Genomic DNA, 576716 nt, shown 5'->3' on the forward strand with positions numbered 1-576716 from the left:
TTAATGGGGCGGAGGACGCGGTAGGCGGTGGGGGTGGCGGTGCGGAAGGGGTTAATGGGGCGGAGGACGCGGCAGGCGGTGGGCGTGACGGTGCGGAAGGGGTTAATGGGGCGGAGGAGCCGGCAGGCGGTGGGGGTGACGGTGCGGAAGGGGTTAATGGGGCGGAGGACCCGGCAGGCGGTGGGGGTGACGGTGCGGAAGGGGTTAATGGGGCGGAGGTCCCGGCAGCCGGTGGGGGTGACGGTGCGGAAGGGGTTAATGGGGCGGAGGACCCGGCAGCCGGTGGGGGTGACGGTGCGGAAGGGGTTAATGGGGCAGAGGACGCGGCAGCCGGTGGGGGTGACGGTGCGGAAGGGGTTAATGGGGCAGAGGACGCGGCAGGCGGTGGGGGTGACGGTGCGGAAGGGGTCAATGGGGCAGAGGACCCGACAGATGGTGGGGGTCACGGTGTGGAAGGGGTTAATGGGGCGGAGGACGCGGCAGGCGGTGGGGGTGACGGTGCGGAAGGGGTTAATGGGGCGGAGGACGCGGAGGGCGGTGGGGGTGACGGTGCGGAAGGGGTTAATGGGGCGGAGGACGCGGAGGGCGGTGGGGGTGACGGTGCGGAAGGGGTTAATGGGGCGGAGGACGCGGAGGGCGGTGGGGGTGACGGTGCGGAAGGGGTTAATGGGGCGGAGGACGCGGCAGGCGGTGGGGGTGACGGTGCGGAAGGGGTTAATGGGGCGGAGGACCCGGCAGGCGGTGGGGGTGACGGTGCGGAAGGGGTTAATGGGGCGGAGGACCCGACAGATTGTGGGGGTCACGGTGTGGAAGGGGTTAATGGGGCGGAGGACCCGGCAGGCGGTGGGGCTGACGGTGCGGAAGGGGTTAATGAGGCGGAGGACGCGGAGGGCGGTGGGGGGTGACGGTGCGGAAGGGATTAATGGGGCGGAGGACGCGGCAGGCGGTGGGGGTGATGGTGTGGAAGGGGTTAATGGGGCGGAGGTCCCGGCAGGCGGTGGGGGTGACGGTGCGGAAGGGGTCAATGGGGCGGAGGACCCTACAGATGGTGGGGGTCACGGTGTGGAAGGGGTTAATGGGGCGGAGGACCCGGCAGGCGGTGGCGGTGACGGTGCGGAAGGGGTTAATGGGGCGGAGGACCTGGCAGGCGGTGGGGGTGACGGTGCAGAAGGGGTTAATGGGGCGGAGGACCCGGCAGGCGGTGGGGGTGACGGTGCGGAAGGGGTTAATGGGGCGGAGGACGCGGAGGGCGGTGGGGGTGACGGTGCGGAAGGGGTTAATGGGGCGGAGGACGCGGCGGGCGGTGGGGGTGACGGTGCGGAAGGGGTTAATGGGGCGGAGGACCCGGCGGGCGGTGGGGGTGACGGTGCGGAAGGGGTTAATGGGGCGGAGGACGCGGCAGGCGGTGGGGGTGACGGTGCGGAAGGGGTTAATGGGGCGGAGGACGCGGAGGGCGGTGGGGGTGACGGTGCGGAAGGGGTTAATGGGGCGGAGGACGCGGCGGGCGGTGGGGGTGACGGTGCGGAAGGGGTTAATGGGGCGGAGGACCCGGCGGGCGGTGGGAGTGACGGTGCGGAAGGGGTTAATGGGGCGGAGGACACGGCAGGCGGTGGGGGTGACGGTGCGGAAGGGGTTAATGGGGCGGAGGACGCGGACGGCGGTGGGGGTGACGGTGCGGAAGGGGTTAATGGGGCGGAGGACGCGGAGGGCGGTGGGGGTGACGGTGCGGAAGGCGTTAATGGGGCGGAGGACGCGGCAGGCGGTGGGGGTGACGGTGCGGAAGGGGTTAATGGGGCGGAGGTCCCGGCAGGCGGTGGGGGTGACGGTGCGGAAGGGGTCAATGGGGCGGAGGACCCGACAGATGGTGGGGGTCACGGTGTGGAAGGGGTTAATGGGGCGGAGGACCCGGCAGGCGGTGGGGGTGACGGTGCGGAAGGGGTTAATGGGGCGGAGGACCCGGCAGGCGGTGGGGGTGACGGTGCGGAAGGGGTTAATGGGGCGGAGGTCCCGGCAGGCGGTGGGGGTGACGGTGCGGAAGGGGTTAATGGGGCGGAGGACGGGGAGGGCGGTGGGGGTGGGGGTGCGGAAGGGGTCAATGGGGGGAGGTCCCGGCAGGCGGTGGGGGTGACGGTGCGGAACGGGTTAATGGGGCGGAGGTCCCGGCAGGCGGTGGGGGTGGGGGTGCGGAAGAGGTTAATGGGGCGGAGGTCCCGGCAGCCGGTGGTTTGACGGTGCGGAAGGGGTTAATGGGGCGGAGGACGCGGACGGCGGTGGGGGTGACGGTGAGGAAGGGGTTAATGGGGCAGAGGACCCGACAGATTGTGGGGGTCACGGTGTGGAAGGGGTTAATGGGGCGGAGGACCCGGCAGGCGGTGGGGCTGACGGTGCGGAAGGGGTTAATGAGGCGGAGGACGCGGAGGGCGGTGGGGGTGACGGTGCGGAAGGGATTAATGGGGCGGAGGACGCGGCAGGCGGTGGGGGTGATGGTGTGGAAGGGGTTAATGGGGCGGAGGTCCCGGCAGGCGGTGGGGGTGACGGTGCGGAAGGGGTCAATGGGGCGGAGGACCCTACAGATGGTAGGGGTCACGGTGTGGAAGGGGTTAATGGGGCGGAGGACCCGGCAGGCGGTGGCGGTGACGGTGCGGAAGGGGTTAATGGGGCGGAGGACCTGGCAGGCGGTGGGGGTGACGGTGCAGAAGGGGTTAATGGGGCGGAGGACCCGGCAGGCGGTGGGGGTGACGGTGCGGAAGGGGTTAATGGGGCGGAGGACGCGGAGGGCGGTGGGGGTGACGGTGCGGAAGGGGTTAATGGGGCGGAGGACGCGGCGGGCGGTGGGGGTGACGGTGCGGAAGGGGTTAATGGGGCGGAGGACCCGGCGGGCGGTGGGGGTGACGGTGCGGAAGGGGTTAATGGGGCGGAGGACGCGGCAGGCGGTGGGGGTGACGGTGCGGAAGGGGTTAATGGGGCGGAGGACGCGGAGGGCGGTGGGGGTGACGGTGCGGAAGGGGTTAATGGGGCGGAGGACGCGGCGGGCGGTGGGGGTGACGGTGCGGAAGGGGTTAATGGGGCGGAGGACCCGGCGGGCGGTGGGAGTGACGGTGCGGAAGGGGTTAATGGGGCGGAGGACACGGCAGGCGGTGGGGGTGACGGTGCGGAAGGGGTTAATGGGGCGGAGGACGCGGACGGCGGTGGGGGGTGACGGTGCGGAAGGGGTTAATGGGGCGGAGGACGCGGAGGGCGGTGGGGGTGACGGTGCGGAAGGCGTTAATGGGGCGGAGAACGCGGCAGGCGGTGGGGGTGACGGTGCGGAAGGGGTTAATGGGGCGGAGGTCCCGGCAGGCGGTGGGGGGTGACGGTGCGGAAGGGGTCAATGGGGCGGAGGACCCGACAGATGGTGGGGGTCACGGTGTGGAAGGGGTTAATGGGGCGGAGGACCCGGCAGGCGGTGGGGGTGACGGTGCGGAAGGGGTTAATGGGGCGGAGGACCCAGCAGGCGGTGGGGGTGACGGTGCGGAAGGGGTTAATGGGGCGGAGGTCCCGGCAGGCGGTGGGGGGTGACGGTGCGGAAGGGGTTAATGGGGCGGAGGACGCGGAGGGCGGTGGGGGTGGGGGTGCGGAAGGGGTCAATGGGGGGAGGTCCCGGCAGGCGGTGGGGGTGACGGTGCGGAACGGGTTAATGGGGCGGAGGTCCCGGCAGGCGGTGGGGGTGGGGGTGCGGAAGAGGTTAATGGGGCGGAGGTCCCGGCAGCCGGTGGTTTGACGGTGCGGAAGGGGTTAATGGGGCGGAGGACGCGGACGGCGGTGGGGGTGACGGTGAGGAAGGGGTTAATGGGGCAGAGGACCCGGCAGGCGGTGGGGGTGACGGTGCGGAAGGGGTTAATGGGGCGGAGGACCCGGCAGGCGGTGGGGGTGACAGTGCGGAAGGGGTCAATGGAGCGGAGGTCCCGGCAGGCGGTGGGGGTGACGGTGAGGAAGGGGTTAATGGGGCAGAGGACGCAGCAGGCGGTGGGGGTGACGGTGCGGAAGGGGTTAATGGGGCAGAGGACCCGGCAGCCGGTGGGGGTGACGGTGCGGAAGGGGTTAATGGGGCGGAGGACGCGGCAGGCGGTGGGGGTGACGGTGCGGAAGGGGTGAATGGAGCGGAGGTCCCGGCAGGCGGTGGGGGGTGACGGTGAGGAAGGGGTTAATGGGGCAGAGGACGCGGCAGGCGGTGGGGGTGACGGTGCGGAAGGGGTTAATGGGGCAGAGGACCCGGCAGCCGGTGGGGGTGACGGTGCGGAAGGGGTTAATGGGGCAGAGGACCCGGCAGGCAGTGGGGGTGACGGTGCGGAAGGGGTTAATGGGGCGGAGGACGCGGCAGGCGGTGGGGGTGACGGTGCGGAAGGGGTTAATGGGGCGGAGGTCCCGGCAGGCGGTGGGGGTGACGGTGCGGAAGGGGTTAATGGGGCGGAGGTCCCGGCAGGCGGTGGGGGTGACGGTGCGGAAGGGGTTAATGGGGCGGAGGACGCGGCAGGCGGTGGGGGTGACGGTGAGGAAGGGGTTAATGGGGCGGAGGTCCCGGCAGGCGGTGGGGGTGACGGTGGGGAAGGGGTTCATGGGGCGGAGGACGCGGCAGGCGGTGGGGGTGACGGTGCAGAAGCGGTCAATGGGGCGGAGGTCCCGGCAGGCGGTGGGGGTGACGGTGCGGAAGGGGTTAATGGGGTGGAGGACCCGACAGATGGTGGGGGTGGGGGTGCGGAAGCGGTCAATGGGGGGAGGTCCCGGCAGGCGGTGGGGGTGACGGTGCGGAAGGGATTAATGGGGCGGAGGTCCCGGCAGGCGGTGGGGGTGACGGTGCGGAAGGGGTCAATGGGGTGGAGGACCCGACAGATGGTGGGGGTGGGGGTGCGGAAGGGGTGAATGGGGGGAGGTCCCGGCAGGCGGTGGGGGTGACGGTGCGGAAGGGGTTAATGGGGCGGAGGTCCCGGCAGCCGGTGGGGGTGATGGTACGGAAGGGGTTAATGGGGCGGAGGTCCCGGCAGCCGGTGGGGGTGACAGTGCGGAAGGGGTCAATGGAGCGGAGGTCCCGGCAGGCGGTGGGGGTGACGGTGAGGAAGGGGTTAATGGGGCAGAGGACGCGGCAGGCGGTGGGAGTGACGGTGCGGAAGGGGTCAATGGAGCGGAGGTCCCGGCAGGCGGTGGGGGTGACGGTGAGGAAGGGGTTAATGGGGCAGAGGACGCGGCAGGCAGTGGGAGTGACGGTGCGGAAGGGGTTAATGGGGCGGAGGACCCGGCAGGCGGTGGGGGTGACGGTGCGGAAGGGGTTAATGGGGCAGAGGACCCGGCAGCCGGTGGGGGTGACGGTGCGGAAGGGGTTAATGGGGCAGAGGACCGGCAGGCGGTGGGGGTGACGGTGCGGAAGGGGTTAATGGGGCGGAGGACCCGGCAGGCGGTGGGGGTGACGGTGCGGAAGGGGTTAATGGGGCAGAGGACCCGGCAGGCGGTGGGGGTGACGGTGCGGAAGGGGTTAATGGGGCGGAGGACGCGGCAGGCGGTGGGGGTGACAGTGCGGAAGGGGTCAATGGAGCGGAGGTCCCGGCAGGCGGTGGGGGTGACGGTGAGGAAGGGGTTAATGGGGCGGAGGACGCGGCAGCCGGTGGGGGTGACGGTGAGGAAGGGGTTAATGGGGCGGAGGTCCCGGCAGGCGGTGGGGGTGATGGTGCGGAAGGGGTTAATGGGGCGGAGGACCCGGCAGGCGGTGGGGGTGGGGGTGCGGAAGGGGTTAATGGGGCGGAGGTCCCGGCAGCCGGTGGTTTGACGGTGCGGAAGGGGTTAATGGGGCAGAGGACCCGGCAGGCGGTGGGGGTGACGGTGCGGAAGGGGGTCAATGGAGCGGAGGTCCTGGCAGGCGGTGGGGGTGACGGTGCGGAAGGGGTTAATGGGGCGGAGGTCCCAGCAGGCGGTGGGGGTGACGGTGCGGAAGGGGTTAATGGGGCGGAGGACGCGGCAGGCGGTGGGGGTGACGGTGAGGAAGGGGTTAATGGGGCGGAGGACCCGACAGATTGTGGGGGTCACGGTGTGGAAGGGGTTAATGGGGCGGAGGACCCGGCAGGCGGTGGGGGTGACGGTGCGGAAGGGGTTAATGGGGCGGAGGACGCGGCAGGCGGTGGGGGTGACGGTGCGGAAGGGGTTAATGGGGCGGAGGACGCGGCAGGCGGTGGGGGTGACGGTGAGGAAGGGGTTAATGGGGCGGAGGTCCCGGCAGGCGGTGGGGGTGACGGTGCGGAAGGGGTTAATGGGGCGGAGGACGCGGTAGGCGGTGGGGGTGGCGGTGTGGAAGGGGTTAATGGGGCGGAGGACGCGGCAGGCGGTGGGCGTGACGGTGCGGAAGGGGTTAATGGGGCGGAGGAGCCGGCAGGCGGTGGGGGTGACGGTGCGGAAGGGGTTAATGGGGCGGAGGACCCGGCAGGCGGTGGGGGTGACGGTGCGGAAGGGGTTAATGGGGCGGAGGTCCCGGCAGCCGTGGGGGTGACGGTGCGGAAGGGGTTAATGGGGCAGAGGACGCGGCAGCCGGTGGGGGTGACGGTGCGGAAGGGGTTAATGGGGCAGAGGACGCGGCAGGCGGTGGGGTGACGGTGCGGAAGGGGTCAATGGGGCAGAGGACCCGACAGATGGTGGGGGTCACGGTGTGGAAGGGGTTAATGGGGCGGAGGACGCGGCAGGCGGTGGGGGTGACGGTGCGGAAGGGGTTAATGGGGCGGAGGACGCGGAGGGCGGTGGGGGTGACGGTGCGGAAGGGGTTAATGGGGCGGAGGACGCGGCAGGCGGTGGGGGTGACGGTGCGGAAGGGGTTAATGGGGCAGAGGACCCGGCAGCCTGTGGGGGTGACGGTGCCGAAGGGGTTCATGGGGCAGAGGACCCGGCAGGCGGTGGGGGTGACGGTGCGGAAGGGGTTAATGGGGCGGAGGACGCGGCAGGCGGTGGGGGTGACGGTGCGGAAGGGGTTAATGGGGCGGAGGACGCGGCAGGCGGTGGGGGTGACGGTGCGGAAGGGGTTAATGGGGCGGAGGATGCGGCAGGCGGTGGGGGTGACGGTGCGGAAGGGGTTAATGGGGCGGAGGTCCCGGCAGGCGGTGGGGGTGACGGTGCGGAAGGGGTTAATGGGGCGGAGGTTCCGGCAGGCGGTGGGGGTGACGGTGCGGAAGGGGTTAATGGGGCGGAGGACGCGGCAGGCGGTGGGGGTGACGGTGAGGAAGGGGTTAATGGGGCGGAGGACCCGACAGATTGTGGGGGTCACGGTGTGGAAGGGGTTAATGGGGCGGAGGACCCGGCAGGCGGTGGGGGTGACGGTGCGGAAGGGGTTAATGGGGCGGAGGACGCGGAGGGCGGTGGGGGTGACGGTGCGGAAGGGGTTAATGGGGCGGAGGACGCGGCAGGCGGTGGGGGTGACGGTGCGGAAGGGGTTAATGGGGCAGAGGACCCGGCAGCCTGTGGGGGTGACGGTGCCGAAGGGGTTCATGGGGCAGAGGACCCGGCAGGCGGTGGGGGTGACGGTGCGGAAGGGGTTAATGGGGCGGAGGATGCGGCAGGCGGTGGGGGTGACGGTGCGGAAGGGGTTAATGGGGCGGAGGTCCCGGCAGGCGGTGGGGGTGACGGTGCGGAAGGGGTTAATGGGGCGGAGGTTCCGGCAGGCGGTGGGGGTGACGGTGCGGAAGGGGTTAATGGGGCGGAGGACGCGGCAGGCGGTGGGGGTGACGGTGAGGAAGGGGTTAATGGGGCGGAGGGACCCGACAGATTGTGGGGGTCACGGTGTGGAAGGGGTTAATGGGGCGGAGGACCCGGCAGGCGGTGGGGGTGACGGTGCGGAAGGGGTTAATGGGGCGGAGGACGCGGCAGGCGGTGGGGGGTGACGGTGCGGAAGGGGTTAATGGGGCGGAGGACGCGGCAGGCGGTGGGGGTGACGGTGAGGAAGGGGTTAATGGGGCGGAGGTCCCGGCAGGCGGTGGGGGTGACGGTGCGGAAGGGGTTAATGGGGCGGAGGACGCGGTAGGCGGTGGGGGTGGCGGTGCGGAAGGGGTTAATGGGGCGGAGGACGCGGCAGGCGGTGGGCGTGACGGTGCGGAAGGGGTTAATGGGGCGGAGGAGCCGGCAGGCGGTGGGGGTGACGGTGCGGAAGGGGTTAATGGGGCGGAGGACCCGGCAGGCGGTGGGGGTGACGGTGCGGAAGGGGTTAATGGGGCGGAGGTCCCGGCAGCCGGTGGGGGTGACGGTGCGGAAGGGGTTAATGGGGCGGAGGACCCGGCAGCCGGTGGGGGTGACGGTGCGGAAGGGGTTAATGGGGCAGAGGACGCGGCAGCCGGTGGGGGTGACGGTGCGGAAGGGGTTAATGGGGCGGAGGACCCGACAGATGGTGGGGGTCACGGTGTGGAAGGGGTTAATGGGGCGGAGATCCCGGCAGGCGGTGGGGGTGACGGTGCGGAAGGGGTCAATGGGGTGGAGGACCCGACAGATGGTGGGGATGGGGGTGCGGAAGGGGTCAATGGGGGGAGGTCCCGGCAGGCGGTGGGGGTGACGGTGCGGAAGGGGTCAATGGAGCGGAGGTCCCGGCAGGCGGTGGGGGTGGGGGTGCGGAAGGGGTTAATGGGGCGGAGGTCCCGGCAGCCGGTGGGGGTGATGGTACGGAAGGGGTTAATGGGGCGGAGGTCCCGGCAGCCGGTGGTTTGACGGTGCGGAAGGGGTTAATGGGGCAGAGGACCCGGCAGGCGGTGGGGGTGACGGTGCGGAAGGGGTTAATGGGGCGGAGGACCCGGCAGGCGGTGGGGGTGACAGTGCGGAAGGGGCTAATGGGGCAGAGGTCCCGGCAGACGGTGGGAGTGACGGTGCGGAAGGGGTTAATGGGGCGGAGGTCCCAGCAGGCGGTGGGGGTGACGGTGACGGTGCGGAAGGGGTTAATGGAGCGGAGGACCCGGCAGGCGGTGGGGGTGACGGTGCGGAAGGGGTTAATGGGGCGGAGGACCCGACAGGCGGTGGGGGTGACGGTGCGGAAGGGGTTAATGGGGCGGAGGACCCGACAGATGGTGGGGGTCACGGTGTGGAAGGGGTTAATGGGGCGGAGGACGCGGCAGGCGGTGGGGGTGACGGAGAGGAAGGGGTTAATGGGGCGGAGGTCCCGGCAGGCGGTGGGGGTGACGGTGCGGAAGGGGTTAATGGGGCGGAGGACGCGGCAGGCGGTGGGGGTGACGGTGCGGAAGGGGTTAATGGGGCGGAGGACCCGGCAGGCTGTGGGAGTGACGGTGCGGAAGGGATCAATGGGGCAGAGGACCCCGCATGCGGTGGGGGTGTCGGTGCGGAAGCAGTTAATGGGGCGGAGGTCCCGGCAGCCGGTGGGCGTGACGGTGTGGAAGGGGTTAATGGGGCGGAGGACGCGGAGGGCGGTGGGGGTGACGGTGCGGAAGGGGTTAATGGGGCAGAGGACCCGGCAGCCGGTGGGGGTGACGGTGCGGAAGGGGTTAATGGGGCAGAGGACCCGGCAGGCAGTGGGGGTGACGGTGCGGAAGGGGTTAATGGGGCGGAGGATGCGGCAGGCGGTGGGGGTGATGGTGCGGAAGGGGTTAATGGGGCGGAGGTCCCGGCAGGCGGTGGGGGTGACGGTGCGGAAGGGGTTAATGGGGCGGAGGTCCCGGCAGGCGGTGGGGGTGACGGTGCGGAAGGGGTTAATGGGGCGGAAGGGGTTAATGGGGCGGAGGACGCGGCAGGCGGTGGGGGTGACGGTGAGGAAGGGGTTAATGGGGCGGAGGAGCCGACAGATGGTGGGGGTCACGGTGTGGAAGGGGTTAATGGGGCGGAGGACGCGGAGGGCGGTGGGGGTGACGGTGCGGAAGGGGTTAATGGGGCGGAGGATGCGGCAGGCGGTGGGGGTGATGGTGCGGAAGGGGTTAATGGGGCGGAGGTCCCGGCAGGCGGTGGGGGTGACGGTGCGGAAGGGGTTAATGGGGCGGAGGTCCCGGCAGGCGGTGGGGATGACGGTGCGGAAGGGGTTAATGGGGCGGAGGACGCGGCAGGCGGTGGGGGTGATGGTGAGGAAGGGGTTAATGGGGCGGAGGACCCGACAGATGGTGGGGGTCACGGTGTGGAAGGGGTTAATGGGGCGGAGGACGCGGAGGGCGGTGGGGGGTGACGGTGCGGAAGGGGTTAATGGGGCGGAGGACGCGGCAGGCGGTGGGGGTGACGGTGCGGAAGGCGTTAATGGGGCGGAGGACCCGACAGGCGGTGGGGGTGACGGTGCGGAAGGGGTTAATGGGGCGGAGGACCCGACAGATGGTGGGGGTCACGGTGTGGAAGGGGTTAATGGGGCGGAGGACGCGGCAGGCGGTGGGGGTGACGGAGAGGAAGGGGTTAATGGGGCGGAGGTCCCGGCAGGCGGTGGGGGTGACGGTGCGGAAGGGGTTAATGGGGCGGAGGACGCGGCAGGCGGTGGGGGTGACGGTGCGGAAGGGGTTAATGGGGCGGAGGACCCGGCAGGCTGTGGGAGTGACGGTGCGGAAGGGATCAATGGGGCAGAGGACCCCGCATGCGGTGGGGGTGTCGGTGCGGAAGCAGTTAATGGGGCGGAGGTCCCGGCAGCCGGTGGGAGTGACGGTGTGGAAGGGGTCAATGGGGTGGAGGACCTGGCAGGTGGTGAGGGTGGGGGTGCGGAAGGGGTCAATGGGGCGGAGGTCCCGGCAGGCGGTGGGGGTGACGGTGCAGAAGCGGTCAATGGGGCGGAGGTCCCGGCAGGCGGTGGGGGTGACGGTGCGGAAGGGGTTAATGGGGTGGAGGACCCGACAGATGGTGGGGGTGGGGGTGCGGAAGCGGTCAATGGGGGGAGGTCCCGGCAGGCGGTGGGGGTGACGGTGCGGAAGGGATTAATGGGGCGGAGGTCCCGGCAGGCGGTGGGGGTGACGGTGCGGAAGGGGTCAATGGGGTGGAGGACCCGACAGATGGTGGGGGTGGGGGTGCGGAAGGGGTGAATGGGGGGAGGTCCCGGCAGGCGGTGGGGGTGACGGTGCGGAAGGGGTTAATGGGGCGGAGGTCCCGGCAGCCGGTGGGGGTGATGGTACGGAAGGGGTTAATGGGGCGGAGGTCCCGGCAGCCGGTGGGGGTGACAGTGCGGAAGGGGTCAATGGAGCGGAGGTCCCGGCAGGCGGTGGGGGTGACGGTGAGGAAGGGGTTAATGGGGCAGAGGACGCGGCAGGCGGTGGGAGTGACGGTGCGGAAGGGGTCAATGGAGCGGAGGTCCCGGCAGGCGGTGGGGGTGACGGTGAGGAAGGGGTTAATGGGGCAGAGGACGCGGCAGGCAGTGGGAGTGACGGTGCGGAAGGGGTTAATGGGGCGGAGGACCCGGCAGGCGGTGGGGGTGACGGTGCGGAAGGGGTTAATGGGGCAGAGGACCCGGCAGCCGGTGGGGGTGACGGTGCGGAAGGGGTTAATGGGGCAGAGGACCGGCAGGCGGTGGGGGGTGACGGTGCGGAAGGGGTTAATGGGGCGGAGGACCCGGCAGGCGGTGGGGGTGACGGTGCGGAAGGGGTTAATGGGGCAGAGGACCCGGCAGGCGGTGGGGGTGACGGTGCGGAAGGGGTTAATGGGGCGGAGGACGCGGCAGGCGGTGGGGGTGACAGTGCGGAAGGGGTCAATGGAGCGGAGGTCCCGGCAGGCGGTGGGGGTGACGGTGAGGAAGGGGTTAATGGGGCGGAGGACGCGGCAGCCGGTGGGGGTGACGGTGAGGAAGGGGTTAATGGGGCGGAGGTCCCGGCAGGCGGTGGGGGTGATGGTGCGGAAGGGGTTAATGGGGCGGAGGACCCGGCAGGCGGTGGGGGTGGGGGTGCGGAAGGGGTTAATGGGGCGGAGGTCCCGGCAGCCGGTGGTTTGACGGTGCGGAAGGGGTTAATGGGGCAGAGGACCCGGCAGGCGGTGGGGGTGACGGTGCGGAAGGGGTCAATGGAGCGGAGGTCCTGGCAGGCGGTGGGGGTGACGGTGCGGAAGGGGTTAATGGGGCGGAGGTCCCAGCAGGCGGTGGGGGTGACGGTGCGGAAGGGGTTAATGGGGCGGAGGACGCGGCAGGCGGTGGGGGTGACGGTGAGGAAGGGGTTAATGGGGCGGAGGACCCGACAGATTGTGGGGGTCACGGTGTGGAAGGGGTTAATGGGGCGGAGGACCCGGCAGGCGGTGGGGGTGACGGTGCGGAAGGGGTTAATGGGGCGGAGGACGCGGCAGGCGGTGGGGGTGACGGTGCGGAAGGGGTTAATGGGGCGGAGGACGCGGCAGGCGGTGGGGGTGACGGTGAGGAAGGGGTTAATGGGGCGGAGGTCCCGGCAGGCGGTGGGGGTGACGGTGCGGAAGGGGTTAATGGGGCGGAGGACGCGGTAGGCGGTGGGGGTGGCGGTGTGGAAGGGGTTAATGGGGCGGAGGACGCGGCAGGCGGTGGGCGTGACGGTGCGGAAGGGGTTAATGGGGCGGAGGAGCCGGCAGGCGGTGGGGGTGACGGTGCGGAAGGGGTTAATGGGGCGGAGGACCCGGCAGGCGGTGGGGGTGACGGTGCGGAAGGGGTTAATGGGGCGGAGGTCCCGGCAGCCGGTGGGGGTGACGGTGCGGAAGGGGTTAATGGGGCAGAGGACGCGGCAGCCGGTGGGGGTGACGGTGCGGAAGGGGTTAATGGGGCAGAGGACGCGGCAGGCGGTGGGGTGACGGTGCGGAAGGGGTCAATGGGGCAGAGGACCCGACAGATGGTGGGGGTCACGGTGTGGAAGGGGTTAATGGGGCGGAGGACGCGGCAGGCGGTGGGGGTGACGGTGCGGAAGGGGTTAATGGGGCGGAGGACGCGGAGGGCGGTGGGGGTGACGGTGCGGAAGGGGTTAATGGGGCGGAGGACGCGGAGGGCGGTGGGGGTGACGGTGCGGAAGGGGTTAATGGGGCGGAGGACGCGGCAGGCGGTGGGGGTGACGGTGCGGAAGGGGTTAATGGGGCAGAGGACCCGGCAGCCTGTGGGGGTGACGGTGCGGAAGGGGTTCATGGGGCAGAGGACCCGGCAGGCGGTGGGGGTGACGGTGCGGAAGGGGTTAATGGGGCGGAGGATGCGGCAGGCGGTGGGGGTGACGGTGCGGAAGGGGTTAATGGGGCGGAGGTCCCGGCAGGCGGTGGGGGTGACGGTGCGGAAGGGGTTAATGGGGCGGAGGTTCCGGCAGGCGGTGGGGGTGACGGTGCGGAAGGGGTTAATGGGGCGGAGGACGCGGCAGGCGGTGGGGGGTGACGGTGAGGAAGGGGTTAATGGGGCGGAGGACCCGACAGATTGTGGGGGTCACGGTGTGGAAGGGGTTAATGGGGCGGAGGACCCGGCAGGCGGTGGGGGTGACGGTGCGGAAGGGGTTAATGGGGCGGAGGACGCGGCAGGCGGTGGGGGGTGACGGTGCGGAAGGGGTTAATGGGGCGGAGGACGCGGCAGGCGGTGGGGGGTGACGGTGAGGAAGGGGTTAATGGGGCGGAGGTCCCGGCAGGCGGTGGGGGTGACGGTGCGGAAGGGGTTAATGGGGCGGAGGACGCGGTAGGCGGTGGGGGTGGCGGTGCGGAAGGGGTTAATGGGGCGGAGGACGCGGCAGGCGGTGGGCGTGACGGTGCGGAAGGGGTTAATGGGGCGGAGGAGCCGGCAGGCGGTGGGGGTGACGGTGCGGAAGGGGTTAATGGGGCGGAGGACCCGGCAGGCGGTGGGGGGTGACGGTGCGGAAGGGGTTAATGGGGCGGAGGTCCCGGCAGCCGGTGGGGGTGACGGTGCGGAAGGGGTTAATGGGGCGGAGGACCCGGCAGCCGGTGGGGGTGACGGTGCGGAAGGGGTTAATGGGGCAGAGGACGCGGCAGCCGGTGGGGGTGACGGTGCGGAAGGGGTTAATGGGGCAGAGGACGCGGCAGGCGGTGGGGGTGACGGTGCGGAAGGGGTCAATGGGGCAGAGGACCCGACAGATGGTGGGGGTCACGGTGTGGAAGGGGTTAATGGGGCGGAGGACGCGGCAGGCGGTGGGGGTGACGGTGCGGAAGGGGTTAATGGGGCGGAGGACGCGGAGGGCGGTGGGGGTGACGGTGCGGAAGGGGTTAATGGGGCGGAGGACGCGGAGGGCGGTGGGGGTGACGGTGCGGAAGGGGTTAATGGGGCGGAGGACGCGGAGGGCGGTGGGGGTGACGGTGCGGAAGGGGTTAATGGGGCGGAGGACGCGGCAGGCGGTGGGGGGTGACGGTGCGGAAGGGGTTAATGGGGCGGAGGACCCGGCAGGCGGTGGGGGTGACGGTGCGGAAGGGGTTAATGGGGCGGAGGACCCGACAGATTGTGGGGGTCACGGTGTGGAAGGGGTTAATGGGGCGGAGGACCCGGCAGGCGGTGGGGCTGACGGTGCGGAAGGGGTTAATGAGGCGGAGGACGCGGAGGGCGGTGGGGGTGACGGTGCGGAAGGGATTAATGGGGCGGAGGACGCGGCAGGCGGTGGGGGTGATGGTGTGGAAGGGGTTAATGGGGCGGAGGTCCCGGCAGGCGGTGGGGGTGACGGTGCGGAAGGGGTCAATGGGGCGGAGGACCCTACAGATGGTGGGGGTCACGGTGTGGAAGGGGTTAATGGGGCGGAGGACCCGGCAGGCGGTGGCGGTGACGGTGCGGAAGGGGTTAATGGGGCGGAGGACCTGGCAGGCGGTGGGGGTGACGGTGCAGAAGGGGTTAATGGGGCGGAGGACCCGGCAGGCGGTGGGGGGTGACGGTGCGGAAGGGGTTAATGGGGCGGAGGACGCGGAGGGCGGTGGGGGTGACGGTGCGGAAGGGGTTAATGGGGCGGAGGACGCGGCGGGCGGTGGGGGTGACGGTGCGGAAGGGGTTAATGGGGCGGAGGACCCGGCGGGCGGTGGGGGTGACGGTGCGGAAGGGGTTAATGGGGCGGAGGACGCGGCAGGCGGTGGGGGTGACGGTGCGGAAGGGGTTAATGGGGCGGAGGACGCGGAGGGCGGTGGGGGTGACGGTGCGGAAGGGGTTAATGGGGCGGAGGACGCGGCGGGCGGTGGGGGTGACGGTGCGGAAGGGGTTAATGGGGCGGAGGACCCGGCGGGCGGTGGGAGTGACGGTGCGGAAGGGGTTAATGGGGCGGAGGACACGGCAGGCGGTGGGGGGTGACGGTGCGGAAGGGGTTAATGGGGCGGAGGACGCGGACGGCGGTGGGGGTGACGGTGCGGAAGGGGTTAATGGGGCGGAGGACGCGGAGGGCGGTGGGGGTGACGGTGCGGAAGGCGTTAATGGGGCGGAGGACGCGGCAGGCGGTGGGGGTGACGGTGCGGAAGGGGTTAATGGGGCGGAGGTCCCGGCAGGCGGTGGGGGTGACGGTGCGGAAGGGGTCAATGGGGCGGAGGACCCGACAGATGGTGGGGGTCACGGTGTGGAAGGGGTTAATGGGGCGGAGGACCCGGCAGGCGGTGGGGGTGACGGTGCGGAAGGGGTTAATGGGGCGGAGGACCCGGCAGGCGGTGGGGGTGACGGTGCGGAAGGGGTTAATGGGGCGGAGGTCCCGGCAGGCGGTGGGGGTGACGGTGCGGAAGGGGTTAATGGGGCGGAGGACGGGGAGGGCGGTGGGGGTGGGGGTGCGGAAGGGGTCAATGGGGGGAGGTCCCGGCAGGCGGTGGGGGTGACGGTGCGGAACGGGTTAATGGGGCGGAGGTCCCGGCAGGCGGTGGGGGTGGGGGTGCGGAAGAGGTTAATGGGGCGGAGGTCCCGGCAGCCGGTGGTTTGACGGTGCGGAAGGGGTTAATGGGGCGGAGGACGCGGACGGCGGTGGGGGTGACGGTGAGGAAGGGGTTAATGGGGCAGAGGACCCGACAGATTGTGGGGGTCACGGTGTGGAAGGGGTTAATGGGGCGGAGGACCCGGCAGGCGGTGGGGCTGACGGTGCGGAAGGGGTTAATGAGGCGGAGGACGCGGAGGGCGGTGGGGGTGACGGTGCGGAAGGGATTAATGGGGCGGAGGACGCGGCAGGCGGTGGGGGTGATGGTGTGGAAGGGGTTAATGGGGCGGAGGTCCCGGCAGGCGGTGGGGGTGACGGTGCGGAAGGGGTCAATGGGGCGGAGGACCCTACAGATGGTAGGGGTCACGGTGTGGAAGGGGTTAATGGGGCGGAGGACCCGGCAGGCGGTGGCGGTGACGGTGCGGAAGGGGTTAATGGGGCGGAGGACCTGGCAGGCGGTGGGGGTGACGGTGCAGAAGGGGTTAATGGGGCGGAGGACCCGGCAGGCGGTGGGGGTGACGGTGCGGAAGGGGTTAATGGGGCGGAGGACGCGGAGGGCGGTGGGGGTGACGGTGCGGAAGGGGTTAATGGGGCGGAGGACGCGGCGGGCGGTGGGGGTGACGGTGCGGAAGGGGTTAATGGGGCGGAGGACCCGGCGGGCGGTGGGGGTGACGGTGCGGAAGGGGTTAATGGGGCGGAGGACGCGGCAGGCGGTGGGGGTGACGGTGCGGAAGGGGTTAATGGGGCGGAGGACGCGGAGGGCGGTGGGGGTGACGGTGCGGAAGGGGTTAATGGGGCGGAGGACGCGGCGGGCGGTGGGGGTGACGGTGCGGAAGGGGTTAATGGGGCGGAGGACCCGGCGGGCGGTGGGAGTGACGGTGCGGAAGGGGTTAATGGGGCGGAGGACACGGCAGGCGGTGGGGGTGACGGTGCGGAAGGGGTTAATGGGGCGGAGGACGCGGACGGCGGTGGGGGTGACGGTGCGGAAGGGGTTAATGGGGCGGAGGACGCGGAGGGCGGTGGGGGTGACGGTGCGGAAGGCGTTAATGGGGCGGAGAACGCGGCAGGCGGTGGGGGTGACGGTGCGGAAGGGGTTAATGGGGCGGAGGTCCCGGCAGGCGGTGGGGGTGACGGTGCGGAAGGGGTCAATGGGGCGGAGGACCCGACAGATGGTGGGGGTCACGGTGTGGAAGGGGTTAATGGGGCGGAGGACCCGGCAGGCGGTGGGGGTGACGGTGCGGAAGGGGTTAATGGGGCGGAGGACCCAGCAGGCGGTGGGGGTGACGGTGCGGAAGGGGTTAATGGGGCGGAGGTCCCGGCAGGCGGTGGGGGGTGACGGTGCGGAAGGGGTTAATGGGGCGGAGGACGCGGAGGGCGGTGGGGGTGGGGGTGCGGAAGGGGTCAATGGGGGGAGGTCCCGGCAGGCGGTGGGGGTGACGGTGCGGAACGGGTTAATGGGGCGGAGGTCCCGGCAGGCGGTGGGGGTGGGGGTGCGGAAGAGGTTAATGGGGCGGAGGTCCCGGCAGCCGGTGGTTTGACGGTGCGGAAGGGGTTAATGGGGCGGAGGACGCGGACGGCGGTGGGGGTGACGGTGAGGAAGGGGTTAATGGGGCAGAGGACCCGGCAGGCGGTGGGGGTGACGGTGCGGAAGGGGTTAATGGGGCGGAGGACCCGGCAGGCGGTGGGGGTGACAGTGCGGAAGGGGTCAATGGAGCGGAGGTCCCGGCAGGCGGTGGGGGTGACGGTGAGGAAGGGGTTAATGGGGCAGAGGACGCAGCAGGCGGTGGGGGTGACGGTGCGGAAGGGGTTAATGGGGCAGAGGACCCGGCAGCCGGTGGGGGTGACGGTGCGGAAGGGGTTAATGGGGCGGAGGACGCGGCAGGCGGTGGGGGTGACGGTGCGGAAGGGGTGAATGGAGCGGAGGTCCCGGCAGGCGGTGGGGGTGACGGTGAGGAAGGGGTTAATGGGGCAGAGGACGCGGCAGGCGGTGGGGGTGACGGTGCGGAAGGGGTTAATGGGGCAGAGGACCCGGCAGCCGGTGGGGGTGACGGTGCGGAAGGGGTTAATGGGGCAGAGGACCCGGCAGGCAGTGGGGGGTGACGGTGCGGAAGGGGTTAATGGGGCGGAGGACGCGGCAGGCGGTGGGGGTGATGGTGCGGAAGGGGTTAATGGGGCGGAGGTCCCGGCAGGCGGTGGGGGTGACGGTGCGGAAGGGGTTAATGGGGCGGAGGTCCCGGCAGGCGGTGGGGGTGACGGTGCGGAAGGGGTTAATGGGGCGGAGGACGCGGCAGGCGGTGGGGGTGACGGTGAGGAAGGGGTTAATGGGGCGGAGGTCCCGGCAGGCGGTGGGGGTGACGGTGGGGAAGGGGTTCATGGGGCGGAGGACGCGGCAGGCGGTGGGGGTGACGGTGCGGAAGGGGTTAATGGGGCGGAGGACGCGGCAGGCGGTGGGGGTGACGGTGCGGAAGGGGTTAATGGGGCAGAGGACGCGGCAGGCGGTGGGGGTGACGGTGAGGAAGGGGTTAATGGGGCGGAGGTCCCGGCAGGCGGTGGGGGTGACGGTGCGGAAGGGGTTAATGGGGCGGAGGACGCGGCAGGCGGTGGGGGTGGCGGTGCGGAAGGGGTTAATGGGGCGGAGGACGCGGCAGGCGGTGGGGGGTGACGGTGCGGAAGGGGTTAATGGGGCAGAGGACCCGGCAGCCGGTGGGGGTGACGGTGCGGAAGGGGTTAATGGGGCAGAGGACGCGGCAGCCGGTGGGGGTGACGGTGCGGAAGGGGTCAATGGGGCAGAGGACGCGGCAGGCGGTGGGGGTGACGGTGCGGAAGGGGTCAATGGGGCAGAGAACCCGACAGATGGTGGGGGTCACGGTGTGGAAGGGGTTAATGGGTCGGAGGACGCGGCAGGTGGTGGGGGTGACGGTGCGGAAGGGGTTAATGGGGCGGAGGACGCGGAGGGCGGTGGGGGTGACGGTGCGGAAGGGGTTAATGGGGCGGAGGACGCGGAGCGCGGTGGGGGTGACGGTGCGGAAGGGGTTAATGGGGCGGAGGACGCGGCAGGCGGTGGGGGTGACGGTGCGGAAGGGGTTAATGGGGCGGAGGACCCGGCAGGCGGTGGGGGTGACGGTGCGGAAGGGGTTAATGGGGCGGAGGACCCGACAGATTGTGGGGGTCACGGTGTGGAAGGGGTTAATGGGGCGGAGGACCCGGCAGGCGGTGGGGGTGACGGTGCGGAAGGGGTTAATGAGGCGGAGGACGCGGAGGGCGGTGGGGGTGACGGTGCGGAAGGGGTTAATGGGGCGGAGGACCCGGCAGGCGGTGGGGGTGACGGTGCGGAAGGGGTTTATGGGGCGGAGGACGCGGCAGGCGGTGGGGGTGACGGTGCGGAAGGGGTTAATGGGGCGAAGGACGCGGAGGGCGGTGGGGGTGACGGTGCGGAAGGGGTTAATGGGGCGGAGGACGCGGAGGGCGGTGGGGGTGACGGTGCGGAAGGGGTTAATGGGGCGGAGGACGCGGAGGGCGGTGGGGGTGACGGTGCGGAAGGGGTTAATGGGGCGGAGGACGCGGCAGGCGGTGGGGGTGACGGTGCGGAAGGGGTCAATGGGGCAGAGGACCCGACAGATGGTGGGGGTCACGGTGTGGAAGGGGTTAATGGGGCGGAGGACGCGGCAGGCGAGGGGGTGACGGTGCGGAAGGGGTTAATGGGGCGGAGAACGCGGACGGCGGTGGGGGTGACGGTGCGGAAGGGGTTAATGGGGCGGAGGACGCGGAGGGCGGTGGGGGTGACGGTGCGGAAGGGGTTAATGGGGCGGAGGACGCGGCAGGCGGTGGGGGTGACGGTGCGGAAGGGGTTAATGGGGCGGAGGACCCGACAGATGGTGGGGGTCACGGTGTGGAAGGGGTTAATGGGGCGGAGGACCCGGCAGGCGGTGGGGGTGACGGTGCGGAAGGGGTTAATGGGGCGGAGGACGCGGAGGGCGGTGGGGGTGACGGTGCGGAAGGGGTTAATGGGGCGGAGGACCCGGCAGGCGGTGGGGGTGACGGTGCGGAAGGGGTTAATGGGGCGGAGGACCCGGCAGGCGGTGGGGGTGACGGTGCGGAAGGGGTTAATGGGGCGGAGGACGCGGACGGCGGTGGGGGTGACGGTGCAGAAGGGGTTAATGGGGCGGAGGACGCGGCAGGCGGTGGGGGTGACGGTGCGGAAGGGGTTAATGGGGCGGAGGACCCGGCAGGCGGTGAGGGTGACGGTGCGGAAGGGGTTAATGGGGCGGAGGACCCGACAGATGGTGGGGGTCACGGTGTGGAAGGGGTTAATGGGGCGGAGGACCCGGCAGGCGGTGGGGGTGACGGTGCGGAAGGGGTTAATGGGGCGGACGCGGAGGGCGGTGGGGGTGACGGTGCAGAAGGGGTTCATGGGGCGGAGGACGCGGCAGGCGGTGGGGGTGACGGTGCGGAAGGGGTTAATGGGGCGGAGGACCCGGCAGGCGGTGGGGGTGACGGTGCGGAAGGGGTTAATGGGGCGGAGGACGCGGACGGCGGTGGGGGTGACGGTGCAGAAGGGGTTAATGGGGCGGAGGACGCGGCAGGCGGTGGGGGTGACGGTGCGGAAGGGGTTAATGGGGCGGAGGACCCGGCAGGCGGTGAGGGTGACGGTGCGGAAGGGGTTAATGGGGCGGAGGACCCGACAGATGGTGGGGGTCACGGTGTGGAAGGGGTTAATGGGGCGGAGGACCCGGCAGGCGGTGGGGGTGACGGTGCGGAAGGGGTTAATGGGGCGGACGCGGAGGGCGGTGGGGGTGACGGTGCAGAAGGGGTTCATGGGGCGGAGGACGCGGCAGGCGGTGGGGGTGATGGTGCGGAAGGGGTTAATGGGGCGGAGGACCCGGCAGGCGGTGGGGGTGACGGTGCGGAAGGGGTTAATGGGGCGGAGGACCCGACAGATGGTGGGGGTGACGGTGCGGAAGGGGTTAATGGGGGGAGGTCCCGGCAGGCGGTGGGGGGTGACGGTGCGGAAGGGGTTAATGGGGCGGAGGTCCCGGCAGGCGGTGGGGGTGACGGTGCGGAAGGGGTTAATGGGGCGGAGGACGCGGCAGGCGGTGGGGGTGACGGTGCGGAAGGGGTTAATGGGGCGGAGGACGCGGACGGCGGTGGGGGTGACGGTGCGGAAGGGGTTAATGGGGCGGAGGACGCGGCAGGCGGTGGGGGTGACGGTGCGGAAGGGGTTAATGGGGCGGAGGACGCGGCAGGCGGTGGGGGTGACGGTGCGGAAGGGGTTAATGGGGCGGAGGACGCGGACGGCGGTGGGGGTGACGGTGCGGAAGGGGTTAATGGGGCGGAGGACGCGGCAGGCGGTGGGGGTGACGGTGCGGAAGGGGTTAATGGGGCGGAGGACGCGGCAGGCGGTGGGGGTGACGGTGCGGAAGGGGTTAATGGGGCGGAGGACGCGGCAGGCGGTGGGGGTGACGGTGCGGAAGGGGTTAATGGGGCGGAGGTCCCGGCAGGCGGTGGGGGTGACGGTGCGGAAGGGGTCAATGGGGCGGAGGACGCGGACGGCGGTGGGGGTGACGGTGCGGAAGGGGTTAATGGGGCGGAGGACGCGGCAGGCGGTGGGGGTGACGGTGCGGAAGGGGTTAATGGGGCGGAGGACGCGGACGGCGGTGGGGGTGACGGTGCGGAAGGGGTTAATGGGGCGGAGGACCCGGCAGGCGGTGTAAGTGATGTCACAGAAGGGATTAATGGAGCGTTGGTCCTGTCCGCCCGTGTGGGGTGATGACGGTAAAGAGTTTGGCGGGGGCGGCTGGGCAGAGCTACGCCTTACGCTTCAGTGCCTGGATGTTGAACCTCACTTGCTCGAAGGCAGGCGGGTAATCGTGCGCGGCTTGACTCCTTAGCGGGAACCAGGATGGTATCGCGATAACACGTGTCTCGCGGTTCTTGGGTAGCGCGCGGTTTTGGTGGCTGGGTGGGTCTCGCGACACTCATAGCTCTCGTGGCGCGCGGTAGGAAGCTTGGCGCGTGAGTTTGTGTGAGTGGAGCGGCCTCCGGAGCTTTCGCGCCAGCCAGCCAGCCATGCCGGCCCGCAACACCCCGAGCAGCGGCGGTGAGCGGCGGTCTCTTCCCAGGCATGCGGGATTCTGAGTGGGAAGGGGACAGAGCGGCGGGGATGTGCCTGGGGCTGGAGGGGAGGTTTTACTGTGTGTGTGTGTGTGTGTGTGTGTGTGTGTAGGGCTGGAGGGAGCCGGGGGCTGGCGGGAAGGAGAGGGCGGGGCGGAGTGCCGGGGGCAAGGGGAGACTGCGGGGGGGCTGGAGGGAAGGAGAGAGCGGGGCGGGGAGAGTGCCGGGGGCTGGAGGGAAGGAGAGGGCGGGGTGGGGGGGAGTGCCGGGGGCAAGGGGAGAGTGCGGGGGGGCTGGAGGGAAGGAGAGAGCGGGGCGGGGAGAGTGCCGGGGGCTGGAGGGAAGGAGAGGGCGGGGCGGGGGGGAGTGCCGGGGGCTGGAGGAGGAAAAGAGGGCACATGGGTTGAGGGGGTGCGTGTGAAGTGTTGAGGGGAGGGAGGCAGGCAGGTGTATGTGTCAGAGGGTTCGGAGGTGTGGGTATTGGGCTGAGAAGTGTGGATACAGGTGCAGGAGGTCGGACAGTGAGGGAAGGGAACAGCTGCAAAGGGTCTGGATGGGGTTGATAGTGATAATTGCAGTAATTAGAGGGGAACCTTCTCCACAATGTATCTCAACATTTCATGTACAGGGTCAGAGAATTGCCACTGAGCTCCAATGAGAACAAGCCTGAGACTGTTGTGCCCGTTTGTATGGCAAGTGCCAGTTGATTGCTGAGCCAGTGATGCTTACTGCGGTATTGTGCAGAAAGGAGCATCTGCTACTGTCCTCACTGCAGGCAGGCTGGCGAACTTTGGGCTTATTAATGGTGTTCATGCTATTGTAGGGCACCTGGGGGCAGAGATGGGTGAACAAGCAGAAGCAGCCGTGATTACACCATCCATGCTGGAAGAGGAGGAGCAGCTGGAGGCAGCAGGGATGGAGAAGGAGAGGCAAATGCTGGAAAAGGTAAATTGAAGGGCGTAATCAAAGTTAAAATATTTCTGCCACCTCTACCTATGTGTCACCAGCAAAGCCAAAAATTATGTATTACTTTCTGCCTGTGGGGGCAGATTTGTTGTGTTCACTTAACTGAATCATTGCATACTTGAACCTGATTTGTTGGCACTTGTAAAGTTGGGCTAGACATGCTCTTAATTATCTACAGCTATGCTTTCCAGAGTGGAAATGATTCAACAGAGTGCACTTCAAGTGAAATCTGTTTCACAGAAGCTGTGAGAGTTAATATTTTGTTATGGTCAAAGGACAGCATTATTAACATTTTTTTACCTTATCAACAATGGATTTTTAAGGGGACGCTCAGCTTACAACTTTGTTAAATAAATTTGTTTTTTTAAACTATGTTACTAATAACACAAGCTTGATAAAAGCTTTAGAACTTAAAATCCAATATAGCTGTCACCATTTATCTGTGTCATTTCTTGGGCCTAAAAGTACTGAATGTTATACTTTAAAAAATTATTTGGAAAAGGGCAGTAGCTTTATAGCGAATTGGTAGGCAGTTCACAACAGTTTGAATCTCCCATTATGCTCAAATAAATTGGTTAGTCTCTAAGGTGCCACAAGTACTCCTTTTCTTTTTGCGAATACAGACTAACACGGCTGTTACTCTGAAACTAGTCATCATCTATTATTTGTGTATGGTTTTTCTACACAGCAGGGAAGAATAAGCTTTTTTTAAAATGGAAACATGAATATAGCACCACAAAAATTGCCTGGACTAGTACCTGAAACTACTTCAAAATAATTTTTTCATTGACTGCATTTCAATTTGACAGTATCCCTTTAAGCTTGAGTATTTTAAACTGCTATGGCTAGAAACTAGTATTTTATACATCACGTAATTATAGCCTCCAGTGAATAATAACCATAACTAGAAATTAATACTTATGGTAAGCAGTAGTCATCTCTAAATTTAGCAGTTTCTGAGAATGTCTCCAAAAATTATGTTACACTTAAAGTGGGGGTGAGATGAGATGATCAGAATGTTATGATTTTTCTGAAAGAGACAACATGGATGAAGTAATACTTTTTTGGGGACCAGTTTCTTTGGTGAGAGAGACAAGCTTTTGAGCTTACAACAGAGCTGTTCAGGTTTAGGAAACTACCTGGAGTGTCACTGTTAAATACAAAATGGAACAGATGGTTTAGCATAAGTAGTTAATACATATTTCAAGGGACCATTCAAAGTGAAGTGGCCCGTTAACACTCCTGCAGTCCTGAAAGGATGGGAGGGAAGAAAAGGCAGCTTGGTGGTGGTGGGGTCATTAGCTGGTTATAGATTGTTGTAATAAGCTATAAATCCAGTGTGTCTGTTCCAGTGGTTCTCAACCAGGGGTAGGTAGAAGTCTTCCAAAGGGTACTCAGCTCATCTAGATCACTGTTTCTTGATCTGGGGCTTGCAGCCCCGAGGGTGGTCATGGAATTGGTTTAGGCGGGTTGCAAATGCATGGCTGCATTAGGAGGTGGCAAGCAGAGCAGTTAGCTTTGCATGGGGCCCCAGGCAAGTTACATACTTCAAACCCAGGCGGCAGGGCTTGGGCTTCAGACAAGGCTTACAAGTGAAAAACAGGCTCAGTATCACCGTGAAATGTAAGTACAATACTTCTATTCATAGAATCATAGAATATCAGAGTTGGAAGGGACCTCAGGAGGTCATCTAGTCCAACCCCCTGCCCAGAGCAGGACCAGTCCCCAACTAAATCATCCTAGCCAGGGCTTTATCAAGCCTGACCGTAAAAACTTCTAAGGAAGGGGATTCCACCACCTCCCTAGGTAACGCATTCCAGTGTTTCACCACCCTCCTAGTGAAAAAGTTTTTCCTAATATCCAATCTAAATCTCCCCCTCTGCAACTTGAGACCATTACTCCTTGTCCTGTCATCTGCTATCACTGAGAATAGTCTAGATCCACCCTCTTTTGGATCCACCTTTCAGGTAGTTAAAGGCAGCTATCAAATCCCCCCTCATTCTTCTCTTCCGTAGACTAAACAATCCCAGTTCCCTCAGCCTCTCCTCATAAGTCATGTGTTCCAGACCCCTAATAATTTTTGTTGCCCTTCGCTGGCCTCTCCAATTTCTCCACATCCTTCTTTTAGCGTGGGGCCCAAAACCGGACACAGTACTCCAGATGAGGCCTCGCCAATGTCGAATAGAGAGGAACGATCACCTCCCTCGATCTACTGGCAATGCCCCTACTTATACACCCCAAAATGCCATTGGCCTTCTTGGCAACAAGGGCACACTGTTGACTCATATCCAGCTTCTCGTCCACTGTAACCCCTAGGTCCTTTTCTGCAGAACTGCTGCTGAGCCATTCGGTCCCTAGTCTGTAGCAGTGCATTGGATTCTTCTGTCCTAAGTGCAGGATTCTGCACTTGTCCTTGTTGAACCTCATCAGCTTTCTTTTGGCCCAATCCTCCAATTTGTCTAGGTCCCTCTGTATCCTGTTCCTACCCTCCAGCGTATCTACCACTCCTCCCAGTTTAGTGTCATCTGCAAACTTGCTGAGGGTGCAATCCACACCATCCTCCAGATCGTTAATGAAGATATTGAACAGAACCGGCCCCAGGACCGACCCCTGGGGCACTCCGTTAGATACCGGCTGCCAACTAGACATGGAGCCATTGATCACTACCCGTTGAGCCTGACAATCTAGCCAACTTTCTACCTACCTTGTAGTGCATCCATCCAGCCCATACTTCTTTAACTTGCTGACAAGAATAGTGTGGGAGACCGTGTCAAAAGCTTTGCTAAAGTCAAGGAATAACACGTCCACTGTTTTCCCTTCGTCCACAGAACCAGTTACCTCATTATAGAAGGCAATTAGATTAGTCAGGCATGACTTGCCGTTGGTGAATCCATGCTGACTGTTCCTGATCACTTTCCTCTCCTCTAAGTGCTTCAGAATTAATTCTTTGAGGACATGCTCCATGATTTTTCCAGGGACTGAGGTGAGGCTGACTGGCCTGTAGTTCCCTGGATCCTCCTTCTTCCCTTTTTTTGAAGATTGGCACTACGTTAGCCTTTTTCCAGTCATCTGGGACTTCCCCCGTTCGCCACGAGTTTTCAAAGATAATGGCCAATGGCTCTACAATCACATCCACCCATTCCTTTAGCACTCTCGGATGCAACGCATCCAGCCCCATGGACTTGTGCACGTCCAGTTTTTCTAAATAGTCCCGAACCACTTCTTTCTTCACAGAGGGCTGGCCACCTCCTCCCCATGCTGTGCTGCCCAGTGCAGTAGTCTGGGAGCTGACCTTGTTTGTGAAGACAGAGGCAAAAAAAGCATTGAGTACATTAGCTTTTTCCACATCCTCTGTCACTAGGTTGCCTCCCTCATTCAGTAAGGGGCCCAGGCTTTCCTTGACTTCCTTCTTGTTGCCAACGTACCTGAAGAAACCCTTCTTGTTACTCTTAACATCTCTCGCTAGCTGCAACTCCGGGTGTGATTTAGCCTTCCTGATTTCATTCCTATATGCCCGAGCAATATTTTTATCCCTGGTCATTTGTCCAATCTTCCACTTCTTGTAAGCTTCTTTTTTGTGTTTAAGATCAGCAGGCATTTCACTATTAAGCCAAGCTGGTCGCCTGCATATTTACTCTTCTTTCTACACATCGGGATGGTTTGTCCCTGTAACCACAATAAGGATTCTTTAAAATACAGCCAGCTCTCCTGGACTCCTTTCCCCCTCATGTTATTCTCCCAGGGGATCCTGCCCATCAGTTCCCGGAGGGAGTCAAAGTCTGCTTTTCTGAAGTCTAGGGTCCATATTCTGCTGCTTTCCTTTCTTCCTTGTGTCAGGATCCTGAACTTGACCATCTCATGGTCACTGCCTCCCAGGTTCCCATCCACTTTTGCTTCCCATACTAATTCTTCCTGGTTTGTGAGCAGCAGGTCAAGAAGAGCTCTGCCCCTAGTTGGTTCCTCCAGCACTTGCACCAGGAAATTGTCCCCTACGCTTTCCAAAAACTTCCTGGATTGTCTGTGCACTGCTGTATTGCTCTCCCAGCAGATATCAGGATGATTGAAGTCGCCCATGAGAACCAGGGCGTGCGATCTAGTAGCTTCTGTGAGTTGCCAGAAGAGTATTCCAATGAATCTGTTTTATAATTATATGGTAAAAATGAGAAATGAAGCAATTTTTCAGTACTAGTGTGCTGTGACACTTTTGTATTTTTATGTCTAATTTTGTAAACAAGTAGTCTTTAAATGAGGTGAAACTGGGGGTATTCAAGACAAATCAGATTCTTGAAAGGGGTACAGTTGTCTGGAAAGGTTGAGAACCACTGGTCTGTTCAGTCCCTGATTTTTAACGTGTAGCGAAGTTATGAATTTAAGCTCCCAGGCTCATCTTTTGAAAGTGTTGTGCAGATTTCCTTGGAGAATGAGGACTGAGAGGTCAGATATGGAGTTATCATTTTGTGAAAAGCATTTGCCACCAGGTGATGTGGTGTTTTTGTCTTATCATTTTGCTATGCGTGTTCATTTGAGAGCATAGTGATGATCTGGTTTCAGCCACATAGTTGTTATTGGGGCATTTAGTGCACTGGATGAGGTACATTGTATGTTGTGATGGACGTGTAGGGCTTATGGATCTTGAAAGGTGTGTTGTGGGGGATGGGGGTAGATCATTGTAGCAATAGAGATCTGTATACGGGTTTTGTCTGTTGTTCTGGCAGGATCCGGTACCTCTCTGAGTTGATTTGTCCTGATCTGAGGGGAGCTTGCTTCTGATGATGAGCTTGGAGAGGCTGGGGTTTGATTGAAGGCCAGAAGAGAAGGTTCAGGAAAGATTTCTTTCAGGATGTGGTCCTCATCAAGTATGGATTGTAATTGTTTAATTATACCAGTCCACAATGGAACCCATATGGGGTGTCAACTAGGGGTGTGCGGTTGGAGGGAATTTTATTTCTGTATTGAAGTAGGTTCTCTAGAGGGTAAATCAGTGGCCCATTCCATGATGCAATCTACTTCTCTGGGGAGTGTCCTTGTTTGATGACAGTGGTTTTGAATGTGTTAAGGCAGTGGTTCTCAAGCTTTTGTACTTGTGGCCTCTTTCACATAGGGGAGTGCGACATCCCCAACCCCCTTTATAAATTAAAAACACTTTTTTATATATTTAACATCATTATAAATGTTGGAGGCAAAGTGGTGTTTGGGGTGGGGGCTGACAGCTCGTGACCCCCTCAGAGGCCCAACCCCCGGTTTGAGAACCCCTGCTTTAAGGTGTATATCCTGGACGTTCTCGTCAGAGCACATTATGTGGAATCTGAGTGCCTGGCTGTAAATAAGATTTTTTTTTTTTGGTGTGTTTGGGGTGGTTACTGCATCTGTGAAGGTAGGTGTGGTGATCTACAGGTTTCTTGTATACGGCTATCTGTAGGATTCCATTGCTGGAGCTGATTGTGGTATCCAGGAAGTTGATGCTACTGTGGCAGTGCTCTAGAGTTTAAATGGATGGATGATGGTAGGATGATGTGGTAGAAATCTATGAGGGAGTTTTGGTTGTCTGTCCAGAGAATGAAAATACTGATGTACCTCAGATATATAATTGGTTTTGTGGTGCATTTGTCCAGAAATTCTTTCTCTGGGTGGTCAGTGAAAAGGTTGGCATTCTGGGGAGCCGTCCTAGTACCCATGGCTGTTCCCATGGTTTGGACAAAGCATTTGAATATAAAATTGTTATGGGTGAGTATGAAATGGATGAGTTTGGTGATGTTTGGGGTAGATATCTGGGTGTTGCCCATTGTCTTGGGGTATGTCTATACATACAGCGCTGCAGGGGCAGAGCTGTACCAGTACGCTGCACCGCTGTAATGCACGTGGTGAAGACGCTCTCTGCCAATGGGAGAGAGCTCTACCATCAGCATAAAAAAACCACCTCTGAGAGTGGCATAAGCCATGTGACGCTGTGCACATGAACACTTATGTTGGTGTAACTCACATTGCAGATGGGGGTGGAATATTCACATCCCTGAGCAATATAAGTTTTCCGACATAGGCTGTAGTGTAGACGTAGTCTTGTAGATGTTTGAGGCAGGCAGTGATGCTGTCATTGGGTGGGATGTTGGTGTATGGGGAAGTGACATCCATGGTGGCAAAGATGGTGTTCTGAGGGAGGTTTTTAATATTGCGGAGTTTCTGGAGGAAATGAGTTAAAGCAAAAATTAAATCTTTAACTATAGTCTTGTATTTCCTCATTTCTTACAATCTTCTGTACTGAATTCTCCCTTATTTTTCACATTGTGTTTGAATGTGATCTTATGTTCAGCTTCATGGAAATTTTTGTTTAATAATTCCCAATCAGTTCAAATTTAGTGAATACCAGAACTCTGTACCAATTTTTTACTGTATCTTAGTTTATGCAAGCTTTGAAATTGGAAACATTCAGGGCCTAACACATCTAGCATCCTTTCTGATACCACTTTCAAGGCAAAGAAAGAATGAATTACCACAGTGGACATTAGGTGCAAAGACTTTGAGAGCATGCATATATTTACAAACTTTTTGGTAATGAGTCTGTGAAGAAAATAACAATATGCCAGTTTTGCTCATTAACTTCTTTTATTGCGTAAGCATTTTGCAAAAATTAGCAAAGCACACACGTTCATTAACAAGGATTCCAGCTATGATGGGTTTGACATTTTAAATTCAAACCTGCTTTATCTGACCAGTGCTTCAGTATAAATCAAATTTCTTAACTTATAAAAACAGAGATCTCTTGCTCTGATAACTCAAATAACTGAATAGATTTTCGTCATACTCTCACGTTAGAAAAGAGAAATTTCTGCTGTGGAGTAATAATGAGATTTCAATCCAAAGAGTAACAGTGAAAAAGGGGCTTATAGTTCAAGTGCCTTCCCAACCATTATTATAATATTGCTAGAATGTAATAAGACTGATTTATTTTTAGCAGCCCCCTCCAGTTCTTCTGAATCTACAAAGTTCCTTTCTAGCATTGGCAACACTTTATTTTCTTGTATGCCTTCCTCCTTCTCCTACCATCTCCAGTATCTTTCAGGCAGGGGAGGACCATTAGCAGCATGGGGTCCTGCTAGAAACTGCATGTTCAAGAAGGTCTCATTTTTTCTTTTTGTCACTACTTTGCACCCCCTGCTAGGTGATTTGTACAGCAGTTCAACAGAGGAGCCACTTTTCTACTGTGTGTGCTGGAGGCAAAATGCTGCTTTGCAAAACTGAGAATACGAAGTCTGATGAAAAGATAGGGGAAACATTCTGTAATAAGGAATCTGATTGAAAAATCCTGCTGGGCAGAGGGAGACTGAATAGGTGGACAAACTGAGAGCCTATTCTGGACAAACTGAGTGAGTCAAAGGTTTTAAATGTTGCATGGCATTTAGAAGGCAGCTTTTGTTGACAAAACAGTGAATGCGTACACACTGCGATGCAACTTTTGACAGCAAAAATGTCTTGCTTTGGTGACAAAATAATACCACCCCAACAAGAGACATAAGGCTTTTGGCACAAAATTTTTGCTGGCAAAGTGCCAGTGTAAACACCATGCTTGATTTTTATCACTTTAATTGACCTCAGGAAGGTGTCCCACAATGCCCACCCTGCCGCTCTGGTCAGCAGTTTGAACTCCACTGCCCTGCAGCTAGGTAAACAACTCCCCCTTACAAGCCCCAGGAATTTTTGAAATTCCATTTCCCATTGGCTTGGCATGGAGGGGTTTCATCGCATCTTCTCAGGTGACTATGGCAGTTTATCACAGCAAACGCTCTCCCGCTTGGACCGCTATGGAGCTGTATCAGTATATTGAAGAGGAGGTTGTGCAGTCCCACCTGCGCTTGAGCTGTAGGAATTTTGATACCTACAGGCAGATTTCTCGAGGCTTATGCAAAAAGGGCTATGATCGGGACACGCCGCACTGCAGAGCGAAGATAAAGGATCTGAGGCAGGTGTACCATAAGGTGAGAGAAGCAAACCATCATTCCAGTGCTGCACCTAAGACCTGCCAGTTCTACAAGGAGCTGGACGGTATCCTCAGTGGTGACCCCACCACCAAGAGCCCCGTGGATACTTTGGCGGGCCTGGAGGTGGTGGAAAGAGGACCTAACCCGGAGGACAAAGTCACTGATGAAGAGGTGGAGTTAGATGACAATGTGGAGCTCATGGTGGGGTGGGCATCCAGGAATTGTTCAGCACTCCGGAGATGTGTAGCCATTCTCAGCAGTTGCTCTCTGGTGAGCAAGAAGCAGAAGAGATGACGCCTGGTAAGTGGCTGTGGTTTGTGTAGTGTGGAGGTGGTTCAGGGTATAGAAATGTACAAGGCTGGCTATGTTTCTGTGTGTTGGATGTTCCCCTGTGCAGCTAGTCAGTACAGCAGAACAGGGTATTGATGCATGCCAAGATCTCACAGGAATCCTTCAGAGAGATCTCCAAGAAAACTTCCTGGAGGTAATTGGCAATCCTCGGCTGAAGGCTCCTTGGCAGAACTGCGTCGTTCTTTCCCCCATTGTAGGAAACCTTCCCGTACCATTTGGCAATCACTTGTGCATGGACCAAAACAGCACACAGGCAAGCAGCATAGGGACCAGGGCTGAAGCCACAAGTGTGTAGTAGATGTGCCTTTGCTTCCCTGCTTACCCTCAGAAGTGAGATCAGTTACAATGAACCCCACCTGTGCAAAAGAGTGGGAGAATTTTTTCCCTACTCGGCTGCAACGCAACCCTTGCAGAATGCTCTTTTCCCCGTGTAGAGCGCCTCCCCAGCCAACACTCACCATGCTTTGGTTGTTTGCCGAGATGCGTGCTTGCCAAGGATCAGTGAGAAAGTGATTGTTACCAGAGGTGTACTTTACTGACGTTTCAATGCTGCATGTGAATTTTAACAGTCATGCTTCTGTGCATTGTTCCTTGTGCTTCGGCAGATGTGGCCTTGAGGAACACCCCATGCACACCATCCAGGTGTCTCCGCCAGATAAGAAAGTGCCCAAGATGGAGCAAAGAAGACATGTTCCAGGAGGTACTGCACTTCTCCAATGAGAGAAAAGGGAACACAAGGAGTGGAGGGAAGCCAAAAGGCAGGACAGAAAAGGAAAATCAGGAGTTTAAGGATGCTACTGAGCAGATGATTAAAGTAATGGAGGCGCAAACACAGATGCTGAAGTCCTTAATAATACTACAGACTGACCAGATCCGTGCCCGCCCTCCCCTGCAGCACATGCAGAACTCTTTTCCGTGCCCCTCAGCTCGGCCCACACAGTCCTTTCCACTTTCCGGGACTTCTCAGTTTCCCCTTCACTCCACCCCTTTGGACAACTTTCAAAATGATAACTGGACCTACACACAGCTCTGAAAGTCTGCCCTTCCCTGGTACCTCCTTACCTACCAAGCATCTGTGTGTGTGGTGTTTCTTGTGCAATAAAAGCAAATAAAAGCAAATTTTGAATGGTAATTCATCTTTATTTGTTTCCTACAAATTCAGATAGCAGGTACTACCAATACATAAACAGGCAGTTTAATCATTTGCTTACTAGAATGTAAGGCCCCAGATTTCATCATTACTTCCTAGGAAAACTGCATGTAATCACAAAGATACACATTACTGGTTCTCATTTTCAAAGTGTTGCCTCAAAGCCTCCCTGATTCGAATTGCCCCTGGTATCTGGCTGCTCAAAATCATCAGCCAAGAGATCTGCCTCCACACTTGACCCGTGAGCAAACCTTTCACCCTTAGCTTCAAAGAGATTATGCAACATACAACACGCAGCTATGCCCATGGGAATATTATCCTTATTGAGGTCTAACCTGCCCTAAAGGCATTGCCAGCGCTCCTTTAATCTGTCAAAGGCACATTCTGCTGTCATCCAGCACCTACTCAGCCTATTGCTGAACTGTTCCTTACTGCTGTCCAGGTTTCCCGTGTAAGGTTTCATGAGCCATGGCTGTAAGTGATATGCTAGGTCTTTCAGGATCCCTATGGGCATTTCAACTTCCTCACTGTAATCTTCTGGTTTGGAAAGAAAGTCCCTGCTTGTAGCTTTCTATACAGGCCGGTGTTCCTGAAGATGCATGCGTCATGTGCCTTCCCGTGCTGATGTCAGTGAAATGCCCACGGTGAGCTACAAGCGCCTGTAGCACCATGGAGAAGTACCCCTTCCTGTTGATGTACTGTGTCAAGGTGGTCTGGTGCCAAAGTTGGAATATGTGTGCCATCTATCAACCCTCCACAGTTAGGGAAACCATCCACTATTTCACGCACTACTTCTGCAAAGCCATCCACTATTTCACACACATTTCCCAGAGTTACGGTCCTTCGTAGCAGGATGTGATTAATTGCCCTGCACACTTGCAGTAAAGCAGCCCCAGCGCTCAACTTCCCGACTGCAAATTGTTTCGCGACTGACAGGTAGCAGTCTGGAGTCGCCAGCTTCCACAAACAGATTGCCATGTGCTTCTCCACCAATAGGGCAGCTCTCATTCTGGTGTTCCTACGCCGCAATGCTGGGGCGAGCTCCGCATACAGTTCCAGGAAGGTGCCTTTCCACATCCGAAAGTTCTGTAGCCACTGCTCGTCATCCCAGACCTGTATGAAGATATGATCCCACCATTCAATGCTTGTTTCCGGAGCCTAAAAGCGACGGTTCACTGTCTGCAGCTGTTCTGTGAATGCCAAAAGCAATCTGAAGTTGTTCCTATCCATATCAGATGCATCTGAAGAACTGGGGTTTTTAACGAAAGCTTATGCCCAAATAAATCTGTCGGCCTTTAAGGTGCCACCAGGCTCCTCGTTGTTCTGTGGATACAGACTAACACAGCTACCTCTTTAATTTTTATTATAGCTCTTGTTGAGTGTCGACAAGCTCTGTAGTGTAGACAAGGCCTTGGTCTTTAGGCTTCTTCCCTTGTGTTAGCCTTCCCAGCGTTCATTGTGACACACCTTGATAGAAGGCCTTGCTGTCCATGCTCTGTTAAGAGACCCTCAATGGGGGATTGAGACTCAGAAACTCCCTTATTCTTCTTTACCTCTAGTTAGAAACTGAGAGGTTCTCATCTTTTTAGTGCAGTCTGTGTGAAATTATCCAGCCAATAGTCCACCAGTCAAATCATGTTTAAAAACAAGATTTTATTAAAGGTGGAGAAAGAAAAGGAGTACTTGTGGCACCTTAGAGACTAACAAATTTATTTTATGTAAAAGTGGAGAGAAAATTATAGTAGAATAGCAGAAACAGGGTTTTCCTAACATCTAGGCTTAAAGCTAAAAATAGATAAGGCATTCTCAGTTTAACAATAAAATTAAGAGTACCATACATCTCTTAATCAGTCCCCTCACCCTGGCACAGCTTCTCCCTCCTGTGCTTCAAACCCCCTTCTTCATGGATAGCCTGACTGTTGTGGCCTTTTTTTTTGGTAAATCTATCCATCCAGTTCCTCTCCAAGGCTCATCCTATCAGGGCAAAGAGCACATCATCATTTCCACAAAGTAATGTGTGGTCAGGTACACTGTCTGGAGGAAATGAATGAATCTGTTCCCATACAATGATTATTGCCCCATCATTCTACTAACATGCTTCCATTTAGTTCTGGAAGATTTCCCAGACCTTTCTTTCCCCTCTCCCTCCCCCATTATAGAGCTTTTCAAGGGTAGTTGCAGAGTTATCCAAGTGAACATGGTTTTTAGATATACTAATTCACCCTCCTGTCAAATGTTTAGTATTTTGACTGATTAGTGCTAAGCTTTATTCCACTTTTTTGTTTGGGTTTAGAAAAGTAATTCACAAATCTCATGGTTTTTTACTATAACTTTACTCTGTATCAAATGCACTAATGATGATGATTCCAGGTGCATGTGCAACTGACTTGCTCTGCTTGGTAAAGTTAATTTGGGCTCTGTCCACACTGTAAGTTAAGATTTGTTTGGCAAGTGTAGAGCAGGCATCATTTAAAGGCTGTTTTGTTTACTGAGTATATGTCTAGAAACCTTATGTTGACAAGCTATTTGAAGGCCTCGTGTTAAAATCTAAGAAGTTACACACTGAAAACTGTATGGGAGGGGAGTGGTCTGTCCAAACCCTCAAAGGGTACATCTTTTGGTGATGTGTAGTGTTCATACCCACCTAGCCCACCTTGCATGGGTATAAATCGCAGTGTAGCTGGTGAGACACGGCTTAGGTAAGTAAAAACACACCTGAACGCAGTGGGTATGTATGCAAGTATATACCATACATGCTCTCTACTAGGCCAAGCTGTCTTCCTATCTACATGGCTGTTTTTAGCCATGTAGTGTCCTGCTGCTGGAGCCTTTCCCCTCTGAAAGAAAAAACTTCCCTAACAGGGAAAGGCTTTGCTAGCAGGAGACAGCGGAGAAAGGGCTGGGCTGCTCCCCTCTGTGGAGCCTTTCCCTGCCACAGGTAAAGGCCTCCAGCAGTGCCCTGCTGCTGGAGCGCTCTCCCACCAAAAGGAGGGATAGTGGCAGGAGGGAAAGGCTCTGTCACCCCCCCCCCCCCCCTTCCTGGCGCATTTCCTTTCCACAGAGAAAGCTCTGGCAGGGGAGGCAGCTGGGAAAGTTCCTTGCAACTCTCTGCTGCCAGAACCCTTCTCTACTGCCTCTCTTGTACCATAACCTTTCACTGAGGTGTAGCTATATGCCACAGTGGTTGCAGTCAGCTTTTCACTGCAGCATCTAGCTGCACATATATGACATGCATGCATGTGTGGTGGCGGCATGTAGTGTAGATGTAGCCCAAGCGTATAATGATTGGGAGGGAAGGGTTTGTATATATGTAATACAATTGTAGCCATCTTGTTCAAGATGTACGGAATGGTTTTATTCATTTCTAAAGAGTAAAAGTTGAAATGGCTAAAGATCTGCTTTCCTTCTTTGTTTGCAAGGCTCGCATGTCCTGGGACAGAGACTCCAGTGAAATGCGCTACAAGAGGCTTCAACACTTGCTTGAAAAAAGCAACATATATTCAAAATTCTTGCTGACCAAAATGGAACAGCAGCAACTGGAGGTAAATGTGTTCTAAGTTTAAATGACAGAATTTTGATTTTTTTCTTCTTCTTTAATTACAGAGCACTGTAAATCCTAATCTGCACTAGGGAATCTTAAAAAAAAAAAAAAAAAATTTCCCTCAGTGAGAGCTTCTGATGTCTGTCACCTTGTTAGTTAAACCCAGATAAAAATGCCAGAAACTATTACAGCCCTATCTATATTACAGCTCCTTCCAAAGTTGTGTTTTTTTTAAGTTCCTAATACAGTGTCAGCCTGTGGGTGCCACAGTCCTTTGCATAACACTGATATCATTTTAAAAATAATCTGAAGTCACCCCCAAAGAGTTTATATCCTAACTAAGGTCTGTGATAACAATAAATCAGCAGAATTCTTATTAATGGCATCAGTCTGGGGGGATGTGGAAGAGAAGGAGAGGTCTCTTTACAACAAATTGAGAGGATATTTCAAATAAAAGACCACATTAAAGAAGGTGGGAAACCAGGCACGAGAGGATGATGATGGAGCAAAGACGTAAGGTAGAACAAGGAGCAAGAGGTGAAGTAAGAGTTTTGCAGAATATTGAAAGTTAAGAAATAGGCTTAAACTTGGTACAAAAGGAAAGAGGAAGACAGTGAAGGGATTCAAGGGGATAGATGTGGTCAGCAGTGAGACAGAGCATTGATTTTGGTAGACTACAAGGGTGTCTTTTCCCAAATAGTGGAGTCTTCAGTCTTTTTTTTTTTAATCTGTTGATTAGAGCAATCTGCAGTTATTACAGCTGTATAAATGCATACTCGGAAAGGGTATTTTGCTTAACATGTTCCTATTTTAAAACTCCATGCTTTTATTTATTGCTCCGTGTTACATGTACCAAAGAGATCTGTGAGGATTCTAAGAATTCCTGACTGAAAAGTGAGAATTTTAACCGTATTTAATTAGAAATCCTAGTTTCTTCAACGTAATCAGAAGACTACTTCCTTTAAAGACACTGTAGTCCAGTTAAATGGTCACTTTTGCTGTATTTGGAACAATGCAAAGTGTAAAACTGAAAGTGCAGCTGCATGTCATGCAAAAATAGATTGCAGGTAAGGCATTACATTTAAGCCATTAGTTTTGTGTAAAATATACAGCAAAAAGCAGTACAAAATAATTCTACTTACCCACTGCCAAGCAATTTCAGCTACTTATCAGCTTTCATCTTGGCACCATTTTAAAATATATGACTACAAAAGCAAAACCAGTCCCCAGTTTCCATTGTTAATATGGAGCTGTGTGTACTCGGTGTATATTAGTATTTTTATAATGGGTAGATTTATTGCAGCTGTTCAATACAAGTAAGAACTTTGTGTTTTTTAGGAGCAGAAAAGGAAAGAGAAATTAGAAAAAAAGAAAGAAATGTTATTAAAAGCGGCAACGGTAAGATGTGTTGGCTGTTTTTATACAAATTGCTTCTCTGGGATCAGCATGACAAATTCCCTAAAATTGATACAGCAATATGGGTTTCAGAGTAGGCTGTATGTAACCTTTCCTTGATTGGTAAAGGTTAAAAATTAAGTTAGTAGAAAAAAATTTTTTTTTTCCCAGTCTTTGGCTTTGCTTTTGCATGTATATACACTATCATAAAGCCTTTTCCATGTATGTCCATGTCACACAACTGTCCTCTTAAGCAAAGCCATACTTAAACTTTTTTTGAACAGTTGTATCTAGAAGGGCTTGATTCTCCAAAGTGGGCCAGACTTTTTGAAAAAACAGTTTTTAGCCCAAACTTTATTCACGACTACCTGATGGTATATTTTGAGCATGTTATGTTGAACCTTGTTCTAACATAGCTAGATGCTATTTTTAGAAACATATTTACAATGCTTGGGAGTAACAATTTTCAAAAATGATGTCAAATACAGTTACAAACTATGTAAACATGTCAGTGCTGATTACATCTTTCTCTTATCTGTCCAAGAGATATTAGAGAATATTTAAGTTGATAACGCTTTTAAATATTCACTTTCTAGAGTCAGAATCTAACTGATGAAAAAGAGGAGAAATCTGGTAGGTTTATCTATCGTTAGGTTTTGCTTTTTGTCTATATTTCAGTACTCAGTTTTCTTAATTTTTGATGTGGCTTACCAGTATTTTGAGCTTTTAAGAGCTCTGTGATATTTTCTTGTAGTTGTGAAGAAAAAAAGAGGAAGAGAAGATGAAACCTATTACATTTCAGAAGTCATGTCCAAAGAGGTAAGAGTGCATTTTATGTAATTTGCAGCAAATAGAAAAGTATTTTCTATACATTAGCATTCACTTGTGATGTAGCTTCCAGATACTGCTGTCTTATGGTACTGTAGCATATTTTAAACATACGTAGAATTCATTGATGTGCCATTTCAGAGAGGTTATTGACTAAAATGTGATGGTATGTGATTTCTGCAGCTTATATTATTGTCTCTTGAACATAATTACATACACCTTTGTTAACAAAATGAGGAATTTAAGCAGACTTCCAGAAGGTGTACCCATTTCTTCTCTCCCTAACGTGTGTGCGTGTAAAAATGTGAACTTTATTTTATTTTGTATTCCCATCTGTGTGACCTTGAGCAAGGTACTTACTTTATCTATGCATGTTTTCTTTATCAGCAAATGAGGATAATACTTGGTTGAGGTTCACTTAAAGCACTTTCAGATCCTGGGATTAAAGGTTTTACAAAAATAGATGTTGCTATACTAGTTTTTCAAGTTGCTGTAAAGCATATTTTACACTAGCGTTTTCTTTTTATTTCTAGGAAATCTTGTCAGTGGCCAAAAAAAGCAAAGTAGAAAATCAGGTATGTCCTTTCATATTGTTCCAATTTAAGTGTACACTGTAAAACCAGTTTAAATGTCTTCAATTTCAAAATTCATCATTGTATTTTAGATCGCTTTACCTCATTTCCTGCCCCCATATTTTAATTGTTGTTTATTACTGAAAACTTACTTTTCTAACTCTCTATATTTGTTAATCTAAGTAGCACATACCAACATGGAATAAGTGATTTTAAAATCAAAGTATCTGAAAATAAAATTCTTTATCTTGAAATTTTGTATTGGGTTATGCCTCCAAACATCTTGCTAAAGAGAGAGGTATGAAATACAGTTTTGCTGCTTGTTGCTCTCTGTATTAAACTGGGAGGAAATGTCTAAAATATATTAGCTCAATTTCTTTCTTCATTCTAACTGATAAAAAAACAAATATGCATCTTTTACATTTATATAGAATAAATACAATTTTAGGAAAGATAAGCACTGGGAACCCTATATAAGATATATGATTTTTGTCTAACTTGATTTTATTCATGACAAAGTGGTGGTTTTACTTATACATTATGAATGACTTTATGTGGTATATTTTTAAACTTGTTCTGTAAATAAAATGCCTAGCTGCTATAGCATTAGGTGCTCTACTAGAAGTTTTAAAAGTAAGGGGTTTAATTAGAGGTGGGCAAACTAGGGTTGGCAGGCCACATCTGGCCTACAGGGCCATCCTGCCGGCCTTTGAGCTCCTGGCCGGGGAGGCTAGCCCCCAGCTCCTCCCCTGCTGTCCCCCCTTCCACGCCGGCGCGCAGGCAGCGCAGCTGGCTCCATCCGGGCGGCAGGGCTGCGAGCTCCTGCTGCTCTGAGCGGCATGGTGGGGGATTTAGGGGACAGGGAGAAGGGGGTGATTGGATGGAGGTGGAGGTTCTGGGGGGGCAGTCAGGGGATGGGGAACAGGGGGGGTTGGATAGGGCGTGGGAGTCCCAGGGGGCTAGTCAGGGGGTGGGGGTGTGGATAGGGGTCGGGGCAGTCTGGGGACAGGGAGCAGGGGGGGTTGGATATGGGGTGGGGTCCCGGGACCGTGGTTAGGGGTAGGAGACCCCAGGAGGGGGTGGTCAGGGGACAAGGAGCAGGGAGGGTTGGATGTGTCAGGGGGTCTGAAGGGTGCAGTGAGGGGGTGAGGGACAGGCTGTTCGGGGAGGCACAACCTTCTGTACCTGGCCTTCCATACAGTTTTGCACCCCGATGTGGCCCTCGGGCCAAAAACTTTGCCCACCCCTGGGTTTAATGGTGCACTGATTTAGTATTAAGCTCAAGCCTCCAGAAGTTGGAGCCTAAATTTGTCTTGTGTTAAATGTGAATTGTTTGATAGTGTAGTGTGGAGCACAAGGGAAACATCTTTGCCTCTCAAAGTATAAGTCATATGCTGAGGAAAAACCGAGTGCTGGAATATCAGATCAGGCTTGCAACATACACGTGATATAGTGTTCTAGTTCTGAGAATTAATAAGGTGCGGGGAGAGGGGGCGGGTTGGCTGTTAGTTTTCTGCTCTGTTCTTCTAGGGAATTGAATGTGAGGGGGGAGCCAACTTTTAGTGGTCACTAGAATTCCCTTAAAGGGAAACCGTTCCACGTGAAATATGCTGTCCTTTGTGTGTCAAGTTTTGAGGTCAGTTCACTTTTATGGATAGCAACTTGGTGTTCAACATTATCATTTTATTTAGTAAATATTATTGCTTTTAAACTACGAAGAGTTGAAGGATACATTGCCATTTAGTAGTTGAATGTTTTAAATATTAATTGGCTAAGTGGCAATATCATCACTGGAAATTTTGTGCTTGAGTTATTGTGTGTGGTCAGCCACACTTCGATTAAATCTGCCTTTATCATTGCAGCTGGATGCTGTTTTTCCTAACTGTAGCAATAACATTGACTTGGAGATTTGCCAGAAGTCTCAGCAGCTTGCTCAGTATGTTAACTAAGCTTTGCAATGTTTGTGCTTAAATTCTCTAAACTTCCTTCTGTAGGATGAAAGCTCTTCTAACAAACTGGGTGCAGAAGACCTACAGAAAAATGGAGATTCTAATAGCGTCATTAAAGATAGGTTGTCACAAGCTGTACGACATAATGCCAAGCACTTCCTTGATCCAGTACGGAAATTTAATGGGCAGCCAATACCCTTTCAACAGCCAAAGCTTTTTTCAGGAGGTGTTATGAGGTGGTACCAAGTTGAAGGCATGGAATGGCTCAGGGTATGAATCTATATGTTAGCCTAAATCTTATGTTTCTACTTATTTCAACAGAAGATGATATTGGTCATGTTTCAAAGTCTTCCAGATTAAGTATATTGGGGGAACAGTGTTTCTTTTGGGTTTGGCACAAAAGCTGTGCAGAGCTGTATTTTTGTTTTAAGGAACTCTCGGTCCATGTCAGCTTTGGCCTTTCCAGCCCTGTGTGGTTGACTGAACTGTAGAAATTACATACATGTTCCTTTAAAAGAAGAGAATATGTATGGGGGCATTGCCACGTAATGTCCAGGTGGAAATTTTCAAGGAAGACAGCTTAAAGCCACTCTTCTAATAGGAGTAAAAAATGCATGTGGGAGACTGTACTCCATTTCCCCTGTTACAACATACTGATATTTCAGGCAGGATGTTCCTTACCTGACTTCAGATTAGCTCTATCCCAAGTGTCAAAATTCAGTGCTTCCATCTTTGTTTTGGAATTACAAGTGGCCTGTAAAGGATTTCTAAAACACAAAATTGGGCTCGTGCACCTATTGTTTCTTTATGATGTATAAAAGAGGCGTGGATATTTTAAAAAAATTTCTTCTTGATTTTTCACTTTAGAAATATCAGGAGTATCAAGTCTAGTCTTCCCTGTTCTAACTAGAGAATGTCTTGGGGATCTGATATGTGTTGTGAGCTCTTGCAACCTATTTGGAGAGTTGGTATTTTGAATTTTTAACAAAGACTTTATATTGGGCATTGGAGTTAAATGTATTAGATTTAAATATTCTGACTAAAAGTCTTTCCTCTTTCAACTTCTCATGATTACAGGGCTAACTGCACCTGTTCAATGTCTGGTCTCTCTGAGTGCACCTCTTCAGGTGGTAGGCTTCTTGCCCGTACCTGTCCCAGGGTGGAATCTTGTGCCATTTTCCCACTCTTAGACAGGAACCTGAGTATACCAACTGCTTAACATCCAGCAGGTCCAACCCAGGTTCAGGCATGTGTTTCCTCCTTATGGGAATTTGTGACCAATGGTATTGACCCAAGAGCCTTCTAAAAGGTGTTTTAAAATCCATTTCTCTCTTGAATCTTTGTTCCAATTGCTAAATAAAAATAGCCTACATGCACATTCAGTTTCATCTAAATTGTACACTTCACTACATACTGAAAAAGAAAGCCTGACTTAGCAACGAGAACAGAATAGACCCAATTAAGTCTTCTGCATTCATCACAGGGCATACCTACACTACAGATTTCTGCTGGCACTGTTATGTTGGTCAAGGGTGTGAAAAAGTGCCAGCAAATGGCCCCTACTGTAGCCACAGGTACACTTGCAAAACTGCGCTTTTTCATGTTACAGCTTATTTCTCTCGGGCTAGGGGGTTGGAATAAGCTTTACTGGAAAAAGTGCAGTTTTGCTGGTATATGTTGTGTCCGCACTAGGAGCACACTTTGTCTGAATAGTATACTGGTATATCTATACTACCAAAGCGCTCCTAGTATAGATGTGGCCATAGTGTCTTTCCGGGTAGACAAGACCTAACTTTCTAATGTTTAAAAAACAAACAAACACCTCTCCCAGTTTTTCTTTAAATCGCCTTTTATCCACCAAAGAAGCTTAAAAGGATACAAGTGCAAGTTTTTTCCTCATTATTTTTGGCTCAAACTTAAAGGTAACAATGTGCTGATTTTTAGAAAGCAGATGATAAAGGCTAGTTGGCTAAAATATCAGTGTAACTATGTAGGAAGATTCCTATTTCTGTGCAGAAGCATGACAGTACAATTATGCAGCTGGTTTTTTGTTAGCTATGTCTCTGTATTTAACTTGTAAAGCATATTTATTCATGGAGCAAGCGTTAACTTTTAAAATTTATTTTTATACTAAACACTAAAGTGTCTGAATATAAAATACTGTATCTATATTCTGCTTTGATCACTCAAAAATGACCGAACAGAATTTTTACCAAACTTTATTAAAAAAAAAAAATTACCTTTTAGTTTAGAAACAAGCATGAAAAATGTCAGCAGAAAATTTCCAGCGAAGTTACCATGTCAGTTAAGGATAAGCTTTCTGTTAAGGGCATGCAGATACCTGATGTGTCCAAGTTCTTGCACTTTCACAAGGCCAGTTGGCCACCTAACTGGTCACATGTATGCGTAAATATTTGACTGGCACATGCACATAGATCCTTTATATTTAAGTTAGGCAAGTAGAAATTTTATTCATCTAACTCTGAAAATATGCATATGGGAAAAGATTGATAGCAGGAGGCAAATGGTGAATGCAGTCAGGTGTTTATATTCATCTGGATGCCTGGTGCTTATTAGGCATGTGTATCTTTCTGTGTATGCAGATGCTTTGGGAAAATGGCATTAATGGCATTTTGGCAGATGAAATGGGACTGGGAAAGACAATCCAATGTATTGCCACAATAGCACTGATGGTAGAGAGAGGAGTCCCTGGACCATTCTTAGTATGTGGTCCCTTGTCTACTCTTCCTAACTGGATGTCCGAGTTCAAGAGATTCACTCCAGAGGTAAAAAGTATTTACTTTTTAGTGTTTAGAAGAGCAAATTATTTCATTCTCATAACTGTTTTGGTTTGGAACTTCTTCTATATGTATTGTAACCACAGTGATAGTTCTTAATGTGATTACTTTAAAATGTGTGGGTTCTTGATTGCTACTTATTAATGGCAGTATAAAAACTCCTTTTAGATTCCCATAATGCTGTACCATGGAGCCCAGCAGGAACGTCGTAAATTGGTTCAAAAAATTCACAGGCGAGAAGGTTCACTGCAAATTCATCCTGTGGTCATTACTTCGTTTGAAATAGCCATGAGAGACAGAAATGCCTTGCAGGTACACAAGTACACCCTGACAGGTGGAATGCCTCATTATCCCTAATATAGCTTAAACAGTGCTTTCTACTGCAGTAGAAACGTCAAACATTCTATCTGCCCGGTGGCAGTGTCAGACTGTAACAGTTATAGCTGCTTTTATCAGTTTCCAAATGCACTGTTCCCTCCGTGTCTAGAGCCCTGGATTGGCATATTTAGTAACTTTATGAAAAAGGTAGAATGCACTACCCAAAAGGGGTTGTGGACAATGGTAGGGAAATTACAATAAGAAGGCAAGCATAATCCATAGCCTGATGCAAACTTGTCCTAAGTGATCTCTCAACAGATGGACCAAAACTGGTTGTTTAAAGGGGAGGTGATTATGACTGGTTCCCCCGGGGTGCCACCTGGAACTGGGGTACCACTGAGCTCTCTGACATACCAGCCTGGGCTCCCTCTCACTGTGCTGCTGTGATAAGCTGCAGACCCACTCCCAGTCCTACACTTCCACCAGCATTCGCACACGTAGGGACACATCCAGCTGCAGTGACATACAGGCTTTATGACCAGCCACTGCATGCAGTACCAGTAGAAAGTCTGCAGCCAAAGTGACTCTCCGCTCCACAGGCACACACCCCCTCTGGAGCATAAACCCAAAATTATACCATCTTGCACTGCACAGGGATTTGTACATTATAAGCTCATAGTGTTCCCTTCCCGCCTCTCTCTCCCCCCTCCTTCCCCCCATGTGGAGAGGAATATGCAAAAGCCTTTGCCCCTTGAACTACAATTTCCCATGCATTTCACTCAAACTCACTAGTTTAGATAAAGCAAAAACAAGTTTAACAACTACAAAAGATTTTTTTTTAAGTGATTATAAGGGACCGGAAACAGATCAGAACAGATTACCTAGCAAATAAACAAAACACAAACTAAGCTTAATATACTAGATGGATTGGATGTGAATTAGCAGTTTCTCACCCTGAGAGAGGATACAAGCGGGCTTGCAGTTTCTTAAGGAACAAGCTGCTCTTGCTTTACAGCTTGAAATCCCCAGGTCTTTCATACACGACTAGAAATCCTTTTAGCCTGAGTCCAGCACTTCCCCCAGTTCAGTCTTTGTTCCTCAGGTGTTTCTAGTTGTCGTCTTGTGTGGGGAGTGAAGAAAAACAGATGTCACTCCTTATATAGCTTTAGCATATGGTGGGAACCCTTTGTTCCAAACCTCAGCTTGTGGAAAAACATTGGCATCCCAAGATGGAGTCCAGAATCATGTGGCCTGGTCACAGGCCCTTGCATACCTTACTGAGGATTTGTCTACACTGCAACATTGTCAACAAAACTTTTGTCTTTCACGGGTACTTTAAAAAGCCTGTGCCCGTGCCTCCCCCATCCCCCACGCGCACGAAAGACACAAGTTTTGCCGAAGCAAGTGGCAGTGTGAACACGGCTTTGTTAGCAGGAGTGCTCTCCTGCTGACAAAGCTAACACCGCTCACGGGGTGGACAGATAGCGTTTACACACAGACTTTTTAGTTTACACACACTGCGATGTGTATACACACCCTGAGTCATAGCAGGCATTAATTACAGGCTGCGTGGAACCTTCACAGGAAGATTAAGTTCTTCCAGGGTCCATTGTCTTTGTTGATGGGCCAATGGCCCCGTCTGGCTTCATTGTTGTACCTGAAAGGCTGGCTATGGGTGTTTTCCAGAGTAAGCCCATTTGAAATACAGATCCCTAGTCAGTATTCATAACTTCAGATACAAATATGTTAGATGCATACAAATGGGAAAATTATATTCGTCAAATCATAACATTTTCAATGACACTCCACATGATTTATCTTGTACAAAACACCTCATAATTATGCCATAATCATATCCTAGTAATATTACTATGAAGAATATGGGGTGCAGTGTCACAGTGGGTTTTGGAGTAGAATTTGTATTCAGTAGAGTACATTGGAGTGGTCACTTAAGACAGGAGGTTGCTTAATAATGGTCATCTCTTTCACTGTAGAGTCAAAGAAGGAGCATTCCTGATGCAGCATATTTTTTCGATATCCAGCGTAATAACATTTCAGTTCTACATCAGTTTGTGCACTCCTGAATAATATACTGAATAAAATATTACACAAACTACATTAAAAACATTAAGGTTGCAAAGTTAACAGTTAGGAAGTGCCAGAATTAAGGTTGCCCGCTGCTCAAGCATGGTCTTCACTGAGTGTGTACACACTGAGACTTTTCCACAGCTTTATAACATGGCCAAATTTGGGGTGGGTTTTTATGAATATTTAGAAAGACACTTCCCTGACACACAGGTCAGTCCTTGCCGATTTTTAACTCCCTGCTCCACTGGAACCCAGATAAAGTCACATGAATTTAAGATATTTTTGTTAGCCTTGTTCTTGGAAACAACTTGGGCTGTTTGTGGGTGAAATTTTCCCTCCCCTTCCCCCGCCCCAATCTCCCTTCCCTCCCCCCCAAAAAAACCAAAACAAAACAAAACTTCCAGCCTGAGGTAGATTCCAGGCATGGGAAATTTTTGCCTAAACAGTTGAAGTTTGGCAAAGTTATAAGAAAATGACAATAGGGTCTTATGATGGGAAGTGTTGGGCAGCCATAATAGGCAGTTCTACTGGTGCTGTCTGTAATATATATTTTGATGTGGCAAAGATCACATTTCTTGAAATGCTAGGTGACTTCTTTTCTTTCTGTAGCATTGCTTCTGGAAGTATCTGATAGTGGATGAAGGACATAGGATTAAGAACATGAACTGTCGTCTTATCAGGGAATTAAAACGGTTTAATGCTGACAATAAACTTCTGTTAACTGGCACTCCCTTGCAAAACAACTTGGCAGAACTCTGGTCACTACTTAACTTCCTGCTGCCAGATGTATTTGATGACTTGAAAAGGTAGGCCATGGTCTATTGGCCCAGACTGTTTGTGTGTGTTCTGCATGAGCTGCTCAGAACTAATGCCCTGCATCGTTACAACTATCCATCTGTTCATTTGAGTTGGATAAATTGATAACATATCACACAATGATTGGATTCATCTTTGTTCAGTGATGGAGGGGCTTGAATGGTTTCTCCCTTCCTCAGGTGACTTTTCATTTCTGAAGTTGCTTCTACAGAGAGGGAAACAATTTTCATATCTTAGCCAGTGAGCAAAAATTAAAACCCTCTGAGCCAAGCAGGAAGCATTAAGTTTTCCTTCATGACTACCTGTCACATCGCAGTGCCAAAAAACAACTTTGAATTCAGTGCTAAGCTGGAAAGAGATTGCAAAGGTCTAGTTCTACAGCAGAAATAATGTTGTTTTGTATAACACATTGCACTGTGCTTTCCAACTAACATTTGTATTTGTTATAATTCAGTTTTACAATTGTCTGGCCTTACATCTTTCATACATAATGTGCTTTAGAAACTTTTTTGGAGTTTGACACACATTCAAATAACAACGAATAATGCATATGAAATAACTTGAATTGTTTTGTCTCTGTCTCTAGCTTTGAGTCCTGGTTTGACATTACAAGCATTACAGAAATTGCTGAAGATATTGTTGCTAAAGAAAGGGAGCAGAACATCTTACACATGTTGCACCAGGTCTGGGATCTTGATGATTTTGCTGTTCTTGTTTTAAAGTTTTATTGCGCCTTTAATCCCGAGCATATTTTTTAGAACATATTTCTTCTTTGGAGTTGATCATAACACAACTTAGCAGGTCTGGTGTTGCATCTTTGGCATTGTTGGCACTTTCTGCATTTATTTTGTATTGGACCTTCTCAACATTAGAAGATTAAAAGAATGGCATGAGTCTTTGATAATTTTTTTTTTTGTTTGTTTTGGTTTTGGAATGAAATTGAGAATTCTGAAGACTAAAGCTAACTGCAACTTTTGTTTCTGTACTTTTTTAGCACTTGATGTTTCACCAGCAGATTAAACTGGTACCATGCACTATCATTAACATTAAGTTGAGTTGTGTGTGTCATTCAAGTTTGTCTTTTATGGAATGTGACCCAAACGTATTTTTATCTCAGATCATTTTGTTGGCAGTGGGCAGGGATCACTTCTTACTCTCCAAGTTTGTAATGGGGTTTTATTCCCCTATTCAAAGGCAAAACCAAACTATTGTTAGGTGGCCGCTGCTTTTTTTTTTATTATTATTATTTTTTTTTTAAAGTCAACACTTGCCAATAGTCACCACTGTTTTCCTATTCCAGCTCTATGGAAAAACTTGTCTCCCAGATATGCTATGTGGTAACTGTTGACAAATGCTGACTCTTCACTGACAACTCCTGTAATCCAGTAGGGGCACTACTTCATTGTTGTGTCAGGATCACATAAATGTTTAAGTCCATAGAGTTCCTAGGGAATGTAACTTTCAAAATTTTTAAATAGCCACTTTTCAAAGCTATGGCATGTAGACAATAACTGCATTACCATTATAAGGATTTCTCAGTATTTTAGTATGAACCCCTCAGCCCCAATCCAGAACTCACACCCCCTCCCAAACCCCAACCCCCAGCCTGCTGAAAGTGAGTGAGGGTGGGGGGAGAGTGTGCAATGGAGGGGGGGGGAGTGGAGTGGGCAGGGCCTCGGGCAAGGGGCGAGGTAGATCCTGGGTTGCCCTTAAATTCAAAAAGTGATCTTGAGCGTAAAACGGTTGGAGACCACTGCACTAGAGAGCTTGGCCCCACGTGTTTAATGGTTGTGTATGTATTTGTTTACATTTTAGATTTTGACGCCTTTCTTATTGAGAAGACTGAAATCTGATGTAGCTCTTGAGGTTCCTCCTAAACGAGAAGTTGTGGTCTACGCACCACTGGCAAAGAAACAAGAAACCTTCTATACTGCTATTGTAAATCGGACCATTAAAAAGCTGCTCGGAAACAATGAGGTACCTACTACTGTGGACTTCAGAAATGTATAAAAACAATTACGGTTCACAAATGAAAATACCATAGCATTGGTTACACTAGTAGTGACTTCTAAAACACTTTTTACCAGTTTCGTTTTGTGTACAGATGCATAGCTCATTAGTTATATTAGAATTCTATACATTGAAGTTGAATAGAAACATTCTACCTTATCAATTTTGGTGTCAAATTTTTTTTGTTACAGGTCTCTAAAATATTTTCCTGATTTGACTTTTGTCTATTATTTCATTGCCTCTCAGCTCAAAATTGGCTTATTACCCTGTCAAAGTTTCCATATACTTAAGTCTTTTTAAACTTCAGCACTGACTATTATTGAAGAAAATAATAAAATTGAGCAAAAGCTTTTTGTTGTGAATAGTTCTGGGCCTAATCCTTCTGCCACTTATTTCAATTGGAATTCATTGCTGTTGACGTCAGTGGGTATAGAATTTAGAGCATGTTGCTCCTTGGCTAGTTTTAGCCTAGAAAGGACATAATGGTATTTCTGTAGTTCACAGCTAAGAGACCTTCCTCTTGCTCAAGTGACCATTAAGGTTGTTGTGATAGTCCACAAAAGCAATGAGTCCCCGTGCACCTCTTAGAAAATGAGGCTTTCAGTATATAAAGTTGTGTACTGAGAATTGAAGCCACTTTTTTAAAAAATTAGAATTTATGTTTAGTTAAGTAGTAAACCGCTGGACATCTTCAGAAGTCATACTTCAGTTATTGTCACAACATAACTTTTTTAGGTAGGACAAGAGGGTGACCTTCGAGTCATTTTCTTAGCAAATGCAGAGCTTGCCAAGCCAGTTTGTGGCAGCCTCCTCTATAAAGTGTAGAGACTTCAGACCGCCATCAAATCTTGTCAGAGGGCAGTCCTCAATAATGTGTGACATTGTCTCTTTGGCCATAAATGGATGTGCCCCGGGTGTGCAGGCTGGCTGCACATTGACCCTGGCCCACTTGAAAAGGTATCAGAAGGACCCTGACTGGCATGATAAATCAAAGCCAAGTACACACGTGGTAGGGTCAGATATAAGAGCCTGGTTCTTCTTTAAGTCCATTCCATATTAGGTGTGTGTGCTCATCACATACACCGGTGCTGGAAGTTTTTCCCTCAGCAGTATCTGTAAGGGACTGGCTCTGGTGCCCTCTAGAGTGGTGTGCACATGCTGCAGTATAAGGGGCACCCCTGGTTCTCCCCACCCTCAGTTCCTTCTTGCCACCAGTGATGGTGCTGGGGCATTTGCTGCTTTAATTAGCATTGTTTTGTTCTCCGTTCTTGAGAACTTTACAAACCCTGTAATATCGTAGAATATCAGGGTTGGAAGGGACCTCAGGAGGTCATCTAGTCCAACCCCCTGCTCAAAGCAGGACCTAATCCCCAGCTAAATCATCCCAGCCAGGGCTTTGTCAAGCCTGACCTTAAACTCCTAAGGAAGGAGATTCCACCACCTCTCTAGGTAACACATTCCAGTGCTTCACCACCCTCCTAGTGAAAAAGTTTTTCCTAATATCCAACCTAAACCTCCCCCACTGCAATTTGAGACCATTACTCCTCGTTCTGTCATCTGCTGCCACTGAGAACAGTCTAGATCCATCCTCTTTGGAACCCCCTTTCAGGTAGTTGAAAGCAGCTATCAAATCCCCCTTCATTCTTCTCTTCCTCAGACTAAACAATCCCAGTTCCCCCAGCCTCTCCTCATCATCATTTTTGTTGCCCTCCGCTGGACTCTTCCACCTTCTTCTTTTAGTGTGGGGCCCAAAACTGGACACAGTACTCCAGATGAGGCCTCACCAATGCCGAATAAAGGGGAATGATCACATCCCTCGATCTGCTGGCAATGCTCCTACTTACAAAGCCCAAAATGCCGTTAGCCTCCTTGGCGACAAGGGCACACTGTCGACTCATATCCAGTTTCTCGTCCACTGTAACCCCTAGGTCTTTTTCTGCAGAAATTCTGCCTAGTCATTCAGTCCCTAGTCTGTAGCGGTGCATGGGATTCTTCCATCCTAACTGCAGGAGTCTGCACTTGTCCTTGTTGAACCTCATCAGATTTCTTTTGGCCCAATCCTCTAATTTGTCTACGTCCCTCTGTATCCTATCCCTACCCTCCAGCGTATCCTACCACTCCTCCCAGTTTAGTGTCATCTGTAAACTTGCTGAGGGTGCAGGACAGACCCTTGGGGCACTCCACTTGATACCGCTGCCAACTAGACATGGAGCCATTGATCACTACCCGTTGAGCCCGACGATCTAGCCAGCTTTCTGTCCACCTTATAGTCCATTCATCTAGCCCATACTTCCTTAACTTGCTGGCAAGAATACTGTGGACATATAGTTGTATATAGTTAGTAGTCGAATTAGTTACCCTTGGTGGTAGTTCTTAAAGTCTTCTTTAATCCCGAACGGGACTCAGCCTGGGGACGGGGCATGCTTTAAGCCCTGCAATCGTTGCAAACAGCCTATGCCCATCAGCGATCCCCATAGTAGCTGCCTAAGGTGCTTGGGTGAAGGTCACATAAGTAACAAGTGTCGTATTTGTAAGTCTTTCAAACCCAGGATGAAAAAGGAGCGGGACAACCGTCTTAACGTGCTCCTGATGGAGTCGGCACTTGCTCTGGCACCGGAGCGACAGTCCAACTTGGCACCAGGGCGTTGGTGCGCAGTGCTCTGCCGGCACTACCACGAGCCAGCACCGATTCCCCCTCCATGGATCATAGAATCATAGACTATCAGGGTTGGAAGGGACCTCAGGAGGTCATCTAGTCCAACCCCCTGCTCAAATCAGGACCAATCTCCAATTTTTGCCCCAGATCCCTAAATGACCCCCTCAAGGATTGAACTCGCAACCCTGGGTTTAGCAGGCCAATGCTCAAACCACTGGGCTGTCCCTCCCTGCCAGCAAAGAAGCTGAAGAAGACAGTGAGGGGAAGAGCTCCTGCTTCCCACAAGGGAAAGGAGAGGGCTTGGGGCAAGCCAAGACCCACGCTGGCAACTCAACACTTCCTTCGGGAAGTTGGGCCCCATCTCAAGTCGAGTGGTGCAACCCATCCCATACCTTGTCTGCAACTCCAGATAGCAGTGGAGGCCTCTGTCAGCTTCAGGTGCCATTGACACCTGAAGCCCTACAGCTATCTCAGGAGATCCTGACGCTATAGCTCAGTGGTTTGAGCATTGGCCTGCTAAACCCAGGGTTGTGAGTTCAATCCTTGAGGGGGCCATTTAGGGATCTGGGGCAAAAATTGGGGATTGGTCCTGCTTTGAGCAGGGGGTTGGACTAGATGACCTCCTGAGGTCCCTTCCAACCCTGATATTCTATGATTCTGGTGCTGCCCACTCTGGCAGTACCCTAGTCTCAAGGTAAACTCGCCTTGGGACTGCTACGTATGTTCCTGCCTCAGTGGCACCATTCCCCATCGCAAGGGACACCCCGCCACCACTTGCCTACTGAAAGCCTTCACGCCTCAGAGATAGAGAAGCAGGCTCAACGGAGCCCTTTTCCTGTCTCCTGACTTTGGGCACTGACAGCAGGATTCGAGGCATATCTCGCCAATAGCCTGGCACAGACCCCCCAAGGCATGTGCCCCCTGGCAGGAGCACTAAGACCAACCCCTCGTGTCTCCAAGAGCTCGGTACAGATCACGGACTGATCAGGGGACCGAAGGCAGTGATCACTAGCCCATCGTCATCTGTCTCCAAGATGGAGATTGCTGTATTTGAGAGGATCCTCCTGGCAATTGGCTTGTGGTCCTGCTTAACTTCCCAGTACCAGTTGAGTCACGTCAGGCATAGATTGCCGGATTTCCGACACTGATCTGCTGAACGCAGTAGGTCCCCGAGGCTCCGACCAAGACATTTGTCTCACTCAGACAGGTCTACCTTGAGGCGCAGCGACTAACACCAGTCAGACAAGAGCCACTGCCCCATCTGATCTTGGTCTTCCGGTACCGAGTGTACCGGTTATAGCTCCATCATTGAGTAGGGTCCCCTGACTGCAGGACTAGCTCTGGTGCCATCTACATCATCTGCACTGAAATCCATCCTATGGCCCCAAGTACAGTGGCCAGTGCCATGCTATCCATGGAACCCTTGTGGGGTCACCCAGGCTGCCCACTCAATGCCGGCCCCCTCCAGTGCTTGAGGCTTCGGGGGGGGAAAGACCCCACAGGTCCAGGAGCTGTTGGACCACCAATGGGCATTTAGGATCCTGTGCCCCGGCATCATCCTTGTCACCAGACGAGGCTATCACGGGGCCTTCTCACCCAGTTCCTCAGGATGATGCTAAGACGTACCAGAAACTATTCAAGAGGGTCACATCTGACCTGAGGCTTCAGGCAGAGGAATTGGAGGAGCCTTCGGACTCCCTGTTTGACATCCTCTGCTCCTCCTATGGTGGCTTTACCCCATAAGATTACTAAAGCCCTGTGGCAGTCTCCATCCCCCCCATCTCCAAAAGGGCAAGCGCAAGTACTTTTGTGCCAGCTAAGGGACATGAGTACTTATTCCCACCCAGCCCCCAGTTTCCTTGTGGTTGAGGCAGTTAACCACAGGGAAAGGCAAGGACAATAATGACTCAAGGATACTGGATCTCTTTGAACATAAAATTTATTCATCTTCCAGCCTTCAGTTAACAGTGGCCAAACACCAGGCTCTCCTTGGCCGATATGACTTTAACATGTAGCAAGCCATGGCCAAGTTCGAGTGTTTGCTTCCTGAGGGGTCCAGGATGGAATTCCAAGCGGTTATTGACGAAGGTATGACCCTGGCCAGGGCGGCCCTCCAGGCGGCGTCAGATGCAGCAGATTCTACTGCTCACACCATGGCTCTGCCATCTCCATGTGGCAAGCCTCCTGGTTGCTCCTCTCTAGCTTGTCTGCCAAGGCTCAGCAGTCTAAGCAGGACCTTCCCTTCAACAGCCAGTCCCTATCGGCAAAGCAAACAGACAGCAAGCTGCATGGTTTAAAGGACTACCATACCACCCTCAAAACTCCGGGCCTTTACGTCCCAGGCCTGGCGCATAAGCGGTTCAAACCACAACAGCCTCAGAGCCGGCGAGTCTGCCTCAGCAGGACCTGCCTCACAAGAAAGCCCAGGCTACAAATGTCATCCGAGCCACCCGCTTCACCCTCTGCGCAGTCGAGCTCAACCTGAAACAAGCAGGGGGCCAACTGATCATTTTGAGGGTGCACCCAAGGGTGAACTACCAGACTATTCTCTGGATCCATCTTCCCCAGTATTTTCCACCTGCCTTTCCTTTTTTCCTTCCTGAATGGATCGCTACAACTTCAGATCGCTAGGTCCTCAACACTGGCACAGGGTTATACCCTCCAGTTTCTTTCTGCCCCCCTTTTTCACCCCCCCCTCCCTGTCCCTCTTCAGAGACCCTTACGAGAGTCTCCTTGTGCAGGAGGTAAAAGAGTTACTGCTGCTGGGTGTGGTGGAGGAGATTCCTCTAGAGTACAGGAACAAGGAGTTCTATGCCCAGTACTTTTTAATCCAAAAGGCCAAGAGCGGTCTATGGCCCATCCTAGACCTGCGAGACTCAAGTACCTAAAGAAGCTGAGGCTCCATGTGGTCTCCCTGGCCTCTATCATCTCTTCCCTGGTTCCGGAAGACTGGTATGCCGCCTTCGACTTGAAGGACACATACTTCCACATAGCGATCTTTCAAGGACACAGACGCTTCCTCCAATTTATGGTGGGGACCTGACCAGTACCAGTTTGCAGTCCTCCCGTTTGGCCTGGCAACAGCACTGAGGGTGTTTACCAAGTGCATATCAGTGGTGGCTGCTTACCTCAGGCATCGGGGTATCCAGATCTACCTGTACCTTAACAACTGGCTAGTCAAAGGCAGCTCCAGGTCTCGGGTCCAAAAGGATGTTGCAGCTTTGCAAGCCACGTGCCTCTCCCTGGGCCTACTGGTGAATGACAAAAAGTCTATGCTAGTTCCGGTGCAGAGGATAGAGTTCATTGGAGCGGTGCTTGACTCGACCTGTGCCAGAGCATTTCTGCCACTAGAAAGGTTCCAGACATTGGCAGACCTCATCGCAGAAGTCTCCACATTCCCCCTGACTATGGCCAGGGTTTGCCTGCATCTTGGGATCCACATGGCTGGCAACGGTCTATTCCAGTCCAGGGATCACCTGGAAAAGATCCTTACCAACCCCCAACAATCTTACCTAGCTGTGATGGTGGATCAATCGCAGGACAGTCCTAGAGGGAGTTCCATTCGACACCCCCCCCTCACTCCATCCAGTTAGTTTCTGACACCTTGGCTGAGGTGCGCACCTCAGTAATCTCCACACCCAGGGTATGTGGTCCCAATAGGAGAGGATGTGTCACATAAACATCAAAGAACTCAGAGCGGTCCACTTGGCATGCAGATTGTTCTACCTCACCTGTTGGGCAAGGTGGTGAGAGTCCTGATGGACAACACAGCCTTGATTTTCTACATCAACAGGCAAGGGGGAGCACTCTCGTCGGCTCTCAACCAAGAGGCAGTCCATCTCTAGGACTTTAGCATCAGCCATGAAATCCACTTGGAAGCATGTCACCTCCCTGGTGTCAAGAACACGCTCCTGGATTACCTCAGCAGAGACTTACCCTCTCACTACGAGTGGTCATTCCACCCAGAGGTAGCCTGCATGATTTTCCAGAGGTGGGGAACTCCCCAAGTGGGCCTGTTCGCCGCCAGGCAAAACCGGGAGTGCCATCGGTTTTGTTCCCAGCGGGTCTGGGCAAGGACTCCCTCTCCGATGCCTTCCTCCTGTCCTGGTCAGGGAGCCTGATGTATGCATTCCCTCCGATTCCACTCACCAGCAAGGTCCTGGCAAAGATAAAGAGAGACAAGGCACAGGTTATCATGATATCGCCAGCAATGTTTCGGCACCCTCATGAACCTGGCAGCAGCCCCTCCTTGGCCCCTGCTTAACAAGCTGGACTTGCTGTCACAGGACCACGGTCAGCTATTACACCTCAACCTCACGTCCCTCCACCTCTCGGTGTGGATGCTGCGTGGCTGAACCCAGAGGAGCGGACCTGCTCGGATGAGATCCATCAGGTCCTCCTGGGGAATATGAAGCCCTCAACCAGACTGAGTTACTTGGACAAGGTTTTCCCGCTGGGCGTCCGAATGTGGCATCTCTCCCTCACATTCTTCTGTACAGTCTATTTTAGACTACCTGCTTCATCTGAGGAACCAGGTCCTGGCGCACTTGTCCATTAGAGTACATCTCGCAGCCATCTCTGCTTTTCACCCACCAATCCAGGGCCAGATGGTGTTTTCTCATGACATCATGGTCAGATGCTTGAGAGGCCTCAAGAGACTCTTCCCGCAGGTACGGACCCCTGTCCCACAGTGGGATTTTGGTTCTTTGAGCTGCTGGGCTCCTGCTCCCTTTCCCACCTGTCATGGAAGGTCGCTTTCCTGGTGGCAATGACATCAGCAAGACGAGTCTCTGAGATTAAAGCCTTGGCCTCAGAACTGCCGTACATGGTCTTCAAAGACAGGGTTCAGCTGCAGCCCCACCCAGCCTTCCTGCCGAAGGTGGTATCCATCTTTCATATGAACCAGAACATCATCTCCTCCCCCTCCCGCCCCCCGGTGTTCTGTCCCAACCGTCTTCACGTGCTGGACATCCGTTGGGCCTTGGCTTTTTACCTACAGCGTACCAAGCCTTTCCGTAAATTAACACAGCTCTTCATCACCACAGCGGATAAGATGAAGGGCTTTCCAGTGTCCTCGCAGAGGATTTCCAACTGGATCACCTCTTTCATATGGACATGTTACGAACTGGCGGGGGGGTCCCGCTGATCGTCAGAGCCCACTCGACTAGAGCTCAGGCATCCTCGGCAGCCTTCCTAGTGCACATCCCTATCCAGGACATCTGTAGAGCTGTGACTTGGTCATCTGTCCACACATTCACAGCTCATGCTGGGTTTGGCAGAGTTGTGTGGCAATCTATTAACTCCTGCCTGTCTCCATTGGTACTGCTTGGGAGATGCCTAATATGGAATGGACATGAGCAACACATCTCAAAGAACACCAGTTACAGAAAAAGGTAACTGTCTTTTTCTCATGTCAGCTGCAGACCAGTCTTCACTACATCAATGGCAGAGAAATCTGGGCAGTATAAAATATTTTCCCGATAATGTACCTTCAATAATAAATATTGGGAAATGTGTACTGTTAGTGAAGAGACTCTTTAAGCAGCAGATATGTTGAGAATCACTGGGACACCAAGGGGTTGGGTCACATCTAGCTGCCCTCTCCCCTTCCCCCCAATGACACATGAGAAACGTCTGCTGACTGTCATAATTCGTATCGCTTGCTACAGGAAGAAGTAGTGGAGTTGAGTCCTACAGGACGACCAAAGCGTCGGAGTCGAAAAGCGGTTGATTACCGTGAACGAGATGGTGATACGCCTGATGAGCTGGAAAAACTGATCAGCAAAATGCAAGAAGAAGTAGAAAAAGAGAGGTGCATATCTTGAAGAAAAAAATCCCTGTTTTAAAAATATCTTTAACTTAGAAGATCCCTTTTAATACACTATGAAATATTACATAAAATTGAAACTAAATTTTGAATCAAGATAAATGAAAAACTGCATTATCCTTTTTCTAATTCTGAAAATCTAGTAGTTCACAGTAGGTCTTCTAGACATTTGTTAGGTTGTACTGCACTTGAAATGCATTGACATTTTGCTGTACTAAAAACATTACGTGTCTTTGTAAGGCCAGTGATAGAAATGACCATTCCTACGGATTCAGAAATCAACCTTAAACTGCAGAATATTATGATGTTACTGAGGAAATGTTGTAACCATCCATATCTCATTGAATATCCACTGGACCCTGCCACGCAGCAATTTAAGGTACATATCCTGAAGCATTCAAAGCAGTGTTTTTTGAAAATTACTGTAGGTAATGTAATGCCAGTGAACAGCTTTAGATTTGTATAGTACGTTTCTCCACAAAACCCTACCAATGTGATTCAGTCTTGTTTTGAAATTTCCTACAGCAGATATGGGAGAGAGTAAGTTCAGTGTCTGGTCCCAACCAGTGGGGGGGGGGGGGGCAGGCAGTGCCTGCGGGGTGAGCTGCGTGGAGCTGCTTGCATGCCTCTGCCTAGGAGCCAGACCTGCTGGCTGCTTCCGGGGTGCAATGCAGTCAGCGGTGCCAGGATAGATGGGAAGCCTGCCTCTGCACCCTGGCTGCGCTGCTGACCGGGAGCCACCTGAGATAAGCCTGCACCCCAATCCCCTGCCCCAGCCCTGAGCCTCCTCCAAACCCTGAGCCCTCTCCTGCACCCCAAACCCCTCATCCCTGGCCTCACCCCAAAGCCCCCTCCCAGACCCTGAACTCCACATTCCCAGCCCGCACCCCAACCCTCTGTCCCAGCCCTATAATGAATATATATAAAGATCATCTTAATAGCTTTTCTATACTACATAAACCCTCTTACTGTATTGAAAAGGGGAAAAGAATTTGGATGATGTGTGTATGGTAGCTTTAACCCTCTAACATTTTTACTAACCCTAAATAAGCCATTAATGAAAACCAAAGGATCTCCTTCAAAATATAGTCTTGCAAATTAACATGAGCATGACTGCCAGCTAGTTGAATCCACTATCATTCAGAGGGGACACTTAGAGGCTGTCAGGAACTTTGAGCCACAACTCATGGTTTACACAATCAAATGATCTAGGCTGAAAAAGGATGGGATAGGATTAGCCACGCAGGTTGAAGCCTAGTGCATTAACTGTCATCCCTAGTACATGAATGTTGATGCATCTGGGAGATTGTAAATCTTGACTTCTCCTTTTTACTCTGTTTTAAGGTTGATGAAGATCTAGTGAAGAATTCAGGCAAATTTCTACTTTTGGACCGGATGCTGCCAGAACTGAAAAAGAGAGGACACAAGGTATTTTTGTTTATGAATATGGATCATAACTGATCAGTTGCCTTGTTGTGTGTTTTTGGTGTTCGGTTTTATTTTTTAAAATAGGGATACTGAGGAATCTTAACTACTTGTAGGTGTTGCTGTTCTCACAAATGACACTGATGTTGGACATTTTGATGGATTATTGCTATCTGCGGAATTACAAATTTAGTCGTTTGGATGGATCTATGTCCTATACAGAGAGAGAAGAAAATGTAAGTAATAGCTTAAATGCTTAGGTGCATGTATCCAACTCAGCTAATTGCAACAAATTCAACCTCTGTTGGTAAGCTTTATATGTAATGCCTTGTAGAAAGACAAAGCAAATAATATATTTTTAATCATCATCTGATTTAATTTAAAACATGGGTTAAAAAAAAAAACCCACTGACCATATCCTTTTATTCTGTATGCTATTTCATGTTAGATGTATTCTTTTCCAGATGCATAAATTTAATACAGATCCTGAAGTTTTCATATTTTTAGTGAGTACACGGGCTGGAGGTCTGGGCATTAATTTGACTGCAGCAGACACAGTCATCATCTATGATAGTGACTGGGTAAGATGATAAACTGTTTCTCAAATGCTACATCATACAATTTTCTACTGTAACCCTAGATACTCACTTAGCATCTTGTGGTATGGGATGCTCTACCAGATAATCTATGAAAGTAATGTATGTGAAAATTACATAGTAAAATATATATATTCAGATTAAATATAGGGTAATAAGTAAAAATTGCTGGCCTATTCAAAACACGTAAGATCACAGCTAAGATTGCTTTGTAGGCAACTGGCTGGTCCCTGAATTTCCTTAAAAACAGGCTTTTCTGCTAGTTGAAAAGAATGCATACTGCTTGAGTGTTGATAATTATTAAAATGCTTACCTTGGAGAGAAGAAGTTTAAAGCTCTTAAAGAAGTTTGAGCCCTCTTGGGCAGACAACTTCTGCAAACTTCCCTATTTCAACAGCTGCCTTTTTGGTCTCTGGTGCCCAAAATTTCCCCAGTCAACTGACATCCCAAAGCTCCAGCAAGCTACAGCCCCACTACCTTCTGTGAGCCTCAGGAGGATGGTTGAAGAGCTGTTAGGAAGCTAATCCCTATGGACTTGTACATCTTCAACTTTTTCAGTATACAGCTACTTAGGCTGCACAAGCATACTTAGCATATCTCTTCCCATTTCAGGAACTATGAAGAGCTCCAAATAAACAAATTGAGAATTCTGGTGCAGAAGTATTTCCCAGTGAGGGCTAATTCCATCATCTATTTCAATTGTAAAACTGGTTTAATTAAGTTACAACTTTTTAGTAAAGGGATAAATATCTCTCACTCATTCTCCAGAACATTTGAATAGTTTTTTCTCAGTCTTTCTCTTTTCCCACCATACAAAACCCCCTGTGGTAGACTTTTCATCCTGAAAAGTGATAGCTTGGAAAGCTGAGTGATGAAAAATAGAATTCACTGTGCATCTTTTAACAATTAAGCTAATTTGATTTCTTTAATCTCGTTCATTTTAGAACCCCCAGTCTGACCTTCAGGCCCAAGATAGATGTCACAGAATTGGTCAGACAAAGCCAGTTGTTGTTTATCGCCTCGTGACAGCAAATACAGTTGACCAGAAGATTGTGGAGAGAGCTGCTGCCAAAAGGAAGCTAGAAAAGTTGATTATTCATAAAAGTTAGTAAATTCATTCTTCGGAACTTGTAAAACTTTTTTGTTCCATTAACTGTGGGGAATTCTTGCTGTAATTCAAGATTATTTCTAATTGTTCTTGTTAACAGAGAATTTCTCTATATGTAAGTAATTTGTCTCCTTTTTCTAAATATGCCTGTTTCTCTTAGCCCTTCTAATCAGCACTCCATGCATTCTTTAGCATCTAGGCTGAATTCTGTGACATGATGCTGAATTTGGCTGCAAATTACTCTTTCCATGCATTTCAGACTGCTGACTAATTAGTTTGCCACTAAAATTATGGGCCCTTGATGTGGAACTTGGGGTCAGTGTGTGCTATACCTCCTCCTGGCTTCTGGGGAGAGTGAGGAGCAAGGACAGTGTGTGCTGGCCAGGGAGAGAAACAGGAATGAAACCAGACAGTAAGGAGTGAGAGTGGTCAAGATGACTGTTGGGGACATGAGACAGCTGTCGGCAATATCAACTTCCAGGTTTACAGTTATCTACCTTCAGGGAGGAAAATATCTGACAGACAAGATTCAGAACTCTGTCTTTAATTTGGTCTGAAGCTTTGGGAAAGGGGCTTTCTAGCGGCACAGGCAAACTTGTCTAGCTTTGGATCACATCCATTGAAATCAGCTGAAATGGGGAGGCAGAGGAAGGCAGGGAGAACAATATGTTGTGTGACAATGTTCACATTAGCAGAATTTGCATCTCTCTCATTTATTTATTTATTTATTTATTTATTTATATATATATATATATATATATATATATATATATATACACACACATACACACACATACACACACATACACACACATACATACGGTCCTACTGGGGTTTTCTGTAGCATCTGGTCCAGATGGCCAGTCTTGCAGTCCTAGAATCATGGCATTCGCGGGACCCTGCCCACAAAAACTATCCAAAAATTACTATCTAAAGTAATTTCTGTAATAAAATAACCCAGGTAAAATAGTTTTTAGGGCACTGTGTTATGAAATCTGTCTCATTTTGTATGCAACACAATCCAATAATTTACTTGCTGCTATTTTGTCTTCCTAGTTGGTAATCTCTGCACAACCCAAGTAACAAATGGTTGGGTGGAACTATTTCCCTCTCATCGTTACTGGTGAAGGAATATTGATTGGGCACTGTGATAAATCATTGCTATAATTATTCTGTTGATAAAATTTTAACAGTTCTGCACTCTGGCCTTTTTCATAAGCACTGAATCCACTGATTTTTTAATAATCTGGTGGGCCTCTGACAGTAGCCTGTACTTTAAACTTCAGAGGAAGGTAAGGACTTCCCATAATACACCAAAAGCTGTATGTTTGGGTGGGGACAGGGAGAATGAGAGAATTAAATTGCTTGGTGTGATGTTTTTCAAAGTGTAGATCATAGGCTACTACTAGTTTTTGGGTGATATTTGCCAGTCTTGAATTAACGATGTTGATGAGGTTCAACAAGGACAAGTGCAGAGTCCTGCACTTAGGACAGAAAAATCCCAGGCAAGAATTCCAGTTCTGCAGAAAAGGACCTGGGGATTACAGTGGGTGAGAAGCTGGATATGAATCAACAGTGTGCCCTTGTTGCCAAGAAGGCTAATGGCATATTGGGCTGTATTAGTAGGAGCATTGCCAGCAGACTAAGGGAAGTGATTATTCCCTTCTATTCGGCATTGGTGAGGCCACATCTCGAGTATTGCATCCAGTTTTGGGCCCCCACTACAGAAAGGATGTGGACAAATTGGAGAGTGTCTAGCGGAGGGCAAGGCAAATGATTAGGGGGCTGGGGCACATGACTTATGAAGAGAGGCTGAGAGAACTGTGATTATTTAGTCTGCAGAAGAAAAGAATGAGGGGGGGATTGGATAGCAGCCTTCAACTACCTAAAGGGGGGTTCCAAAGAGGATGGAGCTCAGCTGTTCTCAGTGATGACAGAATAAGGAGCAATGGTCTCAAGTTGCAGTGGGGGAGGTCTAGGTTGGATATTAGGAAACACTATTTCACTAGGAGGGTGGTGAAGCACTGGAATGGGTTACTTAGGGAGGTGGTAGAACCTCCATCCTTAGAGGTTTTTAAGGCCGGGCTTGACAAAGCCCTGTCTGGGATGATTTAGTTGGGGTTGGCCCTACTTTGAGCAGGGGGTTGGACTAGGTGACCTCCTGAGGTCTCTTCCAACCCTCATCTTCTATGATTCTATGCTTGCTCTTTTAGCCTACTCTGATTTTTATACTCCACTTACATCATGGTGATATGGGCCATAAACAGAGTAGGGCATCCACCCATGTAGAAAAATGGGGTGGCGTGGGAGGAGGGGGATGGTATGTGGGGGCATATGGCCCCCCCAGATTTCTGACTTCCATTTAACACAGAGGTTTTCAAACTATGGAGAGAACCCCCCACAGTTTGAAAACGGTTGCCTTCTGGTTGCTTGGAAACAGGTAGAAGCCACCCGGCCTGCTCTTGTTTCTCCCTCGAAGGAGTCCAACCCGTCCGCAGAGCCCAGCTGCCGTGGGATGCTCCCAGAGGCACTTGCGTGCTACTGCTCTTGCCCTCCTCTAGGCTGGGCGGTGGCGGGGCGAGTGCATCAGGGAGCATCTCATGGCAGCTGGGCTCTGGAGACAGGGGCTGGACTCCTTCAGGGGAAAGGCTAGAGCGGGCCGGATGGCTCCCACTAGCTTCCAAGCAACCAGAAGGCAACCATTTTCAAATGTGAGGGGCATTCTTCATAGTGACCCCACATCCCCCACCCACACTGCCCCATATTTCTGCCCCCGCGGTTTTGCACCTGGGCGGCTACCTCTCAACCCACCCTGGTTACTGCTCTAGTATCTGCCAGCAAATTTCTTGGCTTTTATGACCTATTAAAATAGGAGAAAAAGCATATCTCTCAGGAATTTCTTTGGTATAAATGCAACTGATCCAATTTGCAGATACACTACCCCACCCATTTTAGTTTAAACAAAGGAAAAACTGTAAAATGACCTACAAAGATAAGAGACATGAGGGCTTCAGGCAGCAGGGGTGAGGGAGGGATTGGGACTAATAAATGTAAAGTCCTGTACTAAAGGAGAGGAGACAGATGGCATGGAATGTGTTAACTGAGTAGTCTGACCTATTGCATTAATGCAAATATTTTTCTTCCCATTAATTTGCTAAACTTTGCTCTTCCCTGTAACTAAGTACTAGATTTTAAGCAGGGTCTCTTCCAAAGTGACTTTTGACCTAAGGGGTCCTGGAAGTTGTTACAGAGGGCTGATGTAAAGCTTGCAACAAGGAGCTCCACTTAGATGCACTGGAGCAGGTGCAAATTACAAGGTTTGCAGCTCAGTACAGGGGAAACTGGGTGACATTTTATAGCCTGTTTTACACGAGGTCAGACTATAGATCTAATGGTCCCTTCTAGCCTTTAAAAAAAAAAAAAAAATCTATGAAAAGCACCTAAAGTTTGCAGAAGAGGGACTCTCTCTTGTGAACCTTGTCATGTGCATGGGACCAGTGCTTTGATGGTATTTGAGGGGTAAAATAGAAGTAGCTCCAGATTTGGAATTGGTTACAAATCAGCAAAGCTTTCAGATCTTGATGCATTTTGTTTTATCTATATAATAAAAAACCCATAAGAAACATCACTTTAAAAAAGCTGCATTAAGAGAAGATTATGGTTAAGATCTCAAGTCAGGAAATCTCAAAGTAAAGTTATACATGTAAACTTACTTCTGCACACTGTATATACATTGATTGTGTGTCTTTAAAATGGTTACATACTGTTTCTCAGTATTTCATGCAACTTTTTCTACATCTGAGAAGTACATTGTTAACCTGTAGCATATGTTGAGTACTAAAGCACTACAGGGAGAATTAACAAAAACTTAGTGGGGTGCCGTGGTGGGATTTGAAAGCAAGATCTTAGAGGTGACTGAGGAAAGAAAGAAGTGCATAATGGGGAGATGAGGATGGACAGATGCTTCAGTAAATGTAACAAAAGTTCAGGCAAGGTTGGGTGAGTCCAATGGTAACAGAAAGCTGCAAAGCCTTCTGGGCATGTGTTGTGTTGTCCTTGGCTTTGACCTCATTCAACTATAGCCAATTAGAACTAATCTTATACCATTTCTTGATAGACATGATAGCTGATCCAAATGACCCCTCTTTCATTAAACCTTCCAGGTCTCATCTTCAGTCATACTTTGATTGAACCTATCTCTCTTGTTTTTACAACACTAGTACATTCTGTTGTCTGGAAGACTTCTCTTCTGTTCCCACAGTCAGATCTGAATTGGAAAACATCCAGATTTGGGTACAAAAAGGTGTCTGGATGTTCTCGTCTGAAGAAATGTTTTTGTTTTAAAAATGTTAATCAAAACAGTTATAGCTAATTCACTGAGCGAAATACACCCCAATAAAATGGACAGGATATCTTTCATTTATTCTCTATCTTGTAGTGATAATACTCCTCACTTTGTTTCAATCAGCAACATTGCAAACGGAACACACTTCGGCATCCACCATCTAACTTTATTTGCAATGTTTTTACTGTAAGTAGAACTAATAGCTTTTCCACTGTGTGTGTGCATGTCAAATCAGTGTGTTGCAACCTTTTTTTTAATTTTGCGTGCCACAATTAGAAAGTAAAGGCCTACATGAAAACTTTTTATGCAGCTCTGACTTTCACTATTTAATTTAGTCGTCACAATTTAGGGCATGTTTGGTATATGTTTAGGCAACAAATCCAAGTATATCCAAGAATAGTTCTTTCTCTCTCTTTCTGTGTTGGGTTAACAGCATACATTAGATGTCAGTTTATAGAATTCATTGGTAATTTGGCAGCCTTTATATTCAAGAAAAGTTTCTCTTTTTATAGATCAGTTTAAAGGTGGTAAATCTGGTTTAATCCAAACAAAGCGTTGCTTGGATCCTAAGGAATTAATGGAATTACTGAAATCCAGGGACTATGAAAGGTATGTTAACTTCCACATTTTGTTAGACCTGGGAGATGCAAATAAGCATCTGAGGATCTCAACTACCCTGCTCTTCTGATATTGCTAAATGGGATGTGGGTCTCTGCTATATGGGACGGGAGGTCCTGGGGGATTCTGGTATGGAAAGGCGGTGGGGGGTGTCTTTGAGTGGAAAAATGTTGAAAACTAGTGTTTAGACTAAGATACTCTTATTTCTATAGAGAGGTTAAAGGATCCAGAGAGAAAGTAATCAGTGACAAAGATCTAGAGTTACTGCTGGATAGAAGTGACCTTATTGGTAAGTAAAACTAATTTGGTCCTCTTTTCCTATTTGACAGTAAAATATATAGAATTTTTCCCTTATATTTTATATGTAAAAGCAGAGGAGAATTGCCAATGCCTTTATTTGCCCAAGAGCAAGGTCCCCACAGAAATTTCTAATAAAATTTTATGTCCGTGTTCTGTTCAAACAAAATGGATGTATGTGAAGTACCATTGTCTACTACTACATTGACAACTAGAGCTGGTCAGGAAGTCTTAACAACTTCTTTTGGTCAGAAAATTCCAATTCATCAAAACTGAAATTGTTCCTGGGAAATGAGGGGTTGTTTTGATGAATTTCCTGTTTCGAAAATCTTTAAAATTGTCAAAACAGGACATTTTTAAAACATGGGGGGGGCTTGAAACAGCTTTTTGTTTTGAAACACACGCTAATTATAGGTTGTTTTTTTTAATGACTGTTAAATGAAACATTTTGAAATTGTTGAAATGAAATGTTTCAATTGACCTCAACCAAAAAAGTCTCAGATTTTTTTAGTTTTCCTCCTGATTTGGGATGGGGTAACCATTTCCTGCCCAACTCTGTTGACAACTGAGGGCATGGCTACACTTGCAGATGTAGAGCACTGGGAGTTAAACCAGCCTTTGGAGACTGCAGCAGGGAAAACGCTGCCTTGTGTTTACACTGTCAGCTGCAAATGAACACATTAGCAGTCCTTGCAATGCCACAAAGAGCAGTGCATTGTGGTAGCTATCCCAGTGTGCAAGTGGCTGCAAAGTGCTTTTCAAATGGGGCAGGGGTGGAGCAGAGTGTGACAGGGAGTATGTTGTGTGTAGGTGGTTTGGGGTGTGCTGAGAGTGTGTTAGCATGCTGTCTTGTAAGTTCAGGCAGCAGCCTCCCTCTTTCCCTCCCCTTCCCCCCCCCCCACCGCAAGCATCATTCCACAGTAATGGTTGCGTTGTCCAAGAGCAGATAAGCATGCCAGCTGTCAGAAACAGAGCTTTGAAAGAGGATATCTGCATTCCTGCAGCCGATTCCAAAACAATGAGAAGAGTGGCCACTTGACTTCAGGGGATTATGGGACATTTTCGGAGGCCAATCACAGTGAAGTAATGCAATGCCTCGTTCACACTGATGGCCAGGCATTTCAGCCAGGACGCAGCAAGCTTTATGCTTCTTGTGAAGGTGGATTACCTGAAGCGCTCCACCTGCAGAGTCCAGGCGCTCTACGTGCCTTGCCAGTATGGACACATCGGGAGTTAGGATGCCTGGGACTGTTTTAATGTGCTCTAACTTGCAAGTGTAGCCAAGCCCTAATACTCAGCATGCTGTGTATTTCATTCAGCATCTGCTAGTAGGAGGCACAAGCTTCTTTCTCTGCACTGTTCCACTTCCAATGTAAGACACTACACAATTCTGTTTAACCTTCAGTTTTGTTTGTTTTTCTCTTAGACCAAATGAAAAAGTCTGAATCAGTTGAAAAAGAAAAAGTGGGAGTGTTCAAGGTCCTAGAAGATTCTGAAGACTCCAATTCAGAATGTGTATTTTGAAGTGTGATTGGCTTCTAAAAGTGCGGTCCAAATGTCTCGTGACTAGCAGCTGATCTCGTAAGGCCATCATTTTACATATAGTGACACTTGATTATGCTGATTTTTTTTTTTTCTCAAAGCCTGGTTCAAATCTTTTTTCTTTTCAGTGAGTTGTAACATGTCAGGTAGCATACTTCATGATGTAGCATACCTAAAAATTTCATACTTGGGAACCTCACATGAACAATTAAGAAAATGAACATGTTTCAGGTGTTTAGGTAGCATGTGTGATCCAGTGACAAACACTGCCAGGTTTGTACAAAATCTTCCTGTGGAAGTCTTGCAAAAACAATTTTTTTCTCTCTAATTTGACCTAATGTGTCATTATGATTTTATTGGGAATGGGAAGACTGTCTAGTACATTTGTTTACAACCAATCGTGTAACTTCAGTTTTAAATTTTGCAAAATATTTTGCTAATAAATTTTGTCCATTTTGTCATGTGAATTTATTGGGGGTGAGGCAGCTTTCAGTGTAAGAACATTTTGTCTAATCATGCCTCTTTCTGATCTGTGAAAGGGCCCTTGCAGATAAAACTAGGGAAAGTGACCAAAGTTAAATACTTTTCAGTGATTTATGTATAATATGCAACTTCCATGCGTAACTTTTCCATATTCTTAAGGTAATGGGCTAAAGCAGTCACCTGAGACTGCATGCCCTAAGCATGGAATTTGCCAGACTGGAATTTCAAGATCTATGCCTTTTTTTAAAAAACAAACAAACAAAAAAAAAAACCTCTTTCCTTCAGAATACCAAAGAAATCTTAATTTAGGCCATGTAAACTGGCACAATGTTATCACCTTCAGTCTGTAGTCAGGTTAGTATACCCTAAGAGGTATGAATTGGGATATGCAGTTCAGTGGCCAGTTAGCTTTTAAATACAATGTGCAAATAGAAAAGGAGTACTTGTGGCACCTTAGAGACTAACCAATTTATTTGAGCATGAGCTTTCGTGAGCTACAGCTCACTCACAAAAGCTCATGCTCAAATAAATTGGTTAGTCTCTAAGGTGCCACAAGTACTCCTTTTCTTTTTGCAAATACAGACTAACACGGCTGTTACTCTGAAATGTGCAAATATTACACTACTAGTCAAAAGCTCTCTCCCATCGTGTAATAACACATTTTCAGTACAAATACACAGCATTTTCAAACTGGAGGCATTTTAAACTGGTATATTCAAGTGCTACCAAAGCCAGAAGAACTGTGGTAGAAGCTAGCAATACTTTGACTGTAGTAGTGTAGTTGAGCTGCTTACAGCAGAATTTAAGTTTACAGCTTTTTTTACAGTGGAAAGTAAAGTACTGTATATCCTGAATGGCTCAAGTGAGTTAAGAACTAATGAAGTGTTATAACAAAGACTGACTGAGTTTCAAAAGCACCTAGTGGTACTGATTTCCTAAATCCCCTGTCAAACCAATGGTATTTAAGGGTTTTCACCAATTTGAATTAAGTTGGTTAAAGCACTGCACTCTTCTGTTATAGACAGGACCTTGAACTGTGGTTTCAGGGGAGAGTTTCAAAAGCACCCAATAGATAAAGAGTCCTCCTAAAGGTTAATGGCACTGATTCTTTCTAAAAAATCTCTTATGTATATTAAAACTGCATGGCATTAAGGAATATTAAGCCTTCCTCCGAGGAAGTTAACCAGAGCTGGATAGCAGCCCTTAGAATGAATTGCTTTTCTGTAGCAGAACCCTTTATATAGGAAACTGATTTTTAAAGCCACTGCACCAGTGCTGGCAGTAGCTTTCATTTATGATGTAAGAGAGAAATAACTTTTTTTCCAAGAAAAGACGATAGCTGGAAAGCCCCAATTATGCAGGCAAGAAAAGAATTTGAAGAGTAGCTTATTTTTTTAGTACATGAGAAGCAGGCAGTCTGCCAAACAGTGGGACCGTTGGATGACTGAGGTGCTAAAGAAGCACTCAAAGAAGATAAGGCTACTCTAGAGAAGCTAAATGAATTCTTTGCATTGGTCTTCACTGCAGAGGATGGGAGGGAGATTCCAATATCTGAGATTCTTTTTAGGTGACGCATCTAGGGAAGTATTCCAAATAGAGGTGATTTTGGAACAAAATTACTGATAAGTTACCAGGTCCAGCTGATCTTCACCTGAGAGTTTGGAAGGAACTCAGATATGAAATTACAGAGCTACTAACTTTAGTATGTAACCTATCAGTTACATCAGGAGCTGTCACAGTGGTGGCTAGATACTTATTTAAAAAAAAAAAAAGGCTCCAAAAGCAAACAATGTTAGTAACCATGAGGAAAGGAATAGTTAAGATCATATTGCCACTATATAACTCCATAGTATGCCAACACTTTGCATATTGGGTGCAGTTCTTGTCACCCCGTCACAAGAAAAGATATATAAGAATTGGAAAAGGTACAGAGAAGGGCAACAAGAACAATGAGTATGGAAGCGCTTCCGTAAGGGGAGAGTTTGATGGACTGTTCAGCTTAGGAAAGAGATGACTAAGGGGAATAGGCTAAAGGTTTATAAACTCATGAATAGTGTGGCAGAAGCGTTATTTGTCCCTTCATGTAATGTAAGAACCAGTGGTAACCCAGTTAATTGTCATCCAGGCAAAAATGTGCAGCACATTGAGCCTGGGAGGGTTGGGGGGGGCATAAAATAAATGGAAACACCTTTCAGGGTCTTGAATTTAACAGCCAGACAAAAGGAGCCGAGAGTGCAGCTCTTGGCCGACAGGCTGCAGCACCCCCACCTTGCCTGCACCACTGCCCAATGACCACTTGGTGCAGCTGTGGCTAAATCAGCACAAGCTGAGCTCCCACATTCTAGCCAGCAAGTCCTTTGGGGATAGGGACACCCTTCCTTCCCTGCTAGTGCTTTCACCAGCACCCCTTTGGCTTTCTGAGCTGGGCACCCACACATAGCAATGTCCCTGTGCTGACAGCAAGGCGAGAGACGAGGTGTCAGGGACTGGGGTGGTGTCATATTAGCTAAAAGGCTGTCATCCTCTAGCTACGGAGGCGGGCGGGGCAGCAACGGGCAGGGGAATTACTCTAGATCACGGGTGTCATCCCTCGGTTATGGAGGGAATCTCTCTGATGGGTGAGCAGGGACTGGTGGAGGGGGGGTCATTCTCAGATCAGCGGGGACATCAGCCTCTGATAAGAGGGTCCATGGGAGGGCAGGGAGAAAGCATCTTCCCCCAACAACAGGAAGTCAAGGAAGGGATCTCCCAGCTCTGTCCCACCTCCCTAGTGCCTGGCAGGGGGGAATTCCCATCATGGAGCAGGCAGGTGGGAGTGGGGAGTCCTGCCCCTTTCCTGGTGGCCAAAGTGGGGTTTGGTGGGGGGGGGGCAGTTTGAGCTGTTGGCCCCTCCTTTGGTCAGGGGGTGTGGGATCATGGGGGGGTCCCCTGTAGGGTGTGTGACTGTCAATTCCACCCCCCCTCCCCCAGGGCAAGGGTTGTGGGATCATGGGGATGGTTCCTTATGGAGGGCACTGGATGGTCCATCTGGGGGAATGGGGCTTTGCCACTCCCACTCCAGGACAGGGGGGTCTGGGAGATTCCCTGTGTGGAGATGCAGAAAGGGTGTCCCCAGGGGGCTGTGGGGGCCATCAGTCCCTTCCCAGGGCAGGGGGTGCAAGAAGAAGGGGGATTCCATATGGAGGTGGGTCCCCAGGAGGTGTGTGGGCTTTTGGTCCCTCCCCAGAAGGGAGGGTGGGAGGGTAGGGTAGAATTTTTTGCTATTGACCATGTATGGTTGAATTATTCATTACACAGCCTAATCCTTGTATGATTATTAGTTCACCAGCTCACAAGATGGTTGAATATTTAGCAAATACTTTATTCAATGAAATTTCACCAGTTGGCTGTAACAGAGCTAAGGCACGAGCCAGCAAGCACTCATGGTCAGGTCTACAGTGGAGTTTGGATCAGTAGGGAAATGCAAAACATTTTAACTTGCATGCTAAGCCTGTTTGTAAAACTGGCCACTACTTTCCTCTAAGGACTCAGAGTTGCCTTTAGAAAGTTTTAAAGACAGTATTGCTTTAAGACAGTGTTCTCCAAGAAAATTACAGGATTTGATTCATAATCCCTTGCCATCTGCTTTCCTATTGATTTGTATATCAGCATAATTGCTCTCAGGGATTTGGCCTTTTATAGACATTCTAGACAGACCCCTGAAGTGCTGAGTTCAGATGAAACGTGAGACCGATTTTGCACCTTCAGATCTATGCTGTTCCCCCCACACATAGCACTACAGTTGCCATCTGCCTTTGCATAAAGCTTTGCAGACTCAACCCTCTCCTTCAATTTGTGCTAGTGAAATCTCTTTGAGCTATCAGCACTAGCAAAAACAATGAGCAGTCCTTGTGGCACCTTAGAGACTAACTCCACACCCCTAGCAGAATCTTTTGCTAAACTCCAGGGCAGATCCAATTTAATCCAGCAGAGGGCAGAAGCCGTGGACAACACCCGCTATATGAGAAAATTCTCCAAGGGGGGAAGCAAAACTAGTCATTTATTTGTTAAATGCACACAGTGCGCTCACTGCTGTGCTATGCAGGACACAAAGGCCGTCCCTGTTTTGAGCTTTGCAGAGAGCTGCTGCCGGCTCTTTCCAAAGAGTAACTTTTTACCCAGTACTTACATTATTTTTAACTTTCGAAGTGGGGATGCTTTCAGATCGGATCAGACATATTTTGTTGACAAGCTCCAGATGCCGGTTGCTACACTTAGGAGGAATTTGGAAAATCAGACTAGAGTGAATACAACTTCCAAAAATATGTTGTACTGCATCATAAAATCCAGTGCATTCCTTCCCAGCAATATTGGATACCCTGTTCCCCTAATGATCCATTTCTTCACTATGTAACTCAGTGGTTTTCAAACTACAGGTCACGACCCCGCCCTGGTCACAGTGGCTCTAGTTGGCGCTGGCACCACACTCCCATGGGCCGGTTCCCATCTGCCTTAGCACCCCTGCTGCGCCCACTCCCCCACCCCAGAGCCCACTCCTGCGCCCCAAACCCTCATCCCCAGCCCAACGCAGCCTCTGCACCCCCAGCCGGAGCCCTTACCCCCTCCCACATCCCAAGCCCCTGCCCCAGCCTGGAGCCCTTTCCCACACTCCAAACCCCTCGGCCCCCCAACCCCTTTCCCCAGCCACAGCTCTCACCCCCCCACACACCTCAATCCTCTGTCCCAACCTGGTGAAAATGAGCGAGTGAGGGTGGGGGAAGAGTGAGCAATGGAGGGGGGGGGGAAATGGTGTGAGCAGGGGCCAGGGCCTCAGAGAAGGGGCAGGGCAGGGATGTGCCTTGGGAAAGGAACGGGCCAGGGCAAGGGTGTTCAGTGGGGTGACCAGATGTCCCCTTTTTAAAGGGACAGTTCCGTATTTAAGCCCTCCTGCAGGTGTCCCAACTTTTTCGTAAAAATGGACAAACTGTCCCGTAATTTCTGTCTCCCCCACATCAGTACCGGCGGGTCCTGCTGCTGGCTGGATCACTGCTCACAGCCGCCTGACCATCAGTGGGGGGGGGGGAAGGGTCCAGTAACCGACAATGGGGGTGGGTATGCAAGGCTGGTGGCAGAGTGAAGATGCAGTGCGCAGGGCCAGCGATTCCCCCTGCTGGTCCATCAGCTTGGCCCCCACCTCCCCCTCCCTGTCCCATGTCCAGCTGGCACTTGGGAAAGCCCAAGACCCTCCAACCCAGGGCACTGGCCAGAAGGAGCCAAGCCCTGCCTGTTCCAAAGAACCACACAGTGCAGGCACAGGGAAGCCTCTCCACCCCTCAGCTAAACTCTGGAGTTGTGGGGGGAGGGAGGGGGAGCAATTTCAGCCTGTTCACACCCCAAACCTGCAGAATCCACAGCAGCTCCCGGGACAGGGGTTTAGCACCCTCTTCACCCCCATCCCCTGCCCTGCATCCTGCTCCCAGGGAACACGGGACTGCTCCATCCCCTAGGCACCCTCCCCTCCTGTGCCACCTCTCTGGCCGGGTTCACTGAAGCCCCTGCAGTCAGGTTCCCTGGGCCCTGGTGCACCATGCACCCTTAGTAGAGTTGCCAATTTTGGTTGGATGTATTCCTAGAGGTTTCATCACATGACGTTAATCTTTAATTCCTGGAGACTTCAGGGCAATCTTTGAGGGTTGGCAACCCCAATCCTTAGGGTTTAACCCCTTCCTGCCTGTGCTGCAGCTGGGTTATGTCGGTGACCAGTAGCAGCCTTTCAAAACTGTGCGAGCAGGAAGGGACAAGCTTCTTCCAGCAGTGGGGGAGAGGTAGGAGTAGGGGGAGAAGAGATGAGCTTTGCAAAGACACAGGCCAAGTCATCCCTCTCCCCTTGCCTCCTCCTCCCCTGCAGCTGGAAGCAGTTCCCATCCCTTCCCTCGCCCACATTGCTGAAAGGCTGCTACTGGTCACATTCTGGTGTGAACCCTGGCAGAAATCTGGGGAGTAGGGGCAGGGCATATGACCTTGCATGCCCCCACACGGTGCCTTGGGAAGACGCAACGCCAGGTACCAGGAGAGGGGGTCCGTCCCGGGGCCCTAGCCAGGCATGGAGGGCAGAGAGCACCAGGCAGAGAGGGGAGGGTCGGTCGGCCACATACACCCTGTGTGAGACAGGGGAATGGGGTGTGTCACGTCCCCACCCTCCCTCCCAATGTGAGCCTTAAAGATAAGAAGGTAAATAAAAAGAATCCAACTATGCAGTATTTCTTTTTAACAGGGGCTCAGTGAACTAGATGTTAATTTGAATGTTTGTACTGCATAGTTCTGATTGATTGCCATTGAACTAGCTTATATATGAGTAATTTAACCAAGTATCCTGTATTCTGCATAGAGAACTTCGGTCACCCTAGTGTTAGGTTTTCTGCAATCAGAAAGTTGGCAACCCTCGCTTCCGAGCCACATAGAGCTCTGTTTCAAATCCTCCTGTGGCAGCGAGGAAGGGTTAGCCAACCTCCCCTTCTGAAGCAGAGCAGGAAGGTTGGGATCTCCGGGGAATTCCTCCTTTTATTGCTCAAGGATTTGACGTACCCCCCTTCCTTGTCTGTAGGAGAGCCAGAGAAAAGGCAGAGAGCTGTATTTCTGGGAGGTTTCCCTCCTTCACCATTATTCAGACTCCACTCGACTTTGGGAATTTGCAGCCAATACTTTAGCACCAAGATACTTGGCTACAGAAAGCCTCAGGAGATATGCCAGCAGTGTAAGGGCTGTGACTGCAGCACCACTGCAGTCAATGGCATTGCACCCACTCATGACAATGGTGGATTTGGCCCATAGAAGCCAACATTTATTTAATCCAAAATACATTAGTTCACATTATTGTCTAGATTCAGGCTGGTGCTGTCACTCTCCACACTGCAAGACCAGGAGTTTCCTCCTGAAAATGCTCAACACACGAGTGAGAGGTTTTCCTTTAGCCTATCTAATAGCCTATATAATAGAATAATCCAAAATGACTGACTTTCATTCAAAATACTGCCAAAGGGATTTCCCAACTCACACACAAGATTTCAAAGAGGTGCTGAGCATCCTCAATGCCTATTGAGCTCAGCTGGAAATGTGAGTGCTGAGTACTTAGGAAAATCAGATTAACAGAGAGAGTGAGAGAGAGAGAGACACCCATGTTAATACCAGTGTGGGTCTTTGTCCCTCTCCAGCAGGTAGACCATGTAGACAGTTTTATGGGTCAGGCAGCGAGGTTCATGCTTTTAGATCCAGAGACCCTGAGTTCCACTACCACAGATGACCCACCAGTTGGGGGTGTGGATGTGGATGGGAGTGTGTATTCTGTCAAGGAAATAAGGATTTAATTTCTCACCTGTTAGTTGTTGGAAGACTATTGGTAGTTTCATCCTGAAAAAGAAAAAAGATGTTCCAAGTTGGAAGTAGTAATGTTTACGCACTTGGGAATGGATGCCCTTCCAAACATGCTGGTGGACTCCTCACTTGAATTCATCCCCTCTCTGCATGGCCAACACTTACTGCAGTGAAACACAGATAAAAACATCAGAATCCTGCAAGAACACCCATACAGAGATGCACATTGTATGGGCCCTTTTCAACCTTAACCATTCATTCTAGGACACAAGACGTGGCAGGAGCCTCACTGCCTGCATACAGCACTGAAAACTTGCTCTATTGATCCATTTACATTGAGTGGATAGGGGAACAAAACCAGCGCTAGCTAGCATTAATCCTTCCCAAGAAGCTCATTCCGATATTCATATCTAGCTGCATGCTCGCCCAACTACCACTGAGCTGCTCATCTCCAGCAGCTTGCTGAGGAATCAGTGCTTGCACCATTCAAGGTATACTCCCCATTTGACAGTGCTGGGTGCCTGGGGAGAGGTGACACCAAATGCAGCAGTAACGGAAGGTGCTGTAAATGCCAGGGATGAAAATCACGCAAAACAACACAAACCATGATGAGTTAAGTTTCAGTAGTTTTACAAAGATTGGCTGTAGCAAACCCATGAAAACTCTCTCTCTCTTCAAAAGAGCAGGATGAATAATTCAAAAAGCATTTCACCAGTATTTTTATAAACAAGCATGTAAGTTCATTTGTCATTCATGCTATTCATTTCTCATGAGGATTCAGATCAACTGGTTTATTCATGAAAATGTTTGTTAATCCCTGGAGTTCCATTAGTAAAAACCACAAATCACACTGGATGCCATTCATTAGTCTCCTGTTTAAAGTGTCTCATCCAATCAGAAATCAGAAACAGTGGCATGAGACTTCAGTGATCAATCACATGCCACAAATGATGGTGGGTCATCTGTGGTAGTTGAACCCAGGGTGTCTGGATCTAAAAGCATGAACAAATGACAGCAAATTAATGGACAAAGTAAAAACAAATAGATTGCACATAATCCATAGGCTGACATTTCTTAAATTTTTCACTTGAGTGGTCTTGTGAATATCAAATATATTGAAAGAGGCTTGGGATCAAGATGTCAGTAGACAACATGTGCAATGTTCATCAGGGCCCCATGCAAAGGACAGCAACTTGTGCAAGGCCCCTGGACTTGCACAAATGAGCTGCTTCCAAACCAAGTGGATCCTCTATGCTCTGGTGACAGATTTCAGAGTAGCAGCCATGTTAGTTAGCAGCTCTGGTGAGTTTGCTTTCCCAGATGTCTGTCACTAACTTGAATCCACTTCCTTCCCTCCTCACCCCCGCCTTCCTTTCCTCTCATTATATTCCAGGATAAACACTTCCTGATTATAAGCAGATCTTGAGTTACTGGAGAAGGAGCTGGCAGACCTTGTTTCCCTTTGTTTTGTTCCTTTTCAAGAGTTCACTGAGCAGCACATTTTAAGAGGGTCAAAGAAAAGTACCTTACCTGTCATACCATGGTTATCAGAGCACAGTAGAGATTGCTACACTTCTAGCTTATGGGAGCCCAGCCAAGTACCTTATGGATGCTGTAAGCAAGGGAACCTTTGAGTTGTCTGAATCAAGAGGATTATAGTGGCTGTATTATAAACAAGGTGAGGGCATTCGAGCCAATGCAGTGATAAAGAATGACTGAGGACCAAAGTAGGATATTTGGCAGACATTTCAAAACAGTTCCTTCTTTCTGTCAACTCCAACAGTGGGGACAGAGGGCAGTTCATGGAAGGGACAGGAGCAACACATCTCGAAGAACACCAGTTATGGAAGGTAGAAAACTGTTCTTGCTTCAAGTGCTTGCTCATGTCTATTCCATATTAGGTGATTCACAAGCAGTATTGTTGGAGGTGGCCTCAGCATTCATGGTTTTTCAGCTTGCAACACCGGTCTACTGAAGCTGACGTCATCAGAGGCCTGCTGGGTAATGAAGAAATGGAATGCAAAGGTGTCAAAGTTCCTTCCCCACTCTGACCTCTAGGGTACAGATGTGGGGACCTGCATGAAAAAAACTCCTAAGCTTATTTTTACCAGCTTAGGTTAAAACTTCCCCAAGGTACAAACTATTTTACTTTTTGCCCTTGGACTTTATTGCTGCCACCACCAAGGAGCTAACAAATATATAACAGGGAAAGAGCCCGCTTGGAAACATCTCCCCCCGCCCCAAATCCTCCCAAACCCTACACCCCCTTTCCTGGGGAAGGCTTGATAAAAATCCTCACCAATTTGCATCGGTGAACACAGACCCAAATTCTTGGATCTTAAGAACAATGAAAAAGCAATCAGGTTCTTAAAAGAAGAATTTTAATTGAAGAAAAAGTAAAAGAATCACCTCTGTAAAATCAGGATGGTAAATACCTTACAGGGTAATCAGATTCAAAACATAGAGAATCCCTCTAGGCAAAACCTTAAGTTACAAAAAGACACAAAAACAGGAATATACATTCCATTCAGCACAGCTTATTTTATCAGCCATTTAAACAAAACAGAATCTAACACATATCTAACTAGATTACTTACTAAGTTCTAAGACTCCATTCCTTTTCTGTTCCCGGCAAAAGCATCATACAGACAGAGAGAACATTTGTTTCTCCTCCCCCCCCCACCCCTCCAGCTTTGAAAGTATCTTGTCTCCTCATTGGTCATTTTAGTCAGGTGCCAGCAAGGTTATCCTAGCCTCTTAACCCTTTACAGGTGAAAGGGTTTTTCCTCTGGCCAGGAGGGATTTAAAGGTGGTTACCCTTCCCTTTATATTTATGTGGACCGAAGACCCGGTCGAGGCTTTGCAGATGTCCTGCACTGATACCAGAGCGAGGAAAGCTGCTGCTGAATCTTGCACTCTGGTGGAATGGGCAGTCATGACAACTGGTGGTGACACCCCTACTTGCCCATAGCAGAACATAATGCAGGCAGATATACACAAGGAGATTCTCTGGCTGGAACTGGCAGGCCTTTCATCCTGTCTGCCACTGTGACAAAGAGCTATGTTGACTTACGAAAGGGCTTTGTTCTCTCAAGGTAGAAGGCCAGCGCCCTTCTAACATCCAGGGTGTGTAGCTTGCATTCCTCACTGGATTTATGAGGCTTTGGATAGAATACGATCAGAAATGTATCCTGCTGATAGTGGAACAGTGACACACGACCTTCCATGGGTGCCGACTTTCCAATGTGCTGGGGGGTGCTCAACTCTGGCTTCACCCCTTCCCCCAAGGCCCCACCCTGTTCTACCTCTTCCCATCCCTGCTCCACCCTGCCTCTTCCCACACTGTTCCAGCCCCTCCCCAAGCATGCCCTTGCTCCTCCCCCTCCCCCTCCCCCCCCAAGCCTCCTGCACACCACAGATCGCTGTGGGCGGGAGACATGGGGAGAGAGGGGGAAGTGCTGATCCACGGGCAGGCAGGAGGCACTGAGGGAAATAGGGGAGCTGACAGTGGGGTTAGGGGAGCTGCCGGTGGGTGCTCAGCACCCACCGCTTTTTCCCCATGAATGCTCCAGCCCTGGATCACTCACAGAGTTGGCACCTACGCCACCTTTGGCAAGAAGGCTGGGTGGGGCCAGAGGTGGACCTTATCCTTGTAGAAAACTGTATAGGTTGGTTCTGATGCGAGTGCGCTAATCCTTACCTTCCATGAGAGGCACAGCAGGGAACATGGAGCTAATGGCTCGAAGGGTGGCCAGGGAGCCTTGACAGCACTAGGTTCAGATCCCAAAGCAGGATAGGGTCACGAACTTGAGGATAAAGTCGCTCCAGACCTTTCAGAAATCTGACCATGAAAAGCTGAGATGGCCGCAGAGTGAACCCTGACTGCTGAAAGAGTCAGACCTTGATGCTTTAGATGCAACAAGTAGTCTAGGATGGATTGTAGGGAGGTCTGGTCTGCAGGAAGGTTTTTGCCCAAAGCCCAACATGAAAAATGTTTCCATTTGGCCAGATAGCCTGCACCAGGACTACCTTTCTGCTCATCAAGATCTGTTGGACTTGGGCCAAGCATGCCTGCTCCTCCACATTCAGCCATGCAGGAAGCATGCCATCAGGTGGAAGGATGCTAGATTCAGGTGTCAGAAATGACCGTGGTTCTGAGACAGCAAGTCCGGCCAGAGTAGGAGCTCTAATGGAGCTGCTATTGAGAGCTCTAAAAGTGTACCAAACCAGTGTTGGCACGGCCATGCCGGAGCTATCAGGATGACTTTTACCCTGTTCCGCTTGATTTTCAGGAACTTTCTGTGCACCAGTGGTATCGGAGGGAAGACATACATCAGAGACCCTGACCATGGGAACAGGAAGGCGTCTGATAGGAAGCCTCTTTCAAGCCCACGGACAGAGCAGAGCCAGTGACACTTCCTGTTCTGTCTGGATGCAAACAGGTCCACCTGGGGTGTCCCCCACTTTTAGAAGATGTGGTTGGCCACCTCTGGGTGGAGAGACCACTCTTGGTGAGATGAGAAAGAGCCGCTGAGGAGACCTGCCAACGCATTCTTGATGCCTGGCAGATGCAAGGCCACAAGGTGAATGGTGTGCTGAATGCAGAAGTCCCACAGTTGGAGAGTCTCTTGGCACAGGCCTGACAAGGAGGTTCTGCCCTGATTGTTGATGTAGAACATTGCCATGGTATTGTCTGCTAGGATTCGGACCACCTTGCCCTCCAGAAAGGGGAGGAAAGCTTGGCAGACCAGCTGAATCGCCTTGAGCTCCGTGATGTTTATATGCAGGGAACGATCTTCCTGTGACCCGAGACCTTGCGTGCTGATGTTGCCAAGCTGGGCTTCACATCCCAGGCCCGATGCATTGGAGACCAAGGGCGCTGCAGTATACAGGTCCAAGAAGCACCCTGGAGAACCCACGGAAAAAAATTAGTGGGTGCTTAGCACCCACCAGCAGCTGACTCCCTCCTTCCCCGCAGCGTCTCCTGTCTCCTGGTGGCTATGCTGTTCAACTACCCCTCCCTCCCAGCACCTCCTGCCCACCACGATCACCTGTTCTGCAGCATACAGGAGGTGCTGGGGGAGGAGTGGGGATGGGGCACACTCAGGGGAGTGGGCAGAACTGGGTGGGAAGAGGCGGAGTGGGGGTGAATCAGGAGCAAGAAGTCAGGGCGGGGGTGGGTGCTTAGGGATAGGTGGGGGTGGGTGAAAGCAGGGCCTGAGGCAGAGCAGGAGGTAGAGCACCCCCGGGGCCCGGAGGAAGCTGGCGCCTGTGCTGATTTGGGCCACCTGATTGGTGCACAGAGCCAGATTGGGTGGCTGAGGAGGACAGAGTGGGACAACAGTGTTTGAAGCCCTTGTCTCTGTCCCTTCTCCTATAGGCGCCTTGCCTTGCGGGGCCAGAGAATCTTAGTGGCAGTGGAGGAGGCAGGAATAACTTCCTGGAGGCCTGTGGCATGTAAAGCACGAGGGAACGGCGCATGGCATGGAAGTCTTTCAGGCAGTGCAGCCTGGCATCCGTTTGCTCCAAAAATAGAGCATTACTCTCAAATGGGAGGACCTGAACAGACTGTTGGACCTCCAGGGAGAGGCCAGAGGACTGCAGCCACTAACTCTGCCACATCAAGACAGCCATAGCCACGGTCCTGGCTGCCAAGTCAGCTACAAACACCACAATCTGGAGAGAAGCTCTGGCTACAGACCTGCCTTCCTCCAGAATAGACCCGAACTCCTGGCCCAGGTCTTGTGGCAGAGAATCTTTAAAATTCCTAGAGATCTTCATGGAGGATTCCCGAGCCATCCCTGAGCACATAAAGTCTTTTTTGGAGAGCACTCTCTGAGTAGCTAGAGTGGCCACCAATACTCACTACACCTTTTTGTTCAAATTAAACATAAAATATAATGGCACGTAACTCCTACAGTTTGATTGGAAACGTGTACTCACCAGAGATGCCTTCCCCAGCATCATGCTCCACTGCTAACTGGCCCTGTGAAGAGATGGGCTCCAGCGTTAAAAACAGTTCTTGGCTGTCAGGGAGAATGGATCCTCTGCTTGCCTGCCTCACATTTTCCTCCTTATCAACAATGTTGACCTTGTTGTTGCTCAAGGTCACCCGGGGTTCCTGGCAGGTATCCATGGAGTGTTTTGAGGTAGTAATGGGGTCGCCGCCGAGAATCACATGCAGCTCCTCATAAATGCGGTATGTCTGGGGCAGAACCAGAAAAACTGTTTGCCTCCCTTGTCTTCTGGTACGCTTGCCGAAGCTCCTTTATTTTCATACGGCAGTGTTGCATGTCTCTGGTATGGCCTTTTTCCCCCATGCCCTGTGCAATCTTGGCATAGATGTCAGCATTTCTTCTGTTGTATAGGAGCTCTGCCTGCACAGACTCTTCTCCCACACAGCAATAAGACCACCTCCTGTGTACTCCATGCTGGAGCGCATTTGCAGCCTTGGGTCTCTATGATCAACTGTGCTGGTGAGCTCTCCATGCTGATCAAACAGGAAATGAAAATTCAAAAGTTCCCAGGGCTTTAACAGGAGCGCAGCTGTTTCCTGTGTACCTGGCTGATATGCAGTGAAGTTGAAAGTGCTCTCCAGAGCGGTCACACGGAGCACTGTTGGACATCTCCCAAAGGCCAATTCATTCAAATTACACAACACAGTGTCGACCTGTGGATGTCGAATCAAGTGTGACTCCTCTCACGGAGATGGAGTACAGAAGCTGACTTTACAGACCACTTAAGTAGTGTAGACACTTTATTAGACTGACTTAACGCGGTAATGTCAACCTTCGTTTGTAGTGTAGACCAGGCCTCAGATACCGAAGTGGTTTGAAGAGACCACTATCACACTTGCTGAGCAAGAGTGAGAGAGGCATTACAGTGACCGTCATGGGTGGTAAGAAGGAACTGAGAGGGCTCAGGGCCAGCGATGCTTCATATACCGGTGCATGAGCGCGGCACTCCAGAGGGTGCCAGAGCCAGCCCTACGGATATCACTAAGGCAAAAAGTCTCTGGCAACCGTGCACATGGGCACTCACACACCTAGCATGGAATGGACATGAGCAAGCACTCGAAGAACCACCTCTATCACTTGTGGGTGAACACTTTTCACAAAGCGATCACTCTGTATCTGACCTCTCAATCTTCATCCTCAAAGGAAACCTGCACAACACTTTCAAAAGAGGACACTGGGAGCTTAAACTGAAAACTTTGCTAGACATAGACTTATAGGAGATTTGGGTTGGAAGGGACCTCAGGAGGTCATCTAGTCCAACCCCCTGATCAAAGCAGGATCAGCCCCAACTAAATCATCCCAGACAGGGCTGTCTCAAGCTGGGCCTTAAAAACCTCTGAGGATGGAGATTCCACCATCTCCCTAGATAACCCATTCCAGTGCTTCACCACCCTCCTAGGGAAATAGTTTTTCTTAATATCCAACCTAGACCTCCCCCACTGCAACTCGAGACCATTGCTCCTTGTTCTGACATCTGCCACCACTGAGAACAGCCGAGCTCTATCCTCTTTGGAACCCCTTTCAGGTAATTGAAGGCTGCTATCAAATCCCCCCTCACTCTTCTCTTCTGCAGACTAAATAAGCTCAGTTCCTTCAGTCTCTCTTCATAAGTCATGTGCTCCAGCCCCCTAGTCATTTCCGTTGCCCTCCGCTGCACTCTCTTTAATTTGTTCACGTGCTTTTTGTAGTGGGGGGCCTAAAACTGGAAGCAATACTCCAGGTGTTGCCTCACCCAGTGCCAAATAGAGGGGAATAATCACTTCCCTTAATCTGCTGGCAATGCTCCTACTAATGCAGCCCAATATGCCATTAGCCTTCTTGGCAACAAGGGCACACTGTTGACTCATATCCGACTTCTCGTCCACTGTAATCCTTTTCTGCAGAACTGCCGCCTAGCCATTCGGTCCCCAGCCTGTAGCAGTGCATGGGATTCTTTCGTCCTAAGTGCGGGACTCTGCACTTGTCCTTGTCGAACCTCATCAGCTTTCTTTTGGCCCAATCCTCCAATTTGTCTAGGTCACTCTGGACCCTACCTCTCCCCCCAGTTTAGTGTCATCCGCAAAGTTGCTGAGGGTGCAATCCATCCCATCATCCAGATTATTAAATGAAGATGTTGAACAAAACTGGCGCCAGGACAGACCCCTGGGGCACTCTGTTTGATTCCAGCTGCCAACTAGACATTGAACCGTTGATCACTACCCGTTGAGCCCAATGATCTAGCCAGTTTTCTATTCACCTTATAGTCCATTTATCCAATCCATACTTTTTTAACTTGCTGGCAAGATTACTGTGGGAGACCATATCAAAAGCTTTGTTTAAGTCAAGATACATCACATCCACCACTTTCCCCATATCCACAGAGCCAGTTATCTCATCACAGAAGGCAATCAGATTGGTCAGGTGTGACAAGCCCTTCATGAATCCATGTCGACTGTGTCTGATCACCTTCCTCTCCTCCAAGTAATTCAGAATGGATTCCTTGAGGACCTGCTCCATGATGTTTCCAGGGACTGAGGTGAGGCTGACTGGCTGTAGTTTCCCCCCAATTCTCCTTCCCTTTTTTAATGATGGGCACTATATTTGCCTTTTTCCAGTCGTCTGGGACCTCCCCCAATTGCCACGAGTTTTCAGATATAATGGCCAATGGCTCTGCAATCACATCAGCCAACTCCCTCAGCACCCTCAGATGCATTAGATCCAGCCCCATGGACTTGTGCATGTCCAGCTTTTCTAAATAGTCCTTAACCTGTTTTCACCACTGAGGGCTGCTCACCTCCTCCCTATACTGTGCTGTCTAGTGCAGCAGTCTGGGAGCTGACTTTGTCTGTGAAGACTGAGGCAAAAAAAGCATCGAGTACTTCAGCTTTTTCCACATCATCTGTCACTAGGTTGCCTCCCCCATTCAGAAAGGGTCCCACACTTTCCCTGTAGAAACCCTTCTTGTTCCCTTGCTAGCTGCACCTCCAAATGTGCTTTGGCCTTCCTGATTACACGCTCGAGCATGATTTTTATATTCCTCCCTAGTCATCTGTCCAAGTTTCCACTTCTTGTAAGCTTCCTTTTTGTGTTTAAGCTCACCGAAGATTTCTCTGTTAATCCAAGCTGGTGGCCTGCCATATTTGCTAATCTTTCTGCACACTAAAGGCTTGTCTTCAAGTACAGTGCTAGAACGGTGCATCTGCGCCAATATAGTGAAGAAGCTCCTACGCTGATGGGAGAACTTTTCACATCAGCGTCCAAAGAGCAGAGTGGGACTTTTTTATTTTCTTGGGAAAGGATATCCCCTGAAAGGTTATTGGTATTCTGAACAGGTTAATTATTCTGCAGCTCAATTAGTGGCAGAGACAGGACTGGGAAGGCTCGGATGTCTTCATCAGTCTCCTTCCTGGCATTCTCAGCAGTGAGGCCAAATCGAGGCCCACTTGGCCATTGAGACTAAACTCCCTCCAGGGCAGGGAGAGGGCAGCAGGAATGCATGCACTGGAGCTGCACATCCAGAGCGTAGACAAAGAGCTTATTCTCATGGTCTGTTGGGCATACACAATATGTTTTATGGGGAGCTAGAACCAAAGTCCGGTACCTGAACACCCAGGAACTTAAAGGGAGTTTGAATCTGGAGACAAACTGGAATTCAGTCTCCTGAGAGGAACCTTTCCCTGTAGCTAAGCCAGAAACCAGTCCATCCTCTCAATTTAGATGTGGCTGGCCACTGCCTGACCACACAGCACCAGAGATTCCTTGGCTTACAGGACACATCAGCTGTTTCTCACTGCAATGTGCTGGGGCCTGCATGGTACAGAGAGTCTAAGCTGACTGGTTCCTAGGTGTTTCTGTCCTTAGGACACTGTGCTGGGGAGTCAAAGGGGCACAGCATAGCGGAGCAAAGCAGGCTCCACTGGGCTGCTGATCTGCCAAGGGACGGACTGAGTGCTAGATGTGATCACCGGTACCCCCCACATTAGCCAGAAGTGCAGCAAGTAACCAGGAACTAGCCCGGATCAGCAATGGAGCGAAGGTATGCCGGGAGGGTATTTTGACTCAGGGTCTTACCTCCCTGCCTGTAGTGCCTCTGGGCTGGTGCAACTATGCCCCGTTCCTTACTCCATGCACATCATGATATCCAAGGGAGCCTCAGGACAAATGCTTCCTCTCATCTGGTCATAGGCTTGGAACAGTTGATTTTTACCAGTAGATGTCGGTAAATGTCTATTTCACTGTACACCCAAAAACCCTCTCAAAAATATTTCCATTGATAATGACAGAAATTCACAGCTAGGCAAAGTAAGAAAAGTGCAGCTGGATAACTTACTAGCATGTGGCTGAAGGATATTTACTTGGTATGTTTTGACGTGATGTTGACTTTTTTTTTTTTAAACAGTTACAAAAAATTTTATTGTAAAAATTTTATTTTTAAAAATTTTATTTGTAAAAATTACAAAGAACAGTTTTGAATTTCAGTGTGTACTGTCCCTAAATACTTATTGTTGAACCAGTCCCATAATTTCATGCAACTGTGAAAATTTGAATCAATAAAAATTAGGGCTGTCAAGCAATTAAAAAATTAATCATGATTAATCACTGTTGATTGCGCTGTTAAATAATAATAGAATACCATTTATTTAAAATATTTTTGATGTTTTCTACATTTTCAAATATATTGATTTCAATTATAACAGAATACAAAGTATACAGTGCTCACTTTATATTTATTTTTTATTACAAACATTTACACTGTAAGAAAACAAAAGAAATAGTATTTTTCAGTTCACTTAATACAAGTACTGTAGGGCAATCTCTTTATCATGAAAGTTGAACTTACAAATGTGGAATTATGTACAAAAATAACTGCATTCAAAAACAATATGTAGGCTCTAAAGTTTTACAAGTCCACTTAGTCCTACTTCCTGTTCAGCCAATTACTGAGACAAACAAGTTTGTTTACATTTGCAGGAGATAATGCGGCCCACTTCTTGTTTACGTCACCTAAAAGTGAGAACAGGCGTTCGCATGGCACTGCTGTAGCCGGCGTCGCAAGATATTTACATGCAAGATGCACTAAAGATTCATATTTCCCTTCATGCTTCAACCACCATTCCAGAGGATGTGCGTCCATGCTGATGAAGACTTCTGCTCGATAACGATCCAAAGCAGTGGGGCCCAATGAATGTTCATTTTCATTATCTGAGTCAGATGCTGCCAGCAGAAGGTTGATTTTCCTTTTTGGTGGTTTGGGTTCTGTATCTTCCACATCTGAGTGTTGCTCTTTTAAGACTTCTAAAAGCATGCTCCACACCTTCTCCCTCTCAGATTTTGGAGGGCACTTCAGAGTCTTAAACCTTGGGATGAGTGCTATTGCTATCTTTAGAAATCTCACATCGATACCTTCTTTGCGTTTTGTCAAATCTGCAGTGAAAGTATTCTTAAAATTAACAACATGTGCTAGGTCATCATCCGAGACTGCTATAACATGAAATATATGGCAGAATGCGGGTAAAACAGAGCAGGAGACATACAATTCTCCCCCCAAGGAGTTCAGTCACAAATTATTTAACACTTTTTTTTTTTTTAATGAGTGTCATCAGCATGAAAGCATTTCTTCTGGAATGGTGGCCGAAGCATGAATGGGCATACAAATGTTTAGCATATCTGGTATGTAAATACCTTGCAATGCTGGCTACAAAAGTGCCATTCAAACGCCTGTTCTCACTTTCAGGTAACGTAAATTGAGACGCGGGCAGCATTATCTCCCACAAATGTAAACAAACTTGTTTTTCATAGTGATTGGCTGAACAAGAATTGAGTGGACTTGTCAGCACTAAAGTTTTACATTGTTTTGTTTTTAAGTGCACTAATGTAACAAAAAAAATCTACATTTATAAGTTGCACTTTAACGACAAAGAGATTGCACTATTTGTACTTGTATGAGGTGAATTGAAAAATACTATTTCTTTTGTTTATCATTTTTACAGTGCAAATATTTGTAATAAAAGTAATACTATAAAGTGAGCACTGTGCACTTTGTATTCTGTGCAGTAATTGAAATCAATATATTTGAAAATGTAGAAAATATCCAAAATTATTTAATAACTTTCCATTGGTATTCTACTGTTCAACAGTGAGAATAAAACTGCGATCACAATTAATTTTTTGAGTTAATCACGTGAGTTAACTGTGATTAATCGACAGCCTGAATAAAAATGTAAAAAAAAATTCTTAAAAGACAAACATCTAAATTACCAAAAGATACTAATCGAATTCTGCCAAGCCTTGTCAGAATGCGAAATGTTTTTTGTGGGTGGGGGTAGAAGGAGGCCAACATACACAGAACTGAAAGAAATGCAGACAACAGTTTGTCTTGTAGATTCATCATGTTTATTGAACATGAACAGAAGGAAAAACAACTGAGCCACACAGCTTCTGTGCTTCGGCTTTGGCTTCTGATTTTCATCTGCAATCGACAGTGAAGGGAGAAAGATTGGACAGTACAAAAAAGGGTTCCAAACTGATTTGTCAGAGCAGATTTTAAAAAATGCAAGTGTTGAACAATTAAGTGGCACCTAAGGCTAACAGATGGACGGTTACTGTGGCAGCAAAAGAAAAGCCATGCCGAGCATTCCTTATTGCAAGGCAGGTTCACGCAGGGGGCGGGCGGGGGGGCTGCTTTTTGGAAAACGTTAGTGTGGGAAAAATAATACAGAGCGGATGACGTCATTCACTTTGGAAAGACAGTGACCACCTCATAGCCTTCGGGCGGGGTCACTCGCTCCCGGGCATGCGTCTCGCAATAGATGCAATCCTCCACAAAGAAGTGTCCTTTCTGCTTGAGGTTTGTCCCGCAGTCGCTGCACACATAGCACTCTGGATGGCGCTGCTTGTCACGCAGTTTTACGAACGCCCCCCTGTGGGAAACAACATGATCGCTCAGCTCTGGGGCTCCCGCAATCCTCCAAGGACTCCCTGGCTGAAATCCCCCATGCTTGCACACCACTGGGACTGCCCCAGGCAGCACAGCCATCCCCTAGGGTGGGAAGGAGGCAGCTGTTCTGCAGCAGCAAGGTGCCAGTGAGAGCATCTATGGGGAGCATGGCTCTAGGGAGGCAGAGTGTGGGTACCCCCGCTGGACGCAGACTGATGCCCAGGAAAGAATAAAAACTCTCGTCCCCTCACACACAGTGCAGGCCAGGGCCATGCACAGTTAGAGAGACTATGGGCAAGGTCTTCAGTTGGTGTAACCTCACTGATCCCTGCGGTGCTACATCAATTTACACCTGAGGAGGATCTGGCCCTGTGACTGGATAGCGCCATGCACGGACGAGAACCCTGCTCCCTGAAAGCATTTTTAGAACTGGCCTCCCCCGCACAAGCAAGTTCCAGGGAAAGTCCCTGTTGACGCTCTCTGGCGATATCCCTGGCAAAGTTCCTTCGCCGTCACTCGGCATTGCAAGGGATCCCGCCAGACCCCTTTGCCTGCATCCCGGGGGCAGTCTGCCCAGCCAGGCCCACGCCTCTGGGGCTGTGCTGTAGCTCTGCCTGCACAGCCTCTTCTCCCCACAGGCCCAGGGGGCCCAACACCTCCCGCCTGCTCCAGGCCGGAGCGTGCCCACTGAGTGGAGCTGGCGTGGTTAGCTGGGCCTTTGGGTGGGCCTGCCAAACTGAGCAACCAGGAAAAGGCATTTCAAAAGAACGTGGAGTGGGGGTTAAAGTGGGGAGCAGCTTCTGGTCTCTACAACCCCAGGGCAGTGGAGTTTACAAGTGTGGCCAGAGCAGTCGCTGTCACAGGGAATGGGGCATCGTGGGACAGCTGCTGGAAGACTGTTAGGATTGACAGAGGCCACACTTGCACTGCATCGACCTCAATTGGTTGACTATGGCTCAAGGCCGTTCAGGGCGGTGGTGTTACTGTATCGGCGTAACAGGGTGCTTATGTCGGCCAGAGACAAATCTGAGTGTAGACACACACAGAAATAGGTTGGTGCAAGGTGACTTGCATCAACCTAACTTTGTAGTGTAGACAGGCCTTAGTCTTAGAGAGGAGCTGGTAAATGGGTGTGTTAGGTAACACTGAGGGTGTACCATGAACAGTGGGTTCGAATGGCTCAAAACCAAGTAAAATTAGCCAAACTATTACTCCAGCACAACCAGTTTGGGCAAAGGGCTGCAGAGCCAAAGGGCAGCCCTCTGACTGGCAACATAAAAACCAGATGTTTGTGGGAGAAGCAAAAGGTGCCTGGACCCTGGCTGAATTTTCCGATGCAGCGAACGGTCACTAACTCTACACTGTAGTTAGGGTGTCAAACTGTTCCACTGTACATGGGCCTGCCCGCTCAGGGAAACACAGTGCAAATGCTCTTTGCAACTAGCCAAACCAAAATAAGGAAACTACACAGCAGCTTGTTAACTACCTATGGCCCAGAGGCCATAGTTTGCCCACCCCTGCCCTATACAGACACGATATAGTACAGCGAGCTCCACTCTGTGGGAATGTCTACACTGCACACTTCTTCTTCATACCATCACAGCCCCCCAACATGGGTATAAACCACAGTGTAGCTGGTGAGGCATGGCTTAGGCAAATAAAGATGCACCTAATGGGGGTGAGTATACATGCGAGTACATACCCTGCACGGCTCTATTCCCCCAAAACTATGCTTCCCTATCTATGCTGCTAGTGTCCTGTGGCCTCCGCACTGCTGGAGCCCTTCCCTGCCACTGGGAAGACTGTGGGGAGACAGCGGGAAAGGACTCAGCCAGTTCTCTTCTGCTGGAGCTTTCTCCTGCCGCAGGGAAAGGCTAGCCCTGCCAGAGCCTTTCCTTGCCACAGTGAAAGGCTCCATTAGTAGGGAATGCTGAAGCTTTTGACTGCTCTCTCCCCGCTGCCCGAGCCTTTCACTGCCACATACCACAGTGCAGATGCAGCAAGCTTTTCACTGCAGCTTGTAGTAGATACATATACCCTACACGCTGCTACCAGCCGTGTGTAGTGCAGACATAGCCTATAAGCGATTGGGATGGGTCAATACTTACACAATGCCGGATCCACACTTATCACAAATGGGCAGTTTCTGGGCATTTCCGATCGACGAGGCAACTTTTGTCATTGGTGCTTTCACGCTTCTAAATCCAGAAGGTTTATTGGGATCCCCTGGGGATACAAAACAGAGCATTTTGGATTATGGGCTGCACAAACTGCAAGAGGAATCTTTATATCCAGACTGGATGCTTTGCTAGAGGAGATGCTCTAGTTCAATACAGCTGTTGGATTTGAAGCAGGAATTAATCCAGGGAACTCCTAGGGCCTGTGTTATGGAAGATCACAAGGGTCCCTCCTGGCTTTGGACTCTAGGGACAGTTAATTGAAGTGTGCATAAACACCACAGTAAGCCTGTTTGCAGAGTTCCTTTTAGAATCGTAGAATATCAGGGTCGGAAGGGACCTCAGGAGATCATCTAGTCCAACCCCCTGCTCAAAGCAGGACCAATCCCCAATTTTTGCCCCAGATCCCTAAATGGCCCCCTCAAGGATTGAATTTACAACCCTGGGTTTAGCAGGCCAATGCTCAAACCACTGAGCTATCCCCCCTTCCCCTTGAAACCACTGAAATATTACTAGCCTTACAGTAAAGAAAGTGGATTATGAAAGAGCTTTTAAAATAATGTGGCAGTAAAGAAGGGCTGCAGATCCTCTCAGTTTATAGACAGTGGTACATACATTATAGATCAGGATAGGACAGAGGGATTTTATTCCATTTCAGGCAGGATGGGACAGGGCATGGGAGGAACACCCTTGTGTCTCTCAAGAGTATGTTATTCAAACCCAAGAGTGAGCTGCATCTAGTGTGTGTCAAAGAAAGGGGATAAAACCCCACAGAAACAGCCACAATGACCAGCAAGGTCATAAACACAAGTTGCTGCAGCCCAGCCCACATGGCACCGATGAAAGAATAAAGGAGGAAACTTGTGCTATGATTAGGGCCCTACCAAATTCATGGTCCATTTTGGTCAATTTCACGGTCATAGAATTTTTTAAAAATTGTAAATTTCATGATTTCAGCTATTTCAATCTGAAATTTCACGGTGTTGTAATGGTCGGGGTCCTGACCCCAAACAAGGAGTTGTGGGGAGATCACAAGGTTATTGGGAGTGTGGAGTTGCAGTGCTGCTACCCTTACTTCTGCACTGCTGCTGCTGGCGGCGCTGCCTTCAGAGCTGGGCAGCTGGAGAGAGGCGGCTGCTGGCCAGGAGCCCAGCTCTGAAGGCAGAGCCGCCGCCGCCAGCAGCAGCACAGAAGTAAGGATGCATGGTGTGATATCACCGCCCTTACTCCTGCACTGCTGGTGGTGGGGCGCTGGGTTCAGATCTGGGCGCCCGGCCAGCAACTGTTGCTCTCAGGCTACCCAGTTCAGAAGGCAGCGCAGAAGTAAATGTGGCAATACCCTAAAATAACCTTGTGACCCCCGCCCTGCAATTCCCTTCTGGGTCAGGACCCCCAGTTTGAGAAATGCTGGTCTCCCCTGTGAAATCTGTATAGTATAGGGTAAAAACACACAAGACCAGATTTCACAGGGGGAGATCAGATTTCACGGTCCGTGACACATTTTTCATGGCCATGAATTTGGAGGGCCCTAGCTATGATGCAGCTGCCAGCTACAACTCCTATTATCACAGCAGAGTACAGAGAAAGGTCAGAGCATGACCAGCCACATGCTCTGCGGATGTTGTTGCACCATTTGCCTGTTGGGCCCATGGCTTGCCTTGTCAAAGCTGGCTCTCAGCCAGCCTGCTAAGACAGCCCTGCCTACATCAAGGACACCTGCGCCGCTGTACCTACATCACTGCAGTTACCCTGGGGTGATCCCTGCGGTTGACACACTGTACCAAGACAAAGCAGGGCTTGCACTAATGCAGGCTAAACAGCAGAGTCGCAAGTCCCTCTTGGCCCCAGTCCAACTCATCTATGTTAGTGTTTTGCCCACAGTAGGAGGACTGATGTAGTTACACAGCTGCAAAGCTCCTTAATCCTGAGTCGCCTTCAAATGGACCAGGAAGGATCCAGCACCACTTCAGAGTCACTGCCGCTCGTGATGATGTCCCTCAGTGACACGTTTAACTACTGTTGCTCCATCCAGACAATCCAATATGATGGACTGTACAGGGAAGAGGCGCAGCAGCTTGCTCATGGTAGCCAACTCTAAAACATCTTTTTAGTTATTTAAAAAAAACCCTTCCTACCTTATTTGACATGAAATGTGACTCCTCCCACCCTTCCAATAAGAGCTCTAAGGCTGCAAAGAGATTTGAGGCTCACCAAAGAGGGACTGTGTTATTTCATTGGTTGTTATTCCAAGTTCCAAAAGATATGGGCCCAGATCCTCAGCTGGTATAAAGCAGTCTACTGACGGAAGACAGTGGTGTCTCTGCTGACTTCCACCAGCTGCGGATCTGGCTCAGAGTCTTTGAGCATTTGCTGCCTGTGCCTCTGTTTATCACTGTACACTTTATCAGCATCCCCAAGCATCTGGCCTGGAATGCCAGAGCCTTTCTGAGCTGTGTTGAAGGGGAAGCAAGTTAAGCAACAAGCATTCTTTCAGGGATGCATAACTTTACAGGTCCTGCTCAGTATCAAGGATTATCAACTCAGAATGAAACCAAGCAATAGCCCATTTTGGCCCTTTACCAGGTAGGCACATTTCAGTGCTAGAGATTTCCAGCAATGCTGCAAATCCTTGCAAAACAGAATAAGAAGCACCTTTGCCTCTTATTGTCTTCAGCGCTATTGAGAACGGGGTGGGCTTTCTCCGTGGTTCACAAATGTGATGAGAGTTTCACACATATGTGCAGAACTCCCATCGGTAGCTGTAAGTTACAAGCATATATACAACATAAACAGGGACACTTTTAAAAATATATGATTTTATCTTGGATTAAACTAAAAGAATTTTAAGAATTTAATTTGCTTCTCGCTTTAAGGCTGTTTGCTCTTTGCAAATCACTCAGCTTGGACAATGGAATTTGACAGATCTGTTTCACTTCCAGACTCATACCAGACCACCATGTTACTACAGATGGACTTAGACATACACCTTCCAGTGCTGTGAACTCAGCCAAAGAAAGGCTTTTAATGGCCATTGTCAAACACATCTCTTTCCCTATCTAGGCCTGTTTGTTACAGAATGGAGTTAAAAACAAACAAACTTAAGATCTGGGGCTCAACTAAGTACAGCACAGATCCCTTTGATAAGGGAAGTAGTGGGGGCAAAAGATCTATCTTGCTTTAAGATTAAACTCGATAAGTTTATGGAGGAGATGGTATGATGGGATAACATGGTTTTGGTAATTAAATATTCATGGTAAATAGGCCCAATGGCCTGTGATGGGTTTTTAGATGGGGTAAGATCCAAGTTACCCGGGAAAGAATTTTCTGTAGTATCTGGCTGATGAATCTTGCCCATATGCTCAGGGTTTAGCTGATCGCCATATTTGGGGTCGGGAAGGAATTTTCCTCCAGGGCAGATTGGAAGGCCCTGGAGGTTTTTCGCCTTCCTCTGTAGCATGGGGCACAGGTCACTTGCTGGAGGATTCTCTGCTCCTTGAGGTCTTCAAACTACAATTTGAGGACTTCAATAGCACAGATATAGGTGTGAGGTCTTTTTTAGGAGTGGTGGGTGAAATTCTGTGGCCTGCATTGTGCAGGAGGTCAGACTAGATGATCATAATGGTCCCTTCTGACCTAAATATCTATGAATCTATGAATCTATGAGACTGTAGTTGTGCATTGCGAAGTCCAGATGTTGACCCTGTGGTGCCAAAAAGAGCGGCACCTTCAGCTACTCGTCCTTAACAGAGCCAGTACTTTCCTGGATTTCAGCTGTGTCTGATTTTTCCCCTTTCCTTGCCGAGAGGATGGAAACTGCTAGCTTTAGCGCTCACATCGTCACACACAGTGTCCCACACAATCTTGACTCTAAACATTCTTTACCCATTGAAAAGTGAAGCCTGATATTTAGAAAATTTGGGGGAGTTTCTAAAACTTTTTTAAAAGGATTCCTTTTTGATGTTTTAGGATTTGTTTTTAAAATGCTCATGCAGTAAGAGTTCAAACTCATGGGCACATATGCATAACAACTGTATGGAAAGAGTACCCCTGCACACGGAAGTTAATGGAAAAGTGTGTCTGTAGGTTTCTGTGGAAATCATCTACAAAGGACACTTTGAACAATCACCAGGTGGGGAAGAGGGTTTGCTTTTAAACCAAATGTATACCTTAAATCAGATCATAGCAAAGGGAATCTGACAGCCACATGGAGAACACAGTAACTGCTTACCTTCAGATTCTAAAATTTCTTGTAGCACCAGGAATGAAGCAGATTGCCTGGGTGGTTCCTTTGGGTCTTCAGTCTCCTGGAGCATCTTGTAAACCTCAGACTCCTTGTCTATGACAAGGTTACTAGAGGGCTGGTTGTGGTGCTCCAAACTGGGGAGAATATTAAAAAAAATATTTGATAAATGACCTATAATTAAAACAATCCACTGCCACAATCTGCGAACCAACACCCCCATGTGCAAACATACAGCATAAAACAGTAGCGATGAAGGCTATGTTTGCACAAGTAAAGTGCAATCCTAGCGAGATGAACACCATGGCTTCCCAGTGGAACACACTCTATTTTTAGAGGATTTCCACTGTTTGAAACACACACACCCTTCTCAAGTATACTTTGCAATTCAGTGTAAGAAATTTAAAAAGGTACTTTGCAGGAAATAACAGTTCTGCTTAAAAAAAAAAAAAAGCCCATTTTGCCATAAAGAATGAATTGTGCTGCTCTTGAAGCAGGCCCAGCTCCTGTTGTTTAAGAAGGGTGATCTGGCTTGGTTCTTAGCACAACTAGAGCTAGAGACAGCGAGTGTTTAGTGCAGGCAATGGGGAGCAAATGGGGCTTAGTAATGAAAGCTGAGTTTCAACTTCAGCTACAAAGGGATGACTCTCTGCTTGTTCCTGCTCTAGGCCAAGGCCCTGACATGCAGGGGGACCAATGCTGCAATTCAGCAAAGCACTTAAATATGTGCTTAACTTGAACAGGGAATTTGTATTCCATTCCTAATATTACATACACATATCAATATTGATTAGCTTCTATTAATAACGCTCTTATTAAAAAACCTTTTGCATTACAGAGAGACCTGGTCCTGCACTCTTACTCCTAAGAGTGACAGCTGCAGATTCAAGCTCAAAGGGCTTTTTAAAGAATCGGTACCAATATTTCCATTCTACAGATAGGGTAACTGAGGCACAGAGCACTTCAGCAATTTGCCTAAGCTCACAAAGCAGGTCAGTGGCAGAGTCAGGAATAACGTTCCACCTCCTGACCCCCAAGCTGCTGCTCTAAGCACTGGATCTCCATTGCCTACCAAGACCTTTGTGTTGCCTTTTGTGGTGTGTGAGTGATTAGCAATCTCAGTTTAATGGTTTTGGTTTTGAAGTGTAAATGACATTGAGGAATGACCTACTAGGTTATCTGCCAGCTAGGTTAAATGAGATGCAATAAGCAGACGTAAGTGGTTTGCGAGGTTCAGCCTACAAGAACTCCGCTGCCACACACAGGAAGTACAGACACTTGTACACAAGCATCCTGAAAAGTGAGACGAACTTGGTGAGAGAAATCTCTCTGATGATGAAGCAACTGCATATTTTCCATGCCAATGCATCATCAAGTTATCTGGGGGTTAGCCCTGCACAATCAACACTTCAAGCGCCACAGAGTAAATTGATGGTAAACGTCATAATGCACTTTTTCCATGAAATAATCTCAGAAAATGTTCCCATCTATGGTAAAATATTCTGGAGTGAAAGCGGTGTACTCTTTTGAGCAATACACACATACGTTCAAGCTTCCAGAATATGAATCTCAATGACCTGAAACAGGATCAAGTTCCCATGTCTATTATATAGGAAATTCCCTGGATTATCCTAAATTAATCCATGCCCCCCATTACATTCTTATACCCTGGTGTTCTCCCACCACCTTTTCTACTCTCAAAATAATGGGCTGAAGCCCACTGTTAGTTTTTCAACCACAATACTAAGGATATTTAATTCATGTACACTGAAAAGCAAATGCTTAAAATTGTCTTACGGAGCATTATAAACAGACACACAACATTTCAAACAAACAAGTATTGTGACAATGTGCGTAATGTACACATCAAACCTTCCATGTTTTTAGCACTCAGGGATACATTTTTTAGAAAATGAGACTGTGAAGACAGACCAAAAAAAAAATAAAAAAATCCTTCATTAAATTGTGCAATAGCTCACGTCTTGGGGAAGGGGCACATACTAATGCTATCAATACAAAGTGATAGAACTGGCTTAAAAGTAAGAGTCTGTGGGGACAGATATTTGGTAGAAGATAACTCTGACATCGTTCAGTGGAGTTAATCATTCCAAAAAGAGAGCAGAGGAACCTTGCAAATTCATAGTAGTGACCAGGAGACCCACTGTTGAATTACTGAGTTTTGAAAATTAGCAAGATACCAACCAGCCACAGTAATAAAACCCACACAGAGACAGCCTCACTCAGTGTATTTTGGCAAGCGTAATTTCACTTTTATTTTACTGTGGTACATTCTGGAAGGGAGGGATAGCTCAGTGGTTTGAGCATTGGCCTGCCAAACCCAGGGTTGTGAGCTCAATCCTTGAGGGGCCATTTAGGGATCTGGGGCAAAAATTGGGGATTGGTCCTGCTTTGAGTAGGAGGTTGGACTAGATGACCTCCTGAGGTTCCTTCCAACCCTGATATTCAGTGATGTTGTAAAGGTAACAAAGGTCTTCGAGACTGGGCAGTAGGGAATTCTAATGCACAGGCACTGAACTTTTGCTTAGAAGTGGGTGAAGATCCACTTGGGTTCTTCTGTCAGCATTATCAGGGTCTGGATTAGCAATGAGAAGTAGTGATGTTTTACTGTTCCTGAGGTAAAGCATATCAATTACAGGCTGTAACACCAAAATGCTTTGCTCCTTGTAGTTCACGAACTGCACTGTATTGTTATAAATTGGTGGCGATCTGGGATTTCCTGGCTGTTCTATTGCAAAACTTAGCCACGTGGATCTCTGCAGTGACTGTTGGGTGAAAATTCAGATCCTCCTGCTCCAAAAGTACATGGTCCTTAACACTTGGCTAAAAGGACTGTTAGCAGTATAGGAGCTATGACAAAGTTCTGCAATTCTAATTTTGTCCAGCAAAGGAGGATGGGACTCATACATAGTAGCCAGTTCATAGCACTGTAAACTGAAATAGACACAAACTAACTGTAATAATCTAAGAATGTAGCGCTGCAGCTGATTTCCTAACCAGCTCCTGTGAAAGGAATTGGCCTCTCGGCTATTCTGCAAAGATGCTTTAAGTGGCTTAAGCTTTGCTTTTCTCTGCCCACTTTGATTTTAATAACATCTGAAAACCAAGTGTGCTGAATGTTGTTTAAACAACTGGAGGGTTGGCCCTTGAGACAATCACTAATATCATGGTGACTGTGATTTCAGATAACTCAGTACAGATTCTGAACTGCTGCGCTGGTGCCAGCTAGCATCAGGGAATCACAGCGCTAAACTGCCTACCATCAGTACAGGCTAATAGAACAGAGAACTATTTATATTGCTTTTCATCTGTAGACCGCAAAGCGCTCTACAAAGGAGGTAAGCGTCATTACCCTTACAGATGGAGAAACTGAGGCACAGGGCGGTGAAGGGACTTGTTGAAAGTCACCCAGCAATCCAATGGCTCAACTGGGAATAGAACCCAGGTCTCCTCAATGCAATGCAATGCTATGCTGTCTACTAAGCCACCGTGCCTCCAGATTAGTAGGTGCCACCTGCCTGGGAAGTGAACACTGGGGAGGAGGAGCCTGTTCTTGCCAGAAATTGGACTAACTCAGGCTACATACCCTGATCCTTCAGTACACACATACACTCACCAGTGCTATGTGAAATGAAAGCTGACAGGATATTTACCAGCTGGACAGATGGCAGTGCCTTCCAGTCACTACCGAATTAGGGATTTGGGAACGAAATGTTACCAGTCTGGTGCTTTAAATAGCAACCCCACTCACCCTTCCACTGAACAAGTCAAGTCAATACAAGACCATTTTTCAAGTACTCAAATCTTGTACATTTCACCATTCTCTCTCTCTCTCTCTATGTGTGTGTGTGTAGCAGCAGAGGAGAGTGGCAGACTGATTTGGTACATTTCAGTGCTTTGCATTGTGCACAGCAAAGAAATACAATGCAGAGAAAGTGTCTGTGATGAGAACATCATGCACTAAGTTTTCATTCACAAAGGTGACACACAAAACCTCAGATTCTTGGTGACAGGTGGACACTGTGAGCAATGGACAAGTAACAAGTCATTTGTGGAGATGAAGCCGTGGATGCACATGTGCGCCGAGTAAGCCACGCACGCAGCAGGCAAGGTTACCTGGGAAAAGCAGGGCTAACGGAAGAGATCTGCCCTTGTAAAGTATCCAGGATGTTTCTCTGGGAATAGAGCTGCAAGGGGGAATTAAATTGCACGTGCACCACTTTGAGTCCTGGCACCTCCACTTCCACAGGGCTGTTGGGGCAGATCTGAGCGGCTTGCTTTAGCTGTTCGGGCCCAACTCTCACTTGGCTTGGGATGGAGGAGGTGCTGTGCCTCCTTTGCAATGGAGGCAAGGAGGTATGCGGCTGGAGAGGATTATAGACTGTTGCAAAAGGTGCCTGGAACCCAGGAGGCAATAAACGGCTAGAGGCAGGAAAAGGTTACAGGGAGGTTGGGGTTTGTTTTTTTTTTGTTTTTTTTTAAGGTTGCAGAGTTGAGAGGAAAACACAGAGGGGGGAAAAAAGAAAGGAAGGAAGGAAGGAGTTAATGGAGGACTAAACCAAATTCCCAAGCAATTCTGAAATGAGTACTTCAAATCAGGTGTTCCTTTCACTAGAAGGATCCACCATATACAGATCAGCTCTATGGTAAAGCTTCTGGCTAATGCTGATTTTCCGGCCGAGCGCAAAGGGTATGTCTACACTGCAGTCAGGAGGCGTGACTGAGCGCATGGAGGCATGCCTGAGCTAGTTTTAATCTAGTTAGAAGGGGTATGCCTACATGAACTGCAGTCACACCTCCAGACTGCAATCCAGACCACCCAAAGTGTACAGTGTAGCAGGAGGAACTAGATGCTAATTCCCTCCCCTCACCCACCACCTGTCACCATAAGGCAGTTCTTTTGTAAAGATCTGAAAACCAAATATAGTGGTTACAGTTTCTCTGGCCAGACTCTGCATCACTCACACCAGTGTAAGTCTAGAGGAAACAAGCTAGGCTGGACAATTTCAATTACGTTCCTCTGGAATAACACTGGCACACGGATCCGGCCTCTTGAGTTCAGAGAAAGATGCTCTGGATGGGTGCTTGAGGCTGTACATTATAGATCACGTGGTGTTAGACAAACATGGTTCCAGCCCCACTTCGAAGTCTGAATCATTGAAAAACAAGCCGCAGGGCATAAGTCACTATTGTCTGGGGTTTGGACAGGCGAAGGCCTGATTAAAGCAGCCTTGCAGTAGCTGTTAATTCAATTCTGAAGGGACACCTGTTTGGTAAACAAAATCCTGGAAGGCTTTAGCAGCTATTTACAATCTCTGCCCACCATCTGCCACCTGCCCTCTTTCCACGGAGGGAGGGAGGGGGGAGTAACAGCCCCATGGGGCTCACTGACACCAGCCTCCTCTCAGGAGGGAAACAGAAGGCAAAAATAACCCTTGGGGGCAGGGAAGCCAAACATTGTCCTGCTGTTATCAGGGTGGCTATGAACTAGCATAAGCACTTATGGAGCTGTGTTTTCAGACTGGTATTAAAAGGTCTCAATTACTGCAGGCCCAAACAACTGTGACCACAACTGAAGTTCCCTGAACATCTCCCTTTTGACTGCACCTGCAAGTCAGGGATTTAGAGGACTCGCACCTAAAGCACAGGCATAAAACTGCAACTTTGAAAGCAGAGGCCAGTATCTTCAGATTGTGATGGCCTCTGTTCTGTGTTTGTGCAGCACCTAGCACCACAGTGTCCTGGTCCATGACTAGTGCTCCTAAGCACTACGGTAATACAGATAACACCAAAGGACTCTGACTTATTATCATCATTACCTCCATTTTACAGATGTGGAAACTGGAACATCCGGAGGTTAAGTGAGTGACTTGCTCAAGGTCACAGAGGAAGCCAGTGTCAGAGCCAAGAACAGAGCCCACCAGGTTCCTGGCTTCCAGCCCTGTGCTCACATCATCAGACATACTCGGGTTTGTTTCTAGCACTTCAGACTAGAAGCAGGCTAGTTTTTTTGGTGAAGTGTGAGTTACTTGGCAAGGGTCAGATGGAAACACAAACCCAACCCGTGGCTGTCCTGCTGGGACTGCTGTCGAGGTAGGGTACATTTTCAGACTTGCAATCTCAACCGTGTAACAGGTTGAGCAGAAGAGAAACAACTGCCCAGAGCTCTCTGCAATTCTTTAAAATCCAAAGAAAAGGGCAGTTTAATAAAAACTCTAAGCCTTGACATTGTCCCTGTAAGATTTCAAAGCTCTCTCTGAAAAGGGACTGCTCTTTCCTCCGTACCACACTGTACCCTTCCTGCACTACTTGCAAAGCCAGAAGAAAACACTAATTGTACAAAAGTGCTGATAATAAAGCATTGAGCACCTGTTTCGGTCAGAGGGTGATTTTAAGGGCTGGTATGTCATGCTGAACGCACGCTGAAACTGCGCTGGTCTCTAGCAAACAAAAACACACAATTGTTAATTTCACCCTTGCACCTTGCAGAACATTCCCTGCCCCCCACAAGCCATGCCCCCGGACCACATCCCATCTCACACCTGCTAGTTGCTCTCCTTCCACAAGCCTGAAAGAGAATTGTCCCATGTTAAAGAATGGATACACTCGCAATGAGTTTATGACAAAGCTCACTCCATGACAACAGACATCCCACCAAGGAGGGGGCAGGGAGAGAGAAGTGGGGAACTACTTACGGCTTGCTGGGGTCCTGGGCATCACCAGATGACTTAGACTCCACAGCACTGTTGAAGGTCTGGATGTTTTCTGAGGAGTACAGGCCTGCGGGGCTGTTGTACTGGGCAGTGATCACTTTGGGGGCAGTGCTGGAAGCGGTGGCAGCAGTGAATGGCATAGCACTCCGGTTGTGTGCGCTTCCTATGTGCCTTATTTCCTGCATGCAAGGGAGCAAAGGCAATGTCAGAAGTGTCTGACATGCAGGCGGGGAAGTGCCAGGGCAGCCCGATGAACATGCAGCACAAGGGCAGCTCTGCAGAACCAGAGAAGCACTCTCCCCAAATCCACCCAGCTGCGACCCTATAATGGGACAGAGCTCTCAGCAGACTGAGGATCTTCACACTATGAACATCCCTATCCCCAGCTGCTTGCGCTGCATGACAGCAAAAGAGTCCATAAAGCAGACATTAGGTTTCAGACACAACAGATCACTGGAAAGACGCGGCTGGGGCACACTTATCAGAGCTATTGTCTCGAGCTGTCGGCAGACTTCACTGGATCCACTGCATTCATTCTCAAGCTTTTTTATTTTTATTTTTTCATTAATGGAATGGTTTGGTTCTGGAGCACAAGTTGACACAACCGCTCTCTCACTGAGCCTTCTGTAAGCCAGCCCTGGGAGCAGGATTGTTCAGATTTATCATGGGGCTGGGCTTCCATTCAGATCAAATGTAGGCTGACATTTTCAAACATGACTAGTGGATTGGGGGGTGGGTGGGTGTCCAACCTCACATACCTTCAAGAGGCCTGATTTTCAGAGGATGGGTGCTCAGCACTATCCAAAAGTCAGGCCAGGTTAAAGTATCTCAAGTTGGGCACGGAAAAATTGAGGAATTCAAAAAATGACTAGCCACTTCTTAAAATATCCCCTCGTATTCTCACCGACATAAGGAGGAGAAATGGAAAGGCAAAAAAATTCTTGCATGTGGTTCCCGAGTAACAAATACCCATATGTTAGTTATCAAGACAGTGGATTTCACCTTCTACAAGGCTGTGTCCCCCATTTAATTCAGTCAGTCTTCCAATCTGAGCCTCCAATCAATTTGATCAAAAACTCCAGAACCAAAATTCCTTAGTATTTATTTAATCAAAATAAAGAATGGAAGGTTTTTGTTTTTTTAACTATTCCACTGTCATCTTGCCTTTCAATAGCACTTTTCATCCAAAGCACTTAATGCTGGGTAAGTCTGAACCTCATCTACAGGCCCAGCAATGAGGAGTACAGAGGTAAGCGACAGGACAAGACCACAAAGCTAACTGGTGCCAGGCCTGCCCATTCCCAGGCCCTCTGGACTAGCCATTAGTTTATGCTGCCTCAGGCAGATATTACCTGACAGTTAGAATCACTGGCTATAGAAAGTTGCTATTTAATAAGAAAGGGACAAAATTCTGAAGAAGAGATATGCTCAAGGAAGATTCTTCTGAAGAAGAGACTGCTGCAGCTACAAATGGAATTATTCACATATTGCTCTTGACATAAACACTGTTAAATGCTATGCAAGCTGGGACATGACGCCAGCTGGGCATATGAACATTAAGGCCTTGTCTACACTACGAAGTTTTGTTGGCAAAAGCTGCCTTTTGCTGACAAAACAGGGGAGGTGTACATGCTGCAAAGCTACTTTTGGCGGCAAAATTCTGCTGTTTTGCCGACAAAATAAAACCACCTGAACGAGAGGCATAGAGCTTTTTGTGGCAAACTTTAAGCATCATAGCGTCAGTGTAGACGCTGCTGTTTGTTTTGTCGACATGATGGGCTTCCACCAGTATCCCACAATGCCCGTCATGACTGCTCTGCTCACTGTTTTGATCTCTGCTGCCCTGCAGTCATGCACCCCTCCCCTTACAAAGCTCTGGGCAGTGTCTGACAGCATCTGACAGCCAGCTGCTGTTATGCTCCGGGAACAAAGAGCAAATCATTAACATGGAATGTTCCTGTTCTGCCCTGCGCTAGGATACAGTGGCAGGCAGACTGCTGCTGCGGGGAGTGTGTATGTGGGGGTGTGGGGGACGGACGGGGGACGACAACTGCTATGTTGCTTTGACATTCTTCAGCACGGAGAGCTCACAGAGCTGCTGAGGATGTCACTCCCGGCAGCTGAGGCGGCTGTGGGAGAACTCGGAGAGAATCACAGAACCATAGGCAGGGCAGGCGGGCTGCTTCAGGAGTGACTGCTGGGCTGAGCAGAGCCAGGGCGGGGCGGGGGCCGGTGTCCCCCTCCCTGCCTCAGGATAGGTCGGTCAGCCTACTGTCTCCCCCACCCCAGACACACAACTCTCCTCTCCCTCCCTGCACACACTTCAGCTGAAAAGGGGCTGACAATCTAGTAGGATGCCCATGGAAGGATAGGACTGAGAAACCTGCATCATGTGACGCTGTACCTGCCCCATGAAGCACTGCAAAAACTCTTCCCAAAACACCCTGCAGCCAGTTGCACAGTGGGATAACTACCCACAGTACACTGCTCTGTGTTGATGCAAGAGCTGCTAGTGTGGATGTGCTCTGATGATACAAGGAGCTAGTGTGGACATGCAACAGCGGTTAAATTAAAGCAACATACCTTTTGCCGACAAAACTTTGTAGTGTAGACAAGGCCTAAAATGAATTACTTGTTTCTGTCAGGGCTTATCTAAATGAATACTCAGTTCACAGTATGCTGGGGTGTAAATCTACCCCCCGTTAGCCTGCTCAGCACTAAGGCTTGGTCTATGCGTAAAAGTTCTGTCTGCATATCTATGCTGGTCAGGGGTGTGAAAAAAACAGACCCTGGACTGACCAAGAGACCCTGACAAATCCCTGGTGTAGAGAGTTATGTCAACAGAAGAGGGCTTGTCAATGTCATTCTGAGAGATGATGGTCCTACACTTGCAGAAAAACTCCTTGTCAGTGTAAGCAGGCTGTGTCTACACTAGCCGGCTATGCTGGCATATGCTCTGTCATGCAAACACAGCCTATGTGTCCACATGGACCCTGCTGCACACTCACAATTCCCCAGTGCACTTTGGCCTGCTCCTATTTCAAAGCAGAGCAGATCGAAGTGCACCAGGGAATGGTCAGTGTGGGACAGCAGGGCCCACATGGACGGTGCATGGCAACTAGTGCAAGAAGCGCTGGTTGAGACCAGCACTCAGAAGGATAGCATCAGGCTTGAGCAAAATATGCAGCGGGTACGGCAGGAGCTCACTAGAGCTGGGAGAATAGTGGGACGAAGTTTTCACAAAAATCCTCCTTTTTCTGTTGAAATTTCAATGAAAACTGCAGTGGAAATGATGAATTTCAACCTGCTCTAGATCTTTCAAATTTGTGATGAACCCTGTTCTATTGTTAAGGGTCTCAGGCCCAAGTGACACAATAGTAACCAGAGGCCTCATCACCACCTTAGCTTCCTGGGTCTACAGTCCCCTGCCCCAGTTAACACAGAACTCCTTCTGTACATCTCAGAACCCTAAAGCAATGCTACCGGAGGTTCTGTTTGACCGTACAGAATAAACCACCCTTTGTTTCAAAAGGACAAACAAATTCCCCACAAAATGTTCATTTTAATGTTTGATAACATTTCTAGATTTCCTTAGCCAGCTGGCTGCTGTTCCCAAAATGACAGAGTCCATTGGAAATGCTCCCGTTCATGAGTTTCAAGTACTTAGAAACCAATGAGGTAGCTAGAGCCAGTCACGTGTGGGCTAGAAAGAGGGGCTTTCACATGTCATCTCCAATTGGAGTGCCTGGGCATTAGCTTTCCCACACACTGATGAAAGACCGACCCATACAATAAGAAGTTAATGTCTCATTTACCCAGCAGCATTCAAGCCTTTTGTTGAAGTCTTATTTGAAGCACAATGATGACACTGCTCTTCTGCCCATAAAGATAGTCTTTCCCATGGCAGAGACTGTGTATGGTAGCAAGAAATGAGAGTGACCACTCTGTCAATTACCCAAGGGAAGAATCAATATTCTTACCCCAGGAAAGAATTGGCCCAATGCAATTATTAAAACTCCCATTAAGAGGATGCAAGTAGAAAGCTGTCTCAGACATATGTATAATAATACTCCTAGGGGGATTCTGCAGGACTGTGCACCCGCAGAAAATGCCCCCCACAGCTTTCCTGTGTTTCCCTGCAGAAAACGGCATGAAAAAAAAAAAGGGAAGCCGTACTGGGGGGGAAGTGGGAAGAAGGCCGGGGGGGCGACCATAGGCGCAGTTTTTTGGGGGGGGATTGCTCCCTCCAAACAGAGGTGAGGCATGGGGGGCACACAGGGTTACATGCCACTGCCCCCCTCGTTCTGCAAGTGCAGAGCTGCCCTGCTGAAGAAGGCTTCGTCTGGCCTCCGCTCACTCTGCAGCTGAACGCCACCTTAGAATCATAGAATATCAGGGTTGGAAGGGACCCCAGAAGGTCATCTAGTCCAACCCCCTGCTCGAAGCAGGACCAATTCCCAGTTAAATCATCCCTGCCAGGGCTTTGTCAAGCCTGACCTTAAAAACCTCTAAGGAAGGAGATTCTACCACCTCCCTAGGTAACGCATTCCAGTGTTTCACCACCCTCTTAGTGAAAAAGTTTTTCCTAAAACTTCTGGACACCTTCTGGGTCCTAGTGACAGTCATGCTGTGCAACAGTGAGTGCCTGCAGTGGGGCTGGGGGAAATGAGGGAAGGGGGGGCGAGGGGGTGGAGGGGAATGTGGTGGGTGGGGAGGGGATAGAGAATGGAAGGGGATAGGGTAATCGGGAGTCTGGCATGCAGTGTCCCCTCAGCAGCAGCTGGGGCTCCCCCATTAAACAGGCCCATTGAACCCTCACCTTGACAAGCCCTACCTCCCTACACCTGTACCCCTCTGATGAGCTCCCAACACCCAAACCCCCGCCCCACTGATCCCCAACCAGCTGCACCTGGACCCCCACCCCATCAGGCCCCACTCTCCCAGCACCCAGACCCTCCGACTACGTCCCCCACACCCAGCCCCCCCCGCCAAGCCCCATCTCCCCACACCCATCCCCCCCCTGAGCCCCAACCACCTTCACCTGGATCCCCTGCAGAGTCCCATTGCCCCTGCACCCGGAACCCCCCAACGAGCCACTGTGCATCCAGATCCTCCACTGAGCCGCCCACACCCAGACTGCCCCACACAGAAACCTCTCACCCCGTGCCTGGATCCCCCCACACTAAGCCCCTCCACACTTCGATCCTGCTGAGCTGAGCCTGCCCACCCACCCACACCTGGTGCACCTGGCACGGAGAAGCAGGGCCCCGGGGTGTTTCTGTGGCACGCCCAGGCCTTGCACTGTGTCAAGGGCAGGTGCAGCCTCACTGCCAAGCCCCTACACGGGGGAAGGTGGGGTCTGCAGGGTGATCTCCCACCTCAGTGCAGCCGGTGGCCTGTGCTCCCCACTGCCATGCTGGAGCCACATTTATTTACTGACAAATAAAATTAACAGAATTTTAAAATAATGGACATAATTTTTAATTTTTTGGTGCAGAATTCCCTCAGGAGTAATAATAATTTGCTTAGTGAAAGCCAGAGTCTGATGTATAGGCTTTATGCTCAAGAGAGTTACACGGCTAGCTCAAATGAGCTCAAGATTTAGGTTGTGTCAGATTCTGCAAGAAGAGAAACGTTTAAATTTTTAGCAAAAATTATGAAAAGTTAAGTTTTCTTTTTGTTTTTAATAGGGTTGTGTTTTGTTTTTCAATTAGCTATTCATTTCTCTGTACTGTGGATAGACCAAATACTGCAATGTTAGGATATAGACATTCAGGCCTGTCTGTAAAGGCCTATACTCTAAGAATTTAGGTGTATTCTTATCACTTAGCTAATTATAGAGGTATAAAAGAAAGAATCAAAATCACTATCTGCCGGTGTAAGGTCCTTTTCTTACTGTGACAGTCTGAGGCCCTGTGCTTAGGCTAAGATCTTTGGCTAAGCAGCAGAGGCAGCCATAAGCTGGGAAGTGACCGGTCACATCCTCACATTCCAAACTAGTCACATTGAAATAAGGTGCTATTGGGCTGGTAGGAATACAATCCTGTCCTGATAATGCCTATCACCTCCAGAGAAAGGGAAGTGCCTAGAAGATGTAAAAGGAAGCTTAGTTTGATAGCATCCTGTCTGACAAGAACTCGCTTATCAATAGCTGGGATGTGAAATCCTCATTTCTTTGTTGTTCTATCACTGTAGTCCCCATTTCCCTATTGTTTGTCTGCATAATCTCTGTCTGGTTCTGTGATTGTTTCTGTCTGCTGTATAATTAATTTTGCTGGGTGTAAACTAATTAAGGTGGTAGGATATAATTGGTTACATAATCATGTTACAATATGCTAGGATTGGTTAGTTAAATTTCAGCAAAAGGATTGGTTAAGGTATAGCAAAGCAGAACTCAAGTTTTACTATATAGTCTGCAGTCAATCAGGAAGTGTGTGGGTGGGGGGGGAAATGGGAACAGGGAATGGGGGTGAGGAATTGGAATCATGTTTTGCTAAGGCGGGCGGAATGGGGACAGGGACACAGGTGTAAGGCTCTGTGGTGTCAGAGCTGGGAAGGGGGACACTAAGGAAGGAAACTGGAATCATGTTTGCTGGAAGTTCACCTCAGTAAACATCGAATTGTTTGCACCTTTGGACTTCGGGTATTGTTGCTTGCTCTCTGTTCATGCAAGAAGGACCAGGGAAGTGAGTGGGTGAAGGAATAAGCCCCCTAACATGCAGCACTGAAGATAAATGCACTGTGAACAAAAAGTGGAACCATCAAGTCTATTTTTCTTGTCCGAGCAGAGAGAGGGGAAAAAGAAAATGGCCTAAGAGGTGACTGCAGTAACACACAACCATGATGCAAGACTAAAGCTTTAAAAGTTGGGGCAGAGAAGGCAGATGTATACAGGAAGAGTGGAAAGTCAGGACTTCATGGAGAAGGCAGGAGAGGGAGTCAAGGATGAGGCTGGAAGCTGCAGGGCAGTTGTTGACTACAGGGGGGGGGGGGGAGGGGGGGGGTTTAGTTTGATACAGTGGCTGCACAGGACACACCAAACTGTACACAGATGGAAAGGACGGGGGACGGAGAAATATTTGAGAGGCATCAGCAAAGAGGTGGTGAGTAGTTGATGAGATCAACTATGGAAAATATATAGAAAGAGGAGAGCAGGGAAACTGAGTACAGCAGGAATGGCCCTAGTAATTTTGCCGACCAGGGTGAGAAACATTTTCGGTGCTGTGCCCACTCCGAATTGGAATGGAAGGGGGGGAAAAGCTGAGCAGCAGAGCAATTCTGCACCCCATGAAAGTTGGCACCTCGGACAACTGCCCTGCTTGCCCGCCTCCCTGGGAGTCACAGAGGGAGATGTGATTGCAGTACATTAGGGAGAAGCTTCAGTACTGCTCACTTGTTTTAGCCAGGCGTTCTGTTGCACTGTCCTACCTTGGTTTTTTGTTTTTAACTTCATCTGCAGAGGTAGACTAGCGCTTTCATGTAGTGAACTCAAAATATAGGCAAAAAGAAAAGGAGTACTTGTGGCACCTTAGAGACTAACCAATTTATTTGAGCATAAGTTTTCGTGAGCTACAGCTCACTTCATCGGATGCATACTGTGGAAAATACAGAAGATGTTTGTTTTTATACACACAAATCATGAAAAAATGGGTGTTTATCACTACAAAAGGTTTTCTCTTCCCCCACCCACTCTCCTTACAATGTGTGATAATCAAGGTGGGCCATTTCCACCCCAAATCCAGGTTCCCCCCCCCACCCCAAACAAACCCACTCTCCTGTTGGTAATAGCTTATCTAAAGTGATCACTCTCCTTACAATGACAGGTTTCAGAGTTGGTCTGTATTCGCAAAAAGAAAATGCATCCGATGAAGTGAGCTGTAGCTCACGAAAGCATACGCTCATATAAATTGGTTAGTCTCTAAGGTGCCACAAGTACTCCTTTTCTTTCTCCTTACAATGTGTATGATAATCAAGGTGGGCCATTTCCAGCACAAATCCAGGGTTTAACAAGAACGTCTGAGTAAGGGTGTGTGTTGGGAAAACAAGGGGAAATAGGTTACCTTGCATAATGACTTAGTCACTCCCAGTCTCTATTCAAGCCTAAGTTAATTGTATCCAATTTGCAAATGAATTCCAATTCAGCAGTCTCTCACTGGAGTCTGGATTTGAAGTTTTGCTGTTGTAATATTGCAACTTTCATGTCTGTAATCGCGTGACCAGAGAGATTGAAGTGTTCTCTGACTGGTTTATGAATATTATAATTCTTGACATCTGATTTGTGTCCATTTATTCTTTTACGTAGAGACTGTCCAGTTTGACCAATGTACATGGCAGAGGGGCATTGCTGGAACATGATGGCATATATCACATTGGTAGATGTGCAGGTGAACGAGCCTCTGATAGTGTGGCTGATGTTATTAGGCCCTGTGATGGTGTTCCCTGAAAAGATACGTGGGCACAGTTGGCAACGGGCTTTGTTTCAAGGATAGGTTCCTGGGTTAGTGGTTCTGTTGTGTGGTATGTGGTTGCTGGTGAGTATTTGCATCAGGTTGGGGGGCTAGCTGTAGGCAAGGACTGGCCTGTCTCCCAAGATTTGTGAGAGTGTTGGGTCATCCTTCAGGATAGGTTGTAAATCCTTAATAATGCGTTGGAGGGGTTTTAGTTGGGGGCTGAAGGTGACGGCTAGTGGCGTTCTGTTATTTTCTTTGTTAGGCCTGTCCTGTAGTAGGAAACGGCCCACCTTGATCATCATACACATTGTAAGGAGAGTGATCACTTTACATAAGCTATTACCAGCAGGAGAGTGGGGTGGGGGAAGAGAAAACCTTTTGTAGTGATAAACACCCATTTTTTCATGATTTGTGTGTATAAAAACAAACATCTTCTGTATTTTCCACAGTATGCATCTGATGAAGAGCTGTAGCTCATGAAAGCTTATGCTCATATAAATTGGTTAGTCTCTAAGGTGCGACAAGTACTCCTTTTCTTTTTGCGAATACAGACTAACACGGCTGCTACTCTGAAACCTGTCAAGATATAGGATATCAGTACCTCATTTGTCCTGGCAAAGGTGTTTGGCTCAGTTGCCAACTCTTGCAATATTTGGCATTTTTCTTAAAGCTCCAGCTCCTGTAGTCGTGTGATCACACAAGAATCACAGCTTTCATTTTAAAAAAAAAAGTAAGTTTCTAGCCTTCATGGTTTCAGAGGAAAGTTTGAAAAGGTGGCTCCTAAAGGCTCAAACATATGATGATGAATAAAAAGAACCCAAAATATATTCCTTTTTGAGGGGGTGGTTCATGTTTTTTGAACACTTGGGGTTTGCAATACTTTAAAAGTTACTGAGTTTACAAGAGTGTTATAACAAGGTAGGGTGGGGAAGACAGCACTAAATAACTGGCTCTTGGGCATTATGTGTTTTAATACCAGTTCATTACACCAAGGAAAAGCAGATGGCAAAATAGAAGGAAATGCTCCGGTCCAGTCCAGGAAAGGAACTTCCCCAGCATGTTAGTTCTTTCTTGATTACATTTCCTTTCCCAGCATCTCGTTAATGAGAAACGTGACTAATATCAGCTCTTTCCTGGGACACTTGTACTACCTGGAGGCAGATCCTGCAGCATTCTGCTCCACCCATCCTGTGTGACCGCGTTGGCTCACTTTCCTGGCTACCATCTGGTGACCCCAGGAAGCAGTGGGTTTGGTGGTGTTTAGCTTTCTTGGCAGGTTTGCTTTGGAGGGTGACCAAACAGCAAACACTGAAGCCTCAGAGTGGGATTGTCAGAAGTACCTAAGGGCTTGTCTATACCGGGAAAACATTCCAGTGTAATCATACTAGTATAGGTAAACTGGTACAAACCCTCAGTGGACATTCTTATTGTGGAATAAGAGTGGCTTTTTTCCAGCATAGGACTGGTCTATAGCAGGAGTTACTCTGGAATAGCTATTGTGCTTTAAATTCACACGCTATATTAATCCAAATTAATTCTCAAGATTAGATAAACCCTTAGTTTGAACCCTTTCCCTATGTGATACAAGCTAACCTGAAACAGCCCCTCATCCTGGAGGAAAAGCATCTATAGGGGGAGTTATATCAGTATAACTAAAGCAGTTTAAATTCACTCTTACTGATGGCAAAGAGTCCTGTGGCACCCTATAGACTAATGCATCCAAGGAAGTGGGTATTCACCCACGAAAGCTTATACTCCAATACGTCTGTTAGTCTGTAAGGTGCCACAGGACTCTTTGCCGCTTTTATAGGTCCAAACTAACACGGCTACCCCTCTGATACTTGACTCCTTACTGATAAAATTTACCACCCCATAGACAATCTTTCAGTGGCTTGGGAGCACAAATTCCACTGACTTTCAATGGAAGCTGTATCCTCAACTCCCTTAGGTGCTTCTGAAAAACCTCCCTTGATGAAAAGAAAAATAAAGCCCAAGTTTCTTCCAATTTGGAGAATGCAATGGAGGCCTGGACTGAGAGCCTGATCTGGAACCACAGCTTGTTATCAGCTGCTATAAGGTGGCAGGCACAAATTGTCAGTTGATGAACAACAGCTATCAAGTACCTGAGTTTTAGCTGTACCTGGGGAAGGAATCTTCTTTTAAGGAGAAGGGTGCACGGAAGAAAGGAGAGAAACTGGTTTACATGCTTATGAGAAAGAAGAACTGACAGCACTTTCTACTGATAGGCTCTGTGTGGGCAAGGTGTCATGCAAACACTCGCACCCCTCCACCCCAAGACAACCCAAGCACACAGCTATACCAATCCGTTTCAGTCCTGACCACCAGCAGCACCCCCTACAAAATCCCACCCCTCCACATAGCTCTGCCAATGCACTCTGGCCTGGACAGGTAGCTCCCTTGCCCAGCTATTCCAGTCCTGTCCCCAGCCTAAAAAGAGTTCCTAAACTGCAGACAGACAATTATATCAAATTGGACATTCCTTCTCTGTGGAGTCAGGACTTGACCCCTAATCCAGCTCCAGAATCTACAGCCCTCTTACCACTTGGGCACAAAGAGAAAGTCTGTGGCAGCTAATGGTAGCAGCATAGCAGGGGCCTTACTGCCTCTGTGAGCCAGCACTACTAGAGTGCAGCATCCCCCCTTCACATCCCTACAAAGCCAGTCCACTGTACCAGCACATCACCCTGTTTTAACCATGCACTACGACCCTAACCTCGAACATGGCCTGCTATTTCATCCCTAGGTCTCGAGAGGGTTCCTTCAATGCACCCCACACTCATAGAATATCAGGGTTGGAAGGGACCCCAGAAGGTCATCTAGTCCAACCCCCCTGCTCAAAGCAGGACCAATCCCCAACTAAACCATCCCAGCCAGGGCTTTGTCAAGCCTGACCTTAAAAACCTCTAAGGAAGGAGATTCCACCACCTCCCTAGGTAACGCATTCCAGTGCTTCACCACCCTCCTAGTGAAAAAGTTTTTCCTAATATCCAACCTAAACCTCCCCCACTGCAACTTGAGACCCTTACTCCTTGTTCTGTCACCTGCTACCACTGAGAACAGACTAGATCCATCCTCTTTGGAACCCCCTTTCAGGTAGTTGAAAGCAGCTATCAAATCCCCTCTCATTCTTCTCTTCTGCAGGCTAAACAATCCCAGTTCCCGCAGCCTCTCCTCATAAGTCATGTGTTCCAGCCCCCTCATCATTTTTGTTGCCCTCTGCTGGACTCTTTCCAATTTGTCCACATCCTTCTTGTAGTGTGGGGCCCAAAACTGGACACAGTACTCCAGATGAGGCCTCACCAATATCGAATAGAGGGGAATGATTATGTCCCTTGATCTGCTGGCAATGGCCCTACTTATACAGCCCAAAATGCCATTAGCTTTCTTGGCAATAAGGGCACACTGTTGACTCATATCCAGCTTCTCGTCCACTGTCACCCCTAGGTCCTTTTCTGCAGAACTGCTGCCTAGCCATTCAGTCCCTAGTCTGTAGCGGTGCATGGGATTCTTCCATCTTAAGTGCAGGAGTCTGCACTTGTCTTTGTTGAACCTCATCAGATTTCTTTTGGCCCAATCCTCTAATTTGCCTTGGGCCCTCTTTATCCTATCCCTACCCTCCAGCGTATCCTACCACTCCTCCCAGTTTAGTGTTGTCTGCAAACTTGCTGAGGGTGCAGTCCACGCCATCCTCCAGATCATTAACGAAGATATTGAACAAAACCGGCCCCAAGACTGACCCTTGGGGCACTCTGCTTGATACCGGCTGCCAACTAGACATGGAGCCATTAATCACTACCCACTAAGCCCGATGATCTAGCCAGCTTTCTATCCACCTTATAGTCCATTCATCCAGCCCATACTTTAACTTGCTGGCGAGAATATTGTGGGAGACCATATCAAAAGCTTTGCTAAAGTCAAGGAACAACATGTCCACTGCTTTCCCCTCATCCACAGAGCCAGTTATCTCATCATAGCAGGCAATTAGATTAGTCAGGCATGACTTGCCCTTGGTGAATCCATGCTGACTGTTCCTGATCACTTTCCTCTCCTCTAAGTGCTTCAGGATTGATTCCTTGAGGACCTGCTCCATGATTTTTCCAGAGACTGAGGTGAGGCTGACTGGCCTGTAGTTCCCTGGAGGGAGGGATAGCTCAGTGGTTTGAGCATTGGCCTGCTAAACCCAGGGTTGTGAGTTCAATCCTTGAGGGGCCCATTTAGGGATCAGGAGGCAAAAATTGGGGATTGGTTCTGCTTTGAGCAGGGGGTTGGACTAGATGACCTCCTGAGGTCCCTGCTAACCCTGATATTCTATGATTCTATGATCCCCCTTCTTCCCTTTTTTAAAGATGGGTACTACATTAGCCTTTTTCCAGTCATCCAGGACCTCCCCCGATCGCCATGAGTTTTCACAGATAATGGCCAATGGCTCTGCAATCACATCCGCCAACTCCTTTAGCACTCTCGGATGCAGCGCATCAGGCTCCATGGACTTGTGCTTGACCAGCTTTTCTAAATAGTCCCAAACCACTTCTTTCTCCACAGAGGGTTGGTCACCTCCTCCCCATGCTCCGCTGCTCAATGCAGTAGTCTGGGAGCTGACCTTGTTTGTGAAGATAGAGGCAAAAAAAGCATTGAGTACATTAGCTTTTTCCACATCCTCTGTCACTAGGTTGCCTCCTTCATTCAGTAAGGGGCCCACACTTTCCTTGACTTTCTTCTTGTTGCTAACATACCTGAAGAAACCCTTCTTGTTACTCTTAATATCACTTGCTAGCTGCAACTCCAAGTGTGATTTGGACTTCCTGATTTCACTCCTGCATCCCCAAGCAATATTTTTATACTCTTCCCTGGTCATTTGTCCAATCTTCCACTTCTTGTAAGCTTCTTTTTTGTGTTTAAGATCAGCAAGCATTTCACTGTTAAGCCAAGCTGGTTGCCTGCCATATTTACTATTCTTTCTACACATCGGGATGGTTTGTCCCTGTAACCTCAATAAGGATTCTTTAAAATACAGCCAGCTCTCCTGGACTCCTTTCCCCCTCATGTTATTCTCCCAGGGGATCCTGCCCATCAGTTCTCTGAGGTTGTCAAAGTCTGCTTTTCTGAAGTCCAGGGTTCGTATTCTGCTGCTCTGCTTTCTTCCCTGTGTCAGGATCCTGAACTTGACCATCTCATGGTCACTGCCTCTCAGGTTCCCATCCACTTTTGCTTCCCCTACTAATTCTTCCCGGTTTGTGAGCAGCAAGTCAAGAAGAGCTCTGCCTCTAGTTGGTGCCTCCAGCACTTGCACCAGGAAATTGCACTGACCAGCTATTCTAGGTCCTGATCTTTCCTGAGCAGAGATCACCAATCACAATTCATGGTGCCAGATTTTATGACAATCTGCCTTGTGGAAAAAGTCTTTAAGCCCAGAACAGAAAGACAATCAGCGTTTCCTACTTTTGGCAGAAGGCAGCATGGCAGAGAAAACAGAGGGGGAAAACAAAGGGAGTTTCCTCCCACTCTACTCAGAGCTGAACAAAATCAAAGCGGCAGCTGCGAGCTCCCTCACAATCACTGCTTGTCGCCACCAGTAGGCATGGTGCTGAGACAGCTGCTTCCCCTGAAGGGGGGCTCTTGCGTCAGTATGCCCCGAAGACAGCCACAGCCACTACTGGCTGTCACTGGCTAGGGAGATCAGGCACTTCCCATGATCTTTACCAGAGATATTGTGAAGGCCAAGACTATAACAGGGTTCAAAAAAGAACTAGATAAGTTCATGGAGGATAGGTCCATCAATGGCTATTAGCTAGGATAGGCAGGGATGGCGTCCCTAGTCTCTGTTTGCCAGAAGTTGGAATGGGCGACAGGGGATGGATCACTTGATGATTACCTGTTCTGTTCATTCCCTCTGGGACACCTGGCATTGGCCATTGTCAGAAGACAGGATACTGGGCTAGGTGGAACTTTGGTCTGAGCCAGTAGGGCCGTTCTTATGCAACTTCACAGTGAAGCCACTCAGACAGTGCTAAGTGCTCAGAGTGTGAGCCAGGCTGATCAGCTTGCTTCACTGGAGTCACACCAGGGAGGAATGTGGTCTGGTGCACATTAGTTATTAGTGAAAAACCAGAACTTTCCGTCCAATATCGGGTGATCCCAGCAAATCAAAAGGTCCCCCCTTATGCCCCGCACTCTTAACATGCTGGGAATGAATAGCCAACGCTATTCACGGGAGCTCCTGCATGATCCTAGGAAGAACTGGGCCTGCAACACATTCAAGTATATTAGAGTCTGACCGGGCCTTTTTGGTTTTGTAGCAGCGGTGAACAGCAGTGACCTCATCACCACAAGGAACAGGAAATTCTGAGGGGTTATGTCACACAGGGAAAATAAAGGGATCGAGGAGCAGGATTCTTCTTCCCTACAGTCAAAGCTTCCATTCTCCCCCCTTCTTCCATTCCTGCCTCGCCCCCACTCTCCTTTCCAAGTGAAGCCAAAAGCTGTACTAGGAGGGACAAGGTTCCTTGCTACCCCCCTCCTTCAGCAGCACTCAAAGAGATACCGCTGCCTCCCCTCTGTGCTCTTGGGGGGCAGGTGTGCTGCCCCATGCAAGGCAGTGCTACAGCAAGGAAGCTGCTGAAATCCCATTTCAGGTCTCACTGAAACCAAACTTCTCAGCTTAAACCCATCACTCCCAGCACACAATCACACACAGTGCTAGCTTTGCGCCTGTGCCTTTAAGAGCACAGTTTACAGAAGCATGTTTAAGCCAAAGATTTAGCAACTTCAAAAACAAAGGTACTGCAGCCAACTCTTTCATTGATCCCCAGTGCACCATCTGTCTGAGCTCCCATCTCTCTTGGGGATCCATGGAATGTGTCACGGCTATTGGGGATTAGAGTGTCTTCACATAACCTTACCCTTTTCTCATCCTTCCAAAAGCTTTTCTCATGTTTTGAAAGCAGAGTAGAAATTTGGAAGATTTTTTTGATGGGGGGAGGCAAGGGGACAAAGCAGTCTGACTAGCTTCCCACATCCTCTCTCTCTCTGACTTTCCTAAAGCATTCCATACCCATGTAGTAATGCCGCCTAAACAAAGAAAAACAGGAGGTCACCAAAAGCCAACAAAGTTCAGCCATCTCCAACTGGAGATGGTTACGTTATAGACTATTGCTTCACAGAGACTGCTAGTACACCCACGGCCTTATCAAAGGTCATATCAACAACACACCCACACTCTATACTTTGTGACTTCTAAATCTCCATGGAGACAAATATACAAAATGGAAACAATTACATCACCCCATAGGATGTGAGCAACGCTGTCTAAGGAAACCTTGGGAAAGTTGATACATGTGGCTGGCTGTTTCAGCCATCACCTGAATGTTGCTATTCACTCTCAGAAGTAACTAGAACATGTTTCTGCAGGTTATGTCTTATTTAAGACAAAGCAAAATTCACTGTTCTGTTGTTAAGTTTACACAATTTTTGGTTAAAGGAGCCTTAAACCTTAAATTAACCTTAAACCTGAATCTTCCACTTAGATTTTTTGGGGATGTTCTAATATTTCTGCCTCAAAGTAGGAAGAGAGGATCCTTTGAGAAATGGGCCAGATCACCTGGAAACTACTGCAGCTTAGAACACTCTTGAAGCTGCTCTCACAGCCCATTTTATCTGCTTATTATTATTTGAATACAGACATGCCTAAAAGCACAAACTGAGATCAGAGCCCCACTGTGCTGGCACTTCACATAGTAAGAGACAGACCCTGCCCCAAAGAGCTTGCACTCTAAATTGGCAAGACAGACAAAGGATGGGGGAAAGGAAGTGTTAGTCCCCATTGTATAGATTGGGAAACTGAGGCACAAAGCGACTACGTGACTTGCCCAAGGTCATCCATGGAGTCTGTGGCAGGGCCAGGAATTTAACCCAGATCTCCCCAGTTCTGACTCAGTACCTTAACCAGCAAGTCATCCTTCCTCTCCTATTGGGATCCCTATGAAACAGGGAAATGAAGCACAGAGGGCAGGTGGTTCTGGTGGTTTCATCCTTTCCACTGGAGGGGAAAAAGGGATTCCACTGGAAACAGATGTTGAATGTGACACCCTTGAGAAGCACAAGTGAAATAATTGAGCAAATACACCCGTTATTTCCATCCTCCAAAGTTAACAGTCACACCCAACACAGAACTACATCAGCTAGCTGACCCATCGCTACTGGAGGGTTACAGGCTTTTTTGGTAAAAGCTGGTTTTATCATCACTCTATGATGGGATACATATGCAACCACGGCTATAACTCTCTAGGACTAAACATCCCACAGTCTTAGCTATTCATTTGAATGATTGCTCTCTGTACATCCTAAGATGGACCTCTTGGAGACAATGAGAATCTTCTTCAAGGGGTTTTGGATCAGGCCCTAAATGAACCACATATAGTTGTGTATGTAATATGGGACCAAAACTGTTCATTCTGTGTAAGGCCCCCACACTCATATACACAAGAACTATGCTTCTGGCAGAGTAAAAAGCCACCCCAAAACACATGCTATCTATTCTGCAAGTGAACAAATGAAAGTTCTATAACTATTGCTAGGAATAATTTACTCATTTTTAATTATGAGTAAGTTATAATGATTAATGACACTTAGTTGCTTCTAAGATTCTGCATGTCCAACAAAAACCATCTACTCACCCAACAAAAGTAAAATATAATAACTTGTACAATGATGTTGGTAAAAAGTTAAGTCATCATTTCATTAGGCCTATGCTGGTAAAATTCTTGAAAGTTTTGCAAGGCTGGTATAGACAGCATGTTCTGCTCAGAGTATGATATGGATAAAAAAACCCACTTGCAACAGGCAACAATGCAACTATGAACTCTAATTTGCTATTCCACACACAGAGCCGCAAGTTAGCTAACTTGGCACGTTTGCCATATTTCCGGGAGAAATTAGCATTCTCAAGTTGACATTGCAGTCACAGTGTCTATGCTGCAAAGTATCACTTGCAGCAGTCAGTCACTGAAAGGGGTACAGACAAAACCGTATTAAAAGCCGGTGCTATTCGTGTCATTAGTCTCTTTTTCTTGGCAGACTGGCTCAAGACATTTAAAGAGGTGCTGGCAAAGTCAGTGGGCTCTTCTGATTATGGTTTGGATTGCAGAACTCTTCCCTCATTGTGCCAGTTTGTCCTGCTCACATACTAAAGGATAGAGGGTGATTTTATCCAGTGCCTCAATTTGTTAAGACTGCCGCAGCCGGCTTCACTTTTAACCAGGTTCTAAGAAGAGAGTGATGACAAACCTGATGTGAAGATTAAGCCTAGAGACATTGGAAGTAACCTTTTAATCCAGGGATGCCCATATTTTGCCAGGACGTATCCAATGGGGTCCCACAGCTGTCTGGCCTAGATCTGGTACTATTCAATATTTTCATTCGTGACTTTGATAATGGAGTGGAGAGTACGCTTATAAAACTTGCAGAAGACACCAAGCTGGGAGGGGTTGCAAGCATTTTGGAGGACAGGATTAGAATTCAAAGTGACCTTGATAAATTGGAGAACTAATTGGTCTGAAATCAACAAGATGAAATTCAATAGGGACACATGCAAAATACTTTACTTAGAGAGAAAAATCAGGTGTACACATACAAAATGGGGAATAACTGACTAGGCAGTAGTACCACTGAAAAGGATGTGGGGGTTAGAGTAGATCAAAAATGGAATCTGAGCCAAAAATATGATGCTGTTGCAAAAAAGACAAATATTCTGGGGTGTGTTAACAGGAGTGTCTTATGTAAGAAATGGGAGGTAACTGTTCTGCTCTACTCAGCACTAGTGAGGCCTCAAGATCATGAAATCATAGAATCATAGAATATCAGGGTTGGAAAAGACCTCAGGAGGTCATCCAGTCCAACCCCCTGCTCAAAGCAGGGCCAATCCCCAACTAAATCATCCCAGCCAGGGCTTTGTCAAGCCTGACCTTAAAAATATCTAAGGAAGGAGATTCCACCACCTCCCTAGGTATGGAGTATCATTTCCAATTCTGAGTACCAAACTTCAGCAAAGATGTGGACAAATTGGAGGGAGTCCAGGGGAGAGCAACAAAAATTATAAAAACAACAAGAAGTCCGGTGGCACCTTAAAGACTAACAGATTTATTTGGGCATAAGCTTTTGTGGGTAAAAAACCCACTTCTTCAGATGCATGGAATGAAAATTACAGATGCAGGCATTATTATACTGACACATGAAGAGAAGGGAGTTGCCTCACAAGTGGAGAACCAGTGCTGACAGGGCCAATTCGATTAGGGTGTATGTAGTCCACGCCCAATAATTGATGAGGAGGTGTCAATTCCAGGAGAGAGAAGTTGCTTTTGTGGTGAGCCAGCCACTATAAAAATTATAAAAGGTTTAGAAAACCTGACCTGTGAGGAAAGGTTAAAAAAATGGTCATTTAATCTTGAGAAGAGAAGACTGAGGGGGGACCTGATAACAGTCTTCAAATGTGGTAAGGGCTGTCATAAAGAGGACAGGAATCAATTGTTCTCAAAGTCCACTGAAGGTAGGAAAACAAGAAAGCAGCAAGGGAGATTTAGGTTGGAAAGTAGAAAATGCTTTCTAACTTTACTATAAGGTTAGTTAAGCTCTGTAACAAGGGAGGTTGTGGAATCCCCATCATTGGAGGTTTTTAAGAACAGGTTAGACCCTGGGTGGGTGGTCTGGGTTGGTCTGGTATACTTGGCCCTGCCTCAATGACCTCTCCTGATCCCCTCCAGCCCTCCATGTCTCGGAGAGCTGCATCAACAGGCAGTTGGGAGCTGAGGGCAGAAAAATCAAAGGGGCACACCCTTTGTTTGCTTTCACTTAGAGCTTTCTTTACAAGCAAATAGAAACTGCTTGCCTGAGTTCTTAAGCAATAAAAACCTGCGGTTGAACCTGGATCAAAACTCTTTCATCCTGCGCATACAGGAACAAGACAGTCGAGGGCTGCACTTCAGGACTACACAGTCCCTACTCTGTCTATTAAGGGGTTTATATTGTGCTCATCACCAGAGTTCCTGAGAGCCCCTTGGTCTCCCCCTGCTTTAAACTGAAAAGAATCCACACCTCTCAGCATTTTTAAGTGATTTACAAAGCAGAGAGAGGCTGGTGGCAAAGCAACTATGCAGGTAAGTTCAACAGCCAGTATAAGCTCAGCAATAGTTCTCGCATAGCCTTGGATTTAGTTCTTGCTTCATTTAGGAGAGGAAGCATTAGCCAAGCACCTGGGTTATCCTTGCTTTTACAGAACTGCTGGGGGATCTTTAGTACTTCGAGAGTCATGTCTACCCACCTCTTCCAAAGGATGGAGTTTATACAATATTCTGTAGTGCTGCAATGTAGTATCAGAGCATGCTACAAGACTAGTCCAAGCCAAGGTGGCCAAGTCACAAGCTCCAGCTCTGAACTTCTCCAGTGTTTGGAGGTAGGAAAGCGTGAATCCAAGTGGTTTGGGCCCCAACTCTCCATAACACTCACAGGATAGAGACCCACCAGAGAACCCACAGCCCAGAGGTGGGCAAACTACACCCCGCAGGCTATTTTAAGCCACCCCACAAGCCGCACCATGCAGCTCAGCCGCGCTCAGCCATGGCGCTGGGCCTGGGCTGCTCTGCACAGTTCGGCCCAGCTCTGGCCGAGGCCGCACCACATGGTTCAGCCCCCCGCTTTGGCCAGGGAGCAGGGCCAAGGGCCACACACATGCAGCTCAGCCCCACTCCAGCCAGGGCACAGGGTCCGGGGCCTCACCACATGGCTCCGGGAAGCTGCAGCATGGCCACGGTCCAGCTTCTATGCACTCCAATGGGAGCTGCAGAGGTGGTGCATGCGGATGGGGCAGCATGCAGAGCTGCCTTGCCGTGCCTCTGTATAGGAGCCGGAGAAGGGACATGCCACTGCTTCCAGGAGCCGCTTGAGATAAGTGCGACTTGGAGCCTGCACCCCCTGAGCCTCTCCCCATGCCCCAACCGCTTGCCCCCATTCCCCTCCTACTCTCCAAATCCCTTGATCCCAGCCCAAAGCACCCTTCTTCACCCCAAACCTCTCATCCCCAGCCCTACCCCAGAGCCCGCACTCCCAGCCAGAACCTGCACCTCTTCCTGCACCCCTGCCCCAGCCCTGATCCCCCTCCCACCCTCCGAACCCCTCAGTCCCAGCCCAGAGCACACTCCTGCACCCCAAACTCCTCATCTCCAGCCCCATCCCAGAGCCTGCACCCCAAACCCCAATTCTGTGAGCATTCATGGCCCGCCATATAATTTCTGTTCCCCGATGTGGCCCTTGGGCCAAAAAGTTTGCCCACCCCTGCCACAACCATAATGTCCACCTCTGCCTTATCCCCTCCCAACCTAACATTTGTCCTACCAGCTTGTGTGGCTTGCAGCAGCTTTACTTGTCTCAGCCACTTGAGGAGTTGGCTGGGGGGAGTGCTACAGCAAGTTCTGGACATCAGCTGCTAGCCTACCGTGAACACTGATCCCCACAGCTTGGCAGGGAACAGGGAAAAAGATGAGATCCAGGACAGCTCCTGGGCAAACAGCTCCTAGTTACTGCATCAAGATGGTCTTATTCTATATGAAGGCTCATTTTGTGGTACAAGTTTACCACATAAATGTAGCAGGACAAATCAGTATTTTCCTGGTTACATAATGAACTATTCTCACATATTCTAATTTTGCTAGAAAAAACCCTCAAATATGGGAAGTTCTAGGGCCAGATTCTGATCTGTTATACCGGTGCAAATCCAGAGCAATTCCTCTGATTTCACTGCAGTTACTCCACATTTACACAAGTGTAACAATCTGAATTTGGCTCACAAAATTCTTTGGGGACTGGACACAAGGGGACACGTGATACCGGGACCCTGCTAACAGAGCCAAATCACAGCCGCAGGCAGAGGCTGAAAATAACATTGGGAAATTTTGTTTTTAAAGCTGTCAACCCCCAAGGCTTATTTGTACCTCCTGGCATGAAACAAAACAAAGGCTGCTCCTCCCCGCCACAAATGGACAGTGATGCAAAATGGACACATTATCTTTGTATAGGATGGGTTATAACACTTAGGCCAAGTGTTATACACTCCAAGACATTTAGGCTTCTAGCTTCCATGGAGTTCCATGAAAGTTAGGAGCCAAAATACCTTTGAGGATTGGGCCTTCGTGTATTAAGTCTGGCCCCACTTAGTGCATTTTGCCACGCCAATAAAGGGGGAAGGTACTAATGGGAGTTGGATGTCTACATCCCATTGACTTCCAAAGGAACCTCACCGCCTTTCTCCCCTAAAATTGACTGAAATTGAACTGAAACAGGCCACAGTGTGCTTCAAAAGCTGTGCCCAGGAATGGGCTACGCATACCACAAAGGAATTGAAAGGGTGGCACTCCCCCATCTCCAAAGCTTTCCCATTAGTCAGTGTCCCTGCATTTTTAGCGTAAATGAGTCATTGTGAGAATGAATCATTTGTCCCCTACCCTGCCTAGGGGCCTCTCTTATCTAGGAAAGCCAACAAGCTTAGTAATGGTTAAGATTAAAGTGCTCAGACTGTTATTTATGGCCTATATTCTGTTATATACACATATACAGACACAGTCCCTGCCCCTAACAGCTCACCATTGGCAAGTCATTTAGAAAAGCTCTGGGTATGGAAATTATATGGCAGGCCATGAATGCTCACAAAATTGGGGCTTGGAGTGCGGGAGGGGGCTCCAGCTGGGGGTGCGGGCTCTGGAGTGGGGCTGGGGATAAGGAGTTGGGGGGTGCAGGAGGGTGCTCTTGGCTGGGACCAAGGGGTTTGAGGGCAGGAGGAGGTCAGGGGTGCAGGCTCTGGGTGGCGCTTACCTCAAGCAGCTCCAGAAAGCAGTGGCATGTCCCCAATACAGCTCCTACACGGAGGAGTGGCCAGGCAGCTCTGCACGGTGCTACCCATGCAGCTCCCATTGGCCGCGCTTCCCGGGCAATGGGAGCTGCAGGGGCGAAGCTTGGGGCGGGGGCAGCGTGCGGGGGACACACAGGAGCCGGGGGTGGGAGGGAGGAACATGCCACTGCTTCCAGGAGCTGCATGGAGCAGGCAAGCCCCCAAACCCACTCCCGGCTAGAGCACCAGAGCAGGGCAAGCCCCGGACCCCCACTCCCTTATGGGAGCTCAAGGGCCGGATTAAAACGTCCGGAGGGCCGGATGTGGCCCCAGGCTGTAGTGTTCCCGCCCTGACCTAGAACAATTCTGAGGCTATAGAATGATGACTGGGACCTAATGACATTCCAGGCTACGCCACGTTCCAAAGCTAGTCTGAGGCTGCTAGCTCCTTGAGGCAGGGCCTGTCTCTCACTAGGCCTGACAAGTGCCTAGCACATCCTGGGCAGTACGGCAAAAATGAGTACAAAGAAAAAACAAGGCTCTTTCTAAACACAGCTCATCATGCACCACATCAAGCCTTGTTAGAGCTCAGCTGGTCCACAACAGAGTTCAGAATAAGGACTAGCTCAGTCTCCCTCACAGAGATCATAGAATCATAGAACATTAGTGTTGGAAGAGACCTCAGGAGGTCGTCATCTAGTCCACCCCCTGCTCAAAGCAGGATCAATCCCAACTAAATCAGCCTAGCCAGGGCTTCTGTGAAGCTGGGCCTTAAAAACCTAGCACTATCACAGCTAGTCTGCTCGCTCTTTTAAGATTTGAGGCCATTGTTCCCACTGAAATCAGCTGGAGCTAGAGGTGCTTAGCACTGCTGAGAATCAGGTCATATGCCACTCTGGGACAGGGCACAGTGAGGAAACAACAAATAGCGCAAGCCCATTATTACTTACCTGGGGTTCAGAAGCCAGATTCATCTTGTATGGATTGGGCTTTCCTTCCTCTGTCACCAGAGGGGACCAGACTTTGGATTCTGTTCTGCAATACAGGAACGTTAATGATGGTTAATTTGATAGTTTCTTCCCTGGGTTCAGTTATGGGGATTCAGTTAAATGTTTTTTAAACCATTCAGAAACAGGACTCTCCGCAACACCAGGGAAGGGCAAGGGCTGGAAAATATTCCACACAAAATACTGGAAAAGTCAACCTGCATGGGTGGATTGTGGTGGGGAGGAAGGAGGAAGAAAACTGCAGTGTACTGAAAACTGTTAAAATTACAAGCTCTCCCCTTAAAATCCTAAGGGGTTTCCTTGTCCTGCTTGCAGGCTAGGGGGCTCTGAAGGAAGCATGCAGTCTGTGTTCTCAGTCAGTCTGCAGAGATTCAACACAGAATGAGGCATGCCTCTGTTTTAACCAGGGAACAGCTTGCTTTGTCTCGCTCTGTTTTTGGCTACAGTATGTTTTTCTGGAGTCTTAGAAGTAAAGTAGTGTTATATTGCAACCTTCCAGCTAGAGTACTTTATGTTTTCATTTCAATTCTCTCTGTATATGCCACATACATAACAAATTCAAGAACCATTTGCTAGTGAATCCTGCATTAAGTGACCAACTCCAAAGACGGACAAAAAAAGGTGGCATAATAGAGGTGGGCTGAGAACTTCCTTTAAAACTGGAGGGGAGCCTATAAAAGACTAGATCTTATTGACTTGATACCAAAAATGTGTTTTTATATAAAAAAACCCAAATATTTAAAACCCTTTGAAATATGGCATTTTAGCATAAGAACATGAAGTGTTACATAGAACTGTACAAAGTGCAGAAACTCCTGCACACAAAGTCTCCTGATTTGATCACATGTTCTATGGTATTTGGCATTTAAAAAAAAGAAAAAGAAAAACCAGCTCCTGGATTCAAGTGATTACATGAAGCTCCCAGCTTTCATTAAGATAAAAGGTAAGTTTCTAGTCCTCATGGTTGAGGAGAAAAGCTTGAAAATGTGACACCACCACCCAAGGCAAATAAATACTCCAGATTGATTATGTTTTAAATTCATGGTTTTTGTGGGACTGACTCATGCTTTCTGAGTGCTTGTGGTTGCGAAGCAGTTCTGCCAATCAGCTAGGAGATGGTGCTACTGTGCCTGGGCACAATTCTTGATAGCTGGAGTCGGGGGGGAGAAGTTAAACACTATGAAATGGCTTGGGGACCTAGGTTAGGGTGATCCCTTATTAAGAGGGAGAGGGCTTACAACCACAGACTCATTGTATAGAAGAGAGGAAGGCACCAGATGGAAGAGTTCTGATCCAGCTCTGAATGCGTTTGCGTCAGACCCATCCCTAGCTTGGTCATTACTGACCTAATGAGCTGGGGATGTGATGAAGAAGCATTTCTGCCAACAGAAGTTACTAGAATTTGCAACAACAATGGCCAGAAGTCATTCCAGCAAATGTTCCAGCAACGCGTGATAAACAGTAAGCGTACATCTACCCTGCAACAACAGACCATTGGCATGGCTGAGTTTAGCCCCAAGAGCCTGGGCCAGCCAGTGGGGCTAAAAATTGCAGTGTAGACATTTTGTGGTCGGGCTGGGGGAAGCCCCACGAGGGGGTTGGGTCTCAGAGCCTGGGCTCCAGCCCAAGCCCTAATGTCTACACTGCTATTTTTATCCTTACAGCCTGTGCCCTGTGAGCCCAAGTCAGTTGACCCAGGCTCTGAGACTAGTGCCATGGGTTTTTTATTGCAGTGTAGACATACCCCAAGTGCCTGACGGTGTGACCTTTATTCATGGGAGCAGTTCCTTGGACTTCAGTGTGATAACCCACATGAGTAAGGGCTGTCTGAGCCATTAGGAATAGCTGGGAGGCAGTACTATTCATGTATTTTCTTCAGGCACATCTTGAATACACAGAGTATGTGTTATATCCCTATGCTGGCCTGCCCTAAATTCTAATCTTTTTGTATATAAAAAGAGTGTTACTGTTGAACAAACAGATGCCTCTTGAGGGCTTATAAAATGATTTGTCAGACTCCATCCGTGGATAGAGTGAGAACTGCAAGGACCAAGCGCGCCCAGGGAGAAAGCCTGGAGAGTGGACCCAGCTATATGTATTTCCACTCACTAACTGTGGATTGACTGGACTATTTGCAAGTTCCCGCAAAACAGCCTGCAGTGCAAATAAAGATTAGGAACACAGTAGCCCCTAAGTTTTAAAAGATCTTAAAACATAGATTAAAGACAAACTAATGATTATGGCTCAGGACATAGTCATCCACATTCCTGGGCCTGAGAAATCTTAAGCATGCCACTTTAATTCTCTGTGCCTCATCCTTCCCATCTGTAAAATGGCATATATTTCACTGCCCCATCGAGATGTTGTGAGGCTTATATTTGTTAATGTTATATGTGGAATTATTTTCTGAAAAATTTCCCCAATTTTTTAAAATTTAAAATTGTTGAAAACATTTTAAAAACATTTCTGTCAGTTCAAGAACTGGCTTAAAAAAGGGGGGAAATTGTGGCAATTTCACTGAGATTTTTGCAATTTTTACTCAAATTTGGAAATTCCACATGGCTGATAAACCCTTCTGAAGCGTTTTAAAAGATGTGTCCTGTTCTGACAGGAACCATTTTGCATTTGCAGTGGCAAACTCTACCTTTTAGATACCTAATTGCCCAACCGCACCCACAAATTAGATCCTTGAGTACTGAAATAGGAGGATTTACACATGCAATTAATATAGCGGTTGGGAACAAACCTCTTTAAAAATCAGGCCTTTAATCAGAAGTGCAAAACAGAAGAGGGTCACATTCACACAGGGCCACATTAATTGCAGAGGAAATACCATGGACTTACACAAGGGATGAATTTGGCCCATATCATTTAACAAGCCGGTTCCCATTGCCATTCAGTTTAAAAAAAAAAACCTACACGCTCACCGCTCTTTCTTCTCCCTTAGCGATGGAGAGCTCGCCTGGGTATAGCATTTGCCTCCTGTTAATATCTATTGTACACGGAACATTAAACATTAGAAATCCAATACACTGGAAATGCCTTGTGTGGAGAAGTAGAAAGTCAGTCGCACGTGACAGTTTAGTGCAGTCTGCAACCTGCAATCCAGGGATAGAGAACCTCTTTCTACAAGGTAGGGTAGTTTAAAAAAAAAAAGACATTGTTCCATTGCAAGGGTCCATCTGAAGTGCTAATACATCACCACCTGGCTTATCTGAGAGAGTTGGCTTTTAATGGGCGTTTTGGGCACCCAAAAAATACAGAATGAAGTTTGCTATACAGCCTGACCAAAATACAACCACCTCTGAGATGGAGGTTGGCAGTCAACCAGTGCACAGTACTGGGGATGGAGAAGTTTTGGCCAGAAGACAGAACCTACCCCAAAGAAAGAAATAAGATCTTTAATGATAATATAGACCAGATGGGACCTCTATTTTCATCTCACCTGAAAAACAAAAATTGCATGGAATTAAAATAACCTACCCAGAATGGATGAAAATATGAATATGAACCCTAGCTGCAAATCTGTAGGTATTTCAAATGATTCTTGGACCATTAAAGACATCCTTTGATACCAGTTATCACTGGTGCTAAATCCCAATAAGACTGGCCTAGTTCCAATACCTAGTTCTCCAAACTCTCAGGAATAACATGTTTTCCTGCATCAGATTCAGACTGCCAAAATATGGGAGCATTAAGATGCTTTACAAGGCAAAGTTCTCTTCAGCAGAGCTTGGCAAACATTTTTTGGCAAAGAGTAATTTCAACAAAAAGTTCATTTTTGAGGGCTCTGAAGCTTTGCAAATTCGGGTGGAATTTAACAAAATAGCTTTGGATTAATTTTTTTTTTTTTTTAAGTTTTAGAAAAAAAGTCAAAACAGTTCATTTTGACCATTTCGGAACATTTTGTTTTCATTTTTTCATTTCAAAACAGTATTGCATTTTGAAATTTGGCCAAAGTAAAACAGACACAAACACGCGCACATGCACACGCGCGCACACACACACACACACGGGTGAAAAACAAAATCACCAAACTGAAATGAAAGACTTGGGGGGAAACATTGTTTCAAGTCAACCCAAATGTTTCAAGCAACTCGAAACAATTTTTCTTTATTTTGAGGGGGGATTTTTTGAGCTAACTAAAAGTTTTTAAAAAATCTATTCTCTTTAATTTTTTTCCAGTTTGGTCCCTAGACCAAATAATCAATTGTTCACTCAGCCCTAATCTTCAAGGCAGGCCATATATCAACATGAGACAAAATTCTCCCCTCTGAGTCAGTGGATCCAACTGACATTGCACTGCACCTACAACACACAGGTTTCAGAGTAACAGCCATGTTAGTCTGTATCTGCAAAAAGAAAAGGAGTACTTGTGGCACCTTAGAGACTAACCAATTTATTTGAGCACGAGCTTTCGTGAGCTACAGCTCACTTCATCGGATGCATACCGTGGAAACTGCAGCAGACTTTATATACATACAGAGATCATAAAACAATACCTCCTCCCACCCCACTGTCCTGCTGGTAATAGCAGCAGGACAGTGGTAATTACCAGGTAATTACCAGCAGGACAGTGGGGTGGGAGGAGGTATTGTTTTATGATCTCTGTATGTATATAAAGTCTGCTGCAGTTTCCACGGTATGCATCCGATGAAGTGAGCTGTAGCTCACGAAAGCTCGTGCTCAAATAAATTGGTTAGTCTCTAAGGTGCCACAAGTACTCCTTTTCTTTCTACAACACACAGGACTTCTTGCTCCATGCAAGAGATGAGACAGCAGAGAGCCTAGCTCAGGTTCACAGACCACAGAAGTAACTTTGGCATTAAAGATGTAAACTACTTTACGCAACTATCAGATTTGCCTTCACATTAAAGAGAAAACATTTTGGTTTCCAAGTCTGCAATCATCCCAATTTGTCACTGGATATAAATATTAACAGCAAGGTCACCCCCAGCTTTACTTTCTATCCAAGTTAAAAGTTATCCAAACAAAAAGGTTAAATAGTCAACATTTTTATCCCCTTGTGGCCAGTGAGGATAAAGTTTCCCTTTGTCTTTGCAACAGCTGCTACAAAATTCTTCACTCAATCACTCAGTGAGCAATTCACAGCACCAGATAAGGGGTGAAGAGGAGAGAATTTAGCACTAACAGGTTTTAAGGAGTGAATTCTTCTAACAGATTTAAGTGAAGTCCTCTCCAGCTACACACTAGACAGTATATAAATAAAGTCTATGAAGTTGGATGACTGGTTAGATTAGTAATAGGCAACAAGAGCCTCTCACTAATAAGTAAAAACAACTAGGAGTCCTTGTGGCACCTTAGAGACTAACAAATTTATTTGGGCATAAGCTTTTGTGGGCTAGAACCCACTTCATCAGATGCATGGAATGAAAAATTAAGTAGGCAGGTGTAAATATACAGCACATGAAAAGAAGGGAGAGGGGCAGATTTACTTTCTCACTTCAAACCCTGGGCTGAAAGCAACCAAATAAAATCTCAAAGAAATAACCAAAGTGCTAACACAAGAAAGTTCCTGGCACAGTACAAGACTTAATACAGCTGTCCTGTCCCTTTCTGGGGTGGAAGCTGAGTGTGTGAGAAGACAGAAGATACCCTCCCTCTCAAACATTTTTAGAAGGGAGGTTTAACAAGCTGTGAAAGGTGCTGGTTTGATGGCTAAGCACAGTCACCTTCAGGGCATGATGTAAGCCTGTTTAACCAGGCTTTCAATCAGCATCATGGCAAACTGTGAGCCCCAGGGTACAGATATGAGGCAGTAACTTTTGAGTCATTCATTGTATGGCTGACTCACTGTCGTACATAGATGGTATTTAAATACTGGACCCAATCTGCGGCCAGCTAGGACTCCAGGGGCATCATGAGGCTGGCAATATGGCTGGCTGGAATTTCGTGGAGGCAGTGGGGCAAGAACAGTCTTCTTTCTCTAAAAGCACTAGGCCTTTACCACGTGACTTAAAAGGTACCACTCCATTAGCTGTTAGCAATCTAGAGCCTATAACAGAGTTGAGCTGATTTTATCCAAAAATTCACACATTTGCCATTCATTACAATACCCACATATTAAATACATCTGACTGTTCAGACTTTCATGGTTTTTCCACTGATCAGCTAGACAGATCACTATTTTCACATGAAGGAAAGAGGCCATGAAACAGACTTGAAATGGTTTTGACTGCAGCAATCATTAGTAAATTTCACACAGGAGTGCTGCCTAACACGGAGCAAGTCCCAGAAAGCAACAAAGAGCTCTTCCTGGGCTCCAGAGCTGTTTCTGAGGATTAGACAATTGGCATGCCCATATATAGACATGCACTAAGCATCAGTCTTTTCCCAGGGCCAAGAGAATTATTAGTAAGATGACAGGGCTGGAAAATTCCTGCTGGCAAGACAGCACAAGGCAAAGTTAAGTGAATCAACAGAATTCACAGGGATCTGTTCTTGGAACACACATTCTACTCTATTAGGACATCCCACAACCAGTCCTCACCAGTCCAAAGTGATCAGGGCCTCCGGTAGCAAGTGTATGGTTTAACCTGCATGACACAGAACAGTTAAATCTTTTTTTACCCCCCACCCTTCCTTCCCATAATACGTGACGGTGTTTGGGTTATTGCATTTTTCACTTTTGTTATAATATAACCTGGTAGGAGACCATTCTTCCCTGTGCTCTTGGCAGCTTAAGAGAACGAATGCACAGCTTCACTTCTTGGCACCAGTTCTGCTAGAGTAACAGACTGTTTTTCAAACTAAAAAGGTGTGATAAGAATGTACATTCTGGTATCAGAACCATGAAAGGGCAGCTAGAAAATTGACGAAGGAGATGGCGAGAGCAGGAAGAGAGGTTACATAGTTGTATTCCTTTCTGCAAATATTGCCATACTATTGCAACCCACACATGCTTTCAACACTGTGGAGAGAGGATTACTCAGAGAAAAAAACATTTTTTGATAGAGACATGCAAAATGTTGCCTTTTGGTTGCTCCTGGTTACATACCAGCATGGCACTATAGGTCAGAACTTCTTGTTTGCTCAGTCATATTGTGAGAGCCAAAGACATTACAATTAACACCAACTCGAGCTAGCCAGTGAAAAAAGCTTTTGTCTGGATCATCCAAATACATTTTATGTGTATCTATTCTAGAGCCACAGAGAAAGCTTGTGTATTTGGCTTGGGTCAAATTCAACAGGTGCAGCTGCACTGGAGCTAGAGGAGTTGAGTGATTAATTTGGCTGTATGAGAATTTGGCTGTTTTCCTTGGGTTTTCCCTTCCTTGCGTGTTCTGTCTGTTGGTCCTACTGAATCTTTTTCTATCAACAATGGCTCCCAACATACTCTGAGTTCCCAGTGTCCTAGTGGCGCTCTCCTATCTGCCACTTCTCTCCTGCTTCTCATACCCTTAAAGGAAAAATTGCATGCTCATTTTGATCATATACAGCTGGGAAAAGATATTTTGCTTTGCCCAAGAATCCCAATTTAAAAAAAGAAGGAGCACAAACCCTAATTAAAACAGGACAAGAGTTCAGATCAAAGAGTCCAGTGGCAGAGCCAAAACTTCAGCTCTCCAAAGGACAGAGTGGGCGCAAAACCCTGGTTGTGAAACTCCTGAACTTGGTAATAAGAATTTGGGTGGAGAATCTAAACTTTCCCTAAGAAGTCTGGAAAGGGTCTTTGGTTCAAGCTCTGAATCCTGATCTGAAAACAGATTTGATCCAGGATTTTGGTTTTGGGGTCGTTCTCTTTAATCAATAAAGGACAGCACCTCTGGATACTGAAATAAATATGGAGCCAGAGGAGGAATTTGGGGATGGAGGCAATGAGGACTGCACTTGCTTATATATGTAGTAAGATGGAAGAGTCTTGAGTCTGCTGAAGTATGCCAGCTCCTATAGATTAGGGATTTTGTTTTCTTTGTTTTTGACTATGAAAGAAGCATGAGACATGGAGCTGGATTGTCCACCACTGAAGACAATGGGAGCTTTAGCAGTGACTTAGAAGAGAACTTTACTTTTATACTTGGGAACTGCTTATTAAAATCCCCTCCCACCTGAACTGGACAAAAGTACAGTGAATGAATTAAATGAAATGCTAACAAGCATAAACTCTCTGCTAGTCACACTAATCGATGTAGGAATTCAGCACGTGTGTCAACATTCTAGAGCTACCACACTCAAATGGAAGAAAACAGAACCCTCCAAAGAGTATTGTCATGTCAATGAGCAAAACAGCAGGCAGTGCATTCAGAAGAGCACACTCAGCAGACCAAATTCATGCTTAGTCTTAACTCCTCAGAAGGTAGTGGACATCCATCAGAGCTGAATTTTCCCCATTGGATGAGAGAACAAAACATGCATGTTTTCTTTAGTCAGTAATTTCATCCACTCCCACAAGCTGTCATCCTGCCTACAATCTGATCTGAAATATTTTTGAACTATTACCATCATTAAGGAAAATACCGAAACAGGAAACATCGGAATGCTGTTGATATCCATAATCAAGTACAGAGCACAAACAGCATTTCCTTTACCAGAACCGCCCGTGTCCATCCAACTCTCTACGCTGACACTATTTTTAAACAGTCAGAGGCACATGCAAGGCTAGGGGAAATTCAGCCACACAACTCCCAGCCACACAACTCCCATTAAAATAAGTTGGTCGCATGGGTAACCAGAGAGACACACTCATTTGTAAGGTTAGGAATAAACTTCCATGATACCTTCATGGCTTTTGGAAGCTTATTAATATCATGAAGATCATGAATCAGTGTTTCATTCCGCTCTCCACTTCATAAAATGGAGATCCTCACCTACCTAGTGACGTATGCAGTTCCCCTTACTATAGTATCTGAGTACTTAGCTCTGTAAATTGGATTCAAATCCATGATCTGAATTCACACCCACAATTGTAAAATCACAAACTAGAACATGATTGTATCACTACTAACACTGGACCTAAACCACGGGGCAGTTTCCCCTCCTAATCTTGGGTTCTCAGAATGTTTTGTAGATCTCATGAACCACACCGGGCTCCAGATTATCATCATTTTAAAATTATTTAGGTCCAAAAATTAAGATTCCTAGATTTTATGCTCTCACAAGGTGCATGTGTTACTGCTCTTGGTACATGGAGAATATGAAGATGCAGCTTAGCACATTGGCCCTCGCCCTTGCCCTGCACCTTCTTCCAGCCTCACACGATGTATTGTATTGTAGCTTAAGTCCTCAAAGACCATCTCAGAAAAGACAGATCACATCAACCTCAAAGCAACTCATTTACACATAACAGAAATGGTACGAAATGAAGTACTCAGGGCTAAATCCTGAATTTTTACATGTAACATGGCCAACTGACTACTAGGAACTAGACAAATGAGCCTCATTTCATATAGGCCACCAAATAGTTACATGGTTTGCTACCTCTGATATGAGCTGGTGACTCAGGGGTGAAAGGCTCTATGCTCCATTAACAAAAGGAGCCACCCAGGTTGAGATGATTTTTTTGGTCACCACTCGTCTCCTTCCTGCAGTTCTCCTTGCCAGCAGTTCTGAACTGGAGCCTGGTGGGGCAACAGTCCAGTGCCCCATAGGACGAAAGCCCCTCCCCCTGTGGCTAAAGCCAGGAGCCTCACCTCACCTTTCTGCCCACACCGGGCCCCGGAATTTTTATAGCCTGTCTAGAGGAGTGGGGGGGGCTAAAAGAAAAACATGGAGAACCCCTGGTCTACACCATATTTCATCGGGTATCTGAGAATGTGGAAAAACAAGCAGAAAACAGTTTCCTATCTCTCAAAACTGTTATTCTTCGAGATGTGTTGCTCATGTCCCTTCCGTGTCAGGGGTGCATGCTCGCCACATGCACCAGAACCGGAAGCTTTTCCCCCAGTGGTATCCCATAGGGCTGGCTCTGGCGCCCTCTGGAATCATGCGTGTATGTGCCGGTATGAGGGATGCCACTGGCTCACACCTTTCAGCTCCTTCTTGCCGGAACTCCAACAGAGGGGAAGGAGGGTGGGTCATGGAATGGACATGAGCAACAGATCTCAAAGAGCAACAGTTACGAGAGGTAGGGAACCGTTTTTCTTCGAGTGCTTGCTCATGGCCATTCCATGTCAGGTGACTCAAAAGCAGTGCCGCTGGAGGTGAGTAGGAGTTTATGGACGCGTCGATTGTAATACCACTCTGTCGAGGCCAGCATCGTCTTGGGCCTGCTGAGTGATGGCACAGTGGGTCATGAAGATATGGGAAGACAACAATGTCGCGGCCCTGCAGAAGTCCTGGATTGAGATGCGTGCCAGGAAAGCTGATGATGATGCCTGTGCTCTTGTTGAATGAGCAGTCACTATCGGTGGAGATACAGCTTTTGCCTGCTCGTAGCAGGTGTGGATGTAGCCGGTTATCCAGGGCGAACTTCTTTGAGAGGACACCCGGGACTCCCTTCATCCTGTCAGCCACTGCAATGAAAAGCTTAGTAGACCTGTGGAAGGGTTTGGTTCGCTCAAGGTAGAAGGCCAGGGCATGTCTGATGTCGAGAGTTTGCAGACGCCGCTCCTTGTTGGAACTGTGTGGCTTTGGAAAGAACACTGGTGGGAGGGATAGCTCAGTGGTTTGAGCATTGGCCTGCTAAACCCACGGTTGTGAGTTCAATCCTTGAGGGGGCCATTTAGGGATCTGGGGCAAAAATTGGGGATTGGTCCTGCTTTGAGCAGGGGGGTTGGACTAGATGATCTCCTGAGGTCCCTTCCAACCCTGATATTCTATGATTCTAAGATAACTTGATTGACATGGAACTGCGATACCACCTTTGGCATGAAGGCTGGGTGGGAATGCAGCTGGACCTTTCCGTGTAGAACACCGTATATGGGGGTTCTGAGGATAGAGCATTGATCTTGGAGACTCATTTCGCTGAAGTGATGGTGTCACACGGTCCCTGCAGGCTTTCTCCCTCTTGAGCCTGTGCCCTGTGTTTAGGCTGGTATTATAAAGAATCTTCCACGCCTTCTTTTGCTGGATCACCCAAGTGTCTTTATTTACAGTGTTTGTGCAGTTCCCAGATCCCCCAACAGCTAGTGCGCCCCAGACCCTCCCCAGGGTCTCCTGGCTTTTGAGGCTTCCTTCTTTGGTAAGGAAACAGCAATACCACCCTCCTGTCTCCTCCCAGGCCAGCCTCCTCACTGAGGTTTCCCCAGGGCTTCTATGGCCCTCTCATGCCTCAGCCCAGCTGTCACGACTTAGCTCAGCATGTTCCTCTGAGCCAGCCCTCATTAGGGCTTGCAGCTGGGCTCCCTGCTGAGTACCTGCATCTCTACCCCTGGCCTCCTGGCCAGAGAGCAGGCTGCAGCCAGCATTTTGGCAGGGCCTTAAAGATGTTTACCCCTGCCCTGCCACAGATGGCTACAAGGAAGGCAACCTTCCACAATAGATGTAGGAGACAGCAGGAATCCAAGGGCTTGAAGGGAGGACCAGTGTGCCTGGAAAAGACCAGGTTGATATCCCCTTGAGGGACTGGATCATGGATCTGTGGGAAAAATCTTTCAAGACCCTTAAAGAATCTGATCATCATTGCACGTGAGAAGACTGATTTACCCTGAGTAGTAGGGTGGAAAGCTGATATGGCTGCCAGGTGCATCTTGATCGATGGAAGTGCCAGACCTTGGTGCTCTAAATGCAGCAGGTATTCCAGAATGGATTGTAAAGAAGTCTGAGCTATAGAAAATTTCTGTTCTGACACCCAGCAAGCAAAGTGCTTCCACTTAGCCAGGTAAGTTGCTCTGGTGGAGGGTTTTCTGCTTTCTTACAGGATCTGCTGGACCTGTGCAGAGCAGGCCTGTTTCTCGAGGCTTAGCTATGCACCATCCATGCAGTCAGGTGCAGGGAGGCAAGGTGCAGGTGCAGCAACCATCCGCGGCCTATGAAAGCAGGTCTGGGTGATTGGGAAGTGTCCATGGGGCTCCACTGCTAAGTCCATGAGCATGCCGAACCAATACTGGCGAGGCCATGCCAGGGCTAGCATAATGACTTGCGCTTTGTTCCTCTTGATCTTCAGAAGGGCATTGCTGATAAGTGGGGTAGGTGGAAAGGCATACATCAGGTCGCCTGCCCATGACAGGAGAAAGGCATCGGATAGTGAACTGCTGTCCAGACCTGTTAGGGAGCAAAATCGGTGGCATTTTCTGTTTTGCTAGTAGCAAATAGGTCCACTTGGGGAGTTTCCCACCTCTGGAAGATGGTCCTGATGACCTCTGGGTGGAGGGACCACTCATGGTGAGAGAAGAAGGACCTGCTGAGGTGATCTGCTAGTGTGTTCCGGACCCTGGGGAGATGAGAGGCTTCCAGATGGATAGCGTGTTGGATACAGAAGTCCCACAGATGAAGGACTTTTTGGCAGAGGGCTGATGACCGTGCTCCCCCTTGCTTGCTGACATAGAACGTCAAAGCTGTGTTGTCTATCAACACCTGCACTACCTTGCCCAAGAGCTGAGGAAGGAACACTTTGCAAGCCAAATGGATGGCCCTGAACTTCCTGATGCTTATGTGTAACGACAGCTCCTGTTGGGCTCCCCATCCCAAGTCTGAGGCATCTGACTCCGGGGACACTATGGGCTGTGGAGTTGCAAACGGAACTCCTCTGGTTAAATTGTGTGGGTTCAACCACCATGCTAGGGAGGTAAGTATTTGCGGTGGAATTGTGAGGACCTTGTCCAAGTGATGCCTGGCTGGGGAGTAGACAGACACCAGCCACATCTGCAGTGGTCCGAGATGCAGTCTTGTGTGCTGAAACACATAGGTGCATGTTGCCCTGTGCCCTAGCAGTCTGAGACATACCCGGGCTGTGGTGAGTGGATGGCTCATGACTCACGCAATCAGATCTGACATCACTCAGAACCTGGCGTGGGTAGAGTTGAGAACTGCTCCTATAAACTCTCTCTTTTGCACCAGGACCAATGTTGATTTTTGTTAGTTTATCAACAGGTCCAGTGCCTGGCAGGTGGCTTGGATGCTGTGCTGGACCTGTGCTCTTGAATGATCCTTGATGAGCCAATTGTCAAGATAAATTTGAACACCCCAATGTCCGAGGTAGGCTGCAACTACTGCCATACCTTTTGTGAATATTCTTGGGGCTGTTGCTAGGCTGAACAGGAGCACTGAGAACTGGTAGTAAGTCTGCCCCACTACGATTCATAGAAACCTTCTGTGACCATGGAAAATTGAAATACGTAAGTACACATCCTTTAAGTTGAGGGTGGTGTACCAGTCTCCAAAATCCATAGAAGGGATGATGGAGGCCAGAGACACCATGCAGAACTTCAACTTCTTGAGATATTTGTTGAGGCCTCGAAGGTCCAAGATTGGACATAGACCTCCTGCGGCCTTCAGCATCAGAAAGAAGTGGGAGTAAAAACCTTTCCCTCTCAGTTCTTTGGGAACTTCCTCTATGGCCCCCGCCCACAGGAGGGCGTGCACCTCCTGGATGAGCAGTTGCTTGTGAGAAGGGTCCCTGAAGAGGGACAGGAAAGGCGGGGGGGGGGCGGGAAGAAGGGATGTAAACAAATTGGAGGGTGTACCCCACTGCTACAGTGCTGAGCATTCACTGGTCCAATGTTGTAGTTGCCCAAGCAGGGAGGTAGCGCAAGAGACGGTTTGAAAATAAAAGGGTATTTGGATCCTAGTTGCAGACTGGGAGGTCGCCCTTGGGCGCACCTTCAAAATGATGCTTATTTTCAGGCAGGTATCGGGTAGAGCCCGATTGGGTGGATGCAGCTGGCGGTTGGCCCTGGTGCCATTATAGCCTCTGCCCTTCTTTCGGTAGGGCGCTGATCTGGTCTGGCCTACAAATCTCTGTGGCTGCTGGGGTTTAAATCACTTCCTTATGGTGGCAGGAGTATAAAGGCCCAAGGTGCCTAATGTAGCCCTAGAGTCTTTCATATCATACAACCTGCTGTCCATCTGTTTGGAAAACAGGGTCACAATCCATGGAAAGGGAGGTCCTGAATGGACTGCTGGACCTCTGCGGAAAGGCCAGAGGACTGCAGCCACGACACCAATCTCATTGAGATGGCAGACGCCATCGTTCTGGCTGCGGAGTCAGCTGCATCAGAGATCGCCTGGAGGGAAGCGCTCACCACAGTCTTGCCCTCCTCCAGTATGGCCAGAAACTCCTGCCTGGATTCCTGCAGCAATGAGTCTGCATACTTAGCCATGGATTGCCACACACTAAAGTCATACCGCCTGAGGAGAGTTTGGTGGTTTGCTACGTGCAATTGGAGGCTGGCACTTGAATAAACTTATGTCATAAAGGTTGAGCCTCTTTGCTGCCTTATTTTTTGGGGGGTCCAAACTGGTTTGACACTGCCTGTCCTACTCGTTAGCCATGGATACAACCAAGGAACTCAGGGAGGGGTGGGAATAAAGATACTCAAAGTCCTTAGACACATAGTATTTTCTCTCAGCATGTTTTGCAATAGGGGCAGAGAGGACACGGTCTGCTACAAGGCCTTCACCACTTTCATGACACTCCTGTGCACAAGCAAGGTGAACCTCAATGGGGCCACTGCCACCAAGATGTCAACGCTCCTCCGCTTCCAGCCCAAGGTTAGTGGCCACACGCTTAAGTAGTTCTTGATGCACCTTAAAATCACCCTGTGGCACCGCGTGTGATGGTCCCACCTCATTGGGTGAGGAAGAGGAGGCGGTGAGAACTGGGGGAGGGACTGACTCCGCTTCCCCAGCTGGGGCGGCCTCATCTGAAGCTGGTGTGGGCTACTGAGAACCCTGAAGCAACCCCTTTTCAGAGACAGGAGGTGGGTGGGAGACTGTCGCCGACTATCTGTCTGATGCGCCTGACACTGGATGCTGTACCTGGGACTCAGAGTGTGGGGGGGTGGGGGGGTGGGGGGGAGGCGGGGTTGGGGGAACCGCACGGATTCTGGAACTGCCAGGGTGCAGGCCACTGGCCCTGGGACAATGTCCCTGCTAGTAGCCCTGGGGGAAATCCTGCTGGCATTGCAAAGTGCACCTGGCCCCTGGGCACTGTAACTTTCTGGACCTCAGAGTCCAAGGAGGAAGGGTGTTCCCTTGGTGACCAGGTCGGTGCCGCTGCTGCTTCCATTTCCCCACCATATCAGGTGGACCAGCGCTTCACGCTTGGGGAGTGGCATCATGGCACTGTAGCACGGTGCCATATGCCTGGCGATGATGCTTGGGGGGATCGATGATGGTATTCTGGCAATCGACCCCTCGAGCTTGGGGATCGGTGCCAGGGCTCCAGTGACTGGGAGCGGTACTGTGGGGGTGGCGCTGTGGCTCCAGAGAGACACTGAGGACTTAGGCGGGTCTCTAAGGACCGGTAGTGCAGCTCTGGGGACCGCTGGCATGATGTTGAGAGTCGTAGTGCTGGGGAGTGATGCTGTGATGATGGAGATCACTGCAGGGTCCCTGGTGCAGCCTTGCCTCTAGAGAGGACCATGTCATCCTGAGGTGTCAGCAGCACCGGCAATGATAGAGTGTCTTTTGCTGCCTGAAAGGCCTCCAGAGTAGACAGTACCGTCAGGTGCCACGCATCCCTACCACTCGCAGGGATCGGGGGCGGGTCCCAGAATGGACTCAAGAGCATAACGGATGAGGCTGCTGCGTGGCTACACTCCGGGGAAGACAAGTTGCCCAGCACAGGTCTTTGCTCGTCTCTGACTTTTCCCTTGTTCTTGTGGGATGCTGGGGCGTGCCCTCTCCCGGTATGTTTTTTATGCTTGTTGGTAGGCACTGGAGATGGGGATCAGTGCCAGGTGGAGGCCGGTGCCAATGGGGTGCTTTTCACTGATGCCGAAGTACTCGGCGTTGAGTCCAACTGGGCAGGCTCAGAGGCTGATACAAGGGCTGACTCCACGAGGACCGTTTTCAGCTTTATGTCATGCTCCTTCTTAAAGCGCGGCTTGAATCCTTTGCACATATGGGTCTCCCCCAGGCACTTCAAGTGGGGATCGCTGATTGATATGGGCTTCTTGCACCACTCACACAGGTTTGAAGCCTAGGAACCAGGGCATGCCTTATCCCAAGGCTAAGTCCCTTACGGGACTACCTTACCTAAGCCTAAATACTAAAACTACTAACAAATGACTACAATTAACTATACACATGGGGATCGAAGACTTGCCAAGGCAAGAGGACATTCTAGCACCATCACTGGCGGTAAGAAGGAACTGGGATGCAGGGGGTCATCACCCCTTATACGGGCACGTACGCTCATGACTCCAAAGGGTGCCAGAGCCTACCTGCAGATACCACTGGGGGGAAATCTTCCAACAGCAGTGCACATGGCAAACAAACACATCTACAGTGGAATGGACATGAGCAAGCACTCAAAGAAGAAAAAATGGTTACCTGCCTTTCATAACTGTTCTTCGAGATGTGCTGTTCATGTCCATTTCATGGCCCACCCTCCTTACCTGCTGTTGGAGTTCTGGCAAGAAGGAACTGAAGGCGGGGCGTGGCGGTGCCCCTTCTACCAGCGCATATGCACACCACTCCAGAGGGCGCCAGAGCCAGTCCTACGATACCACTCAGGGAAAAACTTCCGGCACCAATGCATGTGGTGAGCAGACACACCAGACATGGAATGGACATGAGCAAGCACTAGAAGAAGAACGGATAATTTTCTTCAGAGACTGAGTCTGTACTCTGGCCAGCCTGGTTTCCACAAAATCCTCCTTAAAGTAGGATGTCCAAAGCCTTAATGAGCCATGGTGCTGTGTGGTAAACCCATAAGGGTCTCTGGTTTGTTGCCTTTGGTGCCTAGTCTTAGGCATATGGTTCTGATGAAATACATCCTAGAAAACTCACATCTCTGAGCCACTAGCGATTATCTTTGAAAACTAATAGAAGATGGGAGAGGACTGGAAAAGGGCAAATATAGTGCCAATCTACAAAAAGGGAAATAAAAACAACCCAGGAAATTACAGACCAGTTAGCTTAACTTCAGTACCCAGAAAGATAATGGAGCAAATAATCAATTTGCAAAAACCTAGAAGATAATAAGGTGATAAGTAACACCTTAAGTCAAGAACAAAGCTTGTCAAACCAACCTAATAATAGCTTTCTATCAGGTTAACAAGCCTTGTGGATAGGGGGAAAGCGGTAGACATGGTATATCTTGACTTTAGCTCTCGATACTGTCTTGCAGGACATTCTCATAAACAAACTAGGAAAATATAACCTAGATGGAACTACTATAAGGTGGATGCATAACTGGTTGGATAACTATTCCTAGAGAATAGGTATCAGTGGTTCACTGTCAAGCTGGAAGGGCATATCAAGTGGGTCCCACAGGGATCAGTTCTGGCTCCGGTTCTGTTCAATGTCTTCATCAATGATTTAGATAATGGCATAGAGCAGGGGCGGGCAAACTTTTTGGCCTGATGGCCACATCGGGTGGCTCCCCAAACAGCCAGGCGTGGCCTCGCCCCCTCATCCAACCCCCCCACTTCTCGCCCCAACGCCCGGCCCCCGCCAGGACTCCTGTCCAATCCAAACCTCCCCTGTTCCCTGATAGCCACCCCAGGACCCCTGCCCCATCCACCCCTCCCTGTCCCCTGATAGCCACCCCAGGACCCCTGCCCCATCCACCCCTCCCTGTCTCCTGATAGCCCCCTGGACCCTCCGCCCTGACTGCCCCATCCAACCCCTTCTCTCATTCCTGACTGCCCCCGCCCCGGGACCTCTGCCCCATCCAACCACCCCTTCTCCCTGACTGCCCCGGAACCCTTGTCCCTGACTGCCCCCTGCCGCCCCATCCAACCCCCCCTCCTTCCTGACTGGCCCCCCAGGACCCCCGGCCCCATTCAACCTCTGTTCCCCACCCTCTGATCACCTTGACCCCTATCCTCACCCCCGCCTCCTGCCCACCAAGCCCTCTATCCAATCCCCCCTGCTCCCTGCCCCCTTACCATGCTGCCTGGAGCATCAGTGGCTAGCAGTGCTACAGCCGCACTGCCCAGAGCACCAGGACATGCAGCCGCGTCGCCCGGCTGGAGCCAGCCACGCCACCGCGCAGCACAGAGCACCGGGTCAGGCCGTGGCTCTGCAGCTGCGCTGCCCAGCAAGAGCTCACAGCCCCCCACCCAGAGCATTGCGCTGGCAGCGCAGTGAGCTGAGGCTGCAGGGGAGGGGGAATAGCAGGGGAGGGGCCAGCCTCCCAGGCCAGGAGCTCAGGGGCTGGGCAGAACAGTCTTGCAGGCCGGATGTGGCCCGTGGGCCGTAGTTTGCCCACCTCTGGCATAGAGTACACATATAAAGTTTATGGATGATACCAAGCTGGGAGGGGTTGCAAGAGCTTTGGAGGATAGGATTAAATTTCAAAATGATCTGGACAAATTGGAGAAATGGTCTGAAGTAAATAGGATGAAATTCAATAAGGACAAATACAAAGTACAAATACAAAGGAACAATCAATTGTACACTTACAAAATGGGAAATTACTGCCTAGGAAGGAGTACTGCAGAAAGGGATCTGGGGGTCATAGTGGATCACAAGCTAAATATGTCAATACGTATTAGCAGGAGTGTTGTAAGCAAGACACAAGAAGTAATTCTTCCACTCCCCTCTGCGCTGATAAAGTCTCAGCTGAAGTACTGTGTCCAGTTTGGGGCATCACATATCAGGAAAGATGTGGACAAATTGGAGAAAGTCCAGAGGAGAGGAGAGCAACAAAAATGATTAAAGGTCTAGAAAACGTGACCTATGAGGGAAGATTGAAAAAACTGGGTTTGTTTAGTCTGGAGAAGAGAAGACTGAAAGGGGACCTGATAACAGTTTTCAAGTATGTAAAAGGCTGTTACAAGGAGGAAGGTGAAAAATTGTTCTCATTAACCTCTGAGGATAGGAGAAAAAGCATTGGGCTTAAATTGCAGCAAGAGAGGTTTAAATTGGACATTAGGAAAAACTTGCCGTCAGGGTAGCTAAGCACCGGATCAAATTGCCTATGGCAACTGTGGAATGTCCATCATTGGAGATTTTTAAAAACAGGTTAGACAAACACCTGTCAGGGATGGTCTAGTTATTACTTAGTCCTGCCTTGAGTGCGGGGGACTGGACTAGATGACCTACTGAGTTCCCTTCCAGTCCTACACTTCTGTGACTCTATCAGCTTGGACAGTATGATGTTGAATATCAAAGAAAGGTTTCTGCAATTCCCCTGGCCTTCAGGACACACAATCTCAGCACTTTCAGTAATCAGTGGCGGATTACTGCACGGGGCAATGAGGTCTGTGCCCAGGGGCCCTGGCCAATTTGGGGGCCCCTGCAAGAGCGCTAGGACTCTCGCTCTGCCCCGTGCTCCTCCCCCACACTCCCACGGGCCTGCTGCCCTGCTCCTTCTCTTCCCTCTGTGGCCCTGCCCGCTGGCCAGGCCAGAAGCCAGTGTCAAGCTGTGTATGGTAAGGTAAGCATACTCCCCCGCGCCCCTCCCCCCTTGCGTGGAGCTGGCCCAAACCCCTCATCCTTCCCCTCTGGGGGGGAGGGGAGTCTTGGGGGGAAGGGGAGGGCAGGGGTTAGGGCCCCGTGTGTGAGGAGAAGAAGAGAGATGTTATTTGGGCCCAAGGCCCCTCTGTCAGTAATACCCTTGTATAGCCTGTGAGGCACCATAGAAATAGTCCTGCTGATCCACAACTTAAATTTATACTAACTGTTAACGCTTCATTAGGGCTTATGTAGCTGGACCTAACCCTGAAGATCCTACTTGTTTCCAGAAGAGCATCCTGATAATGGGCTTTTGGTTCTCTATTTTTGAGCAGCTCCCCCCCGGTGGAGGAACGTAGCTGAGGAATTATTCCAGCTTTCTGCTCCACGCACCCTATGAATAGCTTTGCAGGCATGAGCAGTCACTGGCTTTCGTTCTCCTATTTGTCTCACGGCTTGGTGGAATACTTCTGCACACCTGACTGCAGTCACCTTCTTTGCTTGCAGAGAAGCCATCTGGGATTAACAACAGTCTCCTTACCAGATGTATTATCTATTCCCATTTCCAATTAGTCCCTGTGGATAGTTTTTAGGGGCTTTTGTTTTCTGCTAGTTTATTTGACACTCCAGAAAAAGGAGTGAGTGAAGTATCTTTTGCCCCACAAACACCATTCATTAAATCATTATGGCAGTTTCTTCCAGAAGCAAAAGCCCAGAGAAGCATTTACAGGAAGAGTTCAGCTTAACGAACACTTCCATCTTCCTTTCTTTTCATTCTGTACAAAGGAACAAACACTCTCCAAACAGTCCGGGAGCATGAATGACAGGGACTAGGCACCACAGGTGGAGCCAGGAGCTCCTAAGCTCCAACCCTGCCATCAATTTGCGGACAGAGTTTGGACAAGTCAATGGTGAGCAAGGGACTCCTTTCCCACAGAAAGCCTTCCAGTGGCCAAGCACATTGTATCCACCATGCTGAGTGTCCTTGATGCCCTGTCCAGCACAGCCATAGGACTACTGGGCCAGTCATCTCAGCCAGCAGAGCTACTGCACACGGTGAACAGGCTCATCAACCCATTCTGCTTAGCTCAGGGACCAGATCCAAGCATCGGATGATGTGAAGAGTTGTCAGCATAATTTATTGTTTGGATCAACTGGATGCATATGGAGCTAACTAGAAAAGAAAATTCCACCCTGGACCTGTTTGTATTACTCTTGGTAGCATCAGTTTCCAAAAATGCCTTCTTCCACCTCCAGCTCGCTAGAAAACTTCATCCTCTCCTCCCAGAAGAAAACCTGGTCACAGTGATCTATGCATTCATCACCTCCAGGCTGGATTACTGTAGCTGAAGCATGACTGTGAAGATGATGCACAGACTTTATCTGCTCACCTTCTCCATGAATTAGGGCACCATGAGCACATTATGCCTGGACTCAAGTCCCTCCACTGGCCCCCAGGAAGCTTCTGATGCCAGTTTAAGGCCTTGGTCTTGATTTTCAAAGCAATTCATAGATCAAGCCCCAGCTACATCAAAGACCAAATTTCTATCTATGAACGAGGGCAACAGCCATGCTCCTCTGGGGCAATGCAGACCACAAACCCAAGGACGAAGCATGTGAGAGCTGGCGACAAAGCATTCTTTGTAAAAGGGATCCAACTATGGAACAATCTACAAGAGGAGATCAGTCAAATCCAGAATGTGACTGTCTTTAGGAAACATTGAACAACCTTCCTCGAGAGCCTTTCCACCATACAAGCACCCCTTCTATTTCTGAGTCCCTACGAACACCACCCTTAAAAACCCCCACAAGCCCCACCCAGAAGCAGAGCTTTGACCCTGGAAAGCGATAGGTGCCAGAAATTTTATGAAGTCCACTAGGGACTTTGCTTTTGTTACCGATTTTATGCGGAAGGTACTCAGATGTTACAGTGATGGGTGGTAATATAAAGCCCTAAGATGGATAGACAGAGAGATCTCCCTCCCCCTCACACTTCTTGCCAATCCCAGAGCTCGTTTTGGCATATGGCACTCATTTCCTGAGCATATCAGCACAATAGAAGATGGTGTCTCATTGAGCATTTGGTGATGCTATGTATGGAGAGCGCACTGCAAAACTAAGTTGGATTATATTCAGTCAGAGCCACTGCCCAGCTCTGCAGGCCTGCTCAGCTGGTTAGAATTATTCTTCTGGGCTGCTTCCCTGCCCTGCTCTAATGAAATGCACAAAGTGCAGCCATAAAGTAAATGACTTGCTGATTAACATTAGCACACACATTTAACAGACTAAATGATCTGTAAGGGTGCACTTGCCCACAGGCTCTACCAGCTCTGCCCTCCTCAACTCCCGGCCAACCAGACCCACTCAGGGGGAACCAGGATACTTCAAAGGGGTACACGTGCTTCCCTACAGGGAGCAAGAGGGCTGCCAAGTTATATTCTGCACCATTCTGATCATGAGAAATGGTAGGCCTAACCCAGGCTAATCACACCACTTTCACTGCACCCGGTCCCCAGCTCCCAGCTATCAATTGTCAGCTCCTTTAGCCAGGAAGCACGACCTCTTCCTGGACTGGGAAGCGCCTGGTGAAACTATTGGTTTTGGAACTATCCAAACAATGTTAGAATTCTCAATACTGCAGATCAGCCCTGGGCTGTGGAGCCCCCTCACCCCCCCCAAACAAGTCCCCCAGCACCTCACCACCACCCCCCCAACAAGTCCCCCTCAGAGAGAGCAACTCCAAGGACACTGGCAAAGCAGGCAGTTTGCAGATACCCTTTGGGGGAAGGAACAGAGGATTGAAAGCTTATTGTGGAGGAAAGAGGGGCAACAAAGAAGGTTCCTAAGGACCAAATTTCCAAAGTGACAAACGAAGTAAATGGGAGCTGCGAGTCGTCAGTACCTCTGAAACGTCAGACCCCAGATTTTTAAAAAGCAATGGGCTTAGGAGAAGGAGATCACACTTTCCCCTTTGCTGTGCCTCTGTGTGCATATGGTGCAAATGCCAAGCCCCGAGTGGCAGGGGAAACGAGAAGTCTCTCTCCCGAGAGCTCAGAATGGAAGATAAGGCGAGACATCTGTTCCCTACAATAATGACTCACGATTGGCTCAGTGGCAGAACTAAAGAAAAACCTTTTATGGCTCTTGTAGGTTAAGACAAATCCATGCAATGGTATTTGACACAGATAACTAGGCTCCAGGAGGAACTTCAGCTGCTACCCACAATGCTGAAGACTTTATCAAACCATCTGAGGAGCTTATGCAGGGAGATTTAAAGCCAGTTTGAACAGCCTCCATAGGCTACTCCTTGCTTTCCTTTAGTCTCAACTAGTGCAGTGCTCTATGACTTTACGGCTCCCTCTCTGCTACAAGGGTACTAAACTGATATTTTATCTAACATACATGTAGTGTAGTTGTACCCATGTCAGTCCCAGGATATCAGAGAGACAAGGTGGGTGAGGTAATCTCTCTTATTGGACCAACTGCTGTTGGTGAGAGAAGAGCTCTGTGTGGCTCGAAAGCTTGAGAAGTTGGTCCAATAAATCATTTTATCTAACAGACACAGAAAGGCTGTGGTTTGCACAGCTGTTCCCTGATTACTGAGGGTGTTTCATTCCTAGAACTCAACAGGTGAGTTCACATTCAAATGATGCACTGGCAATTTGCAATGTTATCCTTGGAGTCACCCACATGGGCTGCGGTCGAGCTGCATGCATTCCACTTAAAGTACAGCTCATCAGGGGCCACCAAAAGTACCAAAAGGCAGAAGCACTGAGCTACTGAAAGAAAACACTGCAATATGGGCACCATGTCAGTCTGCATTGTTTGAGTGAGTAACTCCATTAAACTTTAAAGGTAAATCTAATTCTTGCTAGTATTAGTGGGGGAAGCAAAAGTGGATGGGAATCTGGGAGGCAGTGACCATGAGTTGGTTGAGTTCAGGATCCCGACGCAGGGAAGAAAGGTAAGCAGCAGGATACGGACCCTGGACTTCAGGAAAGCAGACTTCGACTCCCTCAGGGAACGGATGGCCAGGATCCCCTGGGGGGACTAACTTGAAGGGGAAAGAACTCCAGGAGAGCTGGCTGTATTTCAAGGAATCCCTGTTGAGGTTACAGGGACAAACCATCCCTATGAGTCGAAAGAATAGTAAGTATGGCAGGCGACCAGCTTGGCTTAATGGTGAAATCCTAGCGGATCTTAAACATAAAAAAGAGGCTTACAAGAAGTGGAAGGTTGGACATATGACCAGGGAAGAGTATAAAAATATTGCTCGGGCATGTAGGAATGTTATCAGGAGGGCCAAATCGCACCTGGAGCTGCAGCTAGCCAGAGATGTCAAGAGTAACAAGAAGGGTTTCTTCAGGTATGTTGGCAACAAGAAGAAAGCCAAGGAATGTGTGGGCCCCTTACTGAATGAGGGAGGCAACCTAGTGACAGAGGATGTGGAAAAAGCTAATGTACTCAATGCTTTTTTTGCCTCTGTTTTCACTAACAAGGTCAGCTCCCAGACTGCTGCGCTGGGCATCACAAAATGGGGAAGAGATGGCCAGCCCTCTGTGGAGATAGAGGTGGTTAGGGACTATTTAGAAAAGCTGGACGTGCACAAGTCCATGGGGCCGGACGAGTTGCATCCGAGAGTGCTGAAGGAATTGGCGGCTGTGATTGCAGAGCCATTGGCCATTATCTTTGAAAACTCGTGGCGAACCGGGGAAGTCCCGGATGACTGGAAAAAGGCTAATGTAGTGCCAATCTTTAAAAAAGGGAAGAAGGAGGATCCTGGGAACTACAGACCAGTCAGCCTCACCTCAGTCCCTGGAAAAATCATGGAGCAGGTCCTCAAAGAATCAATCCTGAAGCACTTGCATGAGAGGAAAGTGATCAGGAACAGTCAGCATGGATTCACCAAAGGAAGGTCATGCCTGACTAATCTAATCGCCTTCTATGATGAGATTACTGGTTCTGTGGATGAAGGGAAAGCAGTGGATGTATTGTTTCTTGACTTTAGCAAAGCTTTTGACACGGTCTCCCACAGTATTCTTGTCAGCAAGTTAAGGAAGTATGGGCTGGATGAATGCACTATAAGGTGGGTAGAAAGCTGGCTAGATTGTCGGGCTCAACGGGTAGTGATCAATGGCTCCATGTCTAGTTGGCAGCCGGTATCAAATGGAGTACCCCAAGGGTCGGTCCTGGGGCCGGTTTTGTTCAATATCTTCATAAATGATCTGGAGGATGGTGTGGATTGCGCTCTCAGCAAATTTGCGGATGATACTAAACTGGGAGGAGTGGTAGATACGCTGGAGGGGAGGGATAGGATACAGAAGGACCTAGACAAATTGGAGGATTGGGCCAAAAGAAATCTGATGAGGTTCAATAAGGATAAGTGCAGGGTCCTGCCAAGAAGGCCAATGGCATTTTGGGATGTATAAGTAGGGGCATAGCGAGCAGATCGAGGGACGTGATCGTTCCCCTCTATTCGACATTGGTGAGGCCTCATCTGGAGTACTGTGTCCAGTTTTGGGCCCCACACTTCAAGAAGGATGTGGATAAATTGGAGAGAGTCCAGCGAAGGGCAACAAAAATGATTAGGGGACTGGAACACATGAGTTATGAGGAGAGGCTGAGGGAACTGGGATTGTTTAGCCTGCAGAAGAGAAGAATGAGGGGGGATTTGATAGCTGCTTTCAACTACCTGAAAGGGGGTTCCAAAGAGGATGGCTCTAGACTGTTCTCAATGGTAGCAGATGACAAAACGAGGAGTAATGGTCTCAAGTTGCAGTGGGGGAGGTTTAGATTGGATATTAGGAAAAACTTTTTCACTAAGAGGGTGGTGAAACACTGGAATGCGTTACCTAGGGAGTTGGTAGAATCTCCTTCCTTAGAGGTTTTTAAGGTCAGGCTTGACAAAGCCCTGGCTGGGATGATTTAACTGGGAATTGGTCCTGCTTCGAGCAGGGGGTTGGACTAGATGACCTTCTGGGGTCCCTTCCAACCCTGATATTCTATGATTCTATGATTCTATCCTTGTATGTGGCCGGAACTGGCTGGCTAACAGCTAACAGAGCAGGAAGCCACATAGTGCTAAATTAATTCATCATGAAGATGCATGCTTGTGGTTACTCCTCCACCTTGGTTATTAGTTACTATGACAACAGGGGTATCTTAGTGCTTAAAAATAAAACCCAGGATCTGCTAGAGTGCTATTACTTTGGTCTTACATGTCCACTAGAATGAAAAGATCCCAGCTACTTTACCTTCCTTCAGTTTCCTCCTCTCAGGAGTCACAGAACAGGCCTAGCAATGTGTCCAACTATCAGCCAGTCGGCCACCTGGACTGCTGTTTTCATTGTGCCAAAGAGCAGCGAACACATGCAAACAGCATTAAGTTTAAAGGCTGAACTGCAATTCATTGTTGCAATCCAAACCATGCCACTTAACCCAGAAAAGAGGCCAGGACAGATAAGCCAATCAGATACTGTTGCCATCAAAGTACAACACAACAACAGTTGCCCCCAGGATGAGCACATCCTCTCAGTGACTTACCTGCCAACTGTCAGAGTTATCTCATCTATGCAGCTCTTGATTTTGTTCTGCGCTTCTAAGTGTGTCATGTTATCCGTGTTCTCCCCATCAATTGCCACAATGACATCTCCTATACATAAATTGGCTATTGCAGCTTTGCTGCCAGGAGTCACCTAGGAGAGAATAAGAAGGTAACAATCCAAGAAAAACTGGATTCTTCCATACAATTTCTAGTCCCTTCAAAGTGACATCCCAGACAAATTTCAGAAACAGACAAAGTGTTGTCTAGTTGATATCAAGGAGTCGGGGGCGGGGCAAGAGAAATCAATATAAAAGGTATGTTTTAAATAAAAGGACTATGGAGTTTAGATCCAGATGCCAATTTCCCAAAAATCCAGAAGTATTAGAATCCAGGGTTTTGCTTTGAATCATAGATATGGGGATGTCATGTTTTCCCCATATGCAAACTTCAAACATTTATTTCTTCATCTAGATGACTAAGGAAAACCACCAAGAATGAACAAAGTCTCAGAGAGAGAGAGAGAGAGAGAGAGAGAGAGAGTGTGAGCAAGCACAACAGAGAAAGAGCAGGAGCGTGCTCAGCAACTCACTAACATTCTGCAACTGAATGCAACTGCTCTCCACCATGGAGGGCCTCACAGTGGGCAATTAGGAAGGCAAGCTCTTTAGAAACGGAAAGAGGCAATCCGCTAAAAACAGTGTGACAGAAGCATTACAGAGAAACGTACACTATGGAAGGCAGCTACACAAGTTCAGATCTGGATCACGTGCTTAAAAATCTGAGCACGGGGGTGAGGTTTGGGCCTGAGATTTTGGTTTAGGCCTCATCTCTCATTTTAATGAGTCAATTAAAATAAAAAATAGTTGCAGGGTAATATTTCCCACTGTGAAGTAAGCGACGTGGAAGATAAAAATGGAGCAATTCAAGCAGGATGGGATGTTCTGCATACATAGCCAAAGCGCTGGAAATTTAATCCCATATCTAACAAGTGCTGCTGTGAGCACTACGACATTTAGGGATGGCAGGGTAGCCATACAGAGAATTAATATATCCAGACGCATTGGAGCTTCTATTGGGTTTTGCCTAGCTTATGCAGAACTGTGCCGCACTGTGAGCGCTGACATACACTCAGGCTCCTCTTCCACATTTCCATTTCTTTAACACTAGCAAAATGATTCATTGATGCACTGCAGAACCCACTTCCCTGGACTTCAGCGGAGATGGGAGCAAGATGTCCTCTAATCTGAGCAATGAGCACACTTCTTTATCTCCTGTGGCCATGGATGGTTCTGTCTCTGCACCTGCAAGGTTCTGTGATCTTGTCCAGGGGCACTGGAACAGAGAGGGGCCAAGGGGCCACCTTTCGCCATGGGCCTGGCTCCCTGCTCCTCTGCTTCCCCCCCCCCCCCCAAGGTCCTACCCCCGAGTCAGACCGGAAGCTGGAGCCCAGCCCAGGTAAGAGCAGCATGGAGAGCCCAGGCAGCTCTGCAGAGCCTCAGACCCTCCACCTGCCCAGGATGGGTGGGCCAGAGAGCATCCCCGTCCCGTCCCCTGAGTCCCCCCGCCCAGGGCAGAAGGAGGGTCCATGGCTCCCCACAGCTGACCATGCCGTTCTTACCATGTCCCCCAAGGCCCCGTCCCCAGGCCAGACCAGAACCCGGAGCCAGGTCGGGGTAAGAGGTGGAGCTGTGCCCCAACCCCGAACAGGTGGAGGTCCCCCCGCTCCCCGGCCTGGCTCTGGCTTCTGGCTTGGCTGGGGTTTTTGGAGGGGAACGCGGAGAGGCAGCCATGGAACCACGGAGGGGGGGGCCTCCCCCCTCCCTTTTAGGAAGAATCCATCACCCCCGATTCTGTCACATCTCATAAGACAGCCAACATGCAGAGGCATGGGAGACACCTGCACTATGGGCCTGTTTCAAAGCCCATTGAGGTGAATGGAAAGACTCCCATTCAGGTCAATGGGCTGTGGCTGACCTAACCAGCACAGTGCTGGCCTAACCAGAACATTGATGAGGGCACAGCATCGCTCGAGGGCCTCATCTTTTAGGTCAGATTAGGGCTGTTGATTAATCGCAGTTAACTCACATGATTAACTCAAAAAAATTAATTGCAATTAAAACAATTAATCGTGATTAATCACAGTTTTAATCGCACTGTTAAACAATAGAATATCAATTGAAATTTATTAAATATTTTGAATATTTTTCTACATTTTCAGATATATTGTATTTTGGGTTGTAATTGAAATCAAACTGTATATTATTTTTTATTACAAATATTTGCACTGTAAAAATGATAAACAAAAGAAAGAGTATTTTTCAATTCACCCCATACAAATACTGTAGTGTTAATCTCTCCCATGGACATAGTGCTGCGCACACCAGCACTGTGGTCTGTGTAACTGATGTCTCTTGGAAAGCAGGGCGGGTATTCACACCGCTGAGAGACATACGGTGTAGTGAACCATAGCCCTCGTCACAGGCGCCGACTTTTCAAACTGCCAGGGGGTGGTCAGCCCCCAGCTTTGCCCCAGCCCCGCCCCTTCCCCCAAGGCCCCACCCTGCCACGCCTCTTCCTGCCCAGTTCCGCCCTCACCCGAGGCGCTGGGGGGCTACCAGTGGGTGCTCAGCACCACCATTTTTTCCCCAAAGGGGCTCCAGCCCCAGAGCACCCACAGAGTCTGTGCCTATGGCCCTCGTCACCTAATTCCCCTGGACTCCAATGGGAGTCAGGCACCAAATACCTTTGAGGGTCTAGGCCTCGGGCCCTGTACTGCTGTCAGATAAGAGCAGGCGGATCCCTGCGCCCACACAAAACTTGACGGACTTTGTGGAGAGGAAAGCACAGATCCAACTGCAAGGTCGGAGCCTAACTTAGGGCTTGTCTTCACGTACAGAGCTGCAGCAGCACCACTTTAGCGCTTTAAGGAAGATGCTCCTACACCGACCCAGCAACGTAGTTAATCCACCTCCCCAAAAAGCGGTAGCTATGGTGACGGGAGAAGCTCCCCTGCCAACACACTGCTGTCTACACGGTGGGTTAGGCCGGTATAACTGCACCACTCAGGGTTGATATTTTCATACCCCTGAGCGATGTAGTGATACCGATATAGGTCTGTAGCGTAGACATGCCCTAAGCAACGTTCACTCACAACTTTGCAACCATCAAGCAAGGTCCTTTAATGGCTCCGGGGGAGGAGACAGTGACCAAACCAGGGCTTAATCAGTTATTTAAGAAACTAGCCCAAGGAAATGAGAAAACTGGACTGATCTGAAACATAAGCACAGGTTAAACCATGTCCTGGAGCCAGGACACACCGAGTTTACGAACCTTGTGCACGGGAACAATTATTTATTCTTTGGACTCATCCTACTTTTCAGCTATGAAGTGGGGGGGTGGGAGGAATAAACAATGGGAATTAGTTTTACTTTGTATAATGACTCAACCACTCCCAGTCTCTATTCATGCCTATGTTAATTGTATCCAATTTGCAAATTAATTCCAATTCAGCAGTCTCTCGTCGGAGTCTGTTTTTGAAGTTTTTTTGTTGAAGAATAGTCACTTTTAGATCAGAAATCGAGTAACCAGAGAGATTGAAGTGATCTCCGACTGGGTTTTTGAATGTTATAATTCTTGACATCTGATTTGTGTCCATTTATTCTTTTACATAGAGACTGTGCAGTTTGACCAATGTACATGGCAGAGGGGCATTGCTGGCACATGATGGCATATATCACATTGGTAGATGTGCAGGTGAACGAGCCTCTGATAGTGTGGCTGATGTTATTAGGCCCTGTGATGGTATTCCCTGAAGAGATATGTGGACACAGTTGGCAACGGGCATTGTTGCAAGGATAGGTTCCTGGGTTAGTGGTTCTGTTGTGTGGTTGCTGGTGAGTATTTGCTTCAGGTTGGGGGGCAGTCTATAGGCAAGGACTGGCCTGTCTCCCAAGATTTGTGAGAGTGATGGGTCATCCTTCAGGATAGGTTGTAGATCCTTGATAATGCATTGGAGAGGTTTTAGTCGGGGGCTGAAGGTGACGGCTAGTGGCGTTCTGTTATTTTCTTTGTTAGGCCTGTCCTGTAGTAGGTGACTTCTGGGTACTCTTCTGACTCTGTCAATCTGTTTCTTCACTTCCGCAGGTGGTATTGTAGTTGTAAGAATGCTTGATAGAGATCTTATAGGTGTGTTTGTCTCTGTCTGAGAGGTTGGAGCAAATGTGGTTGTATCGTAGAGCTTGGCTGTAGACAATGGATCGTGTGGTGTGGTCTGAGTGAAAGCTGGAGGCATGTAGGTAGGAATAGCGGTCAGTAGGTTTCCGGTATAGGGTGGTGTTTACATGACCATCGCTTATTAGCACTGTAGTGTCCAAGAAGTGGATCTCTTGTGTGGACTGGTCCAGGCTGAGGTTGATGGTGGGATGGAAATTGTTGAAATCATGGTGGAATTCCTCAAGGGCTTCTTTTCCATAGGTCCAGATGATGAAGATGGCATCAATATAGCACGAGTAGGGGCATTAGGGGACGAGAGCTGAGGAAGCGTTGTTCCAAGTCAGCCATAAAAATGTTGGCATACTGTGGGGCCATACGGGTACCCATAGCGGTGCCGCTGATTTGAAGGTATACATTGTCCCCAAATGTGAAATAGTTATGGGTGAGGACAAAGTCACAAAGTTCAGCCACCAGGTTTGCAGTGACATTATCAGGGATAGTGTTCCTGACGGCTTGTAGTCCATCTTTGTGTGGAATGTTGGTGTAGAGGGCTTCTACATCCATAGTGGCCAGGAGGATGTTTTCAGGAAGATCACCGATGGATTGTAGTTTCCTCAGGAAGTCAGTGGTGTCTCGAAGATAGCTGGGAGTGCTGGTAGTGTAGGGCCTGATGAGGGAGTCTACATAGCCAGACAATCCTGCTGTCAGAGTGCCAATGCCTGAGATGATGGGGGCCCAGGATTTCCAGGTTTATGGATCTTGGGTAGCAGATAGAATACCCCAGGTCAGGGTTCCAAGGATGTGTCTGTGCGGATTTGTTATTGTGCTTTTTCAGGGAGTTTCTTGAGCAAATGCTGTTTCTTTTGGTAACCCTCAGTGGGATCAGAGGGTAATGGATTGTAGAAAGTGGTGTTGGAGAGCTGCCGAGCAGCCTCTTGTTCATATTCTGACCTATTCATGATGACGACAGCATCTCCTTTGTCAGCCTTTTTGATTATGATGTCAGAGTTGTTTCTGAGGCTGTGGATGGCATTGTGTTCTGCACGGCTGAGGTTATGGGGCAAGTAATGCTGCTTTTCCACAATTTCAGCCCGTGCACGTCAGCGGAAGCACTCTATGTAGAAGTCCAGTCTGTTGTTTCGACCTTCAGGAGTCCACCGAGAATCCTTTTTTTTGTAGTGTTGGTAGGAAGGTCTCTGTAGATTTAGTATGTTGTTCAGAGGTGTGTTGAAAATATTCTTTGAGTCGGAGACGTCGAAAATAGGATTCAAGGTCACCACAGAACTGTATCATGTTCGTGGGGGTGGAGGGGCAGAAGGAGAGGCCCTGAGACAGGACAGATTCTTCCGCTGGGCTAAGAGTATAGCTGGATAGATTAACAATATTGCTGGGTGGGTTGAGGGAACGATTGCTGTGGCCCCTTGTGGCATGTAGTAGTTTAGATAATTTAGTGTCCTTTTTCTTTTGTAGAGAAGCAAAGTGTGTGTTGTAAATGGCTTGTCTAGTTTTCGTAAAGTCCAGCCACGAGGAAGTTTGTGTGGAAGGCTGGTTTTTTATGAGAGTATCCAGTTTTGAGAGCTCATTCTTAATCTTTCCCTGTTTGCTGTAGAGGATGTTGATCAGGTGGTTCCGCAGTTTCTTTGAGAGCGTGTGGCACAAGCTGTCAGCATAGTCTGTGTGGTATGTAGATTGTAATGGATTTTTTACCTTCAGTCCTTTTGGTATGATGTCCATCTGTTTGCATCTGAACCTCAGACTGACCCTGTCCATTGTGATGCAGCTATTGTTTCTCTTGGGCTGCCCTGTGTATCCCATCACAGCTGCAGGAGGACACTTTTCCTGCAGATGGAGGGATGCCAAATAATGAAATATTATTCTCTTCACACCTCTCTTCTATGACTGCATCATGCCCATAGCTTAACCTGGACACTTGACACCAATTCAAAGATCTTCAGATGTGTTAAAAGAAAGTGCTCATGTAACTGTCTGCCATTTTAAATCACTTAACTAGGCAATACATTCCCATAATAGCCTAATGCAGAACTAATGAAAGGGTCTGCCATGTGCCAGACACAGAAAACATTCGCCTACTAAAATTTAAAGCCTATCCCAAATCAAAGCTCTCAAGCACCCTTAGCTTTGGGAAATTCAGATCTGGATCTAAACTTTGCAGCTTGGATGCATCACTAAGGAAACTGTGTTCTGAGCCTTGGGAGACAGGGACCTGGTATCCCTGACTCGGCCATCAACTTGCTCTGTGACCTTGGGCCACTTTGTGCCTTTGTTTCCCCAGCTATAGAATGGGGATAGAGCCTGTTACTCCACTTGGAAAGGGCACTGAGGTCTACAGACATTTTCATTTTTTCTTATTATTCTCTGTAAATCAGATAATATTCAAAGTGGTTACGAAAAATAATGCACTAGCACTACCAGTGTGATACTGCCTTAGACTGAAGTAGGCAGTTGGCTCTTCCTCCCAGGACAAGCTCATTTCTAATAGCCACCCAACACTGCCTGCAGCTAAAAGCTTTAACCTAGAGAGTCTACAGGCAGCCAAAGGCATTGACACATAAGCCTGATGAACAAAGCCTGACAAATCACAACTCCATGGGGCTGAGCTAGTGGAGGCTGCAGAAAAACATATGTTGTGGTTGCGCTGCACTTGAGATATTGTGTTACCCTCAACTGCCTGCTTAGGGATGGTACAAGCTCACAGCCATTTTGGGGGCATGGGGGCTGATGCAGACCCCGGCCCAAGCCTAACACACCTCACCTAAACAGAGATTATCAGGGTGCCTAGTAAAGAGAAAAAAGCAAATTAGAAATAAAAGTCTTTAAAAACCCACTTCTGTCATTCTGTAAATAATGGTTTGCCCTGAAATGTAACCTTCACTAAATCCTTCACCTGACTGCTTCCAGCCTGCATCTTCTGTGCCTCATAGTGAACATGTCAGCACAAGAAGGGGAGGCTAGCAAAGGGGAACGCCAGCCCCTCCTTCCTGAATGATTAATGAATAGTAATAAAGTCTCCTCTTCTCCTGCTTGACTCAGCTGGCATGATCTGTCTCTGGCTCATCTCCCCGCTAATGCTGCCTTTGAAATTCTCCCTGTTACAGATTAGGTCTGTAAAGTGAAAATCCTTCCAAACTTGAAAGGAATTACATAGAGTTGCAGATAGGAAGATATACAGTTGCCTCATTTTTATTTCTGTCCCAGGCTTGTCCTCCAGGGAAGATGGGGAGAGATGTGCGCATGTGTGGGAAGGGGCATGGTTGAGGGGAAGCAAACTGAAAAGCACTCCCTCTAAATTGTGGCAATCAGCGTCCAACCTGCAAGTCCCAGGGAAAGGGACATCCAAAACTCATTGGAGGCTAGCATACAGCTAGCCAATCAGAATTCAGGCAGCAAGCTTCTGGGAGCCAGAAAGCCAATGGACTAAGGGGTTCTCCTAACTTTTGAGGGGTTGCCAAATTATGGAACAGTCCCTGTCTCCCTACCCCCAAGCAGAATGTGAGAATATAGGGCCCTGCTCTAACTGTTTTGTCATTTATTGTGCTCCATTAGCTCATCTTAGACCAGACACAGCTCAGGCCACTTCTGAGTAACCTGCCCTGAAAAGATACCCGGCCTCTGTGCCTTGACCACAGGGGACAGGCTGAGCATGAGACATTGACCCTGGAGGGGAAGAAGAAAGCAAGCAGTCACCTTGAAAAGTTCAGGTGACAGTCTTGCAGCTAGTCATGCCCTTTGAATCCCCTTCTGGCTGTGGGGGGGAAGAGGACCAGGGAAAAGGGGATTTGGAGAGAGGTTAAGAGGATGGGAGACTCCTAAACCTCACTGCTGGAGACACCCCTCTAGAACTGCCAACTTTCTAATCGCACAAAACCAAACACCCCTGCCCTGAGGCCCCTCCCCCAGGCCACACCCATGCCCCACCCCTTCTCTGAGGCCCCATCTCGCTTGCTCCATTCCCCCCTCCCTCCATTGCTCGTTATCCCCCACCCTCACTCATTTTCATCAGACTCTGGCTGGGGTGTGGGCTCTGGGGTGGGGCCGGGGATGAGGGGTTTGGGGTCTGAGAGGGGGCTCCGGCTTGGGTCAGTGGGTTATGGTGCAGGGGGAGGGGAGGGCTCTAGCTGGGGATGTGGGCTCTGGGATAGGGCCAGGGATGAGGGGTTTGGGGTGTGGAAGGTGGCTCAGGGCTGTGGTTGGGGTGTTGGAGAGGCTGTGGGGTCCCCGCAGCCAAAAGGCTAAAATAGTATACCTTGCACAGGAAAACAATACCGTAAAAATCCTGAGTTCATTTCGATGCTTTGCTATAGACACAGTAATCCCATATCTATAGGATAGTCAAGAAAGATATACACAGAGGAGAATAATTGAATTACACCCCCCTTCCTCCTCTATCTTTCCTTTCTTTCTCTTCTCCTGACACTCTTCCCCAATCTTCAGCAACCTACATAAACCCCACCTAAAGAGGGTCTTGACCAGAGCCTGGAGATTTTCAAAGTGAGATCTTCCTGTTCTCTGCTCAGTGGAGGAGATCTCAGATTAAAGTCACCTAACTTTTAACAGCAATTTTTTGGTAAATTGCTTCCCCTCTGTCAGCAGTGCATAAAACTTGGACACCTATGGAAACTCTACAAGTATTTATAACCAGAAAACAGAATTCTGTCTTGGGCCCCTGAAACTAGATCAGTGGAACCATCTAAAATGTGGTCCAGTTCATGTGGCTTACCCAGCCAACATGTGAACAGGGCTAAACAAACTATAACCCATAAGGCACAGGCTTGATCCTACACCTTCACTTGGCAAAATGACCGTTGAAATCAATGAGATATTTGCTTAAGTAACAACTGTCACACTGGGCCCTTTGTTTTAATGGTTCGGGTATCAGCGTGGACAGGAGGGAGTAGTCTGTTAGCTTCTCAGACTGAGTCAAATCACAGGCCATGCAACCCTGACAAACTAGCAAGAGAGATTTTAGGCCCAAGCCTGCTGAAGTCACTGGGAGTTTGCCACTGGTTTGAATGACAGCAGAATCACTCCCCCGGTTCATATCTCCTCCTTCAGAGTAAGAATCAGGACTGAGACCAGGGTGACTTAATTGCTTTCATTATCAAGCTGGATATGGGAAGAGTGAGGGCTTGACTACCACACGGGAGTATCCAGCCTGGGGTCGAGTAATTGAATTTGCATTGCACAAATAAGTTGTTTTTGACTGGTCAAAAGTTGAGCAATCTGCTGCCTGTCTCCCCAATTCCCAGCCCTCTCTCTGAACAGCAGCACAAAACCCTCCTCCATTAAAAATTTGATCCCACCATCAGTCCACTGTAGCCACATCTCACAAATGAAAGTAAGTGCTGTCAACCTGTGCCAGCAAATCCGACCTTTGCTGCCTGAAACCACCATCAGCAATTTTCATAGAGTAGCTCTTGCCAATACTATATGACTCCCCTTACCTGTTGTCCCCAGCTACTTCCTCAATGTAGGTTTCAGAGTAGCAGCTGTGTTAGTCTGTATTCGCAAAAAGAAAAGGAGTACTAGTGGCACCTTAGAGACTAATGAAGTGAGCTGTAACTCACAAAAGCTTATGCTCAAATAAATTGGTTAGTCTCTAAGGTGCCACTAGTACTCCTTTTCTTTTTCCTCAATGTAGATACTTAAATATATCCATTTTTGCATCTGGCTCGTGTGAAGGACAAGTTACCCAACGAGACTGTGCTGGTGACATTTAATGAGGCTCCTACCTAAAGAGAACAGAATTGTGCTTTATGGCATAAAGGGGAAGCTCATTTCTCAGAATTACTGAGAGCACAGTGGTGCAATGGGGCTCCATCTAAAGCAAGAAACGTGGGAGGACCACCTATTCGATCCACTTATAGATTCATAGATACTAAGGTCAGAAGGGACCATTATGATCATCTAGTCCAACCTCCTGCACAACGCAGGCCACAGAATCTCACCCACCCACTCCTGCGAAAAACCTCTCACCTATGTCTGAGCTACTGAAGTCCTCAAATCGTGGTTTAAAGACTTCAAGGAGCAGAGAATCCTCCAGCAAGTGACCCGTGCCTCATGCTACAGAGGAAGGCAAAAAACCTCCAGGGCCTCTTCCAATCTGCCCTGGAGGAAAATTCCTTCCCAACCACAAATATGGTGATCAGCTAAACCCTGAGCATATGGGCAAGATTCACCAGCCAGATACTACAGAAAATTCTTTCCTGGGTTACTCACATCCCACCCCATCTGACATCCCATCACAGGCCATTAGGCCTATTTACCATGAATATTTAAAGATCAATTAATTACCAAAATCATGTTATCCCATCATATCATCTCCTCCATAAACTTATCGAGTTTAATCTTAAAGCCAGATAGATCTTTTGCCTCCACGGCTTCCCTTGGAAGGCTATTCCAAAACTTCACTCCTCTGATGGTTAGAAACCTTCGTCTAATTTCAAGTCTAAACTTCCCAATGATTAGTTTATATCCATTTGTTCTTGTGTCCACACTGGTACTGAGCTTAAATAATTCCTCTCCCTCTCCGGTATTTATCCCTCTGATATATTTATAGAGAGCAATCATATCTCCCCTCAACCTTCTTTTAGTTAGGCTAAACAAGCCAAGCTCCTTGAGTCTCCTTTCATAAGGCAAGTTTTCCATTCCTTGGATCATCCTAGTAGCCCTTCTCTGTACCTGTTCCAGTTTGAATTCATCCTTCTTAAACATGGGAGACCAGAACTGCACAACTTTTATGAGTGAGCTGTAGCTCACGAAAGCTTATGCTCAAATAAATTTGTTAGTCTCTAAGGTGCCACAAGTACTCCTTTTCTTTATGAGAACAGTTAATGGCCAGGTGGAAGCCGCCTGGGTACTGGCTCATTTCCAGGAGACCACTGGGAGTGCTGGACCAAGAAGAGTTTTTGTCAGCTGGGATTTTTGGTAGGCGCAAATCCCTACTTACCCTGCCTTCACTGCTCCTTGCCACTAACCACCCCTTACCCTGAAGCCTGTGCCAGTGTCTGATTTGTCCATGACACCAGGAAAAACAGGGGAGGTGGGTCAAGCTGGGAAGTGAGGTGAGGAATTTGCCGAAACTGACACAGAGTTGGCACCTGTGCAAGTTTCATCAGGACCAGCAGGCAATGAGTCACATTGTAGGAGAACCATCCTGGGCCATGTCTATACCTGGCAAAAAATGGGATCCACCTTTCACCACTGGAGCAGCTCCACACAGGGCAGCAATGGGGGAAGTAGCAGGACAGACAGTGCTTGGGCATTTTTGTTCCAAGCAGGATCTACTGATGCTGCAGTAATAGACACCTGGAGCCCCACCACACTACTGCCTCCATCATCGCTAAAAGACAAGTGGAGCCGCACCAGAGGCCACAAGGGGTGAATTACTGGGCCTGTTTTTGCCAGCATAGATACAGCAGTCTGATGCATTCAATTAGGAGAGAGGCAAAGGAATGGCAGTAGCCCCTAGCATGCTGGGTTGGCCATGAAAAGAGCTGAGGAGGCAGAATGCTCTTCAGCGTTCTATGGGCCGGATCACATTGGCTGCCTTGACAAATGCTGTACTGAAAGTGTGAAGAATGACATGGTGACTTAAGGAAAGGGATCCCTGGTGGGCGGTCATCCTTCATGCCCATTTCACTAGCCAACAGCAAGAAATTAACAAATGCGCCCAGGCTGATGCATAGCCAGTGGCCAAAAGGTTATTCTGCTCCAAGCTCATTTTGTAAAGTGATCCACATTTTGAAACAAAATTAAATGTTTCTTGCCAGCCCTGAAAACACCACACAGTGAGCGGTGCTGCCCAACAATGGACCCTTTCTTGTCTGCCAATTACTATCCATCTTATTTTATTTAAATGATTAAACAAACTAACATCTAAAACAAACTGAGGAGCCCTCCATTTATGCTGCAGAAACCTATCCAAACAGTGATCAACATTAGTTAGCATTTGATACAGCACCTTCCATCCCTAAGCACTTTGCAAACTAAGTACATAAGGCACCAGTGATAAAGTCACCAGTACAGTATACGGTATCAGCAAGCCGGTGCACGGAAAAGAGAGGAAATGCAGCAGATGCCTACTCTTCTGAAGGGTCAGGCATTCTCCAGTGTCTAGACAAATCTTTGTTTTTAAAAAGTCTCATCCCAGATGTGAACTGACAGGTCTCATTCAAATATTGGGTTTTGCCATTTAGCCTCCCCCCGCACCATGGCCATCAAAAGCCCATGGGAGACAGGCCAGATGTTACCAAGACAGATTAAATTGGTCTTAAAGGAATGTGTGGGGCCAGAACTGGGCACCCAAAGGTCTATTCCCAGTTCCTCCCATGGAGGTGCTGTGGAACCTTGGGCAAATCATTTTACATATGAGGAAACAGATCCCAAAAGGTGAACTGAGGAGGATACCTTCCCCCCCACAGCAGAGTTGGGGTTATTAGTGGAAGGCACTAGATTGACATCCTATACCTGCAAAGCGTTTTGTTCAGGTTTTAGAAGATAAAAGGAATGCAAGTTACCACTTCTCCGAGGCAGCTCTGACTTGCTTAACCAGCACTTCAACAGCACCTCATCAGGATCTCCCAGGCTTCAGCACTATTACTGCAGAGAGAAACTCATGCTTCCCACATCCCAGGTGGCTCTCAGGGACAAAAAGGGTTTTCTTCCACATTAAACATGCATGTCTCCCCTTCACTAATCACTCTCTCTTCTAGTACACATTTATCGTGACAACTGTGAGTGAAAACCCCGAAGGTGTGTCCCCAACATGTTCACTTTCAACAGCAATGTCAAGGGAAGGGGAGAGATTTCTTGCCCTCATTTTGGCACGTAACAATTGAGCATTCTTTCTCCCACTGACCTAGAGCATATGAGATGTTACATGCCCCTGTAAATACATTGGGTGATTAACCAGAGGAAGTTCTTCCAAGGACTCCAAAGCAGAACCCCTTGCCTACCCCAGCAACAACGACTGATCTCATGCAACACAACATCACAAGAAGAGACTGAGTCTTGAGCAGTTTCATCCTGTGGACCAGCCACCCCTCCCACAGATGGCTGTAATGTCCCGTTATACGAAATTAGAGACAGAACTAAACTCACTTTAATGTGAGGGGTACTGTTACAACCCCTTGATTTGTATCGGTGGTATTCATTTCATCCTCTTGAGTGCAGGATGCTCTCAGACACAAATGTGAGAAGCAGGAACACACCTCTCCACAGGAACAGTGGTCACCTGAGAAGACCAAACCACACCACAACCCCTGCAGGTGGGAAGAGGGAGGGCCCTGGGATTCCTAGCATAGCGCTGTAGTGTCCCTGCGTCATGCTCAGAGGTTTCCCAAGGGGTTTTGGCTAATAGGTGTGTGATCAGTTGGAAGCCACTCTGGCTGCTGGAGAAGAGGAGGAGGAGGAGATCTTTCCCTCACTGCTTCTTGCATCCTGGCCACTGCATATGGGGAGACAGTATCACATAGGTCCATTTTTAGTAGATTGCCTTGCAAGCATAACGAAAGCTTAGACTGCAGAAATTGCTGGCCTCTGTCCTACCACTCGCACAGGAAAGTTTTCCACTCCTCAGTGGCAAGAAGAACATCCAAGACCACACACATGTATTCCTTAGACAAGCAATCCACTGACGTCACACTTGGGTATGGGTTACAGGCCCATGCCCCATTACTCTTCTATCCAAGCTTGTGCTAAGATACCTGAGACACATTATCGGTATTGAACAGCCCATCCCAGAAGCAGCTCCTCCCCCAACCTCACCCCCACCCCAAGGAATTTCAGTGCTGGCTTTCCTCACTCCAGTCTCCAGATAGCATTAAAGCCTTCACGAGCTAACCTAAGAACTTTGGGATGATCAGAAGTCTGACTGCATTTAAACGATGTGACAGTTGTACTGTTCCTAACCTGAGTCAGCTGCTTAGTGATTAACTGTTTTAAATTAAATTTTAATTACCTGAATAGCTCTTTCTGCCCGTGCAGACTACTATAAAGCCACAAGATTCATTGCACCCCATTCTATGGAGTAACGCACATAACACAAAAACAATATTAGGAGTGGCTGAGAAGAGGGCCAGAATCCTGGAGGTGCAAGGGTAGCATAAAGCTACATTTGGCTTTCCCCTATCACTTCTTCCTGAGGATCCACCTCAGAATTGGGGCCCAGGAGTCCCTGTCATAAGAGACACTGAGCAGTCAGAGCTAGGCAGCACCGTGGAGGATCTACAGTTCTCAGTGTAGCTGGAACAATCCACCTCTCCCCACATTACACACACACAGCCTGAAGACAGCCAACCCAACCCAAAATCCTATTACACTAGCCACACCCACCGTTTCCTTGTTTCTGAGTGTAACTAGTTTCTGAGTGTAAAAACCCTCCTCATACCTAACCTAGACCTCTACTTAAATTTCATATCATGGCTGCAGGTTCTTCTTCCTGCACATGGAAAAGGTCCCAGCCCAGATTTTGGTGGGTATTTGCACATTGTGATACCAGCAGGTATTTTCACATTGTGATCAGGTCACCTCACAGGGAGCAGGGTGAATGTAGCACTAACCCCTGCAGGTTTGTTTCCATGCTTATTTGAGCTGAGCAGCTCAGCCACACAAAAAGGATGTTTTTTTTTTCCAAATATGTCTTGTAACTAGCTTTTACTCACCCCCATTGAGCTGCTTTTCTCTTCCTGTTATCCAGCTGTTTACTAGGGATCGGGGCTAGATTCAGATCTGCTATAAGCAGGTGCAACTGCTCTGAAGTCAAGTGAGCAGCAGCTATTTACACCAATGATAATTTCACACCGTTTACATGGATTTTAATGGGACTATTTGTTCCATTGAGTTGGGTAAACAAGATTTGGCCCCAGGTCTGACTTTAAACAATAAAATCCAAGTTGTAACCCCTAAAAATTAACAGTTTACAGAAAAGATCTGAATGAACCACTTAGTGGGCTTGGAGGACTGTGTTTAAACTTTATACAGGTATCTGATTACAGAAAACTCAGACCTTATTTTGCTTTAAATCCTAGTCTCCCTATCGTTTTAAACTTAATTAATAGACTGTGTGTCAGACTGAATTCATTGCTCCTGAATTTCACTTCTCTTTCATTCAACAGTTGCTTAATTAACAATGCGCATAATTTACAATTGCATAGATCTTAATAGGTTTCAGAGTAGCAGCCATGTTAGTCTGTATTCGCAAAAAGAAAAGGAGCATTTGTGGCACCTTAGAGTTAGTCTCTAAGGTGCCACAAATAGATCTTAATACACACCTAAAACTGGGCTGCCACATGGCTGCTTTTTCATTCAGGAAAAAAGGATGGCACACCAACATGTATTCCTATAAATTCAACTGCTTTGGGGGATTTTCACAGACAGCTCCAAAGTTACGTGTAGATACATAGTGTGGAGAGATTTTTTTTGCTATGACTCATTGTAGAGCCAAATCCCCCTCTGCCTCTATTTTGTGTCAGTCAATCCTTTTTAAGATGAGCACAACCAATTGGCAGGGAACACCAAAAAATGAGATTCAAAACACAGGCTTGTGGAGCAATCCCACACAAATCTGTTCTTGGCACGATGAGCAGCTCCGTCAGGACGATCTGCATAAAATGGCAACATAAAGGAATAGAAGTCTACCTCTCCCATGTTAGGAGATGATTAAATGCAGGCTGTTACACATATGCACTTTACAGATAAAGTGGGTCTAACTGTACTTCTCCTTCATTCAACAGTTGCTTAATTCCCTTTCCCAGATCCACTAATCTCACAGGAGTTTAAACTAGGAACAAACCAGCCACAGAACAGCCAACAAAGCCATAAACCTGTAGCATGTCAATCAGCAGCATGGAAAGGATTTGTGATAAGATCCATCACAACAATCCACAGCACATCATTAGAAGAGTACAGTAAACAGGACTTGGCCCCATAACGTTACTCACGTGAGTAAATCAAGCAGGATTTGATCTACTATATATTACACATGTCCATACAAAATAGTTTATTTGTAATAAGAACTTGAAAAAATTCCCTTATTCCCCTCAAGCCCTACAACCTTAAGTTCTTTTGAAAACAAATCCATACTCAGCAGCGTCTGCGAGGCATCCCCTTTCAAAGGACAGTTACATTCACATGACAGTGTCAAAGAGAGTGCTTGAGAAATCCTCTTGCTCTGCTCCAACATCACAACAATGGTTCAGCTGATTTAGAATCATAGAAGATGAGGATTGGAAGAGTTCTCAGGAGGTCATCCAGTCCAACCCCCTGCTACTACTAATACAGCCCAATATGCCGTTAGCCTTCTTGGCAACAAGGACACACTGTTGATGCATATCCAGCCTGATATAGTTGGGGACTGGTCCTATTTTGAGCAGAGGGCTGGAATAAATGACCTCCTGAGGTCCCTTCGAACTCTGATATTCTATGATTCTTGTCCACTGTAATCCCCAGGTCCTTTTCTGCAGAACTGCCGCTTAACCAGTCTCTAGCAGTGCAAGGGATTCTTCCATCCTAGGTGCAGGACTTGTTGAATCTCACCAAATTTCTTTTGGCCCAATCCTCCAATTTGTCTAGGTCACTCTGGACCCTATCGCTACCCTCCAGCATCTCTACCTCTCCCCACAGCATAGTGTCATCCGCAAACTTGTTGAGGGTGCAAGCCATCCTATCATCCAGATCATTAATAAAGATCTGGAACAAAACCGGCTCCAGGAGAGACCCCTGGGACACTTTGCTTGATACTGGAAGCCAGCTAGACATCGAGCCATTGATCACTATCCATTGAGCCCAATGATCTAGCCAGCTTTCTATTCACCTTATAGTCCATTCATCCAATCCATACTTTTTTAACTTGCTGGCAAGAATACTGTGGGAGACTGTATCAAAAGCTTTCATAAAGTCAAGGTATATCACATCCACTGCTTTCCCCATATCCACAAAGTCAGTTATCTCATCATAGAAGGCAATCAGGTTGGTCAGGCATGACTTGCCCTTGGTGAATCCATGTTGGCTGTTCCTGATCACCTTCCTCTCCTCCAAGTGGTTCAAAATGCATTCCTTTAGGACCTGCTCCATGATTTTTCCAGGGACTGAGGTGAGGCTGTCTGGTCTGTAGTTCCCCGATTCTCCTTCCTCTCTTTTAAAAAGAATGGCACTTTATTTGCCTTTTCCCAATCATCCGGGACCTCCCCGGATCGCCACAAGTTTTCAAAGATAATGGCCAATTGCTCTGCAATCACATCAGCCAACTCACTAAGCACCTTTAGATGCACTGCATCCGGCCCTATGGACTTGTGTATGTCCAGTTTTTCTAAATAGTCCTTAATCTGTTCTTTCACCACTGAGGGCTGCTCACCTTCTCCCCATATTGTGCTGCCCAGTGCAGCAGTCTGGGAGTTGACCTTTTCTGTAAGGACCAAGGCAAAAAAAGCATTGAGTACTTCAGCTTTTTCCACATTATATGTCACTCTGTTACCTCCCCCATTCAGTTAGGATTCTACACTTTCCCTGACCTTCTTCTTCTTCTTACTAACATACCTGTAGAAACCCTTCTTGTTACCCTTCACATTCCTTGCTAGCTACAACTCCAATTGCGCTTTGGGCTTCCTGATTACACCCCTGCATGCTCGAGCAATATTTTTATACTCCTCCCTAGTCATCTGTCCAAGTTTCCACTTCTTATAAACTTCCTTTTTGTGTTTAAGCTCACCGAAGATTTCTCTGTTAAACCAAGCTGGTCATCTGCCATATTTGCTACTCTTTCCGCACATCGAGATGGTTTGTTCCTGTGTCCTTGATAAGGCTTCTTTAAAACACAACCTGCTCTCCTAAACTCCTTTTCCCCTCCGTTCCCTGAGGGAGTCAAAGTCTGCTTTTCTGAAGTCCAGAGTCCGTATTCTGCTGCTCTCCTTTCTTCCTTTTGTCTGGATCCTGAACTCGACCATCTCATGGTCACTTATGCCCAGGTTGCCACCCACTTCTACTTCCCCTACCAATTCTTCCCTTTTTATGAGCAGCAGGTCAAGAGAAGCATGGCCTGTCAAGGTTCCTCCCCCACTCTGAACTCTAGGGTACAGATGTGGGGACCTGCATGAAAAACCTCCTAAGCTTATCTTTACCAGCTTAGGTCAAAACTTCCCCAAGGTACAAAATATTCCACCCGTTGTCCTTGGACTGGCCGCTACCACCACCAAACTAATACTGGTTACTGGGGAAGAGCTGTTTGGACGCGTCCTTCCCCCCAAAATACTTCCCAAAACCTTGCACCCCACTTCCTGGACAAGGTTTGGTAAAAAGCCTCACCAATTTGCCTAGGTGACTACAGACCCAGACCCTTGGATCTTAAGAACAATGAACAATCCTCCCAACACTTGCACCCCCCCTTTCCTGGGAAATGTTGGATAAAAAGCCTCACCAATTTGCATAGGTGACCACAGACCCAAACCCTTGGATCTGAGAACAATGAAAAAGCATTCAGTTTCTTACAAGAAGACTTTTAATAAAAATAGAAGTAAATAGAAATAAAGAAATCCCCCCTGTAAAATCAGGATGGTAGATATCTTACAGGGTAATTAGATTAAAAAACATAGAGAACCCCTCTAGGCAAAACCTTAAGTTACAAAAAAGATACACAGACAGAAATAGTTATTCTATTCAGCACAATTCTTTTCTCAGCCATTTAAAGAAATCATAATCTAACACATACCTAGCTAGATTACTTACTAAAAGTTCTAAGACTCCATTCCTGTTCTGTCCCTGGCAAGAGCAGCATACAGACAGACACAGACCCTTTGTTTCTCTCCCTCCTCCCAGCTTTTGAAAGTATCTTGTCTCCTCATTGGTCATTTTGGTCAGGTGCCAGTGAGGTTACCTTTAGCTTCTTAACCCTTTACAGGTGAGAGGAGCTTTCCCCTGGCCAGGAGGGATTTCAAAGGGGTTTACCCTTCCCTTTATATTTATGACATGGCCCCTAGTTGGTTCCTCCAGCACTTGCACCAAGAAGTTGTACCCAACACTCTCCAAAAACTTCCTGGATTGTCTGTGTACTGCTGTATTGCTCTCCCAGCAGATATCAGGGTGATTGAAGTCCCCCATGAGAACCAGGGCCTGTGATCTGGAAACTTCTCTTAGTTGTCAGAAGAAAGCCTCATCTCCCTCATTCTTCTGATCCAGTGGTCTATAGCAGACACCCACCACAACATCATCTTTGTTGCTCTTGCCTCTAAACTTAACCCAAAAACTCTCAACAGGCTTTTCTTCAGTTTCATACTGGAGCTCTGAGCAATCATACTGCTCTCTTACATACAGTACAACTTCTTCAAGTTTAATCGAACTTGGCAGCAGGACAGGTTTGGGCTCAGAAGACATGTGACATGTTTGAGCTTGAAGCAGTTTCAAACATGAGTGCTAAAAAGAGATTAGAGGAGCAGTGGAAATAACATAGACTCTCCTTTGTCTCTCATCTAAAATAAAATAAGTCATCAAAGCCATTGTGCTGGGGTCAGTGAAAGCTGCTCTTTCCCCAACATTCAGAAAAGGATGCTCTAGTGGGTCAGACACTGAACTCAAGAGCCTTGGACTCAGTTCCCAGCTCAGCCACAGACTTCTTTGGACCAGTCACTTAGTGACAGGAGGACTGTCTGGCTACGTAGACTCCCTCCTCATGCCCTACGCTATCAGCACTCCTAGCTATCTTCGAGACACCACTGACTTCCTGAGGAAACTACAATCCATCGGTGATCTTCCTGAAAACACCATCCTGGCCACTATGGATGTAGAAGCCCTCTACACCAACACTCCACACAAAGATGGACTACAAGCCGTCAGGAACACTATCCCCGATAATGTCACGGCAAACCTGGTGGCTGAACTTTGTCCTCACCCATAACTATTTCACATCTGGGGACAAGGTATACCTTCAAATCAGCGGCACTGCTATGGGTACCCGCATACCGCCACAGTATGCCAACATTTTTATGGCTGACTTAGGACAACGCTTCCTCAGCTCTCGTCCCCTAATGCCCCTACTCTACTTGCGCTATATTGATGACATCTTCATCATCTGGACCTATGGAAAAGAAGCCCTTGAGGAATTCCACCATGATTTCAACAATTTCCATCCCACCATCAACCTCAGCCTGGACCAGTCCACACAAGAGATCCACTTCCTGGACACTACAGTGCTAATAAACGATGGTCACATAAACACCACCTTATGCCGGAAACCTACTGACTGCTATTCCTACCTACATGCCTCCAGCTTTCACCCAGATCACACCACACGATCCATTGTCTACAGCCAAGCTCTACAATACAACCGCATTTGCTCCAACCCCTCAGATAGAAACAAACACCTACAAGATCTCTATCAAGCATTCTTACAGCTACAGTACCCATCTGTTGAAGTAAAGAAACAGACTGATAGAGCCAGAAGAACACGCAGAAGTCACCTACTACAGGACAGGCCCAACAAAGAAAATAACAGAACACCACTTGCTGTCACCTTCAGCCCCCAACTAAAACCTCTCCAACGCATCATCAGGGATCTACAATCTATCCTGAAGGACGACCCATCACTCTCACAAATCTTGGGAGACAGGCCAGTCCTTGCCTACAGACAGCCCCACAACCTGAAGCAAATACTCACCAGCAACCACACACCACACAACAGAACCACTAACCCAGGAACCTATCCTTGAAACAAAGCCCGTTGCCAACTGTGTCCACATATCTATTCAGGGCACACCATCATAGGGGCTAATCGCATCAGCCACACTATCAGAGGCTCGTTCACCTGTACATCTACCAATGTGGTATATGCCATCATGTCCAGCAATGCCCCTCTGCCATGTACTTTGGCCAAACTGCACAGTCTCTATGTAAAAGAATAAATGGACACAAATCAGATGTCAAGAATTATAACATTCAAAAACCAGTCAGAGAACACTTTAATCTCTCTGGTCACTCGATTACAGACCTAAAAGTGGCAATATAACAAAAAAACTTCAAAAACAGACTCCAACGAGAGACTGCTGAATTGGAATTAATTTGCAAACTGGACACCATTAAATTAGGCTTGAATAGAGACTGGGAGTGGATGGGTCATTACACAAAGTAAACTATTTCCCCAGGTTTATTCCACCCCCGCCCCGTTCCTCACATGTTCTTGTCAACTACTGGAAATGGCCCACCTTGATTACCTCTACAAAAGGTTCCCCCCTCCCCTCCGCTGGTAATAGCTCACCTTACCTGATCACTCTTGTTACAGTGTGTATGGTAACACCCATTGTTTCATGTTCTCTGTGTATATAAAACCCCCCTACTGTATTTTCCACTGCATACATCCGATGAAGTGAGCTGTAGCTCATGAAAGTTTATGCTTAAATAAATTTGTTAGTCGCTAAGGTGCCACAAGTACTCCTTTTCTTTTTTTTTTAGTATACCCTGTGCCTCTGCTTCCCAACTGCAAACCGGAGTTAACCCTGCCCTACCTCACAGGCATGTTGTTGTGAGGACAAATGCAGCTAATGAAGCATTCCAACACTGTACTTAGAGAGAATGGCAAGGCAAGAGGAAATTTGTGTCTTTAGGTCTGACCCTATGAGCATTCCACCTGGGTAATGCTCATGGAAGGCAATGGGAGTGCTATGCCCAGAGAGCTTCGCTCAAAAAGATGACCACAAAGGGGGGAAATGGAGTTACGCTAACAGAAAACCATCATGACTCAGCCCCCCCCATGTCGGATGTATGTACAATCAAAGAACAAAGGGCCCAGATCCTACTTATGGGGCGGTGGGGTCGAGTGGCTATCAGTGGAAGATTTTCTACTGAACTTAAGGGAAGAAAGCATGAGCCTAAAAGTCCTCATGTGCCTAAGTATAAACAAAAAAGAGAGAAAGCTTTATGACTTGAGGTCTTGGGGATGAATTTAAAACAGCAGAGATATGTGAGAAAACTGAACAGAGGGCTTCCAATGACCAGCATTTGTTTGACCAAAAGAAAAAATAAAACCCACAAGAGGGTTTTTCAGTCTACCCAGCGCTAGAAATCAGTCTTGCACACACGAGTCTGCATTTATTAATACCACTGTTAACCCACCCAGCTACAATACATTCATCAGCACTGATGAAGAGGAGTAAAAATCTAAAGTGGCAACTTAAACTTCTGCCTAAAATCTTTTTACCTCTGATTGTTGTAAGAAACACCCAAGATTACTATAAAATGGGGTAATGGTGCTTGCCTCCTTTGTAAAGCACTTTGAGCTGTACCAAGGAAAAGGTCTAAGTAAGAGCTAGGTATTCATTAGTACTGCAAATGAAATAAATTAGAGAGAGAAAAAAAATCTGTACTTTATCTTTGTGCATTTGACAGCACTGTGTCCAAAGAAAATGATGAAACTGAAACAGTCAGTCAGATTTGTTTGTGTGAGTCTTTCAGACAACACTAAGGGGGACAAAAACGTTTTCAAAAAATAGGAAAAATGGGATTATAAAACCTCCCCAAAAAAGAGCAGGAAAGCTCAGGGGGAGTTAGCATGAATCAGAAGTTACAGTTCACATGCATCACAAGTTGTACTATCAGTTCCCGTTCTGGAATGTTATTCACCCAGGGCTTATGCTAATTTTTAAACAATATGAATGCACAATACAGGAGATAATGCTTTTGGCAGCAGCAGGAGCCCAAGCAGTTCCACTGCGGTGCTGGCACAGTACTGGACGCTCCGTGGCTCCTATGAGGCATCTTATTTACTCAGCTAGGGTTGGAAGTTTGAGCTACTGGTCTTCAGATTGGCAGACAGCACAAAGTCATCAACACACTGCCCAGGCACGGTTCTGGGCAGGATTGTGGGAAAGTTTTAAAGATTGTGTGTAAAATAAACCCACCACTCTTGCTCTCTCACACACACACTCACATTATTTGGATTGTGAGCTTTTTGGGGCAGGGACCGTCTCATTGTTGACCAAGCTTGTGAGGCCCTCCAGTTAACTTGATGGCATTTCTCCTCCTGTCTGCCAGGATGAACACTGCAACTTACCATACTTCCAGGGTATGTTGGAGACATCAGAGGGCAGAACCCTACAGATTTGGGACACAATGAAAAGCCAAAAAGGGGAAGGGAGGGGGGACACCCAGAGCTGTGGGACAAATGCTTAGCCAGCAGGGGGAGTCAGGGAGAGGCACGAGGAGGTTTCATTCCTTCCTCCCTCCTAGTGTGCTGTGGCATCAATGCCTGCTTCACGGTGGGGGAGGGGACAACAATGCATCAGCCCTTCCAGTCCAGTGAGAAAGAAAGGTACATTTCACAGGGGAGGCACCAGAGAGAGACACAGAGCCCCTGGCATGGTGGGGAGGAGGGACTGGGGAGTGGAACAGGCCCCTTGTGATGTGGCAGAGGGGGGAATGGAGGGGAAGAACAAAGGACTTTGGCATGAGGGAGCAGCCCAGCAATACAGGGGGCTGGGGGTACACACAAGGAGCTTGTGGGGGAAGAGAGGGATGGAAGGACCTGCTGGTGTGTGCAAGGACCTCACCCTAGTTCTAGGTATATGCAGGTGCTCTAGACTAGAGAATGTAGGCCGAGAAACCATTGTGACTTAAACACCTAAAAATCTGGAGATCAATGAGTCTGTCAAAACTTTTCCTACACCAAATCCCCAATATCCAGCCGGTTTCTCTAAAGGGGAGCTTAGAATGGGCACATGGAGAGGCTCTTAGCAGCTTTTGCAAAACAGAATATTCTTCACGCTGGGCAACATGGCCAGAGGGCAGCAGGAGGCTGATCCATGGGAGGATGATCAAAGCCTTATTCCCTGTGGACTGAGGAGAGGTTACTACAGGCTAATTAGAGCACCTGGCGCCAATTAAGGCCCAGCCAGAGACCTAATTAAAAAAACCCTGTTTCAGTCAGACAGGAGAAGGGAAAGTTTAGAGGAGTACTGCTGTTGAGGAGAGGATCAGAGTACCAGGGGAAGAGAAGCCCTGCTCAAGCAGAGCAGAAGGACTCCCCAGGAGCAGAGGACCAAGAGAAATCCTGCCCAAAGGCAGAGAGGGCAGGAAGCCCAAGAATAGGTGCTGGGGCTGAGACAGAGGTGCCTCTCCCCACTGTGCCACAGCCCTGGAGCTGGGGGAGTTAAGTGCGCAGTCCTTGGTGGCCTTCTGCATGGCCCCACAGGCATGCACCTTAGAGGGAACTTAGGCCCTGACCCATCACACGAAGGAAAAGTGCGGGACCCACCATAATAGCGTCGACCATTTGCCACAATGTGTAAAAGCAGTGCTGGTAAATTTCTCTCTCAGTGCTGGAGAGCTACTGAAATGCTGCCCTTCGAGCAGACTGTAAAACCTAAAGTACAGCAGCATTAATGACAACTGGTTCTCTCAGTCTACAATCAAAGATTAGTTACTGACATTACAAAGGAGTTGGCATAGGAGATCTAAAATACTGGCACGCAAGAGTCTCAGTCCGTGAGCCACTTAGAATTGCCAGTCTAATTTTCCCTTTAAGAACAAAGTTTTAATACATTTCTGCTATTGAAGATGCTTGTGTAATTGTTCAATAACCCAGTACCCAAAAGGCTAGCTACTCCAGTGGGTAATGCTACATGCCAGGCAGGGGAAGCGAGTCCTTGTGAAAAAGCTTTAATGAAATATTCCAAGGTGGCAAGAGAGACATGGAAGACAAATCTTTTAGTTATAGTACTGAACTGAAAGTGCAGAGTTCAGTTCCTGGCATTGCCACAGGCCTTCTGTGCAACTTAACCGATCAGTGCCTCGGTTTCCCCATTGTAAAAAGGGGGTAATACTTCCTACTTCACAGGGAGCTGGAGCCACATTAATGTGTACATGGCTCTCAGATACTTTGGTGATAAGTGTAGCTCCATTGGTGATATCACTAGTGTAGACAGGACCCTGCCAATTTTACCACCATATTATGCAGCCCTGCACAGAGCAAGTCTTAAAATCACATCTTCCTCTGTCCCCTTCCTGCACCTCCCAAAATATCAACCGCTGGCTAGGAGATTTAGTTCTCTAACGCAAGTACATTTTCCAAGCCCTGAATGGTGGCATCATCAGGCTTCAGAATCAACAACCCACTCAGATGAAAAAAGGCAGATTGCTCTTCATGAAGAGCTTTTTTTTGTTAGTTGTTTTTTTTTTTGCATTTTCAGTAACATTTCCAGTTTTGGAAAGTGTTCACAACTTTACCTGAAAAGGAAAGTTATACTATGCCCCTTACAAATGATTAGCCATTTTCAATGCTACTCTTTTTATTTGGATCTTAAAACTTCTAAAAGTTATTTTCAGAAACAGACTAAAACAAAAGGTAGTTTGGCTCAGTGGCAGGTGTTCAACCAGGGCATCAAGCCAGATTTTCAAGGTTTTACATTATGCAATCCCTGCCTGCATCTCCTCCTCCATTTCCCCACTAATTACACCAGCCTGGATACATCTTCAACACAAACATTTTATACTTTTCCACACTGGCCAAACCTCCACCCCTGCACTTTACTCACACCGCTCGCAAGACCCACTTCTACTTCTCTGTTTTACAAGAAAATCAAGAACCAAAACCCCGAATACTACAACTTGAGCCACTGAGAGACATACATCTCTCAGCCTGTGGTTGTCCTGACCCCTATTTTCCCAGCCTGTGTCCTAGCCTCACTTCTCTAGCCAGCCCATGTTTAGGTCATGAACTCTTTGGGAACCACCTTTTTTTGGGGTGTGTGAAAGGATGTAGCAGGTATAACAGTTGAGAGTGCTATAAAATAATCAATAGCTCACCTACATGTGTGCATGCACACTCTCCCACTAATTCACCATCAGCCCTGAGAAGCCTATCACCAAGTCAGCCTACTTTGCTAAGTTTCAGAGTAACAGCCGTGTTAGTCTGTATTTGCAAAAAGAAAAGGAGTACTTGTGGCACCTTAGAGACTAACCAATTTATTTGAGCATAAGCTTTTGTAAGCTACAGCTCACTTCATCGGATGCATACTGTGGAAAGTATAGAAGATCTTTTTATACACACAAAGCATGAAAAAATGGGTGTTTACCACTACAAAAGGTTTTCTCTCCCCCCACCCCACTCTCCTGCTGGTAACAGCTTATCTAAAGTGATCACTCTCCTTACAATGTGTATGATAATCCACACAAAGATGGACTACAACCCGTCAAGAGCACTATCCCCAATAATGTCACGGCAAACCTGGTGGCTGAACTTTGTCCTCACCCATAACTATTTCACATCTGGGGACAAGGTATACCTTCAAATCAGCGGCACTGCTATGGGTACCCGCATGGCCCCACAGTATGCCAACATTTTTATGGCTGACTTAGGACAACGCTTCCTCAGCTCTCGTCCCCTAATGCCCCTACTCTACTTGCGCTATATTGATGACATCTTCATCATCTGGACTCATGGAAAAGAAGCCCTTGAGGAATTCCACCATAATTTCAACAATTTCCATCCCACCATCAACCTCAGCCTGGACCAGTCCACACAAGAGATCCACATCCTGGACACTACAGTGCCAATAAATGATGGTCACATAAACATCACCCTATACCGGAAACCTACTGACCGCTATTCCTACCTACATGCCTCCAGCTTTCACCCTGACCACACCACACGATCCATTGTCTACAGCCAAGCTCTGCGGTACAACCACATTTGCTCCAACCCCTCAGACAGAGAAAAACACCTACAAGATCTCTATCAAGCATTCTTACAACTACAGTACCCACCTGCGGAAGTGAAGAAACAGATTGATAGAGCCAGAAGAGTACCCAGAAATCACCTACTACAGGACAGGCCTAACAAAGAAAATAACAGAACGCCACTAGCCGTCACCTTCAGCCCCCAACTAAAATCCCGCCAACGCATTATTAAGGATCTACAACCTATCCTGAAGGATGACCCAACACTCTCACAAATCTTGGGAGACAGGCCAGTCCTTGCCTACAGACAGCCCCACAACCTTAAGCAAATACCCATCAGCAACCACATACCACACAACAGAACCACTAACCCAGGAACCTGTCCTTGCAACAAAGCCTGTTGCCAACTGTGTCCACATATCTATTCAGGGGACACCATCACAGGGCCTAATAACATCAGCCACACTATCAGAGGCTTGTTCACCTGCACATCCACCAATGTGATGTATGCCATCATGTGCCAGCAATGCCTCTCTGCCATGTACATTGGTCAAACTGCACAGTCTCTACGTAAAAGAATAAATGGACACAAATCAGATGTCAAGAATTATGACATTCATAAACCAGTCGGAAAACACTTCAATCTCTCTGGTCACGCGATTACAGACATGAAAGTTGCGATATTACAACAAAAAAACTTCAAAACCAGACTCCAGGGAGAGACACTTGAATTGGAATTCATTTGCAAATTGGATACAATTAACTTAGGCTTGAATAGAGACTGGGAGTGGCTAAGTCATTATGCAAGATAACCTATTTCCCCTTGTTTTTTCCTACCCCCGCCCCCAGACATTCTTGTTAAACCCTGGATTTGTGCTGGAAATGGCCCACCTTGATTATCATACACATTGTAACGAGAGTGATCACTTTAGATAAGCTATTACCAGCAGGAGAGTGGGGTGGGGGGAGAGAAAACCTTTTGTCTATAAAAAGATCTTCTATACTTTCCACAGTATGCATCCGATGAAGTGAGCTGTAGCTCACGAAAGCTTATGCTCAAATAAATTGGTTAGTCTCTAAGGTGCCACAAGTACTCCTTTTCTTTTTACTTTGCTAAGTTTCCTTCATTGTTAGAGTAGATAATCAATGCCTAAAAGGAAGGGAATTTAGCTCCCTCCTGCTAAAGGATTGTTGGAGTCAGACTTGGCAACTCTGGCTTGGAGATAGCACAGGGGTGGATTCCAATAGCTCCAGGACAAATCTGGCATGTGAGAGAGGGGAACACATTCCCAGGTGGGCAAAGGAGCAGAACTCCCAGAGCCTTTTCCTGTGGAATTAGGGGCTTTCCAGTCATTGCAATAGGTGGGGTGGGGACTGGAGAGGTCTGCAGACCAGATTGTTGCCCAGATCTTTTCTCCCCCGGCAGCAGCCAGGGACCATTCCACGAACAATCCCAGAGCATGAAGCACCATACCCTGCAGCCCCCCCTTACAGCCCCCTGCAGCACCCCTGTCTGCACACACCCCCAAGTACCCACAGGGGAAGCCTTCCCGAGGCTCCCTCTCTGCAACAGCACCCCTCATACCTACAGCCCCCCAACACCCCCTCTCTGCCCCAATCCTCCAAGTACCCACAGGGGCCCCTCTCTGCACTAGCCCCCCCACAGCACCAATCCCCCAAGTACAAGGGAAGCTCCCCGATGCCCCCTCTCTGCACCAGCCCCCAAACCCCTCTCTTGCACCACCCACCCGCACACCCACAGCCCCCCAATACCCCTCTCTGTACCTCACTCCGGGCAGCCCCCCCTGCCCCACCCCACACACCTGCCCCCTGCAGCCCAGGGACCGGGAGGGTGGCGGGCGGAGCGGGTCCCTACCCGGGAGATGGTGAGCGGCTGCTCGAAGTCCTTGCCCCCCACCAGGCGGAAGCCCCAGGGCCCCGGGCCCTGCAGGGTGACGCGGTGGCTGCTCATTCCAGCGGCGGCGGCGGCGGCGGCTGCTCCTGCTCGGGCCGAGTCGGGACTCTGCTCTACGGGAACCGGCCGCCCCGCCTCTGGGCGGGCTCACGCCCCGCCCGGCCCCCGGCGCCGGGGAGAAGGGCGCTGCCTGCTGCCGGGGGTGGCCTGAGCCGACCCCAGCCGGTGCCTGGGCCCCATCGCTGGGCCAGCTGAGCGCTGAGAGCCCAGCCCGTGCTGCACAGCGCCGAGCGCAGCTGGCCCGCTCCAGGCTGCGCTAAAGGCACCAGTCAGGTGGTCCCGAAATCATGAGATCTGAAAGGAATAATCATGGGTGGGCTTGGCCTGCTGGCTTTTGTCAGTCTTTAGATTTCACAGCTTAGAGCAATGACAGCTAGAAACTTTTGGTTTTTTTAATGGAAGCCTGAGCTGTAGCTTTAAGAGAGATGCCAAATATCAAAAGACTTGCAATGAGGGTTGGCCACATTTACTGTGTGGAGGTGCTAATACAGGAGTGATCTGGCTATTACCAGGGATTGACTGTTTGAAAAAATATGTCAGTATATTTACTAGCCGCCTCTACAAATATGGTCATAAATGAGCAATGTTCAATACCACTAGTTTGACTAAAAGAGCAAAGTACATTTGGCAGTGCAGTGTTTTTCTTTCTATGAAAACAACAAGGAGTCCGGTGGCACCTTAAAGACTAACAGATTTATTTGAGCATAAGCTTTCATGGGTAAAAACCTCACTTCTTCAGATGCATGGAGTGAAAGTTACAGATGCAGCCATAAATATACTGACACGGTTCTCAAAATTCAGTCATTCCTCCTCCATAGTATAAACTTAGCAAGGTCACGGTACAGCCCGCTGCTCTGTTTCCATTATAGACCTTAGGGGTATAATCATTGTATAAAATTATACATTGTATTTCTGATGCTGCCCCATAAAATAAGTGGCATCCAATACAAATGTGCGTTTTACAGGAATTCTTTTAGTTTAACAGCCCTTGTGTAGAGTTAGCTGGAACTAGATCTAGCTCAGGACGGTGGTAACTCTTCAATTTACCACAACATTTTATATATTATTATACTGTGTTACATCAAAAGCCTTGACTTTATTCAAGCCCTTCTTGTAAAAATTACTGGCCGTATCACCCAAAGGTGTAACTAGGTTGAAAAAATAGTGCTTTGCCGGTTTACATCACCTTATGATTTGATCCTGCATTTTTATTTCAAGCTCAGTGCTAGTACTGTATCAAGATTCTGGCTTTTCTCAAAGCAAGGAATAAAAATGATTCTCGACAGGCACAATTTTCCATATATGTTTGCCCATAAAATCTGGAGACTGTTGAAAGTCTAGACAAGACAGGAGGGGCTCAATTCCATGGCACTTACTCATGCGAGCCCCAATGAGTTGTATAATTTGGCCTCTATTCTGAGTAGCATCTTCCACACACATTGTGCCCCCAAATATTTCACAGAGAGAGACAAAAATTAAGAGGTGTAGGCCAAGGAGAAAAGAAACATTTTGCAGACGAGCGAAGAACATAGATCATCAGTCATCATTCCTATTGTGGCAGTGGTTTGGGACTCCAAAAGAAGGACTGGGGCCCTTATACTTCCAAAGGGATGTAGCTGAAGAGCAGAAACAGAGAGAAAAAAAGATAACCCACAATTCTTGTAATAAGAAAAGGAGTACTTGTGGCACCTTAGAGACTAACCAATTTATTTGAGCATAAGCTTTCGTGGGCTACAGCCCACTTCATCAGATGCATAGAATGGAACATATAAGAAGAAGATATATATACTGTGACAAAGTTCCTGCTCTACCTTGGTGGGTCTTGCGCTTATTGGCGGATTTGATGCGTTGGAGCTTCACAGCAGCCCTCAGCTTGGCCGTTTTTCTGAATTCACAGTCCAGGTCGACTCCTCCTGTGTCTGACCAGGAGTTGGGAGGATTTGGGGGGAACCTGGGCCCGCCCTCTACTCTGGGTTCCAGCCCAGGGCCCTGTGGAATGTAGCTGTCTTCAGTGCCTCCTGGAACAGCTGTGCGACAGCTACAACTCCCTGGGCTACTTCCCCATGGCCTTCTCCCAACACCTTCTTTATCCAGACTGTTGGAGGACTGAGGTGTGTACAAGAATTATCAGACACCAGGAGGAAGGTCCTATGGTGAGGATAACGAAGGTGTTGGGAGAAGGCCATGGGGAAATAGCCCAGGGAATTGTAGCTCTCACATAACTGTTCCAGGAGGCACTGAAGACAGCTGCATTCCACAGGGCCCTGGGCTGGAACCCGGAGTAGAGGGCACGCCCGGGTTCCCCCCAAATCCTCCCAACTCCTGGTCAGACACAGGAGGAGTCGACCTGGACTGTGAATTCAGAAAAACGGCCAAGCTGAGGGCTGCCGTGAAGCTCCAATGCATCAAATCCGCCAATAAGCGCAAGACCCACCAAGGTAGAGCAGGAATTTTGTCACAGTATATATATCTTCTTCTTATATGTTCCATTCTATGCATCTGATGAAGTGGGCTGTAGCCTACGAAAGCTTATGCTCAAATAAATTGGTTAGTCTCTAAGGTGCCACAAGTACTCCTTTTCTTTTTGCGAATACAGACTAACACGGCTGTTACTCTGAAACATTTCCTGTAATGACATTCAATTCATACGAACAAGATGGCTTAGGTCTAAGCATTGAGACTGAATGAACTAGTGTACTGGATAATGGCTTGCTTTCTGTGTTGGCAGCACCATGTGGTGAGCTCTGATGGCAAAAATATAGGCTTGTTCCCAAAGTTGCGGGTGACACAGTGGGCACAGGGCACAGAACTCCCTCACTGCCTTATCCCCTAAAACATGGATAAGCTGATGTAAAGACAAAAGCCTCTTGAGTAAGGAATGCAGGACTGAGCCCACAACTGGAGAAAGAGTCTCTCTGTCATCTTTTCCCTGCCTGCTGCATTGCTCTCCCTAGACCGAGACCAAATGTCGAGTCACACTTCCTTTCCCTTCCTGACAAGTCATATTAACTAGTACTTGCCAGCGTGCCATATCTATCAGCATTTTGCTGATGGCCCCCATCAGTCTCTGCAGCACTTACGCTTACATTAAAAGAAAATATTTCTAGCCCTTATGGCTGTGAAGAAACCTTTTGGAATGTTCCCAGATTTGGACTGCCCCGTCAGTCTGCAGCCAGACAGAAACAACAGATCTTAGAAATGTATGGAATGTCTTTCATTCATCTAATTCCTACATTAACTCTGAAACTGAATGATGTCAATGCTAAAGATGCCAGCATAGCTCACCATATCTCAGGGGGTCATTCTACCAGCAGCACCATTTCTGAGATTGTGAGAGGAGCCGTGAGAGAAGAGAGGGAGCCTGAGTAGAGTACTACCCCTTACATAATCTATCACCTACTGGGAAGTGATTTACACAGAACATTGCTCATCTCTGGCCACTTAGGTGCAGCTCCACCAACTAAGGTGGGAGTTCTTTCCAGGGCTCCATTATCCAGCCTCCTCAATGTATTGTCCAGAAAAAAGGGCAAATTGCTCAGATTTTATGTAACCCCATAAACATTCTGGGAAGGGAACAGGCTGGTAAGACCAGTGGTAGATCAAGCAATGGTGGGTGCACTTTTGGGGTGAGGTCAAGCATGGGCCTGGTGCACTTTAGAAAAGAAGCAACTGCTCACTGCAGGAGGGGAATTCCTTTCAACACATTACTTCAGTTATCTTTGGTTTCAGAGTAGCAGCCGTGTTAGTCTGTATCTGCAAAAAGAAAAGGAGGACTTGTGGCACCTTAGAGACTAACCAATTTATTTGAGCATAAGCTTTCGTGAGCTACAGCTCACTTCATCGGATGCAAGTGAGCTGTAGCTCACGAAAGCTTATGCTCAAATAAATTGGTTAGTCTCTAAGGTGCCACAAGTCCTCCTTTTCTTTTTGTCAGTTATCTTTATTACCCACACATGGATCGAATGGACAAACAATGCAAACACCAATAAACTCCTGCTCAAGTACATTTCCAAGACTGGGATCAGCTGCGGTTGGGAATGCAGATTCATTCTACTTAAAGTTTGTGAAACTGAGCAGGATTACTTAGGTGCCGCCCATAGAAAATTAGCCCACAAGTTAAACTGTCCCAAGGCATAGGCCCCCTCTCTATTATCTGCAGCCCTGGGTGAATGCCCCATTTGATGGGTTACTTTTCTCCAGAGGTATGCATGCATCCAAGCTATTAATCCTCTCTGTATCAGATAGCAGCCATTCTTTGTTCCAGTACATCATTAAACATCTCCTGGCAATGAAGAGAGCAACACTGACAAATTCCCTTTAATGTCTATCCAAATTTGCTGTGGACAAAGTCATTGAGAAGGCAGATTTGTGGGAATGCATTTTGGGAATCCACGGCATACAGCATACTTTGTCAATAGTCTGTAACTTTCTGCCACAGTTCAGTCACCTCTGAACTGCTGCTTGTCAGATTTCTCATGATTTCCTTCATTTCCTGTGCATAGCATTTTGAGGGTCATGTATGTTTGATTTGTGAAATGTTGGATACATATGGGATTTTCTAAGGAAAGAGCTTAAGGTTTGCTTCTACCTACTCACCAGGCTTTATTTTTGACTCTATAAGCACAAACAGAGCGTCCCTTGTGCTAAGGATTCTGGGTAGTGTAATCCAACAGTCACTGCCTGTACGAAATCGTATCATTTGCAGTAAGACTAGAGGGTAGTAACACCACCAGGTGGAATGTCCCAAAGTGCTCAGCATTAGCCTAACTCTGCTCCTTTTGAAAGCTATGGTAAATCTCCCATTGACCTCTCTGGGAGCAGAGCTAGGAAAATCCCACCCACTGGGCCAATTCTCTGTCACGCTACAGCCCTTTGTAAACATACTGGATGGCGCAGCTGAGCATTCCCTGCAAGTATAGGGAGCTCTAGGTGCCATATGCTCTTAGACACGTATGGCTGGAAGGGACCTTGAGAGGTCATTACATCCAGCCTCCTGTGCTGAGGTGGCTCATGTACAGAGACTTACAAAAAGGGTGAGGTTTCAAAGCTCAGTGACCTAGGAGCTTAAGTCCCATTTTCAAAAATGATTGGGCCTTAGGACCCTAAATTCCATTGACTTTCATTGGGGCTCTTAAGTCAGTTTGAAAATCAGACTTGAGCTCCTGAGTCACTTAGGTGCTTTTGAAAATGATCCCCAAGGCTAAATGCAACATTGATTTGGTTATTGTATTTCCTGGCATTTCTAGCAGGCGCTCTGCCATGTCACTGAGGGTCTGGCTACACTGCACACTAAGCCCGGGATCTGACTCAGCTTTGAGCCCAAGCCCCCTTCCAGCCACATACAAATCAGGCTGACTTGGGTCAGCAACCACTCAGGACTTGGGTCCTAAGACCCTGCTGTGGGGGATGGGTCCAAGCCCTATCATTTGGCAGCATGGCTGAAGCTCAAGCTGCTGACCTGAATCAGAAGGCCTGTGCAGTGTGGTGTGGACGTGTTTAGCACAGCTTTGAGACCTGGGTCCAGCAATTGTAAGCCCAGGTTACAATTCAGCGTGGACATAGCCTAAGGTGACAAGTGAAAGGAAGACCTGTAAACATTATGGTGGCTAGATCACTGCAGCTTCCTGATTTCAGGTGAATGGTAGCATTAACATGTCCTTGGTGCACATATGTCAGGTTTTCTATTCCTGTTTATCTAGTGAGTTGTGTAGCTTAATATACTACTGTACTGTTCCTGTTGTAAAATCCAGGCCATGTGGCACACAGGTGTTAGTCAGTACCACCCCCCCCCCACCCCCCGCCCCCAAGGAAGAGTTCTGACTCTGGTAAGTTTCATGGTGCATTCATATCGTCTTCTACCCTGCTTTTACTCATCTGAGAACAAATTCTGCCAGCCTTCCTCTCCCGGCGTAGTACCTCAAGAGTGGCAGAATCTGACCCTGTTGGGTTATTACTGCTATTACCCCAAGAACCCCAAGTTATTACTGCTATTACCCCAAGCAGAGAGTGAGACACAGCCCTTGCGCCAAAAAGCTTCCTCTATAATTGGTCAAGGCAGAGGCAGTTGGTCCAAGGTCACACAGCAAGTTCGTGGCAGAGCCAGGGATCAAACCCAGCACTGCTGCCTCCCAACCAAATGCCCCAGCCACCAGACTATACTGATGAGATGTTTTTAATATTTAGAGAGCTGGGTCACTAAATTCAACTGTTTCTTATGAGAACCCTTATAATACATTCTAGAGCACTTTTGGGGCAGGGACCTGTCCTCTTTGGGTTTCCTGCCAACCGTCCAGCGCTCAGTGGCCACCATAAAACAATAAGTAATAATGATAATGATAATGCAAAGCACTCAGTTAAAATGAGGCCTTGCCACAGAATTAAAATTTCAGTGCGCTGCATCATGCTGTAAGTAACTCCCTTAAGCTGGCCACATATACTAACCCAGTCCAGACAGGCAGCATCACAACACACCCATCAGCAGGAAGGCAATAATCCAATGAGCCCCTTTAGGCCAAAGAAATTGTGCATGAGCCCTATGTTGTGTCTGTCTCCCACAGGTCCTTTACCAGTCCTGGGTTCTCCTCTTGGCAGAATTTCCCTTTGCCACGAGGGACTGTTGTTAAACACTCTGCTTCTGCACATGCTAACATAGTTAATGTCCCTCCTTCGTGTCACAGGGGACAAGGTGGTCTCAATCCATGGGTCATAGCTTAGCAGAAGGGGTCCTAGAGAATTTGTCTAGCTCCTCATTAATTGACTCCAGATGCTGGGTATGCTTCAGTTTCCTTGTTAATTTCAGTCTCTGACCAAACCCTTTCCTTTTCTCTCTCTGGAAGGTCAGCCTCCAGGAGGTTTCTCATGCCAGGCCAAGTGACAAGCAGGGAGATTATTTCCTTTGGGACTGTGAGGCAGTCATGTGAGTCTCATGAGCAGGCGCTACTGGGAGATAGAATGAGTCTCCAGTTCCTAGTCCCTTTACACAAGCCTGGTGCAGTTTCCAAGGAGTTTATATTGATGCAACAACAATCTGAGAAGGGTCACATGATTCAAGGCTGCTAGTTACTAAAAGATGTTTAAATATATACAGATCCACCTTGGTTATGTAGAGAATTACAAACCTTCACATCCCATACCAATGTAACCCACTGTGGCTGCAACCACACAGATGCTGTGCTCTCCAGGTGCTGAACCTTTGACCTTAGCACTGAAGCCAGGCCAGCACCTGAAGAAGTCATTCTTTTAGCTGTGCATAATTAACAGGCTGTTACAGTCACTGGAGTTCCTATAAGGCCATAGGATCACACACTAAGCCAGTGTATTATATAACCAGGCATTTTAGTAAAAAAATATTGGGCCCAAGTAGTGAAGCTCGGGTCAGAACTTTCCCGAAGTTCAGGGGTTTTAGCTGCAGATCTCCAGTCCTGGCCCATCATTAGTAAAAAAAAACATGTTTATATTGCTTTAAACAAATGCTCAACAATAATACACTAAGCAATATAAAATCTTAATACAAGATTGCAACAAGAATAAGCAGAGGGTGGCCTGTCTGCAGCCACATGCCAGGCAAGCAGGCAGGTATCCCATGTGAATTTTTGCAAAAAGGATATTGGCACGTGAAAAAAGTCTGACCCTGACTCCCTTAACTCCCCCTCCCGAAAATCTTTGGTTGAGGGCATGGGATTGGGGTGAGGGCCATGGTGGCCTCACTCACTTCCTATATACTAATGATTAACATGTGGAAGCAGAACAAGGTAAGCAAGATGACCCAAAATCAAAGGGGCAAAATTAAAAGGCAAGTGCAATGCCCCAGTTAATCAGCTGCCAGCTGGCTCTTCATGCTGTTGGCACAAGGGAAGGTCATCCATGCTCTGGCAGCTGCATTATGGCTACACATTCTAAGACAACCGCCACCTCTCGCTTCAAGGGCAAGAGCCCCAGGCTGTTAAGTAGCTGGACATGTATTCCGTATTTGTCCAACACTGATAGAGACTAGCTGGGCAAAGCATTAAACCAGGTATTCAGCCTTGTTTTCGTCAAGAACAACAACGTCAGAAGGAAGGATGGTACAGTGGATGTGGGACACAGGAGACCATCCTGTGTAGCCGTGGGCAAGTCTCTTAGTCCAGCCCATGCCTCACCGGGGATGGAGGGGTCGTGAGGATAAACTCCATTGACGATTGGGCGGTGCTGAGGTACTACAGCGCTGAGGACCAAGTAAGGCAGCTGAGCAGTTTGAGTGCCTGGCACTTGGAAATGAAGCCACTAAATCTCCACATTATGATTTGTATTAATGCCTAGCGGCCCAAACAAGACCAAGCCTTGCTTTGTGCTGTGGTGCTAAAAGTCGTCAGCAGCCTGCACAGTCAAGGGCTAGTGGCTGCTTTTGCAAAGTAAGCTTTTTGCTCCTGCAGGTCAGAATCAGAGCAACCAGGACTAGGTTACCTCTAAAGTGGTGTCGGTCCCTTCCAGAGATGTAAAAGCTTGACCCCTAGTGGTTGTACCTAAGACCTGCAATGCACGGTGTCACTAAATGAGTAATGGCAAGGAGCCTAGGGGGATGTCTACACTGCAATTAGCCATCCACACAGCTGGCCCGTTAAAGGACCTGTTTAATTGCTCCAGCCTGAGCTCTGACTGCTTCAGCAGGGAAAGCAGCGTTCTCTCTCCCCATGCGGCTGGCTCTCTGAGCCAGTGCCCACTGAAGGCAGCGGAAGGATTTCTGTAAATTCCACCAGCCAGTTGACTGGAAGGAACCCTGCCCCGCTATTCAGACTGGGTGCTGTCGAGAGGTTTTGGCCATCAAGGAGAATTGCGCATGCACAGCTGTAGGCGGGAAGTAGCCCCGACAAGCTCTCAGATCTCACAGCCAGGCTGTTCTCTCTTTCAGAGTCCATCATCATTGTGGTAACATATGGTTCAACTTTGTCAGGAACCTTTCCCAATACTGGGGCCTCACAGATTCAGCCACTGCAGGCTTGACCTGTGGGTGGCATGGGCAGCGAGTTCTATGGGCCCGTGGTGCCCAGGCACCAGGAATATTCCTGTCCCAGGGGCCCGGCTCCAGCAAAGTTTCCCACCTCCCCCCATGCTTCCCCTGGCCCCACCTGCTGCCCCCAGGTGATTTAAAACAGCCCAGAGGCTCCCATCGCTACCCAGCAGCGCAACGGGGCTGAGCGGCTTCCTCCGCACTCGTTCCACGTGGCTGCCGGCAGGGCCTCGCAGCCCGTGTGAGGGGGTTGTGCCGCTGCGCGCTGCCCCTGCAGCCAATGGGAAGCTGCAGGGGCGGTGCCTGGAGACAGCAGTGTGAGGAGACCCCCTGGCCTGCCCTGCCTGGGAGCCGCTGCCGGAGGGGGTACCCCAGGTAAGCATAGACCCCCCCATCCACTTACAGAGCCTGCACCCACACCCCTTCCGCAAACACACCTTTCGGCCCCCAAATTTCCTCCTGCACCCCCTCACCCCAAACTCCCTCCCAGAGCCTGCACACCCACCCTCTCCTGCACCCCTGCCCAGAGCCTGCACCCAGCATCCAAACTTGTTCCCAGAGCCTGCACTCCAGACCCCCTCCCCCCCCCCAAACTCCCTCCCAGAGCCCGACCTCTCACCCCTTCTGCATCCAAATTCCCTTCCAGAGCCTGCACCCAATCCCCTGTCCCAGCCCAGAGCCTGCACCCCAGAGCCCATCCCCCACCAAACTCCCTCCCAGCCTGACCTCCCACCCCTTCTGCACCCAAACTCCCTCCCAGAGCCTGCATCTGCACCCCAATTGCCTGAACCCCAGACACCCTCCCCCACCCAAACTCCCTCCCAGAGCCTTAGGCAGGTGTGTGTGTGTGTGGAGTTTGCAGTGGGGGGGAGGGTTCTGGGTGTTCTGGGCACCACCAAAATTTCTACAAACCTGCCGCCCCTGGGGTGGTTCTCTTCTTTTCTTTGGTCTGCAATTGTACACGTCTGGCAGGTGCCAGCGTGCATGCCATTAAAGCTGCATCTCTGCAAGTGACTTGTCTGGTGTTACTGCAACATCCTGCCCAGGGGCAGTGGGGTGACAGAACAGGTACTCAATTAAGATGCCAGGTTTTGTCATTGGTTTTCAAGTTTGTGCCTGAACTTTCTGGCAACTACTCAGTCTGTGTTACTTCTTCTTGGGCTTTTGATGAGAGGTGAGAGTCTTATCAGCACCCCCCTTAGCCACCTAGCACTCACCCATTGGTGCTCTGCTTCACATCTTGGCCAACAGAACTGTGTGGGAGCAGTGGGCATGGAATTCAGATTCTTCTGCTTCAAGAGGACAGGCCACTACCACTTAAGGAGAATCTCCATTAACTGCTAGAAGAACCCTGGACTTCAGGAAAGCAGACTTCGACTCCCTCAGGGAACGGATGGCCAGGATCCCCTGGGGGACTAACTTGAAGGGGAAAGGAGTCCAGGAGAGCTGGCTGTATTTCAAGGAATCCCTGTTGAGGTTACAGGGACAAACCATCCCGATGTGTCGAAAGAATAGTAAATATGGCAGGCGACCAGCTTGGCTTAATGGTGAAATCCTAGCGGATCTTAAACGTAAAAAAGAAGCTTACAAGAAGTGGAAGGTTGGACATATGACCAGGGAAGAGTATAAAAATATTGCTCGGGCATGTAGGAATGTTATCAGGAGGGCCAAATCGCACCTGGAGCTGCAACTAGCGAGAGATGTTAAGAGTAACAAGAAGGGTTTCTTCAGGTATGTTGGCAACAAGAAGAAAGCCAAGGAATGTGTGGGCCCCTTACTGAATGAGGGAGGCAACCTAGTGACAGAGGATGTGGAAAAAGCTAATGTACTCAATGCTTTTTTTGCCTCTGTTTTCACTAACAAGGTCAGCTCCCAGACTGCTGCGCTGGGCATCACAAAATGGGGAAGAGATGGCCAGCCCTCTGTGGAGATAGAGGTGGTTAGGGACTATTTCGAAAAGCTGGACGTGCACAAGTCCATGGGGCCGGACGAGTTGCATCCGAGAGTGCTGAAGGAATTGGCGGCTGTGATTGCAGAGCCATTGGCCATTATCTTTGAAAACTCGTGGCGAACCGGGGAAGTCCCGGATGACTGGAAAAAGGCTAATGTAGTGCCAATCTTTAAAAAAGGGAAGAAGGAGGATCCTGGGAACTACAGACCAGTCAGCCTCACTTCAGTCCCTGGAAAAATCATGGAGCAGGTCCTCAAAGAATCAATCCTGAAGCACTTGCATGAGAGGAAAGTGATCAGGAACAGCCAGCATGGATTCACCAAGGGAAGGTCATGCCTGACTAATCTAATCGCCTTTTATGATGAGATTACTGGTTCTGTGGATGAAGGGAAAGCAGTGGATGTATTGTTTCTTGACTTTAGCAAAGCTTTTGACACGGTCTCCCACAGTATTCTTGTCAGCAAGTTAAGGAAGTATGGGCTGGATGAATGCACTACAAGGTGGGTAGAAAGCTGGCTAGATTGTCGGGCTCAACGGGTAGTGATCAATGGCTCCATGTCTAGTTGGCAGCCGGTATCAAGTGGAGTACCCCAAGGGTCGGTCCTGGGGCCGGTTTTGTTCAATATTTTCATAAATGATCTGGAGGACGGTGTGGATTGCACTCTCAGCAAATTTGCGGATGATACTAAACTGGGAGGAGTGGTAGATACGCTGGAGGGGAGGGATAGGATACAGAAAGACCTAGACAAATTGGAGGATTGGGCCAAAAGAAATCTGATGAGGTTCAATAAGGATAAGTGCAGGGTCCTGCACTTAGGACGGAAGAACCCAATGCACAACTACAGACTAGGGACCGAATGGCTAGGCAGCAGTTCTGCGGAAAAGGACCTAGGGGTGACAGTGGACAAGAAGCTGGATATGAGTCAGCAGTGTGCCCTTGTTGCCAAGAAGGCCAATGGCATTTTGGGATGTATAAGTAGGGGCATAGCGAGCAGATCGAGGGACGTGATCGTTCCCCTCTATTCGACATTGGTGAGGCCTCATCTGGAGTACTGTGTCCAGTTTTGGGCCCCACACTACAAGAAGGATGTGGATAAATTGGAGAGAGTCCAGCGAAGGGCAACAAAAATGATTAGGGGACTGGAACACATGAGTTATGAGGAGAGGCTGAGGGAGCTGGGATTGTTTAGCCTGCAGAAGAGAAGAATGAGGGGGGATTTGATAACTGCTTTCAACTACCTGAAAGGGGGTTCCAAAGAGGATGGCTCTAGACTGTTCTCAATGGTAGCAGATGACAGAACGAGGAGTAATGGTCTCAAGTTGCAGTGGGGAAGGTTTAGGTTGGATATTAGGAAAAACTTTTTCACTAAGAGGGTGGTGAAACACTGGAATGCGTTACCTAGGGAGGTGGTAGAATCTCCTTCCTTAGAGGTTTTTAAGGTCAGGCTTGACAAAGCCCTGGCTGGGATGATTTAACTGGGAATTGGTCCTGCTTTGAGCAGGGGGTTGGACTAGATGACCTTCTGGGGTCCCTTCCAACCCTGATATTCTATGATTCTATGAAGTGTAGCGCTTACGAGACACAGTTGAGAAGTTACAATTCTGTCCCTTAGAGGGAACTTCTGTTTAAACACGTAAGCCAAACCATTAAAATGTCTGCTGAGAAGAGGTGGTCTAAAAGTGATTGGCAAGGGGCTATTTTTAAATAAGGTTTATGCCCTTTTATATTTCTTTATTGTATATTATGGAAGTCCTAAAAGGGGTCCTTCCGCCCCTCCCCCACAAAACAAGCTCAGCTTTGTTTCTTACTTTCAACATACCAAAGGTGGAAAGTCTGGTCTTTCCTAGTTTTGCTGGAGGCTTTAGGGGGTGGGGTCTCCAGCCTGTATAGAGAGCTGTTATCCCTTTAATGTGAGGGCAGGGGCTCCATCTTTAGCCAAGACATCATTTCCTCCAAATGTTCCGTAGCCACGGGAATTAAAACAGGTGTGAAACAAAAAACAAAGTTTAAGCGAACTGACTAACAGGCCCATCTCCTCTCAATTGCATTCAGTCTCTTGGGATCACACAATTGCAGCAGTTCTCCAGTCTGCTGCAGCGTTCAACTGTAAAGACGACGAGAATTTTTAATGTAAAAAACAAGCAGAAAAAAAATAAAGAAACCCAACCCAAAGCCTTTCAGGCCTGCTTTATCCATCAATAAAAGGCACAAACCCAAGCATTTTCTGTCCTTTGCAGGTCACCTTTAAGGCCAGATCATCGGGTTACTGGTATCTTTGCCCACAGCTGGTTGCAGCAGAGAATCCGAGGCAGAGAAGTAAGCAGCAGTGTGCAGCTGACCGCTGCCAATCTGCTTTGGGGGAGTGGGGCTACCAAGCTTGGTAGGAGCAGTGCTGATTAAGGAGAAAACAAGACATGGTCATGGGGGCACGTTAGGCAGAGCCCAAGGGGCTGTCTGGGGAGGGGAGAGTCTATGCTAAAGGACCAGGTGGGAGGGGCCCTGAAATGGATGGAGCTGTCCCCCTGTAGCCTTAATCCATGCAAACCTCCCTATACCCTGCTTTTCAGTGGCTGGACTCTGTGATGCTTGGATCTAGTTTCACCTCTGCTTTCTGTGGCCCAATGATTCCCCACATTGTGTCATTTGTTCTTTGGTAGAACCCTTCCTTGAGTCCCATGGGGATTTCTGCTTAAAACCTGATGATATGACAGAGCCCTTTATTCACATCAGTCCAGCATTTAAAACCCTTTGAGCTACTTAGGTGGTCATTTAGCAAGTGAGCCTTTGCCACTGGTGCTGCAGCTGGTGTTCTCAGCCTGGGGCTCTGATCTTGCAGCTGAATGTCCTGGGCAGACATCCGCCCACACTTGGGGTACATCTACACAGCCCAGGTGGGTCGGCAGAGTGGGGCTTACACTAGTGGTCTAACAATAGCTCTGTAGCCAGCACTGTGAAGTTGCAGCTCAGCCTCTAAAGCTTCGGGACTGGGGGAAAAGGGGTGGAGTGTCAGAGCCCAAGATCCAGCCGGAGCCACAACTTCAAAGGGCTGCCTGCAGAGCTCTAGTACAGCCCCACTAGCTCTGGGTGGCTCCCTGCTGTGGGCATTAGAGACATATCCCTAGTGGGGCTTTGTCTGAGCACAAGGGTCTACCCCTAGGCAGAGGCCCTGAGTCGGCATGGCACTTAGGCCCAGATGTTTCAAGGCATTTCAGCATTGCAGCGCTGAGCATCACAGCGCCTGATTGAAGAGCCTAAGGCTCATTTTCAAAAGGCCAAAATTCCTTTTGACAGTCAATGGCCACACAACAACTCCCAACAAACTTCAGTAAATAACTTGGACTAGGACCAAAGGAATAATTCAGCCCTTCAATTTATTGTCAAATCATCATCCACTGCAATACGGAACCAAAATCAACACAAAAATAAATTGCGGTTTGTGTGTGTTTGTGTGTGTATATAACTAAAAATGGCAACAGCAACAAAAATAAACCTTTAAATGAGTTGGTTATAGACAGTCAATATCATCACGTTACTTTGTTGGCTAGATTAATTAGGTGTGATCCAGTCCTAGCAAAAGGTCTAAACATTGCCGCAGATAACAAGAATGCAACTCAAAAGCAGAAAATCAAAAACCATAAATAAGATAAGGATTGAAGTTACCCCCACTCCTGCACAAAAATATAATGGTGCTTTGTGTTGTATTTGTATCTGGTTTAGAGTGGATATTTTGTGCTAACACTCTTCATGTGAGCTTACATAGAATTCCTTCATTTAAATAAAAATGAAAAAAGAACAACCTTTCATAACTGCCTTTTTTCCTCCTTCCATTCATTTTGTTTAAATTATTTTTTTCTATACAAGGTAAGTACATTGTCTGTACAAAGTTAAATATACATATTTACAATCATACTTCCGAAGCACTTTGAGTCTTCTCTTCCATTGATCTCAGCGAAAGATAAGTGTTTTTAAACCCAGGAGTATGGCTAATTTATCAAAACGTATTGCAAGTCATGCTAACAGTCAGTTAGTTGCAGTTACTGTTAATCAGTTTGTATAAAAGCATCGGCATAAAAATAGGCATTTTCTATTATTAAATATGGCTGATGCCAAAATAGCAATCTAAACTTTTGCTATTTGTACTGGCAATGTAGGAAGCAGTCTGATGCAACTGGTTTTATCTAGACTTTTTTCTTTTTGAAATAGAATTTCTATCAAAAAGAGCATTAATTTTTGACTTACAGGCAAGTATGTGGGCAAGCTGTGTTTTTTCAAAAAAGTACAAATATATGCAGCTGGTAGTAGCTGTATAAACACAGCTTTACAAATTGGTTTGTCTTGCTAGTTTCATTAGGAGGCAGCCAAAATGTGTGTGTTTAATCAAGAACCACCACCACCAAAAAAAAAGCAAGCTCAGTAATATTTTGCTAGCATCTATCTGAATGTCTACGATAGAATACCAGGAAAAAATAAAGTCTTTATTGCAAAGAGTACACTTCAAAATGTGTGTAGTTATTTAGCACAACATTTAGGGGGAAAACAGCCATGGGATTTGCAAACAGGATCTGTGCCCCCTACATTCTCCATTATTTGTGTTCCATTTTTATAAAATCTGGGTTGATTCCTCATGGAACCCTGTTCGTTTCTATGCACACAATACGCTCACCCATATACACACACAGAAAAACCTGCAGGGGTGGATATTATGAAGCAGAATATTACCAAAGTTGAGGGTATTTTTTTGGCTGATTGCTCTGGATTAAACTGTCAGTTCAAAGCCCCTCCCCATTTGATAGAGTGCTACTTAGTCTAACCACATAAAGCCGTTCTCTGCCAGCCATGTACGTTACGGTGCACATCACAAAGAAAGAATTGAGAATGAAAGTGGGAGGCAGAGTGAAAATTACCTTGCAGATGGGGGTAATCTCAGAGAAAGCCCCCCCCCATTATAGAGAGGGAGCAGCTGCAGAGCTGCATGTTGCTCCAATGCATCACAGTTCCCATTGCTTTTTCTCTCACACAAGCAAAACCTATCACACACTCTATTCTGCTGCTTCCCCCAACTCTGTCTCAGAGGTAAGTACTCAATGAAAAGAATGAAAACTAAGCTCTGTCCTCAGAACTCTTGGGGAGGAGGGGCAAATAACACAAAGGCAGCATTGTAAACTAGAAACTTTGTCTCTTTCCTTCAGCAAACAAGAACAGTAAGCCCAGCGTCACTCAGACCCAGACCTGCACATTCAACCCAGAACTGTACCACATAACCACATCCCATTCCACTTCTCATCTTCTGTTTATTACATTAATAAATTGTCTGATTTCAAAGGTCTTTGCTACTTAAATGTTGTCTGGTAACAAAGCATATTAATCAGCATTGCAGGCGCATGATTGTTTTAGAGGTACAGCAGTTTCACGTAGTTGCCTGGGAAAGTGCCAAACTGTCTTGTTCTCCGAGACGTACCTGTTGGGAAAGAAAATGAGAACGCAATTGAATAAGATGGAGCTACAGGGGAAGGTCACTGGGTTTGGAAATGGAAAGAGCAGCCTGCTTTGTTTGTAAGCCAGACTGGGTACAAATCATTGTTCTTGGCAATGCAGGAGAAGAGGGGTCCTGGTCAAAAATTCTGTTGTTCCTGAATAGAATTAACTGAAACACTTTTGTCACTAACCGCACTCATTTTGTTTTTTAATTTTAATACAGCAATTGTTAGTGCTGGATTGACAGGGCTGTAGCCTACGGGCCAGACTCTGATCTTTGCTACATCCATTTAAATCAGCTGAAATCAATGGAGTGATTTGCCCAGGTGCGATGGAGAGCACAATCTGGGCCTGTGGCCTCAGAACACAATCGGGCCAGGCTTCCATGTGCTTTGCACTCACAGATGGGCCTGAGGTCCAAAGAGCTCATCTCCCATTGCATTGCTTGTGGTCAAACTTACAAAAGAACTCAGCACCCAGCATACTTAGCTCTTTGGAAAATCTGGCCTGGGCACACACAGGTTTCATAGTGTGCCTCAGCCCTGCTCTGGAGGGAAGCCCTGTTACAAGAGAGGGGCTCTCAAGCCTCTCAGGGTATGTCAACACTTGAGTGAGGAGGAGGAGACATAACCATGGCTAGCTCTCCTAGATATAGTACACGGCTGTCTTGAGTGTCTCTCCACCAGGGAAGCTAGGAACGCACTCAGCTGCTAGCTTCTCCCCCCACTCGTGCTGCTGCGCTGCACTCCATTTCTAGCACGCTTGCTCAGTGAGAGCTTGGCAGGTATGTGTCCTCAAACTGCCAAGCACACCCCAGCTTGATGCATGCACATACCCTTGGTCTGTGACCCATTCAGCTCTTGGCATCTCTGCTGAGGCTGCTACCAGGCATGCCAGCTACCATCCCTTTTGGAAATGGGCAGTGCATTGGTGTATTCCTTTTTTCTGCTTAAATGAGAGTCATAATCACCGGCTACTCCGCTGCTCGTCTACCAAACCCTTTCCTTCAAATCATTCGTTAAAATCTGCTTCTCTCAGCAATCACCCCTCTAACACCCTTTTCCTGCTCAGCCCTTCCCCTGTGACTTGGCTTGTTCAGAGCAAGTTCCCTGAGCCAGGGGAAGTGTGTATGAAGTGCAGTGCAGCCCTGCAGCACTGAATCAGTGCGGCAGTACAATTAGAGACGGCCGATTTTCTTCCTTCGAGACTTTTTGATGAAGAATGGCCCTTTTGGGAAACTTAATTTTGCCAAAAGCTTTTTTTTTTTTTTGGTTTAAAATTTTCTGCTGTCTTTAAAAAATAGAAATTTTGAATTTTGGAAATTTGATTTTCTGGACTGTAGGGCTATTTTATTTATTTATTTTATGTTTGTCTCCCCTCCACATATTTCTTCCTCTCCCCTTCCCCCCGCCACCAATTTTCCTTTCTCCACTCTCTGTAACATGTCAAAGATTCCTCAACTTTGGAAAAATTCTGGAGTGGCCAAAGAAAAACTGAAATTCTGTAAGTATGCCACCTTTCCAAAACTGGGGAAGTTTTGAAAAGTTACAGAGTAGCAAGAGGAAAAATGAAAAAAATGAAAAAGTTGGTGGGAAAAATCCATCTGCCTGGATATCATTCCTGTATTGTTCTCAGTGGAAAAAATATGGAAAGAGAGGAAATTAAAAATGTTTCAAAAATATTTCATGACAAATTTTGGGAAAAAACCCCAAAACATTGCTCCATTTTGAAGCAATTTCCAAATTTTGACATTTTCCACTATTTCGCATTTTTTACTGCCTATAATAATAATAATAATAATAATAATAATAAAATAAACATAGGATGCACTCACCCACAAACCAGCCGTCGTCGCATTTCTCCATGACATCTACAATATCTCCATCCCTTAGCTCCAGCTCATCGTCGTTCTGGGGAATATAGCTGTACAGGGCTTGATAGCTAAGTCTAAAAGCCAAGAGAGGGAGAGAGATGTTACAAATTATTCAGTGAATTCTGCGGACATCCAGTCATGTCCAATACACACTGCATTTTGAAAAGCTACCACATGTTTATTGTAAGTCCTATTGTGGAGTCCAAAAACAATTGTAAACAACCTGTGCTGCTAAAGCAGGGCTAGGCATTGTCACGCGAACACAGTCCCCATGAAGGAACAATGGTACAGCTGCACTGCAAGGAGCATCCTAAAGAAGGAACTGGGATTAGGAAGCCACAACTTCCTCTTTGTTCCGTCCTTACTCCCAGGGAGTACTGCTGGTAGAACCAAGACTCCACCATTCCCCACCTCCTCCAAATTCTGGGTATATCCACTTCTGCCCTGGGCAGAACGGGAGTTCATTTGCTTGCCCAGGCCTCTAGTCATATTCCATTGCACACCGAGTGTCCTGGTGCCTCACTGAAATGCCTTTGAGAAAGGTTCGCTTTGTACACAGCAACTGTTTGAAGAAGAGTATAGACAGGAGAAATCAGGGACCAAATTCTGCTGAGATACACACATGCGCCTCCACTGCAACCAAGATGGAGCCTGTGGGTTTGGAGATGAAGCTGATCCAAGCCCATAGCTCTGAGCAACCCCCGGAGCTTTGAGTGAAGTTTGGCTCCAGTTCCCAGCCTTGTGGCTCAGCCCTGCCTCTCCTTGGGAGTGAAATCGGTGCTGGTGATAGGTGCCAAATGTCCAGCCCTGGAGACTCTAGTCCTCAAGTTCTCCAGAGACTAGGCTGGTGGGAAGCACAAGCTCCTTTGATGCTGCCCCATCAATGGACTTCAATCACAAATGTTTATCAAGGAGTTAGAGAGTAGTTTTGGCTGAGAGTTTCAAAGCCATCTAGGGGATTTAGATACACAATCCCCATTGATATTAATGGAAGTTATGTGTTTAAATGCCCTAGGCCAGTGGTTCTCAACCAGGAGTATGTGTACCCCTAGGGTACGCAGAGGTCTTCCAGGGGGTACTCAACTCATCTAGAACAGTGTTTCTCAACCTTGGGGTGGCAGCCCCCATAGGGTTGCCAACTTTGGCTGGATGAATTCCTGGAGATTTCATCTCATGATATAATCTTTAATTAAAGACGAATCTTTAATTCCTGGAGATTCCAGGACAATCCTAGCCGCCACGGTGGTCATGGGATCGCAAATGCTGGGGTGGCATTAGGGGATGGTAAGTAGGGCAACTGCTTGGGGCCCCACGCCACAGGGGTCCCCGCAAAGCTAAGTTACATGCTTCAGCCCCACCACCTGGGGCTCGAGCTTCAGACAAGGCTCACAAGTGGAAAAACAAGCTCAAGTATCACACTGAACTGTAAGTACAATATTTATATTCCAATGGATTTATTTTATAATTGTATGGTAAAAATGAGAAAGTCAGCAATGTTTCGGTACTAGTGTGCTGTGACACTTTCGTGTTTTTATATCTGATTTTGGAAGCATGTAGTTTTAAATGAGGTGAAACTTGGGGTATGCAAGACAAAATCAGATTCCTGAAAGGGGTACAGTCGTCTGGAGAGGTTGAGAACCACTGCCCTAGGCAGCTTTGGGAATTTCAGCATTAGTCGCTAAGCCCATTCAGTCCTTGGTTTCTCTGTGGACACTGCCAAAGAGGGCCTATTGATGCCAGTGTAAGAGCGGCTATATTGTGCTGTGAACAACTAGCCACCTAGGAGCTACTGTGGACCCAACTCATTTCCGATGAGTCAGATGGTAGGCACCAATCTAGGCTGCATTTGAACCAGAGACCTTCAGGAGAAAGTAGCAGGTTATGGAGTCTAATTCCCTGCACTAGCAGTCCCACCAGGACATGATACTTTCTATGCATTTAGCACCAAATTGTCCACTCTAATTAACCATGTCCCACCCACCATCTGCCTTGTGTCACACCTCTCTTGCCCTTGTCCCTCTTTATCTGGGCAACATCTATCTTAGGGGCTGATCCTGCAGTCACTCACTGCTGGGCATGAGGCTTCCTGTCATGAGTCCTACACCCTGTAGGAAGTATATGCAGGAGTGTGATTCTTAATTGTGAGATCTCTCGAGCAGCAGCTGGGAAGCTGATTCAGATCCTGTGTATGTACGATATACTGACCATTTACCCTGTGCTAATTTCCATTATGCTTTGAAGGACTGTATTACTTTACAAAAAGAAAAGGAGTACTTGTGGCACCTTAGAGACTAACCAATTTATTTGAGCATGAGCTTTCGTGAGCTACAGCTCACTTCGTAGCTCACGAAAGCTCATGCTCAAATAAATTGGTTAGTCTCTAAGGTGCCACAAGTATTCCTTTTCTTTTTGCGAATACAGACTAACACGGCTGTTACTCTGAAACCTGTCATATTACTTTACAAGCTTCCTCAAGCACGTCATTCTGTCTCCATGCATTGGTATGATGGGCCCGATTTGCTTTGCTCCTTGGGTAGTTTTTTACCCCTGTGCAAAGCATTACCCACTCAGGATGCTCGTGCTCCCACTTCTACACAGGTGAAAATGACTTCACAAGGCAGTGAAGAATCAGGCCCCCTGGCCAAAAACTTGGGACATAGTTTTTCCCTCCACCTGTGTGTAAGAAACAAGGATTCAAGCTGCAGAAAGAGAAGATGTAGTACTGTCCATCCCAAGCATTCCAAAACCCCAAATCAGGGCACCCCAGTCATGTACGAGCAGCATATTGTGCCCGGTGCTGTATAAACACAGGGGTCCTGTTTTCAGGCTTTTCGCTGCAATGATGAGGGCTAGAAACTTCCTTCCTTATTTTTTTAATGAAAGCTGACACTATTGCATAATCACATGCCTCCAGGGCCTGGAGTTTTAAAGAAAACACCAAATAATGCCACACTTAACAGCACATGACAGATGCAAACCAGGCCCCGGGAGAGAGGGCAACCAGAGCCACTTACATGTCTCCTGGTGTTTGACTCCTGTCAGGGCTGGCTCCTTGTTGATGTGCTTGAGGTTGCTGAGAAATGATTAGAGATGGTTTATTGTCATTAGAGGCCACCGTGTGGCGAGAGTCAAGAGGCTGAGAAATAGCACTGCAGTAATGAACAGACTTTTCTGCAATGTTTATGATCTCATTGCAAACTGCTTCCTGCGTGGTAGGCAGCATTGACATCCACGGAACACCCATAGAACAGTCAACAAGGAATGGGGGGGAGGGAAAAATAGACAGGAAGAGATGGGACATTCCAGATGCAGCACATAAGTCCAGTCAAACAAAAGAATTGTAGATCCAGGTAAATATCCAGGAAGTGGAGTGCAGAAGGGATCCAGGTGTAAGCATGGAAAAACAGGCAATACAGAAGAATTTGGAACTTAGTTGGAAGATTTGTTTAAAAAAAACACACAATAGCATAAGAGGTTGCAATTAGTCAGCAGTGGCACCATTGCAATCGCTACAGTTGGAATACGAGAACACACACTCCAGTCATGCACTACTCATTTAACTCTAGTCCACTACAGACAATGCCATTATACCAGTTCCATGTTGGCTCTGGTAGTTTTTCTAGACGCTAAATTCTATTTCTCCATTACAAATACAATGATATCTAGATTTTTTTGTGACTAAGAAAGCAGCTGGCAGCTTTAAATTCTATGAAGGCGTTACTGTCTGTCTATGACTGTGCATCTGATTGAAACAGTGGCCTTACCACATAGCTCTTTTCAGACTCTGTGAGATCTGGTCCTGCTCTCAGTGAATGGTGAGAAGGCTGTGTGATCACCAAGCAAATTATAAGGAAGACATTTTAGCAGAAGTTACATCGGTCAGAATAAAAATTAAAAAATGAGGCACAGAAAACCAAACAAAGCACAAAACCACCCACCGCCACTTGATTCAGACAATAGGATTTTCTAAACAGGGGACATTGGAGAGTACAGCAATGCAATTGCATTGCAGCAGCATGTGTACTGCAAAGGGTAACAGAATGGCAAAAAAATTCAAGGGTTAGCATAGGCAACTAGAGGAGGAGATGAAAAGATGAGATGCAGCTAGAGACACAGATGGCAAACAGCATTGCATTGAATTCCTGTTGGGGAAAAAGACATGAACAGAAGCACAAGTGTCAGACCTTTAGGCCAAAGACCCTAATGAAAAAGGACATTGCCATTATCTCTGGAAAGGCCCTTGGAGACATTTAGGATCAGGGAAAATGACAGCTCAGCTGCCTCCTAAAGAAGAGTGGGCCAGATCCTCAGCTGGTGTAAACTGATGCAGTGCAGCTGAAGTCACTCCAAGTGCACCACTGTCATAGGTGCAGGAACTGGGGGCGCGGGGGGTGCTGAAGCACCCCCAGTTTTTGTGTTGGGGTCCTGCCTGCCACCCTGCGCCCAGGGTCCTGTGCTGCTGGCCCCACACCTGGGTCCTGACTCCCGGCTGCAGGACCTGCGCCTGGAGCTCTGTTCTTGGCCCCGCGCCTGGGGACTCAGCTCCTGGCTGCTGCCGGCCCCGTGCCCAGGGCTCTGTTCATGGCCTGCCACTTGGAAGCATGCGAGGTCCCCGCTGCCGCCGGCCCCACGCTGGAGGCTCTGCTCCCGGCCTCGCACGTGAGGTCCCAGCCTTGGCCCCCTTACCCTTGTCTGCGTCCCCTCTCCCCCCTCCGAGCCCTGGCCCCCAACTCTGGGGTGTGGGGGAGGGTACAGACAGGAGTAAGGGAAGAGGTGAGGTAAAAAGTTTGGCGTGGGGACCACTGGCTTTCAGCAGCCCCACACTAAAAAATGTTCCAGCACCACTGGCCATTGTCACTGCATGGGAGCTACACTGATTGACACTAGGTGAGGGTCTGAGCTGTCACATGAATTCCAAGAATGCAGCAGCCTTTCAGAGGGACCAGTGCTTCTGAACAGAGATGGGCCTGGACCCAACCCCGACATCCACACACACCCAAGCTTTAGAGCCATTCTGAACACTGCCACCTAGGTGCATCTTTTCTTCCGCATTGCTCCTTCTCCACCTCCCCCCACCACCTCCCCACTGGAGAGCCATTCCCATGCCCTAGATTACTTTCAAGAAAATGCAGCTTGTCTGGAGACTCTCAAGGTACACGCAACTGGATGGAACATGAAAGAAATCCCACTACAAATATTTGCATTTACACTGCAATCTTGCATTTTTTACACACTCAGAACTCCTAAGGAAAGCAGTGGGCATACTGCCTGTGCAAGAAGTGCAGGACTCGTCCTCTGTAGGGCTACTATTCTAGTCTGCAATACAGATGGGTTGCCTAGGATAAGGAATGTTGCCACTTTACTGAGCTTTCAGTAAAATGCTAGACCCAAATCTTTTTCCAGAGGGTCCATTTCACTCTTTCCCCGTATTTTTTGTTCATTTCTGTGCACTCTCTGCACTGCTGAGTTCTCTAAAGGCCTTGGTGTGCTTGCAGCTCAGGAGAAAGGCTCTTCACGGCATTTCCATACAGAGTGGAGGGAGGAAATACAGAACTTAATGGATGGCAGGAGATTTCCAGTTTGAGTTTGGACACTCAAGAGACTCAGCTAGTTCAGAGGAGCATAGCGGGGCTAACCTCAGCCATGGGGTAGCTCCCTTGAAGTTTCTGTGAACATGAGCTCCAATCTTCTGGAGGTTCCCCCATTGCTACATCAAAGACTAAAGTATCCTCTCCCAGTTCCTTCATCTTAAGGTCCCTGACCAGTATGCCCACCCCATCACAATGCAGCCAGAAATCTACTCCAGTCAATCTGTCTCTCTGGGGATTAATAATTACTCCTGGATCATTTTGCTCAGAAACTATTTGTTTTGACTTTGTATGTTTCAGTAGAGAGAAAATAGAAAGCGATTGGGATGGTCTTACCACAATGGAATTAGAGCTCATGGCATTTATTGGGTAGTCTGAAATTGTTACAGGACTTTTGGAAGTCATTCCTGCATCAGTCCTCAAAGGCTAATAGGATGATTAGAAAGTCAAAATTAATATTCTGTAAAGGAATTCAATATAGTACATCAAAGGCAAAGAAATCAGAGTTAACTGAGGAGAGAAAAGCTGATTTTCATGGCTATGGAACATGGTTTGATTCAGGAAAACTCAGGTCTGTCCCATCCTAATACATTCCTTGCTGGAAATGCCCCTTAAGACCATAAAATAGTAAGACCCATGTAAATGGACTCACAGGGAGTTGCACTGGTGCATATACATATACACTGTAATTATATATATTATGTTTATACACTTACACCTGGATCCCTTCTGCACTGGCACATATATAAACATCTGGCTCGCCTCCCACCATGCACTTTCAGAATCTGATCATTCATCCCCTCCATAGCAAAGGCCTGGTGAAATTAGTGGGCATCTGTTCCTTGATCTCAATAGGACTTGGGCCAAAAGTGGAGGTGATGAGCTGGCCCTAACTCAGGATTTGCCCAGCATGGCCCATGGCGGTACAGCTGGGAATAATGTGATGAGAAGGAGAAAAGGAAAATGTGGACTGAACTGCAGGGAGAACCACTGGATTGTGGGATAATCTCCCAATGGTAGGAATGGAAACCCCAATTTGCTGCGATAGTAAAACTAGACAGGCACAAGCCTGGGCAATATAGCATAAGGACCCATCCCCAGCTGGCAGGCAGTGCGGGAGGGAAGAGAACGAGGCGACCTAAGAGGTAGAGATTTTAAGGCCAGAAGGGACCCTTGTGACCATCTCGTCTGGACCCCCTGAGTAACACAGGCCAGAGAGCTGCCCCACATAATACCTAGAACAGAGCTCTTAGAAAAATATCCAATCTCAAGTTAAAAATGGTCAGTGATGGAAAATCCACCATGACCCTTGGGAAATTGTTCCAGTAGTTAATGACCCTCACTGTTAAAAATGTACATTTTATTTCCAGTCTGAATTTATCTAGCTTTAATTTCCAGCCATTGGATTGTGTTAGACCTCTCTCTGCTAGATGGAAAATCCCATTATTAAATACTTGTTCCCCATGTAGATACTTATAGACTGTAATCTAGCCATTCCTTAACCTCCTCTGTGTTAAACTAAAAAAATTGAGCTCTTTGAGTCTATCACTACAAGGCATATTTTCTAATCCTTTAATCATTCTCGTGGCTCTTCTCTGAAACCTCTCCAATTCATCAACATCCTTCTTGAATTGTGGGCACCGGATCTTGTCATCTCTACTTTCTGGAGGGGCGGGGGGAGAAGGGGAATGTTTATATAATCACATTGCTGTCCAACAAATGACCCTGCCACCGTGGTTTTGTATTCAAATGGTCAACATATTTTAAAAGAAAAAAGATTTTGTAAAACCAAAATACCAATACATTGGGGATGCGGGGGGGGGGGGGGGGCTGCAAGGTCTCATCTAAAGCTCTTTGAAGTCCACAGAAGGACTGTGGTGGGCTTTGGATCAGACCCTAGGACTAGCTCTATGGTAGAATTTTTTTTCCAAAATGTTCCCGTGCTACCATGGCATGGGCAGGCATTTTAACCACAGTTTCATGCAGCCCTTCTTTGAGCTTAGAAACACAGGGGGCCAGACAGAAACCTGTCTACACTTGTGCTCCTGCTGCTGCTTCCACTGGTAGAGCTCAACTGGTGGCAGCAAAAGTGGGAAACTGTAGGGAAAAAAAATCTTAGTGTGGACAGAGCTTTAGGTAACAAATGAAACATAGCTGAATGGGATCCATGGGGCCACATGCCAGATACAAATCATGCGCTCATTCCACCACACTGTATGTTGTGTCGCCATTTCCATCAATGCAAAGTGGGTGAAAATCATCTCCATACAGATTTGCTAGTGTTTGACACCCACATCGCACTGGTGGAAATGACTATATAGGCTATGATTCATTTACACTACAGTCCCTCTGCACTCTCAGAGTGGTGTAAAGGGGCCTCAGTGTAAATTAGAATCAGTATCACAAGTTGAAATGCAAAGGAGGCTCTGGCTGGCCTAGATAGATAGATAGATACATTTATGTAAAACCCTTTCACCTGTTACTAGATGTGCTTAGATGTTGTTAGATGTTTGGCTGTGTGTGTGTTCCCTCTGTGTGCTGCCTCAGTCCTGTGCAGACAGCTGGCATGGTAGACCTTGAGCGAACCGTTAAGGGACGAAGGCACCCAGCCAGGTTTACTGTCAAGAAGCATGGTACTAGTATCCTGCAGACTCTACCGGACCACTAAAACATGTATGCCCATAACAATGGACCAGCTCAGTGAATGGCGGGACTTTCCGTTCCTCCCTAGGCCAGACAAAGAGACTCCCTCTGAGATACACCTTTATATCCCAGTACAAACAGTTAGTACTGCCTCTCTGACATAGTTAGTTACTGCCACCGATGTGGCTAGTTATCACATTATCTGTACATGATGGTTCGATCAAAACATCTCTATTACGTACTGTCATCCTAACCTTATCTTTTAGGAGGGGTCAGTGTGTTCCTATTATTCTTGGGGAATGTTTTTGTACCATCCTTGGGATGTTCTGGTATCACTTGATATCGGGATGTGTTTGCATGAGTACTCTGTGCTTAGCACTTCTTAGGAATGTGTATTTCTGCAATATCAGCCCTGTTCTTGCCAGATTCTGTTGGCAGGTCCTGCCTTATACTAGGCCTCTGATACAAGGGCTTATGTCTCAGGCTCTCTTGCCACTACATTCCCCCGCTTTTTGTCTTTTTATGGGGAGGATGTTTACCCATCGTCCTGGAAAAGTATAATGCATGGACTGAAGGTGGTTCAGTGAGCTAAACACTGTTATGGGGCCCCTTTACTTTCCCATCCACACATTCATGCCCCATGTGTCCCTTAGTCTGCACATTCCCTCATGCGACTGATGGACAGATTTTATTTTCCAATTGTTATTAGTCCCTTATAGTGGGCCTGGGAATATTAGATCCGGGACTTTGATTGAGGAATGTAGTTTTATGATTGAACCTTGGGGGCACTCCCAGATAATTAATACATATGAATAATATGGATATGAGATATATATCCATACACACTACAAATATATATATATTTATTATATATACAAATATATATATATATACAAATATATATATATTTGTAGTGTATATGGATATATATGTATGTAAGGTAAGTGGGGAAATACAAGGAGGATGGCGCAACAGGGGAGGCCACCTGATTCATACTGAGAAAGGGCAATCGGCTAGTTATCTTACGTGCCTGTACATGAAAGCAAGAAGCCTGGGAAACAAGCAGGAAGAATTGGAAGTCCTGGCACAGTCAAGGAACTATGATGTGATTGGAATAAGAGAGACATGGTAGGGTAACTCACTTGACTGGAGCACTGTCATGGATGGGTATAGACTGTTCAGGAAGGACAGGCCGGGGAGAAAAGGTGGAGGAGTTGCACTGGATGTAAGAGAGCAGAATGATTGCTCAGAGCTTCAGTATGAAACTGGAGAAAAGCCTGTTGAGAGTCTTTGGGTTAAGTTTAGAGGCAAGAGCAACAAGGGTGATGTTGTGGTGGGAGTCTGCTATAGACCACCAGACCAGGAGGATGAGGTAGACAAGGCTTTCTTTAGACAACTAATAGAAGTTTCCAGATCACAGGCCCTGGTTCTCATGGGGAACTTCAATCGCCCTGACATCTGCTGGGAGAGCAATTCAGCAGTGCACAGACAATCCAGGAAGTTTTTGGAAAGTGTTGGGGACAACTTCTTGGTGCAAGTGCTGGAGGAACCAACTAAGGGCCATGTGTGATGGTGCCCCCCATAAGGCTTTATGGAAATATGCTTATGAATATTTGACATAACTAAAATATGTTCTATGCTACATATGCCATGTGATACATCTGTGTAAAGGTTATAATCTACTGAATCTATTAATCCTATTTGTATGCATGTATCATTTTTGTATTCGAAGTTATGAATACTGGCTGTGTACTGGCTTGATTTCTGAATAACCTTAGTAGAGCATTTGGTCAGTTTCTGGAGAAAGGAATTCGCAAAGTTAAGTGCCCAATCAAGAAGCACTGAAGGAACAATGCATCTTGGAATGCTCCAATCCACATAAGAAGTCTTCCTGGAGACATTCAAGGTGCCATGTGGACAATGGCTTCTGCCTGTAAAAATTGTGAGACATGCATGGACATGTGACTTGCCCAGGTGACTCCAGAACTCCATCTTGGAGCTGGACTTTGCATAGGTGAGAGGAGGGGGTCTGCACCCACAAGAGAAAGTCTATTTAAGCCCGTGGGAGACCCCTCCATTTTGTCTTCAGTTGGCTAAGGAGATAGCCTCTCCAACCCCAAGGATACCTGAAAGAAACTGGAACAAAGGACAGTAACTCCGGGGGTGTGAGTGCTTACTGGACCCAGACTAGAAGGAAGCTAGTCTGTAAAAGAGAGCTTACTGGAACTGGTGAGGTTTTTATCTGTATTCAGTTTGATTAGACATAGACTTGCGTGTTTTATTTTATTTTGCTTGGTAATTCACTTTGTTCTGTCTGTTACTACTTGGAACTACTTAAATCCTACTTTCTGTATTTAATAAAATCACTTTTTACTTAATAATTAACCCAGAGTATGTATTAATACTTGGGGGTGCAAACAGCTGTGCATATCTCTCTATCAGTGTTATAGGAGGCAAACAATTTATGAGTTTACCTTGTATAAGCTTTATACAGGGTAAAACGGATATATTTAGGGTTAATAATATAGGGTTAGAACAGGTTAAGGACTATTTAGAAAAGCTGGACATGCACAAGTCCATGGGGCCAGATACAATGCATCCGAGGGTGCTGAGGGAGTTGGCTGATGTGATTGCAGAGCAATTAGCCATTATCTTTGAAAACTCGTGGCGAGCAGGGGAGGTCCCGGACAATTGGAAAAAGGCAAATATAGTGCAGTGCCCATCTTTAAAAAAGGGAAGGAGAATTGGGGGAATTACAGACTGGTCAGCCTCACCCGGCAAAATCATGGAGCAGGTCCTAAAGGAATGCATTTTGAAGCACTTGGAGGAGAGGAAGGTGATCAGGAACAGTCAACATGGATTCACCAAGGGCAAGTCATGCCTGACCAACCTGATTGCCTTCTATGATGAGATAACTGGCGCTGTGGATATGGGGAAAGCAGTGGATGTGATATACCTTGACTTTATGAAAGCTTTTGATACGGTCTCCCACAGTATTCTTGCCAGCAAGTTAAAGAAGTATGGATTGGATGAATGGACTATAAGGTGGATAGAAAGCTGGCTAGATCATTGGGCTCAACGGGTAGTTTTCAACAAACTCGATGTCTAGTTGGCAGCTGGTATCAAGCAGAGTGCCCCGGGGTCAGTCCTGGGGCCGGTTTTGTTCCAGATCTTCATTAATGACCTGGATGATGGGATGGATTGGTAGGAGAGCTATGGGGAGAGGTAGATATGCTGGAGAGTAGGGATAGGGTCCAGAGCGACCTAGATAAATTGGAGGATTGGGCCAAAAGAAATCTGATGAGGTTCAACATGGACAAGTGACCTGCACTTGAGATGGAAGAACCCCATGCACTCCTACAGGCTGGGGACCAACTGGCTAAGCGGCAGTTCTGTAGAAAAGGACCTGGGGATTAGAGTGGATGAGAAGCTGGATACGAGTCAACAGTCTGCCCTTGTTGCCAAGAAGGCTAACGGGATATTGGGCTGTATCAGTAGGAGCATTGCCAGGAGATTGAGGGAAGTGATTATTCCCCTCTATTCGGCATTAGTGAGGCCACATCTGGAGTACTGCGTACAGTTTTGGGCCCCCCACTACAAAAAGGATGTGGACAAATTGGAGAGAGTGCAGCAGAGGGCAACGAAAATGATTGGGTGATGGGGCACATGACTTATGAGAAGAGGCTGAGGGAAGTGCGCTTATTTAGTCTGCAGATGAGAAGATGAGGGGGGATTTGATAGCAGCCTTCAACTATCTGAACGGGGGTTCCAAGGAGGATGGATCTCGGCTGTTCTCAGTGGTAGCAGATGACAGAACAAGGAGCAATAGTCTCAAATTGAAGTGTGGGAGGTCTAGGTTGATTATTAGGAAAAACTATTTCACTAGGAGGGTGATGAAGCACTGGAATGGGTTACCTAGGGAGGGGGTGGAATCTCCATCCTTAGAGGTTTTTAAGGCAAAGTCCTGGCTGGAATGATTTAGTTGGGGTTGCTCCTGCTTTGAGCAGGAGGTCGGACTAGATGACCTCCTGAGGTCTCTTCAAAGCCTAACCTTCTATGATTCGGTGTATGTGTACATATAATACCACCTTATGTTCAAGCATAACAATAATTTTTCAATCTGGTGTTGTAGTTTGGCCCCTTTACTTTGGTGCTGCATATAGCAACACACTGGTGACCACCGACTACTGATCTGGTAAGTAAGCGAGCTGTCCTCTGTAGGAATCGCAATCTAACATGACAGAAAACCACCAGCTAGAGAACCCCCTTAGCCCCTCCCTGCAAATCCCACTTAGTGCAATAAGGTACGGATGTGCAGTAAGGGTAACCTATAACATGAATAAACAGTACTACGTGGGGCTGGGGCGGCACACAGAGGGAACACACACACAGAGGGGACTGTAAATTTATGTAGAATTTGGCCCATTTTAATGTATTGAGTTAGTACTAGAGATAGGAGTGAACCAGAACCCCAGGCCAAACAGCCCCACATGTGAGAGGGTCTGACATCTGGAACAAAACTTGGCTTTGAATTTCACAATTAAGAGCTGCTCTCTAGAATGAGCTCAACTGGGACTGCAAACTGAAAAACACCCACAAACATTGAGGATGAGCAGTGTCGAAACTGAGGTCCAAACCTGGATCTGCATTCTGTAGCTCAGTTTAATTTCTGCTAAGAGCTCGTCTATATGAGGATATATACCATCATTACTACTGGTATAACTCCCACCTGTGGACACTGATCCAGAACAACAGTGGCCTTTTTTCGGTTTTACTTATGTCACTTTTATAATTATACCAGTATAGGAACGCCAGAACATTTCCTCACATGGACAAGACTTAGTGCTTTTAGCATTCAGTTAAAAATAATAGAAGGCCAGATTTGGAAACTGGCCCATGAGTTGGTGCCTACAATTCTGCTCATGCAAACAGTGTCTCCACAAGCCATTCAGGTAATGGGATATCTATTTGTGCATACAAATGTGCTAACTGCACCCTAAGTAACTGCCCACAAACTTGGAGGGCAGGTTGAGGCCTCTCATAATGCAATGCATAATTTTAACTTGATCCTCACAATGCTGTAGTTGTCATGGCATATGGAATAAAAATGTTGGCTTGATAACCCCCCGAAAAGGACATCAAAGTCATATTATCAGCAGGGCAGAAAATCATAAATAAAACAGCATCAGTTCAGAGTTTAGTCTAAAAGTGCATCCTTAGCTTTATCATTTTGTGATCACATCCTGTTCTCGCTCTCTCTTTCTCTCACATACACATGGGGAAACACACACACACACACACACACACACAGAGCTATCCCTTGGGTACAGTGAATTGGGGCGCCTGCCCCAGGCCCTGCGCTTTGTGGGGGCCCACGGGTGGGGAGATGAGGTGGATGGGTGAGCGGGGTGAGGAGGCGAACAGGGAGGTGAGCAGGGGGAAGCGAGGAGGAGCCCCCCTAACAGAACCTCGCCCTTCCCCAGCGTCTCCTGCCCACTGGCAGGCCCTGCCGATCAGCACCTCCCACTCCCTCCCAGCACCTACCACAGATCAGCTGTTTCGCAGCGCCAGGAGGCACTGCAGGGGAGAGGGAGGAGCAAGGGTGCAGCGTGCTCAGGGGTGGGGGCGGAACTGGGTGGGGAAGAAGCAGGGCAGGAAGAAGCAGAGTTGGGGTGGGGCCTTGGGGGAAGGGGTGGAATGGGGGTGGGGCCTGGGCGGAGCCAAGGGGAGCACCCCCCGGCAGATAGGTGCTAAGTTTCTAATGTCCCGGGCCCCGCACCTCCCTAGGGACAGCCCTGCACACACACACATACACACACACACACAGCTCCCAGTAGGGATGAGTGAATTAAATGCCAGGAGAAAACACAAACCCACACGTAAATTGCAAATTTTGATTTTTTAAAATCTGAACTAGAACAAACCCACCCTTAGGGTCAGGTACTTGGAATCTAAATCAAAATGGTAAATTCTGGGGGATGGGACTGGGACGGTGGCTGTTTAATGAACATTTGCCCATTTAAAGTCCTTGTCCCCAGGGGAAATGGGGACAGAGGTGAGTGAAGGGCAAATCATAGGCTAAACTCCATACTTCACCCTCAAAGAGCAGCTGATGATCAGGGAAATGACTAAAAATGGCAACAGGTGTCCAGATTCATACTCCATCCATGAATTCTGGATCAAATTTCCACACTTTACAGGTGAAAACAAGATTGTTTCCCAACAACCAGCACCCCACACTAGCCTTTGCAAAGAGTGTGCTTTCTCCTTCATACATTGCCAGCCAGTGGAAGTGAGCTGGAAGTATACTGATGTGTAAACAGACTAGAATACCTCTTACTCCTTTCGGAGGAATAGAGAGGAGGGGGTATCAGCTGTTCAGTGCTGACACTGAGCTGTTTATGTTACAACAGTATTAACACTGGCTCCTTTGGTAGTGTTTGTAGGGAATTTGAGTGTTAGTGGGTGCCACAGAACCAGCTGAAAAACCAGGCTGGACATTAGCAACTATGCCAGAAACACTCTCCCCTCAACACAAAGCAATCAAACCAATAATCACAGAATTAGCCACCCACTGTCCTACAGATGTAAGCCAGATCCAAAACTCTGGATGCAAACACGTACAAACCCCATGCCCCTAACTTTGGGCCACTTGAAATCTGATCCTGAAGTTTACAAGGCCCCCCTACCTTCCTAATGTGCTGAGCCAGAACTCCAGGTTCTAACAGGTCCTAACAGCTTTAAGTGTTCCCACTCCAGCTCTGAACGCTGCAGCCTGAGCCCATCTTTACTGGCCCATACCAGAAAAAGGTGGTTAGTAACTTTTGGAAGCAAATAAAAAACAACCTCTATAAAACCATCTTCTTGATACATTACACCCCTCTTACTCAGAGATGGATTAAGATTTACTGGGGCCCTGGGCACAAAGAACATTTGAGCCCCCCACACCCAGGCACAGGGCCCCACCCCCTGCTCCTCCTCTTCCTCCCCAAGGCCCTGGCCAGGCTGGAAGTGGGAGACAGACGGTAGCAAAAGCTTCCCAGGGATCCCGGGCCACCTACCCTGGGTGGTGGGCCCTGGGGGGCAGGGACACGGACTGGGGGTTACTCTTGGGCACGCTGGCCCCCTGCCCAGGGCAGGTGGAGGGTCTGGGGCTCCCCACAGTGCACAGGTGCCAGCTTCCTCCAGCCTCTGGGGGTGCTCAACCCCCTGCTCTGACCCAGGCCTTGCCCCCTTCCCCCAAACCCCCACCCCGATTCTTCTCACCCAGTTCCACCCCCTCCCTGAGTGGGCCCCTTTCCCGCGCCTCCCTCTCCCCTCAGCACCTCCTGCATGTTGCAGAACAGTTGATTGCGGTGGGTGGAAGGCACTGGGGGGTGGGGAGGCTGCTGGTGGTTGCAAAGCACCTGCTAATTTTTTTCCCTGGGTGCTCCAGCTGGTTGCAGTGAGCAGCAAGAAGTACCTCTGGCAGAATAGCCCCCTTGCGCTGCACAGAATGCCCCTCGGAGGTAACAGTCAGAGCTGCCGGCTCGCAGGAAAACAAAACCTCCTGTGAGCCCCATAGACAGCCCAGTGATGGGAGAGGGAACCAGAGGCTAGTCCCGCTCACCAAGCACTCTTGGTTACACATGGGCAATCTAATGAAGGCAGTGGGGTTAGGGCTGTGTGGGGCTCACCTGGGGGCAGGACCCAAAGGTGATGGGGAAAGGGGAGGATGTGGCTGCATATGGGTCACCTGAGGGTGTGACCTGAAGGTGACAGGACAGTTGGTGTGGGGACCAGAGGTCAGGATGTGGCCTGCTGAATCATTCCTGCTGGTGATGCTACAAGGCTGGGAATACCTTCGCATGACTCCCAGCTCCTGGGGAGTTTGAGGCATTCGTGCCACTGAGACAATAAGTGAGTACAGGACCCCGCGAGGTGGGTTTGACCGTCACTCACCAGAACAGAGCTGTGCAGTGAGTCACCGTTTGCTGGTGCTGTCATGGGGAGCCGCAAGGTCCTGCTCAGCGGGAGCACAGGGAAGGAGCGTCAGTCCCTGACAGAGAATACCGAGCAAGGAAGGGACAAGGCAAGCCCTTGCAAAGGCTCCTTCCAGCCCAGATGCTGCTCGTCCTCATCCCCTGCATGAGCATCTTGTGCCCGGATGAGGTGCCAGTACCAGGGCATGGCTGAGCACTGCCACCAAGAGGCAGACTGTGGTTGCTGATGGAGACCACAGCTTCCAGCAAACCCAGGGTAGCAAGTTTGGGGCCTGGGAGACCTGCGGGGGGAACCTGAGACCCAAGTCTCCTGGAGAACGATGGGGTGAGCCCAGGGAATGGGGCGGAAGTCTGGAGTGAGGGGAGGAGACTCAGCGGGTGGGGATGGGAGCAGGGGGTAGGGGAGCAGGGGAAGAGGTGCCTGGGAGAGCTCTATGTGGGGGAGTGTGGAGGGGGGGAATTTAGGCACCCTCCTATCTACCACAGCTGGGCAGCTTCCAGCCTGGCCAGGGGTGGAGCCTCAAGGGGAAGAGAAGGAGCAGGGCCCTTGGTGGGGGGAGAGGAGAAGCTGGGGGTGGGGCCAGAGTTCCAGCACTCCTGAGGGGGCCCATAAATTGGCTGGGGTTCCTGGGCACGGGCCCCATTGGCCCATGCAGTAATCCACCACTGCTCTTACTAATTAGGCTACTGATTCCTCCAGGGACTGACCACAGCAACTCCAACTGAAATTCACCATAGCTACAGGCACTCAGGATCTGACAGGATCAAATATGTCCTAAGCTAACACTTCAGAGGAACTTAGGGCCAGAGCCTCAGCTAGTGTAAATCAGCTTAGTTCCATTGACTTCAACAAAGCTACACTGACATACAGCCACTGAAGATTTCACCCACGCTGCTTAGTCCATCATTTCCACAGTGCCTGGAACTAACTTTAAATAACCCATTAACAGGCTCACTGTATTAAAGACAGCAGAGGTACTTCACCTGTGAAATCAACATATGGACAAGCAATCACATGACAAACTAATGACAATAGGATGGAAACAGCTCCAAGCCATAGAATAATTATCACCAACAATGGTTACCTGGGGCATTCTGACCCTGCGTGTAAGTCTAGGAGGTGGTTGTATTGTGACAGCAGAGGAAGAAAGTGCAGAGGAAGAGAGAAGAGCAGATGAAGAGAATGAAGTGTCTGCAGTCTTTTAAAGGAAAGAAAAGTTGGTCAGCTAAATGCATGATTTCTTATCAGAATCACTGCTATCATCTTTTGTGATACGAGCATCCTTTATATATACACTTAAATTTGGTGCACACATTGCAAACATCACTCCATGCACGAGACAACACACCTTTCTAGCTTATCCTTCTTTGCTTACAACTGTACTGCATTTTAAAATACGCAGAATGTTAAGCTTTTGTTAAGCTGCTGGCAATACATAAAGATGCTAAACTATATGCTTTTGTAAAGCTTAGATACAATTTTGGTTAAGATCCTGGTTAATTTCATATTAAAAAATATAATTTGGCAGCATGGAACACAATCTCAGAAGGCATTTTTCCCTCTCTTGTTTAATTCTGACCCAGATTTTATGTTGCATCAAGATCATCTTGATACAGGAAAGGGGAAAGGAGTCAGTTCCAAACCTCTCATTTTGAAGCTGCCAAAGCTACAGCCTGGGTGTAAGCAAGAACAACTGAGGGGGCATCTGTAACTTACTCCAGCTGGTTATGGTCTCCAAGGGACCATAAATGAGTCGAGATTTGGCAGAGTGGGGGGTGCTGAAGCCAACTATGCCACCTCCTGCTAGTTGAGAGCTCCCCTAAGATTCCTCTGTCCTTTTCATGGAGCATAGCTTGCTCTTCAGCTAGAAGTGTATATATAATTTTAAATAACTGACTCACTCTTGGGAGAAAACACTACTGGCTTTAATTCTTATTTGCACTAAAGTCCTTTTATCCCACTCTGGCAGTGTAAAGGGGTGTTACAGTGGGTATTAGTGACATTTACATAAAGGGACGTGTAGGGTAAATGAGAATCGGGCCCACTGAGTTTGTTACAAGAAAAAGTGACTCCTGCACTTTAACTAGGTGGCTGTGCAAATATACAGACCCCGGCTAGAGGTTCACAGCACCTCAGGCTCCATTAGGATGAGAACAGCATAGGTGCTTTCTCTAACTAGGATTAAATTTATGCTTCAGGGCATAAACTGATCACTAGTTAGGGTAAGGAAGGAATTCCCTGTAGTCCATTGTTTTTGTACAGGGAGGTGAATTGCATGGAGGCTGTGTTATGCCTTCTTCTGCCACATCTAGTAATGACTACTGATTGGGCCAGGATAGCAGACTAGACGAGGCTTTGGAATATTTGGCAAGGCAATTCCTACTTTCATGCCTATTCTCAACTAACTCTTGCTACATCCTTGCTGAATCCACTTCTAGGCCATTTTAGCCCTCTGCATGCTGGAGACGGTATTGCTAACAGCCACTAGCTAGCTACAGTCCATAAAGGGATAGGCAACAGCTACTGGCTCTGTGCGGCCAGCTGAGCAGTAAGGATTTGAACACACAAGTAAGCGTAGGGTTTCAGAATAGCATACACATGCAGGAGAAGTACCTTGTTTGCTCTGCTTCGAATCTCTCTCAGTTCACCTGTCCTTGTGCCTCTTTTCTCAGCATTATTTCCCTGCTCAGTAGTGATTAGCTCCTGACATAATTGGCTTTCCCCAAAGGAAGCAAAGGGTCTCTTTTCTGGGCTCATACTCTTGTCTAGATTTGATGTTTTCAGGCAACCCTTCACAGAGGTCTCGGGCATGGGATTAGAGCCTTTGTCTGTCTCCTTCCAACCCTCCCTCTCACTGTTTCTGCAGCCTTCTCTATTATTTTGGACCTTGGTTTGGTTACCAATGATGTCACTGAGCTCGGAGAGGAAGCTCTCGGGTCTCCCAACAATCGAGTGAGGGGTCTGACAGCTGCTCAGGTTGGGGGGAGGGCAGCCAACAAACTTTTCTTCACTTTGCGGAGTGGTATGACTGAAAGCGTGAGCAGAGGACGGTGGCCTGGAAGGGAAAGATGGCAGTGTGGATATAATGGACAGTGGCGTGGAGGAGCCCGAAAGGTTAGAATGGTGAAGGCTAACAGAGGGGGAGGGGCTGGCTGCAGCTGAGGGTGAGAGATAGTCGATGGGACAGAGACAGTCTTCGGGGACAGGAGGCAATGCAGGGGTTATGACAGGAGTACTGCTAGGAGACACTCCCACAGTCAGGGAAATCCACTCCGTGGTGATTGCCTGCACCTCTGGAGACAGGGTGTGGCGTGAGAAAGGCAAAGGTGGAGGAGTTGGTGTATGGAGCAGCTCAGAGCCAGGAGACTTAAAGGAAAGAAAAGGAAAAAAAGATAGAAATAAGCCAAATGACAAGGAAAAGTACAAAATTCTCAAACACACGTGAAGGCAGTGGGGAAATGAAGAGTGAGTGCAGGAAAGCAGGCGACACAGCATGGAGGATAAACTCTCGCTGGGGGCTTCATGCAGACTGCGAATCCTTACTCACACTGAGTAGTACCTTGCCCCTCAGTTACTGGAGCCGTGGGGCTGCTGAAGGAGCCAGCATTACTACAAGGCAGGGAGCATCCCGGGAGTTGGCTCTTTGATTTTAAAGCAAGTTCTAGGTTTATGAAGCTGGAACAAAGATGGGCTGAACTCTGCCCTTGTGTGGGGGTGCAGGGCTCTTGGCCATGATGGGCTTAGAGCTTTCCCTGATCATATGTGCGCACCAGCCATGCTTTGCAGGAAACAAGAACGAAAGGAAGAAAACAACTGCTTTTACTGAGAGAATTAACAGAACTGCTGAAAAAACAAAGAAAGGGTGTGTACAGGACTTCCAAACCAAGGGAAAAGCTGGCAGCAAGGCGGCAGCAGGCATGCCATGGCAACATAGGATGTGACAGGCCCACACATACTGAAGCTAAGTTGAGATTCACTTTTTCAGGGAACCCCAAGAAAGCAAGCACTGTCTCCTCTTCACTTAATGGCAAGGAACAGAAATACCTGCTAATAAGACCACTAAAGGAAGACAAGGACAAAGACACTGACTGTAGCCCTGAAATTTCCAATCCTTCTCTAGTCTCTGTTGCATGCCCCAACCTCCTGACTCTCCTTCCCCAGCATTACGCACTGGAAGGTATTGTTGTGTATGTTGAACAGAACCAGCTAACACCTTCTCTTCCCTCCTTCACCCAGGGACTCAGGCCCTGCGTCTGCACATATCATGTATGTGCTTAACTTTAAAGCAAAAATGTTTGCAGGCACAGGGTGAAATGTATCAAAGGCTATAGAGCCCCACAGCCAGTTCTGGATCTGAGATTGCCACTACAAACAGGACAGACTGCAATCCCAAACTGCCACCGGCCGCTGTCTCTGTGATGAATTTAATTCCCCAGTTTTGCGCTCCTAAAGGGGTCAGACTGGCAGGCCCTAGAGACTCAAGCCTTCCATTTAGCTACTGACCATGTACAGCATGGGCAATGGTAACTCAGGCCTCCGACACACTGTCCTGCCTAGCTGTCTCAGCCCTAAGCTGGAGTTGCTATGTGGAGGGATAATTTAGACCTTGATCTAAATCCCATTGAAATTGATGGAAGGACTGCCGCTGACCCCTTTGTCTCAATACCCTTTTAATCAAACAGGATGCCCATCAAAGTGATGGTTTGACTTGCGTAGGCACCGGTCTCATCAAACTGGACCAAAGTCACTGATTTATCCCCACAAAGGCACTGAAATTCACTCAACTTGCTATCCTTGCCAACCTAGCCAAGGTTCAACCTGTGATCAGAGATGAAATGCTTTCTGTTCTGTCCCAGTCCTCCCAGCCACTCAGTCTTTCTGGTAAACGAAGTGTAACCCCTTCGGCTCAGCTTTCCCTGGGCCGGTACAATGGGAGCGAACTGGACGGGACAGATGGTGCTGCTGCACAGTACACCCTAACCTTGGCTGGGGATTTCTTCCTGCACATAAATGACTGCGGCCTATTGTTCTGTAAGGTCTAGTAACTGGCTACATCCAGTCTGGGTACCTGCGGGGAAGCCGTTGTGCTGCGATTAGGTGAGTGAGACATCGGCAGCTCAGGGTAATCAACAGCATTCTTCACTAGTGGCCGCTTGAGCACGTCCACGTAAGTGACAGGGAAGATGCCTTGGCGGTTGGTGCCAGAGATTTTCCCTTCATACCAGTTCTCATCAACTCGCCGAATCACCGTGATCCTTTCGCCCTGCAGGAGAGAACCATCACATAGCACTGATGCTAACCCAGTGTGTAAACCTGCAGCACAGGAGATGAGAGCCCTCGCCCCAGTTGAATTCAAGCCCTCTGTGGCATGTAGCCCCACCCTCCTTGACATGGCAGCATGTTTCTGAGTTCAGCTGACTGGGGAGGTTCACCTGTCCTGAAGCTAGCTCAGGCTGTCTGCAGACTCAGGCAGGCAGCAGTCACTCTTGGGTCACATTTAACAGAGTTTCTTTGCATCCAGGATGCAAGAAACATTTTTTTAATATGAAAGCTGAGGTTCTGATCTCATTGTGTGACTCCCAGAGCAGAGTCCCCAAGCCTTGCCCCCAATCCTCTTCCCTTCTGTTCTGCTTTCAAAACACACAAGAAAGACTTTTGAATCCTGATCATAAACTGCAAGCTCCAACCTTGAATAAAATGAAAAAGACAATAGGGAACATGGAATTTTAATATCAACACACGTGCAACCATCTGCCAGGTTTGAGATGGAGAAATTTTGCTGTTTAAGGTACTTTAATAAATGCGTTTAGTTCTGCTCTGAAAAGTGACTGTGAAAATGGCACCTGCTTACTCCCTGTCTGCATTCATTGCCTTACGTGGGCACTACAGTAACACAGATATGTGTTCACTTCTGTTCACTCTTGTGAGCTGGTTTGGCTCAGCAATGCTATGGGAGAACAAGCTAGTCAGTAATTCATCAATGGAAAGTTAATGTTCCCAGTGCAGAGTCACATTCTGCACCTGATTTTACACCCATGCAACCCCAGTGATGATAATGGGGCTAAACAGGTGTCCCTAAAGGCCTAATTTAGCATGCAGAACCACAGCACCAGCACGGCACCCATGCTAGTCCCTCTGGAGTGGGAATACAGCACGCGCGTGCTTTCTTGGATATAGACAGCCTCCCTGCAAAACACTCATCACAATCAACTATGGTGATGGGTGCTGAATAAAACCCCCAAGGATTAGATTAAGCTAATTAGATTATTCTAACATGCACAAAATGGTTGCCAATTTTAGTGGATCATCTCCTTTGAAATGATGCACCATCTGGTTTGTTTTGATAAATGCTTTCACCCAATGAGGGTCCTACCTTTCTGAATGACATTTCCACTCGAGTATCCCCATTAAAGTTAAATTTAGCAACAGCATCTCCGTACTCCAATACTTGCATTGCGGCAAGCTTTTGGGGCTGGGCTTTTTCAGCAGGCGGAAGTAGCTGAAAGAAAGAAATGAAGTCCAATGACCCATCAGGAGCCCACAAGCGGGTTGCTCTCAGGAGGAGCTGTGGCTCTGGAATGAGAGCATTTCAAAAGGAAAGAGGTACCTCTATGTAGGAGCGTGGGAAGATGCCGACTCTGCCATGGTGTTCTCCTTCATACCAGTTCTGGTCAATCTGCTTGTAAATGTACACAATGTCTCCTTTTTGAAGAGGAAGTTCCCTGTTAACAACACATTGGTTACAGCTGAACTGAATACTGTCCACAAACAAAGCACAATGAATTTCACTGCAGGAGAGAGAGGCTGTGTATATTCACCCTGGTCATCCGAAGTGCCATCCTATATACCTGCTGGGTATCTCACACTTTCCAGGGTGGTGCCTAACAACCCATCTGCTGCAAGGTGGGTTTGGGAAGAAGCATATAAATCACACTCAACCCTCTCATCTAGATGCTACCCTGTTGTTCTTACTATGAGATACCAAGGTTTGCTCACTGTCTGGGTGCATTATGGGTGTGGCTTTCCACAAAGGAGGTGTGGCCAGACCTCACTGAACATGCTCCCCTTCACAAGCAGGGGAAAGGAAAGTCAAGGAAGTGTTAAAGCACTAGCCACTGGCTGCCCACTGGCAGTGCCCACTTTCCTACTTTGGGTCAATCATTTCGCCTGCACACTTGTTCACTTCACAAGGAGATAAGTGGGACAGGACCATTTTGAGAGAGTTTAAGAGGAAGCTAATTTGCTGATAATGGAAGCACTATATATATGACACTCCAAGACATTCAAGGCCAGCCAGCCTTTGCAAGCATTACGGACTTTGCTTGGACCAGCAGTGGGATTTGAACTTGGAAACTTCAGCTGGAAAAGCAGGAACTTTTAGCTTGAACAAAAGGACTAACTCCCATCATGAGCAGCTGTATCATACTCTCAAACCTCTTCTATGGGCCAGCCAACAGTGAATGACAAAAACCCACCCTGTCCTCTCCTAACATGGATGACACAAGCGCCTCTCTCTCTTGGCCACATCAACATCAAATGTACACAGTGAGCAGGTGAAAAACACTGTTCTCTCAGGCTGGGATCTGAGCAACCAACTAGGTTCTTCCTGCCTGTTAAAACACCACCAGTAATAAAGATACTGCAGGCAGGACACAACTGGCAACTCGGCTTATGATGGATGAAGTGGAGTTGAATCCAGCTCACCCTCCAGGAGGGGCTAGCAGGAACAAACACTTGTTTGTTTCAGTGAAGCAACTGGGTTTGCCTCAAAGACATATGGGGAGCAGATGCACAGAGTATACAAAGCTACTCTACTGACTTGAAGGACTTGCTTTGAATGACTGGATCGAGACACACTCCAGAAACATTAATCAGTCTTATTATACATCCTAAATGTTGCACGATATGCAGAAAAAGCAGACAGAGAGAGATAGAAACAGCAATATCAAGATATACTCACTTTAGTGTCTGTGCTTTGAAGTCAAACTTGGCTCTAGCAAGTCTCATCTAAAGATTGAAAACAACAAATTAAAACAACAATTATGTTTTCAACCCATTACTGAAAAGGCTATGGAAATGCTTCCCAGCCCTTTCAAAGACTAGCACAAATCTGGGGGTGAAACTAGCAGATCTTAGTTCAGATATTCTGCTGCATGCTTCTTGCCCCAGAGTCCAGATCCGCTCTGTGGATCTGAGAGAACTTATCCCTCAATAGGCCAAGTGCCACCTTCTGGTATAAATGTAACCAATGGCAAGGAAAGCCCTACAGCGGGGAGTTTAACGGAAGTAAATGTTTAAACATGTGACCATGTCAAACCGGACAACTGCCCCAGTAACTACAATGAGTCTGTGGATTAAGGATCAAATTCCCCTTGGATAAAGGAAAAATTTGCTGGCCAGCAGAAGGCAATAGGGTGATATTCACATGAGACTCACACGCCACTGAAAATCTATTGTCCACCTTCACCGTGGCCCATGTGCTACTATGGTCACTGTTTCAATTGGTAGGAAAGAGACAAAGGCCAGGAGGAATTGAAGAAAAATAAGCATGTCTAAAACTGTCTCAAGTTAGTTAAAAAGGTAAATAGGATGTGTTAAGAGCACGTCTATCGACAGCTTTTAGGGGGTGATTTTGTTGGCTGATTAAAATGGTCCTAAAATATTTTGACAATTTTTAAGCCACTATGGCAATAAAATAATAATATAAAAATAATTAGCAATTTTAGAAATAAAATAATTATAGTTGTTGGTAATATAATAATCATAATAACTAATAATTGATTTAGTTGGGGATTGGTCCTGCTTTGAGGAGGGGGTTGGACTAAATGACCTCCTGAGGTCCCTTCCAACCCTGATATTCTATGATTCTATGAATATCTTACACTCACATGGCACCTTTCATTCTGAAAGATCCCAAAGCACTTTAAAAACAATGGGTTCATTTCTGGCCTCAGTTACACCCATGCAACTGAGAGCAAAAGTTAGTCCTGCACACAGGAACCACCTCACTCATCACTGAAATGCAGCCACCTCTGGGGTGAAATACAGCAGCTGTTTAACAGCACACAGCAATGATACACAACGCTTTAAGGCGGGAAGTGGCATGTGGCCACCTAAACACCCCAACTCTTGTGAAAAGTGCCATGGGAGGACTTGAAAAGCGCCATGGGAGGACTTGAAAAGCATCTCCTCCTTTGTCTCTTTTAGAGGGACTAAATCATGTAATATTTAGGAAACATGCTGGGAATTCTTCCAACTCTTTCCTAGAGCAGTATGGAGCGTCTTTCAAAAGAAGGAGAACAGCATAATCTATTTCTAACAAAAATACAGGACTGTCACATGACCAGGATCAACAAGACATGAAGTTTCTAAGCATAAGGCACAGACAAGAAGACAATGTAGCAGTCTGATGCAAGGGATGTAAAAGGCCTTTGATTCACTAAAAGTAGCTGATATTTAAACGCATGCATCACAGGTGTGCACCAGCAATTCTCAGCAGGCATGCTTTAATATATACAGCTTGGTATAGAGATATCAATTAATTTACCAGGCACAAGAGCCAAAGCAATTCTAAATGAAGCCAGAATGGGAAAAAAATAAAACATTCTCTGGAGAGCTAATGTCGGCCTAAAGCGCAACTTTGTGAGAGGCGAATATTGCATTGGGTCAAGCAGCAGATTGAGGTAACTATAACAGACCTCTGACCCAGATTTCCTCTTTGCTGTATCGTCTACATTTAGGAGGTCCCCAAACCGCTCATTAGTGATAAACTGATGGTGCGTTGGAATAACCCCTGTGTGCCTTCTAGCTGCAATATCAGCTTCTTCTTGCTCACGTTTAAGTCGTCTCTGGTCCTCTAAAAGTTTCTGCCATAAAATTGCATAAAATGGGCAGTAAATCATCTAGTTTAGGGCATTTGAAAACTGCCAGCAAATGTGACTTTAATAAAGAACTTCAGAGGTGCCGGCAAATAGCAGCAGCTTTAGAGAAATATACACGATCAATTCTATCAGCTACACAATGGTTCCCAGTTGATTAGCTTGGCATATAAAATACATTCCATTACAGTTTTTAAGTTTTTAAAAGCAGATTATTGGTAGTTCTTAATGGGATCATTTACAATGAAAAAACTCAGCATACCAAGGACCCGATCCAAAACCAATGGACGTCAAAGGAAGTCTTTCCACTGACTTCAGTGAGCTTTAGATCAGGCCCAGATGGTCATTTAGGCACCTAACTCCCATTGACTATCAATGGAAGTTGAGTGGCTAAATGCCCTTTGTGACTTTGCAGATCTCTCTCTAGTTGCTTATGGCTCACATAACAAACATCATCTAGTAAAACAAGTAATTCTCTCTAACAAAGTATTTCCGACTTCCCCATCCTTTGGCAGATTAGTGGAAACGAGGGCCCTTGATCCCGCATTCCATGGGCGTAAGAGTCCATCCACCTGGATCTGACTGCAGGAGTGGGGTCCAAGCTTTGTACTAACTCACCCAAGGGCCTTAAGTGCCAATGAATTCAGATAATTGCTATTCATATATTTTACAATGCGAGGAGATAGCAAAAGATGTGTTTGCACAGAAATTAAAAGGAGGGCTTAAAAATATTTCAAAGCAACATGTTAAAATTATTCAAACTCAGAATATAACATGATTCTTCAATGAAAAAATATCCCCCAGTTTAAGTCACTGGCTTTTCAGAGAAGCAGATAGGTGGCTAATTAAAATTAGTAACTTCCCAGAGTGCCAACAGTTTGTATCTTTCTTCAATATCGAATTTAGCCAGTGTTTGGAAAGACTGGGTGGTTCCCTTATGATGTTAGTTTGTATATATACTGGCCAACAATTTCAAAAGGGGCTGGTGAATTTTGGGTGCCAAACAGAGACACAGTAATGTATTCAGAGATGGAATATTCAGCTCTTTCTGAAAATGAGACCCATTTAAAATGTCTCAAATTGGGCACCCAAAATTGGGTATACCCAAAATCACTAGTTGCTTTTGAAAATCTTGTCTTTACTAATTAATGCTTGGCTGAAGAGACTTTGCTGACACCATGTTAGCTTATAGAAAGACCACTTTACCCTCCTGTAAAGCACACCTGCTGAATTATAACAACACAGTACATCCTTACTATATCGTCCTTCATTATTACGAACCTTTGGCCATAACGAACCCGGTATCTTGATCCCAACTACAGTCCCAGAGCCCCAGCCCCACTGTGCGGGGCTCATAGCCAACTACCTGGAGTCCCACTCCTGTGGGAGCTGACTGCCTGGAGCCCTGACACCCACAGCTGAAGTCACAGATGTGACCTAAACTCACACTCCCTGATTGACTCCTAGCCTCAGGTATCATTATTAATAATAAATTAATGTAGCGAACACTTTCATCTAAGGCCACTTCATTAACTTACTCCAGCAGTGTATCATTCATTTTGATTGTCCTTTCGCTGTAATGAACCCCTGGCTATCATGAACAAAAGGCTTGAATTCCAACAGGTTCATTAGAGCGAGGGTGTACTGTACTTCTCTAACAGATCTCAAAATACTTTGCAAACACTAATGACCCCTCATGTCATCCTTGCATGGTTGGTAAGTATTATTTTCCCTATTTAAATACTGGGTAAGTTGAGGCACAGAGAGGTCAAGAAGTGACTTGCCCAAGGTCGTACAGCAAATCAGTGGCAGATGCAGTAATAGAAATCTGGAGTCCCTTGTTCTAACTACTACATAACACTTCCTCCATAAGTAGGTACAGAGATGCAGAGGCTATGTAAGGGCAAATGGTGTACTTCCTGTATATTTAGCTGTTAGAAATGTTTCTAAACCACAAGGAAGGGCTTTACCTCTTTATCATCATGACGTCTACGAGTAATTTCTTCTGGAGTTTCCATGTAATCGACTGGTGCAAAATGCCTTGGTGATTCTGAATCTACTTCAAAACAACACAAGGCAGTTAAAAAACAAATGGACTTATCTTGTGTCACCAGAAAGGAAAAAAAATATTTTGACAGCACTACAATTTGCTTCCATTACAGCTGAAAGGATTTTCAGTTGTTGACCAAATTCTCAGTCAGATATTGATAATGTTTTGGAATTTTTTTTTCCCTTTTGGGCTGTACTTGCGAACACAGATTGAAACAAAGGATAATACAAAGGTGGGAAAGCGAGTAAAAACATAAAAAGACTTTGTGAAGAAAAGATTTGCTGCCATTGAAATATGATTTAGCATATTACTGTCACCACCCATGCAAACACATACAAACATGATTGCACACTCAGAAACAGAGAGACACAATTAGACCTGGAGGAACTGCTCCTTAGAAAACCAAATTAACTGGGTTGATGTGTTTTATTCACACATATGCAAGTGGTATGGGATTAAGAATATCTCATTGCAAGATTTTCACATTCTAGGAGTTGCCTTTAAGGCAAACTGAGCTGGATGGCAGCTGTTAACGAGTTCTGAACAAAAATGCTAAGCAAGACACGCAAAGGACATCAGACACACGAGGAAAATGAGCATTGGGTGATGCACAGGCGGGTCAACAAAAAATACGGAGAAAAAAGTAAAGTGGGAAGACGGGAAGACAGATAAAGTAACAGTGGTAAAGTACACAAAAAGCCACCTCCAAGGTATGTCCTGAGTTCGCTTTGCGGGTTGTTGTTTCTATCCAAGCTGTGATAGAAAGCACATGGAACAATATTCCCATTATTAAAGGAGTCTGGCGTATCAGCTCGGAGAATGGCACTTTCTGGACTGGATTCCATGCTGGGGAAATGGCTAAGTCTTTCCACAATTTCAAAGGAAGACAGGCGCTTGGGGGCCAGAGGTCTGTCTTCACAGCACAGTTTGTGCAGGGAGTGGTGACTCTTTTCCGCCTGGCATCCTCGTGGCTGAGCTGCATTATTCTGGTTCTCAGTGCTATATACTAGTGGGACTCCCAGGCAATCCGGGGGAGGAGTCTTTCTGGGGCTGTGCTGGAAGGGCTTTTTCAATCTGAAGGGAAGCGGGCTCATCAGATAAACATTTCTCGGGAGCGCGTGCCTGTCCCCGTGGGCATCCCCTTTGGAACTGGGATTCTTGGAGGCTTGCTGTTGCTCGTGCCTACGAATGGTGGTGAACCTGGTGTAGGAAGCTGGGCAAGCTCCTTTGCATTTGTTTAATTTATATTTCTGGGGCCCGTTGGCATGGCTGAGGCTGCCGCCACTGTCGTTGGATGCGTTGGACTGGAGATCAGTCTCGTCCGTGCAAGCCGAGAGCATGTCCATGGGGACAATGTCACTGAGATCTGACGCCAAGTCCTCCACGTTACTGCAGGAGTGAGAGGAGTTGTTGGCCATGCTGGCAGCATCCTTTTCTTCTTGGTTTGGCTTTGGCGACTCCAGGAGGGATTCTGCTGAATAGGCCGAGCTCAGGCAGCTCTTAGACTGGGGAGAGGTGGGCGATTTGCTTTGCCCACTGGAGAAGTTGAGAGCTGGCATGGACCGGGATCTCTGGATCAGCTGCTCAAAGGCGGTGATGCGGGATGAGACAGTGTCTTTGGGGATTTGCTCCGAATTCTCCCCACTGGGGCTCTGCTCACTCCTGTCCCTCAGCTCGTTCTCAAACTGGGATGCAATATCCCTCACACTGCAGGATGAGATGGTGCCCAGGTGGATCCTGGACCTGTTGATCTGATGCATATTTTTATACAGCATTGTAAACTCCATCCCACTCTTCCTGGGAAGGTAGCCCTTTCTAGAACTGGTGCTGTACTCCTGCAGGCTCAGAGTGCTGCTGGATTTGGTGACATACTCCTGCTTCGATTGCATTAGAAGGTTTTCTACACTTTCCCCTACATTGACCAGGAAAGCTTTTTTGTTATCAAACAAGGCACTGGAGCTACGAAGGTTCTCACAGCTTTGTGCTTTCTCATGAGGCAGCAGGATACCCTTTGTGTCCTGCACAAGAGCAGCAGGAGCAGCTAGTTTGGGTTTGAATTTGGAAGGGAGGATTTCAGTAATGCAGGCTTTTGCAGCTGATAAGGGCTTCTTATGTGTACATGCATGACCTAACATACTGGTATGACTAGCATTAAAGGTTCGGCTATTAACTGAAGAGGGTGCAATCATATGAGCATTCCCACCTTTACGATCCACTGGTAAGCATGCAGAATAAAATAAATACAACCTGTTAGCTTAAATGCTTGAAAGCTATTGAGATAGGAGAGATAACATGCTTCGATGTCACAAAATGCACTTTAAAAAATTGGTGTTCAAAAGAAAGAAAAGCAGAGAGACAATGCACAAGCCATGTTATAAAAGCGAGTGCAAAGATACAGCTAAATTCTGCAATGCTGCGGAGTTTCTAAAATCAGAAGAAGGTCCAGATTCAGGCCCGGAGCATTTGTAGGGCCCAATCCTGCCAAGTGTTGAGCATCCTCCACACCATGCAGGAGGCACTCTGCATCTAGCAGAATGTGGGCCTTAGCAAGGATGCAGAGGGATTAATATTGCAAAAGCAGCCTCACTGTGAGCCAGTGATCAGACCAACCATGGCCCTGCCCACACAACAGCTGCCAAATAAGTTGTTCCTGCCAGGGTCAGGCAAGTTAGGGAGCGTCTGCACTAAAACAAGTGGACCAGGTCTGCTGGCCATCAGCAGTTGTGCTTGCTGGGAACTGGCTGAGCATGCTCTCTGCACCGTTTGCACAGTTATGTTTGCTAAAAGCAGCTGGGAGGTGAAGACAGAGACTCCTAGGTGTGATATGCTATTTTGTAGGAGGATTGGCTTGGAAAACAAAAGAACCAGCTCCTCTGCCCCCAGCCATTTTTAGCTTACAACCAGCTCAGAGATGCATCAGGCTCCTCGGCTGTCCCAGTATGCTACAAACTCCAAGGCAGAGGCTCAACAGTGTCACCAGTCTCTGCTGGGCTGGCCGCTCTCTGTATCTCATGGGCTCCAAGGCAATTGCCAGGTCGAGAGGCGTCCCATGCTTCTTTGAGCCAGGAGAGCCCCAGAGTGCATAGCACTGAAATAATGCAGACGTGCTCAGGCCAGCAGACACTGCTTGGCGTGATCAGACTGCACATCAGGAACAGCAGCAACAGAGGGTGGCAGTAAGAGGACATCAGAGTACTGCGGGGAGGAAGAAAAAGGGGAAGGTGGTGTTGGCTGACAGTTGGAAAGAGGGAGGCAGAAATAAGGGAAAGCAAAGGGAAGAGTCCTGACCCTATTGGTAAGCTGGAGTTGGTGGAGGATAGGGTTAAGGGAAAGCATGGCCAGGCTGGGTGGGGAGAGAAAAGAGGATGAAAGGCAGTGAAAGAGAGAGGAATGACAGGTAGATCTCACTAGGTTTGGATAAGGACCCAACCCCACTTGGTGGTTCACCCACCTCACCGTGTGTAATGGAGGGAAGGGGTCAGTGCTCCGCTAACCTACCTTTAGTGGAAGCAGAGCTAGACGGACGCTTGAGACCACTTAGCCCCTGCAGCGGGATATCACCACCTTCCAGCACACTTTTGTAAATTTGCCTTTCATTCTCCAAGCCAGCAGTGTCTGCTGGCGCTGGTTCCAGCTCTTTCCTTGCTGCCTGGTAGCTGGGTAAATATGCTGAGCTAGAAAATGGGTTAAAAAAGAAAAGAAAGAGAGACTGATTTCTCTCTCTTCCTATGTGCTTAGAGAGCATCTGAACAGGTCAGAGGAGATCACTCGTGAACCCATGCTTAGCGGTGCCTGTGATTCTTACACCTCTGCATGTCAATACAGCTGAGGTAAGATTTCTAGCTGAAGACCATGTATGTATTGAAATCACACTTGAAATACTTAGCATTGCTATAGCATCCTCCATTCCACTGTCTCAAGGGGCTGTACAAACTACACCTCTCTTCACATCTGAGAGACAGGGAATTATTATCCCCGTGTTCTATAGATGGGGAAATGGAAGTACAGAGAGGGTAAGTGATTTGTCTAAGGGCAGGTCTACGCTACAGATGGGATCGATGCTCTGAGATCGATCCACAGGCGGTCGAGTTAGCAGGTCAAGTAAAGACCCACCAAATGGACTGCGGATCGCTGTCCAGTCGACCCCTGTACTCTACCCCAGATAAGAAGAGTAAGGCAGACCCTGCCGTAACTCGACCTAAGGTATGTTGACTCCAGCTACATTATTCATGTAGCTGGAGCAGTGTTGCGCAGGTCGACTTACCACGTTAATGTAGACATAGCCTAAGGCTATTCAGTGGCCGAACTGGGAACAAAAAACACCTTCCAGCACCTAAGCTTCTGCTCTAACCACTATTCCTTGCTGCCTGCCATTCACAAATAGCATAGACTGTTTCAAATTTAAAAAGTATATTCCTGGGGTTAAATTCTGCCCCAACCTGCATGGCAGATCTCAGTTCTTACGTTCTTTTCTGTCCACATGCACAGAGCTCCCCTGTAGGAAGAGCAGAATACTGGAGTCCAGATCTGCCAGGCAGGTGTAAGAGCAGAATTCTGTCCCTGGCATTAGACTGTGAGATTTATTTTAAAAATAGACATGACTTCATTTGTTTAGGCCAACAGAAACTAAAGTGATTGATTAGAACTCCATGCAGGCCAAGGTTAAGGAATCTCCCTAAAGGCATGAATCTTAGAAGCAGTTTCCCATATAGTATTATTCCTACAGCTCACTGTTCTCTCCCAGACACAAAAGGTCAACATTGCCACAGTATAAATGACTTTTCCAGAGGCAGAAGACATGCTAAACAATCAAGCAGGGTGTGTGTTTCACAGGAGCAGATCTCATCTGATACCAGTGCTTGATAGGGTTGCCAGGTGTCCGGTTTTCAACCAGAACGCCCAGTCGAAAAGGGACCCTGGCAGCAGTGCTGACCGGGCCGTTAAAAGTCCGGTTGGCAGGGCTGGCAGGCTCCCTACCTGGCTCAGTGCAGCTCCCCGGAAGCGGCGACATGTCCCTCGGGTCCTAGGCATAGGGACAGCAATAGGGGCTCTGTATGCTGCCCCATCCAGAGTGCTGGCCGGGAACTGCAGCCAACAGGAGCTGTGGGGGCAGTGCCTGCGGGTGGAGGTAGTGCACAGAGCCGTCTGGCCGCACCTCTGCCTAGGTGCCGAGGGACATGTCGCCACTTGCGGGGAGCCACCTGACATGAGTGCTGCCCAGAGCCCGTAACCCGAAACCCCTCCCGCTCTCCAACCCCCTGCCCCACCCCTGAACCCCTTCCCACACCCAAACTCCTTCCCAGAGCCTGCACCCCCCAACCCAACCTCCTGCCCCAGCCCCTCACCCCCTCCCACACCCAAGTTCCCTCCTGCAGCCTGCACCCTGAACCCCCTCTTGTGCACCAACCCCTTGCTCTAGCTCAGAACCCCCTCCCACACTCCAAACCCCTCGGCCTCAGCCTGGAGTCCCCACTTGCACCCCAAACCCCTCATCCCCGGCCCCACCCCGGTGCCCACACCCCCAACTGGAGCCCACACCCAACCCCCTGCCCCAGCCTGGATCCCCCTCCCGCACCCTGAACCCCTCATTTCTGGCCCCATCCCCGAGCACACAACCCCAGCCCAGAGCCCGTACCCCCTCCTACACCCCAACCCCCTTCCTCAGCCTGGAGCCCCCTCCCACACTCCGAACCCCTCTGCCCCAACCTGAAGCCCCCTCCTGCACCCCAAACCCCTCATCCCCAGCCCCACCCCAGAGCCCGCACCCCCAGCCGGAGCCCACACCCCAACCCCATGTCTCAGCCCAGTGAAAATGAGTGAGTGAGTGAGGGTGTGGGAGAGCGAGTGACAGAGGGAGGGGGGATGGAGTGAGTGGAGGGCAGAGCTTTGGAGAAGGGGCGGGGTAGGGGACAGGGCCTCAGGGAAGGGGTGGGGAAGGGGATGGGGCAAGGGTGTCTGGTTTTGTGCAATTAGAAAGTTGTCAACCCTCGTGCCTGAGCATCTTCAGCTAGACACTCCACAATGACAATAATAATAAGATGAAATCTTATTATAACAAAGCTATACTGGGGATAAAGTATGTCCTGGTAAGTTTAAAAAAAATCAAATCATTTGTTGATTTGAGGAAACCATCTGAAAGTTGGCTAAGACCCCATGATTCTCAGATGTATATCTGATTTGTGTGAGCAGCAATAACATACCAACAGATGTATGTGTGTGCTTGGTTACTTGGAAGGGACATGGCACCTGATGGGTACAGCTTCTTTCAATGACTCAGAAAGCCATTGATGGAGTTGGAATTACAAGACATTTGGTCCTTTCATGGGATTTCAGTTCCTAGAGTGGGGAGGAGATCATGAGAAGACCAGATCTCCCATTAGTTAGGGCCCTGGGGTAATAACAGATCTAGTGAAAAGCAAAATACAATTCTTTGGCTCCCAGGCAAAACTCCTATTGGCTTCAAAGGGAACCACAGCCAGAACCACGGAATGGGTACCACAAACACAGCACTATGCAGCCTGAGTCAGGTTCCTGAGGAGCCCAAATGGGCAGCCCCAGTGATTACAGGCTGATATTTACTCCCGGGAGGTTCGTGACCTGGGAGCGGGATATATTTTAGCCCAGTAATTAAAGACCAGTGACCCAGGCAATCCTCTCTTGGGGAAACACCTGTGGGAGAGGAAGTGTTCGGGAGACTCCCAGTGGCCCATTGTTGACTTCTCCCCCATCATTGCCCACCCTGTGAAACAGGCTGCAGGGCCTGCATCCAGTATCCCTGGGAGGCCAGAGCCATCGGCATGGAGGTGCTATGACTCTGGATCTGGCAGCCAGCAGCATCCCCATGCCATGACAGCTCTGCTCCACTGAAGCCACACTACAAAGGATTCCTCTGGCCCATGGTCACCCAGGGGAGAGGAGTGGCTCTCAAGAAAGGACGATAAAGCCCCAGGCAGCATTACCTTTTCCACCTAAGCTCCACAGGGCTGGAAGGGGAACAATGTGCGACTCCTCCCAGGCTACCCATCCCGTCCTCCATCCTCTTTCCCCTCCCACAGCACAGACCCCCAAGTGCTTCAGTGGGGGCAGGAAGAGAGGGGAGCCTGTGCTGCTAGAGGTAGCACCCCCATGCTCTTCCACAGGGGCAGATCCATGTGCAGAGAATACCTTCCCCCTTGCATGGAAATTTCAAAGGAATGATCCCACCCCATGAGCTGAGAAACAAAAGATCAGGCAGCTCTCAGTTTCCTTAAAACATTTACTGTGGGCGCAATGTTTGGAGGTAGTCATCTAAACAGGCACAGATGTGGTGGAAGTAAGTGACGTGCCTTCACTGAAAATCTAGCCTTGGTGTATCTACATAATACAATGTAATTATATGTACATCGACATAACTTCACATATTAATGTGTACACAGACTTTTGACCATTGTACCCACAGTAAATATTGTGAGGAGAATAGATACATATGGGAAACTGATTAAACAGAATTCATTTTAAAAAATTAGAATGAAACAAACGCTTAATCTATATAACTGGTAATTATGAGATTATAACCACTCCACAGAGTTCTACGGAGGTCAAATTCAGGAATTTTGGTTCACTGCTGTCGCCAATAATGAGCATATCATTTATTTATGGAGAGCCCAACTGAACTCCTACAGCAGTCGATGGTGGAGTTTCCTTGGACTTTGGTGAGAATTGGGTAGGGCCCTGATGGAAGAATGAAGCATACTGATTTCAGATGATGAAAGTGATCCAGGAAAGTAGCAGTCAAGGTAATCTGATGAAAGGGAAGATTTACAAGACTTGGAACTCTTTGAGGGCAGTCAGGAATTCAGAATCCTTACCAGTCATTGGCAAACATAAGTGACACGTATATTTTGCAACACACTCTGATGTCCTTTAATTTTATTACCCTGCCTTTGCGAAAATAAAAATTAAAAAAAAATCATGAAATAATGGACTTGATAAGGCCAGGACACCTTCCAAATTATGATAATGGAAGGAAGTTCCTTTGCAAAGTGAACCCAGGCAAAAGGGAACTCTGCAAAACTAACTGTATAGAACGTCAAAACCACATATCATAAAAAGTCAAGGAAGATGAATATACATGAAATTTGCAGACATCAGAGGGGAAAACATGCTCGTCCCTACTCCCCATCCATCTGGATTGGATAACTGTGCCTAGATAGAATACTACACATCTGTTTCAGTTAAAGAGAATAACAGGTTAACAGGGAGGTGCTAGATCCCCAGTGGTGGTAAATTGGCACATCTGGCTCTGGAATTTCCGTCCAACTTTTACAGTAAACTGGTTCCATCTGCAATACATTTGGACAGAGCACATCTCCTGTTGAATCTTCCTCTAAAACAGCAGCATAAAATTGTAGTCTGAGAATTATTTAATTGCTTTCTTTGCCTAGAAAGTTGGAGGTGGGACCACTCATTGGAACATTTGCAATCAAAATGACTAGACATTTTATGGCACTGTGACCCTTGGACAGGACTTATGGTTTTAACTCATCTCACATGAGTGTCAGAGAGAATCTTAGCATGGCCCATATAGCATGATCAATTATTTGTACATTAAATGTAAGAGTTACAGTTTTCTTTGCTTTTTAAATAGAAGGCATGTAGAACAATGATCGTTTCTTGTTTGGGTACCACTAAACAATAATGATACAATAGCTTCCAACTTACTTCAAAACTATATAGCCGACCTTCTACCCTTAACTAATGCACAAATATCATGCTAAAATTATCTGCATGTGTCACCTGAAAGAACAACTTCCAACATCCTAACAGAAAAATCCCATAATTGTGAAACAAAACAAACAAGTGGTTCTAAAACTTACTAGGATGAGTGGTCTGAGGACGTTTCCAGAGGAGTGTTGCTTGCTGTACTCTGCAAAAGTCCAAACAAAGAAGTCATTGATACACAAAGAGATGCAGAGAAAGGAAAAAGGCTTGCTTAAGTCATTGAGACTACTATATTGGTCTTCGGGAGACATTGAGATTTCAGTTTAAATGCAGTCTAATACGTCAATGTCTCTGCGGAAGACCAACAATTTTCTTGGGGTCCTTCGGGGCAGCAACAGGTTTTAAGCATAGCCGATGCCTTTTCATGGTGCCTACTCTATTGTCTGCGAATGAGTCATTGTGAATAAAGCCAAAAGCTAGAAGAGAGAACCAGCTGGGCCAGGACCAGGAGACACATGCTTATAATTATTTCCCAAGGCTTTCCCCCTACACCCTCCGCCCCCGTTTTCTTTAAAGGTACATCACATTTCTGCAGCATAATACATTCCTCAGCGTTCAAATCAGTATCATCCTGCTAAGAAGAAAAGAAATGGCTAAGCCCGGGTTCCTTCCTTAAGGAGCAATGCCAGCTGCACAGGTTCAGTAGCAAAAGCCAGCTCCCATCAGCTCACTTTTAATCCAGCTAATGCGTCCTAGGCAATTTTGGAAGAAATACTGTTTACCTTTTAGTCTGTCTCTCCCCCTGTCCCCATATATAGATTCATAAACTGGAAGAAATGCAGACGATATACAAAAGCTAATGAGGCCTTTGAAAGAGCAGCTTTCAAGTCCCAATCAAAATGATTGCAGCTTTAAAATAAAATAATAATAATAATTGGAGCATTACCGAATCAATCTTTCTAGTCTAGGATTAGTTCTCATCAGAACAGCGGCGATGGCTGCCCTGCCCAAGAAGGCCGCATCAATTGCAGCTTAAGGACAGTTGCATAAAATCTCGTGCGAAAAATCCAGATCTTGGGGTGGGCACAGCGTCCTGACATAAGAGTGGGGTATGTGTGAAAAAATGTGGGAAGGCAGATTGCTTGAAAGGCACAAGATGGTGACGTGACGTCAACCAAGAATTTCAAGCCGATTGCTGCTGCCTATTCATGTGAAAAATAGTGAGGGGCTTTTGTAGAGACACCAAACTCTACACAAACCCTAGAAAAGGGGGAGGGGGAGGGGGAAACACTGTAGCTGAAATGGATTTCAAGCCAGATTCTCAGCATCATGTTTTATCATTTCTGACAGCTACACAGCAAGCCATGCAATCAGAATGGTTGGGGCATTCTGTACCCGAGCCTCATTTAATAACCGTCCAGCAGTGAATAGAAGAGAGCAGAGAGTTGGGAAACAGGAATTGGCAGCATGAAAAGAAGCGGAAATACCTTCGGTGGCTTTTTATCTGGTGCTTTATAAAGCTTCTCCATTTGTTCTAAATCTGCCTCTAACTCAGTCTGGTAGAGGTAAATGTCTTTTTCTAGATCAGTCTGGTTAAAGAAGGAGAAGAAGAATGGGAAAAATAATGCTTAGGGTTAGGGGAAAACAAAGGAATGTTAATTTTGAAATAAAAGAGCCTTTTTATTAAAAAAAAAGACAAAGATGGTACAGATAAGACACAGAAATTCATCACTTTTCAATAATCACAGATGCAATGATTTTAGGCATTTAACATTTACATTCAGAGATGCGCCAGGCCTGCTGGAATGTAATTGTAAAAACCACAAGTATCATAAAACCCACCTGTACAAAAACTAAACAACAGATAATACTGTAACATCGATGCAATATGCTGTTAGTACAGTTATCATTGCAGGCCAAGAAAGCAAAACAACCACTCAGCTTTATGGCAGATTATGTTTTAAGGACTGTTTATTGAAACAATTTACTGGCCAACTTAATTGTTAGGATAATGAGTTCATGCCAAATTAAAAAAATTAGAGTCATCACCCACACACTCATAAAACCCAAACGATGTCAGAGAAAAAAACCACACACACACACACAGAGTATACTGCGGTACAACATATGTGAGACAGAATTACCTTTCTATCCTCCCTAGTAAGTATAGAGCAATCTCCAGGAGTATAATCCCATATCTTTTTTGGAGGCTGATGGAAAGCAGAGGAGGAAATGAGGAAATGAGGATAAGGAAAGACATCACAGAGAATATGGAAACTGGATTAGAACACAGGGGGATACATTAGGGATTTGCATCAACACTGAAAATAAAATTAAAAAAAAAAAGAGAGGAAAAAAAAGGACAATCTGCTGTAGCACAAATACCGAAGATTAAGGAAGGCCAACGGCACATGCACAATTTAGGGAGAGGTGTTTTCAATACTTTCTGAAGCCATTTTTTAATTTTTATAAGATGTTTTCATGGATTTTGCACCCCCCAGAGGGAAGGCACAGGCAGTTGTAAAGCATTTGAAACAAAAAATACCCCAAAACAACAAAACAGCAAAAAAGGAAATCACAGTAAGAACAAAGTTTTTGCTTGCTCATTCTTCTTTTCAAAAGGAAGGGGTAGAACAAGGGCCTTTCGTAAATAAAAAGGAGATATATTTCCCCCCTCCATCCCCGCTCCCAACTGTGAACACAGATCCCGCTAATGAATGGCTGAATTCCCAGTGCTGGCATTGTAGAGCAATGAGAATGCACAGGTGTTATTTTTCATTTCACCTTTTTGGAGGGGATGGGGGGTAATGAACTTTGTAAAAGAAAATTCAACCTACATTTTATGGCTTTGGGGTTTCTGTTTGCTTGTTTTTAACTATGGTGGGATTGGTAATGTTGCCGAGGCCTGTTCAGAATGAAATCCTTTTCTCATGATTTCCCTTGCTAATTGGATAATGCCGTGCTACACACACTTCCCAACAGCACAGCTCCCATGTATGGGTGAAGCAGCTGCAACAACTGTCTATTCCCGGGGTGGCCAATCTGTGGCTCTGGAGCCACATGCGGCTCTTCAGAAGTTAATATGTGGCTCCTTGGATAGGCACCGACTCCAGGGCTGGAGCTACAGGCGCCAACTTTCCAGTGTGCCGGGGGGTGCTCGCTGCTCAACCCCTGGCTCTGCCACAGGCCCAGCCCCCACTCCACCCCTTCCCACCCCCTCCCCTGAACCTGCCGTGCCCTCGCTCCTCCCCTTCCCCCCCCCATAGCCTCCTGCACACCACAAAACAGCTAATCGGGAGGTGCGGGCAGAGGTGGGGAGATGCTGATCGGTGGGGCTGCTGGTGGGTGGGAGGCCCTGGGCGTGGGGGGCTGCTGATATATTACTGTGGCTCTCTGGCAATGTACATTGGTAAATTCTGGCTCCTTCTCAGGCTCAGGTTGGCCACCCCTGGTCTATTCTCTCTCAGTGAATCCAGAATAAACTTGCTGATCATGTTACCAAACAGAAAAAACATCACTTCTTGTTTTACAAACAGAGCACAGTCCTAGGTGTTTACACTGTTCACACAGCTGTGGTATCTGAACACCTGAGTCATTGATTGAGACTAGAGAGAGCTCACCAATGTCAATTTTACTGGAGGTGGAACTGAGCAGCAATCTTGCTCTGAATTTCAGCTCCTGATCTGAATTTCTCCCAAGTTCTGGGATTGACTGGATCTGGGTTTCTGGATTGGGCATATTTCTACTTTTTACTGCCACCTTTTGGGCTGCAGACACTATAAATGACTATTACGAATCCCAAGAGGTCTGTGGCTGACAGTCATCAGTGTTTAGGGCTACGGAAGACAGCCTTGCAGAGTCAATAGGGGTCTCCCTTTTCTCAGCTCCCGCTTCCCAGTATCAGAGCAAAGAGCCAAACTGCAACTGCCTTACAAGTGTTTGGGTGAAGGTGCTGGTGTGCATTTGACAAGCCGATGGAACTATTGACTGAATGTTATATTCTGTGGACAGGTCCTGAGGAAAATCAAAATTAGGGAATAAGCATGTGGGGTGTGAGGTGGAAGAGTCTCAGTGACATACCCAAAAGGAGTCCATGCTGCCAAAGTATCCTAAACTCTACAGGGACTGAACATCGAATCCCACTCAAACAACTGGGGTATTGCCTGCACGGTCCCATGGGACTGGCTAGGAATGGATTGGCAATCCTGAGCCTCACCTCATCCATCCCAGGATGACTGCTGAGACTTGCTCAATTTCAAAGTCATGTTAACAGGGGACCTCTGATTAAACATGATTTAGCAGTGACATTCGATGACCTGGCCTTCTAGCAGCCTGGAGGAGTACTACTGCTGAGAGCTGTCAGCTGCTTTTTCAGACCAAGCGAGCAGCAGAGCTCAGCTTACAGAGCAGAACTTCAGTGAAGCATTGTTCAACTTGCCACAATTTCCAGTGAGGGACAGATTACTCACAGATTAAAAGATCACACATTGCATCAATGCACAGTGTGCACAGATCACGCGTGCGGACTCACAAGGCAGTTCCATCAGCCAAGTGGCTGCACAGCTATCACGCTACCATCAGAAATTTTCAAGACAGAAATATGAGGGAGCAGTTACAGCTACAGGGGACACCTGGAAGCCCCAGAACACAAGACAGAATGGGCTAACAAAGCTACCATTGTGCACCTAGGGTCAAATGTTTAACTGCAGCGAATCTCATTCACATGCATAAGGTTAAGATGATGGAAAGGATTTCTTCACCAGGATCCCTTAGGATTAACTTAATTTCTTCTGAATGCAGGAGAGAGGGGAGGGAGTCGTGGGAGGGATGGATGGAAGTCTTTGGCAGGACTGTAGCAAGAAGGCCATTGGTGGGACTGCAGCAGGAACTGGAAGGCATTGGTGGGCCTTGCTCCTTCTTATCTTCATTTTTCTATTTAGACTCCTTGCAGGGTCATTAATGCAGGGGGAACTTCTCAGTGCTATCTACCCAAGTGGTTGCAAAATACAGTTACCTACCTTTCGTAACCTGTTCTTCGGGATGTGTTGCTCATGTCCATTCCATGTCATGTCAGGTGTGCATGTGCTGCATACACTGTTGCCGGAGAGTTTTCCCACAATGGTCTCCTTAGGGCTGGCTCTATCGCCCGTGGAGGCCTGTACTCATGCGTCGGTATAAGGGTGCCACCAGCCCCTGGCCCTCTCAATTCCTTCTTGCCATCAACTCCAAGGGCGGGGTAGGAGGGAAGGTCATGGAATGGACATGAGCAACACATTTTGAAGAACAACAGTTACAGAAGGTTAATAACTGTATTTTCTTCTTTTCAAAAGGAAGGGGTAGAACAAGGGCCTTTCATAAATAAAAAGGAGATATATTTTCCCCCCTCCATACCCGCTCCCAACTGTGAATACAGACCCTGCTAATGAATGGCTGAATTCCCAGTGCTGGCATTGTAGAGCAATGAGAATGCACAGGTGTTATTTTTCATTTCACCTTTTTGGAGGGGATGGGGGTAATGAACTTTGTAAGAGAAAATTCAACCTACATCTTATAGCTTTGGGGTTTTTGTTTGCTTGTTTTTAACTATGTTTTAACTCTTCCATGTCATGTGACTCACAAGCAGTGTCCTTGGAGATGGGATAGGAATTCATGGGCACAGCTCTTCCAAAATTGGCATCATCTCTGGCCTGTTGGGTGATGGCATAGTGGGATGCAAACATGTGGACCAATGACCATGTCACGGCCCTGCAGCTGTCCTGGATCAGAATATGTGCCAGGAAAGCTGCTGAAGATGCTTGCGCTCTTGTAGAATGGGCTTTCACGATGGCCAGAGGCAGGACCTTCACTTGTTAATAGCAGGCCTGGATACAGGTTGTGATCCAGGATGAGATCCTCTGGGATGACTCCAGGAGACCCTTTATTCTCTCCATGATAGCAACAAAGAGTTGTGTCAATTTGTGGAAGGGACTTGTCCTGTTAATGTAAAAGGCTAATGCCCTTCTAATGTCCAGGGAGTGTAACTGTCGCTCCTCTTCTGTCTTGTGCAGTTTGGGGAAGAAGACAGGCAGGAAAATGTTTTGGTTGACATGAAACTGTGACAGCACCTTGGGTAGAAAGGCGAGGTGGGGACACTGTTGGACCTTATCTCTGAAGAAAACAGTATAGGGAGGGCTCCAAGGTCAACTCAGAAACTCTCCTGGCTGAAATGATTACTACCAGGAAAGCAACCTTCCAGGAGAGAAGCAGCAAGGAGCAGGATGCCAAGGGCATAGACAGAACCAGGTTTAAGTCCCAAGGTGGAACTGGTCACAAACCTGGGGGTAGAGCTTCTCCAACTCCTTAATGAAGCTGCTCATCATCTCCTGGGTGAAGACCAGCCTGTCTCGGATTGGGGGCGGGAATGCTGAGATGGCTGCCTAGCGAACCTTGATTGATGACAATGAAAGACCTTAGAGATATTCTAAGATGGACTGCAAGGAGGGCTGTGCTGGGTAAAGGCTCCTCTCGGCTACTCAGCAAGTGAAGCATTTCCACTTGGCCAGACAGGTGGCCCTGGTAGAGGGCATTCTGCTACCTAGCAAAACCTGATGGATCTGCTCCAAGCATGCCCTCTCCTCAGGATTTAGCCAGGCAGCAGCTACGCTGTCAAGTGTAGGCCTACGAGGTTTGGATGGAGGAGCCTCCCATGATCCTGCGATAATATGTCTGGCCTGAGAGGGAGCAGCTACTCTCTGTGAGATCTAGGAGCATGCTCAACCAATGCTGGCGAGGCCATGCTGGGTCTACCAGGATGACCTTTGCCTTGACCCTTTTGATCTTTAGTAGAACCTCGCAAACTAGGGGAATCGGAGGGAAAGCATACAGCAGGCTGTCCGACCATAGAATCATAGAATCATAGAATATCAGGGTTGGAAGGGACCCCAGAAGGTCATCTAGTCCAACCCCCTGCTCGAAGCAGGACCAATTCCCACTTAAATCATCCCAGCCAGGGCTTTGTCAAGCCTGACCTTAAAAACCTCTAAGGAAGGAGATTCTACCACCTCCCTAGGTAACGCATTCCAGTGTTTCACCACCCTCTTAGTGAAAAAGTTTTTCCTAATATCCAATCTAAACCTCCCCCACTGCAACTTGAGACCATTACTCCTCGTTCTGTCATCTGCTACCATTGAGAACAGTCTAGAGCCATCCTCTTTGGAACCCCCTTTCAGGTAGTTGAAAGCAGCTATCAAATCCCCCCTCATTCTTCTCTTCTGCAGGCTAAACAATCCCAGCTCCCTCAGCCTCTCCTCATAACTCATGTGTTCCAGACCCCTAATCATTTTTGTTGCCCTTCGCTGGACTCTCTCCAATTTATCCACATCCTTCTTGAAGTGTGGGGCCCAAAACTGGACACAGTACTCCAGATGAGGCCTCACCAATGTCGAATAGAGGGGAACGATCACGTCCCTCGATCTGCTCGCTATGCCCCTACTTATACATCCCAAAATGCCATTGGCCTTCTTGGCAACAAGGGCACACTGCTGACTCATATCCAGCTTCTCGTCCACTGTCACCCCTAGGTCCTTTTCCGCAGAACTGCTGCCTAGCCATTCGGTCCCTAGTCTGTAGCTGTGCATTGGGTTCTTCCGTCCTAAGTGCAGGACCCTGCACTTATCCTTATTGAACCTCATCAGATTCCTTTTGGCCCAATCTTCCAATTTGTCTAGGTCCTTCTGTATCCTATCCCTCCCCTCCAGCGTATCTACCACTCCTCCCAGTTTAGTATCATCCGCAAATTTGCTGAGAGTGCAATCCACACCATCCTCCAGATCATTTATGAAGATATTGAACAAAACCATGATCATAGGAAGGCATCTGAGAGAGAGCCTTTGCCTTGATCGAACCTTGAGCAAAAGCAGTGACATTTCCTGTTCTGCACAGTGGTGAACAGGTCCACCTGGGGAGTCCCCCACCTCTGGAAGATTACACTGGTGACCTCTGAGTGGACAGACCACTCGTGGTGAGAGGAGAAGGACCTGCTGAGGCAATCCGCTGGCATGTTCCGCTCCCCAGGAATTGGCAACGCCTCCAGGTGAATGGAATGCTTCACGCAGAAATCCCATAGACCGAGGGCTTCCTGGAAGAAGATCTTGGAGTCTGCCCCTCCTTTTTTTTTTGACATAAAACACTGACGCTGTATTGTTCGTCAATATTTTCACACTTTTGCCTGAGAGCTGTAGAAGGAACATTTCGCAGGCCAAGCGTATTGCTCTGAGCTCCTTCACATTTATACATAAGGATATTAGTAGGAGCATTGCCAGGAGATAGAGGGAAGTGATTATTCCCCTCTATTCGGCACTGGTGAGGCCACATCTGGAGTACTGTGTCCAGTTTTGGGCCTCCCACTACAGAAAGGATGTGGACAAATTGGAGAGAGTCCAGCGGAGGGCAACGAAAATGATCAGGGGGCTGGGGCACATGACTTACGAGGAGAAGCTGAGGGAACTCGGCTTGTTTTCAACCTGTGGAACTCCTTGCCTGAGGAGGTTGTGAAGGCTAAAACTAAAACAGCGTTTAAAAGAGAACTGGTTAAATTCATGGAGGTTAGGTTCATTAATGGCTATTAGCCAGGATGGGTAAAGAATGGTGTCCCTAGCCTCTGTTTTGTCAGAGGGTGGAGATGGATAGCAGGAGAGAGATCACTAGATCATTACCTGTTAGGTTCATGGGGCACCTGGCATTGGCCACTGTCGGTAGACAGGAGACTGGGCTAGATGGACCTTTTGTCTGACCCAGTATGGCCTTTCTTATGTTATCTTCTTATGTTTAGTCTGCAGAAAGAAGAGTGAAGGGGGATTTGATAGCAGCCTTCAACTACCTGAAGGGGGGTTCCAAAGAGGATTGAGCTTGGCTGTTCTTAGTGGTGTCAGATGACAGAACAAGGAGCAATGGTCTCAAGTTGCAGCGGGGCAGGTCTAGGTTGGATATTAGGAAACACTATTTCAATAGGAGGGTGGGGAACCACTGGAATGGGTTACCTCGGGAGGTGGTGGAATCTCCATCCTTAGAGGTTTTTAAGGCCTGACTTGACAAAGCCCTGGCTGGGCTGATTTAGTTGGGGTTGGTCCTGCTTTGAGCAGGGGGTTGGACTAGATGATCTCCTGAGGTCCCTTCCAACCCTAATCTTCTATGATTGTATGATTCCATGATAGTTCATCTCATGTAAGGGCATTTGAGGTGGATCAAAGGTTAGAGGGCTGGATGTTGCGGATGGTGTTGTGCACCTCTGCCAGGATGGCAAGTGGCCCAGTGCAGGTCGCACCTCACTCCCCAAGTCTCTCTGGTCCCCCTTGGACACCAGAAAGCGCCCTCTCTCTGTGCACTTCTTGTGCTGCGTCCTCTGCGGTGGGGATGTTGAACGGTGTCGAGGGGCACACCGTGCCAGAGGAGCACTACGCACTGAGGCAAATGTGCTTGGTGCCGAGTCCGACCGACTCACCTCGGAGACCAGTCTAAGCGCAGCTTCCATCAGCAGGGCTTTCAAACTGATGTCCCTTTCCTGATAGTGTGCAGCCTGAAGCCCCAGCAGATTCTGCACTTATCTCTGAAGTGAGCCTCCCCCAGGGACTTTAGACAGCTGGAGGGGGAACAGCTCTCTGGCATGGGCTTAGCACAGGCAGCACATGGTTTGAAGCCTGGGGACTGGGGCATGCTCCGTTCCAGGAACAACATTCCTTAAGGGGACCAACAAACTAACACTTACTAACTACAACGAAGAGTTCAGTAAACCACTGGAGAAGGCTTGCCAAAGCAAGAGAACACTGTTCCAGCAACCACCACGGGTGGTAAGAAGGAACCGAGATGGCGAGGAGCCAGCAGCACCCCTTATACTGGCATATGAGTGCAGGCCTCCAGGGGGCAATAGGGCCAGCCCCATGGATACCATGTGCTGACATGACATGACATGGAATGGACTTGAACAAGCACTCGAAGAAGAACACATGTTTCTGCTTGGAACACTATTCTAGTCTGGGAATCCCCTCTCGGAGGCTGGACAGGTGGAGAGGACATGGCTGCATGACTAAGGACACAAATACGAATGTTGAAGAAACATCCCCTCTCATTTCTGCTGCTTTGAGCAAGGTCTAACATCACTGTTTTCTTTTAGATGTTAACCTTTGATTTAAGTCAATTTTAAGGAATGTGATTGAAGAGAGGACAAATATGCAGTACCCCAGTGCTGGCTCAAAAGCTCCCATTGGCCGGGAACCACAGCCAATGGGAGCTGTGGGGGCGGCGCCTGCAGGTACGGGCAGCGTGCATTGCGCAGTCCCCTGGCTGCTCTGCCTAGGGTCCGGACATGCCATCCACTTCCAGGAGCAGCACAGAGCCAGGGTGCCTTAGCCCCGCTGTACCACTGACTGCGAGTTGCCTGAGGTAAGGGCCGCCCATCCAGAGCCTGCACTGCAACCCCTCTGCCCCAGGTTGGAACCCCCTCCCACACCCTAACACCCTCCCAGAGCCTGCACCCCGAATCTCCTCCCGCACCCCAACCCCATGCCCCACCCCTGAGCCCCCTCCTGCACCCCAAACCCCTCTTCCCCAACCCCATCCGAGAGCCCGACCCCTCACCCCCTCCTGCACCCTAAACCCTTCATTTCTGGCCCCACCCTGGAGCGTAGGGGAAGTCCTGAGCCTCGGAGCTGTGAACACTAGCTCACCCCGCTGCAGAGGGAAGCCCCGAGCCTCCACCCCCATCCCTGCGGGGCTGTGTGTGGCCTACAACACCTGATAGAAAAAAGGTTCCTCACCCCTGCCCTAAAGGCCATATTGTTTGTATAGCCAAGGGTCTGCTACCAACATCTGTAGGCAGAGACAGGCTCCTCACAGCCTTGTGGCAAGCAAGGTGGCAACCTGGGCAGCAGTGACCATGAGATGGTTGAGTTCAGGATCCTGACAAAAGGAAGAAAGGAGAGTAGCAAAATATGGACCCTGGGCTTCAGAAAAGCAGACTTTGACTCCCTCAGGGAGCTGATGGGCAGGATCCCCTGGAAAGCTAACATAAGGGGGAAAGGAGTCCAGGAGAGCTGGCTGTATTTTAAAGAAGCCTTATTGAGGGCGCAGGAACAAACCAGCCTGATGTGCAGAAAGAATAGCAAATATGGCAGGCGACCAGCTTGGCTTAACAGTGAAATCTTCGGTGAGCTTAAACTCAAAAAGGAAGCTTACAAGAAGTGGAAATTTGTACAGATGACTAGGGAGGAGTATAAAAATATTGCTCGAGCATGCAAGGGTGCAATCAGGAAGACCCAAGACAACTGGAGTTGCTGCACTGGGCAACACAGTATGGGGAGGAGGTGACCAGCCCTCAGTGGTGAAAGAACAGGTTAAGGACTATTTAGAAAAGCTAGACATGCACAAGTCCATGGGTCCAGATCTAATGCACACAAGGGTGCTGAGGGAGTTGGCTGCTGTGATTGCAGAGCCACTGGCCATTATCTTTGAAGATTCATGGTGATCGGGGGAGGTCCTGGATGATTGGAAAAAGGCAAATATAGTGCCCATCTTTAAAAAAGAGAAGAAAGAGAACCTGGGGAACTATAGACCGGTCAGCCTCACTTCAGTCCCGGGCAAAATCATGGAGCAGGACCTCAAGGAATCCATTTTGAAGCCTATGGAGGAGAGGAAGGTCACCAGGAACAGTCAACATGGATTCACCACGGGCAAGTCATGCCTGACCAACCTGATTGCTTTCTATGATGAGATAACTGGCTCTGTGAATATGGGGAAAGCGGTGGATGTGATATCTCTTGACTTTAGCAAAGCTTTTGATACTGTCTCCCACAGTATTCTTGCCAGCAAGTTAAAGAAATATGGATTGGATGAATGGATTATAAGGTGGATAGAAAGCTGGCTAGATTGTCCAGCTCAACGGGTAGTGATCAATGGCTCGATGTCTAGTTGGCAGCCGGTATCAAGAAGAATGCCCAAAGGGTCAGTCCTGGGGCCAGTTATGTTCAACTTCTTTATCAATGATCTTGATGATGGGATTAATTGCATGCTCAGCAAATTCGCAGATGACACTAAACTGTGGGGAGAGGTATGCTGGAGGATAGGGATAGGGTCCAGAGTAACTAGACAAATTGGAGGATTGGGCCAAAAGAAATCTGATGAGGTTCAACAAGGACAAGTGCAGAGTCCTGCACTTAGGAAGGAAGAATCCCATGCACCGCTACAGACTGGGGACCGATTGTCTTAGCATCAATTCTGCAGAAAGGGACCTGGGGATTACAGTGGATGAGAAGCTGGGTATGAGTCAGCAGTGTGCCCTTGTTGCCAAGAAGGCCAACAGCATATTGGGCTATATTTGTAGGAGCATTGCCGGCAGATCAAGGGAAGTGATTATTCCCCTCTATTCCTTATTGGATAATTAGGATCCATTTAGTCATTCTTATAGCCGTGAAATGCAGGCTATGCAGATGGACTGGAAATAAAAATATGTGATTCTCTTGATTAGACTTTTTGGAGGGAATTGTTTCTGGGAATAACCCTGGGATCCTTGATGCAAACCACTGCAACATATTTGGCAGAGAACAGGTTGCATGAAGAAGGCAAAGAGGAGGGAACAGGGTCAAGATCAGTTTATAGACAGCTGGTACTTTTTGACCACAGATGAAGGACCCAGAGCTATAATATGAGAGTGACTCTCATTGACTTAAAATTATGTAATAGGTTAAGTAGCAGCCATCCAGATCTTGTGAGAGGAGAAGGGAATGCGAGTATGGAAAAGGGGACACTAAATGAATGAGAACTATACCTTTAAAAGTAAAACCTCAAGCTGAACTCTGACACATGAAAGTGATATTGACTCACTAGTTGGCATATTTTCCTGTGAAGCTGAAGGTCAAATATTATGTCTTTAAAATGTTTTAAATGGTCACCGAACTACTATTATATGTCAGTGCCAAGGCTCAGTTATGAACTGTCATGTTTCATTAATGATCTGGAGGATGGCATGGACTGCACCCTCAGCAAGTTTGCAGATGACACCAAACTGGGAGGAGAGGTAGATACGCTGGAGGGTAGGGATAGGATACAGAGGGACCTAGACAAATTAGAGGATTGGGCCAAAAGAAATCTGATGAGGTTCAACAAGGACAAGTGCAGAGTCCTGCACTTAGGATGGAAGAATCCCATGCACTGCTACAGACTAGGGACTGAGTGGCTAGGCAGCAGTTCTGCAGAAAAGGACCTAGGGGTTACAGTGGACGAGAAACTGGATATGAGTCAATAGTGTGCACTTGTTGCCAAGAAGGCCAATGGCATTTTGGGCTGTATAAGTAGGGGCATTGCCAGCACATCGAGGGATGTGATTGTTCCCCTCTATTCGACATTCGTGAGGCCTCATCTGGAGTACTGTGTTTGGTTTTGGGCCCCAACCTACAAGAAGGATGTAGAAAAATTGGAAAACGTCCAGCAGAGGGCAACAAAAATGATTAGGGGACTGGAACACGTGATTAATGAGGAAAGGCTGAGGGAACTGGGATTGTTTAGTCTGCGGAAGAGAAGAATGAGGGGTGATTTGATAGCTGCTTTCAACTACCTGAAAGGGGGTTCCAAAGAGGATAGATCTAGACTGTTCTCAGTGGTAGCAGATGACAGAACGAGGAGTAATGGTCTCAAGTTGCAGTGGGGGAGGTTTAGGTTGGATATTAGGAAAAACTTTTTCACTAGGAGGGTGGTGAAACACTGGAATGCATTACCTAGGGAGGTGGTGGAATCTCCTTCCTTAGAAGTTTTTAAGGTCAGGCTTGACAAAACCCTGGCTGGGATGATTTAGTTGGGGATTGGTCCTGCTTTGAGCAGGGGGTTGGACTAGCTGACCTCCTGAGGTCCCTTTCAACCCTGATATTCTATGATTCTATGAATCTGGAAGTGCTGTCTCATTGAGTATCTAGGAACTAGAGTAGAGTTGCAACAGCATCATTACAAAATGCAGGTTGACTTTATTAATCATTGCAGCTAGCAAACTTACCGGTTTCCCAAACTCCAATTCCGAAAAGAATTTATACCAAGGTTCATTCTTTAAATCTATCTCTTCTGGACTTATATCCCGAGTCTAAAGGAGTTGGTGATAAGGGAATGAAAGAAAGAGAAGGATAACATTATGCAAAGAATACATAGGAAAGGGACTGTTAGAGATGCAGTCTCAATGTTTTCAATTGAATAATGTGGCTAGTTAGCCTAATAATTTAGTACTTCTACAATACCTTCCATTCAAGGATCTCTGAATGTTTTACAATCATTAATTAAACCTTACAGCACCCCTGGGAGAGAACTAGTTCAATTTTTAGATGGAGAAACTGAGGCAGATAGCAGTTAAGTGATTTGCTCAAGATAAGTCAGTGGAAGAGCTAGGAAAGCACCTCAGGACTCCTAATTTGCAATCCCTTGCTCCTACTGTTAAAAACTCTCTCAGGTTCAAGGTTAAGCCTATAATTTTTTTTTAATTTTCATTTGGAAAAAAAAAAAAGCAAATTATCTATTGTTGAGCCCCAGAGCATTAAACATACTGCATCTTTAACAGCACATGGATATGTGAGAAACTGTGGTCCATACACAGCAAACAGAGTGAGAGGTGGCATTCTAAATCAAAGAGGACACAATTAGAGAGAGCACACTTCTGAAAGATCTCAAAGGGGATGAATAGGAAGACAATATACTTCGCTTATTCACAAATAAATGTTAGAGAATCAGACAAAACTAGAATGAAGGAAAAACCAGACAGGACAGGTAACAGCACAGCTGAAAAGAAAGCTCCCTTTCATGCCTAAAATCTATTTTAACAAAACAACTTAAAGTTGTTTAACCATATTTTTGGTGATGTGAGAGAACAAATCCAGTGCTCTAGGTTACGAAGATAGATCTGGTTAAATTTGATTTAAATGGATCTAGCCTTTAATTTAAGTGGCTCTAAGTGTATTATAAACTTATAGTTATTGCAGCAAGACGTGAAAGGCCCCCACCTCAGCCTGTATATCAGGGGTGGGCAAACTTTTTGGCCCGAGGGCCACATCAGGGAATAGAAATTGTATGGCAGGCCATGAATGCTCACAAAATTGGGGTTGGGGTGTGGGCTCTGGGGTGGGGCTGGGGATGAGAGGTTTGGGGTGCAGGAGGGTGCTCTGAGCTGGGATCGTGGGGTTTGGAGAGCGGGAAGGGGATCAGGGCTGGGGTAAGGGGTTGAGGCATGTGGAGAGGCTCAAGGGATGCAGGCTCCAAGCAGCGCTTACCTCAAGTGGTTCCTGGAAGAAGTGGCATGTCCCTTCTCCAGCTCATACGCAAAGGCGCGGTCAGGCGACTCTGCACACTGCCCCATCTGCAGGCACCACCCCTGCAGCTCCCATTGTAGTGCATAGGAGCCGGAGCGGGGCCATGCTGCGGCTTCTGGGAGCCACGTGGTGTGGCCCCGACCCTGTGGCCTGGCAGGAGCGCTGGAGTGGGGCCGAGCCGCGTGGTGCGGCCCCTGATCCAGTGCCCCGGCCGGACCAGGGCTGAGCCGGATGGTGCAGCTCCAACCCAGCGCCCCAGCCGGAGCGCTGCAGCGGGTCCAAGCCACGTGGTACGGCTTGCAGGCTGGCTTAAAATTGCTCACAGGCCGTAGTTTGCCCACCCCTGCTCTATATGCTACTGTTGTGGTGTATAGGGGCCATGCACAGGAGTCAATATAAGTAGCCCAGTGCTGTCCACTCCGCCCGATAGTGCTAGTGCAGATGTGTCAGAGTCAGACTGCAGGAGGGAGTTTTTCCATGGCACTGAACACTACAAGTGACTCTGGACTGCTGCGCATCCTGTAGGCAACACCGGGGAGGCTTCCATAAGTTAGAGCAGCCCCAAGGCTGCTTATACTAGTGGCCATTTCAGCTCCCTCAGCAGCCAAAAATCTGAAAGGCAAAAAGTTGGCATAAAGCCACCCTGGTCCCTCTCTCCTCCTGGGCTATACTTTCTGTGCAGTGTGTCTACTGAGGTGCAGTCCAGAATCCTCCCCTAAAATTAAGTTGTTTGTACAGTAACTCAGTGAAATGAGGTGCAAATAATTTTTGCCCACTGTAATACTGAGCACTTAGACAAATTTCTCCTGTAGACATCTTGAAAGGACTTTAAAAATCAATTAACCAAATCAGCCCTTGAATAAGTGGATCCAGCTTCCGCTGAAGTGAGTCAGTCAGGAGTTGTGGACATGTATGCCAAGGCTGACTTTGACCCTTTATCTATTACAGCACCTCTGTGGTGTACAGTAGGTGAGTAAGTATTATCACCCCCAGTTTACAGGGGTGGGAAAAGTGAGGAAGAGTCATGAAGTGACTTGCCCAAGACCACAAAAGAATGGTGTGTCAGAGATGGATTTAAAACCCAGGAGTTTCTAGCTCCTAGTGCTGTTCTCAAGACCACTGGATGGCTCTGCCCAGGGCTCTTTTCACAGAAGGCGGTGATTGTCAGATGCACTTCCACAATCTGGGTCCTGGCGGAGAAAACCTCAGAAAGTAGAGAACCTGATTTATCCTAACGGGATATGGCTAAGGAGAGAGTTCTGCCAGGGCTAGGGCCAGAACTAAGAAATGCCTGGCCCTCAGCCCTCTGTGCCAATCACAATAGCCAAAACCAAGCAATTCTTTGCAGTTTAGTGCCAACCCTTTGTGCTTGTTCTTCTTATGCTTCCAATTTTATTATCTCCTGTCCTAAGCTGGCTGCTACCCAAAACAACCCCCCCATGGGGGTATCTGACCCCATGGGGGGAGGGAGACGGGGAAACACTTGTATCTGAAAGTTAAATGGTTAAACTCTGTGTCACCTGGTGAAGTCACCACAAAAAGAGGTTAATTCCCAAGGGTCTAGAGTAAGCCTAGTTAAACCACAAGGGATTGGAGAAAGGTACTGCCATTAACTGCAGTCCAAACAGATGCAATGCCTCTGTTTCTATACATTATGTATTGACTCCCAAAAAGCTTTGAGCTTGTCGCATAGTAAAATTTACAGTGGAACTGATCTAAAGGCCATTGAAATCAATGGGAATCTTTGCATTGATGGCAAGAGCTTTGGATCAGGCCCCTAATAGCTACTGCTTTGAATATGGCATAACAATTGCAACCTATTAATAGACTGCAAATTATCTTCACATAACCCTTCTACTGGTTTTTAGGTTTCCCTCAACAACACAAAACAAGGTCTACATATCACTATCATATTTAGACACGCTAGGGAAAAAGGATTCTGACACAGAGCACAATCAAACAACAGGCACTTCAGTCCCATTTTATATTTCAGCACCTGTCCTCTGTGATCTTTGGTTTGAAATGACAGCTGGTAAAAAAAGAAAAATGGTCAAGAGTGTCATTCTCAAAACTCACCTTACTCTTTACTTAACTGTGCAGGAGTCTTTCCAGCTGCTTTGGTGATTGTCCCTCTTCTGGTTTTTAGACTCTGATTCAGCAACGTTTTAAGCACAGGCTTAATTTTAAGCGTGTGAACAGTCCCACTGACTGGAGTGGGAATTGAGCATGGGCTTAAGTGCTTTGATGAATCAGGCTTTAAATCACAGAGCCTAAGCCTGTAGTCCTTAGGCAAAATTCCTGTTCAAATCTTGCTCCAGCCAGAACAGTAGGAATGACCCTTCCTATTATACGCAAACTAGGGGCCTGATTTGCCTCTCACTTACATCAGTGTACTGCATCCAATGCCCACTGGAGTCAAGGCAAGGATATCACTGATTTCAACAGGCATTGGATTGGGCCTGGACCAAGAAATTGAAATTGATGGTGTTACACTGGTGTGAAAGGAGAATTAGTCCCAGGAAAAAATAATGGGCCTTATGTTACTTGAAAGCAAATACTGAACAGGGAAAAACTCTGAGTCAGACTCTGAAACATATTATTCAGCAGTTTAGCCACATACTTCTGTTGCTTTTAAATTGCCTGTCACAACTGTATCTTAAAGTAAAAGTGACTGTTCGCTCTGTACAGCTCCTCAATCCTGCTCCAAAGCGTTAATGAAAACATGGCCCCAGACTTATACTGTGAGTCTCACAAACAATCAGCACTTTAAACTGTGCTTTCAAACAAATACCCCTCAAAGAACAATCACAACTTTAGGTACCAAAATATTCACTTAATAAAAAACACCTCCATATTTTTTGGAACTTCCTTGATTACACTAACACAGTATGAAATTTACTGTTAACTTCTTTAAAGCTGCTGACCTGAGAACAAAACAAACTTTGAACACTAGTCAGCCTGCTGCCTCAAACGCTATGGAATAAACTATTGCTGTGCATTAGAAATAAGCACATCTTTAAAACCAGAGACAAGCCATGGAGTCAAACACAGATTACAAACTAGGGTTAGTGAGCCATACTTAACACAGGTTTCAGAGTAGCAGCCGTGTTAGTCTGTATTCTGTAGCTCACGAAAGCTTATGCTCAAATAAATTTGTTAGTCTCTAAGGTGCCACAAGTACTCCTTTTCTTTATACTTAACACAGAAAACAACACATCCACAAGGAAAGGCCCCTCTCAGCTCCCCAGGATCTGCCTTTAGTGGAATGACAATGTTAAGAAGTTACTCAAACATTTGCAAAACAAAATATATGGGAATGGCATAACGTAGGCGATATAAGTGTAAGGAAACTTATCTGAATGGAAATATACAAACACTTGTGGAGCATACTGTAAACATAGGCCAAAGTCATGGAGCAGGATAAAAGGAACATTACCATCTTTTCATTGTCCAAAACAGAGGACTTTCCTGGCCGGTAGTCGTAAATGCTCTTTGGCTCTGCCCGGTATTTTCTGGTATCCACCTTCTTGTCTGGGGGTTCCCAATCATTCCTGAGGAAAGAGAAGCTAATTAGCCCAGAACTCTGCCATTGCCATGAAAATGAGTGTATTCTTTGGACAAGCTCCTTCCCCAGTTAATCTGGATTTAATCAGGGAATTTTTTAATCTATGGCTTTGTCTAACTGGCAACTGAATGACAAAAGTTTTGTCATTCAGAGGTGTTAAACCCTCCTCCCCATAAGAGAGAAAAGTTTTGTCGACAAAAAGCGCCTGTGTGAACTGCCGACAAAGCTACCGCCGCTCATTGGGGGTGGAAGTTTTTTGTCGACAGGAGAGCTCTCTCCTGCTGACAAACAGCAGCTACACTGCATGCCTTTTAGTGGCACAGCTGTGTCGCTAAAAGCTGCGTAGTGTAGACATAGCCTAAAGCAGGAAACTTGCGGCAACAGGAACAGGTCAGATGGGTTTGGGTTTGTTTTTTAATAGCAGCCAGAATTAAATCTGTGTACATGTATCAGCTGCTAAAAATCACTTGAAAGGACAGTAAAGGTTTCTGGCAATTCTTTTCCATGAATTGCCAAACTCACGCTTCTTTCCTTACTGAAAGTACCTTAGAGATAGTCCTGCAGAATTCCAACACCCCCCCAACTTTGAACTGAATCTAGGCTCGAACTCTTAAGTCACCCTCTGAGACTAGAACATCCCTCCACGCTCTGCCTGAATGTTGGGAAAGGGTGGAACTGGGGCTGAGGTCTGTGGTGTGGGCCCATCTTTCTTCTGCTGGGCGGTTCTAAGGGCTCATCTGTACTAGAGATCTGATGTGGTTGTACTGAACTGGCTTGTAAGTACAAATGGTTCAGACAACACTAGCCACCTGAAATGGTTTAAGTTCTGTGCACCATCCACACTAGCACTGTCCAGACCATCTCAGTTGCAATGCACTCTGGGAACCTATCCTACAATTCCCAGAAGTAGTGCATTCTGGCAGGTTTTGCAAGGCCACCAGTGTGCTGTGAGACAGTAAAGAGAGGGCTAAATTGAACCATTTCAGTTTGTGTGTATCACTACTGGTACGCTCGTGGTTCACACTGGACTGGTTAAGCATTAACCAGAACTAAACCTGCTGGTGAAAGGTTGCTTGTTCTGGCCAGTTATTAGACCATTTGTAGAGTGTTTTATAAATATTCTAGGGGCTTCAACCAGTCTAATTTCCACAGTGTAGAACAGACCTGATTGTTTTAGCACTTCCAACCCTAGGAAATATTCTCCCCAGCTGAGTCCTGCTGGTTTTGTTACCTGATAATGTAAAGCACTAATTAGTCTAATCTTTTGATTCACAAGAGTTTTACCAGGAAGCTACAGTACTTCCCCTTTAATTGCTATGCTGGGAGGATCATATCTATCAGAGATCATCATCTTCTAGTCATGTGACCTTAGGTGCTTTCTATGTTAGCAAACAGACTATGGAACTGCTCATTTGAAGCCAGTGTGAACCACTGAGAGGAAGTGGGAGCAGAGGGTTTTAAAAGCTGGTTGAATTAATCATTGCATAAAATATTCATAGCCTATTTTGCTTTCTCCCCACCCTCTGTTCAGTAAATGCATTTGTTATTATTACAATGAGCTTCTACAAGCATGGTTAAAAAGCAGGAGTGAAAACAGTATCTGATGCTAACTAGGACCTGAAAATCCCATTGACTTTGCAGTGTGTTGAACTGGGTTTCCAGGGCTGATTAGCTGATTGAGAGTCAGCAAGACCCATTTCCCAAACAAACTTTGCCAAGCCCTGAAATAAATCCAAACCCATGCTCTCCACAATGATGATGATGTGCATTTCAAGCAGGGATTCAGGGGCCCCAAGGTGCTAGGTGCTGTATAAATAAATAGTAAGAGATAGTCCTTGACCCAGAGAGCTTACAATTTAGACAAGACACATGAAGGACTGGAGAGGAAACAGGCACAAGAGTTGAAGGGACTTGCCTAAGGTCCCACAGCAGAGCCAGGAATAGAAAGCAGGTCCAGCATTCCAAGTCCTGTCTGCTAGACCATACTGCCCTTTACTTTCATTTTCACATGTCTCTGGATTTCCAAGTCCAGACTGGCTCTAAAAGGGCCTTTTTTCAGGAGACTTCCAACTCAGTTCTGTAGCCCCAAGAGGTTTAGAGACATTTTGGATACTTGTTAATATTTATATTACGGTTTAGTGCCTAGGAACCACAATTAAGGATAAGGACTTGCTGTGCTAGACATTGTACAGGCATGTACAAAGGGAAACAGTCCCTGCCCCAGAGTGGGCCTGAGCTACATGAAAAGATATGGAGGTGATAGATGAATGAGACAGACAAACAGAGGGGGTAGGTTGGGATGATGAAGGAACACATTAGGGTTTCAATACCGATCAGAGGAACAGCACAACCCCTTGCTATTCTCCAGATCCAAACTGCCCTGGACTCTGGGAAAGTTCAGCTCCAAATCCGGGTCCAAGCTTTGCATCTGAGTCCCCTCCTAATGAGAACTTCTGAGTTTCTCCCTTAGTTCAGGTTACCTTTCTGGGCTGGATTTCAGCGATGAAGTACGAGTTGGAAGTGGCAGAGTAGCAGATCTCTTAACAACCTTGTCAGGGTCAATGTTGTCCATCTCACTCTTGGACCGGGGCACTGAGGGCTGGGTTCTTGCTGCAAAAAGGCATATATAAAAATCTTGGTAAATTTTGTAGGAGGCCAAGACGAGTGATGCTTACTGTTAATTCATGTGCATAAAGTTGCACGTGAAATGTTACTTACTATCTTCAGAATAGGAATAATGAGGAGAGTAAGAATCAGAATCTTCATCTGAAAAACAAAACAAAATAGTTTGCAAGTCAGATGAAAGTGTTGCTTCGAGGCCTCTCTGCTTTCTTTTGGTCACACATTATCCTTAATCTCATAGTAATGTGCCAAACACCCATGACAAAGAGAGGATTCTAAGCAGTGAAAGTCACACTTAGAAAATAGTTTTTCGGTGAACTGTGAATATAAATTCTTTCCACTTCTTCAGCACCTCTTTACGTGGGTCTCAAAGTGCTTTACAACCATTTGTTCATTTAGTGTCACAAAACCTCTGTGAGGAGGTAGGTATTATTATACCAATGTTACCAAAAGCTGAAAGACAAACTGGGGTACTGAAGCCTTAAGTGACCTGCCTAAGGTAATATCAGAGTCAGAGATGGAAATAGAATCCAGGAGTTCTTGACTCTCAGTCACATGCTCCAATCACTGGACCACTCTGCCTCTATTAACTAGTATAGTGAATTTAAATATATTAACACACACAAATTATTCCTCAAGCACCAACAATGTGCTTTGTACAAAACAAACAGGGACCATGCTAGGTGCTGCATGTTCTTGTAGCAAAAAATAGTCCCTGCTCCCAACAGCGTACACTCTCAATAGGCCAGGCACAGAAAAGGGTGGGATAAAAGAAGTCTTATCATTCCCATTTTATACATGGGGATTTGAGGCACTTAGAGACTGTGCTTGTCTTCAGCAGGCTTTGGGACAAATCCTAGATGAGGTGCCCATAGTCTCAGAGGAAGTCAGTGTCAGGAACTGAACCCACAGTGCCTGAGTCCCAGTTTAAGGCCATCACCCCAAGACCATCCTTCCTTTCATGCTGATGATCCAAATTCAAGGTCTTGCATTTGTCTTGGAGATGTGGACAAGCCTAAGAGATACAGCATAGGAAAATGTATTACAGCAAATTCTGCAGAGAGAACTGTGGGTAAAGGGAAATTGGTGTTCTTGAGAAGAAATACCTAAAACAGCCAAGGATTAAGGGTAGCGTGATGGTGACTAGAAATACAGAATGGATGAGGCCATCAGAAGAACACCAGGTTAAACCAAATGCCTAGTGAACTCAGTGGTGTTGATTGACAGCCTGGGACAGTGAAATACACAATCCATTGACCAGGTACAGAACTGGCAATGGCAATGTAAGCACTCTCATGCGACCCCTGCCCCACCTATGTGCCTCAACACTGATCTGTAGGCACCATTGCAAGGGGTGGGAGGGTAGTTCCTGCTCGTGGTCCAATCCTTGCCCTCCCCATTTGAGGCGCTTGGAGCCATTTACCCTGAGGAACCAATTGGGTTGGAGAACGTAATAACTGACTTTGAATTTTCACCTTTAATTGAACCAAAAAGGGTGTGTTAAAGGCTCAGCTCAAACAAATTTTCTCTAGCTCTCTCCCCCCCCTTTGCTGAATTGTCTTGGTAAGCTACATTCTGACTGGAACAGCAGCAGGTTTAGCTCCTAACTGATGGTTAGTGACTCCATTATAATTATGATAGTCTTGAGCTGGCATAATGACAAACATCAGTTTTCAGCATCATTTCCATATTTCAATCTAAACGGCAGAAAAAGGATGCAGTTTGCTGGAAAGGTGATGGTTATTCCCATATTAAACAATGGGTTTTCTCTAGAGAGTACAATATATGGCAAATCATAAAATCTCCTGTTCCTAAAAGCACAGGTGAATGAATGTCTAAAAATACCCTCTCAGCCAACTGCCTCTAAGGAAGTTATTTAAAGCTGATGGAATAATGAAAACACTTCTTTACAAATTATTTATTTGAAGGAAAATGCCAAAATTTATTGCAGCTAATAATTCAGCCAATAAAAACATATAGAAGCACTGCATTTCAAGAAAGTGCTAGTTTCCAACTGGGTCTGCATCTTTCCAGTTTCAATATTCATAAAATCACAGAATCATAGAATATTAGTGTTGGAAGAGACCTCAGGAAGTCATCTAGTCCAAGCCCCTGCTCAAAGTAGGACCATTCCCCAACTAAATCATCCCAGCCAGGGCTTTGTCAAGCCTGACCTTAAAAACCTCTAAGGATGGAGATTCCACCACCTCCCTAGGTAACGCATTCCAGTGTTTCACCACCCTCTTAGTGAAAAAGTTTTTCCTAATATCCAACCTAAACCTCCCCCACTGCAACTTGAGACCATTACTCCTTGTTCTGTCATCTTGTACCATTGAGAACAGTCTAGATCCATCCTCTTTGGAACCTCCTTTCAGGTAGTTGAAAGCAGCTATCAAATCCCCTCTCATTCTTCTCTTCTGCAGACTAAACAATCCCAGTTCCCTCAGCCTCTCCTCATAAGTCATGTGCTCCAGTCCCCTAATCATTTTTGTTGCCCTCCGCTGGACTCTTTCCAATTTGTCCACATCCTTCTTGTAGTGTGGGGCCCAAAACTGGACACAGTACTCCAGATAAGGCCTCACCAATGCCGAACAGAGGGGAAGGATCACGTCCCTCAATCTGCTGGCAATGCTCCTACTTATGCAGCCCAAAATGCCGTTGGCCTTCTTGGCAACAAGTGCACACTATTGACTCATATCCAGCTTCTCATTCACTGTAACCCCTTGGTCCTTTTCTGCAGAACTGCTGCCTAGCCACTCGGTCCCTAGTCTGTAGTAGTGTATGGAATTCTTCCATTCTAAGTGCAGGACTCTGCTCTTTTCCTTGTTGAACCTCATCAGATTTCTTTTGGCCCAATCCTCTAATTTGTCTAGGTCCCTCTGTATTCTATCTACCACTCCTCCCAGTTTTGTGTCATCTGCAAACTCGCTGAGGGTGCAATCCACACCATTCACCAGATCGTTAATGAAGATATTGAACAAAACCGGCCCCAGGACTGATCCTTTGGGCACTCTGCTTGATACCTTAATAACTGGAATATATATATATAACGCTTTGCATCTCAGTGTTTTGCAAAGATGAGTAAGCATATTTATTCCCATTTGACAATGGGGAATACTGAAGGACTGATTGACTTGGTAAAGATCATACAGTAAGTCACTGGCAGAACTGGGAATAGACACCAGGGCTCTTGATTCCCAGTCCTGTACCGTACCCATAGGGCCTTCCTTATGGGAGGTAGGAATCACCAGTTCATCGCTTCAATATTGGACTCCTTCTGTAAGACAAGGACTTTTCCTTGTAGTTTGTATTGCACCTTAAGAAGTGTAGTAGTTGTGTGTGGGGCCCAAACCAAAACTCTGGGGCTGAACTTCCCACACTTTGCAGGTATTTGAAATAAGAGCCCAGATCAGAATTCTGTAAATGGCTTCTGTCTCTATAATGGCCTAAACCCAAACCCTGAATTTTGGATTGTTTGAAACCTGGATTTGAATTATGAGGCTTCAGTCCATCTCTGTTCAAACCCTTTGTTTCATATTTAGAAAAACTTCCAAAAGACTTTGAATAGTCTAGAACTGCCAGAATGGACCCAATTATTGCCACTATCTTGGATTCTCTAATAAAGAAAGAATCCAAGCAGATATCAAAAGCCAAACATACTTTGCATGGTAGCAACAACAAAGGACAAATGTTTGGTCTAATAATATTGCGACTACCTAAAGCTGAGCATATTATTTATCTGTGCATTTATGCATGAGCAGAAAACATTTATGGGAATACAAAGCCCTCCTGCATTAATGACAGTGCTTTGTGGCAAAATACATTAGTTCTGACAAAAGTAAAATGGATCCTGAAACAAGAAAATTGAATCATCTTTATAACAATCATTCATCATCTTATCATAGTCTCTCTCTCACACAATATCTCTGCTATTAAGGCATCAAATACATTGCACTTGTATAGGATAGCACTTTTCATCCATACATCTCAAAGCACCAAAGGTGGGCATGTATCTTATCCCCATGTCTCGAAGTATCTGTTCCCCATTCATTTTAACAGGGGATGTGAGTCTAAATCTCCTAGCCTGTTTTGACATAAGGGATCCATATTTTATGTTCGACCATGCACAACTCACCGTACGTGTTGTATAAAAATGGTCTGGAAAGATTATTTAATAGTCTCACCAGGGCGGGCTTCAGGCACAGGCAAAGTAGGCAAGTTTCCTACGTTGTAGCAGTAAAGGGCTCTGGAAAACCTCTACTGATTACTCCCAAACAGGCCAGTCCCAAACCACACTTCCCCCAGTGGGAGATGTCTGCCCACCTAGCCTGTCCTGGCTCCTGTTCAGCTGAGTGCAGCAGATGCCAATGCTTCTCACATGTAGAGGACAGTCTCTTCAGCACTGGCTACTGCAGCAGCTCCTTGGAAAGTGAGAGTGCAAAGGGTTCTGAGCAGCGCTTGAACCACCCCCTGAACCACCCCCTGAGCAACCACCCACCAGCAGGACAAAAGGATAGCTAGGGGATACAATGGGTTTCCCGGTAAAGAATGCCAAATCCTGTCCTTGAGCTCCTGAGGCCAGCCTTGAGCAAACCGACATGTGCAACATCCCATTTATTCTAAAATGTACTTTAATAAAAAGAGAGATAGACACTAACAGCCCGATCCAAAGACCATGGAAACTTTAGGGAATCTTGTCAAAGGGCTTCAGTGACTTTTGAGCCAGGCACTATCCTGTGTTACTATTAAAAACTTTAAGAGCAGATTAAAGAAATGTATTGCTCCCAAGGAAAACAAAACCATACTTAAAGCCATCTTTCAAGAGACATCATCAAGATGAGATGTAAGTCAGCATTGTATGAATGTTAAGTAACCACTGCACACATATGGCTAGGTATAGCTGACTATGCACATGAAACAAAGCAGAGCCCAGTTTTGTAGCATTAGTCAAAGGCTAGTGAAAAAGCCAGAAGAGCACCACAAAGCCAAAATAGGCCTCAAACCATCACGGCAACACTCAAAAGACAGCAAACTATTAGGAGGCAGCATGACACTCAGTGGCTAGGAGAAGCTCCAGGGAGAAAATAAATGGACAAGGCAGCATTTGTGCAGAAAAAGGTATCTTGTCCTTTACTATTACCTTCAGATTTAGGACTAGGAGTAGACGCAGGAAACTGGTATGTAGGACAGTAAGGATTGTCTTCTGCGGCAGAGAAAAGCAGTATGTATTGAGACTATCCACAGTGAAGTGGAGGCACCATATCATTTCCCCAACTTTCTACCACTGTAAACTTTTATTGCCTATTTTGATAATAGTAGACTGAAATGGTATCATACTTTCAAACACATAAATGGGTTAGGAAGGATTTAGTCATTTTATACATCACAGACTAAGGCACACTAGGTGTACTCGAATTTCCACCATGAGTAATAAATGGATAATGATAATCTAGTACCTGAATCTAGTTACTATAATGGAGCTACGGTACAGTTAACTCAAACACAAGACAACAGATACTCTGGCTGAACTTATGGTACCTTCGGGTGTTTGCTGGATTTCAGGAAGTTCAGGGAATTTGTAGGTAGGGCAATAAGGGTTTTCTTCAGGAGTTTCTAAGTGGAAGGAGCAAGTTTTAGAAAAAGAACAGAAAGGAAAGATTTAAAGGAGAAGTCCAGGTGAGGCAAGAATCCACAGAAGTTGTGGAACAATCCTTCTCATGCCGAGTCTATAATGTAACAAAGCCATGGGCACATCAGTGGTTATCACTGCGGTGCACATCTGGGCTGCTTGGAAGACAGCAGGAGACAGCAGGGATTGAACTCATCCTCTGCTCCTGAAGCATGTGCCTCTATCATCTGAGGTGAAGGACAATCTGTGTCAGCAGCACAAGGGTTACGACTCACAGCTTGAGCAGTTCTCATTCCGTCCAGTTCAGTGGTTATATAAACTCACTCGTCAGCTCATCAAAATAGCATCTGCAGCAGCAAATGCAAACCAACTTGCATTATTTTATATCCACTGTGTTTCATTTAGTAAGCACAGCTCAGAATTGTGTTGTCATGTACATCAGGCCTTATGCATGGCTGGATTGCTAATACCATCTCATTCATTTCTTACACTACTAAGAGATGTGGAACATACAATGTACCAAAAAGTAATGCATTAATGGAGGATATATTGTAACCAATATATAAGTACTCTCCATAGTTTTGGCTTTTAAATATATCAACAGTATTAAACAGCAGAAGTCTGATCCAGATCCCACTGAAATTAATGGGAGTCTTTCCATTCACGTAATAGGTTTTGGATCAGGCCCTAAGTTATTAAGCAATGTAACATTACCAATTCCTTTCTCTTGCAAACTGTCCATATTTTCACAGGGCAGCCTCTCCTTGTTTAAAAGTCAACTCGGTGTCATTGTACTTGCTAAGACTGAAGTTTAGGGACCTGTTTTCCAGCACCAGTTGATGGCATTGCTAGATAAGGACAGGAAGGCATTTGTGATGTTTTCTAACTGTAGCAAGGGGAACAGAGCAACCTGAATCCTGGCTCTGACAGGAACATTTTAAAACATGTATTTCTCTCTCCAAATATGATTATTTGGAAATTCTGGACTAATCACCCCGGGACGTTTCCTTGACAAGTGGGAAAAGAGTTGAAAAATGTGCTCCTTGGGGCCAAAATCTAAGCAGCGTCAAATGAACAGGTAGTAAAAGACCCCTTATCTCTTCTCACACAAGCAATCCCCACCATTGTGTTATACTGGGAGATTTCCTGAAATATACTAGTGTAGACACAGCCTTTGTCTACCCACCACCCAGCTAATGATTCAGGATCACAAACAATTCTCTTCTTTTTATAAAAGGTTTTTCAGTTCACCTTTAAGAGCAATTCACACCTCCCCTTGGAATTGACTGGGTTCTCTCCTTTGATAGTATCGTCTTTAAATTTGTTAGCTGATTTCTATGTTCCAGAGCAAACATGGATTACAAATGCAAAATGCTTTATTTAATATACAGTGCAATATTCCATCTATGTGAAGCAAACTGTTATCCGGTTAGTCTCTTTAAAAAAATAAAGTTATCCATATTACAGTACCTTTAGTTAGCCTGTGGATCTGTTTGAACATTGTCTTGTACCAGTCCTTTGATCTGTCTGTGTTCTGGTTTAAAAATATATAGTTGTAAGTAAAAAACATTGGCCTGACTTCCACCAAATTTTCAATTTGTTAGGGTTACTTTAACAATCAAAAGCTATGTGCACCCTTTATCATATTTTATTTATTATTACTGAATAGTTATAAGCAAGATTGAACTACATAATTCAGACAGTTTGTGGAATTGGGTGTGTTTCAAATGCCAGGACTAAGTCCCTACTAACAGCATAAACATTTTCAGGATTTTTTTTAAAAAATTCAGTGAAAATAATTTGAGGAAAATTTAGGACTAGATTCTACAAAGGAATTTAGCCCTTCCATATCCCACTGCAGTGTTCTGAACCCAAACTCAGCAACACAGCACTATTCAATTAGATAGGGGAAGTGAACCTGACCAGCCTAACTCAGATGTCAACATGAAGCAAAATAAGAGAGGAAACTAAATCCACACAACTAGCAAAAAGTGCAATGAGATTTTGAAAATTCTTTCACCCATAGTAATTGAAGGGGTCATCAGGAACACAAGGAAGACTTTAGAAATAAATCTATTGGGGTGATATTTTACCTTCAGTTACACTCATGCAATTCTACTGGCTTTAATTATATGGGTCTAATTGAAGGCAGAATCTGGCTCTTGATTTTTATTTTAAGCATGTGCCTGTAAGCCTGAGTGTTGTTCTCTTACCCTCAGTGGAATGCCTACATCATCCACGGAGACATCAGCCATATACTGGGGACTCCTGACAGCTCTTCTCTTCTCATCCATTGCTGGCTTCTCACTTTGAGCACTATCCTGAGCTGGCTTTTCCTGTGCAGACACAGGGCCTACTTTATCAGCAACTGGCCTGTCTGGCAGGGAATCTGGAAATGAAAGAGGGGTGGTCATTATCCTCATGCTCACCATTTCAGCACACCAACATATGTCACTCTAAGGCAAAAATCCTGGCAAAGCATCAATGAGGCAGACTGTGGCACCGGGGAGAAGTGTCTGGCTTTCTGTAAATGTGCATAGAAAATGCTTGGCACAACCAAGAGGGGGCGGGAACATCACAGACTCCTCCAATAACACGTGTAAAAAGCTCCCTTCATGTCGGATACGATTAGCCCCGCTACAAGCTCAGTCTTCACTGACACTCTGCAGTGGTACTCTCCCTTTGGAGCCCTTTCCTCCGAGTTATTGCTCTCCACTGTATCCTTCTGCCGAATGCCAGTTCCCAACATCTTGGGCAACTGTACCTATTTACCAAACTAGGACCCTTCCACATAGCACCTGGCACTTCCCATTCAACTGTGCAACCTCCTGCCTGATTGGGGTTTGGAGCAGAGCAAACTCCATTGTGGATAGAATATCACACAACAGAGCCAACACAGAGAACCATCATTAAAGGCAGGGACAAGACCAAATTATGTCTCCATTGGCTTCACTGGACCTAGGAAGAATCAGCCTCAAAAGCCTGAAGCACAAGTACCACCCCAGCGGGTGGGGAACACTTCTGCTATAACTATGCCCAGGACCATTTGAACTCAGGTCTCATGCTCACTTAGTGCATTTTACTTGAAAATGGAGTTCTGAGACAGCATTCTTCTCTGCAGCATCAGCACTAGAGAAAAGGAAAGCAAACTGCACAATATAGCTGTGGGAAACATGTCTTTAGAAAAAGATGGAGGTCCCTGGGATCATTTAGATTCATAATCAGGACCCAACACACAGGAACCTGATAAGAAAATCAAGCAGCTATTTAAACCCAGCAAGAAAAAATTAAGGTGTCTACTTCCCATTAAAAAAATGGGAATGGGTGTCCAAATCCCTTAGGCAGATTTGACATTCTCAGCCTAAGTTCTTAAGGGTTTATTTGCAAAGGGGGGCTGGTGTGAAAAGAGGAGGCGTTACCACTGATGCATCATTCCCAGGGACAAAGCATCAATCTGGTGGGAGAAGAGAATGTTTATCCATGGCTTGATTCCAAGTCTCAAATGGTTATTTGCCTTGTTGCTGGTCAGTGCATGATATACCCCCGGCCCTCAATCCACCAAGGATCTAAGTCTGTTTGAGCCCTCAACTACAGGGCCTTGCTCTTTGACTTAAGCTATGGAGCCAAGCTGGTGCCCAGTATATTTGCATTAGACAGATTCTTTTTTAATATATTTAGGTCAGAATTTGGCTTTGAGAATTTGAACTGGGATAGATTAAAATGTCTTCTGAATTTCTAATGAGTATGTGGTGAAAGAATGCAGGGATTCTCCTCTGAGTACACAGCAGTCACAGTAGGGCTGCTGCTAAGCATTCTGGATACCTCTTGCCAAACACACCTACTATACTGCTGAATGGTCCAAGTACCCTGGACTATCTGTTCCCAAAAGACCAGCAGCAAAAGGATTAATTGCCACGAGCAATGCAGGCTGAGTGAAGAATGCACTTCTCCCATGGAACAGATGCAGCAGACCAGACTGTTCAGCCTCCACTTCCACAGCTCTTCACCGCTTCTTTGCGTGCGCTGTCCCCAACCCCCACTCAGGTGGCCAGAGACCGCAAACTCACTGTGTCTTTCATGGGGAATTCAGTAGAAATCAATTCTGCAGAGAAGTGCCACATCCGGGGCTTTTTTAGTTAAATAAATAGGGGGCTTAGTGTCTGGGTAGCTAGCAGTTCTGAATGCTATCTCGCCTGTAACTTCTCTGCTGTCAAATAATGCTTGGCCTAGAGTCCAGTTCAGCTCTTAGAGCAGCTTCTCTCATCTGGTTTTCAGATGACCTGAAAATTTGCACCAAAGTGTTGAAATGGGATTTGGGGCAGTAAATGCTCACTGGACATTAAAATCCTATTCTCCAAACCCACTTTCCATCCTCCTCCTGCACCTGTGTTTACAGCGTGGAGTACTTCCAAAGGACTATGCCAACATTAACTACATCTTTCCAGCACACTGTGATGAGGGGTATCAACCCACTCTACCGATGGAGAAAACTGGAGCAGGATGGCCTCTACTTTTGGATGCCTCAGTTTCTGGGTTCCCTCTGAGACTCCCTGGGCTTGATTTCAGAGGTGCTGACAGCCCACAACTCCCAACAGAACTGGTGGGTGTCTCAGACAGGCCACCTAGAAAATGGAGGTACTTGTAATTAGGGGCCGCTTTAGAAAACATAGGTTTCAGACATTTGCCCACGGCTATGCACAAGGTCTGGATTAGAACAGAGGCGATCCTGGCTCTCAGCCACAAACTCAGTCCTTCAGGGTATGTCTACATTGTAATTAAACAGTGTGCGTGTGTCTGTGTCCCAGAGCCCAGACTCCAGCTCAAGCCAGGACATTTACATTGCAGTTGTATAGCCCTGCAGCCTGAGCCCTGCAAGCCCAAGTCAGTTGACATGGGATAGCCGTGGGGTTTAATTGCAGTGCAGATATACCTTGAGACCACATTACTTCCATGTAGAATACCTAGCTCCTTTCCTTCTGGCACATGTATGTGTTAGCACCTGCCACCCGGCACCACATCAATTTGGCAAGGAACCAATGGACCGTTGGCTGCTCTGGTACTACAATGTGCCATGTGGCGCTGCAGAATGGCATGCCTTAAGCCCCGCTAGAGGCAGGATTTCTCCAAATGGATGGCAGTGGTGAGAAATGTGTGTGATTTCACAGTCTGCTCTATCAACGCTTTGCCAAGTCCTATCCTTGGTGTTAAAGAACTGCATGCATCTGAGAGAGGAAGAACAGTTGTTCACATGCACTTCACCATATTGCCCAAAGCCGTTCAATTTGCGGAGCTCTGACAAGGATGGTTAGCAGAGGAAAGGCTCATGCATTGTTCTGACCGTACTCACAGCAAACACAATTCTGAACTGCAAAATTCCCTCTATTAGGATTGTTTGTTTTTTTTAAATCATCTTCAAACTTACTTTTGGGGGGTTCTTTTGCTCAAGAAAAAAGTTTTATAAATGGCAAGAATGTGGCAAGGCTAAAATAAAACTATTCAATGTTTCTATCCCCAAGAACGCACATACTCTCTGTTTTGGTCCTACTGTGCTCCTAATGTAGAGGTCCCCTTCTTCTATATTCACCTCTACATTTCTGTATGGAGTGTTTGACCAGACCCCATGGCAGAGCTACCTACGTGCTGCTGGGAACAGAGTATGGAAAGCTCTGGTGAAATCAGATGACTTCCATGACTCTGAAGACCAGAGGGAAGGAAGGTTTACGGATGTGAAATGATCTGAACTCAGGAAGAAATCTCAGCTTCTTACCCCCACCCAATCTCAACCCGTTGCTTCTTTGAGGTGAGCATGTAAAACAACTGTGATTGTCACGTTCAGTGCCCCTGCTGGAGATGAAAGACGTGCTTCTGTGCTAGAAAGGAAATACTCCGTCCTACAGCGCCATCAGTCTGTGGAAGTCACTCCACGGAAGTTCAGTTGGCCAGAGGTTTGGACGGAACCTTTTTTTTTTTTTTTTAAAGGATTGGTTAATCATGCGACCATTATTATTTTGTAATTGTGAAAGTTAAGGCTATGTTACCATAATCAAATTGCACTCTTCAGGATGTAAACCAATCCCTTCCTGGGCTCAGGAGGGACTTGCTCTACAGTTCCCTATAAGTAGTCCTGGAAACCACAACACAGGTGGATGGAGCATGCCATCCAAGTGGTCCTAGGCTATGGTGCTGCTACCCTGGAAATATCTTAGGCAGACAAAGGCAGACATACTGGACTGAATGGACCAACAGTCTGAGCTCTGACTGCTATTCCTACAAGCACGCAAATTATTGGTGACAGTTTGGAGAGAGCTAAGGAATGACTTTGTGCTGGCCTGCAGGAGCACTCTCCTACCCAAAGCTTGAGATTTATGGGGTGCAAGGCAAGGGTTAGAGTTCACCAGGATGGCACAGGCTCCAGGAGAGCTGTGGGAGATATTCCAGCCAGCTACACTGACTTAAAAGATTTCATTTGAATTCTTTGTCTCGGTGTGCATTTAGCACTGGTGAAAAGTGCAGGTCTGACAGTCCTAGTGACAGAAGGCTTTGAACCTGGGGTAGCACAGGGAGCGATAGCAGGACCGGCTCCTCACTCTATGCCATCAGAGGTGCCTTGTCAAATAAATTTGTTAGTCTCCAAGGTGCCGCAAGGACTCCTCGTCCAAGGGTTGTTGCTTAAGGGGAGAGGGCAATTCAGTCTTCATGCCTGTTCAGCCTTTGGCCACTCAGCTAAGCTTGTCACCAAGGAGACCCAACGAGTGCCAGTTTCAATGGTGTCTCTAGCAACAGGGGAACTTGTCCTCTAGAAAGTGGGCTGAAGCCATCATTGCCCTTCACCATGGGCCCCCTACTGAATGTTCCTGGACTCAAAGCAATGACCTAGGAAGAAAACAGTTCTCGGGCCACATCCCACCCTGACTTATATATCATGCAACTCAGTGACATCGCAGAGGGTGTAAGTCAGGCCATAATTTTGCTCTGAGGCCTGTAGAGAGCACCGATCGCATACTATCAGGTACAACACTCAGTATCTTCTGAGCCATCCATTCTGGGGAGCAGTGACAGGTGGGCATTCAGCATCAGAGTTTTGTTGGTGTGACCCAGAGGATGCAAGCTAAGGTCAGGGGGGTCAGTCAACCACCTTTATGTGATTGTTTTGATAGACGGAGAGCAGGTGTGAAGCCAGCAATGCCAGGGCACTCTCCAGTGATCCAGATTGGCGACTGTTTAGGCTGGAACAAACCCTGCCTAGAAATACTCCACATTGAGCCAGGTGGGAGGATTTCAACATATTTCCCGCTTAACAGACAATAGAGTTCCTGACCACAACGGGAAACACTTTGGAAAAGAAAAAACCAAGAGGAAACATCTGACTGGACTTTAAAACCCCAGGTGGCAAAGAGGCAGCGCAGATGCCGACTCGATTGGGAAGGGAGAAGAGAAAATGTTACACTGGCTGATGTTGCCGAAGAGGGCAACGGTGCAGAGGAGACAGGCACCGTGCTTCAGGGCACAAAATATAGGCCATGCGAGCGATGGGGCTGACTTTGCAGGTGTGGCGTGCCAGCTGATTGGAGAGGGAGCCATCAGACTAGGCCCCGTACAAAGCACAGAGTCCAGGCTCCCTTACATCCACATTAGGGTGTCTGGGTACTGACTGCTTGCTCTCGCTCTCTCCTTTCCTCTTTCCCATCCTCTTCCTCATCTCCTCAGGCAGCAATACTGTTTAACAAAAGCAGTTCATTCATATACCTTGCAGCTGCTGGAGAGCAGTGAGGTACTATTCTGAATGCGTCTGTCGCCTACCATATGAGGCTCTATGTCAGGGGATGAGAATGATGAGGGGCTTGTCTGGATTATGGGATGTGAACTGTACAGCACTCTAACGTGTTGTGCTTTCACCACTCCATGTAGACCCTGCTGGCAAAAACAAATTGTGAACTAGTTTATATAGTTGTGGTCCTGTTTCAAAAAGGACAACAATAAAGTGCACCTGGTACCCTTTAGTTCCTGCCAGCAGGGTCTGCGTGGGACAGTAAGAGCACAACACAAAGTACTCCACAACTCACGCCCATGGAGACCAGACTGCAGCACCATGTAGACAAGTCCTAGATTTCCCTTCAAGGAGGAACTTCCCAGCCTTGCTGGGAAAGCAGACAAGGGGACAGTGTGGGTGTGTTAAGTACGTATGTGTGAGTGTGTGCATGCACAGGATTTTATCATGAGTTTTATGATATTTGGCATTCTCATTAAAGCCTCAGCTCCTGGAGTCAGGTTATTACATGAGAATGTCAGCTTGCTTTTTCAAGTTAGTTTCTAGCCCTCATGGTTGCAGAGAGAAGCTTGAAAACATGTCCCAGGTGTATCCCATAGGCTCAGAAACCAGAAGAGAACTAAAGAACTCCACATTTTTTTTTTAATCTCATGCTTTTTGGACAGCTGGGGTTGGCCACATTAATGTGTGCCTGTCTGCAACTATGCATATTTCCAACACTTTCAGAAAAAACTAATACAAAAAGCTCAGCTGTGGTGGCTGAGCTGCAACACTCATTTATTTTTAGGGATTCAGCTCGCTTCCTTGCAGTTACTGAGAAGTGTGTTTGCTAAAGGCACTCTGCAAGCTAGCAAAGCAGCCACTTGACTCCAGCAGAGGCAGCAGCTGTGGGGTGAGGACCTTTTGCTTCATACCTGCCAGGCTACTAAGCCGCTTTTGCTGTTCTGTGGTAGAGAAGGAAAACGAAAAAAAAAACAAAAACAAGAGGGTGAGACATAGACAGTAAGCGTCCTGTTGCTGTGTTTCTGACAGGCAAGAAATGTGCCGTCCGCACAATGGCAGAAACTGCTGGAGTGGATCAAGTTTTCAACACCCTGCAAAGTGACAAACCCGCCGCCCTCCAAAGAGCAGCACTGGTGACTATTCAGCATCACAATACAAAGTGACCCGTACATTTGCAACAACAAAGTATAGTTATGTCAGAGAGAAGGAAAACAGCTTAACAGAAGACAGTTTAAAAACAATTGTGAAGACTTACTGTCAAATAAACCAACAAATAATACTCAAGTTAGCAGCATGTTAATAATATTACTATTAAGTAATAACACAGCCATTTTTCTGCATATGTAGGGCCTTTGTGGCAAGGAATGCCAAATGCTTTGTGATCATTAAGACCCGCAATATCCTTATGAGTTGTGGACTGAATGATTATTCTTAATTTACATATGGATAAACTGAGGTACAGGCTGGTAAAGGCCAAGAATTTCACAAGGACCACTCTTTTTTAGGAGCCTCCTTTCCTAGGTTCTCAACCTGAGACACTCGAGATATCTCATGTTGGCCACCCAACAACTGAGACATTCAAAGTCAGTGGAGGCTGTCAAACAAAGTCCCATAACGAGTCTGGGACAGAAAAGGCAATAGAAACCAGAGAGTCCTGGCTCCCAAGCCCCTGCTCTAACGACAAGAGAACACTTTCTCCCTAACAAGGAGCACAGTTTATATGAAGTATACAGGACATTTCAAATTGTATCATCTTACTAACAATATCAAACACTGATAATTTTGAAAGTTGATGTGGCGAATACAAGAATTTCAGAAGTTCAAAAAAATATTTCTCACTTATTTCTGATTATGAAATTGCTTTAGAACTTGGAGACGAATGGCACTCTCCAATGGAATGTCAATATCTTAGTCATGGCAATATGAGAAGGGCATAGTATGACCATTACCTATTAGCAATAAGCCACTTCCTGCAATGCCTGTCAGGGAAATGATTGCTTTGGGAGCATGGTTCACCCTCCAAGCAAATCTGCAGGATGCAGTAATCCGCTGGACACACTGCTTGCTCAGATAATCAGACTTCTCCAGGCATGACATGCAAGGTGGGGCTACTCACCATAGAAGAATTCCTTGTTTCGCTCACTCAAATTCAGCTCCCTCTGCAGGGATCACTGGTGTCCTCTGGCAATCATGAGAAAACTCTGCAAGCCCTGCCTCCTAGCCCAACACATTCCCACCCACCCCAATGGAAAGCTGCCCAGGTGTGTTGTTGTGAATGTCACCAATACCCAGAAATAACCGGGAAACGCAAATGGAAAAGAGAAGTGCTTAAGACAACAATGTGCCTGCCCTCAAGAAGGGAATGGGAACCCATCTGCTGCAAAGTTCCCTCTTCTGAATAGGGCATCAAGAGCAGAAGGGTAGATTCATCCATGTGTTATAATCAAGGAGGTAGAGTTGGGTAACGGGGATCTTAGAGCCAGCCATCAAATAGGGAGGTCCTCTATTGAGGAGATGACCTTTCCTTTTGTAGGTGTGTGGAGCTGTCCCTTCCTGTCAGTCACAGAGGGAGGCCACGTCTCCTTGCTGTCACGCCCTTAGAACGGCAATCAAAGGGGGAAATTAGCAGTTTGTGAAGCTTGGATCCCCTAAGCAGGGCCGAGCAGTAATCAGCCTCCGGGATTCAAGCCCTCCAGCAGGGTGGAACACTAAACAGAAAAGGGGGGCTCTGGCCCTCAGGCAGGGCAGAGCACTACAGAGTCTAGGAGCCTAGGCCCTTAGGCAGGGCAGGGCACCAAACAGAGTAGAGGGCTCTGATCTGTGGTCAAGGCAGAGCAGCAAAGGAGCCTATGAACCCAGGTGCTCAGGCAGGGCGGGGCACCAAACAGTCAGGTATCCTGGCTCTGGTGGATGGCCGACAAACATGGGCCCCTTGGCCTTGAGTGGGGAGGCTGCCACCTCAGGAGTGGGGTGGCAGGGGGTAGGAAGACACGAAACATGCGGGCCTAGAATCGGGCTAAGAAACAATCAGACTGTACTTTAGTTTTCCTGGGCTACTTCCTACGTCCCCTTTGTTTGGTACCTCCGTTCTGTGTCTGTCCTGTCTCCCCGGGGTAGGTGGCCAGCTCCTTGGTGTCTCGATCAGCTGGCGGCTATGACAAGTCCGCAGTACAATCAGAATCCTCTTTAGGTTACAGTAGCACACGTGATGCATCTATCTCCTAAATGAGCTGCCAGGCCTGCCTTTTCTACTTCCTGTTCCTGTTCAGCCCCTTGGTTTTCAGCAGGCTGGGCCTGGCCTTCCTGACTCTTCCCACCAGGGGGTGGGTTGCAGTCCCTCCCTGTCAGTCTCAGAGGGAGGCCATGCCTCCTTGCTACACCTTTGATAATCAGGAAGATCTTCTGGCATAACACCCCATAGATGGTTTAAGGAGGTTGTGTTTGAGAAATGTTTCCATCTCTGGGGGGTGGGGAGAAATGAGGAATGTACATGGGGTGAATGGACTTTAACTGGAGAAAAGGGAGCTCCTAGGTGAAGAGGAGGTTTCCTCCCTACTAGCTCTCCTCACTATTAAGCAGAGAGGAGGCCTGTGTATTGAGCTGAGGTAGAGAACTCAGGAGGAAGAAGAGGAATGTGTTGTTTAGCTCTCTGCACTACTGGAGATAGACCAGAGACCCAGACACATACTAAATCATTGGTGCTTCCATGCTTGGTCACGGTGTGGGACCCTCAGCAAAGTCTGAGGAGCTTGCAGGCTGCCCAGAGAACCGCTGAGTAGATGATGGTGGCTTCAGGGAAGAATGGAAGAGGCATTTCCTTGTGTGACAAAGACACCTGAATTGTCCTGAGTGAGAAAAGGCTCAGTACAGATTTAAAATCAACCAAAGGGTTTGGCTCTTCTCTGTCAAGGGGAGAACTGTGTGTGACACAACAAGCTTGAGCACACCAAGACGGAACAGCTGAAAGGCCTTTAATCAAGCTGCACCTACAGCTATCCAAAGCTCGCATGGAGCCAGGCTGCTCTCAGAGCACTGGCAGAAGGAAAGAGGGCCTGCATCTTCCTCTGCCCAGAGGAAACACCAATGTGCCATGCACAGCATTTAACTCCATCCAAGAGCTGAGCTGGGCTTCATAGCCTTCCAGTCTGTACAGTCAAGGTAATCATGTCACATCCCACAGAGGCTAAGTTAAAGGTAATGCTTTCCATAAAGGGAGAAGGCTCCTGTTAATGGCTACTAACAGGGACTCCAGCTGGAGCAGGGAGTATCACTCCAATAGCTAGTGATGGGTTTATTTCATTGTGCTATATTACCTAGCAGATAAACTTCGATCAGTAGCTCTGGGGTCAAAGACTGAAGTCAGCTTTAGAAAAGAATCAAATACAGCATTTCAGGACTGCGGAGGAACACATCTGGGAGCACTTTCCATAAGGATGATAAAAAGCAGGAGAGAAATGGACCTTGCTTCTAATGGGTGATATTTGATTTCCTTGATAAAAGGAAAATGGTAACATCCTAGGCTGGGGTTTTCAAAGCAGTGTAAGTGAGTTAGGTGCCCAAATCTCACTGGAAATCAATACCTAACTCCCCTAGGCAATACAGATCCCGACTGGGGCTGGGATAACATTACCTACACGGAAAGTGGAGTAGGAGCAACGTTTCTCTCATAGGATATGGAACCTACCCTGCAGAGGGAGCTATTATAAAGGAGGGAAAGGGTTTGAATTGTAATTATAGATGGTTTTGAGCAAGGGTGGCTGTAGAATGATGTGATTTGGGGTTTCGATTTGTCCCATTACAGAGATTGGGATCAATTGCAAAGATCAATACCAAACTTCCCCAAAACTCTCGGGTCCAAGGCTTTTGTTTGGGTCTCTCACTAATTATATGTTGTACCACATCTGTGGCCATGTAGCATGTCTCAGCTATCAATGCACAGCATGCCTCAGCCACTCACACCTTCACAGTGACTGCAGCAGGGAGAACACTCGGACACTTCTACTTCAAAAGTCCAGGCTCTGTCACCACTTACAGTATAGAGCCCAAGACATCTACTCCAACAGTTCTGATTGAAGACAGCTGTACACACACATGCTTGCCAGCTCATTACAATGAGTTTCAATAGCTTGCTCCACTTGAATGAACCTGAGCCACAAGTGGAGATACACCTGCATGTCTCCTTACCTCTGTTGTGCTGCAAGAGGACGATAGTAGGGTTGACAATTGTGGTTGAGGGATAGGTGGAGGAAGGCTTGCTGATCGACGTTAAGGAGGATTGGTATTTGGTGCCAGTGCGAGGCGGGGAGACTTCATTTAGCACAGGACATGGGTCCTGGAAAAGAGAAGAAGATGCATGTGAGCATCACTAGCCCGCTGGTGTTTCTGGAAAAAGTTATTTTAATATGGAATAAGAAAGGTATCGTAGCACATTTTAGTAGAAGGCATAAGCACAGGTTGTTACCCTGACCCTGCAGGCATTCCATTCCCTGTTAACTGCAGTTAGTAGAATAAGGAATAACTATAGTTTTTTTGTACTAGGTTTCTCCCTCCACACCAGAAGAAGTGTCCTTGACTTCAACCATCATGCTATATACAGCATACACTTGGCAGCAGGAATGAGCTAATCTGGTTGTGGGAGAGAGAGACCCACCCACTCACCCACTCTTTCTTTAAAGAGAATTCCTTTCCCAGCAAGTAGTCAGACATGCAAAACTCATGCGATTCTGAGTGAAACCCGATTACTGCAGCTGACTTTGCAAGGAAGATCAGAAAAATAAGTTTAGCACCATCACTTAGGAGACATTAGACAGTGTGACGACTGGGCACCCAGAACTATGAAAAAAAAACAGGTGGAGAGTAACCAATAGGGCACTAGCGTGGAAGATACACAACACAGCTTCAGGGAGCAATGAGGATTGCCTAAGGCAAGTTGCTCTATTATTTATTTTAAATCAATCCTAGCATCACAGATGCACCATCTGTGCTGCTGGAGCAAAGACTGGGTCTGCATGGAGATGTTAAAGGCTAGCTCAGACATGACCCTTTCAGATCAGGTTCACAGAAGCACTCATTGCTGGGGAGGCTAGGGAGATGGGGCCGTAGGCCAAAAACGAAACATGTATTTTTATGTGCTGATTTTGTCATTAAGGCAGAGCTTTTTCAAAGGTGTCAGAAGGATTTGGACCCTCAATTCTCACAGAAATTAACGGAAAATGGGCATCCAAAAAGCAAGAGTGTGGAGTTCTGGATTTCTGTGCTGCTCTGACTCTGTGGTCAGAGTGAAATGCTGCAAGCCATTGGTCTGTGAAACGTAGCTGGCCCACAGGGCTAGTCATTCTTTTAAAAAGGGGACCAGAGAGTCTTGCTCCATTGCTGCCGGCTTTGTTACTGTTCTGCGGGGCCTGATCCTGCATGCACAACTGAGCGCAGCACTTCTGGCTGTGAGCAGTCCCACTGAGCTCAGTGGTTGGAAGTGTCAGCAGGAAGTGTCTGTAGGATCAGGAAGTAACACGCTCCAAAGTGAGGCCTGGTGCCATAGACCATTTCTGGTTAGGGTATGTTATTAGCAGAACCACCAGCTACAATCAGCCTCACTGAATCAGAGAGGCAGCAGGGCTGAACTATTCAGCTCTCTTGACACTCTTACACCATCAAGTGTCTAATTAGGTCTGAGTCATTTTATGAGAACATAAGAAGAGGTGACTGTTCAGCAGCCTCAAAACCAGGAGTTTCCAAAGCTCTCTGAGGGGCAGATCTAGCCCCCATCTATGGAGGTACCCTCAGCGGTGGAAGCAAGGCAGTCCTGCTGAGCACAGGAGTGGGGAGGCAGATCTGAATGCTCTATATAGAGAGCATGCATCTGCTGCATGCTGGGGAGCCTCCTTGATACAATGCACAGAAGGCAGATGGGGTGTGTGGGAAGGGAGGGCTTGGTGGGCAGAGCCAGAAGACCACAGTGTAGTGAGCTACTTCAATCACAGTGGAGCATCTCCACAGCCAAAAATATAAACCAAACCTAAATTTGTCATTTAAAAGAAAATGTTTGGGAAACTGAGGGTGGCGTCCTCAAAATCACACAAAGTTGGCGACACTTTGCTCCCATTAGAGTAGAAGAGGGTCACAGTTTCTGAAGCACCCTTGTGATTTGGAAAGCTAAATCCCATTGACTTTAAATGGGATTAGGTTCCTAAGTCACTTTGGTGCTTGTTAAAGTTCTCCCCAATTGTAAAAATCCAACTGACTATAGAAGCAGAGTTAGGCCAATGCTGAGCACTTCTGAAAATGCCACTCTTGTTTCTTTCCATTTTCACATGCCTCTCTGCTACTTCTTCCAGGCCCAGCCAAAAAATCATCATCAGAGAAGTTATTCTTGCTGGATTTCTCACTCAGGAGTTACTGGAAATCCTGTAATAGGGCTACTGGTGGTAAACTTTCTGTTACAAAGAGGTTCAGATGAGCATCCAAACCTTTACAGCTATTCTTGTGGTTACATTTGCCCCCTTGTAAAAAAGGAAGTGGGTTTAAAAAGAGAAAATAAACACAGAAAAACCAGGGTGATGTCCTGTCAAAATGTGAGAATTCTAAAGAATGTAAAGACTTCAGCAGGAGCAAGGATATTTCAAACAAGGGGACACATGGTGCTTAGAAACTTGCAAGGGTCTCAGATTAGCAAGTGAAGTTACAGCTTGTGGGTCATTCTGTTTTGGCATTAACCTCACATTGCCTTCAGTGGGAATACACACATAGAACGTGGCCCTTTATCACCATGCAGGACAGAGTGTGCCGTCTTTAACTGCATTGCTTTTGCTGCTTCTGATATTACTGTTGTCGAGAGACCATCAGCTAGCCAAAGCTCAAGCAGCAGGTGTTATTCTTTCAGATGAGAAGTGCAAGTATCATACATAGTACATTCCCCTAAGATGGTTAAAGCCAAAGGTGTAGATTATCCAGCAGAGACAGAGGTGGGGGAGAGAGACTGTAAAATATTGGGGAAAAACCAAACAATTGCAAAGTTCCCAAGCCAGATAAGGTAGATGACATACATGCACCATTACAGGACGTAAACAAGGTTTCAGGGGTCATGCTGCTGGCAAGGTGCTAGTCAGTGCTCCTCTTTCAAAGCTTAGTATGCCAACGAGAAAGTTATTTTAACCTAGAAACAAATTCAGGAAAGCTGTGAGGAGGGTACTCAACAAGCTTACTGTACGTGAGAGGACTCCAGTGATTTCAGGCTCCAAGACTCTGTGCAAAGCCTCTGGGACGGGAGGCACCAGTGGAGGTGGCGGTGAGAATGATGGCAGTTTCTGGCAAATTGGGGGCGAGATGCCAGGTGAGGAGGGCAGATAGTGATGGTGGGGACCCCTCTGGAGGTGAGGGGGAATGAAATCGTCTAGTGTCGGAAAAGTCAGAGGTGAGCCAGTAGGAACGGTCTCAGGGAACGTGGCACCTTGCCCCAAAGGTACCAAAGGCGGTGGCGGAGTGCTGGAGCTGCCTTCTTGCTCTCTGTCTGTGTTAACCTGGAGGAGTGGGACTACTATAATCTCAGGCTGAGCTGTGGTGGTAGAAATGACATCCTGTGGGAAATAAGGTGGGGTTACGCAAAGGGGCAATCCATCTTTCGTGGGTGCACATCCCAGCACTGCAAGGGTAGTGACAGGCTGGCATGCATCCAAGCCACTGGACATTCCTTCCTCAGAGCGAGCTATGCCCTTAGAGATGTTCTGTTTACCGGCCAAAGGCTCCGTGAACACACTGGATAAGGCATGCCAGTTTTTTCCCCCTGTCCTTTAATTCTCGATTGAACCACAAGCAGTTCATCTGCATTGCAGCACTTGCTACAGGTACACCTACCTAAACAGGAATATTTCCCATTGCTGACCCCCTCACCAATTGATTTGAGCCTGCAAACACGCACACATCACACAAACATACTCTTCAGACTTTGGGGGGAAAGTGAGAGGTTATCGAATAGCAGATGACAAGAATCAAACTACACAAGAGTGACCTGCGTGCAGAAATTAAGAAGAGGTGAATACAGAGGGGACACTGTACGAATTAGAGAACCGTTCGCACGACTGAAAGAAAACAAAGTTATGAAGAAAACATGTACCATGCTGCGTCCCTTCACCTTGTACAGATGCTGCTGCTGCTGCTGCTGCGTAAGGTAAGGTTCCTTTCTCATCCTGTCCCCACTGCCAGCCGTACTCTGGGGCTCTAGTACTTTGTCCCTCACAGCCTGAGGAGGTGGAGACTGAGTCCTGGAGGAATGGCTTCTACCATAGCTAACTGCGTCTTTACTGAGGACAATGTTAAAGTATGGCCTGGGAGGGACAGGAGGAGGGGGAGGAAGAGATTTTCCAGCATCTGTTACAGAGGAAACAATGTTGGTGGCTGGTGCTTGAGTGACCTCAGTTCCCAAACGGGGGCTCTCTGTTTGGTCATGTGCAATGCTGGTGGAATTTTCAGATGCAGCTGAGCAAGTGCTGTTAGATAAACAAGCCACATATAGACTGCTGACCTTTTTATCTGCTTTAGTCCCATACGTGGAATTCATTCCAGCTTCACTACTAGGATCTGCCCTGGCAGGGTTTTGATGTTTGGATGAAGAGTCTGATAACAAGGAGCTACTTCCCGAAAGTGACTGCCCAGCATGCACCACGTCCTTGGGAATCAAATTGGCTGATTGGGGATGCCCTGCGGAAAAGCATGGCTTCTCACTGGGGACTGTTGCAAAGGGTGCAGGTGATGAGGAATAACACTGCCTGCTGCAACTTGGTGACACATGCTGTGTATAAGGCTTGGGTGCATTCAGGTACACACAGTCCATTATGGGCACTGGCAGCAGGTTGGTTACTTTCATGTCAGTGCGAGGGTGCCATGCAAAGCTCTCCTCTTTTGGAAGAGGAGGACGGGGAGGGGAAAGGGCCTGTCCAATCAGATTCAAGGGAAGGAGGAGGAATCAGCACCAAATGAAGGGAAAAAGAAAAAAAATTGAAAGAATGAAGTCGGTCATTAGACTTGGGTTAACAGGATTGAATTCAATGAGAACAACATAAGAAGGCCATCCTGGGTCAGACCAAAGGTCCATCTAGCCCAGTATCCTGTCTTTCGACAGTGGCCAATGCCAGGTGCCCCAGAAGGAATGAATAGAACAGGTAATCATCAAGTGAACCATCCCCTGTTGTTCATTCCCAGTTTCTGGCAAACTGAGGCTAGGGACACCATCCCTATCCATCCTGGCTAATAGCCATTGATGGACCTATCCTCCATGAACTTATCTAGTTCTTTTTTGAACCCTGTTATAGTCTTGGCCTTCACACCATCCTCTGGCAAGGAGTTCCACAGGTTGACTGCGCGTTGTGTGAAAAAATACTTCTTTTGTTTGTTTTAAATCTACTTTCTCTTAATTTCATTTGGTGACCCCTAGTTCTTGTGTTATGAGAAGGACTAAATAACACTTCCTTATTTACTTTCTCCACACCAGTCATGATTTTATATACCTCCATCATATCCCCCCTTAATCGTCTCTTTTCCAAGCTGAAAAGTCCCAGTCTTATTAATCTCTCCTCATATGGCAGCCATTCCATACCCCTAATCATTTTTGTTGCCCTTTTCTGAACATTTGCCAATTCCAATATATCTTTTTTGAGATGGGTGACGACATCTGCATGCAGTATTCAAGATATGGGCATATCATGGATTTATATAGAGGCAATATGATATTTTCTGTCTTATTATCTATCCCTTTCTTAACGATTCCCAACATTCTGTTTATTTTTTTGACTGCCGCTGCACACTGAATGGATGTTTTCAGAGAACTATCCACAATGACTCCAAAACTTTCTTGAGTGGCAATAGCGAATTTAGACCCTATCATTTTATATGTATAGTTGCAATTATGTTTTCCAATGTGCATTATTTTGCATTTATCCACTTTTTAAACAATGCCCTTTTGCCTCTCACTGCTTCTTTTACTTTGTTGTTTAGCCACAAGCTAACCACAAGTTAACAAGCTAACATGGAATCGTCAAGCCCGGCACTCAACTTGCTCGCTCTCAATGCTGCTCGTTGGGGTATGAAAATGTTTTCCAGCTTTCAAGTTCAAACCTATGAAGAGCATCTCACTTTGCTTTCAGGGCTAACCTTACTCTGGGTACCGCAGGGATCAGCCTGGGTACCCAAGCTCCTAACATTCCCCAGGAACTTTGAAATGCAGATCTGACCATCAGAACCAGACTCTGTGTTCCATGACCCCTGGCTCAAGCACTCCTCAGCTTCGGGCACATTCGGATCCAGCAGGAAATATGAATTCTACAGCTCAGGCCCTTCTCTACAGCACACTAAGCAAATTGCTGAAATCTGATTTGGTGCCTCTGCTAATGCGAAACCATACCGCAGTGACCTACTATACTGTGGTTGTTCCACTATACAGAGAGGTCAAATAAAAAAAGTCTCATTTACTTTTGCCAAAGGCTGACACCCCACTTCCCTTCTAAAAAGATCCCTCATTCACAAAGCACCCTCAGAAAAACAGAACAATTTAGATCTACAGTGGAATTGGGTTCCCAGAAACTTGTCTTTAGAGTGAAGCCTTCTGATAGCGAAATCATTTTCCTAGAGAAGCAAAAAGAAACTCCTTCATTGTTTCAGTGCGTCGCAACATACAGATTGCAACTCTAGAGCAGCGTGGAGATTGCAATTCCAGTTAGAGCAAATCTTTGCTTAGAGCCAAATTATTCTGTAGCAAAAGAAGTGGCTTTACTACATGGACGTTTCGCTGTATTTATTTACAGCTGCAGGTAACTGTAAATCACCATCCGTTAGAAGGAAAACGACTAGAATGCCAGCCTACAGGATAGGGATTGCCTCTAGTCTTCTTTGAAGGCTTTAACAGCTCAGAACTTTATTGCCTTGATCAATGTTCTCTTTTAAAATTCATCACCCTAGGCAGCTTTGGGGCAGCTCCTATTCTCGCTTGTACTGGTATAAAATCCAGAGTAACCCCACAGATTTCAGAGTTGCAGTAGCCATCCTATCAATGTTATGCTAAACAGAGGCACTTGAGCTGGGGTGGGGAGGAAGGCAGTACAGCACTCGCAGTGAGTGGCCCTTGGCTCTAGCATGGGCTTCCCCACTGGTCCAAAATAGCTCGAGTCTGCTGACTGTCTGGGCATGATGTAAGGCGCATGTATTTACGCTGGCTGCTGTGGAGATGGTCAGGGAGGGGAATGCGGTCTTCTGGGGGTGGTTTAATTTTATTGTTTTTGTAATTTCTGGCAGGGGCTCCCTGAGCTTTGGATAGGCCCTTTTTTATCCTTGGTTTACAGCTCACTGAATAAATCAGGAGTTGCCATGGAGAGCCAGCCAGCAGCCACCCTGGTTATCACACCGGGATACCGCAGATACAGCTGGGCGACTGGAAAAATACTGCCGCATTCCAGATGCTACAGAGTGGCAAGTTGCTTGTTAACAGTGACCATGGTACTCCACATTTACATCCATGTGGCTGAGAGCAGAATTTAGCCCTGTTTTATTTGACATTAGTTTAAGTGCCCTCAGGACTCTTCTAAAAACAGCACTCTGTGAAACTAAAACTGAGCTATCTCTGTTCACTTATATGCCCAATAACTAACTGCGAAACAGCTACATGTCTCATGCAGGAAGCAGCTCACTCTTTTAGTGCTTCATTACTTCTTATGTCCTCGGCTGACTGGTGCCCTCTTCATCTTTCACTTAACATTTCAGGCGCAGTGTCTGATCCGTGGCTTTGCCAAGAGCTTGCCACGATTAAAGCAATTGCCCTGTACTAGGGATAAGATTTTAATGGGCCTCCATTTCACATCTAACAGAGCAGTAATAGATGCCATTCTTCTAGAAGGCAGTTTATAAAGAAGGGTTGCTCAGGTTTTCCCATCCCATTGAATTCAACCTGAAAATTGCATCCATGCACACTGGTAACCCATCCATAGGTTAGCATTTCTCTTTGCTTGGCAGACCAATCCCAACACTTCAGATTAGATTTGGGAGGAAAATAACCTTTCCAATATGACAGGTTTCAGAGTAACAGCCGTGTTAGTCTGTATTCCCAAAAAGAAAAGGAGTACTTGTGGCACCTTAGAGACTAACCAATTTATTTGAGCATAAGCTTTTGTGAGCTACAGCTCACTTCATCGGATGCATACTGTGGAAACTGCAGAAGACATTATATACACAGAGACCATGAAACAATACCTCCTCCCACCCCACTCTCCTGCTGGTAATAGCTTATCTAAAGTGATCACTCTCCTTACAATGTGTATGATAATCAAGTTGGGCCATTTCCAGCACAAATCCAGGTTTTCTCACCCTCTGTTTCATGGTCTCTGTGTATATAATGTCTTCTGCAGTTTCCACAGTATGCATCCGATGAAGTGAGCTGTAGCTCACAAAAGCTTATGCTCAAATAAATTGGTTAGTCTCTAAGGTGCCACAAGTACTCCTTTTCTTTCCAATATGGGCTGACAAAAGATTATATCATTTCTAGTGTTAAAGTGACAAGGCCTTCTCCAGACATTTTTTAAGGCCACTCTGTGGGTTTAGGAAGTTTAATTCTCCATTCAGCCACCTGCAGTTGGAAGGTCAGAGTGCATACAGAAAAGACATACAATAATTGATCACTACCTCTTGGCTGAGCCTTCCCACACAAACAATGCTGAATGGTACTTTGCCCTGCTATAGCCACCAAGGAGCTCAGCATGCTTTAACACATATTAATGAATTAAAGAATTCACAGCACTCCTGGGAAAGACGCATTCTCTACATTTTGCACATAGGAAAAATGAAGGCACAGAGACTTACCCAAGCCTGCGAATTGAACACAGGTCTCCTGACTCTGAATCCTGTGCTTGACCCCTCAAGAAAAGCCTCAGATCTTCTGGAAAGATGCTTACCTGTGGTTTGCCCTCTGAGGAGAGGTTGGGACGCACACTTCTATAGCCCTTGGCAGCCAGAGAAGATGGCTGGATATCTCCATTAGAGGATAACCTCCAATCATCTAAAAGGGGAAGGAGAACTTCAGGTCTGAGGGAATTCACTCTAGCTAGATGGGGAACAAGGAGAGGGGACCTGTTGCTTTTTGCTGGGCAACAAGAAATACATTGGGGAAACAACAAAACAAAGCAACAAGCATGTGTACCTGTTTCTGGTTTTCCTGTCTCCAGAGCTATGTGTGCTGCAGAGAGGAGGGAAGGAAGAATGGAAAAATAAGGGGAAAAAATAAACTGTTACATTTACAGCAAACATGTACCCACTGAACTCAACATTCAGGCTACTTCAATACACACACACACAATGCTTTCTGACAGGGATGCCAAATTGCCATAGAAACTGGTCCTAAACATGATGCCCTCACAGTTTCTGACCTTTGTAAACACAAGGCGATTCATTCAGAGCAATGAAGAAACAATTGGTCATTGACATTCAGCTGAGCTATCTGCTCTCGTGCTGCAGTTTGGAGTCCAAATGCCCCACACACAGCTAAAAATGCAGGGTCTCAGTGTTAAGCCATGATGTCGGCTGGATAACCATAGCTATCCTTTCTAATACTGCCGCATGAGAATACCTGGTGCAGAGACCCATTGACAAATAAGATGTCTATTTTGCGAGAACGGGTGGGGGTACAACACATGATCCCATTTTACAGCCCAGTCCCTGTGGCTAGTGGCACCGAGGCTATCTTCCCTTCGCCCACTGAGTTCCTCCCCCTCTTTCCACATTAGCCGTTTTGGCCGCTCACGTACTGTGCAAAGAGCTCTTCCAGCTCCAACATGCATTTCATAAAGTGATTGAGGGAGTCAGCTAAAGAAGTATTAATGAGCTCATTTCCATAGTAATGGGCTCATTGCCATTCACGCTGCTGGAAATTTATGAAGCCACCAGCAGGAAGGGTAGGCAAAGGGGGCGGGGGTGAGAAAGCAGAGAATGGAGAGAATGAAAGAAGGAGAGGTCATGGCTGGATCAGGAGGGGAGGAGAAGGGGGAGGTAGAAAGCAGGGCATTAGGGCTGGAAAGAATAGAATCACCCTTTCCTAACAACAGGTCCTGTAATTACATGTGTTTCACTTTCAGGGGAGAAGCTGAATAACCCTAACTTTTAATAGCATCTTCCCTTTGGGAGTTCATTCTATATGCAAAATCCAAGGTGCAGGCAGGGTTAGTGATGCTTTACTTGTCTCCTGTAATTAAGTAATTACACATCTGCTATTTAAAGACAGCAGAAGTCTATGGCGACACTGTCAACTTGGGACGCCATCCCAGGGGCCTTGACTACAGCAAAAAAATGAATGCCATTGCTGCAGCGACTGCACCAGGACACTTCCCATCCCCCGCAGTGGCCCAGGATAAAAGAAGGAACACAAAGGCCTACCTGGGAAAACAGGATGATTTTTTGCGCACTCCTGCCAGCAACACAAAGCAACAAATATGCTTTTTCTCCAAGTGGTGTATAAGTGGTTGTGAAACTCACACTCAGAGGTTCTGGGGCTTTGTCTTCCTCGAGCAGCTTGCCCCATGTAAGAGATTTAGGAGTCTGCTTTTGCTCAGGTCTTTAGCGCCAGTGGGAGGGGCTCATGCTTTTAGCACTGAAAGCCTGGACTCAAGCGCCATGTGGGGTCAGTTACAATTGTTGTATCTTATGTTCAGGGCCATCCCTAGCAATTCTGGGGCCCTACGCAACCCCCTCCCCACCCCGTGCATGTGTGTGTTGGGGGGGGGCAGGCCTCTGCTGGGGGGGGAAGCAGGGAGGCTGGCCCCAGGCCTCCTCATGGGGGTGGCTGGCTTGGGGGGCAGGGGGAACCACCCCCCAGCACTCACTGGCAGCGCGGCTGAGGATGGGTTGCTGCACTCCCACTGCTGGTGAGTGCAGGCCCAGCCCAGCTACAGAGCTCAGGGTAGTGGGGCTGGGGTGGAGCAGGGGCGGGGCTGGGCAGGGAAGGGGCGGAGCAGGGGTGGGAAGAGGCAGGGCTGGGGTGGAGCAGGGGTGGGGGCCTGGGGAAGAGTCGGAGCAGGGGCTGGAGCTGTGCGCAGCTGTGCAGGGCACCGGGAAATTTGGTGCCCCAAATTTCCTGGTGCCCTACGCTGCTGCGTGTTTTGCATATGGGTAAGGACGGCCCTGCTTATGTTTAACCTTTTACATACTAGACTTACTTTCTGACTGCTGGACATCCTGAGAACATGGGGGACTGATACTTGGCCTTTCCTCAGAGGCTGGAGATGCCCGTAGGGTCACGGTCCCTTTTCCAGTGCAGACTTTAGTGGGATCCTTGTCTAAAGAAAACACACACAAAGGAGATGTTTTGGAGCTACTGGAAGCCATCATAGTTCTATGGCAGTATGCTGGTGGCTCTGGAGTAATTCTAACATGGCTGTCCTGAGTTCTAATTTTTATGCAGATGAACATTAGCTTTGATTTTAAAACATTAAGTAATAACAGCAGTTATATATTTAAAAAATAAGTAAGATAACTGATGAACACACAAATAAAGTTCTGAGTCAGTGTAACTCAGCTAGGAAAGTGGCAAGACCTGCTGGCTCTTTGGAATAAATTTCACAGGTTTGTTTGCTTTACTAGGCCTGGTCTACACTCAGATTTTGTATCAGTATAAATTTTATATCACAATAATTTCACCCACACTGGGGTTGTTGTACCACTTTAAATATGCCGGTACGAAGTAACATAACTTGTGTGTGTAGACAAGGCCTCAGCAGTGAGATCCATGCTGGATTGATGGAGAATGAAGATGTATAGTTATCCAGAATAAGGGATAAAGCCCAGGCAGTGCAGCGCATACCTCCCACACCCTGCCCTCTTACTGTGCCATACCCACGAGATCACCTTATAGGATCAGAAAGAAGTAGTTCAAAATACAACCACTAAGGTCACCTTCCTTCCCCATCACTCAGATCACACCAGCCCTTTGGAGGCAAAGATCTTAGGCATGTGCTTAACCGTCCACATTTGAATCATCCCACTGAAGTCCATGGTCTACTCATGTGCTTGCAGTTTGTGCCCAGGTGCTCCTTCTAGACCCATCCTTCCCCAAGCCAGTGGTGTCTATACTGCAGATACAGGTGACCTAGCTAAAACTCAGTTACAACCTCATTGTATTGTCCTCGAATCCAGTTACAAATATGGTTCCAGTGTGTAGCAGGGACTAGAGTCTGACAGTTCTTCACACTCAGGTCAATACCTTGGACGCTCACTGGCCCGGTACCAGAGTTCATGTGCTTTTCCAACAGCCATTCCAGTATCTTTTGTTATTATATGCAAATTGAAAAATGCATGCCCAGCCCAACACTGATTCAATCACTGAACATCTTTCCTTGTGTTTGACTCAATGGTAGTGCCAGGCCTGACCTTACCCATTATCATCTAGGGGTAGGGGTCGATTTACAAAACGCACAAGTGGCAATTAGACGCCTAATCTGGGAGTTAGGTTATTAAAAATCTCCAACTTAGTCCCCAGTGTTTTGATTCTATAACAGTTTTTACTAGGTCTACCAGAATGTGAATGTGGTTTTATGAATTATACTGTCAAATGGGTCATGAAAACTAGCCAAAACTCAGCCAAAACCCCCAAATCTGAGCAACCCTAAACTTTGGGCTTTGAAACTTCCAAATCAGGATCCAAAGATGCATATTTTTGCAGATTGTTATTTATTATTAATTATTTGTATTACCATAGCACCCAGGAGCACCGGTTGTGGGCCAAGACACCACCATGCTACACGCTGTACCAACACAGAAGAAAAAGGCCCCTAAGAGCAAACAGTCTAAGTTGAGGCTGTGTCACTTTTTAAAAATTAGCTCTTGTTTTCAATTTAAAGAGTCTTCCCTTGCAGTGCTGGAAACTGCAGCTAGTAGAAAATTTTCCAATGGAACAATTTTCTATCAGAAAATGGTGTTTTGATGCAACCAAAACATTTCATTTCAGCTTTATTGTTTTGACTTTTATATTATGTACTGTAAGTTATAATACAAAAGTCCAAAGATTTTGACTTTTATATTATAGGTCACTTAATATCACACCGATGCAACTGCAACAAAATATTTTTGGAATATTTCACTTTGCAAAAATAAAAATGCAGTACTTGACTTTATACCCTGATATGGCACAAAATCAGATTTTGAGATCTCAGAATTTCCCACCCATTTTTTAAGCAGCTCTACTGGAAATAATGACAGGTTTCAGAGTAGCAGCCGTGTTAGTCTGTATTCGCAAAAAGAAAAGGAGTACTAGTGGCACCTTAGAGACGAACCAATATATTTGAGCATATGCTCAAATAAATTGGTTAGTCTCTAAGGTACCACTAGTACTCCTTTTCTTTCTACTGGAAATACAAACACTGAGCATTGTGCTAGTGTGTCAGAACCAGCAAGTGAAAATGACTAGAAATGACAGGGAGAGTTGGTTAGTCTGGTTTCACTGTCCAAACTCAGCAAAGTGCTAAAAGGGTTAATGGGGAAGCTTTCACTTTATCATGGCAAGAGAGGAAGGATGTGTGTGTGTGAGTGAGAGAAAAAGCAATAGAGATGCCGAACGAAGATTGAACCTGCAAAATAAAATCTCTGATGTCTGTTTACTTCTGTATGGACCTAAGACATACAGGAAATATTTTAGACTCTTCAGGAGTTTGGTTTAAAATGAGGTTACAACAGTAATGTTCATACCAAGCATTAGCAGAAGAGTTTACATAGATCCCAAATTCAAATATGCTTAATTATGCCTGCAGAGAAACTGGATTATTGAGAACTATGAATTGTGTCATCATGGTTTAACTCTATTAGCTGTTGATGAAATCTATAGCACTGGAAAACAGTGAAAAAAGGATGAAGCTGAAAACTATCTTAACAAGGGGGTGAGGCAGAAAGAGTGGATGATGGCCTACTAATGCGTTTTGAAAAAAAGATACCTGTAGGTAGCATTAGGTCAGGAGAACTTTTCACTTTCTTCACGGGGATTATTTTAACGGCAGAAATAGAGCGTGCACATAAAGGGACGTCAATGGCTGCAAACACAAAAGTGTAGTTGGTGCATCCAGAAGGGAAGAACACAATTAAGGAAACATGCCACAAAGCTTTCTAAAGTACTTGGGAAACCAGGAATGACAATAGCAGGAAATTTCATATACAAAAGCAGTCCAGAGAGCAGTGATGCAATCATTAAAAATAGCCCCTCATTCATCCTAATTCAGGATGTGTATCTGTTGTGCAGGGTACAGTACTGCTTAGTGAACTGACTGAGTCCTGGCTGCCAATATACTGTGAGGGAAGAGAATCTCAAACGTTCGTTTTCAAATGACAGAACTAAAGTTTAGTATAAACCTTTAGCCAAGATGCTACATATATTACATGCAAAGATAAACAATCTTAAAATTGCAGAGTTAAAATTATGCTGAGTGAGGAAACAAACAGATTAAGATTCTGAGAATAACATTGACTGGTCATTGTGCACAAATCCTATGTTTTTGATGTGTATATTTTATGACATCAATAGCAGGGAGTAGAGAATTGTGACCAGGAGTCTCGAAAAGGATCCAGAATCAGAGGGTACCATCAAGGTATCCAGTCTTGAGAGATCCATTCAGCCAAGCAGCAAATCAGATGGATTCTGTTTAAACTTCTTTTTTCTGCACACTAATTTTATCAGAAACACTGGATTTTACCAACAAACACTGAACATTGTCTTAGAGGTATTTTTCTCTGTTATGCAGCACTGTGCAAAATTCTAGCACTTGTTGAAAATTTCTAAAGGTTGCTCACTTCTCCAAAGCATCTGGTTCGTCCTCCCCTACTCTTCCTAATGTGGCCTTGAATGAGCAGTACTGAACTGTATCCTCATGGGGCACAGGCAAAGTTAGTGATGGGTGAAACTCAAGAGGTTCAGCTGGGATAAAACATCTGAGAGGAAATCATGGTGCTGGTGAAGTCAATGGGAGTTTTGCTATTGACTTCAGCGTAGCCAGGATTTTACCTCTAGGATCTGACCTTGTAAGGCCTCTGCATACAGAACACTCATTGATTTCAAAAGGTTGGAAGCCTCCCTGAGCTTTATCCAAAACTGCTTTTGGTCTGTAATGTTAGACTCAGAAGAACAGCTTCTTCTTGTGGTGGTCTTGTGGCACTTTGGCTGTGGTTCTGGATAAAACCTGAAAATGCAGAGGCTGCCCCAGAATGGAAAGGTACCGAGAGGAATGATGTGGGGAAGAACTTGGCTGAATTCTTTCAAACCTCAAGAAAGGTTGACTTCCAGTTTGGGGCACGGTTCTGAGCTAATTTGTATTAGAAGTGAGCTTAAATCAGAGACTATTATCCACCCCCTCAATGGACTTCAAGGGGAGGTTTGGACACACTGCAACCCTGTTCCAAAACTGCCTTTGGTTTGGGGAATAACCGCACTAACAAGGTTTTGTAAAAGCAAAATATAGACTCTGCTAAGCTCTTGTTCTGTTTCACTCTGAACCAGCTCATTCATTCACTTATAATAAATACACTGCCTGTCATAAAAAGCCATCAAAGGAGAGGAAAGGACATGAATACCAGAGCAGAAGCCTAGGGTAAAAATCTTCCCACCACAAATACACTAATAAAAAAAAAATCTAATCATGCAAGGCCAGGTTCCAAAGCCTATTGGAAAGGCTCATGTTCTTCAGTGAGTCTGGGATCAGGCCCTTGCTGACAAAGATAGTTTTCCTTAAAACATGAATGTTAATTTAATACTGGGTCGGTCCCCTCATGCTGTAGTTGCAGCCGGGCACAGTAAGACACTGTAATGATTCAACTGCGGGGAAATAGATGCGCCACTCCAACTGACATGCAGGGGGAGCTGCAGAGATTCTTTTGAATGTATTTGACTCACCTTGCTCTTGTCCATCGCTGCTTGACATCAGCCCATTGACCACGGTTTTCACAACATCAACTTCTTGTTCTGAAAGACAAAGGGAAAGCCGGAGCACCCTAAGATAAGTGAGCTCACACTGACCGCATTGCAGGGCCTGACAATATTCAGGATTTCAAAAAAAGCATTTCCACTGTCTACAGCAGAAATACAGGAGACATGCGAGAAAGGAACAGGACAGGGAATAGTAAAACACTGTGGATATACATGTAGTTTATTAAGCTTAACAAGTGGCAGCAATAAACTTAACCGTGAAATCTGTGATATAATTTAATCGTTGACAACAAAAGGATGACATGGGTCAAAAATCACTCACAGGTACACAGGTATTATGAGGTGGGCGTCTGCCAGCCTGCTGCAAGTGGAGTGTGTTGATACCATGCTTACCCACATGCCCAGTGTGAGCTGATCACCAGATCTAGGGACAGAAATTCACTTCCACTCTCATCCTTGCCCATTGAGACGGAGCTCCTGGGGGCAGGGACTGTTTGTGTGTTTGTACAGCACCTAACACAACCGAGTTCCAGCCCAGACAGAGGCCTCTAGACACCACCATAAAAAAAATTAAATACCCACCCAATCACTATTTGCTAATCAGTTACCCTCATACAAACCCACAGGAGATCAAGGGTCTGCCCAGGTGCCCGGTACTATTTCAGAAGTATCTTCTAAAGTGACACTCAAGGCTGTCCTAGGCTAGCGGCAATGGGGACCCTAAACCAATGGTCCCCTAACTGTGGGGCGCATCCCCTTAGGGGGTTGTAGAGGACTGTTGGGAGGGTGCACAGTGGGGCCTGGGCCAGCCCCCACGGCGGCGGGGAGAGAGCCACCCAGTCCTGCTCTGCCCCCAGCCCAGCTCTGCCCATATTCCCTCTCCACCTCCAGCCAAGCTCTGCTTCTAGCCCCAACTCCTCCTCATCCCGTTCTGCCCCCAGCTCCACCTTCAGCCCAAGCTCCAGGGCTGCGCCAGCTGTGCTGTAATGGGGACGGTGGGGGCGTGGACAGATTCCAGTATGGGGAGTGGTGCGACAGGAAAAATTTGGGCATCACTGTCCTAAACAGACCAACTGCTAAAACTAAATGAAACTCAGTAGTTTGGGGTCACCGAATTTTGTGGGATCCTTTTTCTGGTTCGAATCTCCCGAGTTTGAGAGATGAATGAAGTTCAAAGGGGAAGAGCCGGATTGTGCCAGGTCTCAGGTCAATACAATACATGGGCCCAAGCTCATGGAAAGGGGAGAGTTTCAAAGCTCAGCTGGGGTCAGGCAGCCTAGCTCCCACAGAGTCAAAGGGGGCAAGCTGACTGACCCCAGCTCAGGATCGGTCCTTCCTTTTCTTGTCATCTTGATGCTGATACAGGCTGCAGAGGGGAATGACAACCTGAAACCAGGGTTTGTTTTTTATTATGAAAACTTCTTGTGGTCTTCGACAGTGGAATCCCACACAGGAATGGTCGATTCAGAGAGAACAGATAAAGACACAAAACAGTCACAGCATTAGAACTGGACAGGAGGATTTCTGTAGTTAAAGGCAGGCATGCGAGGAGCAGTGACTTACCAGAGCTCATTGTGCCAGAGGAATTTGTCTTCTGCACTTCCAGGTTCTGGTTTTCTCTGTTTAAATGAAAGAGAGAATCATACCATGATGCTGTTTGTGTGTTTACACTGATGGAAGCTTACAGCACCCTTCTTGCAGATTGTGTGCTGGCTCCCCAACCTCCTCTCCCCACAGGCTTGTGAAACCCTGTTCCAGAGATAGGCCACAATCTTCTCCTGAGCGTTGTCTGGAAAACCAGCTGTCATATACACCTATCTTTGCCTCCTTGGACAACAGCAGGCATGACCTAGAGTAGCACTGAGCACCCTTCGCTCTCTCTGAAGCCAGGCCAACAGTTCCATTTCCTTCAAGAGCAGCAGCCACTAATTTCCCAGCCTAAGCAAAGGCAGAACCCAACTGAGTTTAGATCAAAGAGAAGCAGCATTTGTTGATAATTTGCAGAATGGAGAGAAGACAGAAATAAACAGGATTTCCGCCTAATGTGGATACTATTGAAGGAGCCTTTAGACCAGTGATACTCAGATCTCAGTGTTTCAGGAGCCAAATTAGCAATCAACATTACCCAGAAGAGCCACAGTAGTGTAAATTCATTGTTTCATTTACTACAGCACTATATATTCATATTTAGTATAATTATTCTCACTGCAAAATGACTGACCAAGTAATGTTATTTTATCAACTACAATTGGTTAATAACATAGGAAAATCATCTTGATTGGTTAATAACTTAGACTGGCTAATATTTAAATCACACAGTGTTTTAGTATAATGTACTGCAAAGAGTTGCAGAAGACACATTTAAGAGCCACTTGTGGCTCGTGAGCCACAGCCTGAGTATCACTACTTTAGACTATCCCTAAACTTTAAGTCACAAGATCTGGATTATATGCAAGGTCATCTGCATTAACAAGTTAGAAAGCTGTCTGGACTCTGATAGCCTGTGAGATATGCAGCATCTTTACACGGTGTCTCATCTAGAGCTGTGCAAATAATGGCTTTTTCAGGTCACTGGCAATTTGGAACAATTAAAAAAAATAGTTTCAGGTCTATCCAAAAACGAAATTTTTCAAATTTTTCAGCAAATTCAAAAATTAAAAGGTTTGGGTTAAATGAAATGTTTTGCTTTGATTTAGAGAATTTTGTTTTTTTTTTAATTGTTTAAAATAAATTTGAAGGAAATTTCAAAATAAATGTCTTAACTTTTTCAGCATATTTGTTTGTGGCTTCTTTCCCACAACATGAATTTGTGAAACATTTTGGCATTATGGAAGCTGCACTTTTTAGCCAAAAAAGGTTTTAGATGAAAATTTTTGCCTATATCTAATCTCACTAGAGAGAAAATCCCTGATCCCCAGCACATATTAGTGCTTAGATACCAACATGACTGATCATAGAGAAATAGGTTGGGAGGTCTTTCTTCTATGTAGTAACATCTTCAGAAACAAGGAAAGATGTTAGTTTCCCTACTGTGTTGTCAAATACACATTCACTTTTGTCTGTCATTCCCAGCTTCTCTAGACCCATTTGAAGTTCATAGACCACAGAAAATGCTAACTTGCTCCATGTTCCCAATACAAAACATGCATTGACTTGCCAGTGAAAGGTGTCTTCAGTGATGGATTTCTCTTTTCCTTTACTGAGTCATTGTTTCTGGCTAAATGAACATTCTGATGTATTCTTCAACTCCATTGTCTTGCAGTATTTCTTCTCATTACATTTCTATTAACAGGCCTTTTGCGAGTGGAAGGATTCTTGGTCACCTGTTCTGGCCCAGCTTCAGCAACATATCAATTACCCCTTCTGTGCTCTGGGGATGTAAGCTGCACACATGTAAGCCTGAGTAAAGGTCTTTGTGTAGGCAGCTGCAAGAACACTGTTGGGATAGAGGAGGAGATACAGAGTTCCCCAGCAACCTGCAAACAGGCTTGCTCTAGCTACTGAGCCAGGCTGTAGGCAGAGATAGGGACCATGACCAGGGGTGCCAGAACATGGGGAACCAGGGGGCCATGACCCCGCCCCCCCCCACTTTTAAAAGTGGGAGGTCTATGCACTCACAATTTTTACCAGTGGTAAGGGCAAGCAATGGGTGGTGGGTGGGGTGGTAAGGAGCAAGCAGGGGGCAGGGTCTTGTGGGGGGGGAAGAGGTGGTGTGGGAGCAGAGCCTCAGGGGAAGAGGCAGTGTGAAGGCAGGGCCTCAGGGGAGGGGCTCAGGGAGAAGGGGCAGGGGCTTGAGGGGAAGGGTGGCATGGGGGGGGCAGGGCAACAGTTCAGGTGCTGGTGCCCCTTCCCTTTTAGGAAGCCACTGCTACTCCTGGCCATAACCACTGCAGCTACTGATCCAAGTGTTCAAAGATCCAAACCCCACACCAGAGCCCTTTTCCCCAGCCTGTCCTTAGTTCTGCACTGGGCTATTCTCTCTCCCTACACCTACTCTGTAGCTGCCCATCCGCCATGCAGCAGAACTACAGTTCTGCTATCGATATATTGGGAGACGTCTGGCGCACATCTGGGGCACATTTGCTGAGGGAGTATCATCCCAGAGGAATACAGCATTTGCATTTAAAAAGAAGGCAGAATTATAAAGACAAAACCCTATTAAATATTAGGCACCAGAGAGACAGACATAGTTAATTTTTCCTATCTTAAGTGCTTTGTGTCAGGGACTATTTTGGACTGTATGTCTGTACAGCACCTGGCACAATTGGGCCTCTAGGAGCTACCATAACATAAATAATAAACAAAGAGATTTCAACATCAATCCAGAGATGGTGGTGCACAGCATAAGGATGACACATTTTGACAATATAAGCCTGTATTTTCAAGGATGTATTATCTCCAGGGACCCAGCATTGAGGAATTCCTGCAGAAATAACAATGTCTTTTTGTAAATACAATGTATTTTATTTCCCCAAAAATGTAACACCAAAGAAATGTAAACTAATGGCAAGCCAGGCTAACTCACTCTGCTCTTCAGCCTTCTCAAGTGGGTGGCCCACATACAGACATTTATAAGTCTGTCTACTGCCCCCAAGCTAGTGGAGCTGGTCCTTTAGCTCAACCAGGACCAGCTCATGCTTTTAGATCAAAAAGTACCAGGTTCCAACCCCTTCAGGGGCATCCATATAAGTTGGTGTCAGAGGCAATTCAGAGACACATGTACAAAACCCTTGGTCTGTTTGCCATGCTTAATGCCAGCCTGAGTTAATGGCTATGTTCGATTTCAAATACTTGGCAATCTAGCTGAAGAAAATTCAACAGGCAAACTTCGTATGAGAACAGTCTCTTCCATGCTAAGCCTAGCCAATAGCTGGGTCTTCAGTCACGTGTCTGTCACAACAGATGACAGCACTTATTTAATTATTTAAATTATTTTATTCACTGAAATAGCCACATGGGATACCCACTATGCCTTTGTGAGGACCCCAGGGGGCAGAAGTCAGACAGCGTGACTCCAAGCAGATCTCAGGACAACATAAACAATGCAACATGGGGCATTCACTCTAAAAAGGGACAGCAACAGCAGCCAAATATAAGCCACAGACAGGCTGCCTGGCTCTACGTGCTGATGCAACATCTGCTTTATGTTTCTGCTTCTCCACACGAGACAATATGGGCCAGATCCTGAGCTGATGTTAATGGTGGAGAATATGGCCCAATATATTTTCATAACAGGGCTTATTCTGAGCCCTATGAAATCTTCATTAGGTGGAGGATACAAATATTTAGCTATCATTGTTGGGAGAGAAGGGGTACATTAAACTATTTCAGCTCTCTCCAGCCTGGATCCAATATCTGTGTTCAAGCACATGTAAAAGAGTATAAAATTCCTAGCTACAACCAGCTATCTATCGTGAATCAAACTCCTCTGGGTAAATAAACCACCGGCTAAGTTGGTCCCTTTGTGGGGCAGAGGGAAATACACAGCAATGGCTGGTAACTCCAGGACTTTCAACTCATTGTTTCCTACCAATCATCCCACTGTAGGGACTTGCCTTTGGGAGCAAGGCCTGCAAAAAGCTGTTTTGGCAGCAAGGGAAGCATAAAGAATGCCCAGGCAACAAAGGTCTCATCAATGGGGCTGTTCACATGATGCAAGTTAAGCTTGTGCTTAAATGTTTTGCTGCACTGGGGCCTGAATTCTCCCTGCCATTCCAATTGGCTGAGAGATTCCTCCTCATTTCCTGTCCTAAACTACTAACAGCTGCTCCATTCCAGAGGTGGATTCATTTCTCTGTACAAATGATCCTGGCATATAAATTTTCTACACCACGGGGTGAAAGATACTATATAAATATAAAAAAAACCTTAGGTGTATATTGCAGAAAAATCTTGGGTGGTAGGAAAATGTGAAAGTTAGACCACCTCTGCAATAAATCTTTGAACATTATAATGACTTCATTATTTAATGCACCTAGCTCTTTAACCCTGAATGTTTTTTAGGAAAGACGTTGAGCTGGAAAATTAAATATATCGAGAGAAACACAGTAAAATGGAGTCAAGGACTCCATACAATTGACCGAATTTTGCAGTTTTCATTTTCTGTGTGAGTGCCTTTTGTGAAGCCAGGTCGACACTAAAAAGTTAGGTCAAACCCGCCACATTGCTCAGGGGTGTGAAAAATCCACACTCTGAACAATGTAGTTAAGCTGACCTAAGCCGCAGTGTAGACGGTGCTAGGCCGATGGAAGAATTCTTCCTTTGACCTCACGACCATCTCTCCGCGAGGTGGATTGACTACGGTGATGGGAGAGTCACTCCCTTTGCTGTAGTGAAGGGCGATACTGAAGCAGCAGTGCAGCTGCAGCGCAGCAGCTGTAGTGATTGAAGCATAGACATAGCCTGAAATTCTTTAATTTAAAGGGGAAAGCACTATACGCTCGTGTCTACACATTTCACTGAGGGCCTGATCAAAAACCCACTATGAGTCTTTCCACTGACATCACTCTTTAGAAAGGCTTCATTGAGTCCAAGCTTGTGCAACTGTAAGAGTTTCACACATAATGTGAGCCAGCGCTGAAGGTCCCATGCTGTTGAAACTGTCAAGTCCCTCTTTAGGAAAACTGGTACCAGAACTGCAAGCAGACTGTGAATTCAGTGGAATCACTGATCTTGGCATCAGTTGGGATATAAACCCATAATTAAGAAGAAACACTTTTCAATGGAAGAGATTCTGGGTATAAAAATAGAACGGTAATTAAAGGAAACAAGTTTGCCAAAAGTGAATGAAGAAGGAGGGGCAAACTAATTACAATCTGACCTAGAAAAATGATGTTTCACACATTCCCCAAACTTATTAGCATTTCTGGAATTTAATTAATATAATACGCATTTAGTGTGTGTTCACTGTGAAGTTAATCAATGTTATAAGCTGAATTCACAAATAGGTCAGGTGGCAGGAGTGAAATGCGTGGCTGGTAGGAATCAGCATGTTCCACAGACTGCAGTTTGCGAAGCTGATTTATACCGGGCGAGGCTCTGAGCGTTAGGTTTTATTACAAACCAGGCAGCAAGCAGTAGCTATGGTCCCGAATCAGGAAAGCACTCAAGGATATGCTTCAAGTTTAGCATGTGCTTGAAGCTTTCCTAAATCAGGCTCACAGTTACTACTGCTGGTCTCCAAGGTGCTTAAAGTTAAGCATGGGTTTAGTCTCACTGACTTTAAAGTTAAGCAGCCGCTTAAGTGCTTTCATGAATGGAGACTGTTTTCCAGAATTGGAGCCTATGTCCTTTATATATATATATATATATATATATATATATATATATATATATATATATATATATATATATACACACACACAGTAGTAGTAGTGTTTACACATACACTACTACCACTGTGCAGGTATACATGTAACCCCACACCTCTGGGTGGTGCTCTGTCCTCTCCAGTGGCACTGAGACATACTTAGAGATTAATGAGTCTGTTCTACAGACTTAACTAAGGGCCATGTGGCTTTTAGCTCACGCAGTAAAGGCACATGCACTAAGCTCCAGGTTTGAGCCTGCCCACTGACAACCAGGGTTTGTCGGTGTTACATATACAAGAGCACTTTAAATCAGTGGTGCTCCAGAAGGTGGGATCCATCTTATCAATTTTATAGATAGAGAAAGTAGTTCAGCAAAACCAGAAATAGAACCCCCCTTTCCTTCCTTCCAGAATCCTGCGCTAGCCAGTAGACAGTGCTACCTCTCCAGCAGACCTTAAATAATGCCTTTACTGAAATGTGAAAAAAATAGCAGCAAAAGCTTCTGCTGTACAAATTTAAGACATGATGGCAGGTAATGAATTCCCAAGGGTATAAGCCAGAAGTTTCTGATCTTAAATGTGCCTACATCTACATGTCACATGTACTAGTTTCTTGCCAGCACCCCCATACCTCTAGGCAGACTTTTAAAGATTTCTTCATCCCTTTTAGAGCAGCAGCCGTGTTAGTCTGTATCCGCAAAAAGAAAAGGAGTACTTGTGGCACCTTGGAGACTAACAAATTTATTTGAGCATAAGCTTTCATGAGCTACAGCTCACCTCATCAGATGCATGCAGTGGAAAATACAGTGGGGACATTTTATATACACAGAGAACACAGAGCAATGCCCCTCTGCCATGTACATTGGCCAAACTGGACAGTCTCTACATAAAAGAATAAATGGACACAAATCAGATGTCAAGAATTATAACATTCAAAAACCAGTCGGAGAACACTTCAGTCTCTCTGGTCACTCGATTACAGACCTAAAAGTGGCAATTCTTCAACAAAAAAACTTCAGAAACAGACTCCAACGAGAGACTGCTGAATTGGAATTAATTTGCAAACTGGACACCATTAACTTAAGCTTGAATAAAGACTGGGAGTGGATGTGTCATTACACAAAGTAAAACTATTTCCCCATGTTTATTCCTTCTCTCCCCTCCGCCCCCCACTGTTCCTCACACATTCTTGTCAACTGCTGGAAATGGCCCACCTTGATTATCACTACAAAAGGTTTTTTTTCTCTCCTGCTGGTAATAGCTCACCTTACCTGATCACTCTTGTTACAGTGTGTATGGTAACACCCATTATTTCATGTTCTCTGTGTATATAAAATCTCCCTACTGTATTTTCCACTGCATGCATCCGATGAAGTGAGCTGTAGCTCACGAAAGCTTATGCTCAAATAAATTTGTTAGTCTCTAAGATACCACAAGTCCTCCTTTTCTTTCATCCCTTTTAGTGTCAGCACATTTCTTCCAAGACCACAGCTCTTTCCCTACTTGGTGTGGAAAAGAGAGTGGTGGAGTCCTAGTTAGAAGGAATGCAGATATGCGGTGACTACTTCTGTACAACATGTCTCTGGATTATCTCACGTTTCAAACATTCCAGGATCTCTCCCTACAATAGCAATACATAACAAATAACTCATTAATAGTTCAGTGTAAGGATACGTGCTTTTAAGTCACTGGAGTGCTGTAGAATCTGGCCCTGTGGTAGGAATCTCATTAATTAGTTATTTTGGGTGACGGGTTGTTTCCTTGGTTGTATACTGGTTTAGAAGCCTGGACTGAGATTTGTATGGCCACAAGGGATTCAAATACCCAGCTCCTACTACGTGGGCATCAAAATCCACTAGACAACTTTGCAAGTCTCAGCCTGAAAGGGACAATGCTGGTTAAAAAAACTATTTTTAAAAACCAAGGTTTCCTTCCCTTGTGAGTAGTGACACCTCCACTTATTCAACTAGGACTTTTTGTGTGTAAATTGCCAACCCCACACGTTCAAAAAATCACGAGTCAGGTGACCCAAAAATCATGAGATTGGCTTAAAAATCATGAGGCCTTTTAAAGGCGAGCAATACTTCCCAACACACCTGACCTGCAGTATGTTCCATGTATCCTGTGCCTTACTGTAGGCCTTGCTTTCCACATGGAGCTTGATCCTGGAGCCCTGAGCACTGTGTCCATGACCCAGCAAAGTTCTTAAGCACGTGGTTAATTTGCAGCCAGTGGGAATGCTCCAAGCACAGGGGTAGTCCCATTGGTTTGAAGCTAAGCATGTGTTTAAGAGCTTTGCTGGATCAGAGTCCCAGTACTTGGTACCTTGTAGGATGGAGTCCTTGGTACCACTTAATTTCTCTTCACATTGTGTTACATAAAAGGAAGAAAAAGAATATCAAAATACTAAAGAGAGTGTTGACTTAACCCAGTCCACCAGCTCTCTCACAACTTGCCATTCCTCCCCATCTTGAAATACATATGAAAATAAGTAGATCATTATTTTTATTTTAAGAGTTAACATCCTGCCACTGCCCCAGAGGGCATTATGCTCAGCATCCTATGAATGAGCGGCATGCAAGAACTGTAAATAAGCAATGTATAAGACAGCCTCGCAAAGGTTCATACAAAACAATGGTTTCCCTCCACTCCTCAGAAAACAGCAGAGATACAGTGGCAAAGCTTCACTTACCAAAGGAACTGCATGCAGTGTAGAGCCCTGGCTGGCATATCATGATGTATCACCACAAATAATTTAAACTACAATTGTTAAAATAAATTAACAAAGCACGTTTTGAGTGATGCAGCATCTTGTTGGTTTTATTCCTTCTTTTCTTTTTAAAAACATGGTGCATGTTCAATTGGAAAATTCAGCGATTTGTAACAGGAACAGACATCCCATTTGATTTCATGCAAATCAGCACAGCTCCACTGCACCGAGTAATAGAAGTCAAATAAGAAATGTAAACTTGAACATTAGGATTGCCACCTGTCTGATTTTCACCCGGACAATCTGGGTTTCAGCTTGTGTGTCCAAGTGCCATTTGACAAGCCCTGATGTCCATTTTTTTAAAATCTTTGGAAAAGGTGGTAGCCCTAAGCGTAAGGAAGGAGGCAGAACAGCAACAGCAGCCGCTGCCTCTGGGGCCAGGCTGTTCATGCCTCTAGTGGCAGCATGTGGCCTTGTACAGCCCACAGGTGGCAGGTAATGCAGCCTCGGCTGTGCTGGTGAAGACCCTGCAAGCGATAAGGGTGGGACCCTAGAGGAAGAGGCAGAGAAGGGGTGTGGCCTCAGGGGATGAGGGGACAGGGCCTTGGGGGAAGAGGCAGGGCAAAGCTTTGGGGGTCCAGTTACCAGCCATTACAAAGATGGCAACCCTATTGAATGTGCTGATTCAAGATCTTTGGGATGTTTCCGGATGAAGACATCTTTCAGCAATGAACTTTACACTGAACAAATGGCACCAGCAGTGCGAGTTAATTCAGCACAAAGTACTTAAAATGAACATCTTAAAAGTGACGGAACACAGATCTACATTTGGTCACCTTTCCCATTAAGATGAAGACAAATGTTACAGCTAAAATATCTGGGATCTTGTGCTGGAAAAGGGACTTTGATGCAGTTGAAACATTTGACAGACTGACAGCCCTGCAGACTCAACTCCTTCATTCAATTTCAGAGAGTACAAGAGCATGGGGGGGTGGGATAGCTCAGTGGTTCGAGCATTGGCCTGCTAAACTCAGGGTTGTGAGTTTGATCCTTGAGGGGGCCATTTAGAGATCTGGGGCAAAAATTGGGGATTGGTCCTGCTTTGAGCAGGGGGTTGGACTAGATGACCTCCTGATGACCAGATGGTCAGATCTTTCTGCTGTTATGCCCTGCCCTGACAAGCAATGGCCTCCTTTAGATCATAGAGGACAGTTCAGTGTCCATGGATCACTCCATTTCTGGCTGAAGCAGCCAACAAAGGTCAGCAGGTAGCACCAGCTGGGAAAATGGCAGGCAGATGGATCCCTCTTCACAAGGAAATGGACTGGAACCACTGAATCCCATTTCACAGGGATTCCCGCCCCCGTGACGTCCAGTCCCCTGAACCTTGTGTCTCTAATAGAACAGGAGGAGGTAAGTTCATGATTTGCTTTGCATAGACTACGCACTCAGAATTGGAAGCAGCTTTATATCGCTTGACAAGATCCCTTTGGGTAAGAGTTCTGTTCTTCCTGGTAGCTAAAAACACCCCGTTCCAGGACAGCAGATTTTACATCAGTGTAATTTGGCACCTAGTTATTCTGACCCTGTCATGCCTGTCCTCTAACTTCTGTGCTTGGTAGCTAGATGAGATGATTGTGGAGTTAGCTGTCAGTACAATTGGAGATACAATGCTAAAGTCTCCATAGTGTAGGGGAAGTTGTGTGTCATGCCTGTCTGTGTGCCACATGTACACAACCACATCACAGGCTCAAATATCAGACCAAGAAATTAGAGATGTAAAAGCAGACCCTGAACTGTTTTAATCATATCGTGTATTTATATTAGCGAGAGAGTCCCAAGACACAGCCGTCTGAAGCATTGGGATCTGAGGTTTTGTTCAGATCCACCTGATATATGTAACTGCTCCCATCACACAGGCTCCCAGAGCACCGTACAAACTGACGCTGATGTTTACACAAGGGGACACGTCATGTACAACTGAAGTGCTGCCTCCTCTGGAATGAAAGCAGGACATAACTAACAGCACGCAGCAACACTGAACAGTTTGGGGGACCTGATGTTACTGAGGCTGTAGGGGGAATTTAGGCAGGGAGAATGTAATTAGCAGGAATTCAATTTGGACAGAGTTAACGAGAGGAAGTGAAGTTAAAGACACCAGGTTATACCCTCTGCTCTTGCAAAAAGCGCCCTGGGATCCTTAAAGGCCACATAAAGGGGGTCGGGAGGATGTCAGTTTTCCATTTCACTTCATAAATTGTACATATTGGATTCATTGGGTCCCAGTTGTTTCGAGGCCACTTGGAGTATCTTCTTGTGCCTAAAATCAACGGACGCCTTGGATTTGGGGGCAAACCAATCATTCTGAACAAACAGATCTAACCATGGCTGCAGATTCCAGAAGCCCTAAGAGTTCCCAGTTTTAAAGCCATGGACTCATTGCACTAGCCACAGGCTTTAGATGCAGCACCTTTCCAGGGACACGGTCACACTAAACTGCATGTTCACTGCAGTGAATGGCACCCTATAAATACAATGGATTAGATACCGCGAGCAGAGCCAGTCAGGCTTCTTTGGACATTACCTCGTACAGATGTTGATGAGAGCTCTCAAGTTACACAACCACTAATAATGAAGGAGACAACACTTACCATCGTCTAGATTTTAAGCAGAAATGCACCCAAACCACAATGTTCAGATCCAGATACAAACTCCGCTGATGGCTGGGGTGGGGGAAGGGTGTTGATTCAGGCCCAGTTCTAATTTCACAGTGAAATTCACAAATAAAGCAACCATCTAATAATACTATTTATATCTAGACAGTGGGGTCCATTAGAATAGCAACATTTACTAACTGTCACCACACCACAATATCTGAAATGCACCCAAACCACAAAGTTACTGTCTCAGGTACAGGGAAATACACCACTATCTCCAATCACATGCTGTGCTAACTGCTAGCAAACCCCGGTTTTCTAACAGCGACCAACATGTAGCACTACATTTCCCACTGCGCTGCACAAACATTTATCTACTCATCTGCACATTACCCCTTTTTAAGGTAGGTAATGTGCAGATCACCACTTCACACAGAGATGGGGAAACAGACACAGACCCCAATTCTGAACTGTAGCTAAACTCCACTCAGCTGGCACAGGATGTGGGGGGTCAAGGGAACCAGATTTGGGGTGGAACCCTCTGGTCCCCGCAACATAAGATGCTGGAGCACCCTGAGGGTTGCTCTAACTCTGGCACAGCTGCAACAACTCCGCGGGGCCACTGCAAGAGCTAAGGCCAACCTGAGGGCAGAGGTACTCCATGTCTCTCCTGGCACACCCCTGACATGCTCCTCGGTCAGGCGCTGCAAGGGGAGGTGGAGTAGAGTCATTCTGCTGGGTCTTTGCCACCTAGGCAACGATCCTATGTCAGAGGAATTCCCAGGGGCTGTTCATCTGGCTTTACAGAGAGCGCAGTTTGCACAAAGAGGCCGCAGCAGAACCCCAGAATGATGGCCAAAGCCATACAACAAGCCAGTGGCCCAGGAGGGAACAGAACCAGGTGTCTTGACTGCCTGTCCTACACTCAGTCCAACAGACCATGCTGCCTCTTATAGCAGCTGCAAGAATGGAATCAAGAACCCAGAGGCTACCTATATGCCCAGTACTGGAGATGCCCTAGGAAAGGAGGTCTCAGCTGGGTGCAGGTCTAAAATGAGATGCTCTTAGAGGATGCAGGCTAAATTCTGATCTCCGATTACAAGTTCCTTCAGGAACAGCAGAACATCCAACTCAAAACCCACTTTTAAATTCACATCATTCTCATTCTTCCAGCCCAATAACCAGACTAATGTACGGCCTAGAAGATTTAGTAAGTGAAAGACAAAAAACAAACACACTTGCCATGAGGCCAATCAGTATGGGCCTGTGCCAAAGCACCAGATTTTTTCCCATCACTTTGATTTTAGAAACAGGCCCAAGTTGCAAAATTTGGGTATTGACTTTGGTCACCCACCAGAGGCTGGCAGGGAGGAGGCAGAAATCCAGGCCAGGATTCCTCCATCTCCAGTAATCAGAACATAGATCCATTGCAAAGCCATCTAGAGAACTCTTTTCCTCAAACTGTAGCTTGTGATACACCAACAGAACTGGGAGTTAACCTGTGTCACCCCAGCTAACATGGCATTAAGCTAGCAGGAATACTACATAAAGTCCTGGGAGTGCTAAGCCGCCAGCCGATTACTAGTCAGAAATCAGACTTGTCCTTACCTTGGATCAGGCTTTTCAGTTAAAGGTGCCATTTGCTGGGTCCCCCTTCAACCCCCAGTTTGAACTCCAGAGATGAGGTGTGAAAGAGTTAATTAGGATTTGCTCTGTGCAACTCAGCTGCTCAGTTCACTGAAGTGTAACAAGAGGTTTGGGGAGGCCTTTCTCTCTCTGGCACCCTTAAACACTTTGCTCCTCCCACCTCTGTGCTTTAATTAGCCAGCAGGCTCTTAATCATGTCAGCCTGTCACTTGGCTTGCTCACAATCAACCTCCTCCTCCCGCCTGCCTGGCATTCCTTCGCCCTTGACATCATGCAGACACTGAAAGTTCCAGCAGATCCACGTGGGGGAGAAAGGGCGCTCAGTGGGGGAGGGTAGGAGAGTAGGATAGGGATGCACTGGGGAAGAAACGTGATGGATGAAACTTTATAAAATAGTTGGGTAAAACACATGGAAAGCGCTGTGTAAAACAACAACACACCAAAGCAGCATGTGCCTGTCCATGAGGGAACATTTTCATTCACATCTGGCTATAGGCACTGGAGATCCTTTTACAATGAGTAGGATCGCAGGGATTGGCTAATGTTTCCGCAATTGGCAGAGTTAGGTCTGTAGTATAAATACCTGATATGATAGAGAGAGAAACGATCAGCTTGAGAGTGAGAGAGATTAAGCCCAGGAGCTTGGGAACCACAGCCATGTCGGGGCATCCGTGGAGGGCAGAGTCCCAAAAGGAATGCAGGCTGGCTGAGCCAGGATTCCCCTGGGGGTCCCAAAGAGGAACAGATGCTGGAGTGGGAGTGGTGCCAACCTTGATAAGGTGTAGTGTGTGCTCCCCTGGGCCAGCTGGTAAGGAAGGAGGGTGGGACAATGGCGTCACCCTCTTTCAGCAGCAATTCATTCAGTGCATGCATACAGGGAACAAAAAGACTGGGACTGTGGCATCCTGTTTCCAGAGCTTGGGTTAAATGACTTGTCCAAGGCCACAGAGGAGGTCAGTGACAAGTCCAACCTGGGGTAGAACCTGGGGTTCTTGGCTCCTCATCCTGCCTTTATCAGCAGACCATCTATTCCAGTCCAGCAGTTTTCAAATGGCACAGGCATTCGTGCTGGAGCTCCATGGTTGCATGACTGGGATTCTAGGCTCCGTCTCTCCCTTACACCTCTGGAGCTCATTGCACTGCCCTATCTCCCATTCAGCTGTGTGCTCTCTCATCTGCAGCCAACCTTGGGCTGCTCCAAACCCGTCTCTTGAGTCTGAAGTGCTACAAACCATGCTGCGGACAGAACATTCACAAATATCTGGAAGGCAAGGGTTTCCCCAGGGACCAGCATAAAGACTAGGCTAAGAAAGCATCACTAATGGAGAGAAGGTTGCTGACTGTAGAGGAACACAGGCCAAGGAAATCTAACTTCAGATCCTTCTGGTACATAAAATGTTAGCGAGGGGTCTGAACAAAAGCCTAGAGGTGAAAACACACATGCACTTTAGGGCTGTTTGAAATCTAGATCCAGCTTCAGATTTTGCTGCTCAAGCCCTTCTCTATTTTCCAGCCTAGCTGGTTAGCATCCCTATCCACAGCCTCCGGACAGCTGAGCTGGTACAGCTAACATCCTGGTCTGGTAAATGAGCACAAGTACATGAGGAGGCTGGTAAGCACTGTTCTAGTTTACTTATGTATTTAGTATTGATCATACACCTCACGATGGTTGATCGGTGTTCTCAGTTATTTTACCAGTATCAGAGAGGAGCCCAGTACTCAGAATTCACACCTGGATTTCAAATGACCTAATGTTTGGAGGATTTTGGTTGGGCCCATTATACAGATGAGGCCATTTGCAAAATTCAGATCTGGCTGTAGGTTTAGATCACAAATATGCTGACATTCAGGTGTGTCTGGGTTGAGGGAGGGAGTTAATTCAGGCCTATCTACAGTCAGACTAAAGGATGATAGAAAGCGCTCCCCACTACAGGGGAAAAAACCTGATTTCACTAGCAAAACCAGAAAGGCTGACAAAATACAAGGAATAGCCTCCAAAGTAAATGGTGCACACTAGTAGTTCAGATTAGATTCACTGCATATTGTTTACATGTCACAAAATAACAAGGAGACCTGCTAAACTGATCTTGGATACTCTCCTCCAAGTCTATTTCTGGTGTCCCCGGCCACACGAGAAGGTCTGTCATGTCAGTGCAAAGCCTACTGCCTGCTGAATACTAGGGGTTTGTAAACAAGCCCCAGACAGTTTGTCGTCAGGTAGGAAAAAAGGAGCAATGTTAAAATGTCAAGAGAGCATAAGTTGAACTCTGTGTAACACGAATGGATAGAGAACGCAAAAAGGATGCAGGAGAGAGTCTCACTAGAGAGGGGCCTGGGAGGCAAAGTTTGGATCTTGATTCAAAGTTCAGGGGGGTTCAGATCAAGGGCTGGGATTTGAGTCCATCCTGGGCTTTGGGATTTGTAGGGTCCCAACCACAGAGGCTACAAACATGGGGATGCTACCATAGGCTCCACTTCCTGAGAGAAGTCAGGCTTTGGGTGCTTTCCCCTGGAGTTCTGCTGTCAGATGGACTAAGGCGGAACCAGGGCTGGGAGCTGCTGAGGGTGCTGCATCGCTCCAAGCAGCCACACATCATGCTTGAGTTTAAAGCCAACACTCAGGCTATGGCTACATTAGACAGCTTACAGTGGAGCCGCTGCACTAAGCCCATGGGAGAGAGCTCTCCCACTGACTTAATTAATGCACCCCCAACGAGCAGTGGGAGAAGCTCTCCTGCGGACCAAATGCTATGCACACCGGCACTTAGCTCGGTATAACTTACGTCACTTGGGGGGTAGCTTATTCACACCGCTGAGTGACTTGAGTAATACTGATATAAGTGGTAGTATAGAAATAGCCTGAAGCCTTAGTGTGAGATGAAGTGTCTTAATGGGTTGGGAATGAGCAACAACATTGGCTGACATTTTGCAGCCAAGCTGCAATAATCAAAAACTAACCAACAGCAGCGTCCACTTAACCATCCAGTTAGCTAATGCAAAACTTGTTCTGCCTAAGGCACTTAGACAGCTCCATCCCCATAGCACCTCAGCACGTCTCAACCTCTAATGTATTTATCCTCACAACACCCTGCAAGGCGAGGCAGTGCCATTACCCTCATCGGACAGACGGGGAACTCAGTCCCAGACAGGCTGAGGGTGCGTCTACACAGCAAAAAGGGACAATGGTAGCAAGTCTCAGAAGAGCCCAGATTAACTGATGTGGGCTTGTGCTGTGGGGCTAAAACTAGCAGGGTAGCTGTTTGGGCATACACTAAAGCCCGGGTCTGAAACCCAGCAAGGCAAGAGGGTCTCAGAGCTTGGGCTCAAGCCCCAATGCCTATGCAGCTTTTTTAGCCCTGCGACCCCCAGTCAGTTGACCCAGGCTCTGAGACTTACTGCCACAGGGCTGCGGGTTTTTGGTTTTTTTTGCTGTGCGGACATACCCTCAGTTCTTCAGGGCCTCAGCTCCCCATCTAGTGACTTGTCCAGTGTCACACAAAGTCTGTAGCACGGCAGAGAATTAAACCCAGGTCTCCAAGGCTAGTGTCCTACCCGGTGGACCATCCTTCCTTTCATTATGCCTTGCTTCCAATATGAAAAGCATGTGCAAAACCCACTCTAGATGGCGCAAGATTTTCCAGTTCCAAAACAGACAGAAAAACTTACATGCAGGAGTCACGTATTTTTCATACCTTGATCACCTCATACAGCCATTTTCACATGATAGTCCTCCAGTGCATTCCTGCATCTGCTGTGTTTAGTCACTTAGGGCTTCAAAGAGGGTGCCAGGTGTTGTGTTATTTCAAAAGAGGTGCCACAGAATGCCATGCAATAGTTCATGGGGGACCTGGGGAGGAGCTGGTTGCAAGTGATGGAGCAAATTTGCTTCTGCTGAAGGAGGAAGGGGAACTGGCTCATGACACACTCCCACCGCTGTGTGCAAGTCCGCAGTTCAAATCCCTCTGAATTTTGGGGGTTTGAACCTCAAAGCAAAACTCAGCCACAACTACTTGGGCTCCACCCAACGCCATAAATCTGCACGGACTCATTCAAATGTCCACAAATCTCACTGAGCCTGGCTTATGGTCCTGCCTTGTTAGGAAACACCCACCTGAGTTTCAGTTGTGAATGTTTCAAAGTTGCAATGAGAAGTGAGCCTAAACCACTCTCACCTACTCCACAACAGCTGGATCTCTAGGACAGCTCAGGTCTGTGTCTGAGCTTTGCCGCTTAGTCCTGCCGGCTGAGAATTGACCGCTGGGGCTATGAACCCAAAATCTAGCATCCTGACATAACTACCAGGCAGCTCATTGTGAAGGTGACACAGCGCAGTCTGCCCCAGGTACAGGCAGCTAGCCTGTTACAGGATGCTAAGCGTTTCAGAACCTGTGAAACAGGCCCAGGGATGGGGCCTAGTCTGAGACAGACCCTCCACCCTACCTGACCCGACCTGACCCATTTCTGGGAAACAAACCCTTCTACGCCTGCATCTGTGGCAGATGAGTCTTCTCAGATTTTAAGAAGCTGGCAGGTGGCCCTTGTTACAGCGATCGGCCAATTAACCCAGCAGAAGGTATATAAGCTGCTGACCTTCAGCAAGAAGATGCCTGGGAAGAGAGCTTGTGAGGGTACCTGTGCAGAGAGCAGGAAAGGTAACATTCTCCATGATTTCATTTCCTTCCTGCCATTTGAGGAGTGTGAAAGTGGCACCTACTCTGGGATCCAAGCTAGAGGGAGCATGGGTTCTTTCCTGTTCAAGGACTAAGAAACCCAGTACTGGAGGGAAGGAGGGGGACACAGGGCCCAGCTGTGCCCTCAGTTACATGGGTTTTTGTCCCACTGAAATGAATGGGAGTTACAGCCAGGGAACTGAGCGAACAGGTGGGACCTCCATTGCCCAACACCTTGGGTTATCATTTACTCCTGTGTAGAGTGGGACTAAGACACAGTCATTTGGATTTGGGGACATTTGACACCCACTTTCCTGGGCTGTAAATGGGGGCACAGGTACAGGGCCATAGAAGATCAGACACTGCATATGTGTGTATCTTGGGTAAGGCAGGGGCACCTGGGCTCTTTGACCCTCCTATTGAACCAGAACTATGGCTAACATTTTAAAAAATCTGATTAGATAAACATGGGCTGGCTGCTGGCACCCTTACTGGCAGGACTAAGCTGTAACACTTTTTGCCGTGAGGAGCCCCACTTATTTCTATGGGGTAGTTACAGAGCATGGTAACATTCAACTTGAGTCGGAGTAGCAGAATATGGCCCTAGATAAGTAATAACAGCATCTGCAATTCCACCAGCTACTTTCCAGTCCTCTTAATCTTCATGCTTTAGGGTTTGGGATGATCTTCAGCTGGGGTCAGGGAGAAATTGTCCCCCATGATAGAGTACACATCTCACAATTAAGTGTATTTGGGCAGTACTTGCAATGATCTACATTGTCAGCTCTCTGGGCCAGGGACCGTGTGTCTTTGTTCTGTGTTTGTACAGCACATAGGACCCTGGGGCCCTGGGCCACGACTGGGCTGCAAGGTGCTACTGTAATGCAAATAATGAATAATAATAATTTTGCCTTCCTCTGACACGGCTGGTATTGTATTAAAAACACAAAATCCTTGACACTGAGCGCTGAGATCACACACTTGTGCAAACAACAAAATGGAATGCAAAAGACTGTTTTAATGTAACCTTTTTAGATGGTTCTTTTCTTCCCATGGCCTGTCCTGGTTAGCCACTGAAGGGTTGAAATGTGTTCATCCACCAGGTTTGTTGCATCATTAGTCACAAGTGCCAGCACAATAGACTGATTTACAATCAAGAGCTCGAGAAAGGAGATGGTTCTTACACAGAACCCTGGAGATCAATATTGTGAGATGATAACAACCAAGAGAAGGAACAAATTCTGGAGGAGAGAGTCTTCCACCAAGAGTACCCTGCCACCAGCCCCCGACCATTCACTTCTAAGGGGCTGAACTATGAGGCTATTTGAGGAGTATGGTACCACTGCAAGGTGTAAGAAAGGACTCCATCGCCTGGCACAGAGGCTGTTCTTATGGCATCTCCAGCTTTGACTAAAATGGAAGAATAACAAAACAAATCAACCGCGCGGGAACATTGAGTTCCCTGAGCCTCATTTTGCTGACTCGAGAGGTTCAGGGACTTTGGCTCAGCACCTGAACTGGATGCACATTCTAACTAAGATCATTTGAGGGGTTGCTCAAGTCTAGTTCAGTGATTAGGAAGGGAAACTGGAATTGCAGCAATAAGGGATCCCTAACAAACAAAACCCAGATGGAGACATCTGTCCATTCGCTGATATTTTTTGGTAATAACTATCCTTGTTTGGGCTGCATCCTAATGGCTGATGACAACAGGCTAGAGAACAAAGTAGCCTGTTGCTGATCCCCTGCTACCTAGCCAAAAGAGCATGCAGAGCAATGTGCTTTACTAAAGAAAAGAGTAAGTATTAATGGACACTACGTCCTGGCTGATCTAACTATTAGACAATTGCACCTACTGTATATGTCATTAACATTGATGGACCTAGCCCAAAACCCCAGGCTGAGCAGATGTTTGGATCTGAATCTGAATCTGACCTTCCCAGATGAAACACTTCAGTGTTTCAATTCATTGCCTTTGGGAGTTAAGAAGAACTTAATTCCACTTCTCTTCAACCCTTACCTCCCCACCAAAACTTGGTAGGCACACTATGGGGGGCTGTAAGACATCAGGCACTGATGAAGTTAAATCAGCATTCAGTAGCATGGCAGTTTCTAACTGCAGGTGTGTAGAGAAGGAATGTGCTCATTAGAAGGCAGACAAAAAGCCAGGCCAACCTTTCTGCTGCACCCCCACCCCCAACTCAGCAGTCTCTCTCCCTATAGCTGAGAAAGAGAGCTTGGATAATTAACTAGAATGATTAGTGTTGTTCTGTGCAGCACAGAAAATACTGGGCCCCAATTCGCTTGTGTTCAAATTACAGCCCACCCAGGGTATATAAAAGCTTGAGTATTTAGAGAGGCAGCAGTGGTCTAGTGGAGTGGCACAGAGGTGGGAGACAGGAGTTCCCAGGTTTGCATATCAGTTCCACAGAGGACTAGCCAAGTTCTTTTCTGGCTCTGTCACCAGGATATCTGAGGGCCTCACAAACATTGGTACATTTACATTTCCAACACCCCAGTCTGGGGGAAGTCTCATCCCTGCTCCATAATCAAGCAGCTGAATCACAGAGAGATTAAGGGTTTGGTTTTTCACACATGTGAACATCTCCACTTGTACTGGAGAGGAGCTGCCAGTGTCCTGCCCAAGGTGGCTCAGACTGGGGCCCAAATATTGAAAGTCCCAAAACTCAGAGGTTGCTTTTGAAGAGGCTGGACTAAATGGCTTGCCCATGGACACACAAGAAGTCACTGGCACAGCTGGGAACAGAACGCATGAGTGTCCAAATCCCCTGCATGACTTTACAAATCCCACCCCAGTTCTCCTCCAGTAACTGAAGACTTGGCCTAGATTAAAGCAAACAGGAATTTTCCCATCAAGCCATGAGTTGCACCCATGACACTTGGTCACTGGCCATATGACCCACTCAACATATCTCAGCAGGACTCAGCAAACATTTCCCTCCAGATAACTGTAGATATTTCAGTTTTGGGTTCTTGCTGTCTGCCATGTGGAATCAGTAGGAGCTGTGAATCTAAGAGTAGACTGGGAAGACACTAAGGAAAACATTTGAAACATACCATCCCTCCTAGCATCTCTGTCTCATAGGTTCTCCATCTGTTCCCAAGCCTCAGCTGATAAAGGTCTTATTTCTGCACCACTCTGTATTATTTAGCTCTGTCTGGCATTCTGAGATGGGCAGAGTGGGCGTGAAGATGTGGGACACTGGGTTCAGATACCAGTTGCTGCTCCCTCTGGAGGAAACCTTTGCCTGGCTACAATGGGGGTATAGTGAGAGAGCAGATCATGCTTCCTCCCTTCCTGCAGCTTTCTAGCACTCACTGAAAGCCCAAGGTTGGGACACCTAATAAGGTGGCTGCTGCTCCATTGGCCTAATGGGATGTAGTCCATCAGTTGGGAGGGGCAATCAGGCCCCTAGCCCTTCAGAAATTATGCAACAGCCTCCCGCATGCAAAGGATGGGTAGAGAAGCAGGAGGGGAACGACAGTACGAGCCATAGGTGCTGACTCCGTGGGTGCCCCGGGGCTGGAGCACCCACGGGGCAATTAGTGGGTGCTCTGCACCCACCGGCAGCCAAGCTCCCCACTGCCGTGCCCCACCTCCTCCTCTGTCTCCTCCCCGGAGCACGCCGCATCCCCGTTCTCTGCCTACCTCCCAGTGCTTCCCGCCTTGCCGCCGCCAAACAGCTGTTTGGCAGCATGCTTGGAGGGATGGGGAGGAGCGGGAATGCGGCACGTTCAGGGGAGGAGGCGGGGAAGAGGCGTGGGCAGGAAGGAGTCAGAATAGGGGCAGGGAGGGGGCGGAGTTGGGGCAGGGACTTTGCAGAAGGGGTTGGAATGGGAGCGGGGTACAGGTGGGAGGGGGCGGGACAGGGGTGGAGTCGGGGCAGGGCTGGAGGTGGAGGGGGGGGTCGAGCACCCACTAGCAGGAGCAGAAGTTGGTGCCTATGGTACGAGCCCCCAGCTTGATAGCTCAGAGATCCACCAAGCTCTAAGCACATTCCACTTCCTGTCCAGTGTAGGAACTACGCGTATGCGTAAGGGCTGGATTTCACCGTCTACGTTCTGATGAGCTCACCTTTGTTACCTGTCCCCCCATCTATAGCAATAACCTTCACATGACTCCTTTAGTGATCAGAGTTCTCCATCCCCTCTGCCCCACGGACGACAGCCCAATCGTATTAATCTCTCATGCAAGCCATATGCAGCATTTAGATTATTTCTTCCCCGCCTTTGCTCCAGATTGCCAGACCTGGAGCTCTTTAATCTCATCTGACTGCCGGATGCTGGGGCGCCAGGCTGAAGTGAATATTTGATCTGTGGATGGGGTTGAGGGTTGTACATAAAAACGAATTAGATATTAAATGAAAGAAAGGAGAAATAGCACTGCCTGAGAGTTCTCCCCAGTGTCCTATGTGCCTTTGGCAAAAAATTCATACTAGACCAAAATATGTCGCAGTCCCTAAGATTGTTTAGTCACATAGAAAGAAAAATACCAGATTAGTTAGAGCTAGCCAGGGTCTGGGCCTGGGGGCCTGTGCAGGACACCTACCCAGACACAGAGCTGTGTGCCCACTCCCTCCCTCCTCAGAGCAGGGCAGGACAGAGCGTAGGTGACCAACACAGCTGAGCTGGCATAGGAAGTGTCATCGATTGTTCCTGGGGTAGGCCAGCGGCAAATTATTACCAATTCTCCCCCTGTTCCCAACCAAGGAAGAAGTGGGGAGGAATTGTGACTCTGAGGTGTCTCTCGGAGCTCCTTCTTGACTCTGAAGCTGTCCCCTTGCTCAAGGCAATGCCTGACAATACAGCCTGTCCCTGGAATAACATTCATTAATGGTTCCCAAGTTCTGATTAGAAAAATATATTGCAGTGAGAACACAGGGGTCAGATTCAGGCCTAGTGTAAAATGGTGCCACTCCATCAATGTTAATGGAGTCATCCCTGGCTGACAGTGGGGCAGAATGCAGCTGCTTTGGGAGGCAGCAGGATTAGCAGGGCATAAAAAATGGCCCGATTTGTCCCATAAGCTTCTCCAGCATCCTCTTCCATGACCTGGATAAAGCACTTTCCCTTTGCGGAGGAGCGGAGTGCAGAAAAGGCACAGCACTCTCATGCTGTGAGCAGTCTCTATGTGCTTAGAGTGATGGAAACCTAGAAGCTGCTGCCTCGTTTGCGTCGTACTGGAGGGGGTTTGTGTTACTGCAGCGGGATATATGCAACCCTTGAATCCCAGCTGCCGTATGTGTGTGCCTCAGACAACAGGGGGGTGTCAGTTTGAGGCAGCAGAGTTATGTAAGAGAGGAGTCAATCAGACTCTGGAGCACTGAAATCCGGACCTGATGGCGCATATGCATGATGTGGGGAGGAAGGGGAACAAGAGACTGGAGAGGCTGTTCTCCTGGTGCCTGCAGGAGATCAAGGAAGGCAGGAAGCTGCCCCTCCCATTCGTCTCATTTGTAAAGCTCTAGCATCTCTGAGAAGCAAGTCTCCCCCTTTGGGGGCTCTGACCCTTGTCTTCCTAACTACCCCACCCCTCAGTGGGCTGCCATGGGGATCACACTACAGGGAGAAGGGTTTTACAGCCAAGCCTCATCCATGACAGTGTCTCTAAAGCTTTGTGCTTCAGTACAAAGCTTTTAAAGCCTGAGGCACTTGTGCCTCGTGGGGGTAAAAATATCAAGCCTGATCTCAGAGCTGCCAGTTCTCTTTCATAGAATCATAGAATATCAGGGTTGGAAGGGACCCCAGAAGGTCATCTAGTCCAACCCCCTGCTCAAAAGCAGGACCAATTCCCAGTTAAATCATCCCAGCCAGGGCTTTGTCAAGCCTGACCTTAAAAACCTCTAAGGAAGGAGATTCTACCACCTCCCTAGGTAACGCATTCCAGTGTTTCACCACCCTCTTAGTGAAAAAGTTTTTCCTAATATCCAATCTAAACCTCCCCCACTGCAACTTGAGACCATTACTCCTCGTTCTGTCATCTGCTACCATTGAGAACAGTCTAGAGCCATCCTCTTTGGAACCCCCTTTCAGGTAGTTGAAAGCAGCTATCAAATCCCCTCTCATTCTTCTCTTCTGCAGGCTAAACAATCCCAGCTCCCTCAGCCTCTCCTCATAAGTCATGTGTTCTAGACCCCTAATCATTTTTGTTGCCCTTCGCTGGACTCTCTCCAATTTATCCACATCCTTCTTGTAGTGTGGGGCCCAAAACTGGACACAGTACTCTAGATGAGGCCTCACCAATGTCGAATAGAGGGGAACGATCACATCCCTCGATCTGCTCGCTATGTTTCAACCTAGAACTTAATCGAACAAGTCAATTAGGCCTGGATGGGATTCTGAATTCCTGATATCACATCCTCCTAAGAATACAAATCTGTTTTACCAGGGCTGCATCTCTATTGTCAAGGAACAATCAACCCCTTGACTTCCTCTCTGTGGTGTATGGAAAACGATATCAAACTGTGTAGTTATCACTTTAAATCCTCACGGGTTTCCTGATCCTGCTTACTGACTAGGGCACTGTGTAGGGAAGGGTGAGATCAGAGTCAGTCTGCAGTCAGGTAGCCCATGGTAAGGTGGGGTGCCTCTGTTTTATGGAGCAGCCTGCTTTGTCTTTCTCTGGTTTTGCCTAGAGTGGGTTATCATTCTGGATAAAGAATAAAAGTCGTATTACGTTGCAACCTTCCAGCAAGAATATTTATGTTTTTAACTCACTTTTTTGTGTGTGTATGTTGTAAACATAACACTCCTAACCAAAAACATGGCACAGATCCAGACCCAATTTCTGGTCTTTCAACACAGATCTGATCCCTTCCCTCCTCCCCAAAACTTTTCACACTAGCTTTGTTACAATGGAGACTGTGTGGAGTTCGCATTATAAATCCTGCATCAGCATGACTGAGAAAGAGAAAAACAGTAGAGACACAACCAGTCAGCATTGCCAGCCCCAAGTTGTTAAAAATAAGGAAATTGGCTGAAAATTCATGAGATTTTTAAACAAGTAATACACTGGGGGGCTGGGGTTGGGTTTTTTTGTCTTTTGCTTTCTGAGCCTTTGGGATTCAGGTCACATTTTGAAGCTTTTCTCTGCAACCATGAGTGCTAAAAACACACTGCTTGTTTTCAATCCAAGCTGAGATTCTGACCTAATCCCATGCCTCCTGCAGCTCGGGCCTTCAGAAACACACCACACATCAAAGGGGTTCTCAAACTTGGGTCGTGACCTGTCAGGGGGCCGCAAAGTTATTACATGGGGTGGGGGGCATGAGCTGTCAGCCTCTTCCACAAACACCGCTTCACCTCCAAGATTTATAATAGTGTTAAATGTTAAAAAAGTGTTTTTAATTTATAAGGGGGGGGGTCGCACTCACAGGCTTGCTGCGTGAAAGGGGTCACCAATAAAAAAGTTTGAGAACCACTGAGTTGTATCATGAGATTCACGACAAAATCTGTGGCCAGATATAGAAAGACAGCATGGCGGTAAGCAGATGTCTGGCATGCGTTTAGCTCAGAGGGCAGGGATAAACTTCTCCAGGCAGGGCTTGTGCCTTTCCATGTGTGGGCAGCACCTTGCACATGTGCTGCTCTCAAAATACATATAATAAATAAATACATTTTTGAGCTTTTGGTGGTGAAGCTACTGAGTTCGATCCTTGTTGAGGACTGTGGTGTCTGTACAGCCCTGGGTCATTACAAAATGGCACCCAGATATGGGGCTTGAATTCCTTTGGGTCAGACATTTTTGGCTAGAGCAGGTCAGAAAAATCTGGACAAAACTATATTCTGTTAGCTAATGCAGTTCCATTAAAATGGAAATACTTCACAAAATCACAATTTCACTGGAATTCATTTCAGAAGAAAACCAGGAAAAAAAGTTCCAACAATGTTGAAATGGAACTAAACATTCCACATTTTTATTCCGAAACAACTTTTTGGTTTGCCCTATTGAAATTTCATATCATATTATATCATAAGGTAACACTTTAAAAAATGTCAAAATCAAAAGAAAACATCAATCACCTCAATCAGTTTTTCCCAGAATTTTTCTTTGTGGAAAGTTTCAAAATTTTCACGTTCTGATTCAGAATGAAGCCAACTTTCAAAATCCTTCAAACCCCCCCCACCCCCCCTCCCCACAGGGTGCCACCTATCCAAGTTTTCCTACCCCAGGTCCCTTTTTTGAGGTAGCTGTCCCAGATGAAATGGGTCAGATGTCCCATTTTTTTGTATCTCAGAAATGGCAACCCTATCCCCCATTAATTCCCCCACCCCTTGCAGTGTACTCACTTTAATCAACTGGCTGAACTATTCAGGCCCAATGGAAACAGTCAGTATTCTCCGCCAGCGATCCCGGTTTCTTTTCACATGTAACTATTACATAATAATGCATACCTACGAGAGAGAGACAGGGAGGGAAATGTGTTATATTAATGCCATTGCCCCTGGCATTCATTGCACTTACAGAGAGGTCTGGGATAGAGAAATCATCCCAAAGCAGAAATGCAAATATTTATAACATACTCATTCCGCTGGCTTACCAGGTGAGAGGTACTGTTAATACAGAGAGTGGGCTGAACAGGGCTGCAGACCTCCAGGAATGGAACTATCTGACAGAAGGGAAATATATTTGCATGTTATGTTTTTTTATAAAAGTTAATAGGCTGGAACATTTGCTGCTTAGATACCTGGGGATTGATCCTGACTTCCTCACCCATTCACAACTCCCATTGGCTTCCCTGGGGGGGGAACGAGGAAAGAAGGAATGGCTCCCTGCTGCCATCTCTGACTTACTGAAGTCAGCAGTGGGTCGAAGAGATGGTGTTTGGATCCATATTCAGGTTACCTTTAGACTGGCAGTTTGGTGCAATGCCAATTCAGCACTGGGGGGTGGGTGAGACAAAGAAGAGGGTCACAGCTGAGGCTTTAAAAGGGGTTCAAGTCCCAACTCTGACATGTCCTGCCCCCAATCAAAGGAATTCTGGAATTTGTAGGGCAGGCATCATTAGAAATATAGGCTGGGAGCAAAGTCACAGATTCTGTGACTTCTGTGACAAAATTGTAACCCTAATCATGATCTCTATTTGCATGAGGCATTGCTGTGGATTGAACACGCACCCTTTAGAGGGAAAAGGCAGCACTACTGAATTTTGTTCAGTAAGCAAAAGCCAAAACCACGAGACCAGTGATACCATTCAACCGCTTGGTACTGAAAGAGGAATAGCCTGTACTGGAATATAGACCCTATCTAAAATGTCATGTTTCAAGTGGGTTTCATTGATGGGCTTTAAAGTAAATTTCCTCTGTCAAGATGAAGATTCCAGAAGATAAGATGTTTTGCTTATAGCCCAGTTCTAAAATAGAAAAAGTACTGCAAATGCCCCAGAAGGAACTGGAGGTGATGAAATGGAATATGTTTTATTTTTAATATTGCTGATGAATGAATGTTGAGTGACTGGGCTTTGTGCTAGGTTTTCCCCCCTCCCAATTAGCTATTTTTATAGGATATTTATATTGAATTTTACATAAACTGGTGATGCAATATAATCTCAAAATTTTTTCACCCAGATAAGACCACGTTATCTTCCTCAGACGTGGGCTTTTTTCTTTTCTTTCTTTTTTTAAGCTGGGAGACATCTCGGGCCTTTTTATTCTTTTTCATGTAGGGTGTGAAAGTGAAAGTGTGGCTGTGAGCATGCATGTGTGTGAGCATGCATGTGTGTATGAGCTCCCATACAACCCACATGGGCAAGGTGCCTGAAAGAAATGTTCTCCAGGTTTACAAAAAGAAAAGGAGTACTTGTGGCACCTTAGAGACTAACCAATTTATTTGAGCATGGGCTTTCGTGAGCTACAGCTCACTTCATCGGATGCATACCGTGGAAACTGCAGAAGACATTATATACACACAGAGACCATGAAACAATACCTCCTCCCACCCCCCTGTCCTGCTGGTAATAGCTTATCTAAAGTGATCATCAAGTTGGGCCATTTCCAGCACAAATCCAGGTTTTCTCACCCTCCGCCCCCCCCCCCCCCGCCCAAACTCACTCTCCTGCTGGTAATAGCCCATCCAAAGTGACCACTCTCTTCACAATGTGTATGATAATCAAGGTGGGCCATTTCCCGCACAAATCCAGGTTCTCTCATTCCCTCACCCCCCTCCAAAAACCACACACACAACGTCACTCTCCTGCTGGTAATAGCTCATCCAAAGTGACCACTCTCCCTACAATGTGCATGGTAATCAAGGTGGGCCATTTCCAGCACAAATCCAGGCTCTCTCACCCCTCCACCCCCACCCCGGGAACACACACACACACACACACACGCACACAAACTCACTCTCCTGCTGGCAATAGCTCATCCAAACTGACCACTCTCCAAGTTTAAATCCAAGTTTAATCAGAATGTCGGGGGGGGGGGAGGAAAAAAGAAGGGGAAATAGGCTACCTTGCATAATGACTTAGCCACTCCCAGTCTCTATTTAAGCCTAAATTAATAGTATCCAATTTGCAAATGAATTCCAATTCAGCAGTTTCTCGCTGGAGTCTGGATTTGAAGTTTTTTTGTTGTAAGATAGCGACCTTCATGTCTGTGATTGTGTGACCAGAGAGATTGAAGTGTTCTCCGACTGGTTTATGAATGTTATAATTCTTGACATCTGATTTGTGTCCATTTATTCTTTTACGTAGAGACTGTCCAGTTTGACCAATGTAAATGGCAGAGGGGCACTGCTGGCACATGATGGCATACATCACATTGGTGGATGTGCAGGTGAACGAGCCTCTGATAGTGTGGCTGATGTTATTAGGCCCTGTGATGGTGACCCCTGAATAGATATGTGGGCACAGTTGGCAACGGGCTTTGTTGCAAGGATAGGTTCCTGGGTTAGCGCTTCTGTTGTGTGGTATGTGGTTGTTGGTGAGTATTTGCTTCAGGTTGGGGGGCTGGCTGTAGGCAAGGACTGGCCTGTCTCCCAAGATTTGTGAGAGTGTTGGGTCATCCTTCAGGATAGGTTGTAGATCCTTAATAATGCGTTGGAGGGGCTTTAGTTGGGGGCTGAAGGTGACGGCTACTGGCGTTCTGTTATTTTCTTTGTTAGGCCTGTCCTGTAGTAGGTGACTTTTGGGAACTCTTCTGGCTCTATCAATCTGTTTCTTCACTTCCGCAGGTGGGTACTGTAGTTGTAAGAAAGCTTGACAGAGATCTTGTAGGTGTTTGTCTCTGTCTGAGGGGTTGGAGCAAATGCGGTTGTATCGCAGAGCTTGGCTGTAGACGATGGATCGTGTGGTGTGGTCAGGGTGAAAGCTGGAGGCATGTAGGTAGGAATAGCGGTCAGTAGGTTTCCGGTATAGGGTGGTGTTTATGTGACCATCGTTTATTAGCACTGTAGTGTCCAGGAAGTGGATCTCTTGTGTGGACTGGACCAGGCTGAGGTTGATGGTGGGATGGAAATTGTTGAAATCCTGGTGGAATTCCTCAAGGGCTTCTTTTCCATGGGTCCAGATGATGAAGATGTCATCAATATAGCGCAAGTAGAGTAGGGGCTTTAGGGAACGAGAGCTGAGGAAGCATTGTTCTAAATCAGCCATAAAAACGTTGGCATATTGTGGGGCCATGCGGGGTTTAAACAGCCCTAAATGATGTCTCATAAAATTACTCTCTAAAGTGTGTTCTGTGTTTTATGTTTAAAAGTCCTGAGAGACTTCAGGTTGTCCTCTGCAATTTCTGGTAAATTTCTAGTTATCAAAAGTATTCCATTCAAGTCTGTGTTATAATTACGGCTACGATTTTGTCATGGAGGTCACGGAAATCACAGAATCCGTGACTTCCAGAGCTCTCTGTGACTTGAGGCCGCAGCGCCTGAGAATTGTCGGGTCCCCCACCACCCTGGCAGCAGGGAACTGTGGGGGCCAAGCTCCCAGCTGGGACAGGCATGAATTTGGTTGTTGTGGGAGGCATGTATGGATTCTTCCCTCTGCTTGTCTTCATGTAAAGAGGAAAAGGCACAAATGGAAAAGGGAACAGACAATTGGAAGGTGCTGGCTACAAATACCCAAAGCCAGCTGAAAATAATGAAAGAGGCACTCCAGGAATACAAAAAGAGTGAAAAAGTTAACTCTGCAGAGGCTGGAGGGAGGCAGGTAAAGGGGGAGAAGGTCCTATGTACGGCACCCCCAGGCATAATTACAAAGAGAAAAGAGAGTAAAAAAAATTTAACTCTGCATAGGCTGGAGGAAATTAAGCAGCTAAACTTTGTGAAAATGTTAAAAAGGAAAAGTGTTAGAGAAAGAGCATTCTTGGTTTCTTTAAAAAGAAAAGGTGTACTTGTGGCACCTTAGAGACTAACCAATTTATTTGAGCATGAGCTTTTGTGAGCTACAGCTCACTTCATCGGATGCATACCGTGGAAACTGCAGAAGACATTATAGAGTGAGTTTGTGTGTGTGGTTTTTGGAGGGGGGTGAGGGAGTGATAGAACCTGGATTTATGCAGGAAATGGCCCACCTTGATTATCATGCACATTGTAGGGAGAGTGGTCACTTTGGATGGGCTATTACCAGCAGGAGAGTGAGTTTGTGGGGGGGGGGGGGGCGGAGGGTGAGAAAACCTGGATTTGCGCTGGAAATGGCCCAACTTGATGATCACTTTAGATAAGCTATTACCAGCAGGACAGTGGGGTGGGAGGAGGTATTGTTTCATGGTCTCTGTGTGTATATAATGTCTTCTGTAGTTTCCACGGTATGCATCCGATGAAGTGAGCTGTAACTCACGAAAGCTCATGCTCAAATAAATTGGTTAGTCTCTAAGGTGCCACAAGTACTCCTTTTCTTTTTGCGAATACAGACTAACACGGCTGTTACTCTGAAACCTGACAACTGCCAAATGCTGCTCAAAGCAGAGAGCTCGATACTGAACACACGGGATAAGACGTGGGTTTGGGTGTGGAGAGAGAAACTGGAACCTGGAAACAGCATACAGAAACCCTCTCCCATGCTGATGGTTCTTACAACAAAGCTTGAACCTCAATACACAGCATGGGGTGCGCCAGAGAGGACACGGGGAGCACAGGAAGCCACTCATGGGCCTTTGGAAGAGGTAAAAAGAGCAATGAGTAGTAGCAGTTATTGGGTGGTTCTTCTTTCCCATTCTAAACAGGTTCAGCTAAGCTTCCAAATGTTGGCACATTTGGAGGTCTTCCCACCACTGGCTGCTGGCAGATTCTAAAGTATTGGGATGTGGATGGAGTTTCAGGGTGGATTTGCATAAGCACTCACCCTTGGTCTAACTCTGCTCCCATTGATGTAGTAGAAAATCTCCCATTAGCATCAATGGCAGCAGCATTAGGCCAACTGTGATACAGAGCCCCACTGATGGTTCACTGTTCTGGGTCAGCAGTTTATCGAGAACGACATATTCAGTGTACCCAACTCAGGTACAAAAAGGTAACTGGGCGGTGGAAGCCAGGGTATGACCTGCATGCTTGTCTGCTGGCTGTTGGGGTCCAGGCTGTGAGCCACAGCAGCACAGCATTCTAGGCACCCAGAGTTGCAGGGCAGGCGGTGACACAACCACTAGTCTGGGTTGAACCCCAAAGTGTCACACCAACCCTGTGCCCCTGCGAACCTTTCCTCCCCCCATCCTCCTGGAATGGTAGATGTAATCAGAGATGGGTGAATGCTGAAGAAAAAAAGTTTCCACAAATATTCTTTTTAATTTTTACAGTAATTTGTTTCGACTGTGATCACATACCACCAGAAAGCTGACTGCAAGAGCAATGCTCAGTCAGGGAAGAGAAACATACCGTGAGTAGACCTCTGTCTCCAATCAAAACACCAACTCTCCACAATACACAGATAAAAAAGAGCTCCAAGAAAAGATTTGAACAAGCTGAGAAAGTCCAAATCTGTTTGCAAACAATTCAAACAGGGAGAGTAAACATTTTAAATATGCTTCTAGCATTCTCACTTTTGAGCAAGGATTTCCCCCTATTTAAATACATCTAGGGCCAGATGCTCAGCGCAAGCACAGAGGAGACCAGAGCTTGCACAGATCTGATATAGCCAGCTATTCATCAGCCCCGTCTGCTTCCCCACCCCCAAAATAGAGGGCATTCCAGGGTAGGGAGGTGGCATGGCAGGAACAAGAGGGGCTGAGCCAAAGCACAAAGTGTTCCAGTGTTTCTATTATCCACTGGTGCTCCCTGAGGCTGCTCTAACCTCTGGTAAGGGATAGTTGAACCCCTGGCAGTCCCCAGGATGTGGAGAATTGGAGAATTGAGCCATTTATGCCCCTTCCCCAGATGTGCCAATCACTTGCCTGGCACCACTTTGAGGTGCCAGATAAAGTTAATATATCATTTAAAAAACTCTTCACTGGGCAGACACTCAGAACATCTGAAGAGAATGAAAGGAGAGAGTGAAGGGAGGAAATTCCTTATTATACAGGGTCATCCCGTTTTAATCAATGGCCTAATACAGTGGGGGTTTTCAACCTTTTTAAACTTGCGGCCCACCAAAAAATTTCAAACGGAGGTGCAGACACCTTCGGAAATCTTAGACAGAGTTTGTGGACCTGCAAGGGTCCGCGGACCACAGGTTGAAAACCACTGGCCTAATGTGATCCAGTGAGTCCACCTGAAGGTCTACATCCTCTAACCTAGGTAGATTCAACTAGGCACAGCTGATCAACTGGGTATGCATTTGTCAGTTCAACACTTCTTTATTCTCACATTAATTTTCGTCACTACACAGTTTGATCTCCTAGAGCAGCCATCAAACAGGCAGTACAGCTTCCAATACCATTATGGGCATCAGTGACAAACACCATGAGTGAGCTCAGACCTGGAGCCTGCAAGGGGATGCAAAGGTCTACACACAGCCTTCAGCACCAGAACCAGAGCAGCCACGTTAAAGAAATGTAAGAGTTTTGCATTGTTTCCAAGGTAAAGCATGCGAGAGGCTGATCCTGGTTGACATAATACTGTTATTTGTACAGCGCCTGCCTGCCAAAGTGCTTGGGACACTGTGCTGCAAAAATCAAAGCAAATGCAATGCAATGAAAACATAATCAAATACGAATAGACCGCAAATGAGGAGGCCAGTTTTAGAATAGGAGAGAAAGGAATCTGAAGGGACTAAGAATAGGGCCAGAGGCCATTCAACAAGCTTTTAAAGACAGAAAACGTTAAGGAGCTCTTTAAAACCAGAGAGACAGTTATTGCTATTTATATGTTGTACACACAGCAACAGACAGGCCCTGCCATGAAGGGCCTACATTGTAATTGGACAGCACCAACAAAAGGTGGCGGGGGAAACAGACACAAAGGGGATAAATGATTTCCCAGGGTCCCCCAGCAGGATAATGGCAGAATTGAATGGAGCTGACTGTGGAGATATCTGAGCCATTAGCGATTATCTCTGAAAAGTCATTGAAGACGGGAGAGATTCCAGACAATTGGAAAAGGGCAAATATAGTGCCAATCTATAAAAAGGGAAATAAGGACAACCTGGGGAATTACAGACCAGTCAGCTTAACTTCTGTACCCCGAAAGATAATGGAGCAAATAATTAAGCAATCAATTTACAAACACCTAGAAGATAATAAGGTGATAAGTAACAGTCAGCATGGATTTGTCAAGAACAAATCGTGTTAAACCAACCTGATAGCTTTCTTTGACAGGGTAACAAGCCTTGTGGATAGGGAGGAAGTGATAGACATGGTATATCTTGACTTTAGTAAAGCTTTTGATACGGTCTCGCAGGACCTTCTCATAAACAAACTAGGAAAATACAACCTAGATGGTGCTACTATAACGTGGATGCATAACTGGTTGGATAACTGTTCCCAGAGAGTAGTTATCAGTGGTTCGCAGCAACGCTGGAAGGGCATGACAAGCGGGGTGCTGCAGGATCAGTTCTGGGTCCGGTTCTGTTCTATATCTTCATTAGTGATTTAGATAATGGCATAGAGAGTACACTTATAAAGTTTGCAGATGATACCAAGCTGGGAGGGATTGCAAATGCTTTGGAGGATAGGATTAAAATTAAAAATGATCTGGACAAACTGGAGAAATGATCTGAAGTAAATAGAATGAATTTCAATAAGGACAAATGCAAAGTACTCCACTTAGGAAGGAACAATCAGTTGCACATATTCAAAATGGGAAATGACTGCCTAGGAAGGAGTACTACGGAAAGGGATCTGGGGGTCATAGAATCATAGAATATCAGGGTTGGAAGGGACCCCAGAAGGTCATCTAGTCCAACCCCCTGCTCAAAGCAGGACCAATTCCCAGTTAAATCATCCCAGCCAGGGCTTTGTCAAGCCTGACCTTAAAAACCTCTAAGGAAGGAGATTCTACCACCTCCCTAGGTAACGCATTCCAGTGTTTCACCACCCTCTTAGTGAAAAAGTTTTTCCTAATATCCAATCTAAACCTCCCCCACTGCAACTTGAGACCATTACTCCTCGTTCTGTCATCTGCTACCATTGAGAACAGTCTAGAGCCATCCTCTTTGGAACCCCCTTTCAGGTAGTTGAAAGCAGCTATCAAATCCCCCCTCATTCTTCTCTTCTGCAGGCTAAACAATCCCAGCTCCCTCAGCCTCTCCTCATAACTCATGTGTTCCAGTCCCCTAATCATTTTTGTTGCCCTTCGCTGGACTCTCTCCAATTTATCCACATCCTTCTTGAAGTGTGGGGCCCAAAACTGGACACAGTACTCCAGATGAGGCCTCACCAATGTCGAATAGAGGGGAACGATCACATCCCTCGATCTGCTCGCTATGCCCCTACTTATACATCCCAAAATGCCATTGGCCTTCTTGGCAACAAGGGCACACTGCTGACTCATATCCAGCTTCTCGTCCACTGTCACCCCTAGGTCCTTTTCCGCAGAAAAGTGCAGCCAATTGACCTGGTCAGTCTGTGTCACTTAACTGGAATGTCCCACAGATCACTGAATTGTCTCTAGGGCGATAAGGAGGGGAAGTATGACAAAATTAATAATAATTAGCATATTTGACCAAATCCTGGTCTCCAACTGGCACATGGCTTGCCAGTCAAGTCAATGGGGGGGGGTGCACAAGCACATTCTGAGCACTCTCACCTCCCTGATATATCTGGGCAGGGTAATGAGTCACCTGCCTCAGAGAGTCAGCAGAACTCATTCAGCCTCTTTCCCAGCAGAATCAACACCTGATGGGTGTGCTAATTCAGGCAAACCTCGCCAGTCTGTTACGGATACAATCATTCTCTACTTGGATGTGATGGTCCTTTTGGTTTCACCCATGCTACGCACAGGTTCACACTCACATGCAGAAAGACATAGTTGGGAAGCTGCCAATATGTACCAGAAAAGCATCTAATAATACAGACAGCCCAATAAGTGCCTGTGAAACACATCAACACACAAGAAGTTGGCAGTGGAGAATGGCCAGTGAAGGCTCTTCCTCTAAAAATGCCACCTGCATGAGACTGGGGATCTCCTGGAGGTGATATGGCATGGTGCTTCCAAAAGCCCCTGCTATCTGTAGTAAGGTAGCACTATTGCCAGCTGGCCTAAGAGACAGTAAACTCCTGAGTCTCCATCCCAACCGTAAGGACCCTCCATTTTAGCCCTGAGGATTCTGGGAGAGAGGAGTCAGCAGAGAACCAGAAAGGTGGGTGAACGCACAAAAACTCCCCTTAGACTGATGTTGCCAATTCTCCAGGGCCTTAGACAGAAGGGAGACCTATTATGCTTTTCTGGCTGATGCCAGGGACCAAATCAGCGCATGCACCAGAGGCAGCTCTGGCCCTCTGGGTGTAACTGGATGCAACTTCAGTGGAATTGCAGCTGCTTACACCAGCAGTCAATTTGTCCCAGTCACTTTGTGGAAGGAGAAGAGGGGCAGCATTATAAAGGGAATAAATAAATGAATAGCTTTGTTATTACAATGCTCAGTGTCTCATTCTCCTCTCATGCCAGCAGGCCACTGACTTCAACTGAGTTACTCCTGATTTATATCGGTGTCAGTAAGGTTAGAATCACCCCTCCCTTTCCTATCTTGGGCTCTTTTTTCAGCATCTCTAGATTTAGCTGAAGAGGAGTCCATTTCCTCTTCCCCAGTGGGAGATTCAAGCCAGCCGAGCCCAGGCTGCCCGAGAAGAGCATCGGCACAGCCTCATGTAAATCATTGCTCATTACATGTATTGGAGCATGTCAAGGAGGAGAGTGAGTAATGCTCTTCATGACAAAACTAAATACTTGTTTCTCAGGAAGGTAGCGCAGAGAGGTTGGCACCCAGCCCATGCCCCAAAATAGTAGCAGATACCACCAATTCTAATCTTTCAGCATCTGTCACATAAGTGTTAAAGACATGAGAAGTGCCACTACTTACCAATACATTAGAAGGAGGTGAGGATCAGTAACCGAGGCAATGGGTCAAATGCACAACAATACACCCACAGGGCTCTGTTTTAATTACATTTCTTCACATGGAATCACAATAGGCACTAATACCAATAAATAAAATGCAACAAAAATCTAACGTTTACTCCTGTGGAAATTTTGTGCCAAAAATTAAAAATTCTGTGCACAATATTACAAAATTCTGCATATTTTATTTGTCAAAATAACACAATATAATCATGCGAGTTTCAATTATTTTGGTAATTAATTTCAAAATACCTCTCCAGAAAGTATGTCTGTAACAATACAGAAAACAAAAAAAGATTCAGGAAATGTTTTTTGACAAATAGATTCCTTACTAGACATATTAACACAGAACTTTGAGTAATAATTAATTTAAACTACAATACAGAATCGTATTTCCCACAACCCTCAGAAGGAGTGCAAAGGCTTGGGAGTAACGGAGGAGCTGAGGGAGAGGGAAGTAATTGCTGGGCAGGAGCCTGGGAGTGAACCTGGAGCACTGTTGGGTGTGGGTGGGAGAAGTATGGAGCAGTTTTTTGCGGGGGAGGAGGGATTGTTAGGGAGTTGGGGAGCCTCCCCCATGCAGACCCTGGCTGACCTCATTCAGTGCCCCTCCCATTCAGTCAGGCACATCTGCCCTTGTCCCCTGCACTCTCATTCAGCTATCCCTCCTCACCCCATCCCCATGTGGCCTTGCACCCCCACTCAGCTTCCCCCAATCCCCATGTGTCCCTGCACCCCCATCCCCATGTGGCTCTTCACCCCCTCCCATTCAGCCCCTGGCTCAATGCTGTCACCTCACTAGCTACTGTCCCCCTACCCCAGTCTTTCCCCTCACTAGCCCTTCTGAACCCCAGTCTATGTGACCCCCCCACAGCAGCCCCGTGTGCCCCACTCTGTCCATCCCGCACATATCCTGTGCCTCACCTGGCCCCAAGGGCATGTCACTGTGAGGAACGCAGCCTCAGCCCCCTCTCTCTCTGACTGACTGCTCCCATGAGCCAGCTGCCCTATCTTCTAGCACTACGGCTGCCCCTCATGGGTGAAAGGTGTAATTACAGCATCTTTCCAGCAGAATGTATTTTCTGCAGGAAAGAAAGTCTGTGGGGGTCATGAATTCTGCGCAGAATTCCCCCGGGAGTAAAAGTTTGAGATCAGGCTCACTGACTTGGTTCCTAAGAGGCTGTGCTCAATAAAACTGTCTAAGGAGGAAAAAAAAAAACAGGGGACGGAGAGACAACACAGTGAATGGCAACAAGACAATGTACACCACCACTACCAATGGGCAGCATGCTCAGGATGAGACTGCAGCAATTAGACAATTAATCTTATGACACTTCCATTTGGGACAGCATTTGCCATAATGCAGAGGTTCTCAACTTGTGGAGGTCACACACTGCTGTCATGGGGTTGCCCTCCAGAGATTGCTATACAGCAGGGGTACCCCAGCTCACTCTTGGCTGGATGAGAAGTAGTCTTGGAGGTGGGGAGGTCCCAGCATGAAAAAGATTGAGGATGCAGCATTTCTCAAATGCGGCCACCAGGCACTTTTCATGCGGCCAGAGCCTCCTGGGTGATGATGGGGGGAAGGAGGGGAGGAGGAGGCAAACCAGGGCTGCTAGCAGGGGTTGGGCCCTGTCCCCCTCTGGAGCCACAAATGCTGAAGAAGCAGGCAGGCAGTGGGGCTTGGGCTTCAGACCTGAGGTGGGGGGCAGCAGACTCCATCCCTTGGCCACGGACTTTGAGCCCTGGCCCTGGCCCCAGGCTCACCCCACTTCCACCTGCTGCTTCCTCTAGCCTTGGGCTCCAGCTGTGCAACAGTGGGCTCTGACCCCCAGCCACAGGGTTTCGGACTCCAGCCGTGGGTGTCCCTTGATCCAGCTCTGGCCCCCCCAGCCGTGCAGCAGCGACTGACGGCCCCAAGGTCACCTCACCGCCCCACACATTGCCCCTGGCCCCCACTGCATCCTCCAGCCCCAGTCCCCGGCTGTGCAGCTGCAGGGCTCTGGTCCCCGGACTCACTCCCCCTCATCACCCAGCTATCTCCCTACCCACCTCCCCATCAGGGCTTAGTTGTCCCCCAGCTTGTCTGGGCTGTTGTGAAAAGTCTGTTGTGTAGAGTAAGTCTGTTGTGAAAAATGATATTTGTACGTTTGTTAATATCACTTTTCACTGCCTCCCAGCTAGCTAGCAAGTCTGCTACTGTGAAAAGTGATATTAACAAAATGCAAATATCACTTTTCACAGAAACAGACTTACTAGCTAGCAAGTCTTAAAAAAATAAGCAAACAAAAAAAACCCCAAAAGAAACAACAACAAAAAGGGACAAGAACATGCAAAACATTTGTTTCTATTCTGTTTAGGTCCAGTAAAGAACAGAGAAAACTGTACATTATTTTTGTTATTGAGTCTGCGAAAAAACCCTACATAAATAAATTACAATGATTTGGACATGTATATATGCCTATTTATTTTGTTTTTCCTAAAGTTAATTGAGTATTTTAGGGAAAACTGTCAGAGTGGCCACCTGCAATAGTTGGTGGCCACACTATGCAGCCACCAAAAAATTTCTTGTGAAAATCCCATAGTGTATCAGACCATTGCTGCACCAAGTATATTCTTCTGCCTCCAGCAACATCCTATACCGGATATTGAAAAGGAAGGCAAGCATCTCTCATTCCCATCGCTGCCCCCTCTTCTCATTAAGGTACCTGATTAATTCTACAGTGCTGTGCATGGAGGACAACATTTCTACCTGACAACATTTCTAACTGTGGCAATCATTTTAAGCCCTGAAGCATAAGTCTGGATACCTTATCTCAGCTAGCAAACATTATTAATATTTGTAAAGGAAACTGGCGCTTTAAAGCCAGCCACATGTCTTGACTCCAAGATGAATATAAGTTTTCATGGCTAACAACTATGGTAATATTTTCAGTCTGAAGAGGGATGGGGGAAGAATGCAAAACTCAGACCAGGACAGGTCTCTCAACTTTGATTTTATAGCAATTATCCTCCTTCTACACCACTATTCAATACTCACCTTTCTCTGTAACGCTAACAATTCTCTGATTCTCATGCTTCAAGAGGAGAAAAGGTCCCTTAACTTCAAGCAGTTCTCTCTGAAAATGGGCTTCAGACTCTTTGCCAAGGAGAATAATAGAAAAACCAGTGCCAACAGCACAAGGGGAAATATGCTGAAGAGCCACTGCATTTGCTTGAACAGAACAGCTGGAATAAGTTGTCAATTTCACTTACCATAATTTCAGGCTGCACTGCCTGGCAAAGGGGGCCATTAAAGAAAAGAAAAAACGCATCTCAAAAGCAATAGCAGCCCTTCAGTTATTCAAGAAGCTATGGAATGACAAACAGATGGAAATGAGAAAAAAAATTCAGAACAATGTCGTAAAACAAGTTCTTCTCTTGAGTGCAGGGGTAACAGCAGGCAAATGTATCATTGCCAGAGCAGAATCTGTCTGATCCAGTGCAATGACAGCATTGCCTACAAATTAAATCACAGCATGCTGGGCAGAGAAAAACACAGCTGGTATGATTCAGTCGTGTCATGCACATACAGAAAGAATGCTGACCACATATCAAAACCCAGAGAGGAAAAGCAGAGGCAATGCACTCTTGCAGGAAAAGCAAGATCTACTTTGCAATGACTTATAACCATTACATATCTGGTTATAGGTGCTGGTAATTGTATCTCAGCCTGGAGGGTCACAAATAGATTTCAGTGGGTTGCAACCAGTCTTCATTTCTTTAATGGCTAGATAGCAGGGGACAAACTTTGTTGTGTTGCAACATGGGGTTGTTGTATGGAAAAGGTTGAGAAACACTGATAAGAAAAGCCTTAGCAAATGTGGTGTATGAAGCTACAGAACGGACAGAATGGGTCATGGGATGTGTTCTCTGTACTGTAACTTCAAATGCATAGGAGTCTCCATCCTGTGATAGAGCTGCCATTATATGTTTCAGGTCACATGCACAAAGCAAGTAACTGAGGCCAAGCTCCTCCAAGGTATTTAGGCTCCTAACTTCCACTGGAATCAATAAGAGTTAGGTGCCTAAATATCTGCCAGGATCTGGGCCTCTGTTTGTCTCTCTCTCCCCACTCTCCACTGTCCCCTAGAGACTTTATATTTGTTCTTTGTTGTTTTCCTTAATCTGAAATCAGTCATTTAGACTGGAAAGTACATTTTGCAGGGGGAAATATTATGGGTGCGTATTGTTCAGAACTACAGAAAGGAAAAAAGCCTTGTGTTATAGAGGCCATTCTTGCCCTTCATACTTGTACAAACTGTGTGTAATTTCAGAGTCTTTCTACAGAACACATGAAAAGCCCCAGTAAGATATTGATTGTAATCACTAAGACAAAGTTTTTGAATCTCATGTGTTTCCTTGCCTCTCCACAACCTGTCTTATACCAGAAACTGCAAGTAATAATAACAGCTGACACGACTACACTGGGCATGATTTTCAGTTACACTAAGGAACTTTTATGCTACTCTGACACATAAAGGGGCATCGAAGTGGATGGAAACAGCCTCTTGAGAATATCCCCTGTACATGGCTTCTCCAGCTAGCATAAATTTAGCATAAGGGCTTCCAGCAGATCAGTGACACAGCCAGAGTGCACTGCACTACAGCTACTCCATCTTCTTGGTGTTCATAGGGGGCCTGGGAAATAGAATGTAGATTAGGTCAGCCCAGAGGCTGCTCTGATTTACTCTGACAGCCAGATTGGCCCCTGCCTGACTCCAGAATTAGAGGAGCACAAATGTGGCTTAACGGCTGCTCCAAGCCCAGGAAGAGAGCAATGGAGAATCAGGCCTATTATGACAAGAATTACAAATTTTCTCTTGGATTGGCTAGATGCAAACTGTTAGATACAACTCATCTATGCTGTCCCTGGAGGTGACATTCACAGTACCATCTCTAGATGAGCAATGGAGAAATCCAGTCAGCTCTCAAAGAGTCCACCCATGAAACCTGCCTTCCTAACCAATGTCTATTTAGATAATCATAGGCATTTTTAGAAGGTTAGAGGAGTTAGTCAAATTAATGCTGGAGGGGCCAGTAGAATGGCAAACACATGCTGAGAGGTTACCAACAAAACTAGAGGATTACTTAGCTGGAAAGGAGGCAAGCAAGAAGGAGACCTCACTGATTTTGGAACAGCAAATGAAGTAATGAATAAATGAATTTTCAAACTAGATTAATTTGTCCTGATTTATGTTGCATCATGCTATAAAATGGCAATAAATGTAACACATGGACAGCCTTTTAGGAGGGAAAAAGGCAAGATAAAGTCAGGCCAAAAAAATTATTACCACAAGAGGTACTTGAGGGAAATAGCTGGGCTGGATTTTCAAAAAGGACTAGAAAACGTTATGAACATAAATAATATCTGCAGCTGTGAGAGCTACAAGAGTTACAAGAGTAAACAACCTTCTTTTCCATGTGTACTTGGGCGTTATGAGGTTTTCCTTCTTCTGAGCTAGACATGGCTGAACATGTACAATCTGGATCTGGATCCTGAATGGCCTCAAAGATCAAGGTTTTTCAATCTGGGGGTGTGAGTCAAGCACCCCACTATTCTAGGGTATTGGGTAATGACCACTGCCAGCAGCAGGAGACTGACATAAGTGGACACTTAGTTGTATCTGGTATGGCAATTCCTATGTGTAATGGTTTATTAAGTTGGGAAAGCTATTCAATGTGACAGCAATTGGCTTTCTTAATATCAGCCATCCTCATATTGCCACACCAGTGACTCAACCCACTATTGAGTGCTGGTCAGTCCCTTTGTCTATTCTCTTGTTGGTCTCATTATTAGACTACCTGCGAAGGGTGTCGGCTCTGATGGGGACCCACTTCTACTAGAACTGTCACTTGACAATCCATCCTGTCCAATATAGCCCTGATGCTAAACCACAGACTTGGGCCATCTCTTGCATAGCCAATTGCAACATCCTCCTCTCTGACCTCCTCTTCCTTCCTCCCAATCCCAAAATCATCTTCTGGTCTCACGGCTCTAACCATGGACCAGCTCTCAATCATGGACCAAAGATGGATTCGAACCCATGACTCCCTTATGTTCATTATTTGCACTCTGATTAATATTAAGATGCCCTCATCTAGTCACCAGATCAGACACTACTGCACCAAGTCACCATACCCCATAAGCCTTTCCTGGTTCTTTCCCCTGAGCAGACTCTCTCACCTTTTATTTTCCTCCTCTCCTGGTTCTTTACTACTAAGGACATTTGCACAGAAACAAGATGTTAGTACAGTAAAAATCCATACTCTCCTTTCACCTGTCCTCCATGATCCCATGTGGCATAGACAGCTGCTGGGGAAACATTTAGGACAACAGATGAGGATAAACAACAAGCACACTTAAATGTGTAGGGTGCCTGTAGGTAGAATTGTGCTCTATCATAGTTTGGGGGTGTCCATGTGTCTATTGCTGCGTCTGCATGGATGGGACAATATGGTACTATAACTGGGTCGGCTATCCTAAGCTATGGCCAATTTGCCTGAGGCTATAAAACAGACATTTAACATGGTTATAGAAATGTGTTGTCTTGTCCACACCAGCAATCCAATCTTGTGATTTTGGGGGGGCCTGACACGATTTCTCTGCTGCTTTGGGTGGGCCACAATGCTGATTTTCCATGTCGCTCTGCTAGAATCAATGAAGTTAAACTATTGTTAGAGGACAATCAGGGTGAGATGTCCACAGTTCAGTACAGTGGACCCAAGGCCCTTTAGGTAAAGAACCTCTGAGTCTGGGCAGGGCCTATTCCTCCCTCCAGCCAAGAGCTCCTCCTGTCCTCCCTAAACACTTCCTTTTAATGGCCTATTTCCCTCAGGAGACCCAGACCATCAGCACTCCTCTCCAAACCTGACAGTTCCTACTTGACTCTTCCTGAAGGAGTCTATTGTTCCTCCCCATAAGGGAACACAGTAACCCCTCCTCCTCCATGCAAGGTAGATAGATCCCATCTCATAGGACTATGCTGATTTGTCGGGCGTGGGGGAGTTTCTCACTGTTGTCAACTGTCATGATGTAATCACTCAGTCTTGCCATATCTGGCGTGTTTCTTAAAGCCCCAGCTCCTGGAATCATAGAATCATAGAATATCAGGGTTGGAAGGGACCCCAGAAGGTCATCTAGTCCAACCCCCTGCTCAAAGCAGGACCAATTCCCAGTTAAATCATCCCAGCCAGGGCTTTGTCAAGCCTGACCTTAAAAACCTCTAAGGAAGGAGATTCTACCACCTCCCTAGGTAACGCATTCCAGTGTTTCACCACCCTCTTAGTGAAAAAGTTTTTCCTAATATCCAATCTAAACCTCCCCCCCTGCAACTTGAGACCATTACTCCTCGTTCTGTCATCTGCTACCATTGAGAACAGTCTAGAGCCATCCTCTTTGGAACCCCCTTTCAGGTAGTTGAAAGCAGCTATCAAATTCCCCCCTCATTCTTCTCTTCTGCAGGCTAAACAATCCCAGCTCCCTCAGCCTCTCCTCAGAACTCATGTGTTCCAATCCCCTAATCATTTTTGTTGCCCTTCGCTGGACTCTCTCCAATTTATCCACATCCTTCTTGTAGTGTGGGGCCCAAAACTGGACACAGTACTCCAGATGAGGCCTCACCAATGTCGAATAGAGGGGAACGATCACGTCCCTCGATCTGCTTGCTATGCCCCTACTTATACATCCCAAAATGCCATTGGCCTTCTTGGCAACAAGGGCACACTGCTGACTCATATCCAGCTTCTCGTCCACTGTCACCCCTAGGTCCTTTTCCGCAGAACTGCTGCCTAGCCATTCGGTCCCTAGTCTGTAGCTGTGCATTGGGTTCTTCCGTCCTAAGTGCAGGACCCTGCACTTATCCTTATTGAACCTCATCAGATTTCTTCTGGCCCAATCCTCCAATTTGTCTAGGTCCTTCTGTATCCTATCCCTCCCCTCCAGCGTATCTACCACTCCTCCCAGTTTAGTATCATCCGCAAATTTGCTGAGAGTGCAATCCACACCATCCTCCAGATCATTTATGAAGATATTGAACAAAACCGGCCCCAGGACCGACCCTTGGGGTACTCCACTTGATACCGGCTGCCAACTAGACATGGAGCCATTGATCACCACCCGTTGAGCCCGACAATCTAGCCAGCTTTCTACCCACCTTATAGTGCATTCATCCAGCCCATACTTCCTTAACTTGCTGACAAGAATACTGTGGGAGACCGTGTCAAAAGCTTTGCTAAAGTCAAGAAACAATACATCCACTGCTTTCCCTTCATCCACAGAACCAGTAATCTCATCATAAAAGGCGATTAGATTAGTCAGGCATGACCTTCCCTTGGTGAATCCATGCTGGCTGTTCCTGATCACTTTCCTCTCATGCAAGTGCTTCAGGATTGATTCTTTGAGAACCTGCTCCATGATTTTTCCAGGGACTGAGGTGAGGCTGACTGGCCTGTAGTTTCCAGGATCCTCCTTCTTCCCTTTTTTAAAGATTGGCACTACATTAGCCTTTTTCCAGTCATCCGGGACTTCCCCGGTTCGCCACGAGTTTTCAAAGATAATGGCCAATGGCTCTGCAATCACAGCAGCCAATTCCTTCAGCACTCTCGGATGTAACTCGTCCGGCCCCATGGACTTGTGCACGACCAGCTTTTCTAAATAGTCCCTAACCACCTCTATCTCCACAGAGGGCTGGCCATCTCTTCCCCATTTTGTGATGCCCAGCGCAGCAGTCTGGGAGCTGACCTTGTTAGTGAAAACAGAGGCAAAAAAAGCATTGAGTACACTAGCTTTTTCCACATCCTCTGTCACTAGGTTGCCTCCCTCATTCAGTAAGGGGCCCACACATTCCTTGGCTTTCTTCTTGTTGCCAACATACCTGAAGAAACCCTTCTTGTTACTCTTGACATCTCTGGCTAGCTGCAGCTCCAGGTGCGATTTGGCCCTCCTGATATCATTCCTACATGCCCGAGCAATATTTTTATACTCTTCCTTGGTCATATGTCCAACCTTCCACTTCTTGTAAGCTTCTTTTTTATGTTTAAGATCCGCTAGGATTTCACCATTAAGCCAAGCTGGTCGCCTGCCATATTTACTATTCTTTTGACTCATCGGGATGGTTTGTCCCTGTAACCTCAACAGGGATTCCTTGAAATACAGCCAGCTCTCCTGGACTCCTTTCCCCTTCAAGTTAGTCCCCCAAGGGATCCTGGCCATCCGTTCCCTGAGGGAGTCGAAGTCTGCTTTCCTGAAGTCCAGGGTCCGTATCCTGCTGCTTACCTTTCTTCCCTGCGTCAGGATCCTGAACTCAACCAACTCATGGTCACTGCCTCCCAGATTCCCATCCACTTTTGCTTCCCCCACTAATTCTACCCGGTTTGTGAGCAGCAGGTCAAGAAAATCATGTGAATACATGAGAATCTCAGCTTTGCTCATGGTTGCTGAGAAAAGCTTGAGTACATGTCAAAGGCACAAAAAAACAGACAGTAAATAAAAAGAACCCCAAATGTTTTTGTTTTTTTAAATCTCAATTTTGAGGAGCCTAACTCATGATTCCTGAACTCTTGGGGATGGCAATACTGTATCCTCCAATGCATCTGTTGGTTTTGCATGGATCTTCCATGCAGTTTGCATATGCACACACACACACACAGTCTGATTTTGCTCTCACTACACATGTTCAACATCTGAATAATTACACTGAATTCATAGATATTCCTCCTGATTTACACTAGCATAAACAAAAACAGGAACAAAGATTCCACATGCACTTGGGTTTTGACATTACATAATGCCTCTGACTTCCTACTATTTGGACAGGGATTTCAGTTTCTCCTCTTTGCTTGTGCACATGAGTTTGTTGAGGGATTGTTTTAAAAAGAAGAACTTCCATTTTTCCATTCACGAGGAGCAAACTTCTAAACGTCAGTCATTTAGTGCAGTCATTTTAGGTTAAGAGAACAGCACCACAACGAAGAACAGAAGTAAAGTCTCCATCAAAGAGTGCACCGAGTGTGTCTCCTCTGTAATAGTCTGCACAGAACTGAGCACAAAATGGCTGCCCGTCTCTAGACATACAGGCCTTAGAGCGTTAAAGGTGCAGAACACAATGCAACCCTTCTGCCAGGTGATTAATGGCAGCAAACAAGGTTGGGTTCAATATATCTTGGGTCCCTCTTGACAAATAACTAAACTGTCTTGAGCCCCTCACCTGGAAACCTGGGTAAACAAAATGCACCAACCTGGAGTGCCCTTAGCAGGCAGAGCTTCCCCACTCACAAGCACTCAGACTATGCACAAACAAGAAAGTTGGCAGCTGGTATCAAGAGGAAGACCCCAGGGGTTGGTCTTGGGGCCGGTTTTGTTCAACATCTTCATTAATGATCTGGATGATGGGATGGATTGCACCCTCAGCAAGTTCGCAGATGACACTAAGCTGGGGGGAGAGGTAGATAGGCTGGGGGGTAGGAATAGGGTCCAGAGTGACCTAGATAAATTGGAGGATTGGGCTAAAAGAAATCTGATGAGGTTCAACAAGGACAAGTGCAGGGTCCTGCACTTAGGATGGAAGAATCCCATGCACTGCTTATAGACTGGGGACCAACTGGCTAAGCGGCAGTTCTGCAGAAAAGGACCTGGGAATTACAGTGGACAAGAAGCTGGATATGAGTCAACAGTGTGCCCTTGTTGCCAAGAAGGCTAACGGCACACTGGGCTGCATTAGTAGGAGCTTTGCCAGGAGATTAAGGGAAGTGATTATTCCCCTCTAGTTGGTACTGATGAGGCCACATCTGGAGTATTGTGTCCAATTTTGGGTCCCCCACTACAGAAAGAATGTGGACAAATTGGAGAGAGTCCAGCAGAGGGCAACAAAAATTATTAGGGTGCTGGGACACATAACTTATGAGGAGAGGCTGAGGGAACTTTACTTATTTAGTCTGCAGAAGAGAAGAGTGAGGGGGAATTTGAGAGCAGCCTTCAACTACCTGAAGGGGAGTTCCAAAGAAGATGGAGCTTGGCTGTTCTCAGTGGTGGCAGATGACAGAACAAGGAGCACAAAGGTCTCAAGTTGCAGTGGGGGAGGTCTAGGTTGGATATTAGGAAAAACTATTTCACTAGGAGGGTAGTGAAGCACTGGAATGGGTTACCTCGGGAGGTGGTGGAATCTCCATCCTTAGAGGTTTTTAAGGCTCGGCTTGACAAAGCCCTGGCTGGGATGATTTAGTTGGGGTTGGTCCTGCTTTGAGCAGGGGGTTGGACTTGATGACCTCCTGAGGTCTCTTCCAACCCTGATCCTCTATGATTCTAAGTCAGTTTTGGGGAAAGGATATACAGTCATAAACCTGGGAACCCAGCAACAGACTCTATATGAAAATCAAGAGCAAAATACACAGTATCCATCTAACTTCCTTTCAATCTGCCAATGAGAATGGTCCACAGGTAACAGTCCCTTGACCTGACCATCTCACCCATCCACAAAACCCCATTCCATGGCTTGGACCACGTCTGGACCAAGAGAAGGACTCTTGAACTCTGTAGCTGGGTGGTTAAGGCACTGGTCTGCACTATGGGTGACACAGGCCAAATTCAGAGCTGTTTTTTCCATCCTAGATCACTCTGAACCAAGCAGTGCAGAGACTCGATCCTGGGTTAGAGCCCTAACCAAGTGGATACTGAGTGTGAGAAACTCCCCCTCTCACTTTGTAACCAGACAGCCTTGGACCTGAACACATTGCTGAAACCTGTAGTTCTTGGTGAAATTAAATTGCACTGAAAATGTTCTGAGTATGTCTAAATACATGACAGGAAGTGACATGTAATGGTGAACCTGTCAAGAGTGAAACTGGCCTGTTCCTAAGATCAGGGCAGATTTATAGAAGATGTGTAATAGACACCCTCTATCCACAGAATGGGTATAGTCAACAGCAGTGCCCCATCCTGTACCTATGAGCTGTTCTGGAGAGATCAGCTCTAAGGATGAAAGGGTAATCCAGTCATCACAGCACATCTCTTCCGAGAGGCCATTCTTCACAACAGATGCTGTTTGCAAAGATAAATAACTGGGCTCTAGCTTCCTTACATCTACAATGGGAAAGCATGTGTGTTCGCAAGTCATCCAAGCATTCATGGCCCTTTTCTTGTTTATAGCTTTGCATAACATGCAAGCCTTCATTCCACTATGTTTTTCAATGTTCTCCAATATTTATCATGCACTCTGAACTCTCAGAGTTTCTCTCACAAACCAGTTTTTCTTTTTGGGCTCTGAAAGCTTCCCAAATATGGTTATTAAATATCTGAGAGATAAAGAGACCTCACAAATATTCAAAAGCCAAATGAGCGATAAAAATTTCAGACTTATAATAAATAAAAAATTGAGAGAGAAATGATGCAGCAGATTAAAAATCTGAGCAGCGAGATAGCTGTGTAGTTAACAAGAGTAGCAAAGAGCCCTTAGAAGGGTTCTACAACACAGTCAAATATGGTTGGAGAATTCCAAAAGGAAACACTTGTGAAGGGTTTGCAGCAGTGATGACTCACAGACAAAATTATCCAGAACACCGCGTGATTTGTAAAATACTTCTTAGGTGATGTGGCTCCATTTTTCAGATTTTAAAATAAGGAAATCTGATACAGAGAGTCTTTTATAAAAACATGTGCCTAATTTAGCTGGCATTAAACATCCAGCTCAAACTTGGCCTGCTTCCTATACAGAGCTGCTTTAAATTGCAACTTCACTAGCTGATGTCTTTGTGAGTGTTTGTGTATTTGACCCAGGGCAAAATCTTGCCACCTCCATTGGGGCGATGCTACTCCAGAGAAGGGTCAGGAGGGAGAATTCTCTGCCACCCAAGTTCCAGGGGCTCTGTGGGGACCAACTTCCCCTTCAGACTGAGGGACTAAAAGGGGAGAGAAAGCACAGCCTGGGGACTGCACAGCTAGTATTGGCCTTACTGTGGTGTATCCAGAATCGTGGGATCTTGGATGGCTCCCTGATTCCCTTTGCCTGAGCAAATAGACCAGACCCACAGAGAATATCTTTTAGCTGACTTTGCTGGCAGCAGCGAGAATTGCTGTCAAGCCACTATCATAAGCAACAGGAATTGGAGATTAACTGCACTGGAGATCACTTAGCCTCAATGGCTAGCTGTAGCCACCATGAACCAACCAAAGGCAGCTAAGAAAAAGTATTTATAGGACAGTGCTGGGGGGAGAGGAGGAAAGCAAAAGAGACTGAAGATGCTGGGCCAAATTAATTCCTGGTAAAAATCCATTGGTATCAATGGTGTTTCATACTCTGGACCAAATTAATTACTGTGAAAGGGACACAGCTACTGTCAGGGAGAAGGTTAACCCTACTCCTTGCTAATAGTCAGCCATCACTGCACTCTGCTAGCAGGGATGGGTAGATCAGCCCTGTCTTCCTTGCAGGGAGGTGGTTGCACCTTGTTGACATCAGCAGCAAGGTCTGTTGAGGGGTAGGGCAGGTTGCAAATGCCTGCCTCTCTCTCTGGCAAACCATTTTCTCTTGATGATAACAATTTTATACATGGTTATACATGGATAACATGACACTTTTATACATGATTATACACACTCTTTCCCCCTCCATCCATGGAGGCAATAACAGGTTGGATTTTTTTAAGTTATAGCATAGCTGGGCTACCACTGTGTTTCACAAGGCTGTTCAAACAAGATTCTTCTTGTAGTGCACACAGGGCACTTGACCTGACTTTTGGACCTAAAAAAGCAGTTTATCTTTAGTTTCTTTAATAAATAAATTCCACCTCACGTGCTCAAACACCAGCCCAGGCAAGTCGTGTTCTTAGCAGTCAGCCCCTAGTAAGTCCACCCCTAGGGCCAGATCCTCAGTTGGTGTAAATCAGCACAGCGCCATTGAACTCCTTGGGGGTTGATGTGCATTTGGCAGAGCTGTGTAGTGCCCCACAGTGGGCCAGGCTACCTGCAGGCCAGGACGGCTGGGAGCTGTGTGGCAGTCGCAGGCCTGGAATAACAGGCTTTCCCAGGACTGGTGTCAGTGGTCACACAGCATCATGTAACCATTTCTTTCTTACTCATTTGCTTAAAACTGCAAGGCATGGAGCAATGGAGATGGCTGGGATTAAATATTACACACTGGTCTGGAAACATGTTCTAGCCATACTTGGAAAGTATGTTAATGCCTCAGTGGTTCACTACACACAGAGCAGGCTCTCATCTGGGTTAAATACATAGTAGATTACATTTTAATGGTATAACAGTCCCAAAAATTATTGGTTCATTTCCCCCTAATATTCCACATTTCATCTAATCAGCCACCCTATAACCTATGTCTTACTAGCCAGGGCCCCACAGGACAGCTAGAATGAGACTTCTACCAGTACAAACAGTTAAGAGGACCTAGAAAGCCAAGGTTCCCTGCAAATCACATCCACCCCATTAAACAAGGACATGCCTGACTCACTCAGCATGGATGTAGATTGACCTTCTCAGAGCCCGACTCATTCCTGTGCTGGAGCAATGCCTAAGCAGGACCTACACCTGCGCCACAGCCCCTTTCAGCCTGCCACACAGGTGGAAAAAGGTGCTAGGGCTATGATGAAACCCACTTTGATACTGCACACACTATGGCAAAACTTCCATAGGGTCTCAAGTTGCAGTGGGGGAGGTTTAGGTTGGATATTAGGAAAAACTTTTTCACTAAGAGGGTGGTAAAACACTGGAATGCGTTACCTAGGGAGGTGGTAGAATCTCCTTCCTTAGAAGTTTTTAAGGTCAGGCTTGACAAAGCCCTGGCTGGGATGATTTAATTGGGGATTGGTCCTGCTGTGAGCAGGGGGTTGGACTCGATGACCTCCTGAGGTCCCTTCCAACCCTGATATTCTATGATTCTATTAAAGCATTTGAGCATGTGCTTATAGATTGAGCAAAGCAGGTTTAAGCACATGCTTAAATGCAGGCACATGCTTAATCTCCACTGAAGTCAATGGTGCTTTGCTGAATAAGAATGGACTGCTAAATGAGGGTCCTAAAGATAAGGGGAAAGAATGTTGTCTTGTACAATTTATTCTGTTGTTTGCTACCAGACACAGTTCAGAAACAAGGGGGAATCCTGAACGGTGTTCTCTCTAATTTCCCACATGTGTGCGGAATGAATTTTGTTAACAAAATTCATGTGGTGGGGGTGGGGCTGAGGGGTTCAGAGTGTGGGAGGAGGCTCAGGGCTGGGGTAGAGGGTTGGGGTGCAGGGGTGTGAGGGCTCCAGCTGGGGGTGTGGGCTCTGGGATGGGGCCGGGGATGAGGGGCTCAGGGCTGGGGCAGAGGGTTATGGTGGGGGTGTGAGGGCTCCAGCTCGGGGTGCAGGCTCTGAGGTGGGGCCAGGGATGAGGGTTTTGGGGTGCAGGCTGCCCCGGGGCTATGGCGGGGAGAGAGGACTCCCCCCAGCTCGCTCTCCCTGCAGCAGCACCTGGGCTGGGGGGGAGAGGCACCTCTCCCTGCCGGGGCAGCTCCAAGGATGGGGCTGCGGGATAGGGACCTCTCCCCCAGCCATGGTAGGTTGGGAGCTGGGCTGGGTTGGGACCAGGGCCTCTGTCCCCCAGCCACATCAGGTACACGGGATAGGCGCCTCTACCGCTGCCGCGGCAGGTCCAGAACCGGCCTGTGTTCAGGCTGGGGGAGGGATGCTGTACCCCAGCCGTGGCAGGTCGGGGGCCGGGCTAGGTTGGGGCCAGGGGAGGGGTGCCTGTCCCCTGGCCACGACAGGTCCACCAGGACTGGATTCCCTTAATAGGCTGCTGCACGGCCATGCAGCTTACTGGGCGCTTAGATCCTGAAAAGGCTCTTCATTCACCAGGTGATAGGTTTAGGTACTAAAACTTGCTTCACTTCAGTCTGTGTTACACATTCAAAAGCAAAGATACACATATTGCAGTGAAAGGGGTTTTCTTCAGAAGACAGACAGTGCTGGATGCATTAGCAAGCTGGGGTCACTGGTAAATGCTTACCGGCAGTTGAAAGAATTTCTGAAACGCAAGAAACCCTGTTTTACTTCTGTGATCCAGCCTTGTACCTTTCTTTATTCTGGTTGTGATTTGCATCTATAGGCGCCCTTTACTAGAGGGGCCTCGCTCTGAACTTTTTTGGGAATGTTCCAGTTGGGAAGATCCTGTGTGCTGCAATCTAGCCTTAGAGACCAGAACTCCCATGATGCCTTGGGGAAAGAGCAAGAGACTTCCTCTTCCAGGGAGTGCAGGGAGAGGAGGCGGTAGGCTCCATTTTTGCGGGGAGAAGAGCCAGGTTGCTGGTATGGAGCTCTGTCCATAACAGGAGCTGTTGAAACTGCTGCTAGGAAGCCGGACGCTGCTGCGGAGAGCCTGCTGGGGTTTTGATCGAGCAGAGAGCTTCAGAAGTGGTTGTAGGGTTGCCAGGTATCCAGAACACCTGGTCAAAAAGGGACCCTGGTGGCTCCAGTCAGCACCACTGACCGGGCTGCTAAAAGTCCAGTTGCCAGTGCAGCGGGGCTAAGGCAGGCTGCCTACCTGGCGCTGCACAGCTCCCCAGAAGTGGTGACATGTCCCTCAGCTCCTAGGTGCAGGGGCGGCCTGGCAGGCTTCACGGGCTTCCCCTGCCCCAAGTGCCGGCTCTGCAGCTCCCATTGGCCACAGTCCACCCCAACCCCCCTCATCCCTGGCCCAACCCCAGAGCCCTCACCCCCAGCCAGAGCCCTCATCCCCAGCTGGAGCCCTCACCCTCTCCCACATCCCAACACCCTGCCCCAACCAGGAGCCCCCTCCCGCACCCTGAATCCCTCATTTCTGGCCCATCCTGGAGCCTGCACTCCCATCCAGAGCCCTTACCCCCTTCCACACCCTAACCCTCTACACGAGCTTGATGAAAATGAGCAAGCGTATGAGGGTGGGGGACAGCGAGCAACAGGAGGGGGATGGAGTGAGAGGGTGGTGTCTTGGGACAGGGGCAGGGCCTCAGGGAATGGGAGGGGCAGGGTGTTTGCTTTTGTGCGATTAGAAAATTGGCAACCCTAGGTTCCATTTATTACTATATACTATATTTGTTAATTGATTTTTTTCAACTGCCCCCTCTGGATTTAAATTAGTAGTGACATATAATCTTAGTCTGTTATACACTGTTCCTTTAAATTGTTAAATAAAGGTGTGTTAACTCTAATTTAAGTATATTGGATATATATTATTTATAATTGGTATTTTTGAGTTACACCTATGCCACAGACTATTGTTATTATGACAATGGGTTTATTCCTGGAGGTCCCCAGGCTGAGCGTGTACAGGGGCCAGCCAGCTGGAGGCGCTGCCAATTGTAAATTCCTTTAGGAGTAAAGGGACTGTAGCAGAGGATTCCCACCTATCCAACATCACCACTGGGATACTTAGGACCTCCTTTAATGTCAACAACATCAGGCGCCCAGGCACACAGGTGAGTGTTGCCTGCTCCCAAGTAACTCAGGGAGGAAAGCGGGGAGCGGGGGTGTTACACATCATTCATGGGAAAGTTTGTGGTAATGCAATGACACTCAGAACTCACCCCCAAAGTGCAAGTCCTTTGGAAAGAAAGGGAAGGGGAAAGGCCACATTTTGGCTTATAGAACCCACAGTATATATATAATCAAGAGGAACCTCTTCAGAATTTGTCATTTGCCATGGATCACTAAATATGTGTTTGCAGTTAGTTAACTTCAGAAATTGCAGTGTTCAAGAGGTCACCTATAATAAGTATAGAGAGGTTCATGGGAATAGTGTAAATACTGAAGTAATTTTATTTATTTATCTTGGGTACAACTGGTAAATGGGTTACAATTTAAGAGCCACCATTCCAAGCAAACAATGGAACCTTCTGTATCTATCCAAGTAGAAGATTTCAATAGGATTCTGGCTGCACTCGACCTGCACATTTTGTAGTCTCTACTGAAAGCTGGACCTAACCTCCACTCTTCTTCTTCACAACCGCTATCAATCTGCCATGCCACACACAGTGTCCCCACAGGGTCTAGCCTAATGCTAGCCCAGGGCTGGGCAAACTATGGCTCAAGGGCTGAGCTGTTTTAAGCTGGCCCACGAGCTCCTGCTGGGGAGCGGGGTTGGGGGTCGCACCATGCGGCTCAGCCCCGCTCTGGCCGGGACGCTGATTTGGGGACCTGACCACATGTCTTGGCCCCGCTCTGGCACTTCGGCCAGGGCACTGGGTCGGGGCCGGACCACGCAACTTGGCCCCACTCCGGACGGGGCACTAAATCAGGGGCCGGACCATGAGGCTTGGCCCCACTCTGGCGCTCCAGCTGGGGTGCTGGGTCGGGGGCCGCACCACATGGCTCGGCCCTGCTCTGGCTGGGTGCTGCGTCAGGGGCTGGACCACGCAGCTCGGCCCCGCTCTGGCCAAGGTGCAGGGTCGGGTCCGCACCATGCAGCTCCCAGAAGCAGCAGCATGAATCATAGAAGATTAGGGTTGGAAGAGACTTCAGGAGGTCATCTAGTCCAACCCCCTGCTCAAAGCAGGACCATCACCAACTAAATCATCCCAGCTAGGGCTTTGTCAAGCCAGGCCTTGAAAACCTCTAAGGCTGGAGATTCCACCCCCTCTCTAGATAACCCAGCTCCAGCTCCTACACGTTCCAATGGGAGCTGCAGGGGTGGTGCCTGCAGACAGGGCAGTGTACAGAGTTGCCTGGCTGCGCCTCCACTTAGGAGCCGGAGAAGGGACGTGCCACTGCTTCCGGGAGCCACTTGAGGTAAGCGCCACTTGGAGCCTGCACCCCTGAGCCTCTCCCCTTGCCCCAACCCCCTGCCTCAGCCCTGATCCCCCTCCCGTTCTCCAAACCTCTCAATCCCAGCCTGGAGCACCCTCCTCCACCCCAAACTTCTCATCCTCAGCCCCACCCCAGAGCCCACACCCCCAGCCAGAACCTGCACCCCTTCCCGCACCCCTGCCCTAGCCCTGATCCCACTCCTACACTCCGAACCCCTTGGTCCCAGCCCAGAGCACCCTCCTACACCCCAAACTCCTCACCCCCAGACCCACCCCAGAGCCCGCACCCCCATCCAGAGCCCTCTCCCCCTCCCACATCCCAACCCCAATTTTGTGAGCATTCATGGCCTGCCATACAATTTCTATTCCCCAATGAGGCCCTTGGGCCAGAAAGTTTGCCCACCCCGTGCTAGCCTATAATCACCACAGGTTGGGCCCAAGCTGGTAGCAGATCAGGCATCTCATCTGGGTTCCACAGCATAGCCTGTTAGTCTGCATTCACTGTCCTGTGTCCCATTCAAAATGGCTCCTGGTTCTTCTCTGACCCAGGCTGAGTGGGATTCATTCCACAACTGAGTTGAAATAAGCCATACAAGCACTTTGCATAGTTGGAAAGAAACATCCTTCCCCCATCCCTTATATAGTCAGAGCCAAGGAATACACACATGGCTAGAGTTTCACTAGCTCCCCATTAGGCCAGGATCTCACAGGCACACTGATTACATAGGATTCTGACTAGAGACTTCACAAAGAAAAAACTAAGTAAGTACACCCTGCAATCTACACTAAATCTGCACATAAGAGGAACTCGACATGCCATCAAAATACGTAAAGAGAAAAGCTGGGTTCAGCTGACAGATTTCCCAAGGAAATGCATTTTAAATGTGCCTTTTTAAACCAAATTAGCTGAGAATGGTGACAGATTAGAAGCACTGGAAATTAAAGCACTACTCTGGGCCTTCTCCAAAGCCCACTGAAGTCAATGCAGCCTCTCTGCAAAATCCACAGAATGACATGGGCAACTGATTCCCCCACTAACCTATCATAAGGAGGTAGTTGGGGATTCTGCAGTTGGTGGGTCTAACCTCAGCTGTGCCATGGAGACCCTGTGTGACTGTGGGCAAGTCACTTTTAATGTCTCTGTATCTCTGTTCTTCCCCCATCTGTACAAGGGAGGATAATAATACCATCTTCATAAGGCTCTTTGAGATCTCCAGCTGGAAAGCACTATGGAAGTGCTGACTTGATACTAATATGCTTGAGCTCTTTTGGAAACCACCTCTGGGAGGAGACTCCAGGAGTTAAGTCGCTGTGCTCATGCTGCATTCAGCCTCTGCACTGAGTCCTACAGAACGTGCCAAAAGTTAGAACCGATCACGACAGATTCCAGCTCACTAGGAACTAGACTGATTCCAGCAACTCACTTCAGCAGCAATAACCTTCAGTCTCTTGACTTGTGTCAAATTCAGGCAGGCTGACCCTGAACTAAACAGTTCTGAGTGCTGTTCTGAACTCCTGGAGTTATCCAGTGCCCTAACCGCAGCCTTGAACTTCCCAGGGTAGGAAAAGAGCGGGCAGGATCAGTAAGCCTGAGAAACAGCCCAGCAGGTGTTCAGCAATCAAACTGAGAAGGGAGACGCATGTCCATAGTTCCTATAGACAGGAGAGCTACCATCACAGCACAAACAGGCTTGAGGGGTAGTTATTCTTCTCAAAATGATAAATTGCTTTGATTTTCACTTGAAAACAATGGAAGTAAAACAGAAAGGAATGATGTGATTAAGGCATCAGACTGGAAGTTACCCCAGCTCTGCCACAGATTCCCTGTGACACCACAGCCAAGTCACTTAACTCTTGATGCCTCGGTTTCCCCACAGTAAAATGGGACTAATCCTACTTTCCTCCCTCACAGGGAAAGCCCTGAATGGAGGGCAATGCCAAGGTGCCAAGTCATGTGTCATAAATATAAAGGGAAGGGTAAACCCCTTTGAAATCCCTCCTGGCCAGGGGAAAGCTCCTCTCACCTGTAAAGGGTTAAGAAGCTAAAGGTAACCTCGCTGGCACCTGACCAAAATGACCAATGAGGAGACAAGATACTTTCAAAAGCTGGGAGGAGGGAGAGAAACAAAGGGTCTGTGTCTGTCTATATGCTGGTCCTTGTCGGGGATAGACCAGGAATGGAGTCTTAGAACTTTTAGTAAGTAATCTAGCTAGGTATGTGTTAGATTATGATTTCTTTAAATGGCTGAGAAAAGAATTGTGCTGAATAGAATAACTATTTCTGTCTGTGTATCTTTTTTGTAACTTAAGGTTTTGCCTAGAGGGGTTCTCTATGTTTTTTAATCTAATTACCCTGTAAGATATCTACCATCCTGATTTTACAGGGGGGATTTCTTTATTTCTATTTACTTCTATTTTTATTAAAAGTCTTCTTGTAAGAAAACTGAATGCTTTTTCATTGTTCTCAGGTCCAAGGGTTTGGGTCTGTGGTCACCTATGCAAATTGGTGAGGCTTTTTATCCAACATTTCCCAGGAAAGGGGGGGTGCAAGTGTTGGGAGGATTGTTCATTGTTCTTAAGATCCAAGGGTCTGGGTCTGTAGTCACCTAGGCAAATTGGTGAGGCTTTTTACCAAACCTTGTCCAGGAAGTGGGGTGCAGGGTTTTGGGAAGTATTTTGGGGAGAAAGACGCGTCCAAACAGCTCTTCCCCAGTAACCAGTATTAGTTTGGTGGTGGTAGCGGCCAGTCCAAGGACAACGGGTGGAATATTTTGTACCTTGGGGAAGTTTTGACCTAAGCTGGTAAAGATAAGCTTAGGAGGTTTTTCATGCAGGTCCCCACATCTGTACCCTAGAGTTCAGAGTGGGGGAGGAACCTTGACATCATGTTATTTACTGACTCAACTGCTGGAAATCAAACAGTCATTTCCATAAAGTGAGACTCTGGTGCAGTGAGATCTGAGGAATTAGAGATTGTGGCATATTGCCATGCGGGACGGGGGTGGGAGTGAAGCTGCGCTGCCCCAGTAGGGGAACAGAGGGCTCAGTTCCCCCAAGCTCCCCAAATCACCAGGCCAGTGCCCTCATTGCACCATCACTTGGGATGGCATAGCCTGCTCCCCCTAACTCTGTGGGCTGGTGTGCATTGGGAGCCAATGCTCTGTCCCTTTTGGGGTGGCTTGCGCCCCTGTGGATGCATATAGCAGCTGTGTGGCACTCCCTTGAGTGTAGGGGTGTGCTTGCCCTGGCTCCTGTGAGGCAGCGGAGGAGATTGTGGCACTCACCCCTACTCTGTGCACTGCAGTACGGGCTGGGGGTAGCCTGCCTGAAGCCAAGCTGGTTCTCATCAACATTCTTTAGAAAGCAGAAGGAGAATGTCAGTACAGGAGTGTTGTTTACTGATCCACTGAAGTGAGCTGTAGCTCACGAAAGCTTATGCTCAAATAAATTGGTTAGTCTCTAAGGTGCCACAAGTCCTCCTTTTCTTTTTGCAGATACAGACTAACACGGCTGCTACTCTGAAACCTGTCCTTACTGAGCACAGTATGTTATGGAAACATCTTTTAACATGGATAATTATTGCGTGGAGAGGCAGCATTTGACTATGAATTGCTAGTGACAGGTGACAGTGCTGTTGGCAATTAGTCTGAATTGCCATGCAAATTATTAGCAGCAACCCATAAGTAGATAGAGAGATCTGTTAGAATAGCTGTGGAAGCTGAATGCACCATTACCTACAGAGCAAGCTGCCAGTGCTAAATGTCTACTCAACTGGGAGAATCAGAATGCTGTTTACCGTAGGGACTACTTGACATCTTAATAGATTTTCCCAAACAAATTAGACTTAGCAACCCCAAACTCCTGTCTCTTGCATCAACAAGTCACTTTTTATTTTAAACATTGCTAACACCACTTACTGTCTGTATGGGATGCTGATGAACATCCATAACAGTGGTCTTGCATCAATCCCCAGCAATGCCAGCATGATAAGTAAGGTGAAGAGGAAACATCAGAACCAAAATTCTTAAGCCTTATTTAGTCTCTGTGAAAGCTGGAGTATTTCACCCTGATTTACTGCCAAGCCACCACTTCTGGAATTGGTTTCTGATGGAAGTATCTACAGAAATAAAGTAATATAAGCCAGTCCTAAATAATGAGAAGAAGCTCCAAAATAGACCATCATGGCACATGGAAACTACGCCAATGCAAATGGCAAGTCTCTGACTGCATCACAGGACAAGTCTTGTTAGCACTAACAAACCATCTGTGTTTCTCATGATGAAGCTAAGTGCGAAGCTGATGATAATAGTGAGACTTTGCATTTCTGGAGCACTGGCCAGCTCAGGATCTGTTATTGTGAAATATGTGAGTGTTGTCCCCATTTTATTGATGGAGAAACTGAGGCAGGAGGAATTGCAGCGACTTGTCCAAAAGTCTCATGGCAATTCATTGGCAGAGCTTTGAGTTGAACCCAGCTCTCAGTCATTTACTCTAACCACTAGACCATGCCGGCTGCCACCTTTGGTAAGAAGAGGAATTCTGTATAGTTAGTGAACTCTCCAGGGGCTCTGTTTTTCTATGGACCCAACACAGCTTTGGGTTTCGTGTCTACAATCTGGATCCTAGAAGCTGATTAACATGCTGAGAGAGCCCTTAAATGCCCTTCAAACTAAGGCACTTTCTGAACGTGCCTAGAGAAGTGTGCATGACACAGCATGATAAAGGGACTGGGTAAAGTCACCACTCCACTAAATCATTAGCTTGAACCTAGTCCAGGAATAATCGAGAGTCGTCCCCAGGTAATGGCTGTTTGGTGTCCCACATGAAATGAGTTATTTCAGTCCAATTTCCTGTGGAAAAGGATCCAAGCCACACGCACATAAAAAACGTTTTCCATCAAAACCGCTCCCTAAATTGGCAGAGATATCAGGGCCTGAGACACAGAGACAACTTCCTTAGAAAAGGCTATGCCAGGGTGAAGCTGCCATGTGGGAAGAGGACTGTGCGGAAGCTGGAACTGCCACCTCCTGTATGGAACCAGGGACTCAAGGACTTCAATCTCCCAGGCAATCAATCTGACACCTTAACCTGCACTAAAGGAAAAGAAACAGATAGCACATCACGGCACGTCACAATCACTTTCTTTTTCAACCAAATGAATAAACACAGAATTCCAACTCTGGTGGAGAGGCAGAAAACTGGGTCTCTCTGCAGCATTTGCTAACCCCCAGATGCAGGTAAGTAATTGCCCTCTTTTCCACAGGTAAGCATGCTTCTTTTGAAAATGACAAAGTTAGCCTTCAATCCTGCAAATCGCTTAGGCCCATGCTTCACTCTATGTACATGAGTAGTTCCATTGAAGTAAATGGGAATATCCAGGGGTATAAATTTAAGCACATAAGTGTTTGTAGGACCTGGGCCTTAGAGAGAAAGAGAGATGCTGATTCAACAAAGCACATAAGTACACGCTTAAGTCCATCTCTATTAAGCGAAGTATTTAAGCACATGCTTAACTTTAAGTACATGCTTAAGTATTTTGTCAAATTGGAGCAACAGTCATTTCATGGAATCAAGATCTACGAAGAACAACCGAAAATGAAAAACATCTCGTTCTTCCTTGTCATGTTAAACATTTAGGTACCAAACCAGCATCTAGAAAAATACCAATCTGACAGCAGAATAAGGATGGGGGGGAGAGGGAGAAGGGCAATAGCACGTAGAGACACTTCTCTTAGTAATGTTCTAAAATATTATTTATGGACAAGATTGTAAGGTCTTTGGGCCACAAACTAACCAGTTAGTCTACGTCTACTCAGTGCTAGCATGGTGAGAATCAAACCACTTGTGGCCTAGAGGCGCAATAACAACCACAACAATAAAGGAGATTTCTCAATATGAATGGAGAGGTTTTGGGTTAATTGTAGAGACCTTCAAAAGTCATAACTAGCATCTGCTACAGAGCTTGGAACCGCAGCAAAGAAAGAGATTGATTAAACAGGAATTTATCACAAAAATGAATAGCAACATCCCAAGACAGGTCTTCTGTCAGCTGGATATCTTCTGGGAAACACGCTGTAGGAAATGCAAATCAACCAGGGAGTTTCTGAAATGCATTGGCAATTTCCTCATTTATATATTGAAACTACATCTAATGTGAACCTGGTTCATACAGGTCAGGCTTCTCTGGGCATTACCTTTCCACCAAGAACTCCATAAAGATTCCCCATCTTGGTCTTTGCCAGCCCTAGGAATCTCAAACTACAAGGATCTGTTTTTTTAATAAAGGTTTTATTAGGACAGACACTGGGGGTGGAGAGGAGTCACATCAGAACCACACAGACGGTGTTTACACACCATTTTTTCTTCTCAAAGTTTCCCACGTTGGCTACCCCCGACTCAGCTCCACTGTGCTAGCCATGGTGGCAGTGCTACCGTTGGCCAACTGCCAGCATTTTACCCAGCCTGTCACCTACCCTGAGCAGAGCAGGTCTAGATGATGTGGTGGTTAAAATGCTGGTGGCCAGCAATGCCCTTCTCTACACTAGTGCTCCCAGTGGTGCCATCACTGATGGACCCAGCGTTAGCAGTGGTGGGGAACTTCAGCCACAAGGGTAACATTTTCAAAAGTGCCTTGGGGACTTTAATTGAGACATTGGCTCCAAGTGTCTAAGTCACTTGAAAATGGGGCTTTGGCTCCTAAGTCACTTTGCCATTTATGAAAGTTTAAGCCAAAGTCTAGTAGAGACTCAGTCAAACTTAATCTCGACAGGTACAGCCTTAGGGAAATATACTGCTCTCTCATCATCCAACTCGCTTTCCCTTATTGACAAGCTCAGACTTCACCTGTCAGTCTTTCAGATCCCATCCTTGATGGAGCTCCACTGACCTCTTATCAGAGAGATTCTCCCTTCATATCTTGAACAACTATACTCATAAGGGTTAAGTCCAATGTGCTGTCCAAATCCCATAATGGCTAATTATTCTGTCTAAGATAATTCCCCCTGGAAGTTTCACTCCGCAAAAATTTTCTTGGCTTCCTGTCCTAGAAACTGTAATGTATTGTTTGCTTTGCACTGTTAGGGCCAGAGCCAAAGCCCATTGAAGTAAACGGGTGTCTGTCCATTGATAACATTAAGCTATATACCACGTCCTAAAACAGCAGCTGTGTTTTGCCCCAGAGAGGGCTGCATTTTAGTGGTGGATGAAATGATGCTTGTAGACTGTGGATAGTTTATAAAGTCCTTGCAGAACCTTTATGTTGGAAGGCATAGCTAGGATTGTAAAAGGGACCTGGGGGAGCTAGGTGCCTAACTCCCATTGACCGTCAAAAACAGTGGCCTATATAAATGTAGGATGCCCAGAATCAGAATTGTTTTAATCTAACCCCCTCAATTCCCCTCCAAAACTATCAATGAACAAGCCAACATGCTGTCCTAGTTCCAAATGACAAATTCTCAGACTAGAACTGCCAAATTTGATTTACAAGTTTGTCTCTCAATGACAACGTTACGTATTGTGGACCTGAAATGTTTATGGCATGAGACTCTTGGCTTATCAATGTTTTAAAAAAATTGGAATTTGCTGCCAGCTGCAGGTTTTATTTTATTTTTATGACCCAGTATATTTCCTGCCTTCTTCCCACCAGTACCGTGACTCAGCAGTTCTCAACGGCATCTAGGTTTTCCCATAGAGATTTTGCAAAATGTGGATGGCAAATTAACACACGCTATGGGATTGTCTACATTATGACTCTGAATCAGTGACAGACTAAATATGGGTCTATCCACACCCAACATTGCTGATTCACTGTTAGTAACCATGGCAAATAACCATGGATCACAACCTAGGCTGTCAAATGGTTGTCATTCTGTAACCAGGTCATAACACTTAGACAGGAACTCCTGATCATGTTTATCTATGGAGTTTGCCAGCCCTCCTCCTTCCCACCTCAATTTGTAATTGGCCTTCCCGGAGTGCTTGTTCCGTGAATTGTCCTGCAGATGCTTTACCCTCTGCAGAGGCAGAATGGAATAGATTCCCCCCCATATGTACTGATGCACATGCAGTTAGGTAGCATCAGTGTGGACACACAAACATGGATGACAAATGGTTGTGGTTTTTAAAATAAGAAGTTGTTTGGATACAATTTGACCATGTTTGTTGTAACTACAACAGATGAAGAAGCCAAGTCCAGATTCCAAGCACTGCAGTATTTATCACAAAGACAAGGTTAGTGCAGAACATTTGGCAGAAGCAATATGAATAAAAAGCCAGAGGGGACGGCTCAATGGTCTGAACATTAAGTTTGGAACACCAAACTCCCTGAAATCAGAGCATCAAAGTCCAGCAAAGTTGATTCAGCCCTTCATCACCCCAAGACATACACACTGTGTTCCACATAGGTTACTGTGTGAGTCTTCAAATGAGACTCTGGAAACCCAGCATCCTTGTCTGTTTAGACATTAAAGATCCCATGGCCCTTTCAGAAGAGGAGGGGTTTGCCCTTACATGAAATTTCCCTCCCATGATTGCCTTGCATCATGGTGACCACTACCTTCAGTCCCACGAGGTGGCTGCACTTCATTGGTGCTCTGTAGTTTGGACCTGAAGAATGATATTAACTTTAAAATATTATTGTGGATCAAATGTAATGCCTTTAATAGGAGATACTTTCAGACAGGCTGCATGGCAAGTCAGAGTTTGCACAGGAGTTCTCTGTGCTGGAGTAATTTAGAACTCTACACATTTATTGGAAAAGTGCTGAATTACTCAATTCCAACCTGTTTTACTGCTCCCAAGTTGTCAAACCACTGTGGTCTTTTCTTACTGTATTGCTGTCCACAAACAGTCAATGTTATTAGCTGTATTTAATCTTCTCTAGTGGATCCTGTTTATTCCAGTGTTAATAGAGATGGAATATGCCGCAAAGAAGGAAGCAGAGATTAAGTTCAGGAAAGATTTATGTATCTTTATTGATCCTAGCTCTGCCTATGATTTGAACAGAGTACAAATGAAGTAAGACATTTCCTCAAGCTACATTTTAGATCAATGTTACTTTTGTGCCACAGTTGTTGACCCACTGAAATATCAGAAGATATGCACGTTCTGTGCTTCAAGATAACCCAACCCTACTGGCCTCCCTCACCTGCAGCCCTGCCCTGACACACACAAAGAAAAGAATGGCTATGCTGTGTCACTTGTTTACAACCTGATCTCGCAAGCTTGTACCCAAGCAAACAGCCCTTCCATGCATAATCCCATTAACATCAATGGCACTGCTTGGGTGAGTAAGGACTACTCCTCTGAGAAAAGAATCAGGCCATCTGTTAGCAGGTTTGTTTCTGAGGAGACCATAACTATATTAATCTACACCAATATAGTGGCCTCTTTATTTATCAAACAACTGTCTCTGATCAAATAACAAGAAAGTCTTAAAATATATTTTTATTTACTTCTGCCAACACATGAATGCAAATTGAGAAACATTACCCCGAGGTACATGGCAGAGTATTAATTTAAGCTTCAGTCTACCAACAGTACAGGGGAAAGGCAGTTAATTTCTGTAACAAAATGCTCCATTATCAATCTGCAAAATGCATGTGGCAGTTAGAGAGTTATATCCTTGTGAACTTTAACAAGGATCCGTTACGAAATGCCATGGGCAATTGGTAGATTGTTATAATGTTATGACAGAATGTAATTGGCTCTCACTAATAGTCTTGTGATCTATAGTATGGTTAACATAAGACAGGATATCACTCAGAATGATGCAGTCTAGCACTTCAGCAATATGCATGGCATGTTGGGTTCCTATATTAATCTTCAATACTTGTGTATGATTAATAAAAGTAAATCATTCCATTGGTAGAGTTACTCAGAGAGTTATAAAATATCTTATGAATTCTTCACTGAACAGCTCATAAATTAGTCCAAGTGAATGACGTGAACAGGCATTTACATAGCACTGGATATTGTCAAAGGGCTGAACAAAAATTCATTAATCCTCACCACAGCTGTATGAGGTAGGCAGGCATTATTTGCTCCATTTTATAGATTGGGAAACAGACACAAACGTCCAGAGTTGTAACCAACTGGTCCCACTGAAGTCAGAAGTAAAACTCCCAGGGCCCGGTTCTCATTTGAACGGAGGCTCCTTAATTCCAGTCTGGCAGTGTAAAGGATCCAATCTTAAGGCTCCTTTAGTGGCCTGAGTGTAAATAAGAATTAGACCTCCACTGATTTCAGTGGGAGCAGAGTTTGGTCCATGCTGTGTGCTGTAGAAAATCCCATCCAGAGTGGTTAAGTGTATGGGCGGTGGCTATCATAGGCAGCGGGAGGCTGTGCCTCCCCAAACAGCCTGGCAACCTCCCACACTCCACCCCCAGGTCCCCTCCTGCAGTTATCGGCGCTCTGCCCTGGCCAAGACCAGCTGGAGCTGGGGCTGGCCTGTCTCTCACAGGGACTCAGGGTGGCTGGTGCTAGGGCCGCGCCACCCGCCCAGCACTCAGACTCCACCGCCCTGCACTCTGGGGCTGGCCGCCCAGCGCATTAGAGCTGGGGGCAGCCACCTGACCGTCCGATGCTGGGGGCCATGGCTGGGGTGCTCTTGGCTCCTGCAGAGGAGGGGTGCAAAAGGGAAGGGGGAGGGGAGAGGCATGGCCTTGGGCACAAGGGGAGGGGCCAGGGGCTAGCCTCCCTGAACAGCTGGATTAAGTGACTTAACTGGACACCATTAAATTAGGCTTGAATAAAGACTGGGAGTGGATGGGTCATTACACAAGGTAAAACTATTTCCCCATGCTTATTTTCCCCCCCTATTGTTACCCTCACCTTCTTGTCAACTGTTGGAAATGGGCCATCCTGATTATCACTACAAAAGGTTTTTTTCTCCCGCTGATAATAGCTCACCTTAATTGATCAATCTCGTTATAGTGTATATGGCAACACCCATTTTTTCATGTTTTCTGTGTATACATATATATTCCTACTGCAGGCATCCGATGAAGTGGGTTTTAGCCCACTAAAGCTTTTGCTCAAATAAATGTGTTAGTCTCTAAGGTGCCACAAGTACTCCTCATTAGAATTCAGGAGTCCCTGCCTAATATTAACAAGCTCTCAACCACAATACCTCCCCTAAGTGTTTAGAAGTTACTTGCTAGTATCAGGGCTCTGCCAACTGCATGTGAATTTGTAAATTGTTTTACAGGATTGTTTACATATAAACGTCAAGATACATTAAGCCATGAGACAGCAAGGGCTTAGAAACTTCTGCTGACTTTTCATACTAACATGGTCAGTAATAAGTGCTGTATACACTAAGTTGTTGTAAACAGATAAATGGATACAACTGCAAGCCAACTGGGGCCAACATACAAAGTCAATGATATTACCCCAGTTATTGCACCAACTGGTGAGTAGAGAGACAGCAGTGAAGCATGGGGAAAAGACAGGTCTGGCCTGGGAAGCCATAGGAGAATAGTGAGAAGGTTGAAGCCCCAAGAAACTACAGCTAGAGATGTGCTCATCTTTCTGGCTTTCCCTGACTTGAGCATTGTGGGAGGTTGGCTTCTGTCTAGGTTGGCTTCTGTCTGTCTAATCAGCATAGCAGATCTGAGCATGTTATAATCACCACATACAGACATCACTTACTTTGATTAGCTTCCACCCTCATGGTGTTTGGGAGTGGCTTGTCTGTGAATACATTTAGTACCAACTTGCAGAAGAGAACTGAGAGGCTATTGAAGAAAGCCACCCGAGTTTGTCTGAAACTCTATCGTTTAAATAAATAAACCCCCAGCAGTGGTTACACTTTAACCATGTATGGAAGTTTTTCAAGACTTGAGTCATTAAATTCTACTGAGAATAAAAACTTGGCAAATAGAAAAGAAAAGCATTTTAAACTGCTCTCTAGAAAACTGCCCCCCTTGCTCCCCTTGGTGTTATAGATGAACTGCCATGGGTATGCAGCAGGGGATTCTGGTTCTTTAGACAAGTCTATAAACTTAAATCATATCCGACATGTACAAAAGCAGTGAGAATACAAATTATCACACTAAAAAATGTGGGAAACTTTTTGATCTTATTAAAAAGCCTTTTAAAGTGGTAGCCTTGTATGTAATCTACAGATGAACTTCCTGCAAAATGTTCCACCCCTGCCAAAACCCATGGTATTTTTGGATAGTTTATTGTTTACAAACCCTCAGCCTCAGTTTGTGTGGGACACTGATCTATTCCCATTTATAGAAGTAGCTGATCACATGAAAAGCCCTACTAGATTTTAAAGTCACACTCCTCTCTTAAAGCACATGCCTTTTTGGGGAGAACATTTATGGCAGGTTTCCTCTTCCCTATGAAAAGCAGACGTTTTAGAGTAAACAACACTTTGAGGAAAGATCCAGGATGTATTAAATATTGTGTGGGAACTTCAACAAGGACATGACATCACCTGCTGTCTCCAGTGCAAACATGTGGGACTAAACAGGGTCAGTTTCCTATTCTTGATTATACTAGTAAAGTATTTAAACAAGCTGTCTTAGACAAAACAAAATATCAATGGAATTATGTATTTTTTAATTCAGCTATACACAGATTTACTAATGAAATAATTGTCTGGAGCCCATGTAAAAATCAACCTTGCTGGTGAGGATTGGATTGAAAACCCTTTAATATATCCCCAAATCCTGTTGGCAGTGAGAAGCATTGCAAATGAACGTGATGTAAGATGGTGTTTCCTTTCTAATGATAATTCTCTAAGGCTGGGGATTTTCAAAGTAGCCTATGGGCAGGACTGACTTACAGGATGGAGCACTGGGCTGGGACGCGGGAGACCTGGCTTCTATTCCTGGCTCAGCCAGTTTGGGGGTGGAAGCTCCCTGTGCATGGGAGGCAAAGGGATAGCAGGGGAGTGAGGGGAGCAAGTATGACAGAGTTGGGGAGGACAACCAGCTCCTGGCTGGGAAGGGGCAGCCCGGTAGTTCCCACAGTCATTCCTACGATAGTTCCTGGGCAGCTGGTGGCCTGTGCCCTGTGCTCCCCCAGCCCCTCCTTGGCAGCTGGCATCCTGTACACCAATGCCTCCCTTCCCCCATCCAGGTGCCAGTACCCTGTCCCATTCTCCACCCCGCCTCAGCAGCTAGTGTATATGCTTCTCCTTCTCCCCTGTGGTGGGTGTCTCCATTAGGATCCAGGTGGCTTAAAGGCAGAACCAAGCTGCATTGGGGACCCCTATCCACTCCCTCGTGGCCAGCCCGATCTTGTGCACTGGGGTGGCTGCTCCAGCCCTTCTCTGGATCCCGTTCTTGTCTCTCCCCTCCTTCCCCCCCATGTGTGCAGGGGGAACATATCTGGGTCCTCCTCACACTGCAGAAAACATTGAAGGGATGGAAACCTAGATCTGCCCCCACAGTGTTTTCATTGCAGGGTGCTAGAACCCCTTACCCCCTGGTTCCACTGCCACTGCTGCCACGGACCTGCTGGTTGACCTGGGCAAGTCACTTCCCCACTCTGTGACTGAGTTTCCCTATCTGTAGAATGGGGATAACAATACTGACCTCCTTTGTAAAGCACATCGAGATCTGCTGATGAAATGTGCTAGATAAGAGTTAGGCATTGATTATTACTGCATTTCAATGGGAGCTGAGCACCTAACTCCCTGATGCCACTTTGACAGTATCAGACTAAATCTATTCTGATCTAACCATAAAGATGCTTGAAAAGTGCTTGTGAGACCCAAACCACAAACCCTATAGCCCCAGGAACATCAGCTATCAGCACTGTGGCCAGATACCACTCTTATTTACTCCAGCGTCAATCCAGAGTAACTCTGCTGACTTCAAATGGAATTATGCCCGATTTTAGTTACACCAGTGTAAACCCAAACTATGGCCCTGATCTTGCACCCTTATCTGTGTAGGTGAATCCTGGAGAACATCCCATTTTCAAACACTTATACATATAATAGACCATATTTTCTATTTGACTGCGCCTCCTCTTCTTACCACGTAGAACACCACTGATTTGCTGCTACTTCTTTATTTTTCTTCATTCTACATCAATCTTTTTTCTGCCAGTACAGTTGATTGTCATGGAAATGATTATTACGTCACACAGAAAAGATCAGGACACTGAATGTGACGTAAGCATTCAAAGAATTTTTAAACAGACAACAAAGGTGACTTCAGCATTGCAGTGAGCACAGGTTTGGATCCTAAGGCAGCAACCTGGGAGGGTTTTGATTTGTCATAGAAATAGGCTTCAGAGGTCTATTTAAACTTCGTGAAAGCCTACTAAGTCCTTCTAGCGTTATGACAGATTCCTATGCATAATTCTTGGAAGTCTGATCCCAACCAAGTCAGGGACTGGATGGGATTTCTTGTGTTGTAGGACATCCCTGGATTCTGGGCTTTGGGGAGTCTTTAAAGAATCCAGATGGAACCAGCTGATTTTAATGGGATCTACAAATAAGTGTTCAGGTAAGTTAAAACTTAGTCATGTGCTAAATATTACTCCAGCCTGCTTAATAGGGCACATAAATCTGTATTTATCTCCATTGCTGTTTACCTTTAAAAAAAAAATCTATGCTCCCACACAAGAGGATATAAAAACCCTGAAAAAACTGATCTTTATTAATTATTATTATTATTATTAATCTCACAGCAGCCCCTAGAGGCTCCTCAAGTCTGGGGCTCCATTGTGCTAGGGCTGTATAAACACATAGTAAGAGATAGTCCTGGCCCTGAGCCATTTACAGTCTACCCAGACCAGGCAGACAGAGGAAGGGTTAGTACCCCTGTTTTACTGATGGGGAACCGAGGCACAGAGAGATGACATGACTTGCCTGAGGTCAGACAGGAAGTCTGTGGCAAAGCTGGGAAATAAACGCAGAGTTCCAGTCCAGTGCCTTAGCCACACAGCTATCCTTCCTCCTGTCACAGGGTGGGCTGGCCCGTTAAGGAGGCTGGGCTCAGCCCCGTGTGTGCCTAGTTATCTGCCTCCCAGGTGATGGGTTTGGGCATGACATGACAGCAGCCCCTGGGTGATGTCATCTATAAGAGGGAGCATGTACAGTCATGGAGGAGGGATTCTGCAAGGACTGGAAGGATCCCCTGCAGAAGAGCCAGGTGGATGGCAAAATGTGCTGGGAAGTCTGGGGAGAAGGCCTAGAAAACAGCCAGAAACAGCTGAGGCCAGACCAGCAGCTAGGAAAGAGCTGTGGGAGGTCTTGCCACAGAGCTGGAGTGGGACTGACAGAGGTCCCCTGCCCAGAGAGAGCTGACAACTGAAGTCTTGAGACTTGAATGAGAGAGGAGCCCTGAAAAAGGGATCAAGTGGACTTGTCAAGCCCTGATACAGGGTAACAGGGGAGCCCTGGATGAGGGCTAACAAGGACACACTGAATGAAGGTGAAAAGACTTTGTTTTCTTGAACTTTCTGTTTACGCCAGGGAGGGAGGCCTGTGGCCAAATCATCTAGCAGTTCTGGAATCCACCCTTTTGAGAGGAAACTGAGGCTCAGAGCACTAGGTACCAAATAATCTTGTCACATTGCCTAACTTTTGTCACTTTTCTAACTCAGTGGTTAGAAAAACAGTCGAGTGTCTCCTCAGGCACACGCACCCAATAAAGCCCTCAGAGGGGGATTCCTCTTCATTTAGAACCAGTTAGCTCGTGAGATATTTTCAATGATAAATAACAACAGAAAATAAGCCTTTACTGATTTAAGAATGGAAATTGTGTATATTACAGATACCTAATGGAAACATTTAGAGCAAAGGCAGTCATGAAACACACATGGCGAGATCCTTAGCGGCAATCCAGATCACATGCATCCGATGAAGTGAGCTGTAGCTCACGAAAGCTTATGCTCAAATAAATTGGTTAGTCTCTAAGGTGCCACAAGTACTCCTTTTCTTTTTGCAAATACAGACTAACAAGGCTGTTACTCTGAAACCTGTCATGAATGCAAAGGCGCTTTTAGCCACTTTTGCAGCTATTTGATCCTTGAGCCAATGTAACTTAAGCCTTGTCTTCACTACAAAAAAAGGCATGCTCTTAACTCATGGTAAAATCCCAGTGAAGATTGAAGTAGTTTGTAGTTTCCACATGAGTTAGTACGTTACATTAAAGCCTATAGGGCGTACCTGGGGTTTAACCTGACCTGCTAACTTGCATGAAAATAACAAACTGCCTCCTGTTACTTTGAGCTAGATAACCAAGTGAAGATCACTTTTATTTTTTCCTAGTGAAGACAAAGACTTAGAGCAGCCTCCAGGCCGCTCTGTGTGATACATGGGGCCTATGATCCCAAGGAGCTATTCCAGCAGCTGAGAATTCCTGGACTGCAAGGTCAGCATGGTCATGTCTCCTGTAGACTAGGAGCTGGGAAGTGTTGGATTAGAGCTGGACATGTGCACTCTATGCCAGCCAAAGATGGGGGAAATCTTACTTTGGCAGGTCCACCGGGCTGCCAGCGGCTTTCTGTTGGCAGAGCAGCGCAAGACAGGCAGAACAGGGCTGAGGATCCAGCCCAGAGTTCTAATTTCAGAGTCAATGAAAGTATTAAACACAAGCCACATATATGATTTTAAACCTGAAGAGTCAAAAATCTGCTCAGTCACGTGGGTGTAAATCACTGAATCTGGAATCACTGAATTCAGAGGAATTACTCAGGATGTAACCAAGAGCAGAATCTAGCCTTAATACTCTTTAAATAACTTAACCCTGCTATGAGTAATAGATGTGAACCACCAAGCTGGGTCTTGCCATCAGGGGGAGGGATAGCTCAGTGGTTTGAGCATTGGCCTGCTAAACCCAGGATTGTGAGTTCAATCCTTGAGGTGGCCATTTAGGCATCTGGGGCAAAAATTGGGGATTGGTCCTGGTTTGAGCAGGGGGTTGGACTAGATAACCTACTGAGGTCCCTTCCAACCCTGATATTCTATGATTCAGGATATAGCTGTGAAGTTCAGAACCAGATTTGATGTTCAAGGATGTTTGGATTCCTGATTTGGTTTCAGCTGCTATTTTCTATCAACTTGGGACAGTAACTTTAGCAAAATATTTGAAAAACAAATGACTTAAATGGCTACAAATTGAGCTCCTCTTGCTTCCCTGTGTTGTACAATATTCTTCAGAGGCAAATGCTGTTATCTAGCTTGTAAATAGTAAGGTTTCCCTTCTATTGCTAATAATTAACTTGCATTTGCAGTTACATACAAGAGAGGATCTGTTGTACTTTTGATTTGTGGAGGTTCACTTAGGGAAATTTAACAGAGCTGCCTCCTTGAGAATGGCACCAGCCAGGAATGTAGTTCTAACAAAGTATTTCAGCAGACCATTAAAAATAACAAAACAAAACAACAACAAAAAAACCCCAACAACCTGCTACAAGAATCCTCCAGCAAAACGTAACAGTAGTTTTTTTTTTATTTTTTTTTGGGCTGCTTCCCAGTATTCATGGGGGAATTCTGCTATTTGCTGAGTTTAGCGAATGCAATCTAGCACTGAAGGAAAACCAGCAAAAAGGAACACCACTTTCACCATTTTCTCAGTTCTGTTTAGCATCAGAAAGTACTTAAAGGAATGGGAAATTTTCTGGTTGCTATAAAGTTGAATTAAAATCCAAAAAGCAGTGGCTCTCAGCACATATAAGACAGACTGATTAAACAAGTGATCAACGCATACAGGATAAAAATCACTCAGCACAGTCAGAAACAATCTAACAGAAGGTAGAGCTTAACTTTTAAAGTCTATTCCCTTTGGAAACAAGGTCAATAATGCTTAATATATCACTTTTAGTGTTTACAATGTAAAGAAAAATCAACATATTCCACTATATTTCCCGCACAATGACAACACTGCATTTATATAGATCCTTTCAAACCAAGATCTCAAAGCACTTTACAAAGATGGATCAGGATTATAAATCATACAGAAAAGATGTTTACAGGGAACATAATGCAGTAGTTCAAACAGAATCTACCTCCAAAATCAACAGAGACTCCAAAATTATTTATGCTGGAAAACCTAAAAAAAGACGACTGCAAAGATTTTAAATTTTCAGAAGTTTAAATACTTACTTTGTGAGGCTAAACGCACATCAGACTGAAATCCAGGGAAATCAAAAAAAGCTTGTACCAAAGAACTTAACCAGCCAAGAACATGATGAAGCCCTTTCTTTGAACTGTCCAGCTAGAGGTATTTACTCATTTCACACAGGCAAAAAGCATGACACACTAGCAAAGCCTTTTACGTGGGGGTGCCAGAGGGGGAAACCCTTCCCCGATGGCTTTAGTTCAGCCCACTCATTAAAATACAAAGTGAAAACAGCTGCTGTAGGAAGGAAAAGGATGTCCAGGCTTTTTCTTCTTAAATTCCTTGGGTATAAAATGGTTCATTGTGGAATTCCAGTAGGCAGAAAAATCCCGTGGTTTTAAGGCTTTGTTTTATAGTCTCAATCACCCTCTGTACTGGGTTGTAGAAACTGTATCTAAGTAATCTCAAAAATGAGTTAAGTGTAACATCCTGGACTGGATTGGAAACAATTTTCATTCTAAAAAAAATAAAGTATTAGGGAAAATATGAACCTAAAACATCTCCCCATCCCAAATGATTTTCTCCAAATGTGTTACAAGCGTGTGTGCTTTTTCAAACTACATCCACATGAAATATAACACTTGACCTGTCTATAGGGTCTGCCAGCCAGAGCGCGCCAAGCACACTACAAAGGTCAATTAATGCATACAAATACTTAAAACTGATAAGTGCTTTTCATCCATGGACCTTACTGCACTTTAGCTTCACAATGCCCCTAAGCAGCTGTCGGTATCAGTATGCCCATTTAACAAAGGTTACCAGCAAAAATGTCAAAAGATGCTCAGAGAGGCAAAGTGGGTGAAGTAGTATCTTTTATTGGACCAAAATCTATTGGTGAGAGAGACAAACTTTCGCACTACACAGAGCTCTTCTTCAAGACCTGATGCTCAAAAGTAGAGACCTGCAAATCTGCGGCTATCCACTTTAAATCCGTGGGATCCAAACCCAGCATCCAAAATTAGCGGCCACTTTTAGAAATTTGGCTTTCAGTGACTATGGGTATTTCTACACTGCAATCCGAAGTGTGACTGCAGCACAGGTAGACATACCTGTGTTAGCACAGCTAATAGCAGTGAAGACACAGCAGCATGGGGCTTCAGGACAGTCTAGGAATGCAATATGTCTCCAGGGTTCCTGGCGTGCTCGGACAGCCCACGCTGATGCCTTTGATGCCACAACTATTATTAGCTGCACTAGCACAGGGTATGTCTACCCAAGTTACAATCACACTTCCTGCTGCTGTCAGGAAAAGGGCCAGGCCAGGGATGAGAATATAACTCAGAGGCCCAGTCCTGCAAACACCTATGCCCATGAGTAATTGCATTCATGTCGGCAGTCCCATTAAAGCAAATGGGATTGTCTGCATGAATAAAGTTACTCATGTGTATGCGTGTTTGCAGGATCAGACCGGAGGAGTCCTGGTTTAACTACTAGACCACATTCGCTCTCTGCCTGTTATTCTATATGTTAACATATTTTGCCAGTGAAATCTGTACTTGTAACAAAATTATTTTAAATACTTACATGCCTTTTTATATTATCAAATGGTATTTTACAGTCTACAGTAGGTAGACAATGGCTCATTAATGGTTGTTCCCCTGCAGCAATTAGGTAACAGGTGTGTAAAAAGATTATTCTTTTTAAAATAAAAGACGTTGAAAAAAAAATCCATGTAAAGAGATCAAGCATTCAATATATTACAAAATCCAAAGGCATGGCTGCCCATTAGCTCTGTTGGTTCAACAGCTGGTATTAATTATTAGTTAGAAATAAGATGCATTTATGCAAAATGAGGCAATCTACTGGATTTATTCATCATGGTTGTGAGAAAAGCGACCACCAATTCCCCTACTGATTCTGAACTGGCTGGTTTCATAGCTGTACTTTCGTGTGTGCTTAATGTTTCCTGCAGGTCTGAAAAAGTATGCAAAATATTTCAGTGCAGGGCCTTTGTATGGAAGTAATAGGAAATAAATGTCTCCCTTAAGGACTCTAGCTAGTACAGAACAGGGAGTTGGCCTTGATTCATAGATTCCTGGGCCAGAAGGGACAACTGTGATCATCAAATCTGACCTCCTGCACAGCACAGGCCACAGAGCTGCCCCCGCAATAATTCCTAGAGCAGAGCAGCAGTCAAAAAAACGAACAGAATGTTGGGTATCATTAGGAAAGGGATAGATAAGACAGAAAATATTATATTGCACCTATATAAAATCATGGTACACCTGCATCTTGAATACTGTGTGAAGATGCAGTCACTCCATCTAAAAAAAGATATATTGGAATTGGAAAAGGTTCAGAAAAGGGCAACAAAAATTATTAGGGATATGGAACAGCTACCACATGAGGGGAGAGATTAATAAGATTGGAACTTTTCAGCTTGGAAAAGAGACGACTAAGGAGGATATGACAGAGGTGTATGAAATCATGACTGGTGTGGAGAAAGCAAATAAGAAAGTGTTATTTACTCCTTCTCATAACAGAAGAACTAGGGGTCATCAAATGAAATTAATAGGCAACAGGTTGAAAACAAACAACAGGAAGTATTTTTTCCGACCACACATAGTTAATCTGTGGAACTCCTTGCCAGAGGATGTTGTGAAGGCCCAGACTGTAACAGGGTTCAAAAAAAGAACTAGATAAGTTCATGGCGGATAGGTCCATCAATGGCTATTAGCCAAGATGGGCAGGGATGGTGTCCCTAGCTTCTGTTTGCCAGAAGCTGGGAGTGGGCAACAGGGGATGGATCACTTGATGACTACCTGTTCTGTTCATTCCCTCTGGCATTGGCCACTGTCGGAAGACAGGATACTAGGCTGGATGGACCTTTGGTGTGACCCAGTATGGCCATTCTTATGTCAACCTGGATTTAAAAATTGTCAGTGATGGAGACTCCACCACAACCTTGGTAAATTGTTCCAATGATTAATTACCCTCATTGTTAAAAATATGTACCTTATTTCCAGGCTGAATTTGATGACAGCAGGGATTTGTGGGTGGGAAGAGTTGAGGTCCTTAAACATTTTTGAAAATGGGTGCTGATTGATAAATTATTTTTCAGTTTTTCTATTTCCAAAGAAAAGGTCCATCCACACTTGAATGGAAGGATCCAAGCTAGAGATCTATACTGTTCTCCTTGTTATTTTTTTCACATAAAAAAAAGAAATTCTGATTCCATATCTGCCAGTTCATTTCTTTAAGCTGTAAAGGAGCCTGACAAAGAGGAACCTGGAGTTCATAAATCCTAAATGGGCTAGGACCACACTGGTATGGCTCCACAGCAACAGGGAGATGTCATTCCCAGCTCAGGTAGACATACCTGTGCTAGCTTTGCTCCAGCAAGTGCCTACAAATAGCGGTGCAGCCACAGGTGTGGCTCAGGCTAGCCACCCAAGTACAGTTCTGCCCAGCCCCCAACATACCTACTCAGGTGACTAGACCTCATGCCCTTCAAGCAACAGCTGTGATCCCTAAAAGCAGGTGAGTGGCATCCCCACTGGTTTAAAACAGAAGGTGTTGCTGGATGGACATTTTCTGCAAAGGGCTTTACACGTAGGTCTGAAATATCCCTTTGGGAAACTCTGGGCACTTCAGAGCCATCCATGTTAGCAATGGTGGGAGCACTAGGATAGACAAGGCTCCACCTCCTAGCCTGGAACCACAGAATCCCCTTCCCCTCCCCAATCATGGGAGCAGGAAGACAGTATGACTCTGAGGTTCTTCCTCCACTGTCTTTCCATCCATCCATCCATCCTCTGCCTCTTTTCTCCTTCCCCCCTCCCAAATAATCACAGTGAGAAAAAATGCAGAATGAACAGCATCTTCGAACACCGCTTGACACATTCTCTTTTCTTTGGGATTTCTCTGCCTTCTCTCTTCTAACTCATGGCTGTGAACATGCTTTGGGATCTTTCTTTTTTTTAATGACAGGATACACTGTAAATCTCAAAGAGGAATCGCGAGGGGCTCAGGGGAAATGCCATAATTTTTTTCCTCAGCTGCAGCCAATCTTTTAAAATTAAAGCTCTTATGGTTTGCAAGTCAGAAGGCATTAAAGAAATGACTGATGGGGAAGTTTCTAGGAAGTCACATACATCAAGTGCAATGGTAATGTAGATATCCAAACAACTGCCAAGGGGCACTCAGATATTCCATTTATTACACCAGTGAGAGTTCAACAAACTCATGTGAATCACTGCAAGAGGCTTTCTATTATAAGCAGCAATTGCACTTTGTGCAGCAACCTTGTTGAGATCTCCTATGCTAAAGCAAAAAGGGAACAGGTCAGTAATTGAGGACTCCTAAATGATGGAAGAATCACCAGATTCAGTTATCAGAGTAGCAGCCATGTTAGTCTGTATCCGCAAAAAGAAAAGGAGTACTAGTGGCACCTTAGAGACTAACAAATTCAGTTAGTGACAACTTCCTTTGAACCAGTGCTCCTGCAGAGAGCCTCTTAACATTGTGTGGGATATATTTTGGATGTAAAATACACCCCTCCCCTCAGCCATCACCATGGCAGCTGAAGGCCTGGTCACATAGACTTTAGCATGGATTGAGGACACTCTTAAACCATTTCAATAAACCAATTTATTTCAGCAGCTAATGCCAGTGCAGCGCCTCACAAATAGGTTCATTTCGTGCTCTGAAGCGCTCCTGAGACAGATCAAGAGCAATAGTTATATGCAGGCAAGTCGTTGGGACTCTGATGTGCCACCTGCACTATTCAGTTTGCACACCCTCTGAGGCATGCTTGTGCTTCCTGAGAGTAGTCAGTCCAGTCTGGCCAAAGCTGAGATTACAGTACAGCCACACTCCATCTCCCAGTAGATAAGGCATCATTGCATTGAGAGCCTGGTCCAAAGCTCACTGAACTCCAGGAAAAGGCTCCCAGTGATGTCCGTGGGCATTGGGTTGGGCCCTGAGAGGAGTTTGTACTATTGCAGTTTGTTGAGCGCTGTTTGCCATTGGGGCTAACCCATTCCCCTCACCATTAAATAAATCAGCATTTGTATTTACATGGCCTGGACACTGGATCCCTAGAGGTGTGGAGGGTGGTATTATTATAAACTCCATGATCTGAACTCTCATGCACTAGATGATTGTAAGATGCCACAATCCTGACTGAAGAACAGAGAGAAAAGAATCCAAGACCCAATTCAGCCTAAAGAGATCCCAAGGATTAGTCACTTAAGAAAATGTAGTCAGAAGCTTGTGCTGGGACACTGCTGTGTGCCCAAGCAGTATATGGTAGGGTTTACCTTGTTGAGTGTGAAGTCCTCGGGTTCCTTTGCACTGGTAGAGTGCTACGCACATCTATGGTGCCATACAAATGACTAGAGCTGCTCGAAGTTTTTGACCAAACAAAACTTTCCTAACAAAAAGGGGGAGGGGGAAGCATCATTGAAAACACATTTTTGTGTGTGAAAACAGCATTTGGTGTTTTGGGGTTTTTATTTGATTTTTGAAAAGGTAATTTTGGAATGAAGCCAAATCAGTTTTTATTTTGTTTCACCTCAAATTAATTGTTTTGGAAAACCAATAAGCTTCAGTTTGGGGATTTTGGTTGGTTTCTTCCTTCATAGGTCTAGAAAACTGTAATGCCTCTACATTTTCAGGTACCACCACTTAACAAATATCCACAAGCACAAATAGTAGCCCCAAAGAGGCAAGCCAATCACAACCCTGCTTTTTAAGCTAAGCATCTGCAGTCTAGTCCTGTGTTTACCTGTTCACCATGAAATATTCAGGTATTCCTTTGGATGTCCATCCAACAGAATTCTACCACAGTGTTACATTTACACTGCACCCTTCTAAACCAAAGGAGTCCTTCTGCAATAGAGACACAAAGACAAACCCCAACTCTTACAAATAAATTCAACCGGATCTATAAGATCCCTATAGAGCAGACAAGACCTCAAATTTTCAGGTTTATATCAAGAGACCCATAAACTGCATGGAACTTTATGGGCCAGATCCTCAGCTGGTATAGACCAATCACTGAAGTAAATGGAGCTATGTGGATTGACACCAGCCTACATCTACCTCAGAAAGCTGAAGGTCTGACACAGCTCTACCAAGAATCAAACCTGTGGTTGCATAAACTCTAGATGTTCCAAATCTGATGCTCGGGCCATTACACCATCCCTTTCAGTCAACCTCCTTTGAAAGAACACTGTGTTGAGAGAATCTTCTCCTTCCAATCAAGTGAAACTTTCTGCTACTAATGATGCCTTTATTCTCGTCCCCAAAGTGCACCCCACCAACTTTGAAAAAAAAAAAATCCCAATCAAACCAATAACAAAGTAGCACATCAATAGATTCAGTACATTTTCCATCTGTGAATGGTTTCTTTCAATTCCCATGGAAGGCATCCCAGCACGGAAGCTCCTCACAGAATTATTATGGAAATAACAGAGCGAGTTTCACTATAATAGTTTGATCACAGTAATGCCTATTTTGCACCTCACGGTTTGAGGTGAAAAAAAGGCATTATAGAAAGAAAGAAGTTCTATCCAGATGGCAATTATGGTCTGAAGCATAGAAAGGCTCCCCACAAGATCAAAGGGCAGGAAAGACAATTGGATATAGTGCATGAATTTTATTAGGGCTGTCAAGTGATTAAAAAAATTAATCGCGCAATTAATTGCGCTGTTAAACAATAATAGAATACCATTTATTTAAATATATTTGATGTTTTCTACATTTTCAAATATATTGATTTCAGTTACAACACAGAATACAAAGCATAAAGTGCTCACTTTATATTTATTTTTTATTACAAGTATTTGTACTGTAAAAAACAAAAGAAATAGTATTTTTCAATTCACCTAATACTAGTACTGTAGTGCAATGTCTTTATCATGAAAGTTGAACTTACAGATGTAGAATTAAGTTAAAAAAAACTGCATTCAAAAATAAAACATTGTAAAATTTTAGATCCTGCAGGTCCGCTCAGTCTTACTTCTTGTTCAGCCAATCGCTCAGACAAACAAGTTTGGTTACATTTTCAGGAGATAATGCTGCCCACTTCTTGTTTACAATGTCACCTGAAAGTGAGAACAGGCGTTCACATGGCACTATATTTACGTGCCAGATGCGCTAAAGATTCATATATCTCTTTGTGCTTCAATCACCATTCCAGGGGACATGAGTCTATGCTGATGACAAGTTCTGCTTGATAACAATCCAAAGCAGTGCGGACTGACTGGTGTTCAGTTTCATTATCTGAGTCAGATGCCACCAGCAGAAGGTTGATTTTCTTTTTTGGTGATTCAGTTTCTGTAGTTTCCGCATCGGAGTGTTGCTCTTTTAAGACTTCTGAAAGCATGCTCTACACTTCGTCCCTGTCAGATTTTGGAAGGCACTTCAGGTTCTTAAACCTTGGGTTGAGTGCTGTAGCTATCTTTTGAAATCTCACATTGATACCTGTAAGGGGACTCGCTGGGGCTCGTCCCTCTGTGGGGTGGTGGGGCACCACACCGCCTCGCTACACCCTCTTTGCTGGGTTGGGGAATATCCAGTCTATGGCCCAGACCTTCAGGCAGGGCCCTGCAAACAGTACAATATAAGCCAGAGCCCTGGGTCAGGGCGGGACAGCAAACAAACAAACAAAGTCAGAAGCTCAGGCCCTCAGGCAAGGACTGAGCAAATAGTTCAACAGCAAACCCCAAGCTCCTGGCTTTGATCCACCAGGGAGAGGGGGAGACTGCTACCCGCAAGGTGGGTGGCAGGGGGGACACAGGCCCACCCACTCCACTGCGTCCCAGCCCAGGACCCAAGCAGCGGCAGAAGACCCGCTGCTGTGTCAGTGGGGATCCTGCCCGCAACACACTGACATTGGCTCTGGCAGCGCTGCAGCCAGACTAGGGTCAGCTGCCCCTGGGCTACTTCTGGACTCCCCCTCGTAGGATACCTACGTCAGGGTGGTGTCCTCGGAGGGTTCCAGCACCATGGGTTCCTCCGGGTAGCTGGCAAGGGGTAGGCTTGGCAGCTCCTCCGGGTAGCTGGCGATGGGTAGGCTTGGCAGCTCTTCTGGGTAGCCAGCGATGGGTAGGCTTGGCAGCTCCTTCATGCACCGGTTGGCATTAGGCATTGGCCAGTCCGGACAGTCTTCGAGTCGGCCGTGGATTGCCGGGGTCTCCCAAGCCGGAGCCAGGCCACAGGTGTCTGGCCTCTCCGGTGGCTGCCGCCCAAGTGAGTTCTGGGGTTGGGCTTTTATACCTCCTGTCCTGCACCTTGACCTCTGGGGGGGCGGGCCAAGGATCCACTGGCTCCGCTCACTTTGGTGTCTGGGGAGGTTCTTCCCTCTGCGGGGTGGTGGGGCACCACACCACCTCGTTACAGTACCTTCTTTGCGTTTTGTCAAATCTGCAGTGAAACTATTCTTAAAATGAACAACATATGCTGGGTCATCATCCAAGCTGCTATAGCATGAAATATTTGTCAGAATGTGGGTAAAATAGAGCAGTGGACATACAATTCTCCCCCAGGGAATTCAGTCACATATTCAATTAACACACATTTTTAACGAGCATCATCAGCATGGAAGCGTGTCCTCTGGAATGGTGGCCGAAGCATGAAGGGGCATATGAATGTTTAGTATGTCTGACACATAAATATCTTGCAAATGCCTGTTCTCACTTTCTGGTGACATCGTAAAAAAGAAGCGGGCAGCATGATCTCCTGTAAATGTAAACAAATTTGTTTGTCTTAGCGGTTGGCTGAACAAGAAGTAGGACTGAGTAGATTTGTAGGCTCTGAAGTTTTACATTGTTTTGTTTTTTGAGTGCAGCCACATAACAAAAAAAAGTCTACATTTGTAAGCTGTACTTTCACAGCAAAGAGAATGCATTACACTACTTGTATGAGGTGAATTGAAAAAAACAGTCGACTGTTTCTTTTGTTTATCATTTTTACAAGGCAAATATTTATAATAAAAAACAATATACACTTTGATTTCAATTACAACACAGAATACAATGTATATGAAAATGTAGTAAAACATACAACATATTTAATAAATTTTAATTGGTATTCTATTGTTTAATAGTGTGATTAAAACAGTGATTAATCACGATTAATTTTTTTTTGAGTTAATTGCGTGAGTTAACTGCGATTAATCGACAGCCCTAGATTTTATCCCAACTCCTTCTCTTTAATACATACTTTATGGCATCTAAAGACTGATCTATGGGCTAGACCTATGAGTAATCCAATCTCTAGGCAGAATGTGGGAGTTAGAGTTAGATCCAAAGCTCACAGAGGTCAATAAAGAGTCCTGACACTGATTTCAGTGGGATTTGGATCAGGCTCTAAAGCACAAAGGGCAAGAAAATTAGGAAGCCAGATATTTGGCAGACTCCTTTTAGCAGTCTAAGAGCTCATCTACACAGCACATTAGCAGTGCCTGCATCGATGCACAAAGCACTGCATCGTGGGTAGCTATCCCAAAGTGCAACTTGCCGCAGTGTGTTTTGGGAAGTTTGTGCAATGCCTCATGGGACCAAAACATTGTTGCAGGGGAGAATGGGAACATTGCATAGGCATCCCATGATGCACTGTGCTCAACGGCAAACAACCCAGTGGTTTTCACACTATGACATACACCATAGCCCCAGAAGCATGGAGCCTGCTTAGTAGTGCATTCTTGCTCTGAGCATCTCCAACACCTCGCACCTTCCCCTGCAGTATTTCCAGAGCCAAAGTAGGGTCTGCCGCGATGTGCTGCAAACAGCCCTGCTGCAAGCCATTGAAAAAAACAATTCACAGTTGCTGCTGGCAGTCACAGAGCAGCTGCACTCTGTTGAGCGCCGTTTCTGGTCCCGTGAAACAAGCACTGACTGGTGGGATCGCATCGTTTTGCAGGTATGGGATAACGAGCAGTGGCTGCAGAACTTTTGAATGCAGAAGGCCATCTTCCAAGAACTTTGTGCAGAGCTTTCCCCTGCCCTGCAGTTCAGAAACACAAAAATGAGAGCTGCTCTGACAGCGGAGAAGTGAGTGGCGATCGCTAATTGGAAGCTTGCAACGCCAGACAGTTACCTGTCAGCGGGGAATCAGTTTGGAGTAGGTAAACCAACCGTGGGAGCTGCTGTGCTCCAAATGTGCAGGGCCATGAGTCGACTTCTGCTATGAAGGGTAGTGAGTCTGGGAAATGTGCAGGACATAGTGGATGGTTTTGCCACGGTGGGGTTTCCTGAATTGCGGTGGGGAGATAGATGGCACGCATATCCCCATCTTGGCAACAGAACACCTTGCCAAAGAGTACATAAACCAAAAGGGATACTTTTCAATGGTGTTGAAAAGCACTGGTGGATCACAGGGGGCGTTTCACCGACATCAACATAGGATGGTCAGGAAAGGTTCATGACGCACGCATCTTTAGGAACTCGGGTCTGTTCAAAAAGCTGCAATCCAGGTTAATTTGGGTTTGAATAGAGACTGGGAGTGGCTGGGTCATTACACATATTGAATCTATTTCCCCATGTGAAGTATCCTCACACCTTTTTGTCAACCGTCTAAATGGGCCATCTTGATTATCACTACAAAAGTTTTTTTCTCCTGCTGATAATAGCTCATCTGAATTAATTTGCCTTTTACAGTTTGTATGGCAACTTCCACCTTCTCTGTATGGATATATATCTACTTACTATATGTTCCATTCTATGCATCCAATGAAGTGGGCTGTAGCCCATGAAAGCTCATGCTCTAATAAATTGGTTAGTCTCTAAGGTGCCACAAGTCCTCCTGTTCTTTTTGCGGATACAGACTAACACGGCTGCTGCTCTGAAACAGGCAGACAAAAGTAACAGCTGCAATTGCTTTAATATTCCTGGGACTAGATCCAGCTGGCTGTTGGAGAAGAAAAGGGTCATAGTGCCCGTGTTCTTTTGGAGATGGCTTGCATCCCCCGACAGGAACAGTACCAGTACACAGTCGCAGCACTCAGGAAAACATAGGGACTGCAATTGTGCCCCCTTGCATGCCCATGAGAGCTAGTCACTGCTAGGCTCTTAACAACCAAACTAGAGCAGGTATATCTCAGCAGGGACAAATAATTCACAGTCCTTTAAAGTCCAGCCTATATGCAAAGAAAATGAATTACCGTGTTAGATGACTGGTACAAGACCAGCAGTGTTCGGAAGAGGGGGTATCTTCCCCTTTTGCACACCCAGGATTTCACACTCAGTAAACACATTCAGGAAGGACTTAGTGTGGGTTCTGGGACTGAGTCACAAGTGCCTAATGGGAGCGCGAGTTGTCATGTGACCCCAGCTGTGATAGCTTGATAACTGCCCCTTTGGTGTCCTGTTCCTACAGTGTTGTATGTGGAACAAGTTACTGAGCGGAGCCCAACAGCCCACAACAGAAATTTCTATGGAAACTGCTACCCATTCTCTCTCCATGCACTGCACTGAAAGTACACTGCTACCCAACACTAGTGCTGCTCTCCACTGGGTCCTTGCACTAGGGTGACTGTGCAAAGACCTCCACACAGGGAAGGGCATCTCTTTAGGGGAGAAATCATTTAAAAGGACACCTTTAAATGTACAAGCCACACTACATATTTTATAAGCAACAGTACTTGGAAGAAAATGTCTGGTCTGGTGCTGGATGCAGGGTCTGATGCTGGACGCAATGATCTCTCCATGAGGAGAAGTTGTAGCTGAATGTCCCGGTCATTTCTGGCCCTGGCAGTCAGGTTGTGGCAATGGGTACACTTCTGTGGGACATGTCCCTCTCCCAGGCAATGGATGAACTGTGGGTAACCGTCAGTTACTGGGAAGGCATCCTAGCAGGAAATGCACCTCTTCAGCTTGGAAGATCCAGGCACAACGGTGAGGGAGAAAGCTTCCCAGTCTGGAAGGGCAGGAAGCAGGAAAATGAAGTCCTAAGCTATGAGCTAACAAGGAGGGTAAGTAGGAAGGAAAAATTAAGGTTTTTTTGTTTTTTGTTTTAATAGAGAGAGAACAAGAAAAGGAAAGAAGTAACTACTAAACTACACTAAAACTAACAGGTCAGGCACTATCTAACAGGTCAAAGGAGACGCAGGCTGTGCTGTGGATTCAGTCCCAGACCATAGGCAGTAGAGAAGGAACTGGGGGGAGCAGTCAGACCGCATAGTGCTACATATACATGACTCTCACAGCGTGAGATGGGGAGGTGCACATGTGCGGTCCAACGGGCACTGCTGATGAAGATCCTCCAATCCCAAGAGCAGGGGGCGCTGCCGCGCCTACAGGGGCATCACTGGAAGAACAGTACTTTCAAGTTCAAATTAGCTCGTATTCATTTACATGGCCCAACAGTGCCACATTTTTACAATAAACCAGAGGGGGTTTCTTCATCCAGAAAATTTGGTTACAAGGATGCAAAGCAAAAAATAGTCAATTTAGTATTTGGTGCCTCACAGATATGGCAGCCAATGACAACTGTGTACGTAGATCTGAAGACAGAACTTGGCCCTTCACATGTATGACAGCTCACGAGTCAGAATTGGTTTGGTCAAGGAGCCTACACAGAAGCAACTAAAATAACTAACCTTCCTGTGGAAACCTCAGCCCCCACCTTCTTATATCTATTTTGGTTCCCCTCTAGTTCATTCTAACTGTAAGAGGCTCTGACTCAGACATAATGAGAATCATTCACCTTAATTCTAGCACTGAAGAGATTTATGAAATCTTGTACACTTAGAGGAGTGTGTGAAATGATGAACTGCTGAGCCTCAGGGGAAAAAAAGAGCTCTTTCAGATCTCTGATCAGGGTCAAACTAAACATTGAGACTTAAAAATAACAAATAAATCCACGTGAAGACAAAGGTCTATTGTATGTTGCTCACTCCTCCAGAACAACCCACAGCAGGGTGAGTGTTACATGGAAAAACTCAGTGCAATTTCACTCTAGCATTCTCAGCTCTTTTCTTCTGTTGATGGTGAGGGCTGCGGACAAAGAGAAAAAAGATTTGGGTGCCTACAAATAGGCAGTAGGGGATACTGTCTTCCAAATGCACAGATTGCCACAGTTTCTTACAGAAATCCCATGAACCTAGGAACACTAGAGCAGAGGCACAGTCCACTGCAAGCTACTCCCTCCTCACTCCACCCCATAGCTCACAAAGGAGCTGTGCTGCTAGAAGGTGCCACTAAAGATGGATGAGAGGAGAATTAGGGCGTAGTGGGAGTTCCAACTAGAATGCTCCAGGCTTGCCAGGGTATGACAGTCCAGAAAGCAGATTCCCCTGACTCTACCCCTCCTCTTTGGGAGGGAGAAAAAGTATGTCCTTCCTCTCTCTACTTACCAGCTCGACTTGACCAATGTTCCCTTATGAAAATATACGTAGAGTTCAATAGGAAATGCTAACTGTGTATAGGCTTTTCAGACCATCCTCCAGAATTGTACAGAAAATGATATCCATGCTACAGGATTCTATAGGAAGGCTCAGAACAATCTATAGAAAGGGTCCCATTCTCTGTTAAATTCTGCTGGGTTTTTAACAGTAAATTCTAGAGAAACTTGTTAATTTTCTATTAAACCTTATTGGTTTAACCCTATTACATTATATGGGATGCTGTATTAACTTTTATTTTCAATAAGGGTATTTGATTGAGTCTTAGCTCTTCCAAGCAACAGAGCCGGTTGGAGTAAAGATTGGTCTTAAACCCGTGAACATCAGTTTCTTCTTTATTTAATTGCCATAACTTTAGTTCCAGAGCCTCTGGAAGAGCTTCCAGCCCTGCAGGCAATTCTCTCTGCACACACTGCTTAGGATCTCAAACTCCTGCAAAGGAAATGCACAAGTATGAATTCAGAACTCAACAACCATGGGAGCTCTGCCTATGGAGGTGTAGTGAGGCAGAGTGGCCTCTGTCTAGGTTCCTTCTGCACTCTGAACTCTAGGGTACAGATGTGGAGACCTGCATGAAAGACCCCCTAAGCTTATTCTTACCAGCTTAGGTTAAAAACTTCCCCAAGGTATAAACTTTGCCTTGTCCTTGAACCGGATGCTGCCACCACCAAGTGTTTTAAATGAAGAACAGGGAAAGAGCCCACTTGGAGATGTCTTCCCCCAAAATATCCCCTCAAGCCCTACACCCCCTTTCCTTGGGAAGGTTTGATAAGAATCCTAACCAATTTGTACAGGTGAACACAGACCCAAACCCTTGGATCTTAAGACCAATGAAAAGCAATCAGGTTCTTAAAGGAAGGATTTTAATTAAAGAAAAGGTAAAAGAATCACCTCTGTAAAATCAGGATGGTAAATGCCTTAAAGGGTAATCAGCTTCAAAACATAGAGAATCCCTCTAGACAAAACCTTAAGTTACAAAAAGACACAAAAACAGGAATATACATTCCATCCAGCACAGCTTATTTTACCAGCCATTAAACAAAAGGAAATCTAACGCATTTCTAGCTAGATTACTTACTAACTTAACAGGAGTTGTAAGGCTGCATTCCTGATCTGTTCCCAGCAAAAGCATAGAATATAGAATAGAATATCAGGGTTGGAAGGGACCTCAGGAGGTCATCTAGTCCAACCCCCTGCTCAAAAGCAGGACCCATACCCAATTAAATCATCCCAGCCAGGGCTTTGTCAAGCCTGACCTTAAAAACTTCTAAGGAAGGAGATTCCACCACCTCCGTAGGCAACGCATTCCAGCGTTTCACCACCCTCCTAGTGAAAAAGTTTTTCCTAATATCCAATCTAAACCTCCCCCACTGCAACTTGAGACCATTACTCCTTGTCCTGTCCTCTTCCACCACTGAGAATAGTCTAGAACCATCCTCTCTGGAACTACCTCTCAGGTAGTTGAAAGCAGCTATCAAATCCCCCCTCATTCTTCTCTTCTGCAGACTAAACAATCCCAGTTCCCTCAGCCTCTCCTCATAAGTCATGTGTTCCAGACCCCTAATCATTTTTGTTGCCCTTCGCTGGACTCTCTCCAATTTATCCACATCCTTCTTGCAGTGTGGGGCCCAAAACTGGACACAGTAATCCAGATGAGGCCTCACCAATGTCGAATAGAGGGGGACGATCACGTCCCTCAATCTGCTCGCTATGCCCCTACTTATACATCCCAAAATGCCACTGGCCTTCTTGGCAACAAGGGCACACTGCTGGCTCATATCCAGCTTCTCGTCCACTGTCACCCCTAGGTCCTTTTCCGCAGAACTGCTGCCTAGCCATTCGGTCCCTAGTCTGTAGCTGTGCATTGGGTTCTTCCGTCCTAAGTGCAGGACCCTGCACTTATCCTTATTGAACCACATCAGATTTCTTTTGGCCCAATCCTCCAATTTGTCTAGGTCCCTCTGTATCCTATCCCTGCCCTCCAGCGTATCTACCACTCCTCCCAGTTTAGTATCATCCACAAATTTGCTGAGAGTGCAATCCACACCATCCTCCAGATCATTTATGAAGATATTGAACAAAACCGGCCCCAGGACCGACCCCTGGGGCACTCCACTTGATACCGGCTGCCAACTAGACATGGAGCCATTGATCACTACCCGTTGAGCCCGACAATCTAGCCAACTTTCTACCCACCTTATAGTGCATTCATCCAGCCCATACTTCTTTAACTTGCTGACAAGAATACTGTGGGAGACCGTGTCAAAAGCTTTGCTAAAGTCAAGAAACAATACATCCACTGCTTTTCCTTCATCCACAGAACCAGTAATCGATTCATAGAAGGCAATTAGATTAGTCAGGCAAGCTGGTCGCCTGCCATACTTACTATTTTTTCGACACATCGGGATGGTTTGTCCCTGTAACCTCAACAGGGATTCCTTGAAATACAGCTAGCTCTCCTGGACTCCTTTCCCCTTCATGTTAGTCCCCCAGGGGATCCTACCCATCGGTTCCCTGAGGGAGTCGAAGTCTGCTTTCCTGAAGTCCAGGGTCCGTATCCTGCTGCTTACCTTTCTTCCCTGTGCCAGGATCCTGAACTCAACCAACTCATGGTCACTGCCTCCCAGATTCCCATCCACTTTTGCTTCCCCTACTAATTCTTCCCGGTTTGTGAGCAGCAGGTCAAGAAAAGCTCCCCCCCAGTTGGCTCCTCTAGCACTTGCACCAGGAAATTGTCCCCTACGCTTTCCAAAAACTTCCTGGATTGTCTATGCACCGCTGTACTGCTCTCCCAGCAGATATCAGGAAAATTAAAGTCACCCATGAGAACCAGGGCATGCGATCTAGTAGCTTCCGCGAGCTGCCGGAAGAGAGCCTCATCCATCTCATCCCCCTGGTCCGGTGGTCTATAGCAGACTCCCACCACTACATCACTCCTGTTGCTCACACTTCTAAACTTAATCCAGAGACAGTCAGGTTTTTCTGCAGTATCGTACCGGAGCTCTGAGCAGTCATACTGCTCCCTTACATACAGTGCTACTCCCCCACCTTTTCTGCCCTGCCTGTCCTTCCTGAACAGTTTATAACCATCCATGACAGTACTCCAGTCATGTGAGTTATCCCACCAAGTCTCTGTTATTCCAATCACGTCATAATTCCTTGACATCACCAGGACCTCCAGTTCTCCCTGCTTGTTTCCAAGGCTTTGTGTATTCGTATATAAGCATTTGAGATAACCTGCATCACACAGACAGACAAACCCTTTGTTCCTCCCCCTCCAGATTTGAAAGTATCTTGTCCCCTCATTGGTCATTTTGGGTCACGTGCCAGCGAGGTTATCTTAGCTTCTCAACCCTTTACAGGTGAAAGGGTTTTGCCTCTGGCCAGGAGGGATTTTATAGCACTGTATATAGAAAGGTGGTTACCCTTCCCTTTATATTTATGACAGCCTCCCACTGAGCCAAAGCGGGAGGAGCCTTTCTGTGATCCTTGGTGGGCAGAGCCAGGCCAGGCTCACCCCTCCCACCAGAAGCTAAGGTGCAGGACAGAAAGTATAAAAGGCGGGGTCTTTAACCCAGTTGAGTCTGAGCCAGACGTCTCCAGGCTGCTGCAGATCCCCAGAGTGGAACCCATGCTGCACCACACCCTGCCCCTGGAGGAGGCCAACCCAGGCGAAGAGCTGCCAGGACTGCTGCTTGCCACATACCCCAAAGAGGTGGCGGACAACCCCAAGCCGCAGATACATGATGGTGGGAGAGTAGGAAGTAGCCCAGGAAAAGCCGACTATAGTCTGGTTGTGTTGCTGCCTTAACACCAGTCACCGTGTTTTGGGAGGATCCCTGCTGACCCAGTGACAGAACACTCTGCCACTGTTAGGGCCCCAGGCTCAGACCTGGTGGAGTAGGGTGGGCCCAGGTCCTGCTACCCCATGCTGCCAAACCCACCCCTGGGGTGGCAGCCTCCCCACCTTAAGCCAAGGAGCCTGCACTTGTCTGCCATTTGCTAGAGCTAGGACAACAGACTGTTTGTTGCTCCAGCCCTGCCTGAGGGTCCGAGCTCCCTAAGTCTGTTTGGTGCTCCACCCTGGCTGGGGCCTGAGCCCCTAGATTTTTTCCCTGAGGGTCTGAGCCCTAAGACTGTTTGTTTGGCCCTGTCTGAAGGCCTGAGCTCATAGACTGCTTGTAGTTCCACCCTGATTAAGGGCCTGAACTCGAAGACTCTGTTTGCTTATTTGCTCTGTCCTGCCTGAGGATCTGCACTCCAAGACTATTTGATTCCTCCACCCGGCCTGAGGGCTGGATCCCCGTGACTGTTTGTTTGCTATACTCTATCCTGCCAGAGGGGCCTCAACCCCAACACTTGAATCGCTACTCCCCTGAAACGGGGCAATGCCTCAGCGAATGCAATGAAGCAGAGTGGTCTCCCACTGAGCCAGTGGGGTGGGAAAGGGGAGAGGACATCACTGCTAATACTACAGGAGGGCTAGCAAGATTAGGTTCTGGGCAAGCAAGAGAAGGGGGCATTGCTTCCATTTGGGATTGTTTTCACCAGAAAATTACACTGAGTTAGAGCACAACCTTGAAAGCTCATGTTAACTACGAGATATTGATTATGGCTTTTGCAATCGGTTTAGATAAGATCGAGCTGGTCATGAATTAACCTGTTGGGGCCAAGGATTTACCCAATACCAGATGATACAATGTTGAACATGACTTGCCCCGGTGTACACTGGCTGCAAAGTCATAGTTATCACAGGATGAGTGTAACAGGATACATCCCTGTGTTCACACTCTACAGAGGTGTGATTTTTGTACAAGGCACGTCTTGTGAAGAGTCATTTAAAAATTCATAATTTGCTTGTCAGAATTGTCCTGGTAAAATGTGCATGGCAACACTGTGTGAAGATTCTCCTCTATGGTGTTATTAACACATATTCCAAACCCCCCAATCCTGCCCACATAGAAGCTGGCAAATAGGTCTGTCCTAAACAAAGGAATGTGTGATTGGCTTAATTTGAATTTAACCAGTAAACAGAGTCATCAAGAAGAAAGGGAAGACAAAGGATGTTCAAACAGATAAAAATCCCAGCAGGGAACATGCTTCCACGTAGGCTCTGTGGCTCCTGGTGCTCACCTGGAAATGTTTTTCCAAGAGGAGGACTGAAACTATGAAAAGGAGGACCAAAATCCCAAGGCACCCCTCTCTCACTCCCTGCCCATTGCATTCACTGCACTTGAAGAGACAAAAGGAAGCAGCCATTAGACTCTGGGGGAGGGGTCTTGACCTAAAGAGTTTGGTCAGTCAGACTGCATGTGGTGAGAAAATTTTGCTTTGAATCTAATATAGTTTGTTAAGTTAGGCACTAATAAGCATATTACCTTTATTTTTCTTGTAAACATTTCTGACCTTTATGCCTTATTACTTCGACTCACTTAAAATCTCTCTCTTTATAGTTAATACACTTGTTTTACTGTTTAATCTAATCCAGTGTGTTCAAGTTGAAGTGTCTGGGTAAATCCATTTGGGGTAACACGTTGTGTGCAAATTCCCTTAAAAGGAATAAGGGACTTAACATATTTGTCCTGTCCAGGAGAGGGCTGGGCAATACAAGACATACATTTCTGGGGCAAAATCTGGGACTGGGAGTGTATTGGGGTCACCCTGCAGCATAACCATGGCTAGTAAGAGCCAAAATCTGGCTGCAACACACACAGACATGGCTAGAAGTGACTTACATGCAGGAGGCTGTTTGTGAGCAATCCAGGTTGGAAGCTACAGCAGCAAAGCAGTGTAAAGGGCACCCCAGGTTAGAGGACCGGGGTGACACAGTTACTCAGTCTGGATTGTACCCTGGCATGTCACAGTGAGTTCACCCAACTCCTCAATGTCATGCTCTAATTCAGTGTAATTTCCTGGGGTGAACCCTTCTTTTGTGCTTTAAAATGTTAGACTCCAAATCAAGAAAACAGGATGCGGACAAACTTAAAACCAGAAATAAAGAGGAATATTCTTCTTTTGCCAATATCTTTGCATCTTACTTTTATCAAGAATGGATCTTTCCATAATCTGCATTTGATACAGCTCATATGGAGAACAGGAGTTTGTAAAGAACATACCTTGAGCAAAGCATGGAAGAGGAGAAACTACAGCGCTACAGGTATGTTCCAGCCCACTGGAAAAGAGAAAAATAATCAATGATGCAGAACACAACAATGTAATGCAGCCACTGGAAGAATAAAGTGCAAAATGTTCTGTCAGCTCAAACTAAAAAAAGGAACTACCACCCTGAGTCATCTGTGAAACATGACAAGCATCTTTCTTCCATTTTCTTCAACTAGTAATGTTGTTTTTAAAAGCTAATAGTCACCATTTGTCTATGAATCATCTGATATGAGGCAACAGCATCCAAGTCCAAGTCTATATGAAACCCAAGGCAACATCATCTGTGTTTATTATTCTACAAAGAGCAGCGGTGCCAAGTCTCCTGCAACACCCACTTTAGACGCCGAAATCCAGAGGACTGAATGTGCTGCTGTTAACATTTAGAGACAGGAATACGTTTTGATCTAATACATCAGACAAAGGCTCAGTTGGTAATAAGATGGAATTGGATTCTACAGCAACTTAAAATAATGCCAGATACTAAAAGCACCTTATGTAACTCATAGCAGATAATTCATATTTATTCTCTTCAATTCTATTTCTCAAGCTGGTGTTTTAAGCATCCTAAAAATACCATGAAAGTTTGCAGATAGCAGTGAAATCCTTCTAGCTAATCGCATAAACATAGCTTGATCAATGTGTACAAATGTTTTATTTAACTCTGTTCTTACATTTGCTTCTACTACATCACATTCAATATGAAATTATTCATGAAGAGCTGTAATGGCATGGGACTAATATCAGCACCGGGGCAATTATACTTGTAAATAGAGATTAATCTACCTAGGTTCCTGTCAGTACCTGCACACCAAGACACGAGAAATAAAAGGATATTGTGGATGTATTGGAGAACCTCTCTGATGGTTCTGTCTGTGACAGCTCTATAGAGTGCCTTCCTCTGCCAAAGGGGTGGGGTTTTGCAAGTCTCTCTCTCTCTCCATAAGGGAATGAGTCAACTGGAGGAAGAGCTGCCTGAATAAGGTGTTGGAGTTTAGCTGCTATCTACCCAGGGCCATGTAGATGTTGCAGGGCCTCAGACAGAGTAACACATTTGGGGACTCACCTAGCTACTTCAAGTCCTGCAACTAGGCACTTCCCTGAATGCTTCCCTGCACACCCATGCCATCACCTACCTGCAGTCTCTTCTAAGGCTGAGGTAGCATCCCCCTACACACACAGCCAACCAACCTTTTGCAGGCTCTGAAGCCTCTGGTCACCAACCTATAATGAAGTGAATCTGAAGCACAAACTTCCAGACAGGAATGATGGGAGGCCAGTTGGGGAATTCTTTCTTCACTGTAGCCTGCCAGCATGAAGGACAAGGAATCAAAGATAACAGAACTGGCAGAACCCTATATGGCCACAAATGTAAAGTGAACCCCAAGCCTCCCCATGGCCTATCCTCAGAGCTTTTTTTTTTTTTTTTAAATAGATACTAAGGTCAGAAGGGAGCTGTTGTACTGATCCTTGCTAAGAAGATTCAGAAGTGCAGAAGCCCTACGTTTGTATTATTATAGACCTAGCTCAAGATCAGGGCCCCAACGTGCAAGGCACAGTACGTGGACATAGTGAGAGAAGTTCATCCCTGCCCTGCAGGGTTTACAACCTAAATAAATAGGCAAGACTGACAAAAGTAGAAGAGGAAACAGAAGCAAAGTTAAGTGACTCATCCAAGATCACACAGGAAGTCAGAGGCAAAGCCAGGCCAGTCAGAATCCAGGTCTCCTGACTCCTAGACTTGTGCTCTAGTCACTATCCCATGTCATTGCTCAACTTACATACCCCTTCTACTTTCATTAGCAGGAAGAATTGTTACACTCACCAACAGGGACCCCAGAAAGCAATAGAAGGGAAATCTAAAATATGGTGCATGAGCCTGGGAAGGGGTTTTGGGGGAAGCCAGCTGGTTTGCTACATAAAAGTGGACTCTTCTTCATTGAAACAAACTCTCTGCTTCTGTGTCCCAAACAGTCATTCTCCAGGTTCCCATGGACACAGAGCAGCTACAAGGTGCCAACTTATACCTTGTGGGAAAGGCACTGGGATTAGAAATATTTATTTAGATGGACACATTGGTTGCCAAAGCATGTTCACTGGCCAAACTTTCCCTTTCCCTTCAAGAAGGTTTGTCTGTGAGATTCCAGTATGTATAGTCCATATGTATGAGTAGCAAAATCCCTGCATCTCCACCCACGCTCACCTGCAGCTTGATAAGTGCTTCTCCCAGTTTGCAGATCAAAGTTGCCAACCCTCCAGGATTGTCCTGGAGTCTCCAGGAATTAAAGATTAATCTTTAATTAAAGATTATGTCATGTGATGAACCCTCCAGGAGTATGTCCAACCAAAATTGGCAACCCTAATATCCAAACATGTCAAAAATGCTTCTACCCTCTCTACAATCACCGGACATGTTTGTTGGATGTTGAAATGTCTCTGTTCCATTTGGCTATTCCCCTGTAGATCAGAAGAGGTAGGTGGGGTGTTGCTATGTTACTGTGTTATATGCCATAAGCAATTCTTCCCCTACTAACACCTTGCTCTGTGCAAGAAGTAAGGTTCTTTGGCTCTTTGCATGGAACAGCTTCCTCCCTCCTGTGTGCCTGGCAAGCTACTCTGGCTCGTGACGGGGGGGGGGTGTTGGGGGCTCCTTCCACTCCTCACCTCTCTGCTTCCACCCACAACTTGCTGACATCAGGGACTATCACCACAGCTAGAGTCATATTCTGAGCAGAGGGCCTTAATCCCTTTCTCCTCGTTGTGCGAGTGACTGCTTGTGACAACCTAGCCCCAGCCATGCTGGGTGATACAATATATAACCACTCCAATATTTGTCCTTGGTAACCTGTGAGACATAACGTCAGTATATCTCCTTTGCAGCAGATTATGTTTTTGCCTTCTTTCATTCCGTGTTTAGGATGATCGTAGAGGTAGAGGTACTCGATCTCATCATACCTCAATTCCCATCTGTAAAAGGAGACTAACAGAACTTATTCCACCTTAGCAAGGTGCTGTGAGATGCTATGGATACAAAGGGTGAGTTATGATGGAATTCCTGCACCTTTTATATCCATACTTATTATGGCTCAATCCCATGCCTACTAATGTTAATGGAAAGACTCCCCTTGATTTCAAGGAGTGTTCAATCAAGCCCTATCAAACCACATTTGACTTCATAAGCCTCCAAATGCCCATGCCACTGTGGAAAATAAAGTATAAATTTGTTTTTAAAAATATTAATCATTCATTGGAGGGGGAGCACTGAGTACGCGTTTTAATCACCAGCATCTACTGCAGGAAGCTGTTGACAGATACATCAGCTCACACTTGTAGTCAGATGTTACTAGACGTTGGCTGCATGTGGGAGTCCTTTGTGTGTTGTCCCAGCTCTGCACAGACAGTGGGCACAGCAGACCCCGATCCAACTGCCCAATAACCACAGACTCAGTTCGTAGTGAAGGCCCTTAGTCAGGTTTATTGTCAATGAAGCACGGTCCTAATGTCCTGGCTCAATGGTTATAGGTACACTAACACATGTATGCCCGTTACAATGGGCTAGCTCAGGTAATGGTGGGACTTTCCATTATCCCCTAGGCCAACCAAAGACGCCCTCTGAGATACATCTTTATACACAGATACAAACAAGTTACATATTGCCCCTCACGTATCTAGGTGCCACCCTCTGATGTATTTCGGTGCCACCCCTTGCCTTGTACCTGTTGGTTCAATCAAAACATTTCTATCCATCATGCTGACCTTATCTTTAGGATGGGTCAGTGTGTTCCTGTTCTCTTTGGGGAATGCGCTGGTATCGGGCTGTTCTGGTACCATCCTTCTGGAATGTGTTTGCATGTGTGTTCTTGTGCCTAGCACTGCTTAGGAATATGTGTTTCTGCAATATTACCTCTGTTCTTGCCAGATTCTGTGATCAGGACCTGCCTTTTGCTCACAATTTAGCCATGCTTTATAGCAGCAAAGCTTGGACCACTACTTTAGTTTAGGCCTCAGGCCTCATACCAGGCCTCTGATACAAGGGCTTATATTTCAGGCCCTCTTCCTACATTACTGTTTACTGGTAAGAAAGATTTTGACCCAAAATAGCACTCATTTTTCATCCTTCACAAGCAAAAAACCCAGCCAAACCAAAAACATCAATAAAAAAATAAGGTTGGACTTTTGAGCTCTAAAGATTTTTGGCTAAAGCTCACTGTTGAAGGCTGAGAACTCGTGTTCTACATATATTCTGATTCCAAGAAAATTATGGACTTTCTGTATGTCAGAAGACAGCAAGATGGCTCAGCTGGTTCAGAGGGGGTATTATTAATAATAATAAATGTTGCCATTATACAAGCAACTCCGACATGAACTGTTCTTATCTAATGTTAGTTCAGACTGCCAAAGGAATGTGGTTTCAACTGCCTTGGCATGGAGCAGCAATTCCTTTCAGAGCCCAATTAAGTTCAGTCACAAGCACACACTTCCTACGGATATCCCAAAGGATCAGACCCAAACCAGGCTATGTTCCTAAAGAGTAGAAGGGAGACCACAGGAAAATGAAATTCTGCCACTAATCTGTTAATTTACAGTTTGAAAAATGAACATTCAGAATGCCACCCACTCCCTAAAATAGCCTGGGGAGGACAAAAAGCAATAGCAGATTTTTATAGCTGTTGCACTAATCTTATTTCTGTTTCCAATAGTCAAGCAATGCAGTGGTCTCTCGTGGAAGATGACAGTACAGCAGATATTATAGTTGAGTGTGTTTATTTTTTATATGAATTATTCTGTAAATTCTAGGGCTCAGGCAAGTTGTCTCAGTGTGGAAATGTTTGGAACCCTGGTGTAAAGTAATTAGGGCTGTCAATTAATCGCAAGTATCAGAGGGGTAGCCGTGCTAGTCTGGATCTGTAAAAGCGGTAAAGAGTCCTGTGGCACCTTATAGACTACCAGGCGTATTGGAGCATAAGCTTTTGTGGGTGAATACCCACTTCTTCAGATACATGTAGTGGAAATTTCCAGAGGCAGGTATAAATATGCAAGCAAGAATCAGGCTAGGGATAACGAGGTTAGTTCAATCAGGGAGGATGAGGCCCTCTTCTAGCAGTTGAGGTGTGAACACCAAGGGAGGAGAAACTGCTTTTGTAGTTGGCTGGCATTCACAGTCTTTGTTTAATCCTGAGCTGATGGTGTCAAATTTGCAAATGAACTGAAGCTCAGCAATTTCTCTTTGAAGTCTGGTCCTGAAGTATTTTTGCTGCAGGATGGCTATCTTTAAATCTGCTCTTGTGTGTCCAGGGAGGCTGAAGTGTTCTCCCCTACAGGTTTTTGTATATTGCCATTCCTAATATCTGATTTGTGGCCATTTATCCTTTTATGTTAATTGCAGTTAATTTTTTTGAGTTAACTGTGATTAAAAAAATTAATTGCAATTAATTGCACTGTTAAACAATAAAATGCTAATTGAAACTTATTAAATATTTTTGGATTTTTTTCTACATTTTCAAATATATTTATTTCTATTACAACACAGAATACAAAGTGTACAGGGCTCACTTTATATTTATTTTTTATTACAAGTATTTGTACTGTAGAAAACAAGAAATAGTATTTTTCAATTCACCTCAAACAAATACTGTAGTGCAATCTCTTTATTGTGAAAGTGTAACTTACACATGTAGATTTTTTTTGTTACGTAACTGCACTCAAAAACAAAGCAATGTAAAACTTTAAAGCCTACAAGTCCACTCAGTCCTACTTCTTGTTCAGCCAATTGCTAAGACAAACAAGTTTGTTTACATTTATGGGAGATAATCCTGACTTCTTCTTATTTACAATGTCACCTGAAAGTGAGAACAGGTGTTCACATTGCACTTTTTTTAGCCGGTGTTGCAAGGTATTTACGTACCAGATATGCTAAACATTCATATGCCCCTTCATGCTTCGGCCACCATTCCAGAGGACATGCTTTCATGCTGATGATGCTTGTTAAAAAAATAATGCATATATTAAATTTGTGACTGAATTCCTTGGGGGAGAATTCTATGTCTCATGTTCTGTTTTACCTGCATTCTGCCATATATTTCATGTTATAGCAGTCTCAGATGATGACCCAGCACATGTTCGTTTTAAGAACACTTTCACAGCAGATTTGACAAAAGGCAAAGAAGGTAACAATGTGAGATTTCTAAGGATAAATACAGCATTCAACCCAAGGTTTAAGAATCTGAAGTGCCTTCCAAAATCTGAGAGGGACAAGGTGGGGAGAATTCTTTCAGATGTCTTAAGAGAGCAACACTTCAATGCGGAAACTACAGAACCCAAACCACCAAAAAAGAAAATCAACCTTCTGCTTGAGGCATCTGACTCAGATAATGAAAATGAACATGCGTCGGTCCACTCTGCTTTGGATCGTTATTGAGTAGAACCCGTCATCAGTATGGACACATGTCTTCTGGAATGGTGGTTGAAACATGAAGGGACATATGAATCTTTAGTGCATCTGGCACATAAATATCTTGCGATGCTGGCTACAACAGTGCCATGCGAACGCCTGTTCTCACTTTCAGGTGACATTTTAAACAAGACGTGGGCAGCATTATCTCCTGCAAATTGTAACCAAATTTATTTGTCTGAGCGATTGGCTGAAGTAGGACTGAGTGGACTTGTAGGTTCTAAAGTTTTACATTGTTTTGTTTGAGTGCAGTTATGTAACAAAAAAAAAATCTACATGTGTGAGTTACACTTTCAAGATAAAGAGATTGCTCTATAGTACTTGTATGAGGTGAACTGAAAAATACTATTTCTTGTGTTTTCTACAGTGCAAATACTTGTAATAAAAATAAATAAAAAGTGAGCACTGTACACTTTGTATTCTGTGTTGTAACTGAAATCAATATATTTGAAAATGTAAACAACATCCAAAAATATTTAAATAAATGGTATTCTATTATGGTTTAACAGTGCGACAAATCTCGGCAGAGTCAGTAGCACACAGCCCCCTGAAGGAACTCAAGATGAAGAAGATATTTGTATCCCTAATGCAAGATGGCTGGTTTAGTGGGAGGGAATAACCTACCACTGAGCTTCTCGGGCTTTGATAGGGACCAGATTTAGAAAGTCAGGATGGTCCTGAATTTAGAATATCAAGTGTCACCCACTGTCAAGCTGGCTTATACTACACATGGCTACAGCTACACAGCTATGGCTACAGCTACACAGCAAACACTGTACACAGGCGATCCTACTAGAACTAACTTGAATGTAGCTAGAACGGTAAAAATAGTGGTGGAAACAGCATGGTGCGGGCTTCAGTGCAAACTAGAGAGCCCTGCACATACTCAGGGTACATAATTGGCTCTCTTGCCTGCACTAGGCTGTTTATGTTACTACTGTTAGGGTTGCCAACTTTGTAATATTTCAAAACTGGATACTCCAGCAGGAGTGCCAGAACAGCCCTTCCCCCTGAGGACACGCCCATGCCCCGCCCCTTCCCCCCCAGACCTCACCCCTGTCCCACCTCTTCCCCCGAGGCCCTGCCCCTCCCCCCTGAGGCCCTGCCACCCGTTCACTCCTCTTTCCCTCTCTCTCCCTCGTTCACTGCTTTTCCCCTCTCTCCCCCTCCCTGTATGGGTCAGGAGGGACTCGCCTGCAGAGCCGGGGCTTGGAGCTGCAGCCGCCCGATTCAAGTAGGAGGTGGCCTTTGCTAAGTAGGGGCTGGCGCGAATGATGACTCGGCACCTCCCTGCCTCCCCTGCCTACAGTAACCAGACTTTGGGTGTCTGTTCAGATGGAAAAGCAGACACCTGGCCATCTATTACTCAAGCTAGCTGGATTCAAGCTAGCTCAGATAGGGAAGCCCGTGCACAGAATTTTGAGTTTCTCTCTGTCCCCTTCTCCCAGTGCATAGCTTTGTGATGTTGAGATGGCACTCCGGCAATGCATGCTACACGAGACCGCCTCACGTGCAATCCAACAGCACAACTGGTAGGCGGGGCAAATGGGAGCCTGCCTGCCTGCTACTTGGTACTGGCTGCCTGTCTGGCACCTGGATCCAGCTACAGAGGTTAGTTCTAAGCCTTTAATGAAAGATTACAGCTCATCATGGGCACTGAGCACTTCTGAAAATCTGGGCCTGGGGCTTATCTTTGGGAGCCTGTCAGGGTGGAAGAGGGGCTGTCCATGTCCTTCCTGCTACAGATTCTGGCCTATGGCATGTCCTACCTTCAGGGCTGGTATCCTTGAAATAGGCACTGAACACTTAAGACTCATGCCTGTGAAGCCCTGACTATCTCCAGCAAGATGCTAAGTGCCCTGGGGGCTCCGAACCTCACCGGAGGGGCTCTGTACCTCAGAGCACACGCCCAGTCGTCTCTGAAGAGTCTGACACAAAACTATTTTAGTCATTCTGAAGGCATTTTAAAATCAGTATTTTAGCTGGGTTCTGGTGTGGTTATAGTCTGTCTGTGGGAGGCACTTATCACGGAGCTCCCAAGCCCCTTGAAACTCAATGTCCCCAAATTTGGTGTTCCAAATCCAGATCTGGACCAGATCTGGACCCAGCATGGATTCACCAAGGGAAGGTCATGCCTGACTAATCTAATCGCCTTTTATGATGAGATTACTGGTTCTGTGGATGAAGGGAAAGCAGTGGATGTATTGTTTCTTGACTTTAGCAAAGCTTTTGACACGGTCTCCCATAGTATTCTTGTCAGCAAGTTAAGGAAGTATAGGCTGGATGAATGCACTATAAGGTGGGTAGAAAGCTGGCTAAATTGTCGGGCTCAACGGGTAGTGATCAATGGCTCCATGTCTAGTTGGCAGCCGGTATCAAGTGGAGTGCCCCAAGGGTCGGTCCTGGGGCCGGTTTTATTCAATATCTTCATAAATGATCTGGAGGATGGTGTGGATTGCACTCTCAGCAAATTTGCGGATGATACTAAACTGGGAGGAGTAGTAGATACGCTGGAGGGGAGGGATAGGCTACAGAAGGACCTAGACCAATTGGAAGATTGGGCCAAAAGGAATCTGATGAGGTTCAATAAGGATAAGTGCAGGGTCCTGCACTTAGGACGGAAGAACCCAATGCACAGCTACAGACTAGGGACCGAATGGCTAGGCAGCAGTTCTGCAGAAAAGGACCTAGGGGTGACAGTGGACGAGAAGCTGGATATGAGTCAGCAGTGTGCCCTTGTTGCCAAGAAGGCCAATGGCATTTTGGGATGTATAAGTAGGGGCATAGCGAGCAGATCGAGGGACGTGATCGTCCCCCTCTATTCGACATTGGTGAGGCCTCATCTGGAGTACTGTGTCCAGTTTTGGGCCCCACACTTCAAGAAGGATGTGGATAAATTGGAGAGAGTCCAGCGAAGGGCAACAAAAATGATTAGGGGACTGGAACACATGAGTTATGAGGAGAGGCTGAGGGAGCTGGGATTGTTTAGCCTGCAGAAGAGAAGAATGAGGGGGGATTTGATAGCTGCTTTCAACTACCTGAAAGGGGGTTCCAAAGAGGATGGCTCTAGACTGTTCTCAATGGTAGCAGATGACAGAACGAGGAGTAATGGTCTCAAGTTGCAGTGGGGGAGGTTTAGATTGGATATTAGGAAAAACTTTTTCACTAAGAGGGTGGTGAAACACTGGAATGCGTTACCTAGGGAGGTGGTAGAATCTCCTTCCTTAGAGGTTTTTAAGGTCAGGCTTGACAAAGCCCTGGCTGGGATGATTTAACTGGGAATTGGTCCTGCTTTGAGCAGGGGGTTGGACTAGATGACCTTCTGGGGTCCCTTCCAACCCTGATATTCTATGATTCTATGACCCCGATCTGAATTGTACAGATTAGGTACACTTCTGGGCACCCGTCCTAAAGTATTTTGATGAACAGGCTCTGCATTAAAAAAAAAAAAAAAAAAACCTTACAAAGCTCATGCCATATTGAAGAGAATATGTTTAATAGAAAGCAAAGAACATTCATATCTATCTTGTCACCAACAGGAGTTCTGACTTACTGTCACTTCTTTGCTGCATAAATGAATCCAGCATGTGAAAACTGCACTGTCAGGATGGCTGCAGTGTCACTTGCGATAGCATGAAGAAGGCTGTCATTTGCCGTGCTCTTCCTGTGAGCAAAGAGCATTCCCAGGCTCTGATGTGTTACACGCCTAACAATCCTTCCCTGTAAAATGTCAGGACTCTGTGTATAAGGGTGGCGTGAGGCTTTTTGTTTAAGCCCATTGCCATTTGTCATTGGGAGGTTGGGAGTACACATCCCTTTTCTTCTCTAATGACATTAACTCCAGCATGAAATAGTGAAAGTTTGATTTGCAGTTTAAAATTAAATGAAACATTCTTCCCAACTTTGTCGGGCTGACTTTCCAAAACCCTTCAACTGAGGAGCCAGCAGCACTGCTGAAAGGACTTACAACAAACAGGCCTTTGGAAAAAATGACCTAAGTCATGCAAAGAACAGAGGATCCTGAGAGGAAGAAAGTGATAAAGGAACAGGAATTTTTTCTGCCTCTAACCTTCTGTTGACTGTGATTCTAGCAACCAGTGTTTTCCAACACCATGGGTGGGAGGAAGTGAAGGGACATTGTTTATAGTATATAGACAGAGGCTGCAGCAGTAGCCAGATGAGGAGAATAACTTTTGTCCAAGAACGGAAGAGTGAAGGGAAATGGCTAGGTGAGGACTCTTACAGGAAGAGAGAGCATACTATGGTAGCATACAATTTTTCCTATGGATGTATGAAATAACAGAATATCATGAATAGTAACCATCTCATGTGATCTGTGGGTCTGTTGCTAACCAGACACCAAGAAAAGGCTGCAGTTCTCATTCCTAATTTGCACTTCATTGGCAAAAAGTCAAAGCTTTGCAAACATTGAGTCAGCCTCACATCACCCTTAAGAGATGGGTACTGGCCACTATTTTCTACAACATCCAGGGATTTTAGATGCCTCCATCTTTGGGTGCCCAACTTGAGACACCATAAAAGGTTTCTCAGAACTTTCCCTTTAAAGGCAGCTCAAGCTAGGCACCCAAAACCACAAGGCATGTTTGAAAAGCTTGCGCATGCTCCCTGTTTGGCATCTGTAGAAATGGAGATGTACAAAGAGCTTAAGGACAATATTGTTTAAACTTGGGTACCCATATATTGATTTTTCAAGGTTTCAAGCACCTGCAGCTCCCACGGCAAAAATTACAACCGTATTATACAATTGTATAGAATGACTCAAAAACCTACAGAAAGGCTCCTATTAAATCCAATAGGGTTTCAGAAAAAATTTCCATAGAATTCTCTTGATTTTGTCCCCATTGGATTCTACACAAACCACCCAGACATGATATTCTGAAAGTCAAGTCAGCTATTTATGGATTTAGGTGCCTCACTTTTGGCCCACAAATTTGATAATGTTTTGGGAAGTGATTTGCCCAAAGTCAGTGGCAGCGCCAAAGAGCAGAACCCAGCTCTCTCAACTCCTAGGCCTATACATTAGCCACAAGAGCCCTCTTTTCCCACTATTCCTCAGCTTGGCCAGCTGAGCCCAGCTCTCTCACTTGTCCATTTTTAGACATTGATAATTAAAATACTAATTATAGCCTCTGTAGACATTTCACTAAGCTTCTTAACACAGTCAAAACATCTGTGCGGTCATTTGATGCTATCAGAGTAACAGCTATGGCAGGTGCAGACACCAAGTTACAGTATTATTTTTCTAGCAGGAATGGGGAAAAAATTTTACAACCCCCAAGAAAATAAAAAAAAGCCCAAAAGTTTAAGCAGATGTGTTAAACATTCCAAAGAAACACATCTGCCCTCTTAACTTCTGTCACATTATTTCCAACTGATTTTTATGCTGCAACTAGCTTTTCATAGCTGCAAAGATGATAAATGTCTCATTACCAAAAATAAATCCATCCTTTATGGAGGATAGAGAGAGAGGCACAACACTACCTATTATGGTATCAAGCAACAGATTTCACTCCCTCTGCTACTGCCCATTAATTAACAATCTGACAAGGCTTTCAAAAGAATTTCTGAGCTCCTTTGCTCCCCTCTTTAATTACTTCATAATGTTTTGTATATATAAACATGTCAGGCCAGGAAAGAAGCGGGACATGACATCTAACACAGTGCAGAACTTGTTTTCTATTCAAATCCAAATTACGTGGTGAAGAAGCAAAAATGGCATCAAAAGGAGAAAAACTCAACCTGGTCCCCGGTTCAAGCAGCTTAACCACCACATTTGTCTGCATCCCCATCCCACATAGCCCTCTCTATTGGCGTAGGCCCATACCAGAATTATACTCATCAACCTCCATGAAGCTGCTTCACTCTGTGTGACAGCATCCTTTCCCTGAATGCTAGACACACGACTTTAAGAGGAAAAGCTTTAGCTTTGATAGTGTGATTTCCATAGCTATGAACCCAAGAGCCCCGCCTTTTTTTCCTGTATATACTGCATTACATTTCTAAAAGTGGCCATTTTGGTCTCAGACTTGCTGAAGCCTGTACAGAACTCTCTCTCTTTCTCTCTCTCTCTCTCTCACACACACACACCTCTCTCTCCTAACGCTTTACTTTTATTCTTTCTTATTTGCCTTCATTTAAAAAAACACAGCTGTAGAGTGAAAGTGCATGTGTTCAGAAACAGAACCATCATTGAGCAATTTGTCATTAACACTCTACCTAAGAGTCCAAACGAAGTGGGGGAAACCCCATACAGAATAGACAATATACAAATGGAGAAACTGAGGCACAAAGAAGGTAAGTGGTTTTTCTCAAGGTCATATGTAAAGTATATGGAGTAGAGATGTGTGAAGAATGATTTTCCTGTCCCATGAAAATTTTCAAGCTTTCAAAAAAATACCTTTCAAAAATTCATGAAAAATGAGACTACCCCCAGAATAGTGATTAGGCCAGTGGTTAGGGCACTCTAATGCAGAGCAGGGCCTTGAACTTGGGTCTCCCACATCCCAAAAGAGTACCTGCGCTACCAGGCTAGTGGCCAGAGTCTTGGGTAGGTATATCACTGTGTGAGTGTCAGGTTCTAACCAGAAATTCCATCCTGGGCCTGAGAAACCTTCCCTAGTGAACTGATGCATTCCTGCAAAAAGTTTCTGTTTCCACCAACTGGCATTCCGGTTAAAACCTTACGTTAAAAAACTCCCAACCAGCTGTGATATGGAGTCCTGTGCTTCATCCTGAAATGCAGCTTTCCTCAGTGCCCTTTTTTAATCTCGGGGAGACAGGCAGGGACATTTTAAGTGGGCAGGAGAAACTGACATTTGCTCAGAGCCAGATTACAGCAAGGGTAGAGACTGTACCTCAGTGTGGCTACTTTAAAACAGCATAGGCAATGCCTACCCATGGGAGCAGCTCTGCTTTGTGTAGATAAATTTCTTTGCTTCTGTAGTTCTGCTTAGCACTTTTAAGAACCATACATAACAGGTAATGTGGACTGTATTTATAGGCTTTTGGTTTGAGGAATTGATTTTTAAGCAAATTTAGACTCCATTTTTAAGGCAAAAATGGTTTCGGTTTTTACAAAATTGCTTACCTTGAACTAGATCAAGAATGGTTCCTCCTGAAGGTGCACTGAGCTCTCCAGAGAGCATGTGCAGAAACCACCAGCCCCCTCCTCAAATGATTTTCAATGCTTCAAAAATTATCCATTTAATCTAAGCTCTTCAAAGGCCTCTTGGGGATTTACGCACAGCTACCATTAATATTAATGGCACTGTGCATCTAAATCCCCTAGGTGACTTTATTTGAAAATCTCAGTCTGGAGGTCTTGAATCTGTCCATCTACTTAAAGTGTAGTGCTACTCTGCAAAGTCACTCTGTCAAAATGACACTGATTCAAATGTGCTCAGTTTAGAAGCAAAAGGTTGGCATTTTATTCCAAACTGTCAGTCCTGTAAACTCATTCTGGGCTCTGAGAGTCAAGTTGTGTTCTAGCTGGCTCATGTACTGTCACCAGCAATAGGTTCTGCCACATTAAATTAATTAAAATTCTGTTAATGAGCAAGAGTCAGAATGTAATCTAGCTCCCCCTCCCAAAGCTCTGCAGGGTTGACAAGATGACTTTAAAAAAATTCTTATTTTTGCCATTAAAATAAGCGGATGTAGAGCTGAGTACACACAATAAACGGGTTTGTTGAGTAAGAAGCTGCTATTTCTTTTTAAACTGTAAGCAATGTAAGCGAAGGCCCGCTGGCAATGTCCTCAGCTAGGGTAACAGGGCACAGCTAAGGTGAAGTCAATGAAGTCAGCACATTTACACCAGCTAAGCATGTAGCCACATGTATATGTATGTGTTTGTTCTGCCCATAGTGCAAAGGGGCCCAGTTCCTGACTGGGACTTTTGGAAGACACTGTCATATATAAATATTCAATACTATTGTTACATAGTCACTTTTCTGATCAGAATCCCACTGTAAAAAACGGATAATGTAGTTTTCAGCTGCAAGCCAAAGAAGAGGGGAAGTCAGCCTATTCAACCCTTGAAAAATGCTATTTCAAATTTCAGAAACAATTCAAGAGGGTGGGAAATTCCTCTATGTCAACAACACGGTAAGGGGAAAACATCAAGTCCCAGGGCAATTGTTTAGTTCATTGAATAATCTGAGCACATGATATTTCTAACTTTTAGAATATGTGAAATGACTAAGCAATAGGTAGGTCATCTTCAAAATTAAACAAGGCTCAATCACAGAAAGTGTATTTTCACGAAGAGCTTCCTGGAAGTGTTCTTGTTAATTTTTAACTCCATGTTTTTTCTTTATTACATAGAAGTCCCTCCTGCCACAAAAAGAGTAGTTGGAGCTTAGCACAAATGGACTGTTACTCTCCTTAAAAAACAGAGGAAAATGTGAGCATTATTTTAGGGCAGAGGTCCCCAAACTGTGGGGCATGCCCTACTAGGGGGACTGAGAGGGACATTCAAGGGGGGGTGCGGTGAGCCCAGGCCAGCCTCATCCTGTCCACAGCTCTGCTGCATCCCCACCGCCAACCACAGCCTGTCCCCAGCCTTGGTGCAGCTCTGCACCCGGCCGGAGGCCTGGCTGCCAGCCCCGACCACGGCCCAGATGTGGTTCCGGTCCCACCCTAGTCTCAGACTCTGGCCATGGCCCCACTCCCGGCCCCAGACACACACACACCACCCAGCTGCAGCCCCCGCCTCAGACCCCTTGCCCCTATTCGCATTCCCACCCTTCCCCTGAGCCTCAGCTCAACTCCCGGCTCTGGCACTGGGGGTGAGGGGAGGAGCAGACAGGGTAAGGGGGGACACAACCCTCAAAAGTTTGGGGACCACTGCTTTAGGGAAAGCCAAAAATGACAACAGAAAATCCAAGATAAGGAGGAAGTGAAAAGACAGGAGTTAAACAATTTCTGTACAATATGCATTATGAAATACCTACACTAATGAGACAGCACTTCACACAAGCATAAAATGACAAGGCCGCAATGTCATTTGGCAAATAAAAGTTACCAAATTTCTCCATTGCCTTTGGAGAGCAGCCATAGTGGCTTGGCCAGCTAGGAATTTCACCTGAAATGTAACCTTTTCCCTGAAAGTACAGAATGCTACACCTACACCATCATGTTAATCCTGACTAGGTTTACAATTTTTGTGTGCATTGTTGTAGCCATGTTGGCCCCAGGTTATTAGAAACATAGGTGCCAACTCTGTGGGTGCTCCAGGGCTGAAGCACCCATGGGAAAAAAAAATGGTGGGTCCTGAGCACCCACCGGCAGCCCCCCTACCAGAACCTCCCCCTCTCCCCAGCGCCCCCTCCCCGCCAGCAGGCCCTGCCAATCAGCACCTTCCGCTCCCTCCCAATGCCTACCGCCTGCCACGGATCAGCTTTTTCGCAGCATCAGGAGGTACTGGGGGCAGGGGGCAGGGCAGAGGTGGGGCCTTGGCGGAGCCAGGAGGGAGATTAGAAACTCGATGCCTATGATTAGAGAGACAAGGTGAGCAAGGTAATATCTCTTATTGGACCAACTTCCCTTGGTGAGAGGGACAAGCTTGCAAGCTTACACAGAGCGCCAATCCTGAGGAGCAGCTCTGTGTAGCTCAGAAGCTCATCTCTCTCACCAACAGAAGATGTTCCAATAAAAGATATTACCTCACCCACCATGTTTCTCCAGGTTTTACAATCGTTAGCCTGAGATCATCTGTTCATAGCTAACCATCCAAAGAAGAGGGAAATTAACAAAAGGTTACGAAGCAATCCAGCATGGCTTGCAAAGTATGACTATTCTGGCTAACAATACTAGAAAGGATGTAAATCAACACTCAGAGATGTTAAAAATAAATCTCCCTATCATTATTTCCCAGTCCTCCTCCCCTCCCCCCCCCAACATATTTCTTGTTAACTGATAAAATTAGTGCAAATCTTCCAGCAAAGAATCATAGTGAAGATGGAATAAATTTATTCGGTCAACTACTCTACCCCAGAAGAACATTTTCTAGGGCTTCTTTTAGTACCCAGTGATGGAGCAGCAGTTCTCAAACTGTGGGTCAGGACCCCAAAATGGGTCACGACACTGCTTTAATGGGGTAGACAGGGCTGGCGTTAGACTTGCTGGGACCTGGGGCTGAAGCGGACGCCTGAGACGCACCGCCCAAGGTGGTGGGGCTCAAGTCACAGGTGCCCCGCCCGAGGCTGAAGCCCTTTGGCTTTGCCCGCCCCTCCCTCCCCCCAGTCAGGGGCAGTGGGGCTCAGGCTTTGACTTTGCCTCCTCCCCCCACCAAGGGCTGAAGTAGAGTTGCCAACCCTCCCGGATTAGCCGGGAGTCTCCTGGAATCGGCCTCAATCTCCCAGTTGCTACTGAAAGCAAAACCTGCCCCAGTCCAGTGAAAGTGAGTGAGGGTGGGGGAGAGCAAGCAACGGAGGGAGGGGAGATGGAATGAGCAGGGGCGTGGCCTTGGAGAAGGGGCGGAGCAGGAATGTGGCCTTGGGGAATGGGGTGGGGCAAGGGTGTTTGGTTTTGTGCGATTAGACAGTTGGCAACTCTAGGCTGAAGCCTGGGGCAGAAGGGGCTCAGGCTTCAGCTTTGGCCTCCCCACCCAAGGTGGTGGGGCTACAGCGGGCTCAGGCTTCGGTTCCCCCTCCTGGGGTCATTTAGTAATTTTTATTGTCAGAAGGGGGTCGCAGTGCAATGAAGTTTGAGAACTGCTGTAATTGAGCTTCCATTATTTCCCTTGGGAGACTATCCCACAAGTCAATACCTTTCACTGCTGGGAAGACTTTCCTTGATAGGCAACCTATAATGATCCTTTTCATCATTTGGGCCCATTGTTCCTAGTTTTACCTCCATGTACCATCCTAAACAATTCCTCTCCCTCCATGGTATTTGCACCCTTTAGTATTTGTATACAGTTAGGTCTCCTTCCCTGCCCACTTAATTGTTGCTCAGCCAAATATTTTAGTCACTTTTAATCCACCTATCTGAGCATTTTTGCTGTTCTTCCCGCCAATTTGTCCAAATCTTTTTGATATTGAAACAAAATGTTCAAACTTGGACGTTACAAGGTAGCTAGCTAGAGCCATCACTATACACCTAAATAAAAGCGGTCTGATTGTCAGAGGTGCTGAGCACCTGTAATGCATGTGCGTGAAAGTGTTAGGTCCCCCTCTGGACCTGAACCACAGCGGGTCTGAGGATGTTAGAACCCCAGCTAGGGCCACTGGGCTCTTTAGCTCAAGCTTTTTAGCTGTGCAAGTCCCCAGTTCAAACCCTGATGTGCCAGCCACAATTCCTAAGGGAGTCAACAATATCTCGGGGTGCCCTGTGCCTCTGAAGTTAAGGGCTATTATTCTGTTGCCTAAGTGTGGGGCTATAGACCCAACTATAAGCATACAGGGCTGCAAACCCTTTTAATGTTAGAAACACCAGGGGTGGGGAAACTACCGCCTGCTGGATGGATCCGGCCTCCGGCTTCATTTCATCCAGCCCACGGCAAGTCTCCACGCCACGGGCCGGAAGCCCCGAGCCTCAGCGCCCCACCGCAGGGCTAGAGCTGTGAGGGCCGGCTCGCCCTATTGCAGGAGGAAGCTAGGGTTGCCAGGCTGTTAAAAATCCAGTTGGCTCCGCACAGCTCCCGGAAGTGACCGGTATGTCCCTGCAGCCCCAAGGAGCAGGGGTGATCAGGGAAGCTCTGCATGCTGCCCTTGCCCCCAGCATTGGCTCCACAGCTCCCGGGAAGCATGGCCAATGGGAGCTGCATGGGCAGCGCTTGCGGGCATGGGCAGCATGCACCATGCAGAGCCCCCTAGCCTCTCCACCTAGGGAACGGACATGGCGGCTGCTTCTGGGAGTGGCTCAGAGCCAGGGCAGGCAGGAAGCATGCCTTAGCCCTGCTGCACTGCCGACCAGGAGCTGCCTGAGGTAAGCACCACCTGGCTGGAGCCCACACCCCTAACCCCTGCCCCAGGTCAGAACTCCCTCCCACACCATATCTCCCTCCCAGACCCTGTATCCCCACCCGCACCCCAACCCCCTGCCCCAGCCCTGAGCCTCCACCTGCACCCAAACTCCGTCCTGGAGCCTGCACCCCAAACCTCCTTCCACATCCCAACCCCCTGCCCCAGCACTCAAAACACTTGGCCCCAGCCTGGAGCCCCCTTCTACTCCCCAAACCCCTCATCCTCAGCCCCACCCCAGAGCCTGCACCCCCAGCCAGAGTCCTCACCCCCTCCCACACCTCAACCCCCTGCCCCAACCAGAGGCCCCTCCGTCACCCTGAACCTTCATTTCTGGCCCCACCCCGTGCCTAGGGGAAGCCCCAAGCCACTGTGGCCCCCATCCAGAGGGGCTGTGTGGCCCACAACTAATTTTTTCTGTGGGTAAGTGGCCCCGATAGCAAAAAGGTTCCCCACCTCTGACCTAGACTATCCACTGCAGTGTAATGTGATGTGCAAGGAAAGCCAATAATTCTAGATACAGCAAAACCCTGATAATATCAGAGCCTCCTCTCGATCCATCCATCCATCCATCCATCCAATGTCTTTTAAAATTGTGAAGTTCTTTGCAGTCTCTTATATTTGACTTCTTATTTAAAGCATGGTTAAATTAATACCATATAAACAATATATGGTTTACCTATGGAGATGGGCAATTAAACTACTCTCTAGGGCGGGGTGGGCAAACTTTTTGGCCCGAGGGCCACATCTGGGTATGGAAATTGTATGGCGGGCCATGAATGCTCACAAAATTGGTGGTTGGGGTGCGAGAGGGGGTGAGGGTTCCGGCTGAGGGTGCGGACTCTGGAGTAGGGCCAGAAATGAGGAGTTGAGAGTACGGGAGGGGGCTCTGGGCTGGGACAGGAGATTGGAGTGCATGGGGGGGTGAGGGCTCTGGCTGGGGGTACAGGCTCTGGGATGGGCCTGGGGATGAGGGGCTGGGGGTGCAGGAGGGTGCTTTGGGCTGGGAACAAGGAGTTTGGAGGGCGGAAGGGGGATCAGGGCTGGGGCAAGGGTGCTGGAGGGGGTCAGGGGTGCAGGTTCCAGGTGGTGCTTACCTCAAGCAGCTCCCAGAAGCAGCAGCATGTCCCCTCTCCGGCTCCTACACGGAGGAGCAGCCAGGCGTCTTGGCGCGCTGCCCCATCTGCAGGCGCCGCCCCTGCAGCTCCCATTGGCCATGATTCCCTGCCAATGGGAGCTGCAGGTGTGGCGTTTGGGGAGGAGGTAGTCTGCGGAGCCCCCTGGTGACCCCTATGCATAGGAGCTGAAGGGGGGACATGCCACTGCTTCCGGGAGCCACGTGGAGCCAAAGAACATGTGTTAAGTGTGATGTAATTTGATCTCGAGTACTCCAAAGAAAGAAGAATAGCTATTGTAAAAAATGTGGTCATGTGTCTTTTAAGAAAGCATTTTCAAATGAAAGAAGAACACCTGTGACAGTTTGTGGGAGCCCCTTGCTGAATGAAATCTACTGTGTCACCTGTGGCTAGTAACAACACATATGGTGGTACCATCACATTTTGGAATATCAAAGAGCTGCATAATGAAGCAGATGTAATGCACATCCTGACTCTCTTTGGCATGTTTAGCAAACCAAGTCCTCAGTTCCCCTTCAGAAATTATGAAACTCCATTTTTATTGGTTCCATATAAGTTGTGCATAACAAGCAATATAATCCTTAGAGTGCCAGCTCTTTGGGAGAGAGACTGTCCTTTTGTTTTGCAGCTGTGCAATGCCTAGCCCAAAGGCATCCCCCCTCTCCAGGCAGTACCACAATTCAAATAATTAAATAATAATGATATTGCAAGACTACAGATAATTAAGAAACAGCAGGAAGTATATAAATTGCAAAGAATACAACTGCAATGTAGGGAATCAGCAGACAGCTGATGGTTGTTATTTATTCTCTGTATTCCATAGCAACCTATGACAAAGTGAGAATTTTCTATAATATTTCAATGAATCTTGTGGTCCTCAATTTCCCCTATATTTTGCATGGCTACCTAGCAGGGGTTGTGGGGGAGGACTATTTGCTCTCAGGACAGCCTGGGAGACATAGGTATGAACGTTGCGTGGCTGTCTGAGCCTGGATGGGTCATTACAAAAGACTGACGGAATCCTACCCCAGATCGATGGAGAAGCCGAGAAGATAATGGAAAATCCAATCCCCAGGACACTGACACCTAGCACCCAGTGCCCTGGAGGGAGATGTATTTTCCCACCTCTCAGCAGGGAAGCGGAGCAAAATTCCCAGCTGGAGAGCAAAAGACTGGGAAGGTGTGATGTGTGGGGATAAGAGCTGGCTGCTGGAGGGGGTCAAGGGCCCTCACCTGGGAACTGATGGAGGTCAAATGGAAACACAGAGAGAGCTTGAATAAGGGGGTCGCTACACCTTGCCTGGGCTTTGGGCTAACCAGAATGGTCTATGCTTTAACCTTCAGTTCTCTATGCTAACCTAAAGATTTCCTATGCTGTGGTGCCAGAGAACTAATAAACTCGACTGTTCTGACAACACTATTGGAGCATCACTGCAAATACTGGGTGAGGTGCATTAGTCGCTGAAGAGTGTGTAAGTCTCTACCAGGAGTCTGTCTCAGGCTATGTCTACACTGCAGCCAGGATCGATGCTCTGAGATCTAGTGAAGACCCACCAAATCGACAGCAGATCGCTCTCCAGTCGACCCCTGTACTCTACCCCCGATGAGAAGAGTAAGTAAGTCGACGGGATCATAGGAAAGTTTCTCCCGTCGACCCCTCCACAGTGTAGACCCAATGGTAACTCGACTTAAGGTACATCAACTCCAGCTATGTTATTCATGTAGCTGGAGTTGCGTAGTGTAGGTCGACTTACCACAGTAGTGTAGACATAACCTCAGTTGGACTCACTGAGCAGAGCTCACAGTGCAAAGCAAGAGTGTTGAAGCCCCACAGATTCAGTCTCAGAAGGCAGTGAGACCACATTGCCTACAGTGAAGGAAGAGTGAGACTGCTTAGGTATCAGGCACACTGAAGGGGCTTCTCCACAAGACTGTTTCAAAGCTGGTGCCCCAATCCTGTGGATCCATGACACACCAACAATGTGCTTTCCAAATACATAGGAAGCAAGGCCAGACTGAGGCACAGGCATTAAAGTCATGCCTGATCTCAAGATCCTGGAGTCATGTGATAACATCAGAATTTCAGCTTTGGTTAAAAGAAAAAAAGTTACATAGATATACAGAAAGTTTGACAATATGAACAGGGTGTAACTGATGCCTGCCTGAGTTTGTAGACAGCCTGAAACACTAACTCCAAGTGAACTGCCCCAATCATCTTAACTCTGAAACCAGCTTGCCATTGCAAGGAGGCACAGCACTATGGCAATGGAATTGTGTGTCTAAGGGTCCAAATTGCCTTAATTCAGCCCTGAGAAGAAGATACAGTCCCTCTCCTGAAGACCTTACAACCTATGCCCTGTACTCTATCCACCACCAGATGAGTGTTAACATAGAATCAGAGAATATCAGGGTGGAAGGGACCTCAGGAGGTCATCTGGTCCAACCCCCTGCTCAAAGCAGGACCAATCCCTAACTAAATCATCCCAGCCAGGGCTTTGTCAAGCCTGACCTTAAAAATGTCTAAGGAAGGAGATTCCACCACCTCCCTAGGTAACGCATTCCAGTGTTTCACCACCCTCCTAGTGAAAACGTTTTTCCTAATATCCAACCTAAACCTCCCCCACTGCAACTTGAGACCATTACTCCTTGTTCTGTCATCTGCTACCACTGAGAACAGTCTAGATCCATCCTCTTTGGAACCCCCTTTCAGGTAGTTGAAAGCAGCTATCAAATCCCCCCTCATTCTTCTCTTCTGCAGACTAAACAATCCCAGTTCCCTCAGCCTCTCCTCAGAACTCATGTGTTCCAGTCCCCTAATCATTTTTGTTGCCCTCCGCTGAACTCTTTCCAATTTTTCCACATCCTTCTTGTAGCGTGGGGCCCAAAACTGGACACAGCACTCCAGATGAGGCCTCATCAACGTCGAATACAGAGGAACGATCATGTCCCTCGATCTGCTGGCAATGCCCCGACATATACATCCCAAAATGCCATTGGCCTTCTTGGCAACAAGGGCACACTGTTGACTCATATCCAGCTTCTCATCCACTGTCACCCCTAGGTCCTTTTCTGCAGAACTGCTGCCGAGCTATTCGGTCCCTAGTCTGTAGTGGTGCATGGGATTCTTCCGTCCTAAGTGCAGGATTCTGCACTTGTCCTTGTTGAACCTCATCAGATTTCTTTTGGCCCAATCCTCTAATTTGTCTAGGGCCCTCTGTATCCTATCCCTACCCTCCAGCGTAGCTGCCTCTCCTCCCAGTTTAGTGTCATCTGCAAACTTGCTGAGGGTGCAATCCACACCATCCTCCAGATCATTTATGAAAATATTGAACAAAACCGGCCCCAGGACCGACCCTTGGGGCACTCCACTTGATACCGGCTGCCAACTAGACATGGAGTCATTGATCACTACCCATTGAGCCTGACAATCTAGGCAACTTTCTATCCACCTTATAGTCCATTCATCCAGCCCATACTTCTTTAACTTGCTGGCAAGAATACTGTGGGAGACCGTGTCAAAAGCTTTGCTAAAGTCCTGTTCCATGATTTTTCCAGGGACTGAGGTGAGGCTGATTGGCCTGTAGTTCCCAGGATCCTCCTTCTTCCCTCTTTTAAAGATGGGCACTACATTAGCCTTTAGCCTAAACATGGACCCTTGCATTTGTTCAGTGCCTTGGTGGGTGCAAACGGGATGTACACACCACCAAATCATAATGGCTGCATCACAACCACTCCATGCTAGTGTAAATAACTGCACAAGGCAATGGTGAATCAGGGTAACTAAATAGACATTCCACGTATATGCATGTTGACACACACTGCTCTGAAGACGTATCACATTATCTAAAAGTGTTGCACATCCTGAAATGGTAGAAAGTAGGAAACACACTTGTTTGGGAACAATTTTGCCTTGTTTACTTCATCTGTCATCACAGCTATGACCTTAAAGCGGGAATATCCAAGCTTGCATTTGAAGCATGACAAGATCCATTTTGGTTGTTAGAACATCTGTCTCAGAGCTGTTCTGTTTCTCAAAAGGCACAGACATCATAGCCTGGGCATTAGGAAAAGCTTCACTGTTGAGGCTGGTCTGGCCATGGAACTGGATGCTAATATGGCAGCTATGGTTCAGCTGTGTAAGAATCTAGGAGTATAAATAACCTCGTAAAAGGAGCAATGTGGAGTCATAGGTATAGGTATTCAGGCTTCATGGTCAGAGATGTTCCAGCCAGCCCCAGCTTCCATTTAATTATTAAATGCCAAGTATTTCACCTGAGCATCTTGTAGGCAGGTGGCATTCCTGCCTTGCTCCAAAATACAAGCTCGTGCTGGTTAGGGTCAAAAGTCACCCCCTTGCTGGGGTTTTGCTTTATTAACAAGTTAAACATAAGGCAAACAAACTCCAGGCCAAGCCTTTTCCCCTGGCTCAGCTGTTCCTACCTAGCATCTCTCCCACAGGACTACTCAGTCTCAGATTGACTGACTGAAAAAACAACCAATCATTTTAGAGAGAAAGCCATTCCCTACTCTCACATTCATGGGCAGGGGAGGAATAACTAAAGACTCAGGCAGGTACTGTAACCTCTCCCGGTAGGATCTACGCCTTCTCCCTGGGCAAGCTGAATGGAGAGCCCTGGGCACCTTTCAGACATTTGGAAAGGCATAGGAAATAGGGTGAAGTGGGTTCTTTGGCAGGAAGGCTATCCCTGATGAGTTCTAGCATAAACTTCAGGCTCCAGACCCACCCCTGGTGTCACTGGTACCATCCCATCCAACCCTTGGAAACCAAAATCGTAACGCCCAAGACTGTCAAAAGTGATTTTAGATGCTTCAGTTTTGCGGTGCACAACATGAGACCCCTTAAAGAGGCCTGACTGTCAGACACTGCTGCACCAGCACTCTGAAAACCGGGGCCTTTTCAGAGGTCTCCGGTCAGACACCACAAGATGGAGATACTCAGATCCACTCGCCACTTTTGAAAATCTTGGTTCATGAAGAAAAGATGGGTTGTAACAAGTCTGATGCCACCCTATCAAATGTAATCAAATAAATCATCCCCGATACAGAATCCTACAGATAATCTCACTCCCTGGCAAATGCTAGACATTTTTCAATTGGATTCCTCTTGGTTTCATCCATATTAAATACTCCAGGACTTGTCCATAAGGGTCACTGTACATACATGGCAGAAGCAACGGTCTCATACCTATATCATGTATGTATGTCAACTGCCTCCTCATTGCAATGTAGGAATACTAAGGGCAACCCTATGTAGGAATTTATACCTCATCACTGTAGTATGTGAGCACCTCACAAACACTAGTAGCCTTACCCTCACAGCACCCAGTGTTATCACTCTGACCACTGTACAGACAACCCCACCCTTAGGCACTTTATAAGCCATCCTACAGTTTCAATAAGGTTGCTGTCTGGGGGCTCGAGGAGCTCAGAAGATAGGCTCTATATTGCATTACCATTCTCCGGTAAATTGATGGCTCATGTTCAGCCCACGTCAGGAAGAACCTACTGTTGTGGCTGTTTTGTACCCTGTACAAAAGTGGGTCAGTATTCTCTGTCCAGTGTTCAGAGGATGAGTGGATGCAACCCAAAGAAAAAATATCCTCCTCTGCCACTAATTGTCCTCCTTGCTGCAGACTAGCAGAGACCCAAGGTTCTATTCAGCGACTGTTAACCTTCCAGACTGGATAACTGCTCCATTGACTAGCTCACGAAAATATTAGGCACAATAAAGCATTATTGTGGCCATTGTGAATATTGCACTAAGCTATCTAAACACTTGATCTGGGGAATTATCATACACCAATAATTGCCCCTGAAATTCTGGCTTATTTCAAGTGATCTTTTCCTTGGCTTCCACTATCCTCTATGATTAATCTTCAAAGTGCTGCCGAGGTAATGAAATGGCCCTGAATGATTATCTTAAGTGTACACGGTACTTCTCCATAACATTGCCCAAGTCTGCACTGGTGCTTCCTCAATTTGTTTCACTTTTGCTATTGCAAAGCATCAGGGGCCAAGCATATGACATCTAGAAATAACTACATGCATTAAAAAATGTGAATGAACAAGACTGAAGTAGAAAATGAATTTAGCAATTTAACCCTCCCTTCAGGAACAATAACAAATTGTCATCCTGTGAAAGGCAAAGTTTCCTGGGCAAACTCCCATCGAGTCCAGAGCACTTGCTCAATGTGAAAAAGAAGAGAATACTCTTATAAAGTAAACAAAATAACAATGTGTTTCCACAGCATTAACAGAAATATACAGAGACTCGATGGGCCAGATCCTCAGTTGGTATGAGTGGGGGTAACTCCACTGAGGTCAATGGAGCTTCTCCAGTTTACTCCAGTGGAAGATCTGGCACAACAATAACAAAACGGTTTCAGATCTGTTCCTTCTACATTCACTTGTCAATACAAGGAGTTCAATCCCTTGAATTTCTGAGTTTCTCCTTCTACAGATCCTAAAACAGATTCTGATCTTGATTATACTGGTAGAACTCTAGAGCAAGCAATTCCATTGATTTAAATAGTGTTACTCCAGATTTATACCAGTGTAAGAGTGAACCTGGTCCAATGTCGTTAACACTTGAAGCAGTGTAATAAGTCTAATGCCCTGCACCTTTCAGACATTAGCCAGATCAGTTGTTGCATAAAAACCAAAAAAACTCCAAGGACCTGAACTCAAGTCTTGGCAGACAAAAAGCCCATTAATTAATCTCTAGCTCAGAAGTATTTGAGAGACCACTCCGTCTAAATCCAAACTTTGTAGATCTGATGCTTCACTCCAGTGCTCTGGAGTTGCATCAGTGTCACCAATGGAATGGAGAATCAAGCCCCAAGTGTGGAACCTCACTTCAGGTCTCTCTCTTCTTTGTAATTTCAGTCAACATACATATAATTTGGGATTCTGTCCAGGAGAGTGAGAGCTCCTTATAATCACAGCTCTGAGATCTTCAGTTTTAAGGTATTTAAGTGTATGTTAGCAAGGACTGCTGGTAGGTGAGGAAATGTAGTCAGAAGAGACTCAGGAAAGTAAAATTACAATAAAAATTTAGGGGAAAAACCCAATTATTTTTCTCCCATGGGAGAATCTTCAACAGTTTAAGGACTGAAATCACAAGGTGAAGCTTGTTCGTAACCAGTTTTTCCACAACTACCTGATAAATTCCCTGGATTGTACTAGATATTCATGGTTTACGAAATACTTTAATGATCAGTCCAAATGAGAACAAACTTCACAGCATCTGACTAACCCAGTAAAGAAAAAGGCTTACAAGTAGCTGCAAAGAGTCAAATTCTGCCTCCAGTTACTCCAGTGAAATGGCACTGATTGCAGCGTGGGTACCCAAGCTCAGAGGTCAGAATTTGGTGCCTAATGTGTGAAAAGGGAGTATGTTCTAGCAGTCACTTCTGAGAGCACTATTCCTAGTAAACCAGCTCCAAAAATGTGGGAAAGAGGACGAAGAGAGAGAGAGCTCTGAAGCCACAGCTCAGATGTCACTGTCTCCCAGCCAAGGAACCTGAAGTGCATCATCCCAGAGGTCACTAGACGATTTCTGCTCTGCTGGAGACTCAAGAGCAAGTAAATCTTTCACTTGTGCAACTCTCCCAGAAACTGTCAGGGGATGAAAAGTACATAGAATCATAGAATATCAGGGTTGGAAGGGACCTCAGGAGGTCATCTAGTCCAACCCCCTGCTCAAAGCAGGACCAATCCCCAATTAAATCATCCCAGCCAGGGCTTTATCAAGCCTGACCTTAAAAACTTCTAAGGAAGGAGATTCTACCACCTCCCTAGGTAACGCATTCCAGTGTTTCACCACCCTCCTAGTGAAAAAGCTTTTCCTAATATCCAACCTAAACCTCCCCCACTGCAACTTGAGACCATTACTTCTTGTCCTGTCCTCTTCTACCACTGAGAATAGTCTACAACCATCCTCTCTGGAACCACCTCTCAGGTAGTTGAAAGCAGCTATCAAATCCCCCCTCATTCTCCTCTTCTGCAAACTAAACAATCCCAGTTCCCTCAGCCTCTCCTCATAAGTCATGTGTACCAGGTTCCAGACCCCTAATCATTTTTGTTGCCCTTCGCTGGACTCTCTCCAATTTTTCCACATCCTTCTTGTAGCGTGGGGCCCAAAACTGGACACAGTACTCCAGATGAGGCCTCACCAATCTTGAATAGAGGGGAACGATCACGTCCCTCGATCTGCTCGCTATGCCCCTACTTATATATCCCAAAATGCCATTGGCCTTCTTGGCAACAAGGGCACACTGCTGACTCATATCCAGCTTCTCGTCCACTGTCACCCCTAGGTCCTTTTCCACAGAACTGCTTCCTAGCCATTCAGTCACTAGTCCGTAGCAGTGCATTGGGTTCTTCCGTCCTAAGTGCAGGACCCTGCACTTATCCTTATTGAACCACATCAGATTTCTTTTGGCCCAATCCTCCAATTTGTCTAGGTCCTTCTGTATCCTATCCCTGCCCTCCAGCATATCTACCACTCTTCCTAGTTTAGTATCATCCGCAAATTTGCTGAGAGTGCAATCCACACCATCCTCCAGATCATTTATGAAGATATTGAACAAAACCGGCCCCAGGACCGACCCCTGGGGCACTCCACTTGATACCGGCTGCCAACTAGACATGGAGCCATTGATCACTACCCGTTGAGCCCGACAATCTAGCCAACTTTCTACCCACCTTATAGTGCATTCATCCAGCCCATACTTCTTTAACTTGCTGACAAGAATACTGTGGGAGACCGTGTCAAAAGCTTTGCTAAAGTCAAGAAACAATACATCCACTGCTTTCCCTTCATCCACAGAACCAGTAATCTCATCATAGAAGGCAATTAGATTAGTGAGGCATGACCTTCCCTTGGTGAATCCATGCTGACTGTTCCTGATCACTTTCCTTTCATGTAAGTGCTTCAGGATTGATTCTTTGAGGACCTGCTCCATGACCTTTCCGGGGACTGAGGTGAGGCTGACTGGCCTGTAATTCCCAGGATCCTCCTTCTTCCCTTTTTTAAAGATTGGCACTACATTAGCCTTTTTCCAGTCATCTGTGACTTCCCCCGTTCGCCACGAGTTTTCAAAGATAATGGCCAATGGCTCTGCAATCACAGCCGCCAATTCCTTTAGCACTCTCGGATGCAATGCGTCCGGCCCCATGGATTTGTGCACGTCCAGCTTTTCTAAATAGTCCCTAACCACCTCTTTCTCCACAGAGGGCTGGCCATCTACTCCCCATGCTGTGATGCCCAGCGCAGCAGTCTGGGAGCTGACCTTGTTAGTGAAGACAGAGGCAAAAAAAGCATTGAGTACATTAGCTTTTTCCACATCCTCTGTCACTAGGTTGCCTCCCTCATTCAGTAAGGGGCCCACACTTTCCTTGGCTTTCTTCTTGTTGCCAACATACCTGAAGAAACCCTTCTTGTTACTCTAGACATCTCTTGCTAACTGCAGCTCCAGGTGTGATTTGGCCCTCTTGATTTCATTCCTACATGCCCGAGCAATATTTTTATATTCTTCCTTGGTCATATGTCCAACCTTCCACTTCTTGTAAGCTCTTTTTTGTGTTTAAGATCCGCTAGGATTTCACCGTTAAGCCAAGCTGGTCACCTGCCATATTTACTATTCTTTCGACACATCAGGATGGTTTGTCCCTGTAACCTCAACAGGGATTCCTTGAAATACAGCCAGCTCTCCTGGACTCCTTTCCCCTTCATGTTAGTCCCCCAGGGGATCCTACCCATCCGTTCCCTGAGGGAGTCGAAGTCTGCTTTCCTGAAGTCCAGGGTCCGTATCCTGCTGCTTACCTTTCTTCCCTGTGTCAGGATCCTGAACTCAACCAACTCATGGTCACTGCCTCCCAGATTCCCATCCACTTTTGCTTCCCCTACTAATTCTTCCCGGTTTGTGAGCAGCAGGTCAAGAAAAGCTCCCCCCCAGTTGGCTCCTCTAGCACTTGCACCAGGAAATTGTCCCCTACATTTTCCAAAAACTTCCTGGATTGTCTGTGCACCACTGTATTGCTCTCCCAGCAGATATCAGGAAAATTAAAGTCACCCATGAGAACCAGGGCGTGCGATCTAGTAGCTTCTGCAAGTTGCCGGAAGAAAGCCTCATCCACCTCATCCCCCTGGTCCGGTGGTCTATAGCAGACTCCCACCACTACATCACTCTTGTTGCTCACACTTCTAAACTTAATCCAGAGACACTCAGGTTTTTCTGCAGTTTCGTACCGGAGCTCTGAGCAGTCATACTGCTCCCTTACATACAGTGCTACTCCCCCACCTTTTCTGCCCTGCCTGTCCTTCCTGAACAGTTTATAACCATCCATGACAATACTCCAGTCATGTGAGTTATCCCACCAAGTCTCTGTTATTCCAATCACGTCATAATTCCTTGACATCACCAGGACCTCCAGTTCTCCCTGCTTGTTTCCAAGGCTTTGTGCATTTGTATATAAGCACTTGAGATAACCTGCTGCTCACCCCTCATTCTCAGTATGAGGCAGGAGCCCTCCCCTCACAGACGTTCCTGCCTGTGCTTCCTCCCGGTACCCCGCTTATCTCAGGGCTTTGGTCTCCTTCCCCCGGTGAGCCTAGTTTAAAGCCCTCCTCACTAGCCACATAACTGGCTGGAAGCTGCATTCCCCCAAGCTGTAACTCAAGAAAATCTGCACCATACTCATGAGAAGAGAGAGGGGTTCTGGTTTCCTGGAAGGATATACAAGAGGAGAGACTCTGATACGAATCCAAGGTCTGCTGGTCACAGGTATGTCTACACAGCAAATACACACCCGCAGCTGGTCCAGGTCAGCTGAATCGGGCTCGCAAGAGTCAGGCTGCAGGGCTGTAAAACTGCTGTGTAGACCTTCGGGCTTGGGCTGGAGCCTGAGTTCTGAGACCCATGAGCCTGAGCCAGTTGATCCAGGCCCGCTGCAGGTGTTTAACTGCTGTGCAGAGATACCCACAGATATCTCAGCTGTTTTCCTCTGTCCTTTAATTGCCAGACTAGCTAATACAACCTGCGGTACCTGAAAGTTGCCAAAGGGGGTGGTCTCCCCACATCCTGTCCTGGAGCAGAAAGTCAGACTGAACTACAAACAGCATTAAAACAAATGTTAAAGATTATGATATCGGTGTTGGATGATGAGTTGTACAATCACTATAGCGAGTCACTAAGCAGTTGTGTCTAGGACTGGGCATTCACCCCTAATTTCTATCTTCCACAGATCTCAAGTCTACAGTTTATTTCCCACTGTAGTGGCTCAGTGCGGAGGCCCTCCCACTCTCGGTTCTTGGGAGGCCACCCTGCCTCACTACATCACTGATACGTCGGCTGCTATGGGGAACGAAGCGGTCTCCACTTGCAGCTGGGACCCAGGCCTGTGCTTAGGCTGGGCGGGAAACAGACAATTGGCCCCAGCCCTGGATCAAGGCAGGGCAACAAAGAGTCTGGGGCTCAGGCCTGTGTGCAGGCTGAGCAGCAAATGAACAGTCCATTAGCTCAGGCCCTGGATCAAGGCAGCGCAGCAAAGAGTCTGAGGCTCAGGCTTCTGGCGTGGCGAAGAGGAGACTGCCACCCCCAGGTTAGGGATGTGTCCTGGCCCAGGGCCCTAGCAGTGACAAAGCGCTTTGTCACTGGGTATCCACGCCACAACACGCTGACTCACCCTCTGTCAGCGTTGTGGCCAGACAGGGGTCTGCTACCCCTGGGCCACTTCCACACTCCCCTTCTTGGTGTACCTGTTGCCATGAGGAGGGGTCAAGGTTGACAGCAGCTTCTGGGACCATGGGCAAGTCTTGGGGGTCTGGTCCATCAGTGGTCTGGGCCAGTCATCTTCTCCTTCCTGGGGTAAGGTCCAACAACGGTCTGGGCCAGTTGTCTGCTTCCTCCAGGTCTAAATCAGCTAGTAGCCCCAGTGGCCCAGGCCAGTCCTCTCCTCCCTTGGCACCCTCCCCCACTTCCCAGCTCAGGAGGCCACAGGAGGTGTCTGGTTTCTCCGCAGGTTGCCTCCCTACTGAGCTTTCTGGGCTGCCTTTTCTACTTCCTGCTCCTCCCTCCCAATTCTTGGGGGAGGGGCAACTAGGCCCTGGTTCCACCCACCAGGGCTCTGTGCGGGGGCCCTCCCACTCCAGGTCCTCGGGAGGCCACTGCACCTCACTTCACCCACCCTCAGCAATGCCATTGGCAAGGAGAATGAATGCAGGAGAATAATACAGTAACTCCTCGCTTAACGCTGTAGTTATGTTCCTGAAAAATGCTACTTTAAGCAAAATGATGTTAAGCAAATCCAATTTCCCCATAAGAATTAAGGTAAATAGGGGGTGTTAGGTTTCAGGGAAATTTATTTTGCCAGACAAAATGCTTTATATTATATATATACACAACTATAAGTTTTAAACAAACAATTTAATACTATACACAGCAATGATGATTGTGAAGCTTGGTTGAGGTGGTGAAGTCAGAGGGTGGGATATTTCCCAGGGACTGCCTTACTGCTAAATGATGAACTAGCACTCGGCTGAGCCCTCAAGGGTTAACACATTGTTGTTAATCTAGCCTCACACTCTACAAGGCAACACAAATGGAGGGAGGGGATACAGCATGACAGAGAGAGTCAGAGACACACACTATGTGTGTGAGAGAGACGTTTGCCCCTTTAAGTACGCTGACCCCACTCTAAGCACATTGCCTCTTTAAGTAGATCAGCAAGTTGAGACAGCGGCTGCTGCCAGCAAGCTACCTCTGTCCTGAGCCCTGTCATGTCCCCACCCTGCTCTATGAAGATGGGGTACAGGAGCGGGGGGAGGAGGACACCCTGACATTAGCACCACTCTTCCCCTCTTCCCAGCAAGCAGGAGGATCCTGGGAGCAGCTCCAAGGCAGAGGACAGGAGCAGCACACAGCAGTGGGGAAAGGAACACCTGAACTGCCTGGAGGTTGATAGCCTGCTGGGCAGCTGCCACACAGGGAACTTAGGGGAGCTGATGGGGGGCTGCCGGTCCACCCTGGTTCCAAGCCCCCACCAGCTAGCTCTTCCTGCAAGCAGTGGACAAAGCAGGCAGCTGCCAGACAACGTTAGAAGGGAGCATTATGCAACTTTAAACGAGCATGTTCCCTAATTGATTAGCAACGTAACAACGAAACAACGTTAACCGGGACAACGTTAAGTTAGGAGTTACTGTACAAGAAGAAGCCAGAGGACAAGAGGAAGAAAGAGGTGATTTACCTCTCCTCCCAGTGCTACTCAATGAGCTGGAATGTTCACAAGGAAGCAGCAAGAGAACACAGGAGAGAATCATGGGTCAGTGGTGGTCTCATGCTTACACTCTCCTTTTGAAATCCAAGGGATGAGGGCCTTGACTCTCAGGGAAACATAGTCCAGTGGTTAGGGCACTAGCCTGTGTCTCTTGAGCCCTAGGTTCAATTCCTTTCTCCTTTACAGGGGCTAGGGATAATAGCACTGCCCTACCTCACGTGGATGTCATGATATTGAAGATTGTGAGGTGTTCGGATACTACGGTGACGGGGTGATTTAAGTACCTTAGATAACTATACAAAGCTTACAGCATTCTAGCAGTGCAGAGGTCCTCTAAAAGTAATGTTAACCCTCTTCAGGGCACCTTTACCAGATACCAGAATGGTGTAAAAGAGCCTTAACATAAATGAGAATCAGGCTATTATGTTTCAAAGTCATCAGAAGCATTTTTACAAACCTATTAAAGCATGTCTGATGTACATGGGGGTCTAACAGCCCTGTGTAATTGAACATTAATGCATATTAACAGACCCGTGTATTCAAAGAAGAACCCACAAAGACAGAGGCAATGGTTATAGAGAGTTCACTCAGAACACTCAATTCCAGACTCTGGCTCCTGTCACTCTGAAGTGCATTCTCTACTCCTGGGGAGATTCTGCACTACTGCATGTGCACATAATTAATGAGCTGTGCATACTTTTAATTTTTTTCACAGAAAATGTTTCTGCTGAAATGTTGCTGCAGTTCCACCTTTTGCCCACCAGAGTGCGCTGTGGCGCAAGAACAGCAGCTACCAGCAGACAATAACTTCTGCAGTTCTGCCTTTTGCCCACCAGAGGGTGATGTGGCAATAGTACAAAGCAGCAACTCCTGGCCAGTGAGGGAAGAGAAATAGCCTGCCTTCTTCACAGAAGGCCAGGTCACGAGACAGGAGCTATGGGGAGATTGACAGCGTGGGTGCTGGAGGGGTCAGAATGGGAGTGGAGGCACAAGGGGGAGGGAGTGCAGAGCTACATCGGGACAGGGGAGTGGATGGGTGGGGGCACAGAGACACATGGGGATGGGGTAGGCAATACAGAGCCACAGAGGAACAGGAGGAGGGGGTGAAGGGCCACATGGGGATGGGGGAAGTGGGTGTCTGAGTGGGAGTGGAGGGACACATGTGGACAAGGGGTGCAACGACACATGGGGGTGCAGGAACACATGGGGACTGGGGCAAATGTGCTTGACTGAATGGGAGAGGCACTGAATGAGGTCAGCCAGGGTCTACATGGGGGAGGCTCCCTAACAATCCCTCCGCACCCTCCAAAAATAACTGTTCCGTATTTTTCCCACCCATACCCAACAACCCTCCAAGTTGACACCCAGGCTCCTTCCCAGCAATTTACTTCCCTCTCCCTCAGTTCCTCCATTACCCCTCACTCCCCCAAGCCTTTGCACTGCTTCTGTATTGTACTTTAAATGAATTATTACTCAGAGTTCTGTATTAATATGCCTAGCAAGGAATCTATTTGTCAAAAAACAGTTCCTGAACCTTTTTTGTTGTCTGTATTGTCACAGACATACGTGCTGACAGGTATTTTGAAATAAATGACCAAAAATAATTGAAACTGATGTAGAATCATAGAATCATAGAATATCAGGGTTGGAAGGGACCTCAGGAGGTCATCTAGTCCAACCCCCTGCTCAAAAGCAGGACCAATCCCCAATTAAATATGTGATTATATTGTGTTATTTTGACAAATAAAATACGCAGAATTTTAAAATATTTTAAGCATTTTTAATTTTTTGGCACAGAATTCCCCCAGGAGTAATTCTCCCAAAAGACAGTTCCAAATTTCAAACTCCTAGTCCTGCGTGATGGTGTTCCTGGAGAGAGTTTATATGCAATAGGGTGTGGTGGGAAGGGAGAAGAAAACAACTCATTTTCCAAGAGATTCAAAGTGCACTGAATATACCAGCAGTTCTCAAACTATGGTGTGCGCCTCCTTTGGGAGGGACAGGAATGTGTCAAGGGAGGCGCAAGCTGTGTGCTTTTTTTTTTTTTTTTAAGAGCTCTGGCTATCAGCCGCGGGTGGCTGGGGCTCGTGCAGAAGGGCTGTGCACACCCAGGAGGCGGGGATAAAGGGAACATCTGGATCCCCACCACCCCAGGCTCACAGCCAGAACCCTGCCATCTGGGCTCAGGTTCTTCTTCCCCCTATCCTTACCTGGAGGCAGCCAGTTCAGGCTCTCCTCCCCCCACCACCCAATCCCTCACCAGGAGGAAGCCCAGGCTCAGGCTCTCCTTCCCCCAGTCCCCCAATCCCTCATCAGGCAGCAGTGACAGGGCTTCAGCTGTTAGCCCCAGCGTGGCAGCAGCAGTGCAGAAATAAGAGTGCTAAGTCTGCTGTGAAAAGTGATACTGATGAATATCACTTTACGTTGCCACCCTTTACTTCTGTAAGGCGCAGCGCTGCCTTCAGAGCTGGGTGCCCAGCCAGCAGCCACTGCTCTCCACTCTGCCTTCTGAGCTGGGAGACAGTATATGTCCTCGGGGGGGGGGGGTGCGTAAATGACTACAGACACAAAACAGGGGGGCTGGATCAAATATGATTGAGAACCACTGGCATAGATTCATCCATTAAAATAAGTCACTAAAAATGTTGTCCAAGATCTACAGACGATTGCCAGGAGTTAAGAAGCTCTACCATAGCACTCACACATGAAGGCACCAAGCCTAACACTCTTTAAGGACCTAACAGGGAACCTGACTGAGACCTTTGCATCATATCCAGTCTTGCTTCCCCTCTGCAGTTGCCTGATTTGTAAATTCCCCAGCCTCCCGCACCCAGTAAAAACATTGGAAGAACAGCAGTTGGCTGCTGGAAACCATATCTGTTAGAATCCTTGAAAGGACTGTTTGGTGACATTATGCTGAACACTCTTGTGACTAGGTGTGACGGTCATAGTTATATCCCAGCTAATTATCTCTCCAGGAGAGCAAACGGACTGACCTCTGTAATTTACAGCTGTCTTGTTGCTTCTGGGGCTGCATGCACATCAGTTATGTTACAAAACTGTTTTTTAATGAAAAACTGTCTACCACCTAATTACATAAATAGTGTCGCAGACTGCATTTCACAACATCTCCCCTGGAAGCTCACTATGCCCCTTCAACAATGTACATGCATGAGCTTATTCACTTGAAATGGAGGAAATTATGCTCAATAATGCCATGGGTGTCACAGTGAAATGTATCTTCATGAAGAAAACAGGGATCAAATTCTGCCCTTGGACAAGAGAACAGGGCTCCAGAGCTTCACCTACATATCCAGTTGCAGAATCTGGCCTTTGTTACATCCAATGATATCAGGGAGGATAACATATTTGATGAGTTCAAGGGTCACAGCAAGCGCTCTGTTTGAGGGCCTGCATGACTGCAGAACCCATCCTCACTCCCCTGAAACATGGGCGAAGTAGCACTAGTCTCAGAAATTCACTAAAAAAAAATCAGTCCCGTTTTCAGACTGCAAACTTGTCATGTAACCAGAGCTCAATAACACAGAGTGAACTGTTGGTACCCTTCTGAAGCCACCTGTCTCCTAAAAAGGGGGATGTTATAACATTTTTTCTAGCTCCACTTTGGATCAAACTTGCATTTAATTTAGGAGTTAAAGTATCAGGGCACAGGGACAAGCACATTTTCTCTTCCTCCTCTGCTTGGTGCAATGACCGTTCCCTACCCTGTTTCAGCCAACTTTAACCCTCTGGGTATTACATATCTGCTCAGTAAGTGAGGGCAGCCCTAATGAATCTGGCTCCATGAAAGACACTTTCATACTGCTATATCCTTCTTGGAGTCCAGGGGAGATTTTCAGGAGTAAAACTTGGAGATTTGGCCCAGATTCTCTGTGTCTGTGCTAGCATTTTTCTTTGCTCCTGCACCATCCCACAACCAATGGCACAGCTACATCCAGAACTAGCAACAGTGGGGCCTGTAGTCCAATGGTTGGTGAAGTCACCAAGTAGTTTAACCATGCTCACAGTGGGTGGCAATTACACAGTATTAAAATGCTAGCAGTTATCAGTGTCCAAAGAGCATTTCCCCTGCGGGAGCTGCGGGGCACTAGTGCAACAGTGGGAACGGTGAAGAGAAATGCTATTGTAAGATCAGTGATCCCTACAGATTTCCCATATGAATGAAAAGTCCCATGTTGTGCGTTTTTCTCAGTCTAGTTTTAGTTCAGATTAAGGAAAAACAACAAAAAAGAAAATACAGATATAAAGTCTGAGCTAAAAGAGAGAGCAAACACACCCACACACAAACACATGCATATACACACTCTCTCACACGCACAAACACACACACATGCACACTCCCTCTAACTTTCTGCATCTGAACTGAAGCACAAAATGGCAGCTGTCTGTGCAGGAAGCAGAGACTCCTCTTTTAAAAGGTGCAATAAAACAGAACACCATCTATTTCATTTCCCTAAATCCAGACCCAGCCTCCCAGAAACCATATCACCACACGCAGACACACACTCTGGGAGTTAGTTTTCTGCTGCAAAGAAGAAAGACCCATTTTAAAGGGCTATTGGTCCTGTTACTACTAAAGGGCCAATTGACTTCACTGAAGCCTCTGGCATGAACAAAGTGAAATTGATTCAAACCTAAAGATCCTTTTAGTTTTCCTTTCAGCACAGGGATGGTCCTGTGGTTAAGTCACTGGCCTGGGACTCAGGAGATCTGGACTCATTTCCTAACTCTGAAACAGACTTCCTGTGTGACCTTGGGCTAATCACTTGATCTCACGGAGACACTAGTAATCCCCTACCTCACAGGGGTGGTATGAATGGCTGTGAGATGATCAGATGCTATGGTGGTGGGAGACATACCATTATCTAGACAGACAGAGCAACAGGAACTCAAACTGTCCTTACCAGCATGGTATTGGTGCTACAGCTGGGCAGAGAAAGGTCATTCCATTTCCCAGAGGATTTCAATATTTAAAAATCTGATTTCTTTTAAATTTGGAACAAAACCCAAAACTTTGAAATTCTCCCTGAAAGGGAAAGGAGCCCTAGCTCTGGGGCAGCCTGCCTGTGGACCCTGAAAGCCCTGGGGTGCCAGCTCAGAGGCAGTCTACTTGGGGGATGGACCTGAGCTGCATGGACCCGGGAAGCCCTGGGATGCCAGTGCAGAAGCAGTATTGTAGGAAAACAGGCATGTTTTGAACCTGGTTGACTGGCAGAGTTCCACCAGAACTCTGTCAAATCCAACCGTCTCCACAGAATGTTTCGATTTTGGCACATCGGCAATTTTCAACCAAAAATTATTTGATTGGAATTAGGGCTGTCGATTAATCACAGTTAACTCACGCGATTAACTAAAAAAAATTAACTGCACTTAAAAAAAGTAATTGCAATTAATTGCACTGTTAAATAATAAAAAACCAATGGAAATTTATTAAATATTTAAATGTTTTTCTACATTTTCAAATATATTGATTTCTATTACAACACAGAATACAAAGTGTACAGTGCTTACTTTATATTATTTTTATTACAAATATTTGCACTGTAAAATGATAAACACAAGAAATAATGTGCACCAGCAGTGAGGCTCCCCCACTAACAGCTAAAATCACTGAGAGCTGTGTTAAGTGTTTGTGGGGGGGCCTTCAAGACATCTTGATGAGTGGGCAGCTGGTGGAGAGGCGTGGCAAGCGGCTAGCAGGGAGGCTGGCAGAGAGGCACGACCAGCAGGGCGACTGGTGGAGAGGTGTGGCAAGTGGCTGGCAGGGCGGCTAGCGGAGAGGAGCGACCAGCAGGGCGACTGGTGGAGAAGCATGGCAAGCGGCTAGCAGAGAAGCTGGTGGAGAGAGCCACCGCAGAGCCCCACAGAGGCGTGGCAATTGGCCACTGTGGCAACGAGCGAATGCCCAAGCAGCAGAGCACGTAAGGTGCCTCCTTACCCCTCTGCCTTCCACAGAGGGTGGGAGGTGAACTCTGCGGATGAACCTCTGAACTCTGGGCCAGGACAGCAACTGTGAGTGGGGTACAGAGAAGGGATGGGCACGTTAAAGGGACTTTTGGGTTGCTCGACTTAAGACCCTGAGGGGAAAAGGGCACTACCCAACTTACTTGGGGTTGGGTCTTTTGCTCATGGTTTGTGTTTATGAGCCCTAGCTGCAGTGTTTTTCCAAATTAATCCTGAGTTAATTCCCTCCTTTTATTAAAAGTTTTTGCTACATTCAGATTCTGTGCTTGCGAGGGGGAAGTACTGCCTCTTAGAGGCGCCCAGGGGGTGGTGTGTAATTGTCCCAGGTCACTGGGTGTGGGCTCGACACAGTTTTATGTTGTATTGTTGAAAAGGAACCCCTAAATACTGAACCCGGCCCTTGTTGCTGCTGGCTTCACCTGGCAGAAGGGTTACATAATTGAAATCAATATATTTGAAAATGTAGGAAACATCCAGAAATATTTAAATAAATGACATTCTATTATTGTTAACAGTGTGATTAATTTTTTTAAATCGCTTGACAGCCCTAGTTGGAATTTTTCCAACCAGCTTAAGTTGGTGCCACCAATTCGTACTTCACTTTAATGTGAGCTGCCATTATTCAGCTTTTACATAGGATCCATATTTTTAACAATAAAAGCTATTAGACTTTCAGATTCTTTATTTCGTCACCTCTTGGGTGCAGGCAAATGGTGGGGACATTCACTCTTGGTGAGTGGATCTGAGATTTTGCATGTTTTTTTAAACAGTTAGTCCAGGTTTTGTTTGGCAAAAGACCATCAGAGTTAGAACACTGCTACGGTTTGTTTGGGGACCAGCTGAATAATGGCAAACTTTATTGTTCAATAACTCTGGAGTAAAAGGGCTTGAATGTGTCAGTAGGATTTAAACCACAACCAGCTCAGCTAGAGTGCTAAAGAAAAGAAAAGCCTCATCTGCATTAGGAGGACAATGCATTTTTTACTAGAAGATGGATTTGCTAAACTGATATATTTCAGAGTAGCAGCCGTGTTAGTCTGTATTCGCAAAAAGAAAAGGAGTACTAGTGGCACCTTAGAGACTAACCAATTTATTTGAGCATAAGCTTTCGTGAGCTACAGTGATGAAGTGAGCTGTAGCTCACGAAAGCTTATGCTCAAATAAATTGGTTAGTCTCTAAGGTGCCACTAGTACTCCTTTTCTAAATTGATATAATTTCACTTTCCTTGAATTGTGAAAGCTGATACTCAAATACATGTGTTCGTCTCGAAGGTGCCACAAGTCCTCCTTTTCTTTTTGTGAATACAGACTAGCACGGCTGCTACTCTGAAACTAGAGCATGTGGGATTTTGTCAAAAAAGGAAGAAACCATTATAAAAAAACATTTTAAAACATACAATTAAATGACCAGCACTTATGCACTTTCCCTAACCACATAGGACATTCCATTCTCTTCCAATCTAAAGAAATATTTTCCTTAATTGTTTATATAATTTCATAAGCTAGGAGTGAGATACAAAAAGCTATCTTAGGTCAATGTGGGGGAGGGGGATTTCCATTGATTTCAATGGCCAGATCCTCACAGGTATTTAAGCTCCTAATTTCCACTGAATCTGGCGCAATATGGTTTAAAACAGACTCATGAAAAATATTATGTTATCGATATTTAACTGCAGCATTTGGTGCAATGCATACAGTTGCATCAATTACCTTATATTTCTCTGGAAAACTCCAACCCAAGAATGGTTAGAATAGTTTTTCTTAGACACATATATTACATCACATGCCCAAGTCAAACAAACCTACTGTGTTTGAATTTCCTTCCTGCCCTGAGAAATTGAACAATATTGTAAAAGGCAAAAGGGATGCTAATAGCTCAAAATCCCCTTCATTTTATTCCTATTAGCGCTCTGCACACATTGTAACATGAATGCTCAAAATGTACTACAGGTTGAGCCAAGATACAAGAGTGAAAACTTAAGGAAACAGACCAATTTTCTATTCCAATCCACGGTATCTCAAAAGTCCACTACCACGTCGGTGCTACTGAACTGACGCACCATGTATCATGTTAAAAACAGCACCATATAAGCTTGGATTCATGACGTGGATGTCAAATGAAATCAGACTAAACAATTTGAAAGCCAAAAACTGAAACTAAGATTTAATAAAAATTGTCACCCAAATCTAAGAGAATATGTAAATTACTAGTCAGTGTCACTAGGAAAAGCTACAGAGTATTGTCTAAGACCAAGTGAAAATGTTTTCCACTTTCTCCCAAGTTTACATTTCCTCATTCCACCCTTTGGCTAGACAGATAAGCCAAGACAACATGTATTTGCATAGCGACAACAAATTATTATTCTGTTTAGCTCATCTGAGGCATTGTCTAAAGCAGTTTGTTTATATTGATGTTTTAGCCACTATGTGTTGAACATTCCTAAACAAAGGCTTGAATGAAGGATTTTTTTCAGAGGCAAGCAGTGGAGGGAGAGGGAGCAATTCAAACTGGCAATCTGCTCAATTGACCCCTCTCCGTCTCTAAGGTGCATCCAATAAATGAGAAGCGCAGAGCCAGATTCTCAGCTGGTGTAAACTGGCATAGCTCTCCTGCTTGGGGCTGCCAACTTTCTAGTCACACAAAACCAAACACCCTAGTCTTGCCCCTTCCCCGAGGCCGTGACCCAGCCCCACCCCTTCCCCAAGGCCCCACCCCTGCTCACTACATCCCCTTGGTGGCTCGCTCTCCCCCACCCTCACTCACTTTCACGGGACTGGGGTGGGAGGGGGTGAGGGCTCTAACTGAGGGTGCGGGCTCTGGGGTGGAGCAAGAAATGAGGGGTTCGGGGGGGGGCTCGGGGCTGGGGCAGGTAGTTGGAGTCAGGAAGGGGTGAGGTAGGGGATGAGGGGTTTGGGGTGCAGGAGGGGGCTTCAGGCTGGTGGGTGGGGCTGAGGGATTCGGCGTGCGGGAGAGGGCTATGGATTGAGGCAGGGGGCTGGGGTGTGGGAGGGGGTACGGGCTCTGGCCTGGGGGTGCGGGCTCTAGGCTGGGGCCCAGGATGAGGGGTTCAGGGTGTGGGAGGGGGCTTTGGGCTGGGGCAGGGGGTTGGGGTGCAGGGGGGCAAGGAATCCAGCTGGGGGTGCGGGCTCTGGGGTAGGGCTAGGGATGAGTGGTTTGAGGTGCAGGAGGGGGCTCTGGGTTTGGGGGGAGCTCAGGCCTGGGGCAGGGGGTTGGGGCATGGGCTTACCTTGGGTGGCTCCCGGTCAGCGACGCAGCAGGGCTAAGGCAGGCTCCCTGTCTGACCTGACTCCATGCTGCGCCCTGGAAGTGGCCAGTAGATCTCGCTACTAGGCGAGTGGGGCCACGGGGCTCTGCGTGCTGCTTTCACTTGCAGGCACTGCCCCTCCCCCACCCCACAGCTCCCACTGTCCGTGGTTCCCAGTCAATGGAAGTGTGGAGCCGGTGCTCAGGGTGGGGACAGCGCATGGAGCCCCATGACCCCCGACCCCCCTCACCCAGGAGCCAGACTTGCTGACTGCTTCCAGGGTGCAGGGTAGTGCCAGGACAGGTAGGGACTAGCCTGCCTTAGCCTTGCAACACTGCTGACAAGACTTTTAATGGCCCTGTTGGCAGTGCTTACCAGAGCTGCCAGGGTCCCTTTTTGACCTGGTCGAAAACCGAACACCTGGCAACCCTACTCCTGCCTGTAGTGGAGCTGTGCAGATCTACACCAGCGAAGGAGGTGGCCCCCAGTCTTTAGTGGATCTGCTTTTAACTCTTTAGAAAGAGCACCTTTCAGCTACAGCTCCTGCCAGTGCAGGAACTAGAGAGACCTTTTCAGTAACCTCCTTGATACAGTGACAGAGCGGTGAGGGAGGAAAGAGATGTGCACAGACATACAGAAGCACTAGCCAAGTTCATTTGATTCAGTCCCCACTTCATATACAGAGGAAATTCTGCACTGTTAACTTTTACTGAGACTTGGTTATGATGAAACGGGTTTAGGGAGCGTCCTGTGGGGGGTAATCGGCTGACAAGCCACTAGAAAATTGCCCAGCTTTCACACCTATTCAAAGACAGTAGGCCAAATTCAGGCAGGTTATACACAGGTGCAAGCTCCATTGGAAGGCCTGAATTTGATCCCTGATCCTTGGTTACAAATCCATTTTTAAGTAGAAAAATAAAATAAATTAAAAAAAAAAAATCTATGGGTCATTGTGTTTTTTTAAAAAAAAAACAGGGCCATTTATTTTTATTTAATAATGCAGTTTAAAAATGAGCTTCAACTGTCTTTCCTGACTACAGGGAACTACAGCCATAAAAACTAGCCATGTGGAAACTCAAGCCATATAACATTGCTGCCCCTACTGCCTCATGTCAAGATCCAAGTTCAAGTATAAGACAGTTTATCATTTTATTGTTAGAAGTCAAGGAGCAGAAAAGCTGAATGACCTGGAAGAAGCCTTGCAGAGAAATCTGAAAGCTTCTGTAGCTACTGAGAAACATGCACTATTTTCCTTTGATTTAGCACTAAGCAGAAAAGCTTGAAAACTTAAACTCCAAGATAACAAAGTCAAACACTATTCCCAGAGTCTGAATCTTGTTCTTGAAACTATGCAAAGAATAATAGCCATAGATCTTTTTCACTGTGATTATTTTTAAAAACAAATCTTTTTCCATGACACACAGCATCTAATTTTCCAGAGCACACATTGAAGTATCTGATCAAGACTTCAGCCTCTTCTCTTACAGTTCCTGCCTTTTGTTAGTGAGTTCATCGCTCTGGGAAGAGAGCTACAAAAAGCATCCTCTGGAAAGAGAAAGGCACCACAAAGCAGCTGATGCAAAAAGCAATTTTGCACTCTGTATTTCTTTTCATTGTTGATTTCCCCACAAATCTTTTTAGTTCATGTTTTAAAGAGTAAACCCTTCACAGTGAGTTATTATTGATGGAGTGTTACTGTGCGTGCACCATTTGAACTCTTTGCAGTAGGTGCAACAGATGCCAAGCACATAAACACAATATTTTAGGGCATTCCAAGCATGTTATCAAAAGGACAGATCGCTGCATCCTAGGCATGAGCTAATAAAGTCACAAAACACCATGTTGCTATATTCTCAGGTTGCACTACCTCGTATCAAAATACTTTGTTCATGCGAACCCTTAAAATCCCCCATTCATTGCTATGGTTTGGGTTTCAACGAGAAGGGGATCAAGGCAGGGTCCACGCCCTCATGCAAACGGATGTCCCAGAGTAAAGAAGGAGTCAGAGCAGTAGGCATCTGCCCAGGGTACAGCCAACTGGAGGCACACTGAGGAACCAGAAGTGGATGGAAGACGAGGCCATTTGGGAGGGCGAATTCTTGTCAGGGACTCAAAGTCCTATTTAACCTTAATTCACTTTTGGTTGTGATGGATCATAGAGCAGTGGGGAAGTAGGCTGGATATATCAACTTAACTTCCAGACATTCTAATGTTTGGTTCCTCTTTATATCCCTGCTTTAATGACCCTCTAATTAGCCCTTCTCCTGACTACTGTATTATTTATTTATTATGTGTGTTATCATAGTGCCTAGGAGTCCTCAGTCATGGCCCAGGACCCCCTGGTGCTTGGCACTATACTAACACAGGGCAAAAAGACAGTCCCTGCCCCCAAAAGAGCAACAATCTAAGTACTGTCAAGAGTCACAAGTTGTTTTTGTGTTTCTTTATAACCCAACAAAAAACAAAACAAGTTTGGAGTTTCTAACCTAAACCATTTCAAAGACCCCGGGGGCGGGAATAGTAAACTTTCCAAAAGTGAATTTCAGGTAAAGGTTCAGAACCTTATTGTACCAGACTTCCCCAGTGGGGAAACAAACCAACTTTGCCCTGGGATGAAATGAAGCATGTGAAATTTCAGAAAGGTCTATTTCTTTTTTGTGGAAGTTTGATAGGGTGCTTGAAAACACAGAATAATAAGTGTAGGAACCCTCAGTCTTCATTACACAGCAGCTACTGCCACCCCCCATAATAAATGCACAGAACCTTAATCATATCAAAAGCAGAATCTTACCAGGTTGTACACTGCAACTTTACTTTGTTTTTTAAATGCTAACCCAACAGCCTTAATATTCTATTAATGTTTACTTCCCTTGATTATTCAGATTCTATTCGCACCTATGATTGTTGTTTTGTATGGAACATTTGCTTCTGCTTGCAACTCCTGTGATAAACGAATTGAGTTGCTTGAGTTCACAACATTTAAAACCTGCTGTTGATCAATTTTGTCCTCCCCCTGCAGTTACAGAGATAGGGTTGCCAATTTTCTAATGGCACAAAAACAAACACCCTAGCCCTGCCCCCTGCTCACTACATTCCCCCTCCCTTGGTGGCTCGCTCTCCCCCACCCTCACTCACTTTCACTGGGCTTAGGCGGCGGGTTGGGGTGTGGGAGGCGGTGAGGGCTCTAACTGGAGATGAGGGCTCCAGGGAGGGGCCAGAAATGAGGGGTTCAGGGTGCGGAAGGGGGCTCTGGCTGGGGGTGTGGGCTCTGGGGTGGGGCTGGGGATGAGGGGTTTGCAGTGCAGGAGGGGGCTCCAGGCTGGGGGGTGGAGCCAAGGGATTCAGAATGTGGGAAGGGGCTGCGGGTTAAGGCAGGGGGGTTGGGGAGTGGGAGGGGGTATAGGCTCTGGGCTGGGGCCCGGGATGAGGGGTTCAGGGTGTGGGAGGGGGCTTTGGTCTTGGGCAGGGGGTAGGGTGCAGGGGAGGGGTGAGGGCTCCAGTTGGGGGTGCGGGATCTGGGGTGGGGCCGGGGATGAGCAGTTTGGGGTGCAGGAGGGGGCTCTGGGTTTGGAGGGGCTGAGGGCTGGGGCAGGGGGTTGGGGGACGGCTTACCTCGAGCGGCTCCCAGTCTGCGGCACAGCGGTGCTAAGGCAGGCTCCCTGCATGTCCTGGTTTCGCGCTGCACCCTGGAGGCAGCCAGCAGGTCCAGCTCCTAGACGGGGGGGGGGGAGGGGGGCAGGAGACTCTGTGTGCTACTATTGGCCACAGGCACCGCCCCACCAGCTCCCATTGGCCAGCCGGTGCTCGGGGTGGGGGCAGTGGCTCCCCCACATGGTGGCAGGACAGGTAGGGACTAGCCTGCCTTAAACTCACAGCACTGGTGACTGGACTTTTAACAGACACCTGGCAACCCTATACAGAGACAGTGAGTTTGCTTTTTAAAACAGTGTAGGCTTTTGGGCTACACTTACAGAAACATCTGTTGAAATTCCTCATGTTAGAGTATAAACTATCAGAAATATGGAAGATTTGAGGGCTTGGAATTACCGATTTAAATCAGGAATAATTCAGCTGATATCAGTGGGGTTATTACAATGCAATAGTGGTGCAAGATGGGGCCTTTCATGCACAAAGCATTTTCTTTATGTAACAGAGTTCCTGCATTAACAGAAAGTAAATATTCATTGACGAACTGTATTTGGTATGCAACCCAGGGCAAAACCAAGATATCTATTGTCTCAAAAGAAGGAGGCGTATGCATTCAAGAAACTACAATAGAATACTTTAGAAGGTATCTAAATGGCTTCCATGTTACAGCTCACTCTTCAGTTTTGATATATTTTAAAAGGAGATGAATTGTTATTATTAATACATATACAGTCACATTTTCCCAGCTGTGTTTACAAAGCCTTTTGCAACTGCTGTACTGAAGAGGCTTGCTTTGTTTTTTCCATACATAGCATTACGAGAACAGAGGTCTTGAGTTTTCCCAATGAGGAGATCAAGGCTGAGATTTTTTCAAAGGAGGCTGAGAGACATAGGTGCCCAACTTCCACTGAAAACCCATGAGAGCTGTGTGTCCAACTGCATTAGGCACTTTTGGAAATCCCAACCAAAGAAATTTGCCATAATTTTTCAAAGTACTTTTTGGAGGCAGAATATTGCAGGAAATTGGAGAGGTCATTAGCATGACATAGGCTTATGTGTTTCTGTCAACATCACTGAGTAACAGGTTTTCCATTTTGCCATTGGCAATTATCCACCTCTTTCTTCAAATATAACAGTGCCCTGACTGAGCCATCTCCAGGAACTGAACCTGGGACTTTTATCTCTAAAAGCATGAGCCTCTACTGCTTAACCAACCAGGCCCATAAACTTCCATATGTGACCTATGCACCGGAGAGGGGTACACTAATATGCTAGCATGACCTTGCTTCTTCCTACTATGAATGCGTTAATGATGGTCATGCCGGCTCTCCCACATTTTCGTGGTTACTGGAATAGTGTCCTGCACTGCCCAATGAATTCTAGATTTGAGTAGATCTATTAGGCAATAAAAATGTATTTCAAGAGCTGTGGGGGAAGCACATTCACTTGGCCATTTGAAATCAGACTAGAAATAAACAGACAAGACTATCTGATGGGTAAAAGCAATTCATTTGTGGGGACAAATAAAAGTCTCTGATTGGGCCAATGAACATCGACGTAGATATCAAAATTATTGCTGTATGAGCACTAAATTCACTGACAAAGATGCTGCATTCAAAAGGGAGAAATGGAGGTGGCCCTAACATCTTTTGATGTCCCTTCTAAAGTCCTATTTTCTCAGCAGGGAGTAGGTGTGCCCTGTTGTGCAGCCCAGATATTTTGGGGAATGGGCCAGTGCATGGTTCACTCCTTGCATGTGTTTTGGTGCGACCCATGCTTACTCCAACACCAGCTTTAAGATACATGGTCCTCTTGAACATCCTGCAGTCACAATTATGAAGCGAGTAACTCAGGACATGCTGAATGGATGAGGGGATTGGTAAGAAATACCCAGTCTTTCATCCCCACACCAACAGTTTAAATCTAGCTCAGTTCATAAGCCACTGAAAACCACTAACAGCTGTTGCATGGTCTCTGGGTACTATATTAGTGCTTTCAGTTCAACTCCTAGCATCCATGCGTCACGTTTACCAGAGGTATTTAGGCACCTAGTGGGATTGACAAGGGGAGTTGGGTGCCTAACCTGCTTAGGGCTTTTGAAATCCCATTAGTTGTCTAGATGCATCTTTAGGCTTCCATATACCTTTGAAAATCTGGTCCTAAGTCTCCAAAACTCACAGGTCCATCGTCATGGTTGGTACCAGCTGGTAGCCTCAACAGAGCAGCCAAGAGCTGAATGGGCAGGTAGGCAGAACTGCCCTCTTGCCATAAAAGGAAAATCCTCCAGAACACAAGAAAGGCCCAATAAACTCTCGGGGAAGGCAAGCAACTATGTAGGAACAGGTTTCAGAGTAGCAGCTGTGTTAGTCTGTATCCGCAAAAAGAAAAGGAGTACTTGTGGCACCTTAGAGACTAACAAATTTATTTGAACATAAGCTTTTGTGAGCTACAGCTCACTTCATCGGATGCATGCAGTGGAAAATACAGTAGGGAGATTTTATATACACAGAGAACATGAAATAATGGGTGTTACCATACACACTGTAACCAGAGTGATCAGGGAAGGTGAGCTATTATCAGCAGGAGAGAAAAAAAAACCTTTTGTAGTGATAATCAAGGTGGGCCATTTCCAGCAGTTGACAAGAACGTATGAGGAAAAGTGTGTATGGGCGGGGGGGAATAAACATGGGGAAATAGTTTTACTTTGTGTAATGACACATCCACTCCCAGTCTTTATTCAAGCCTAAGTTAATGGTGTCCAGTTTGCAAATTAATTCCAATTAATTAGTTAATTAATTAATTAGTCTCTCGTTGAAGTCTGTTTTTGAAGTTTTTTTGTTGAAGAATTGCCACTTTTAGGTCTGTAATCGAGTGACCAAAGAGACTGAAGTGTTCTCCGACTGGTTTTTGAATGTTATAATTCTTGACATCTGATTTGTGTCCATTTATTCTTTTACGTAGAGACTGTCCAGTTTGGCCAATGTACATGGCAGAGGGGCACTGCTGGCACATGATGGCATATATCACATCAGCCATACTATCTGAGGCTCGTTCACCTGCACATCTACCAATGTGATGTATGCCATCATGTGCCAGCCTCAGGAGGTGTGTGGGTTACAAGAGCACTGTGCCCACCCTACTGTCTGGTGCATGCGTACCCCGCCCCCATCCATCTTCAGGGAGCAGTTGCAAGGGAGACTGTGTCCCAGGCTGGTTCCTCCTGGGCAGCGTGTCTTCCCCTGTTTGAGGTTTGTGGCTAAATGCCGTAATTTAGCCCTAAGACTAAAACCTTGAGGAAGAAACTCACTGATAGAAAGGCTTTTCTTTCCATTGGTGAACCAGCTGATGCTCTCCACCAGTTTACACTCTTGTGCTGAGTACAGGGAGATACCCCAGTTTCTGAAGGTTGAATTGTGAATGTTGGAACCACATCCTCAACTGATGTAAATGGCTATAGCTCTATTGTCGTCAGTGCTGATTAATAGCCACTAGGGGACCTTGCCCTTTGAGTTTTTAAATGGATCCCACTGCAAAATGCAGAAGGGTTTAGACAATTCTACCACCAGCTAGACTAACAGGGTCAGAATGTCAAGATATGGTTTTAACAAAACAAAATGAAAAACCACAACTTGCCCTGCCCCTTCCTGGAAAGTGCACAGCGCAGCATTTCAGAGGAACATAGCCACCCCATCAAACTGTCTAATACACATCAACACAAACAAAATGACAGCTCACAAAGGAATACTTTCTAGCTGCCCACTAAAATAGCTTTGGGAGACCAGGTCCATACATGGAATGAAATGGCTTTCACTGCAGTCCTACGCCAAGCTCTGTTCTGGAATGACATTTTAGGGAATATAAACAGTGTGAGGCAAACACAGAGCAGAGCAGCCCAGGATTTTATACAATCAGTGCAACAAAAGTGAGATTTATTCAGTGCTGAATTAAGCTCTTTATATTGTTTCTACTTAAAAAGGAAATGTATTGAATGCAACAGTTCTTACAGATTTATCTTTCCTGACAAATACATTCATAACTTATTTCAACAAACAATGGCAGACCCAGTAAAAGTGAACACAAAATTTCTGATTGACTCGTTAGAAAACAGTGTAAAAACTTTCCCTTTTTGTTGTTCAAGCAAATTAGTTGGCGCCATATACCCTCCCACACCCATCCCAATAAACATTTAGCTATACAAAACTCTTATAATACATGACATTAGATGTGGACAGACACCCTTTGAAATACTTGTTTGTATCCCTCTGCTTTTAAATCAGAAACTCAGAATCTGCATTTAAGAATAAGAACCTTTAGCATCCTTTACATGCCCAAAGAATTGTGCAATTTCAAATTAAACCTCACAACCCCATTTAGGTTACATTAATCATACCGATTTTACAGATAAGGAAACAGAGATAGAGGCTAAGTAAATTATTTATCCAGAAATGTACAGTACGGCCACAATTTTCAAAAGCTCCTACTGATTTTTGCCACCTCCATTTCTGGTTGCCTAACTTGGGCTTGATTTTCAGAAGTGGGCGATTACAACTCTAACTGAAATTAAATGTTGCTGTGGGTGCTAAATCCTTCTGAAAGAATCTGACCTAGAAACTGAGGCACCAAAGAATCAGTAGAAAATGTAGTCCATAATCAATACTAGCAACTAGAACTTGGGAGTTCTTGATTCCTAATCCTGCACTCATTCCTCTCATGTAGAACATGAGTACGTTCTACTTTATCATGGTCATTGGTGCTACTGTAGCACCTTTCAGCTAAGAGTTGTAAGGCATATTACAAACATTTACCAAAGTTTCATACCAGCTTTGTGAGGGAGGTAAGGTGTTTTAGTTCCCATTCTACAGATGGATAAACAGTGCTGTAGTATGATGGGTGGAATTGGAGAATGAGAGTCAGGTTTCATGGGGAACTCATGTTGATAAGGAACCAGGGGCTCAAGAATGCAATTCAGGGCTGGGTTGTTGCTAGACAAAGAGTAGAGCATCAGCATGTAACATTGGCCTCTCGGCCCATATAATAAAGTTGTTTCCTACAGGTCTTCCTGCTTAGTGCATCACTTACTGCTAATAAAATATGTGGCAGAGAAATAAAGCAACTTGTCCAAGGTAACACAGTCAATCAGCAACAGAGCTGAGAACAGAAGCTAGAAGTCTGACTCTAATTGCCATCTCTACATATTGGGCCATATTCTCTCTGTTACTGTGCATCACAAAATTGAGATCATGAGCTGCACCTCACCTGCTACTGAGCAATATAACATACAACTGATAGGAACCATGTGTACACTTTATACCAGGGGCAGAGAACCTGAGCCTGAGAAGGAGCCAGAATTTACCAATGTACATTGCCAAAGAGCCACACTAATATATCATCAGTCCCCGCATCAGCTCCCCCCACTCCAACCTACAGCGCCTCCTGCCCGCCAGCAACCCCACCAGTCAGTGCCTCCCGCTCCCTCCCCAGGCCTCCCGCCCGCTGCGATCAGCTGTTACACGGTGCGCAGGAGGCTCTAGTGGGGAGCGGGGAAGAGCGAGGGCATGGCAGGCTCGGGCGAAGGGGTGGAGTGGGGTCAGGGCCTGGGCCTGGGGCAGAGCAGAGCACTGACCACCCCCGGCACACTGGAAAGTTAGCATCTATAGCTCCAGCCCCGGAGTCAGTGCCTATGCAAGGAGCTCCACATTAACCTATGAAGTGCCGCATGTGGCTCTGGCGCCACAAGTTGGCCACCCCTGCTTTATGCCAATGCTTACACAGTGCAAGTGTAGAAACATATTACAAGAACAATTCACCAATAACCTGCATCTCAGAGATACATCAGAATAAGAGCATGAAGGACAAAATCCACCAATACAAAGGAAGAGGGAAAAAGAGAAAAATTAGCAGATGATTATCTGCTTAGTCAGGATAGACATGAGGTCAGTGGAAATGGAAGGCCTGAGTTTAGAGAATATCAGTTTGTCTATTTCCGTAGAGTAAAAGGCAAAACAACATAAAACAAACATCTGTACCCTATGTAACAACATAATGAAACTGAAGAGAGCAGAGCATCACAGGAACATGAGCAATTTTCACTGGCAATCTGGACTAAAGGACACAACCTAAAATATTTTAGAGGGTGACATTCAAGCAGAACATTTGTGGATGGAATGGGGAATCATTTATACAGGAGTTGACTTGGTGAGCACCTTTTTTTGTTCCATTTGCTATTATTGAAAACACTTAATGGACGAATTTTCAAACATGGGCATTTCAACAGGACATTTAAATCAGTACATGATACATGGGTCTGATCCAAAGCCCACTGAAGTCAATGGGAGTGTTTCAATTTACTCTGATGAACTTTGAATCTGACGCTATTTGCCTGTGTGTCTGTTTTCTATGACAAAGTGTAATTTAAGCATCCCAAGGCAGAATTTGGATGTCTTTTTTAAAATGCCCACCTTTGAAAACTAAGCCAACTCCCAAGTGTTCAAAAATCACATGACTGGCTTAAAACTCAAGAGATTTTTACAAATAATATATTTAGAGATGTTTTTATTTGCCTTCTGGGTTCTGAACTTTTAGCAGTCAGGTTTTCAAGCTTTCCTCTGCAGCCAGCAGGGCTAGACACTTCAAAGAAAGAAAGAAAGAAAGCTGAGAGTCTCAAATAGTCACCCGACTCCAGAAGCAGGGGCTTTTTAAAAAAAGACAAATATTGAAACATTTATGATATGATCATGAGTTTAGCAACACTGCAAGTCCTCCTAAGTGATCACATACATTGCAAGAGCTCCAAAAGATTGCCCCTCCTACTTCAGCCTTTCTTGCAGTGAAATAATAATTCTGAAACTAGGACATCATAATATCATGAAAATAACTGTGGTGCCTCAAAATTCAATGTTTTGAATTCCTCTTTGATCCCTCAGGGAAATCAAAGAGTGGGAGAGAAGACAAGTCATTTAATAAGGGTTCTAGGTACCTAGTATATAATTTTAAATATCTGAATAACAATCTGAAATTAATAATGCACAAAAAAGTGAATGGATTTACAGTTCACTCGGATAAATTGCCAAGCCATGCAATTCAGATCTGAATTTCCAAATTCCATACATCTAACTTCAGGACATTCTGATCCAGGCTTATGAGTCAGCCCATGAGAGTAGTATGCAGACCTCAGAAAAAGATCCTGAAAGCACCCACAAAGCTTGATCCAAGGATTTTGAGATCAGATACATCTCTGGGATTTTCCCCATATGAAAACAGCAGAATTTGAGGGTGTTTTTTGTACTGCCACAGAGCACTTCAATGCTCATTCTCACCCTACCCAGGTGGAAGGATAAAGAAGACAAAGGATGAGGCCCAAGGTGAGACAGGATTTATTATTATTTTTTTTAAATTATGCCCTGTACAGCAAACAAGCCATTCCATTTAATTTCTAGCCTGGACACTGAAGATTCAGACAAGAGATTCGAGTCGAGAGGTATAAGGTGTAGGTGGCACTGTGATCATCTAGCTACTTCTAACCTCAATTAAACATATCAGTGGCTCATTGGGTTATGTAATCTGAGAATTTAAACACAGCACTGCCTCTCTGATGAAAGATGATGTGAGCATCACAAAGCTGTATTACCAACCCTTAATTACATATTCAGCAGCATGACTACCAAGATGAGGCTGTTGCAACTACATCTCTCATAACCACATGCCATGCAGTCCTTTCACAGTAGCTCCACATTGCCTGATCTGAACTTGCACCTGAACATTTAAAGGGATATAAACAGTGAAATGTAAACTCTGTCCAAGTATCAGAACATGGGCCATCTGCTGGGGTTCTGAGCACTGAAATTGCTCAGGAAAATCTGATTTAGGATGCCTTACACTGAAACATCTCAGAGCAGGATTTAGAAACCGCTGAAGATGTTTCAAGCTCTCCTTGAGAGGAAATGGGTAACTGTTTCATTCCCAGGAGAAACCATGGTAATAATGATAATTGACCTTCGCAATGAGGACAGCTAATCTACACACACAGAGTGCAAGCTCTTACTAGGAAGGAGGATGTACCCTTTTAAGAACAGGACATGATGGAATTCCTCTCCAAGGTATAAGAACACAACGTGATGGATACCCTATCCAAGGTATAAAGCAGAACTTCACCAGCAATGATTAAGGAAGGATGCACCATGACCCCCTTCTGACAACAAAAATTGCCACATGGGCCAGGCTGGGGGTGAGGGAGGTGGGGCCTGAGCCCCACCACCCTGGGCTGAAGCCCTCAAGCTTCTGCTTCAGCCTTCGGTGGTGGGGATCCGGCTTTGGCTTCAGCCTGGGCCCCAGCAAGTCTAACACTGGCCCTGGCGACCCCATTAAAATGGGGTTGCGACCCACTTTGAGGTTCTGACCCAGTTTGAGAACCGCTGCACTACAGCAAGGGTCTAGTGAGGGGAACAAAGTTTGGGTGTATTGTCTGTGCCTGTATTTTCCTTTCCTTTTGTTTTGTATTTACATTGTATGTTTTGGTTATAGATAATTAGCTGGGACTGGATTTTCTGCATCTCTGTACTTGTGTAAAATGACACAGCTCCATTCATTTCAGAGGGCTTGTGGTAATTCGCAGCACCAGAGATTATGGTCTCATGAGTCTTTGCAGTCTGTGCTCTGAACACTGGTATCCTGAAGAACCTCATACCACACACATGCATACACACAAAACACAAACACCCTGCAAAAAATGTAGAGGTGGAAAAATGGTTCTGCATAAAGAATGAACCGGAGACTATCAAATCTAGATTCCTCCAATCCAAGCTCTTTTGGATTTCATGGAGGTGAAATTCCGGTTCAGATCTCTGAGTACAATCCCAAAGTTAAAAGGGGCCTATTTTCTGGCCAAAATCCATTGAAATCAAATTACTCATATCCAAATGGAAATGCTAGCCCCAGTTCCATCTTGAACCACCTCCTTGTTTCCATCTCCTAAAAGAATTCAAACCGAGCCTTGACTCTCTTTTGGTCAAGGGAGAGGGGAAAGGTTTCAGTTAACTTTTTGCTGTCACATTTTGCATTCTCCTTTTCTTCTTCCTGGTTGTGACTCAAAATGGAATCAAGAAAACGTCATGAGACAGGCTTCTTTCCCAGTATTTCAGGGACAAAAAAAAGTGTGCGGAGAACAGGGCATGTTGGTGCAGTGACCAGTGGCGGATTAATGATTTTGCCACCCCTAGGCCCTGAAATAATTCCCTCCCCCAGCAGCTCCCGGCCCCCCCACCACAGCTCACCTCCACTCCAGCTCCACCTCTGCCTCCTCCACTGAACGCGTTGCCGGGTCCTGCTTCTTCCCGCTCCCTGCCAGTGCTTCTGGGCGAAACAACTTTGCGAAGGAGGGGGGAAGAGGAGAGAAAGCGGTGCGCTCAGGAGAGGAGGCGGGGCTGGAGTGGGGATTTGGAGAAGGGGACCAACAGGGGCAGGGAAGGGGTGGAGTTGGGGCGGGGTAGAGGGTGCAAACTTGCGCCAGGGGAAGCAGGCTCTGGCTGCTATTATAAATTTGCTGCCCTAGGCCTAGGCCTTGTCGGCCTAGGCGTTAATACGCCGCTGGCAGTGACACTATGTAATGTATCTCTAGATTACAACACTGTAACAAATCCATAGCTATCCAGGACTTCACTAATGTAATTTTGCTGTACCCTTGGCCACTTGGAATTTCTCCGCAAAAGTGAGGCTAGAAAGCACATTCTCTTCCTCCAAAAGCACAGATCCTTACCATTTGAGTTAAGGGAGATTCTCTAATAGCTGTTGGCAATATAGAACTTATGACACACCATTGAGCAGCTCTGAGTCTATCCTTTAGAGTTAAGGTGACCATAAGTCCCGTTTTGACCGAGACAGTTCCTTCTTTAAGCCGTGTCCCGGTTGTCCCGACTTTTTTGGCAAAACTGTGCATTTGTCCCGCTTGCTCTTGCCAACTGATCAACAAATGCACAGTTTTGCCAAAAAGGTGGGGTGCAACCCCTAGCAGGACATGGAGGAACATGTGTAGGGCAAGAGGTAATGCCAGCCCAGGGCAAGAGGGAGGGCTCAGGAGAGCAGCTTGGACTGGGCCAGCCACACATGGGTGAGCGGTAGGGGGTCTTGGGCCAGCCTCGTGTGCAGGGGGAGGCGACGGGGGCCTCAGGCTGGCCCCATGTGTGCGGGAGGCTAGAAGGACCTCGGGCCAGCCCTGTGTGGGCGGGTGGCAGAAGGTCTTGAACTGGTCCTACGTGTGGGTGGGGGAGATGGAGGCTTTGGGTTGGCCCCTGCGGTGTCCTGTTTTCCTTTTGGGAAAATATGGTCACCCTACTTAGAGTATGGTACACATACACTCCCAGCCAGTTCATTACAATATTTAAACAAACCCCAGAAATTCTCATTGCTACTGGCCACAGAATCCACATGTCACATAACGTAAGGGGGCTATTTTAGCACTATAGTATTACCAACCTGGCCCATAGAAAACTCACAAGAAACCCATGATACCACAAGATTCCAGAGAAAAGGGGTCAGATGGATTTGTATACACTTAAGAAAAACCATCTCCACTATTCTATGCTTCTCTGAAAAGCAAATCATTTAAATTAGAGGCCTACGTTTGAAAGTGTTATCCTAAGTGATGAACAGAAGCTAGTAACAGAAAAGCAGAAGTCTAGAGCTTGTTTAATGCTTGGACCTGAAGGAAGGGGTGAGAGTCAATGACATGTCTTGTTCCCTAGCAAAGGAAAAGTCTGTTAATTATTGCCATTTAGCTTCAGTCAAGCAGAGTCCCTGCCACTCCCACCCACCTCAGCCTTGTGTTGCACACACACCGGACCTTTAGCAAAGTCAGCTTTATCAAGCAAGCTAGCATGGCATGACTATGACCTGATTTTAAAACAAAAAATAATAGAACCACTCCCTGAAAACAGAACAACAGCTACTCCCCCCCCCCAAAATGGAGGGAGGGTCCTCAATTAATCCATTTTCAATGGAACAGAGCCTGCAAACAGAACAACGTGACTACAGTGTAGAGACGCAGTCTGATCACAACCTCGTTATCCCTAGCCTGATTCTTGCTTGCATATTTATACCTGTCTCTGGAAATTTCCACTACATGCATCCGACGAAGTGGGTATTCACCCACGAAAGCTTATGCTCCAATACGTCTGTCTATAAGGTGTCACAGGACTCTTTGCTGCTTTTACAGATCCAGACTAACACGGCTACCCCTCGGAGTCTGATCACAGACTCTCACTGGTAGAATGCAACGGATGCTTGGTTTGTTTTTACAACCCAATGATATAAAAAGACTTTTTCCATCACCCTCTGTTCAGCAACATAAGCAATATTTGCTTATCGACCTCCTGAACCTAGTACTGACTTTTCCTTTGATAAAATAAACACTTAAAAGGTGACCTTTAAATGTAAGGTTTTTAAACAGAAAAACAGGTGTGTGCGGTTCTCTCTCCTGCTTGTTCTTTATCTTTTTAATATCACTGATATCCACTCTGGGCTTCCTTTGCTTGGAGGTCTCGGTTGTAGATTGTGGTTGGTCAGCCCTTTGGAGTGGGTTGTTGAATTTTAAACAAAAAATAGCTTTTCTCCCAACTGCTGATTGAGGTGTTTGAGTTAAAGAGCTGCTTGGTTCTATTGGTGGGGGAGGATGTTTGGGTTTTTGCAGGAGGTTGGTTATTTGTATGAGGGGGAGGGTTGTTCGGTTTGGTTTTGCTTTTTAAAGTCCTTTAAACAATCTGAAAAACTTCATCACTTCCTCTGTTAATTAATCAGCTTTCACTTGCATTATAGCCCTGAGAGATTTCTACCAGATCCACAGTCATCCATAGGGGAAAAAAACAGAGTAGAGAAGACACACATTTCTAATGTGGAAAAACAAAAGTCAGGGAAAAGCTTGGGGTGAGGGAAACATTCAAGCCTTTCTTACACAGTAATAAAAACTCATGCACAGAAAAAGAGCACAGCCTGTCATTTTTCAAAGCCCCCTCTCCAAAGAGCAATAAACCAGTCACCCATTTCGTTCATTTGGAGGGGGAGAGAAGGAATACACATTCTGAACGTTTATGATGGTGACAGCTTGGAACCCCTAGTGGGAAGTTAATTGCTCTGCATTTAGCTCATAAATGCTATTCTTAGACTCAGAAATTAAGTTTTGGAATCAAAATTAAATTATGGAAAGTGATTATCATGAGATTTGCATAATAAGTGACAGGTTTTAATCAATAGAAATGTAATGTTCAAACCTAGACCTGCTTTCTGGTATGCAGAAAGGAAAGAGGCAGTGACAGTTACTATTTGGGAGTCAGATGGAAGTAAATTAGTGTGCTGAAACCACTGCTCATCAAGCTGAACAATATTTTCTGTTTCCTTGTGCTCCCACACTGGCTGTTCCTACCTATTGTCTCATTTTATACTTAGATTGTCAGCTCGTTGGGGCAGGGACCATCTCTGTGTTCTGGGTTTGTACAGTACTCAGCACCATGGGGTCCTGAGCCATGACTGAGTTCCAAGATGCTACATTAAACACAAATAATAATAAATGCTAATCAATACTGAGTCCAATTATGCAATTACTGTGGAACAGGCTCAGGCATCTAATTCCCTCCCTAAGGTGTGAGTACAAGGGGGCACCCTGGACAGCAGAGAGAAATGATAGGGCTGAGGGATACGCCTGTCTATCTCCATCACTGCAAATATTCTCCTGTTGCCACAGTTAAAGGAGCAAGTGGGGCTCCTCCTAGTGAGTGGAGGAAATGGAGAAAAACTGAGGGGAGATGACAACTATTATGTGAGGGTCTGGTGCGAGGGGACTGTGGGGAGCACTGCAATTTGAGTTGATTTTCAGGAATTGACAGGTCCGTTTATTTTAGTGCATGTTCTTTTTAAATGACAAGGGTGCCCAGAGCAGTGATGGGTGCGTTTTTATTACACTCCAAATCAAAAAGTGCGACTGGACCTAGACCGGGGTTTAGGATTGGAACACCCAAACAATCTGTTTGGATCCAAGTCTGGGTTCAGTCCCCATCTCTGTTCAGCAGCATTGCCCACTGAACACAACTCAGCAATTCAGGATGCGAATGACTAGCATTACAACACACGGCCTGCATCTTACATAGTTCATAGGGAGCCACAAACCTCAACATGGGATTGCAGACTTTCATGGAAAGAGATGGTCCCCAACTGCTCAATGACCATAAAAGTGATTTTCTCAACATTGTATGGAGGGAGTGGAAAAACAGATTCTGAGAAGTGAAGGACAATATATTCAACTTTTCCAAATCCTCAAACTAGCAGGTTCCCTAATCTCTGCCCACCCCCTCAGAATAGGGGCAGTGCAAAAGAAAATAGAGAAGGCTTCAGCATTTAGATGACAGAGTGATCTTAACTGCCATAATCTTCCAGTCAAGTTTTCCCCAGCAATGATTTTTCCACAACAGTGATATCTCATACATTCATGGCATTTTCCATCCATTGGGATCCCAAAGTACTTCACAAACCACATGCAGCATAGGAATCATGTTATCCATCTAGCCACCTCTGGGCTAGATTGCGAGAGCTGTTTAACAGTGTGCCACAATGTCATGCAACAGGCAGGGGATTACACTACACCCAGTCAACACTGAAAGGGGAACGCCAGAGCCCCAAGATGGCACTGAAACAAGACACCTCCTCTTGTGCAAAATACAATAGCCTTTTTAATAGGCTCATATGATCAGGACCTTATCACCTTGAGAGCACAGAGGCCTCTAGCACCATGCAGTGACCTTGCTGCAGTACTGATTCAGAGGGAAGAGTGGCCCCTACTGAGCCACAAACACCACTTCCTCCAGCATCTGTGTTTCTTGCAAACTGGAATATAAGAAACATACATATCAACTGAGCAGATCACTTCCCCCGGGCAAAAAGTCTTTTGCACCATTCATTTAAGGATCTCACCGTACAAAATTAGACCTCATATCCTCCATGGCAGTTAGGCAAGCATCCCCCCACTTTGCAGCCAGGGAAACTAAAGGGCAAAGAAGATTGTGTGATTTCATAGAATATCAGGGTTGGAAGGGACCTCAGGAGGTCATCTAGTCCAACCCCCTGCTCAAAGCAGGGCCCATCCCCAACTAAATCATCCCAGCCAGGGCTTTGTCCAGCCTGACCTTAAAAACCTCAAAGGAAGGAGATTCCACCATCTCCCGAGGTAACGCATTCCAGTGCTTCACCACCCTCCTAGTGAAAAAGTTTTTCCTAATATCCAACCTAAACCTCCATGTAGTGAGGCGGTGTGGTGTCCCACCACCCTGCAAGGGAATAACCTCCCCAGACACCCAAGTGGGCGGAGCCGGTGGATCCTGCACCTGCCCCCCAGAGGTCAAGGCGCCGGACAGGAAGTAGAAAAGCCCAACCCTGGAGCTCACTTGGGGGAACAGCAGCCGTAGAGGCCAGATGCCTGGGGCCTGGCTCCAGCTTGGGAGACCCCGGCAAGCCACGGCTGACCCGAGGACTGGCCATTGCCTGATGCTGACCGATGCCAAGAGGAGCGGCTGAGCCTACCCCTCGCCAGCTACCCAGAGGAGCGGCCGAGCCTACCCCTTGCCAGCTACCCAGAGGAGCCCATGGTGCTGGAACTCTCCGAGGACACCGTCCTGACCCAGGTACCCTATGAGGGGGACTCCAGAAGTAGCCCGGGGGCAGCTGACCCCAGTCTGGCTGCAGCACTGCCAGAGTTAATGTCAGTGTGTTGCGGCCAGGATCCCCACTGACACAGCAGTGGGTCTTTGACCCCTGCTAGGGCCCCGGGCTGGGATGCAGTGGAGTGGGTGGGTCTGCGTCCCCCCTGCCACCCACCTTGCGGGTGGCAGTCTCCCCCTCCCCCTGGTTGCTAAAGCTAGGAGCCTGGGCTTATATTGAACTATTTTGCTCAGCCCCTGCCTGAGGGCCTGAGCCCATGACTGTTTGTTTGCTGCCCCACCCTGACCCAGGGCCTGGGCTTATATTGAACTGCTTGCGGGACCCAGCCTGAAGGTCTGGGCCATAGCCTGGGTATTCCCTAACCCAGCAGAGAGTGTACTGAGGCGGTGTGATGCCCCAGCACCCCGCCGAGGGATGAGCCCCGGCTGAGTTCCCTTACACTCCCCCAATGCAACTTGAGACCATTACTCCTTGTTCTGTCATCTGCTACCACTGAGAATAGTCTAGATCCATCCTCTTTGGAACCCCCTTTCGGGTAGTTGAAAGCAGCTATCAAATCCCCCCTCATTCTTCTCTTCTGCAGACTAAACAATCCCAGTTCCTTCAGCCTCTCCTCATAAGTCATGTGTTCCAGTCCCTTAATCATTTTTGTTGCCCTCCGCTGGACTCTTTCCAATTTTTCCACATCCTTCTTGTAGTGTAGGGCCCAAAACTGGACACAGTACTCCAAATGAGGCCTCATCAATGTCGAATAGAGGGGAACGATCACGTCCCTTGATCTGCTGGCAATGCTCCTACTTATACAGAACAAAATGCCATTGGCCTTCCTGGCAACAACTGCACACTGTTGACTCATATCCAGCTTCTTGTCCACCATAACCCATAGGTCCTTTTCTGCAGAACTGCTGCCTAGCCATTCGGTCCCTAGTCTGTAGCAGTGCATGGGATTCTTCCGTCCTAAGTGCAGGATTCTGCACTTGTCCTTGTTGAACCTCATCAGATTTCTTTTGGCCCAATCCTCTAATTTGTCTAGGGCCCTCTGTATCTTATCCCTACCCTCCAGCTTATCTACTACTCCTCCCAGTTTAGTACCATCTGCAAACTTGCTCAGGATGCAGTCCATGCCATCCTCCAGATCATTTATGAAGACATTGAACAAAACCGGCCCGAGGACTGACCCTTGGGGCACTCCACTTGATACCGGCTGCCAACTAGACATGGAGCCATTAATCACTACCCATTGAGCCTGACGATCTAGCCAGCTTTCTATCCACATTATAGTCCATTCATCCAGCCCATACTTCTTTAACTTGCTGGCAAGAATACTGTGGGAGACCATATCAAAAGCTTTACTAAAGTCAAGGAACAACATGTCCACTGCTTTCCCCTCATCCACAGAGCCAGTTATCTCGTCATAGAAGGCGATTAGATTAGTCAGGCATGACTTGCCCTTGGTGAATCCGTGCTGACTGTTCCCGATCACTTTCCTCTCCTCTAAGTGCTTCAGAATTGAATCCTTGAGGATCTGCTCCATGATTTTTCCAGGGACTGAGGTGAGGCTGACTGGCCTGTAGTTCCCTGGATCCTCCTTCTTCCCTTTTTTAAAGATGGGCACTACATTATCCTTTTTCCAGTCGTCCGGGACTTCCCCCGATCGCCATGAGTTTTCAAAGATAATGGCCAATGGCATCCGCCAATTCCTTTAGCACTCTCGGATGCAGCGCATCCGGCCCCATGGACTTGTGCTCATCTAGCTTTTCTAAATAGTCCCGAACCACTTCTTTCTCCATAGAGGGCTGGTCATGTCCTCCCCATGCTGTGCTGCCCAGTGCAGTAGTCTGGGTGCTGACCTTGTTCATGAAGACAGAGGCAAAAAAAGCATTGAGTACATTAGCTTTTTCCACATCCTCTGTCACTAGGTTGCCTCCCTCATTCAGTAAGGGGCCCACACTTTCCTTGACTTTCTTCTTGTTCCTAACATACCTGAAGAAACCCTTCTTGTTACTCTTAACATCTCTTGCTAGCTGCAACTCCAGCTGTGATTTGGCCTTCCTGATTTCGCTCCTGCATGCCTGAGCAATATCTTTATACTCTTCCTTGGTCATTTGTCCAATCTTCCACTTCTTGTAAGCTTCTTTTTTGTGTTTAAGATCAGCAAGGATTTCACTGTTAAGCCAAGCTAGTCGCAGCCATATTTACTGTTCTTTCTACACATCGGGATGGTTTGTTTCTGTAACTTCAATAAGGATTCTTTAAAATACAGCCAGCTCTCCTGGACTTCTTTCCCCCTCATGTTTTTTTCTTTCCCCAGGGGATCCTATGCATCAGTTCCCTGAGGGAGTCTAAGTCTGCTTTTCTGAAATCCAGGATCCATATTCTGCTGCTCGAGCTCAAGCATTAAGTCAGAAGCAGAGCTAGGAATGGGAATGTCCTATCTTATGAATACCACACTGAGAGGAAGGGTAGGTGATTCACAGAGCCTTGCCCCAAAACACTTGCAAACCGGAATACAGACTTAAGGCCAGGGGCCCCAGAACAGGTGGGGCGGGGTCCTTAAGGGCAAGCGACAAGGGAGAGGGGGCAGAGAGGAGCGAGGGGGGCAGGGCCTCGGTGGGGGCAGAGTGGGGGTGAGGCACAGTTTGGGCACCGGTGGGCCCCCCCTGCACAGAGCTTCCACCACAAGGCAACAAGTGGAGGCTGGAATAACCAACAGGGTACCCACCAGGTTTTAGACCTAAATAAGTCCAGTTCAGTCTTCTACCCTTCTTAGAGCATATCTACACTATAAAATTAAAGTTGACTTAAGTTAGGCCAACCTACAGCCACCGCAGCTCTTCATGTCCACACTATGCTCCTTCTGTCGGCAGTGTGCATCCTCACTAGGAGTGCTTGCACCAACGTAAGTGGGTCATTGTGTGGCACTGTCAGCCCTGGGGCTGTGGGGCTCCAGCTATCGACCCTGGGGTTCCAGCTGTCAAAGGCAGCAACAGGCAATGTACTGTTTCTATATGGACACTGCATTGCCCTTACTATATTGACCTAAGCGCTATGCCTCTCATGGAGCCAGAGTTATTAGGTCGGCATAGTGAGCGAGTTAAATCAGTAGGAGGAACACTGCAGCGTAGACACTTACACAGTTAGGTCAACATAAGCTGGCTTGTGAAGTGGCAGTAGCCTATCCAAACTCCTAACAACTAAAGGTTCATTTAAAAAAACCCTAACAGTTACTTACACCACACCACAGAAGCGGATGGACTGTGTCAGGAGGTGTCTCTCCACTCCTACTAGAAGTGAGAAAGCCCAACCTGATGGCAACAAACAGTGAAATAAGAGTTCTGGGATCTTTTAAATTAAAAACCCCCAACCAAGGAGGAACAGATGTACAGAACATGCAAACCCAGGAGAAGGAAGATTTATCAGCAGGGATTCTACAGACTGCAGCTACAATCAGAAAAAAATATTCCCCCCATTCTCATGCACTGAGCAGAACCATTTTATACGGGGTATTTGAATGCAATACCTACCTGACCCATCACCCACAGCTGAACAACAGGATTTCCCTATTTCTAAAGGGCTGCTGAAATAGGACCTGTGCTAAGTTTTGGGCCTGATGCAAGATTTCTCTTAGAGTTCCTTTTGTTTGCAAGCTAGCAAGAAGGCACAGACTAATCAATTCACTTAAGATCACTGCTGTAGCTGCATGACATCCACACTGTATTTCTCTACTAATTAGAAATAAAACACAATCAAAAGAATTTAAATTGAATGTAAAAAGTTTCTGAAATAGCCTGACTTCAAAAGGCAAAGATTTACAGGTATTTTAGAGAGAGGCTCAAGCCATTAAGTACAGATCCAAAGTTCTCCAATGTCTGGGGAATTTACCATCAGTTGTAATAAAACATATATCTCACTGATATGGCAGAACTGAAAATGGCCAGGCAGGTGGCAAATTGTGCTTCCTATTCCTGACTGCCTAAGAATTGCGTGCATCCCTATTATTTTTATTAGCACACCTCTCTCACCCCATGTTTGTCTCATCCACCTGTTAGGTCTTGTCTCTTATGATAATCAGTTTGGAGCAGGGACTGTTATTTACTATACCTGCTTGTACAGCACCTTGCACAATGTGGCCTCAGCTTGGCTGGCCTCTAGATGCTACCAGAATCTAACTATTAAAAAATTCACAACAACTCTTTTCAAAGGTGACAATTACCCCAAAAAGCAGAACTTGAGCGACTTGAACTTGAACAGTAGGGGAAGTCAGGACAAGAGATTCTAAGCCAGGATACAGTGCAAAGCATGTGCTTTAGATGTGTGTTCTCTTTTCAAGTATTAGATGAGTGTAAATTGGTTTCTAGTTTGCTGAGGGTTATTTTCCCTCTGTTCTTGGAAGCTTCAAAAAGAAAGAGAAAAGGGGGAAATATCAATAGATGTGAGATAAACCACTACTAAAAAGGTGTAAAATATTTAGCAGATTCTTTTAATAATTAACCAGCCCAGGAGTTTGGGGCTCTCTGTATTGATGGCACAGCACAGGCCTGGTCAAAGAAAAAACAAAACTATCTGATCGCCTGTTAAAATGTGTTATCATGGGGACGCTTCCAGGGCTCCGCAGAGGCTGTCGCGCATAACCATTTCCCTGAAGATGTTTCTTTGGGGTTTGAGTATATGTTGCATCCTTTCCTTTGTGATGATGTATTGCACCCAATAGGTTTCTGAATGTTTTTTCTTGAAACACACATTACATGAGAACAGGTTATAAGACTTCACTGGTAACTAATATTATACACTGCCCACATCGCTATGTCCATGCATGAATATAATCTATGATCTCTCTCAGAGTAGAGGAGAGACAGGCCTCAGTTTTAATGAGCAGAAAGATTCTTTGTTAAGGTTCCTGGACACAGACAGACCCCATGGCTCTTCCCGGATCTCTTTCTCCTAAACTGACTAACACGGTCTGTACTGCTTACTATCACCATACAAGGTCTTCCTAAATCCTGGCCTGGACTCAGCAATCAAGAGATAGACAGCTAACTATGGTCCAATATCCAACCTCCTGATTGAAGAGGTCCCCTGGGGAAATTTGTGAGCAGAGGGTAAAAGAACAAACTGACTTGAAACAGAAAAGCGGGTACAACTCCTGGAGCAGGAGGCAGTGCTGAAAAATCTTGGACTGCACATGGGTAGTCTCAGAGAAATTAAGGCTGAAGTCTGCAGCTGACCCTAAATGACAGCAGATTAGAAACCCCCCTCACACACACAAATTTTGCCTCTCTTCTGGAGATGGGGTTAGAAGCAGGGAGCTTTTCTGGGCTGGCATTATCTTAAATTCTTTATACAGTGGTTTATTTAAACATAGTTCAGCTCTTTGGCCACTGGAAAATTGTCTATCAAATTTCTCCCATTATTTGCTATTTGAACTGTGTGACAGGTCAATTGAGTCACATGCTATGGTTTCTGCGCCCTGACTGGCTGATTCCCAAACACAAGATGGCAGCCTTCAGGATAGAAAAAGGGGTAACAGTGAGGTGGAAAAATTTGCAGATGACACAAAACTACTCAAGGTAGTTAAGTCCAAAGCAGACTGTGAAGAGTTACAAAGGGATCTCACAAAAGGCAACAAAATGGCAGATGAAATTCAATGTTGTTAAATGCAAAGTAATGCACATTGAAAAACATAACTGCAACTATACATATCAAATGATGGTCTAAATTAGCTGTTACCACTCAAGAAAGAGATCTTGGAGTCATTGTGGATAGGTCTCTGAAAACATCCACTCAATGTGCAGCAGCAGTCAAAAAAGTAAAGAGAATGTTGGGAATCATTAAGAAAGGAATAGATAATAAGACAGAAAATATCATATTGCCTGTGTATAAATCTATGGTACACTCACATCTGGAATACTGCATGCAGATGTGGTCGCCCCATCTCAAAAAAGATACAGCATACTGGAATTGGAAAAGGTTCAGAAAAGGGCAACAAAAATGATTAGGGGTATGGAACGGCTTCCATATTAGGAGAGATTAATAAGACTAGGACTTTTCAGCTTGGAAAAGAGACAACTAAGGGGGGGATATGATAGAAGTCTATAAAATCATGACTGGTGTGGAGAAAGTAAATAAGGAAGTGTTATTTAGTTCTTCTCATAGCACAAGAACTAGGGGTCACAAAATGAAATTAATAGGCAGCAGGTTTAAAACAAACAAAAGGAAGTATTTCTTCACACAATGCACAGTCAACCTGTGGAACTCTTTGCTAGAGGATGTTGTGAAGGCCAAGACTATAACAGGGTTCAAAAAAGAAGTAGATAAATTCATGGAGGATAGGTCCAGCAATGGCTATTAGTCAGGATGGGCAGGGATGGTGTCCCTAGCCTCTGTTTGCCAGAAGCTAGGAATGGGCAACAGGGGATGGATCACTTGATAATTACGCACTCTGTTGATTCCCTCTGGGGCACCTGGGATTGGCCCCTGTCAGAAGACAGGATACTGGGCTGGATGGACCTTTGGTCTGACCCAATATGGCCAATCTTATGTTCTTATGGATGCCAAGTTCTTCTGAAGCAAATCCGTTTCACACAAGTATTCAGTTTTTACTCCCTAGAACGTTCATGTTGCTGTCATATAAACAGTGGCAAAACTGAGCCAATGAAGGGGAGTTAAATAAAAATAGCAAAGACATCTTATTTGAACAAACACTTGCAAATATTTTTCCCATGTTTGCACAGCCCCAGTCAAAGCACACTACAGAAGGGAATGGGAGCAATTAGTTGTGATCTTTATGAGTTAAACAGATCACCCTGCTTACAATCCCCTTGTTTAAATACCATTAATGACAGACAAAAGTCTGCATATTCACCTCGACTGAGACAGCTTCAAGGATGCTCCAGTGATCCATAGTGAACATGGCACATTTAGACTCACAGAGTTGACAGACTCACAGACTTTAAGGTCAGAAGGGACCAACGTGATCATCCAGTCTGACCTCCTGCACATTGCAGGCCACAGAGCCACACCAACTCCTGAAATAGACCCTAACCTCTGGTTGAGTTACTGGAATCCTTAACTCATGGGTTAAAGACTTCAAGTTACAGAGAATCCACCATTTACACTAGTTTAAACCTGCAAGTGACCCGTGCCCCATGCTGCAGAAGAAGGCAATAAACCTTCAGGGTCTCTTGCCAATCTGACCTGGGGGAAAATTCCTTCCCGACCCAAATATGGTGATCAGTTAGACCCTGAGCATGTAGGGAAGATGCAGCAGGAAGATACCTGGGAAAGAATTCTCTGTAGTAACTCAGAGCCCTCCCCACCTAGTGTCCCATCTCCATGGATCCCTTAGATCATCTCACCTAAAATCTTGCATCAAACAGGAACGACCCTATTGCTATTCCTTCCCAACAGTTATATAACCGTCTCTTGGACCATGATAGCAACTGCACCTTGGGCTTGTGCTTGTGCTGGGGTAGAACACAGAATAACTCAAGCTTCAGTTAGAATTCCAGATGTGCAGAACCTAAACCTGGCCTCTTCCTCCCGTCTGCTCCCAGGGCCCCGAATGGAGGCTTTTCATCATGTTACTAATGTGCCTCACCCCTCCTTGACTTGGAAAGACCAACTCTAAGAGTGGATTTAGGCTTCAGGACTGCCCTCTCTTGGCTGATCTGCTGAGACTGCCAGCTAGGGTGCCAGATAGTGCCCCTTATGGTGGCTTGTGATGGACATGGAGTGGGAAACCAATAGGGATAACTGAACAACAGCAGTTTCTGGTCCTTCAATCCAGGTGGCACCCAATCTTCAAGGAGGTTACATCTCTTTGGGATTTGCCATGATGATGATGAGCTTTTAGTCCTTACTGACCAGGGTCAAATTTAAACTGTTTGCAAAGGTAAAAGGTTCTGTGTCCCATTACCAATCCCCTCATCCAGAAACTGCCATCATGAAAAAACATCATTCGAACTTCATTTATTTTATTTTAAGAAAAAAAATCACCCTAACTTTGCTAGAGCTGGTAAAATCTATCTGATTTATTCAAGGCCAGAAGGGTCCATCTGTCCTTTATATACATATATTGGCAGTGTTTATACATATATATACATATGTCTTTATATACATATATTGGCATCTTGTTCCTAGAAAGACCAATATGGCTATGAATCACATTAATGGGTCAACTGCATTACTGCTATTTTGTTTCCTGTGTACCTAAGATGACAGGGCCATTGAAGATTCCCATCCATAGTGTTACTGGATGAATTCTCTGGAGGTTCTTGGGATAACAGGAAGTGGAAATTATTTCAGTGGTATTCCTAACAATAAATCAATACTTTGTATTTTACACTAGGGCCTCTTTGCTACAAAGCTTGTAATGTTTGTAAAGAGGTTAATAAACTTTAGACCTCAATACATCCTTAAAAGGATATATAAGGATTGTTTCATCCACCACTATAATGCAGCCACCTTTGTGGCAGAGTGTTGGAACAATACACAAAACACTGCATAACATTTAGGACAGGAAGTAAACAAGAAAACTGCTAACAATTTAAACTGCATGGAGGTGGAATTAAACCTGCAGAAGTAATTAATCTAATTATGGTTACCCAGTAAGTTATATAGGTTTTCCCTTGAGGCATATTGTTATTCAGTTGTGTTGCTCAAAGTGTGAAGCTGACATCTCTTACTGAGTAGACTCCAATGTCTTCCAGGGATGATCAAGCCAGTCTGGAGAAAAATGAAGTGAGGAGAAAAACAAAAGCAAAAGACTCAGCAAAACCAGAGTCTGGTGCAAATCTACTGACCATTCAAACCTTTCACCTCATTAGTAATCACTTTGCCTTTCCATGCCATGGTATACATGTCTGGTATACACTGAAATGTTATATTGGCATGTAGCTATGTCAGTCAGGGGTGTGAGATTCTGAGTACTCTCCATTTTTGAAAATCTGATTCCTTGCTTAGGCTCTTAATAAGGATTTAGGAGCCTAAACTTTAGGTTCCAATTCTAAAACTCTTGGCCAGAAAGTTTAAGCTCTAACCTCCTGGCCTCCCCAATAAAGATGACGAACCCATTGGAATAAAACAACCTACTCACAACTATGAGCCTCAAGGACTTGTGTTAATATTCATTTGTAAAGAATAGGTTTTTTAAACTTGCTGCTTCTGCAGCCCAGGGAGGTTGTGAAATCTCCATCATTGGAGATTTTTAAGAACAGGTCAGACAAACATCTGCCAGGGGTGGTCTAGATAATACTAGTTGAAGAAAATTGTTGATGCCCGTGACCCAATGGAGCTGGGGATGAGGGGTTTGGGGTGTGGGAGGGGCTCAGGGCTGTGGCAGAGGGTTGGAGTGCGGGGGTGAGGGCTGCAGGATGGGGCAGGGGATGAGAGGTTTGGGGTGCAGGAAGGGGCTTCAGGTTTGGGGGGGCTCAGGGCTGGGGCAGGGGGCACTCCCGGTCAGCGGCACAGTGGGGATGCTAAGGCAAGCTTCCTGCCTGTCCTGGCACCACGGACTGCGCTGCGCCTCGGAAGTGGCTCTCACCTGCAGACATCACCTGTAATACCAATCACATTGTGTAATGCAAGTGCTGACCTGGCCTTAACCCCTGTGGCATAAACAATATATAGGTCGTATAGGGACCAATCCTGCAATGTGTCTTCATGTGCATAGTGCCACTGAGGTCAATGGGCTTATGCACGTGAATGATGGTTTCAGGATCAGACCACGGGACTTGTGGACATTCCCCTGGCTTAATGTAAAGAAAAGTGCAGTGAGAGAATAGATTCCATCAATGTGGAGCAGCCAGAAAGGACATAGAGCCCTTAGCTTAAAAAAAAAAAAAAAAAATCAATAAGGCTAATTTGGCATTCCCATTTACCCTGTCCTATAAGGCAAAAACAAAGAGGCATTCAATGAAGTTAAGAGCCAAACATTTAAAGCAGATCCAAAGCAACACTTTAGGGAGTTTAGGTGATAGATAATTAACCAGTGGAGCTCACTGCTGTAAGATATCAGCAAGGCAAATCATTTCCTATCCATTTCATAAACGAATAAGCAAAGCAGCTGCAGTGACATTAAGTAGGATAACTAAATTCAAGGACCAACAACTGTTGCCAAACCCCGTCTCTGAATGATGACTCTCCCCCCCAAATACGCTCACATAGAGCACTCTTTTCAAAATAAAAAATGTAATTTAAGTGAAGAACAGTAATTTAAACCTTTCCTCTGATGCTGCCTTCTCTAAAGCTGACAGCATGGTAATTCAGCATTTTCAGTATGCTTCAACGTTTCACTGACATCTCCCCAACCCTCAAACTCTTTCCCTCAACAGCAAATGGAGAACATGCAAGAAGAAACCTGCTTATCACATCATCTCCCCTTGTCATAGTCCCGTAATTTTGTACTCTCCACATCACCTGTGCAATTATTACTGAGGGAAGAGGCACCTGAAAATACTATTAGTTTTGAACGTACAGTAAGTCTTACTTTTCTGATTTCTAGCTTAGCCCTCCATGCATACAGAACGTATTAGATCCCTTTTTTTTCTCTGGACAGAATGTGCATGTGTTGTGGAATAAGTCTACTGTGTTCTAAAGGTGGCACAATAATTGTGTTTTTGACTGTTGAAACATCACAGTGTATTTGCATGTTTCTCTATAGATTTACTGTACTGAGGTTGGCTTTATAGAGTAGGACTATCTTTAAAGCAGTCTGCATATTTTAAGATAATAAATAAATCTAAACAACCAAAGAAAGAGTATGAGTGAAGCACCAGTGCAACAGAATCACTAAAGTATCAACGCTAGTATAAGAGAAGCAACCTGGTTAGAGCACTGGTCTAGGGACTCAGGAGATATGGGAGCTATTCCCAACTCTGCTACTGAGCTATTACTTGACCTTGGGCAAGCCACTTAACCTCTCTGGGCCTCTGTTTCTCCTCTCACCCTTTGTCTGTCTTGTCTCTTTGACAGTAAGCTCTGTGGGGTAGAGAGTGTCTCTCACTATGTGTCTGTACAGCACCTAGCACCAGGGGTCCTGATCTCAAATAATATAGATTCTTAAAGCACTACTGTACAAATTATAGCTCAGGGAGAGCAGTGCCAACACAAGGAGAACAGAAAGACTGACTGCAGGAGCACAGCAGCAGCTAGAAGTCAGTAAACCATTACCGCTCTCCCCTTAGATAGGTACACAGCACAGCCTTGCTTGGGCAAATCCCATTCATGAAGTTCCAGGTTCCACTCTAAGTGGAGCTTTTGCTTTGGGAACTAAAATTGATACAGGCAGTTTGGAGGCCCCGTAGCAGCCTTGGGCTTGGCAGGAGCACAGTACACTCACTGTTCAAAAATCAAACACGCGTACAAGCTGGAGAACAGGCAGTTTTGCTGAAATGAGATCTGCGCAGCAGGGCAGGAATGGCTTTCCCATTACCCTAATAGGCTAATAAACAAACAAGTGATATTCTTGCTCGTGGCAAAAGAATGGTGATTTCTCACCATCCCCAAGACACCTTAAAACAGGAGCAGAAAAACCCGGGATACAGGATCTGGCCTGTAAATAAAAGAGTGGGCTATGATACAGCCCTTTCCATGCTGGGACATAATTAAACTGCTGTGAATTCACAAGCACCAAGACATCTACCCCATCCGTCAGGCAACAGGGATATCTGAAGCTGTTGCTGGTTTTTTTCACTCCTGAATTTTTTATGGACAGGTCTCTCTACGGGAATGCACGGACCATAATCCTTGGGAACAATGGAGTGATCTAGATTAACCAATAGCCCCCCCCCCCCCACAGAGACATTTCCTCCTCCCAGACTTATATTTTATTCAAACTACGGGAAGTGTCGGTTCCCCGAAGTACCGTGTTCTCGGTGGCCGGCACGCACGGCAGCATTTAGGCACGACTGACTTGATAATTGCATTATCTGCAGCCACTGATGAATGAACAACTGTAATGCATACATCCTGCTTTTAGCTCTCCCAGGGCTGGGAGATGAAGCCTTTCCACAGCAGATGTAGTTTACTCAGTCCAAACACACGCAGACCACGTATGTGTGTATTTCCCCTTGTGTTAACCGCGATGTTATATTTGTGCCCACACCAAAAGCAAAATGCCATTTCTGTTTAAAGCCATGATTACAAAGTCTTTCCTAAACCCAGGTCTCTACAGCTGCAATCTCCTTCACCCGCAGATAAAAGGCTCCATAATAAATCTTTGATCTGTATAAAAAATCGTGGTGCAACACAACAATGTCTAGACTACAGAGACGAGACTAATATCCCTACAGCATGATGGCCTTTTACAGAACACCTAGTCCTCCTGGCTACCATGGCCTCAGTAATAAAATGGACCCCACAGGCTTCCTTAATGCGGGGTAACGGGGAGGAGATTACTAGCTACCACACCTGGAAAAGCTCTGGCTTGACGAAAAAAGTTAAATGCATAGATGATCTTACCTTGCAAGTCAATCGACAGCTTCCTTGCTCCGAGAACACTACATGCTGCAGATTTGCAGCTCTGTTTTTCTGTGGCATAAAGTCCTGACTTCACAGACTCACGAGCAGCTGGCCAATGGGCTGTGTTTCCTCCTACCTCATTAGAATGGCTCTGGAATCATCCACTCCGGCAGAGCTCCGTTGGCGAGCTTCACAACTGATTCCTTCTCACCAACGCCACGGCAAAATGGAAGGGGTCTGTGCTTTCCACAGGAAAAAACAAGGAGTGCGATCAGACTTACACTTCATCCATCAGGCAGCCTCCGCGCTGGGCTAGCCAGATGGCGAAGCCTCGGGTTGTGGATATCCCCTTTCTGCACTTGTTGCAGGCTTCAGTCACTCCTAATCCCAGGCATGGTGAAATTGCTAGGAGGAAGGGTGGGAAGCCATAGTAAGGTCTTGAAGGGGCAGACAGAATTAAAAGTATGTTGTAATAGCAAATTATAATTTCATGTGTCCATCGCTGTCTAATCTAGGGCTAATGCAAACCACAGAAAAATACGGAGACAAGATGAGGGAAATTCACTCCTTGGTTAGTAATTAATTGAATGTCTGGAGCCTGGGAACAGATAATTGAAGTGGAGGGGAGAAGGTCCCTACTAATAAACCTCTACCTAATTCCCTCTACACTTCACAAGCTATTATTTATTATGTGTATTGCAGTGGTGCTGAAGAGCCCCAGCCATGGGCCAGGACCGTGCTGTGCTTGGCGCAGGACAAACAGAACAAAGACAGTCCCTACCCCAAAGAGCCCACCTGCAGAAAATACACATTTAAATCAACCCACTCAGGGTCTGATCTGCTGCCTGCATGGAGGAAGAAATCCTAGTGAACCCAACAGGGATTTTCACTTACCTCAGAATAGCAGGATCTTTCATGATCTTTTCTCTTGAGCATCAGTATTGGTCCAAGTCGATGTCTTTCTTCTCCCCCTTCAGAGGTTTTAAAAATTAACTATATTTGAAGTCACAGAAAAGTAATTTCATTTTCTTAGCCTCATCCCTGTCCTCCTAATCAGAAATACCCCCAAATTAATTCAAAGGGGACTCCAAGGGAAGTCACTGGATGAAAATATGGCAACTTGTCTGAGAAAAGAGTGACTAGCTCCCGCTACCAAAGAGAGAACACATTGTGCCTGAGATTATCAATGGAGCATAAGGGTGGTAGGCACTAAACTCTCAGAGGCAGATTTGAAAATCTCAGCCTTTAATTTCAGAGAAGGACAAAAACCCAAATTCTCAAAACTATTTAGGCACCTAACTCCCATTGACTGCAATAGAAGCAGGAGCAGGGGAAGAGTCCTAAAAGTGGGGGTGCCACAGGCACTGGAACTATGGCCCTGCCCCCATTGTAGCACCCCTTCTCCCCGAGCCCCTGCTCTCGCACCGCACCTGCCCCAAGCCTCTGCTCCACACCGCCTTTTCCCCCCCAAGACCTCACCCCCGATTGCTCCTCTCCACCCCCTCCCCCCTGTCCTGGCACCACTGAGTAAAAGTTTGATGCTTAAGACCTGAGCCTAGAACCCTCCAAGGACAAAAGACAGGCTGTCTGATATCCAAGTGTTTCACAGGTGGGAGACATAAGTTAGCACCAAGGACAACAGGCAGCCCTCTACTCTTCAAAAGGGGCACATGGAATCCTTAAGAGCTAGACATTCTAGTGCTCTGAGCATGGGACTGCGGAGCCACGAATTCCTGAGCTCAAAATCCACCTGCGACACAGCTTCCTTGGGGGACCTTGGGTGAGTGACCTTGCCTCACCAGCTCCTTCCTTTCCCACCTGATGGGTAGAAGGGGGATAAAAACTTGTAGCATCTTTGCAAGACTTCCAAGAAAATTTAGCAGCTCAGGCACAAAACCTTCTCCTCCCCATGATGGCTAGTATAAGCATGGGTTGGGTTGGGGAGAGAATTATGATACTTTACTCAGCAGTCTCCCCAGAAAGAACCTTTACCCTGAAAAACAGCAATCTGCAAGAGTGTCTTGTAGGGAGGTTGCAAGGATGAGCTAATATTTGTCAACACTTTGAAGTTAGAAAATGTTATATAATTGAGTGCAAAGCATAAATCCACTAAAAGCAGACAGAGCCTTCCTTGACTCTTATATTTTCACCCGAAAGGTCAGCATGCAGTAGAGGGCTAGGTAATCACTTTAGCCCTGATTCCTCCCAGCCCAGGACACAGAGCAAGAGACCTGTCTGCCTGTCCCCATCCCAAACTGGGGCTTCTGGGAGCCAGTTCAGTGCAGAGTCTGGCTGTCCTAATTTGTGCCTGGCTATCCATGCCCCTAGGCACCTTGCAATAGCCAGGAAATAGCCATGGCACAGGGCTGACCTGGTTATACCTCCACCCCTCCTGGAACAGCCCCTGCATTAAGGGTTCTCATGTTGGGGAGAGAGCCAGCAGAGCTGTCTGTGAGCTTAGCCAGGCAGGCCTTCAGGGAGGTTCTGCAAATGGTTTGCAGCCCTTGCATCAATGTAACGGACTTAATGGGAAGCAAGGATTGGGCCCTTTCTCTGACTCGGAATGGTGAATTGCAGAGTCACTTCTGGTGTAATTCAAGTTTAGTTTTGAAACTTGAGGTCAGAGTCATTGAATCATCTGTGCCCAAAAGAGCAGGCATTGCAAGCCAAAATGAGGGAAACTGTGATAAAACTAAAATACTTAAAGACCAGAAACAGCACAGCAGCCAACATGCCAAGTTTTCATTAATGTTGGTGCCTAAATGGGAGCTAAATTCTTTTGAAAATCAGGCCAATAATGTTTTAGTTGATACCAATAACAGTGGCTCATCTGATCAGGAATAAGCCAATATTTCCTGTGTAAGTGGATAGGACTATGGATCTTAATGCTGGCTGGCGGTGATTCTCCTTTCCCCATTTTCTAAGGTTTTGTGAATAGGAGTTTGTACTTTTTACAGCAAACACCTGTCCCCTGAAATGTCTTGTCTTCCTGCTCCACTCCCAAGCTGGCTTTCCTGCTGGGGCTGCATTAACAAAGGCAAGTAATTGAATGTTACATTGCTAATTGCTGTTTTTCTAACATTTGAGGTGGCATTTAGCACATCATGCCATGCCACATCTTCACAGCGTTCTTCCCCCAACAGCAGTAAATTAGCACCTTTGGGAAAGTCAGACACACAGAAAAGAGTGAATACAGACGTGTGTAACAAGAGCACTTGCTAGGCTGAGTACTTCTTAGAGGAGAGGCCAGGTATGTCTTTGTTAGCATCAAAGGTAGATCTGCAGCATCAGAGTCAGGGACAGAACACAGCTCTCCCCATTCCAGGCTCCCTTGCTCCACAAGACAGCTGGGCCTTTCATTCAGTATAACAGTGTTTGAACAGGATGCAGATGACGTCATCCTGCCCTGTGAAGGCCCCCAGACAGAACCACTGTGTCACGTACAAAGGTAAATCATAAAGGGCAATGCAACAGACACAAGTCTACTGACACTTTACATTAGTACTGTGAGCACATGAGTTGTTTGTTTAGCCAGAGTCAAAAGAAAAACAGAAGCATATGAAACATTCCTCTAATCCAAGGAGCATTGAAAGCAGGGATCATGATGACCCCAGCTATTGTGTCAGTGGATACTGCTAGGGGTCCTTAATCCCCCAGATTATTGGCATGATGGATTTGTTCTGCAGTCAGATCTGTTCCAATCTCCGTTCTGTCACATGATGCTTGGGTAAGTGGGGGCAGAAGTAAGACATGCTGGTTTCTGCTCTCAGGTGAGGCATTTGGAAAACTCAATGGGCCCAATTCCCCACTGCCCAATCTCTTGTCTCATCATTTACACCTCTCTTTCCATGCAAAGGACAGTGAGCATAAATCGCCCTGGTACAGACTTCTCCATTTACTTATGTCCCACTAGGTGCAGGGGTAACTTTTGACACAAGGCACAAAGCTGTGGAGAATGAGGGCCCAGGTGGAAGGTCCCATTTTTTTTCTTGTTTTCATATAATAGCAATGTAGGGCAGGGAGGGAACTCCAGAAGTCATCTGCTGAGACAGGGTTAAGTACACCTAGACTACCCAGGCAGGTCTTTGTACAACCTAGTCTTTAAAAGCCTCCAGTGATGGGGATTCCACAACCCCTCTTGGTAACCAGTGCTGATCTACCCTGACAGTTAGAAAGTTTTTCCTAATATCTAACCTAACTCTCCCTTGCTGCAGATTAAGCCCATTACTTCTTGTCCTACTCTCTATGGACATGGAGAACAACTAATCACCACCCTCTTTCTAACAACCTTTTATATATTTGACGACTGCTACCATGTCCCCCCTCAGCCTTCTCTTCTCTAGACTAAACATGCCCAGTTGTTTCAACCTTCCCTCAGATGTCAGGTTTTCTAAACCTTTGATCATATTTGTTGCTCTCCTCTGGACTCTCTCTATTTTGTTCACATCCTTCCCAAGGTGTAGTGACCCAAACCAGGCACAGGACTCCAGCTGAAACCGCACTAGTGCTGAGCACAGCAGGACAACAGCCTTCCATGTCTTACATACGACACTCCTGTTAACACACCCCAGAATGAATTTGCCTTTTTTGTGGCAGCATTGCACCATTGACTCCCACTCAGTTGTGTATCAACCAAAACAAGTCTCTGAAACCAACCCACATTTGCTAAATGGTTTTGGCCAACCCAAATCTCCGTTTTTAGTCAGAAAAAAGTTTCAGCTGAAAAACTTCCCCCAACTCCAGTCAGGAGACCTGGGTTCTATTGATGACTGTGCCACTGACTCAATGTGTGCCTTGGGTAAGTCACTTCACCTCTCTGTGCTTGGGGCTTTGTCTGTTTTACCAGATGCATCAGTTTTATAGATGTGTTTGTCAATCCATTTAGTTAAACCAGTGTAAGCCCATGAAAGGATACTCTTAAATAGGTTTAAACTGAGCTACAGACTCATGATAAACTAATTTAACTTAGTTTTATTTAAACAAATTCAATTTACAATGACACATAACATTGTGTCTGAGACTTTATTGAAATAGCTAGCAGATGAAGTGGTGCCAAAATATGGTAAGGGAGCAATTTCCAAGGCAAAAGCCTCTAAAGTTTTCCCCAAGGTTGTGAAGATTTCTGCTTGCTTTATGCAAAGTTCTTCATAAATATAAGTCTTAAAATGTCAGACTTCTTTGGTAAGTGATGGAGAGCCACCAATTTCTAGTGCATCTGAAAGAGAGTTCCCCTGTACCATGGGATTAGATGATTATGTGGTGTCAGGGTGTGTGGGTGGGAAGGGAAGATTGAAAGAGTTGCTAACATGTCTCACTGCAGCACAGCTGCTGCAGAGAAGGGAATTTTGTTTTCTATCAGCAAGAAAATGAGGTCTTCCTTTCCTTGGTGAAAGAGAGCTAAAGCACAGTTAATTGTTGCAATAACCTTTAGTAGATCTCAGTTACAATGCCCCTGAAAGTGGTAATTTACAGACCAGAGAGGTATTGTTTCTTCTATCAGATTAACACACCTTTACATCCAAAACAGGGCTTAGCTCTCCCTCTTTACTTCCATGGTAAACTCAGTGGCAGGGTGGCAAGACAAAATATTCGAAACATGAAGGCCACTTCCTATTCTCTGTTTCTCTGATGTGAATCAAAAGTAATTCAAGGAAGTTACTTAGGATTTACAACATAATAGAGAGCAAAACCTGGTCTCTAGTAATGTCTTTTTACCAGGTCTTCAAATACAATGCTGCCCATTCACATATTGTTTTCCTTTCCTAAGTGTTGAGTAGTGCTACTCAAAAAGAAACAATTATTTTTCATGGGAAATTTGCTTTTTTGACATTCCCCACAAACATTTTTCAGGTGTTTTTTTTTTTACAAGAACCCAAAACAGATTTTTTTTCAGTTTTCAAACACCATTTTTGCTTGTTGAAAAAGATTTGATTCCTGGTAAACATTTCTAGCTTTTGATAACTAAAACTGAGCTGAAAACAAAAACAACAACAAATCAGTTTGTTTTTTTTAAATGAACAATCAGAAAATTTCAACAAAATGAATGGTTTCAGAGTGGTAGCCATGTTAGTCTGTATCAGCAAAAAGAATGAGGAGTACTTGTGGCACCTTAGAGACTAACAAATTTATTTGGGCATAAGCTTTCGTGGGCTAAAACCCACTTCATCAGATGCATGCAGTAGAAAATACAGTAGGAAGATATATATACTGTGACAAAGTTCTTCCTTTACCTTGGTGGGTCTTGTGCTTATTGGCGGATTTGCTCGCCTTGGAGCTTCACAGCAGCCCTCAGTTTGTAGCCATCTGGCCCTACCCTGTCACAATACACAAAGAACATGAAAAAATGAACATGAAAAAAAAACATACCAACTCTAATGAGACTAATCAATTAAGGTGGGCTATTATCAGCAGGAGAAAAAAAACTTTTGTAGTGATAATCAAGGTGGCCCATTCAAACAGTTGACAAGAAGGTATGAGTAACAGTAGGGGGAAAATTAGTATGGACTTCTACATAGAGTACTTCTGCCAATGTGCACAGGCTGAAATTGAGGAAAAGCAGCATCACTTGCCCCATAACCTCAGCTGTGCAGAACACAATGCCATCCACAGCCTCAGGAATAACTCTGACATCATAATCAAAAAGGCTGACAAAGGAGGTGCTGTAGTCATCATGAATAGGTTGGAATATGAATGAGAGGCTGCTAGGCAGCTCTCTAACATCACATTCTACAGGCCATTATCCTCTGATCCCACTGAGGTTTACTAAAAGAAACTACACCATCTGCTCAAGAAACTCCCTGAAAAAGCACAGGAACAAATCTGCACAGACACACCCCTAGAACCCCGACTAGAGGTATTCTATCTGCTACCCAAGATCCATAAACCTGGAAATCCTGGGCACCCCATCATCTCAGGCATTGGCACCCTGACAGCAGGATTGTCTGGCTATGTAGACTCTCTCCTCAGGCCCTACGCTACCAGCACTCCCAGCTATCTTTGAGACACTACTGGCTTCCTGAGGAAACTACAGTCCATTGGTGATCTTCCAGAAAACACCATCCTAGCCACTATGGATGTAGAAGCCCTCTACACCAACATTCCACACAAAGATGGACTACAAGCCGTTAGGAACAGTATCCCCGATGATGTCATGGCAAACCTGGTGGCTGACCTTTGTGACTTTGTCCTCACCCACAACTATTTGGGGACAATGTATACCTTCAAGTCAGCAGGATTGCTATGGGTACCCACATGGCCCCACAGTATGCCAACATTTTTATGGCTGACTTAGAACAACGCTTCCTCAGCTCTCGTCCCCTAATGCCCCTACTCTACTTGTGCTACATTGATGACATCTTCATCATCTGGACCCATGGAAAAGAAGCCCTTGAGGAATTCCACCAGGATTTCAACAATTTCCATCCCACCATCAACCTCAGCCTGGACCAGTCCACACAAGAGATCCACTTCCTGGACACTACAGTTCTAATAAGAGATGGTGACATAAAAACCACCCTATTCTGGAAACCTACTGACTGCTATACTTACCTACATGCCTCCAGCTTTCATCCAGACCATATCACATGATCTGTTGTCTACTGCGAAGCTCTAAGATGCAACCGCATTTGCTCCAATCTCTCAGACAGAGACAAACACCTACAAGAGTTCTATCAAGCTTTCTTAAAACTACAATACCCACCTGCTGAAGTGAAAAAATAGATTGACAGAGCCAGAAGAATACCCAGAAGTCATTTACTTCAGGACAGCCCCAACAAAGAAAGTAATAGAACGCCACTAGCCATCACCTTCAGCCCCCAACTAAAACCTCTCCAACGCATCATCAAGGATCTACAACCTATCCTGAAGGACAATCCCTCACTCTCACAGATCTTGGGAGACAGGCCAGACCTTGCTTACAGACAGCCCCCCAACCTGAAGCAAATACTCACCAGCAACCACACACCACACAACAGAACCAATAACCCAGGAACCTATCCTTGCAACAAAGCCCATTGCCAACTGTGTCCACATATCTATTCAAGGGACACCATCATAGAACCTAATCACATCAGCTACACCATCAGACGCTCATTCACCTGCACATCTACCAATGTGATATATGCCATCATGTGCTAGCAATGCCCCTCTGCCCTGTACATTGTCCGGTTTGGCCAGTCTCTACGTAAAAGAATAAATGGACACAAATCAGACATCAAGAATTATAACATTCAAAAACCAGTCAGAGAACACTTCAACCTCCCTGGTCACTCAATTACAGACCTAAAAGTCACAATTCTTCGACAGAAAAACTTCAAAAACAGACTCCAATGAGTAACTGCGGAACTGGAATTAATTTGCAAACTGGACATCATTAAATTAGGCTTGAATAAAGACTGGGAGTGGATTGGTCATTACACAAAGTAAAAACTATTTCCCCATGCTAATTTTTCCCCTACTGTTACTCACACCTCCTTGTCAACTGTTTGAAATGGACCACCTTGATTATCACTACAAAAGGTTTTTTTCTCCTGCTGATAATAGCCCATCTTAATTGATTAGTCTCGTTAGAGTTGGTATGCAACACCCATTTTTTCATATTCTCTGTGTATATATATCTTCCTACTGTATTTTCCACTGCATGCATCTGATGAAGTGGGTTTTAGCCCATAAAAGCTTATGCCCAAATAAATGTGTTAGTCTCTAAGGTGCCACAAGTACTCCTTTTCTTTTAACAAAATGAATATTTTCCACAAAAATTGTTTTCTTTTGGTCAAGAGGTTATTTCATCAAGAACAATTCTTGATGAAAAAACTTCAAACATCTATAGTGTGGAGATCTAAAATTTAAATTTCACATGGAAAATTGTATTGTTTGGAAGCCATTGCTGCTCAATTTAAAATTAAATCATATAAGATTTGTCCCATCTTTGACTGGCCGAGAAGCGGCTTTTTCCTCGCAAGCCATGTTTTTTTCTCATCAAGGTTAGGCTACTGCAACTTCATTCTGCTGGGAATCACAAATTGAATAAGAGTCAACAATGTGATGCAACTGCAGAAAAGGCTAATATCACTCTGGGGTGAATTAACAGGAGTGTCATTTGCAAGACGTGGGAAGTAATTGTCCTGCTCTACTTGGCACTAGTGAGGCCTCATTAGGAGTATGGTGTCCAGTGCTGGGTACCACACTTTAAGAAAGATGTGAACAAATTGGAAAGTGTTGAGAGGAGAGCAATAACAATGATAAAAGGTTTTGAATACCTGACCTATAAGAAAAGATTGAAATACGTAGGCATGTTTAGTCTAGAGAAGAAAAGGCTAAAGGGGGACCAGAAGGGCTGTTATTAAGAAGATGTTGATTAACTGTTCTTCATGTCCACTGAAGGCAGCACAAGAAATAATCAGCTTAATCTGTAGCAAGGGAGATTTAAATTTGATATTAGGAAAAACTTTTGAACTATCAGGATAGTTAAGCACTGGAACAGGCTTCCAAGGGAGACTGTAAAATCCCAATCATTGGCCGTTTTTAAGAACAAGTATAAATATCTGGTCTAGGTTTAGTTGGTCCTGCCTCAGCACGGGGCAATGGGCCAGGTGCCCTCACAAGGGTCCTTCCAGCCCTATATTTATATGATTCCATGACTTGGGCAAAGTCACAGAGCCAGCAGTAGAACTCAGGTCTGAGAGTCCATTACCCTGTCGCATAGACCACATTGCTTTTTTGATGCCAGAGCCAAACTGTCCAGAGAAACTCTTCCCATGTAATTTCCCCTACAAGCTATCAAGTGACAATAAGCTCAGCCAAAGAAACACAACACTTAGAAGCAACACATCATCAGAACTAGAGCTGGGTGCATTCCTAGGAGCAACTAACTAATTCAAAAAATTTCACCTTTTTATTTTCTGTTGGTAAATTAATTGTGAAGAGATCAGAATTCTCTAAATTGCATTTACTGCTCATAATTAATCAATAAGTCATTTCAGCAACCTATGCTTGCTCTGAAGCTTGTTAAGGGAAAATTAAAGTGCTTTTAGCTAGGTTTGACTGTGCTCATTGGTCCTATGGGTATTGTTCTGTTCCCCAGTTAGATGTACATTACTCTTAGAATAAGATGTCCCGTACAAATACTTACAATTTATTAATCTGAAATTTGCTTTCTATAAATATTTTTCAATGATTGCTTAAAAATCTGTTCCAATTAACACTCCTGCCAATAAACGTATTTGCTAGTATATTCATGAACAGACAACAAAAAAGGGCAGGAACAAAGTGCATTTAGGGTTTTCATCTAAGCAAATCTGCACACATTTTTTCTTTATTTATATTTGTTCATCTCTAATCAGAACTCATTGGTTTGATTGTGCCTTGAGGAGAGAACATCTGTAACCAAGCAACTACTAAGAGCTAGTGACTTATGCTGACACAATCTTTCATAGGGTATCACATACACCACATTCCCTGTCAAAAAACTTCCATGTATCACTCTTGGAGACTGGGTCAATCAGTAGAGAGAGCTGTCCCATCTGTCAGAATGGGGCAGCAAAATGCTTTTGTCATATTGAAACTAGGGATGGACAAATTGCTTTGGATATATTAACCCAACCTCTTTCTACAGCATAAATCTTTGCTCAAAATACAAACTGAATAAGGTCAACTGGTTTATTTCTTTTAGAGATTTTTCACTTACATCTCCCCTATATTTTTGTATCCCAGGTGTTAACCTAAAAGCAAGGGTTCAGAAATTACCCTGCAAAAGGCTCTTCTTGAAGTGTTTCTGCCCAGGCTGGAGTCGAGTATTATCAGAAATTAATCTTGCATAAAAGCCAAAATTTACAATATTTTAGACCAAAGCCACACATCAAATCTATGAACTTTGAATCTTGCCCCTCCTTACAACATGAAACCAGCCAGCTTGATTTTTCAGTATGTTCACGTGTTAGATGGAAGTCTTAAAAGCAATTTGGGGTAGCAGCAAAGTTGGTTATTCTCTGCTAGGAATTAATTGGTTTTCTTCTGTCTGCATTTCCATCCATTAGAAAGAATTCCTGATCCACCCACAACAAGCCCAAAGCATTTGCAGTGTAAAGAAACAGAGACAGCAATTCTAATCAGTCTGGAAAGCCAGAAATAAAACTAAGGGCTGAGAAAGTATCAACTGTGGAATAGGTGTGGTTTCCTTCATCTGTTCTAAGATAATGAACAATGTTGGATCTACATTTTGCAACTGTCTTGCACAATAAGTCATAATAAACAATAGGAAGATTTTACAATGTATCTTTTTAAACAACTATTAATAACAATAAAATAATAGTATTTCACATTTCCATTGAGCCTTCCATCAGTGGATCACCAGAGATTTTGCAAGCATTAATGAGTGGAGTCTCGCAACCCACCTATTAAGTAGGTAATTTTTTTATTATTCCCATTTCAAAGGGTGAGACACTGAGACACAGAGATTTAGACCAAACTTTTCCAAGAGTAGCCTCTGATTTTGGAGTCTTTAGTTTTTGGGTGCTCAATGAGAAAGGGGCCTGATTTTCATAAGTGCTGTGCACCTGCAGTTCTCACTGAAGAATAAAATGATGGGGTCCAAATTCTCTGTTACCACAGAAAAAGAGATCTTGGCATCATTGTGGATGGTTCTTTGAAAATATCCACTCAATGTGCAGCAGCAGTCAAAAAAGCGAACAAAATGTTGGGAATCATTAAGAAAGGGGTAGATAAGCAAATATCATATTGCCCCTTTCTAAATATATGGTACACCCACATCTTGAATACTGCATGCAGATGTGGTCACCCCAGCTCAAAAAAGATATATTGGAATTGGAAAAGGTTCAGAAGAGGACAACAAAAAAATGATTAGGGGTATGGAACGGCTTCCTTATGAGGAGAGATTAATAAGATTGGTACTTTTCATCTTGGCAAAGAGACAATTAAGGGGGGATATGATAGAGGGCTATAAAATCATGACTGGTGTGGAGAAAGTAAATAAGGAAGTGTTATTTACTTCTTCTCATAACACAAGAACTGGGGGTAATCAAATGAAATTAATAGGCAGCAGGTTTAAAACAAACAAAAGGAAATATTTCTTCACACAATGCACAGTCAACATGTGGAACTCTTTGCTAGAGGATGTTGTGAAGGCCAAGACTATAACAGGGTTCAAAAAAGAAGTAGATAAATTCATGGAGGATAGGTCCAGCAATGGCTATTAGTCAGGATGGGCAGGGATGGTGTCCCTAGCCTCTGTTTGCCAGAAGCTAGGAATGGGCAACAGGGGATGGATCACTTGATAATTACGCACTCTGTTGATTCCCTCTGGGGCACCTGGGATTGGCCCCTGTCAGAAGACAGAATACTGGGCTGGATGGACCTTTTCGATCTGACCCAGTATGGCCGTTCTTATGTTCTTATGAAGGGATTGCATGGGAGTAATGGAAGACAATGACAACCTCACAGTACCTAGACACAGCAAATATTAGAGACTACTGAAAATCATGGGGAAATTAGTTTTCCAATTGTAGAGCTTTCAACTCCTACGAGTCTAGGAACCCATGTCCTTCTGTTCATCTGTTCAAGTTGCTCACATAGGATCATGAATTTGTAAAATGCTGTAGGAGGCTTCTGGGTGGAAGGTGCTATACAACTGTAAGCCATCATTATTTATTAATAGAGGTTCACACTTGTCCATTCAGCCCATCCTGGCTGATGTAGGTGTAATGACTTGGTTTCAAAATAATGAGACTACTGGCTCAGAGAGAGGTCAAACTGGAAACTTGCCTTGGTTGATGCTATCTCACCCCTTTTCTTTCTCATTCTGAGTATGGCTACGCTGCAATTAGATGCCTGCGGCTGGCTTGGGCCAGCTGACTTGGGCTTAGAGGCTGTTTAACTGAGGTGTGGATGTTCGGATTTGGGCTGAAGCCCAGGCTCTAGGACCCTGGAAGGTGGGAGGGCCCCAGAACTCATGCTGCAGTCTGAGCCCGAATATCAACACCGCAATTAAATGGCCCCTGAGCCTGAGTCAGTTGGCACGGGCCACCCATGGGTTTTTAACTGCAGTGTAGACATACCCTCTAATTCTCCGAAAGCAGTCTGCATGCTAAAAATCAGGGACAAAATTCACTACTGACTTAAGCAGCCACCACTTCACTAAAGTCAATGAAATTCCATCTGCAAACAGCAGAGTTGAATTTGTCTCCTGGATGCTAGCAATAAGATAGCCTCTGTATGCTACCAGAGGAGTTCTCCGAGCATTCCAAATCTGCAAGGCTTTCTGGAATTTGTTAGTGACTGGAGCTGCACATTTCCATGTTTCTCTCCCATCTAAGTGAAGTTTCAAATAAATGAGTAAGATTTATAGATATGGATCTGGACCCTCCCAAACCTTTGAGATGCTCATACACTGACTTGTAATTGTGCATCTGAGGCCTTTCCTTGGCTTGAAACAAACATGTAAAGTGGAGGAACTCTGGAAGAGGCAGCCTGAATCATTGGGTATTCAGTGCTAGAGTTCACTGATTAACCCTCTCCACCCAGGGAGTGTCAGTGTTTTACAACCTACACACACAGGATAAAAAAACCCACAATGCTGTGACATGATTATAAGCAACACCAAACCACCTCATATTGAAATACTTCTCATATGTAATTTGGGGTTTCTGACTGACCAAGGAAACAGTCAGATATGAACCTCTCCCCTACTTGGGGCTGAAGTCTGCACCATATGATTATGTAGCACCTTTCACCCAGAGATTTCAAAGTACTCTACAGAAGAAAGTAAGCAGTATTATCCCCATTTTAACAGATGGGGAAACTGATGCACAGAGAAAGGATGCAATGTGGTGACAATGACATAGCAGATCAGTGGCAGAACAGGGAACTAAATCCAGATCTCCCAATCCCAGTCTACTGTTCCAGCCACTGGACCACAGAACCTTGCAACCTTCCAAGCCTCTGAGTCATTAAAATTTGTGCAGTCATTGTACAATACAATCTTGCTTATCTCAACTACCATTAGTTGAGATTGCATTTTCCAGTACAGGAATCTGTCCTGAGTTCTATGAATTACACTGAACATTCCCTTGATTATCTTAACTGTCCACCATAGCAGGTGGGTTCTCCCAGGCACTTTGACTAGGTTTCAACTGTTTTCTTCTACTTGATGAGATACAAAAGGTGTCCACCTCTGGGTCATTGCTTTGAAGCCAAATATGATTCGTAGTGACAGGCGCTGTTACTAGCATGGCATTTCATTGGTCTGGGTGAAATGTGGTGATTGTTCTTAGTCCACATTCTTGCGTGTGCTATAAAAGTCAGAAACAGACACAATTCCTAGTTGGCACCTTCCTTGGCAGACTCTGATTGACTGGGCAATGGAAATGGAATTTAGCATTAAACATTTATGTACTGCAGCAGTATCTAGAGGCCAGCAAGCTTAGGGCCCCACCATGCCGGATTTGTTTGTGGGATATTGCGACGAGGTGCTTAATGCTGATGATTCATCACAGGCACAAAGCTCATCTGATTGCAAATTTACAAAGCGGGGGGGGGGGGCATATTTTGCCCAGCGTATACTGTAAATAACCATAGTAATTATAGGAGGGGAACAGGGGACATCTCCTTCACCCAACGTTCAGCTTGGAGTGGGGACAGCCATCTCCCCCCACCCTAACTTTTGCAGGGACTGAGAGGAGGCATCAGAAGGAGGGGAAGAGGAGAGTCAGGGGCTGGTTGAGCAGTAGTTCAACTGAGTCTTTTCCCCCTCCTCCTGCCAGCTGTCCATCAGCTGATTGATCCCGCTGCAGTTGGGCTCACCTGCCTTTCCCTGTGTCCTCATGCTGGGCAGTAAGGAGGCTGCATGGGTGGCTCCCACTTGCAGCCAGCTCATCGTCGTGCCTTGTGAAGAAATAGTTATGAGGGGACAGATCCCAGGAAAGGGGGGCTGTCACAAGTGGAGGGCAGGGGACAAATATGGTGGGGGGGCCTTGTAATAAGAGGAGAGGCAGGAGCAGAAGTCAAAGTAAGTGCTGGGCATCTTTGTTTGCAGAAAGAAGATGGGGAGAACTTTTCTTGTGGTGAGGTTGTTATGAGCAGGAGGGCATGGTCCTGCAGACAAATGTCTGTGCCCCCCAGCAACTTCTTGGACAAAGTTACCCCTCTGCCACAAAGCCCCAGGTTGATCTGGCTTCTTCTGAAGCAATGAGCAGGGACCGTGTTTATAGGGATTGCACACAGGTGATCCTATTTCCTGCAGTTTCAATGGGCAAGCATAGGTGGCCTCTGATGCCCACAACCATCATCTTTTCCTGCAGCTTCCCTCCTAGAGGGGGTCCCTCCTGGCCAGGGTTGAGGTGTGTTGGTGGGCAGCATGCAGAAAGCCTATCTTGTCACTGTCCATTGTGTATCAGTTCAGAGTGGTGGGAGGAGGGAATTCACTCTCAGCAGCTGCCACCTTTCTCCAGCAACCATCTCATTGTTTGGAAAAGGGGATGGATGCTATAACAAAGCTGCAGTCTAACACAATCCATGCTATCACAACACTGAGGGCTCAGTACACCTGTGCAGTCCAGATGGTTTTTGCCACCTGATGTAAAGCATCTGTGAACCCAGCCTAAGTTAGGCATGGGGTTACTCTAAACTAAGTACATGGGATGGCCATGGGCCCCAGGGCAGTGTAGCAGCCAAGAGTAGCCAGAGCTCAACGGGATTCTGGGCATGCCCCCATCACTGGGGTCTGCAGGGGTAGTGGGATAGGAATACAGAAATTCCCAAACTGAATCAGATGTATGCTCCATCTAGTTTAGTGTCCTGTCTCTGATCAGTGTTAGATATTTCAGGGGAAGGTATAGAAGTCCTCACAGTAGACAGATGTGGGATAATCTACTCCCCATGAAGGTCTCATCCTAATCCCTCATAGTCAGATTGTTTGTTTTAGCCATGAAGCATGAAGTTTTGTGTTCCTTCCAATACTACTTTTTGAGCATTAACTATAACAATCCTGGGCATTCTTGTTATCTATATAAGAATCCAATTCCACTTTAGAGATTGCTAAAATCTTGGCCTCAGCAACATCCTGTGGCAATGAGTTCCCCTGTGTAATCACATACTGTGTGAAAAACTACTTCCTTCTATCACTACACCAGCTTTGTGCCAGCTAGGGGCTCCCTATGCGAGGGAACAACTACTTAGTAATGATAGACACACTAGAATATGGAAATATATTTACATCATTTATTTTGTTTAAAAAACAATGGGCCAGACTCCTGCCTGGTGACATGCCACCTAAACTGAAAGAGTTAATCCCAGGATGAATTTTAATACACATCCCAAGAGCAATGTGACCACCTGCACCTTGAAAATAAGTCAGCAGTTAAGTAGAACCTATGCAAAACCAAAGGGGGTTAAAAAGGGGTCTGTTCTCTCTCTCTTTCTCTCTCTCTCTCTCTCTCATATTATAAAAAGCTGTTCCACATTAGATTAACTGGCCCCTTTGACTTCTCAGCTTTCAGAGGCTCTGTCTGTGTGTGGTCCATTCATCCTGTGAAGTATGACCAGCAATTCACGTGTGTCTGCCACATTGGCTTGCCAGCCGTGAGCAGCCCATAGCATGTGCTACCAAATGAATCACACTTGGATGTGATTTATGGGGAAAGGCAGCCTGGTAACATGACTTCCCAGAGTCATGAAGGGGCCTGTGAAAGGGGGCCCAGACTGGACCAGAACAAAGCATCGCTCTACCATTTGTTGACTCAGTAAGATGTGGCATGGAAACGATAGAAAGAAAGAGGTAGTACCTACTACAATGGGCAAGAGAGACACTGGGATGAGCTCACTATTCACTGGATTTATTACACAATAAAAACTAAGGGCTTGTCTATACAGGAAAATTAGTCCAGAATAAAGTAGGGTGTGAATTTAAAATGGATTAACTATTCCCAATTAACTCCATGTGTGGACACGCTTATTCCAAAATGAGTGCCTTATTCCAAATTAGCTTCCCAGATGGATTAAGCTAATTCTTACTAAGGCACTCTTGTTGCAAAATAAGAGCATTCACACATGGAGTTAATTGGGACTAGCTAATGAGGAATAGCAATTCTGATCAGACTCCCTGTGTAGACAAGCCCTAAGAGCAACAGATCTATGGTGGTTTTCATAGGAGAACTAGCTCCCTTTGCAGTTCCTTTGCTGGCAGCAGGGGCTGTTATGTTCTGTCAGACAGGGAATCTCAAGCAATGATTAATAATGGGGGTGGGGAAAAGAATACATCCCTGCTGTACGCATATGGAAGTCAGTGGTGTTACTCCAGGGATTGATCTGTCCCTTGTATCCCTGTAGCTGTATTTCACATACTGTAGACAGCCGCTTCCCTCCAGAGCATGTTCTGTACACACATCTACAACAGAATCTAAATTTGATGAGCACCAGTCTTACAAACAGCCACTTATAGGAACCATGTTTTTCCAACAGGGGAATGGAGGGGGGATAATCACATAACAAAAGTGATGTTGACAAATAACAAGCTGACAACCCTTGAATACACTGGAAATCACTTTGCAGTGGCTTGAATGACAAGAAGAAAGGAGTGCAAGGCACCAGACTGCTACTTGTGCACAGTATCTACTGTAATTGTGAGATGTTAAGTTTTATGAACTTTCCTATTTTATGAACTCCTCAATCACAAGTTAATTAAAAAAATTGGGAGTTCTATTATATATAGATACACACACAAATGCAATATACACCATGAGTGTCAGGGCCTATATATCGGCCCCAATGATCACTATGGCTGCACAGCCAAATGCGGGGTACAAAGCTTGCCTTTGTATCTTGTTACCTGTCAACTCTGTGTTCTTGGGGAATCAGGGCACAGTATCCAGCCTGTCTGACTCACAAAGGATCCCCCCACCCAACCCAGCCTCTGCTTGAGCCAAAACCCATCAGAAGAAAGACTTACAAAAAGCAATGAAAAGGCAGTGGGAGACACACCTAAACCCCTCTGGATAAGGGTGACAGGATTAAGGAAACTTCTCTAACCTCATTTGCATTGGAGATGGGACAGGGAAGCTTCTCCATTAGCATACAGATTAGAGAACAGAGATTCCAAGGCAAGAACCGCACTGTACTCTGGGACCAGAAAAGCAGGGAAGCACTGCATGATGAGGAATCTCTGCTCCAGATGTTAATAAACCCACGCCTGCACACACCCAGCTCAGTAGTTAACAGACCAGTTCTAGTAATAAATCCTTTATTGGTATCCAAAATACTAAAGCCGCCTAATTGTATTGTGAGCTCCCTCACAGGAACACAGCCCATAGCCAGGAATGATCAGTTCCTGTTGTCTAGCCTGAACAAAACAACATTGGTGTACTCCCTGGAGCCATCAGTTTACCCATAAACAAATCTAGTGTTCTCCCTTGAACTATTGTTGTTTCCCTACCAAAAAAACCCCCTACCCACGCTCAAGTAAGTATTCTGGTGCCTGGATCCAAAATCTACATCAGTTCCTTTGGGACTTCATCTTCTCCTGACTGATCATGCTGGGGGCTCTGCCTGTTTCCAGCACTCAGGACCCTCAGCTACCACCACCACCTGGCAACCCTGACCAGTTCAAGCTTCACAGAATGGTGAGAACCCATCTCTCTCTCTCTCTCTCTCTCGCTGTCCCCCTTTGTTTTCTCATCCTACTCTATGAGTATGTCTACACTATGAAATTAGGTCGAATTTATAGAAGTCGGTTTTGTAGAAAGCGTTTTTATACAGTTGATTGTGTTTGTCCCCACACAAATGCTCTAAGTGCATGTAGTCGGCGGAGTGTGTCCACAGTACCGAGGCAACTGTCGACTTCCAGAGCGTTGCACTGTGGGTGGCTATCCCACAGTTCCCGCAGTCTCCACCGCCCATTTGAATTCTGGGTAGAAATCCCAGTGCCTGATGGGGCTAAAACATTGTCACGGGAGGTTCTGGGTACATATTGTCAGGCCCCCGTTCCCTCCCTCCCTCCGTGAAAGCAACGGCAGACAATCGTTTTGCACCTTTTTTCTTGAGTTACCTCTGCAGATGCCATACCACAGTAAGCAGGGAGCCCGCTCAGCTAACCGTCACCGTATGTCTCCTGGGTGCTGGCAGACGTGGTACTGCATTGCTACACAGCAGCAGTTTATTGCCTTTTGGCAGCAGACAGTGCAGTATGACTGGTAGCTGTCGTCGATGTAGACCTGGGTGCTCTTGGCAAACACGGGAGTGACTCAGCCAGGTCATTTCCCTTGTTTCGTCTCAAGGCGATTGAGTCCTACCGGCAGGGCACTGTCTTTTAATCTGCAGCTAGCAGAAGACGATGGCCAGCAGTCATACTGCACCATCTTCTGCCGAGCACCCAGGAGATGATGATGGCTAGCGGTCATACTGCACAGTCTGCTGCCAGCAAGAAGTATAAAGATAGATGAAGTGGCTCAAAACAAGAAATGGACCAGATTTGTTTTGTGTTCATTTTCTCCTCCCTCCCTCCCTCTATGAAATCAATGGCCTGCTAAACCCAGTTTTGAGTTCTATCCTTGAGGGGGCCATTCAGTTTCTCTCAAAGCCACCCCCTTTGTTAATTTTAATTTCCTGTAAGCCATGTCGTCAGTCACCCCTCCCTCCGTCAGGGCAACGGCAGACAATTGTTCCACCCCTTTTTTCTGTGCAGATGCCATACCACGGCAAGCATGGAGCCTGCTCAGATCACTTTGGCAATTAGGAGCACATTAAACACCACACACATTATCCAGCAGTATATGCAGCACCAGAAACTGGCAAAGTGATACTGGGCGAGTAGGCAACATCAGCGCAGTGACGAGAGTGATGAGGACATGGACACAGACTTCTCTCAAAGCATGGGCCCTGGCAATGTGGGCATCCTGGTGCTAATGGGGCAGGCTCATGCGGTGGAACGCCAATTCTGGGCCCAGGAAACAAGCACAGACTGTGGGACCACATAGTGTTGCAGGTCTGGGACGATTCCCAGTGGCTGCGAAACTTTTGCATGCTTAAGGGCACTTTCATGGAACTTTGTGACTTGCTTTCCCCTGCCCTGAGGCGCAAGAATACCAAGATGAGAGCAGCCCACACAGTTGAGAAGCGAGTGGCAATAGCCCTGTGGAAGCTTGCAATGCCAGACAGCTACTGGTCAGGCGGGAATCAATTTGGAGTTGGCAAATCTACTGTGGGGGCTGCTGTGATGCAAGTAGCCAACGCAATCAAAGATCTGCTGATATCAAGGGTAGTGACCCTGGGAAATGTGCAGGTCTTTGTGGATGGCTTTGCTGCAATGGGATTCCCTAACTGTGGTGGGGCCATAGACGGAACCCATATCCCTATCTTGGCACTGGAGCACCAAGCCGGCAAGTACATAAACCGCAAGGGGTACTTTTCAATAGTGCTGCAAGCACTGGTGGATCACAAGGGACGTTTCACCAACATCAACGTGGGATGGCCGGGAAAGGTTCATGACGCTCACATCTTCAGGAACTCTGGTCTGTTTCAAAAGCTGCAGGAAGGGACTTTCTTCCCAGACCAGAAAATAACTGTTGGGGATGTTGAAATGCCTATAGTTATCCTTTGGGACCCAGCCTACCCCTTAATGCCATGGCTCATGAAGCCATACACGGGCAGCCTGGACAGTAGTCAGGAGCTGTTCAACTATATGCTGAGCAAGTGCAGAATGGTGGTAGAATGTGTGTTTGGACGTTTAAAAGCACGCTGGCGCAGTTTACTGACTCGGTTAGACCTCAGCAAAACCAATATTCCCACTGTTATTATTGCTTGCTGTGTGCTCCACAATCTCTGTGAGAGTAAGGGGGAGACATTTATGGTGGGGTGGGAGGTTGAGGCAAATCGCTTGGCTGCTGGTTACGCACAGCCAGACACCAGGGCTAGAAGAGCACAGGAGGGCGTGGTGCGCATCAGAGAAGCTTTGAAAACCAGTTTCATGACTGGCCAGGCTTCGGTGTGAAAATTCTGTTTGTTTCTCCTTGATGAAACCCCCCGCCCCTTGGTTCACTCTACTTCCCCGTAAGCTAACCACCCGCCCCTCCTCCCTTCGATCACCGCTTGCAGAGGCAATAAAGTCATTGTTGCTTCACATTCATGCATTCTTTATTAATTCGTCACACAAATAGGGGGATAACTACCAAGGTAGCCCAGGAGGGGTGGTGGAGGAGAGAAGCACCAGGAGGGAAGGACAAAGCCACACAGCACTTTAAAAGTTTAAAACTTTAAAACTTATTGAATGCCAGCCTTCTGTTGCTTGGGCAATCCTCTGGGGTAGAGTGGCTGGGTGGCTGAAGGCCCCCCCACCGTGCTCTTGGGCGTCTGGGTGAGGAAGCTATGGAACTTGGGGAGGAGGGCAGTTAGTTACACAGGGGCTATAGCGGCGGTCTGTGCTCCTGCTGCCTTTCCTGCAGCTCAACCATACACTGGAGCATATTAGTTTGATCCTCCAGCAGCCTCAGCATTGAATCCTGCCTCCTCTCATCACGCTGCCGCCACATTTGAGCTTCAGCCCGCCACCTCTCCTCCCAGTCATTTTGTGCTTTCCTGCACTCTGACATTGTCTGCCTCCACGCATTCATCTGTGCTCTGTCAGTGTGGGAGGACAGCATGAGCTCAGAGAACATTTCATCGTGAGTGTGTTTTTTCCGCTTTCTAATCTTCACTAGCCTCTGGGAAGGAGAAGATCCTGTGATCCTTGAAACACATGCAGCTGGTGGAGAAAAGAAAAGGGACAGTGGTATTTAAAAAGACACATTTTATAGAACAATGGGTACACTCTTTCACGGTAAACCTTGCTGTTAACATTACATACATAGCACATGTGCTTTTGTTCCAAGGTCGCATTTTGCCTCCCCCCAGTGCGTGGCTAGCCACTCCCCCCTCCCTCCTCCCCATGGCTAACAGCGGGGAACATTTCTGTTCAGCCACAGGCAAACAGCCCATCAGGAACGGGCACCTCTGAATGCCCCTTAAGAAAAGCACCCTATTTCAACCAGGTGACCATGAATGATATCACTCTCCTGAGGATAACACAGAGAGATAAAGAACGGATGTTGTTTGAACACCAGCAAACATACATTGCAATGCTTTGTTCTACAATGATTCCTGAGTACGTGCTACTGGCCTGGAGTGGTAAAGTGTCCTACCATGGTGAATGGAATAAGGCTGCCCTTCCCCAGAAACCTTTTGCAAAGGCTTTGGAAGTATATCCAGGAGAGTCACGAATGCCAGGGCAAAGTAATCCTTTCACATGCTTGCTTTTAAACCATGTATAGTATTTTAAAAGGTACACTCACTAGAGGTCCCTTCTCCCCCTGGCGGGTCCGGGAGGCAGCCTTGGGTGGGTTCGGGGGGTACTGGGTCCAGGTCCAGGATGAGGAACAGTTCCTGGCTGTCGGGAAAACCAGTTTCTCCGCTTGCTTGCTGTGAGCTATCTACAACCTCATCATCATCATCTTCCTCGTCCCCAAAACCTGCTTCTGTGTTGCCGCCATCTCCATTGAAGGAGTCAAACAACACGGCTGGGGTAGTGGTGGCTGAACCCCCTAAAATGGCATGCAGCTCATCATAGAAGCGGCATGTTTGGGGCTCTGACCTGGAGCGGCCGTTCGCCTCTCTGGTTTTCTGGTAGGCTTCCCTCAGCTCCTTAAGTTTCACATGGCACTGCTTCGGGTCCCTGTTATGGCCTCTGTCCTTCATGCCCTGGGAGATTATGACAAATGTTTTGGCATTTTGAAAACTGGAATGTAGTTCTGATAGCACAGATTCCTCTCCCCATACAGCGATAAGATCCCATATTTCCTGTTCGGTCCATGCTGGAGCTCTTTTGTGATTCTGGGACTCCATTCTGGTCACCTCTGCTGATGAGCTCTTCATGGTCACCTGCAGCTTGCCACGCTGGCCAAACAGGAAATTGAAATTCATAAGTTCGCAGGCCTTTTCCTGTCTACCTGGCCAGTGCATCTGAGTTGAGAGTGCTGTCCAGAGGGGTCACAATGGAGCACTCTGGGATAGCTCCCGGAGGCCAATACCGTCTAATTGCGTCCACAGTACCGCAAATTCGAACCAGCAAGGCCGATTTCAGTGCTAATCCCCTTCTCGTGGGTGGAGTAAGGAAATTGATTTTAAGAGCCCTTTAAGTTGAAAAAAAGGGGTTCGTCGTGTGGACGGGTGCAGGGTTAAATCGATTTAATGCTGCTAAATTCGACCTCAACTCCTAGTGTAGACCAGGGCTAGGTATAGCTTTCTAACCCTGACTTGTGTGATCAGGTATAAGTTTTCTAAACCTGACTTTTGTAATCAAATTTAAGCTAGATTTAATATTGTAACTGTTTTGTTTGTTTGGCTCTCCTTGTATGGTTATTACCTGGCAATAAATAACTTTTATGGTTAAGCTGGTTGTTTCCTTCACTCCCTCTCTCTCTCTCTCTCAACTGTGTTTTTGGATTCCCCATTTGCTCTGCAGCAATGCTCCTCTTACCTAAGCTAAAGATCCCTGTAGCACCCAAAAATACTGTGGGGTTTGCTCATCAAGGGGGTGACTACCAGAAGAAGTGTAACGTGAAAGTGGGGATAGAGACGTGCTGAACCTGTGGCACAGGAGGGTGGCAGCTTGGAAATGGTGCTTGACCCAGCCTGCTGAGTCCAGGGTCATATAAGGGTGACAGCTTGGGAGCGCTGATTGACCCGGGCCGCTCAGACGCGCTCTGTTAATGTGTGCGTGTGTTCATTTGATTCTGGGGGCTGGAGGAACCCAGCCCTGGGGGAACCTAGGTCCTGCAGGATAGCTCCCTTGGGAGGGAACTTGCAGAAGGGAGAAGTAGAGCTCTGTATGAAAACACAAGTGACACAAGCAGTACATTGATAGAATTACAGAAAACCCCCCCTGGGAGAGTAACCCTAATAAATGTGCATACCCCAAAGTAATGGGCAAATCTGGTAACAAACTTTCTGATCCTGGGTTGGCTGGGCAGGTACTGGGCCCGTCACCAGCATAGTTTAGAGCAGCCTGAAGTTTCAACAGAGATAAATGTCCCTAGCAAGCAAGCTTGTTTTGCAGCTTACTTCAGATGGACTTCTGCAAAAGGTGAAACACAAATTATGCTCCACTCCAGCCCCAATCACACTATCCAGTTATGAGCTGAAGCCACTCAGAGATTTTCAAAGTCCATGCTGTTCTGCATTAGAAGGATAAGCCACTCTCATCTTGGACATTCTCACATCTGAAGCCTGTGTCCCAGTAACACTGGCATGTCAGTTGCAAACAAGCAGAGGTACCAATCAAACATGTATTCAGCGAAACAGATGCATAGAGCAGACATTTTCTGCAAGAAATTCTCGCAGGGCATAAGCAATGCTAAATTAAAGACATGTTCATAGGCTGGGATTTTCAAACAAGATAATCTTGGAGGGGAGGCATAGCTTAGTGGTTTGCTATAGGCCTGCTAAACCCAGGGTTGTGAGTTCAGCCCTCAAGGGGGCCATTTAGGAATCTGGGGCAAAAATAAGGGATGGTACTTGGTTCTGCTGTTAAGGCAAGGGACTGGGCTTGATGACCTTTCAAGGTCCCTTCCAGCTCTATGAGATAGGGTATATCTCTCATATTTTTTTTAAAAAAAGGTGGGGAGTTAGGCACTCAGTTTAAATGGGATTTGGGTTCCGAACTCCCTTTGTCTCATTTGAAATGTCCAGCCATAGTTACTGAAGGGACAGGTCTGTGAGTAGCTTTGAACATTACAACCATGATTACTGAAAATAGGAGCCTAAGGTTAGGCTTCTAAATCCATATTGAGGCACGGAAATAAATGGCCTGATTTGCAAAAGTGCCGAGCACACAACAGCTTCCATTGACTCACAAGAGGTGCTCAGAACCTTTCAAGAAAATCAGGCCATACACCATGGAAGTAAAGGCTAAAGCTTTAGCAAGCAAAGATGCTGGGTTGTCCCATGGAGTCTCCAAATCAAAGCAGTTCAGATGTGGGAGAGCAGGGTATAGAGAAGAATTTAAAGTATGGGAAAAGGTTGCTCTGCAAATACGTTCCAGGAGGAGTCTTTCCTACAGAAGTTTGATGTCATTAACATATGTAACTTGAAATAGTTCTGCAAAAAGTACTAACCTCACTTGAGACAGCGAGGACAACAGGAACACAAATTTTACATAATGCACAAGACATCCCGAGACAGTTGCTCTAAATCATATTGGCAAAAAAAAATAAAGCTGGAAACCATGTAAAAGAATATTTTGCATCTGCAACACAGCTCTGTACATGTGCAAACCAGCTTACTCCAGGCTCCTCTGGGAATGCTGCAGCACTGAAGAACCTAGGAAAAGAGGCAGCAGCCAGGGTGGAATTATATAGCAAATTCAGTCTTTACACAACATTTTAATTGTTTCACTCATGTATAACTGCAGGACAAATAAACACGCTCCATTTACTATTTTTGGCCCAATCCTTTCCCACTGACATCAGTGTTTTGCCATTGGCTTTAATGGAAACAGGACCTGGCCCTGTTAAATATACAATGTTCACCTTTAATATATGAACTGCCAGTAAGCCACTCTTACGCTTACACTCCTCAGCTCTGTATATTTTGATCATTATAATGAACAGGGAGTTTATCTTATGTAAACTGTTGTGCTCCCCAGTTCTCTGAATTCCTAGTCTGCCTGCTACACTCTTATATAGTGTACTATAATACCAGGTGCTTGGCTCTTTCACATCAGTGCAAAGCAGCCCTAAAGCTGCTCTAACTTGTTCTTTAAGAAGTCTCCCACATTTGGAGAATCCTCAGTTCTAATACAGCCAGCTCCTTCACCATGCCTGTTTCTCAGCCCCTAGTGCACAGGACACAGACATCTGAAAGGGGACATGGCCCAGATACCTCTAAGCCCTGGTGATTCCTCAGCAGCCAGATTGGCCCCAACAGGCTGCAAAAGCCTGCATAAGGTAAAGCAGCCCTGCGACTGCTCTTTTTTACACTAGGGACTGGTCCAGGATCTGAAGTTTGCAAAGATGACTTAAAGCCACCTTCCTCTCTCTCCTCCTAGCCCTGTGCTGAACATAGCTAGGCCTGACCAGTGAATCATAGAATCATAGATTATCAGGATTGGAAGGGACCTCAGGAGGTCATCTAGTCCAACCCCCTGCTCAAAGCAGGATCAATCCCCACTTAAATCATCCCAGCCAGGGCTTTGTCAAGCCTGACCTTAAAAACTTCTAAGGAAGGAGATTCCACCACCTCCCTAGGTAATGCATTCCAGTGTTTCACCACCCTCCTAGTGAAAAAGTTTTTCCTAATATCCAACCTAAACCTCCCCCACTGCAACTTGAGACCATTACTCCTTGTCCTGTCCTCTTCTACCACTGAGAATAGTCTAGACCATCCTCTCTGGAACCACCTCTCAGGTAGTTGAAAGCAGCTATCAAATCCCCCCTCATTCTTCTCTTCTGCAGATTAAACAATCCCAGTTCCCTCAGACTCTCCTCATAAATCATGTGTTCCAGACCCCTAATCATTTTTGTTGCCCTTCGCTGGACTCTTTCCAATTTATCCACATCCTTCTTGAAGTGTGGGGCCCAAAACTGGACACAGTACTCCAGATGAGGTCTCACCAATGTCAAATAGAGGGGAACGATCACGTCCCTCGATCTGCTCGCTATGCCCCTACTTATACATCCCAAAATGCCATTGGCCTTCTTGGCAACAAGGGCACACTGCTGACTCATATCCAGCTTCTCGTCCACTGTCATCCCTAGGTCCTTTTCCGCAGAACTGCTGCCTAACCATTCGGTCCCTAGTCTGTAGCTGTGTATTGGGTTCTTCCGTCCTAAGTGCAGGACCCTGCACTTATCCTTATTGAACCTCATCAGATTTCTTTTGGCCCAATCCTCCAATTTGTCTAGGTCCCTCTGTATCCTATCCCTGCCCTCCAGCATATCTACCACTCCTCCTAGTTTAGTATCATCTGCAAATTTGCTGAGAGTGCAATTCACACCATCCTCCAGATAATTTATGAAGATATTGAACAAAACCGGCCCCAGGACCGACCCCTGGGGCACTCCACTTGACACCGGCTGCCAACTAGACATGGAGCCATTGATCACTACCCGTTGAGCCCAACAATCTAGCCAACATTCTACCCACCTTATAGTGCATTCATCCAGCCCATACTTCTTTAACTTGCTGACAAGAATACTGTGGGAGACCGTGTCAAAAGCTTTGCTAAAGTCAAGAAACAATACATCCACTGCTTTCCCTTCATCCACAGAACCAGTAATCTCATCATAGAAGGCGATTAGATTAGTCAGGCATAACCTTCCCTTGGTGAATCCATGCTGGCTGTTCCTGATCACTTTCCTCTCATGTAAGTGCTTTAGGATTGATTCCTTGAGGACCTGCTCCATAATTTTTCCAGGGACTGAGGTGAGGCTGACCTGCCTGTAGTTCCCAGGATCCTCCTTCTTCCCTTTTTTAAAGATTGGCACTACAGTAGCCTTTTTCCAGTCATCTGGGACTTCCCCCATTCACCACAAGTTTTCAAAGATAATGGCCAATGGCTCTGCAATCACAGCCGCCAATTCCTTTAGCACTCTCGGATGCAACTCGTCCGGCCCCATGGACTTGTGCAAGTCCAGCTTTTCTAAATAGTCCCTAACCACCTCTTTCTCCACAGAGGGCTGGCCATCTACTCCCCATGTTGTGATGCCCAGCGCAGCAGTATGGGAGCTGTCCTTGTTAGTGAAGACAGAGGCAAAAAAAGCCCATGAGTTTTCATAAGTATTTATGAAACATTTCCCAGTTAATATTTTCCACAATCCAGCTTGTTTTGGTAAATATATACTCCCAGTTTATTCTTCAGAAAATTTTACCTCCATCACTGTCTTTTTATTGTGGTAATCCCTAAGATATTAATTAGGGGTCAGCACCCCATTGTGCTCGGCACTGTACAAATAAGCAGAACAAAGATAGTCCCTGTCCCAGTGTTTTACTATCTAGGTTCAGAAGATGATATATCAAGTGGATAACAAGAAAAATGTGTGAGAGGTGAGGTGGGGGGGCAGGTAACAGTAAAGATGGGTATGTTTGCAAAAATCAGTAATTTTCACGGTCGAAGGTGGCCCCCAATCTAACTAATGCCAAATAGCAGTGATCTGTAGCCATTGCAGCAGAAGTAGGTTTTAAAGAGGCACCTGAAGGAAGATAAGACCATGGCTTTATGAAGCTTGATGGGGAGTCCTTCCTCTGTATGGTAGAAAAGGCGAAGGTGCTTCAGAGAAAAGCAGCCAATCAAGTGGATAAGTGTTGGTTATGCAATAGTGGGGTCAGCCTCCCCTTAGCAAATGAGATGTGATAGGTAGGGCTAAATGGTGGCTGGGGCCTCGAAGATGAAGGAAGAGGCTTGTTGGTCATCACGCCACACTCACAGGCCAACCGGTTTCAAAATGACTCGTGACTGTAGGTGGCCACCTGGAGACCCCTTAAAGAAGCCTAACTTTTTTTCTAATTTTTTTATTTTTTACAGAAGTGCAGCACACCCACTGTGTGGCTATCAGGTGTCAACAGCTGGGCACAGAACCACTGAGACACTTACAGTCTCTCGTCAGTTTGAAAATGTGGCCCATACATTTTAATTTTATATTAAATATTTTCACTGAAAGACCTACTAGAGAGCCTGAATGCATTCAGTATATGTTTAACAGACAGGGTGGACAGAGGGTTTAGTTTAGTTTATTAAAATACTGTCTTTGCTGTAAACAGAAAATATCCTTCAATAATATAGTGAGTAAGCAACTTCGGTTGGATCCCAGCTAGGTAAAGGCAATGTCACTGATTAAAGGCTTTAGGGCAGGCTCCTAAACTGTGGTTGCATTCTTGGGGTCAGCGGGTGGGGTTGCATTACCAATTGAATATACAAGTCAAATCCCCACGTATCCAGATCTGTTCTACAAAACAGCATCCTCCACATGGCAAGACCTTGCATGTAGGGTCCATGCAAGGTCACACTCATGGAGGACACTATTTTGTAGAGCAAAATGGCATTCTACACACAGCATGACCTGGAAGCTGCCATGTTGTAGATCACGTATTTCTGTGCGGGCCTCTGGAAGTGACACATCTGGTTCAACCTCCAGCAGTAAGTCTAGTAATGTAATTATGGGGTTTGCAAAACAAATAAGTCACAAAATGGGGTTATGCAGGCCTTAGGGGAAAGATACAATCTTGCACCTTGATGTGAATGTAAGCAGAGCCTGAATGAGCTCTCCTCTGACATCTAGTGATGAGCTGTGGAAGAGGACTTCAGGAGCTGATCTCATTTGCCTGGGCACACCCACCCTGCCTAGGTGTGCAGCATGATGGGATTGCTTGCCCAAATGGTCACTTTTGGCTTGTATTGGATTCCCAGTCTCCTTGTTATTGGAGCAGGAGCAATAAAGAGTTATTATCCTTGTTGTGTGAATCCAGGGCAGCAGAACTGTACTTGGCATTTCCCGATTGAGGGACTCACCCTCACACACACACACACACACACAAAACAGGTACTTGTACCTGGTGGTGTGGGTCTTGCCTAAGGGCCTCAGACACCATTTGATCCTTTCTCTCTCCATTGTGTAATAACACTGCTAATTTAGACTCAGTTGAGAGCCTTGTTACATGCTGCAGAGCTGAAATCACTGAAACCTACGTCTAAGTATTAGACCGGCTCTGGGATAGTGTCTCTGATGCAAAAACCTGTCCAGTGCACCAGCAGTGAGGCTCCCCCACTAACAGCTGAAATCACTGAGAGCTGTGTTAAGTGGGGGGCCCTTAAGACATCTAGGCATGGCAAGCGACCAGCAGGGCAGCTGGCAGAGAGTGCCAGAGCAGAGCCCTGTAGAGAGGGGCGGTGAGTGAGTGCCTGAGCAGCGGAGTGAGTAAGGTGCCTATTTACCCCCACTCCACCAACGATGGGATGTGAACTCTGCAGATGCACCTCTGAGATACACCCTCCTTTTATTAAAAGGCTTTTGCTACACTCAGATTCTGTGCTTGCAAGAGGGGAAGTATTGCCTCTGAGAGACACCCGGGGGTGGTGTGTAATAGTCCCACATCACTGGGTAGGGGCTTGAGCCGGTTTTGTGTTGTATTGTTGAAAAGGAACCCCTAAATACTGAACCCGGCCCTTGTTGCTGCCAACTCTGACTGGCAAAAGGGTTACATGAATATGCTGAGACTACAACTCATTTGATCTTCTCTGATAAGGGTTTCTACGGCTAGGGACCCCAGAATTAAGAAAGCTTGGTCCCCATTCCTCCTGAGAGTCTAAGCCTAGGATATTTCCACCTGCATCATTCCGATGCAGCTTCGGTCCCTGGGTGAGGCCTTGTCCTGGTTCATTTAGGGCCTTGTGGATTAAGACCCAGGATTTTGAATTTCCTCCAGTAGTGATCAGGGAAACAGTGGAGTTTGAAAACATCACCACCATGCTTACCTAGTGCCTGGTTTCATAGCAAGCTGCTGCTACTTTAACTGTTTCTCTCTGCACTAGATTGAGAGAGAGGAGCAAACAGCCCCTTGATTGTTTTTGATCTTTTCAAAGGCAGAGGTGAATTTCACACTTTTCTGGGCACCACTTGGCTGTAAGTAAAGAATGCTGCAGTTTTTGGAGCCAATTACAGGCTCATTGACCCACTTTGGTATCAAAATAACTAACAGAATTGGCTCTGTCCTTGGAAAAAGACTTTGCTTCTTTACATGTGTCTCATTTAGAAAATTCACTGTTTAGTGTTGGAGGACAGCATGATTATTAAGGTGGGGGGGAAAAGCAAAACAAACAAGGGTTACCTGACTTGACCCATAGAACTAGATCCGACTGTCACTTTAAAGGAATGACTCTGGATAAATAGTAGGGACTGACTAGCTTTCAAAGGGTCACTAACGGTGATGACAAGCCTTTTCCATTATTATTTAAAAGGTACTTTTCTTTCATAGAATCATAGAATACCAGGGTTGGAAGGGACCTCAGGAGGTCATCTAGTCCAACCCCCTGCTCAAATTCTTTGATAACCTACCTAGCTTTAGCACATTTGGTAAGGGAGATGAGTTCTTGATTGCTCTGCTTTCTGCTGTGAGTGGGATCTCATGGATGAAAAAGCAGGAGTTCTCCAGCATGCTGCCTAAACAATGCCCTTGTACCACATGTTCAGGACTCATTTTTACAAAGCAGGGAGGCGAAAAGGACGCAGAAAATTCTTGGTGTATCTAGTGCCTCAGTCATATTGTTGAGCAGCTTTACAAATTCTTTTTAGTGTTAATAGTAGAGCTGGGACAAAGCTAGAACCGCAAATCCAACCCAAAATTCAGTGGAGGGGCAGATTTAAACCTAGATTCTGAGCCTCCCTGAGCCTGACCATTGAGGGTCTGTCATAACCATACAGCTAAGGGTAGCCTAGAATTCCTCCTTACCTGCAAGGGGTTAAGAAGCTCAAATAACCTGGTTGGCACCTGACCAAAAGGACCAATGGGGAAAGAAGATGCCTTCAAATCTTGGGGTAAGGGCTTTGTTTTGTATGTTCTCTTGGGAATCATAGAATCATAGAATATCAGGGTTGGAAGGGACCTCAAAAGGTCATCTAGTCCAACCCCCTGCTCAAAGCAGGACCAATCCCCAACTAAATCATCCCAGCCAGGGCTTTGTCAAGCCTAACCTTAAAAACTTCTAAGGAAGGAGATTCCACCACCTCCCTAGGTAACACATTCCAGTGTTTCACCACCCTCCTAGAGAAAAAGTTTTTCCTAATATCCAACCTAAACCTCCCCCACTGCAACTTGAGACCATTACTGCTCATTCTGTCATCTGCTACCACTGAGAACAGTCTAGTTCCATCCTCTTACCTGAAAGCAGCTATCAAATCCCCCCTCATTCTTCTCTTCCACAGACTAAACAATCCCAATTCTCTCAGCCTCTCCTCAGAACTCATGTGCTCCAGTCCCCTCATCATTTTTGTTGTCCTCCGCTGGACGTTTTCCAATTTTTCCACATCCTTCTTGTAGTGTGGGGCCCAAAACTGGACACAGTACTCCAGATGAGGCCTCAACAATGTCGAATAGAGGGGAACAATCACATCCCTTGATTTGCTGGCAATGCCCCTACTTATACAGCCCCAAATGCCATTGGCTTTCTTGGCAACAAGGGCACACTGTTGACTCATATCCAGCTTCTCATCCACTGTAACCCATAGGTCCTTTTCTGCAGAAGTGCTGCCTAGCCATTTGGTCCCTAGTCTGTAGCGGTACATGGGATTCTTCCATCCTAAGTGCAGGACCCTGCACTTGTCCTTGTTGAACCTCATCAGATTTCTTTTAGCCCAATCCTCTAATTTGTCTAGGGCCCTCTGTATCCTATCCCTACCCTCCACCATATCTACCTCTCCTCCCAGTTTAGTGTCATCTGCAAACTTGCTGAGGGTGCAGTCCATGCCATCCTCCAGATCATTAATGAAGATATTGAACAAAACTGGTTACAGGACTGGCCCTTGGGGCACTCCACTTGATACCGGCTGCCAACTAGACATGGAGCCATTGATCACTACCCGTTAAGCCTGACAATCTAGCCAGCTTTCTATCCACCTTATAGTCCATTCATCCAGCCCATACTTCTTTAACTTGCTGGCAAGAATACTGTGGGAGACCGTGTCAAAAGCTTTGCTAAAGTCAAGGAACAATACGCCCACTGCTTTCCCCTCATCCACAGAGCCAGTTATCTTATCATAGAAGGTAATTAGATTAGTCAGACATGACTTGCCCTTGGTGAATCCATGCTGACTGTTCCTGATCACTTTCCTCTCCTCTAAGTGCTTCAGAATTGATTCCTTGAGGATCTTCTCCATGATTTTTCCAGGGACTGAAGTGAGGCTGACTGGCCTGTAGTTCCCTGGATCCTCCTTCTTCCCTTTTTCAAAGATGGGCACTACATTAGCCTTTTTCCAGTCGTCTGGGACCTCCTCCGATCGCCCTGAGTTTTCAAAGATAATGGCCAATGGCTCTGCAATCACATCCGCCAACTCCTTTAGCACTCTCGGATGCAGCGCATCCGCCCCATGGACTTGTGCTTATCCAGCTTTTCTAAATAGTCCCAAACCACTTCTTTCTCCACAGAGGGCTGGTCACCTCCTCCCCATGCTGTGCTGCCCAGTGCAGTAGTCTGGAAGCTGACCTTGTTCGTGAAGACAGAGGCAAAAAAAGCATTGAGTACATTAGCTTTTTCCACATCCTCTGTCACTAGGTTGCCTCCCTCATTCAGTAAGGGGCCCACACTTTCCTTGACTTTCTTCTTGTTGCCAGCATACCTGAAGAAACCCTTCTTGTTACTCTTAACATCTCTTGCTAGCTGCAACTCCAAGTGTGATTTGGCCTTCCTGATTTCACTCCTGCATCCCCGAGCAATATTTTTATACTCTTCCTTGGTCATTTGTCCAATCTTCCACTTCTTGTAAGCTTCTTTTTTGTGTTTAATAACAGCAAGGATTTCACTGTTAAGCCAAGCTGGTCGCCTGCCATATTTACTATTCTTTCTACACATCGGGATGGTTTGTTCCTGTAACCTCAATAAGGATTCTTTAAAATACAGCCAGCTCTCCTGGACTCCTTTCCCGCTCATGTTATTGTCCCAGGGGATCCTGCCCATCAGTTCCCTGAGGTTGTCAAAGTCTGCTTTTTGAAGTCCAGGGTCTGTATTCTGCTGCTCTCCTTTCTTCCTTGTGTCAGGATCCTGAACTCGACCATCTCATGGTCACTGCCCCCCAGGTTCCCATCCACTTTTGCTTTCCCTACTAATTCTTCCCGGTTTGTGAGCAGCAGGTCAAGAAGAGCTCTGCCCCTATTTGGTTCCTTCAGCACTTGCACCAGGAAATTGAGAAGCAGTGAAGAATCAGAAAACTCCTGATGGTCAGAAAACTCCTTCTCCTATAAACCATCCTAAAAGTTTCTCATATTACAAAAATTGTAAGTAAAAGCCAGGCAAGGCATGTTAGATTATCTTTTGTTCCGCTTGTGAATTTTTCCTTTGCTGGAGGGAGGTTTGTTCCTGTTTTTTGTAACTTTGCAGCTAAGCCTAGAGGAAGTTCTGCTGTGTTTTTGAATCTTTTGTTACCCTGTAAAGTTATTTTCCATCCTGATTTTACAGAGGTGATTTTTACCTTTTTTTAAAATAAAATCCTTCTTTTAAGAACCTGACTGATTTCTCTATTGTCCTAAGACCCAGGGGTTTGGGTCTGTGATCATTCTGTAACCAATTGGTTAGGATATTATTCTCAAGCCTCCCCAAGAAAGGGGATGTAAGGGCTTGGGGGGATATTTTGGGGGAATAGGAACTCCAAGTGGTCCTTTCCATGATCCTTTGTTAAATCACTTGGTGGTGACAGCGTACCCTCCAAGGGCAAAGAATTTGTACTTTGGGGAAGTTTTAACCTGAGCTGGTAGAAATAAGCTTAGGGGGTCTTTCATGTGGGTCCCCACATCTGTACCCTAGACTGCAGAGTCGGGAGGGAACCCTGACAGGGTCCATGTCAGATACAAAAACAGAAGGGGCCAATTTGCTGATTCTGTTCCATAGGCAGGATTTTGGTCCAAGTTAGTGAAAGTGTCATGAAACTTTCTGATATCATGAGAAATTTCCCCTACCTAAATCTAAATCTAAACCCATATGAGAATGAATTTCATGAGGTCTGTGAAATCCAGATCTGAGCCCTGTCTAAATCTCATTCAGATCCAAATATCACCTTCTTGGTCCATCCCTGACAGACCTGTCAGCTATTCAATAATAAGTTTGGGTTTATCTTATGAATCACAGATGGGGTTGGGGGTCTGTGAAAGAGGTGTCATTCCTCATCCAAAGTAGCAAACATTCACTTTTTTCCTGTACCAGAAATAGCCAAGTCACCCTGAGGTCACCAATTCAGAGTGGCATCTACAGTTCACCTTAAGTTTATTTTATATATTACTTGCTCCATCCCCCTTCTTTGATTTTTCTTCCCTCTTTCATTTCACCTTGTTTCCTTCCATACATCACAGGATGTCTTTTCTTCAGTCTATTTCACTGTGTTTCCCTCATCCTACCTTTTCTCTACTGTTTCCACATGACAGCTCTGCACTGGCCATGGGCGGTGAGTATTGTAGGCACGGAAAGGCATTGCCTTCCCAAACAGCCTGATGTCCCCCTGCCCATGTTCCAACCCCAGGCGCCATTCTGCCTGCTGTTCCCTGGGGCAGGCAGGCTGGGAGCCACGCCACGCCGCCCATCCTGCCTGGCGCTGGGGTTGGGGGCACTCTGGCCGTGCCACCTGCCCATCCACCCGCCCGGCACTGAGCAGCTTGACCAGGGGGTGCCTTCAGGGGTGAGGGGGGGCAGCCAGCCAAGTTTGGGCTGGGCGGTGCAGCCCGGGGATGCTGGGGCTGTGCTGCCCAGCTCTCCGGCGCTCCAAGGTTAGGGTGGAGGACTGGGGGCACTAGACTTGGGTAGGAGCCAGTGGGTGCAGAAGGGGCAGGGCCTCAGACAGAAGGGGTAGGGCTGGGGGTCTAGCCTCCCCAAACCAGGGATTCACCCACCGCCCATGGCACTGGCATAAACTTTCCTTATTCTGGCAGAAACTACTTTGTGTCCACCCAGAAGTTGTCTTACACTGATATATTTCACACGTTAAATAGAAAGTTACACCAATTTTTGCAATCAGCATAACTATTTCTGTGGGAATTAAATCAATTTATTGTAAGGTGGATGCATTAGCCTTTCTGACATATTTACACTGGTTCCATTAGTCTTCCTGCTGCATTGGCTCACACCTGAAAGTTGGGGGATTGTCTACATTTGGAATTTTTGCACCAGTGTAGGGATATTGATGTAACTGGATCGTGTAAGTTGGCATCAACGTGTATTACCCAGGTAGCTGGTTTCATTTCAAACCAGAGTACGTTGCATCAGTACAAACTCCATGTTGCACTAATATAACAAGGCTCTTTGCAACACTTCATGCCCACACTGGTGTTGTGCTAGCTGAGAAGAAGTAACTGTACATCCTTTGCATACCATGGGAAACCTTTCTGCTGACTCTACATAGGCCAGAGCAAAAAGGTGGACTTAGGACAGGCCATGTACAGCTACACATATCTAGTGACTTCAGTATCTGCAGAGTTGGTGTGGAGGGCTGGGAGTGGGAGTTCCATCCTAGCCCATAGACTGGGATGGCCGCCACCACCAGGGAGAGGGGGTTTACCTAGCAGGCTCACGCTCTAGACTGGGTCAGAGGGTGGATTTTGGCTCCCCAGCTGCTCTGCTTTCCATCAACATAGATCTCAAACAATCTGATTCTGTGCAGGGGGCACAGGTTTCACCCTCAAGGCAGAGGCCCAGTACACTGCGGTGAGTGTGACCAATAACTCTATATACAGTAAATCACATAGATTCTCTATCAGAGAAATCCATTTCTGAACTTGTTAGCACAGGTTATATTTTGGTTATTAGACCAAAAATGTTAAGAGTGTGCATTTCTCTATTTTAAAACTCAGTACATTGAGTTTCAAAGCATTGCACAAGCACTAATTAATCTCTGTGTCAAAGGTAAGTGTTATTAGTCATCTCTATTTTAAATATGGAGAAATTGAGGTACAGAGAGGCAAACTGACTTGCTCAAGACCACAGGCAGAACTAGAAATAGAACAAAGTATTTCCCAACTCCTACTTGTGTACTCTGACCTTCACACAATATTGTCAGAGGCTTATAAATTTGTGCAGACAAATTTTTGTGGATTGCAGTTCAGCATGAGCAGCCAGTGTGTGAACTGTAATCCAATGTGATTCTTTATTTTTCCTTTGTATAAGACAACACTTGACAGCATGGAATATTATATTATATTATTATTATTTATTATTTATTTGTGTAACAGAATAACTCATCAATGACTACATAGCCTCAAAAAAATCAATGTTGTGAGTTGTCCTAACATTTACTAACATAACGTTTAAAGCTGACACACTGAATGCACAAATCAGTATTTCAGTGCCATTAGAACTGTCAAATGAATTCCATGTGGTGTAGTGGAACCTTTCCTCTGGAGTTATTTACAGTATGGTAGGAATGTGATAGTGCGGGTTTAATAAGAGAGCTGAGATGTGGTTAAAGTAATTGCAAGGAAGAAAGAAAAGTGATAGGAAGAAGCATGGAGGCCAACATTACCATAAACCAGGGGTAATCAATTATTTTTTGTCAAGGTCCAAATTTCTTGGTCAAGGTGTTGTCAAAGTCCAGACCTCCAGAGAAAATAACACAAAAATAACAACAAAACAACAACAACAATAATAATAATTAATAATAAAGTAAATAAAAAGTTTTCAGAAGCATCTGGCAGTCCAGACTTGGCCCATCATCTGCCTATTGACTACCCCATCAAAAGCAGCCACCAATTCTAGAGGCTGAAATTAAAATACCTGGGGCTGACTTTCAGAGGTGCTGAGCACATGCGGCTCTTGCTCACCTCAATCAAGTGCTCAGCACTTCTCAAAATGGATCCCCATGGTGTCTCAAGTTGAGCATAGGAAGAGTTCTTTTAAACATTAGGGATGAGTAAGGCTACGTATCTGTCACAGATTCCGTGACTTTCTGTGATCTCCATGACTTCTGCAGTGGCCAGTGTGGCTGGCTCCAGGGCTGCCTGAGCAGATCAGGCAGCCCCTGGGCCAACCACACCAGCCATGGGTAGGGCAGTTTTGGTGTAGGTGGGGTCTCAGGGCTGGGGCAGGGGGTTGGGGTGCGGTGTGGAGCTTATCTTGGCGGGGGGCTCTCCCAAAGCAGCCAGCATGTCCCTGCAGCTCCTAGGTGGAGGGGCCAGGGGGCTCTGCAGGCTGCCCCCATCCACAGGTGCTGCCCCCACAGCTTGTGGCAGGGGCAGGGCACAGAGTCCCCCTCGCCTTCCCTCCTCCTAGGAGCTGCAGGGACATGCAGAGCCGAGTACAGAGCCTGCCAGCCCTGCCAGCCCTCCACCCTCCACCCTCCCCAGCACCAGCAGGGGTCCCAGGCCACACGTTGCCTCAGGAAAGGCTAGTTGAGGTATTTTCAACTGAAATCACCAGTGATTTGCAGCCACTATTTCAGGATGGGGCTTGTTGCACAGAGACCCATCAGTGCCAACAGGCAAAGGGCTCACTGTTCTTTGCAAGCAACTCTTGTCTTAGACTTGACAAACTCACTGCATATAACATACCACTTCATGGTATTTATCCAGAAAGGGTAGCATGTGAGATTTCCACTAAAAGCTTGTAACTTATTGATACTCATAATCACTGAGAGATGTGAATGCAGGTAACAGTGTAACTATCTTGAAAACTATGCCCTTATGGTCTAGGAGTGAAAGTGAGTTGCCAGGGAATCATATGTCTCCTTGATGACCCATTCAAGTAGGAGGGAGTTGTCACCGCTCCCTGGTTAGCCCATTGTAGAGTGGTATTGTCCGCTCCATTGTCCACCTTTGCACCAACCCAGAAAAGTCAATGGAAAACCATCAAAGACAAACCATAACAATTAAAACCATTTTGAGGTAAAAAGGAATGACAGGACAGCGAGGCCAACACCTGTCTGTGAAGGAGAAAAGACCAAGTTAGTACATCACAAGACTGGGGTAAGAACCTCTGTACCCATCCGCATCCATCTTGTGGAGCAGGGGCATTTCAGGAAAGACTTGACCCTGGATATCATGAAGCCAGCCAGCTCTTTTCTTAGATGGGTATGGTAACTATTAAAAAGGGCAGGCCCTAGTGCACACTTTATGATTTCGTTTTGCATTGCAACTATCTGTTTCCATCACACTGTCTTATTTCTAGTGGAATCTCTGCTCTTTATTCAATAAACCTTCTTTTGTTTATTATAGGTGCTCACAAATGCTGTGCGTTATGCACGAGTGATGGTTTAAGGGAAAACTGTTAAAGTGGAGTAGGCTGCAACTCTGGGTGCAGACGATTTGGGATTTCTATGAGTAGCCAGTGTCAGAGGCTGGATGTCACAGGAGAAGGCTTTAAGTGACTTAGGGACTGGGCTGCACCTCTTGTTAACCTGCCAGGTGAAGACAGGGCTCTCTGGGCCAGGGATTTTGTACATTGCTGAACACAATATTTACTTGTGTTACAGATAAGTTACTCAGAACATATTTCACCCTCAAGAAATTCATTACTTGAACTGGAAACCCCACCCTCAAGAATTCATTACTAAAGAGATCAAGAGAGAAGTATGGGCATCATTTTGCTATAGCAATTATATGGCTTGTAGCAGTGTTAAAAGTCCTTTCAAAGGAAACCTGATGCAAATGCTAAGGAATTTCTTGTGGTGTTGGAAGGCCTCTAGTACATGCTTTCATGGCATAGGCATCCCCCAAGTTTGACAAAGAACTGCTGCCCTACTAGAGAGTAGGAGAGATGCCATTGGATATATTTGACTCGATTTTCCCATTGAGAAGCATTTTGGTGACAAATACCAACTATAAATGCATAGTGTCTTTGTGATCCATATTTATAAGCTGATAAATTATACATTTACAAAGTGAACACCACTATCACTGAGCAGGTCACCTTTAGGCTATTCTGATGAAAGAGTCTTCTGGAATCTATGGAACAACAAAAACCCTCTGCCATGTGGTAAAGTGATCATAGAATCATAGAATATCCGGGGTGGAAGGGACCTCAGGAGGTCATCTAGTCCAACCCCCTGCTCAAAGCAGGACCAATCCTCAAATAAATCATCCCAGCCAGGCATTTGTCAAGCCTGACCTTAAAAACTTCCAAGGAACGAGATTCCACCACCTCCCTAGGTAACCTATTCCAGTGCTTCACCACCCTCCTGGTGAAAAAGTTTTTCCTAATATCCAACCTAAACCTACCCCACTGCAACTTGAGATCATTACTCCTTGTTTTGTCATCTGCTACCACTGAGAACAGTCTAGATCCATCCTCTTACCTGAAAGCAGCTATCAAATCCCCCCTCATTCTTCTCTTCTGCAGATTAAACAATCCCAGTTCCCTCAGCCTCTCCTCAGAACTCATGTGTTCCAGTCCCCTCATCATTTTTGTTGCCCTCCGCTGGACGTTTTCCAATTTTTCCACATCCTTCTTGTAGTGTGGGGCCCAAAACGGGACACAGTACTCCAGATGAGGCCTCACCAATGTTGAATAGAGGGGAATGATCACGTCCCTCGATCTGCTGGCAATGCCCCTACTTATACATCCCAAAATGCCATTGGCCTTCTTGGCAACAACAGCACACTGTTGACTCATATCCAGCTTCTCATCCACTATAACCCCTAGGTCCTTTTCTGCAGAATTGCTGCCTAGCCATTTGGTCCCTAGTCTGTAGCAGTGCATGGGATTCTTCCATCCTAAGTGCAGGACCCTGCACTTGTCCTTGTTGAACCTCATCAGATTTCTTTTGGCCCAATCCTCTAATTTGTCTAGGGCCCTCTGTATCCTATCCCTACCCTCCAGCGTATCTACCTCTCCTCCCAGTTTAGTGTCATCTGCAAACTTGCTGAGGGTGCAATCCACGCCATCCTCCAGATCATTAATGAAGATATTGAACAAAACCGGTTACAGGACTGACCCTTGGGGCACTCCACCTGATACCAGCTGGACATGGAGCCATTGATCACTACCCGTTGAGCCTGACGATCTAGCCAGCTTTCTATCCACCTTATAGTCCATTCATCCAGCCCATACTTCTTTAACTTGCTGGCAAGAATACTGTGGGAGACCATGTGTAAAGCTTTGCTAAAGTCAAGGAATAACATGTCCACTGCTTTCCCCTCATCCACAGAGCCAGTTATTTCATCACAGAAGGCAATTAGATTAGTCAGACATGACTTGCCCTTGGTGAATGCATGCTGACTGTTCCTGATCACTTTCCTCTCCTCTAAGTGCTTCAGAATTGGTTCCTTGAGGACCTGCTCCATGATTTTTCCAGGGACTGAGGTGAGGCTGACTGCCTTTAGTTCCCAGGATCCTCCTTCCCTTTTTTAAAGATGGGCACTACATTAGTCTTTTTCCAGTCATCCGGGACTTCCCCCGATCACCATGTGTTTTCAAAGATAATGGCCAATGGCTCTGCAATCACATCCGCCAACTCCTTTAGCACTCTCGGATGCAGCACATCCGCCCCATGGACTTGTGCTCATCCAGCTTTTCTAAATAGTCCCAAACCACTTCTTTCTCCACAGAGGGCTGGTCACCTCCTCCCCATGCTGTGCTGCCCAGTGCAGTAGTCTGGGAGCTGACCTTGTTCGTGAAGACAGAGGCAAAAAAAGCATTGAGTACATTAGCTTTTTCCACATCCTCTGTCACTAGGCTTGCCTCCCTCATTCAGTAAGGGGCTCACACTTTCCTTGACTTTCTTCTTGTTCCTAACATACCTGAAGAAACCCTTCTTGTTACTCTTAACATCTCTTGCTAGCTGCAACTCCAAGTGTGATTTGGCCTTCCTGATTTCACTCCTCCATGCCTGAGCAATATTTTTATACTCTTCCCTGGTAATTTGTCCAATCTTCCACTTCTTATAAGCTTCTTTTTTGTGTTTAAGATCAGCAAGGATTTCACTGTTAAGCCAAGCTGGTTGCCTGCCATATTTACTATTCTTTCGACACATTGGGATGGTTTGTTCCTGTAACCTCAATAAGGATTCTTTAAAATACAGCCAGCTCTCCTGGACTCCTTTCCCCCTCATGTTATTCTCCCAGGAGATCCTGCCCATCAGTTCCCTGGGGTAGTCAAAGTCTGCTTTTCTGAAGTCCAGGGTCCGTATTCTGCTGCTCTCCTTTCTTCCTTGTGTCAGGATCCTGAACTCGACCATCTCATGGTCACTGCCTCCCAGGTTCACATCCACTTTTGCTTCCCCTAATAATTCTTCCCCATTTGTGAGCAGCAGGTCAAGAAGAGCTTTGCCCCTAGTTGGTTCCTCCAGCACTTGCACCAGGAAATTGTTCCCTACACTTTCCAAAAACATCCTGGATTGTCTGTGCACCGCTGTATTCCCCTCCCAGCAGATATCAGAGTGATTGAAGTCTCCCATGAGAACCAGGGCCTCAATCTAGTAACTTCCGTGAGTTGCTGGAAGAAAGCCTCGTCCACCTCATCCCCCTGGTCCGGTGGTCTATAGCAGACTCCCACCACGACATCACCCTTGTTGCTCACACTTCTAAACTTAATCCAGAGACTCTCAGGTTTTTCTGCAGTTTCGTACTTGAGCTCTGAGCAGTCATACTGCTCTCTTACATACAATGCAACTCCCCCATCTTTTCTGCCCTGCCTGTCCTTCCTGAGCAGTTTATATCCATCCATGACAGTATTCCAGTCATGTGAGTTATCCCACCAAGTCTCTGTTATTCCAATCACATCATAATTCCTTGACTGTGCCAGGACTTTCAGTTCTCCCTGCTTGTTTCCCAGGCTTCTTGCATTTGTGTATAGGCACTTGAGATAACTCGCTGATTGTCCCTCTTTCTCAGTATGAGGCAGGAGCCCTCCCCTCTCGCACACTCCTGCTCATGCCTCCTCCTAGTATCCCACGTCCCCACTTACCTCAGGGCTTTGGTCTCCTTCCCCTGGTCTCAGAGCCCAGGCTCCAGCTTGAGCCCAAATCTGAATGCCTACACTGCTATTTTATAAGTTCTGAGGCCTTTTTTTGCAGCCATATTAGGAGACCAGCAGCCAAGAGCCAAGAAGCAGAAAGTCACAATCTCATATTCCATCTAAATTACATTAAAACAATGAAATATCGGGCTGTGAAGAAGGTGATCCTGTCCTAATAGTACCCACCACCACCAGATAAAGAAATAAATCTTAAGATGGTTAAAGAAAACTTTGTTTGACTGCATTCTGTCTGACAAGAAATCACTTATCAACAGATGTGGTTGTGAAATCCCTACTTCTTTACTGTTTTCTCTTTAAGATCCCCACATCTCTATTGTTTATCTATATGTTCTCTGTCTGGTTCTTTGATTGTTTCTGTGTGTTACATAACTAATTTTGCTAAGTGTAAATCAATTAAGGCGGTGGGGTATGATTGGTTAAAGAATTGTTTTACAATATGGTAGGATTGTTTAGAAAATTGTTTAGTAATATTTTAGTAAAATGATTGGTTAAGGTATAGTTAAGCATGACTCAAGTTCACTGTATAAACTGGGGTCCAAGTAGGAGAGCAGTAGAAGGAAAATAAGAATAAGAAGGAAAGACCTGGAAGAAGAAGAAGGACTCACCTCTAAGGCACAGCCTAAGATCAAAGCTGCTAAGAATCCTCTGCACGACCATGACGCACAGCAACCAGAATCTAGATGAGACTGACCTTGCCTAGGCAGCAAGGAAAGTCCACTTGCCTGATCAGGATTGGTGAGCATAGCATTGTATCCTTAGCATGTGTATTTTGTTTGGTAATTGTTAATAAATACAGGGTAAGGATATTACTGTGTAAGGCTCTTTCACTGGTAAAAGGTCCTGCAAACCTGCAGAAGATTATGCGTTGAGTCCTAGGAACTGGATAAGGGTAGGTGCTGTGATGTTGCACTCCATAAGATTTTATGAAAATATGCTAATGAGTGTGAATATAATGTAACTGGAATATGCTTCATGCAAAGGGTCTTTTGTAAGGTTTCATTACAAAGCTTATAATCTATGAGTGTGGTCATCCTATTTGTATAAATGTATCATTCTTGTATTTGAAACTAGAAATATAACTCTGAGGTCCTATTGTAATTATGCAAAGTGTGGGCCATTAATGGTTTGGAATCTTGATGGCTCCCATCAACTAGGACAATTGACTGTAGATGGCTCTGTTTTACTTGCAAGCCTTCCTGTGAGTCAGGCTGGGAAGAATGAAGGCTTGGGGTCTCATAGGACAAGTGACCATGTCACCTGGTACTGTAATCCATCTTAAACCTGGGGCTTTTCCATTTAGAAGGAGGGGTGGGGACCCAAAGAGACAAAAGATTCCTGCCTTGTGCCAAAGCTATAAAAGGAGGTGGAACAGAACAAAGGGGGCTGCAGTCATGAGAAATCCCCTAGTTACCACCTGAGCTGGAACAAGTACTGTACCACGAGACGGGACTGGGCCCAGACTAGAAAGAAGTCTCGTCTGTGAAAGAAGCTTATTGGAACATCTCTGAGGGTGAGATTTATCTGTAATCAGTTTCTTAATGTATTAGGCTTAGACTTGCGTGTTTTTGTTTTATTTTGCTTGGTAACTTACTTTGTTCTGTCTGTTATTACTTGGAACTACTTAAATCCTACTTATTATATTTAATAAAATCACTTTTTACTTATTAATTAACCCAGAGCAAGTAGTTAATTCCTGGGGGAGCAAACAGCTGTACATATCTCTCTATCAGTGTTATAGAGGGTGGACAATTTATGAATTTACCCTGTATAAGCTTTATATAGAGTAAAACAGATTTATTTGGGGTTTGGATCCCATTGGGAACTGGATATCTGGGTGTTGGAGACAGGAGCACTTCCTAAGCTGTTTTCAGTTAAGCCTGCAGCTTCTGGGGGACATGGTTCAGACCTGGGTCTGTGTTTGTAGCAGGCTAGCATGTCTGGCACAACCAGGCAAAGCACTGAAGTCCCAAGCTGCCAGGGAAAATGGGCTCAGAAGTAGTCCCAGCACATCAGGTGGCAGTTCACAAGGGGGTTTCTGTGACCCAACCCATCACAGGTGCCTTTTGCCCGGAGCCCACAGAAGGGAAAGGGTGGGGTGCCTAAATCAACCAGGTTATGCCTTTAGCCCATGGAAGGGTAAAGGTGGGGTGTCCTAGAGTATGTGTAACAGAGAATTTTGGGCAGGTAAAAAAGCCATACTCCTGAGGGAATTCTGTGCCAAAACACTGAAAATGATGTACACAATATTTTAAAATACTGCAAATGTTAATTGTCAATAAATAAATATGTCTCCAGCATGGCAGTGGAGAACAAAGGCCATTGGCTGCATTGCAGTGGGAGATCACCCCGAAGACCTCACCTGCCCTGGTACAGGGACTCGGCAGTGAGGCTGCACCTGACCCTGACACAGTGCAAGGGTTGGGTCAGGTGCACCAAGTGTGGGTGGACAGGCTAATTGCAGCAGGATCCAAGTGTGGAGGGGCTTAGTGTGGGTGGATCCAAGTGTGGGGTGAGAGGTTTCTGTGTGGGGCAGTCTGAGTGCAGGTGGCTCAGTGGCAGATCTGGATGCACAGGGGCTTGTTGTGGGGTTCCGGGTGCAGGGGCAATGGGACTCTTCAGGGGATCCAGGTGAAGGCGGTTGGGGCTCAGCAGTGTCTGGGTGTGAGGAGGTCTGGATGTGGGGAGATGGAGCTCGGTGGAAGTGTCTGGGGATTTAGTGGGGGGGTCCAGGTGTGGGGGGCTCACTGGGGGAGGATCCAGGTGCTGGGGGACTGGGGCTTGGTGGGGTGGGGGTCCAGGTGCAGCTGGTTGGGGATCAGTGGGGTGGGAGTCTGGGTGTGGGCAGCTCAGAGGGGTCCCAGTGTACAGGGGTAGGGGTTGTCAGGGTGAGGGTTCAATGGGCCTACTTAACCAGGGAGCCCCAGCTGCTGCTGAGGGGATGCCACATGCCGGGCTCCCACTTCCCCCCACAATTTCCCTATCAACTTTTCTTCTCCACCCCCCTGCTCTCATTCCCCTCCCCCTGCCCTATTCCCCCCTCCTTCCTTCCCCACTTCCCCCCTTCCCTCATTTCCCCTGCCTTTAGCCCCATTGCCGGCACTCACTCTTTCACAGAAAACAGGAAGGCTCCCAGCACACAGAAGGGGAGCACGACTGGCACTAGGACTCAGGAGGTGGTGTTCAGCTACAGAGTCAGCAGAGCCCAGATACAGCCTCCTTCAGCTGGTCACCTCTGTGCTTGTTGAAATGGGGGGAGGGCAGTGGCACATAACCCTGTGTGCCCCCCATGCCTTGCCTCTGCTTGGAGGGGAGCAATCCGCCCTCCAAAAAAACTTTGCCAATGGTTACCCCCGATCCCTTCCTCTCCCCCACCCCCAGCACGGCTTCCCTTTGCTTTCCTGCTGTTTTCAAGTATGAAACTGCAGAAAAACCTGAGAGTCTCTGGATTAAGTTTAGAAGTGTGAGCAACAAGGGTGATGTCGTGGTGGGTGTCTGCTATGGACCACCAGACCAGGGGGATGAGGTGGACGAGGCTTTCTTCCAGCAACTCACGGAAGTTACTAGATTGCAGGCCCTGGTTCTCATGGGAGACTTCAATCACCCTGATATCTGCTGGGAGAGGAATACAGCAGTGCACAGACAATCCAGGATGTTTTTGGAAAGTATTAGGGGACAATTTCCTGGTGCAAGTGCTGGAGGAACCAACTAGGGGCAAAGCTCTTCTTGACCTGCTGCTCACAAATGGGGAAGAATTATTAGGGGAAGCAAAAGTGGATGTGAACCTGGGGGGCAGTGACCATGAGATGGTTGAGTTCAGGATCCTGACACAAGGAAGAAAGGAGAGCAGCAGAATACGGACCCTGGACTTCAGAAAAGCAGATTTTGACTCCCCCAGGGAACTGATGGGCAGGATCTCCTGGGAGAATAACATGAGGGGCAAAGGAGTCCAGGAGAGCTGGCTGTATTTTAAAGAATCCTTATTGGGGTTACAGGGACAAACCATCCCGATGTGTAGAAAGAATAGTAAATATGGCAGGCGACCAGCTTGGCTTAACAGTGAAATCCTTGCTGATCTTAAACACAAAAAAGAAGCTTACAAGAAGTGGAAGATTGGACAAATGACCAAGGAAGAGTATAAAAATATTGCTCGGGGATGCAGGAGTGAAATCAGGAAGGCCAAATCACACTTGGCCCTGGTCTACACTAGGACTTTAGGTCGAATTTAGCAGCGTTAAATCGATGTAAACCTGCACCCGTCCACACAATGAAGCCCTTTATTTCGACTTAAAGGGCTCTTAAAATCGATTTCCTTACTCCACCCCTGACAAGTGGATTAGCGCTTAAATCGCCGTTGCCGGCTCGAATCTGGGGTACTGTGGACACAATTCGATGGTATTGGCCTCCGGGAGCTATCCCAGAGTGCTCCATTATGACCGCTCTGGACAGCACTCTCAACTCAGATGCACTGGCCAGGTAGACAGGAAAAGGCCTGCGAACTTTTGAATCTCATTTCCTATTTGGCCAGCGTGGCAAGCTGCAGGTGACCATGCAGAGCTCATCAGCACAGGTGACTATGATGGAGTCCCAGAATCTCAAAAGAGCTCCAGCATGGACCAAACGGGAGGTACGGGATCTGATCGCTGTTTGGGGAGAGGAATCCGTGCTATCAGAACTCCATTCCAGTTTTCGAAATGCCAAAACCTTTGTCAAAATCTCCCAGGGCATGAAGGACAGAGGCCATAACAGGGACCCGAAGCAGTGCCGCGTGAAACTGAAGGAGCTGAGGCAAGCCTACCAGAAAACCAGAGAGGCGAACAGCCGCTCTGGGTCAGAGCCCCAAACATGCCGCTTCTATGATGAGCTGCATGCCATTTTAGGGGGTTCAGCCACCACTACCCCAGCCGTGTTGTTTGACTCCTTCAATGGAGATGCAGGCAATACGGAAGCAGGTTTTGGGGACGAAGAAGATGATGATGAGGAGGAGGTTGTAGATAGCTCACAGCAAGCAAGCGGAGAAACCGGTTTTCCCGACAGCCAGGAACTGTTTCTCACCCTAGACCTGGAGCCAGTACCCCCCGAACCCACCCAAGGCTGCCTCCTGGACCCAGCAGGCGGAGAAGGGACCTCTGGTGAGTGTACCTTTTAAAATACTATACATGGTTTAAAAGCAAGCATGTGAAAGGATTACTTTGCCCTGGCATTTGCAGTTCTCCTAGATGTAGTCCTAAAGCCTTTGCAAAAGGTTTCTGGGGAGGGCAGCCTTATTCCATCCACCATGGTAGGACACTTTACCACTCCAGGCCAGTAACACGTACTCGGGAATCATTGTAGAACAAAGCATTGCAGTGTATGTTTGCTGGCATTCAAACAACATCCGTTCTTTATCTCTCTGTGTTATCCTCAGGAGAGTGAGATATAATTCATGGTCACCTGGTTGAAATAGAGTGCTTTTCTTCAGGGGACACTCAGAGGAGCCCATTCCTGCTGGGCTGTTTGCCTGTGGCTAAACAGAAATGTTCCCCGCTGTTAGCCACAGGGAGGGGGGAAGGTTGAGACGGTAGTCACACGGTGGGAGGAGGCAAAATGTGACCTTGTAACGAAAGCACATGTGCTATGTATGTAATGTTAACAGCAAGGTTTACCCTGAAAGAGTGTAGCCACTGTTTTATAAAATGTGTCTTTTTAAATACCGCTGTCCCTTTTTTTTTCTCCACCAGCTGCATGTGTTTCAATGATCACAGGATCTTCTCCTTCCCAGAGGCTAGTGAAGCTTAGAAAGAAAAAAAAACGCACTTGCGATGAAATGTTCTCCGAGCTCATGCTGTCCTCCCACACTGACAGAGCACAGATGAATGCGTGGAGGCAAATAATGTCAGAGAGCAGGAAAGCACAAAATGACCGGGAGGAGAGGTGGCGGGCTGAAGAGAGTAAGTGGCGGGCTGAAGAGAGTAAGTGGCGGGCTGAAGACAGGGCTGAAGCTCAAATGTGGCGGCAGCATGATGAGAGGAGGCAGGATTCAATGCTGAGGCTGCTGCAGGACCAAACCAGTATGCTCCAGTGTATGGTTGAGCTGCAGCAAAGGCAGCTGGAGCACAGACTGCCACTGCAGCCCCTCTGTAACCAACCGCCCTCCTCCCCAAGTTCCATAGCCTCCACACCCAGACGCCCAAGAACGCGGTGGGGGGGCCTCCGGCCAACCAGCCACTCCACCACAGAGGATTGCCCCAAAAAAAGAAGGCTGTCATTCAATAAATCTTAAAGTTGTAAACTTTTAAAGTGGTGTGCTTAAAGTGCTGTGTGGCATTTTCCTTCCCTCCTCCACCACCCCTCCTGGGCTACCTTGGTAGTCATCCCCCTATTTGTGTGATGAATGAATAAAGAATGCATGAATGTGAAGCAACAATGACTTTATTGCCTCTGCAAGTGGTGACTGAAGGGAGGAGGGGCGGGTGGTTAGCTTACAGGGAAGTAGAGTGAACCAAGGGCCGGGGGGTTTCATCAAGGAGAAACAAACAGAACTTTCACACCGTAGCCTGGCCAGTCATGAAACTGGTTTTCAAAGCTTCTCTGATGTGTACCGTGCCCTCCTGTGCTCTTCTAACCGCCCTGGTGTCTGGCTGCGCGTAACCAGCAGCCAGGCAATTTGCCTCAACCTCCCACCCTGCCATAAACGTCTCCCCCTTACTCTCACAGATATTGTGGAGCACACAGCAAGCAGTAATAACAGTGGGAATATTGGTTTCGCTGAGGTCTAAGCGAGTCAGTAAACTGCGCCAGCGTGCCTTTAAATGTCCAAATGCACATTCTACCACCATTCTGCACTTGCTCAGCCTGTAGTTGAACAGCTCCTGACTACTGTCCAGGCTGCCTGTGTACGGCTTCATGAGCCATGGCATTAAGAGGTAGGCTGGGTCCCCAAGGATACATATAGGCATTTCAATATCCCCAACAGTTATTTTCTGGTCTGGGAAGAAAGTCCCTTCCTGCAGCTTTTGAAACAGACCAGAGTTCCTGAAGATGTGAGCATCATGCACCTTTCCCGGCCATCCCACGTTGATGTTGGTGAAACGTCCCTTGTGATCCACCAGAGCTTGCAGCACTATCGAAAAGTACCCCTTGCGGTTTATGTACTCGGCGGCTTGGTGCTCCGGTGCCAAGATAGGGATATGGGTTCCGTCTATAGCCCCACCACAGTTAGGGAATCCCATTGCAGCAAAATCATCCACTATGACCTGCACATTTCCCAGGGTCACTACCCTTGATATCAGCAGATCTTTGATTGCGTGGGCTACTTGCATCACAGCAGCCCCCACAGTAGATTTGCCCACTCCAAATTGATTCCCAACTGACCGGTAGCTGTCTGGCATTGCAAGCTTCCACAGGGCTATCGCCACTCGCTTCTCAACTGTGAGGGCTGTTCTCATCTTGGTATTCATGCGCCTCAGGGCAGGGGAAAGCAAGTCACAAAGTTCCATGAAAGTGCCCTTACGCATGCGAAAGTTTCGCAGCCACTGGGAATCGTCCCAGACCTGCAACACTATGCGGTCCCACCAGTCTGTGCTTGTTTCCCGAGCCCAGAATCGGTGTTCCACAGCATGAACCTGCCCCATTAGCACCATGATGCATGCATTGGCAGGGCCCATGCTTTCAGAGAAATCTGTGTCCATGTCCTGATCACTCACGTGACTGCGCTGACGTCGCCTCCTCGCCCGGTTTCGCTTTGCCAGTTTCTGGTGCTGCATATACTGCTGGATAATGTGTGTGGTGTTTAATGTGCTCCTCATTGCCAAAGTGAGCTGAGCGGCCTCCATGCTTGCCTTGGTATGGCGTCTGCACAGAAAAAAGGCGCGGAACGATTGTCTGCCGTTGCTCTGACGGAGGGAGGGGCGACTGACGACACGGCTTACAGGGTTGGCTTCAGGGAGCTAAAATCAACAAAGGGGGTGCCTGTAGATCAAGGAGTATTTCAGGCAGGACTTCATGGAGGGTTCCAATAAGAAATGGTGCACCTAAGTTATCATTGTTATTGGAATAAGGAGGTTAGCCTGGCCTCTGATTGATACATGGCTAGATTTACCTCGCTGCACCGTCTCTGTGAGTGACTGCAGTGTGATCTAGAGGAATGAGTCCCCTAGACAGGGGAGGAGGCAAATGAGTACAAAACAAATCTGGTCTATTTCTTGTTCTGAGCCACTCCATCTATCTTTTACATCTTTGGCTGGCAGCAGACGGTGCAGAAGGACTGCATGCCATCCACATCTCATGGCTGCTCGGCAGAAGATGGTACAGTACGACTGCTAGCCATCTTCATCTCTTGCCTGCCTGGCAGAAGATGGTACAATACGACTGCTAGCAATCCTCATCTCTTGCCTGCCTGGCAGAAGATGGTACAGTACGACTGCTAGCAGTCCGTATCGCGTGCCCGCTCACCATAAGACGGTTCAATAGGACTGACTGCAGGACTAAAGAGAATGACCTGGTGAAGTCACTCCACATTTAGTCCCTGAGCCCATGTCTGCCCAGGCGCTCCCAGCCAACGTGGTCAGGAGCACCTCGGACACGACGAGGACGACTACTAGTCGTATTGCACCGTCTGCTGCCAGAAGGCAATGGGTTGATGCTACTGTGCAGCAAAGCCGTACCGCGTCTGCCAGCACCCAGGAGACATAGGGTGATGGTTACCTGAGCGGGCTCCATGCTTGCCGTGGTATGGCGTCTGCACAGGTAACTCAGGAAAAAAGGCGCGAAATGATTGTCTGCCCTTGCTTTCACGGAGGGAGGGAGGGAACGGGGGCCTGACGATACGTACCCAGAACCACCCGCGACAATGTTTTAGCCCCATCAGAGTGCTCCATTGTTACTGCTCTGGACAGCACTCTCAGATGCCCGATTGTTTGCCGTTGCTCTGACGCCGGGAGGGGCGACTGAGGACACGGCTTACAGGGTTGGCTTCAGGGAGCTAAAATCAACAAAGGGGGTGGCTTCACATCAAGGAGTATTTCAGGCAGGACTTCACGGAGGGTTCCAATAAGAAATGGTGCACCTAAGTTATTGTCCTTATTGGAACAAGAAGGTTAGCCTGGCCTCTGATTGATACATGGCTAGATTTACCTCGCTGCACCTTCTCTGTGAGTGACTGCAGTGTGATCTAGAAGAATGAGTCCCCTAGACAGGGGAGGGGGGGAAGCAAATGAGTACAAAACAAATCTGGTCTATTTCTTGTTTTGATCCACTCCATCTATCTTTTACATCTTTGGCTGGCAGCAGACGGTGCAGAAGGACTGCATGCCATCCACATCTCATGGCTGCTCAGCAGAAGATGGTACAGTACGACTGCTAGCAGTCCGTATCGCCTGCCCGCTCACCATAAGACGGTTCAATAGGACTGACTGCAGGACTAAAGAGAATGACCTGGTCAAGTCACTCCAAATTTAGTCCCTGAGCCCATGTCTGCCCAGGCGCTCCCAGCCGACATGGCCAGGAGCACCTCGGACATGACGATGATGGCTACCAGTCGTACTGTACCATCTGCTGCCACAAGGCAAGGGGTTGCTGCTACTGTGTAGCAATGCCGTACCACGTCTGCCAGCACCCAGGAGACATAGGGTGAAGGTTACCTGAGCAGGCTCCATGCTTGCAGTGGTATGGCGTCTGCACAGGTAACTCAGGAAAAAAGGCGCGAAATGATTGTCTGACCTTGCTTTCACGGAGGGAGGGAGGGAACGGGGGCCTGACGATATGTACCCAGAACCACCCGCGACAATGTTTTAGCCCCATCAGGCATTGGGATCTCAACCCAGAATTCCAATGGGCAGCGGAGACTGCGGGAACTGTGGGATAGCTACCCACAGTGCAACGCTCCGGAAGTCGACTCTAGCCTCGGTACTGCGGAAGCGCTCCGCCGAGTTAATGCACTTAATGCACTTAGAGCATTTTCTGTGGGGACACACACACTTGAATATATAAAACCGATTTCTAAAAAACCGACTTCTATAAATTCGACCTTATTCTGTAGTGTAGACATACCCTTGGAGTTGCAGCTAGCAAGAGATGTTAAGAGTAACAAGAAGGGTTTCTTCAGGTATGTTAGGAACAAGAAGAAAGTCAAGAAAAGTGTGAGCCCCTTACTAAATGAGGGAGGCAACCTAGTGACAGAGGACGTAGAAAAAGCTAATGTACTCAATGCTTTTTTTGCCTCTGTCTTCACGAACAAGGTCAGCTCCCAGACTACTGCACTGGGCAGCACAGCATGGGGAGGAGGTGACCAGCCCTCTGTGGAGAAAGAAGTGGTTTGGGACTATTTAGAAAAGCTGGACGATCACAAGTCCATGGGGCGGATGTGCTGCATCCGAGAGTGCTAAAGGAGTTGGCGGATGTGATTGCAGAGCCATTGGTCATTATCTTCGAAAACTCATGGCGATCGGTGGAAGTCCCAGATGACTGAGAAAAGGCTAATGTAGTGTCCATCTTTAAAAAAGGGAAGAAGGAGGATCCAGGGAACTACAGGCCAGTCAGCCTCACCTCAGTACCTGGAAAAATCATGGAGCAGGTCCTCAAGGAATCAATTCTGAAGCACTTAGAGGAGAGGAAAGTGATCAGGAACAGACAGCATGGATTCACCAAGGGCAAGTCATGCCTGACTAATCTAATTGCCTTCTATGATGAGATAACTGGCTCTGTGGATGAGGGGAAAGCAGTGGACGTATTGTTCCTTGACTTTAGCAAAGCTTTTGACACGGTTTCCCACAGTATTCTTGCCAGGAAGTTAAAGAAGTATGGGCTGGATGAATGGACTATAAGGTGGATAGAAAGTTGGCTAGATTGTCAACGGGTAGTGATCAATAGCTCTATGTCTAGTTGGCAGCCGGTATCAAGTGGAGTGCCCCAAGGGTCGTTCCTCGGGCTGGTTTTGTTCAATATCTTCATAAATGATCTGGAGGATTGTGTGGGTTGCACCCTCAGCAAGTTTGCAGATGACACTAAACTGGGAGGAGAGGTAGATACGCTGGAGGGTAGGGATAGGATACAGAGGGCCCTAGACAAATTAGAAGACTGGGCCAAAAGAAATCTGATGAGGTTCAACAAGGACAAGTGCAGAGTCCTGCACTTAGGATGGAAGAATCCCATGCACCGCTACAGATTAGGGACCGAATGGCTAGGCAGCCATTCTGCAGAAAAGGACCTAGGGGTTACGGTGGACAAGAAGCTGGATATGAGTCAACAGTGTGCTGTTGTTGCCAAGAAGGCCAATGGCATTTTGGGATGTATAAGTAGGTACATTGCCAGCAGATCGAGGAATGTGATCATTCCCCTCTATTCGACATTGGTGAGGCCTTGTCTGGAGTAATGTGTCCAGTTTTGGGCCCCACACTACAAGAAGGATGTGAAAAAATTGAAAAGTGTCCAGCGGAGGGCAACAAAAACAATGAGGGGACAGGAGCACATGAGTTCTGAGGAGAGGCTGAGGGAACTGGGATTGTTTAGTCTGCGGAAGAGAAGAAACACTGGAATGTGTTACCTTGGGAGGTGGTGGAATCTCTTTCCTTAGAAGTTTTTAAGGTCAGGCTTGACAAAGCCCTGGCTGGGATGATTTAGTTGGGGATTGGTCCTGCTTTGAGCAGGGGGTTGGACTAGATGACCTTCTGAGGTCCCTTCCAACCCTGATATTCTATGATTCTATGATTCTATGATTCTGCAGGGAAGCACAGGAATTCTGTGGGTGGCGGGGCATTTTCTGCAGATGCATAGTCACGCAGAATCCCCCCAGGAGTAAGAGCCAACTTAGAGCAGCCCTGCAGCTACTTTAAACTGTGAGGACTGGGTTGGCACAGAATCGGCTCCAGCACTAGGAAGCCACTAATGGCTACACTGCAGAGAAAAACCCACGGCACTGAGTCTCATAGCCCTGGTCAATTGATTCGGGATTGCAGGGCTAAAAACATCTGTGTAGGCATTCTGGCTTGGGCTGGATCATGGGCTTTGAAACTCTCCCCCATCACCAGGTCTCAGAGCCCAGGCTCCAGCCTGAGCCCAAAATCTGAATATCTACACTGCTATTTTTTGCCCCACAGCCCAAGTCAATTGACCCAGGTTATATCGCAGTATAAACATACCCTAAGGGCTTCTTTGCATGGCCACCCCAATATTGCACCCAGCACTTAGTTATCTGAAAATCCAGCCCTATAGGATGTAGGTTTAAGTCTTTCACATCAGCTGCTTGATTAGTTTAGACTCGTGATAGATGAAGACTTTTGATAGCTATAGGTTCTTATACATTAGCCTAGGCAAATAGAAGCCTTGTTATATAAGGCCTTGTCTACACTATGAAATTAGGTCGAATTTATAGAAGTCGGTTTTGTAGAAAGCATTTTTATTCAGTCGATTGTGTGTGTCCCCACACAAATGCTCTAAGTGCATGTAGTCGGTGGAGTGCGTCCACAGTACCGAGGCAATTGTCAACTTCTGGAGCGTTGCACTGTGGGTAGCTATCCCACAGTTCCCACAGTCTCCACCACCCATTTTAATTCTGGGTAGAAGTGCCTGATGGGGCTAAAACATTGTCGCAGGTGGTTCTGGGTACATATCGTCAGGCTCCCCTTCCCTCCCTCCTTCTGTGCAAGCAAGGGCAGACAATCATTTTGCGCCTTTTTTCTTGAGTTACCTGTGCAGACGCCATACCACGGCAAGCATGGAGCCCGCTCAGCTCACTGTCATCGTATGTCTCCTGGGTGCTGGCAAATGCGGTACTGCATTGCTACACAGCAGCAGTTTATTGCTTTTTGGCAGCAGACAGTGCAGTCTGACTGGAAACCGTCATCAACGTAGTCCAGGGTGCTCTTTTAAGTGAACTCAATGAGTCAGGGGCGCCTGGGCAAACACAGGAGTGACTCAGCCAGGTCATTTCCCCTTTAAGTTTCGTCTCATGGCGATTCAGTCCTACCGGCAGTGCACTGTCTTTTAATCTGCAGCCAGCAGAAGACGATGGCCAGCAGTCATACTGCACCGTCTTCTGCTGAGCACCCAGGAGATGATGATGGCTAGTGGTTGTACTGCACAGTCTGCTGCCAGCAAGATGTATAAAGATAGATGAAGTGGCTCAAAACAAGAAATAGACCAGATTTGTTTTGTATTCATTTTCTCCGCCCTCTGTGAAATCAACGGCCTGCTAAACCCAGTTTTGAGTTCTATCCTTGAGGTTTTGAGTTCTATCCTTGAGGGGGCCATTCTGTTTCTCACAAAGCCACCCCTTTTGTTGATTTTAATTCCCTGTAAGCCATGTTTTCAGTCACCCCTCCCTCCACCAGAGCAATGGCAAACAATCGTTTCATGCCCTTTCCCTTGGATTGCCCGAGCAGGAGCAGATGCCATAGCACAGCAAGCATGGAGCACATTCAGCTCACCACAGCAGTTATGACCATTGTAAACACCTCGTGCATTATCGTGCAGTGTATGCAGAATCAGCACCTGAAAAACCAGGTGAGGAGGCAATGGCAGTGCGGTGATGAGGACATGTACACACTTTTCTCTAAAACCGCGTTCCCCTGCAATTCAGAGATCATGGTGATAATGGGGCAGGCTCATGCCGTGGAACGCCGATTCTGGGCCCGGGAAACAAGCACAGAGTGGTGGGACCGCACAGTGTTGCAAGTCTGGGATGATTCCCAGTGGCTCCAAAACTTTCGCATGCATAAGGGCACTTTCATGGAACATTGGGACTTGCTTTCCCCTGCCCTGAAGTGCAAGAATACCAAGATGAGAGCAGCCCTCACAGTTTACAAGCGAGTGGCAATAGCCCTGTGGAAGCTTGCAACGCCAGACAGCTACCAGTCAGTCAGGAATCAATTTGGAGTGGGCAAATCTACTGTGGGGGTTGCTGTGATACAAGTAGCCAACAAAATCACTGAGCTGCTGCTATCAAAGGTAGTGACTCTGGGAAATGTGCAGGTCATAGTGGATGGCTTTGCTGCAATGGGATTCCCTAACTGTGGTGGGGCTATAGACGGAACCCATATCCCTATCTTGGGACCGGACCACCAGGGCAGCCAGTACATAAATCGCAAGGGGTACTTTTCAATGGTGCTGCAAGCACTGGTGGATCACAAGGGATGTTTCACCAACATCAACGTGGGATGGCCGGAAAAGGTTCATGACGCTCACGTCTTCAGGAACTCTGGTCTGTTTAAATGGCTGCAGGAAGGGATTTACTTCCCAGATCAGAAAATAACTGTTGGGGATGTTGAAATGCCTACAGTTATCCTTGGGGACCCAGCCTACCCCTTAATGCCCTGGCTCATGAAGCTGTACACAGGCACCCTGGACAGGAGTAAGGAGCTGTTCAACTATAGGCTGAGCAAGTGCAGAATGGTGGTAGAACATGCATTTGGACATTTAAAGGGTCGCTGGTGCAGTTTACTGACTTGCTCAGACCTCAGCAAAACCAACATTTCCACTGTTATTGCTGCTTGTTGTGTGCTCCACAATCTCTGTGAGAGTAAGGGGGAGATATTTATGGAGGGGTGGGAGGTTGAGGCAAATTGCCTGGCCACTGAATATGCACAGCCAGACACAAGGGCAGTTAGAAGAGCACAGCAGGAAGCGGTGCACATCAGAGAAGCTTTGAAAACCAGTTTCATGACTGGCCAGGGTACTGTGTGACACTTCTGTTTGTTTCTCCTTGATGAAAACCCACCCCCTTGGTTGACTCCAATTCCCTGTAAGCCACCCGCCCTCCAGCCTTCGATCACAGCTTTCTTGCAAAGGAAATAAAGTCACTATCATTTAAAAAACATGTATTCTTTATTAATTGATTATAAAAATAGGGAGATAACTTACAAGGTAGCCTGGGTGGGGTGTAGGAGGAGGGGAGGAGGGAAGGAAAAGGCCACTTTAAAACTTGTTGACTGCCAGCCTTCTGTTGCTTGGGCTGTCCACTGGAGGGGAGTGGCTGGGTGCCCGGAGCCTCCTCCCCCCGCCCCCCACCGCGTTCTTGGGCGTCTGGGTGAGGAGGCTATGGAACTTGGGGAGGATGGAGGGTGGTTAAGCAGGGGCTGCAGTGGTAGTCTGTGATCCTGCTGCCATTCATGAACCCCCACCAGAGGCCAGAGCATGTCCGTTTGATCCTGCAGTAGCCCCAGCGTTTCCTCATGCCTCCTCTGATCTTCCTGCCACCACCTCTCCTCATGTTCATCGGCCACCGTCCTGTACTCTGCTATTGTGTCCCTTCACACAGCTCTGTCAGTGCCGGACGACTGCATGAGCTCAGAGAACATTTAATCGCACATGTGTTTTTTTCGCCGCCTTATCTGAGCTAGCCTTTGGGATGGAGGAGGGAGGCTTGAAACATTTGCAGCTGCTGGAGGAAAAAAAGGGAGTGAAGTATTTAAAAAGATACATTTTATAGAACAATGGCTATACTCTTTCACGGTGAACAACACTATTCACATTACATAGCACATGTGATTTTGGTACAAGGTCGCATTTTGCATCTTATATTGAGTGCCTGCGGCTTTGGTGTTGGAGATCTCACACACAGGGCTGGGCAACAGAATTTGGCTTGCAGGCGGCCATGGTAAGCCATAGTCTTTCGGCTTCTGCAACCTTCATAACAGCAGCCCCCTCCTTTCCCATACCAAGTAAAGCCCGTTGAGTTGGCCATTTACTGCTGCAGTTTTCCTGTTAACATGCAGCAGCAGAAATCAAACTAACCCCCTTCCCGCATCCAATTCTCTGGGATGATCGCTTTTCCCCTCCCCTCACCACCTGGCTGGCATCAGGGAAGATCTCTGCTAGCCAAACGCGAACAGCTCAGCGCCAATGGCCCCCCCTCCCACCGCGTGGCTAACTGCAGGGAGGATTTCTTTTTAGCCACAGGCAAACAGCCCAGTAGGAATGGGCACCTCTGAATGTCCCTTTAATCAAATTCCCCTATTTCAACCAGGTTACCATGAACAATATCACTCTCCTGAGGATAACACAGAGAGATAAAGAACGGATGTTGCTTGAATGCCAGCAAACACCGGGACCATCCCCTGCCAGGCTTTGTCATGCAATGATACCTGATTACTTGCTACTAGCATGGCATGGTAAAGTGTCCTACCATGGAGGACGGAATAAGGCTGCTCTCCCAAGAAACCTTCTGCAAAGGCTTTTAGAGAACCTCCAGGACAGCTTCATGGAGATGTCTCTGGAGGATTTCTGCTCCATCCCAAGACATGTTAACAGACTTTTCCAGTAGCAGTACTGGCCATGAATGCATCCCAAGTCCTCAGGGCTACTTAATCATTAAAAAATGCTTGCTTTGTAACATGTATTATATTTAAAAAGGTACACTCACCAGAGGTCCCTTCTCCAGCTTCGTTGGGTTGGGAGGGTATTTCAGTCAGGCTGATAAAAAGATCCTGGCTGTCAGGGAGAATGGTGTGCTGTGTGCTCTACCCAAGCTCGTCCTCCTCCTCCTCATCTTCCCCATCTGCAAAATCCTCAGCCATGGCGGAAAGTACCCCATCTTCGGAGTCCATGGACAGGGGTGGGGTAGTGGTGGCAGCCCCCCCTAGAATTGCATGCAGCTCAGCGTAGAAGTGGCATGTCTGGGGCTCTGTCCCAGAGCATCCATTTGATTCTTTGGTTTTCTGGTACGCTTGTCTGAGCTCCTTAAGTTTCATGCAGCACTGTGTTGCGTCCCTGATGTAGCCTCTGCCCCTCATGGCCTCTGAGATTTTTTGAAATGTTTTGGCATTTCGTCTTTTGGAACGTAGTTCTGATAGCACGGATTCCTCTCCCCATACAGTGATCAGATCCAGTACCTCCCGTTCGGTCCATGCTGGAGCTCTTTTTTGATTCTGGGACTGCATGGTCACCTGTGCTGATGAGCTCGCCTGGCCAAACAGGAAATGAGATTCAAAAGTTCCCGGGGCTTTTCCTTACACCTGGCCAGTGCATCCTAGTTCAGAGTGCTGTCCGTAGCGGTCACAATTGGCTCCCGGAGGCCAATACCTTCGAATTTCGTCCACACTAACCCTAATTCGAAACGGCGATGTTGATTTCAGCGCTAATCCCCTCGTTGGGGAGGAGTACAGAAATTGGATTTAAGAGCCCTTTATGTCGAAAAAATGGCTTCGTTGTGTGGACAGGTGCAGGGTTAATTCGGATTGAACGCTGCTAAATCCGACATAAACTCATGGTGTAGACCAGGCCTAACTCTCAGTCATTCAAAATAAAGTCTGAAAGATGCCATGTGTTTGTATTTCTATTCAATAATCTAAGCACAGCCAGAGTAGTAATTAAGAAAACTTGGCAAAATGTTCTCTGGCAAGAACAAGATCCTCTCCAACCAGCACCCCACTCTTCTTTGTTCCATTTAGGTCCTGAAACCATGCCCACTGTGTTTAATAAATGCTTAACACCCATACTTAAACCCAATAGTGTGGGTTCCTAGGCTTTTCTTGGCTTGAATTCTTACAGTTTCCCAGATTTGGATCCAATTGCTTGGTAAGTCTCAAGAAGATTGGAGACTCTGGAAAGGCACTTAAGCATGTGCTTAAGTCTCATTAAAGTCAATGGGGTTTAAGCACGTTCCTGAATTGGAGGCTGATAAGAACCAAAAGTGTAAGAGTTTAGGTGCTCATCAGAAGTTTAGGCAGACTAGGATACTGACTCTCCTACTGCAGGAAACCAGTAATCACTTGGAGCAAAGCTCCAGAAATCTAGCAAGACTATGCTCTGCCTTTCTCCCCCTGCCTTGGGCACATTTTAAACTGTAAGGACCAGTATCTGGCCAGGATCAGAAGCAAAGTAGTGCAAGAAAAAGACACTTCAGACTTTTGACCCTCAAAACAATTGAGTTCCATCTGAGTTGAGTCAACTTACTTATTTGACAGGTTTCAGAGTAGTAGCCATGTTAGTCTGTATCCGCAAAAAGAACAGGAGTACTTGTGGCACCTTAGAGACTAATAAATTTATTAGAGCATAAGCTTTCATGGGCTACAGCCCACTTCATCGGATGCATAGAATGGAATATATAATAAGAAGATATATATATATATATATATATATAGATAGATATATATATATACATACAGAGAAGGTGGAAGTTGCCATACAAACTGTAAGAGGCTAATTAACTAAGATGAGCTATTATTAGCAGGAGAAAAAAAAACTTTTGTAGTGATAACCAAGATGGTCCATTTAAACAGTTGACAAGAAGGTGTGAGGATACTTAACATGGGGAAATAGATTCAATATGTGTAATGACCCAGCCACTCCCAGCCTCTTACAGTTTGTATGTCAACTTCCACCTTCTCCGTATGTATATATATACCTTCTTACTATACGTTCCATTCTATGCATCCGATGAAGTGGGCTGTAGCCCACGAAAGCTTATGCTCTAATAAATTTGTTAGTCTCTAAGATGCCACAAGTACTCCTGTTCCTTTTACTTATTTGACTTGACCTGACCTGCCCGTCCCTAGCTTGGACACTTACACCTACAGCAGTCCTAAGGAAACATATACAAGGGGGCAAATTTACCTCTGCTGGCTTCAGTGGAATTATACCAGGGATAAATTAGCCCAAGTGACACTATCCACTTTCAAACTGCTGCGTGCTGGGGAAGGGACGGGGGGGGGGACTAGATAGAAATGGTAATGCTATTGCCAGATACCACGAAGTAGCTAAACTTCGGTGTACACAATAATGTTGCATCTTGAAAAGCCATTTCAGAAGGAGGGCTGGGGTCCGGAGGCATGCAGTAAACAGGATGAGAGTGCTCACAACTGTATTGCCACTCCTCAGTTCATTCCAAAAATAAACTGCTGCACCCTTAGAACAAAACCCTGACCTGACCAAGTGAGCTACTAAAGCCATTATCTCAAGCCCTGTCCTGTACTCAGGCAGGAGGAGATGTTATCAGGAACTGGCCAGCCAACAGAAACAACTGCTGAAACAAAATCCTTTGGGGCGGGTTCATTGTTCCCTGAACACCCAGCAAGCATCTTCCTCTCTGGAATGGATCCACCTTGCATAACAGCAAGGAGCTTTGCTAACATCATTAGCCATTATCCAAAGCAGCAAGACAGTGAATGAAGACAATGCAGCAGTTTACATGTGCTTTATCACTTCTCTGCTATCAGTTCTCCCCAGCTCTAAACAATAAAGTGAAGGAGGGAGTGTGTGTAGTGGTTGGAACAGGGAGATTGCGAATCAGGATTCCTGGAGCTAAGTTCAAAGTCGACGTGCAAAGTGCTGTCAACTGCAGATCAGGAACATGGGGGCCAGATTGCAGCCCGGGCGATGCTGTCATGCAAAGGAGAAAGGGAACATAAGGACAACTTTTATTCTGCTGTTCAGGCTACCTGCATCATGGGTGGCAACAACTGCTCCTCCCCGCTCCACTCCTGTGCATGTGGCCAGGAAGTGGGCAGAGTCAAGTTCTGACCACTGCAGCTGAGCCAATGTCCTGGGCAAAGTAATCCGTGCCAACTATCTGGAGGATAGATTTGAGAAGTGAAGAAGTGGGGAACCCAGGAACCAGACTGTGCCTCAGAGTTTGAATCTGGTTTCTGGCCTGCTCCAGGGGCAGTACAGCTGTGCTTTGCCCCATCCTCACAACTTGCGACTAAGCCACAATGGAGCAAATAAGTTGGAGCATTTATATAGCAGGGCCAGGAGAGAGGAGTGTAACAGGAAAAGTAGCTAAGAGGAGATGCAGATGCGAGATAAGGCAGCCCCTGCTCAGAGATGTGCAGCCTAGGTTTTAACTAAGGGCTCCAAAAGTGTCTCCCTCAGCCTGTGAGAAGACCGTGGGTGTGCTGCAGAGAGCACTGGGGACTCTATTTGTTCTTCACTTGCTGTTCTGTTTAAACAAAACCATTTTCATCAACCAAGGTTTGATGGGGAGGTTTAGGTTGGATGTTAGGAAAAACTTTTTCATCAGGAGGGTGGTGAAGCACTGGAATGCGTTACCTAGGGAGGTGGTGGAATCTCCTTCCTTAGAGGTTTTTAAGGTCAGGTTTGACAAAGTCCTGGCTGGGATGATTTAGTTGGGGATTGGTCCTGCTTTGAGCAGGGGGTTGGACTAGATGACCTCCTGAGTTCCCTTCGAAACCTGATATTCTATGATTCTATGATTCAGGCAAGGAGGGAGGCAGCCATAAGTAGCAAATGAGCTTCTACAGAATGCATTTGCTGGAGGTGTTTATGCTCTGTTCCTGAAAACTGTACTGAGCATACGCTAGTGTAGGAGGTATACATCAAATAAGCAATGAAGGCTTTGTAGGGTAAATTAGATGCATCCTTCCATAGATCCTTCCCCCAGAATACATGCCTTCTGGTGCAATACAATCTCTCCTATAGTCAGAAAGGTTTATTCTTCAGCAATATTTTTATGAGCCTCAGGGATAACTCATATATGACATGGATGATTAAGCAGCATCCAGAGAGGACAACTCCAAGACAGCAAAGACATGCCAGTCTTCCCTTCTGTTTGGTGGAGCAGATGAGACCCCCCTCCCAGCACTATTACCTATACCCATTCTAGCTCACAGGTGTGCTCATAAGTTGCATGCTGTGGCCCGCACTCACCTGTTCACAGTTTACAGGAGGAGAGACTCCCTTTCCCTTGCATAGGCTTCTTTACTGAAGTGAAACTTAAGCTGCTTGATGCATCATCCAGCCTGGCATCCTAGGTTCCTCATCGTGTGACCTGGGGACAAATCACTGTGGCTAAAGTTTTTACAAGTGGCCACAGATTTTGGTGCCCAACCTGACATACCTTGGGCCTGATTTTCAGGATTGCTGAGTACCCATTCAGGTAGACAGGATACATACAAAAACCATCCAGAAAACCTAAACCCGTTTAGTGTCCCACATTGGGCTTCCAAAACTGAGGCCCATGCGTATGCATGCACACACACACACATCAGTTAAAATCCTGGTCTTACCCTCACTCTGCCTCAGTTTCTGCATCTGTAAGATGGAGGCAAGATGTACATGACATGAGAATGCCTCACATCAAACCCCTTTGGTTGCCAGAAAGGCCAAAGAGGGAATGGATCCTATTGAATTAACAATTTGTCTTAGAGGCAGGGCCCTTTTAGGGCAGGACAGAGACACTTTTGGTGGGGCAGGTAGAGAAGCTGACCCTGAAGCTGCTTATGAGGTCCATGCTCTGGGAGTAAACAGAAAACATCAGTGCCCAGGCGTAAACTTTTGAATAGTGATTTACCGGAAGTTGACATTGTATGTGATTACTACTGGGAATCTAACCTGCTAGAGAGGCTAGCTTCTTTTTAATGTATTACCTAATTAAGAGATTACAATATACATGAAGTAACATTAGGTTATGCCCTGTAAGTGATTTCTTCAGAGAAGAATTACTTTGATATAAGCTCAGTCCAAGGGAGTGCAATTAATGAGGGGGAAACTAGCATTAAAAATAAATGAAAACCAGAAACATCCAGGAATGTTGGCAAAGAAATAAAGGAGCCCATCAGATAAGAACAGAACAGTGTTGTGGTCTGTCCTGAAACTATTTCCCCAAGTAAATTTATTATCTTTGGTGCATTAGCATAAACCCCTGAGCAGGACGGCTAGGAAATGGCAGGACCTGCTCAATGTGTTTGTCAGGGTTTTGCTGTTGAGTGTTTAATGGTGTCGGGTTCCTCGTTCTAGGAGGAAGCAGAGATGTGATGTTGTTTTGCTGACAGCAAAACAAAGTAGAACTGTTCTCTTTGCTGGAGCAAGTGCTACTCAGGTCACAACATGATACAGTAAAAAAGAAACCAGGTTGTTTAGTGGCCTAGCTGTCACCCTACACTCTAATAGGGTAAATTTGCCCAATACAACCCCACTGAAGTCAATGGAAAGACTGAAGAAACTAGATCGGGCAAACTATGGCCTGCGGGCTGAATCCGGCCCACCAGACATTTTAATCTGGCTGTCGAGCTCCTGCTGGAGAGTGGGGTTTGGGACTTGCCCAGCTGCGGCATTCCAGCCAGGGAGTAGGGTTGGGGTCCATTCCTAGCGGCACCCGGAAGCAGTGGCTTGTCCCCCCTCCAGCTTCTACACATAGGGGCAGCCAGGGGGCTCCGCTCTGCACGCTGCCCCTACCCCAAGTGCCGCCCACACAGCTCCCATTGGCCAGGAACCACGGGCAATGGGAGCTGCAGGGGTGGTGCCTGCAGATGGGGTAGCATGCAGCAGAGCCACCTGGCCGCGCCTCCACATAGGAGCCAGAGTGGGGACATACCGCTGCTTCCTGGAGCTGCTTGAGGTAAGCGCCCCCCCCCCACGTCCCAACCCCTAGCCCTGAGCCCCCTCCTGCCCTCCAAACCCCTCAGTCCCAGCCTGGAGCACCCTCCTACACCCCAAACCCCTCATCCCCAGCCCCACCCCAGAGCCTGCACCCCCAGCCAGAGCCCTCACTCCCACTGCCCCAGCCCAGAGCCCCCTCCCACACCCTGAACTCCTCATTTCTGGCCCCACCCTGGAGCCTGCACCCTAGCCAGAGCCCTCACCCCCTCCCGCACCCCAACCCCAATTTTGTGAGCATTCATGGCCCGCCATACAATTTCTATACCCAGATGTGGCCCTTGGGCCAAAAAGTTTGACCACCGCTGAATTAGATCCTGTTCATAATGAGAGCCTAAGTACAGTGACCATGCTGTCACAGCCAGACACTATTCTTGCCTGACACTGGCTGCTTGCACCATAATGCCAAGTTTCATGTCAGGCTGCTACGGTCACCTTATTCAATAGCTCTGAACAGCCTCCTCTGTCCCTCTGCTTCCCCTATGCATCAGACCATAAATAATGGTTTGTGTTGTAAGGCTGAGTCTCCCATTGTGCATGTGAGCCACAGAAAAACAGTAAGCAAGTTCTAAGTGCACCAAGGTTCATAGTCTTTGAGACAATTTTCCAAAGCAGTTGTACATTCAGAATTAGGGACTATGGGGAGTTCTGCCAGGACAAACCATGGTGGAGAGCAACAACATGTCTCTCTCCATGACTGACATCAACATAGGCTTTCAAGGAGCTCTACTCTGCTAGCTAACCCACAAGACGGACATTTAGAGAAAAAAGGGCTGGATGTGTAGCCCTGTAGAGGGCTCCACTGCCTCACTTCTACTCCCAATTAAATCAGACAGCAGCGAGGTTTTCCAGTTGATCAGTAGCATATGGCACTAACAGGAAGTATCTTAAGATCCCTGATAAGCATGGGGGAGGTAGCTGTGACACTGCGCCCCATATTCTTCACAGTGATATTATTGTAGTATGATTATGGCATAACTATGATGCATTTTGTACAAGATGTCTCTCATCAGGTGCCTATGGAAAAGCTATGATTTGCTGAATATGATTATCCTATTTGTATGTATGTATCATTTTTGTATCTGAAGTTATGAATATTGATTATGTATCTGTATTTCACATGTAGGTCACACCTTGGTGAAACCCACTAGGCAAGATGCTTCCAGTCTAAATAGCTGGTTGTGAAGGGCTCAATTTGGGGTAATAGGCCATTAGGGAAATAGGCCTCAGGAGAAGCTTATCCCCCACCTGGTGAGCCTTCCCGAGAACGCTCCAGACAGCCTGTAAGTTATGGCTGCTATGACTCTGCAAGGGCCTGTGACCAGGCCACATGACTCTGGATTCAATTTTGGGTACCTGTGTTTTTCCACAAGCTGGTCTGGGAACTGAGCTTGGAACAAAGTGTTCCCGCCATATGCTAAATCAGTGATCACCAACCAGTGGATAGTGATTGACTGGTCAATTGTGGATACTCTGACAGTCAATCTCAGTCTCCCTAGGGTTGCAAATCCTGTAGCCAAACTGGTAGATTGGCCTCTAACAGTCCGGCAAAGCAGTGGGTAAGGCAGGTTCCCTGCCTGCCCTGGCCCTGCGTTACTCCTGGAAGCGGCCAGCATGTCCGGCAGCAGCTCCTGGGGGGCAAGGGGCAGGGGGTCTCTATGTGCTGCCCTTGCCTGCAACCACTACCCCCACAGCTCCCATTGGCCAGGAACGGGAAACTGTGGCCACTCCCTGGGCTGGAGCTGGGGGTTGGGGTGCAGGACGGGGTTCAGGGCTGGGTGATCTGGTGCTTAAAAAGGTTGGAAACCTCTGCTTTAGATCTTCAGGCTGCTTTTGCCTAGTAACCCACAGTAATTGAAAAATACATAAACTCCACAGCATTATCTCTTAAAAAGATAAATTTATTAAAATAATGGCTCTATGAAGCATAATTTAAAGAACTGGCAGTGCTTGTATATTATTTTTAAACTACACTTTAGATAAAACTTCTGTGCACATATTGACAAATGTAGTTAACCAACATAAGTCCATTCTGAGGCTTCTACCAATCAGCTGAAGACTGCATTGAGGAATCAAAGATCATCGATGCACAATTTTAACCCTGTTGTGGATGTCACTTACATTTCAGTGTAAAAAACAGCTCTCAGTAACAATAACATACTCTCAGAGGTTATACTAATATCTTTTACTTTTACTGAACTGGTCCAGTTTGTTGCCAGTATCCTGCTGCGAGAATTGTGTGGGTGGAATCTCTAAAGTAAGTCAAAAGAGTGTGGCACCTTAGAGACTAACCAATTTATTTGAGCATGAGCTTTCGTGAGTTACAGCTCACTTCATCGGATGCATACCGTGGAAACTGCAGCAGACTTTATATACACACAGAAAATATGAAACAATACCTCCTCCCACCCCACTGTCCTGCTGGTAATGGCTTATCTAAAGTGATCATCAAGTTGGGCCATTTCCAGCAGCTTTATTTCCATATTGCTCAAGTTCCATATTGAATTGATCTCTTGATTAAAAAGCCGTTGCTGTATTTCTACTTGTCTGGATTCCTACTGTTACTCCAAAATACAATTAACTTAATGCACTTTTTCAGTATGGCCATGAAAGCTCCCCTGGTGAGAAGGACTCCAATGCCATTTGTAAGCTGTAATATATATTTGAGGTTCATGGTTTTTACTGAAGTTGGTAGAGTGCAGAGTAAAACACTTTTCTCACTAGTCAGAAGATATCTGCTACTAGAAGACTCTTTAATGCAGCAGACAAAGACATAACAAGATCAGAAAATTCAAATTGGAAATAAGACGCAAATTAGGTAATTGATCATTGGCACAAAATCCCAAGGGATGCTGTAAGCGTTTCATTGCTTAGAGTCAAGATTTGTTCTCCCTCTAAAAGATATACCCTAGTAGACAAATGGTACTGTTATGGGTTCTCACCCCTGGGGTGCACTCTGGAAGCTGTGAAGAACCGCTGTGCCCCTCCAACCACTCAGTTGGACTGGCCCTGCTCACACTGCTTCCTTGGTTGGAGACACAGCGAGCCTTTCCCAGGCCCTGTTATCACCCAGCACGACAGCAGGTGATCCCACACACCCAAACTGAGTTACCTGAGAGTGCTTTACCTAAGCCACCCAAGTACAAACAGCAGACCCCAGCCAGTTTCCCAGCTCCCCAGGCACACCCCCGCTCTGGAGTATAAACCCAAAATTCTATCGTCTTGCACTGCACAGGGATCTGTACTGTGTATGCTCATTAATATGTCCGCCCCTCCCCCAATGTGGGGAGGAATATGCACACTTGTGGTAACCAAGATGAGATTTTTCCCCAAATACTTCACTTAAAGACACCACTGGGTTTAGGTTAAAATATAAACAAGGTTACTAACTACAAAAAGATAGATTTTAAGTGATTATAAATGATAGCAAACAGATCAACGCAGATTACCTAGCAAATAAACAAAAACACAAACTAAATGTAACATACTAGATAAACTGGTAATTCATATTCAATTTCTCACCCTGACTGATGATACAAGCAGGCTTGCAGATTCTCTAGGCACAAACTGCACTTGCTTTGCAGTTTGGGCTCCCCAGGTTTCCATACACAGGCTAGAAATCCATTTAGCCTGGGTCCAGCACTTCCCCCAGTTCAGTCTTTGTTCCTCTGGTGTTTCCAGGAGTCCTCTTGTGGGGGGAGTGAATAACAACCGATGATGTCAATCCCTGCCTTATATAGCTTTATCACAGTGGTCTCCAATCTTTTTAAGCACAAGATCGCTTTTTGAATTTAAGTGCAACCCAGGATCTACCTCAAAGAAAATGTAGAAATAACAGTAATATCACAGACCCAAATACCTTTGCCCCACTCCCTGCCTGCCCCTTCCCCAAGGCCACACCCCTACCCCGTTCCTTCTCCAAGGCCTCGCCCTGCTCAATCCACCCCTCCTCTTTCTGTGGTTTGTTCTCCCCGACCATCACTTCACCAAGCTGGGACAGGGAGTTAGGGTGCAGGAAGGGGTGTGGGCTCTGGGCTGGGGTCAAGGGGTTTGGAGTGTGGGAGGGGCTCCAGGCTGAGCCTGGGGTAGGGGGTTTGGGTACGAGGGGGGCTCAGGGCTGGGGCAGGAGATTGGGGTGCAGGAGGAGGTGCAAAGTATGGGAGGGACTCATGGCTGGGGCTGGGGTGCAGGAGGGGGTTCAGAGCTGTGGCAGGGGGGTGCGGTGCAGGAGGGGATGTGGAATGTGGGAGGGGGCTCAGGGCTTGGGCCAGGGGTTGGGGCATGGGAGGGTTTCGGGCTCTGACAGGGCACTGCTTACTTCAGGCAGCTCCCAGGCAGCGGCGCAGTGGGGCTAAAGCATGCTTCCTGCCTGCTCTGGCCCCGCACTGCTCCCAGAAGCAGCTGGCATGTCCGGCAGTCGCTTCTGCAGGGAGAGGGGCAGGTGGTTCCACCCACTGCCCCTGTCTGCAGGCACTGCCCCCGGAGCTCCCATAGGCTGTGGTTCCCCGTTCCCGGCCAATGGGAGGTGCCTGCAGGTGAGGGCAGTGCATGGAGACCTCCTGCCCCTTCCCTCCCCAGGAGCCACTGCCGGACATGCCGGCCGCTTCTGGGAGCGGTGCAGGTCAGGGCAGGTAGGGAGCCTGCCTTAGCCCTCCTGCGCCACTGAACTGTTAGTGACTGATCTCCCGGTTTAGCTGCAGGAGAGTTGGATGGCAACCCTATTGACTGGTTGATTGTCAAGCCCCTGACAGTCAATCTCAGCCTCAGTGACTGAGATAGACTGTCAGAGGCTCCGTGATCGACCAGTCAATTGCAATCTATCAGTTGGTGACCACTGATTTAGGGCTTTGCTCTGAAATTCCTTTTAATGATTTTCTTAAATGTTCGGAAACCCAATTAGCAAGCAGTGAATTTGCATCTTGAAACATGTTACAAAAGGCAAGACATTCTTTAGCATTGGGTGAGTACTATCAGACAACATTTGTGCATTCATTTCAATCACCACCAATTTCCATCCTTTTATTCATTTTCCATGAACATTCACACTGTCACTTCAGACCTCTAATAATTACTACATAAAGGGAAGCCTATGGTTAACCACAATCAGCTAATACTTTTAAATTGGTTATTTGCCTACACCTGGAGTTAGGTGGTGTTTGAAAAAACATTGATGAATGTGATAGCTGAGCTATTTTAATACTCCATTTTCTCATCTAGATAAGCCCTAAGGAAAGTGGTCCTAGGAAGGAGATATTCCCAGGTTATTTTGTGAGACAGTGACACAATTAGTGGGTGCAAAGGAAACCTGTTCAGATTCTCCAATTACACCTGACCAAAGCAAGTATAAAATGCTACCAAATTTGAATGTGCAAGTTTTATGCTCACTTTGCACAGGTGCAGAGAACTGCGCAAGTTGGAGGAGAATCCAGGATATCCAGACAGCTGCAGCAGCACAGGAGCTAGCAAACAGAGCTGTAAACAGGGGAATTTGAGTGGGAGTTTGAAAGCGGAGTTTGTCTTGTGGTGCTTGTGTGGGGTTTGGTTTTGCTGTGGGTGGTGGTGTTTTGGTGTGGTTTGTGTTTCCCAGATTAACAGGATTTAGGTGGGAAGGCTATGACAGATTCAGAGGTGGCAGTGGGAGTGACCCATGTAGCAGATGACACAATGAAGATGACTGGATGTGGAAGCTGTGGTATGTACATGATCCTGGAGGGGGCACCTGGTAAGAGTTTTGTCTGCATGAAATGCCGTCTGATAGAGCTGATGGAGGAAAAGATCAGAGGTTTGGAGATGCAGGTGGAAAGTCTGGTAGAGTTTAGGAAGGGGTTTGAGCAGATTATGGAGCAAAGACATGAGGTATCTGAAGGGAAAAGCTCAGACTTGCAGATGGAAGCAGGACTAGGGAATTTTGAGGGGAGACTGGGTGAGGAAAGTGGTCAGTGGAAGCATGTGACTAAAAGAACTAGGCAGAGGAAAAGACGGGCTAGTGAAGGAGAAATAGAGCTTCAGAATAGGTTTGCAGAGTTGGAAAATGAAGAAGGGGCTCAGCAGGTAGTCACTGAAGGTGACAGGGCAAGGAAGAAGAGAAGAGCGGTTAGTCCTATAGGAAAAGGGGAAGAGTTAATGGAGATTACACCAAATATGAGCCCCAGGAGGATACAGGATGGGTTAAAAAGGATTACAAGGGAGAATGGGAATGGAAAAAACTTGCAGCCAGAGGGAACAGGGGATAGACTGGAGAATAGCACCGTCACTAGGAAAAGGCAGGTCTATGTGATTGGGGACTCTTTATTGAGAAGAATAGATAGGCCTGTAACCAGAGCTGATCCAGAAAATAGGAGGGTGTGCTGTCTTCCAGGTGCTAAGATACGGGATGTAGACCTGAGGTTAAAAAGGATTCTAAAGGGAGCGGGAAAGAATCCCCTAATTATCCTTCATGTGGGAACAAATGATACGGCTAGATTCTCACTGGAAAGTATTAAGGGAGACTATGTTAGGCTGGGGAGGATGCTTAAGGAAATTGAGGCTCAGGTGATCTTTAGTGGGATTTTGCCTGTTCCTAGAGAAGGGCAACAAAGGTGTGACAAGATTATGACTATCAATAGATGGCTTAGGCAGTGGTGCTATAAGGAGGGCTTTGGGATGTATGGCCATTGGGAGGCATTCATGGATAGAGGACAGTTCTCTCGGGATGGACTTCATCTGAGTAGGGAAGGAAATAGACTTCTAGGATGGAGGCTGGCACAACTGATTAAGAGAGCTTTAAACTAGGAATTTGGGGGAGATGGTTGGGAGATGTCCAGGTAATCTCCACGCCAGAATTTAGCATAGAGTGGAAAGAAAATGAAGTAAGAGTGGATACAGCTGTAGGTAGGAGGAAGGGCAGTGTAGATACAAGTCTAATAGGTTATACTGGTAGTAAAATAACCGTGCCTAATAGGGTACAGAATGTGAGTGAGGCCAAACAGCAAAAATTAAGATGTTTGTACACTAATGCAAGGAGCCTAGGTAACAAAATGGAGGAACTAGAGTTACTGGTGCAGGAAGTGAAACCAGATATTATAGGTATAACAGAGACCTGGTGGAATAGTAGTCATGACTGGGCTACAGGTATTGAAGGGTATGTGCTGTTTAGGAAAGACCGAAATAAAGGTAAAGGTGGTGGAGTAGCACTGTATATCAATGATGAGATAGAATGTAAAGAAATAAGAAGCGATGAAATGGATATGACTGAGTCTGTCTGGGCAATAATTAAATTGGGGAAGAAAACTATTAGAGCCTCCCCTAGGATAGTGCTTGGGGTGTGCTATAGACCACCGGGATCTAATTTGGATATGGATAGAGCCCTTTTTAATGTTTTTAATAAAGTAAATACTAATGGAAACTGTGTGATCATGGGAGACTTTAACTTCCCAGATATAGACTGGAGGATGAGTGCTAGTAATAATAATAGGGCTCAGATTTTCCTAGATGCGATAGCTGATGGATTCCTTCAACAAGTAGTTGCTGAACCGACTAGAGGGGATGCCATTTTAGATCTGGTCTTGGTGAGTAATGAGGATCTCATAGAGGAAATGGTTGTAGGGGATAATCTTGGCTCAAGTGATCATGAGCTAATTCAGTTCAAACTGAATGGAAGGATTAACAAAAATAAATCTGCAACTAGGGTTTTTGATTTCAAAAGGGCTGACTTTCAAAAATTAAGGAAATTAGTTAGGGAAGTGGATTGGACTGAAGAATTTATGGGTTTAAAGGTAGAGGAGGCCTGGGATTATTTTAAATTAAAGCTGCAGAAGCTATCGGAAGCCTGCATCCCAAGAAAGGGGAAAAAATTCATAGGCAGGAGTTGTAGACCAAGCTGGATGAGCAAGCATCTTAGAGAGGTAATTAAGAAAAAGCAGAAAGCATATAGGGAGTGGAAGAAGGGAGGGATCAGTAAGGAAAGCTACTTTATTGAGGTCAGAATATGTAGGGATAAAGTGAGACAGGCTAAAAGTCAAGTAGAGTTGGACCTTGCAAAGGGAATTAAAACCAATAGTAAAAGGTTCTATAGTCATATAAATAGGAAAAAAACAAAGAAAGAAGAAGTGGGACCGCTAAAAACTGAGGATGGAGTGGAGGTCAAGGATAATCTAGGCATGGCCCAATATCTAAACAAATACTTTGCCTCAGTCTTTAATAAGACTAAAGAGGATCTTAGGGATAATGGTAGCATGATAAATGGGAATGAGGATATGGAGGTAGACATCACCATATCTGAGGTAGAAGCGAAACTCAAACAGCTTAATGGGGCTAAATCGGGGGGCCCAGATAATCTTCATCCAAGAATATTAAAAGAATTGGCACAAGAAATTGCAAGCCCATTAGCAAGAATTTTTAATGAATCTGTAAATTCAGGGGTTGTACCATATGATTGGAGAATTGCTAACATAGTTCCTATTTTTAAGAAAGGGAAAAAAAGTGATCCAAGTAATTATAGGCCTGTTAGTTTGACATCTGTAGTATGCAAGGTCTTGGAAAAAATTTTGAAGGAGAAGGTAGTTAAGGACATTGAAGTCAATGGTAAATGGGACAAAATACAACATGGTTTTACAAAAGGTAGATCGTGCCAAACCAACCTGATTTCCTTCTTTGAGAGAGTAACAGATTTTTTAGATAAAGGAAACGCAGTGGATCTAATTTATTTAGATTTTAGTAAGGCGTTTGATACTGTGCCACATGGGGAATTATTAGTTAAATTGGATAAGATGGGCATCAATAGGAAAATTGAAAGGTGGATAGGGAATTGGTTAAAGGGGAGACTACAACGGGTCCTACTGAAAGGTGAACTGTCAAGTTGGAGGGAGGTTACCAGTGGAGTTCCTCAAGGATCAGTTTTGGGACCAATCTTATTTAATCTTTTTATTACTGACCTGGGCACAAAAAGTGGGAGTGTGCTAATAAAGTTTGCAGATGATACAAAGCTGGGAGGTATTGCTAATTTAGAGAAGGACAGGGATACCCTACAGGAGGATCTGGATGACCTTGTAAACTGGAGTAATAGGAATAGGATGAAATTTAATAGTGAGAAGTGTAAGGTCATGCATTTAGGGATTAATAACAAGAATTTTAGTTATAAGCTAGGGACGCATCAACTAGAAGTAACGGAGGAGGAAAAGGACCTTGGAGTATTGGTTGATCATAGGTTGACTATGAGCTGCCAATGTGATATGGCTGTGAAAAAAGCTAATGTCGTCTTGGGATGCATCAGGAGAGGTATTTCCAGTAGGGATAAGGAGGTTTTAGTACCGTTATATAAGGCACTGGTGAGACCTCACCTGGAATACTGTGTGCAGTTCTGGTCTCCCATGTTTAAGAAGGATGAATTCAAACTGGAACAGGTACAGAGAAGGGCTACTAGGATGATCCGAGGAATGGAAAACTTGTCTTATGAAAGGAGACTCAGGGAGCTTGGCTTGTTTAGCCTAACTAAAAGAAGGTTGAGGGGAGATATGATTGCTCTCTATAAATATATCAGAGGGATAAATACCAGAGAGGGAGAGGAATTATTTAAACTCAATACCAATGTGGACACAAGAACAAATGGATATAAACTGGCCACTAGGAAATTTAGATTAGAAATTAGACGAAGGTTTCTAACCATCAGAGGAGTGAAGTTTTGGAATAGCCTTCCGAGGGAAGTAGTGGGGGCAAAAGATCTATCTTGCTTTAAGATTAAACTCGATAAGTTTATGGAGGAGATGGTATGATGGGATAACATGGTTTTGGTAATTAAATATTCATGGTAAATAGGCCCAATGGCCTGTGATGGGTTTTTAGATGGGGTAAGATCCAAGTTACCCGGGAAAGAATTTTCTGTAGTATCTGGCTGATGAATCTTGCCCATATGCTCAGGGTTTAGCTGATCGCCATATTTGGGGTCGGGAAGGAATTTTCCTCCAGGGCAGATTGGAAGGCCCTGGAGGTTTTTCGCCTTCCTCTGTAGCATGGGGCACGGGTCACTTGCTGGAGGATTCTCTGCTCCTTGAGGTCTTCAAACTACAATTTGAGGACTTCAATAGCACAGATATAGGTGTGAGGTCTTTTTTTAGGAGTGGTGGGTGAAATTCTGTGGCCTGCGTTGTGCAGGAGGTCAGACTAGATGATCATAATGGTCCCTTCTGACCTAAATATCTATGAATCTATATCCCAGATATACAGAACTAGGTAGGTAAGCAAGATTTACTCCAAAGGCTATAGCCATATTCTGATCTCTTTGCTCATACTGGGTAGCACCTTATTCCATGAATAATCCCATTGACTTCAGTAGAGCTATTCACGAATATACTGTTCAACTGAGAATGGGTATTTGAATCTGGCCCTAGTTTTGTAGACTGGCTACTGACCTGGAATTTTAAATGCATTTGCAGTCTCAAACTTCCAATACAAAGTTAGTGATCTATTGCATCCTGCAAAGCTGCAGTGATAAGTAGGGGTCTGTGGAAAGTACTGCCGAAGACAAAGGAACTATTCAGTGAACAGTTTACCAGGTTCTGTCTGGGAATGTCTAACCTGACTGATTTTACAAGTGTGTTCCTTATTTGATGAATGGTTTATGCCAGCATATTTCAGACTTTGTGCTGCCCATGAACTATTCACAACAGTTATGCTTTGAGAATTCACTATTTATATCTCATGGTGTGTGCTGCATCTCCCAAATACAGTTGCCAACTTTCACGTGGTAAATAAGCATCCTGACTTCCACAATAAGCCAAAAATCAAGCTAATCCCCTTTCAAAACAAGGCCAAAACAAGCCAATCCCTAAGAACCCCAACACTCTCTGTGACTAGATCCCCCCAGGTGTGCAGTCTGGGACAGTGGTGGGCCTGCTGTGCACCCCTGACTCTCTCCCCTTCTTGATCCTGCTTGCCCCTTGCCCCTGCTTGCCCCCCCTTTGCCTCCCCTTGCCCCTGCTTGCTGGGAGCCGATCAAAAAAAAGAAGCAACAAGCCAAATAAGCAACAAGCTACAAGCCAAAAACTAGCCAATAAGCAACTCACAAACCAATTAAGCCAAAAACAAGCCCAATTTCTGCATTTTTTCCCCACAGGTTTGGCATGTCTGATCCCAAGTCATATGATATCCTCTGCTTCCTGTCTGGGCAGCTTCCAGACCACAAGCACATACTTCATAGAATGGTAGGGTTAGAAGAGACCACAAGGGTCATCTCGGCTAACCCCCTGCCTAAGCTGTATCTAAACCATCCAAGACAGATGGCTGCCCAGCCTCCTTTTGACAACCTCCAATGAAGGAGCTTCCACAACCTCCCTGGGCATGCTGGTCCATTGTCCTACTGTTCTTACAGTTAGGAAGTTGTTCCTGAGATTTAATCTAAATCTGCTGTGCTGTAGTTTGAACCCACTGCCTCTCATCCTGCCCTCTATGGCAAAACAACAACTTTTCTCCATCTTATCTGTGGCAGCCTTTCAAGTATTTGAAGACCACTATCACATCCTCCCTTAATCCCCACTTTTCCAAACTAACCATTCCCAGATCCTTTGCTCACATGGCTTGCCTTCCATCCCGCTCTGATCATCTTTGTTGCTCATCTCTGGATCCTTTCCAGTTCCTCAGGAACTAGGGGGGGTCAGGGGACCATGCCCCCCATTTTTAACATGGGTGTAGTTTGGGGGACAGGGGCAGCATTGCCCCCCAAACTGCAAGCCTCGGGCAGGCCTCCAAATTACACCCATGTTAAAAAGGGGGAGGCATGGTGTGGAGCAGTGCCTGCCTGAGGCTTGCAGTTTGGGGGGGGAGGCAACACCACCCCCTGTCCCTCAAACTATGCCCATGTTAAAAAGCCCCCCCCCATTCCAGTGCCTGTGGCCCCCCGCTTCTACAAAGATTCCGGTGCCCTTGCTCAGCAGTGCTGATGCCAAGCCAGTTTTCTCCCATTCTGTATTTGTGCATTTGTTTTTTCTTCCCAAAGTGTAGCCCCTGACATTTGTCTTTGTTGAATTTCATTTTGTTGTCTATAGCCCAGTTCTCCAATATATCAAGATTCCTCTCAATTTTAGTTCTATCTTCCAAAGTGTTGGCAACCCCCCCAGCTTTCTGTCACCTGCAAACTTGATCAGTATGCTCTCTGTACTTACATGCTGGTGTCAAACACACGCCAATGAGCTTTTGCACGAGTATTTGAGTATTTATGACTTTCCCTTTCCAGGAACATTTGTGAAAAAAATGTTTGCTTGGATAAATGTTAGTAGAACGCAAATAACTCACAAGTTTCCCTTAACCAATATTTACTATTTAAATATTAATGGAAACATTTCTGTGGTGTTCACCTAGATCAATGTTTCTCAAATGCAGCCACCAGTGGCTTTTCTTGCAGCCACAGCCTTCTGGACCATGATTGGGTGGAGAGGGGACAACGCAGCAGCCCCTCCCCCTCTCTGTTGCTCCTGGATGTACCGCTTTGGTGTTGTCTGCTGGGGCTGCAAGCAGGGGTTGGACCCTGCCCCACTCTGGAGACAGCTGGGGCACAACAGTGGAGGAGCACGCAGCCAGTGCATTCCCCACCTTCCCAAGGGTGGTGGGGCTCAGGCTTTGGGCTTCACCCCTGGGGTGGTGGGGTGGCAGGCTCTGACCACACGGCTTCAGGCTCCATCCCAGTCCCCTGGCCATGGGCTTTGGGCTCTGGTTATGGGGCTTCGGGCTCTGGCTCCTCACTGTCTCCCCCACCCCACCCCCAACTCCATTGCCCCTGGCCTCTACTGCCTGAACCCCCAATCCAGGGCTTAATTTGTCCCCAGGCTTGCTGTGGCTGAGTAAGTCTGCTGTGAAAAGTGATACTTTTATGTTTGTTAATATCACTTTTTACAACAGACTTACTAGCTAGCTATAGATAAATTACAATAATTTGGATGTGTCTGTGCATATTTATACGTTTTTCTTAAAGCTAATGAAGTATTTTAGGGAAAAGTGTGAGAGCGGCCACCAGCAAGAGTTGGTGGCTGCACTCTGAGGCCTCAAAAAATTGTCCTGAGAACCCCTAGATCCACTGTGCACATTTACAGCTCCCACAGAGATGTATATTGGCAGATACAAAACACACAGTATATGACAGGGTTACTTGGAAAGCTAGTTTCACTGGCCCAGATCCTCAGCTGGTGTCAATCACTGCAGCTCCTTTGACTCAGTTGGAGTTAAGGTGGTTGGCACCAGCTGAGTTTCGGTCCCATTCAGTGCTGTCAGAAGAGGAAAGGTGGCAGGGAACGATTCCCCAGAGAGCTGGGTTTGGGTTATATTTCCTGCATTTCTTTAGTTTTAGCTGCAGTTTTCCACTGGCCCAGTTCATAATGTTATGAAATGTCATTTCAGTTATAATTGACTCTACCTTTTAATCTCCCACCCTCATGCCCCTTGGGACAACTGCTAAAGATTTAGGTATAAATTCTGGAAACTTAACTCTGTGGCTTTCAGGCACTACAGAATTAGGCCCCCAGTTGCACAGTAACTAGCTGGGTTGTCGATCAAGTTGACTGTAGGAGTTTGTGTGTAAAAAAGCCTAAGAAAAGCAGCTGTTGGCTGAATTTTTTTTTTTTTGTCCTACATTATGACTCTATAAAGTACGTCCTTCCCTTATGTTAGCTTCGTTGTACCAAAATGGCATTGGCACCAGGCCCTGAGGCATTTCTAACTAACAACAGCAGGTCCCTACCCAGATCACCATAGTCATGAAAAACAGCAAATGGATGTCAATGTGCATCTACCAGGACTGTTCTATAAATAGAAAAGTTAAGTCCCAGTTAAGTTTGTGATCCTGCAAACTGCCAGACTTCAGTGGGGCTCCACCGAGGCACAGCATTCCACCCTCACTGACCAGTCTGCAGGATTAGGGCCCAAGATGTTGCTGCTAACAGAGGTCCTGACTGGAGCTATGGATCTGCAACTCCTGCTGACTGCAATCTCCAGCCACCATGTTTAGCTGCTATGGCTTTAACCCCTTTATTTGCTGCTCTGAAAACTAGTACAGACACGTTACAGTCATATTCATCCAGCTCTTACATGTAACATGCAGCCAGCTCCCACATAAGTGAAATTTTACATGCAAGGCTAATAAGGACAGAGTCTATTTTGTTATAATGAAAGAGAGAGAAATTGGAATGTATAAGAGACAAATCAAAACTGTCAGGATCAATCCTGAACTCTTCAAAATCCCCTACTCAGGTAATGCTACCATGGGTATTTTCCTTAAATAAGGAGTTCAGGATTGGGCTAATTACAATTAGTGCTGAACTCCTGGGGTAAGCGGCAAGTCTGACTATCTAGAGTGTTAGCTGAATAATCTATCAGCAAGAAGGGCTGGAGGCAACTTTGAAATAAAAGCATAAAGATTTTAGCCCAGCCTTTAAAAGTTATTTGCCTGTGCAAGAGGAGCTAAGCTAAAAATCCATTCCATCAACTAGGCTTTTAAAAGAATCTAGGTGCAATCAATTTAGACAAGTCAGGCCCCCGTGGAACAAAGCATAGGCTTTACATGGTACTGCCAGGTGCTATAAAACTGTAGCCATCATTTTGGATTCAAGAGAATTGGCATCTGTTGTAAAGGCTTAGTGTCCAGCTCACCATTGCATAAGCCAGTGGTTCTCAAAGTGTGGGGCATGCCCCTCTAGGGGTGTGTGGAGGAAAGTTTGGGGGGCATTGTGGGGTCAGGGCCAGCTCCCGCTGGGGGCAGAGAGGGAGCACCATGCTTCCAGCCCTGCTCCACCCCCAGACCAGCTCCACTTCCAACCCCAGTCAACCCCCAGTCCTGCTTCACCCTCACTCCCTCTCCCCGCCCCAGACCAGGTCCACTCTACCCCCTGCTCCAGCCCCAGCCTGGCTCTGCCCTCATTCCCCGTCCATCCCCCAGCCCAGCTCCACCTCTACCTCTAACCCAAGCTCCTCCCCCATATCCAGTTCCGCCCCCAGCTCCACCTTTAGTCCAAGCTCTGCTACTGAGGAAACCTTGGCTGTGCAGTCATGGAGGGAGGGCATGGACAGATTCTGTTACTGACCAGGAAAAGTTTGAGTACAACTGGCAGAAGCAAACGCAATCTCCCCAGTTCCAGCCAAACTGCACCTGCTTATTCCAGTAGTTTATTTGGCCTTTTGTTTTTTGTTGTATCCCCCCCACAGCCCCCCTTTTGGCTTGGCCCCCTAGACTAGCTTGAGTTTTTAGCGTGTGTTAGTTATGCTTTTGATTGCATTCCAATTATGGCTTATTCGATAGAACAAAAGCCTCTGAGGGTGCTTTGTAAACAGAATTTTTAAAAGTCTGCAAATAAGTCAGGAAATAGCTGTAAGGGTAGGGAGAAGTGGCAGCATGGACCGGCATAGTGGGGATTTCACAACACAGACAGTGCTGGACAGCCCTAAGCAGTGTGATTTTTTTTCCTGCAGTGATTAATTGACAAATACAAATGAGTGCAGCTGTGAACCCCATTTGGTTAAACACAAAGCACTCAGCAATGACGGATACATGAGAGTTAAAAGAAGAGGCTAAAGGATGAGGAGGAATTCAGTTAGCTGTTACTACAGAGACCCCCTGTAATCCAGATATCTGGGTAGCCAAAGGCTTAGAGTATAAGCAACCAACAGGAAGCATATGCTGCTGCTGACCTATTAATCCAAAGAGTGCTTTAAAAACTGATTTGGATTAACCAGGCCTGTCTAGTCATCATTTAAAGTGTTCTCTGTCTTTTTTCATGCTGACTTTCAGACTATGAGGACAAAATTGCTGGAAATAGGAACTCTGAACTGCAGACACTGAGTTACAAGCAATGGTGCTTCACTCTCCTGACCCAAGACTGCCAGTCAAGTGGATCAGAACTCCGAGTTTATCTGCCTTCCCTTGCAGTGGGATGTGGACTCGACACATTCCCCTCTTGTCCTTAGTCACAGTTTAGATGATTTTCGTTTTAAATCCTGGCAGTTCAACCTGCCTCATTTTCAATATTTTAAGTGCCTTTAGTGCTAGATCAACAGCCCTGGAGACTGAAGGCCTCTCTCCAGAGACCAGCTACAGCATGAACAGCGGCAAAACACATTTCCACAACAGCACCCAATGCGTCTCAACCCTGACCCGGCTCATGAGGCAGAGTAGGGAGTTCTGGTTCAGGCATCCATTCGATCCTGGGTCTCTACTAAGACTCCAAATACCACTGCTGCAACAAGCAATTTGGACACACCTGCCTTAGTATGATATATTTGGACAATGTTTAGTGACTTCGCTCCAGAATGCTAAATTTCTGACTGGGAAATTTAGATAAATATTAGGGCTGTCAATTAATCACAGTTAACTCACATGATTAATTGCACTTATAACAATAGAATACCAATTGAAATTTATTAAATATTTTTGGATGTTTCCCTACATTTTCAATATTGATTTCAGTTACAACACAGAATACAAAGTGCACAGTGCTCACTTTATATTATTATTTTTTATTACAAATATATGCACTGTAAAAATGATAAACAAAACAAAGTATTTTTCAATTCACCTCATGCAAGTACTGAAGTGCAATCTCTTTATCATGAAAGTGTAACTTTCAAACACAGAGTTTTTTGGGGTTACATAACTGCACTCAAAACCAAAACAGTGTAAAACTTTAGAGCCTGCAAATTCACTCAATCCTACTTCTTATTCTGCCAATTGCTAAGACAAAACAAGTTTGTTTACATTGACGGGAGATACTGCTGCCTGCTTCTTATTTACAATGTCACCTGAAAGTTAGAACAGGCATTCGTATGACACTTTTGTAGCCGACATTGCAAGGTATTTACATGCCAGATATGCTAAACATTCATATGCCCCCTCCATGCTTTGGCCACCATTCCAGAGGACATGCTTCCATGCTGAGGATGATGCTCATTAAAAAAACAATGCGTCAATTAAATTTGTGACTGTACTCCTTGCCGGGAGATTTGTGTCTCCCCTGCTCTGTTTTACCCGCATTCTGCACTTTCACAGCAAATTTGACAAAACGCAAAGAAGGTATCGATGTGAGATTTCTAAAAATAGCTACAGCACTCGACCCAAGGTTTAAGTATCTGAAATGCTGTCAAAAAATCTGAGAGAGACCAGGTGTGGAGCATGCTTTTAGAAGTCTTAAAAGAGCAACACTCTGATGTGTAAACTACAGAACTCAAACCACCCAAAAAAAAAATAAAATAAAATGAACCTTCTGCTGGTGGCATCTGACTCAGAGGATGAAAATGAACATGTGTCAGTCTGCACTGCTTTGGATTGTTATCAAGCAGAACCCATCATCAGCATGGAAGCATGTCCTCTGGAATGGTGGTTGAAGCATGAAGGTTATATGAATCTTTAGTGCATCTGTCACGTAAATATCTTGCAACGCCGGCTAGAACAGTGTCATGAGAACACATGTTCTCACTTTCAGGTGACGTAAACAAAAAGCAGGCAGCATTTCTCCTTCAAACTGTAATCAACCTTGTTTGTCTGAGTGATTGGCTGACCAAGAAGTAAGACTGAGTGAACTTTTAGGCTCTAAAGTTTTACATTGTTTTATTTTTGAACATTGATTTTTTTTGTACATAATTCTGCATTTGTAAGTTCAACTTTCATGATAAAGAGAACTTGTAGGAGGTGAATTGAAAAATACAATTTTTGTTTTCTACAGTGCAAATATTTGTAATCAAAAATATAAAGTGAGCACTATACACTTTGTATTCTGTGTTGTAATTGAAATCAATATTTGAAAATGTACTAAACATCCAAAAATATTTTAAAATAAATTATATTTTATTGTTGTTTAACAGCACGATTAATTGCGTGATTAATCGTGATTAATTTTTTTCATCACTTGACAGCCCAAATAAATATTCATTTCCTAGTACGCTAAGATTTTTAAAATGCATTATTCACCAAGGTCACTATCTGGAGAGGTCATTATCTTGTGATGTTTTTGTACTAAACATTTGTATTATATTATAATTAATTTTTACGTAAGAATGGCCATATTGGGTCAGACCAGTGATCCATCTAGCCCAGTATCCTGTCTTTCGACAGTTACCAGTGCCACGTACTGAACTGGGCAGCACAGCATGGGGAGAAGGTGACCAGTCCTCTGTGAAGAAAGAAGTGGTTTGGGACTATTTAGAAAAGCTGAATGAGCACAAGTCCATGGGGCAGATGCGCTGCATCTGAGGGTGCAAAAGGAGTTAGTGGATGTGATTGCTGAGCCATTGGCTATTATCTTTGAAAACTCATGGTGCTTGGGGGAAGTCCCGGATGACAGGAAAAAGGCTAATGTAGTGCCAATCTTTAAAAAAGGGAAGAAGGAGGATCATGGGAACTACAGGCCAGTCAGCCCCACCTCAGTCCCTGGAAAAATCATGGAGCAGGTATTCAAGGAATCAATTCTGAAGCACTTAGAGAGAAGGGAAATGATCAGGAACAGTCAGCATGGACTCACCAAGGGCAAATCATGCCTGACTAACCTAATTGCCTTCTATGACGAGATAACTGGCTCTGTGGATGAGGGGAAAGCAGTGGACGTGTTGTTCCTTGACTTTAGCAAAGCTTTTGATACAGTCTCCCACTGTATTCTTGCCAGCAATTTAAAGAAGTATGGGCTGGATGAATGGACTATAAGGTGGATAGAAAGCTGGCTAGATCATCGGGCTCAATGGGTAGTGATCAATGGCTCCATGTCTAATTGGCTCCATGTCTAGTTGGTGCGCGGTATCAAGCAGAGTGCCTCAAGGGTCCGTCCTGGGGCCAGTTTTGTTCAATATCTTCATTAACGATCTGGAGGATGGCATGGATTGCACCATCAGCAAGTTTGCAGATGACACTAAACTGGGAGGGGAGGAGGGATAGCTCAGTGCTTTGAGCATTGGCCTGCTAAACCCAGGGTTGTGAGTTCAATCCTTGAGGCGGCCATTTAGGGATCTGGGGCAAAATTTGGGGATTGGTCCTGCTTTCAGCAGGGGTTGAACTAGATGACCTCAACTGGGAGGAGAGGTAGATACACTGGAGGGTAGGGATAGGATACAGAGGGCCTAGACAAATTAGAGGATTGGGCCAAAAGAAATCTGATGAGGTTCAACAAGGAAAAGAGCAGAGTTCTGCACTTAGGATGGAAGGATCCCATGCACTGCTACAGACTAGGGATCGAATGGTTAGGCAGCAGTTCTGCAGAAAAGGACCTAGGGGTTACAGTGGACGAGAAGCTGGGTATGAGTCAACAGTGTACCCTTGTTGCCAAGAAGGCTAACAGCATTTTGGGCTGTATAAGTAGGGGCATTGCCAGCATAACAAGGGATGTGATCATTCCCCTCTATTCAGCATTGGTGAGGCCTCATCTGGAGTACTGTGTCCAGTTTTGGGCCCCACATTACAAGAAGGATGTGGACAAATTGGAAAGAGTCCAGCGAAGAGCACATGACTTATGAGGAGAGGCTGAGGGAACTGGGATTATTTAGTCTGCAGAAGAGAAGAATGAGGGGGGATTTGATAGCTGCTTTCAACTACCGGAAAGGGGGTTCCAAAGAGGATGGCTCTAGATTGTTCTCAGTGGTAAAAGATGACAGAACCAGGAGTAATGTCTCAAGTTGCAGTGGGGGAGGTTTAGGTTGGATATTAGGAAAAACTTTTTCACTAGTAGGCTGGTGAAGCAGTGGAACGGGTTACCTAGGGAGGTGGTGGAATCTCCTTCCTTTGAGGTTTTTAAGGTCAGGCTTGACAAATGCCTGGCTGGGATGATTTAGTCAGGGATTTGTCCTGCTTTGAGCAGGGGGTTGGACTAGATGACCTCCTGAGGTCCCTTCCAACCCTGATATCCTATGATTCTATGACACTCAGAGAATGTCATCCTTGACCATCCTGGCTAATTGCCATTGATGGACTTAACCTTCATGAATTTATGCAGTTCTTTTTTGAACCCTGTTATAGTTTTGGCCTTCACAACATCCCCTGGCAAAGTGTTCCAAGGTTGACTGTGCATTGTGTGAAGAGTACTTCCTTTTGTTTGTTTTAAACCCGCTGTCTATTAATTTCATTGCGTGACCCCTAGTTCTTGTGTTATGTGAACGAGTAAATAATATTTCCTGATTCACTTTCTCCATGCCAAGCAAAATTTTATATACGTCTTTCATATCTCGCCTTAGTCATCTCTTTTGCAAGCTGAAAAGTCCCAGTCTTTTAAATCTCTCCTCATATGGAAAAGACTGCAAAACACCAAGTCTTCATTGACATACAGAAAGCCTTATAAGCCAGTCACTGTCAAAGCCAATTTTAGAAGTACAGTGAAACCCTGCTATAACGTGATAATTGGGGTCCAAAATTTCAATCGCGATAAATGGGGGTCACTTTATAGCAGGGTTACGAAAATTTACCATTTCAAGCCAGTCAGTTAAGTCTTGTAAAAAAAACAACAGTTATCCCAGCGTGTTTTAAACACAAAAGTAGTAATTTAATTACATGTACATGAAAGAAACATGTGATATTGTCTATACTAATCACTGCGCAGAATGCAAAGTCAATCTGGTTTCATGACTCCATAATTTTAAATTTCATCACTTAAAAAAGCTATCTAGTGTGGTCTGCTTATTTGCCACAGACTGTTGGCTTCTAGCAAAGTCAAGAATGCTTCTGAGTTGGAGGATTTTGATGCTGTCCACGTCTTGAGTTTCCAGCCACCTCAAACTGGCTTCTAGGTGCTTTATTGCCTTGGACACCTTTGGTGGGGGAGTTGAGGTGCCATCATCATCGTCGTCATAATTAGAGCCACTGGTTTTGGGCTCTGGTGGTGCAGCTTCATTCTTCCAGCTGATATTTGCAACAATTTCATCATCTGAGATGTGTTCATATATGGGGCAGATGTCATCTGCTGGAAACCAGTTGAGGGTATGATGACTGTGCTTATATTCTCTGAGTGTTTCTTCGGCTAAACGTACATCATCTTCAATTAATCTTGTAAATTCAGGGTCGTCGTCATTATCATCATTGTGTGTAGCTGACTGAGAAGCTGGACCAAGACCCTTTATCCAGCATCGTTCAATGCAATGTGCAGAGATAGCATCCCAGGCTTTCCCGCCGAGGTGACAGACTTCTTTCAAGTTGAGTGATGCCAGTGATGTGTCGATGGAGGAGTTGTTATCCGCTACCATCCGCTTGATTATTTCACGATGATAGTTTTGCTTAAATACTGATATGATGCCTTGGTCCAGTGGCTGGATTTCTGATGTAGTGTTCTTCAGGAGATAAGAGACTTTAATCTTGCCGTCACGACTGACAAGATTTTCCGCTGAGGGGTGGGCAGAGCAATTATCCAGCAGGAGGAGAGCTTTTTCCTCCTTCTTGAGTTTTCACAAATGAGCCCGAATGGCTGGCACAAAAGTTTTATGGAACCAGTCTTCAAATATGGAGCTATTCATCCATGCATTCTTGTTGTTGGTGTATTCAAAGGGAAGGGCCTTCATATTAACATGATGAAAACATCTGGGAGACCTCGCTTTTCCAATCATCAGAGGTCTGACTTTGTGGCTGCCAGACCTGTTGATGCAAAACAAGAAAGTGACTCAGTCCTTCTTCTGCTTAAAGCCTTCTCGTTTGTGTCTATCAGTCCTGGTTGCGAGGGTGCGATCGGGTAACATTTTAAAGCATAAACCAGTCTTGTCAGAGTTGTAAACTTGATTGGCTGTGTAGCAACCTTCCTCCAGCAACTTTTTAAGCTCAGTTGGGTAGGAATTGGCAGTCTCTTTATCAGCTGACCAGATTTCCCCAGACACGAGAATTTGGCTTATAGTGTGCCTTTTCTTGAATCTGTCCAGCCAGCCATTACTCGCCTTAAATTTGGATTCATTTCCATTGATAAGGTGATCAGATTTCTCTGCTTGAGCTTTCAGAATAGGGCCAGAAATGGGAAATCCTTCTGAGCGAGCCTGGACAAACCATTGGTACAAGGCTGACTCTAGGCTTTCATCATTAGCAAACTTGACCTTTTTATGCTGTAAACCAGTTTCCTCTTCAAGAATGCAGAGTAGGCTATGGAGATTTTCTTCTTCTTTTTTCCACCCTCGCAGAGTGGACTCGCTAATTCCTAGATCTCTAGCAAGCTGAGTTTGTTGTTTGCCCTTCTTTAGTTGATCCAGGGCGTACAATTTCTCTTGGGCAGAAAATGACTTGCGTTTGCGATCTGGCGTATCCCTAACAGTAAAATATTTTTTAAAATATAGGAAATTAATAACAAGTTCATAGGCAAACGCCACACACATGTACAATCTGAGAACTAAGTGCAATGGGCCTGCAATGGCTAGGAGTAACTTTATCCTATAAGACCGGAAGAAACCATTTTATTTATAAATGTTGTAAAAAAAGTATTCTGGCAAAACACGAACAGTATTACGGCCTTAAAGGGGAGCTAACTTATGATCGCGTTATATCCAAATTTGTGTTATCACGGGGCGCGTTATTGCAAGGTTTCACTGTATTTAATGAGGCTGCTAAGAATTCTGGAGACACAACACAGTTTATGAGAACAAACATGGCTGTCACATCATACTTTCTATTTAAGCAAGAGACACTCCACACTACAAACTGGAGGCCAGTGTTAAGTGCATTGTCATTTGTTAATCCTGAAGTTGGACACTGGTTCCAAACAAGACAGGCAAATGCTCAGTATCTTTCTGTAACAAACTCAACTTACTAGTTAAAAGCATGTGGTGCAATAGTGAAAGACTCAGCAGTTGAAAAAGTGAAGAACTCTCTCATCACATTCAAAAAATGTTCATTCATTGCTGATGAATGCACTGATTGAAATGGGCATCTAGTATTAATTTATTGTGTATGTTATCTTGATGTCAGTGGTGGGCCAGTCCATGCATTTCTAGACTTTCTGGTTATAGAAGACACATCCCACCTTTTTAAATGCTTGTAAATTAAACCCTAAGCAGATGGCTGCTTGTGCATTTGATGGAGATGCAAACTGCTGTGGAAGACAGTGGAGTACAAGCTTTGCTCAGAGAAAAGTGTAACCCTAATCTCTCCTATACACACTTCAGAGGCCATCTACTTCAACTAGCACTAGTATGAACAGCAGAATCTTCAAAAGACATTTACAAAGCCATATATTTAATGTCTTTGTTATACTCTTTTTTTTTCAGCAAGAGTCCAAAAAGACTGAACATCTTGGAAAAAATAGAAGATACACTGGGCCTGAAGTTGAAATTAGTCCAACCTGGAAAAACCCGCTGGCTTTCTCATGAGCAATCCTTGACTGTTGTCTTAAAATTACTGCAACCATTATTACTGGCTTTGGAAAGTGTCTACCGAGATAGGACGGAGCTAAGTAGTGAGGCTGGTGGACTACTTTTGCTGTTAAGTTCAGAGAAAACTATTGCCATTCTTTTTCTTGTAAATCTCATGTTGAAACAACTTGGGTCATTAAACAATGTCATCCAGGCATCTGCTACCACAGTAGTAGATCTTTGTCCAGCAATAGAAGGTACACATGGATCAATCAGAGAGATAGCCACTGAAAACGTACTGGAAGAAGCAAAGACTTCAGTGCAGAAGTTGACTAAGGAAGGCACTTATATTGAATCATTAAGTGAAGAGGACAAGAAGTGTTAAGCCAGCTGAAAAAGTACATAGACTTGATTCTTACAAATCTACAACAGTGATTTTTAGATTTTATTCCAACTCTAAGTAGCTTTTACAGATGCCTGTCTTATAAAACACTGACAGCTGAGTGAAGTGAGGCACTACCAGCAATGGGGCTGCCATGTAATCAGGACCCAATAGAGAATTTGAACACAGCATGTAATATCATACGATGAATAAATAAAGATTTGACTTCAACTTTTGCTTTATCATCACTAGTGGTTCGACCCAATCTTTGTGCTATGTTTCCTGGGGTGAAAGAAGTAGAAATTCATCTCTTGCTACTCCCAGTCACTACAGCTACAGTTGAGCATTCTTTTTCCTCATTGAATAGAATTTTGTGTTCTGAAAGAAGTCGCCTTCTGCCTGATCATGAGCATCTCATGAAGGACTGGAAGTATTGGACACAAGAGAAGCCACCAAACATGAATGCACTGCATTCGAGAAGTTCATGAACAGAGTTGTGCAAAATTACAAGATGCAGATGTAGTGCTTCATAGTAAACTTGAGTAGCCAACTTTAATTTGTGAAGATTTTAAAACATGAGTTAAATTTAATAAAATGGTCATGAAACATTTTTTAGTTTTTACTATGGTGCCCACTTTTGCTCTCATGGTCTCACCCCTTAACAACCCTCACCACCACCACCTCATAAATTCAGACCCCCCCCCCCGATTTCAATTCCTGAGGGAAACACTGCCCTTTACTGCTTTGCTGCAGTTACTCAGTTTACTGCTGAAATGGGAATTAAGCAGAGCACACATTCCTTTGCTTGAGAAAGACCTCCAGTCTGGACTGCTCACAAACGGCCTCCAGGCATGCAAGTCACTCCTAGCCACTTCTGTCTATGTGTGTTGCAGCCAGCCAGCCACATCTTGGCTCCTACCAGCCTTGGTTATACTGCAGGGTGACCCCAACACTCTCTGAGTCTTAGATTTTCCCCCAGAAATGTGTATACTATACTTCCCAGCCCTCTCCTGGACAATACATGTGTATATAAAGCTTGTTATTTCTTTAATAGAAATATTCACACAACTTTCCACCCCAAATGGAGTTTGCCAGCCACTTCAACTTGAACACATTGGACTGGTTATAACAATGAAACAAGTTTATTAACTCCAAAGAGAGAGATTTTAAATGAGTACAAGTAATGAGGCATAAAAGTCAGAAATGGTTACAAGAAAAGCTACTGGTGCCTAACAAACTATATCAGATTGAAGCAAAGTTTCTCACCATATGCTCTCAGCAGTCTTACTGACCTTCTTTATTTTAACTCTCATGTATCCATCATTGCTGAGTGCTTTGTGTTGAACCCAATCTTAGCTTAGGTCAGGACCCCTTCTCCCAGAGTTCAGCAAATGCTTCCTTTGTCATTTCTGGTAATGGGCAAGAAGAGAGAGAGGGGTGCCTTCGAGTGTTTGTCCCTCCTTTTTATAGTGTCAGTCCCCCATTCAAAAAATATTTCCAGCTGAGACTCAGGAGACAGAGTCTATGTAGAACAGGGGTGGGCAAACTATGGCCCGGGGGCTGCATCTAGCCCTTCAGACATTTTAATCCAGACCTTGACCTCCTTGCCCAGCTCCAGCACTCCAGCTGGGGGCTGGCTCCGTACAGCTCCTGGACGCAGTGGCATGTCCACCCTCTGGCTCCTATGCATAGGGGCAGCCAAGGGGCTCCACACACTGCCTCCTCCCCAAGCGCTGCAGTGCCAATGAGAGCTGCAGGGGTGGCGCTTGCGGACGGGGCAGTGTGGCAAACCGCCTGGCTGCATCTCCCCATAGGATCCAGAGAGAGGACATGCCGCTGCTTCCGGGAGCTGCTTGAGGTAAGCACCGCCTGGAGTCTGCACCCTTTACCCTCTGCCGCACCCCAACCCCTTGCCCCAGCCCTGATCCCCCTCATGCCCTTCAAACCCCTTGGTCCCAGCCCAGAGCATCCTTCTGCTCCCCCAACCCCTCATCCCCAGCCCCTACCCAGAGCCCGTACCTGCAGCCAGAGCCCTCAAACCCCCCCCACCCATGCACACCAACCTCCTGCCCCAGCCCAGAGCCCCCCCCCAGCCGGAACTCTCACCCCCTCCCACATCCCAACCCCCAATTTTGTGAGCATTCATGGCCTGCCATACCCAGATGTGGCCCTTGGTCCAAAAAATTTGCCCACCCCTGATGGTAGAAGGATGTTCCCTGCTGCTTTTCCCTCATCTGCTTGAGTGTCCTTTGTTTCCCTCCATGCTTGATTACTCAGTTTACTGCTGAAATGGGAATTAAGCAGAGCACACATTCCTTTGCTTGAGAAAGACCTGTTTACTAACCTCAGTTTGAAACGTGTTAATAACACCATACAGTGGAATCATAACTTCGTATACCACGTATATAACGTTGCCACATGCATTTTATTAGGACACAAATGACCAGCAAATTATGAGTTTTTAAATCATACCTCACAAGGCATACTTTGTACAAAGATTATTACAATAGTGTGTGGACACAGGCATACATTCTATCACACTTAGAAATTGGACAAAGGCTGCCAAGTCATTTAATTTTATATGAGCTCACTAGCCAACAGATAATGGCTTTCTGTCACTACCAGCATGGGTAAGATTTAAACCAGTGCCCAGAGATGAAAAGTTTTGTATCCCATTACCAGCCACCTGAGTCAACCAATTCTCATTGTTATGTTTTGTCATGGTGCACCCTTTTTTGGATGTTGAACTGAGACACTTCTGTGCTTGAAAACTGTTTAGAATTTGGTGAATAACTAATTCAATTATATGCAGCTTCTAGAAAGTTAAAGTGAAGTACTGCTTGTTATGACCAGTTTATTCACAACCAAGACAAGCATTGCATTCATGCTGACCCTTTGTACAGCTCTAGGAAGGAGTTTCCCACTGTCACTGAGAAATGTTTGATCTCGAGGAGTATGATGGGACCTGGGGTCTTGACTCATTCACAGGAGTCTTTATAGCTTGTTGATTGCCATCAGCTTTTAGAGAGAAGGTTTATTATTGTTCAAGTGACAATAGGACCCTCTTTCACAATATAACTTATATAACAATATAACTTATATAACAATATGCATTCGTCACCAATTTTATACAACAAACATGGATCACATCAGCCAGGCTAGATGTTGTCTGTTACAAGTCTGTGTTACTGACTGCAATTGTTTTTGACAGACAAATGCAGGTTGCCATTTTCCAGCAGCCACTGGGCAGTAAATTAATCATTCATTAACAAGCCAGAGGGGATCTATTTTTAAGTTATACCTGCTGCGATAAGAGAAGATGTCAGAGTCTGGGGGAGGGAGGAGGAGGAAAAATCTTCAGCTCCTGATCTTGCTGCAGCTGACTCCAATGGGAAACAATGAGGGATGCCATCAGTCACTGCTCTGGCAATAGGGTTTGCCAGAAGCTGCCCGTGGTCCCTGCCAGCTACAGGAGAAGCCCCATTGCCACGTCCAGGGTGAAAGGGGTAGGCTCGCTTGTGTCATAACAAAACCCCATGTACAGCAGAGTTTGCGTGTGCCAAGACCACTGTAGGAAGAGGGTTCCATAGTCAGTGCCATGAACACTAACCCACAGCATTTACTTGAGTAAACACCAGCTAGTCTCTCTAAAACCCCTGAGGCTGGGGCCCTGACACTTTCAATGGAGCTATACAACATGGGGTGAACAGGGAAACACCTGGCAAAGTCTGAAATGGAAAGCGATATTGACTAGCCAAGACCTCACTGGGGCACTTCACCAACACTAATAGCTAATCCTCACACTGTGCTGTAGTCAATATTCCCACCAGTACAGATGGGGAAACTAAATGAGGCTAGGGCTCAGATTTTTGAGTGTGTGCTCTCCTTCCAGCTCCTGTGGGTTTTGGGTGCTTAGCATAGAATCATAGAATCATAGAATCATAGAATATCAGGGTTGGAAGGGACCCCAGAAGGTCATCTAGTCCAACCCCCTGCTCAAAGCAGGACCAATTCCCAGTTAAATCATCCCAGCCAGGGCTTTGTCAAGCCTGACCTTAAAAACCTCTAAGGAAGGAGATTCTACCACCTCCCTAGGTAACGCATTCCAGTGTTTCACCACCCTCTTAGTGAAAAAGTTTTTCCTAATATCCAATCTAAACCTCCCCCACTGCAACTTAAGACCATTACTCCTCGTTCTGTCATCTGCTACCATTGAGAACAGTCTAGAGCCATCCTCTTTGGAACCCCCTTTCAGGTAGTTGAAAGCAGCTATAAAATCCCCCCTCATTCTTCTCTTCTGCAGGCTAAACAATCCCAGCTCCCTCAGCCTCTCCTCATAACTCATGTGTTCCAGTCCCCTAATCATTTTTGTTGCCCTTCGCTGGACTCTCTCCAATTTATCCACATCCTTCTTGAAGTGTGGGGCCCAAAACTGGACACAGTACTCCAGATGAGGCCTCACCAATGTCGAATAGAGGGGAACGATCACGTCCCTCGATCTGCTCGCTATGCCCCTACTTATACATCCCAAAATGCCATTGGCCTTCTTGGCAACAAGGGCACACTGCTGACTCATATCCAGCTTCTCGTCCACTGTCACCCCTAGGTCCTTTTCCGCAGAACTGCTGCCTAGCCATTCGGTCCCTAGTCTGTAGCTGTGCATTGGGTTCTTCCGTCCTAAGTGCAGGACCCTGCACTTATCCTTATTGAACCTCATCAGATTCCTTTTGGCCCAATCTTCCAATTGGTCTAGGTCCTTCTGTATCCTATCCCTCCCCTCCAGCGTATCTACCACTCCTCCCAGTTTAGTATCATCCGCAAATTTGCTGAGAGTGCAATCCACACCATCCTCCAGATCATTTATGAAGATATTGAATAAAACCGGCCCCAGGACCGACCCCTGGGGCACTCCACTTGATACCGGCTGCCAACTAGACATGGAGCCATTGATCACTACCCGTTGAGCCCGACAATTTAGCCAGCTTTCTACCCACCTTATGGTGCATTCATCCAGCCCATACTTCCTTAACTTGCTGACAAGAATACTATGGGAGACCGTGTCAAAAGCTTTGCTAAAGTCAAGAAACAATACATCCACTGCTTTCCCTTCATCCACAGAACCAGTAATCTCATCATAAAAGGCGATTAGATTAGTCAGGCATGACCTTCCCTTGGTGAATCCATGCTGGCTGTTCCTGATCACTTTCCTCTCATGCAAGTGCTTCAGGATTGATTCTTTGAGGACCTGCTCCATGATTTTTCCAGGGACTGAGGTGAGGCTGACTGGCCTGTAGTTCCCAGGATCTTCCTTCTTCCCTTTTTTAAAGATTGGCACTACATTAGCCTTTTTCCAGTCATCCGGGACTTCCCCGGTTCGCCACGAGTTTTCAAAGATAATGGCCAGTGGCTCTGCAATCACAGCCGCCAATTCCTTCAGCACTCTCGGATGCAACTCGTCCGGCCCCATGGACTTGTGCACGTCCAGCTTTTCTAAATAGTCCCTAACCGCCTCTATCTCCACAGAGGGCTGGCCATCTCTTCCGCATTTTGTGATGCATGAGCCAGGCTGTCAGAAGTGCTGGGCCCTCACCTCTCCAAATAGAGTCACAGATGTGGTTTCTCAATCCCACTGAAAGTCAGACCCTAGGTATGTCAAGTTGGGGAGCCAAGAACTGAAGCACAAGATTAGTGAGCACTTGAAAGACTGGGCCTAAGAGACTTTCCCAAGCCCACAATGGGCCAAGTTCTCCAACAGTAGTCCTCAATCAAAACTCCCACTGATTAAGGACTGTGATTGCAAACCTGTATCAGAGATGGCTTGAGAACTCGGAGTCATGACTCCTAGTCTAGCATTCAGAGCACTGCAGTAACCCTCGCTATACCTGCCAGACCAGAGAAAGAGAGAGGAATGAGGACTAAATTACAGGGATCAGTTGGAAGCCAACTGGATTGGATAAAGAGAAAAAGGTTCTCTACCTAATGTCTTCTGGCTCTTCTGCTGGCAGCAAAAGCTTTCTTTGCCTTCCTTTATTTTCCAGAAGGCCATCTTCCATGACTCCCTTGCAGTGAAATCTTCTGCATTCCCTTTAGAAAGACTGTTTTCTTCCTGCCTGAAATAGATACTTCATTTCAATGGTGCTGTCTTAAGGGCCAGTCTGCATACAGGCCTTTTAAACAGGTCCAGGGAAAAGTGCTAGTGAGCAGCGTGTTACATCCTGGTTGTGCACAATACTTTGTTTTCACTCACTCATTTCCTTTTTGTTCCATAGAATCTAACATCTCCATTGTGTTTACAAATGCCGACGTGGAGGTGAAATGCTGGTCCTATTGTAAATCAGTGGGAGCTTTCCCACTGACTTCACTAGAGCCAGGCTATCATCCCAGGGTTATAAACCATGCCAAAGGCCTTCCTTTCCCCCTTGTCTCCTTCCAGGCAAATCTTAAAAGTTTATAAATGGGAAGGGCAGTTTTTTGGAGACAACTTGGCAATTTTACCCTCAGAATGTACTTAACACAATGACTTCATTTCCAGGGACATCAAATCTATTCTACCTCAGGATAAATACTGCTTTAAGCAAAAATCAAGTTTGACATCTTGGGTAGAGCTGGTTGAAAAATGGGACTTTTCATTAAAATTTAAAATTTCCCCCTCCCCCAATCAAAAAGTTTCGAGTTTTGAAGTCTGACAAGCTTTAGACTCAATAAGTTATTTACTTCTGTTGAGGTGAATATCTGCTTAGCACCAACTGGAGAGGGGTTTAATCTTCAAGAAAATTCAAAACTACTTTTCGATTCCTTGGCATTTTCTCTTCACTGGATATTTCCACCTTGTGTTATTAGAGAGAGCGCCAAATTGAAACCCAGGATCCAAATAACCCCACAACTTTGAAAGAGTTTATCAGAACTTCACAGGCTATACCTGTCTAGCTGTGAAAGGCTGTATATTCTCCAATACAAAAGAAAAGTAAATCTCTAGTAAAAAGTTAGTTAATTTTTTTACTTGTGGCACAAACCACCTTCTCCATCTCCCAGTGACCTTTGTTTATTGGGTAATGACATGGAGTTTTGGAAAATTAAAGTTACGATAACAGAGACTGAGCATATTGTATTTGCTCTAAGCAAGATGTAACATGATTTTTAAATATAGTTAATATGAAAATGCCACTGCAAAAAGTGTTTTAAAGTGCACTTATGCAGTCACAGAATGGAAAACTACTGTTTCCTTCATTTTCCTTACTGTAATGAGCACAGCGGTAGGAGGGCTATACACACAAACACACACCGGAAACTGTGGGTTCTGTTAGCATGCCGATCTGGTTTTATAGCAACTCATGGTATTTATATTATACACAAGATTTTCCATATCCCTCTGTGATTGACCCAAGCTACCTGTAAACAAAGAGATGCTGTGACAGAAACTTACACTCAGGGTTCTTCCCTTCAGAGAATCAAGATTTTACATGTAGATAAAAAAACTGCTCCTCCCCCCAATCACATAGCGGGAAGAAGCACAAGAAGTATAGCATCACCACTTGGAATACAATAATCCGCCTATTTTTTACTTGACACCATAGAATATGCCATACAAGTATTAGATTATGCTTCCAGCAGTGATCACTACCCATGCTTTGCAGAAAGCATTTGCAGAAAGATGCTTAATGCATCTGCCTAATTGTAAAAGGTACCTGGAGAAGAGATTCCTTCCCAACCCATCCAAATAAGCTTATGCTCTCAACCACAAGACTTGATAACCCTTATCTTAGCCTCATTATTACTAGAGATGGGCCCAAGCCCTGAATCTAAACAACCCTGAGTTTAGATGATGTTTGAAATCTTAGCCAACGGTTATCTTCATTTTCTCTGGAATTACCTGTATATGTGAAAGGTGACAAACGTGATAATTGTTGTGAGCTCCAACCCACATTCTATGCCTAGACCAAGAAATAAGAACTACATACTAATGCTGTTTCAGTCACATACACAGAGTATGGGAGCCTAATTCTAACCTCCTTTACACTGGTGTAAATCCAGGGTAATTACTGTGTAGTGAGATCAGAATCAGGCCTTGGGTATCTAAACAATATTCTCTTTACCCTCTGTTTCACGTGGCAGAATATAGAAAAATTCCCTGCAATCCTAAGATTATTTTTGGAAGCTTGTTAATTTCATGCTAATAGAAAGCACCATGTCTAGAGTGAGGTGGGCAGAGCAGTGCATTTCTGACAGATTATTGATTCACATGCTTTTCAATTTGTTAATGCAACTGAAATTCCTTAGCAAATATATATATATACACAAAACCAAAAGACCATTCTTCCTCAATCCTGTTATGTATGCGAACAGCAGAGAGGCTAACAGAGGGAGTTTGCCTGGGAGTTCACCTGGGGAGAGCCCACTGAGGCTTACATCTTGCCGGCTTCTCTGAGTAGTTACTACAACTCCTGAGGAAGCTCATAGAAGGAAGGTAATATGAATGGGGAGCTTTCAGCTGTTGTGACCTGCACTGGATGTGCCATGTTTGTCTTTCTTTCACAGGACAGAAGCGACTTTCTCTGTACAAAGTGCAAGCTGATCTCCATATTGGAAGAGAAGGTTCAAGGTCTGGAGAAACAGGTATCGACCCTGTGTTGCATAAGAGAAACTGAAGATTTCCTGGACAGATGTCAGGATATGCTTCTAAGGACAAAACATTCTGAAGATTCAGAGCAGGCTGCACTGTGGGGACAGGAGGACAGTGAAGAAATTTGGCAGCATGTGACCTCCAGAAGAAGAAAGGGAAGCGTCCATGTACCAGCAACGCAGAAACAGGTAAGTAACTGTTTTCATGTTCTCTCCACAGTTACTAATGTGGAGAGTGGACTAGATGATACATCTGAGGGAAGGGAATAGAAGGAGACTCTGCTGATTGGAAGGCATGAGATGCACTGTCCTAGGGTTGGGGGTTCCACGACCACCACTACCAGGAGAAGGAGGAGGGTGGTGGTGGTCGGGGACTCTCTCCTCAGGGGGACCGAGTCATCTATCTACCGCCCCGACTGGGAAAACCAAGAAGTCTGTTGCTTGCCAGGAGCTAGGATTCACGATGTGACGGAGATACTGCCGAGACTCATCAAGCCCTCGGATCGCTACCCCTTCCTGCTTCTCCACGTGGGCACCAATGATACTGCCAAGAATGACCTTCAGCGGATCACTGTGGACTACGTGGCTCTGGGAAGAAGGATAAAGGAGTTTGAGGCACAAGTGGTCTTCTCGTCCATCCTCCCCGTGGAAGGAAAAGGCCTGGGTAGAGACCATCGAATTGTGGAAGTCAACGAATGGCTACACAGGTGGTGTCGGAGAGAAGGCTTTGGATTCTTCGACCATGGGATGGTGTTCCAAGAAGGAGGAGTGCTAGGCAGAGACGGGCTCCACCTAACGAAGAGAGGGAAGAGCATCTTCGCAAGCAGGCTGGCTAACCTAGTGAGGAGGGCTTTAAACTAAGTTCACCGGGGGAAGGAGACCAAAGCCCTGAGGTAAGTGGGGAAGTGGGATACTGGGAGGAAGCACAAGCAGGAGCGCACGAGAGGGGAGGGCTCCTGCCTCATACTGAGAAAGAGGGACGATCAGCGAGTTATCTCAAGTGCCTATACACAAATGCAAGAAGCCTGGGAAACAAGCAGGGAGAACTGGAAGTCCTGGCACAGTCAAGGAATTATGATGTGCTGGAATAACAGAGACTTGGTGGGATAACTCACATGACTGGAGTACTGTCATGGATGGATATAAACTGTTCAGGAAGGACAGGCAGGGCAAAAAAGGTGTGGGAGTTGCATTGTATGTAAGGGAGCAGTATGACTGCTCAGAGCTCAAGTATGAAACTGCAGAAAAACCTGAAAGTCTCTGGATTAAGTTTAGAAGTGTGAGCAACAAGGGTGATGTCGTGGTGGGAGTCTGCTATAGACCACCGGACCAGGGGGATGAGGTGGACGAGGCTTTCTTCCAGCAACTCACAGAAGTTACTAGATTGCCGGCCCTGGGTCTCATGGGAGACTTTAATCACCCTGATATCTGCTGGGAGAGCAATACAGCGATGCACAGACAATCCAGGAAGTTTTTGGAAAGTGTAGGGGACAATTTCCTGGTGCAAGTGCTGGAGGAACCAACTAGGGGCAGAGCTCTTCTTGACCTGCTGCTCACAAACGGGGAAGAATTATTAGGTGAAGCAAAAGTGGATGGGAACCTGGGAGGCGGTGACCATGAGATAGTCAAGTTCAGGATCCTGACACAAGGAAGAAAGGAGAGCAGCAGAATACAGACACTGGACTTCAGAAAAGCAGACTTTGACTCCCTCAGGGAACTGATGGGCAGGATCCCCTGGGACAATAACATGAGGGGGAAAGGAGTCCAGGAGAGCTGGCTGTATTTTAAAGAATCCTTATTGAGGTTACAGGGACAAACCATCCCGATGTATAGAAAGAAGAGTAAATATGGCAGGTGACCAGCTTGGCTTAACAGTGAAATCCTTGCTGATCTTGAACACAAAAAAGAAGCTTACAAGAAGTGGAAGATTGGACAAACGACCAGGGAAGAGTATAAAAATATTGCTCAGGCATGCAGGAGTGAAATCACAGCTGGAGTTGCCACTAGCAAGAGATGTTAAGAGTAACAAGAAGGGTTTCTTCAGGTATGTTAGGAACAAGAAGAAAATCAAGGAAAGTGTGGGCCCCTTACTGAATGAGGGAGGCAACCTAGTGACAGAAGATGTGGAAAAAGTTAATATACTCCATCCTTTTTTTGCCTCTGTCTTCACGAACAAGGTCAGCTCCCAGACTACTGCACTAGACAACACAGCATGGGGAGGAGGTAACCAGCCCTCTGTGGAGAAAGAAGTGGTGTGGGACTATTTAGAAAAGCTGGACAATCACAAGTCCATGGAGCCGGATGCACTGCATCCGAGAGTGCTAAAGGAGTTGGCGGATGTGATTGCAGAGCCATTGGCCATTATCTTTGAAAACTCATGGTGATCAGGGGAAGTCTGGACGACTGGAAAAAGGCTAATGTAGTGCCCATCTTTAAAAAAGGGAAGAAAGAGGATCATGGGAACTACACGCCAGTCAGCCTCACCTCAGTCCCTGGAAAAATCATGGAGCAGGTCCTCAAGGAATCAATTCTGAAGCACTTAGAGGAGAGGAAAGTGATCAGGAACAGTCAGCATGGATTCACCAAGGACAAGTCATGCCTGACTAATCTAATTGCCTTCTATGATGAGATAACTGGCTCTGTGGATGAGAGGAAAGCAGTGGACGTGTTGTTCCTTGACTTTAGCAAAGCTTTTGACACGGTCTCCCACAGTATTCTTGCCAGCAAGTTAAAGAAGAATGGGCTGGATGAATGGACTATAAGGTGGATAGAAAGTTGGCTAGATTGTCGGGCTCAACGGGTAGTGATCAATGGCTCCATGTCTAGTTGGCAACCAGCATCGAGTGGAGTGCCCCAAGGGTCGGTCCTCGGGCTGTTTTCGTTCAATATCTTCATAAATGATCTGGAGGATGGCGTGGATTGCACCCTCAGCAAGTTTGCAGATGACACTAAACTGGGAGGAGAGGTAGATACACTGGATGGTAGGGATAGGATACAGAGGGCCTAAACAAATTGGAGGATTGGGCCAAAAGAAATCTGATGAGGTTCAACAAGGACAAGTGCAGAGTCCTGCACTTAGGACGGAAGAATCCCACGCACCGCTACAGACTAGGGACCGAATGGCTAGGCAGCAGTTCTGCAGAAAAGGACCTAGGGGTGACAGTGGACGAGAAGCTGGATATGAGTCAACAGTGTGCCCTTGTTGCCAAGAACGCCAATGGCATTTTGGGATGTATAAGTAGGGGCATAGCGAGCAGATCGAGGGACGTGATCGTTCCCCTCTATTCGACATTGGTGAGGCCTCATCTGGAGTACTGTGTCCAGTTTTGGGCCCCACACTACAAGAAGGATGTGAAAAAATTGGAAAATGTCCAGCAGAGGGCAACAAAAATGATGAGGGGGCTGGAACACATGACTTATGAGGAGAGGCTGAGGGAACTGGGATTGTTTAGTCTGCGGAAGAGAAGAATCAGGGGGGATTTGATAGCTGCTTTCAACTATCTGAAAGGGGGTTCCAAAGAGGATGGATCTAGACTGTTCTCAGTGGTTGCAGATGACAGAACAAGGAGTAATGGTCTCAAGTTGCACTGGGGGAGGTTTAGGTTGGATATTAGAAAAAACTTTGTCACTATGTGGGTGGTGAAACACTGGAATGCGTTACCTAGGGAGGTTGTGGAATCTCCTTCCTTAGAGGTTTTTAAGGTCAGGCTTGACAAAGCCCTGGCTGGGATAATTTAGTTGGGGATTGGTCCTGCTTTGAGCAGGGGGTTGGACTAGATGACCTCCTGAGGTCTCTTCCAACCCTGATATTCTATGATTCTATGATTCTATGTACTGGTGGGACTGCCACTGACTTCAACGGAAACCAAGTGTAACGGGTTCCCCCCGGGGTGCCACCTGGGACTGGGGTACCAGTGAGCCCTCTGACCTACCAGCCTGGGCTCCGTCTGAGTACTGTGCTGCTGTGACAGGCTACAGATCATTCCCAGTCCTATACTCCCACCAGCATTTACACAGGCAGGGACACACCCAGCTGCAGCTGCATGCAGGCTATAGCCAGTCTCTGCATGAACCAATAATAGAGAGGCTGCAGCCAAAATTACCCCCAGCTTCCCAGCCTAGGACCCCAGAGGTGAATCGTCCTGCCCTGGTCAAAACCCTGACCAGTACGAATTTATTACTCAATTTGCCTCCCCCTCAATGTGGAGAGGAATATGCACAATATGCTTGTGTTAAACCAAGCTGAGATTTTTCCCCAGACACTTCAGTCACAGGCACACCATCTTAGATAAAGCAAAAAACAAGTTTATTAACTACAAAAGATAGATTTTAAGTGATTATAAGTGATAGCAAACAGATCAAAGCAGATTCCTAGCAAACAAACAAAAACACAAACTTCAGATACAAAAATGATACATGCATAAAAATAGGATAATCATATTCAGCAAATCATACTTTTCCAATGACACCTTAAATGACTCATGTTGTACAAAATGCATCATAATTATGCCCTAATCATATCAGAATAATACCACTATGAAGAATATTGGGTGCAGAGTCACACCAATTATGTTATGTCTGTAAGTTGAGTCAGGATGAGCTCCACCCTGACATCTGGTGGTGAGTTGTGGCAAGTTGTGGAAAAGAACTTCAGGGGCTGATCTCATTTGCATAGGCACACCCACCCCACCTAGCATGAGCCCATAGCTGCCCAAATGGTTACTTTGGCTGCTGTGGGATCCCCAGTTTCTCTATTACTGGGACAGGAAGAATAAATTGTAATTTTCCTGATTACATGAATCAAGGACAGTGGAACTGTACTTGTGCTTTTGTTATGATGGAGGGACTCACCATCAACTAAGTAGCAGTTGCTAGGCAAGGGACATGGGTTCCAAACTCAGTGAATTGAGAGGAAAGAAAGAACTACTTGCTGATATGGGGTTACTGGTGAGGGCTTTATATGCTAATTGCACTGCCTCCTATTTCCACTATGGAATATCAGAGCTAATTTTGATTCCATTAGGAGTCTAGTTATAGGCTGCTGAGCTGAATTCACTTTGGGCTAATGGTGTACTAGCACTGAAGCTCCCCTACTACAGGCTAAAATCACAAAAGAGCTAAACTTACTAAGAGCTGAAATCACTGAGTGTTGTGTTAAGTAGTGGGGGAGCCTGAAGATATATTGCGGAGCAGTTTGCAGGATAGCTGGCAGAGCAGAGCGGCTGGTGGAGTGGAGCAGTTTGTGGGATGGCTGGAGCAGCTCATGGGGCGTGGCTGGCAGAGAGGAGCAATTCGTGGAACAGCTGGTGGAGCGGAGTGGAGCCCCAAGGAGAGGTGGGGCAATTGGCTTTGGACCATGTAAGGTGCCCCTAAACCCTCTCACACACACACACACACACACACACGTCTCCACCCAGGTTGGGAGGTAAAACTCTGCAGATAAACTTTCGAGCTCTGGTGCTGCACTGACCAGGGACAGAGACTTCTGGGTTGTTGGACTTTTGGGACTTTGGGTGACTTTGGGTTGCTGGACTCAAGAACCAAAGGGAAAGGACATGCCCCAAATTGCTTGGGGTGGTGTTTTTTTGCTCATGGGTTGTGTTATGAATCCTGTTGGTGGTGTTTCCCCAACATAATGCCACATTTTTTCTCTCTGTTATTAAAAGGCTGTTGCTACTCTCAGACTATGTGCTTGCAAGAGGGGAAGTATTATCTCTTAGAGGTGCCCAGCGGGGGTGGTATATATTTGTCCCAGGTCACTGGGTGGGAGCTCGAGCTGGTTTGCATTGTGTATTGAAACGGAACCCCTAGATACTGAACCCGGCCCTTGTTGCTGCCAACTCTGATGGGCAGAAGGGTTACATGTCCAAGAGCTGAAAGTCTGTCTGAAGAGAGACCAGATCAGAGACACAGCAGCCATTACCAGTATCTCTGCCATTCTGTCCCAGCTATGGAATTCTGTAGGGTGGCTGAAAAGCCTGGAGAGTATCTTGCATCCCCCAGCAAATAGGAAATTTAGAGTAATTTCCATAGAGCTTTATTGGTTTCATCCCAATTAAAATGTGACCTAGACCTAAAGGCTTAACATTCCATTAGCAGATCCTTGAGCCATCCAGTCTCCACATTTTCAGCTGACCCATTTACTGTAAACAGACTAAAGCTTGTTTATGTGGGTTCTCTGACCTGCAGACAGGAAGCACCATCTGATATGATACTGTGCATTACAGTTAGGGTCTACAGTATATTTTCTTTCTGTTCCTAAAGATCAGAAGTAGCAGTCCTTTGCAACACATTACTGTAACTTTGCCAGCACTTTCTAGCTACCATCTATTGGGATTTTCCCTTCTTGTTGGGTTTGAACAGTGCTACACACTATGGTGTCTGAACAGTGTTTTGCTTGAAAGGTTAGCAGAAAGACAAGGTTTCCATGTACACAGGGCAGCCAGAGTTCACAAAAGGGAGACAAACATCTAACTGGTATTTTCCTGTATAGGCACTTTGAGGGAGCTGAAATTACCAAGATTACCCATGGGAACATTTTTTGGAAGGGTTGTGCAATTAAGTTTTCATAACAGATTTATCTCAAGGGAGTGTGCTCCTGGAATTAGCTTCCTCCCTCGGAATACACAAGGGAATCCCCCAGAGATGTTTGGTTTGAGGGCATATCTATCCATTGCGCAGATGTTTGGAAGCAATCCTCAAGCTGTCACCCATCAATTAAGGCTGTAGCCTTTAATTAAAGGGAGTTAGATTTCAAAGGGAGTAAGTTTCCTCTTAGTTTTGCTAGCCCAGGGATAGGACAATCACAAACATTTGTTTTATCCCTTTCTGTAAGACAATCTCATATTTCAGGGCATAAGCTAGTCACCTCAAGTGGCCAGGGAGAAGTCTCTATGTACGGCATCCCACAAATAATTATAAGCAAGGTACAGGTAGAGTTCCTCTGAAATATCAGGTATTGGATGTTACTAAGGCAGGATGCTGGACTGGATGGACTGTCAGCCTCATGCAGGGTGGCAGCTGTTGACCCCATAAAAAAGCCCATAACGCAATCATAAAACTAGAGTCACCACTCTTGATCTTGTCCAGGGTGAAGAGACTGTACAGTTTTGCAAACTAACGATGAAGTACAGAATTTTGTCTCTAAAATCTGAATATTGTTACCCAGCTGTGTTTCCAGCATGAGTGCTTCTGCTGATGTGTTGTCAATGTCAAAAATTGAGATCAAGCTGTCAAAAATTGAGATCAAGCTGTCTAAAATTCCAGAAGGCAAGAATATGGAGTTCAAGTGCAGAGGAAAACACCCTTTTGTGCATCACAGAACCCAGAAGGAGATTAATCAGGAAGCTGAAGTAGTATTGACTGAACTAAGAGATCCCCAGCACAATTAAGGCTATGTCTACACTGCAGAATTTTGTCAATAAGAGCTATGCCACTTTAATTAAACCGCTGTTGCATGTCCACACTAGCTCCTTGTGTCAGCAGAGCGCATCCACACTAACAGCTCTTGCATCGACACAGAGCAGTGCACTGTGGGTAGCTATCCCATTGTGCAACTGGCTGCAGGGTGCTTCAGGAAGGGTTTGCAATGCCTCATGGGGCAGGTACAGCATCACATGATGCAGATTTCTCAGTCCCATCGTTCCATGAGCATCCTACTAGATTGCCAGATGTTTTTCAACTGAAGTGTGTGGAGGGGAGAGTGTGACAGGGAGCATGTGGAGGAGAGGGACAGACAGAGTGTATGTTGGGCGAGTGTGTGAGAGAGTGTGGGGGAGTGTGTATGTGAGAGAAACAGAGTGTGTGTTGGGGAGTGTGTTGGCATGCTGTCTCTAAGTTCAGGCAGCTGCTGGAAGCAACCAGTCCTAAGGCAGGGGAATGGGGGTCACCCCCTCCCCCCATCAGCCACCATCTCCCTCCCTGACTCTTCACAGCACAGCAGTCTCTCTCTCTCTCTCTCTCTCTCTCCCTCTCTCATACACACACACCTGCCCCTGCCTGCCTGCCTCTGTTTGTAGTGCGGGAGACAGCGCCATTCCACGCTAATTATATACTCTCTGCTGCTGGAGCTCAGCTGTCTGAACTTCCCGGACAGCTGAGTTCAAAACAGTGAGCAGAGCAGTCACGGTGGGCATTGTGGGATACTGGGGAGGCCAGTTATGGTGATATAACAAACTGCAGCATCTACACTGATGCTTTGTCTCTTAAAGTTTGCAGCAAAAAGCTGTATGCCTCTTGTCTCAGGTTGACTCAGACTTCAAGGCCAGAAGGGACCATCATGATCATCTAGTCTGACCTCCTGCATGTTGCATGCCACAGAACCTCACCCACCCACATCAAACTCCTCCCACCCACAACATCCAAAAAACGTTTAAAAAACAAAAGTGTGGAGAAGGACAATCAAGATTTGAAACAAGATTTCAGGGTTTATCTTTTTATTAGAAATAGCAAAAGCTAAGATGTTAAGATATTAATGCAGACAGCACCGCTTTGATATCTAGATCAGAGGAGGAAAAATAAACAGTTATCTATCTTTTCGTAACTGCTGTCCTTCGAGATGTATTGCTCATGTCCATTACATTCTAGGTGTGTGCGCACCCGTGTGCACAGTCATCAGAGACTTCTACCCCAGCGGTATCCGCAGGGTCAGCAGTGGCGCCCCCCTGAGTGCTGGGCTCATGCACATCAAGCACCGCTGGCCCTATGCCCTCTAGGTTCCTTCTTGCTGACAATTCCAACAGAGAGGCAGGAAGTCAGGTAACAGAATGGACATGAGCAACATATCTCGAAGAACTGCGGTTGTGAAAAGGTAGGTAACCATTTTTCCTTCTTTGAACGCTTGCTCATGTCGATTCCATTCTAGGTGACTCACAAGTAGTTTTGATGGAGTTGGGCTCGGAGTTTATGGTCTTGCGGTGTGGACCACTGCTCTGCTGAAGCCAGCATCATCCCTGGCCTAATGGGGATGATGTGCATAATGGGACGTAAATGTGTGGACAGAAGACCACGTACCGGTGTTACCCCATGGATTGCCCAAAATGAGTGAGCTGATGGCAGAGTTGGGAGTATAACGCAGGTCTCCTAGCTCTCCATCCCATTCTCTAAAGCCCCAGACAATGCCGCCTTTTTGTCTGGGCATTTGTGCAGGCGAATGACCACCCCCTGTGCATTCATCTCTTCTAATGTTTCCCATTTCCTCAGCATAAAGAGTCCTCTTCATCTGCTTAGTCAGGAGACACTGCCTCCCTCAGCCCTGTCACATGGAACACAATGTGCTACTGGGGACACGTGTTCTTCAGCGGCTACAAACAAGCTTTTTAATGTAGACGGTTCTCCCTCTCTCCCCCCCCTTACTTTTATTTGGGGGTAATCGTCTGTCTTCATTTAGTCTTCCTGTTCTCCCTCCTTTTCCTTCTGTATGGTCCTTGACCTGTACAGCTAGCAGAACATTAAGTGTTCTTGGGCTCAACCATGCTGCTAATTACCCAAGGGCTCTGCAGTGCTTTCCCTCCCTTCATCCCCTGCAGCCTTATCCACTATGGAAATGGCCCAATAGTGGGGCCTCTGCAAATGGAAGCTGACTTGTGCCTGGGGAAGAAGTATGTTGTCAAAGCTCGTTTGTTTTAAAAACATATTTCAAGAAAGATTTAAACACAGAACTTGTATTCTTGTCGCTGACCCCACCCCATGAGCTCCAGAGAACATTAGTTTCATATGATGCTCCTTAATTCCACCAGTGTAAAACCCAGAATAGAATAATTATCTGCAGTGGAGTTACTCCAGATATGCCCTATTGCAAAATGAGATCAGAATCTGTCTCTCCATTGTAAAACACATCACAACCAGAAATCAGTCTGCAATTTCCTTGAGCACTGATACTTGGCATTTCCTAGCTTGAATATAAAGGTACAGCTCCCCTTCAGCTGGGAGGTGCAATTCCCAGCTCAAGCAGAGGTACATGTGCTAGCTTTGATCAAGCTAGCGTGCGAAAAATAGCAGGGTGGCTGTGGCAGCATAGGCAACAGCTGGGGCTAGCTGCCCAAATAAAGATCTCAGCCTGCTAGTCCCCAGGAGAAGACTGATTGACTATTTGGCTACTGGATATAGGGTTTCCAACTTTCTAATCGCACAAAACCAAACATCCCTGCCCCCAAGGCCCCGCCCCTACCTCCACCCTGCCCCTTCTCTGAGGCCCTGCCCCCACTCACTCCATTCCCCTCCTTCTGTCGCTCACTCTCCCCCACCCTCACTCACTTTCACCAGGCTGGGGCAGGAGGGAGCCCGGGCTCCGGTTGGGGGTGTGGGCTATGGGGTGGGGCAGGGGATGAGGGGCTTGGGGTTCAGGAGGGGGCTTATGGCTGGGGAAGCGGGTTGTGGTGTGGGAGGGTGTGGGCTCCAGGAGAGAGTTTGGGTGTGGGAGGGGCCTCAGGGCTGGTGCAGGGGGTTGGGGTGCAGGCTCTGGGAGGGAGTTAGGGTGCAGGCTCCAGCCAGGTAGTGCTTACCTTAGGCGGCTCCCTGAAGCGTCCAGCATGTCCGTCTGGCTCCTAGGTGGAGGGGTCAGGGGGCTCTGCACGCTGCCTGCACCTGCAGACACCACCCCCACAGCTCCCATTGGCCATGGTTCCTTGCCAATGGGAGCTGCAGAGCCAGCACTGGGGGGGGGGGGGAGGGCAGCACATAGAGCCTCTGTGGCCACTCCTGTGTCTAGGAGCCAGACATGCTGGCTGCTTCTGGGAGCTGTGCAGAGCCAGGGCAGGCAGGGAGCCTGCCTTAGCCCTGCTATGCCACTGACCAGACTTTTAGCAGCCTTGTCAGCAGTGCTGACTGGAGCCACCAGGGTCCCTTTTTAACCTGGTCTTCTGGTCAAAAAACAGATGCCTGCCAACCCTACCTGGATAAGAGAGAAGTGCAATAACATGGGCTGACCAGAGAGCTGAGAGTCAGGAATTTCTGTGTTATAGCTCTGGATCAGAAACTCGCTGTGACCCAAGGCAAGGTATTTAACCACTTTGTCCCCATTCCTACAATTCATCTGTAAAACAAAGATAAAAATACTGGGGGAGGGTTGAAAGGATTAGTGTGCTGGTGTCTGTAAAGCAGTTTGTGGGGGAAAGAATGCTATATGTATTAACGCAGTGGATAACAGGATGGGTCAACAGCAGGAATTGAACCAGGACTTCTTGATCTAAAACAGAGGTCTCCAAACTGTGGGGTGTGCCCCCATAGGGAGGCACGTAGGAACATTCGGGGTGGGCCCAGGCCAGCCTCCACAGGGAGCAGGAAGCGGGTGCCACCCAGCCCTGCCCCACCCCCAGCTCTGCTATGGCCCCGGTTCCCAGCCCTGCACCTGGCCACGCCCCCAGCCGTAGCTCTGCACCCAGCCAGGGGCCCAGCTGCTGGCCTCCGCTGCAGCCTGGCTGTGGCTCCTCTCCTGCCCCTGCCCTCAGCCTCAGCCCCGGCCACAGCTCTGCTCCCAGCCCCCCTCCCTGCCCCAGACCCGCCCCCAGCTGTGGCCCCAGCCTCGACCCCCTTACCCCTGTCCGCATCCCCCACCCCCAGCTGCGGCCCTGCTCCTGGCCCAGCTCCTGGCCCAGCTCCAGGGGGCAGGGGAGCACAGACAAGAGTAAGGAGGGCACGACCCTCAAAAGTTTGGGAACTGCTGATCAAAAAAGCATGAGCCTCTACCAACTGAGATAAAATACAGAGCCCAGTAAGTAGGAGCAGCATCAGACTCCTCTTTCCATGGGCCAGCTGCTAGAGCATGAGAAAGACCCACACTGAGTTAGTTATTTTTAAGATTCCCATGCTGAGAAGCTCCAGCTGAGAACAGGGCCTTACTGTGCTAGGGGCTGCATACAAACATAGATGTCAGATTACAATCTAAATCAGGGCAACCTTCGGCATGCAGCCCATCAAGGTAATCTGCTGGCAGGCTGCAAGGCAGTTTCTTTACATTGACCATCTACAGGAATGGCCCCCCCACAGCTCCCAGCAGCCATGCTTCACCATTCCCTGCCAATGGGAGCTACAGGAAGCAGCGCTGGCCACAGGGACATGCTGGCCACCGCTTCCCGCAGCTCCCATTGGTCGGAAATGTCAAACCACTCCCACTGGGAGCTGCGGGGCGGGCGGGGGGGGTGGCATGCCTGTGGACGGTCAATGTACACAAATTGTCTCGCAGCCCACCAGCGGATTACCCTGATGGGCTACGTGCCGAAGGTTGCTGACCCCTGGTCTAAATAAACACAACAGGCAGAGGGTAGGAGGGGAAGGGAAGCAGGGGCTCAGAGGGGCAAGACAATTGCCTAAGGCCACAGCAGGTCACTGGCGGAGCTGGGACTAGAACGCAGCTCTCCTGATACCTCACTTCCCCGTCTTCAATGCCAAAGGATTAAAATGCCTGTTCTTATCTGTTATTATAGGTCCAACTGGTAAGACAGACTGTTAAGGTTGCCTGACACTTCTTATTGTAAGACCCTGTTTTCATTGCTTATCAAACATTGCCAAACTGTAACTGGGCTGAAATTTTCCATGCCAAGTGTCTGCCTCAGGTTGATTTTCTTGGAAATTTTCAGCCAAAACAGTTCAGCTGTTTCCATGAAAGAAGCTAGAGAAGAGTGTTTTGCCCATGTTAAAACACTTCTGGCAACTTTTTACTTTGCAAAGCTCTAGTGCTCCTGTGCTTTGGAGCAGGGATTTGAAATTTGGCAGGGACTGGCCTTTGTATCAGGGACATGCCTTTTTGACATCCCTGTGAAAATCCCCCCAGATTTGGCCAGTTTATAAGCCTTTGGGGGAAAACTGCCATTTGTACATGCTCCGAAGAGACTTGCTAGAAATCTACAGCCAAAATGTCTACAGACTCTGTCTTTGCTGATTTCAGAGTAACAGCCATGTTAGTCTGTATTCGCAAAAAGAAAAGGAGTACTTGTGGCACCTTAGAGACTAACCAATTTATTTGAGCATGAGCTTTCGTGAGCTACAGCATCCGATGAAGTGAGCTGTAGCTCACAAAAGCTTATGCTCAAATAAATTGGTTAGTCTCTAAGGTGCCACAAGTCCTCCTTTTCTTTTTGTCTTTGCTGAGCATGCTCAAGCCTCACAGCTCCTCTGCATGACCAGACTGCACATGCACTGTCCCCACAGAACAATGGGGCATGCTGCATCCGCCTCATCACTCCTACATGTGACTGTACCTTGCACTTCCATCCCCACAGAGTGACTGAGCGCACTCCAGTCCAGGGCTTAGGACTCTCCTTGTAATGGCTGCTCCTAGCTAGTCTGGGTCAAGCACTGGCATTGAGAACAGGGAGCCTACCTTTCCAGAGCTCTCAATGACCCCCTGCTGGTCATCTGAGTCAAATGCAGAGGGGAGAAATGGGAGTAGATTACGACAAGGAGTTTGTGAGACTGGAGGGAGGAGAGAATCTGGTCTGGCTGGGCAAGAAAACTAGACTGGCCTGGGGATGGGGAAAGACTAGAGAAAATTGGGACTGAGAGTGAGCTCAAAAGAGAGATTAGGACTGGGATGAGAAGGCAGAGAGGCAACTAGGACTAGAAGCCAAGGTTGTGGAGAAGAGACAGGACTGGGACAGGGCAGAAGGGGTCAAGCTTAAGGGAGAGGTAGGCAGAAGAATCAGTGACTACCTGAGCACACTGCTCTCCAGAGCCTGGAACGGAATCCCAGATTCCAGACTCTCACCATTCCTCTGCTGTCAGCAAAAACCTGTGAAACCCTCTTGGCCAAGTCCCCCAAATCCTCCTCTTGTGCTGGACCTCACAGGATGACAACCTACTACCACGATATATTACTATATTAGCCCAGGAGGCAGAAGTTGGTCCAGTGGATTTAGAGGTTCCAACACTCCCACCGAACCATACGGGTGCCACTATAAAGCCCCATGATGCAGTTGCTTTAAAAAAAAAACTAGGAAATTACACATCAACTGTTAAAAGAACTTTAAGGTTGCAAAGTCAGGAATTACCAAAGTCAAGGTTGCCAGTCCACCTAATTTGGCCCCTTGGTAAGTATGCATTACTTATGATGATACTGTGTTTAATCACACGATCACTTTTTCCCACAGGAACCTTGCCTCATTCAGTGCACAGGCTGGATGGTGCTCACTTAATGAGCAGCTATTCAATATTTTCTTTTATCCTCATTGTTCGATGTGTGGCCACGGGCCTTATTTTACTGCACATTATTCAAACCCTGTTCTGAAAACAGAATTATTAATGTCCTTATGGTCTGTTCTATGGTGCTCATCATTGCAGTATCAGAGTGTTTCATAAATGTTAATCAATTTTCACAATTCCTGTTTAAGGTGAGGGGTTGGTATTATCCTCAATTTACAGATGGGCAGCTGGGGCATAGAGATTACGGTCAAGTGTGTAATTTTGGGTAGCTAATTTGAGGTGCCTAGAACCTGATTTTAAACAGTACTTAGCATTATATAGCAATTTTATGTATTCTAGCACAGCTCCCAATGACTTCAGTCACTGCTGTGAGTGCTCGGCACTTCTGCAATTCAAACCCTAGCATCTCAAGTTGGGCACGCAGAAAAAGACAACTATCAGCTACCACCTGTGAAATTTGGTTTAAGTGACTTGCCCTGTAGCAGAGGCAGGGATAGAATCCTGTTCTCCAGGGCAACACTGACTTACCTTACCTATAAGGCTTCCTTTCTCTTCCTCCAGTCTCCCACCTCATTCTCTACACACCTTCCAACTTCTGCAACAAGTGAAGCAGAGGTCCTCCAGATAGCATCCTTTATTACACAACCCCAATTTCATCATCAAATCAGGTTCATCCTGTGCACAAGGATCCTGTGGGGGGAAAAATAGTCTATCATATTGATATGCTCAGGGGAAACAAATTAAGGTTGTAGAGGCAACATTAATACTGGAATTTCCAAACTGGAGTGCTTGACTTTGCAACCATAGTGTTCTTTTAATATAATTTTGTGTGTAATTGTAGAGATAAACCATAAGGCAAGGATACTAAAATATTAAGGTACCGATCCACAAAGGTATTTAGGCTCCTAATTTCCATTAGGGTTGCCAGATGTCTGGTTTTCAACCAGAATGCCTGGTCAAAAAGGGACCCTGGCTGCTCTGGTCAGCACTGCTGACCAGGCTGTTAAAAGTCCAATTGGAGGCACAGTGGGGCTAAGGCAGGCTCCCTGCCTGCTGTGGCTCCGTGCAGCTCCCAGAAGCCGTGGCATGTCCCCCCTCAGACTCCTAGGCATGGGGCAGCCAGGGGGCTCCGTGCATTGCCCTGCCCCAGCACTGGCTCCGCAGCTTCCATTGGCTGGGAACCACATTGGGGGGAAGGGGGGAGCACCTCTGGATGGGGCAGCGCACAGAACCACCTGGCCACGCCTACGAGTAGGAGCCAGAAGGGGACATGCCCCTGCTTCTGGGAGCCGCCTGAGGTAAGCCCCGCCCAGAGCCTGCACCCCTCACCCCCTCCCGTGCCCTAACCCATTGTCCCAGCCTTGATCCCCCTCCTGCTCTCCAAACCCCTCATCCCCAGCCCGGAGCACCCTCCTTCACCCCAAACCCCTCATCCCCAGCCCCACCCCAGAGCCTGCACCCTCAGTCAGAGCTCTCAACCCCCCCCCACACACACCCCTACCACATGCCCCAGCCTGAAGCCCCTTCCCACACCATGACCCCCCTCATTTCTGGCCCCACCCCAGAACCCACATCCCCAGCCCAGAGCCCATACCTCGTCCCACACTCCGATCTCCTGCCTCAGCCCAGAGCCCCCTCCTGTACCTCAAACCCCCCTCATCCTTGGCCCCACCCTAGAGCCTACACCCCCAACTGGAGACCTCACCCCCTCCTACACCCCAACCCCCAGAGCTAGTGTAGTGAAAATGAGCGAGTCAGTGAGGGTAGGGGAGACCAAGTGACGGAGGGAGGGGGGATGGAGTGAGCAGGAGGCGGGGCCTTGGAGAAGAGGCAGGGTAGGGTGGGGCCTTGGAGGAGGGGAGGGGCAAGGTGGTTCAGTTTTGTGCCAGTAGAAAGTCGGCAACCCTAATTTCCATTGAAATTGGGTCCAGGCCTAACAGTCTAGAGGGTACCATGTCAGCAAGTGAAGCTGTAAAGAACCTCAAAAAACAACTTAAACATCTTAGGATATACATGTGTGGGACAAATAAACACGTTAATACGTTTATCCAAACAGCTGACTAGAAAGGCTCTACAGACTTAGAATTCTAGTTAGCATTCTCACCTGTTTTGGTAAGTCATTTTGTGGCTCATACTGCCATCGAAAGACACTGAGTGGTCAAGGTGAGGCTTTTACTTACAGTAAAAAACTACCTATGGCAGCAGAAATACCAATGTCACATGTCTCTGCTCATGTCATGTGGCCCATTGGCAACTGCCAGTCAAAAATCCCCAACGGCTGGAGGCAGGACACTAGGTGGGGAGGGCTCTGAGTTCCTGCAAATAATTCTTTCCCACGTGTCTGGCTGGTGGGTCTCACCCACATACTCGGGGGGCCTAACTGATCACCATATTTGGGGTTGGGAGGGAATTTTCCCTCATGTCAGATTGGCATAGACCTTGGCTGGTTTTCACCTTCCTCTGCAGCAAGGGTTACGGGTCACTTGCAGGTTTAAACTTGTGTAAATGGTGAATTCTCTGTAACCTGAAGTCTTTAAACCATGGTTTCAGGACTTTAGTAACTCAACCAGAGGTTAGGGGTTTATTACAGGAGTGGGTGGGCAAGGTTCTGTGGCCTGCAATGTGGAGGAGGTCAGACTAGATGATCACAATGGTCCCTTCTGGAATTAGAGTCTGTGAGTCTTGGGAGCATGCATGTCAATTTCCATAGGCCTGTAACAGGACCAAAGATCAGCTGTTGACCCATCCTATTAGCAGACCTTAGAAGCCTGCAAGAGCTGCTAAGGTTCTGCAGTCTGTTTGGGCCAGGAGTGGCTTGATAACGCCACCCAGGATGCAAGGGAGGCAGGAGAAGGAACTAGGATACAGCAGCTTGCGGAGGGAAGCTCTAGAACAGCCTGCCTCAGGGTGAGATTTATTATAACATCTGAGGTAGCAACAGCTGCTTACCCACCAGCTGCCCCAATTTGCTTTCTCCCCTCTCTAGTCAAGGCACCACTGGCACTTTTGAGTTACTTTTCCTTTGTGAGGTCTGGTGTAACCTAATTGTTTAGCTCAGAGCCAACTCTTCCAACTCTCTTCTCAGGCTCAACAGCTCCTTCCAGCATGTAACAGACTTCCCCATTCCCCTAAAGAAATCTGATGAGGTTCAACAAGGACAAGTGCAGAGTCCTGTACTTAGGACGGAAGAATCCCATGCACTGCTACAGGCTGGGGACCAACTAGCTAAGCAGCAGTTCTGCAGAAAAGGACCTGGGGATTACAGTGGATGAGAAGCTGGATATGAGTACGCAGTGTGCCCTTGTTGTCAAGAAGGCTAGTGGCATATTCGGCTGCATTAGTAGGAACATTGCCAGCAGATCGAGGGAAGTGATTATTCCTCTCTGTTCGGCACTGGTGAGGCCACATCTGGAGTACTGTGTCCAGGTTTGGGCCCCCCACTACAGAAAGGATGTGGACAAATTGGACAGAGTCCAGCGGAGGGCAACGAAACTGATCAGGGGGCTGGGGCACATGACTTATGAGCAGGGCCGGCTCTACAGTTTTGGCCACCCCAAGCAGTGAAAAAAACTGCCGCCACAGACGGCAAAAGGAAGACGCTGCAGCCGATTTGCTGCCGTGGCGTGCAGCACAGAGAAGCTGCGGCCGAATTGCTGCTGCGGCCGGAGGAACTGCCGCCCCTTTCGAACTGCCACCCCAGGTACCTGCTTCGAACGCTGGTGCCTGGAGCTGGCCCGGCTTACGAGGAGAGGCTGAGGGAACTGGGCTTGTTTAGGCTGCAGAAGAGAAGAGCGAGGGGGGATTTGAGAGCAGCCTTCAACTACCAGAAGGGTGGTTCCAAAGAGGATGGAGCTTGGCTGATCTCAGTGGTGGCAGATGACAGAACAAGGAGCAATGGTCTCAAGTTGCAGTGGGGGAGGTCTAGATTGGATATTAGGAAACACTATTTCACTGGGAGGGTGGTGAAGCACTGGAATGGGTTACCCAGGGAGGTGATGGAAACTCCATGCTTGGAGGTTTTTAAGGCCTGGCTTGACAAAGCCCTGGCTGGGATGATTTAGTTGGGGCTGGTCCTGCTTTGAGCAGGGGGTTGGACTAGATGGCCTCCTGAGGTCCCTTCCAATCCTAATCTTCTATGATTCTATTATTCTTTACCACCCTCCCCATAGCCCCTACTACTGCAGGGGCCGAGGAGGGGCTTCTTCTGCACTCCTGGCTGTTTCCTCCAGCTCCCTGTGTGATGCACCAAACCTGCAATTCTTCCCGGGGAGGCTTGACCTTAGCAGGCCCCAGGGCTCCAAGGCACTTCTACTTAAGCTAAGCTACAGGTTTGTCTTATAGACTGTGGCTGCTCATGTGACTGTCATCTGACCTCCACTCCAGATCCCTCCTGTAGCTGTACATCCCAATGTGCCTGCTTGGTAGCAGGGCCAAGCCTTAGAACAGGCCTAACACCCTGTTAGGTCTGAGCTGCCAACTCCCTAGAAAGGAGGGTGCATGGAGACAGTGGCTTAGAGCCTGTGATGGAGTCAGTCCACTCACCGTAGGTTTGGACATCTGCAATGTGTTCCTGCTGAGGTTATCAAAACCAGATGTCTGGTTTTGATTGTTATTTTTCTCCCAGGGCAACTGCCCCACTGACATTAGGATAGCATCGCCAACCTCCAATGCTCAAAAATCAGGAGTTAGGCCTCCAAAAATATATATACACACATGCACACTATGGTTCTTGTTATGTCTCTTGGTTTTTGAGCCTTCACTGCTGCTGAATGGGGGCTACTGGAAATAAACTAACGCTGGCTGCCCTGAAACCTGCCTCCAGACTCAGGCACCTTCCTGAACCTTGAAGTAATCATGATTCAAGTTCTGAGTTTGCAAAGGAAGTTTCTTGCAGCTTTCCTCTAGATTCACAAGGCAAGTATCACTGCCAAATGGGTGTTATTCACTTAACTTGTCTTCTGTATTTAAAAACAATCCTTGGGTAACTTTGGGTTACTTGGAAAAGGGAATTGATGAATAAACTCTAACACACTTTTGGGCCTCCCAGAAACTGTGTTTATATGAATAAGCCATGAAGCATACAAAGGCCAGACCACTGGAAAGACTTCCAACACTGATAAAAAGAAAGAAAACAGGTCAGGAAGCTTAGATCTAAATGTGTTTTCAATTGATTTTGTTCCTGGCTTTCTTTAAAGCTGATTTGCTTGAGAAGTGCTATGGAGTTATGCTCATTAGTTTCAAACCAAGTTATAGCAGGCACCACCTTAAAGACCTATGAGGTTCTCTTTTAAAAGAAGTGAGTTTAGCACGGCTTAAAGGTGCTAGATAGACAGCATTGCCAATCTCTCTACAGAACAGGTATTGAACACAGAGGGGCAAGCAATGCAAGCTTCCTCCACTCTCTGAAGCTAAGGTACTTATATAGCTCTCTCCTCCCCAAAATTCACTGTAGTATCTGAGCACCTCACAGTCATTACTGCATTTATCCTCACAATACCACAGTGAAGTAGAGCCACATTATGACACCCCTGATGTTATAGATGGGGAAATAGAGGCACAGATTAAGAACCAGATCTTCAAAAAGGTATTGAGACTCCTAATTTCCATTGAAATCAATGAGATTTAGGTACCTAAAATAACCTTTGAGGATCTGGGCCTGAGTGACTTGCCCAAGGTTACAGAGGAAGCTGGTGGAGGAGCAGGGAATTGAATCCAGAGCTGAGTCCCAGGCTAGCACCTTAACAGTTGGGTCATCGTTTTTCTCTGCTGTTCCTCCTGCCAGTGTCTCAATCCTGTTCTGAAGGGATCATTCTGATGGAGGTCATAGGATAGTTCAATCTCCATGGCCCATTGAGTCATTGGCCTCAGCTGAGACTTCCAAGAGGGGGCCATTAAAGCCAGTTACAGTCCCAAGTCCACATCAGACAACATCTAATGTTCAGTCTCTTCACCCCCTCTTCCTGGGGTTTACTAAGACTCCCAGGCTCTCCCCCATATTCTTCAGTGAAGACCACTCAAAGAAATCTCAACTCAAGTACTTCTAATCCAGGCTGTCATTAAAAAAGTGGAGAAAAGTTGTTCTCTTTTGCCACAGAGGGCAGGACAAGAGGCAATGGGTTCAAACTACAACCTAGCAGATTTAGATTAAATCTCAGGAAAAACTTCCTAACTGTAAGAACAGTAGGACAATTGAACAGGCTGCCTACAGAGGTTGGGGAAGCTCTTTCACTGAAGATTTTCCAAAGGAGGTTGGATAGCCATTTGTCATGGATGGTTAAGACATCTTGGCAGGGAGTTAAACTAGATGACCCTTGAGGTCCCTTCTAACCCTATGATTCTAGTTCCACTTAACTCCCAACACTTTACCAAATTCTGTCCTGAGTTCACCTCGGTGAGTACTCCCTGTCTCCTTCCATCTTGGCAATTCCTCAATCTCAGCTCTGTATTGAACCATTTGGGGCCCACTACAGCAAGAATCATCATTCTCTGCAGCCATTACCCTGTCCTGCCTGTAGCAGCCTTCCCTGACACCTTATCTTGCTAGGCTTCTTTTCCAGGTCCACATCCTCCTTCAGGGTGTCTTACTAGAGCTCAGAAAAGTTCTTTCTTACTCTTATTTCAGTGTGTTTTCTCATGGCTTAGGCATCTCTCAGCCTTTAACCCAAGAGCTCTAGGGCTCCTTCCTCCCCAGCTGTGTTTGATCACCACTCATACCTAACAGCTCAGGTTAGTGAGCTAACCAAGTGGCCTAGCTGGGTTCAGGCCCTGCTAACAAAGATTAACCTGTCTGGGGGTTTACAGACCCCCATCACAAAGCTCCTTAGAAAATTTAGCTGTATGTGTTCCTTTAAGAGTCTCTCGCCTTTCCTTCTTGGTGAAGATCAAGGCAAAGGGCCAATCACATGCATCAGTAGTTCATCTTCTGTCAATACATTACCCTCCCTGTCATGCTCTCCACTGACTGTGTTCATTTGTTTCATTCCCTGCCTGTACTTCCCTTTGCAGCTTTTACACTCAGCTGTTGGCAGTTAGACTGTACCCTTCATTGTATTACATTTCTACAGCAACATTTCTTCCATCCCACAAGATCCTAAAGCTCTTTATTAACTAAACACACAGAGCACACACCACTGAAATGCAGCCAACTCTGCCCCCAGCAAAAATATAAGGGACAAGAATATAAGATTACTGTATCAAACTGAATCTGAAGGAGATATTTACGCAGGCAGAAAGTAATTTTGGAGCTAGAATTTTCCAGATGTAAGGCAAAATATTAGAGATGCTCTGAAAATTAAGGGCCTGATCTTGCTGAGAAATGAGTATTCAAGGGGAGTTAAAGATGCTCAACACTTCACCATACAGGGCCTTGTTTTTAGCAATCTAGCAATGTACCTATGGAATATTGTGCAGCCATTTGTTTGTTTATAACTATAGCCAGAGCAATCTACGCCTCAAGTTATAACATCAACAAAGAGAGTAAATAGCTTGTTCCTTATTTTCTCTTAGAAGACGTCTGCAAACTTCTGAAGATGCATCCAGTCCCTGGTAGGAACGGATTGGCCAGTAGCTTTATCCAGTGAGTTTTTTGTTTTTCTTAAAAGAGAGAAGAATCAGGAGGATCTCTGGTGCGAAGGAAGTCTGGGAGGCAAAAGCTGACAATAGAGTGGAATTTCATGCAGGATTTGGTGAGGTGCAATGCCAGACTGTGCAAGCTGCAGGAAAGATTTGGTACAGAGCAAAGATATGCAAAGCTCATCAGTTTCTGTCACATTTAGTGGCTATTTGTGTCTCTGATTAGGTGGCTGTATTAGCTTGTGGGGCTGGTTTGGGGTGATATGTTTTCTTTAGATTTGATTCTCAGGTGGGAGGAGGGAGCGGAAGGTAGTAATAGAAGGATCAGTGGTTACTGACTCCATTCATGAGACACAGATGTCACCTTTTATAACCCTGGCTCATGTCACTTGACTTGTCTGAATATAGAGATCAGTATCTTGGCATAACACCCAAAATGGTCTTTATTGCAAAGATAGCGAGACTCTTCCTTTCTTTTAGCAGTGGAGGAAGAGCTGTGTGCTCCCTTACTTAAGGAGAGAAACCTTCTTCACTCCCCTCCCCATGAAGCATACTTGGAAGAAAACCTTATGTGAACCCTTGCAAACTGCAACTATCACCTCTTCTGGTGGTGAAGTGATATAGGAGAATCAAAGGGGAGAATATGGCAGTGCATAGGGAAGGGTGGAAGAGAAATGGAGAAAATGAGGGAGGGAGAGAGGAAGGAGAATGGAGAAAGAATGGGGGCAGTCAGAGACAGGAAAGAAAAAATACAGTTACTTATGGACTGTGAGAAGAAGAGCAAAACTCAGGAGACGGTACATAAAATATCATTTACAATTGTATAGAAGGGGTGCCAGGAGATGTGCATTAATGTTTGCTTTAGATATCACTGGG

At 46.8% G+C, this 576716-nt stretch overlaps 3 protein-coding genes and 1 long non-coding RNA gene across 68 annotated transcripts; 2 read left to right on the top strand and 2 right to left on the bottom strand.

Annotated features, from left to right (window-relative positions):
• The first annotated feature begins 21513 nt into the window (after window positions 1–21513).
• HELLS (helicase, lymphoid specific) lies at window positions 21514–67494 on the top strand. 12 transcript variants are annotated; one of them, XM_073352725.2, is made up of 23 exons: window positions 21514–21530; window positions 22693–22814; window positions 35729–35851; window positions 37189–37248; window positions 37842–37878; window positions 38000–38064; window positions 38607–38648; window positions 40640–40864; window positions 43198–43380; window positions 43561–43704; window positions 46408–46604; window positions 47201–47297; window positions 47609–47663; window positions 48428–48591; window positions 56950–57092; window positions 57348–57486; window positions 58452–58535; window positions 58649–58768; window positions 58997–59113; window positions 60073–60232; window positions 65094–65190; window positions 65412–65488; window positions 66923–67494. In XM_073352725.2, exons 2-23 carry the CDS (start codon window positions 22710–22712, stop codon window positions 67018–67020), a joined length of 2532 nt encoding a protein of 843 aa, XP_073208826.1. In that variant the 5' UTR covers window positions 21514–21530; window positions 22693–22709; the 3' UTR covers window positions 67021–67494. The 12 variants fall into 12 exon arrangements, with proteins under 12 accessions (XP_073208826.1, XP_073208829.1, XP_073208836.1 ...); XM_073352728.2 differs by having other exon boundaries at window positions 47609–47638; window positions 48430–48591; XM_073352734.2 differs by lacking the exon at window positions 21514–21530 and adding an exon at window positions 21564–21619.
• Window positions 30203–32278, top strand: LOC140914591 (uncharacterized). The gene is made up of 2 exons (XR_012159914.1): window positions 30203–31108; window positions 31765–32278. It is a non-coding gene; the product is annotated as an uncharacterized LOC140914591 (long non-coding RNA).
• A 19743-nt stretch (window positions 67495–87237) lies between the features above and the next one.
• PDLIM1 (PDZ and LIM domain 1) lies at window positions 87238–179425 on the bottom strand. Of its 5 annotated transcripts, none has more exons than XM_073352760.2 (8): window positions 179074–179425; window positions 150311–150462; window positions 124244–124328; window positions 100609–100679; window positions 98356–98661; window positions 94210–94358; window positions 89913–90030; window positions 87238–87787 (listed from the first exon to the last, which is right to left on the bottom strand). In XM_073352760.2, exons 1-8 carry the CDS (start codon window positions 179167–179169, stop codon window positions 87601–87603), a joined length of 1164 nt encoding a protein of 387 aa, XP_073208861.1. In that variant the 5' UTR covers window positions 179170–179425; the 3' UTR covers window positions 87238–87600. The 5 variants fall into 5 exon arrangements, with proteins under 5 accessions (XP_073208861.1, XP_073208864.1, XP_073208865.1 ...); XM_073352763.2 differs by lacking the exon at window positions 179074–179425 and adding an exon at window positions 163644–163940; XM_073352764.2 differs by lacking the exon at window positions 98356–98661 and having other exon boundaries at window positions 179074–179420.
• A 14039-nt stretch (window positions 179426–193464) lies between these two features.
• Window positions 193465–457214, bottom strand: SORBS1 (sorbin and SH3 domain containing 1). Of its 50 annotated transcripts, none has more exons than XM_073352770.2 (37): window positions 456895–457212; window positions 317428–317532; window positions 293282–293507; window positions 291688–291743; window positions 290092–290160; window positions 288146–288241; window positions 285380–285499; window positions 283372–283407; window positions 283127–283275; window positions 278326–279123; window positions 277400–277771; window positions 274383–274530; window positions 270110–270139; window positions 263641–263816; window positions 262898–262961; window positions 261337–261411; window positions 255895–255942; window positions 255657–255786; window positions 253048–253162; window positions 248315–248398; window positions 236445–236510; window positions 235788–235889; window positions 234456–234505; window positions 229099–229274; window positions 226304–227815; window positions 225521–225606; window positions 223371–223538; window positions 221633–221679; window positions 220280–220394; window positions 220046–220171; window positions 218741–218935; window positions 216286–217038; window positions 214757–214870; window positions 201223–201282; window positions 200473–200663; window positions 197420–197532; window positions 193465–195568 (listed from the first exon to the last, which is right to left on the bottom strand). In XM_073352770.2, exons 4-37 carry the CDS (start codon window positions 291695–291697, stop codon window positions 195501–195503), a joined length of 6462 nt encoding a protein of 2153 aa, XP_073208871.1. In that variant the 5' UTR covers window positions 291698–291743; window positions 293282–293507; window positions 317428–317532; window positions 456895–457212; the 3' UTR covers window positions 193465–195500. The 50 variants fall into 50 exon arrangements, with proteins under 50 accessions (XP_073208871.1, XP_073208870.1, XP_073208868.1 ...); XM_073352769.2 differs by having other exon boundaries at window positions 293282–293560; XM_073352767.2 differs by lacking the exon at window positions 293282–293507 and adding an exon at window positions 383930–383985.
• Window positions 457215–576716: the final 119502 nt, after the last annotated feature.

The sequence above is a fragment of the Lepidochelys kempii genome, chromosome 7 (genome assembly GCF_965140285.1).
Source record: "Lepidochelys kempii isolate rLepKem1 chromosome 7, rLepKem1.hap1, whole genome shotgun sequence".
Taxonomy (NCBI): domain Eukaryota; kingdom Metazoa; phylum Chordata; order Testudines; family Cheloniidae; genus Lepidochelys; species Lepidochelys kempii.

Excerpts from the sequence above, each read along its gene's own strand:
- HELLS (XM_073352726.2), top strand. The coding sequence starts at position 21,825 with ATGCCGGCCCGCAACACCCCGAGCAGCGGCG. Across the intron at positions 38,065-38,606 it reads CAGAAGTCATGTCCAAAGAG|GAAATCTTGTCAGTGGCCAA; the intron begins GTAAGAGTGCAT and ends TTTTATTTCTAG. Across the intron at positions 43,705-46,407 it reads GAGACAGAAATGCCTTGCAG|CATTGCTTCTGGAAGTATCT; the intron begins GTACACAAGTAC and ends TTCTTTCTGTAG.
- PDLIM1 (XM_073352760.2), bottom strand. The coding sequence starts at position 179,169 with ATGAGCAGCCACCGCGTCACCCTGCAGGGCCCGGGGCCCTGGGGCTTC. Across the intron at positions 98,662-100,608 it reads TCACCCTCTGACCGAAACAG|CCGTTTATTGCCTCCTGGGT; the intron begins GTGCTCAATGCT and ends TCCTGCCTCTAG. Across the intron at positions 87,788-89,912 it reads AAGTGTGGATCCGGCATTGT|GGGGGCGTTCGTAAAACTGC; the intron begins GTAAGTATTGAC and ends TGTTTCCCACAG.
- SORBS1 (XM_073352771.2), bottom strand. Across the intron at positions 200,664-201,222 it reads AGTCTGAAAAGAGCTATGTG|GAAGCAGTTTGCAATGAGAT; the intron begins GTAAGGCCACTG and ends CCTACCACGCAG. Across the intron at positions 197,533-200,472 it reads AGTCAAACACCAGGAGACAT|ACTTAGCTATCAAGCCCTGT; the intron begins GTAAGTGGCTCT and ends CTTGGCTTTTAG.